At 33.1% G+C, this 561696-nt stretch overlaps 27 protein-coding genes and 1 long non-coding RNA gene across 44 annotated transcripts; 12 read left to right on the top strand and 16 right to left on the bottom strand.

The window, feature by feature from the left end:
• The first annotated feature begins 35564 nt into the window (after positions 1–35564).
• LOC135135186 (uncharacterized) lies at positions 35565–51159 on the top strand. The gene is made up of 3 exons (XM_064064189.1): positions 35565–35835; positions 49919–50387; positions 50753–51159. Exons 1-3 carry the CDS (start codon positions 35733–35735, stop codon positions 51045–51047), a joined length of 867 nt encoding a protein of 288 aa, XP_063920259.1. The 5' UTR covers positions 35565–35732; the 3' UTR covers positions 51048–51159.
• Positions 51160–58270: 7111 nt separating this feature from the next.
• LOC135135052 (mitochondrial thiamine pyrophosphate carrier-like) lies at positions 58271–60139 on the bottom strand. 3 transcript variants are annotated; one of them, XM_064063994.1, is made up of 4 exons: positions 59882–60138; positions 59810–59826; positions 59434–59754; positions 58271–59382 (listed from the first exon to the last, which is right to left on the bottom strand). In XM_064063994.1, the coding sequence occupies exons 3-4, from the start codon at positions 59723–59725 to the stop codon at positions 58817–58819; spliced, it is 858 nt and encodes a 285-aa protein (XP_063920064.1). In that variant the 5' UTR covers positions 59726–59754; positions 59810–59826; positions 59882–60138; the 3' UTR covers positions 58271–58816. The 3 variants fall into 3 exon arrangements, with proteins under 3 accessions (XP_063920064.1, XP_063920062.1, XP_063920061.1); XM_064063992.1 differs by having other exon boundaries at positions 58272–59382; positions 59434–59826; positions 59873–60139; XM_064063991.1 differs by having other exon boundaries at positions 58274–59382; positions 59434–59826; positions 59882–60137.
• Positions 60140–60332: 193 nt separating this feature from the next.
• LOC135135051 (RNA-binding region-containing protein 3-like) lies at positions 60333–61903 on the top strand. Its single transcript, XM_064063990.1, has one exon. The coding sequence runs from the start codon at positions 60561–60563 to the stop codon at positions 61842–61844; it is 1284 nt and encodes a 427-aa protein (XP_063920060.1). The 5' UTR covers positions 60333–60560; the 3' UTR covers positions 61845–61903.
• Positions 61904–62298: 395 nt separating this feature from the next.
• LOC135134990 (DNA ligase 1-like) lies at positions 62299–67414 on the top strand. Its single transcript, XM_064063921.1, has 3 exons — positions 62299–62588; positions 65215–65884; positions 65937–67414. The coding sequence occupies exons 1-3, from the start codon at positions 62403–62405 to the stop codon at positions 65996–65998; spliced, it is 918 nt and encodes a 305-aa protein (XP_063919991.1). The 5' UTR covers positions 62299–62402; the 3' UTR covers positions 65999–67414.
• A 3241-nt stretch (positions 67415–70655) lies between these two features.
• On the bottom strand, positions 70656–113416 carry LOC135135184 (uncharacterized). Its single transcript, XM_064064187.1, has 4 exons — positions 112358–113416; positions 94869–95291; positions 84808–85601; positions 70656–71886 (listed from the first exon to the last, which is right to left on the bottom strand). The coding sequence occupies exons 1-4, from the start codon at positions 113216–113218 to the stop codon at positions 71139–71141; spliced, it is 2826 nt and encodes a 941-aa protein (XP_063920257.1). The 5' UTR covers positions 113219–113416; the 3' UTR covers positions 70656–71138.
• Positions 113417–119618: 6202 nt separating this feature from the next.
• Positions 119619–120425, bottom strand: LOC135135120 (nuclear envelope phosphatase-regulatory subunit 1-like). Of its 2 annotated transcripts, none has more exons than XM_064064114.1 (4): positions 120249–120425; positions 120115–120198; positions 119930–120064; positions 119619–119871 (listed from the first exon to the last, which is right to left on the bottom strand). In XM_064064114.1, exons 1-4 carry the CDS (start codon positions 120274–120276, stop codon positions 119723–119725), a joined length of 396 nt encoding a protein of 131 aa, XP_063920184.1. In that variant the 5' UTR covers positions 120277–120425; the 3' UTR covers positions 119619–119722. The 2 variants fall into 2 exon arrangements, with proteins under 2 accessions (XP_063920184.1, XP_063920185.1); XM_064064115.1 differs by having other exon boundaries at positions 120115–120186; positions 120249–120424.
• A 31639-nt stretch (positions 120426–152064) lies between these two features.
• Positions 152065–447866, top strand: Fife (fife). Of its 4 annotated transcripts, none has more exons than XM_064064183.1 (13): positions 152065–152210; positions 215819–215970; positions 250960–251049; positions 278472–278589; positions 298123–298417; positions 312806–313019; positions 319742–320181; positions 371656–371858; positions 411668–411991; positions 420350–420408; positions 430724–430905; positions 437036–437712; positions 446713–447866. In XM_064064183.1, exons 2-13 carry the CDS (start codon positions 215935–215937, stop codon positions 447276–447278), a joined length of 3204 nt encoding a protein of 1067 aa, XP_063920253.1. In that variant the 5' UTR covers positions 152065–152210; positions 215819–215934; the 3' UTR covers positions 447279–447866. The 4 variants fall into 4 exon arrangements, with proteins under 4 accessions (XP_063920253.1, XP_063920256.1, XP_063920254.1 ...); XM_064064186.1 differs by lacking the exon at positions 446713–447866 and adding an exon at positions 438099–438119; XM_064064184.1 differs by lacking the exon at positions 250960–251049.
• On the bottom strand, positions 392312–398774 carry LOC135135244 (uncharacterized). The gene is made up of 2 exons (XM_064064266.1): positions 394012–398774; positions 392312–392384 (listed from the first exon to the last, which is right to left on the bottom strand). The coding sequence occupies exons 1-2, from the start codon at positions 398772–398774 to the stop codon at positions 392312–392314; spliced, it is 4836 nt and encodes a 1611-aa protein (XP_063920336.1).
• LOC135135243 (uncharacterized) lies at positions 408919–409992 on the bottom strand. The gene is made up of 2 exons (XM_064064265.1): positions 409548–409992; positions 408919–409494 (listed from the first exon to the last, which is right to left on the bottom strand). The coding sequence occupies exons 1-2, from the start codon at positions 409953–409955 to the stop codon at positions 408919–408921; spliced, it is 984 nt and encodes a 327-aa protein (XP_063920335.1). The 5' UTR covers positions 409956–409992.
• A 9771-nt stretch (positions 447867–457637) lies between the features above and the next one.
• On the bottom strand, positions 457638–458736 carry LOC135135127 (cleavage and polyadenylation specificity factor subunit 4). Its single transcript, XM_064064124.1, has 2 exons — positions 458520–458736; positions 457638–458468 (listed from the first exon to the last, which is right to left on the bottom strand). The coding sequence occupies exons 1-2, from the start codon at positions 458620–458622 to the stop codon at positions 457726–457728; spliced, it is 846 nt and encodes a 281-aa protein (XP_063920194.1). The 5' UTR covers positions 458623–458736; the 3' UTR covers positions 457638–457725.
• Positions 458737–459567: 831 nt separating this feature from the next.
• LOC135135205 (uncharacterized) lies at positions 459568–461071 on the top strand. Its single transcript, XR_010281466.1, has 3 exons — positions 459568–459680; positions 459773–460353; positions 460402–461071. It is a non-coding gene; the product is annotated as an uncharacterized LOC135135205 (long non-coding RNA).
• A 4380-nt stretch (positions 461072–465451) lies between these two features.
• On the top strand, positions 465452–469666 carry LOC135135188 (uncharacterized). Of its 2 annotated transcripts, XM_064064192.1 has the most exons (5): positions 465755–466557; positions 467037–467138; positions 467225–467290; positions 467384–467569; positions 468978–469666. In XM_064064192.1, exons 1-5 carry the CDS (start codon positions 466434–466436, stop codon positions 469022–469024), a joined length of 525 nt encoding a protein of 174 aa, XP_063920262.1. In that variant the 5' UTR covers positions 465755–466433; the 3' UTR covers positions 469025–469666. The 2 variants fall into 2 exon arrangements, with proteins under 2 accessions (XP_063920261.1, XP_063920262.1); XM_064064191.1 differs by lacking the exon at positions 468978–469666 and having other exon boundaries at positions 465452–466557; positions 467384–467879.
• A 2100-nt stretch (positions 469667–471766) lies between these two features.
• LOC135135189 (UBA-like domain-containing protein 2-A) lies at positions 471767–491242 on the bottom strand. Its single transcript, XM_064064193.1, has 3 exons — positions 490945–491242; positions 476009–476083; positions 471767–473017 (listed from the first exon to the last, which is right to left on the bottom strand). The coding sequence occupies exons 1-3, from the start codon at positions 491053–491055 to the stop codon at positions 472847–472849; spliced, it is 357 nt and encodes a 118-aa protein (XP_063920263.1). The 5' UTR covers positions 491056–491242; the 3' UTR covers positions 471767–472846.
• An 8009-nt stretch (positions 491243–499251) lies between these two features.
• LOC135135471 (uncharacterized) lies at positions 499252–501331 on the bottom strand. 4 transcript variants are annotated; one of them, XM_064064532.1, is made up of 3 exons: positions 501243–501331; positions 500537–501105; positions 499252–500479 (listed from the first exon to the last, which is right to left on the bottom strand). In XM_064064532.1, the coding sequence occupies exons 2-3, from the start codon at positions 500906–500908 to the stop codon at positions 500291–500293; spliced, it is 561 nt and encodes a 186-aa protein (XP_063920602.1). In that variant the 5' UTR covers positions 500909–501105; positions 501243–501331; the 3' UTR covers positions 499252–500290. The 4 variants fall into 4 exon arrangements, with proteins under 4 accessions (XP_063920602.1, XP_063920603.1, XP_063920604.1 ...); XM_064064533.1 differs by having other exon boundaries at positions 500537–501100; XM_064064534.1 differs by having other exon boundaries at positions 500537–501064.
• A 953-nt stretch (positions 501332–502284) lies between these two features.
• LOC135135150 (uncharacterized) lies at positions 502285–504189 on the top strand. Of its 2 annotated transcripts, XM_064064146.1 has the most exons (4): positions 502285–502576; positions 502628–502822; positions 502874–503070; positions 503122–504189. In XM_064064146.1, exons 2-4 carry the CDS (start codon positions 502695–502697, stop codon positions 504099–504101), a joined length of 1305 nt encoding a protein of 434 aa, XP_063920216.1. In that variant the 5' UTR covers positions 502285–502576; positions 502628–502694; the 3' UTR covers positions 504102–504189. The 2 variants fall into 2 exon arrangements, with proteins under 2 accessions (XP_063920216.1, XP_063920215.1); XM_064064145.1 differs by having other exon boundaries at positions 502285–502822.
• A 29-nt stretch (positions 504190–504218) lies between these two features.
• LOC135135118 (uncharacterized) lies at positions 504219–506279 on the bottom strand. The gene is made up of 2 exons (XM_064064112.1): positions 505793–506279; positions 504219–505712 (listed from the first exon to the last, which is right to left on the bottom strand). Exon 2 carries the CDS (start codon positions 504894–504896, stop codon positions 504279–504281), a length of 618 nt encoding a protein of 205 aa, XP_063920182.1. The 5' UTR covers positions 504897–505712; positions 505793–506279; the 3' UTR covers positions 504219–504278.
• Positions 506280–507264: 985 nt separating this feature from the next.
• LOC135134968 (zinc finger CCCH domain-containing protein 18) lies at positions 507265–514913 on the bottom strand. Of its 3 annotated transcripts, none has more exons than XM_064063885.1 (9): positions 514756–514913; positions 513677–514357; positions 513106–513624; positions 510938–511205; positions 510673–510886; positions 510456–510619; positions 508444–508637; positions 508163–508390; positions 507265–508110 (listed from the first exon to the last, which is right to left on the bottom strand). In XM_064063885.1, the coding sequence occupies exons 2-9, from the start codon at positions 514335–514337 to the stop codon at positions 507827–507829; spliced, it is 2532 nt and encodes an 843-aa protein (XP_063919955.1). In that variant the 5' UTR covers positions 514338–514357; positions 514756–514913; the 3' UTR covers positions 507265–507826. The 3 variants fall into 3 exon arrangements, with proteins under 3 accessions (XP_063919955.1, XP_063919957.1, XP_063919956.1); XM_064063887.1 differs by having other exon boundaries at positions 510456–510616; XM_064063886.1 differs by lacking the exon at positions 514756–514913 and adding an exon at positions 514479–514748.
• A 113-nt stretch (positions 514914–515026) lies between these two features.
• Tcs3 (Threonyl-carbamoyl synthesis 3) lies at positions 515027–516257 on the bottom strand. Its single transcript, XM_064063773.1, has 2 exons — positions 515819–516257; positions 515027–515753 (listed from the first exon to the last, which is right to left on the bottom strand). Exons 1-2 carry the CDS (start codon positions 516255–516257, stop codon positions 515083–515085), a joined length of 1110 nt encoding a protein of 369 aa, XP_063919843.1. The 3' UTR covers positions 515027–515082.
• Positions 516258–516296: 39 nt separating this feature from the next.
• On the top strand, positions 516297–517639 carry LOC135134891 (integrator complex subunit 15). Its single transcript, XM_064063769.1, has 3 exons — positions 516297–516505; positions 516557–517107; positions 517155–517639. Exons 1-3 carry the CDS (start codon positions 516418–516420, stop codon positions 517605–517607), a joined length of 1092 nt encoding a protein of 363 aa, XP_063919839.1. The 5' UTR covers positions 516297–516417; the 3' UTR covers positions 517608–517639.
• Positions 517577–518638, bottom strand: LOC135134893 (ribosomal RNA-processing protein 7 homolog A). The gene is made up of 2 exons (XM_064063772.1): positions 518415–518638; positions 517577–518358 (listed from the first exon to the last, which is right to left on the bottom strand). The coding sequence occupies exons 1-2, from the start codon at positions 518443–518445 to the stop codon at positions 517634–517636; spliced, it is 756 nt and encodes a 251-aa protein (XP_063919842.1). The 5' UTR covers positions 518446–518638; the 3' UTR covers positions 517577–517633.
• Positions 518639–518705: 67 nt separating this feature from the next.
• Positions 518706–520267, top strand: LOC135134892 (N-alpha-acetyltransferase 60). 2 transcript variants are annotated; one of them, XR_010281407.1, is made up of 6 exons: positions 518706–518894; positions 518969–519163; positions 519230–519541; positions 519588–519698; positions 519767–519963; positions 520019–520267. XR_010281407.1 is itself a non-coding variant. In XM_064063771.1 (5 exons), exons 1-5 carry the CDS (start codon positions 518878–518880, stop codon positions 519897–519899), a joined length of 768 nt encoding a protein of 255 aa, XP_063919841.1. In that variant the 5' UTR covers positions 518706–518877; the 3' UTR covers positions 519900–520267. The 2 variants fall into 2 exon arrangements, 1 of the variants encoding a protein (XP_063919841.1); XM_064063771.1 differs by having other exon boundaries at positions 519767–520267.
• Positions 520268–520471: 204 nt separating this feature from the next.
• Positions 520472–522047, bottom strand: LOC135134934 (E3 ubiquitin-protein ligase RNF146-like). Its single transcript, XM_064063834.1, has 3 exons — positions 521869–522047; positions 521573–521818; positions 520472–521083 (listed from the first exon to the last, which is right to left on the bottom strand). Exons 1-3 carry the CDS (start codon positions 521930–521932, stop codon positions 520644–520646), a joined length of 750 nt encoding a protein of 249 aa, XP_063919904.1. The 5' UTR covers positions 521933–522047; the 3' UTR covers positions 520472–520643.
• Positions 522048–527419: 5372 nt separating this feature from the next.
• Positions 527420–529000, top strand: LOC135134854 (dynein axonemal assembly factor 4-like). Its single transcript, XM_064063710.1, has 2 exons — positions 527420–528638; positions 528690–529000. The coding sequence occupies exons 1-2, from the start codon at positions 527741–527743 to the stop codon at positions 528935–528937; spliced, it is 1146 nt and encodes a 381-aa protein (XP_063919780.1). The 5' UTR covers positions 527420–527740; the 3' UTR covers positions 528938–529000.
• LOC135134853 (uncharacterized) lies at positions 528938–531377 on the bottom strand. Its single transcript, XM_064063709.1, has 2 exons — positions 531134–531377; positions 528938–531079 (listed from the first exon to the last, which is right to left on the bottom strand). The coding sequence occupies exons 1-2, from the start codon at positions 531217–531219 to the stop codon at positions 528982–528984; spliced, it is 2184 nt and encodes a 727-aa protein (XP_063919779.1). The 5' UTR covers positions 531220–531377; the 3' UTR covers positions 528938–528981.
• A 124-nt stretch (positions 531378–531501) lies between these two features.
• LOC135134855 (ubiquitin-conjugating enzyme E2 variant 2) lies at positions 531502–532950 on the top strand. 2 transcript variants are annotated; one of them, XM_064063712.1, is made up of 4 exons: positions 531502–531637; positions 531714–531830; positions 531938–532206; positions 532262–532950. In XM_064063712.1, the coding sequence occupies exons 2-4, from the start codon at positions 531806–531808 to the stop codon at positions 532400–532402; spliced, it is 435 nt and encodes a 144-aa protein (XP_063919782.1). In that variant the 5' UTR covers positions 531502–531637; positions 531714–531805; the 3' UTR covers positions 532403–532950. The 2 variants fall into 2 exon arrangements, with proteins under 2 accessions (XP_063919782.1, XP_063919781.1); XM_064063711.1 differs by having other exon boundaries at positions 531590–531830.
• Positions 532951–538790: 5840 nt separating this feature from the next.
• On the bottom strand, positions 538791–540546 carry LOC135135212 (cytochrome c1, heme protein, mitochondrial). Its single transcript, XM_064064228.1, has 5 exons — positions 540262–540546; positions 539966–540013; positions 539766–539914; positions 539419–539711; positions 538791–539367 (listed from the first exon to the last, which is right to left on the bottom strand). Exons 1-5 carry the CDS (start codon positions 540331–540333, stop codon positions 539009–539011), a joined length of 921 nt encoding a protein of 306 aa, XP_063920298.1. The 5' UTR covers positions 540334–540546; the 3' UTR covers positions 538791–539008.
• Positions 540547–542922: 2376 nt separating this feature from the next.
• On the top strand, positions 542923–550659 carry Tral (trailer hitch). 2 transcript variants are annotated; one of them, XM_064063775.1, is made up of 7 exons: positions 542923–543182; positions 543595–543927; positions 548506–548711; positions 548760–549041; positions 549129–549388; positions 549439–549611; positions 550062–550659. In XM_064063775.1, the coding sequence occupies exons 1-7, from the start codon at positions 543062–543064 to the stop codon at positions 550067–550069; spliced, it is 1383 nt and encodes a 460-aa protein (XP_063919845.1). In that variant the 5' UTR covers positions 542923–543061; the 3' UTR covers positions 550070–550659. The 2 variants fall into 2 exon arrangements, with proteins under 2 accessions (XP_063919845.1, XP_063919844.1); XM_064063774.1 differs by having other exon boundaries at positions 543595–544017.
• Positions 550660–556162: 5503 nt separating this feature from the next.
• LOC135135604 (tigger transposable element-derived protein 6-like) lies at positions 556163–557185 on the bottom strand. Its single transcript, XM_064064698.1, has 2 exons — positions 556316–557185; positions 556163–556180 (listed from the first exon to the last, which is right to left on the bottom strand). The coding sequence occupies exons 1-2, from the start codon at positions 557183–557185 to the stop codon at positions 556163–556165; spliced, it is 888 nt and encodes a 295-aa protein (XP_063920768.1).
• Positions 557186–561696: the final 4511 nt, after the last annotated feature.

Raw genomic sequence — 561696 nt, 5'->3', positions numbered from 1 at the left:
CTAGAAAATGAGGTTCTTAATTTGATCAATAAAAAATTGGTATAATTCGACAAATCCAGCTATTTAAAAATATTGTAAAATTTGATATTACGTTTTGTGATAACTGCTTTAAAGTAAAAACCAGAGGCATAAATAACACTCCTTGTCCTTCAGCACTAGGTAATAGCAATCTGAAGCTCAAGTGTTTGTTTATGTTTATACATCGAAAAAATGTCACGTAGAAATTAGTTTTATTTGAATGAGTTTGTCTTCTTAAAGCAGGACTAAAATTATTAATTAAACCACAGTCGTACAAAATGTTCTGAATAGTATAATTATTATTTTATCATTATTATATAAAGAAATCATTTTAAAATACCATTCATTGAAATAACGTCATCAAATTGTTGGTGGGAATGATTAGCCAAATTTTGATTAGCATTCAACCATCTACATGATATTTCTAATATACATACAAAATTTGACAACAATCGGTCCAGCAGTTTTGGGAAGATTACGCGTCTAATAAAAATGGATACCGACACCAGACAGACAGACCGAAACGGGAAGACTGCTGTTTTCGTACTGTAGGGGTCATGAACGTCGAGAAAATCTAAAAAAGTAAATACATTGATTAATATTTTACTTTTTGCCTTGTGGGTGTTCATTTCAAATATTAGGTTTATAAAATAACCGGCAATTAAAATTCATTTTCTTAAAAAATTATCTACGGTGTAACTTCACACTCAACATTAAACATATCATTTCAGGGAACATAATATACGGATTCAATTCCATGGATGACTTCATTACAAATTATGTTGATACAAGCGGAAAATATTGTATGCCAAGATTAAATAATTACTGACATAATTTCGGCTGGCATTTTCTCAAACTAGAATATAATTAGTGTTATAAACAACCACGAAAATAAGCTTCTCTTGCAAAACATTGATAACGCAACTACAGTGTGAAACCACATGTCACAACCAGAAACTAACTTAACACAAGTTATCGAATTAGGGGACTAGGAACCACACATGTGCTATTTTGCTCGCTTCCAATTGAGAAGATTTAAAGCAGGATGCAGCACATGAGCAGCTGGAAGTTGCCCTTTGACAGTGATGGGCTCTGTGACGTACATTTTTAAAAAGACTCTGCGAGGAAATAAACGTCAGATGTTCTCTTCACTAAGATATTTCTAATTAGAAGCGTACTTAACTCAAACAGTCAACGGGTAATTTGTTGCGACAGTTACGGAAACACACATATTACTCGAAATAAATTGGGTTTCACTGACTCTTTTACAATTAATTGACTGTTAATGGAAAAACTCTAGCAGAAGGAACACAGAGAGGTGAGCATTAAAAATAACGGGGCACATTCGACATCTGGCGTGAAAGAACAGCAGCACTCGAGCATACAAATAATCTGTGCAATGATCTGAAACGAGGATATGCCTTCTTTTCCTTGGATAAACACAAAGATGTAAAACGCGACGATTAAATAGTTTCACGCTTCGTTGTATGTATAAATATTGATTATTCACAATTAATCCACTGCAATAGGGTCACAGCAGCGAAAAAATGTCAAACTTCCTTCCTCTGGACAATAAATTCATTAAGCATAACTGTAATAAAGAACACGTTGTTATCGCGACAAATAACAATAAATGAGCCCACAATAGCAACAGAAAATGTAACAAAAGCCATCCATAAGGACGAATCCGCTGCAGGAACAGGATAATGTCCGCCGTTGCCGGAATCGATTCAGTCTGGAGCGCTAGGCAACAGCCACCCGTACCCAACACTCAACTTTCAAAGTGCACCTGTAAAAGTTAAACGTTGATTTAACGGATAATCTTCCTAGAGAACGTCTGATCTAATTAAAATTTAAAGACCCTTTTTGGCGTACATATTTGTGCACGATTTTTCATCTGACTTGATTCTCTGATTCAAGTGCCTCTTAAATGGGTTTTGCAGGACTGGATTGAATTTTATGCTAGAGGGAACTCGTTTTATGGTTTATCGATGGTTGTATATGCGGCAAGTCCTGCGTTTGACATAAATAAAAGTAACGAACGTGTGCAAGACCAAAATTTATCGTTATTGTGGTTAGACTTTAGTGAAACATTAAAGGACAAGAAGAGATAAGAGATTATGTAAATGACCAAATATCCTCAAAGTTACTTGAATAAAGATAGGCTTGGTGAGATAAAGCTTTAAAATAGTTTGTTATTTGTATTACGTATAATCTGTTCAATGAATGCAGATAACATTTTATCACTCTGCTGTTACACTGCACACTGAAAAAGTATTTCTGCTTCGAAGATCCTACTTTTTGTTTCTTAATATAAGTGCGAAGTGATTTAAGCAGGTGATAAATGTGCTGCACAGTTGCAATATTTCTTGTTTTTTTTTTGTGGAAGGTATCGCATATACGAATGTCTTCTAGTCTGAAAAATTGAAACTGTGCGTGTTCCAGTTTATTTTCGTTGGAGAAGAGTTATTTCCGAGATTTAATAACATAGTTTCCTGGTATTTTTCTTTTGTTATTCGCCTAAATAATTTAAAATAACTAAAACTCGGTGTTGCTTAACAATGTAGAAGAATTCTCAACGAACTTAAGTGAATAAAACCTGTTACAACACCGTTAATTGTGTTGTGTACATTTCACTTTCACTTTGTTTTGGTAAAAACGCATTTGTTCTCAACGTACCTGGATGTTATTTACACGTGCCTTATTTTAGGAAAAAAGTTGTTATTTTTCATTAACACTAATGTCGTTAGATTTATTTATGTATTTAAAGGTCTTTGTTTTCTTTACAAAAATATCAATCATTGTAAAGTTTGAGAATATAAATAGTAATTCAAAATTAAAATTTTCGGAAACTATTCAAATACCGTAATATTGATGATTTGTCGAATGTTACACCTCGGGTGTTTTCATAAGGTGGCATTTTGTTAATTCAAACTGATCGATAATAATCTGTATTTTGTCGGTGCAATAAGTTCCTCTGTGGAAGAATAATTTTATATAGCGAGTAATAATTAAAGAGGAGTATTAAAATATATACTAAACAATACCCTTATTACCTTTGCGCTATAAGACAGTCTTGGATTGTTGGATTCAGTGATCTGTGAAAGTTCAAGTAAACATGAAATTGGACATTCGCGCGGCTGCAATACACCCCTTAGTCATTTCGCAACAATACAGAAAAAGTTCCACCCAGAGTTTATATAAATACACTTAAACTTTAACATTTTCAATTATTTTCTTATATTTAGATTTCTTATGGCAAAAGGCAAAAAATGTTTGATTTTCTGACTAACACTACTTAAAATAACTGCAATTGCATTTAGAAAAAAAAAAAAAAAAAAAACAATTACTGCCCCGCACTTTTTAAAGTTAGCGGTTTGTAACTTTAAGTAAACAAAACTTCAGAAAAATCGTCGTTTTTTCGTTACTTTTCAAGCGATAATTAAGGAAGAACTGAAAAGGGATAATTTTAATGAATGACTAATTTAATATTTTCCACGAAAAATACAAGTTTTAATTTTCTTCACTTAAAGATCATTTCCACAACAACTCAAAGAACTGAACGTTTAATCTACCTTAAAATAAACTGGCATTTTGTTAATCTGACAGCAAACGTTAACTAAAATTTATTCGCTCATCCTTATTATTATATCTAGATATTGTTAAATAAAACCATTCGAAATGTAAAATTCAACATGCTGTTTCACTTGTGGCTCAAATCTTTGTTTTCACAAAAATTTTAAGGGAACTGCATCATCTCAAAAAATTGTTTTTTTTGTATTTTTACTAATATCATGTAGATAGTTAAACGCTAACCAAAATTTGGTTAATCATTTTCGCCACCAATGGGATGACGTCATCTACAAAATTTATAAAAGTCAGTTTTTTTTTAATTTGATGAAACCCATGCACATGTGATATGTGAATCTGTCAAATTTTCACCCTAAAAATCCAAATTTTTGGAAAAAAATTGAAAACTGTGTAATAATATTTTGCAATTTAACTTTAAAACTGTAAAACCAATAATGCTCTGAACTCTTGTATATATGTTAAGGTGATTGTAATCATGATGGTAAATCATTAATCAAAATGTATTCGTTTATCCCTTCCCAAAAAATTGATGACGTCATCTCAAAATTTTGACCAATAATCCTCTCTGAAATATGCAAAATATTATGCCCGCATACTTGTAGTTTATCAACGCACTCATTGTTTTTAGAATTACTTATGCAGGGTGACTCAAGAAATTAATGATTCAATCAGGAACTGCAACACCGAATGCTTTCAAATCGTGCAGACGTTTCAAACTTATCGTAAGTATGGTAAATTTTTAATCAAAGTATATCTGTTTATCCCTCTCAAAAAACTGATTATGACATTATGTCAAAATTGTATTGAATCATTCCTATCCAAAATGTGCAAAATATAATAAGTCTATACTTGCGGTTTATCATTGCATTAAAAATTTGAAATTTCTTATGCAGGGTGTAATGAATGAGTCAATTTATTTTAGTGAAATCGGGAACGGCTCACTCCATTTGGGAATACAATACTGTTATCATTAGTATAACACTGCACCTATCTAAAGTGATATACGAGTCTTTGCAAAAATGTTGATCATGTCATCACAAAATTTTGTTAAGGGAAAACTCATTTGAAACGTACGCGCAGCACGCTTCTTTACATTTATTTTAACGTTGCGTACCTATCCTTATTGTAACTTATTAGGGTTCTCATAAAAAAATAAAATTTGCAGAATCAATTTTTATAATTATTCTAAAAAGCTGAGCTTGTTTCATGGTATATCAGTGGCGAGAAAAGTTCTGTCGAAATACTGCACCGAATTTTCTTACTTGCTCAAATGAAAACGAATAACTTTAAAAGACGTATTTTTGTTATTTCTTGGTAAAGATAACAAATAATTATCTACTTAGTAAAAGCATATCACGATAAATTCCAGCAGTATGACTATAAAAGAAATCTCATTTATCAATAACCTTAACAATACAGTGTTAGTTTTACAATTGCAAAAAATGTGTTCCTTATACAATCTGTAAAAAACTGGGTTAAGGTTATTATTTATACAGAACTCGCCTCGTCCTTGAAGTACTGTACATTTACCCCGCTTTTTCGACAAATAATAAAATTTGATTTTGCGAATATTTAATAAATTTAAATAAAATTTACAATGCAAAATTTTGAGGTGACCTCATGACACTGTTGGTGGGGATAATTACACAAATTTTGGTTAGCGTCCACCACCTACATTATATGTATTCCTAAACTATAAAATTTGACAACAATCGATCCAGTAGTTTCGAAGATTATCTGTTTTATAGAAATCGACACAAACAGGCCTATGATATAAAAAAAAAAGTGTAAAGTATACATCTAGACGAATTTTGCATGAATATTTCTTTAATATAATAATATTTCTTTAATATTATATAATACAATTACATTACTACTGTTAATTTTTAACGTCAGAAAGCTTAGAGTGCTACAATATTTCTTTGCTGTGTGTCCAAAATGATTCAATGGTTTAATTCTGAAAAATATTTATAATGGAGATTGGATCGCCAGTAGGGGCCTACTCGTTGGCCAGCTCGCAGCCCAGATTTAACATTCTTAAATTTCTTCATAGATCTGGCGCATTTATAACCCTCGCCTAATTTAGAATATTAAGAAAAATACATTGGGAGTGTTTGAACTTTTTAGCACGTGATTTAATGGCTAACTACCTTAATAAGAAGGTATGGTCAGCGTCAAAGACACCAGGTCGAATATATTCTGTTTTTTTATACAAATTTTACTAATTGCTTGTAAAATAAATTGGTAATTCTTTAGTTCACCCAACTTATTACCTTTTTAATTATCACTTTTTTATCGATTAAAAATGAAATACCCACCAAAGTGTTTTATATCATTATAATTGTAATTTAATGAGCTATCAAAATCCGTAAAAAAGCATATACATTGCAACTTAAACAAACATGGTATTGCGTCGCGACGCCAACGTTAGACACGCGTCCACATTTGCAATATACTAAATTAAGCTTCCCCCTTCAAGCTAAAAACAATGACATTTACAGAATTTCAATATCTCTGCCTGCTCTCAAGATAAGGCCGCGGAGCTAAATCTGGGAGCATGTTTTCATATAAGGGAGCAGTGATTTTATGAATTGTATATAAACTATAAGGAAGGGAGAAAATCTTAGATAGAGATGAAATACCTCGGATTTGTAGAATCTGTATACACACACACCCAACGGTTTGATAGCGGAACGTTAGAGATTTATGGTGGACTTTAAAAAAAAATCTTTCACACAATCTAAAAGAACTCATTTAGAGCTGTGAGTTGCAATTATTTTTAAACAAAGATTTGTAATAGACAATTTTGAAGATATTTATTGCACCTTTCTAAAAAAAATTATTATTTTTGAAAATTCACAACCCCCCTATTTTCAACGATGGAGGTTTAGAATTTTACAGTAATAAATACCAGTTATTAGTCTTCTCAGTTTTTAAAACGGGATATCTGTATTTTTTAAACTTTTAGAACTTGTCTCTATAAGTCGGTTTTCTTTCGGTATCATTTGGAAAATGTGAGAAAACTGGCAATTTTCAACTCTAACCACACTTATAAATTAGCTAAAACACTAAACAGTTAATTATCCTTGTATCAACGCAATATAACGAAAAGGTTTTTAAAATATCAATATATAATTTGAAAAATGTTACTCAAAAAACATTCCCTTTGTTAAGGAACTAAAAACCGGTAAAGTGAAATATATAATATAAGTAATTTTAAATTGATTTCTGTTACATTCAGTCAAAGTTTTCCAATAATTGTTCGGACATCTGTATATGGAAATACATGTACGTTCAAAATAAATAAATAAACACATTTCGACGTAGGCAAATAATAAGTAAATACTAATATTTCGCTTCCAACGAATATAGTAACGAGCAATTAATTAGGTCAATAAAAACACAAGCTCGAATATAAACACAGTTTTTAGTGTAAGTAATCATTATAAGTACACTTTGTGGCATTAACATCCTATAAACAAACAAGACCATATGTTTTTAAGTGTCATAAAATAATTACAAGTTAGTATTTTAATTCACTTTCTTTTTCCACTGTTTATTCGAAGCTTGCCTAGAAAACACAAAGAGAAAGAAAGACGTTCAAATTCAAAGAACAAAATTGATGAAATTTACTTTTCATTTATCCTAATAACGAGTGATACAGTCTTACACAAAGCTCTTCATCTTCCCGACAGTGACAGATTGTAAATTTGTAACGAGAATCAACTCTCGAATGATTTATTAAGTAAATCATGATACTGTACTGGTATTAATCTTATGAAAGTCACAAATTTAAATTAATTAATTTTTACCAGACACAGATTCATGTTCGTTTTATTCACGTATCAAAACTAAAATTATGATGAAAAGACGTCTGGAATTTCAATGTAATACCAATACGGTTCACTGTTTCGTGGACTCTTTTAACATTCAAGCCAGCGGAAGCTTCCTCTTTTATTGGCGTTTTTCGTTGCTACAGTTTCCAGTTGGTGCTATCAGTGCCCGTTGGAGACAGCAGCTGACCTCGGGTTACCAAAGAGGGGAATGCAAGACCCACACAACAAACTCGTAAGAGATCAAAAAACCGAGTCGACTGGCTGCTATTGAACCCTCATCAATTCGGATTGTTCACTTAAGAGATACTGGACTGTGTGACCTGACTTTATCGTCACATGTGACAAATGAGCTCTTTCTCGAAGATATGAACCTAATACTTAAAATTATGAGGAATGCCTAAGGTAAGATAACAAACAAGCAATGCCAACTGTTACTGATGTTTTTTAGAACTGAAAGCAACATATGATTGAAATTAAAATTTACGCATACGACAGACGAAAATAGAAAAACTTGAACTATGAAATTTTTACATTTTAATAAAATGAGACAAAACTATCGTGCGTCGTTTAAGAACACAGGTGCTAAATAGTTCAGTTACTCTAATTAGTGAAGAACGATTTCCTAGATGAGTAACTTAAATTTAAATTAATGGAATATATCAACTCTAGGTAATTTAAATAGGTAAGTTTAATTATGATAGAATAATTAAATTGAATGTCGAAGACTAAGCAGGAAGCTTTCGTCAGTATAACTCCTTGTTAGGAAGTTTGAACGAGCAATTCAACTTGATCCCAAGTTATTACCACTGATAATATAAATTCAATTGGCGCCGGAGGTTTTCAGTTCTGATTTAAATTCATTCGTGAATATTGTGGGAGTGATTACAATGCGGCGCCAATTACGTTTGCAATTAATTTTTTAATATAACCAAATTGGCAATGAATTTGCTAAATTTTTAGAATTTCGTGGAGGAGTGGGAAAGATTCGAATCTACCGTGAATTTGTGATATAACGACTATTTGTTTATATTATGCGATCGAAAACAGAACGAGTTAGAGTTGGCGTTGCCTGTCAGCCTGTGGGTGGTACTACTTTCTATTTGATGTGAATCAATGTCAACACAGCTTTTTACTAATCACTTTTTAATTTTTAACACTGACAAGTAACAGAGTGTTAGCTGACAGAGTGATGTGATATGTCAGTTGTGCAGTAGTACCACCTATACAGCTGTTCTCACAGTTAACTCTACAATTTATAATTCGTTTTATTTTATACACTGACCTTATCGACAATTTCAGGATTGCAAGACTACCATATGACAGTTACGCGCATCTCTAAAATTATCAGATAAACTAAACAACGTTATCTTATATTCTTGGGTAGTTGCTCAAAAAACATTTAAATAATGAATGATTAAAATTAAAAGGTCATTTAACAAGTTTCTTGACTCTTCCGTAATTATGTTCTAACTATTTTTGGTATTCATTAGAATACCAGATGTTATTACGTAAAGTATAATAATTAACAATTATCAGCATTTATATTTCATCAGGGACGAATTACGGCTCTTTGTGGTATCGTTTTGTAACTCTATTTTGAAAAATATTGTTAATTTGACTGGTCCTTTTCAGTGAAGCATTTTAACAGTGAAATGTTTACAGAAAAAACTATCTATTATGAATTCTGAATTATCACCACCAACCCTATTATAGTGGACATTTTTCATGATAACCTTGACAGCTACTTTTCTAACTGCATTTTATACTGTTTACCCATCAACGTAGTATTATTATTATTATCAATACGACTGTAATTACTTCAAGCGATAAAAATGCTACTCATAAATACTACAATAAAAAAATAACCGCATAATTAAAATGAAAACTCATCTCACGTATTGATAAGGCAAGTGCTAGGTTCAAATGGATCAACTAATAAAAGTATTACTTTTTTCGCATTACTGTATATTAGCTTACGTCACACTCAAACTTTGCTACTACATTGCACTAGCCACAATAAAATGCTAAATAACATTGCGCTATAGATTACAGATTTCGAGGTACTATGCATTCGTGACTACATTTTACTTACGAAGCGTAAATTAAAGAAGTAGTGTAACAATGCCCACCCGGCGAAAGGCTACGTATAAGTTTGTACTGTACATGTGGTTTATGAATCCGCCTTGATTTTTTACGTTTTTATTTATTTATCCAGGCTGGTTTTGCATTATAGAAATATAAGAGGAACGTTGACTAACGGCTCCTTAGATCAATTGGTTAGCGCGCCTGCTAATAATGCAAAGGTCGCGCCTTCGTCCCCTCACTGGCAACTTTTTACTAACCGAACCTAAACGAAGCAAGTGCTGTAATAAGACGACTGGCAATTTTTGATTTTTATAGGCATATCATTTTTGAAACTACTGGGCCGATTGTTGTCAAGTTTTATATGTACCTTAAGAATATCATGAAGATGGTGAAACGCTAACCAAAATTTGTCTAATCATGTCCACCAACAAAGTGTTGGTGTCACACTAAAATGTTTGCTCAGGAATTAAGTGTTACATTTTATAAAATAACATACTCCTACACTTATGGTTGATGAATTTGTCTTGATTTCTACCCTAGACATACAGATTTTTGTAAAAACAAAACAATATTTTCCAATTTAACTTTGAAACTGCAAAACCGAATGCTGTGAAATCTTGCCGAATAAATCATATCTAAATTATACAAAATACATGTTGTTTATTAATGTATATATAGTTTTTAAAATTACTTATACAGAGGGCAATTTATTTTATTGATCAGCGTAAGGTAATAGGATCCATTACCATAAAAATTGATCGAATGTTATTAGACAAGACCCGGTTAAAGTACAGTTGTCGAAGCTTATTTCGACAGAACGTCACTGTGTATTAGAAAAAAAGAAAAGGCCGGCGTTGGGGAACAAAAAAGCGCCTCAGAGAACCTGCGCCGGGGATGATCGTAAAATGTTATTATAATCTGCGAAATTTTTTTGAGAAAATTTGGATGCCCAGGAGAAAAACTCAAAGCGGATTCGTACACCACAAGTGTGGGAGTATATTACTTCATAACATTTAAATGATTTTAATGTAGACTCTTCTGCGACGACGTCATCAAATTGTTAGTGCTTTACCATCTACATCCTAGTCCTAATATACATACAAAATGTGACAGCAATAGGTCCAGTAATTTCGGAGATCATCTGTCTAATAGAAATCGATAGACAGACGGACGGACGGACAGACGACAGACAAACGGAAACGAAAAACCCATTTTTTCGTAATCTAGGAGTTCATGAAAAGTTGAGAAAACGTGAAAGTAGTCAAAAGTCCAACGAACTCAATTACTGTACTTTCTTAGATTATGCTCAGGAAGTAAAAATGGTGTAAGTTCATTTAAACAGAACTTTCTTTACTCCTGAAGTAAAGTCGAAGAAATGAGCTTCTTCGAAAAATTATAAAATTTAATTTTGTGAATTTTATTTTTTTATAATAACCCCTATTAGTTAAATTAAAACTATGTGCGGACTGTTAAACTATAGGTAAAAAGCATGTTATGAGTATGTTTCAAGTGAGCTATCCAGAACAAAATTTTGTTATGACGTCATCAACATTTTAACAAGAACACTGTATTCTCAAATTTTCTGTAAAATAGGATGAACCATTTTATTTGATTAATAAAAAACAACTAGGGCCCGGTCCCGGGTGTGATGCGCGGACCTCTCTTTTGTGAAGCGGACGCGTTACCCCTAAATTAATTACAAAGATGATAATAGAAAATATTATGAATATATAGAATATTATCTATCTAAAGAACGAAACGGATTAAGCAATAAAAAAATAATAACAAAATCAAGGTAAATTCATAAACCACAAGTACAGGAGTATATGATTTCATAAAATTTCGATATCCATAACTACGCAATATAATGAACCGACGTCATCAAATTGTTGGTGCAAATGTTTAGACACATTGTAGCGTTAGTTATCGTTTTACCCTTTACAGGACACTCGTAACATACATATACAATTTTGCGACAATCGATTCAGTGGTTTCGGAGATTACCTGTCTAATAAAAATCAACACAACCAATAAACAGACAGAAGCGGCAGACCATTTTTTCATACCCTAGAGGCCATGAAACGTCGAGAAAAGATGAAACTACTCAGTCGTTCGATAGATCCTATTACAATACTTTCTTTGCTTACACTCGGGAAGTAAAAAGTGCCCCATGAAAGGGTCAAATCCGCGAAGTTCGTATTGATAGCAGGATAACGAAATATATTAGCATGCAAGATTGTTATATAGTTTTGATTCTTTTTTTGTGAAAATCTGAATTCCTAGAGAAAAAGTCAAGGTCGATTCATAAACCACAAGCACAGAAGTATGTTATTTTGTAAAATTTAAATAGAATTAACCATGCACAATTTTGAAGCGAGGTCATCAAATTGTTTGTGAGGATAATTAGATAAATTCTGATTAGTTACCATTCTTCGGATGGACTCTATTACAATACTTTCTTAGTTTACGCTCAAGAAATAAAAATGCAAAAAATAGTAGTCTTATTTGTCGTGGTCCTATTCTCCAAAAATACTTCAAAACAGAGCGTCTTTCCGAAAATTTCCAAGAACAAAAATAGTATATTACATACTGAGGTGGAAAATATACCTTTACCTTCGATACTTCTCGAGAAAGGATTGAAACTTTACTATTTTATTCACAATCGTTTTAAATAGTTTTTAAAAAATAATCCAAAAATTGACGTTTATAACTTGACAAGCATTACAATTTTTACGTTTGAGGTTAGAAAGTGACATTCACTTCCACCTCAAGGGTGGAAAGTGACATTTACTTCCATCTCTTGGGTGGAAAGTGACAGATAAATGACATATGTCACTTTGTGAGGGAGGAATTTTTTATCTAATCAGTAATCTGCCGTAATAAATTGTTCATTTATTATTTTTTGGGGCAAACCGTATAAGAAAATAAGAGTGGATTTGAAAACCACATATACCTGTAGAAGCACGATACTCTGCTCATTTTAGATCAAATTTACTTTGCAAAATTTTAGAATAACGTTGTCAAGTTTAACAGAACGGATGAACATTGATTAGCGACATACCATTTCAAAACGTGTGCAGAGCATTATTCCCTCATGTCTTAAATAAATTGCAAAATTTTAGCATACAATTTTGAAGCAGTAAAAAGCCATATTAGCATGCACATAACTAAGTAGGATTTACTCAACAAAATTTTAGCATTTTTCTGTCAACACAGTAATAATAAGGCACACCCAGAATTTTATAGTAATCTGTTCACTACTTCGAAGACTCAAGTCACCAACAGAGAGACGACGCCAGACAAATCACATGCAAATGAGAGACCTACATTTTCATATTCTAGAAACTACCAAGTAAACGCCCAGAAAACATGAAATAAGGCATATGTCAAATGGATTTTATTGCAGCTTATGATCGGGAATGAAAGAAAAATGTAGAAAAAAAATTAGGTACACGTTTTTTTTAATTTTAAATAATATAATTAGCCTTAATAATCTTTCATAAAATGAAACAAGATCATTTGAATTCACCAAATTTAATCGTCTTGTTTGATTTTACCATCCCTATACTCTTATGTTATTAATGAGATAATCGCCATCTTCGCGAATATTTTATTCCCCCGAAATTGAGAAATGGATGTATACATTAATATGTACATTTAGTTAAACCACATAAATCATCCAATATCGCTCGTTTACATTTTCGTAACAATGACAAACAACTCTAGAGTTGATAACAACGTTAAAACTTCAGGTAAGTAAATAAGTAAAAATAATAAGAGAAGGTTTTTGTTTGTTACCGTGGCTTTTACACAACGCAAACAATGTTCGTGGCGAGATTATTTTCTACGTTATCTTTCGTTGTTCTTTCTCCAAGTAATACCGCTTCTTCAAATAAAAACAGTTTCTAACAGGTTCCATCTCGATTAGGTGAGAGGTATATAATGACGCTGAATTTTTACTGGTTCATTTTTTGCGTATCACTTTGTAAATCTGTACCCACTAGGAAAAATTATTTAACAAGCCGCTTACTATCCACAGTGAAAGAACGAACACATTCTTCTCATTCAAAACGCACTTGACAGTGAGCCGATCGAGGCTAAAAGAAACTGAAATGGAAATGTTGCTGAGTGACCGATATTCTTTGCACAAAACCACACCAGCTTCCTCTCGCATCTAATCACAGTGACCCACTATCAAATGGAATGTAGCCAAAGTTCGTGAGCTGATACAGGTGTCAGTGTCAGTAGGTGTACTATTCGTAGTAAAATCGTTAAGTACCTGTCACAACAAAATTTACAAAGAAAAATTTCATGTTCTCCATCTGTCTCTCATAAATAACCTGACGCTTATTTCCGTTCACATATGTAACGTATCTTTTCATTGGTTTAATTCGGTTTTTATTGTAACGTTCATATGTGACACATTTATCACGTAATTTGCCACTTTTTTGGCACAGCTTTTAATCTCCGCAGCTTTCAATCTAAAACCTTCATTAGTTGAGAGCTTAATTCTCCTCACGTGGAGAATTTTTGTTGTTGCGTGCTAAATTAACCAGAATTCCAGTGCTACAAAGTAACTCGTTGTGACAGAAAACGGTGGAATGAAAAGAAATTAAATAATGCGTATAAATAAGGCAAAATGATTCAATTTCCGTGTCTTGTTCTTCTATGGACCGTAAGCCATCATAGTAACCTAGTTAGCCGCTCCACCAACGATACGGTTTATCAAATATGTGTCTGTCTAGACTGCAGTTACAAAAATGGGAATATAGTTCTCACAAAATACTAAAACCTTTGTTAAACAACACGTACGTTTAACAATATTACGAGTAATAAATTTATCTGGTACACCAACAGCCTCAATTCTTGCACAAGACCTTTATACGAATAAACGTGTAGTTAAAAGAAATTTTATTATTTCAGTACTTTGACAGTACCAAAGTTTTTTCTTTTTCCAAAACTGATCTACAAGGTACAACACACATTGTCGATATTTATATCCCTGAATAGGCTAGAATATGTAAATGCAAATTAACATACAAATGTACAACATAAAATTCAAGAATATATCAGACTTAAAAATACTTTTAAACTTAGAAGAACTCATCTCTAAAACACTCAATTAAACTTCAGACGAGAAAACTTCAATCTCTTCTGTAATAACTTCCGCTGAGTGTCACTATTTCTTGAAATTTTAGAGGTCCCAAGAAAAGGTGAAATTGATCTCGAGTTTTCATTTGGTGTTCTATTATTGTAGTGCTGGAAGCTGACGAGACCTGATTCCGTCGAATATCCGGAGGCTACGCATGCCGCTAGATGCCATGACTGCTCGCATTCTTCATTGTGATTATACACAGACAGTAGCTAATGCACCTAATACATACATCCACCTGATGTGATTCGGGATTTTAGTACTTCCTGTAGCCGCGCCCACGTGCCGGTAATTGCTCTCTAATTAGCCTAGTTGTCGGCAATAAAGTAAAAATGGCCTTTAGTAGGTTTAACAAGTAGGTAGGGTAGAATCATGAGCGTGAAACGGCCATCATTTATGAGTTTACGACCTAAAATGAACCCTAGGGTCCAACAAAACGCATCTTAAAATTTATTTTTATAAGAAAATTTACGGGGTATTTGTTCTAACTGGAGGTAATCCTTTGGTTAAAATAGAATTTTATCGCGAAATGGATATATAATGAAAAAATGTGTCGTAAAAGTGTCCACTACTTTAGTAAATTAATATTTACAACCTTTTACTTTAAAAAAAAAGGAGAGAAATTTTAAACACAAATTTAACAGGTAGCAGACGCATCACGAAGACGAGAAAGGAAATAAGTTTTTTTTATAAAACTATTATAGACAGTAGTTGTGTTCCAATGTAGCCCCTAGTATTACGTTTCCTCCCTAGGTAAAGAATCAATATTTCCTCCTATCCGTCGCAGCAAGACAAAAATTAATGCTACCGACGTCGAGCTTATAACACAGTTAAGGACGTGTAGTACCTACCTAATTGGAAGAAAATTATGTGACACTTTCGAAGTTTTTTTTAATAGCGTCATGTGCCTACTTTGTGAGAAATACGGACTTTACATATAGTGGCACCGAATAACATTATTCTTAAAAAATTTATTAAATTGGTACTGTGACAACTCTTAAAAAGGCACACCAAAACCAAACACAGACACTTAAGCAACATTTTTTTAAGTTCTATTATATTTACTCTGCCGACTTACATTATAAAATAGCCATATATTTTCGTCTACATTCTACTTACAAGTCGAAATACTTAACTGAAAAATATATAATTAAGTATCGTCACTTAATTACTAATAAAATTTAGTTTTTCGTTTGAAAACTTTAATGCTGTTAAAACATCACACGATGTGTAAGAGCTCATTTTAAATTTCAGACTTCGTTAAACTTGCATTTTTCATATTTTTACGTCTTCACGGTTCATTAATTAGTTTTATTATTTTTTAATTAAGCAGCTGTACTGCCCACAGAATGTCATACCTTAATTAATGAAACTCGTGGATGCCGCTACAATAATTTTAAAATAAGATTTTATTTTGTACGTGGAAGAATTTTGTGCTACATTGAGAACGTAATAATAACTCGAATACGATTCTTACCAGTGACGTGTTACAATAGTAATTGCAACTGGAGGGGAACCTACAACATTATCACGATTTTTTTATGACATTATATGACTTTTTTATGTATCATATCGAATTTGCCGTTATACGGTATACGGCAATAATTACATTCGTATACAATAAAGAATGACTCCCATTTACCCTCAATTTGAATTATATTTCGAAAATAGCAATAAATATGTAATTACCCTATTTTACTAAAAATAATTGATTTTTTTTATTTTTTCTGATATCGTGTTTTGGAAAGATATGTTATGAGAAGTTTGTACGTTGATGAACAGCAATTCTTAGTTCAGTAGAACCTTCAAATTTGAGAAAACCAAGCTCATTTTATTCGAAGCTAGTATGCGACACACTTCTGTATTGTTGTTTGCCTATATTAATCTATGTATTTGATTTTGTTATTAAATATTTTCAAATTACAAAAATTGTGTGAATGCACTTTTTCCACTTGAAAGAGAACCGTATTTGAAATGCTTATAAACATTGTTCCCAATACACTCCAGATAAATATACCCAAAATATTTTCAAACCACATATTCGTTACCTGTACGTACTACAATAATCTACATTCGACAAGTAATACATTCTGGTATTTTTTTTAATTACTAAACATATAAAATTAATGTTTAATTTTTTTTATCCATGTAACAATTATTATTAATGTTTTTTGTAGAGGTGGTCCACGAGCAATGAAGAGCCCGCCTAAATATTAAATGCAACCTAAAATACACATTCATAGGTATCATGCATGGAGGAAGGTATGAATAAATAATATAATTGTGCAAAGTATATTAAACATAGTAATCTTGTTGTAGTTTTCACAAAATCCGCTTAACATTTTCAAGAAATTTCATTGTATGTAATAATAAATTCAGACAATAAATTTTGAAAGGGTGGTGTAATCCATTACTAATCGCTAAGGGGATAATATCACAGCTCCTTAGGGGTCAAAAATGAATAGTAGAAGCCTTCTGTACAATTGGCTCGGAAAAACTTCGGCAAGGTATTCTCGCACAGAACTTTAAAAATGCATATGTGCTAGTACTGGAAGTAATAGCAAGAATTGGGAAGAAAATTCGAAGACAAATTTCCATTTAAATTAACCCCGAAAAAACAGACGAATAATTTTTATTCCAAATATTCGGCACCAAAGATTTGTAGAAAAAAATCATTTGAAAATATCCTTGTCATTCCAGTTTTTTGAAAATTTTGCTCCATCGGAAAAAAAAACTAAATCATATAAATGAAGATTCAAAATTTGCTTTCTCTCTCAAAAAAAAGTCTAAAAACCGTACGAAGTCTTTGAAAATGTATTTTGGGTTGCGTTTCAAATTCAATCAGCGTGGACTATCTTGTTCAATAAGATACCAGCATGACCAGCGGTAAATCCTTGAATACAGGCGGCGTTCGACGAATAAAAGAATTTCGAACATTTTCAAAAATGTTAGAGATGTTGCAAGTTCTTTCCACAGCAACTTCAGTGCGATTACGTAGATCTTCCAAATTGTTAATCTTGACTTTAATTCACCCCAGAGGGCAAAATCATATTTTTTAAATCGGGTGATCGATCGGACCACTGAACTGATCCTTCTCGAGTTTGAGAAAGCAATTGTTCAAAAGTTTCTCAGTATTCCAGCATAGTGTGAGGGCACACCACTCTGCATACACTACATTCGCTGAATAGTTAATAAAGGCAAATCTTCTAATACCTAGTTCAGGAATTGAATTGTAAGAAAATGAACATAAGCGTGGCCTGTAACTCGTCGTGGAAGCACAGTTGAACGAATTACGTGATTTTCTGTTAACTAAATCTGGAAGTTTCAAGAACTGCACCTTTTACATATGATATAGATAAAGTAGTTATTCTTTTAGGATCCACCAAAGTATACACAAACATTATTAGGGGAACAGCTGGTTCTTGGAATGATCTTATCACAATTTCTTTTAACTTTCGACCACGCCATTTCAATATCGTTGAAGTCACAGTGGTAAGGTGGCAGCCTCAATACCCAATGCCCATAATGTTGGGCGTATAAATCTAAATGATAATAAATGATAACGTTTTTGGGGTTGTTTGTTAGCCAATATTCCCCAGATTTGGTCTTTCATGATGGCTTTGGGTGGATAATAATCAAACCCATTTTTAGTTAAATATGCTATCATTTGTGTCTTTGTCCAACTTTTTCGAGGAATTTCTTCCTACAAATAAAGTAAAGTTTTATTACAATATATGAACACCCATAAAGACTAAATTGACAGCTCAAGTTTACTATAACTTGCGTTATCTATCACAATAAGAGAAGGTTCGTGCAAACTTGGTATTAACTGCTCTTTGAACCATTTTTCAAAATTTTTTTGGTTCATGTTATCATGATAGTCTCAAGATTTGCTATTAGTTTTAAAAATTAAAGATGCTCCTTCAATAAAACCATTTTTATTTTCAGCGTAAACCACAATGTATCTACACTCTTCTCTAGTTTTTACAATAACAGTGTTTACTTAACCGTCTTGCTATGTCTTTTTGCATATACTACCCTTATTAAATACCCACGTTTCATCAAGAAAAAGAAGTTCATATAAATTTTTTCCTTCGTATTGGTGGTATTCACGTACAAATTTTTTTCTTTTTAATTTAACTGAAGGCCGTTTCATCAAAAATAATCTGTTAATGTTTTTCTTAAATTTGAAACCAATTTTCCTTATCCAGTAGGTTAACGATCTAGGACCAATGTTAAAATCAGGAATCTCTTCCATTACTCGATCGTGCAGCAGCTTAATATAATGTATTCTTTAGAAACAACCATTTTTTAGATAATCTCCCAGATTGACATTAAATCTACAGGATTGCCTTTTGTCTTTAGGTAGCTAATTCTAAAAGACATATTTTTCTTGTATTCAAAGTCGCTTAAACCTTGACTTTTTTGATATTTCCGAAATTTTCAACATTTCTGTGGCCAGTTCTGTCTTTTTTTTTTGTTCAATTCCTAAACATCTTGGTTTCTATCAAGATAGTCTAACACATTTAAAATTATTTGTTTTGCTTGGTCGTTAAATCGCTTCATTGTTGACTGGGACAAATGACAAACTTCAAAATTAGATATGAGACTCTACTACCTACTCAAAATTGTGTGATTCTTTGTGTCACACAAAGTGCATAAAATAGAAAAGAGAAGTTTGACTTATAATTGATAATTCCACGACTTTAAATGTTTCACTCCAAAGTGCTGAAAATGAGAAGAAATCATGTTAGAAAAAAAATGGCCATTCGTCCAATGGACTCGAATACTATACCTCCTTAGCTCACGCTGAGGAAGTAAAAATTTATTTGAACTTTTTTCTTCGGTGTTTACCAAAGAACTAATGTCAAAGCTTTCGTCCACACTTTCCGAAACACACTGTATATTAATTTTAATACATTTGTAGCAAAGAGTTAACGTCTCGAAAACAGCAAATTTAAAACAAAATTGCTGTACATTTTGGTAACAAAGCATAATCAAAACATTTAAGTACTGCGACTTTCTCGGGATGGCGTCTCCTTATTTCATTAGGCTCACAAGCGCACGGGATCAAGTGAAATGAGATGGAACGGCAAGTTAAATTTAGCTAGTGTTTTACGGTTCTTAAATTAGTGTATTAAATTTGGTTGTACAAATTATATTCCTATGTATTGCCTAGAAAAAAAAACTTCTTTGCCAATATCTAAACCTCGAAATTGTATTACTTTTTGAATGTGATTAATTTTTTTTGTGCATGTTGGTGTAGTCGGAAACATCATGTTTTCATATTGAGTTGCTTTTTCACGATCTCTGATTCAATCCTTAACGCCAAAATAAGACAACTTGTGAAAAATTTGTAATCGTTAATAAATTAATATTTATCTAATCTTGGGAACTATTTCATTATTTAGATACGATTGTACTAAAAATGATGTTCTAAAGTACCATTGTTCGTTCACTCCAGTTACACAAATGATTATTTAAGATTAATTTACATACATTATATACTTACATTAAGTTAAATCAGAAATAGAGAAATATGTTTGTTTGAATATATCCGCTGAGGTTTATTTAAATGTGTCTCTTATTTTATTATCTGTATTTATGTATTATTATTTGAAATGTGATCGGTTCTTGTTCTCTGTATTTTAAACTAAGGTACATTACTGCTCTCACCGAATTTTTCGCACAGGCAGCGCTAATAGGTCTAATATAAATTCGGGTAACTAAAGAACAAAATTTACCTTCGAAACATAGTCGAATAAATATAGACATTGGTAATTGGTTTTAACGAGGATTTTCAACATTAATTATATGGATAAATCCGTAGTCCTTAATTAACGCTCAATAAAAAAACAAATGCTTAGTTTTTATATTTTGAACTTGAAGTTATTCTCCAAAGGATAATGCGCAGTTATTACAATATTCCATGTTAAAAACACACAAAATCTACCTCTGCAAGGCAACGGCAGGATATAGCAATGCGTGTGTAACCCGCTTTAATCACAACTGTGTACAAAAACGACGCTTTAGGCCTTTAGGTTTGGAAAAACACGCACGTGTTTAGCTTTTTATTCACTCGAAATCCTTAATAAATCTGAATAATAATAAGTTTACTGCTAGCAGGTACAAAGCAAATGCCCAATTAGAGGAAATTAACAAACATCAAAGAAATACGAACCCAGTTGTAATATTAGATAGAGATTTCAACAAAACAATAATTTTACCACAAAAAAATCGTTAACCCATAAATAACAGAAAGCCATATTTAATGAGTTAAATGTTAATTTCTATGTGTCACCAGTTGAAGCTCATACAATATAACTTCACGTAATGTAAGCCTGTTTGCTCCAAGTTTGATTTAAAAAAAAATGGGTCACTTTTTAAAAAGATCAAAATTTGGAAGTGTTATCACGTTTTAAATATGGAAAATAACGACTTAATGGAAAAAGTATTTCAAATTAGCAGACATTAGGACGGCCTCCAGCTCTGATGGCGTTGGTAGAGGTAGAGATACAAATTACGAAAATCTTGTTTAAAATGTAATGTAAATTGGGTTGCCTAGGTATCACTGTTTGTTTTTTATTTAGTTAAAGGAATCAAGACATAATTCTTCCTTTAGAACCGTGAAATGGTGGTAATTGAACTTAAATGAGCATATCCTGCCAGAACAATGCGGTTCGATTCGGAACATGGATAAGAGGGAACGACTGCTGTTCTCACAAGACGAGGATTTTTGACTCCAGAGGGAAGCTTTCCAAAGCACCATGCAAAGCGGCTCCGGCTTTACTTTATTAATAGATTTCCATGAAATTGTATTTTCTTCTTATTTTTGGTTTCAATATTAATCAATTTTTATCTTTACTCCCGACACATGATAATATTGCACTGTATAAAAACTGTGATATTCATTAAATCAAAGAGTCAGAAAGACTACATTCACTAAAACGGTATGATTAATGCTAAAAAAAAAAGAAAATTTTTGTAAGGGTGTATTTACAACTCGGACACTACCATTTAATTAAAAAATATATCATTTCTCTTTGAAGAGCAAAAAAGTCAAGTAAATTGTTGTTTAAACAAAATATTACAGTAATTACATTTAATACTCACGTCTAAACCGTTACATCTGGCTGTATAATATTTACTAGAATCTTTAGATTAGCTGAAATCTCTTCACACTTCACACAAGAAAAGTAAGAAGTGTTTTCATCAAAAAGTTGATATTCATATCGATGCTTCGAACACTTATCCTTTATCTATAGCAATGAATTAATTTAACGAAATTGTTTAATAAAAAAGTAACTTTCTAGTAATGCCAATTTTATAATGTTGTCATTACTTCTAAATTTAATAAATTGAGTACTTTTATTACTTTTAAGGGTGTTCGTGTTTTTCCTACTATCTTTTCTCGGGAACATCATATGTAAAAGTACTTTTCACAGTCTGTGTTCCTCAGTCTCATAGCGGAAGTAAATTTGGCAAAGGAATAAGAAATGCTAGTCGATCATATAATTATACCCAGGAATGGGCTCCGTTACATCCCCTGAGATTAAAATCCCCTAACATCTGTCTGTAGTAAAATAAAAGGCAAATACATAACACAGACGGACCCCTTCACCATGAAGGACGATTTTATTTCATCGTAATATTTTAAAATTTGGTCTATTTCACTGCTAGACTGTGAAATTTCGAATAGCGATTGTGAAATATCGCAATATTCTCCACGACATAAATATGTGTATTAACTTTAATTATTATTGTTATTGAATAATTTCCGGCTTTAGGCAACCAGTAATATATATACGAAGGTAAAATGAAGTTTATCTTTCGTAAAGAAGTGATCTCTAATTTCTGTGTTTTTTAATTTCAAACCCTCATTAACATTTTAAAATGCGGTCTACAAGATTTGCTCATCGAGTATTTCTATGTCAATTTCGCGCCATCCAGAGTCTGACAAAACTTGCCGAGCTCGTCTACATTGAGTGTTTATAACAATGGTGGATGCGCCAGGTTAAAAGAAAAACTCTCCATCAAAATGATAACGTACTTTCAGTGCCGGAATAATGAATGCCTTATTTCATGGGTACTGGTGGTAAAAAAACGCTTATTAAAAAAATTGGTAAGAATTTATTGTTGAATATGTTGTTATGTTAGAATATTGGAAATCTGTTGCTAAGACATGTTGTTAACTTTATAATGGCTAGCAAAAACCTCTCGCTACAGAATAACAAACAAACTACAAAGAAAGTATCGAACAGATACGCAGCAGTCAGATTCTCTATTCAAGTTTTCAAGTTTTTTTTTCATGTTTAGTCGACGCTTTGACGATCCTAGACTATTAAAAAGTAAATCTCCAGCTTCAGTCTCTCTGTCATCTATTGTGAGATTTCAGATTAATTTTACGAATATCGTGGAAGTGGCAGAACACCAATTAAAATTTCTCTGTTTATTCTCAAAATTTTGCTAGTAATTAAAATATCCAAAATAATATGCTGGCGTACCTGTAAATACTACTACTCTAGTCTTACTTTTAACCTTCAAAAATTAAATGTTTCTAATTTTTCTTATTAATAAAGTACAGTTAGGGACATGGAATTTCAAACGACCTGTCAATCATAACGACAATAAGGTATAAGACTACAATGTTTTTTTTAAATATCAGAAAGTTGTCGTTTAAAATTCCATGTCCCTAACTGTACAAAGTCGATTGCTGTGAAATTTTGCACACGCTTTAAAGTTCCGTGGAGAAAATAAATCGCCAATCAAAATTTGTATGAGCACTTCGTCCAAAAACTTGATGACTCCCAAAATTTTGTCTTGTAAATTACATATGTCATCTGAAATGTTCAGAATAGCATATTTCCATACATATTATCTTCATATACTTCTATTTTTTAGATTTTATTTTATCGATTAATTAAAAAACGGCTTACAGGGGTTATCAAATCAAATACAAAAATCAAATCTTATATTTATTTAATAAAATTCGACTTGTTAAACTGTGCTCGAGGAACGTGGGAAGCTCTATCTAAAAAAATAATATTTTTTATTACAAATTTTTCAGATTGTTGAATAACAGGCGGAAATTCTTTCTTAATAATCTGAAATATTAATTGAAAAAGATGACCTACACTCATTTAGTTTGTTACACAACAAGATTCCCAATTACTAAGAAAACAATAGTCACATAACAGGGTTACATGGCGTTTACAATGTGACATTAATTATTTGATTCAGTTCCTCAATTATTTTACCTATTTGTCACTAACGAAGCGTTACTAGGTAACCTTTTTTGTTCTTTTACAGCATTGTCGTTTCTTGTAGGGGCATTATTGTACTAAAATCGAAACAATGGATATAATTTTTAAATTTAACATTCCCTGCCCCCTTTATGTAACGTGTCAAATCGTTTTCTGCCAATTATAATATCCGAAATATATTTAAAGTAAAGTAGTACCAAGAAAAGTAAAATAATTTTTATTTATTCATTGTTGCCGCATTTCTTGTTACAATTTTTTAATGACAAATTGTATAATTTGTACTGTGCTAGTTAAGTGTTAATGGGTTCCAAACGGTATAAAGCTAATTATAATATAGTGCACTACTTAGACCACAGTTAGCGGCGTTTTGTAACTATAAAGTATTCTTTTAAATAAATTGTTGAACCTTAAGGAATAGTCACGTTTTTACTCGTCATAATTATACCTGTTTTCTTCGTTTAACACGCCAATAAATAGGTGAAAATTTTAAACGGTTAAAGGAAATCTTTCAGCTTTTTAGTCAACTCATCAGCAACATTATTTAATCAATAAGAGTCAAATATAATTTAAGCTTGACTGAGATTTAAGCACTTTTAGCACAATCATAATTAATTATTTAAGTCATTAAAATTCTTATTGATCTAGTAAAAAGTGGTGAAGAATATTCTCACTTAATAAAAATAAGTTTTTACACACATCGCTATTTATCATTGTTATGCACATAAGTAATACGTTTTGACAGCACATAATAAATGGAAAGCTGATTCGGATTCATAAACGCAAACAGCTATTCCGTTTTATGGTGATGCATATAATAACGATGATATAAAATGATATTTGCATCCCCCATGCTGCATTTTCATATGTAATGTGATGTTGCTCGATATTCTGCAGCGAGTATTTCATTTTTACTGCAAATTTTCACATGCCGTACCACCATGAATTATATCGTCGTAAATATTAACGACAGTAATAAATGTGAATGTTTTGCCTTCTGCAAATTACATCTTAAATGTGTAATTATTTTCATGCACCAGATACTTAATACTCAAACAAAAAACGCTAAAACGAATTTTGTTCTACGACACTTACCAATTTAACTATAATGGACTAAGGTTAGGAAGTTGGCCGTAATTTCAATAACTGTTCCATTCTTAATTGTATACCCAAGACATGAACAGAGGATTTACTTGGGATGCCCACACAATGAACAATTTCGAACACGTTCAATCGACGTCTTTCCTAAACAATGCGGTTTAATTTACAGTTGGTTAAACATTTTAGAAGTGCACTACGGAAATCGATTTCTAAGCTTCATTCGCTGCATTACAATCTGCAATCAATCCTGCTCTGGTAGTTAATGCTATATATTTTTCGTATGGCTGAAATTTCGTTTAGCAAAAAAACTGTTACAGCACAATGTTTACAAGACGATGCACAATTTTACACACTTCGAAAAACACAATGAAATGATTATTTCAGTTTCGAGTTTTCGTTTGTTGGCTGTTTTATTAGACAGATAATCTCCGGAACTATCTCCGATTACTTTGAAATTGATGACGTCATATCATATACGTCAAATATTGGTTGCGAATAACGCCCTGTAAGCATGCAGTAAATATTAAAATTTCATCTGGTGCGTCTATTTTTACGTAAGCACTGATTGGTCATAAAAAATTTCAACTAGTAATTTTAAGGTTTATACGATTGTGTTAATCTGCTTTCAAGTTTTTCTACTAAAAATTAATTTGTTCATCTTCTTAGACAGTTAATGACAGCATTTTAAACCACTTTTAAAAATTTTAAAATAATAACAAAATATATCCTCTGTTATTTTTATTTTCAAATTTTTGACTAAAATGTTGGTGCTACTATAGTAAAGTCAAATTTTTTAGAGATAAATATTAAAACATCGTGTTATTTTGAAGTTCTCTGAGTAATTTTGTACGATTTTTGACGAGCTTGTTTGTCCGATATTTATGATAGATATATGTGTACAGTTGTGTCTGTTTTCATAAACTATTTCTTTACCTGAATTTTGGCTAAATCTGTAATAAAACTCATACTGAATCTTGTGTTTTTGAGAGTTAAATAACAAATATTCTACCGCTCCATAAATGTATCCTGAAATTGCCTAGTTTTTTTAATTTATTTTGAATTCATTGGAGTCGACAATTCAAAATCGGTTACCTACATGAATTTTTTTAACCAAAATCAATGTGAAAAAGCTATACAAGGGTAAATTTCTCATTTAACAATCGTTGAACGTTCGACATATGGCACCCGTCTGGCGTCCGACAAAATTAAAATATCATTGACATCGATTTCTATTGCCAATATGTAATTAATTTATCTTTAATAAATGCGTGGATCACCTTGCATCAATAAAGGTTTACCTATATTTCCCAGTGTTGAATTTAATTTTTCTCCATTTTCTTTCACTTAGTGTGAAGCGATGTTGATCTTTCATAGGTCCGCATTCCTCTTCTTCATGCGGCTTAACAAGTTTTGGAGGAAGTCGAACATAGTTCTTGATTTTCAAGTTATTATACAAACATGATAAAATTGCGACAATTTGTTCTCTTATGAGATCGTATAGTCAACTCACTATTTTTAATAACGTATCGGGTAATAAATCACTAATCTAGGTTATGGCTGAAATTCTGTATTCAATATGCTATATAAAGATTAGTTAGTATAGGTGTTAAATTCCTAATTTCATAAAATATTTTTAAATATGTGAATTCGCCTCAATTAAAAAGTCTTAAAATTACCGAACCGATTGTTGACAAATTTGATATGTGTGTTATGAATATCGTGTAGATAGTAGAAACTGATGACGTCACTTCAAAATAGTACACAAGATGAGTTTAAAATTTTATAAAATAACATACTACTACACGTGTAGTTTATGAATTCGAGTTGAGTTTTTGACCCAAACATATAGATTTTTTGAAAAAAATCAAAATTATTTCACAACATTTTGCAATTTAACTTTGAAATTGCAAAACCGAATGCTCTGACATCTTGCAAACGTTTTAAGATTATCGTAATCATGGTAAATCGTTAATCAAAATTTATTCATTTATCTCGTCCCAAAAAATTGATCCTGCAAAATTTTGCCGAATAAATCCTTTCTGAAATACTCCCCTATACACAATATTATAGCTCTATATTTGTGGTTTATCAATGCACTCATAGTTTTTAGAATTACTCGTTATATACGTATTGTATAACATATATAGGGTGCCTCAAAAAAATTAATGAATTAGGCAATTTATTTTATTGATTAAACCAAAAACGATTCACCCCATTTTCCCGAAAATATGGAAATTAGTACTTTGCTGCATCTATCCAAATTGCTATACCTATCCTTAAAAAAATTGATGATGTTATCACTAAATTTTATAATGGAAAAACTCCCTTGAAAAAAAAGCGTAGCACGCTTCTTTACCGTTACTTTAATATTACATACATAACTTTATTCTAACTTAATAGGGTTTTCATAAAAAATAAATTTCACAAAACCAAATTTTGACATTTTTCGAAAAAGCTGGATACAATTTACTGTACCTCAGGGGCGAGGGAAGTTCCACTGAAGTAACCTTAGAACATTTTTTTGAAAATGTTAAACTAACCACCTACTAATATTACGCGAGAGCAAGGAAGTGTGGAAAGGATTAGTTTGAAAATTTGTGTTGTATAAGAACTTGTTTCTTAAAAATTTTAAATAAACTTAATCTCAAAAATGTATGTCCACGACATCTTCAGAACTAGTTGTCAAACAATATTTACACAAAAGACTGAACCTCTGCTGCCAACAGAAATTTGTTCCCGCAGAGGAACGTGGCTAGGTTTTGAAAATATTTTTAGATGTATTTTTGTTAAAATTATACATTTATACAAGGGTAAAAACTCAACACGCATTCATAAACCACAAGTGCAGAAGTATTTTATTTTATATATTTAAATAACATTTAGTACTGTAAATTTTGGAGATGACCATTGGTAGTGGAGATGATAAGACAAATTTTGGTTAGCGTTTTAGCATCTTCACAATATTCCTAACATACATATAAATTATAAAAATTGACACAAACGAAAGACGATGGACAGACGGAAGCGCGAGACCTACTTTATCGTACACTAGGTGTCATTAAACGTCGAGAAAACATGAAGGTAGCGATTCGTGGGATTACGCTCAGAAAGTAAAACGCGCACTGACAGAAAATGAATGGACTCGGTCAAGAAAGATCTGAAGTTACTAGGGGTACAAAACTGGAAAACTCTTGCACAGGACATGAAGAAATAGAAGGTTACTATAGAAGCCTTGGCTCTTTAAGGCCTGTCGTGGTATTTTATACATATAATTTTAAGTGTTAGATGGTATTATGAATAAATAATAATAATGATTGTAAAATAATCAACAATCAAACAACACTCAACAAGAATATTAGTGAATTAAACAAATCTCTTTAAAAAATTGTCTAATTAACCAGTAAACTTAAGTCATTTTATACTTTTTTAACAGTTTGACTAGCATCACAATTTAATGTCAGGATAATATAAATTCTTATTATAATGTTATTATTCATATTTACTGGAATATCATTTTAAGACCAAATATAGTGATAACGTCTCTAAATGTAGATACAAATGCAATAATCAGTGCAATAAAAAGTTTTCAACAGTGCTAGGAATTTAGGCATAATTACAGACAGAAATTTGTCTCAAAAAGTCGTATATACGGTATAGTAAAGAAAAAATCGTTCTTACTATTCTCTCAAACTGCCACATTCAATTTTTTTTATTTTTGACGTACATCTCGAGCCCTTAGTATTTTCTTTTGTGAAATATTATCTTCTTACATACTATCCATGTCTTAGTTATTTAACCAAAAGCAGATCTCAGTTAATTCAAAATAATTACTACAGATATACTTATTTACGGAATTTCTGAGATGTGATCGCTAATTACCTAGTATTAAACAATTAAGTTGATCGAATATAAAATGCTTGGATATCATTTGTTATTCATGATTTGTTGTAATGTAATTCTCATTTCTGTTGAGAAATAATTTTAATTAAAAAAAAAATATTCACAATTTCACCACTGATTTTAAGTACCTATCTAGATAAGTTATTTATGCCCAAATCTTCTTCAACAATATTTCTATGAACATTCTCTTACACCATTGCCAAACTGCCATTTTCATTTATTTCTTTTTTTACTTAGATTAAAGGTGCATAAATTTCGGGAAAAATAGGAATTATCTAACTAATTTTTAACTATTTTTTTTTTTTTAAATGAAATGTTTAATTTCTATATGTATATACATACTTTGAATGGGTATTTCATTTGGTTAGAATGTCGGATACCAGTATAACAATCAGTCAAGATTATGTTTTCTTTTTGTATTGGTTAGTTGGAGCAGCTTCGAATTTTTAATTTGTATTTGAATAGAAGTTCATTGCTCAGAAAACACAGAAACGAGAAAGAAAAATCTTTTACAAAAAAACAGAATAACCAGGCATCAGAAAACGAACGGTTAAAAATATTTTTTAAATAACTAACGTCCCGTAAAAATGTATCTAAAATTCTGACCTTTGTGGATTCTTTTTCTGCTACAGTTTAGCGAGTCCCCTCGTCTTCACACAAGAACCCACTAGAACAAAAAACATAATAATGATTACTACACAAACAATATTAACATTAAAATTAACATGAACTGAAATGACTTTTAACAAAGTATTACAAATTATGAATACATGTTTTCTAAATTTTGGCTTTTTAATAAAGAAAAATTGCCAAACTTGGTTTCTTCTGAAGCACAAACAATTTTTTATGCATGTTAAAGGGTATTCTTAGAAACAATTTTTTTTCTAAGCACAAACACATTTACTTTTGATACAGACAATGTAAAACTAATAATGGTAACACTGTGTTTTCAAAATTTTGAGAAAATTAGTCAAACTATTATTAATAAAATTCATTTATCCATCAATTATTTTTACTGCGATGTCCCCTAGGTATCACAAGTCATAAAAATATAACTACGTTACCACAATACTTACAAACGCGAGGGATGCATTTTAATAAATATTTATTATTTTACTAATTACTAGACAAATTTTTCAACTACGCTGTCAATGTTCTAAACGGAATAAATACATTAATCTTAACCGTTGTTCTGTAAACATAAATCGGTGTTCACCACCCAAATGTTAAAGCAAATTGTAAAATTTCATTGTACAAATATGATAAAGAAGCATGTCACAATTTTGATATGATATTATCAAATCTTTAAAAAAATATAGTATTTGGAGAAACTCATTTTCTACATATATTAAAAATTACTTTTAGGATAATTTTACATCTATTCAATTCATATATTATTTGTCCTTATCGCCCAATTACAAGTAGGAGCGTATTTTCAAGTATTATAAAATTTAGAAAGAAAATGATAATTGTAATGGGTAATTGTAGTTTTTTGCGCTAGAGCACTATTTAACATAATCAAAAAATTATTGAAAAAAAAATTATAAAAATATAAAAATAAAATTAATTAGGTAATATAAAAAGTATAAGTTAATAGAATGGCACCGTGAATGTTGAATGTTAATTGGATCACATCTGGACACAATAAAACTCGGTTTTCCCACATTTTAAATTTGATGCCACGAAATACATCAACCGAATGTGGTGCTCGTTTAAAAGATTCATTGCTGTAATCTTAAATTAACAATTTTAACTTAAATTTTTTTACTAGTAACTAGAAGTGTTTTTTATTTGATCATTCGTTATGTTTACAATATACCTAAAATTTAATAGAAGACAGCTGAAAACGTGGAAACGTCAATTATTCACACCTCAGTATGTATTTATAAAACACATGCGTTTTCGTTGCGTTTTCTTTAATCAAAAAAGCAACACCAACTTGATGGCTTTTTCAAATGAACACCCCTCACAACGAATGATAAATCGGTAAACAAAGGCACATTTACCCTTTAAATCCAGATTGCCTTTCTTTCCGCGCCAACCTCTGGAAAGTCTTGTTGTACACAACACTTTTACTTTAGTACAAAAATAAATTATTAAATTTTATTTTTAATAAAAATAAAACATTTGAACTAGGCAGTCTACGGACCAAACGAACACACGCACATATCAGGGTCGAAAATGTATTGACCTAAAAGACATTAAACTTCTTTGCATAACGGGAAGTAGCAAAAAATTTCAATGCGTTGCTTATCGGAGACTTTTTTCTGGAACGACGTATCGCATTATTTGTAAACAGAACGAAATTCTCAGTGAGTGATTTTAAAACTACGAAGGTTACAACTTTTTTTAATCAAATAAAACACGAATGCTTTAATTCTGCGAAAATTTTGGGAACAACTATTACTGCTTATGTTACACTGTACCTAAACATCAATATTAAATGTTAATACATTTGTTCTCGTTTAAAAGTCGATGACGTTACCATAAAACATTCCTAAATTTTTAGTTACGTTAAATTAGCAGTATGGTAAGCAGAATAGCTTTCATTATTTCACTATACAGGGTGATTCAGAGCCCTACTGTATAATTTTAATAGCAAATTATATGACCAAAAAAAATGATGCTAATGAGAGCACGGTCAATTTTTCAAAATATACTTATGAGAATATCTTAAAATTTCTTGGATGATAAAAATTACTTTTGATTATTATTTAAAAAAAAATGTTTTTGTAATATCTTGGCAGCAGTTCATTCAATTTTCAGAGGTTACGAAAGAAATGCGTATTAATGGCATTTTCAAGGCAACTCAGCAACAAAAATTAAGAATACCATGTGTTTTTAAGGTATTCAAGCAATTTTTTGCTAATGAAATGAACGATGGTGAAAAGTAGTTTTGATAATGCAGCAAATTAAAATTTCTATGAATGCTCTATTTTTAAGATATGATAATAATTGTATTAGAACTTTTTACTTATTTGTAAACTTTTAAAACTATGCAGTAGTGCTATGAAACAGCCTGTACATTTATTATTAAATTATATATCTAGATTTTGAAGTTGCTCCCCAAAATTTGTTGCCCTATGTCAAACATCATAACATAACATTGCGCATGTAATCATAAACATTTAAGTGTTACATTTAGTAGATTGATAATGACAATGATGACAGAAATCACGTTAAATTTACCCTACATTGTCATTAAAAAAGTGACATTGACCATAAATCTCAGAAAATAAGTAGTTAGAGTGACAATTTTAAAAAGTTTGTTATTAAGGACTTTCAAGTGTACAACATTTGCGCAAAAATTTAGACAATTATAATACCTAATCGGTTAAGGCGACTCTTTATCCGGAACACTATTCAATTTAACGCTGTAACATGTGATGAGAAAAATAAAGAAAAGTAATCTCAGAACAGGAAATTACTTTTAGCGTATGCAAATGATATCATTATAATAATAACTAAGAAAAAAGAAAGAATGAAAAAATGTTAAAAGAAATAACAGAGGAAGGACAAAAATTGGTTCCAAAAATAAACGAAAACAAAACCAAAATAATGGGGGTTGGAAAAACAGCAGGAAATATAAACATAAGAATTAATAACATCAACTCGAAGTAGTAAGTCAATTCAGGTATCTGGGAACATATTAGAGAGTAACGGAATGAGAAGCTCAGAGATTAAAGGAAAAATAATATCAGAAAAACAGAGCATTCTATGCAAACCGAAAAATATTAAATAGCAAAAACTGACAATGAACATAAAATGAAAATCTATAAAAGCATGATAAGACCTACACCATGACAATGACGAAAAAAGGTGATGAAGAAAAAAAAAGAACGATGGATAAAATTTAATTTTATAATTTTTCGAAAAATTTGTACTTCAGGGGAGAGGAAAATTCTGTAAATAACTTTAGACCAATTTTTTTTCAAATACAGCTATCTTCAATAAACGTCAAATAATACACTTTGCGTTCCCTACAGATTGTTCTTCCATTGGTCGATATAAATCTAACAATTATTTCTAATATTTTTGCAGCAAAACGGTAGCTGAAGCTTGCAAATAATTTTGTCAGTTAGAAATTTCAAGCATTTTACTATTATACCACTAGAATTAAATAAATGACCAAAACAAAATTTTTATTTAAAAACTATATGTCTTTTCTGTTTAAATGACGTACAAAGTCGCTTATGTCGTTTTTGTATCTTTTCATGGTTTCTTTCCTCGTTTGGGCTATTTTTCCTTATCTTGATTCAGTTCAACAAATCCATTGCCTTTAATGACATCATTACTTAATGGGGGGGGGGGGTAGTAATACAATTTTTATTAACGATTTATTAGATTTACAATAACCTAAAAACGTTCCCAAGATTTGAGAGCATTAGGTTTTGTAGTTTCTAATTTAAATATTGTTATTATTGTTATACAATTGTGATTTTTTGGGGGGAAAATTTGAATGGAAATGATAGAAAACCAAGGCGAATTCATAAACCACAATTACATGGATATGTTATTTTATAGGAGTAAAATTTAAATAGTATTTACTATGCAATATTTGGAGGTAGCGTCATCAAATTGTTAGTAGGGATGATCAAACAAATTGTGGTAGCGTTTTACCGACTACTACGATTGTTTGATGAATTTTGTAGATAACGAAAGCCAATTCACGAAAATATTTATATTTATAAAAAAAAACTGTTAAGACAGATTTTACTAAAATTTAACAATTTACCTTTGAATAACTTTTTTTATTCTTTAGGTTTGTTGGAATAATTTTAGCATTATAAATAGTAAATACATATGTTACGTGTTAGAACAACTAATCTGATTTTTTTTTTTTATATGGTTGCTTTTGTTCATCGTAGTTTATTTCTTTTTTAATACACATTATATCTACAACTCTTGCAAATATTTTTACTTTCAAAGTCTAAGCTAAATATTGTGATAGGGTCCATTCGACGAATGGCTACTTTCATATTTTCTGGACGTTCTTTGACTCTTCCACTACGAAACAATGGGTCTCCCCTTTCCGTCTAAATAACAATACATTAAACAAATCTCAGAAACTAACACACCCATTGTTGTCAAATTTAGAATGGTAAATATCGGAACATTTCCAAGTGTGAAAACTCACAAGAAACACAAGCATAGCCTTGCGTATTCATATTTTTGAAGCAATTGTTAATCGGGTGTCCGTTTCCCATGAGTGCAAACTGCATTCCGCGGCAGATCAAATATAATCAAATTAACAAAGAGTGTGTTTTTGTTCAGGAAAATAAACTCTGCAAGAATCTCAAAAAATATGTCATTTAAAAAAAGTTGGATATCGTAGACAAGCACAAAAAAATGTATAGGTGTCATTTAATTTCTTACACTATTATTGGTCTTACCTATTTTTTTAAGTATAGGTGTTATCACAAATACATTGGACCGTACTTCAGGGGCGAAGGAAGTCCTTAACTTTTGAGCATTTTTTTGCTTTGAAATTGTGTTTAAATATTTTGACGGTAAATTAAAATTTTAACAGTACTACCTCAAGCTTCAGAAGTGGTAGTCATCGTAACAACTTCTTTTCTCCTGTATTGCAACATATTTTTACCCAAGAAAAAACTATTATCTGCTGATAATTTATAGTAAAGTTGATTAGGCTTGCGTAAATTATGTGCCAAGACGTTTAAAACTATTATATGCTTGAACACAAGTCCCTGACTGATTTTTATATTGTCTTTCGGCATTAATTGTTTTTTCAGTTCAAGGAGCCCTATAAGTTACCTTCATTATAATTTGAAAGGAAGTATGGCAAATTAATACACAAAATTATAAATATGACTAAATAGTGTTCTATGAAAGCAATTCCAAAGAACAATAAAGAGCAAAAGAAAACAACTCAACTCAACTCGACTCGATATTTCCATCACGTCACGAGAACGTATGCAAAGGGAGGTTCCAAGTTCTCGTAAAAAATTCATGCATGAACTGATTAATTTATCAATAATGTCTCTAGCATTATGAGAATACACAAATACAGTAACACTGCAGATATTAAAATCAGTACTTTCATAATAATGCTGACGTTGTTATCTCAAAAAAATGTATTTATGCTGTACATTCATATCACATTCATTGAAAAATACGCTGTGAGATTCATATGGGTTGTTCTGCTTCCCAAACAAGGGAAATTAAGTGGTAATAAATTAACACCTAATCTGAAATGAAATTGCGAGTGCAACACAGATATGCAAAAATTATGTTCGTTTCTAATAGTTTTCTCCTTTCGATAACCTTATCAAAGAACGGCGTGATCAACATGGTGAAATTAGCAGAACGTGCTCGCACTAAAAACAACAATTATTCTAAACGCCAAAAATTAGAATAAACCCATTGTTATAAAACAAGAAGAAACTGAAATGAATGGTGTAACGTCACCCAAGTTTTTTTTCCAATTATTTCCGCTGCAACGGTCGTGTTATTTTGGAGACTATACTTTCTTCACCAACCGCCATGCATGGTAATGGCAGTTTCCCGCATTTCACTGGAACCGCACGGATTTCTAGAGACATCCGCGGCAACAATAGTAGAGCGACCTGGTTTAATTCGTGTAAAAGCTCCATTATTTCTTGAAGATACGACGTTGGCCACGGTTCAAGTTTGGTGCCAGTGCTAAGAAGACACTCACGTCGAGCGCACTTGCAAACGTGTTAGTACTAGTGAGAGTACTCTGAGAAGTCTGATTGTTACTGCTACGAGAAGACAAATCGATTCTCACATTGGGTGTTAATAGTGCAAATGTACCTGCAGATGTGGATGCTCTTCCTGTGGGCTCTTAGTTTTACTGACCTCGTGGTGTCTATTGTGGCTGAAGACACGGCATCCCTTGTAGATGCGCCCGGTAAGTAAAAGAATGGAAGCGCAATCGTTCCCTTTTCGCACAGTTTCACAACTTAATTAGCCCATAGTCTTTATTCTTGTCGACTTATCGATAAGTAAATCTGCTTTCTGTTTTTATCTGATTTGCACAAACAAAGACGTGTTAAAAAAGGAACATTTCGTTTAAAGACTACATTTATTTAGGCTTTTTGTGGCCGATTAACTTGTTTAAAATTAATTTGAACCAAAATGACGTATTCATATTTTCATTTACCTATCAAGACAACTACTGTTTCGACGAAATGTTTTTTATTTTAAAATTGAAAGTTTAATTCATGAGTAAATATCCTTTTGTAATATATTATTTAATACGTGTTGAGTGTAAACACATGTAATTTTAATGTTGTAAAAAAATGTTACATATATCTTCCGGTTTTATGTAAAGAAAAAGATTTCTAATTTAATGTTTTTGAAAAGAATAATAACTTAATATAACTGTTCAACGACGTACTTCGATGATCTTTTTGTCTTAAAATAAATTAATTTTAATTTACATGAATCGGTTAACTCCAAAAGAAAACACATTAAACAAACAAATTTCTTAGGATTTCCAAAAAATAATTTAGTAAACAGAATTTTACATCAAGGTCCATTTATGTATCAAATGAAACAAAAATTTGTGGCTGCAATACAGGCTTCAAAAATTATTAAGCTGAGGATTATTTTTTCATTTTAAGTAAAGACGTTTTTCCTTTCAAGGCAAGGTCAGGTCAGGTCATTTTCGAATATAAAACATGCTCTTGCACGTTTAGGTTATATTTTTTAAATAACTGACTCATAATCGTGTTTTCGAAGAAGAAACATATCCGAAAATTGACGTTTTTCATAAACAAAAATAAATATAGTAGGATTGTTTTATCTCTTCCATCACGTGACTATATTATTTGCAAGTTGCAACAAAATTCACTGTCTCTATTTTTGTTCAAAGCGTACTAAAATACTTGCATAAAGAAGTTCATTTGTCTGACCAAGTAAAACATGTACATTTATCTGTTATTTGCTTGATTCGTATAACGAACCGTAATCATGTGATGGAAATGATAAATTATTCCAACTGTAAGTAAATGCAGGATCTAGTTTTATAACAGTTTATTGTTACGAAAAATGTATAAAGGAACTAACCAAGAATCGATTAAATTGCGACTAATTGTATAATGGCGTTCTTTGTCTAGGAAACAATGGAACAGATTTTTTTCTGATCTAAGGTAGGACTACAGATGTTCACTTTTCACATGTCGTTTCTTTTTAACAAAAGGTTAATTTCTCAAATATAGAGGTGCTCGTTTTCTCAAATTACTAATTCGAATTATATTTTATCACACTGTTATTAGATATTTTTAGGACAAATTATTATTTATTCGAATTTCTTTAGAGCTTCGGGAAAAAAAAACAGCTGCAAAGAACAATTTTCTATAACACAGCAAATAAAATTCGCTTTACTAAAATCGTATTCAAGTTGATGTAAAAAATGTGTAATACCTATGTAATCTTAATAAAACTTTGGACTATAAACGTGTATTGCAAAAATCACTTATTTTGGAATGAACGATGTTCTGCATTAAAAAGTCAGAAGTGTTTGTCATTAAATGATGTTCTATGTACATATAACCAAAATAATTATCTTATAATAAGTTTGATTCAGCCTTCAATGGCAGTTTTTCTTATATTCAAAAAAAATTGTATGTGCTTTCTTGTATGTTACGGATAACTTTATATGGACAACTCTAAATCATCAACACTGCTATCATCATCTTCACTATCACTATCATTTGAAACGGAATTAACATTGACTTGGTTTGTTTCACAATTGTCCAGAATCTTTTCCGTTTGCCATGCCGAATCTATGATTTTTTCCGTGTGCTTAATATAATTTTTTCAGTGTACATCGGGAGCTTGGTTTATTACATTTTCCCAAGTTTTTAGTACATCAACAGGAGAAGTATTAGTTTTCGGAATATTTTCATCGTATTTTCGTTCACATTCCGACTATACAATTTCAATTGCATTCAAATGACAGTGGTATGGCGGAAGTCTTAGGACACAATGTTCGTGTTCTTGAGCAAAGTGATCTCAATTATACAATTTTTTGGGCAGTCTATTGCGCAGAATATTCCAGATCTGATATTTCATCAAAATTTAAAACCAACTTTTCTAATTCATGTATCTTGGGTCTAGCTTTAAAGTGTGATATCTCTTCCATAACTTTAGCGTGAAGCGACTTATTATTAGTTACGTGTTTGTTAAAAGCAATCATTTTATACATAATTTCCCTTACTGACAAATCTACAGGATTTACTTGAGTTTTTATATTTCTAATTGTAGAGGACTCTTACTCCGTATCACTTGAACCTGTACTTTTTTGCAAATTATATAAAGATTTTTCTGAAATTTTTAACATTTCGGCCGCCAGTTCTGTTTTTCTTTTTTTCTTAAATTGCACAACATCATGATTTCTTTCTAGATAATCCAACACATTTAACATAACTTGTTTTATTTGAACATTAAATCGTCTCATTGTTCAGAATTAAGTAGAGTAGTAAAACGTTAAATAAACCAAAGATTCTGTTTGACAAATAATTCTGATGACGAATTTCAAAATTTGACGTAAAATTTCTACAAAACTTTAAACTGTTTGCATAATCTTTTATCTATGGTTAGAACCTTCAATGTTCAGTCTATCTTAAAACGCTGTCCATCTAAGTTAGCGCTTTTCTCTAATTATGTCGCTGTAGATTTTGCATAAAATGTCAGCAGAAAATATGGTTATAATTATGTGATAACTTTGAGTTAATGTATACGTTTTGTAAAATTAATAAATCCACTAATTTGAGACTAAAAATTCTAAACACATATTGTTCAAGCCGCTGGATATACCTGGAGTTAAAGAACAAACTAACCCTTGTTTATATCGTACAGTTCGCCACGTTAGGGTTCATCACTCCGACGCGAGGTTTAGCTGCATCAACATCAATGCGCTAGCGAATTGCCGCTTTGCCCGCAAGACTCTGCCCTGTATCTCTTGGACAATATTTCCTGATTTTAATTTAATCAAAACTGTACAACACTGGTAGCGCAATTTAACAACATAATGTGCTTGCGCGATTCTAAATATTAGAATAATGTACATTCAACATACTACAAACACACTGAATTAAATGAATTCATGACATTTATGTTTATCTTTGTTAGTAAGTACTTGAAGCATATTAATTTGTGCTCATATCAGGATTGCTGAAGTTGTTAAGCTTCTGAATAAAATTACTTTCCACTATTCAGAAATTTTCATATTATTTTAGCATGTAATATGCTTCTAACCGTGGAATAGTGTAACCACGAAACCAATGATTTCATTTACTGCGAAACTGCCAGAGTTAAGTATTTATGGTAATGCCACTGCTTCTGAGATAGAACCAGCTCTCTTTTCTCCCACTTTATAAATCTTAAATGTGCCTTGTTGCAGATTTGTTCTTATTTAACTGGTAATAACTTAAAAGTAGCTTCATTTCTTGCCTTTAATAATTCCGTTGGTGTGGAAGAAAAATCGCAGTCACTGTCTGTACAGAGGATGTTGCGTTTTATATTCAAGCCAAGGTTCAAGATTCAATCAAGAGTAGACGAACGACGTAATTAATTTAAAAAATTGGGTTCATGGCATTAGGCAGAACTTATTACATCGCCGCTTACGTACTTCAAATAAATTGAATTAAAAAAAAATTAATACCAATATAAGAAAAACATGGCGCATGAAGAGATCGAACCCGCTACGTCTCTATCTCTAATCAATTGAGCTAATGACAGTGATTGGAAGTAATTCAATTATGTACAAGTAATTCATTACTGTAATTCAATTTCTTTTCGAGTGATGAGTAATTGTAATGCATTACTTTTCAAAAAATGTAATGAGCATTTGTAATGAATTACTTGAGCAATTCAGTCACTATTACAATTATTACTTTTTGCAATTATTTTTAACCCAAATACTCAAAAATATTGTTTTGTTATTCTCTACGAATCGTTTAGCTGACCTGTTGGGATTATTATACCTGGTTCGTCTCCACAAAGAGCAGGTTGACCCAGTAGGGAGTTAAAATCTAAACCGAGTTTACCACAGAATTTGTTAAGAAACCAGAAAAATTTGTTAACATACTATAACCTCATTTGACATACACCTGTTAAAACTTTTATGACTTAAGCGGCTTAAGCCAAAGCACCCTTATAAGTCAAACTGGCTATTGTAAGCTTTGTGGACCCGAACCGCAAGATTATTACTGTCCATTGTTGGCATAATGTAGCTGTGAACTGAGTTAAGTAATACAATAGCCAGTTTGACTTATAGGATGGTTTGGCTTAAACCGCTTAAGTCATAAAAGTTTTAATAGGTATATGTCAAATGAGGTTACTCTATATAAGCTCTTCATCATTTTAAGGGTGAGCTAAAGCATATTCCAGCATAGGCAAATACATATAAACTTCTGCCCAAGTTTTTGCCAAAAGTATACGTCCGATTGTAATAAACTTCACACCGTTGAAATGAGCGGAAGAATCCCTACTCAAACTGCTTGTCCGTTTTTTAAATTTTGTTGTTAAAAAAAACTGCAACGCGTTAAAATTGTGATGAGTATGAGATTATCTGGTTTTCGCTATTTATGGATCAATTTTAAATTTTCAAAAAGTACATTAGTAGAAATTGTATTAAAAAATCCATTGCGCTTTAGAGAAATAAAATATCTTAATAAATAATTGAGTAAATAGGGGCAGAATATTTAAAATGTTTGGTCAAACAAACTTTAGCCATTTTTCTGGTCCACTCAAGTCTATAACAGGTAACCGATAGAGCCCGTCCTTTTAAACCCTCATAATCCGATGAGAGTGACTTTAGAAAACCTTAGAGGCGGCTTTAAGGTTTTCTAAATTTAATCTGTAAGTCACAACGTCAAGTAAGATGCAATTAAAGACAGACTTTTGAGTTTATAAGTTTAAGTAATTGTTAAAGTAATGCATTACTTTTTAAAAGTAATGAGTAATTGTAACGAATTCTCTAAAAAAAAATTGTAATTGTTATGAATGTTACTGAACTTATTCCAATCACTAGCTAATGAACACTTACTACATATATAAAATTTGACGTGACGTCATCAAATTGTTGATGGGAATGATCGGATAAATTTTGGTTAGCGTTTTACCATCTACACGATATTCCTAAAATACACAAAAATTTCGTAGTAGCAGTAGTAGTTTCGGAAATCTGCGTAATAAATATCGACTCAAACGACAGACGATAGAGAGACAGACGGAAATGGAGAATCTACTTTTTCATTTCCTAGGAGCCAGGAAACGTCGAGAAAACGTGAAAGTAGTTTTTAGAAAGGTGGACCCTATTACAATACTTCCTTAGGTTAAGCTTTGGAAGCAAAAATCATTTTTTCTCACAGCCATGGCTGTTTTCATATGACATTCCCATTACTTTTTAATTTTTTTTTTCATATTTTATCACAGGTATACAAATAAATATATACAGATAAAAAAATACGGTTACCACTGTGGAGTCTTTAAAAATTTCATACTTTGATTTAAATCTGTTACTTTTCCTTTTTGCATAACACGACCATCATTAAAAAAACACAAAGAGTTCAGGAAACTTTAACAACAATAAAAAGAATCTCAGCTTTGTTTCTAAAAAGTAGATGGAATCAAAAATTATAAAATATATAGTTGTAATCTGTAAGATAATTACGCACAGAATACAAAATTCTGTGTTGTAGTAAATATAATTTTAATTCAATAAAAATAATTGAAAGCTTCAAAAAGTGAAGACGTTATGTTACAAATATTGAGTGTGCCATATAGTAAGTTTTAATATTAGAGTGATAAGTTGTGACTATTTTTCATTAGCTAAAAATTGTTGTTATTCTTAATGTAACATTTTAAAATCCCTCCTGTTCTTTAAAAAATATTTTTTTCTACTCGAAACTTTCATCCACATAGAAAACAATCAATAATCTCAGTTGATTATTGCACTAAAACGATATTTCGAGCACATAACAAGTTCAACCACTTTCCAAAGAAGTTAATTGATTAGTTAGTAACTTATTACTTATTCTTATTATTATTCCTAATAATACAAAAATTTGATGGAGGCATCTTGACATTCGTGTTAAGAGTATCAAATGTCCTACTTTCTAATAGATAAAAATAGCACCCTTACTAGGCGAGATATTAATATACGGTAAAAATCAAAATTAATAAAAACGAATGTTTTAATGCTCGTTAACTGCCGCTCTCATGTCTTATTTAGAAATTAGAAGATACATTTTACAATAAATCTCAAATTTTAATAAAGAAGAATTATATAACCATGATTTTAAATGTTGAAATATAGTCCATTCAAAATGTGTACTTAAATTTGAATGATGAGGAAAATAACTTACAGACTGAACAACAGGGAACAAATATGGCCTTAGCAAAATAAAGAAAAATCTTCTCTTAGAACATACTCGTGGTGATTAAGTGAATATAAGTGCTTTTCTTTTTTAAATACCAGTACTTAAAGATCTTGATCTAACGCGACATTTACAACTGCAATCGTGCAATATTTTACGACAACAATAAAATGAAAAACTTTCTGACTGTTGCGTAATTGCAAATTAACAATATTAAGTACGTTTTCATTTTATCAGGTCTTTATAATAAACCACGTAACATTTATGCGACTTTGACTTAACTTACTGCCGCATCAAAAACAAATTAGCTACCGTGATGAAATAAATATACTGTAAGCAATTATCTGAAAGAAGCTTATAATAATATTAAGTTTAACCCAATCATTACACATTTATTTTGTGCATACTAGAACTTTCCCACTGTATTAAATACATATACTTATGACTTTCTTAGTTGATGTTAACGTTATTTATAAAGACGTAACGGAATTAACTGTTTTATTGCTGGATTTCCATGACACTTTTTTGTAAATTTCTTTCTTCGAATATCGTCCGTTGATCGCAAAAGAAAACCCGTATCTAACGTTCCGCAGTATAAATATAGGTCATTCTTACACTGTCAAGGTTAAGGTGCACAATACTGTATTCAAATAGCACAAATTAACTGAAATAATGTTGATCTGCATGGTTAAAAACAACCATTTTTCTGTCATAATCAAATCTTAACAATAGGCTTTCAGTTGACTCAACACAATTTCTTCATACAATCTCTTCTTGCTCTAAATGGGTATATTTATATAATTAGCAACGAACAATTTAGTAATTATTATATTAAAGTCAAACCGCTATTATTTATGGCACACGACATGTATTATTTTCTGAAAGTACCCACTTTATAATAGTTGGCAAAATGAAGATAATAAATGGTATTAGTTCACACAATAAACGTTTAAATGTGCCTACGGATGTGCAATGAATTACTCAAAGCCACTGTACACGTAATATAATACGTAAAAATTTACGATCTTCAATTATTAATCTAAGAATATCCCCTACTAAGTGTACTGTGAAGCGTTCTAGGGAGATAAATCGATTTAACCCTTTTATATAAAACAGTTATTTTAAAAAGTGTGCAAAAGCTGCTGTCAATGCATCTTAATTAATTGATTCAAAATATTTTTTATAAAACATTACCAACACACTTTTCATTTAATTTAACAATTTTACTATATCTATTAAATAAATTTTGTGTGAGAAAAAAGTACTAAGTACCAGTTTTCATACGAGTGTAAATTTTCCTCATAATGACGTGTTACCTAAGACGTAACTCACTTAAAATAGCTTTAAATGGTCCTATTTCTTAGGCTAAATTCAATCAGTACATGGACAGATGTGCATTTGACACAGTTATGAATATCTTAATAAAAATAAATTATGTGTTAATTTAAGTTAACTATTAATCTGATCTAATTTTCAGTAATTCTAATAAAGTTGCTAGGAATTCGTTAAGAACCTTAACTCAAACGAAACATATCCACAAACAAGAAGCTACGAAAAAAAAACACAAACTGCCTTTGTTTTAGAGACCTAAAACATCATTGGGATCTTTGTTTACTTTGTTTCCTTTCTTTACTAGATTTATAACTGTTTCACAAAAAACCTACTCTCTCGACCTATCTGATGTGTAAAAAATAAGAATCAAGTTATTGTGAAATAAACGTGAAAAAGTAGAAAATTAATGTAAATTGCAAAATAAAAAAGAAAAACATGCAATAAATAATGGAAACACATATAAATTTCATGTAACAGTGTAGAAACCATGTAGGTACTTGTCATGACGTTTCTAATCACATATACAAAAATATCTTCATGTTTTTCTCTATTTTCTCTATTTTTGCATAAAAACAATATGATTTTTTTTATTTTGTTCTATCACCACTAATGCGTAATATGTGTAAAATGTTTAAAAATATTAGTAGTACTTTCCTTTTTAGTTTTTTTTTTTCTTAAATTACAAACTGAACTATCTCTAAGCACAGTATTTTATTAAGATCGCTGCATGCAGAAAATGTACACTATCCAAATATGTACAAGATTTGAAAACCTATTAAAAATTATATATATTCTTAATCCTATTGTAGTATAGTAATAAGTATGTACACAATAAATACATCAATGTATGCTTGCTACTCCTGGTAATAAATGTAATAATAAAGTAAGACGCGCAGCACATTAATGTAAAAAGAAAATAAATATTTAAGAACGCTTTACAAATCTAAAAAACACAGTTTCTAAACAGTTTAATACACTTCCAGCGCTGCTACAAACAATAATCTAATTAAAACTAAACTGCCGCTTACTGAATTACCTATGCTTTCGAAAAAGTATGTAGTTAGATTACAAAGCGGAAGAATCGCTTAAAGTTTCCGAGTAACTTAATAAATTACTTTAAGTATACGAAATTGGTTGTTTCATCCATACAGTTTTAGCAACAGTATAATACAATATTGCAACTTAGTACCAACTCGCAGTTACCCTTGTTATAAGTAATTGCATTTTCTTGCAATTTTACACAGATTATTATGCATAAGACATAAAATAAAACAAATGTCTATTTAACAATTCTTTCACCTATAAATAAATAATCTACGATATTTTAAATTTCCATCCAAGTTCACTCCACTTTCGTTACGATTTGTATTACTTTTAGTTTATTCATGAATTTCTTCATCAGTGTTGATGTTTCGGCACCGTATGTTAATGCAGGTTAATACATTGTTTAAAAAGTTTTACTTGTAAATATATTTGGATATTGTTTTTGAGTGCCTAGCTATGCTTTCTATGCTTTCCGAACGCTGGTCTTGTTGTCTCCACCTGGTGTAATTTTGGTGATCCAATAAAATATAAGTCTGGACGTTTTGTATTAGCTCGTTTTTATTTGAATTCGCGGGTCATCTTCGTACATAGTTTAAGTTTTTTGTTAGGGTCATGTGCAGACCAGTACTCGAGGCCTCGTTTTTCAGCTCTGTGTAATAAACACTATATCGTCTACGAATCTGAGCCGACTGAGGTTTTCCATTTATCGAAATTCTTTTGCTTTCTCAAATGTAGTCTTTTGAAAACATCTTCTGACGCTGACGCAAATGTTTTATTCCCAGGTTTACTTAATAGATTGGTTTTGGCTTGCAGCTGGATAGTGGATGTTATATATGTACTCAAGCATTTTGATAGCTCCATAATCAATTCTCGCATTTCTTAATGCCTCCATAATTGCCCATGAAATCCACAAATGCTAGACAAATCTTGAAATTATACTCAGTAGATTTCTCTACAATATCTGCTGATTCTATTGCTCTCTTAAAGCTGGTTTATTCTATCGATTGGTAGTCGTCAAGTTTATTACTCAACTGATTTGTTATACCTTAATAATTGTAAATTTGTATATCTGACAGAGTTCTCTAAACTGGCTCTATCTCCCTTTTTAAACAATAGTGCCATAATAGAGTTTTCCCATTTCTTTGGTATTTTTTCTTCCAGCGTACATTTGTTAATTAGATGACATGACATACATAAATATTTCCACTTGCTGCTTTAATCATCTCTTCAGCACTTGGAACTTTCTTATCTGCCACATGTTTAAGTGCACAATATCTTTTGTAATATCTGGTATATTTTCGGAACTAACATTTATTATTTTTATTTTATGGGCGGCAGTCTTCTCGTTATTTTAGGTTTTTGTATTGTAAAGATCTCTGTGGAGGCCTTCTGATATTTTCACAATTTCGTTTTTGTCCCTTGTTCCTTTAGTGTTTATGTCTTTCAAAACGAAAATACACATCTCTATTTTTCTGGATCAGTTTCTCCACTTCTGCTTACTAGTGTTTATTTGCGACTTTTCTCACTAATATTTTGCAAGCGTCCTGAATTTTGGGTAACATGGTACACCGAAGAAGGAGACCTAGTGAGATGAAATCAATATGTTAAAATTACGACTAAAATGATACATTATGATTAAATGATTATAGGGTTAACTGAGTCATGGAAGCGTACCGCCTATCACTTTATGTAGACTCTACTAAATGCTAAGGACTCACGACAAATAACGCACGCATCTGTACAACTGATTCCCTAATTGCTTCATGTCTTATTAAAAAATAAAACTAATTCATTATAATAAAAAGAAACAATTGTTTTGTGGTTAAATATAACCGTAAATATTGAAAATATTCACCCTTTTGTTCAAGGCACATGTTCACTCTCTTTTTAATTTCAAAAATCTCTGTAACATCCTTTCGTCAATGCTTTGCACCCCTTCTTCAATTTGATGTGTTGCAACAGGAACTCCTGATTGCTAATACAATCTTGTCAAAGACGTTTGCAGATTCTGTTCGAGTCGTCTTAAATCATCAACAACTTCTTCGGATACTGAAGGTCTTCCAAGATATTTCCCTTTGTTAACACTACCAGTTCGAACAAATCTGTTGATTACGCTATAATGTGAGCTTCTACCCATATTTCTTGAATTTGCCATTCAAGGTATTTGGCCAGATATTCTTCCTTACAGGCGGTTACAGAATACAAACACTCTCGGTTTACGAATGCACTATTGCGATAATAAGACATAACATGAAAGTGTGAACCATTTTCACGGTCTTCGTTTCCTAGCACAAAAACAAAATTTTCGTACGCATGCACCAAGAGTTTCGAAAACAACTGTTTTCTTGTTTTGAGCTTAGATCAACGAGAATTACTATAATTCACACTTGAAAAACGTTATAACAATAAAAGCGATGACTTTAAATGACAGGTTATAAATGATATTAATGGCAAGTGAGAACTGTTATAATGAGGCATGATTTCAGCGAAGCGAATCATTTATAAAAACCCTGCATATGAATCTGTTTAGAAGTGAATTCAAATGGTAACTACTTACTAGTAAACAAAAATCGGAATTATTAAATATTCATTTCCCCTACAACAGTTTCCATAAGAAGATCCCCATTTCCATACAAACTTATGTGAAACATGCCCACTTAACTATGGGTTTCTTTGCTCGCCGCCGTGCCAAGAAACCGCTGATTTCAACCAAAAATTGAGCCTTCCCTTTAGAATTTGCAACAGATCATACGTATTAACTGGAACGTAAAAAAACGGAAAACGGTGTTATTTTCGGAAGTTCAGTCTTTTTGTGGATCTGATGGAGTTGTCTCGGTACATTATCCTATTTCCTGTAAACCGACGATTGAATCCACAGTATGTAATAATCTGGCGTTGCTTTTTCAGTTTAGACTTGGAGTCCATTTTAAAAGTGGATGGTACTGTAGACAGATGTCAGTACGTTGGTGATAAACACATAGAGATAAACATTTCAACATGACGTGGATTTTTCAACTCAACTAAGTTAATACTAAGTTCACTAGTCGAGATGATGATTTGGCCTCACTAAAAGCAACCCTATTGAGAATTTGTGGTATGAAGTAGACCGTCGGATTCGAAAAAATCTTCTGAATAATATAAAAATCCTGATGAATTGCTGCTATTAAACCAGTGTAGATCAATAGCTCTTCGGGCTATATAGATCATTTAATGTTAATGTTATCGATATGAAGGCAGTATGAAGAATTCTTGAAACATCGTTATTATGACAAAATATTAATCCATTTCTACAAAATAATTGTCTATATTTTTGTTTCTCTACTCTATTTGCAATAATTATTTAATACACTTTAATTACTCTTCACAAGCATTTCAGCATCATATTTATAAAGGGTGTCGCGTCCAAGTTTGGACATAGGGAATTAATGTGGAAAATTGGTTTTTATTTTATAATATCTCTCCAGATTATTTTCAAGCTATTATTGAGCGATTCATTTGTGGAGGTAAACTAGGCCAATGGCCAGTATTTTTTTCAAATCGATGCATAGCGCCCATTCACTACAAAAAGGCTTAAAAAAATTTATTTTGAAATTAGCACTCGGTCCAATTAGTCGCGAAAGGTTTCGTCTTAGTTCGACGATCGCGTCCTTAAATTAACCATGGAAAATCGAAATACTTACTGATTAAATTAACCATTACAGAACAAGCAGGTTCTCGTTTAATCGCAGGAGAACATAGCTTGAATAAGATTTTAATAACAAAAACTCACTAAAATCGACCGGCACTAGCAACATAATCTCATAAAATATTTTTTTTCACTAGCAGCCTGGACGCATGCAAATGTCGACTCATTTAGTGGTAGCAAATTCAACTTTTGCTACCACGGGTTCAAAAAGAAAAATTGAGGTTATGTACGCAATGTTTGATGTGATTATTTCTTAAAAAATGAACAAATGTGTGCTACAAACATTACTTGAGTATACGCATGGTAGTTGGTAGACGGTAGAAGATAAAATGATTAACTCAGCGACAAGTATAAACGGTTTTCTTTGTGTTGAAGATTTAGATCAAGTTTGATTAGAAATCAAAACAAAATCACGTTGCGTCAAAAAATTGAACGTTTATTTTTCAGTTTATTGTCTTATGGTTTCTACTAGTGAAAAAAATAGTATATTAACCACGGTTGCAAAGCCACTTCTAGACCTCGCACTTAGAGCCCTCGACGCTGCGCGTCTCGGGTTCTAATTATTGCGCTCGGTCTAGAATGCTTGGCTCTGCAACCTTGGCTAATAATATACTATATGCAATTTGTGCATTTATTTCGTTTAATTTGTCCTACAATAATTTTTTTTAATTGTGATTTCTAAGTGACAAGCGAGGAATAATTTCTAAATTCACTTTGAAGTTTCGATTTTCTATGGCTAATCCAATCGGACTGAGCGCTAATTTCAAAATAAGGTTTTTAAAGCCGTTTTATTAGTTGTAATACAACGATTTGAGAAAAATACTAGCCAACAGCCTTCGTTTAGGTACCTACACAAATGTATCGCTCAATAATAGTTTTAAAGGAATCTTAGACGATTTTATAAAATAAAAAGCAATTCTCCATGTTAATTTCCTATGTCCTAACTTGGGTAAGACACCCTGTATGCAGTTCTGTACAGTGCACTAGTTTTAACCCTTTCATCTACTTTTGGTCGGTACCATACTTCTATGTAAATAACACATGTAATATATATTATTGTTATTAATATTATTACAAGCTTAATTACATAGCTTTACTTGACAAAGAATAAACCGAATAGAACCTGTTTACGACATTGTTATAATTGCGTCAAGCACCATAGTTAAGTGTGGACATTCGAATTTGACCGTGTGTTAAACTCATTTCTCAGATTGAAGTTAATTTTTTTACGACGTTATAGTTTGACGAAATTGTAAAATGTTGTAAATACAGCCCATCTGAAATATTTCCCAAGCTTTCTTACCAAATCAACAATTGCATAAACGGCACTTAAAAAGATCTCCGATTCCGACATTTTATTTACAATACCTCTTCTTGCAAAAAACTATTTCCGCCTAAAATTCTGTTGTAACTAAAAGTCGCATTCGAAAGATTTAACAGATACGTCCTCTTCAAATTCTTTGCTTTACGCCATCCGTACCTGCAACTTCCCTTACGACAACAGATAAATCTAACGAGTTGTTTATGTCTGATTTGTGTCTTAGATCTTCCCGGCAGACAGAACGACAAATTTTCAACAGCCGAATACCCATACGTTCGCGGAAATGGAAACAATCTCAGTTACGACGACGACGACCGTCTGCCATATTCTCGGCGCTGTTCAGAGCGCCTCGAAAACGCGTTGGATCAAATTCGTCGACGGCAGATCGCGAAGCAGAAGACCCTCCATCTTAATGGGTATTCCTTGCATCAGCAGCTCCGATCTGCGCCCTACGACATGTACGTAACCGACATGCGGGTTCGACTGCCCACATCCAACAGCTGGGTTAGAGTGGATCGGTGCAGGTTCAATCCTCGCAATTCCACTCTGGAGACCCGCTTACTGTTCAATGATCTCACAATCAGCGGCAAAGTGAATTTGTTCAACGGCGACATGCTACAGAGAGCGCCCATTGATCCTAATCCGGAGGATTCTTGCAGCATGATTCTGAGGCTGAGGAGGGCGGGCATTGGGTAAGTTCTTGCGTTATTGTCGAATTCGAGGAGGAAACGCCGCTCTCTCTAACAATAGCGGATTTAAAAACAATTTCCCAGGTTAATTGGGAGGAATTGGCTTGCATTTATGTAATTATCGATTAAGATCAAGTTCCGACACCATTTCCCACAACTATGAGGCAACTTGTAAAACTATTCGCAACTCTCCCCTTTCGTCACACTTTTTCGGGAGCTAATTATTGCAAACATCCGCACGCAAAATTTACATACAATTAACACTTTTCATTAATCATAATGATAAATCTTCGCTGTGACGTTTCCCCAAAATTGCATCAATTTTCTAGTGTCTAAATTACTAATTAATTTATTATGTCTCTCGTTAGATTTCACACCGAGCCTATTCGAAGAGAAAGGGGCCAATTTAACGTGAAAACAGATTCACATTTCCTTGAACCTGGATTTATAAGTGTGTACGCGTATGGGTGTGAACCGAGACTTCGAGAACATCGTCGTGGATTCAGGGATGAGGAAGAAAATGAGGAAATGTCAAGAGAGATGGAAGACATTTTTCTTAAAGGAATAAGATCTTTACTCACTTCATACATGCAGAAAGAACTACAACCAGCCATCAAAGAAACACTGATGAGAAACATGGGCTACACTATATCATATGGTTAAATATTTGTCAGTTAATATTTATTGTATAAATTTGTATAGTTTAAACCTTTAAGTTACTGTATGTCTTGTTGTTTTTCTTCATTGATAAATTAAAGTTTCTTTTAAAACTTTATTATTTCAGTCATGGTGATCGTTGTTTCCTCCAGTATTTAAGAGAAGTAATTATAAAAAATAGAAACCAAAGTATTTTTCTGACGCTTCATCGTTAGAAAACAACAATTATGTTCATTAATGTTGGTTTTCAGTCTTTAGTATCCTTAATGAAGGTAAGTACAATAATTTCTAGCAAGCAACACCCTTCCTGTACCACTAATTTAACATTTATAAACTTCACTTTACGAATGAACTGTAAAAGTCGACATTTTTTCGTCTTTGTATGAGACCTATATCAATTTAGCTGTTTTATCTAACTTAAAATTCATCATTTTAATGTTTCAAAATCTGTTCCTTATTTATTATTTTTAATATACAAGATTTCTTTTCATAAGACTGCTGTATTCCAACGTATTGGACTTCAGTATGTAAATATAATTTTATTTAAGCCAATGATGTAACAATTTATGTATTTTAAAATGTTCATAGTTCAATTTTGAAAGCAAAAAGTGTGTTTCATTTTGTGTTTTGTTATCATGACTAAAATTTGCAAAATTTTCTGTGGCGATGCATTTACAAAATATTGGGATCTATTACAATTAAGCAAAATGTCTAAAGTCCGTTATAGGCTTTGACTTGACAGCGTTCAAAACCCGTAAGCAACACTTTTTATATGAGAGAATTGGCGGCGGTGTTGTCGGTTATCCAAAAACCTACCGATTTCTGAAGAACCTGATGCATGAATCTTGCACAAACTATCATAAAGTTTTTATTCGTACTAGAGTTTCATTTTTATATATTGAAATTTCATAGTAAATCGAATTATTTTTTGAATTTTCATAAATTTAAAATTGCGTTTTTTGGTTTTTTATCACATCATATTTCAAAAACTATACAAAATTTTGTCTTAGTTTCTTAATTGTAATATAACCAAACAATACTTATTTTAACAATGTAAACTTTACTGCACTAGTGTTTTTAAATTTCTGCCAAAAAAATATTTCTTTGTGACTTGCACAAAAGGTGTATTATTAAAGTTTTCAACATATCAATTTTTTTAATTATTGAAGATTTTAAAGTCTACAGTAGCGGTCATTTCTACGGAACCACTCGATAAAAAGTCAAGTTGATAGCCCTGTCATCTAGTACTTTACGCCGAACGCGGTTGGTAGCGGTAGTTGATATGGCAATCGAAACTAGCACAACACGAATGTTTCGGTTGCCCTCAAATATGCCGCACTGTATCCCGTGCAGACTGTATGTTCTGTTCATCTATTTATTAAAATAAAATATCTACATTAACAATGGGGCCATCTAACCTGTCAAATTTTTGACACATATGTTTTCCCCCAGAAACCCGTCAAGGTCACTTACACCAAACAAATTTTGAAAATTTACACTAGGGAGTGGTTCTATAGAAAAGATCGCAACTTTAAGTTGTAGATTATACTCTAAAATAATTTCTGTAATGAAAAAATGTTTGACAGCGATATTTGTCTTTGAGGTAACAATTTTTAAATTCGAGTCATATCTCGGATGCGGCACATTAACTGAGATGCGACATTTGTGCATTATTTGAGATACAAACTGCTTGCCAACATAGTTAATTGGAAGAATTGTTATTGATTATCTTCATTATTCTAAAAAAAAATCACTGACTGCTAGTACTTTGCCACCTATCAGTTTCAAAATTTTCAATAATGAAAAAACCTGGTTTAATTAAAATTTCGAAATGCGTTCCGTATAGGTAACGAAAGTATTGTTATTACTGTCAAAAATTAAGGCAAAACTTTAAGTAGGTTCTAAAACATGTACGATAAATAGCAGAAAAATGAAAATTTAGAAATATGAAAATTCGTAAAAAATCGGTTAATGGATGTGGAATGACAAAAGATTTTCCAAATTCAGGTACATTTCAATAAATTGTACTCCTATTTTAAAATGATTTGAATGTTATACAAAATTACATACTTACATCTATACTTGTAAATGTTCAAATTTTCGCAGAAACACTTGCAAGGTATAATAACGTTATGTTACCAACGCTGGACAGAAATCCCCGTGGCGCAGTGGCTAAGTCGGGAACAATGAGACCTGCTACTTGCAGTAGTGGGTTCGATGCCGAACTTGACCATTTACTTTTTTTCTAGCATTGGTAATACGCTGCGACTACTTTTCTTTTGTGCTGTGACTAGTATCATTCATGTTGGTGACGTTATTACAAATTTTTTTATTGGTCAAATTAAGAACAAGTCACCCCATTTTCTCGAAATTGTGAAAAACCCGTCTTTATAATAATAATAATGATAAAATGGGAATTATAATATTCAGAACAGTTTGTTCGATTGTGGTTTAATAAATAATTTTGGTCCTGTGTTTTGAGAAGACAAGCTCATTCAAATCAAACTCATTTTTACGTGACATTCTTTGGATGTATAAACAGAAATAAACGCTTGAGCTTCCTAGATTGCTACCTAGTGCTGAAGGACATTTTATCACCTTAGTTATGTGCTTTAAATATATTCTACGTTGGTTATCGTAAAACGAAAATCGTAAAATTAAATTTTATAATTTTTACTTCCCGATCGTAAGCAAAGGAAGTATTGTAATCGAGTGCGTCGGCAAATTCTCTACTTTTACGTTTTCTCGACCTTTCATGACCCCTAGAGTACGAAGAAATAGGTCTCCCGTTTCCGTCTGTCTGTCCGTCTGTCTGTCCGTCTGTCTGCCGTCTGTCTGTCGTCCCGGATTTTTATTAGACAGATAATCTCCGACAGTGCTTGGCCGATTGTTGTCAAATTGTATATTTATATTAGGAATAGCATGTTGATGGTAATACCAGAGAACATAGAGAAGCGACATAGAGGCTGATTTTGCAAAACCACCCTTATTGACATTGGAGTCCTCAACCGCCAAAGGCAAACGTCAAATTTAAATAGTCGATCCCAACAAAAACCTTGCTTCACTATAATTGTAATTCGTGTGACCTGAATGAAAGTGAAGGAAATAGTAAGCAGCTTGTAATATTCTGGTAAATCTAGTGTCAATTTGTCGAAAATAACACGCGTCGTTAAAAATATTATGACATTTCTTCTAGTTACTTTTATTCCTAGTTACAAACAAACACTGCTACCAACATAAATTGAGAAGTCCTCAACCGTCATTTGATTTAAACTATGGCGCTTCTCTATGTTCTCTGGTAATACGCTAACCAAAATTTGTCTGTTTAATCATCCCCACCACTCATGCGATGACGTCACTTCAAAATTGTATATAGTAAACGAGTTTTAAATTGTATAAAATAACATAGTCCTATACATGTAGTTTATGACTCCGAATTGAGTTTTTACCCGAAACGTCCAGATTTTTGGAAAAAAAAATCGAAATTACGAAACATTTTGCGATTTAATTTGGAATCTGCATAACCGAATGCTTTGAAATCTTGTAGATGGTTTACAGTTATGATAAGCATGATAAATTTTTCATCAAAATATATTTACTTGTCCCGTCCAAAAAATTGATGACGTCAGTTCAAAAGTTTGCCGAATAAATCCTATCTAAAATGTACAAAATATGATGAATCTGTACTTGTGATATCATTACATTCATATTTTTTGGATTTGCTTATACAGGGTGACTCAAAAAATGATGAATGGGTGAATTTATTTAATTGATTTAATCAGGAACTACAAAACCGAATGCTTTGAAATCTTGGAGATGTTTTAAAGTTATCATAGGCATGGTAAATTTTTAATCAAAATGTATTTACTCATCCCCACTTAGAAATTGATGACGACAACCGAAAATTTTGCTGAATAAATCCTATCTAAAATGTACAAAATATCATGAGTCTGTAAATGTGATTTATCATTCCATTCATATTTTTTAGATTTGCTTAACGGGTCGCTCAAACAAGTTAATGAATGAGTCAATTTATGTTATTGATTAAATCACGAATAGCTCACTCTATTTTCCCGAAAATTAGGATGTACAACACTGTTATTATTAGTATTACATTGCATCAACATCAATGCATCAACCCAATTTGATAGACACAAAACTTTGTAAAGTAAAGACTCCTTTGAAACATAGGCGTAGCACACTTATTTACATTTACTTTACAGACGTGTTTTGTTGCGCTGACTAGGTTCCGTGAATGTGGTATAGACATGTTATAATCAACCAATTGTGAATTACACCATCAAACATTAAAATAAAATCCAATCTTTTATACAGGGTGTTATTGAAAGGTACGTACAACAAAATTGACAGTTCTTCGCGAGGTATAAGAAGTCTGAAAAACTTATTTTGTGTTATCGAAATTATAAGGGGAAAATTAACCCTTATCCAACTTTTTTAGACGCTACTGAAGGAAAAATAGGTAAAATTAATTTATTTTGGTAAATCCTAGCAACTGTAACAATAAAACTTTTGTCAAAACTAAATGTTGCTATAGAAACGAAAGATGATGTTTTTATCAGAGGCGTGCAACGAATTTGGACATAAATTTTAATAATCTTTATCTCTAAAAGGAGAACACTTTTACCTGAACTATTTTTAACTTTTAGCACCCATACTTCGAGACCAATTGCCGATTTTATTTTGTACGTACCTTTTAATAACACGTTGTATAATAAGTGGAAGTCGAAGCAATAAAAAAGTCTGGACGACCAGCGGTATTGTTTGCAGTTTCTCTGTTTGACTCTCACGTATGCAATCTCAACCAGTGCTATCGCTCGTTGTCTTAAATTAAGAATGTTTATACATAAATGATTTTCAGTCGCCTCTGCTAATACACGTGGCATACGTGAGTAACCTGTTTCGTTATTTTATTGATTATAAATCAATATTCAAGACGACCCAATTTATTTTCTCGAAAATTTGGGAATACAGTACTTTTATTTTCAGTATTACACTACATTTGTCCAAACTGATATACGACGTGTCTTTGCGAAAATGTTGATGACGTCATCGCAATTTTGTTTGCCCCCCTACAAAAATGTAACGAGAAAAAAACATAACAGTCGTCACGTTTCCGACATCGAGGGAAGTACTGTCTAAACTCTTTAGACTAATTTTTTATTGATTAAATTAAGAACCATTTCTAGAAAATGTGAGAATATTTAATTATAATCAAAGAATAATAACCATAATAATAATAATAATCATCATCATGTTCAAAATATTTTGTTCCATTGTGGCTTAATTAATTTAGTCTTCTGTTATGAGGCGACAACTCATTCAAATCAAACAAATTTTTACGTGACATTCTTTCGATGTATAAACATAAACAATCGAAGTTAAAGACGTACATTGATAATAATACACTCTTTTCCGTTGGTTATTTGCTATAAATATATTTTATATTGGCGTACGACTGCGAACGGCATCTCCTTGGAATTTGCGCCCCCGCAGTATAGGTGGTTCGAGGTGTAATTTACACCACTGGTTTTTAATATAAGTACCTACATATAAATGTTATCAGTTATCACTTATCAGAAAAAAAGCGAGGGAAGTTCTGTCGAAATAACCTTTGACCAATTTTTTTAAATTTACATTAATTTCTGCTGCATTTTCTGGCTTAAGCATTATTATGCGGCATTTTTTATGACTCGGTGAATTTTCATACTTTCGGATTATTTGCTCAGCGTGTTTTCAGTTCCAGAAACTTTATGGAAACATTCCTGGCTAAACACAAACAACAAGGTGCACAGTAGACACACCTCGCCTGAGGAAATAGTCTTGGCGATTTCTTTTCCCGCCAATAAAACTTGTTTTGACTTGACGACATCGGAGTCTAAACTCTGTTTCATTCCTTTTTTTTTTGTTGATTGCCCATTCAGAAGGATTACAACTGAGATTGTAAGGGTTTCAGAAGAACATAAACAGGTTGAATCAAATTCATATAAATTTTGTCTTTATTTTACGTTAAACGAAGTCGGTTGATAAACACTTTTCCACTTTCAAATCAGTTGCTGAAGAAATGAAGAACGACTAAAATAAAAGTCTCAGTCGTAATTTGAAGAACAATAAGTTATTGCTTTTAAACAGTTGAGTACCTACTCTTTTTCATACCGATGGCCACTCAATCTTCGGCCGCTCATATTTTTATTTAATTTAAAGACATTGGCAACACACTACTTAAACCATACACGTATCAACAATAAAGTAAATAGGAAACTAACCATTTTTTCCAATATAGAGTAGCCACAACGTGCAATTGGCTGACTACAACACTGGTTACTTAAGTATTACATTTCCGAGATAAAATTCTTTTTCTCAATAACTGTACAACATACAAGACCTACACAATAATGTAAGACAAAACTGCTCCTGAGACATAATTAAACCTCAACGGTGACGCGATTAAAACCGTTTCTGAAAAATATAGGGTGGTAAGTTTCAAGAATTGACCTTAAGTTTGCAGGTAAATTTTGAAATCAATAGATAGTTGTGGGACGATGTATAACTACAGTTTGCCGCCCCTCAAAATTTGCCACATGGGCCACTTATGTTAATCCAGAACTGCATAAGGAAGAAGTTTGCAATATTGTAAAAATCCGAGTACCTATAATATGACTATGATATCCGAATGAGATGAACAAGCGGCAATATCAACTGCGAAATTAACTGTAAAATTTGTCAAATTTACAGTAGGAGTTTGATAATTATAGATAAAAATATTTATTTTCAGTTGAATTAGTTCATTGTGAAGATTGGTGATGATCATCATTGTGATTCGAATAAAAATTCCTCTACGGTATAGGCAACCAAGTAAACACGAATATTTACTCGTAAAATTTTCCAAATCTAGATAACCGATGCAGCAAGAGTTCTTACAATTAGAAGTGGCTTTCTATTGGGGTCGTGAGGGTTTGACACCCACACACCCGTAAAGGTCAAAACATCAAAAAAATCTTTTTTTTCAGAAAAAGTCCCAGACACTTCTAAATTAAAATTTTACCGCACTTGTACACTATTGAAATTGTTTCTTGTAAACACACACTGTAGTTTGTAAATATGTGGTTATAACATGACGTAGAATTAAATATTTATTTGTGCGGTGTCCTATACATTTTTTTAATTATTACTGTTAAAATTAAACAAGGTTCAATATTCTAAATGTAGATATTATTCTTGCAATCTTATAGGAAAATTTCATACGAGCGAAGTATTGTTTGGAGGATAAATTTAAACTGATTCTACATAATACAGCTCCTGACAAAACTCTCTTCAAGTGTTCATCTACAAGACTAACAACTTCGTCGAACTTCAACGAAAACACACCTGACAACTACTTTATATAAGACATTCAAAACCCGACACAGACGCCCACGCATGCATACCTCCTACAGGTCGAACGGAAACATCATCTTGATTTGGTAAAAGCAACTTCACTGGAAATTAAATTCTCATATCATTAGGCTATATTTTAGCAACTAAATTTACTGATTGAATAAACATGGATTTTTTAAGGTCTGCAAAGAACGTTGTCCTTAAGTAAGTATTAATAAACGAAAACAATATAAATTGTCAGTCTATTCCTTCACGTTAATATACATAACAAAAAAAAAAACGACATATATTATTTATAATAATTACTGAACACATCTACCACTGATCACAGAGACAATATCTACAGAACTTAAAAAAGTTCGTGACTAAAACGGTAAAATTTAATCATCTTCTCGCTGGCTTGCCAGCAACTTACAAATTGTTTCATAGGTGCTAAAATATAAAGCAGTTGTAAAAACTGCTTTGAGAATACTCGGGGAAAGACCCTTAAAAAGTCCCGAAAATCCTTCAACTTCATATATCTTCACAAGGCAGTCATAAAGACCACTACACTTGAAAAATGCCCCAAAAGAACTACGACCGTGTTCGAATCCCTGTATTTGCATTCTTTTCTTGGCTAAATCAAGTGGATATACTGCAGTCTTCCCACAGAAACCAGCAAAACTGCCTGACAGAAAACTGCTCACAAATGTTGTATCTGTGGTATCTGTTAAATACTTGTAAAAATTATTAAAAAGTCTATAACACATAAACTGCACTCCTCCATGAGGGGCTATTTGAAAAAATGTGGGTAACATGCCTCTATATAAAGCAAAAAAGCCTTCATTTCTTACAATTGTAGTGAAAGCTTGTGTAACACTTGAGTATACTTTCTGGTGTTCACTTTGGGCAACAAGTCTTGTCCTTACAACATCAAATGGAAATGATGCAGCTGTAGCGGTACAACCTGCGATTATAAATGTACATTTATATCTTTTATATAAATTACAAATATTACCTGCCACAGCTCCACAAGTAAAATTTATAACAGGATAAAACGATGGGGACAGATCGAATGTTGCAGCTTTCTCTGTTAATACTTCAAATGACCAAAACTGCACAGTTCCGTAACTCACGGACAAGAACTGAGCAGGAATATGTCCTTTCCAAAGAGCCTTGACACCTTCCTCTTGTATTATTAATTTTGTTGCATGAAACACTGAATGATACTTTGACGAACTGCTCCGCAATATCGGTTCCACTTGAAGTTGAAATCTGATTTTTAACACATCCAATGGTTGTGTTATCATTCGAGTTATTACACCTGAGCCTGCTCCAGCTATCAGATAATCTAACTGCGTTAGTTTTCTTTGTCTATATTTACTATATCCTACCATTCCTTGCTAAAACACTTATGGAACAGCAGATAAAACTTTAGTTTTCAATTAAAATGTTACATTTTGTACCAATATATTGTATGTTCACAAAAATTTGTATTTTCATTTTTCTTTTTGAATACCCATCATTAGTGACAAGCAATGACACTTGACTGACATTTACGTAACCTCAAATGTCACACGGCAAATACGACATTTGCACGTGGTTCTGCAAACAACATAAATGATGTGAGTTTGACATTGGCAGTAGGCGAACAAATTTTTTATCTTGCAGAATTAAAATTTTGCGGGTTTTTTATCACAAATGTCGTAACTACCGGTAACTACATTCTGCAAAGCGCATGTACCAAACGGCAAACACTTGTTTAAAATAACTAGCCATTAATTAAAATTTTACAAAAAATTATGAATACAGAATTTTTGTTTGTTGTTTAAACAGCTAGTTGGATTGGCTGTAGTTGGGCAAATAAATATTCAAATTAAACCAGTAGACGTTTGAACATCATGTTATTTTTTGTAAGCTGTCAATCTTGCTGTCAATCTCTAGCTGTCAAGACGAGATTCTAAAATAATAATTCAATTTGTACATAGAAAAAAAAAATTGAATTTGTTCTGCAGACTGAGGTGTTCCGAGGTACGTTTTTTCTGCGTATGTGGAAAAGTTACAGATTTATACACTTAAAACAATTCTAACCTCACATCAGTTAGTACAGTATTTGTGGAGTTGAGTACATTATATGAAGCAAAAATGGTGTGTGAAGACGTTCTAAAGGTTAAAAATTTACCAAAAGAACTAACAGATGCAGAAAAAGAAGAATTTCTGAAACACTTTGGCGCTACCAAAGTCAAGCAAATAACTTCAAAGTCTCGCCAACGCTCGGTCGTTTTTGCAAGATTTGAATCCAAAGAAGTCGCAAGAGAGGTATTATTTCGTTTACATCAAGCCTATGTTCTAAAGAACCGTCTGTGTGTTGAATATGCTGTACATGACATTGGTTTACCCAAAGTTAAGAAAATTGAAGAAACTAGTAGCAGCAGCAAAGAACACTTTAAAACATTTGTAACCAAATTAAACTCATTTAACAGTTCAGTTGGGTTCCAACAGCCTCCTCCGCCCCATCTAAAATATTCATACCCTAAAGCAAACCGTTTAACCATTAATAACATTGGCCATGCTTTAGCAACTGTACCAAAATTTTATACGCAAGTGTTACATTTAATGAACAGAATGAACCTCCCCCCACCTTTTGCTGTACCAGATCCAATGAGACAGCGCGTGCCCCAGCAGCCTGTGCAACAGAAGAATGTCGTTCCACCGCCTCCACCAAAACAACAACAAGGAAGCTCTTCTGAGTCTGAGTTAGAAAGTGATGAAGAGTCTAAGACAACTAAGGAAATAATACCCCAGAAACGGGTTCTTCGGCAGAAGAAAGCAGTGAAAAGACCGAAGTTTATTAAACCGGTAACGTCTACAGTACCTAGTACGAAACATGAAAAGCCTGAGGATGTCTTTGAGAAAACTGATGTAACTACGCAGCGCAAAATTGAATTAAAAGTGTCTGCAACAGCGTTAGAGAGTAAACAAATTGAGGAGCAATCTGAACATGTAGGAACAATACCATCAAGTTCAAAGGACTCTGAAGAAGAAGATAACAAAGATAAGCAAGTTATTTCTGCAGAAGAATTGACTTCCAATCAAATTCCAGAGAAAGATTTAGATGTTTTGCCTGTTTTCAAGAATTATCATCCAGGGGCGCCTACATGTAGGCTATACATTAAGAACATAGCCAAAAATGTGGAACTAAAAGATTTGGAATACATTTACAATCGATATAAAGTTGAAAATGAAGAAGATAAAACTAGTACGTTTGATATAAGACTTATGCAAGAGGGCCGAATGAAAGGGCAGGCCTTTGTAACTTTAAATTCCGTAGAAATTGCACAAAAAGCTTTAAAAGAAACTAATGGGTATATATTAAAAGATAAACCGTTAGTAGTTGTATTTGCTAGATCAGCGCCTGCAAAAAAGTAAAAACTAAAAATACTTTGTAACTGTCTCAACAACAAAACAATATATTCTTTGTCATTGCAGTTGTGTTATTCTATCTCCCTATAAAATTCTATTATTAGCTATTCAGACTAGTGCGAGTTATTTTTATTGAATGAGAATTTGGGCTGCTCTGGAATATTTTGTGTGCATTATTTATTTTTAGATTTTGTTCCATTACAGTGCATTTTGATTTAAAATCAAAAGTCGTAATTGACGAAACGCGTCTATAAACGAAGTTTTACGGTTTACATTATCGAATACTTGCTTTACGTAGCATTTGATTTAATCACACACTCCCTGTTTAAAAATTCAAAAAGTGCGCCTGCACAAAATGTTCCCGCACGTAAAAGATTGGCAACACGAAAGCCCCTATAATCCGCTGTCACTTTTGACAGGATGCGCAAAAGTCCGGCGCAAAGTGCAAAAAATAAACATATGTATCTGTTTACGTCACAGCCGCGTCACCAAAAATTAGATTTGCCGTGGTTTGTTGGTTCCGTGGCAGCTCCTCATTATAAAATATCAATTTTGGCTGAAAATATGGAACTAGTGAAAGATTTTGTAAATAACCAACTAACTCTCTACCTGTTACCTGTGGTACTGGTTATTGTTGTAGTGATTTTAGTGTTCACGTTTGGATTCAAATCGGCAGAACAACCACCTTTCGACAAACTCACTAACGATGACCGAAAACAAGCAGGGAAAAAGAAGAAAATAAAGGAAAAGGTAGGAACCGTAACAGATGTACGAACCCTTTCGGGGTTGTACTTTTTAATTCAAATCGTTGCGGTATGCAACGGCAATCATTTTTTATCTAACATATGCTGCGGCCCCAAATGGAGTCGATTTATGTCGTTCAGTTCCCGAATTTTGCTGAAATTCTAAAATAAACCTGTTTGCTTAACTAGCCTGTATCTTTGCCAGTTTCAGATCAAGCAGATATAATTGGGAAATTTGTATCAAAATGCTCAGTAACGAACGTTAGAGGAACAAAAGAATGCGTAGTATTATCAATTTTATTTTTTTTGGATAGTTTAAAAGTGTGTGGGAACTCCACATGTTTTTATTCTATTAGTTGATATAATCAGAGCTGTTGAAATCAAGTTTAAATTAGCTCGTTATCTCCTAAAATTTTCATTCGATTTTTTTTTATACGAATTTAAATTCGTAATGTTTTCAGAGGACAGCTTTATTATTTCAATTTTACGAACCGTACGAATGCATATCTAAAATTTAATTAACAAACCCACGAGGATCTGCCTTCTCATATGTACAAAAAGATTAGTTGGAACATCTTATCAAAGTGCACTGTATATTAAAATAGGTGTATCACTCGATGAACAATCCATGTTGATAAAAAATGCCAAGACAGATCTTTAGAATAAATTACAAATTACGTAAGTGTTTTTTAGAATGTTGCAGCTTCTGCTGTCAGTTTGACAAGGCACATCCTGAATTACTGCGCAGTAGATGTTCAACTCTGCACCACTAACTAGCCAACATTTACAATTCCAAATCTAATAAATGTAATAAATGTTTCAAATGTTTCATTTCTCTGAAAGGCATCGTGTCATTTTGTTTTCATATTTTTAACATTCGTGTTTCAGACTCTTCAATAAATAAATAATTTTAGCAAGAGTTCCATATGATCGAGAAAAAGTTGTCCAACAACCTTTGAAATTAATGTTAAAAAAGTTATGTTGGTAACACTAATGCGTTTCTGATTATGTTTATTAATTTGACATTATTTATATTATATTTTTTTATGACTTACTGACGACTCTTGGATCATTTAATACTTTGTACATTTTTTTTTCTAGTTACTTTCACAACTGTGGACACATGACTTGAAATTTCACATAGCTTCGTAATTAACTAATCCTGTCAATTAATTTTGTTTGGCACAATTGTATAATATTAAGGAATGATTTACTTATATATTTTTTGTAAGTTCGGTTAAGTATTTTTCTCTATATTAAATTAGAAGATTCAAGATTACAAAAGAAAATAATGGGTTTCATTAAATAATGACCACAGTAACGGAAATAAGCAGTTTAATGTGAAAAGGGAAGCTTCTAATGTCGCAATTGGTTTCTTCTCGTTTTTTTGTTTTAAACGTTTTTTGTGTTTGGTGTGTAATTTTATCACAACTTATGCACAAAGGAAGGTGAAAAGTATATTTTAAGATTTGTAAAAACTGTTCAAATTAGTATAACTGTATCTCAAACATTGTCATTAAATAACTTCAATTTATTTGTAATTTGGCAACAAATTGAACATAATAGTGTAGTGGCATTTAAATTATTTGGTATTGAAAGGTGGCAAAAACTTTCATCATCCAAAACTTGTATTATTTTAATTAACCTTAAGTAGTACCGGTGAAGTGTAAGTTTGCGAAAACAAGAGTGCAGGTGTAATGACAAATTGTAAAAAATGTTCGTTAATATATTTATCATGTTTTTGGTACATTAAGATTACAAACAAATTACAATAACTATCGACGATGTAACAAACAGTAATCCTGATCAACTAAGTGTTAAAATAATTTGGCCGTAACTCTATTATAAACCTTGTAATCAAAAGTCGCTGAGTGTTTACGTGACTCCGCGTTTGTAGTGTTTTAAACGTGAATATGTATGTTGTAACAATGAGTATCGATTTATCAAACTCATAAAACATTTCTACAAACTATATACAAAATTTTGAGAAATAAAAATCACTGACACATGCACATTGGGTTAAATTAAAATTTAAAATTTCTAAATTAAGTAATATATTATCTACCCGTGTCAGCTTTTATAAATTATTACACTAGCATCATACTTAAAAATATTTTATCTCACTACTGATATATTTGTAGAGGTAACTTGTGCCTTGTGCATATCCCAATTTAACCTTAAATCGACGCCCAGATAGTGTTCTTTATCTTTATAGTTCATTTTTCACTTTTTTCGAACTTTGAACCTTAACGGTGTATTATCAGACAAAAACTAGATATTCCTTGTTCACTTGACATCTATTCGGAAAAATTTATATTCAATTAGATTATTCGTTTCGTATGTAAAACATTAGTTAAATGTTGTAATTATTCCCTAGAACGTAGTATGTGGTGAACACAAAAAAATCAATGTTGTTACGCAAACCATTACAAAGTTTTGAGCACATAAAATTTCCGTCGAATTTAATCAGTATACACTGAACCATGGCTTGATATGCAATGTTGAAATCATGTATAAGCAAGTAACACATTGATGGTAAAAATTAAACTTTCCAGTTCGATTAATTTTGCATTCGTTATTAATGTAGCTGGAAATTTGATTTAATTACATAACGTTTACAAATTTTATTTCAGAAAACAACCGCTAATGGTCATGTTTCTACTGGAGATACTAAAAACGAAAAATCTCCAGTGAAAGACGCAAAAAAATCACCAACAAAAGAAGCCTCTGATGTTCAAAAGCAGAAGGACAAAAAAGTAGATAACAACAAACAAATCGAAAAGAATAAGAAGAATGAAGCAATCAAGAACAAAGTCATTGAGGAAGTGAAAAATAAGAAGAACATTAAGAAGCTTTTAAACGAGAAACCTTTAGATTTCGATGACGGTAATTGGGAAACGGTACCTAGTAAAGCGGACAAGAAGAAGAAAGCCGATCAAAGTCCTGCTAAAAAGGACAAAAAAACAAAGAAGATTGAAAAAACCGCCGAAATTGAAAAGCTAGAAAAAGAAGTGGTTAATAAAGAGTTGCGCGAAAAAGAAAAGGAAGTTAAAATCGAAAAACCGGTGGAAGAACCAGTTCAAGTAGAAGAGCCTGCGGTGATAATTGAAGAAAAGAAAGAAAAGAAGAAAGAGAAGAAAGCAAAGAAAGAAAATGAAAAACCTGAGAAAGCAGTGATTGAGGAAGTTCCAGTTCAGAAGGAAGTCGTTAAACCGAAAGTTGAAGAGGTGGTTGACGAGCCCGTTGAAGAAGCTCCAAAACCTCCCGTCAGTGAAGGGAGTGTAGCATTTAATGAATTCGGAGGTAATGTATAATATTGTTTAACCTTCTGTTCTTTACCACACTGTTTCTTTAGATACATGGACAGAAGCTAAAGTACCGAAGAAAAGCAAGAAAAAAGCTCGTCGAGATAACTAGAATTAGATCAACAAATCAGATATTGTATTGCGTCAGGTATGTGATTACAACTTGTGCTACGAGACTAGATCTCAAAAACTAAAAAAGACTCAAGTAGCTGATATCACAGAAAACTGAACTCATCATTCATTTATAAACATACTCAAAAGAATTATGGATAATAGAGTGCTGATGTGGTATGAAGATAGTATTTACAATCAAATGAAAGCTTTTTTAATAAATGTTAGGTAGGGGAAGGCAGCATAGCTGCAATATTTAACGTGCATTCCATGAGGTCGTATTGTTTGTTTGTTTGGTTGTTTGTTAGTTTGTAGAGTTTCTGTATCGATTAGCAATCTGTATTTTGTGCCAATAAAAATCAAATTAATGTCTGACCTATCCAATGAAATAAATGGCCTTATAGTCTTGCAGTATGTTGCAAATATTCGATATTTTTAATAATATATTTTTGCGAAAAAAAGGTAACAATCGTAGGTTTAACGTCTTCCACATTGTTTATCATGTCAAAAAACTGTTCATTTCCAGATGTCATTTTTTCATTAATACATCAATTTTGCTCAGATACTTTCATGTGTATTAGTAAAATGCCTAATTAAGTTTATAGTGATTAACAGCGTTTATAATAGATTTACTTGAGATTATGTGGTTTAGGCAGCAACATTTTGATATCAAAAAGTTTATATCGTTCATTAAGAAAAAATATAAATAACATAATCTCAGGTAAGCCGTCTTGCCAGAAAAATATTTTTACTGCAAGTTAGTCATTTTTTATTGTAGATTTAAGAGAATGAATGTAGTGTATTTTATTTTCTATAGTTAAAATATTTTAAATGCGTGTATTATAGTGTAACTAATGTGTAATATTAAATATTTCAAAATAATGTTTTGCTGAATTGTATGTAATGTTCTGTTCAAAAGTTAAGTACGATTTGTTCTGATTGTGGACCGATCAGAATATTATTTGCCGAGTTTTGTGTACTTTGCTATTGTTTTTGCAACCTAATGACATCAGTCTATGTACAATTCCAGCTCAGAGTGTTGTAAATAATCTGTATTTGAATTTGATATTTTAAATGTGTATGTAAAAATATTGTTAGGTTTTTTTGTCACTGTACTGAATTTTCTTCTCTTGTCTGAAACACTAACAGGGTGTATAAAAATTATTTTAAGAAGCTTGTTTGTAACTGTCATTATTTATTTTAGCCCGTTACTTTTTAGTCGCCGAAAAATTTTATTATTAAATGACAAGCTTATTTGTTTCGCGGAAATAAATAAGCCCTTACGTGTAATTATACTGAATACAAATTTGAATTGTGTATATAACTGTGTTATTATATTACTTGTAGACATTTTGTATAAGGTCTGTGGAGTGTTATCTTTTGGGGACCATTTTCACAATATATTTTGAAAATTTAACTTTAATTTTATTATTTAGCCGAAATTATATGCATTTAGCCTTAATGCAATATACTGCGCTTATACCTTACCATTAACAATACCAGGATTTTTTTTTTTGGTTGAAAATTATGCATCAACTTTTATTATTTCAAATTTCGTATGTGCAACAAGTTATATTATAAAATTTAAAAATTACGATTCAAAAGCACTGTCAATTCTGTTGTATTCGCTAATTTTTGCATGAAAATCTCAGCGTTAAAACTGTATTTACGAATACGACTGTTTGTCAGGAAAAACGAATTTACGAAAGTAAGCAAGTCTCATACAACGACGACTCTTCTTTTGAATATTTAACGTCCGATGCTTTGATTCCTTTGTGACTTGAACTAAATGATGATAATAAAGATGTTTAGATCTTAGATCTCAAATTTAAATTGAAGTAATAAGTGGCAGCGGGTATAAATAATATTCACCGTACTTACCCTTTATAAAATATTCCTAATAACCGTCGTTTCTGAAGCAGTTTTTCTGCGTAATCAGAAATATAGTAAAATATTCTCTGAAATTATATACAGAGAAAAATAACTTTAGGTACTTATTTCTGATCTTTTGAAACACAATAAGTGGCACTTGTATGTTAGAATGTGTTACTCTATAAATGTTGATTAATATCTAAATACTCGGGATGATTTTGTTAACTTTTTTTTATACCTGTGTTGCAGTTGCAAATAAAGTTATTCCCCCGGTTTTTGGATGAGATAAATAAATAAGTCACACGTTACTGTTTCAACCTTTCAATTTTGTATGTCTTTTTAAGATAAGTTGCAAACTCTGATTATATAAGTTGATTGTCGTAGGGCAGCCTCTATGTGCAAACTTAAAAATTATATCAATTTATACTACAGACGGAATATAACGTGTTATAAATGCAAAATCTAGATGAAATTTACTTAACAAAACCACAAAATGACGTAATTGATTTTTTAGTGGGACTAGATTAGAGATTCGGTTAGCATCTTATCATCTTTATGATAACCTTGATTAAATTCAACATTTCAATGAAGCGATTCATTAATTTCAGAGATTATTTGGCTAATAAAGATTGGCAACAACGGAAGTGGAAAACTTATATTTTCTACACCACAAGTTATCACCACAGTGGGTTATCAACTTATCACTCAGAAGCTAAGATGTCAAGTAAAAATAAAAAATAACCAAGGTACGTTCACTTGTTTTCCAACAAGGTTAGATCAAGCAGTTACTGGATCATTTGAGCATTTACCACTTAGCACTGCAAGGAATAGAAAGGTTGAGTTATCATTGAGGTTTGTTGGAAATTTTTGTTCCATTTGTTTAAGAGTAATAACTTTAATTTACTACTCCTTTATTTGTGAGTAATAAAAAATCCATAATTGATTACAAATTTTTAATTCCTAAGTAATAAGAACGGCTCAGTCCGTTTTCTCGAAAATTTAAGTTACAGTACTGTTAAAATTGGTATTACACTGCACCATTCAAATTAATATGTGTCCCTGATAAAGTTGAAATACAAGCATAGCATGCTCCTTTACTTATACTTTAACGTATCTTTATCTTAATTTATATACGTTATCATAAAAATAAAATTAGCAAAATTAAATTTATTTATACTTGTTCGCCTGTATTTCAGGAGCAAATACCTTTAGATCAACATCTGCAAACTATTTAATACCTATTAGAGTTTCGTGACACCGTTGATAAGGAATCACAGTGTTGAGTATTTTACAGCGAGTCAGTGATGAGTTCTATTTAGAACTGTTTGCAGACAAAATTTTTGTGACCATTCTATGTGGGTCAAAAAGTTTAGGATTTTTGTCAAAGTGAGAAAACAACAATAACTTTTATGTAAATATTTCTCTCTATATACGCACTTCTTAGTGGATCCTTTATAAAAAAAAAGGTTTGATTTTCTTATATTTATATATATATATATATTTTATTTATACATCAGTAAACAAGTATCTCTTTTCCAGGAGAACATGTTAATTCCGTGAGTTAAGAAAAACTAGAAAAATAAAACTCGTGCAAAAGATTATCCTCTCTTCCTCCATTTTCCCTAAAAAAAAAAAACTATTCGCTTCAGATTTAAATTTGAATTTACTCTTACGTACCAGCACAAAGGTTACTTTCGATATTTAATAACTATAAGTTGTTTTTTCACTAAGATATATTTATCTCAAATTTGACGCATTCGCAGCTTAGTTGGTCCACTAGAAAACGTGCCCAGGTTTAGATTTAAAGTTCAAAGATATTAAAGAATCACACACTAGAGGCTGCTCTTTGTTAAGAATCTCTTATATGCAGACACTAATATAGTGTGAATGTTACTTTTGTATCAACTAAAAGATTATCATGTGATTAAGAGAGATTGGACGGTACAATAGCAGGATTAGCGACGATTACAAAATAACAGGTATTGATTAGCCATAGATGAAAACATAGGGGTTGTAACTGAGGGAACTGAGGCCCACACAAAAGAAGTGCCAAAAAACGATTTCCGAAGCAGCAAAACATAAAATATACTTACTAAAAAAGTAAATACTTATAATATTATTCCAACGAAAATACGTCCAGTCCTTTTCAGATCACAAAGAGTCGGAGATCGCAGTATGCACGTCTGAATTTTGGAACTTTTTAAATAATAATAATGAAAAAAAAAAAAAACAACTAGTTGACGTAAATTTCGCACCTTCACATTAGTGGACTTTCTTGATAACTGTACCTATATAAATCGACATGACCAACAAGATACAAAACTTTTTGCCCTTTTCCCTCATGTAAAACATGCATTTGCATGTAATTCCAGTCCTTATTTACCACTCAACGGGTGAAGATGAATAAAGAAGTGATTAAAAATATCTACTTTATTATAATTTACATGAAATTATAGACATCTGTTATGAAACAATATTACAATAGTAAATTAATATAAATAAGGATCTGTCATTTTCTTTTAGATATTTTAAATATTTGATAATATACCATATACTATTTATAGCAATGTGTTCACTCTTCATAAACAACGTTTAAACAAACACATCAAAATATCAGGAACTTCACATGAATTTTAATTTTGTTAAAAACCAAATAAAATATAATGACACCATACGGAAGCTAAATCAAAAATCACAGAATACAACCCACATGAATAAAATTCGGTTAATTTTTGTACCAATTAGAGAGTAGCAACTTTGAAGTCACTTCACTATTAATATCTTAGTTTAATGAAAAAAAAAATAAATAACTGGAAATTCAGTCTTAAAAATTGTTAATTCAACTTAACAATGTTCTTTCGTTACCACCAACATCTTTATAAAACAAATTCTGCGGGCAGTAAATTTGCAGTAGTGGCACGAAGTCTGCACCTAAATCTGAAAGCTTGATGCTCATCTAAGGTACTGTAACAGCAGTAACAATAATAAATAAGTATTGTTATTTTATCACATTTGTGGAATGTTATTTGATACACGTGTATTTTAAAAAATGAATGTTATTAAAACAGTTATTAAAAACGGCTCGACATGACCATTTTGTTATTGATGGGTCGCGACTAATTCTTTCATTCATGTGAAGTGCTAAATTTAAGATATCACAATGTTTTCTAACCATAAAAATACATACAAAAATAATACGATAACGAGATCAAAACATAAACGAAGAAACGAAATGCCTGACTAGGAATGGACTAGCTGGAAATCATCCCTTACTTCACCTTCCCCAGAATAGTGGGTTCCTCTTTCAAAAACGTGCTCGACCTCTGCATCGTCGGTGCGGGCTTCACTTCCTTACTATCGCTAGCTTCGGCCTTCCTCGGCGACGCCACTCTTCCGTTATGCATCTTCTTCGGCGAAGGCGTCCTGACGTCGACCTTTATAGGTGACGTCACCCTGCTGTCCAGCTTCCTCGGCGAGCTGGCCCGACTGTCGACCTTCAGCGGCGAGCTGGACCTGCTTATAGGTTTCCTACTAGAGAGCGCGGGGTTCGGCGTCGGCTTGCGCAGGTTCGGATTCGACACCGCGTTCCTCGCCGCCACGATGGTCGTCTGCTTCTTCTGCGGTTGCTTAGCGCTAGGGGGCGCTGGTTTGGGCGGAGGGTTCCTGGGCGTGCTCTTGATGTTCTTGGATGGAGCTGATTTAGCGGCGCTGCTTTGGGTGGGTTGCGTCAAAGTGCTGCGCCGATGGGTGGACGGGCTCGGGGGCACCTGCGGGGCTCGCGCTGCCAACAGAAGGCTTCTGCGAAGCGAAGGGCTGCCGCCGGAGTTGTGAAGACGGGACTGGGCTTGGTTAATTCCGGGACTTGAGTTGCGAGACGAATCTGAAGAACTTATTGTCGGGCTCTGACTGTGCACTTTCGTGGCTGATTGCAGGGGCACTTTTTTGGTTCGTTTGGGAGTCGCTCGAGGCAGGCGACTCAAGGGTTCGGTTACTGGGGTCAGATCTTTTATGCGACATCTGGAAGTTTAAAATAGTATTAAAATGTTAGCTATTTATCGTAATAACACTGCTTATGGAGATGAGTTTTCGTAACGATATATTTATATATTACTAATGCTATTGATACGATCCTACAGAATATACAGGATAATTTACGAATAATAATGAGTCTAACCAAGTTGAAGATGCAATCCAAAATACATTTTCAGATGTTTCGTAAATTCATTTTTTTATTTATCAAAAATACCGGGGGATTATTAATGATTGATGTAAATTTTTATGTTGGCAATTCTGTCATTTTAACAATCAATGTCATAATAAAATTTTAAATGGGTTGTTAACCTGACAAAAAAAGTTACAAACATAGTCATTCGATATTAAACACAGTCATCTAAGTTTTGACGCATATCAACGTTTGAATCCGTGAAAAACTGACATGATTTATGTCAGTATTCTCTTAAGAGCCTCCCGTCAATGGTGACAAACTGGACTAAAATAATAATCTTCTGAATGCAATATTTGATCTTTATATTTAAATTTTATAATCGTAATTGTTAGATTATGTAGCTATCTACAGCCTTAATTCTACTTGAATATCATCCCCGGCCATAAGCGTTGGTGACGATAAAATTTGAGAAGAGTGTTAGATTTCGTTAACTTAATTTTTTTAAATAGAATAATCATAAATATTTCAATGTTCTGATTGGTTTATTACGTTTTACAACATTTTATTTTTGAAACTCCAATGCGACGTTGCCATGTTATTTAAGTTTTACTGAAATTAAAAAAAAAAAAAAAATGCAAAGGTTTAAAAAAGATACGAGATTTGTTGTGGTATCAATAAAATTGAGCATTCATTAGTATACAGTGTTTATAAAAAAATTCTAATATAATATTTAAATATCAATATTTTAGTTTTTCTTTTAATAAAATACATTTTATTACGGTATCCTACTTTATTTTTATTTTCTTTATGTCGATGCGTCGGTGTGTACCTTAAAAAAGTGAAAACAGGTTCAATTTTATTGTTACTGCAATAAAAACTATACCTTTATCTATCCATACAATATTGGAACACATATGTTAAAATTAATCCTATTACGTTTTGTAAATCGGTGGATTGTTAATAAAAAAAAAAAATATAGTATAACATGGTAACGTCGCATCGGAATTTCAAAAATTGAATATTATACAAATTGAATCACTTTGTGCGCGTTCCTCGATATCTACTTAATTATCAGAAATAGAAAAAAAAGTTAAAAACCGAAATTGCACGGTTCTTTAAGGAGCATACTCTAAAATTATTTTTAACTATGCAGTTGTTCTATTTTCAAGGCCCAACACAACTTGTTTTTTTTTTTTTTAATGAAACATCCTATATATTGTTATATATTTTAATTAACTTTTTTTAGGTTTTACAATAATAGTTTATTTTTGAAATTCCAATACGACATTGTCAGGTTATTAAAATCTGTGTTACAATATCATGCGCTTTGTTGTGGTATAAACAAAATTTAATCTTTCATATACATACAGTGTTTATATATTTTTTTTTATTACAATTTTCAAATATCGATATTCCACTTTTTTGTTTTCTTTCTTTTTACTTCCCGATCGTCAGCTAAGGAAGTATTATAACCAGAGAACGGTCCATAGCCGTGCACACAGTTTTCGCAGTGTGCTCAAGGTCTAGAGCTCGCTCGAGATTTTCCTCTGTAAAACGTGTTCTTTTGGGGGTTAATAAGTCTTTCAATTTTGAACATGAACGATCCACGTCATAACTGGTTATGGGACCGTAATTAAAAAATCGGAACAAATTTTCGTATGTATGTATTTTGTTCTAATGTTTGGCTCTGTCATGCCGTCGCAAAATTGATGCAAAGTGTTTAAATCGGGGGTGCTACTAAAAACAGATTCTACTTTTATTTTTAACTTCTTCCCAAATTCACCTGGAAGCTTTTTAAATTGGGTGAGAATACTTTGAAATTTTGATAAAGCATCATGCAACTTTAAAGTTTCAGAGTGCAAATAAACTATAGTTTACGATGAATCTTGACAATTTTGTGCAATGTTAAATATTATAAAAAAATAATATAAAATGCTGGGAATATAAAAATCAAAATAAGATACGTAAAAAATTAAAAATAAAAAGTATACTGAAAAACCTCCACACAGATATATACATATAAATAAAAAGAAATTAAAATGTTATACACATTTTTGTCACTAATTTGCTATTTTACAAATGAATACTGCGCCGACTGCGCCACTTCCAAGAGCTTGATGTGTAAGGAGTACTCGACGCCTATGTACAGGTGCGTATTGCACCTAAAAAACAAGCGATAAGACTGTGATCCAAATGCAGTGTAGTCTGCCAACGAATTGATCGACACCGTGCCGCGCTGGTCATGTGCATACATGTGGTGGTCTGCACAGTTCTTAACTCCAAGGTCGCCGCCCTCTGATTATAACCGAGTCCATCGGACGACTGGCTACTTTTATATTTTTTCAACGTTTCATAACCCTCAGAGTGCACAAAAATAGGTCTGTGTCGATCTTTATTACACATTACAAATTTTATATTAGTTTTACAAGTTAGGAATAAAACGCTTCATCCCCACTAACAACAGGATGACGTCATTTCCAAAATGTTCAATAGTAAATCTTATTTAAATTTGATATAATAAAATACTCCTACACTTGTGACTTATGAATCCGAATTGAGTTTTTACCTTGGACGTTCAGATTTTTTTGCAAAAAAAATTAAAATTGCATAACGATATGTTGCAATTTAAGTTTGAAATTAGCTTTGTAATCTTGCAAAGTTGCACGGTTATGGTAAATCGCTGATCAAAGTTTATCCTTTTATATTGATTTTATTTATTGATGACGTCATTTCAACATTTTGTCGAATAAATCCTATCTGAAAACCCAAAATTTTATGAATTTTTGCTAGTGGTTTATCAATGAATATTAATGAACAAGGCAATTTATTTCATTGATCAAATCAAAAACGGTTCACCCCATTTTTCCAAAACTTAAGTATACAGTATTGTTATTACTAATATTACATTGCATCTATTCAAATTGATATATTATGTGTCCTTGCTAGAATGTTGATGACATTATACTAAAATTTTGTTATGGGAATAGTCACTAAACTCACTTGAAACTACGTACAGCACTATTTACCTGTACTTTAACACTCCACACATATGTTTATTTTAATTTATAGGAGTTATCATAAAAAAATAAAATTCGAAAAATTCAATTTTATCATTTTATTTTCTATATATAAAGTTGATGGTTACTGTGAATTTTTACTTTTTTAAGAGGCATATCAACATCTTGGAAAAATGTGGACAAAAAGCACAGTAAAATACAGTAACAAAATACAGGCTGTTCTATTTGAAAAAATTGAAATATCTATATTTGAAAATTGTAAAAATTTAAATTTTTTTATAAATCTTTCCACTACCAAAAAATTTCAAGAAAATTGTAATAACGTCGCAATGGTTTTAAAGCCTAGGAAACGGCTAATTAGAATATGTAAAAATATATATGATGTTTAATAAAAAAAACCTAAATTATGCTAACCCTTAAAAACAAAACACTCTGTATAGTAAAAAATAATTTTAGAGTATGGTCTTCAAAGAACCGTACAACTTTGCTCTTTGACTTTTTTCTGTATCTCTAATAACTAATTGATGATAATATATAATCAATGAGATATCGAAGACCGTGCGCCTAATGACTCACCCAATAGTAAAGCCCAAGGTGAGGTCAATCAGAACAATCCGCATAGATAACAATAATTTTAATGTATAATTTTTAAGGAGCCGCATAACTCCAGTATTTTGACTTTCTATTATACTTTTAACAATTGATAAAGTATCCTGCAACGTACACATACAGTGGCGCAGTGGCGGCCAATTTAAAGTACGACACCTCTTGAAAATAGTTTTTCAAAAAATTTACGTGGTGTAAACTGGACTCAATTGAATAGGTATTTATTGAAAATGATATTTTTAAATTGTCACTAAAAATTTGAAAGTTAGACCGGAAAAAGAAAAGTGCCCTACTTTATTTTGGCCGCTACTGTATTTTATTCATCAAATTACAGAAAAGAACTTTTCTCCGTTGTTTATTATGTATTCTTATAAACAATCATTATAACAACTATCAAAATTACACGAACGGCTATTTCCATGTTTTCTGGACGTTTTATTGCCCCTAAAGTATGAAATATAGGTCTCTCGTTTATTTACTTCCATCCTGCCGTCTGTCTGTGTTGACTGTTATGAGACAGATTATATCCGAAACTTTCAAACCGACGCTTACTAAAATTTGTCTAATCTGCTGTACGTATGGTTTATGAATCCGCCTTGATCTTTAATCACAATTAATTTACAAAAATGCTTCTGTTGCCACGAGTTTCATCTAAGCGATATCTCGCACACGTACGAGACAAGTAGGTCTTGTCCGGGTGATTTAAGGCGTTGAATTTGAGCAACTTGAACTCAGAAAACGTGAGTTCGAATCCCATCCTCGTCCATTTTTTTTAATAAGACATTGTACTTGTTTGACTGTCTTCAGGTGCGGGTTCTAAATAACTTTAGACCAATTTTTACTGTAATATATCGGCGTCATTATAAACAAATAAATAAATAAATAAAAAAGCAATACTGAAGCAACTTTTATACAACAGGTTGGTCAAGTTGTCTGTAATTTACCTAGTGGCTTTAATAGATTTTTGGTACTAAAAAGGGGAAAAATAGTTAAAAAATTCAATTAAGTACGGTGTCAGTAGTCAACTCACTAATAGTAAAATATTATTTTGTAGAACTATTATTTAAATAAGCAGTCATAATTTTCATTTACTTATGATGATAATGCAAGAAGTTGATATGATTTGTTCTAGAGTTCTAGACAAACCATTTAGGTGGTAAAATACCTTCTTCACAACTGTGATATGAGTTTGTACAATTAATTTTGTGAAAACTTCATTCGTATATTTTGAAGTAATTTAGTTTTAATTGAAGTCTTTTTGTGAAAAATCGTTACATGATGGAGAAAAACGGGGTTCAGAAATAGATTCAGCACCTAAAAATCATAAGAATCAGCTATCAAATTGAAAACAAACTTATCTAAGAAAGTGGACTTGTTGAGATGACAATTCTTCAGAAGTGTGAGACATTCCGTTTAAATAACTTAGGACCATATTTTTTAATGGGAATAATTCACATATTAAAACTATATGTTTCTGTCAAATGCATTGCCACAGTTTTTATCGAATTTATTCCAGAATTTACAGGCACAGTGCACAAGTAAAAACAAACATCGTGTTCGGTAATTAAATATTCCTACATAATTAACAGAAAGTTTGCAAATATTCTCAAATATCTAAAATGATGTGTGATGTGTACGAGAAGAATTTTGGAAAGTATACAGCTAAAAAACGTAAACAGATAAATGACATTGAACGCTCAGAAATTAAAATATTTTGGAAAACTTTTTGAAGATTTTCATTTTATGGAGATGAATCTCTAAAAACTGCGATGTCCAGATCAATTGGGTATTTTTCAAATGTTAGTAAAAAAGAAATATATTAATGCGTTAAAAATATTGATCTACGAGCCCCTAAATTTTTTAAACTATTCTCATATGTGTAGTTATGTTTAATGATTAATAAATCGCCGGCGCAGTTATTTCTCAACTGTTTGAATTTATAGCAAACTGTCGTTTCACTTGTATTTAAAATTAATGTAGCATACAGTAGGCGAATGTAGGGCATACACAATAATACAATAATACTTCATAAAACTCTCCCACCTTAGATTTTGTTTGGTAAGTAGGAAGAATCAAACCCGATCGTCTCTTTCCGAGATGTACACTACTACGTAGAGTTTTTATTTGTTCATCAGATTTTAACAAACAGAAAAATTAAACTTACTATAATTATTGCTTGCAAGGTTGATTGCTGTTAAAAACAGTTAAAAGTGAAGATAAATGCTCTAATGCTAATTTGCGTAGTTAGAATTGGCATTTAAAATTTTATCGGTTACAAAATATACTTCATTTCAGTAATACCCTTAATAATACTGATTGCAACTGGATTCTAACTACAAGCTTAATAAAAACAATATCAAAATAGTAATAAAATTAATAAAGTGAGTGATAATACTGATAACGCTAATATATTTGCCCTTTTTAACTAACAATTCATTGTTTATTGCTTAAGAGTCAATTAGGTAAAGAGTTTGAAGAAACGCAATTAAAAACATCACCTCACTTCCACTAATAATAATAATCCGATTTTTTTGCTGGATTGGGGATTAAGGATTTATCAAGATCAATCAGCACATGATCCGGAAAACGCTTAAATAATTTTATTTCTAAAGCCATTGATGATAATCAGGTCGATTTCAAGAGTTTGTTAATCAGTGATCGTGGTGTTTAGTCTATTCATTTTTGCAAACCCATTGATAGTTAAAACAATAGATTCTGCAATAGATATTGGTGCAATTTAAGCCGACTGAATTCGACGATTATACTTATCTAAAATTATTCCGTAAAACCACATTTGTTCGAAATTTTTGTTCAAAGAAAAATAATTTTTTAGGGTGACTGTTTTCACATTTTTGCTTCTATCAATCGCAAATCTAAGTGGCTGAGAATTTATGATTATGAATTTATACCCTACGACAACACAAATTTATTACATGTGGCAAATTTTCAAAAAAATAAATAAATCAATAAATAAATAAAAATAATGTGACTCCCCTGGATTCTGATTCCCGTTAATACGGCATGCAATTATGGTGTACTTATCTACAGGTGTGCAAAAAGTATCTTCATTATTTAAAACGCGATTTTTTGAAAATTTGTCTGCTCAAATAGTCAGAATGAAAGAATATCTTTCTTTCAATTTTTTTAAACGAAACGTTTTGTATATTTTCTCATTTATGGATGCAGAATAAAAACTACATCAGAAATAACAACCACAAGACCAAGATATCTTTCAACGTAGTAACAGTTTAAATTTGGGTTATAAATAATGTAACAAACGTTCAAAATGTTCCCCATTTGTAAGCTGACAATGGCTTAACCAATCATTAAAATGTCGTACATTTTCTGCAACTTGCAGAGGAATTTGGCGTATCTCCTCTGTGATGCAATGTTGCAATTCTTCTAGATTGGCTGGCCTACTTTATAAATCTTACATTTCAAATATAATGTAAAATGCCAAAAAGTCAAGTTGGCAGTAAGTTAGCAGGTTATTCAATAATAATTGCTAAAAATACTGGAACCAAATAATCAGGGACATCTAACGCAAAATGTGGCGAAGCTCCACCTTGTTGGAACCAAAGTCGCAATACCACAACTTCATTCTCCGATAAATTTAAAGTTGACAATTTAAATTTTCGAATCAGTACGGGTTTGATTATTTGGCTTCTGGTGCTAAGTATGAGCTTGTATCCAAAACGAATTGTTTCTGCAATTGTGGTTATTCACCGTACTATTGAGAGAAAATGCGGCTTCATGCCCAAATATCACTGTCTGAAAAGTTAATTGGTCATAATCATCTCCACCACAGTTTCACAAAACTACGGAGCAATTTCAAGCGACTTGTAGACAGACGGAATTTCAGATTTAAAAATATTACAGACAGACGTTTCAGTAAGATCGTGATGTAATGCTAGTTGATGTAAGGGAACTGAAGGGTGACTCAATGGATACACTAAGCTTAAGTTCTACGTCAGTTGTTAATTTAAGGCGTTCTTTCTGGACAAGTCTTTAACATGACGACTTGTTTCATATCGTGGACTTATATTGTTACGATAGACATAGATAAGCACTATTAAATAAAACACGAACGAACTTCTTCGTATGCGTTTTAATTCACTCATTTTAGGCATGATTTAAATCGAGTATTAATAAATAATTAATTAACATCTCTCATTACTTATTTTCATTTATTAATTTTGTATTAGTTGCTATTTAAATCTTTTAATAAAAAAAGTAAAGTCGGGTCCATTTCCGGCTAAATTGGAAGTGCAAACAATTTAAAACGTTAGTATTAAATTTTCTCATGTAAACCATAAAAATTCGCTTGTTAAATGACCCATACAAGTAGAGATTTTTTCCGCACCTGTGTAATAAGTTTTTGAAATGACTTCATCAATTTTTTATTTGATAGGCTAATTAAAACAGAATTCCACGAAAATTTGATAACCTGTTTATGACAATCAACAAAATAAATTGATTCGTACCACAATTTTCAGTGACATGCTGTGTAAACGATTTTAAGAAACAAAAGACTATTACAGCCGCACAAACAAGATATACAGCATTTTACTACGTATGTTTGAGTAAATAAATATTTATAATTTTTTAGACAATGTCTTCAACTTTCCGGGAAGGATAAATAAATAACTTTATTTTTCTACTATTTCATTTTATAAATTTCGGAGAAATTACTGTGTCCGCTTCTGCTATAATCCATAGAATAATAGACTCAAAAACATTTTTTTAAGAGATAAAAACAAGCAACATCGTATTTCAAAATATACTTTTCATGAAAAGAAAACGAATAGAAAAATTTTAGTCACACGTTTGTTGTAGCAAATCCGTACAATAGGGTTAAACATACAGGGGATTGTTAATTAAATCATAGGAGCATGTCACGTTGCACATTTTCAAATAAGATTCACTCTATAATACTTGCATCAATTTTGAAAAAAAGCGTATTATAATTTTCAAAAATAATTCCAAAGTACGGTTAGGTTTAGTTAGTTTTGTTCCCTAAACTCTATTCCATAATATAGGTACATGATTTTAATAAACAACGATAATGTTTTAGTAACTGACCATGAATTCCACTTAATCAGAATACTTGGAACAACTTAAAGCATAAAATTCAAGAACAATAATGTTAACATGTTTTGCCAAGTTAACATAATAATTATGTGTGTAGAAAATAAGTGCACATACAATGTAAAATCCATTGTTTTAGAAAATAAGGATAATTAATAATTTTATTGCCACGGTAAATAACTATAGAAAACTTGGTAATGAATTTTCTTTGACATTTCGGAGAATAAAATTATTTCGGTTTTTGTTTTATTCTTAAGATTAGCATATGAACTGTAAAAATCTAACCGGTATTTGTCTATTTATATCATCAAAAAATTGATAAGCTTAAACTACTGTCAAGTAAATAACTTTAAATGCCTTTTTACGTCTGGTTTAAGTTACCTTTATTTTGTAAAATAACAACGTGTCATAAAAACTTATCTCGGATCAAATTAATTTACAATTTCTGTAATAGAATACACTGCAGACTATCTCTGAAATTTAATGCTAAAGAATTATGTTGACAACACCAACGCGTTCTATTGTTCATGTTAATCGTTTCACATTCGCGGTCAAATAACTGCCAAATAAAGTGTCAAATAACTGCAATACTAACATCATTATTTTAAAAATAAATTTAATGGCTTATTTTAGGATCATTTGGTATTTTGGTAAAACAATAACATAGATTTAGAGGAAATTAACCAAAATTTACTAAGTTCTCCATATAAATTGGATGAAATTAAAACAAACAACAAATAAGTATTTATCCTCATCGAAAACGTTATTCCAAAAAATTAAATAAAATAAAACATTTGATCTGAGGTGCTATCACATACGACTTATTGTCAAAATAATATGACCCTTTTATTTTATCAGTTATCTCGAAAATGGTACACTTAATTTCCAGGAATTCCTGAGAACTCAATTTAATAAACGTAAAAAAAAAATTGGGCTCCGTTTATTTGGATAGAACTTCCAAGAAATCCTGCTTTTTCGAAAAATTATAAGATTTGATTTTGCGAATTTTTCTCCTATAAGTTACAATAAAGACACGTATATGATGTTAAAGTAAAGGTAAAGAAGGGTGCTACGCATACATTTCAAGTGGGTTTTTCCATTACAAAATTTTGTGATGACGCAATTCACATTTTTGCAAGGACAATTTGAATAGATGCAATTTGATTCTAATAATAACAGTACTGTAGTGCTAAATTTTCGAAAACATTGGGCAACTCGTTCTTGATTTAATCAGTACAATAGAGTGTCTCATTCATGATTTTTTTTAAGTCACCCTGTATGAGCAGTTCTAAAAAATATTAATGCATTCATAAACCACCAGTTTAGATTCATAATATTTTACATATTATAGATAGGCTTTATTCGACAAAATTTTAAGATGACGTTATAAATTTTTTGGAAGGGGATGGACGAATAAATTTTGATTAACGGTTTATAATGTTACAATACAAGATTGTATACTTTTCGGTTCAACAGTTTCGAAATTAAATTGTAAAGTATTATTATACAAATTTGATTTTTTTTCCAAAAATCTAGCTGTTTAGGAGAAAAACTCAACACGGATTCATAAATCACAGTTGCAGGAGTATCTTATTGTATTAAATTTAAATAACGTTTACTGACGTCATCCTATTGTTGGCGGGGATGTAAGTTCCAGAAAATATGAAAGTAGCCTTCCGGTGGATGGGCCCTTGTACAATACTTCCTTAACTTACACTGGGGAAGTAAAATAGGTCTAAGGTATTAGATAGAAGTTCCCTCGTCTAGGGGTGCAGCTCAACAAATATAGGTATTTCGAAATTTTATAAAATTGAATTTAGCTATGTTTTTATAACCTCTAAAAGTAAATAAAAATAAAATAACTGTGGACTGAAAGTACAGAATTATGCTATGCGCATGTTTCAAAATGCATAAAAAACGACGTCGATCGTTTATAAAGTACCGCGTTCGTATCTTTATGAAATAAAAAAAAATGTATGTTTAGGGTAACAAATAAAGAGAGATTCATAAAACACAAGTATAAAAGTACGGTCGTGGACAGTGAATTTCGTCCACCCAATTTCTTTGACAGAAAAAAACTCTAAATTAGCCTTTAGATCTTTCTAACCTTTTTTTGTCATTTTGACATAAAGGGGCAAACATTTTTTTATACGATAACTAACACTAGTCCGCGATAAGCCCAAAAGTGTAGCGACATCCCGTCTTGGAAAAGGGATATTAGTTTACCTTCATTAAAATAACTAATCGATGGCAGGTTCGAAGCTAAATTAAATTTGACAATACTTACGTCAGTCATCATGACAATAAAGCACTGACTACAGTGAATTTTTGTGAATTCGCGTGAATTGTGTGGACGAAATTCACTGTCCGCGACTGTACATACATATATTATTTTATGAAATTTAAATAAAATTTATTACGTAAAATTTTGAGGTGACAGCATTGACTTGTTGATAGAGATTATTAGACAAATTTTGGACAGCGTTTTACTACAGCGTAAAAAAAGTGACCCATGAGAGGATTGAATCCGCGATCTTCGCGTTATTACCGCCACGCTTCACCTCCTAGCTCATTAGATCTGCAAAATGTTAATATGCAATTTTGATTTTTTCCCAATAATCTGTATGTAAAAAATTGAGAAGAATTCATATGACACAAGTGTAGCAGTATGTTATTTTATAAAATTTATATGGCATTTACTATGCAACATTTTGAAGTGACGTCATCATATTGTTGGTGGAGATGATTGGGCAAATTTTGGTTAGCTTTTTATCATCTACACAATATTCGCAAAATACATATACAATTATAGACAGCAATCGGTCCAGTAATTTAGGAAAAATTGATGAACAGGTGGAAACGCGAGCCCTAATTTTTTTGTATTCAAGGAGTTATGAAATGTTGAGAGAACATGAAAGTAGCTATTCGTTCGATGATCCTATTATCTTAGCTTATGCTGGGGAAGTAAAAATGTACATTAATTCAAATAAACAGATTTGCAAAAGTGTTATTATCAGATTTCGGCATTGTAGAAGTGATGCTCATTGCCGTCCGATCTCTAGCGCTATTGCAGTCGTGGCCTACAACTTCGGGAATTGTTAATAACAATTACTACTTTTTCTAAGTTTTCCTCAGTTATATACGAGTTCTTCTAAATGTTAAAATGCTTTAAAAATTAAAAATGACTGTTCAACATCACAATTTTCGTGATGATTTTGATCAGATAAACCCTGAATTGCATCAAACGCCACTGAAGTCGCACAGTCGGCCAACCAAATTTATCGCCTGACGTCGCGCCGTCGTTTTTAGTATTTGTCTAATTGATTCACCATCACTTCGGCTGTGCCTAACTCTGGTTATTATCTCAGATGTTTATGTTCCAATAATAGTGTATTGTTGTTATAATTATATACCAAGCAACTCGTTTGGTATGGAGAATTTACTTAATCGATTATTTTTTCAAAGAATATTAAAACATAAGTAATAACAACAATATCAATGTATAGAGCAACGTTTCAATCACTTTCATCCAAAATTAATATTTAGCCCCGAAATGGCGGTGACAATACGACAAAAGATGGAAAGAAAATGTGTATGCAAGGGCTTGCAGTATGGTTCTGAACCCACAGCATTAATTTTCGCTTTATAATTCAACTGTCTCGTCGTTTAAAGGCCAGTGTTTGCTGTTGAAGGTTTCATGTCACAAAATTACTGTGCTGAGCAGAATGCCAACTTTCTGTAGTGGAGTGAAAATACGTTGAGAAGAATAGGTTAAAAAATGACTGAGTAGGCGTAACGACATTCGGAGAAGTCCATTTACGAATTTAGAGAGAGTAAACTATGCTGCTATTTTGCGAATACTAGGTCAAGCCTTATTAACACATTTTGAATACTCAACATAGTTTTTCATAGAATTTCTGCCATAATTAACACAGTCTGTACACTTCTTACCTCACTTTGTAGGAACAAGGTGCGCACGTGATTAGTCTATCTGTTCGATGTTCTAAGTATAGTAGTTTAATGAATGATACAAATATCGTACATTATGTTTCATTTTCTTACCTTAAGGTCGAATCCAGTCTCAGCCATGCGTTACTCCTTATAAGTCTATCCGATTGTGCTACTAAGCACTGTTCTAATTGCACTTTAATTTTGTATAATAAATCATTAAAAGGTCTACTCCAATTTTGTTCGAGCATCTTGCAGCACCTCGCGTAACTCCTACAAGCTTGTTCCACACTCAAATTCCCTGCAGCAGACAACAACTGATCTTCCACTTGTCCAACACTCCAGCCTAAGCCGGCATCCAGCGCTAAAAACGACGGCGATGCTAACACTGCAGCGAAGTGTTGCCTATGATAGAGATGACAAGCGTCGGAAAGTTGCAACACCAGTTGAGTTACCGGCTCTGCCCACCTAAGCGCTGGTAAAGTAGCTAAAACTTTGTCGCAACTTACTATAGTTTCTAAAACTTTGTCTGCAGTCATGTGAACCACATGTTGTTGGTAACATTTTTCGCGTAATTCACGTGGCAAACTGGCAAATGCTCGACTTGGCCAAACTCTAACAAAGTGTTGAGTTATCCACTGTAAGCACTTTTGGTATAAATCGTCCAAACCATACGCTGCGGATAATGGCAGAACTTCTAACACGCCAGTACAACAACCAGCGCATGGCTTGTGAAAACTGTGGCAATGACGTTGCTTTAATGCGTGTTCGACTACTTCTTTTAGTCCTTCTAAACCTAACATGTCTGCTAGTGAGGCGAGTTCCACCAGGCTGATGGAGTCGGGTACGTGGGCCGCACCACTATAGATGTGACAGAGAGCGAAGTAAACAGATTCGTATGAAAAACCCTGCAAAAAAAACACAGATGCTTTGATTGCTAAACGACAAAAATCAGTTGGAAATTACGATGGTTGGTGAAATTTGTCATGCTGTCTTTTATTCTTACTTGGTTCACGCGCAACAAATTTTGCTTCGGCTCATAAAATTGGCCGAAGGTTGTTTCGACAGAACTTCATTCGAACACAAAGTAGAGTTGAAGAAAAGAGCTTCGAAAAATGATAAAATTTTAGTTTGAGAATTCTATTTTTTTTATGATGCCTCCTATTAGCTAAAATTAATACATTAATACATGTGTGGGTTCTTAAAGTACATTTCTAGTGAGTTTTTCCATAATTTTTTTTGATGACGACATCATCATTTTAGCAAGGAACCATCAATTTGAGTAGGTGCAGTGTAATAGTATTAACAACTGTACTGTATCCTCAAATTTTCGGAAAAATGAGTCGGCAACAAAACATGTCGCCTCATTCATTAATTTATTTGACCCACCTTGTATAAGAAATTCTAAAAATATGAATGCATTGATAAACCACAAATATAGACTCCTAATATTATACATACTTCAGATTTCTTCGGAAAATTTTGAAAAGACGTCATCAACTTTTTTCGAGAGGGGATAAAAAACAGAGATTTCTTAGTAACTAGTTACTAAGAAATCTCTGATAAAAACAGATAAATTTTGATTAACAATTTACTATGGTTACAATAATCGTAAAATATTTACAAGATTTCAGAGGATTCGGTTATGTAATTTCAAAATTAAATTATAAAATGTCGTTATACAATTTTAATTTTTTTTCCAAAAATCTGGACGGCTGGAGTAAAAACTTAATATGCATTCATAAACTACAAGTGGAGGAGTATGTTATTTTATAAAATTTAATAACATTTACTATTATAAAAGTTGAGGATAACATCATATTATTGCTGGTGTGGATGATTAGAGAAATTTTGGTCAGCTTTTTACCATCTTTTCCTATTATACATACAAAATTTGACAATAATCGTTCCAGCAGTTTCGGAGATTATCTGAGGATGATGGATGGCAGATAGACAGACGGAAACGAAAGACCTATTTTTTCGTACTCTTGGTATCATAAAACATGAAGAAAACCTGAAGGTAGTCAGTCGCTCGATGTTCTCAATTACGATACTTCCTTGGCTTACGCTCAGGAGGTAAAAAAATAAATAAGGGTTATATTTATTTGTTGAATGTAGATTATTTTAGCAACAATAAATTATAAAAAAAATTATAATGGGTGATTATGTAGCAATTCCCTAAACTGAAAGTAGTGTCTTAGATTACCTAAATATATACAATCTTATTTATCAACAATTGTCGATTTTATACTTTGAAATTATCGTTCAAAATTTGATTTATTTCCCGACTATATTCTGCAGCTTATCTTCCCACCGCACAATTATGTTGCATGAGAAAGCAAGACGAGATCGAAAACACATCTTTCAGTTGGTCGGAGTGGATATCAAGCTATTTTCGTTTATTTACAAACTATGTCCTTCGATTTTTAGTCTGATCTTTGAGAAACGATTATTGTCTTTGGATTTCTACCACAAAGGAAAAATTTGGTGTTAAGGGGTGTTTCTACGTCTGGAATTTCGAAATTTTGTCATTATATAATTATATTTAGAATATGCGTATATCAAATTATTAATAAAAAAAAATATATCGCATGTATTCTAACGTGTTGTTCTGAAACCTTATCCACAGTAACATTTATTAAAAAGTTGGTCTAAAGTTACTTAAACAGAAGTTCCCTCGCCTCTGAGATAAAATCCAACCAATTCACCAGCGATAAAATTTTATTTAAGCTAAAAATACACATGTTTAGTTAATATCAATCACAGTGTAGGGAAAAAAATAAGGGAATCGAATCCTCGCTATTAGCACGACGTTTCACAAACTGAGCTAACGTTATTATACAATCTGGATTTTTTGCGAAGATCTGGATGGCTGTGGTAACCGATCAAGACAGATTCATAAACCACAATTCAGGAGTATGTTACAATATAAAATTTAAATCGCATTTACCCAACAAAATTTTGAGGTGACATCATCAAATTGTTAGATAGATATTATGTTGATTAACGTTTTACCATTTACACGATATTACTAAAATACATTTAAAATTTAATAACAATAGGTCCGGTAGTTTAGGAGATCATGTGTTTAATAAAAATCGACACAGACAGCAGACCTCAGATAGATAGGCGGACGTAAATGGGGATACCGATTTTTTCCCTCGATGGATCCAGAATTTCAAGTTTTTTGTTGTTGTAAAAGAAAGGCAACATTTTTAAACTCAATACCAATCTTAGTTCAAGAGTTTGAATACATTTCACATTTTATAAATGTTTTAGCTGGGAAAGTGTGTATACAATTGATTGTTCTTCTCATATTAACATCCTAAACATAATATATGGGATTTTTTTCTTCTGCTATATTTTTTGAAGAGTTTTATTTTTTACACGCCAGTCGATATATTTTACAGTTTGTATTAGAAAATATTTTACTAAGTGGGCATGCAGCTACTGATATTTTAAGGTTGGTGAAAGCTATTTAATTATTACTACTGATTTTATTACTGATCAGTAACTTGTATACCAACTTCAGTAATTTTATTATTCTAATATGCAAATTTTCCGCTTTATAGAAAAATCACTGCTGACTGCTGATAATAAATGTGAAATCTCCACACCAAAACAGAATGCCGTCAATAAACACAAAAGAATTACTATCAATTCCAACCACTTGTAAAGCTCTTGTTTTCTATGTAACCTCATTTACTCAGACAATCAAATCGTGTAATAAATAGAACGTCATTACAAAGAATATTTCGACTACATTTTGTGCGATAACTATGATGTGTAATCGATCTTCGTTGACATTCAGTTAGAATACAAAATTTCAGTTTCCTACTTCCTACCATTTGTACGTCTGCCGTCTGGTAGACTATTTGACAAGTAATCTCCGAAACTATTGAAATGATTAATGTAAAAGTTTACGCATATTTTAAAAATATCGCGTCGATTGGAAAGTACTAACAAAAGTTTTCTCTCAAATTTTTTTTGAAACTTTGACAAGACACAAATTAAAATTTATTTATACATTTATATTCATCTCATTCTGACAGTCAATAACAATGTTTGTTAAAAATATGCTTCAAGGTGCAGTGTCATTAATGAAGTAAACGATTTCGATGATTAATCATAATCATTGTATACTTTTAAAGATTCATTCATCAGAATAATGACGCTTTGACAATGACTTCCACTTAGTCGCACAGTCCTAGCAGTTAACTTGTTTGATTGGACTAATTCCCCTAACGGCAGGCAGCATAATGAACTTTAGCGAATTTAACGCTCGACGTAAAACACAAAAACAACGTGACTTTAACATAATCTTGTATGGGGCTTTTTGGTTGATAAAGGACAGTAATTGTACAGACACAAAGTGATGTTACTATATGAACGAGAGCTTTTTGAACGACTCTCGTAATTGTGTTTAATAATATATGTCTCATTTCATCTGCATACACTCTATATACGCTGGCAAGTAAAACGTCAAATGAGATTCGTCCCTAGCCATGTAATTTACTGTAATACAGCAAATCGATTTATGTTTTGTGTTACTGATATGAGCAACCATAAAATTGTAGACGTTAATACTATGCAATTTATTACATTACCGTGTATAAATTTTATCTATGTACTTTTTTTTACCTGTAAGTGCACTTTACAGTTACTTACTTTAAATTAGTTTGGTACTTATATCGGAAAATTTAACCAAAAATCTCAGCCGAAATAAAGTTACATAATACAAATTGATTACCACCATCCACGAATTATTAATGACACGTAATCAAAATGTGACTTACGTTATTTTAAAATAAGTCAACGGTACATTAATTTCAGCTTAATTTCCTTCCGTACAAATTGCCATTTCCAAAGCAGTTGAACAGTAGCCAGTAGTTTTTTAATATGCACTTTGTTATGAGGGCGTTAATTATATGTATGGTCACGATTTCATAAATTGAAGAATCAAAATGATGCATCAGAAAGTTAAAATATTTTATAAGACTGTAATAGTTTAAACTACACTACACTTTTTTTTCAAGTTTTTAAATCGCCCCATTATACATTCACTTTGATGTTTATTACTAAAGATTATTAAATAGGCGAAACGCTTAACAATTTTAGCCACTGAAAGTAGCTGAAGAGAATTCCAATGCGATCTAATCTTGAAAGTTGTGATTTATTTTCCTTTGGTTTTTAGAAGTGAAAAGATCTAGAGTTGATCTGAAGTGTTCTAAATATTTCGATGATTTCAATGGTTGCTACCAGATACGAAGTTTATTGTTTGAAAAATGCTAGAGATAAGTACTTCGTTCTCGAAAAACACAAATTTAGATTTTAGATTAACTCTGAAGGTACCTATTGAAAATTTTCAAATTTTGCAGATTATAAATCTACGAAAAATGAAACAAATTCACTAATCTATGTCATGCATATGTGGTTAATTGAATTTAACCTGTTTAATTTTTGCGTGCATTAATGTATTTTTTATTCATGTTCTAATTAAAAACATAAACAAGGAACTGTTGTACATCACATTAGTGAAATGTGTCAATATTGACCCTACAATTTTTATATTTGCACTTTCTTTAACACAAGTAACACATCCTGGTTAATAAACATGCAATTTTACTTTTAATTAAATAAATATTTAACTCGAACACAAGTTTGAGAAAGGTTATTGGTCTAATAAAATTTATTAAACATAATTTTTTTATGCATGAATGGCTAAACAGCAAAAGTTGTAACACTTATTTACATAAAATTTGATAACAAAGTTCTTTTTCATGATACACTATTTCCTACATGAAAAATAAATACCGGTAGTGATACTCCACCAATCATGTTATGTACTACAATTCATTTCATTTTTTAATGCAGAAACAATAATTATAAAGTGTTTAATTAAAAATAAGTGATGGGTCTTAATAAAAAAAAACTACGAGTAGGAACATGTTCTTGTTTCAAAAATAACTTTTTTTTAGAACTGTAATTTCTTGTAGCAGCGTTTAAGCAATGATGAACAGTGTGCCACGTTGTATGTAAGGTTTTTTAATCAAACAATTTTCCTTAAAGTTATGAACACATATTTTTGACCACATAAGTCTAAGTTGACTGTACTGGTGCTGTTTAAATGTGAATTCGTATTCGTAATTTATAACAGTTCTAAAGTTTGCTCAGGTGTTCTATCACATATGCCTACATAAGAAGCAAATACTTTTAAAATACCAATGACTCATTGAACCACATTTACAAAACTCTATGTGTGAGGAACATCCAGAAATTAGATTCCATTTGAGTTTGGCTCACTGTCTTTAAATAAGTTAAGTCTGGTATTTGACACGCGAACACAGAAACATCATACTCATCAGAACGATTCAGCTCATTCATTTTGTTACAAAAACGAAACATTAATATTTAGTTGATTTTTCAATAAATATAAAAATATACATTATACGACGATAACAGTTTACATTTAGCGGCAAGTTCATCAGACGGTGCGCTAACTGCTAAGTTAGACGAATTATATTATTTTATCTGTCATCTTGATAATATAATATAATGGTGTCATTTTTTCCTGTGATTGGCAACATATTAAATACCAAATTTCCGAACAAATATTAATGCCATTCTCTCTTACTTTTGTTTTTTCTTTAGAGTTAAGGACAATACGTTTAAATTCAAATCCATTAAGTAATTCTAGTGTCCGATACACCCAGTATACGAAACTCTCTCATTTCACACTACACATGAACTAACACTTATTTACCATGAGAGTGAAAGTTTGGTGTTCAATAACAACGAGTAGTTCATGTGAATTGCACACTACACCTTTTCTAAAGATACTACCAAAGCTTGGCTTTAACATTGTCTCACATAAAATGAACATTTTCCTAAACACTGGTAGGAAAAGGAGATTGTTGTATTATTCATATTCCTTGCCGAAACAACTATTAACAATGTTTCCTTTAATGATTTGTAAATAAAAGATGTGGACAAAAATACGCGTATAACGTATTTAATATATCGCCTTTACTAAGTACAACATACACTATAATTGGGATGTTATTTTTTCAAAGAACACTACTTCGTTCACTATAACCATTTGACTGAAATAATGTCTGTATTTTTTGTGCCATATATTCTTTTGTATATTTTTAGCTTCGTTTCTTGAAATCACAGAATACATCATTTTTATCGCCGCCGGCAATCGCCGGTCACCCGACCTCAAACCTCCAGTCAACAAACCCAGGGAGGTCCACAAAAAAAAGATGGAGGTTTCCTTTACCTGCCGGTTTAATTTCGTACATAACAGCAGTGGCCAAAATTATAGCAACAAACACGCATGGCTGTTGAATGTACCATTATATGTATCAACATTAAAAAGATGCTAAAAAGTATGGATATAGCTAAATATTTCCGTTAACGATTTACCAGAACTCATACAATTTAGAAAATGTGAAATTTATTTGTCCTAAGAAATGTTGTCTTTAGCTATTATTTAATTATTATTATTGCCAACTGTGCGTTGATAGAAGAATTAAATACAAGTCAATAATAATTGTAAAAATGACACATTTAACTGAAATACAAAAAAATTAAGAAGTATTGTAATACTTTTACTTGTGCACCCTGATCACCGTTTTGGAAATATTTAGCTGTATCCATACATTTTAGTAACCCTGTATATCAATTTGGACAGGTATAGTGTAATATTAATAATAATAATAATAGTATTGTATTCCCAAATTTTCAGGAAAATGGAGTGAGCCCTTCTTGATTTAACTAATAAAATAAATTGACTCATTCATTAATTTTATTGGGTCACCTCTACAAGCAATTTTGATTTTTTTTTTCCAAAAACCTGGATGTCTCGGGTAAAATTCAACACTGATTCATAAATTGCACATATAGGAATATGTTATTTTATGCAATTTAAAACCCATTTTACTATAGACAATTTTGTGGTGACGTCATCACATTGTTGGTGGGGATGATTAGACAAAGTTTGATTAGTGTTTTACAATCTGCATGATATTCATAATACTCATCCAAAATTTGACAACAATCGGTTCTGTAATTTCGGAGAATATATGTCTAAAAAAAATCGACACAGACGGCGGGCAGGCTGGCAGAGAGACGAAAACCTGATACCTATTTTTTCATACTCTAGGGGTCATAACATATCGAGAAAATATTAGTCAGTCGTCCGATGGCCTCGATTACTATAACTCATTAGCCTACGCTTGGGAAGTAAAAAGACGCATTCTTCACGTACTTATTGACTCTAAAACCAAATTAGTCAATATTTGGTCCAGTAACTCTTTGTTTCAATAACCACAGCAAGATCTGGCGTAGATCTCATTAAATTATCAATGGAAATGGAATCAATGTTTTTCCAATAATTCTACCACATTACTGTACGTTTGGCCTCTAACAGCATGATTAACATTAATCCCATATCATTTCTACTGGATTGAGGGTGAACGCATAATCTCTCTTTGCTCATCCAGAAACCAAGTCGTTACAAGGTTGGATGTGTTTCCGATCGTTATCTTGTCCAACTAAGGAACATTACGTTGTTAAAATGACAATAAACGATATTTTTAATAATATCTCTGTACATAAATCGATCTATTTAGTGTGTATTAGGCACAGTTGTCCCATTCTATATGCAAAAAAGAAGTCCCAGACCTTTATAAAACCGCCGCGCCGTCACCTTCAACCACAGTCATGTTTAACCACAACCCTGCCATAATCTTTTTTAGGTTGAACGCCGTACAGATGGTATACATAAAATCGACATTTCTTCAATCATGCGCTGATCAGTTTAGTCTTTTAGATTAAGGCGAAAAAGTAATGCAGATAATATTAATAACAGTGTAAGAAATAACGTTTGAAGTTTAAATTAGTGATAAAATGTGAGTTTTTACAATTTAAACTAGTTTTGTGTCTGCATATTTGGAATGGTTGCAGAATAGGCACATAACCTTATTTTGTTATGTATGTACACATTGAATATTAATAAGTGTTTTTACAATTTTGCGAAAAGAATACCCACAATTTGATAACTAAGAATATCTTTAAATTTTCCCCAGATGGAAAATATCATCTTGGCTTTAAAATTAATAATTAGACAGCCTAATTTTCTTATAAGAAGTTTCAAAAAATATATATTTTCATTCTCAAAAAGTATATATTTCAACCTGTTCCACTGGCAAAAAATCCGCTACAAGTTCTGAATCTCATTGTCACTATTAATATTGTTTAAATATCTAATAAGGTGAGCCCCTCTATTTAAATCAAAAAAACTCAGTGTTATTTTGAATGTTCCTCAGGGCGGTGTTCAAGTTATTTTATAATAGATCAAAGATTTTTTTACATTTCTGAAAAAGAACGTTTTAAAAACTTTGCGATTTCCAAATTTTAACAAAAATCAATTTTTAAAAAGAGTTTACATCTGGAATGTTCAATAATTGCGGATTTTTTATCTTTTATGTGGTTGTTTCAGATCCGGTAACGAACTTAAAAGTGGAAGCGGGAGGTAACTGTCCGGTGAAATTCTACGTCAAAGTGTGTATGGAGAGAACAATTTGCATTAAGCTAGCATATCTTGTATAAATTACCAGGTTCTTTTTTACAACTGCTTGCTTCAATACATGTATAATAAACTTATTTCATAAACAATCGTTATTTAGCATGTCAGGTATTTTACAAGTTATAAATAGTTGGCCCATAAAATATGTTACGATATTTACTCCGTCTCAGGTAATCAATATACATTTGTATTTTTTTCGTAACCACTCGTCCACGAATATAGAAAATAGTAAAATGTGGTAACCGACAGAACTTCACAGTTTATGAATACAAATTAATTGCTCTTAATAAATGTTCACAAAGGATCTATTTACTGTCACGCGACAACTCTCAAAACTTTTACTTTTACGAAGCATCGTGTATTGTTACCGTTACATCACGTTCTACAAAAATATCCGCTTACAAAATCGATATACCTTTATCTCCATCTCTGCTTCCTAGACTTCACCGCAAATGCATCCAATCACTCAAAATTTCCAAACGATTAAATTTTTAAATAGAAAAAGTCAAATTAACATGCTCATGTACATAAAACTACGTGTGCAGTTAATTAAAATTGCGCTAAGCATAAAGAAAATACAAACTTGCAAAGAAATAATATTTCCGGAAGCCTCCAACCAATTCCCGCTTAATAAAGCTGCGAAATATTGGCATCTCGACGCTAAAATACATTTGTGTGCTTTGAGTTTATGCCCGTCGACCTCGACGGTGACATCTGGTCCAATTTCTTCCAAAAACATCCGCAGCAGATCGGTCCCTAAGCGTCGAACCGAACGTCTTGGCTGAGAAGCACTGGTGTCAGTTGCACTGCCAGAATCGGACAGGTCTCCAGATTCGGGTTCCAGAGGGTGCGGAGCACTGCGGTAGCCTGCCGACCTTGACATCAAAAGAGGACTCTCCACCCATGAGCTTTCTGGAATGGATTTGCTCATCCGGGGGGTAAAATTTAAATCGAGTCTTGGCTTCTGGCATTCTAGATCCGATAGTTTCACGAACTGGGGCCGTTCCTGAAAAATCAATACAATACGATTACTTTTTTAGTTGAGGGTCAAAGTGATGATCATTAATGCAAAACCGCATCGTGTGGGATTCTTGATTCATGGGTCTTGTTTGTCAAGCATAGTTGTAATCACGATTCCTTGTACTTGTGGAAATTTACCATTTATTCTAGTAGGCGTTAACTAATTTGGAACATGTAAATTTTTTTAAATAGATATGACTTAAAAAATAGTGTAATGTTAAGCTTTACCAAAACGGATTTGACATGACTCAGTGTTTACTTTCGTTTTAGACTAAAGAAAATATATGCGTATTGGATGCTTCACGCACATCCATCGATATTTTGGAGGATCACCAATCGTGATGCGAATTCAGCAACAAGTACAGGCAAATGATTTAAAGTTGGAAAACTAAGCTCAATAGTCCGAACGGTATCTACATAAAAATTATTTAATAAAGATAATATATTTCCTTACTGTGGAAATAGTACAATTCTACAAGTAAAGAAAACTCACTTTTCTTTACTAGTAGAATATACTATTTTTGTACACTTGGTGGATCTGAAAGTGAAGATATTTCAGAAGCGGCAGATGAGTTTTAATTTGCTTCCCGCTAAATCACGAAACAAATATGCGAAATGTTACGAATTCTTTCGTGAATGAAGAACACGAAAAAAGTGTATACATTTTTAAAATAGATCTTACTCATTTGGTTTTTTGTAAAGTAAAAGTCTAAAAGCGTCCTCAATGTAGTGGAATTATTCAATCTTTAAGAGCACTTTACAAATATACGAAAATGTAGGATAATAAGCCAGAAAGTCAAAAGTTTTAACATCCGAACATATTTTAAAGTTTCTCCACGAAGCTTCAAATAATTCATTCTTCTTCATCAAAGTGGCTATAATTTTTGCTTTGAACGGAGAATGCCGAAGCGAAGAGTTATGTTCTCTAACAATAGATAACATTACATAATACGAAGACAATGGGGTGTTTTTACTATAAGTTCTAAAGCAGATGCAATTTAACTGTATAAAGAGTACCGTAAGTTGTAATCGAAATAGTAAATGCACAATACAGGTATCAACACAGGACATTGTTTGCGTCGAACATCGGCTACATTGCCAATCGATAAAGGTGGTAGAATTTCGCATTTAAAGAGACTTGGGGGGGGGGGGGGGGGGGGTGGTCTTCTGCAACTTCGGCCGAATGATATATCGAAGACAGTATCCCAAATAAAATTAAAACGTCAAAAAAAATTCAATGATCTGACTCCTGACTCAACAAAAGTTTCCGAGCGTTAGCATCCCCTACAGGCTTTTCGCCAACTTTGAGCGTCAACACATCGGCGACCCACTTTGTCTCTACGGATGCTTCATATGGATTAAATTCTCATAATTTAACAAACTGTTCTTCCAATATTTACCAAAATAAATTGAGATTGTGAAAGAATGTTTTTGGTTTGTGTACTCTGTTGCTAACTAGTGAAATCGCACATTAATTTATTATTTTACACATAGTACAGGGAGTGTTTCCTATCAAGTAATACACAAAAAAAACCTATTCTAGTTTGTTGTCTAGCTCTGGGAGTGTTATGGGGCGTTGCCATGCAATGTAAAATTTCAACGTTAAGCGTAACACCCTTGATGAAACTAGAACGTCTGTTTCAAAATTAAATCGATTCTGATGTATGGTTCTGGAGTTCAGCTCTAATGCGATTGTCTAAATGCAGCACCATTACCTCTAAAAAGTATAATTCTTTAATGCTTTCAATTAAAATTGTTTAATAACTTTACGTGTCATGATTCCAAGGGTATATCATTAAATAATTCAATATGCATTACACCATCATTATTATTACACGTGAACTACAATTTTTGTTGTTGTTTTTTTTTTTGTAATAAATGAATAGATTACTTAGTCATCTTATCAAGGATAGGTATGGCAGATCAGCATAATAATAAGATCTTTAATCGTACATGTGCTGAATTACATGTTAGTTAAGTTTTTTTTAAATCTATAAATAGTACAACACAGCATCGGTTCTTTAACATATCAACTTTGAGAGAATATTTTTTTAACCATCTGTTTTAAATCCTTCAAAAAAAGGGGGTTGAACACGTTTTTTATTTTTTTCTAGATCACCACTGAAATATTATAAATATTACCATTATAATCATTACAAAGACAACGGTTTCAAAAAGTTTGTATCGAGAGAAAACTACAAAGTACGATCTAAGACAGCCATGGAAGATGTGTCTTTGATAGAATTTCTGTCTTGTCAGATTTCCGTCCAGTTGAAAATTTGGGTTGAAAAGACAACGATCAAAGACAAACTTTCAAAAATCCATGGCTATCATTGATCGTCTTTTTTACTACTCTATCGGCACTTAACTATTAATCTTGAGTACACAGTAAAAGTAATAAAAACAAGAAGAAAAGGGCGAGAAGGAAATAGCTTGCATAAAAAAATTATATAACTGAAATACGAATTGGATTCCGAAAAGGAAAATGATCATGCATTCAGTCTACTTTTCGCTGGATGGTAGTGAAATAAGTAACTAAACATCCGTGGAAAACTATTAAATAAATGACAAAATATCTTAATAAGTGACAACTGTAGGGTACTCATGTGTGATGTGAGATAATAATGAGAGTATTATTGCAAGGTGTCTTTTATATCCATGAATATGACGACAATTATTGTAGAAAGTAGTAGTTAATAATTGACAATGTTATTTTATGGTTTATTCCCGTTACGAAACTTTTTCTAAAGTCTGGAACATATTAATTATGCTCGATTATTATTATTAATACGGAAATTAAATCCTCTATTAGGTTTTGCATCAATTAAGGTAATTAAAAACGACTGGCGCTAATTTATTTTAGCATATTTCAACTTTTTCTACATGACTTGACTAATATTGCATATTTGAGATTATTTATGTCTTTGCATCTATTTTTGACTAATTTTACTGATTTTATTACTATTACATTAAAAACTGAAAATTATGTCTTCTTAAAATTAAATGTGTCAAAAATATTTTTAATACCTCCACGATAAATTCAGTTATGAATATATTTATATGAAGCTTTGTTCAAGCCATACATTTTTAATTTTTTTCATTTTTTGCCTTCTCTCTCTAGTTAGCGATTTTCTTCTCCTAAATGTCTTCCATTAGTTTTCCTCCATTCCTTTCTTCGAATCGCTCTATTTTTCCTACCTTCTAATGTTCTTCACGTTATTTCTCTGATTATTTTCCTAGGCATTGTAATTTCCTCGACTTTACTACTACCTACCACATGGTATATTTATTTCCATATTAAATCTTCTTTCTCGATCTTCGTATGTTTTTTCATTCCTCGTAGTACTTGTTTTCCTTTGTATTTGTATTCTTTTTGCTCTTTTTTTTTGTCAATGTCCGTATTTCGCTCCCCACTTTATTACTGTTTTGTAAATTCTTATCTTAGTCGTCAAGATACATGCAAACCTGAATCTGATAATTTTTTGTACGACTTCTGCACATTTATTTATTCTTGTAAGTTTGAAGTATATTTCTAGTGTTTTTTCGTATTTTTTGTTTACACATGCACCTCTGTAAATAATAATAATTTTTCGTTATTGTGTTTAAGTTATTATAATCTTTATTTTTTAGTGGCAGATATTCCGTTTTCATTTTGTTGATATTTAGTTCCATTTTTATTCCTTTCTTTATGAACTCTATTCTTACTCTATTCAGTGCTTTTAATTTATTTGCGATCAAAACTTTGTGATCTCCATACGCCAAGACTAAATGGTTTCTCGTGCAGTGTTATTTATTTTATTGATTTTACTATTTCTGATAACCTCCTCTAACTACTCCAAATTCTCTGGTTTCACGATCCTCCAATCTGGCAATGCTTACTATTTGTTTTAGTGTCATGTTTACTAATTTAATTAACTTATATAAAATGTTTTCAAAACTTTCAGAATTTTTTTCTCTGTTGATTTAGTCTTGAAGTTTATCGACAGCATGTATGTTGACAAATTGTATTCGTATCGCTATGTTAACATTTTGTTTCAGCAGAAAAATCTGGTCTATCGTAGATCTACCCATCTGAAATTCGCACTGGTTAGCTCTTTGTCGTCTTATGTGGTCCCTTATTTGGTATTATGTTGGTATATCACTTTATATGTTTGATAATGGTACGTACAATCTGCAATATCTCTCTTTTTTAATAACGGTACAATAATCGTTTTTTTAGGTTTTTTGACATCTTCTTTTGTGTCCATACGTTTTTTATTAACGTCGTTATTTTTTTCCTAAATGTTGTTTCTCCATATTTTATATTTTCCGTTGTTGTTGGCTTTCTTCCAGCATTTTTATTGAACTCCGGTGTATCTGTGTCTGGTGTATTTACATTTTCTTCTATATGTTCCTCTTGTGTCGGTTGTTTTATGTTACCTCTTTGTTCATTAGACTTTCAAAGTATTGCTTCAATCTTTGAAACGTTTTTTCGTTGTACTTCGTTCGCATCTTTGGTATACACTCTTTTACGTTGATATCCTCTCTTTATTTCTTTTGTTTTTCTGTTAAATTTCTAATATTTTTTTCTTTTCTATGAGTTTTTTCCGTAAACAATTTAGATCTTAAAACTGAATTATTCTCATTGCTAGAATCTGGTGGATAAACTAAACGAAAGCACATACTGAAAGTTTGTGGAAAAATTGTATACAAATACATATTTGTTTAAGTAAAGTTGAGGGCAGAGATTTTGAAAATATTGAAAGTGAATTAAAACCGGATGTAATAAATGTTTGAAAGTATACACCAATCACATCCTTTCAAAGAATTTGCCGGCATATAAAACTACATATTAACTAATCGAAGACAACATTGAAAATCATTTTTCAAAAACTGCTTTACAACAAAATAAACTATGTAAAATTATAACCCGAAGAAAATATTTCCACTAGAAAAAAAGTAACAGTAAAAATACACAGATTCACAATCACATTGATCGATGGACCCGTTCTAAGGTACAACGACGTGCCAAAATAACACTTCAATAAATTTTCCGTTAACCAATTCATTACTGATGCAAATTTCATTCATATTGCCGTAAATCGGCAATAAATCGGAAACCGATCGTAAAATGATTAAAAAAAAACATAAATTTCCCCAGTTAGAATTTCATTTCTCTTGTTTAAATAATTGCGAACGGTGTCTGTAAAACAAACAAGGGCTTGTGATTTAACTTTTGTCAATACTTCTTGTTATATCAATTAGATAAAACCTAATGAGTTATCTACGAAAATTAAATTTTGCAAATATCTTTTAAATAACAAGGTTGCTGCAAATAATTACCTAAACTACTCTTCCTCATTACACATTAAATGCTACTTCAAGCTATTCTCAACGTTCATTATTTCTTTTTCCCAAACGAATTCCCACAATTTACCGTAACTTACTAGGCATAATAGTCATACAGTAATAAAATTATAATTTCACCAGACACAAGTAGTAAATGAGCAAATTTGGCTACGTATCTTTTGACCTACAATGCACTGAATGAGTCATGAAAGTCCAACAAGTATATGGATTTTCTGATAAAAATGTAAACATACTTCAACTTTAATTGAAAGTTTATAGATTAAAGATAAACTTCATATCGCACAAAAATTAAGTGACAAATTTAATACTGCAAGGTCCAAATTGCAGATTTCACCAAATGTATCATGTTTATCTAATCAATATTTATCTCTGCTCGCGGCAAATTGAAGTAGATGTCTATTTATATTACGTCCTCCTAAATTACAACTTTCACAAGCATTAAAAGCTTCGCAAACGGCTATGAATTCTGTGTCGGGGACTTGACGGATATTGATTGACAAGCGATTAAGTCCAATTTAATAAAAACGAGACTAGTTTTCTAAAATTACATATGTAACTATAACGCTAGGCAGTTGCATTATCTAGAGCCTACATATTCTTTTGGATTAATGCGCTAAGTACTTTGGAATTTACGACGTTATTCAGTTACCTTTCTTGTAAAACAATGGTGTCCAATTTAGCGAGTACAAAATGATATTTACACTAAATGCAATTTTACTAAGTAGGTTGACATTACGTCGTCCTTTTAAGCTAGCATTAACTACGTTGTTGAAATTACGTCCATAGGATTGTTGCTTTATTATTTTGGCCAACAAATCCTGACAGCATTACTCATGGACTCCTTTTACGGGCATGTTTAAACATTTATTTCTTCTTGAGTCTATAATTCGCCTTCGTAAAAAATCTAATACATCTTTGGCTAAATCAATTCGACCTACTATTTTTGCAGGAAATTTTTTGCGAGCGACAGGTGTGCAACGGGACTCAAATTCTTTCCTACTTTTTAAAGAAGGTAAATTAATTACCTACTATTAGCAATTTATGCAAAAATAACAGCCTTTCGCATACTTTTTAATTTAAAATTGAACATTAAACGTGTTTTCCCATCAATTCAATAGGTTCGACCATATTCTATCGCACCTAATCAAAACACATTATTTAAATTTATCGCGGGAGGTCATCTGCATCACGGGTTAATGAAATAAAAAGTTATATTTCAGGATTTAGCTCATCGCTAACAGGTTATGGAAAACTGGCGAATGCATGATGTAAGAAATCGAAAAACATTGCACATTGAAATAATTGTATTTGTTTTTTTTACATGAATCTCTAACCAGAAAGTCGAGTTTCAGATTGTCATTTATTGGTTAAATTTTGAAAATTCATTAGCACCACTCTCTGTTGAGGAATTGTATTTATAGAATTGTACCTCTGTCATTAATACAACTGCTCATTATTTCATTTATTTCCCATATGCGGTATACAAACAGAATCATTAAATCCTAGTTTTCGATAAATTTATCCGTACTTATGATATTACAGATAGGAACTTCCGATTCTGTACAAAAAGCGGTTCTGCATCAAGCCGTTAATTTTCTTCTTCCGGTCTGGTGTATGCAGTGCACCAATTTTTGACATACTTGAATTATAAAATGTTAACGTACAGACGTCTGTTTTGATGTCCGACTTTTGTGGTAAAAAATAACAAAAACTTGCTACGTGGGCATTTGGGCCTCAAAAGTTTTAAATTTAATTATTAGGCGCATAAACTTAGTTAATGGACTATACCGTGGTTTCGTTTCCTGTCGAGTATCATCACAAATAAGCGGATCTCGTTAGAGTTCTGATTCTGCTACGAAGTTATTTAAAGAGCAGATCTTCTATAATATTTACAACCTAGGGAACCAAAATTTTAGTTGTCTATATGCGTAACTAATTCATTGGAAAGTCGGTGGGATTTCAAACAATTCAGTACGAGGCAATACGAATTTAAGCTTAAAGTATGTTGCTGACCCAGTAACTTCACAGTTCTTTTTGTTACTTTTAAATTCCCAGTAAATTTTATTTTACGGCGAATTTAGACAGACAAGTAAATTCTTGACATAAACCAAATGAGCTGCAGAAATGCCAATTAACGATCAACTTTATAAATGTTTATCTTGAAAACAGTAACAAAATATACAATTAACCACCGTTTTATTAGGCCACGCGGTCACCGAAAAATATACGATAAATTCACTAAAAAATTAAGACACGTTTAAAATAACAAAATCGACAAAATGATAATTTTTTTCGAGAGTTATAATTTCTATTTAATAATAACAATTATATCTTTACTGATGTTATTGGCAAAAATATTAGGCGCGCTTTGAAAAAAATCATCAAAATTATAAAAGGCTCCACGTTTTACTAACCTTCTTTAATTTTTGTTATAATATTACAAACTACAAATTCCGAGTGGTTATTTCAGTGGCATTTCTGGCCCTATAGTGAATATCTGAATTACATTTATAGCACGTAGTTTATTATGTATAATGTAAATGCGACATAAACGTAATATGAAGGAAAAGTTAATGTACCTTTTCTCTAAAAACCCATTTAACATCGTCTCTGTAACTGATTCCTGCCATCAGTCGCTGGGCACGTCTTTGAATTTTAAACATTCCCTTGGTGTGGCTGCTGCGGTCCCAAGTCAATACACCGCATGCGAAGAGCTTTGAAATAGAGAAAAACATACAATTCGAAGAATATTGTCCTCAATTTGGTCTTTCACACTATGTAGTAGATATGCGCATATCGTTGATTTATTAGATATGTAGAATACATGTTGGGCCCAATTCTTTTATCAGTCAAACATTCTTGTAAGCATTTCAACAGATTTTAATATCCCAGAATCTGTTGAAATGCTTAGAAGAATGTGAAACATTTTTCCTGATTAAATAATAATTTATTTTTGCCAAACTACTTTAACTTGAATGAGTTTTAAAAAATATGCAATAATTACTGGTTTCAAATCTTCAACAACAAATTGGTTTTCTTTTGTAGGAATACATTGTGGAATATATAGTGGCTACGTTGTGTTTTAAATTAAAATTCGTTTTAAGAAAAATTATCACAATTAAGCATTCGCATTTGACTCTCGTGGGGGGAACGTAACAAAACAAACCTCCAATTTTTCTTTCACTTCACTGTGTTCCCATGCTGGCTTCCGAATTGTAATTTTTACACATTTGGCATTCTTCTACTCGTAGGTTTAAATACCTACATTATTTTTATTATCGGGTGAGGAACATAATTCGTAATCGAGTCATCGTTGGAACTGAATCGATGTCTTATCTGAAATGATGTGTTCAATGCTAAAACTATGTCTTAGAAAAGTTTTTAACAAAATTAAATATAATTTTATAACCACAATATTTGAACCAGACACTCAAAAAGGCAAAAATTAAAATCCTTTTCAACTTTTTTTTTTGAGAATAATAGAAGAAATTAACGACATAAACAATAATGCTGAGATCTTGAGACGAAGAGTTCATGATAATATGCTTACGACAAAATGAGCGACATTTTCAGCATTTATTGCAACTTAATTTCCCAGGTATTTAATTAAAAATCTCCATTAAAAAACATCCACCATTTTTGCTTTTACATTTGTCATTTTTACTTAGCGATCCTAGGCTAAGGAAGTATTGTAATCGGGTCCATCGGCCGACTCCCTATTCTTTAACTTTTCTCGAATTATCATGACCCCTAGAGTACGAAGGAATTTTCCGTACGTTTGTCTCTCCGGATTTTTATTAGACAGATAATGTTGGAAACTACTGGACTGATTGTTGCCAAATTTTGTATGTAGGTAGGTTAGGACTTTCGTGTAGCTGGTAAAACGTTAACCAAAATTGGGCTAATCATCCCCACCAACAATTTGATGACGTCATCTCCAAAATTTATAATAGTAAATTTGCTTTTATTTTTATAAAATATGATACTCCTGCACTTGTGGTATATAAATCCATGTTGAGTTTTGCATTACATAGGCAGATTTTTTGGAAAAAAAAATTATATAATAACATTTTGTGGAATAAATCCTCTCTGAAATATGTAAAATATTGTGACTCAATGCTGCAACTATATTGATATAGTACGTGTCCTTGCAAAAATGTTGATGACGTCATCACAAAATTTTGTAATGGAAAAACTTGTTTTTTTTTTTAGAAAAATCTGGATTTATTTACATTCAACCAATTTTTTTGATATCACAATTTTTTGTATTCTCTTTATTTTTCAAAGTTTCTGTTTCACAATTTTTCGTTTTTGCAAGTTTATTTTTTTTAATTTTTCAATTTCTCGACTTCCAAATTTTTCAGTTTTTGTTTCTTTAATGTTTCGATTTGAAAGTTTTCGACATTACAATTTCTCATTTTTAGATTTTTCAATTTTCGTTTCCTCAATTTTTCCAAATTCTTGATCTTTATTTTTCATTTTCCTGATTTTATATCACGATTTTTCGTTTTTTTATTTCCTTTATTATTTTAATGTTTCTGGCGATTTTATAATTTTTCGTTTATTCAATTCTTCAAATTTTCAATCTTTGTTTTTCACTTCCCCGATTTTCCAAATTTTAATTTTTTTTTTTTCAATTTTGGAATTTCTTGATTTCTCAGTTCTCCGATTTTGCGATTTTTTTAATTCCCAATATGTATTTCGTTTTTTTGATTTTACAGTTTTTCGATTTTTAAGTTTCTCAAATGTTTTGTTTCTTTAATTTTTAAATTTTTCAAAGTTTTTATTTTATACTTTTTGTTTTTTTCATTTTTTGTTATATCAATTTTAACTTTACAATTTTTTCATTTTTTTATTCGAAAAGTTGAAAAATCAAAAAATTAAAAATGGAAAAACTAAAAAATTGAAAAATTGAAAAAACGAAAAATTGCAAACACGAAAAAGTGGAAAATCGAATATTTCGAAGAACTGAAGAAACAAAAAAATCGAAATATTGAAAAACTAAAAATCCAGAAAATTGAAACAAATAATGAATCGAAAAATTGGAAAGAAGAGAAAACAAATCGAATCGAAAAACTGGACAACCCAAAAATTCTAAAATCAAAAAATTATAGAATCGTCAAAATTGTAAAGTAGAAAAAGTATAACAGCGAAAGATCGAAAAATTGAACAATTAAATATTGTAACGGTTGTAACGAATGTTTATTATTACTTAAATATATACAGATGGTGGTATAATATAAGCCTACTAGTACAATATAGTCCAAACAGAGACACTTAAGTTAACCGCCCAGGTAGAGTCCGTCGCGCACGGGGATGAGTCCGTCAGCACACAGGTCAAAGTCTGCCGCGCACAGGTAACAGTCCGTCGCGCACGGGTATGAGTCCATCGCGAAACTATACTACGGTAATGTCGTAAATGCACACTTAAACTCCGTATTCGTACACGTAGATTCCGTACTCGTAATAGTCCAGCCAATTACCCCTCTCTTTAGGAGAAGTGAGTCCGCGGATCAACCCGGCGGGAAGTAAATGGCCTAAGACTTTGAGTATTAATCGCAGAAAAAACACAAGACCTAGGAGTGGGTATCCAACTCGCTGCAAGGGCTTAATGTTTTTTAGCTGAGAGTGGGAATCCAACTCTGGGGAAAAACTTTGATGCAGCTCCCTTTATTGGGGTGGGTTTGCACTGAGCATTCCTGTGCGCCGGTAAAGCTTAGGGGGGATAAGATAAGGCTTGAGTCTGTACGGGGGTGGCGATCGGAGCGCTATTCTGGTGGGCGCCCGGGGCATTTATTGGGACCGTTACAATATGAAGAAATCGAAAAAGTGAAAAATTTAAATATTGTAATAAACATTTGATACATATTTAAAATGAAAACTTTAAAAATTGCAAATCAAAAGTTGAAGAAATCAAAAACTGAAAAATCTAAAACTGAAAAAACGAAAAATTGAAAAATCCAAAAATTGAAAAATTTTACATTGAAAGAAGAAAAATTATAAAATCAGAACATTGAAAAACCGACCAACTGAGAAAATTAAGAAAATAAAAAACCGAAACGAAAAACTGCAAATCGAAAAATTATATTTCGAAAAATTGCAAAATCTAAAAATTAAAACATTTAAAAGTTAGAAAATAGGATCGTCAAATTGAAGAAACAAAAAAAAATGCAAAATTGTAAACCGAAAAATTGAAAAACAAAAAAATTATAAAACCTGAACAATCGAAAAATTGAAAAACGAAAAAATTTTAAAATCTAAACATTGAAAAATTGAATAATTGAAAAAATAAACAAAACAAACAACTGAAACATTAAAAATTGAAAAGTCGAGAAACTCAAATCGAAGAATCGCAAAATCGAGAAATTGAACAAAGAAAAAATGAAAAATTGAAGAATTGAAAAAAGTCAAAAAAGCTGCCGTTATCTACGCCACTGCTTTTTACTTTACAGAAGTCATCAACAAACAAAAATCGTAAAGACATTTTTATAATTTTTCAAATACCCGGGATTTATTGGGCTACACTTCCGGGACAAGGGAAGTTCTATCGGAATAACCTTCGACCAATTTTTTGACATTTATTTAGTCACCGACAAGCTAAATCGTTTCCAAGGATTATGTTGCTCGCCCGATGTAAGCAATACTTTTTTTTCTTATATAAAATACGATATTCTTTAACAGTGTAATAATTTTATTGTCAACAAAGTTGAATAGGACCGGAACATGGTTTAAACTTTTCTCTTTTTAATTTTAAGCTATAAAAACACTGTATACATAGCAAAAATTTCCAAAAGACCCAACCAAAATAAACAAATAGCTAATTATTCCAGTTGACTGATCAAAAAGCGCCAAATAATGAGAACACATTCAATGATTTTCCGTTTATTTGTTTATTCGACGGATTGAGCAAGTTTTGCTGACCTGATTTTTTAAGCAAAACAGTACCTAAATAAACCGATAACAAATCCACGAAACCTAGGCATTAGTTTTCTGAAATACTTTAATAATAGGCATTAAAGATAATCGAATAAACGCGACGCACATTTTGCTTTGTTTTGTCGGGATAATCGTTCACAGATAGGAGAATCATTTATGCAACTGAGATAAGCTGCAGTGTAAAAATTAAGCAAGAAATTTTATATTTCAATAATAACGCTTTGTTACAAGTAATTTACATATTTAAATGAGAGAGAAACACTAAACAACACAGTGTCAATGCCCCGCTGAATATAAACAATGAAATAGGGGAAAAGATCACAAATTCGCTGTAAAAATTACAGTCGTTTAAAGGAAGGATAAATTTACTGCCTCGGTGTACCTGTAGATATGGATATAGAAGCAGTGAGTAAACACGCAGGATGAATAACATTTCCGTTGCATATTTAAAAATCTCGTATTTACATATGAAATATTTATAGATAGGTACGTGAGTAACTTGATGCCAAAGATGATTTGTATTCCGGTAAGTTCACTTACGGAGTATTGTTTTACAATGTTTGATTAAAAATGCATTGTTGACATTGTTAATACTTCCAAGAACTAATGTTAAAGAAACGTAACGTAATTGAAAACTATTATCACAAGGCTTAATGATTTTTCTAAGAAACGTAATCCATAGTGCACAATAGAACAGCTAATTCAACTATACAGAGTGTAACGTAATTAAGCAGGAAAATTTTATCGCTGTATGTTAAAAGATGCCCTTACAGAAAAATATTAATTATTTTAAGTTCTAGTTTCAATAATGCTCAGATATCCCTCTCTTTTGTTGAACATATAACTATAACCTGTAACCACTTTTAAAAATAATTTTCCATTCTAATTTACTCAAAAATAGTTTTATATTCAGCATCAGCGTCAACCCTTATAAAATTATTTTCTTTGACAAATTATATTTGTCAACACAAATTGAAAAAAACTTAACATAAAGTGATATTAATGACGTATTTCAACTCCACTTTCTACTTCTAGGTAAATATTAAATTAGTTATAAATTCCAATATTTTTAAGAATGACAATTAAGAAAAATCCACAATGTACCTTTAAAGCAAATTCAAACAAGAAAAAAGAATGTAAATGGCTTGTTGAAAAATACATTATTATGTGTTATCAGGTTATCACTGCTATTCAAAAACAGAAAATTTTGCATGATATATTTAAATACGTACTTAGTATATTTGAGCAAAATACTAAACTAACACATTTTTTTACGCAGATTTTTTTATTCACAAATTATAATTAGACAGCGGATTTCTGTCGGGCTACGTCACGATTTTAGTGGGGACGCGCTGCATCGCCGGGACTCAGTAGCGGGTGATAGATAATCACTGAATTTAATTGTCACTTGATTCCATAAATACAATTAACGATTTATTAATCAAACGGCTAACTAAATGAGAACTGGAATTAACAGCAGAGTGCAACGAAGCAGCGTTATTCTAATCTCAAATAAACGAAGTGCAGCCGGTAACTGCAATGAATTCCCATCCCGTACGAGCCGTACCGAGTTTGGCCTTGTCTAGCCCGACAGAAATCCGCTCTCTAATTATAATACATACAATGAAAGTACATAGATTTTACATACAAGGCTCATAAAATCCAAAATCTTTACAAAAGAAAAACTGCAACTGACTTATTATTCTAAAATCAATTTCAGTTAATTCTAATCAGCCAACAATTAGTTAATTTACGAGTATTTTAGGAATACACGCACAAAAGTAGAATATCGAAACTCGAAATATGGATTTATTATGTGGTACAAGTTTATAATTTATACTCTCATGTGGAGAGCAGATTAACAAAAATAAAGAAGAATGTGCGAACATTTTGAAATGTTTTACCACTGATAAAATTTTAATTCACGCAAAATATTTGATGTAATCTACGCTTTTGTAATTGCGTGACTAAACGTAAAATCAATAACTGCTTAATATAACATTAATGAAATAATCATCTAAAAATGTTGAACAAATACATAACAAACGCACGTGAAACTAAATGGGTCCTTTCATTTATTAGTAAAAAAATTGACATACAAGTAAAAGATTCAGGACACAATTAAAAAGTTCAGCTCTTAAGGAATGTGATGCCCACAACAATACTATACTTTTTCAACTACTATATTGCAATATTTTTTAAATTTACTTTATATTTATAATTTGGATTAAACAACTATTTATTTGCTTAGAAAATCGGACGAAATTCTGTCGACCGTGAAATAACTTTAACTACAAATTTTATTTTCGATTGGGAACGATCATCGTCTTTCTCGAGCGATTCGAGTGCTTTCGGCCCATGGCTGCAGGCGGCGAATATTAATTTTAGCCTTTATTACATCAAAATGTGCCTTTTTTATTTCCTATATGAGTAATGTAAGCACTTTTTTTGAAATCTTTAGAGTTTAATATTCGATGCAAAAAGTTTGTTTACTAAATAGCTACAAAAGACCGCCGTTTTTTAAAAATAGGATTTATACTTTCATGTTTATAAATTTTATTTTTTTTATCAACTGAAAATGAAGTAAATATCTAAGTGTTGTGCATCACGATTGTAAACGCAATTTAACGGTCTATCAGAATCGTTTAAAAAATATATACCTTGACGTTTTTCTCTACCCGTTCTTAATCCTTTTTGTTTGAGAATTGAGTAGAAGGTCTTTCAGTCTTAATAGAAAAATAATTGACAAATTTTTGAGGCATTCAATTGATTTTTCAAAATATATACATTTAATTTATCCACTTTCGATTTATGCAGTGCTTAAATGGCATGGAATAGTGTTATTTAAAAAATCTTAGAAGATACGAAACGAATGTCATTGGTTTTATTACAATGTCTTTAACTGTGTGCCATCAAAAATTGGCTAGTTTATTTTCACTGTATTTTAACTTAAAGTAGAAAAGCGTTTTGTAAAGTGTTAATTTTCGGCTTTTTGTAATATAGCAGTATAAGGTTATTTTTGTCTTTTGAAGTTATTACAGTTATGATGATTTTTTTTCTTTTTCTGGTATTGGACAAGGCTGCAAGAGCCTGATTGAAATTACGTAAGTCGACAAGTTTCATTATTATTCCACCACAACGAAACTTGTCGTTGATTTATGTATTGTCAGTCCGAATCTTTCTAGTTCTATTCAACACCGGAAAAACAAAACAATTTATCACAAGTTAATATAGTTACTCGGCGTCTGCACGCTACAGAGAAGAAAACTGTAGAAAGCTGACGAGTCGCCATTGACCTTTATATCGGCTGATCAGAATTGATTGTATTCGAATTATCCTTTTAAATGTAGATGTATGGCTTTACTGAAATGCTATAGATAATTGTGGTGCCTGAAGCAACGGCACTTTTTATTAATCCGACGTTGTGGATAGAAACTTAAATAAATAATAAATGAATTTGTGATATTTTTGTTGATTTATTAATCTGAGTGACAGTTAAAAAAGAAAGTACTGTAATCGCTGCCACAAAACGACCTAACCCCAAATTCTTACATTGACTCCGCGAGTTTGTTTTGTCTTTGTAGCTGGTGATCGAACTGTACTGTTTAAGGTGATTGGCAATTTTGTGAACAGTTTCCTAAAAATGTGTGGTTCATTTATGAGAAACCAGAAATTTAGAAAAAAGAAAATAAAGTGGTAGGCCGACATCCAAGAGAACTCTAGAAAACATTGAGAATGTAAGAATGGTAATGGAAGAGACTCCTTCAAAAGTTGTAAAACATTTGGTGCAGCAAGTAGAGTATAGTACTTATCAATTAATACTCAAAAATTATTTAAACCTTTGCCTATTATATTAACTCACAAAATCTACGAATTTAGAGCAGTGAAAATCCACATATTTACTGAATTTGAGCTTTGACGCCATATATTAGGGTCCCTTTTTTACAGATATCTATCCATCCAAATTTAAAATGTATTCAGTCTCTTATAATGCATCTCACAGCTGCACGATAACAACGAGACTTGTTGGTATTTTTATAAATCAAATTCATGATGACGAATTAGCGGTGGGATACTTTCAACAAGATGGGGCCACAGCACATGTAGCCAGAACCACAACTGCGTAGTTACGTGAATTTTTTTGCAAATTATTTTATCAGTCGAAGTATAAAAAATCTCTAGCTTCCAAGATCTTCTGTGGCCATATCTGAAGATCTCAATTTATCATATTTCCGTTGATAACGTCAACTAATTAAGTCGAAAGATTGTGACAAAAATTAACGAAATCAATGCGACAGAATTAACATTTTATTGCAGTATGTTAATAAATTTTCTGAAACTTCACATGTATATTCGGTTGTTGCAAATCATGTAAAGACAACACAAAAGAGACCGTTCAGAATCGATTTTTTCAACTTGACACCAACCTAGATTGGATCGATATTCAGAACAGAAGCACTTACGACCCATTTTTGCTTGTGGTTGCCATCGGCGAGTGTGACAGGATAAAAAGGCGCATCTTGAAACCCTACGTTCGTATCTGCCATTTTTGTGTTTGTCATTTTATTGGATCTATCAGTATGAATCTATGAATCTACCAAAGACAAGGATATTAATTTAGAAGGATGTCTCGTTTACAATAATTCCTGATCACGCTATCTAAAATTTTTGACTGATACCTTACCCCCTCACCACTTCGTAAAAATAAAAATTGGAAGACATATTTCGAGAAATCGTAGCGTTTTTGTTTTCACTGATACGACTTACCTGAGTATTATTTTCTTTAACTTCTTCAGCTTTTGATTGATTTTCCTCTTGATGCGTACTTTGCTCTGTATCTTTTTCCATTTCATCCTCATCCTTAGTCTCTTTATCTTCTGGGGGCTCTTCTTGGCCACAACCCTCGTCCTCGCTTTTCTGCAAAGGAAAATTTTCGCTGGAACTCGATGACTTTGACGATGAGGACATATGGTTGTTATTGCAGTGAGCCTCATGCTCTTCTTTGTCATTAACCAACTCGATCTCATCAACCTGCCTACTTGGCCCCGCCACTGAGCTAATAGAGCTAACACTCGAGGAGAGACTACTGTTCCCATTGTACTTGGTCGTGAGACTCAACTGTTTTGACTGCTTGTTCTTCTTGTACGAAATCAGCGACGAGCTCAACTTGGTGGGCTTGTCCTTCTTGGGCCCTTCAAAGTCAATGACCATCGAGAAAATGTTCTTCTTGGCCGACGTCGACGGCGGCGTCTTCGGCGGATCCGGCATTTCGTTCAGATCCACGTAGAAGCCCAAAGGCGACTTCCTAGCGGCCTCCTCCTCGACATCCAGATGCACGATGGAGTTGTAGGGCGTGCTGGTTTCGGGATAAGTGGGCACGGTGACGCTGATGTCGGTGGCCTCGTTGCCGGACATCTGAAGCATGGAAAACTGGGGTATCGACGACTGGAAAATCAGGGCTCCTTGGCGGCGTTCGTCGTGCCGCCGCTGGTCGGCGGCGACCTCCGCATCGTCCGAGAGGCTGGCGGCGTCGATGAAGCACCCGCTCAGGAGCTGCTGGTTCCTGAGCTGCTTCTGTTCCTTAGTACGACCTTTGCGGTCCTCGTCGCTTCCCAGACCCGAATCCATCGTTTTCACATAATTTGTTCACAGAAACGAATTAAAAAGAATCGATTCTTGGAGGCCACCGATGAGGGTCACGCCGCTGGGTTCATACTTCAAGCACATCACGCGAAATAAACCGAGCTTTTTTTTAAACACCTGTGCTACATTGGAGCGAACACCTACAGTACTTTATTGACTACCTTTATTATTAAACTGAACTGAATGAACAGGTTCTGTCAAAGTCTCGGCGAAGTTCGGCTTACGATCGATTCGGGTTCGGAGTCCAGTGGTGGAGAGAGCGTGACAGTGGTGGGCATGCGTGCCGTCGCCGTTGCGGCGCTTGACGTAAGGCGGCAAAGAGCAAAGACGAAATTGACACGACTGTTTTTAAATAACTGTAGTATTTTTTTGACGGTTTAATATTATTTTTATTATCGCACTAATTAAAATATAGTAGCAAGTTATTTACGTTGTAAGTGCGGTAAATACTAGTTTTTTAAACGAGCTGTTGACGCCGAATTTTATCTATACAGAATCGCGCATTGCAGACTTTCAAATAATAATATTAATAAAAATTATTATAATAATACTTTATTAAATCCTGTTACTTTGATTAGAAAAGACAACAGATACACTGTAGGTCAAAAATGTGGAACGGGTCAAACATTTCGAAAACCACTTACTGCAACTATATGGAATTTCACCAGACTTTGCACAATTTAAGGTGCATAATATGTAGTATTTTTAAATTCTTGCCTGAACTAGTCACTTAGGGATATATTTTCTTCCGAATTCGTTGTTGTTACATATGTGTATAATTTCTTCTATTTTTGCCGAACAAAAAATTATTCTTAATAATCAATTAACGGCTCAATTTCAGGTTGTTGGCTTAATGCAAATCTGTAACTATAGCTGCTGGTGTTGCTAAATGGAAATTCAATTTGTTGCAATCCAAAGCCATTTTGAAATTAAACCCTAAACCGACAAAACTTTACGAAAAGAAAACCAATCGATTTTGCTTGCAAATAACGAAAATTAATAATTAAAATTAAAAAATCAACAGTAAAACAAAGAACAACTTGTGTTCTGGAATATATGCTGAAATGGTCCGTCATTTACTTCATTCTGTGAATAAATAAGTTTTTGTTGACCCGATATTATATTATTATAGATTCCAGCAAAGTTTTGATTGGCATTACATTATAGACATCAAAATTAATTTAAATTTCACCAAAAAGCTACCGAATTATATAATATTGTGAATAACAAACAAGTAGTCTTTCGTCAATGTATCCGTGAAAATCTGATTTATTTTGGTTTTCATTTGACGCTGTAATTAGAAAATATGTATAGTTAAACAAAAGGAAGTTGCAAAAAAAATATCTTGCCTTAAAACAAAATTGTTGCACAAAAAATTCATTATAACACCGTTCAGAATTTGTATAAATCTCTTTTTGATATTTTCTACTACTATTTTCACGTCTTGTTTAGTAAACATGAATCAATCTAGAATTTAGAAGAAAACAACTAACTTGACTTAGGAAACTTAGATCATTTTTCTCACATTTATGTTAACAATAATAATTATAGGATCAGGAACTTGCATTATATTATAAAAACAAAAATCCAATTTGCAAAAAAAATAATAAATCCCAAAATAGAATACAATCAAAACAGAATTTTGCGCTCAAGTAATAAATTCAAAACTGTTTGGAATACCATATTAACGACGCAAGTTTTAATAACAAATTTGATACAATAATTCTATATATCCCATATTCAGTAAAGAAATCTCGTTATCTTTTCCATTAATTTATTTAGCGATCCTGTTATTATGGATAACAAAACATATTATCAAAACACAGACATCATTGGACCTTACGTCATACCTCTCTAATGAATAGTTGTTTAATGGAGTAGTTTTTGAAAAGGCGTCAACAAAGTCCCGCATGGGATAAACAAATACATTTTTTACGATGTTCTGTACAGTTACTAGACCAAGCTTAGTGGCATTGTAATTATCGAACAGGTCTATTATCTAAGTTCTAAGAGAAATTGTAAAATTTACGATGACCTGTATGAATTATGTACCTATTAATTAAATCACAGATAAAGGAACCTGTCTACATGGCAACATTTTGAAATGACTTCATCATTTTTGGATGGTGTTTTACCATTCTGTACTATAATATTTAATCGCACCAAAATTTGAAAATAATCAATCTACTAGGTAGTATTATTATATGAATTTAGATAGACAGAAATGGAAACAGGAGACAGGTATTTTCGTTTTCGGCGAGGTATGAAACATCAATAAAACATTAATAAATTCGGCGTTCGTTACAATGGCTAAAAATATTTCCTTGGAAGTAATGAAATCGTGCACATCAGAGGCTGGTCTCTAAAAAATCGACTAAAAATGTGAGCAACATAATTAGGGATCGCAGGAGGTTCTGGTAACAAAATTTTGAGTCTATAGGTACTTTATCAATACGATGTGTAAAATAAAAAAGTCATTGAGTTGTAAAGTCTTGACCACGGTCTTGACCACGGCTCTGGACGTATAAATTTGAATTTTTGACAACCAGAGAGAAATAGGTTATAGTTATAAGAGTTTAAAAAGTACAGACATACTTTTCTTGAAACATAGCGAACTACAATCACGAATTACGCTGATCATCACATAGTTAAATTTTAAAAAGGTTTATTAGGGTTTTACGGCTTTCTAGAATTTATGGCAGTAGGTAATCACATGGTCGGTCTGTGAAATGGTCGACCCGTGGCTATAATATAATAAAATAAAATATGCTAATTAGACAGCAATAAAAAAATAAATAATTATTCGTCAGTTTATTACATTCACAAAGCAAAAATCTCCACTATTGTTTAAAATTAATGTTGAGTATCTGAAAATCATTTGCTTGATATTTGCTTTTATTTTGTGTGCTGCTACTTCTTTTACTTCTTGAACAAGTCTTTGAATTGCTCCTTGTTAAATCTTCCGGTTTACTTTTATCTCATGTAAGATTTTTATTTCTGACAAAAACCTTAAATTTTTACATATTCAAATATATATTTTTTTAAGATGTAGGTACCTGTGTTATACCGAAGGAGTAATAAAAAGTACTATCAAAGACAGCTATATATTTTTAAAACTTTGTCTTTGATCGCTGCACTTACAACTCAAACTTTAAAATTGATAGCAATCTTAAAAAGTACTCTCTCGTTATATAACAACACACACGTTTCGATGATCTAATGGATGTAAACATAACATGTGTTTATTAGTGTCATATTTGCACTCGCTCTTGACAAAAATACCCATTACAGTAAACCCGTTTTGATTCGACGAGATAGAGATGAATGTATCGTTTTATAGTTTACACAGAGTAGTACATAGAAAAAGCTCTCAATGGAACAGGAAAAATGTGTGAAGTACCTATATACAGAAAATTAATTTTTATTAAATTACGAATGAAGTGCTAAAGAAGTATCAGCTTAAGATTACAAGCAAAAGATCACCAATCAGTACCTGTATCACAAATACATCATTGTAAGTACATACTTGTTTCCAAAATAATTGAATAAATGAGGGTCTTCAAAATATAACTTATCAATACTTTAGTATTATGTTTATAGCTTCTCTAGTGCGACTTCCACGCTTGTGTCACTCCTGCCCCCGACACAGGATTATATCATAAAAATGAACGGTTTCAATTTCAATAGAAACATAAAACTTACTTTATATAACATTTTATTTGCAACAAAATATGCTGAGCGGCAAAAAAAATCGGCCACCTGAAATTTTGGACCGTTTCTGTTACTTTCTTTAATTAAATTTAATTCTATATTTATTTGTCTCTTTTTTTAGCTAATTTATATATCCTGTTGTTCGCAGTGAATAGTTCTTTAATAAAATATCAATCACCAGTTAAACTAATAAATTTTTAAAGTACTAATTAGTAAGGTATACTCATAAAAAATTGCTTTTCTACAATACATTTGTGATACAAATGCTAAGTAAGTATTCTTGTTAACGTAAACTCTTGTACTTAAATATAACATTGCTTTATAAAGCCAACAAGGAATGGAAGAAGTCACTATAGAACAATATGGACACCTACGATTACTTTTAATTTAAATCCGTTTAAAAGTTGTTTTCTAAATGTGGCTAATCTGGTAACTGTTTTAACTTTCGTCGTTATTTTACTTTAAAGACTAGTTTGCAGCGTAGAACCGAGATTCCTTGAACGATTTTCGCCTTTACGATTCTTTACTGCTTGATGCCTACCTTATTTGAGTAAAACCGTGTGCAGAGCGTTCGTGGTGTAGATCGAGTGTTGATTTGCCCTATATCCACACAGAAAATCGATACTACCTCATTACTTACTTACTTTTACCTAGCTACTTACTTTTACCTTCTTCAGCGTTGAATGTTTGGAAACAACTTTCGTAGTGCTGCTGCAATGGCGTAGATTTTTCATAATGACTGCAGCTCTTGTATTAACAACAAAATTCGTATTTATTATTTTGTTAAAACACTGTCACATGATTGTGCTGCTTTACTGAATTAATTTTCACTTTTCCGAGTTAATGCGCTGGGAAAGTACATGAACAATACTCGGCTAGATATATTGAAAGTTAGTGGTGAAACAACATAAACCAAAATTTCGGAGGATGGTATTTGTGGTATGTGGTAAACTACAACTAAATTGTTCCCACTGGAGTGGTCAATGGGGTAAATAATTTTTGGAACCACTATTTTAGTATCATATGCTAATAAAACCTTTGCCGATAGTCGATATGAAATGGTTGTCTGTTTTTAATTTTAGCCTTTCTGTAAATTGTAATGTACAGCAAGGACCGTAAGCTAAGGAAATACATAGGTACTATAAGAGGGACCATCCGGCGAGTGGCTAATTTCATGTTTTCCCGACTTTTTACAAAACTTAGAGTACTTATTTATGTAAAAGTAAAAACTGTACGACAAAATAGGTTTTTCGTTCCCAGCAGTAGTTTGTTGGCGATTTTATTTTATTAAACAGATAACCTCTGAAGGTACGAGACTGAGGTATATAGTTGAAAACTTTTATGCGTATTTTAGCAATACGCAGTAAAACTCTAATCAAAATTTGTCTGATCATCGCAACCAACAATTTGATAATAACGTCACCTCAAAATTTTGTACAGTAAATAGTTACTATTTGAATTTTATAAAATAACATACCTACTTTTATACCTGTGGCTTAACTATGCGTTTTGATTTTTTTTCTTAAACATTCAGATTTGCGGAAAAAATCAAAATTTATATTTTTCAGAATTGGTTATATATGGTGGAGTTTTATCATTTATCTAAGAAATTAGATCTATTTAATTATAGGTACCTGTTTCAGGGGCTAGGGAAGTTCATTTTGAATAAGACTTTGTTATTTTTCGCAATGCTTACAGTTTTTGGTAATTTGAATCGTGAGGTCAATCACAGTTATTTGAAATTAATTGCGCTCATTAATAAAATTTAAGCGATAACCTTTTGTAAAATAATATCCTCTTATATAGATAATTATTATTAATTAAGCGTTGTTTTCACTAGTTTAAAACATTTGTTTATGTTGACACATGTTGAAGACAAACAATTTGTGTAGCATGTAAAAGACGCAACGAGAAATACAATTTCAAAAGTACTTTAGTAACGGGTATCTAATTAGAAACCTGGTCAAAAGTGCTGCCTCCTGATTTATTGTTTTACTTCCCGAGCGTAAGCGACTATTTTTACCTTTTCTCGACTTTTCATGACCCCTAGAGTACGAAGAAATAGGTCTTCCGTTTCCGTCTGTCTGTCTGCCGTCTGTCCGGATTTTTATTAGACAGATAATCTTCGAAACTACTGGATCGATTGTGTAAATGGGTTTTAAATTGAATAAAACAACAAAGTCCTACACCAGCAGTCTAGGAGTTCGTGTTAGGTTTTCACCCGAAACGTAGTGCTATTCAGTTGTATTGTTGGTTGCGTTTTGAATTTTTTAGGAGAAAAGCTTCTCACGAATAGGTATTGAATATTTGTTTAGGTACTGAGGTGCTGTGTAACAGCAAATCATAGCAATTAATGAGAAAAGTAATAACATATATGTGCCGCAGAAAACATGGCATCACGTACTATTTTTCACTTTAACAGCGATTGTATGACCCTCTCCAATTAGCGCCAAGTTCTAGTTCAAGTTAAGTTCTGGGAAACTGTATAAAAATAAATGGTTAAATTTTGTTTCTATGGTTAGTTTATTTCCTCAAACCAAATGGTCTTAGTTTGTAACTGTGATTATTAAAACCAGGAATTTTCATAAAGCAAGTACATTAGGAAAGTGAGAAAATTTATTAACATTAAATTTTAATAAACTACATTAATTTAAATAAAGAATTGAACATAGGATTTCTTTGATAAAAAATTTATTGAAGAGAACATTATTCACAAGGTAACAAGTCTAGTAAAAATAAAAATTGCTTGAAAATGGACTTAATGTGATAACATATTTGTCACGTAATATTTGTAGGCCGAGGTCTCAAAATAAGTTTACCTGAATCATCACAAGACATGTTAAAATCATTTAAAACTTCCCTAGTCCTAGATGTTATGATGGAAGCTGCTATTACTCTCTTGTGCACACCAAGGAACAAAATTATTACTATAAGAAAACAGTGATATTAGGAGATCTACATATTATGATTACGAAATATACTTACGGAACATAATAGTAGAAACAATAAAGAATGGATGATTTGTGAGAGATTGTGAAAGTGGAACTATGCGTGTTTCTGGGTCCATCAACCATTGGCCGGCGCCTGTGGCTATACATATCGAAACAACTATGAGTACAACTAAAAATTAACGATTGTATTTTTGATATCTGGTAAGCAACATTTCTTACTTCTCCATCTTATTGTGGATGGATGTAAACAAGCTATAACCTCAGTAAGTCGTCTTTCAAAGGCTTTTAAATCTGAAATGATATCTAACTTATAGGTTACGATTATACTTTCCAAGCTAAGCCGATATTTATACCTTCACATGCGGTTTGCTCTAGGGACATACTGAAGTTGATGGCACTTGCAATGTATTACTTATGAACACTTTGTGTTTTGTTGTAAAAACAAATATTTGAGAAAACCATTTAAGTTATCTTAAATAAAATTTGACATTTCATACTAGAAAAAGACACTATTGAATTTTGACGTTTTTGACAAATACAAAATTCTTGTAGAGTAATCTGCACAATGTCCGTCAACATTGCAGTATTCATTGTTAGAGGGCACCACCATCAATGACGCATATCACACTACTACATTCGATTTCAAATCAATTTAGCATACCTATTTGTTAACACATTTTAGTAAACACTAGCAGTTGAAGCATAAAAAACTGTTATTTCCGTGACGTATTGTTGGTTATATATAAATTAATCGATACAAAAGCAGTGACAAAAATATTAAATTTGTCGATTTATGGAATATACTCTTTCGCAAATCTGGAGAGTGATTCTCAATACCAGAAATTCAAATATAGTAAGTTAGCAATGTGATTAAATGGATAAAAATAAATAATACCATTCTTAATGTTATATTTTTACAAGTTTAGTGCAAGTTACATATTTCTATTAGCTCAGATGAACTAGAAATAAAGTCCCTGATTCAATATAACTTTTATTTGTTCTAAATCAAATATAAATAACACCAATAAAATAAAAATTTTAGAGAGGAATATACATTTTACCAGCAAATAATTTTTAGTTTGCTACGATATAAATATAAATAGGTAAACATACCTACTTATGGTTTAAATGTATCTTGGTTGGTATCAAACTTAGGTGTGAAGTGTTGCCAAAGTAACAGTTAAACATTTACCGCACTACCTCCTGCCACTTTGAGAGAGTAATAAAAAACACGATGAAAGACGAAACAGTAAAGCTTTTCATCAAAATAACAGTCATTCTGTGCATTTTGAAATCATGTTATTAATTGAAAATAGGTCATTATGTATACCCCATCATCGCTGCTAATGTGATAATAATTATAAATTAGTAAACGATAACAACCAAATTTTTTATCACTTTTGTGGCGGTTGTGTAACAAGATAGATGGGGACTACTACGAAAAGGTGGAATCAAAAACGCAGAGTGCAGGGGCTGTATGAGATTTGACTCTTGGGGATAACAAGCGGATAGTAAAATGCGTTCAACAAAAAACTCCTTAGGTTGGTGTTGGAAGAGCAAATTGTATTTCTCACCATCTATTACTTACAAAGAGGAATGAGAAAGGCAGTTGATGAAAATGTAACTGCAACTAATAAAGACGGTTTTTTGATGATTACACATTATTGTGACTTTACAAAGCGAAAGATAATAAATAATAAATTTGAAGTTCTCGGCTATGTCTATTATCTTTCGAAAGGGAATTTTTATTGAGAAGCCTTTTTGTTATAAAACAATGTTTTGGGCGGGATTGAGCTTTCATTCAAGCCTGTTATAACATCAATGTTTTTGCATCTGTTTTCTCTGTCTCTTTCCAAAAGCAGACACGAAAACATACCATTGTAATAAGTCTGAAGGAACATAGTTTTGCAAACATAAAATAACTGAAAAAAAAAACATCAATACCAAAGTCATAGTGATGTTAAAATATTTTGTAAGTATATAGTTTCGTTTTATAGGTCATATTTTGAGAAGTTTTTAGATCATTTTTTTAACAAAGACTAGAATTTTGTAACAACTATAATTGCAGTTCTATTATCTATTTGTAGATTTATAAACATATAATCAAAAGTCTACATTGTAACATTTACGAAATTAGTCCATAGTTCAAAAGTCGAAAAAATATACAACAGACCATTATACTTTTATCAGATTACCAGAAAAAATTTTTGTGATTAGCCAGTTATATTGCAGCAGAGTTTTTCTTCTGTCTTCTTTGAAATGCTTGGAGTTATTTAATGCTACTAATGTATATCTCATTTTTCCATCCAGTTAAAAATTACAGAACCTTATTTCTTTGTTAGTTTGATCTATTAGATTAACTTCTACATTTTCTTGTCATAAAATAGTTATCTAAGTATACTTCTATACTTATATAATAAAGCTGAAGCTTTTGTTTATTTGAACACGCATATCTCAGAAACTACTGGTTCAAATTCAAAAAATCTTTTTGTGTTAGATAGTCCATGTATCATATCTACATATAGGCTATATAACATCACGCGACGATCATTAGGAGCGAAGTAGCAATGAAAAATTCGGAAAAACGGGAAAATTATTCCTCCTTTGACAGCTTCCGTTGCTTACGCTGCTTAAACGGTTAAAGTTACGTAAAAATCATGTATGACGAAATTGTTCCCCTCTAAAAGTTCTAAAGAAAAGTCCGCGACAGCATCTGTCTATCTTTTAAGGTCGGGTCAGTATAACCTTTTTTATGGTAATGAAATTTGTTCTAAAATAATAATGCATTATGTATAAAATTATCGCGTCACAGTGTTTGTAACCGAACTTCTCCGAAATGGGTTGACCGATTTGTATGAAATTTTTTACGTATATTCGGTAGGTCTGACAATAAGTTGTAAACTATTTTTTAAATCCCTAAGTGATAAGGGTGGCCCACCCTAAAAAATGTTTGTCAATTTTTTGGACAAAATTTTTTATTTTTATTTTTTTAAGATTTGGCATCAAAAAATACACATAACCCTAAATTTTCACCTTTCTACCACCAACCCCCATTTTTTAATCGTCTATAAAATAAAAATAAATTGTTGTTCCTGTTCGTCTCGCTAAGACTCAAAAACGGCCTGACCGATTTGAAATTTTTTTTATATTACGGGGATGGTTTATAAATAAAAAAAATAAGGATAACTTAAAAGAACAGTTAAAAAATAAAAAAATTCTAAAAATTTTGTATGGGAATCGCCACTTCGAATTAATTTCAATAGTTGGCGTTTCTGACGGACCTGTCGTCTAACTGACGTGCCATACAAAACTAATTCTTCCGTGCGATTGTGAAAAGTATATTGCATTTCAAATCGTTCTTTGTTTTTTCGTAAAAAAAAAGCGTCGTTTATTTTAAGAAAAGTCTTGGTTAAAGTGAATTTAATTACACATTGCGAAAGTTTCTTATTCATTTTGATCTGCCATTCTTTTTACCTATATTCACTTTGTTGGTTTCGACAAAACCTCAAACTTTACCGTTATTCGAGGATTTAATTTGAAGTTTTCAATATTTTAAAATTCTCAAGACAAAATTTACAGATTTGATTGAGTGTGAAAATAATTCTGTGTCGTTTTATGAAGTTCATTAAAATGCCGAGAAGACGACAAGCTGACATAGGTCCATGAAGTCAATCAAATGTGCGACGAACTACTTCAGGTGCAAACCGCAATGATTTATTTCATAAGTAATTCGGATATGGAAGTTGATCAGCGTTGTGCCCATAATCAACATAATCAAACATTGAAGCTAGACATTGGGTGGTATGAATAAAACTGAGTAGATGCTCATATTCGAAGTACGAAGTACCTACTTCATTATTACTCTTATATACCTGAGCATCTACTCTATGTACTGAGTACCTACTTGGAAACATTGTATCTCCCCGGACACAAACTGAACATCTACGCGTTTTGTGAGCATTTAATCTAGAAATGAGCATCGGCGTGGCAAATAACTGAGGTGTCTGTAAAGCAGCTTAGAAAACGAGTAGGATCGTTGTAAGAGTGAATTTTAACTAAACATGGTGACTTTCATGAACGTGGAACGTCGTCAAAACGTGCATTCAGTTTGAAAAACACATTAGGAGCAGGAATATCGTAAAATTTTCATTTTATTTATGCATAAATTGTGCAGTGCGTTTTTTCTAACACTGGCCATTGAGATTCCCATCTCAAGGTGTCTACCCCATGCTAACTTATATTTTGGTGACTCGATTTTTGCCTTGATGGTTGAACACTGTCACTGTTGTCCTTTTTTGTTGTATCGAGATGCTACTTGAGCATCAACTGTTACCTACTGAAGTATTAATATCATCTAGAAAAACTAGTAATATTTTTATTTGATATTCGAGTAGATACTTCGTATTTCGAGTATGAGCACTACTGAGTTTTATTTATATCAACCATTGTCAAAAAATTGATCGAACGTTGTTTCGACAGAACTTCGTTCGCACCAAAAGTATAATGAAACCTATTCAGCATTTTCAAGTTGAGTCTGTTCTTCACACAATTTTGTGATGACCTAATCAACATTTACTATCAACACGTATACCACCTTGGATTGGTGCAGTGTAATACTAAAAATAACTGTATTGTATTCCCAAAATTATCTGCGAAAATCGAGTGAGCCATTCCATCAATTTTTTGGGGGGAATAAATAAATATTCTTAACAATTTACCATGCTTACAATAACTTTAAAACGTCTGCAAGATCTCAAAGTATTCATTTTTGCAACTCTTGAGTTATTCACTAAAATTAATTGACGGATCCATATATATTTTTTTGAGTCACTGTAAAAGCAAGTCTAAAAAATATGAATGCAATGATAAATTACGAAAATATACTGATGATGTTTTCCATATTTTAGATAGGATTTATTCGGCAAAATCTTGAGATGATGTCTTCAAGTTTTTGGGCTTGATAAACAGATATATTTTGATTGAAAACCTACCATGTCAAACAGTAACTTCAAAAAGTCTGCAATATTTCAAAATTCAGTTTTGCAATTCTTGATTCAATCAATAAAATAAATTGACTCAGTGATTAATTTTTTTGAGACACCCCCTATAAGCAAAACTAAAAAATATGAATGAAATGATAAATCACAAGTATAGTCTCATCCTATTTTGGACATTTTAGATAGGATTTATTTGGCAAAATTTTGGGCTGACGTCATCAATTTTTTGGAGGGGATAAGTAAATATATTTTGAATAAAAATTTATTATGCTTATCATATGTTTAAAACATCTGCAAGATTTCAAAGCATTCGATTTTGCAGATTCAAAACTAAATTGTAGGTGAAACGAAGTTCACGGGGTCAGCTAGTATATTATATATTTTAAAATCTTTTAATCTAGGTAATTGTAAATTGATTTAGAAAAGCGTCAGTCAAAGTTTTTAGTTCATTGTCTCTGAAACGAATTATAGCACAGGAAAGAATATCAATAAAGTTATGTTCCTATATTGATAATATTGTCCTATGGAAATTACAAATCTGGTTTCACTGATAACATTTTTTTGCCGTAGATGTTAGTCCTAAATGAAATAAATCTAAGCTTATTTTAAAAGTAGATGAAATCGATACAAAATTACTTCATTTTTAAATTCGGATAAGAAAATTTTCAACATTTTTGTACTTGTCTGTTGGTAAGCAAATGTTCAACCACAACACCAACTTCCCAAGGTTATTGCAAAAAAAAATGATTAAGGCGCACGTCTGATCTGGTTTCGTTCTATCTTAAATATTAACGACGTGTCAGCAGTTGCATTTTGCAAATACGAGACCTGTTGCTTAAAAAAAAATCGAGTGATTTTTAAATTTCTGCTCTAGTTGGCATGACGCTTACGTGAGCCGTTTCAACTGTACTGCTGACGTACGCATCATGACCGACTAGAGCAGCAATTTTAAAAGTCATACCGGTATTTCAAATTAACAAACTTGAGTTCAGGGGACCTCCATATTTATATCCAAGTCTAGTTTGCAGTTTTTAATAAAAAAAAATATATATAATAAACTTGATCAACTTTTTGACCACTCTTTAAGGGCCAAGTTGATGTAATTTTTAAGGAAAAAGTGTCAGCTTCCTTGTGATACCGTTTAAAAGCCTAAAAAATTTGCAACTGGACTGCAAAATGAAACGAGAAATCGGTTAATTGTACAAGCTGTGATGGATTAGTTGAGTTAATTTGAATATATTTTATAATATAATTACGTGATATGTCTCGTATTTTTAAAATGCAACTCCTGTTAGGACCAAACCAGACTAAACGTTCCCCTTAAATCCACCCTGTCCTCTCGTACAAACAGTGATTGCCAATTTTAACATGCTCCAACGAGATTTAACTAACCAAAGTTGCAATTGCTTCTCTAGTGTAATAAAACGGCTTTAGGAACTAACTTTGAAATACTCGGACGCATTTGCAACACAGGGAAGGTTTTCATGGAAAAACGTCCACACTTGTAAGTTATGTCCAGATTTTACAACATCACTTCTTCTTATAACAAACCGCGTGAGACTCCGTTCATCTCTGGAAAAATTCACTTGCGGAAACGCCAAGATCCAAGTGAATTACTGTAAACACTGCTGTTTTAAAACGAAACTAACGCTCTATTCAGACAAGACATTAATGAGTAAATATCATGGCCTTAATCTAGAAAAGATTCATCACGTGAGGACTTCAGCGTAGAAAACTACGTTTGTGAAAAATGCAACTTTGAAACAAATGTCTTGATAAAGTGTCCCCAGCACCGAACGAAAAAAATCTTCAGAGTGTGAGTAGTTTAAAAGAGACTGAATTTGAAACGTCATACAGAAGAACGCCATTTCAATATAAGGTATGCGTGTTTAAGATTCCACATAAATCTTATCCATTTAGATGAACAAGATGCCAAGCGGTATAAGTGAGAAAAAATGTCTATTCAAAACCAAACCACAACAAAATTTGAACAGACACGCAAATTTCCTTCACTTGAAGGAAGAAGGTCTTAAATGCCACGAATGTAAAGAGTGTCAATTCAAAAAGAGAAAAGCAACACAAATTTTTAGTCCCAGGTGTAAGGAGGTTTATAAGATTTATAGTTAAACATCGTGGATATTACATCCTGAAAAGGCGATCAGAGGGGCACACGCTAACAAATGACCAAATTCTATGTAACCCTGAAAATCGATTTATTGCTTAATTTCCTTTATCCACACATACTTCATCCAAATTTATAAAACATACTCACTTATCCCAAGGAAAACATTTTTCAAGCTAGTTATGTCTTACACCTGAACTCTCCAGTTAATTAATGCATGTCGATAAATTTTTACATTTTAGCAAAAAGAACACACTTTTCAAGTATAATCTTTGTGCACATTTTTTAAATATTTCATTTTAACTAAAAATAGGTTATTTGTTGTTGACGCACATTTTTTTAGATCCTAAAATTGGACTAATTTTCCTAAAAATAAAACTTAACAAAAAAGCTTTTTGGCCTACAAGACAGGATTTGAAAAGTTTCTTCTAGAACGTGGCATAACTACTCGAGTAATTTAAATTTCCACAAAAATCTATCTTATCTATCCAAGATAAAAATTGAAATAAATTACTATCACACTGTTTTTCAGTCTCATTTAAAAATATAGAAACAATACCAAAATTTAGCTGTCTTTTACTTGACTTTTAGCTGCTCCCAAAAATCAACTAATATTTCATCATTTCTCCTTAGTTTTTAAAATATATAGCAGTGGAGAAGTGAGATAACCGAGTTTGCATAAGCATAAGCACCTAATAAGTCAGGCGTCGGAACCTCCGCCAACCACACTTATGAATGTAGGACTTTATTCATTTTGTACTTTGTGTGGGTGTTCCCAGTCATTCTCATTTCTATAAATTTATTTAAAATAATTTTAACGTGAGCATTTAGTATTTATCATTTGAACTTCTCATGCTTATACAATTTATGTTTCAAAGCAGGTCGTTTGCTATTCCTTGCAGACTGCCAACAAAATGGTCATGAAGTTACAATAGAATAGTTCCAAAATACACAAAGTGAAAAAATGTATATAAAGAATAAAAATAAGTACAAGATTGGCGATGCTAATAACGATTTACCAGCCAGTTATAGTTCTGGTTTTGAACTTCTGCTGAAACATCTCATCGGATTTAAAAAACCAAGGAATAAAAAATTCAAGTGAAAAAAGTACAAAGTTCAATCTGGTGAAACATCTCATCGGATTTAAACCACGAAACAGAAAATAAATTGGTTGCAAAGCAATTTTGTATTGTTTTTTTAATTGTACATTTTTTATATTTATATAGTAATTATGTTCAACAGTTAGTTATTTAGATTCTTCAATATTAAATTTATTGCAACTTTTTCTGTCCCTTAATGATATTTTTCTTTTTTTAGACAACCATCTATATAATATTTATTATTTAGAAATAGTAAAATAGTGTAAAGGAAATTTTTTCATAATCGATATTATCTGTTGGTTTTGTTTTTGGGATTGTTGTATTATTAAGTAGTTTTTTTTTAGTTGATCATGTAACAATGTCGGCTCCACCTGTGTACTCACGAAGTGAGCCTTTAGTTGGGTGTCTGTTCTCCATATTTATGTAAAGAAGCTTAATTTTTTGCTCGAGTCGTTACATGTATGTGACACGGCTTCAAACTTTTAAAACGCAATCTTTCATGTCCATTTTCACCAAAAAAAAAAAAAAATGTTTGCTGTATCTTCGAGTTTGTTGACAAGTGGATTTTTTACAGTACTCTATCAGTTTATTCTGCCACTTGAGCGAAGCGTCTGTTTATATAAATCACGAGAAAGTTTCTTAAAAATTAGAAGCGTACGACATCCGGGGTTTCCCAAAGAAGGCAATATGTCTCATCTGTACTTGAGGTGCAGTTCCTCAAGGAGCCACCTTAGGCCCTATATCATTTATAATATGCACAAATGATTTCTGTCTAAATATTAATACTCATGCTCATGTTTCACTCTTCGCAAATGATACAGTAGTTCTCACATTCCAACTAAATAGAATTTTCTGCAAAAAATTTGTAACCACACTACAAAATACAAATCAAATTTTCAGATGGTTTAACCAAAATGGTTTCTAGTTAAACAAGATAAAAATCGCTACTTAAGATTTTATATAAAAAACATACAGTTCAATTTGGGTAACATTAAATGTCACATACATAATTCAGTCAATAAGTAGAACATTCAGTGTCAACTTTTTGTTATTAGTTCTGGATGAGAGACTAAATTATTGGTATCTCCATTGCGAGAAAATTATTGGTAAGTTGTCAAAAACCTGATATCTAATTTTAAATATCCGATATTTATTTAGTGGGATTATTTGTTGTCGATTTACGTAGAAAGTCACACCTGCGATACAGAATTTGCGTTTGGGAATCTTCTTCGGCGGCTTAGGGCATTTTCATTGTTCAGAAAAGGATAATACGTGTCATACTGAATATTTTCAAAAACCTTAATATACTCACTTTGCCTTCTTTTTACATATACGAGATCTGTGTGTTCTTTTTTAAACATAAACAGGTCTTTCGTACTGAAATTCATAATTTTAATACTAGAAATAAAAACATGTATCACATCATTCACACTGCATTAAGTAAAAAAATATTTACAAAGCCTCCTTGCAGACTATTATGGTTGTCCAACAACGATTAAACCGGATTGTCTTTTGTTGGCTTAATGTGTTTGTTAAAATGTCTCGGATATTTAAGAAATGTTGCTTGCTTAGACCAGCTTGAAGACTGCAGCCCCAACAGTTTCCGGGTGACTTGATAAATTTAGAAACAGGTGAGTTAAAAATCTTGAAAAAATTCTTGTAGTAATCTAGTCCATTGGGCGACTTGCAGGTTTCATGTTTTCTCGACGATTCATGACCCCTGGATTAAGAAAAGAGTGATCTCTCTTTTCCGCCTGTCTGTCTATCTGTGTCGATTTTTATTACACACGTAATTTCCGAAACTAATGGACCGATTGTTGTCAAATTTTGTAGGTAAGTATATTAGGAATATCATGTATATTGTTAAACGCTAACCAAAATCTAGCCAATCATCTCCACCAACAATTTGTTGACGTCATCTCAAGCAATTCCATTTTGAAATTCTACTCTTATGCTTGTAGTGTACGAATTCGCTTTGAGTTTGTTCCCTAAATGTCCAAATTTTCGCAAAAAAATAATGCAGTATAACTCTATTTTACCACAAACCGAGTCTATAATCGGTCGTGAGGTTGCAGCTAAGGCCAAATTTGGCTATTTCTTTTTTTCTTTTGGGTTATGACTAGTATTATCGATGATGTTGATGACGTCATCACAATTTTTTTATTGATCAAATTACGATTGAGTCGCACAATTTTTTTTTAAATATGAGAATACGCACGTCTTTATCTACTAATGATAAAATAAGAATTATAATATTCAGTTATTCATGTTTTGAGAAGACAAACTCGTTCAAGTCAAACTATTTTCTACGTGTCATTCTTTCGATGTATAAACATAAACACTTGAGCTTAAGCTTGTTATTAGTGCTGAGAGGATACTTTTTCCAGATGGTTGTCTGATTTAAATATATTTTACATTGTCCGCAGTTGGGAGCGCTCATTCTTGACACAGTGGCTGTGGCGGTGTTATTTATACCGCTAGTTTTTACTTTATATAGAAATTATCACAACAACGAAAATAGCAACATCAAATTTTATAATTTTTCAAAGAAGCGGAATTTGTCGGATTATACTTCAAGGACGAAGGAAGTTCTGTCTTTTATCAGAACTTTGGATATGATATAGGAGAAAATGCTTGTTGTGAAAGTTCCTAGCCAACGAAATACAAAGTCCATTCTAATAAGGTCTGAGAGGCGCTGTCTCTTGGTGTGAGTTAGTGAAAATATCGGTAAAGGTCGAACTGTTCTACAGATCTCTATTCGTACTCTACGGAAACGAGTTTTGCTAGATTTTGCGTACTGCTCAAGCCGATCTCAGTGCTTGTCTACCCATAACTGCAAGAAGACCCAGCTACTTGGGATGTTATTTATCCATCCTTCAGTATTAGCGATCCGTTTTATTTCCAAACTTAAATTGTCGACAGCGAAAACACATTTTTATGAACCTCAAAGTTGTTCCCGTGGGTATAATAATGTTTTCAATTATAATATAACAAGTGATATGATTATTATCGATAATATTTCGAGTGAAACCGAGCTGCAGATTCAACGAGTGCGAAGCACGAGTTGAATGTGCTGCTGCGGTTTCACGAGCCATATCTTCGATTATTAATCATATCACGAGTTATATTCAACATGAGAATATAATAAATGAACACATTTTTTGATAATAGAATTGATTTCGTCGTTTTGAGCTTGCCCCCAACGTTGGCAAGCCACAAAATACAAAAAAATTTACGAAATTTTAAAATTTGTCAATTTGACAGTTTTTAAATTTAGGTAGCAACAGACCACAATAAGGCAATAAAATTATTATCGCTGTGATAGACATGTAACTAAGGGCATGAACAAATTCTATTGGAAGAAATGGGGTCATGTGATTCATGAATTATATTCTCAGTTATAATATAACAAGTGATATGATTATTATCGATAATATTTCGAGTGAAACCGAGCTGCAGATTCAACGAGTGCGAAGCACGAGTTGAATGTGCTGCTTCGGTTTCACGAGCCATATCTTCGATTATTAATCATATCACGAGTTATATTCAACATGAGAATATAATAAATGAACACATTTTTTGATAACAGAATTGATTTTGTCGTTTTGAGCTTGCCCCCAACGTTGGCAAGCCATAAAAGACAAAAAAATTTACGAAATTTTAACATTTGTCAATTTGACAGTTTTTAAATTTAGGTAGCAACAGACCACAATAAGGCAATAAAATTATTATCGCTGTGATAGACATGTAACTAAGGGCATGAACAAATTCTATTGGAAGAAATGGGGTCATGTGATTCATGAATTATATTCTCATTGTTAGACAACATAAAATTTTCCGAGTTTTTCAGTTAAATATTCCACCGGCGAACAATTACACGAAACTGCATTTTAACTTTACTTAAAAATAAAGAGATCAAGTGAATATGAACTAGTATTTTTTGTGATTAAGGTATAGGTATACTATATTGCTCATCCAGTAGTGTTGGGCATTACTATGACATAACTACATCATTTAGTTAACCACATTTTCAACTATTAACTACAACTACAGTAGTTACAACTAGCAACTAGTACTAACTTCAACTTGTTAAATGTAGTGCTCACTCTTAACTACCAGCTGGTGTTTGGTGGTTAACTACAAAACTAATTACCTTTAGCTGTGGTTAATTATTGTTGTAGTCAACTGATTATTAACAAATAGTAACTTGTACTACAAAAGGTTTTGGATTTGTTAATTACTCATAAAAATACAACCCAAAAAAGCAGTGCGAGTTTAATTTAATTTTAATAGTAAATAATGACAGTTAATTTAAGATTTCCAAGCGATCTTTGATATTTTATACCATTTAAAAAAAGTAAAACATTGACTTAATGTTAGATGCTACCATGTTAAAACTAATATTACAACAAAATTGATCCAAAATGTATTCAAATATATAAATAAATAAATAAATTTATTGATCCCAACAGCACAAACCCAATTACAGGAATCAAAAGGTAACTCACAAAAAAAAAAAAAAACAAATTAAGGCAAATGAAACTTTAACGTTAACATAAAAAAAGTTAATCCCTACGATAAGTCCTGTACATACCGGCATATAGTTTTAACGGAGTCGAAATGTATGTCACATTTGTGCGCTATCCTACACATTAAAGCTATCGGGGACTCAACAAAACCATTTGTATTATAATGTAACATGTAATAGTATATTACATACCGAGGCGGAAAGTATTCCATTACTGTCGAGAGAACTATAGTTTACCGAGAGGCGCAGCCTCGAGGTGAACTAGTTCTCGAGACATAGGAATGGTACTTTTGCCGAGGTTTGTATGCTATTTTATTCACAATCGTTTTAATTGTAGTTTTAAAATAAAATAAAAATGTCCTAATTTAAAACTTTGATTTCTGTTTAATATGAGTCACTCAGCAGGCGTTGGAAAATACAAAAATTGACATAACTTGACAGTCTTCACCATAAGCTCTCCTTATAGTTATTTATAATCGCTGATTTCCATCTATCATTAATTACACATACGTAACGTTTTAAGGTCGAAAGTGACATTCATTTCCATCTCTTGGGTGGAAAGTGACAGTTACTTTCAGCTCTTGGGTGGAAAGTGACAGATAAGTGACATATGTCACTTTCCACCCTTGAGATTGAAGTGAAGTATGTAATAGCTCACTTCCAAACTTTTAAAAAGTTTGAAAGTTTCACATTACTGACCGATTGTGAATAAAATAAATTTTGTTGGCGTGTGTTTGCGCATGGCATAAAAAAATTTAATGCGTATGGAAGCTCTGGACAGTCGATCTTGTTATTGAGCAAATTATATAAAAAACGAATGATTATAATATTTCGTCGAACGGCTAATGAACTAACATCAATTCTAGACAGTAAATTTAAATGGTTAATAGATTCTAGATAGATTAAAAACTTCAAAAATTTTCTTTGTATAGCTTCCAAATTGTGACAATGAATATTATAAATGGGATAGCATTATAAAAGCACCATATTCAATCCTAGTCCTAAATAGAGAACAAAATAATATTTTAAGAGTGCCAACGTTTGAAAAATCCCTGCAATTTCGATATATGAACCCATGTTCTATACGCTTTTTCGATTACATCTGTAACGTGATTTACAAATGTGTGCTTGGTGTCAATTGTAATACCCAAGTCTTTGAAGTTCTGTACTCTTTCAATTATATAACCATTTATATTATAGTCATATCTAATAATTGATTGTTTCCGGGAGTATGGTAAAATTTTGCATTTATCGTAATTGAGTGTTAAACGATTTTGTATACACCATATGTGTAAGATGTTGGGACACGATTGTAGAAAAAAACAGTCATTGATGGAACTTATTTTAGCGTATGACTTGAAATAACCCGCATATATTAGTTTATTGCATGGTATCGCATCAGCTAGATCATTGATGAAAAGTAAAAACAGTAACGGGCCTAGGTTCGAACCCTGAGGCACACCCGAAAATGGAATAAAGGACTTTGACGTAAAATTTCTATAACTGACTGTAAATTGTCTCTGTCGTAAATGTGAAGCGAAAAGTTTTATTAACGAACTAGAAAATCCCAGTCTATACTTTCGATATAGGCAAGGGCAGAAAAATACTGCTAGTCCTTCGCGTTTCAATAGAGAACATTATCCGTGTAGGAGATACCCTGAGAAGGTCTTATTTTGAATTTGTTTATTTTTGTTATCCTAAAATTTATATTTATCTCTAAATTATCAAAACCAAAGAGCTCACTGTATTTCACTTAAAAAAATTATGATAGTATATATCAAAGACTGCTGTGCAATTGTATTGATGGTTGTGTCTTTAAGTTTTTAGGCGATAAGCTTCTCTTAAATAACACTGTAGTTGTGCAAATGTGATATTATTTAAATACATTTATTCAAATACATTTTGTGTAATCCAGTTGAGAAGTAAATAAACGTAACACTGGAAATAAATTATATCAATAATTCATATATCAATAATAAATGGATAGTTATTTGTAATATGAAATGGTAATGTTATATAGCTTTGTCTCACAGTCATTTATCTATATACTATAATAAATTTACAGACTATAATTTATCGTGTCTGACGACCTACTGTCTAGTACATAGTTAGTTAACTACAAAAACAATTAACTGCTGCCTATGCCGACCTAGTATCTATATGTGGGCCGTATGCACGTAGAAATTTTGTGTTGAGTCATAATTGGTACCTAATTATTGTACAAGTTAAAGTTTCTATCTAAATATTAAAAAAATTCTACATTTATTTAGATAGAGATATTGAGTACCTAGAGACGACCTTCCAAATTTCGAACCAGTACAATCATTCTTGCGGCTTGTCATGTGGAATATACTTGTATTTTTGCAAATCTGTAATTTGTAAATGAAGGAAAAGAAAGCTAGTTATCAGTCACAATTTTGCATTTAACTACATTTGTATTAGCTGCAAGTTGAAGAAGTAGTTTAACTACTAACTACATATATTTCTAGTTAATAGTACATTGCAACTTGCAACTAAGTACATCAGGTATAAAGTAGTTGTAGTTAGTAGTTGTAAGTATTTTTTGTCTAGCACATATTCAAAGTCAATTGAAATAACTATTAAAAGTGATCTTTCTCATAGATAATAATGCCCTTAAAAACTCATCATTTTAATAAAAATGTAATCGTTTTAAATTGTGTTTAATTAATTGTGTTACTTCCATATTCTCAGTCTCTAGTGAGTCCAATTTTGATATGTTTGATGTAGACTTAAAGCTCGCCAGGAAAAATGAGTTGAGGCGTTCCTGAGAAAAAAATTAAACAACAGTTTCATAAGTCTTAAATATGTTTCGCTCTACTCGAGCGGGATCAGCACTATCCGAAGCGAAAATCTCTCTTATAGTATCTGGTCTATGCGACAAACTATTTCTTACAACCAGGCGCAAGACTGAACATTTTTTCAGGATCAGTATTAAACGTATTAGCGTACAGACAAAAAAAAATGTTGATCAGTATAAGCCCGGTATAAGTTGTGAGGTTCCCAACTAATAGGATTTTAGTGGACACTGCAGTGTGCTATTTGCTTCAATATTCACGCAACATTTCTAAAACGGGGATAAATGCAGACTGCCATTTTCAGCTATTCAACCGCTTTCGAGTATACGGATGAATAGACGCCTAAAAAATGTGCTCTCGTATGCATAATAAAAATAATCTGTAATAAGAGACGTGCCATGTGTGCGAAAACGAGTCGAAAGTGTGTTGCATTTTGATATGTGTTTGTGATGCTACAGGTGCGCGTTGTTGGGGTAGGATATGATATGATATGAAATGGTATCTGCAGGGTCGACAATGGCGGAGGCGCGGGGCGAGATGGCCGCCCGGGCGTCCACGTGATCCACTATCGACCGGTTCGCCCTTCTCCAACGTCCCATTTTAAACACGTACACGTTCATACACACATTCATTATGCTTTTTCTGCCATTTTCGGAAAATTAATGGACCACTTTTTAACGGACACTTGTCCCTTTTAGCGCTACACAAGTTTCGGCCGCATGACCAACCCATGGGTGGATGTTATCGGACATTGTGGGAGTGTTCTGGAGAGGGGCGGGGGACGGTACCACTTGTGGAATCACATGCCTTCGCTTGCTCATTATCATGGTTATTGGTTCATCTTTCAGCCGCGGATAGCTGCTCAAGACGTGACAATTTCATAAAGAATTTTATTTTCATTCCTCACTCTTCCTGGCAAAACCTATTTGGGGAGGTGAATTAGAGTATGTAAGTTAAAACAGAACGAAGGCGCATTTAAATTTTTATTTGATTTTTAAGTTGTCGGAAAATCATATTTAAATTTTCTTTGAACGATGTTTGAAGATTTCGTGTTAAACTGATCTCAGATGACAATGTTACAGTTTCATCATTGCCACAAAATTACCATATTAGATAAGATGGCGACTTTTAGAAGAATTAAATTTCTCCTTATGATTTGTGATTTTTTGTGAAATTAACTGTATTATTTATTAACCAGTAAACACAAACTCAATCGGTTCTCAAGATTCATGAATAACTCTACTAAAAAAACACACACACACACACACACAAATAACGTGATTCATCACTGCTAGTTTTATAATTATGGTAATTTAGGACAAGCCTGAGTGTTATTGACCAATTTTCAAGACCTCGATATACGCTGTAGGACAAAAGTAAAGCAATGTGTATGGAGAATATTAATATTTTGAATTTTTTTTCGTATAATGATTAATTCATTACTGTAAGGATTTATTAGATAGATAATTTCCGAAACTACTGGACCGACTGTTGTCAAATTTTCTATGTATATATTAGGAATATCATGGAGATGGTTAAGTAACATTTGGCTTTAACAGTAAAACAAAATGACATTCTTAATTATTTATTGTTAAAGTACAGGTCTTGTAACATTTATTTGCAATATCAGAATTCAAATTATAATTAAATTAAGTATATAAGAAAATGCTGTTTACAGAGTATTTGTATTTTAGCCATAATTTTTATTGAACTAATTGATTATTAAATGTTTTTCAAAATTTTACCTTTCAACATCGAAAGAGGTTCTTGGAACAAATTTTAAATTCTCTATTCTATCTGTATCTATATCCACATCTACAAATTCTCCTCCCAAAACTTTACTCACAAGCGCCAAGGTGTTAAAACCTCTATTTTTTACTAAAACATGCTTAAATTTCTGAAAAACTTTTTCACCTATTTTATTTTGAACACTGGATAGTTATTGAAAACAGTATTTTATTAGCTGAATAGAGTCTGCCTGTGCTAAATTGTTTCATTTAAGTTTTAAAATTGTATCACCAACTATGGAAAAATTAGCTGAAATAAATGTCAATTGAGATGACAGTTCTGTTTTAGCAAAAATTATTTTAGATTCTTTAATAGAGGTAGCATCATCTGATAGATCATTAACAAAATTCTTAATTACGTTGTAGTTTTTGGTATTCAATGCATTTAACCATGTTCCCCACTTAGTTACAACAGGTTGTAGAGGTAGTGGCAGATTAGGCAATGCATTTCGATAAAATTGTACTCTCAAAGGTGATTAACAACGGGCGGAATTGTGTTTCATACGCTAGATCCAGTGCTGTTGCGGCGATAGTTTGATTACAAATATATTTTTCTTTTGGACTATATCAACATAATATAACATTTCAAGATCACAAATCTGTGGTCCTGTGTTTGAAAAATTAAAAAGGGCATCGAGTATTATTTTTTGAAGTAATATAGTAATATAGAAGTAGTTTTTTAACAAGCTGTAAACACTCCTAGCGACGCACTGGCTACGACTTTGTGGACCAGATCAAAGCGTCCCCGCTACTCGCCGTAAAACACACCTTACTTCAACTGGGAAATTGCATCCGTAAGATAAATTTCCGCCTACTGGTGATTAATGATAATAAATAAATTTCTGATTTCTTCAGCCATTTTATTTATACCATGAGCTAAGCATGTAATATGGATTAAGCGAGTAAAAAATATTTTTAGGTTGGATGAAGCTTTGCACATGCATGATTTTTGATGAAAAAAGTTCGTTAAACCTTCATGAATAAACCTTGAAGTTGTATTATTATTTGTCTTTTCAAAGCTTCTGTGCTAATCAAATATAAAGTGCCACATTTTTCACTGCTCAACAAATTTGCGACATAACGTCCACATGAATTGGTTGTTTCATCGACATGAAAATAAATTAGATTATCGCCTATAATTTGACGAATAGTGTGCTTTGTTTTTTGAAACACTTTGTCCATGTAGTTTTTTCTTAAGATACAGATAGTGCAACTGATTTCATGGTACGCTTTTTAAGAAATTATCGTAGCTTAGAGTTATTAAGTTTTGATAAAGGAATATTGGCACTGAGGGATGCTTCACCCAATTCGAAATAATATTCTTGTTGATCTGTCATCTTCTGAGTGTTGGAGAAAAAATCTGCGAGCAGACTTTGTGAGTTCACATTAGTAGAATTCTTCAGCTTACGGCTTGTCCCAATATGCTGAGTTGTCGAAAACTTCTTTCCACAGGCGACCTGAACAATAAAATTAAAGATAAAAATTTGGATAACTTACTTACTAATTAAATTAAGAATGAAACGGGTAAATGACAAAACGAGTAACTGCTAGAAGGATGGTACCAGAAGAGTTAAATCAGGGAGAATTAAGATAATTTTAAGCCGGATGCGGCCTATTCGATATACCAATAAACGATTTTTTTTAAAGCCCATTGTTTAAAAAAAGAAATGATATGGCCAGAAAACATATTTTTTTCTGATTGTGCCGCATTTTAAGGAATATACATTTTGTATACAATCCGAGCCTTTGTTATGAAAAAGGGTCTACAACTCTTCACGGTATGAAATACCCTGAGCAGTTCTCTGTGCTCACGTTTGAACTTTAATCAGTTTATTTAAACATGACGAAGGTCCGCAAATTAATATGGCATAATTGAGATTATAATTCACTAAAGAGTAATATGCTAATCTAAGAAATTTTAAAGAGCTTTTATTAGGTAGGTGAAGTTACGCAAAAGAAAAGTGTTTTTGATACTTTATCCACTATATAATACCCATGTACAAGTATATCATTGTTCGGATTGTTTCAGGTAGTCACTTACAACACTTTCTATTTATATTTTTATTTCACCTAGAAGATTCTCTGGTACATGAAAATGAGTAACAAGAAATTATTGTCAAAATGTGTATTATAGAAGAAAAGAAAAATAAAAGAATTAGTCACTGTGGCAAGATGAATTTATTCTATGAGTTTAGATTTCTTCTTATACTATTCATGTAGATTCGGATTTAAAAAAAAGAAATTAGAATGTACTTATTATATTTCTAGTGGAGATTCAAACTCTCAGATCCCCAAGTTTCCTAGATTTATAATAGCATAATTTCCATTAGACTACCTTTTTATCGGTATCTGAATAGAGAATTGGGTATCTTATCCAATATGGCGACTCTTTCGACATAATACCATTTCCTATTCAAGCCAAATCGATGGCCAAGACGAATCCTTATTCCTGCATGACAGTTTTAATATTTTTTTCTAATGAAGGTTATATTTTTAGACTGCGGATAATTTCCTCTTAACATTGTCAATCAGTATTTAATTTATCTGTCGGTAATCTCTGGTTGCAGCGTTTATGTATAGTATGTCCTGAATAAAACTCCGCGCTTTTATCTCTTGATAATGGATAGAAATACATATTGACATTCTATAAACGGCATGGTTTTTAACTTCAAGGAGGAAGCTTAATTTAGTATACTGCAAATGTAACGTCAGACATCTGCGACTACGTTCGTATTTTTCTACCGGTAGTATTGATATTATTTAACTTAAACACATACCAACAAAGTGTCTATTTCTAAAAGATCTCTACGATAACATAACTTTGACAAAGCTAACTAAGTTTTTTTTTTATTGGTTCTAAAACTAATCTATTTGAGCCGTCTGAGCGTTACATTTATACATATTATGTTAAGTGCGACTGTGGAACAAGATAAAGCGAGCTCTGCTTACTCAAAATGTGAAAATATTTAACTGAATTTATTGTTAATGTTATTATCACAGGCGAGTACTGTATTATAACGTGCATTATTATAAAAGATGGAAATCGCAATTTCATTCCTATGTACGTAACATTAATTGTAACCAAATTGTTTTATGTAAAACTGGTTCTGTTGTTGCTATCGTTTCCCAGTTCTATTCAGTTTAAATCCATGTTCCGTAATCGGGGTTTCATTTTGCACGGTTTTATTCCAGACGGGATACTTCAACAGCACATGTTTCCATTGTGTTTATCTGATTCACTTATTACGACTAAAAAACAGTTTGCCCTATTTTGTTAAACAATAGTGACAATTTCGTTTGTTGTATTTTATGTAAGCGTTAAAGAAAACTGTTATACATACCTGTATTTACATGATTTTGAACTAAACCTCTAATTAAAAACTATTAAACAAGTAAATATAAAACGAAGCTTCCCAAAATATATTTCTTGTTAGAGATTGATAATAATAATTTAGTTATTATTGTATGAGAAAATGACTGGAAGTGATTAAACACTTTGCATGACTAGAAATCTTTCGTGCAACATGAGTACTACGCATCATCGAAAGAAATATCGGGTGATCAATATTGATCGTAACTGAGTCATCCCACCACAGCGGCAAAGCAAATGTAAGAATATGAGGTTAGGTTGCATTCATGTTCACATATAATGAGCAGGTGGCTAGATGCACATCTTTTTAAGTGTCATTACACTCATTACTCATCATACAGTTGAATTGATAACAAAAATTTACCATCAAGGCGACAGTAGACTTTCTGCATTGTTTTTTTTTGTTATTAGTATACACAGTAATGCAAATTCTATATAAATATTTTACGATATAATTTTGGAGATAATAGAAGTACAAAAATTTCATTACAGCAACTGATAGAAAAATCTGGTGATTCTGACCAGTCTGTATATACTCGTAAGCATCCACTTGCTTTAAGAATTAAGTGTATAAATTATAAATGAACGGCTGTTGTAAATAGCGGTGTTTGAAGTTCTTTTCCCAGTCGAATTCCGGAATAATTAACATACAAATCTTGTTATTTGTACATGAGGGAATATTTGAAACAGTCACTTGGACAAAACTGCAGTAAAAATGTAAATATTTATTTCAAAAAAACATTTTATCCTTGATACATTGTTGATTGTCTATGGAACATTAATAAAAGTAAATAAACTATAATTTCATAATAAAATAATCTATTTCATTTTTTACATAGAATATTGCTTCTGAGTACGCAAAGTGTAGTTTTAATAACATTTATTAAATTAAATCCAGCTAAGAAAACATTCTTCAATTAATTGTGAATAAAGTAGTACACTGCGTAATAAACAGAAAAGGAAGGAGTTTAAAAAGTAGAACTTAAGCAATTTCTTGTTCTTAGGAATCGCTTATATTTTTTCCAGTGAAATAGGGTCAATGAAAAGAAAATATTTCAGCCTTAAAAGCTCACGAAAGTGTAGTACTCAAAGTTGGGGTTTTATGGTAATCCGACAAAAAATAATTTTATTAAACACAAAGAAAAAGTTTTTACTATAGTTTTTCTTTTTATTTTTTCGTGAGTAGTTGCGATACGCTGACATTTTGTAATAATTTGTAACTGTAATTTTTTGTTAGTAACTGAAAACATACTCTGTATTTGTAGCTTCATTATGGTCTATATTATATCCACGTGCATTTGCTTTTGTGTCCAAATGCATTGTGTGCGTCATTAACATCGTAGCCGAACATCGACGCCGGAAAGATTTCGTTGTTGGGTTTAGAGCAAATGCCACATGTCATGTTACGTAATTCAGTGTAAAATCTTTAGTATAAAATAATGTTCTCAATTCTCATATAGTTATCGATTTTATAGCTGTTCATACAAAAACTGCAAAAAGTGCTTTATTGCAAACAATAGTGGGAAGTGAACATTTTTTTATACAATTGTTTTCAGAATAGGAAAAAAATATAATACTGTGATTCTCATTATTCAAAAAGATATAGTATATACTGTGTTCTAAATTAATTAATCATTACAACGTAACATTTTTTTCAAATGTTTTAAAATTTCTGTCTTGCATGTTGTATGATATAATTGAAAACTGCTGAAGAATGTACTCGTACTGAAGCAATTAATGTCGCTTGAAAATAAAGCAACATTCAACAAAACGGGAGGATATTGCTTGTAATCGCTTTAAAGAATAGCACGGGGATAAAGACACACATCACTTCCAGAATGTACTGCTGATCTACTTTTCAAACAGATCCAGCAAGTTAAATAATAAGAGTCTCAATATTTAATGGTAAGAGCATCCTTTGCTGTAAAAAAACAATGTGAACATTATAAAGTAGGGCATTTTAAAGAGAAATTCTGTTGGATTTCAGCCTAAAAAGTTCAAGACTTTTACAGAAAGCATATTTGTTAGTTTCTGAAAAGAGTTCCAGAACTGTAGTATTCGACGAAAATGGTATCTAAACGTTAAGTTTGATTTTATTTCATTAATTCATTGTTGCACATTTTAGGTGGTCGTAATTTTTGGTTTCACAGGGACTGGGGGAGATGGAATTGAAAGAATGAGTGTCGACGACAAAACTACTACTAACAAGAAAAAGAGATATTTTGTTGTTAAATTTGATGTAAAAGAGGGTAATAAAAGATATTTTGTTCGTTATTTAAACGGAATTCATCAACATTTGTACAACGATGGATTGTGAGTTGTATTTTTATACAATATATACAATATTTATACAGGTATAAATTCAGGAATAGCTCTGTAAAAACCCCAGTTTCTCTTCTGCCTGAAGACGGTACTGTGTACCGAAACACGTGTAGCAGTGACTACAAATATATTATTTAAACTCTGAAAAATTTTTCATTATTATTAAAATTAATATGGAGTTTAAACACGTATCAGCCTCATCAATACAAGTATTTTTATAAGTTTTGATTTAAAACGATTTTTAACAATAGCTCATTAGTAAGTACCTATATTATTTAATTTTGCTAATGGATGCCTGTATGGTAAAACATTTTGTATTTCAACGGGCAATGCTTCTAATAACATGAAGAGATACCAGCGGGTAACACTGTTTTTTTTCATCGCTGACCTTTTCGTGAGGAAATTTAGAAAGATTTGCAACTTGTCTATTACATACTCGTAACAAATTCACGTATGAAGAAGATTATTGTTTTGAAACATATTTTTAACCAGAAATAATCGGTTAGAATTAAAATTACTACTCCCAAAAAACATTAATATATATTAGGTCTTAGTTGCTAGTGCTATTGACTCTTATTTCTGTTTAAAAATTGGTCTAAAGTTATTTTGACAAAACTTTCCTTTTACACAGGGTATAAAATTTAGTATAAAATTTAATTTTTTATGATATGTATATATTTTTTTATGATATTCCCTACTAGTTAAAATAAAGATATGTGTTACTAAGTGCAGGTAAAGAAGCATGCTATGCGTGAGTTCCAAGTGAGTTTTTCCATTTTAGCTAGGAGACATCAATTTGAATAGATGCAGTATAATACTAATAATAATAATAACGATTTACAAATCCTAGTATAACCTTAAAGCGTTTATAAAATTTCGGAGCATTCAGTTTTGCAGTTTCAAAGTTAAATTGCAAAATGTTGTGATAACCCAGAACATCCTGCCTTAAATTGACACGTGAAAAAAAAATCGAAAATCCCGCAAAAAATAAAAAAATTCAAAAATTTGGCCTTGGCTGTGATCGTCTAACAAAATGGAACCTATGTTGTGTGTTTTTTTTTGTGGTGGAATGTGTTCAGATGCAAGTGGTGGACCCCAAGGTTGGAAAAGTACCGCTAAATAAAACACAAAATATATGGAGGAAACAAAATCATTTATTCCTCCACTGCCTAATTTTGAATCAAATTAAACATTCTGAATCAATGCAAATATCTGAATATCACAAATTTAATAAAAACAAAGGAAAACCTAAATTAAAGTAACTGGATGCAAATGCACAAGTTATTACGGGCGTGTGGCGGCAAATTTAAATTATGGCAGTCACAAGAGAACAAAGTTTTAATAAAACTATGCAGCGGCAGCGGCATCAGAGTGTGGCGATGAACTATATCAATTTCATTCTAGAACACAGCAAAATTACCTATAGGGGGCGTTGTAGCAGGAGCGAAGTTTGAGACTCCTGGTTGTGGCGGTTCTTCCCCCACGACGGTGATTCTATTCTATCAGCAAGCACTGCCGCACAGCACCCCTCCATTACGAACATACCGTACGAGCAAGCCGTTACTGTCGAAACTCGAAAATTGTTTAAATTTAGTTACTGCTGTTAACAATAGTAAATTTCTGATTATTTCTGATCTCGAAGGTCATTTGCGACTGCAGGGTAAGTCGAAATTTGTCAAAATGTGATTGTGTGAAATAAGCTACTTCCGAGTGAAGCTATTTATTTCTTAACAAAACCCAATCTAATTACTAAACTACTAATTAGGTTTAGTTTAGAAGATGGAAACACACTTAATGAAACATCTTCATATTTATGAAAATGTTTCGATGTAACGAGCGTGCGTAGCATGTAGTATTAATTCCCAAGTACTAAAGTAATTTTAACTATTACTCGTCGAGTATTTTTTTTCTAAATTAAAATTAACAAAGAAGGTGATGTTCTCTTCTTCGAGATTCTTTGTCGATTATTTTTCTGATGTTAAAATTTATTTTTAATTTTTGTTTAGAGACGTGTTCACTGTATATCGTGCGAGGGTGATTATTAAACAGGTTAAACGATTTTAGAATGTTCGACCTTGATTATGCTAGTCTTCTCATCCGAATACTCTATTTTATCTAACTAGGTAGTAGGACAACGTACTCCATTCGAAGTACCGATTTTAAAGTGATCAAATCCTATGAACAACGATCTCATCTCCTATTGCCACCAGCAGTCACCATCAATTTGTCATCAGGTTTAAAGTAAATCTGCAAAAATATTGGAAGGAATCAAACACTCTTCATTATCTAACTAGGTAGATGTTTAAAGGAATATTGTCGTAGTGTGTTAAATATACAGGGACATTTTTTTAACTCTGAACATACACCATAAAATCCCTATGTTCAATCTGAAAAAAAACACATCAATGTTTTGGAAGTATGCAACCAATATTACATGAAACCTACGTGATAATTAGAAGAAAAAAAATGATTTAAACTTGTCAACTTGTCAAAATATAATTTAAAAATTTGAGAATACAAACAATGTTTTATACAAGGGAAGAGAAAGTACAAATTTTAACTTGGTATCGTAGGCACAGAATTGTACGTGATCTTTTTTCAGTAAATTATGCCAATAGACCAATTGTGTCAACACCCACGGATGCGTCGAATATAAACATCGCTTGAGAAACACATCAAATTATGTCCTAACTGAAGAAGTATTAATATACAATTAAACATCTTATGTTATCCCCGCAAAGTTTTAAAACAGTTTAAATACAAATTTTATAAATTCACCAAATCATCAATAACTAAGTCCAGAAGTAAAATTAAAAGAACAGATTTTTGAGAAACAGTATTTAATTTAAGAAAAAATAAAAACATTTTACAAAACATCGTATTTACAGATGAAACATTACTATCATTAGATGGTGAAGTCTATTCCCAAAATTATCGGTTAGTCCTCTTAACCTTTGTCCCTTCATATCTTTTTCCTTTCTTTACAGATATTAGTCAAATGCTAATCCTCGTCTGCAAAATTTGACAAGAGCACAATATAATCGTAGGGCTAAAATGTTAGAACCAAATATAAACCAAACCTTAAACCTGGTGCATTTTTTATTGAAGAAAATTTGAATTCTAATTCCTTTTTAAGACTGCTTCGTTACCACATAGTGCACCAAATTCAAAACTTAAATATTAATGATGATTGGTTTCGTTTCAAATGGATGGAACTCCCCCACATCCAACTGCAATAACACATTATTTACACGAAATTTTTAGAGCAATTGACCAAAAATATAACACGTACCTACCCATAATTCGAATGATTACATGGCGATAGTACCAATTTAATATTTGTACGTTTCCTTCTGTTGTATTCATTTCTTAAATTTCCAAATTATATTTTGACAAGTTGACAAGTTGGCAAGTTTAATTTTTTTCTATTAATCACGTAGGTTTGGTGTAATCTTGGTTGTATACTTTCAATACATTGACGTGTTTTTTTTCAGATTGAACATAGGAACTTTCTGGTGTATGTTCAGAGTTAAAAAAATGTCCCTGTATATACATTTATAATCTAGATACAACTGGTTACTTATGTATAAGGTTTTTTTTAACAAGAAGTGCATAACTGTTATACTAAAACAGTAATCAAAAGAATCTAGGAATTTAATTCGGATACAAGGCAGGCGTGCTACAATTTTGCAAGAATATAGGAAATGGATGCTTATCCTACAGGACTCTAAATAATCTGAACGCAGTGACTTTTCAATCAGCTGTGGACGTCTCTGCATGATCTACGTTAGCATCAATTCCAACTGCGTGTAAGGACACGTTGATCAGTCATCTACTGATATGATGATATGAAATTTACAAAAAAGGAAAGAATTTACTGTTTTTACATTTTCTTTGGTCACAAAGTAGAGGTTAGGATAGACCCCATATTTCATAAACCTGAGAATCTGTAAAATTCATAAAATGTATTCTGTAAGGAGCTGTTAGTGTCAGCACGGTGGCGAACATTGCCTATGTGAGTGCAGAAGGAGAAGGAAGGCCTTCAGATAAATCTTGGATTTCGTTTTCCCATTTTGTGCCATAAAGGAAGGACGAAAGGTGGAAATGTTATGTTATACCAGATGTTACTCATAACATCTGGCATATGTTACTCATAACATCTGGTATCAATTGAGCTTATGCAGAACGGTGAGAACTGAACTGGCAGAGCTCAAATTTTGACACGTGCCTCACCAAATAGAACAGGCCCGTTTGATTACAGCTTTCCCACCATAATTTGTAAGTTACCTTATATTGATTCAAGGCAGTCGGAGCTAAAGAATTTAGCATGACTTTAGTGATCAATTGTAACAATTCTCTTGTTTTGCTGACTACTGATAGCTTGCCGAAAACATGTATGGCCGGTCGTACTGCACCGGCTAGAGCGCTGAAAGGGAAAAAAGAAGGATGTCTGTCATAAATCCTAAATACACTGCGTTTCAAAAAAAAGTACCATTCTGAACGAGCATACTTACAATCAACTTACAAACAACTGGTTAAATTTTCAACAAAAACTGACAATATTTATTTACAAAAAAAAAAAATGTGTTGCATCACTGCCTATTCTAAAATACTCAGCAACTCTTCTAGACATGCTGGAAATCAGATGATCGATTGCATCTTGAGGTAACGTGTCCTAGGCTTTCCGCAAGTGTGGACATAATTCATCATGTCCCAGACATATTCGATTGGATTTGAATCAGGTGACCGTAGCGGTGAGAGCAAAAGATTGACATTATTTTCGATCAGGAAGTTTAAAGTAATGCTAGCGATATGAAGGCGGCCATTATCTTGTTGAAACACTATTTCTGGAAGGTCTTGTAGTAGCAGAAGGAGAATGGGTTCTAGCACCTCACTGACGTAACGACGGGCATTTAATGTGCCTGGAATAAAATGGATATCCAAAAGCCGCTGATAATGGTTATTCGATTTCCGTAGCGAAACATTTATTAAACGCCTGGTTTGTTAATGAGTTATCCATTATCAAATGTGCTGAGCCACAATTACAACAAAAGAATATTTACTACGCGTTCTGTTTTATCGAGACTTTCTTAATTATGTTACTTATAATGCAGATATTGATCAAAACATTGTAGCCCATAAAGGCTGCTCTGGGGTCTAAGTAGTTTATGTATTTAGGTTCATAGTATTTGTATAGGGACCTTGACTGTGATATGTTGCTCTCGAATTCTCTAAGGGACACCCGAAAAGATTTCCAGAGAAAAAAATCATCTATCCTAATGGAATTAACAGCACTAGGTATAAGGTTCATCCAATCAGGTTGGAATGATTTCTTCGTTTTGAAGATTTTTCGGTACGATCACGCATTTACCAAAGAAATGTGACTGACACCTAATAAAGACTTAGTAAATTTGCCTGCAAGTAGATGTGTTGTGTGCGTGTACACATACAATGCAGTAATGACAAATTGGTGGCAATAGGAGGTTATATTGTTGTTCAGAGGATGTGATCACTTTAAAAATATGTTCGTGGAAACGAGTACGTTGCACTACTACCTAGTTAGTTAATAAAGAGTGTTCGGTTAAGAAAACGTTAGCATAATTAAAATTTGACTTGGAAATACAGAAACGTATAGATTCTTTTATCGTATGCATTTATAGTGAATCAGTGAAGAAAATTGAATATAATACAATTATTATGGATTCTTCCTTCACGCCTAACAGTGTAAAAGACATGAATGTTGAACGACAAAAGTTTCCTCAGGTAGGAAAACACATATAATAAATACATGTTTATGGGTCGGAAAATTTTATTATAGGTGGGTACCACAAAACCTGGCTGATATTGAAAAATGCATGAGTGTCCAAATAATCAGTTGTTTATTTGACAATGTGCTGAGTGACGAGAGTTACATGTACCAAGATAGCTTAGAGACAATACTGATTGACCTTATAGTTATTTTTTATGGAGTTAAAAGTATTATCAAATATTGGTGCTAAAATAGTTTGTTTTTCAAGATTGAAAAACTATTATATATATATATATATATAGAGAGAGAGAGAGAGATTTTGTAAATGATTCTAAGGATGTAGTTGGCCATGGATTTCAAAATTTCCGCTTCGCTGAAATTATAAAACTTAAAGTCATCGTTTTTATTGTTTTAATCTTTTTCAAGTGTGAATTACAGTAGTTCTCGTTGATCCAAGCTCAAAACAACAAAACGGTCGTTTCAAAAGTTTTGTTTTTGTACCAGGAAGCGAAGACCGTGAAAATGGTTTATTCTGTTGAACAAGACACTTTCATTGTTGTTTTATTATCGCAATGGAAATTCGTAAATGAAGCGTGAGTGCATTCTGTAACCGCTTGTAAGCAAGAACATCTGGCCAAATCCCGTGATTTGATAATTCAAGAAACATCATTAGAGGCTCACATTAGAGATATAATCAACAGATTTGTTCGAACTGGCAGTATCGACAAAGGAAAATTTCCTGGAAGACCTTCAGTATCTGAGGAAATTGTTGATGATTTGAGACGACTTGAGCAGAACCCGCAAGCATCTTTGACAAGATTTTCTCAGGAATAAGAATTTCCTGTTGCAATATGGAATTGAACAATTATTGAGGAAAGGGTGTTACGAAATATTTTTGAAATTAAAAACAGAGTGAACATGTGGTTTGAATAAAATGGTGAACATTTTCAACATTTACTGTGATGTTTAACCACAATAAATGTCTTTCTTTTTATTGTAATGAATTAGTTTTATTTTTTAATAAAATATGAAACATTTAGTCAACTAGTTATAGAGATGCGTGTGGTACGAGGTATAAGCGCCAAATATTCTCGGCCTAACCAAGAAAGAGACATGACCCAAAAAAATTAAATATTTATATTTCAGCATAATCTCTGTTAACTTCAATATATTTAAAACTACGGTTAACTAACAGGATAATCCCTTTAAAAAAATAATTTTAATTTTTATCACTAAAATGATGTAGTATTGCCGATTGCACCTCGAAGCTAAGTCAGTACTGTAGTGTGGGTGATCAAGTTACTCGAAGTCACAGGCTCCTATAGCAGTTTGAGTAAGACATGCGGTATGAACGGGCACATTGTCATGAAGCAATCGAACGCCTCTTGTTAATTTTCTCGGCCGTTTTTCCCAAATACGTTGTCAGTGGTATTTCGTTCTTTAAATTCAATTAACAACATGCCTTCACAGTCCCAAAAAATTGTGGCCATGATTTTTTTGAAAGATTGGTTCGTCTTCAAGGGTTTTTTACCCCATACGAAACAATTGTGATCATTTTTTTTAGTACAATATGAAGGACAATCTTCAGCAAACACAAAAACCATCCTGTCCTTAATATCCTCTGGAGCAATTCCTTCTTTTGCTAAGAATTTTATTATCGCTCGATGTTGAATTTCAAACAGGTATGATGAGTCCATAATTTTTTAAACTTTATTCCTCAAATGTGTCGAAACTAATGGGTAGTGGGGGTTGAAGTTTTACACACATGCTACGGGTACCCCTCTTGTCTTTTATGAGTTGTACAAATTTCTCGACGAACAATCGCAAATTTATCAGGCCGAGAATATTTGGTGCTTACCTCGTATTTGTCGTGAGTTTTTGGGCATTTAATAAAGTCCATATAAAGTGAAAGGCGACACGTTTCTATGTCCTACTTCGACCCTATAATCATTTATAGAAACCCTGTACTTCCACATATCTGTCTACAATTTTCGGAAACTCGTGGAAACACGACGGGAGTCGGATATTTTGAGGAATTTTCTGCGCTACAACAGTTCATCGTCACAAATGTTTGGATGCTCGTTCTAGCTCCAACTTTGTCGTGACTATTTATGTTTTCTATTATAAAAAAATAATCAAATACTTAGTTTTGGTAGCTCGGAAGAAGATATAAATGTGTTTTAGCAGAATATCCCAGACTTGCTTCAAGCAGTTTAGTGTACGGTGTTTCTACGGTTGCTTAAAAGGTATTGCAGAGCTAGTTTTTTAATGTTGGAGTCACGTTTTTAGAACTAGCTTGGAACTACAATTAGTATTGAAAAATCTTTCTCCGCGTAAATATAATACAGTGGCTCCCGATCAAGCAGAGCAGCCTGCTTTTCTCCAACAGATGGTTTGTTATGTTAATAAAACAGTATGATTGGGAATTATTAAATTCAGCCATACGATCGGCAGTTGATGCCACAGGCATCAATTTACGTTCAGGAGACAAATAAAGGGAGTTTTGAATTCGGAATATTAAAATTCAATTTTGTTTTATTTTAAAATAAATGATTTTTAAAGCCATTATTGAGTATTATTAATAAAGAAAGGCGGCCGAGGAACATCTCTTCTCTGCACTCACTCGGCGCTCAACCCGAGTTTACTCGAATGAGCGTTTCAGCCCGAAGCCTGACGAATTAGACATTATTCAGTCATCAACGTTCCTGATTCCAGACGATGCAGAAGAGAAGAAGAGAAAATTTGTGGGTTTTATAAAATTTTAGTGGTCGTTTTCATAATGAAATGTCGGATTAAAGAAAGTTCTGACAAATGATCGTAGGAAAATTATGATTTATAGCTTCCATGGAAAATCCTTCTCCATTGTATGCATTACGGCATTGCATTGAGCACATAACTTAACTTGCTGAAACTTTTATCAGTATACGCTCTCTTCTAATGTCATAGCCACTTGAAGCACTGTCTTCCACCTATCACTTTTAGAAATTCCAGACAGTTTTGTTTTCCAAAAAACACATTTCAAACTACGTTTCAGGAACTGCGCTGTCTAAAGCAAGTAATCACAGTCAAGCCGTCCTACCCATCTTGCCGCCTTGTCATTAAGCTTATCATCCAGGAGCTTAAGATCGCGAGAGACTTCGCTCCCTCCAGAAGCCATAACCTTCGTTTTTGTCAGATTACGTGCAAAAAACATGTCGTTCGTAGCTTTTATCACTGATACCGAATCAAATATCCCATTTATGTGTACAACAAGTGTATACATGTCGCGCTGTGACAACGGCGTTCGATGTATCAGCATTGCGCGCGCATTTTAGCCCGGCCACCGTCTACCTACTTGTTACACCGGAGTCTTGTCTGCCTGCTCCGGGCCGTTGGCGGGTCTCGCTCCGGGAGCTTAAAGAAAGTTCGTTTACACGGCTCCAGTTGTGATATGTGCGTGATTGCGTCGTGCTGTGACTCTCTACACTGCAGCTTTTGCTGCCACAGGTTGCTGTTACAGTTGGCTCCAGAAACTGTTGTCTCAGGTACAAGACTTCTTTTTTGAATTTCGATGCTAGCGGCGCTCGCGACTAGTTGAGCGCTTTCTGCAGCTTTTACAGCTTTCATGAGATTCATCTAAGCGGTATGAATGTTTCCTGGAAGACCGGTTATTTTAAATGCCAGTGTAAATCTGATTTACACAAAATAAAATATTATATGGTGGTATATATTAACAAAAAAAAAAACTTACTGATCGATAGTCTGCAAGTGAAGTATCGAAGTTTTCGATGTTTGAGATTGAACAATTCATTAAAAACAAGCAATGAATCAAAAATTTATTGATAATTATCAACAAAGAACGCTACAGGTGTTTTTATATTAAAATTGTATTGCGCTGGACTTTAGTTTGTGCGTAAATTACGAATTAAAAATTGAAATATCGTTTCCAGAGATTTTTTTAAAGTGTAGGGCTGGGTTTCAAAATAATGAACTCTATAAAACAAAGACAAGTCACGTTCGAGATATGTGTTTTAATTTTGTTCAAGCGTTTAGCATTTAATGACTTATTTTATCTGTAAACAAGGTGAAATATATGCTCTTCGCTTATAATTATGGGAGTTGTTTGTTTGCATCGTTTCGTTATTATTTCGCAATGTGGTTTAAACAAAAATTAATCTTCTACATATATATTATTTTTATTTTTTTGAACAGCAAATATTGTTGCCAAAAAATTTACATTTCTGGTCGAATTTTGGAATTCCGAATTCTTTCCCAAGTGTAATTTTTAACATTTGCTTATCTGTGATAACAATAATAATAATTAATAAGATTTTTTTTGTTTTCCGTTACATTTTCTAGATAGCCTTTTGCTACATTAGTACTTCTCCGTCATCAACATACTCTTGAATTTAGTAATCCATTCTTTTCTTCCATCCCCTGGGGAAGTTGCTAAAGATCGTGGAAAAGTGTGACCTGTGTGTTTTTTGCACTTAGTAATCTAAGTTAGAAAAATATAATTAAAAATTGGGCTGACTATAGTTATGAAAATGAGAGAGTTATGTACGACTAGCATTAGCTAAGCAACCCCAGCATAATAATTCCACATTATCCCTTTTCGCCCAAATACTATAAAGTTTACCCTAGTTCCCATTCTTGCACATTCCAGCAACTTAGGTACGATGGATCAACTTAAATGGATTTTATTTTCTTGCCTGGACTTTAAACAGCTTTTATTTTTTTTTCATTTTGACTTCCTTCCATCATTTTTAAGAGACTTTAGTTAAATCTTGTTTAAAATTTATGCATTTTCAATTCTGCCACCATGGATACTTTCACTGGGAAATTTATAAATGAGAATTATGAACATGGTCAATTTTAATTAATGTTTCTTTGTATTAGTAAAAGTTTGCACCTGCTACAGTAAAATATGCAGACGTACATTACATTAAAATAATAAGATATTTCAATTTTTATTAAAGTAAATTAGCACATTAAGAAATTCATGAAAGCTCCAAGAATAAAAAATATTTAATAGCTTTAGATAATGTAGGAGCTAACTAAAAATTCGAGTTGGTATATGAAAAACGTAAAAGCATGTGATGCTAGTCTGTAACACCCATCCGTCAAAATTTATCCTATTGACATTTCCAATTTTATAAACGAATCTCAAAGTCGGACGTAACGTATGGTGTTATATTTTTTCTAATTTAAATGAGAGAATAAGCAATATATTGTGATGGAAATTTTAATATAACGTTTTCTCGAAAAACCCATTCAACATCTTTTTTGTAATTGATCCGATCATTATTTGTAGGACACGTCTCTGAATTTTAAATATTCCTTTGGTGTAACTAATGCCACCCCAAGCCAATAATCCTCAAGCTAAAACGCTTTGAAATAGGGAAACGTATTCAATTTGCACAATATCGTCTTCGACCAGATTTTTCAGATTACGGAAAAGATAAGTATTAGTGTTTTAGATATGCAGACTTCATGATTTTTTTATCTCATTTGTGACTTATGAATCAACATTACTTTAAATATTTTAACATCATTTTAATTCAGTAATAATAATTATATTTATGTTGTTTATCTTATATAAAAATAGCGGATAGTCAGGTGTTGAATTTTGTACTACCCAGTTTCAATGAAGCAATCTCATTGTTGTAAATTTGTCGCTTCTTGACGATATAAGTTTTCAATAAACATTTATACAAGTAATGAAACAACATAAAATGTCAGAGTAAATAAATATTTATGGAGTAATTTTTCAAAAAATTTCCCTCTCTGGCAATGCTTTGGATATTGTTAGCATCCAGAAATCAAGAAAATTATTTATTTGTTTAGTTAATGAAATTATAATTGGATCCCTTATGTATTTTATGATATTTACGTTAATTTCGTAACAATCGCAATTTTAATTAGATCGTAGCGCATTGTCAAGTCCCTGAGCTTCCAAAGCACACACTTTATTCTAATGTTGTGAATTATTAAAAGTTTCATCATTTACGATTAAGTGAGTTACGTTATTACTAAATTAATCTCATTGATTACCTTTTTCTGCTGAAATCAGGCTGCAAGAAATGAATTAATTGACAAGATTATTAGCATTATTGTTAAAAATTTTCTCATCCAGTAATTATAAATTGTCAAGTATTGATTTTGTGAATAAAAAGATCGTTATGTTTTTGTCGACGTTGCGCTAATTTTTATTATCGAAGTCTGTAAAAACGCTGAACATCATTTGTGGGACTGACGTCAAAAAAGTTGCGAGCGTTCTGTTACTGGATAAGTCAATATTAGCGGGTTCAGAAATATTGATGAATTGTCCAAGAATTTGTTATTTTCAGTATTATCGAAGATTATCAGTCAAATAAAGTGAAAAAAATTTATACAAGAAATAGGTAGTTTTGACTAACGTGGACATTTAAGCCATCAATGAAAATAACGTCATCAAGTTGGCGGTCGAAGAGCAAACCGTTTTTGACCGTACGTAATCATTTATCTCTAGTTATCAATACATTAGTTTTAGTTCTGTCAGTTCTTTTCTAAAAATCTAAAATATTAGCTTATTACTCTTTGTTGTTGAAACGTTAAATTTTAGAGATGATGTATTACTTTAGTATTTTTATTGTCAATAATACAACATTGTATCGAGAGAGCAAAAAAAAACACAATCAAATGCAGCTATAGATTTTTGAAGAAATATTTATGAAACAATTTTCCTTTTGACAGTTTACCGTCAATAATCAAAGTGTTTTTGTTGCTGTTTTAACTTAAAACATTGCTTTCCCGAAAATTGCATGGAAATAATATAATTATAATATAATGAAAACTACACCAAAATGAAATTTGTAAACATATAATTCTAAAAATCATTATCGACAGCTTTTCAGATGCAGAAGCTGTTAGTGCTTATTTTGTTGCATTTTAAAATCAGAGATCTGTTTAAGGTGCAGTAAAATGAACAACGCGGTTAAAACGGTGTGAAAGAAATATGTGTATCATAAAGTTAAAGTCTTGGTTTTGAAATCGTCAAAGACCTTTACCTGGAAACAGCGTGATAGATTTTTTACGAGGGTTTATGAATTATTATGGTTACATAAATATATGGATATTTTCGGCAAATTATTTGATTCCATATTATTTTACGCTTTCCTAATCTTGGGTAGAGTTTACAATTTTTTAACACGTTCCATTAAATATTACAAATTAAATAATGTTTATATGATTAGCTGACACCACAACCTCATATTGGACATTAAGTTCCATATGACAAATGTAATGCTGACGATGTGGCAGCAAATAGATTAATTTTTGGTAAATTAAATAAAAAATCTAGTTTGTAATCAAGAGATTGAAAACAGCGTGAAGTAAATTGTCTGAATATTTATTTTTTAGGTACGTTTCAATATTTTAATTTTACGAAATCGTCTAACGGGGTACACATTTGTTCAAGCAGCCGATAAAACAGGGTATACAGCAAGGATGACATAAATCAATAAGATCAAACATCTAAAATCTTTCAATTTCTACTCGCTCCAAATAGTTAACAAAACTGTTGTGAAGTTTTCTATATAGTGCGTTGTAATGACAACAATCACACTTGTTTCAATATTTCACCGTAGACAAGTTTTTAATTTAATTTCAAGTTCTCCAATTTTTTTATGCGAAATTTCAGTACTTTTATTCAACGATCTATTCTTTTTATTACAAAAGAATTTAATTTCTAGGCACAAGTATTTCCAACCTGCAAACTATTTCAAAACGATTCAGTTGTTGTAAAAAATTTAATTAAAACACTGGAGTTATTAAACCTGATATTACTTGCTCCCGACTGAGACATTTTGTCGCTTTGAAAATGAGATACAGGATTACTGCAAACATTACATTTAGCCCCGATTGGGTTAATTGAAATTTGTCCGTTACGTCCTTCATAAGGATTTAGCCATTATTTCTCTATATTGCTGATAAGTTCCACCCCACGTTCATTTCAGGTGGTTGTAAAAAATGCTGAAAATGAAATGCGTTTATACGGAACTTCTTGCATAATAACCGTGCTGTAAATTTTCATTAGGCCTGTGTTAATAACACACAATGTATTGCCTGCGTTTTAAAAATATTGTAACAGTTTATAGGCAGAAGAATGTTAGAATTATTAAACAGTAGGTCATTACTTTGAGATTAAACGATATTATTTTTCTGTTATTAAAAATTCACAGATGTGGTTTCACTAGTGTTTAGCGATAAAATCGATTGGATTGCTTCATTTGAGTGCGAACTAAGTTTTTCCTTTAAGTAAACGTGGTTGTTTTTGGAGAATGAATTTTTAACAACAGTGTGGGGTAAAAATGTTAAAAAATCACACACACACATTTTATTATTGGACGTTAATAATTAATGGTTATTGATTTGTAAGAAGTTATAAAATATTAATAAAAATCGTCAATATAATGTATGTCCAGTGAACTTTAAAAATGTCAGTTTCATTGTTATATTTCACATTTTGCCTCCAGCTGGTATATCGATATATTTATTATGAGTTATGAGGTTATGACTTAGGAGTTACTTTTACTGGTAGGTACTATGTGAAACACAAGATGGAAAATTTACTAAAGTTTAGCATACATAGGTAATAATTTATAGTTTTCGTGATTTTTGGCTACGTATATGTACAAATTTAAAACATGTTAATATTTTTAAGTAATTAACTTATAAACTTTAATGTTGTTTTTGTTTTCAAGCACTTTGTACAAATTTATTATCTTTTATTCTACAGATGACAATGAGGGAAGTAATCAGAAAGTTCAATTTGACGATTGTCCAGGTTTGTATTTTCTGGCGTTTGACAATTAAGAGGAGTCTATCAATTTTTTAAGTCTATATTTTATTTTACATAATATAGGTATCATACAGGTTTCATTAAAAAAAAGCAAATGCAGGTTCAAACAATTTTAAAACCATATTTCTAGTTTGGATGACGACGCATGAATTCGTAAGTCAAATATTTACCATTTCAAACTTGGTTTAACTTGATTTTTGGAAAAACACAACTTGTTCAGGCAAGTTTTTTACAATATCAGTATCTAAACTAATATTCAAACAGCATCCCTGTACAAACTCTGGTTGTGTGTATATTTCTTCTTTATTAAAATTAATAAACGTTTAGTTGATTAAGATCTAAGAAAGTGGAACTTCGCCCCTTCAAAACGTGGAAGCATATACACGTTTCAGAAATTGTCACGATTTATATTAAGCATGCACTTACCAACTCCATTTTATAACATTTCATACGTAAATAAGTTATCAATGTATCACCAACAAAAATAAAATTAATGTACGCTTCGTGGTATGTTTGTCATCCAGAATTCGATCAATATATTCTGAACTAGACAACAAATGGTGTCACAGCGTGGTGTTTATAAACAACATACTCTTTTTTATGAAAGGTAAACAAAACGTAGTTTGCTTTTGGTTTAATGCTTTCAGTGGGATTTTAGTTTTCATTTCATATTTTTTATTTTATGAATGTAGTTGTTATTTGTTCTATTTCAACAATATGTTCTGTGAGACCTTAAATAATTATTCCAAAGTAATTAAACTTAGGGTGCTTTTTATTTAACATATTATATGTACTCAGATATGCAGCAAAGTTAACATATAAATTTAAAATATATATAATTAATGCCAGTTTTGGAAAAGTGAATTGAAAAAAAAATATTCGGCTAGGACCACAATGGCAATTTTTAGTATTTACTGTAAATTAATTTCAGTTAATTAATAAAATTAACTAAATTGTGCCAATGTTCGTTGTAACTTCACTTATTTTTTTTTAATTTTTTCGATATTTTAAAACAATATAAAATTATATATATTTGTACATACCTCACCTTTAGCTTCTCTATTAAACTATTTGTAACAGTACTTTTTTCGGATGCACGTGCTCGTCTAGATTAATATAAAAGTTTCCCTTAAAATCAATGAAACTGAAATTTAATTTAACAACTGGAATCTTAAACATGCGCATTTTTAAAAATAACACCCAATCGATGAAAAGGAAATAATAAACATGATTGTGCAATAGAAATTAAAGTTTAGACGTATCTAATAAGAGAATATAAAAATGCTTGTTAATAATTTGAAGTTTCTTAAAAGCTCTTCTTTCTGGACGAACTTAGGCAAACAAATTTTTCTTTAACCACTCACTTTTGGTGCGCAAATAACATTTTATTTTCATCCAGCCTACTACTCCATCCGCCGCAAAAGGCAATTTTATTGTTTGCAAAGGCGGGATTTTTGGCTGAAATTCTGCAAAATAGCTAGAACTAGAAGGTGAAACGAGTTTAAACAGTACAATGGGGTAGCAAACAATTTGAATTGTAAAACAGATTTCGTCGGTTTACGATCACATATTTACGCAGGAAATTCGGGAGAGAAGGCAATTAAATTCTGGACAGCCAAAATTTGGTTCGAACATAATGTTGGGATTATTATAACTGACAAGGTGAGGGGTAAGAAACCCGGTGGCACGCAATTCCGGGATACAACAACATAGTTCAAGTTTCACCACTCCAAGATAACTGCGGCAGACGGGAGAACTTGTGTTATTGAATTAACTTAGTGATATAATGGAGCAAATGCAAACGCAATTTATTTTAGTGCACGAAATTGAGTTTTCTCGGTATTTTTTTAGCGTGATTCTGGGGCTGAGGGCGTCTATTGCATTTTGTTTACGAGAAAATTGACATATCAGCCCTTTAAGTAAATAAGAAAAATTATCGTGAAATAAATTATGAGCCATTAATGTTTAATTTCGCGAGTAATGAGTTAAGATTCATAACTGTCACAATCGTAATTGCTTCTCATTCTTCAGCTTGTCATTTTAATAAGGAAAAAAGTAACAGAGCACATCCATGTCAAATTAAACACAGCGGAATTGTGGCTCCGTGTTGCCTTTCTAATTACTTTATGTTCAATCAAGAAGTATCTTTAAATTAACTTTACCGACATGAAAATAAACATACCTATTTAATTTTGTACCTCCGAGGGAACGGTTTTAATTAAAAAATGCAAATACATTTCTAGCTTAAAATTATAGCGAACGATTTTTATGCTGAAAAGTTAAATTGAAGGAAAGTCAGCAAAATTACACGATCTGAAAAACGTTCATGGTGATGTTCTGATAACATGTCTGCTAAACGTGAACACTCTGTTGAAGCCACAATATGACCGATTTGTCAACATGTTACCAACCGCTTACCCTTTGTGACGCATTGTTGTGCGAATGGTATCGTATTTCATGGTCTTAGAAAATCGAATTTAATCTAAACCAGCTTTATCAAAGAATGACAGATATCATTGAAATTGACAAATGAGTTAAAAAAAATTAACTTTACAATGGGTCTAATTTACTAAAAGCCAGCTGAGTTATTTCCCTTTGAGCATTCTGCGAGCGCCTTGTATTCAGAGCTTTTGTCCTTTTATGATGGAAAAAAATTCGCTGTGCTTGACAGGATATGCTTCAAAAAATTATGCAAATTGCACATGAAGTGAATTCAGGGATAGCCAGTTTTCAGTATAAATGAAAATGAACTGAAGAGTTAATTAACGTTATTGACGCCGCGAAACGAGGGAAAACACAGTTATTGATGCGAAGACTTAACAGTGTATTGGAAGAGAATCTTCGCTGAGGAAACATCGTAAATTTATTGATTGAGGTTTTTACGAAGCATGTAAAAGTTATACAACGCCGTTAACAGAGACGACCATTTTTACACTGCCGATATATCTAAGCTTATGCCACCATTTTCAAATAAGGGAAGTTTCATTCAACTGATTTAGTGCCATGTAATGTTGTGTTAAACTTTATTTTATGTAATTTGAATTGATTAATAAAATTCAAACATTACGCTCGGAAATATTTTCACGTAGAAATGACTTAATTAATGGGGATGTTTTCGTTCTATAATTTTCTACTGTTGCAATAGTTTAATATAACAAATGGTTTATTATTTTATCCTGAATTTGTTTGATGTCCCCTATTTAATTTGAAAAATCAATTTTCAACTTTTTTATCAAAGTTTAATGACATTTTATGTAGGTATGCTGATTGTTTACAAACTGAAAAAAAAGACCCATATTAAGAAACTAAAATATATTATAATTTCGAAGTTAATAAAATATTTTTAACAAGAAGAATTAAGATTACTATACTGGACATTTTACTTGCGAACAATAACTAACGAAAAAACTGTAGTAGCGTCATTTTAAAAAATATCTGATTAAGTTTTCTCCGTTTTTTATAACAAAAAATACGAAAATGCAAAGTTATTTGTTAATATCTACACATGATTTATTCCTTGGAAATTTGCTCTAAAACTTTTTCTCATACATCAGGTTTTTATTTCCATAGAGATAATTAAACAATGTGCTGTAGTAGAATCTTGGTACAAAACTTATTAATTTTATTAAATAAATAAAACAGTAAATGTTAAAAATGTTGCCAATTTTGATCTAAGCATAAATGAACTCCATCCATGTCGTTAATTTCTTTTACTATTCTCAAAATTAATTTCTCCAAATTGTTGATAGGTGTTCGATAAATACTGTTCCATACAGAACAAGTGTGCAGGAGTGACATTGCTATTTGCCAAAATTTTTTTGTAATTTCTAAAAGCGGTTAGGTTACCTGGAAGACGACTAATCACGTGATTATTATTCCCAGGATTACCTTCAAAGCATATCCGTCGTTGACTATTTTCCAAATATTCCAAAGACCACTTTTTTTAAGATGAAGGAGTCTTAACATAAACATCCGTGGTACTTCATATTCTTATATTTTGGGAATTAATGTAGTAGTAATGAAATGAAGCTTCACCTGTAAAAAGATTTTCTCCAACCCTAGCTGGAAAGTCGGCTTCATGTAATTTTTGCAGACATGTTATTCGACAAGGTAAGAGTGCTAAGTCTTTTCGCAATATTGGTTGACAAGTTCCACATGATAATTCCATTTACTGCACTAAAAATGTCGGAATATCTAAATTCTAAAGGGCTGAACTTTTAATTTAGAATTGCTCATATCAGGGGTCTCAATTCACAAATTCAAATTTTCTAATTTTTTGAAAAATTAGATATGGTGTACTGAACTTTAGGGGCGAGGAAATTCTGTTTAATACCGTAGCCCAATTTATGTATTTGAAGGCACAGATGCATAAATTTTAATTTTATATTCCCTACAGTATATTTAATACTTAATTTTTGGGCCGCTAGACTATTTATTATTTCCATAGCAGCCAGAGTTGGGACCGTATAAATACATCATGTATAAAATCAGTATTTTACATTTGTATTTAATGTATGATACTCAAGGGACTTTTATGCGCACGCATTTATGTATAATATATATTTAAAATAAAAACTGATGGCGACAACAATAACAAGTTTTATTAATAATTGGCAGAAGCGACGAAGTAAAAAAATATATAAAATAAAATTAACGTAACCTATCAACAAAGAAAACAAAATAAAATAAAACTCCAATTAAGTTTCTTTTTAATAAGTTGTTGGCCAAACCTAGCGTGTTTATATAAAAATTAACTGTGGTTCAGTTGGCGGTTTTAGGTTTAACGATAGATTAACTATAAATATTCATTTTATTTTTGTTTGTTGTCGTCTCCGATTTCCTTTTTCGTTTGAATTATATAGGTACTCCTAAATTTTTTTACAATATCTGAACAATTTTTACTCTCATACCTTACATGTAAAATGTTTTGCAAAAAGTGAATCTGTCTTTACAAAGAAATCAGAAAAAATAAAACAGGATAACATAAAAATAAATAATTAAAATGAGAAATCCTGCGAATTTAAATTTTTGGCAGAGGAAAGCCACTTAGTGATTTTGCTTATCATCCTAGAATTTAAGTAAATAATCTTAAATAACTGCCGCACAATTTCCATCGTTACATTGTAAAGACCCTACTCCTCTTACTGCTTGATCTTACTTTCTAAGATTTTAATTTGATTTTGAGTATTATTAATGATAAAGGATCAGAGGAGAAAGAAAGTAATATTAGAGGAAGTTGCTGCGACAGAATTAAATTTATAAAATGGCAGGGGTGCTTTTAAGTGATTATTAGATATCAAAATTAGCTTTGATTTTAAATATTTTAATCTTAGTAAGCGAAGCATGATTAAACGTAATAAATTAAGACGAATTTTCTACGTAGATATCTCGCATTGCAAAGTGATTAGAAAAAAGCTCATTAAGGAAACAAAAGTAACATAAAAGGTCATATAAAAGTTAGATTTACGGTTGCAGAGACACAATTTACAACTTCGGGGGAAAACTGACGAATGTATCAATTTGGCTTTACAGTATGTTCCGGGGTCAGCTAGACCTCTTCTACTTCAGTGCGTTGGAATTTCTGATGAAATGAAAGTTTAAATGCCGCGAAGAGTCTCCTAAGAACATTTGCTAAGGTGCGAATTTCTTTTTCACTTTGTTTTAATTTTAAACATTGTTACGAGTATTTTGTAGACTTAATATATTTTCTCCTTTTCTTAGTAAAAATACTCACTAATGTTAGTAAAGGTAAGTTTGATTTTCTAAATTAGTTTAACTAAACACGCGCACATATTTTACAGTTACAAGTTGACAGTAAGACGTATATGAAAATTGTACATAAAACATCCTAAAATGAAGTTTCGTCAAAGTTGGAAGTATGTATTTGTCTCCTTGTTTTCACTCAGGCTACTAATTGAGTTGATATTTACTAAAAGACAGTTACATCCTAATTAACTCTCTTTGCTGGTCAACCGGATTACAAGTTTGAACAGTCCCTAACTTGTACTTAAGTTGTTATTGAAGCGTTAAAAATTTTCTAGAGAGTTTCGTCTAACTCTCAAGCTTCACCACTGACTGCTGATGTTGGAAACTGTTTAATTACTAAACTAAAATTCTTGGCCTCATTGTATCAAATTTAGTTAACTGACAAGTCGACGCAACCGAACCATCAATAAAAATTAAGCAGAATTTTTTATTTTTATTAGGTGGCTATTTATAACGGAAGCGTACAACATCATTAATCCATCCTTAATTTTTCATTTTTTATAAGTTCATTTTTCAGAAAGATGAGTCTCTCGAAAAGATGGATTAACACTTCAAACTGGAAAGCATTCGTGGCAGCCTTAAATAAATTAAATAAATATTGTATTTGCATAAACCAATCTGTTTATGCGAGTTTCACTATTTCACAATTTTGTTGGAAAGAAGGTAACGTAGTTATGAGTTTAAAAGGTTGTTGCTATCTGCTTTATGATTGCGAGAGTCATGCATTATAGCAATTTTGTTTAGTTCCTTCCCGCTGTATAACTTTGACATTGCATGGCATAAAGTATTATCCGAATTCCTAGACCATATGTAATAAATTATGCTGATGTTAGTGAAGTTGATTTAAGGGAATTCAGTTGTTAGTTACAAACTGGACGTCACGGAAACCAATATCAGATTCTGATTTTGTTAACGTTGATGTTTATCAGAAACCTTTAATAAATCATGGGATTATTTATAATGGAATTAAATTTTACCATTTTCTCTTGGAAAAATGTTTTGTTGCAGACAATTTCAGGTCCACTAAATGAGGTTTAATATGTTTACTTGTCGCACTGTGAGAGCAATACTCACGTAACTCAAAACCAGCGTGTTTTGAGTAATGGTGATTTAAAATTCCCAAGTTCGTATATATTATTTGTATCTTAAATACCAAAGGTTTCGAAATACATTATAGTCGTATTGTCAATCTATTATTAATCGTGTTTTTATTCCTTTAGAGTAGAACCTTCTACTCGTTATAGAAAACAAGAAATTTTGACTTACGTGACTATTGCACTGCTACACCATATCAAATATTTTGGCTTGCGTGTTAATAAATTTAAGACAAGAGCAAACTAGCAACACATTGTAATGAAAAAAAATATAACAAAACACAAAACGATCACAGTATTAATTCATTTAACATCTACATTGACGGGCAAAAAAAACCGGCCACCCTGAAAAATTTCGCAAAACCACTTTAAAACTTAATTTAACTAGTGATCGTTATTTTATTAAAGAATCATTCACTATTGACACATGTTGTACAAATTAGCACAAAAAAGAAGACAATTAAACGCAGAATTAAATTTAATTTAACGAAATAACAGAAACAGACCAAGTACGATATTTTCTTTAAAAAAAACAATAAAGGAGGCTGTTGTTGTAAATAGTGTTTTTCATCATTTGATTATAAGTTTGGCAATTAATAAACGTTTTCACGCGAAAATAATTCCGTTAACTCTTACAGACGTCTTTCAAAGTGTCGCTCTGTTTCTGTTATTTTGTTAAATTAAATTTAATTCTGCGTTTAATTGGCTTCTTTTTGTTGCTGATTTATACCTTATATGTCAATAGTGAATGGTTCTTTAATAAAATAACGGTCACTAGTTAAATTAATAATTTTTAAAGCTTCGTTTTGCGAAATTATTCAGGGTGGAATTTTTTTTTTGCCGGTCAGTGTACCTCGGCTAAATTGTTATAAAATGTGTTATAATTGTATCTAATTCGTTTTTTATACATAATTGATTCAGTCCATCGTATTTTTTTTACGTATTGCTAAAGGACCTTCATAAGTATTGTTTAATCATTTTCATTTAAGTCTGATGCCGCCGTTGTCGTGATGTTCGGGAATTGATTGACTATTATTTCCTGATATACTTCCTTTCTATACGAAGTTAGAAAATTCCATCGGAATTTTTGACAAATTTTAATTTTTTTTATTTCGCTCTAATTAACTTTCCTAGCTTTCCTATTCAAAGAAAAATTGATTTCCATGTTTTCGGTCAATTCTTAACTATGTCAGAAGACATTGTGCATTTGTTGTGTTCAATTTGTACCTAAATTAGTAGGAGTATCAGATTATCAACATCGACTGAAATCTCATAGCTTCATAGCTTACGTGCATTTCACTTTAGTTTTGAGATACGGCAGTCTTGCATTAAGTGCACACGTAATGTTCGGAAATGCAATACTAACATTGTGATGAATTTAAGCATTACGCAACTATTAAAAACCATTTATACTTACATATACTAAAACTAGATTAACTTTTTTATGCATTAATGATAAATTTAAGAATTCGGCAAATTTTGACTTACGTGAGTATTGCTCTCACAGTGCGTTGTGTAGAGTAATATGATATGAATCAGTTAATACTTTTCCTCATTATCGGCACTACATTTTTAAGTTTGTGTTTTCAGTTGAAATATAGTTAAGATGGTGACCAACAACTACATTCGGATAGTTTAAATTCCTATTTAAATGATATTTAACAGTTGTAGAATTTGATCCACAGGATCGCTTTAAATTCTAGTACCGGCAATATTTGTAATGTCAAATCTATGAAAAAAAAGTTTTTTATTGTTCTAGTAAATATTTATTTCCCCCTTCACAAGCCTGTACACACCTTAGTTCTAAATTGTGATTAGTCATAAAAAAAATTAAAGTTGTACGGTTCTTTGAGGATATTTGTATTGTTAAAGAAAAAGATTAATAAGAAAACTGGAATAACTTGGTAACGTTGCATCGGAATTACATCTAGTCTTTGCCATTTCTATTGAAACACCACTTGTTAATCGTAAATTTGGCAACGTTTATATTCAGACGATTTTCTAACTATAAGCCGTTGTCAATCAACCGAAAGCTGTTACCAATTGCTAAATTTTAAGCAAAATCAACAGGCGGTGTTTCAATAAGTAAATTATCGTTATATAAACCCTAGGAACTAATGACCATTTATTAAAGAACCATACCTTTTTAGAGTCTGACTTGTTGTTTCTAATAACTCTAATACCGTGCGTTGATTAATTATTTAGATTAGTAGAGGTCGTGGACGTTAAACTGACAGATTTTGATTGTCTTTGATAGATTTCAGCCGCGCTGCTCTTTGAAACGTCAAACTTACAATTTTTTTGAAAATAAAAATTCTTTGAGGAAACTGTAACAGCACAAAAATATCTAAACAATATCTTAACTGTTTTTGTTCAAGAGTTACAGGACGGTTAACTCCAAGACGAATTTTTTCGACATGACGGTGCCATGGCACATACAACAGTAATTCTTTGATGATAGAGTGATAAGTTTACGTTCAGTTCCTGAGTACCCCCCAAGGTCACCAGATTTAACCCCTCCGAATTACTTCTTGTTCGGTCATCTAAAAAACACTATTTTTAAAACTCCCATTCACATTATGGAAGAACTGAAAGGCAGAATTACCGAAGAGTGTACTCGTATTACTCTTGCTACACTGCAAATGTGTTTGATAACATGAAAAGACGTGTCAATTTATGTATACAGGAGAATGGATACCATTTCCAACAGTTTCTTTAACTTTGTTTTCGCCTTTTATGTAAACTTATTCACAAATCTGCAGAAGTTATTTTTTTTTACTAGTTTTTCTAGTTTTCAACAAGCAAGAGTTAACCTTCGTTTGTAAATTGATTTATGTCAGTATGCAACCAACATTATACATGTGTTTAATTGCATAATCTGAAAAGTATCGTTCAAAATCGCACAGCATTCTTTAATCTAAACAATTAATGAACACACGATAGTTAAAGAGATATCGAGGACCGTGCGCTTAGTGACTCAGCCTGTATGTTTTCACGAATCTTCAGTTTGATGTTTCTTAGAACGTAGAACACAAAAAGGTAGGTCTGTCTGTCGTGTGTTGCAAATTCATTAGTCAGGTCATTTTTTTTTAATGTATAATGAATGTAATGAAATGTCAGCTAATCGAAATGTATTCATTCTTCTCTTCTGAAATAAATGACGTTATCTAATCCATCTGAAGTTCAATCAATATTGTTTTATTTTTCAAAATTGATTATAAGGAGAACCTGAGAAAATTAGTGTTGAACTGATTTATTTTGTCAATTATTATCTTAGAACCAACTCTTGAAACAACTGTTTGATGTTATATTGCACACCTTAAAATTTATTTCCACTGAAAGGCTGATAACGTCATTTCAAAAATTTTTTTAATAAATCTTTATTGGAAAGATCGACACAAGATCATTCGTGTATTACGAGTAGTTGTGCTTCAGAGATATTGAGAAATTCTGTGTATACAATTTTATAAGTTTTTTAGTGGTTCTAATTAGGCACAAATAAAGAAGATTATTGAGAAGCTGTTTCGAATTATGTGAAAATAAATTTCTACGTCAAATAATGAACGACGGTTATTAAATTCCTACTGCAAATTTTGTTGTGGGTGGCAGTTTCATAAAAAAGATATAATCTATCTAAAGCTTTGAAGATAACTCACGTAGGACGTATTTCGTATATTAATAAACTTTAATCACTACTTTTAAAACTGAAAAAATATTTCTTGTCATTTTGCTTCTGATTTTTTTCTCTATTTAATGCTTGTTTTTTGTTACAAATATTATTTTTATTAATGTTATAAAATTTTAGATTTGTAATCTTAAATTTTGACAATTTGATGTGCTCAGATTTGACTGTCACTAAGACCCTCTAAGATATAAGCAATGAAATTCGATACATCATACATAAATGTTATCTACACACACACACACACACACACATACGTGTGCGGCCGTTCTTGTGTGGCCATATGAAATAGACCGACTTGTGTGGACTCGGAAGTCTTATAGTTGACATTAATGTGTCTAAATTTAGAATAACATATATATAAGTTCCACTGCTTAACACCCACTATTTCTGCACTTACTGCAACGACCAACTTCTGGGGACAGGCCCCATAAGGAGGTACACATTGTGTGTCTAGCTACGGACAAACTTGTGTGGACTGTCCACAGAATTTGGTACACAGTTTTCTGTCCTTTTTTGTCGACAGTCATAGTAATCCGTATGCATTTAGTATTGCTATAGAGTAGGGTGGCGCAAAAAAACCGACTATTTTTTTTTAGTTTCGTGTGAAAATATGTTAGTTTATCATGTTTTAAGATCCTCCTCCGAAGGACAACTCAAAAAAATTTTTTAAGAGGTCGCTCAAAATTTTAAAAAAATTCCAAAATCGTCAAAAATTGATTTTTTTTTGTTTGTAATTTTTTTTCTAGTTACAGTAATATTTTGTAGATGAAAAAAAAGTTTCCCAAATTTTTAGCTCAAAATATTAATTTTTAAAGGTCCCTCATATTTTTTTTAATTTACAAGAGGGTTGCCTTGGATGTTTTCGAGCGACTTGTTAATATTTATACTAAGCTTCAATGAATTTTGTACCTTTTAATTACCTTTTATTTACTTAAATTCATAACCAAGTTTATTTAAATGTTGTTGAAATGTTGTAATTGTTTAAATAAAAATATCGAGTTATTAAAAAATTATATTTCCAGCATTGTGTTTGATTTTTTTCCATCTCATGGAGTATTTTCACATTATCTCACTAGTTAAAAGGTAAAAAATTCATTGAAGCTTAATATAAAGACTAAAAAGTAGCTCGAAAACATCTAAGGCAATGCTTTTGTAAATTAAAAAAAATTATGAGCGACCTTTAAAAATTAATATTTTGAGCTACAAATTGGAGAAACTTTTTTTTCGTCTATAAAATATTACCGTAACGAAAAAAAAATACAAAAAAAACAATTTTTGACGATTTTAGAAATTTTTAAAAATTTGGAGCGACCTCGTAAAAATTTGTTTTTGAGGTATTCTTTGGAGGAGGGTCTTAGAACATGATAAACTAACATATTTTCACACGAGACTCAAAAAAATAGTCGGTTTTTTTGCGCCACCATACTATAGAGTGTGTGCCAAAAGTTTGGAAGCGATTAAATTCAATAAAAACAAGAATAATTTTCTGACAGGTCGATTTAATAACAAAAAAAAAATCATCTTCTTACGCAAAAATTTTGTTTCACTTGCTTATTATTTTCGAGTAATGACGTAATTGGTATTTTTTAAAGCAACCCCTGATTGTTTTTTTCTTATCGTAATGGCCCTTTTGATTATAGTTACATACTGCGTACCTCATCGAAGTTTGGATGTAGGCAGTTAACATGGGGAATTGGTTTTTATTTTATAATATCTCTCCAGATCACTTTAAAGCTATTATTGAGCAATTATTGAATATTATGAATATTATATTATACAGGGTGACTGCGAAATAAGTGCAAATATTTTAACCACGGCATCCCCCACCCTAGTAGAGCCGAAATATAGAAAAAAGAAATTAAAAATCGAATGGGGCAAAACCCCCATGAACCACCCTCGATACGAAGGCACTGAGCCACCTTGTAAACAGAGTTGGAAAAACGTTCGAATAAAAACGACCTAAACACTTTCAGTTTCAATTAAAAGTAAAACCGACTTTTTGCTGCTTATCATTCGTTCATTCATTTACTCATTCATCGTTAAAGGTCAGTGTGAAAGTTTTTTGGTAATTTTGATTCTGACGGATGTTTGGTCCTTGTCACAACGATTTTACGTTGTTTATTGGAACAGAAATAAGAGCAACTTAGAATGCTACTACCTTTTTACAAGAAATGTTGAAAATGTTGTCCTTGACTAGCAATACAGGCGTCAGAGCGTCGCAAGAGGTTTGTTGATAGGTAAAAAAACACCGGAGTAGCGGGTGTCACTTTCACTTGTTGAAGCTCTTCGATAATTTCTGGACACTGTTGATTTCCACAAACGAACTGTTTCATCCAACTGATACACATTTATCGAAAACCGTCTCTTGAAATCGTACTTGTTGACGACTACGTGGAGTTCCATCGGACAAAAAGTGAGTTACACAACGTGAACAATCAGTGGACTCCAAACCGTGCACTTTGTCAACATGGTATGGATGTGGCCGTATTCTTTTAATGTAGGATGCACTACAAGCTGTGAAAATCCAACTTCTTCTTTCTGTCCTATCACGGCCACGATCGTGAGTTTGAGGTTGAAGGTACCATGATCTCGGAGATGCTGTACCACTGATGCACCCATTACCATATCGACACAATCTGCATGGGAAAACTGCACCATAAACCGATTTCACCGACCGCTCGATGCTAACTGGCCCTTTTCGTGTTTTTCACGTTGCGATTAAAAAACTGCCTGATAAAGTAACTTTTTTGGTTCTTTAACCGACTCGCTCTGTTCCATTCATTGTAGTAATTATGTAGGTCACAAAACAGTCCAGCGGCGCGTACAACAATTTACATTGAATTTCAAATAATTTTTTCTAGACACTGCTACTACTTAGGACCGTGAATTTTACCCAGTGACATAATCATATTGTGAGCTATTCCCCATTTTTTTTTTTGCATGTATTTCGCAGTCACCTTGTATACTCAATCCCTCCAAAAAATTACATTTGTTGTGCTGGAGAGGAGACGAAATTTCTGTGCAAATTATTGTACAGATTTTTTAATATATTATAGCAATTTAGATTTATAATGACGCTTCATAATGATAATTTGTTCTATACACAACTTTAGAGTTTTGATTTGTTTGTTTAACGTCACTAATGGATAAAATTTTAACAAAATATGTGGACTCTTAAATAACAGGTAAATAATCATGATATGCGTATGTTTCAATTAAGTTTTCGCATTAAAAAATGTTATGATAACGTCGACATTTTAACAGGGATACTTGTATCATTTTTGGATGTGTTGTATCTACTATGCTTCAGGGGCGAGAGATGTTCTATCAAAATAACTTTAAACCATTTTTCGTTTCCAAATTTATGCAGTGTAATACCAATAAATAAGAGTAACTACATCCTCAAATTTTGAGGAAAATTAAGTAAACTGTTCTTCATTTGATCAATAACATAAGTTGCTTTATTCTTATTTTTTGAGTGGCTTTGTATAAGCAATTCCATATTGAAAGCATGGTCCCTAAAATTTACATACTTCCCATAATTAAAATTAATAAAGCACAGCGATCGTCGTTTTAAAATACAAAATTATTTGTAAATTCGGAATTTGTAAAGTACGACGTCCGTCGTTCATTAAGTAATGGAACTGTCGGTCTGTTGTTTTAATCTTAAACTTTCTCAATACATATAAGACTATTGTATCAAATATACTATTTGTACTTATGTACAATAGGGGACTATTAGCAACTCACAATATGGGTTTGTAGTTTATAGCATCTTCTTTCCCCTATGAAATAAAATAATAAATACCGCGTGCATATTTATTAATATTTATTATTATTTAAAAAAAATCATTTGAGATGTTTTAAGGGAATGAATACATTACTTTTAATATTCCATAACCTCGAATTTTGTTTTTTTAGAACGATCTGTATATTTCAAGTTGAAGATAGAGATATATTACTAACAAAATGGTCTAAAGTTATGTAGACAGAACTTCTCTCTCCCCTGAAGCATAGTAGATACAATATAGTTAGTTTTTCCATTACAAAATTTTGTGATGAATTCATCAACATTTTATCAAAAACATGTAAGTATATCAATTTGGATGGGTGCAGTATAATACTCATTAATTCATCATAAATATAAAACGTGTATTAAAATGTAACTGTTATAATATAATATTACTATAAAGTAGGTAATTTAACATAACTTATATAACATAATTTATATTTTATTTATTGCCTTTTAAACTTTTAATTTTGTTATATATCCAATTTTTAACGTCTCTCCAGCATCTAGTATCCAAAATTGGTTTATTTTCTGCGATACATTTCAGTGCTTCTTCTTTCTTAGGTACGATGCTGTGTCTTATATTTGACCTAAAAAATTTAAGAAGAGCTTCTTTTTCTTCTGTGGACCACGGCCTACGAATGGTTGGTTTTGTAGTAGTACGCAGTTCTAAAATAAAAGATATTAAAGTATTGCCAGTAACAGGAAATCATATTTAAAGATTACACTAATAATAACACAAAAGTAATTTAAAATAAGAAAATAATGAAGTAGTTTGACTTCACCAATATGCTAGGAACTAATCACATTAATTAACCCACAATTAACTTAATTCAATACAGAAACAAAGTCCGGCTTAAATATAATAATTTGCAATTAAAAATATTTATATTAAAATCCATGTTTAACCTATTTAATAACGAATAAATGACATATGTAGGTTTTTTTGCTTATATTAGAAAAACAATAGACCGCATGTCTCGTATTTAATCTGGGTATACAAAATTTCAATTTACTAATAACCATGTGTCTTAGTCCATAGAGTTATCAACTAATTTATAAATAGTTAAGATTAAAGTTTTCCAATAGAACGTGGTTTGAACATTTATTTGCGGACCACTGTTTCTCTTCCATAAAAAATAAATATTCTAAAAATTTTCGTTGCACAAGTATTACATTATAACAGTTATAGTAAGAGAACCAAGTAAGAGCACAATATTAAGTTTAGCTCTGACTAATGCAAAATATAATGTTTTCAACGATTAATAAATATTACTAACCTTCTTACAATTTCGTAAAATAAACCCTAATGTCTTTTTACTATTGACCACAGTATGTTCTACGTAACTCGTAATTGGAAAATTGGGAGTGATGCGTCCCCCCAAGTTCTTTAACACTCTTCTAATACATACTACTATTTATATATGTCATTTATGATAAAAAATAAACAACATTGGGTATTTGTAACTTTGTGACGAGAGAATAATCAATAGCAGTATGACAGTCTCACCTTGATGTTTAATTGATGCCACTTCTCTTTTTTTCACTGTTGAAAACTTCGTAGAAACCGCTGATTTTAAGACGTGATCATCGCTATCTTCTGCTGATGATGCTGATATATTTTCTAATCTTGTATCTTAAAAACAAAAAAATTTGCTTCTATTTAAAGAATTAAACTCTTAAACTTACTTTTACTTCTACTATCGTCTTCGTCACTAATGTCATGTTCTTCGTCGGTGATATCGTTTCTAGTTTCGTTTTCTGAATCGATGTTTGGTAACTCTGAAAAGTTATTAAATTTTTTCATGATTTTAAAATAATTTTGTATATATCACCTGCAACATTTATTTCATCCAAGGATTTCCCCTTGAAGTTACTAATTTCTCCTTTGTCAAGCGTCAATAATAGTCTACTAACTTTCGTTAATTCTACAGCAGATTCATGTAGACGATAAAATTCTCGATGAATTCTTATATCATGACCTAAATGACGAGCTAACCAATCGTATTCTTTGTGTTTAAGATCTAATATTTGCACTACTGTTGCGATATACTTTCTTAATTTGGTACTAGTTAACAGAGAGGGACTTTGCAAATTTGCCTCATTAGCAAATTTCCGTATACAGTCGTGACCTCTTAAAGATTTTTTAGAGCCGCTACCTCTCGAAAATACGTAGATATTGTCCCTAGCAATTCCAACATCATCACGGATCTCAATTAATTTATCCACAGCAGCCTTCATTTGATGTGTTAAAATGATTGGCACTTTAAAATTTTTTCTGGATTTACCAACTACTTCAACTACAGTTAGATTATTGGCTAAACTATTTTCTAAAGGTGTCAAAGACTCTTTTAATTCAGAAGTACATTGTTCCTTCCAATTAGGACGTATGGCGTATTGGTGTAAAGTCATTCTAGCTGCTTCCCCCGATCTACGTTTATTAAACAATATAATTCTGCATAAAGTAGCCTGAGCTAATCGTTGCCAATTTTGCGGCGAAAATTTCAAATTCTTGTCTTGTATAAGATCTTTAATTACAATATCTAAAAATTCATTAAGTTTCATGATGTCTGCTGTCACCGGTAACAACTGAGTTGCATTCATTTGTTTTTCACGAAGTGTTCGTAGTGCTGCCGAAGATACTTTAGCATTCCATTCCAAAGTCATTAAATCTAAAAATGATTCCATTTCTCGATTCATGGTAAGATCTCCTTTTCTCAGTGCTATTCCACGTACTATCAATGCAGACTTACGAAGCCCATGTCCAAGCTTCAGAGCCAAAGACGGTATATTATAGCATCGTGATGAATTTGTTTCATTTCGAGTAGCAACACATAATCGTTGCGTTGCCGCAATTAATATATCGAAATTAATGGGCAACATGATTTGTTCAAACTTTGTAATCTGTGAATTACTTTTTTGCACTTCTAATAATAAACGACTTAACTGTCGCATGGATTGACGAACGTACTCATGTTGCTGAGAAGTGTATTTTTCGTACATCATACACCCATATTTTACAATTACTTCATCTTCTTTGCATAAAGTGCCAATGTCGTCATTTTTTAAATTTCCCAGTATATGTCGTACAAAATCGGTTGAAACATTTAAATGTTGTCCTAAAAGAGCATAACTTTCTCCTCTAACATCCCTTCTAGAAACACTTTTATCTTGGGTTGAGTGGTTTAATGCACACTTTTTTGGACAATTGTATTTTATATGGTGCCACAAATTGCTTATTAAAAAAAAACCCAAACAATTCGGACAAGGACCATATTTTTTATAAAGTAAGCTATCTTTGTCGTTTGGACGTCTACTTAAAATGAGATTACCTTTCCGACTTGTTAACACCTCAATATTATGATAATAATCACCTGCTCTAAGTATGCATAGAAATCCTTCCTTTCGTTCTGCTGATTTTGCATCTAATGACAGAAGACGTGCAACTTCAATTTCTTTTGAGTGCATAATTATAAGATGTCTAGTTATTTTACCGATGGATTTGTAACAAAAATAACAAACATGTTTTTTATCATAAACACGGTCACCAGTTTTTGTTTTTCGATTGTAAGTAACAGATACTTCTGTATTTGATCCATCAGAATCAGACTCGTCTATACCTTGGCATTTTGCTACTTGTTTCAGCTCTTTTTGTTTTGTTACAGGACTTGTACCATCTTGACCTGAGTTAGATCCACTATTTTCTTCAGCACAGTGTTCAGAAAAAACAGAATTCAAATGATATTTTATTTTTTTTGCAGAAGGAATTTCAATATCTGATTCATCTGTAGAAGGTATATATTCACTACCAGAACTGACAAAGGGAGGAGTAGGTGTTTCTGGCAGTTCATATCTATTTTTGTCATTGTTTTTTCCTTCTGCATTGTTTCCAGTTAAAATATGTGTATTTGGTAGTAAATTATCTTTTTGGGCACTCGTCAGGTCAAACAAAACACCACTAGAAATACTTTGCGTTTCATTGAATATTATTTTAGTGTTGATGTTGGATAGAGTTATAGGTGAAGATCTTAATTTCAAATCATCGCTTACAGTTTCTGTTATCGTTTTAATAAAGCTACCGTCGGTATCAGATGTCGAATTTCTGCTGTCAACATTAAGTAATGAAAGAACTTTCTTTTCTTCTTCTGATGGGAGGACAAACATAAATCGACTTTTATTTGTAACTGTCACGGTACAAATTATGTTTTCTTCTGATATATGATCGTCGTAACTAACGCTATACATTGCTCCACTCTTCTTCTCTAGCCATTTTATTTTAATCTTACTTTTATCTCTGACATTAAGCAACTTTGCCAAAAAAAAAGGTTCTGAAAAAACACACAAATTAAGACATTTGGTAGAATAATGAAGTCACAAAAGAATAAGAAACAGAGTACTGAATAATTGTGTGTGTTTTTTTTAATCAGTTATTCATAACAGAAAATGAACTTTGATTTTACCTTCAATACTGTGGACGGCAACATACTGTCCGATTTTCAGGTCCGGCTTTTCCATTGTTACCCTAAAAATTAGGCGAACATATAGCTTAAAAATTATGATTTAGTACTACTCTATACTACTAATAGTACTCCATAAAAAGTAGTAGCAATGCATTTCAAACTTTATAATAAAAACGAAAGATTCTAATTGTTTGTATATTCTTTTCACTACCATTGGAACTGTTAGAATGTCATTTGATTCGACATAAATTTAAATATGATACAGAAATTCGTGCCATCTAATGGTATGTACCTATGTGCTAACGTAAAAATTCGGTTACAGGATTTATAGGGTGACATATTAACTTAACTGCATAGTCGATTATCACTAGAAATATGCAGCAAAATTTTAAGAGATATGATCATATATGAAATTTATGCAAGTATGCAGCGACTTTATCAAAATATGCAGGGATATGCATTTGTATATGCTCCAAAATTTAAAAAAAAAACTTAATAAGCAGAACCAAATTTATTTACAGATTTATTGAGCCTATGTTTTATCACAAAAAAATTCGTAAGTAACATGTAAAGATAATATTCGTGCACATGAATTAACTAATGAACTTAAACAAGTATATATTTTGAAAATAGATGAAAGAAAAAGAAATTTTCTATTGGTTTATACTTAAATGTTTTAACTACAATAAAAAAACAAAAAACAGATTAAAAACAAAAGACCATGTAATTACTATTCTGGAAATAATTTATTATTAAATATTTTTCGAAATTTCCAGTTTTCTCCAAACTGACTCAAAATTTGGACCCAGTCCTCCGTCCAGGACACATTTGCAACCTCATTCATATTATTTCGTCTTTCTATATTAGTGCCGATAGAATGGTAATAACAAAATTTTAAAACTTATATTTAATATGATTCGTGGCAGTTTTTATCTTTGATGTTCGTTATTTTTTTCGCGGTAATTTTTCTGCCATTAGGACTAAATAACACTCTTCTTTTTTGTAAGTTTTAATTTTGCGACGTGTCGGAAATGGACATTTCATAACGAAAAATTTTAAAACTATCGTAAAAATTGATAAAAATGCAAAATATGCACCAGTTACGTGAAATATGCAGCAGAAGGCAAATAAATGCAAACATGCAATTTTAACAATAGCTGTATTTATCTACGATTAGTGGATAAATAAAGACTTATATGAAAAAAATAACTGATATGCAAATTTCATAAAATCCGCTCTCTAGTTATCACATTTCGTTAAGATTCATTTACTCTTAAATATTTCGAACTATTCATCTTCAATTAAAAAAAGATTTAAGTTTGCGTCTGGACGTGACGACATATATATATTTCATATATGCAATGTACCTACTAAATTAAGCTTCCCACCTTGAAGGCAAAAACAATGGCGTTTACAGAATTTCAATATCTCCATCAGTTTTCAAGATATAATTCCACGGAATTTCGTCTGAGGCACCTGTATAATAATAACAAGTAATTTAATTTTAAACATTAGTATTTATTAACCAGTCTTTAATTTTTAAATAGTTCTCAATTTCATGTTCAGGTAGGTACAGGAATATTTCAGCAGCAATAATTTAAATTTAATCAAAAATAAAGGTATGTAGGTACCTAGTATTTGTTATTGTGCTTAACACGGCAGTATTCTGTGTAAAACGTTGTTCATATGAATCTTTATAATTTGTTTACATGCTTAGCCATTTGGCACGGACGAATAATTAAAGGGCATTCTCAATTTAATCCTAACCTCAAACTGTGACCACGTGATTATTACACCATTTGATATAACTTATTTACAACAGTAATAAATTCTCCAAACTTTCAACAGCAGTATGTAGTAATAACGATTAAATTATTCTACTTACCTGCAATTGTAATAATAAACACTACCACAAATTCGAACAACGGAATATTTGAGCCGTATGGGGGCAGCACTGTATTGCCTATGGGGAAGTCCCCACAAGTCCGTGACATGCCTGTCGAAATGACACAGATTTTGAACAAAGTTGTGTGGCCATTTTATGGGAGTTAAATTTTAGTGGAAGGGAGGCCACAGAAATGCAGTAAAAATAGGTAAAAAATTGTGTGGACATGTGTATGGCCCCATAATTTGTGAAGGCCGCTTAATTGGGCGCTATGCATGTCCAAGTCCACACAAGCATTGGAAAACCAACGCTCACACACACACACACACACACACACACACACACACACACACACACACACACAACATTTTACCAGTGATGAAGCAACCTGAAAAGTCGTAGTCATAGTAACCGTATACCGCACGGGCCACTTAGCAATATTTCGAAAGAATTCGTAATAAATATTATACATTTTTATATACATTTATTTAACTCGGGTTGTAATTTATCAGTTTCATTGATTGTGTTTTCCACAACGGCCATAAAATAGCTGTCGTTTTTATGGTCTTTGCTTCAATTTTTTTGTATTTCTATAGTTTTCGAACATATGTATTGCGACGAAATTCTGGTGGAACGGAGAGTTCGGACTCTCGTCGATAACGTGTGGTGGCGGCGTACCTGGGTGCCAAGCCTTGGGCCGACTAGTGCCGCTGATATAAACAAACACATCTGGTCGACCTAGGCTTATGCGGCCACCTTCACACCGCCGGGGGTAGTGCCTTCGGTCAGGAGCGGCGCCAGGTCCCTCTCCGGGGGATGGAGCGCCGGGGTTGCTCTCAAGCCGGAGACACGGATTTCAGTTGGTGAGCGCCCACGAAAACACGAGAATAAAATTAAACGACAAGGAATATTTTAAACAATAAATCGGGTTTATTCCCTGTCACCAGCTGCACGGCTAAAATAATAAGTCTTAATTAACTACAGTGCAAAACAAAACAAGAAAAATAATAACACATCCGGCACGGTCGTTCCTTCTGGGCGGCGACTTCCTTCAAGACGGGCTCTACTCCTGGACCTGGGGACGGCAACCTTGAACCTGGAAATTGCGCGAAGATGGTACGGCGACCCGGGAGGGGAGCGCGGTGGCGGTACACGATACGTGCACGACGGTTTCGACTTGTGACGGTGACGACAAAAAAAAAAACGCTGACGGTGGTACGGTTTTTCGCTCGGAGGCGGTGATTCCAAAAACCGTTACGGAAACGGGCAGATGACCGAAAAAGTACTTACGGTGGTCGGAGGGTCAAACTGCACACTTCTCAAAACTTAAATTTCTTTTTGGGGAAAAACACCACTACACTTCTTCTTGCTCTGAAGCTTGATCACGGATTTTCCCCCCGGCCCTCGCGGTCGCCCCACGGTTTTCGGCCCGCGAAAATTCGCATCGTTACAGTATTATCTTAATTCCTATGTAGGAAACTAATATAAGTCTTTTTAAACCTGTATAGTATACGAATCAACCAAATAATGGAGCAGTGGCGGAAGAAGAACAACATTTACAGTTTTTTTTTTTTTTATAAAAGAAACCAAACTTTAGAGTGTAACTTTTCTAGCGTCTGATGATTAACATTCAAACAAGTGGGTTTCTTAGATAAATTATAACATGTATTAATTTTGAAAATTTTATTTTTTATGTGAACTCGTAACTTCAAACATGCCGTAGTTTCATACAAAAATTTGGTGGTTGCGTTGTTACCTTTTAAGTAGCGGCTAAATAGATCAGTTTTACCACCTACAATGTAATGTTAATAACAACAGCTGCGTGAACGGAAAAAAGACTTCAGTGTGAAGTAAAAATATTTCGTGGGAAAACTCGGACTTAAAATAACTTACTACTGAATGACGTAAGGAAATGGACGACCTGAAGAGGGAAAATCTTAATCTAAAAATCCATATTAAAGAACTCTTATTATAATACCAACAAATCCAATTTAGACAATAACGAACAACTTTATAACTGTCTACTAGACCGGAAAATTAGTGTTTTTATCGTCTCCTGTCTATTTCTAGAAGTCTCGCAAATCACATCGTTAATAAGTAAAAGAAACGACAATCTGAAAAATGAATATTGATCAATAAAATATTATCTTCCGACGGGAACGATGACCTTTTAAGAAAAAAAAAAGATGACTAATGAAACAGTTAAATAGGATGCTTGTAGGGAAACTGCTTCGGAAATAGAAGCAAAATTAATAGACGAGGAACAAGTAAAACAAAAGAAACACAATGTTGCTAGCCTAACAAAATTAAAGGATAGTTCTCGAAGTAAAACGAAAGAAGAGTCTAACGAAATGCCAATAGTAACAAAAGAAAAAAAAAACATCACCAGAATTGTTCACCAGACAACGCAAGACGAAGCTTTAAAAAATCACCACTGATTATAACGAAAACCCAAACTAACAAACCAACAAACCACCGAGAAAATGGCATCTACCAAAAAGCTGCACCCTTGGATTAATCAGAAAAAAGATACAATTTTGAATGAAAAACTAGACGAAGGACCAACTGGAACACAAGATGAAACGAGAGACAATAAGAAGAAAACTATATACTGGGTTCAAAGAAGTAATCGATCACAGAAAGAAATATATTTATACAGAAAAAGATGAAATACTGGATCGTTTTCGAATAACATTTTAAATGAAATCTAGAGGAAAGTACATCACTCTAAGAAGGTGCTACAAACCCTAAAAAGGAACTTTCCACACCTAACACACAGAGACACAGTCATGTAACAAAAAGCTCGTTAAATTATACTTCAATTTTTTAGTGCATTAGAACCATCCAACGCACATATAGATGACAAATAAATAAGACCTTTATAAAATTCATCATTAAATTGAGATTCGGCGCTTTGGTAAAATGTGCTGCAAACGCATTTAATATACGAGTATGTATTTGTAGAGTCAAACAATACATTGTTTTGGTAGCTCATTTGTGATTGTTTTTTAAGTTTATTAATATGTGTCCAGAATTTACTAAGACCAGCTTTTATGTCTATAGTTTTGGAGTTCATAAGATTTCTTGTGCTCTTTTCTTCAGTTTATACCTAGTTTAAAGTTTCCATTTAAATTTGATCTGCTTAATACTATTAAGTGTAAACCAGGGCGGATAGGAGTAATGACGTATATTACGTGTTTTAGGAACATAAATATCAAGGATACTAATAAACTTGTTATAGGACAAAGTACAAGCCGTGTTAGCATCACTTATATTGTGTAAAAAAAAAACAATTCACTTACCCAAGATGTAGATAAAGATTAGAATAATTAGCCTTACTCTAACGTAACTATAAGGGAAGCATGCTGCACGTCTTCAGGTACGAGATAATCCTGACATCGGTCAACAGAACACAAACAACGGAATAGGATCAAAGCTAAAGATCGACCGTTATTATTCATGACAAAATTGTATTGCTTCTAGTCATAAATATTTAAAAAAGTAGTTAAAGCAGAGAAATGTATATCTCAACTTCCCACGATGTTAAAGGAGAATATTATTATAATTAGAAATTTCAGTGGGTTTCATTTTTAAATGTTACTCCACATTTTCGCCTTATAATACTTTGGTGCAAGGTATTTTTATATACACAGACTGACTTAAGGTTAGTCCAATGGTCTCTAATGTAGTTATGTCGTTAAAATAATCGCAATAATATATTGCCGCTTCAATTCATGAACCCCATCTTGTCAGAACAGGTTCTGGAGGCAATGAACAATCCGGTAAGCCTTGGATACTCAAATGAGTTTTAAGAAATATTTTCTTCACGTTGAAAATTAAACCATTGATATCTTCATATTGATGCCGCATCATTTCAGCTACTAAACTTAAGGCGTGAACCAAACATGTTACATGAATTAAGTTGGGATAAAATATTTCCAGATGTTTGTCCCATTCATGTATGCAGCGCCGTTCGTTAAGAGCAGTTTTAATTTTTCCTATTTGATTCCCGTTGACCATAATATACCTGTATTATTATTTTTGAATTAACATTATCATTTCAAAAATTGGGTCACAGACCAAATTTAAGTTCGGCTTATATCAGATTACTTATCTTACCATATAACAAGTTGCAATTTTGCCCTAATTGTGCAACATTGTTAATGCAACTTTCCAACCATGCATTGGTAAACATAACCAATCTAATTGACAATAAGATGCAATTTGAACATTAATGCAAGTCGAAGGTAATTTAAATCGATCCTAGAAATTTTTTTTTTTTAATAATAGAATTACCTAACGACCCACTGATAAAACGTGCCACAGTTACATTATTGGTTTTCTCCAATATTTTCTATGCCAGTAAATGTGGTGCACCAGCTGCCTCTACAGATAATTTTCCCACTACAATGTTTGCAACGTATTGCCCATTATAATTTGTAGTTTCATCTAGTGCTATCCAAATATCGTGAACCCCAATATCTCTTCTAACTGTATTAATCACCTATAGAAGTACAATGTTAAATAACTAAACAAATAAAATTGCAAAAATTAGGATGTTCCTAATCTTAAGTTTCTACGCATTCACACAATACTTACTTCATCGTAAACTTGGGACAAGTAATTCTTTCTTAAAATTGATTCTTAGGGAATATTGTTTTTGCAGTTTCTCTTCAAAAATAAGCGCAATATTTTGTAGTCAAGTTTCTTGTCAAAGGTATATTTCCGCAACAATTGCTCTGCATAATTCATAGTAAACATTTTTCTTGTGGTTTTCACTATAAAATGAAGAAATTAAAGTTTGCCTGGTACCTTTAGTACGACTTGTTTTGTGCAAGTCATTATTTTCATGTTGAAGAACATGACACTTCTTTTAACATGAAATCTACAACACATTTTATTTATTTATTTTTCAAAAATTGCTATATTATTATGCGAATTTATGGAATTAATTTCACAACTAGTTTTTCCATTTGAATTGTGCAACACTAATAATAATTTATACTTATTTAAAATTTTGCCACAGGCTTTACAGAACATTTCGCCCTTTTCTATTTGAAAAACGTCTTCGTTTTTCGTCCATTCCCTTAACTTGTCCTTTAAAGACGATTCGACTTTGGGCATTTTAAAAAATGGCACAAAACCATAGCGCTGCACCCAGACAGTCCGCCAGAGCGGGAAAGTACCTACTTGAGAACACAACAAAAACCGCTACTGAGAACAAACCAGACCGATAAGTTAAATGGATTCTTGACAAAACCAAGATTAAGTAAGAAAAGACAATCAAGAACTCACCGATCCCATTATAGAGGTTAACTCAAAGGTCAGAAAAGCACCCTCACACTTCCTCAACTTCGCCTTTTTACTAACCAAATGCACCGCACACAGCTCACACACACATCATAAATAATTTTGAGATGACGTCATCAAATTTTTGGAAAGAATGATTTGTCATGTTGACGACAACTTTAAAACTTGTTCAAAATTTCAGAACAATTTTTTTTGGGGTTTCTAAGGTGAACTGGAAGATTTTTAAGTGACTGATAATTTTTGATAGTGAAAGACACATTTTTGTTAACATGATATGTGATAATCCTAAAGTACACAGCTTTACAGTATTTGTGACCACCTCACTGACAGACGACATACATTCAGAGGGCATGCAGGCAGAAATAGGAGATCTATTTTTGCATATTCTAGGACTCATAAAACGTCGAGAAAACTTGAAATTCGCCTTTCAATAAATGAACTTCCGAACCCATTGTCGTTAAATTCAAACACAGAACGATGAACTTAGTTTTCAAATGTTCTGCCTCTCTTCCACATTAGTATGCCGTAACACAAGGAAGAACAAAAGCTTTCAATTTTATAGCAATAAAAACTGATCATTACGGTTATTTTCTTTTTGGCTGAGTTAAACTATGTAATCTTGGATAACGTGTTTTGTAGAAACATTTCGCTTTTAGATAAGTCGTTTACAAAAATTATATAGTTACTTTAAATAATAATACTTTTCATTTAATATGTAACACTGTACCATATGAAAATATCTTGACAAAGTGAACGTTAATTAATTCCTATGTTTTTTCTGCGCCGGTTCTCTATTGTTACAAATAGGAAACGTTATTTAATTAGGGCTACGACAAAGTCATCCCTAAAAAATACATTTAGTAATGAAATTAAAATAAAGTATACCCCCGCTTTCGAAAGCAGACTTTTTAGCTGTCAAATTAGAGTTGAACTTGCCAGTTTTTCTTGCCAGGGTGAAAATAATATGCCATTACCGTTAGCTCCGTAACGGGAAAATTAGGACAAAAAACATTACGTTTGTCGCCTCTAATATAGCAGATAAATGCATTATTTTTTAAGCAAATATTATAAAACTGTGGGCAATACACAAACGATGTTTTCAGACAAAATGGCATATACGTTAAAATAACTTAATTTAGGTGGAATGTATCCGCTACGTCCCCTGAAAACCAAATACTTACTAACTGTGTTTTTTTAGCTTTTTCACTTCACTGAAACAGTTCGACGATTTTCGGTACCTTGTTTTTATAATAGTTTGCGTTGAAGCTTTAAGTAAGTTCTTTTATTACTGTTACAAGTTTTTTAAAGCCCTTTAAAAGTGATGTAACTGCTTTACCGCTCTATTGAAAGAAGAATAAGTTTTTTAGTGGATCTTATTTTCTTTTTATTCTCCAAAATTTAACGGTATGTTAGACAGCAGCTCATTTCTTTCCCAGCTGAAGCGGAAGTTTTATGGGAGGATCTACTTATAAACGGCTAGTTTCTTGTCTTCCAAATGTTTTACACTTTCCGTTTGTCTGTCGTCTATGCGTTGAAGATTTTGTTAAAAAGATCAAACACTAGATTTTAAGAAAATTGTATAGATGGCAAAACAGTTAATTAAAATTTGTCTGTTCATCTGTGTCAAGACACTAGTATTCATTAGATGATTACAGATTATCGATTAAAATTTAAGCAATTTATTTCATGATTAAATAAAAACGAATGATCTAGTTTATTATACATTGGATGTAGTAATAAATTGTCTTTGTTTTAATGTTAATGCATAACAGATATTGCCAAAAAAAATACTGAACCAAATTTTTAATCTGTCCAAGAAACCAAAGCTGTTGATTGTGCCTCAGGGACGAGGAAAGTTCAGTCCAACTAATTTTAGGCCATTTTATTTTAAAAATTTTAGTAAAATCCTTTTTGATATTCACTTTGAGCCGGACTTAAGAGTTGTTACCAAATTCCCGATCTAACATTTTGTGTCATCATAGAAGTGGACCCAAGCTCAGACAGTTTAAAAATTGAGAGGTGTCCATGAAATAATAATTGCAAAGCCACAGCGCTGTAAAGTTTTTAAAGGGAAAACTACCAGTCTGCCATCAATGTTTGCCATAAATTTCAGTAACCAGATGCTTACCGTTATGCCAAAAGCAACCTTCTCTGCAAATTGTAAAGTTAACTTGATACTTATAGAGTTGGGTCGAGTCTATAACTAGATAACGAAATGGCAAGTTAGAGGAGGCGCTGTGGGTAAAATGGCCCTCAGCGATTTTAATAATTCAGAACGAGTCATTGGACTAAACGTGCTTCATCCTTACTTAGTTATTTATTAAATTTTCACAAAGACATGAAATCCACGAAATCATGGTTCATTCGCGTCGTCCGCACTGAGACATCTGATGTGTCTGTGGTAGGACCATCTAAGTAAAAGATTCAATTTTAACTCATTAATTTAGATGTTCTAATAAATTTATTTCCACTTATAAGGAAATATTTAAGTGTTGTCATGTTGAGGTATTTGATATTATGTGTGCGATGTTAGTTTTTAATGATTTAATGATAATTACTAAAAATATAATCATAATAAAGACTATTTATAAAAGTGTAAACTACTTTTTCGAATTTATTGGTATGCCAAGAATAGAGTTTGGTACCAAATTTTAAGGATCAGATGAAGATTTAGGTTAAATCTATTTTAAAATATATGTTCTATTTAAATTATTATTACCATTTTTTATTTAATTATTACTTCCCGAGCTTACGGAAGTTTTCTAATAGGGTCTACTACTTTTATGTTTCCTCGAAGTTTCGTGACCCCTAGAGTATGAAGAAATAGGTCTCCCGTTTCTGCCTGTTTGTTCGTCGTCGGTCGTCTATGTCGATACACATCAGAGTTTCCTTCTAGAATTTTATTTCTATTTTTACATTAATTATTGTGATTTAAAATTTTTCAGTTAATGTCGCTAATGATGAAGCTTGTTTCTTGGATAAATTTTGATTAACGATTTACCATGACTACGATAACCTTAAAACGTTTGCAAGATTTCAGAGCATTCGGTTTTGGAGTTTCAAAGTTTAATAATAGAATGTTGCTACATATACAATTCTGATTTTCATTTCAAGAATTTGGATGTCTAGGGTAAAAACTCAACGGATTCATAAACAACAATGTAGGAAGTTCTTTTATAAAATTTAAGTAAAATTTATCATTGCAAATTTCAGAGATGACGTCCCCCATTGTTGGTGGAAATGATTAGCCAAATTTTGGTTAGCGTTTTTTTTTCAACACACAAAGAGACGACAGATGACGGACGACAGACAAAAGACAGGCGAAAATGGAAGACCTAGTTTTTCGTACTCTAGTGTCCATGAAGTGTGGACAAAATATAAAATTATCCCTTTGGATTCCATTACAATACTTAATTTATATAAAAATATAAAAATTCAAGAAAGAAAGAATATAAATACATATACTCGTAAGTCCCATAATATATTATTTTAGAGCACGAATCTTAAAATTAGCAAACGAGTGCGTTAAAATATCTTATGTAACGTGTACTTTATTCTACTTTTCTACTTTGCATGCTTTTTCCATTTTTAAATAAAAATTCGAATTTTTAAATTTTCAGGGAATTTAGCCCTGCTTGGAATAATAAATTTCAGACTACAGAATTTGAAGTTTAAATTTTTACAATAATAAATTAATCATTTTAACTATGTGTGAAATTGAAGAAAATACCATTTCACTCATTGACGTTAATTTTGTTTGTTAGTGAGACTTTTAATGACTACCAACTTTTATAAGTGCTAACTAAATTACACTAGTTCAATTACGAAACTCCATTAAATACAGTCGCAGACAAAACTTAGAGACAAACTGTATTCGCAACAACATAAATGTGTTTATACTTGATTTGTTAAAATTTTGAAACTTTAGCCACCACAATTAAGTGTTAAAATATAATGTGAATGATATCAGTGACATGAGCATTTGAACATTTATTTAGTATTATTTACCATATTTCATTGTGGATAAACCAGTGTCCCTGAGTAGGTATAGCATAAAATACAAAAATTTTGACACAAATGATGTTTCTTTGTCACTAAGTTTTATCTGAGTCTATATAAAGCACTCAGTTTGGGTACTCTCTAACATCTCGGTTATAAATCCGAAGTACTATAAAGAAAACTTTTGAAAAACTGTGAAGAATCAAAGCTGTTCAGAAAATCAATATGTTTATATACCGCTACGAATTCTGTCATATAAAATGCATTGTTTGCGCATTTCGAATTACATTTTTTTTCTTCCTTCAATTTAAAAAGTTGATTTAAATGCAAAATTTTGCTGGATCATCACTAGGAGAGTTTTTTTACCAAATTAAATTTTTCGGGTATGCATTTTTATCATGCATAATATAGTAACAACACTTTTGTGTCAAAATTGGTTTAACACAATTTCTCAATGATAAAATACTGAATTTCAACGCACTCACAGTTTTTATAATTACTTAGTATACAGGGTGATTAAAAAAATTAACGAAAGAGTCAATTTATTTTATTGATTAAATCAGGAACACATAACCGACTGCTTGGAAATTTTGTAGACGTTTTAAACTTACTATATGGTAAATTTTCATCAAAATATATACGTTTGTCCCCCTCAAAAAAAATTATGATGCCATCTCAAAATTTTGTCAACTGAATCCTACCTGCGTAAAGTGTGCAAAATGTGATGGGTCTATACTTGCGAGTTATCAGAATGTTAAAAGTTTTTGAATTTGTTATACAGGATGACTTATAAAAATTAATGAGTGAGCAAATTTGTTTTATTAATTAAAAAAAAAAAAACATAAAATTCACATAATTAATTTTTTTAATTTGTCGAAAAAGCTGGATTTGTTTTATTGTACTTTAGGGACGAGGGAAGTTCTGTCGAAATAACCTTCGATGAATTATTTTAAATTAATACGTATATTTTTTAGCGGACTTTGAGACCTTTAAATTTCGATTACAGTGACAGACAACACTTAAAAATTTAAAGACATAAAAAGTGAAAGTTGAGTGAAATAAAGGACTAGCACCATTTTATGACAGTTCGAACATATGTTAAAACAACTTGAAACTTATCAATCTTGTCATATTGTTTTCAGAGTTTTTATGTTGCTAGGAACTCTTTCTGGTCATGAAAGTCACGAACACTCTCTGGAACTTCCTGGTCCCACATATGAGGACAAAGTTAGAACTATTTAAACTATTCAACCTATGGAAGCTTGAAAATGTTGGAAAGTAATATTTATAGTTTCCCTTGCTTTCATTAAATAAGCACTGATAATTGTATTATTAAACTTAAAAAAATATATATATATATATGTGCAATGTATGCGCCTTTAGCTACAACTGTTAATTTACTAGTACTCCAACGAAATATGAAACCAATAATAAATGTTAGACAATTATATTTATGCGTGTCACGATATATAATTTATCGAAATATACTATACAGAACTTAAAAAGAAATGTACACCCAAAGTTTAATTTGGACAGTGAGAGTATGATATTGATTGTTTAAACACAATTAGAGCAGCTTGGATGTACTTGACCTGTTTTTTTTTTGTTGTTCTGTGGGAAATGTATGACTCGTTTATTATCTTCTATAATATGTCAGATCTTGCAGTGTCACCGGGCATTGAACATCACACGTAAATTGCGTGTGGTGTTTTTTACATTAATAACTAACCGTGTTTAGTTGTTACAATTGCTTCAATAACAACAGTGTATTATCGTTACCGTAAAGAATTAATAAGTTTCATGTTTGCATTGACATAGTTGTACATACGTCGTGTTATCAGATCACTATCAAATTAATAATTTTACACTTGCTATTTTAAAATAAACTTGTTTTTACATTCACCGTAGCACAACATATAAACTCTACCTGCACATAGCAAGGTCCAAATGTAACACAATTTGTTGACCCTTCATTGTTATAATTTATCAGAGTTTGCTTTGAATTGGTTACCACGACGTTATGGAATAACAAGAAACTACGTCCTGAATTACTCATTCGAGGGGTTGTAGCTTAAAATCGAAGCTCCATAGAGTGAAGGGTCCGCAGGACATGATGAAAATTCAGTCTTTTCTACCGTCAGTCTATGAAAATTATTAAATTGAAATTAATTATGGAGCACCTGCATAGATTTCTCTGTGTAGCATTCAAACCTTCTTTTTACCCTTTATGGGTCGGTTTGTTGCAATTATCCTGTACGTACGATTTCTATAATTTACCTTGAAATTTGACTGCGTTTTGTGGCCAAGAAATCTGTTGAATTTAACATTAACATGTACCGTCTGGAATTCTCGCTATGCAATTCTGATTACAACGGGAGAGGTTACGAAGGGGGTATGCAGAATAACGACTTGTTATAATGGGGACAGACTACCGGGAATTAATGTTTAAGGATGAGGTTTAAATTCCACTTAAAATCTCGATTATATAATCCTGGGTTGATTTATTATCTGAAATCTGCTATCTTTAAATTGTGCTGATTTTAGCAGATCCGGTAAGAAGCAAGGGATTTCAAGGCAATTTTTTCACTCGGAAAATTGTGTGAGGTTCTTATTCTGCAAACTTTTCTCGTAGTAGTTAAATCTCTACACCTGAAAGCATTGAAGTAAACAAGAATATCACTTTTACGCAATGTAATTTGTTCGTTTGGCTTATTTAGTGCACTCATAAATAAATATGTATTTATAGCAAAAGTTTATAAACTTTCATAATTTTTACATTACCTGTACTCTGCCCTTCTTTGATGGCTGTTAGATAATTTACAACATTATGACGTCGACGGAAAATTTTATTCCAAGCGATAGTGTTCGAGTTTTTTTGTAGACTGATACAGTCATTTTATGTTAGAAGAGCGTCGCGCTATTAGGTGTTCAAAACCGTAACCAATAAGATTTAAAGGTTAATATAGTACAGTCAATCCGATCTTAAAAAAATGTGCAAACGTGCATTTTGGGTAGGCAGCGATTTTTTATCTCCGTAACCGTGAGTCGGATAAACATTTGTTTCGTATAACGTTGTCTTGCAACTCCTAACCGTCTAATTAATCAATTTTCAGAATTAAGTTAATGTTTACACTACAATAAGATTCATTCGTACATAATGAAAGAAACCTAGAATTTTAAAATTTCTGTATCTGTTTACCCAAAACTAAAAATATCTGGCAAAGCGTGAAACAATTAACAATAATTAAAAGAATTGCATGTTTATAGTAAAATTTAGAATTTTTGTAGAAGTGTATCAGGATTTTGTATCCTAGAAAAACCGTGTGGAAATTACGGGACGTATTTATGAAATATACAACACATACGACCAAATACACAGAAAAATCGTATATAAAAAAAAATAATAAGTACATAAAAATTACTATTTAGATAGAACTTTCCTCGCTCCTGAAGTACAGGCGAACAAATACAGATTCGTTCAAAAATTATAAAATATAATTTTGCTAATTTTAATTTTTAGTGGTAGCCACTATAAGTTAAAATAATGATATGTATCTTAATCTGTTAAAGTACTAGCAAAGAAACATGCAATTCGTATATTTCGATTGAGTTTTTCTATTACAAAACGGTACTTTTAAATTATACAAATTCATCTGTTCACATACAGACGCAAACATAATTTGATCCAAAATTTACTATACTTATGTAGAATAATTTTAAAACATCTGCAAGATTTCAAAGCATTCAGTTTTGCAGATTCAAAATTAAATTACAAAATATTATATCATTTTCATTTTTTTTTTCAAAAATCTGGACATTTCAGGCAAAAACTCAGCATAGTTTCATAAAATACACCTGTAGGAGTATGTTACTTTACTAGATACAATTGAAAACACATTTACTCTGTACAATTTTGTGGTGACGTCATCACATTGTTGGTGGGGATGATTGCACAAAGTTTGGTTAGTGTTTTATCACCTATATGACATTAGTAATACACCTACAAAATTTGACAACAATTGGTCCGATTGTTTCGGAGATCATCTGTCCAACAAAAATCGTCACGGACGGCGGACAGACAGATAGCCAGACAGGCAGACATATGGAAACAGGAGACTTATGTTTCGTAGTCTAGTGGCCATGACCCATCGAGAAAATATGAAAGCAGTTAGTCGCCCAATGGACTTATTTAGACAGAATTTCCGTCGCAGGCGAAGAAATATAGATTCTTCCAACATTTGAAAAATTTATTTTTACGGGTTTTATGTTTTTTGTTGATAACCCCTATAAGTTAGAACAAAAATGTGTGTGAACTGTAAAATTACAGGTAAAGAAGCGTGCTATCCATTTGTTTTCATAAAGGAATTTTGTGACAACGTCATCAATATAAGTAAGCCGTTCTTGATGTTGATCAATAGAATATATTGCTATTAAAGTGTAAATTTTAATAAATATCTCAAAATTTTACATGATTAAAAAAAATTCGGATTCGAGTTTTTTCCTTTTTTTGGATTTCCTGTGAAAATTTGCCATAGTAATGTATACTTTTTTTACACCATCAGAAACTAGAGATTTTAACGAACAAAAAGCACAGGACTTTTTTAAAAACTAAACATTCTGACGTGAGAATTTTCGATTGAAAATTAGGGTGGTTTTTCGATATTAAATCAAAATAAGGGGGAAAAATAAATATTTTGAATCAAAAAAACTACAGTGAGTTTTGACATAAATAGTAAGTTTTCACCAAATTTCGTGAAAAAAAAAATTTTTGTGGGAGATAAAAATAAAAAACCAAGAACTCGGTTATTTGCATTTTTCGCATAAATTTTGAGTTTATGCAAAAAAAGTCAAAATACAAAAGTTGTAGATCCTTTTATTACCTAAAACTTTGCCATTTAACTTTTTTTGATAGGATTTGTGGTTTTGCTGGAAATCGTGATAAACCGTCTTCTACCCTTAAAAGCTCACCTTCTTCCACTTCCCGACCTCAGATCGCCCGTAAATTATTTTTCCTTTTATTTTTCTTATATTTTCCTTCTTTTGCAATGGGTATCAGCCTGTTCTAAATTTTTTCTTTCTCAAAAATTATCGGCACGGGCCTATATGTTATTTTATAAAATTGAAATAAAATTTACTGTTATAAATTTTGGAGATGAGGTTTCTCATTGTTGGTGGGATGATCAGGTAAATTTTGGTTAGCGTTTCACCATCTACACAATATTTCTAACATTCTAACATACATATATGTATTATGTATACAATTTGACAATGGTCAAGTAGTTTTGGAGATTATCTGTCTAGTAAAAATCGCCACAGAGAGACAGATAGACAGCTAGACAGACAGTCGACAAACGACAGACGGACGGAACATGGAGAAAACAAGAAAGTAGCCATTCATCTGACGGACCCAATTATAGTACTTCCATAGCTTACGCTGGAGAAGTTATAATATAAATTTTGAAATGAACCATTTGTAACATTTAAAATATTTCAGTGTAGATTTTGAAAGAACAAATCTTTAAAATTTCACAAATTCCAAGATTAGTGATTATATTATTGGTCTAGAAAAATTAATTGCATTCTAATTTTTAAAATGACGGTCGAAAACGAAAACCAAAAAAAAAAAGATAAAATTGTTGAATAGTGGCGCACCCGGGAACTGATTCTCTCTCACCGTACCTGGGTAAAAAATTCTATATTTAATTTTATTAGGCAATTAAATAATAATTAACTAAGTTGTACTTCTGTTTATAGCACAGCGTAATTTCCGTCAATAAATGATTTGAGTTATGCTTCTGTGTGAATTAAATCCCTATGTTAAATAGGAGTATTTATTAGTTCACTGTTGTAATTAAGAAAAACTGAAAGGGGAAGGGAAAACAGTTGAGTATGGCTCAACTGTCTTATGGCTCAACTGTCTTTTATCCCTTTCCCTGTCAGTTTTTCTGTGTGCGCCACTGATGATACAAGTAACATTTTGGGATCTAAAAATTATATTGCTACAAAGTAAAACCTAGTACATGTTCTTTTTAAATTTATGCAAAACGCTAACCAGAATTTGCATATTTTAAAAAATAATGACATCGACTCAACGTGAGAGCAGAGTGATACGTTCCGTCATCTGTGGCTTAATAATCCATCCCTGTTGTTAACTTTACGTACATGAGTTATCCTAAAGAAAATGTGCACCAGTAGGTCTTAAAACGTAAATAACAAATTTATTTGGACTTTTGTTTGGTATGCAGTGTGGATGTGGGGATTATAAAACATGAAGTTATAAGATATAATCAAGAACAGCTAGCTATCTTTCTCATTGTCTGCACTGCTCACAAAAGTAGCTAATTATCGAGCGCCAACTAGAGGACCATTTTTGTTGATCGCACACTATTTGAATATTCAGGTCCGCTCCAACTACATGAACCGATTTATTTTAGAGATAAGTTTAGAAACGACTCGTCTAAAATCGCAGACGACAGATTTTCAAGAGATTTGTGTATTGTTATAAGCTACATGCAGTGGTGCGGGTTTAGTCACAGCTTAGAGTGATGATAGTGAGAATGCTAAGTCGAATGATAAATCTTGTGAAGGGCATCTAATATGATTGACAAGGAACAGTCGCAACGCTTTTGCGTAGGTTTCTTTTACTAAAGTAGGGTGCGTGTGTAGTAAAGCCGATAGTTTTCAACTTACGAACATTGTTAGTAAACGTAGCTGTTAATATTCCGCCTTCGTATGGGGGTTTTTTCTTCTATATTGAGTGTTTCAGTTTCTCATATAAATATTTTTTGGGCATTTTGGAACAACTATTTAAACTTTTTGACAAATTAAGCGAGAATCCATTTTGTCAATAAGTTTTATTTTAAGGTTCTTGAAATTTTGGCACGATTAATATATTTATTTGTACCCAAACTTGATGCCATTCCACTTAACGATCAATAAACCTTCACTGAAAAATCTTCCTGTGATACAGGAAAACTTTGCTGTTAATAAATTGGTAGTAGCGTTATTATTTTTTAAGTAGTGTGAGAGTGAAGTCGCCAGACTTTTGTCTAGTATCACTGTGAGTGGGATCCTAATAGGACTATCGTAGTGCCAGGATCTGTGATACCTACCAGTAGTTTGAACAAAACCCCGTTCCATGTCTCAACAGTGTTCAAACTCGGGCACCAGTTTTTATGTAATGTGTTCCATTCCAGCATTGTTAAGACACCACACTGGATAAAAAAACTTAAGCAATGGAAATGCTTGACTGACTGCTTGTTGTTGGAGCGTGGGGTCATGCCGGACCACACTCTGTCCTAAAACGATGAAAAAAATAAAAAGCCATTAAAAACGAAATCGTAATTTTGAATATTTCTCAACTTCGAAAACCTATAAATTGTGACTCATCAAAACCCATAATTCCAAAAAGTGACCACGAAACCCTAAAAAATGAAATCAAGTTGTATTTATTCGAAATCAAAAAAGAATTTAATGTTAACTTCGACAAAAGGTTCGCTGAACTTTTTAACCGATTAGATAGGATAATAAACAACTTGAAAATAGTCTGCAAACAGTTTCTAAGTTACAGTGATGTGACAAAAAATTGATCTAAGGCTATTTCGGCAGAACTTCCTTAACCCTTAAAGTATAATCCGACAAATCCAGCTTATTAAAAAAATTACAAAATTTGATATTACGGTTTTTGTTTTGTGATAATTTCTGTAAAGTAAAAACCAGCGGCATAAATAACACCCTCGCAGCCCCTGTGCCATACGGACAATGAAAAATAGTAAGCAAGAATATCTGGCCAAATACCCTGATTTGCAAATTTAAGAAACATCAACAGATTTGTTCAAACTGGCAGTGTCGACAAAGGGAAATCTTTTGTAAGACCTTCAGTATCTGAGGAAGTTGATGATTTGAGACGACTTGAGCAGAATCCGCAAACATGTTTCAGCAGTCAGGAGTTCCTGTTGCAACATGAAATTGAAGAATGGGTCCGAAGCATTGACGAAAGGATGTTACAGAACATTTTTGACATTAAAAAGAAAGTGAACGTTTGTTACATTTACTGTGATGTTTAACTACAATAAATTTGCTTTTTATTGTAATGAACTAGTTTTATTTTTTAATAAGATATGAAGTTTTTAGGCATACAGATGAGTGTGGTATTTGTCGTGAGTCCTTGGGTATTTAGTAAAGTCCAATAAAGTGAGAGCCGGCACCCTTCCATCACCTACTTCGACCTTATAATGATTTATAGAAACCCTGGTTAAGAAAATATCCTTTTGTTTAAAATTCTGTCATGACAGTTAAAATTTTCAAAGCGAACATAATCAGTAGCGACTCCTTTAAGATACATAGGTATTTACTATTCATTCACCAGAGTAGAATAGACAAAAAAAGCAAACAAATTTTTGAAGGCAATAAATGTGCGGAGGCGAAAATTATGGATAAATGTGTATCTACATGTTCTCTACAACTCTCTATATGGAAATTGTACTCTCCACTATTTAACCGGAATTTTATTTATTTCCTAATTCTTAAAGTTTCCATAAAAATGAACTTTGAAGATATTTTATTCTGACTTCGTGTGTATAAGAAGTTTACATCCATTCTTGTAACAATAGTATTGTTTCCAAACGAGGCTATTTACGTATAAATCGACAAACACATTACCAAGGAACGTTCACGTTGTGGAAAGTGTAAAAAATAAACACAAATTCTTTAGAAAGTGCTGTATACAGTGATTGAATTTGCTTACCAACATTTTGTGCATGACAAACACTTTTTTATAACTTACTCAACTTCTATCCTTAAAATTTAGTGAGTTAATTAAAAGTTTTAACGATCAGACACATAAAAATTATTTGCTTGACAATAAGTAAAGTTTATTTGCCGTAAACTTGCGAATTAAATTTGTGAAATAAAAGCTACAGCAACATCCTTAAAAAAGCACTCCCTGAACATCAACCATAAATTTCGCATTACTACGAAACAGATGGTTCTTAAACTCTTGTTTGTACTTCAAACAGATGTTATTTCATTTATTTCTCTTCCTTGCCATGCAAGATTATCGCGATAAAATTTAACTTCATTCTTGTTGTATTCTCATTTCAACAAAGCAAATTCTATTTTCTCCTTATTCTTACCCAGTCTCTTCCACTTCCGTTTATAATAATATAAAAAAATTCCATCAAACATCAAGCTGTGCAATGACCACGTAACATTTTTTCAGCGTTTTTTTCGCTTTGCTATGTAAGACAAGATTTCTTATTCTGATTAAGATTTGTGACTCGGTTATTTTGTTACGACTCGACGCCTAAAAATTTTTATTACCGTGCTTTTATTTCAATTAGGGTTTATGTTAGGATTATTACGTTGAAAGGTGCGGCTATTTACAAACCTTCACTGTTCTTTAATGTATACTTAGGTCTACGTTATCCATGTTAATATGTTATTTATGCGGGATAATTATTCTGTGCCTACTCATACAGAAATCAGCTAAAATATCAGTTGACGCGAACTTACGCACGATACCACATATACGAACTCTTCACAGTACGATACATTCTACCATTTGTACTTCAAAAAACTTAACATTCTCAGTCTGACCCGTCTGTTCATTTCTAGGTCGGATATCTTACCTAGAAATCATCCCACATCTTGTATTAAATTAAACGTTGGTCATGATTATTACACTCGTACTACAGATCTGTGTTATAACATGTTAAAGAACTATCAAAATTCAGAAAAGGCAAAAACTATTATCGTATTAAATTTGATAACAAAATTGGAAATCACTTAAAGACTGTACCCGGCAAAAACTAAAATCCGTCGCTTTTTGTTAAAAAGGGCAATCTATTCATTCAAAGATTATTTGAGTGACACTTGGCAAAACCTTGTATAATTTCCTTGATTTTTATTTTATCCAAATTAGAGTTTATTTTTCCTTTATTTTGTGTTTTTCTTCATTTTTTAAAACCGTTACAATTTATTTTGCCAAGTGCAAATGCATTGAGTCTATCTTAGCGCTAATAAACAAATTACTATTATTATTATTATTAATAAATCTGTAGCCTGCAGTTTCGACCTCCTTAGTACAGCATATTAAAAGATTGTCTAGATATTTTGTTTACTTTTCTAGATCCAATATGCTACATTTACTTTGATGTAGCCCTTTGTTGAAATTTTATATATTATATTTTTAACCAGCGTTCAAACTAAGAAAAGTATCAAATTCACCTGTTACACTTACATCATAATTAAAAGTCAGTAAACTAGGTTTGTAATTACAGTAGACTTCTTTTTGGCAAGGTGTTGTAAAACTGTACCAATTCCGACACCTGATATGTTTCTGTTTTTTATCTTCGTCTAAAACACTTTATTTACGCTTAGAATTTTAGGGACGGAAACCTATACTAGGAAATACAGTGTGTTGAGCAAGGAGAGAAAGAGAAACATACTGTTTTACAATTTAAATTTAATTACATTTTTTGTAACGAAGTAAATTTTTGTAGAAAAAAGGTTTCACAATCCGCTAATCCGCCAGCAAGTCCGGAGAACTCCAGTCGTACGCCATATTCACAAGTTACCGTCACTGTTCCAGGATCGTGTATTGAAAATGAATACAATTATTCTATGTCTAAAACAAGGACGGCCATGATAACTGCGACAAACCCTGTTGAGTGAATTTGTTTCGATGTATTATTCAGAAAACTCAGGATCTACAATTCTTTTACTCAATCAAGCATTACAAATCACAAAGAAGAATATTACTTTACTCACCTTATAAACAGTCCATTGAAATTCTCTTTAACATGAATCATTCAAACTTCAAATACAGTGACAAACCACTTGTGTACTTATCTACCGTTACTTCATCGACCCACAGTGGCTGTCTTTACTCGTCCTGTCCGTTTTGTAAGCAAGAATAGGAGGTAACCCCGTCCTGTTGTGGATCTTCGACACCTTAATGCTCTACGAATTCAGATGCTACAAAGTGTATATACCGTTTTACTTATTTTCAATAACCATCTCATTGCTTGGATAAAAATGTGTATTGTCATTTTTTTCTGTATCTTCGATTCCATAGCAGTCCCTGAGTTAAGAATCTACAGTTTACAAATTGTTGTTTCAGTTTTAGGTCCACCTCAATCAGTTTTAGGTTCACCTCAATCAGTTTGTTTTTTAACCATAATATTTTCATTGATTTGTTGTCTAGAGTTGTTGTTAGCTTGCTACTACTGGTTTTCACCTTTTAAGCTCGTAACAACTTGTTTAGGTCTCACGTATAGGTAAGTGTTTATTTTTTTACCCTACGGGCTTAAAAGATTATTGATTTACAACACTACAATTTTTTTCCTAATTAACAAAAACCAAATAATTACATTTTATAAACCAAATAACTATTTTTTCCCCTTTATCCCATCCCCCCTTGTCACAGCTTTACTCTTGTCCTTTCCACTTCATTCATCCATTCCACCCCTCTTCCGTCTTCATTCAATATCTCTGTCACACTCTCCTCTCTTTCTTTGCTTTCCTCACAGTCATGTAGCATGTTCTCTATCGTCTCTCGCCCTTCTCCACACATTCTACACATTCTCTCGCCTTCGCTTACCCAAAACTTATTATTTCTTTCTTCATTTCCACACCTAAATCTCGCAATTATTTTTTTTGCGCTTTCTTTGTCTAGGTACTTTGGTATTGTTTTTGTTATTATCTTTCTATAGTCTGCATTGTACCTAGATTTACTTACACTCGCTCTTCTCTCTTGTTTATCTATGTCTCTGTCACATATACACAACTCTTCTCTCATACTCACCCCCATTTCTCTCTTTCTCTCTATTTCCATCCATGCGTATCCCAGTCTTTCATAATATCCTTGTCTGCCCTTGTGATGTTCTTTCCCTGCTTCCTTTTTTTTTTCTTCCAGCATTCATACAATATCCTACATTCCTCTTTTTCTTTTAACCTTTCATCATACTTTACACCTCTTTTTCCAGGGTATACTCTTAATTTGTCTCGTTTACATTCTTCTCTTACTATATAGCTTGACGTCTTTTTCCGTAGCCCTAACATCCACCTCAAATATTTTTCTGCATATTCCTTCCGTCCCCATATCTCCACTCCATACATTAATACACTCCTAACTAAACTATCAAACATTTTCATCCTTCTTCTTATGTCATGTCCAAATACTCTCTCACCTATACTCCACACCATTCCCACTATCTGCATTGCTTTGACCCTTCTTCCTCTTATGTGTGTTTTTACCGTGTTAGTTGTTTTAAACTTAAATCCTAAATATTTAAACTCCTTTACTGTGTCTATGATTCGATCTTCCCAACGCCGAAACTTTTTCCTCCCCTTTTCTTCCTTTTTTTCTAAACACCATCATTTTTGTTTTTTCTACATTTTACCTCCAGTTTCTTTCTTTTAAAGTATCTTTGCAGATTTTTTTCATCTCATTCATTCCACATTCATCCTTCGCCAATATTACCAAATCATCTGCAAATGCCAAACACCATACCTTTTCTCTCCATACCACAATTCCTCTCGCTTGTACTCCTCTAAACATTTCCTCGATATCGCTTATGTAACAAGCAAACAGACTGGGACTTAATGGGCATCCCTGTCTCAATCCTTTCGTCGTCCAAAACATTTCACTTTCTATTCCTCCCACTCTCATACTAAGTAGTTAGTCACTGTCTCTCTATAAATCTCTCTAGCTGCTGCAATTAACTTTTCACTCAGTCCTCTTCTCTCCATACATTCCCACAAACACTCTATAGTTCTCACGTATAGTGTCCCAACGAAAATAGTGGTTTTTGTGGTTTTCACTTTCCCAACTCCCTCGTCTGTGAACCAAAAATGTCTTACCCTAATATCGCTAAAGATAAGCCGGTTCTGTATAGGACTTAAAGCGTGCCAGCAACCTCCAATAAAGAGCTACTATTGAAGTTTGTGATGGTGTCATAAATTTGTATTTAATAAGTTGAATTATTCAAGGATAGTCTGGATAGTGAAGGAGTTAAACTCGTAAAATCACCATATTTCTTGGCACACTATAACTGGGTTCACGCTTTTGTTCCTCTTCTGGAACTGCAACTGGCTTCTAATCACATCAAAAACTGCTGCCCAAGTTTGAAACTAGTCGCGATCAACCTAAAAACGTTTGATAAAAGCCAGTGGTTGACTATAACTGTTGCCTAACCGACACAATTGATCACATATTGTAAAACCGGCCCTGAAACTCTGACACTAATAAGTAGCCCAAGTATAAAAACTTTACACATGTCAGATCCAGCAATTAATATAAATTATAATAATAAACATGAAAAATAGTTAGATAATAATTAATTACAAAAATCAATGAGAAAAATTAAAATCTAAAAATTCCTGTATGTTATAAAAATATTTGTTTATCAAGAACAACTTATTTTTGGAGTTTTAACTTCTTTTTTACTTCCCGAGCGTAAGCAAAGGAAGTATTGTAATCGAATCCGTCGGCCGACTCTCTACTTTTACGTTTTTCTCGATCTTTCATGACCGAAGAAATAGGTCTCCCATTTCCGTTTGTCTGTCCGTCTGTCCGTCTGTCCGTCTGTCCGTCTGTCCGTCCGTCTGTCCGTCTGTCTGCCGTCCCGGATTTTTATTAGACAGATAATCTCCGAAAGTACTGGACCGATTGTTGTGAAATTTTGTAGTTATATTAGGAATATCATGTAGATGGTAAATCGCTAACCACAATTTGTCTAATCATCCCCACCACTAATGTGATGACGTCACTTCAAAATTGTACATAGTAAATGGGTTTTAAATTGTATAAAATAATATAGTTCTAAACATGTAATTTACGACTCCGAATGAGTTTTTTCCCGAAACGTCCAGATTTTTGGAAAAAAAATCAAAATTATAAAACAACATTTTGCAATTTAATTTTGAATCTGCTAATCCGAATGTTTTAAAATGTTGCAGATGTTTTAAGGCTATAAAGAGCATCATCAATCTTTACTCAAAATATATTTGGTTATCCCCTCCAAAAACTTCATGACGTCAGCTCAAAAGTTTGCCAAATAAATCCTATGTAAAATGTACAAAATATGATGAGTCTGTGCTTGTGATATATCACTCCATTCATATTTTTTGGATTTGCATATACAGGGTGACTCAAAAAAATTAATGAATGCGTAAATTTATTTTACTGATTTACTCAGGAACTACAAAACCGAATGCTTTGAAATCTTGAAGGTGTTTTAAAGTTATCATAAGCATGGTAAGTTTTTGATCAAAATGTATTTGCTCATCCCCCCTAAAAAATTTATGACGTCACCACAAAATTTTGCTAAATAAATCCTATCTAAAATGTACAAAATATGATGAGGCTTGTCTAGTGATTTATCATTCCATTCATAGTTTTTGGATTTGCATATACAGGATGACCCAAAAAAATTAATGAATGGGTACATGTATTTTACTGCGAAAACAAAACATAATAGACATGCAGTCGTCACGTTTCCGACAGCGAGGGAAGTACTGTCTAAAGTCTTTACGCGCTCCGGAATAGGATGTCGAGCTTGGTGTTGGTCTCGGTGTCGGCGTCGATGTCACCGAGACCGGTCTGAACTGGGCCTGAACATCGACATGTAGAAAGAAAGAGAGAAATAAACTATCAAACAATATGTACATGAAACGTCTCAGAGAGTGGTGCTGATTCCGTCTTTTAGGACCTTTAGGATGCTCTAAGAGAACACAACCTATTCAAAGAGTATCTAAACTACAACAACCCTCATAATGCAGAAGTGATAACTCTTGGAACTCTGTCTGAGTGCAGAAGTTACTTGACGAATTATTCTTGCATCCAGCTGTATTGCGGTGAGGCGATTAGTGTGCGTAGGCGTTGACGCGCAGCGCCTCCTGTTCGCAGCGGTAGTAATTAGCGACTCGAGTGACTGGAGTGGGAGAGGGAGCGTGAGAGTGGCGTGGGCGTGATCGAGAGGGCGCTTCGGTCTATGTTACAACTATTTAATAAAATGTGTTCGTTTGACTGTTTCAACGACTAAATTAGTTGCAACAATTGATGCCGTTTTCACACGCTTTATTACACATTTAAGAATTGAGATTTATATCATTCATTTTAGTCACCATAGGCCACTAGTAACTGTATTAAATGATAGGGATAAAGATACCGAAGGCGATAACGCTATGATTGAACAGTAATTTGTATTTTAAATCGAATAAGTTATAAATACTGCTCTAGCATTTGTGAATACATATTTACTTGTTACTTTAGTCGGTAAATTACACAATGTACTTTAATTTTTTTTATACAATATTATTATAATAATTAATTATGATATTTTTATATTATAAATAAATATGAAGTATATTCTATAATAAACAACAATTGATAATATTGGATATTTATTTTAATTAACCCAATAATCATCATTAATCATCATTTTCACAAAAAATACAAGTGCGACATATTTTTGGTTTTTATTGTTTTTTAAGAGAAAATTAATGACTTCGCCCCGTATACATGCTTAATTTTTATAAATTGACTACACAGAGTCAAAACTGCAACCGTGCGGCCCTGGGTCGACGCACACTTTTTTTTCAAATCAACTTAGGGATAAGACTCTTAAATAAAATTTGATAGTGAAATAAAATTGGTACTATGGCATCGATGAATTCTAAAATTTGTATATGCTAATTGCTAAGTCATTACTTCTAGTGTTATAATCGTCATAAGAGCTTAAAGTTTTGTATCTGGATATACTCTGGATCACATAATTTGTAATGGAAAAACTCACCTAAAACAAACGCGTAACATGCTTCTTAACATTTACTTTAACATCACATAGATATTTTTATTTTGACTTATAAGGATTATCAATGTTATCATACACATATAAATTTCGTAAAGTACAATATTTTTTCGAAAAAGCTCCAGTTATTCTACTGAATTTCGGTAGCGAGGGAAGGTGTGTCGAAATAATCTTAAAATGCACATATTGCTTTTTACACTAACTTTGTGGAACGTCTTGTATATGCAGTACTAAGTAACACGAAAGTATGGCGAAAATTTAAGTACAGAATTATGTTACTTTGGGCATTTCAAATGAGATACCATCATCAAATTTTCGGAAAGAATGAAGAGATAAATTCTAAATGGTGATTTCTCACTCTATCTCCATTGTCCCTACTAAAAATGCGAAAATCTCATTTTAAACATACGCATAAAATGCTTGTTTACGTATAGTTTAATAATCCACCACTATTTTCATTTGCTGCACCATCTTTTATCGTCACCTCTTAAATATATTAATGTCGGGTGAGGAAGGTCCCAGAGAACCAGCAAATATACGCAGATTCATTGTCATCTGTCACATCTGTTTCCGTGTTTGGTTCAGTTGTTTGTGACTCTTCGCGAGATTAATTTTAATTCAAGTTGGTATCACGCAAGCATCACATCAGCTCGTTGTAACCTCGCTTTTTTAACATACTGTGTCGATGTAAATTCAGAAATACGTTTCCGTGACAAAATACGATCAACAACTAGTAATTAAAGAGGTTTTTTGATGCTTTGTAGTAATATTAATATTGGGTGGGCAACATAATTTGTAAACCAGTGTTCCTTGGAAAGGATTTAGCATTTAACATGGATAAATGTAAAAGTAAAATTGGCGGACCATAGGGGCAATTCTGAATTAAACCTGTTAAAATTTAAATCAGATTTACGAATTTAACTTTTAAATAAACCTATTAGGGGCAATTGTGATTCAAGCTTCTTAAATTTAAAGTGTGAGGTTAGAAGGAAAATTGGTACAAGATTGATTAATTAATTATATATTATTTTATTAATTAATGCATAAAACGAAGTTACAGTAAATGCTGAAAATTTTAAATGAGTTCGAATATATGCCTTAACATCTTTGCAATTGTTTAAGAGTCTATGTCGTTATGATTTCTGTTATTTTCAATTGTATCAATCTCCTCAGGAGTAAGATCACAAAATGTCGAAGGCCAGATATTCTATGTAGAGACGAATTTCTGAAATTTTGTTACACATTTTTGTAATGGATTTTTTCTCACAGATAATAATTTTCCGCAAGAACCCCTTGGTAGCGAACTGCCGATTTATCCCATTTATGTTTTTTTAGCTAAACAACTTTTCGTGTTGCACAATATTGGAACTCTATTTAGCAGACGTTACAATGTTTGGTTCAGCTTCCTGCCAGTTAAAAAGTTAGCAGGAAGCGAAAATGAAGCGAATTAGTGGCAACTGTTACACGAAAATTATACAATTACTGTTACAGAAATGAAAATCGTGCAAGATTACACTGATCCTCGGAGTTCCAAATTCGCAAATTTTAATCACTAAATTTTGAACAAAAGAATTATTTGATGATAACACAAAACGCAATTGTTTGCCTAAGGAATGGTTAATTTTTAATCCGTGCTGTGTGGAATATAATGAAGATAGTAGTTTGTATTATTATATGCTGTTATGCTTGAAAAATTTACTTTGACAAATTAAAATTAAACAACTGCCGGTGAAAAAACAAATATTTAAATCCGCCGCAGCATTTTCTGTGGTCCAAAAATCGACATGGCGTGGGCGCATACTAGTGATGCTATCTTTGTGTGTATATAAGTGATATGAAAATATCTTTACACATGTTTCGTCCAGTAGCACATCATATGAGACTTGTGCACGTTCGGGATGTGAATGTTTAAATACCTTAGTAATAAATTAAACCAGTGCAACTAAACAGTCAAATTTAAACCCTTATTAAATTCTTTTGAATTAATTTCTTAAAAAAAAGATGTAATGATACAGCTTTAGGTATTATATGAAAAGTATGATAGATCAATTCATTTTCCTGATAAAACTTCTTACAAAGATGAAAATGAATTTTGCTGACCTACGAAATAATAAATTGAATCCATAATTTAGGGTGAGAAGAAAGTTATTAATAAGTTCGTGCACAATTTTACAGGAACCAAGGTAATCGAAGAAAAGTTACGAAACACGCTGCAGAAACAAGAGAAAGCAATAAGTCTCGACAAGTTTTCAATAAATTAAATTAGGTAAAGCGGTGAAATGATAATTATTTCAACCTATAAATTTTTAAATACTAAATTTAATGAAATTTGCTTAAACTTTAGACTTATATAAATATAAATCTTAAGCTGTCTAAAATATTCATTATAGATCGTCTCAACAACAATCTCTCCAATTTCAAGATCAATCACATAATAATTTCAGCTGGACTTTACTTGTAAATGAGTTTTAGCAAATTACACAACTTAACTAAAAAACGCGACGCATTGTTTCAAATTAAAAAAAAATGTTAGTACAACCCCACTACTATTTTGATCTTTCTAAAAATAACGAAGTTATTTTTAAACCAGTGTATATAAAGAAGGTTAACCGATAATTGGAGTTTTTATTCGCAAAGTCATAAATAACATAGGCGCGTGGATACTGTATCATTCGACTTGTCAATAATTGTCACACGTTTTTATCACTGGATGACCGACATTAAAATATTTTGAGAATTCTTTTACTAAGTACACTGTCTAGTATTGTCTTCCCAGTTTAAAGTGGTTTTTATGATAGGTCCATTGTGTCGAAGTTGACGATGGGGACAATGGTGTAAATCCCTAACCATAAATAAGAAACTGGTCGGTTTCTTGCAGGGCCGTACTTTGTTATTCAACTCATATTGTTCGTCGTGGTGTAATAATGAGGTGATAATGTTTATTAAGTTGTTATAAAAACCACTTTAAACTAGGAGCACAATACACATTCAACATGGTCTAAAATAAGATATAAAAAAGACAAATCATAGACAAGTACACTATGCTATTATCTTTAAAAAGTATAAAATGCTTTACTTAATTGATGATTTTTAAAAGTAACGTGCGATTGAAAATAAAATACTTCGATGCGCAAATGTTTTTTGAACATATGGCGTAGCTAACATCGTACACTGCACATCTGTCAGTGTCAAAATCGTTCTGTCACTTGCTTTCATCTGTAGACTATCCATCCGCCATTATTTGAATTATCGATCTAACCTGAAATTATTGTTACGCGGATAGCTACGCCACACGTTTGGAAAACATTTGAGCATCGGGACGTAACTAGAGGTGTTTTTTTTTTTTTGATCGCGGGTTGTGTATTTCTGTTACATCCTTTAACAAAAATTATATCTAGTTTGCAGCCATCTTGTCTTCGGGCTTCTTTTTCTTCTTATTTCAGACAGTGTTGTTTTTAACATCCTTTTTACTGTTCCAGATTTATTAGATGTCCAGCCCACTTGAGTACACATCCCTTAAATGTATTCATTAAATATTTTTTAATATTTTTCTCTCAAACATAAGTAACTTTTTTTATGCTTTGATTAAAGACCACATTTCACATCCAGTTATGTATAATAATGTCTTTCTTTTTTCGTTACACACTCTCCTAATATGTTATGTTTCGTGGTCAATAAATTTTATAAAATAATAAACTACTCCACTTGTGGTTTATGAATCTGTGTTGAGTTTTTACCCGTGTTTGGTTTTAGATTTTGTAATAAAAAGTAAAATTATATAAAACATTTTGCAATTTAACTTTGAAATTGCAAAACTGAATACTCTGAAACTTTGAAAACTTTTTGAAGTTATCGGAAACATGGTGAATCGTTTATGGTTAATCAAAATTTATCCGTTTTTGTCGTCATTTCAAAATTTTTTATCTAAAATGTACAAAATATGATCAGTCTTGTGATTTATCATTCGATTCATATTTTTTAGAGGTGCTTATACAAGGTGACTCAAAAAAGTTAATTAATGAATCACTTTATTTTATTGATTAAATGAGAAATAACTCATTCCATTTTTCCGAAAAATTTGAATACAAAACTGTCATTATTGGTATTACACTACACCTTTCTAAACTGATATTACAAAAATGATGACGTCATCACAAAATTTTATAAAGGAAAAACTCATTTGAAACATACGCGTAGCACACTTTAAATCTTCTTTAACATTACATCATATGTTTATTTCAATTTATAGCGGTTCTCATAAAAAGTAAATTTCGCAAAATAATTTTTCGAAAATGCTGCATATGTTTCATTGTACTTTTTTACTCGTAAAGTGAAATTTCCCCAGGTTAATCGAATGTGCTTATAAATTTTCCTAGTTTTAATTATTTCTGTAGAATATACTAGTGAAAAATTATCTTGAGAAACTTAAAAAACTATAAAAAATACGTAGGTTATTTTTCTTTGAAATATTAAAAAGAATAAATATAAAACCATCTGAGAATCAAGTGAATGAAGGTCAACTACTCATCGTAAAAGTTTGCTTTGAAATAAATTTTTAGTTTTGCGAAAAAAACAAAATTTCAACTTGCTGTAATTCTAGTGCGACGTTGTCACTTATCTTGAAAATTTGCATCCCGAGCATAAGCTAAGTAAGTATTTTGTCATAGAGTTCACCCGGAAAATGGCGGTTTTTGACGTTTCATGAACCCTAGAATATAATAATAATAATACTTATAATATTAAATAGATAAATAATCCCGAACCTACCGGACTAATTATTGTCAAAAAAAAAAAAAAAAATTAGATGTACGTATGTTAGGAATATAGGTAGTGTAAATGGTAAAATCAAGATTTGTCTAATCTTCGACACCAAAAATTTGATGACGTCATTTCAATATTTTGTTTAGTCAATTTATTTTAAAGGTTGAATATTGCCCCTTAATTACTTTAGTTTATGTAGCACCGAAAGCCGTACAACATGGTTCATTGGCTTTTTTTCTATATCCCGTAATGAGGGAGATGTGGGAAGCGCGCCCTTATTGACTTACCTTGTATATAGTTTATGCAAGTAATGATTTTCCAGTAAGCTGATATTCCAGACAGGATGAGGTATCTATCAATATTATAATTTTAAAGAGCTTTTGGAATCTTAAAATAATACACTTATTGTTTGGTATACCAATAACGTGCGTTTATTTAAATTTTGAATATAGGTTGACTTTAAAAAGTATGTCGTTGATAGCACCAAATAAACTACCAGCTTATCTAGATTAGAGGTTATAAAATGAAAACTGCTTGTGTGTAATTACGTAAAAAATGTAATCTTTGTGAAAAAGCAAGTTGACTAAAAAATATCCTTGCAACTATTAATTACATCAACATGGTAATTAATCGGGGAGAATAAAGCTTATTTTGTTGGCATATAAAATTAACTTTGGGAATTATTTACCTTTCCAGCTTATCTTGAGCATCAATTTGAATAAGAAGCTTAAACGGCTATATATCTAAAGTTGGATTTCATTAAGCTTGTCGATGTTTTTTTAATTTATCTTTCATATTTAATGTGCAATTTTGCTGCCACAGGTTTTGACTAACAGTATTAATCAAGTATTCGGTGTTTTCCTTTCTTGTTTCAACCAAGGCAAATTATAAGTCAAAACGACTTGAGGTTGCCTTGCAATGCTAGCTTTAGCTGAACTATTAAATTTATGCTTATTGGACAACAAGACCCTTACGTGCTTGAAATTGGGAAAAATAGTTGTCAAGAATAAATTTAGCATAACTTTTTCGTTTGCTAAATTTTTACGCTCATTCAGATCGATATTATCACATCTGCAGCTCTGCATGTTGGTTCTCATATTATGCAAAGACCGAAAAAGTTGAGAGTTAAAATCCTTACATTTCCACTTCAACGTCTGTTTTGCGATAAAAACTGAAGTAGATAAAGTAAAAACCCGATTTACCATTCCGCTTAAATGCACCACATTTCAGCTGTGACTTTAGTTCAACGAAAAAACACGGCAGTTTGAAAGGCGGATCTTCTAACTTGATTTCGATGTCCCAGTTGTCGCTGTTACAACAATCAGATTTGCAGCTAAAAGTACCTTAGAGTGAGATTTTGTCGAGCAGAGATAAGGTATTGCCTTTTTAAAATTTCCGATAATCGTTGTTGATTCAATGTGTAGGTGGGATTATCAAAATTTTACGCTGCGCTCGGCACCAGCCTCAGCTCAACAAAACATTTAAAGGGCGCAAATATGTACCTGAATTAAATTTCAGTTAATTATTTCATTAATTGCATATTTTAAAGTGAATACTTTGCTTGCAATAATTAATTACGTTTCGTGGTAGTTTGCACAAAAGAAATTTCCAGCGAAACTGCGTTCATACTGCTTTTCGTCTAACAACCTTTGGAATTTAATGTTAAAAAAAATTATGTTGGCGACAGCAAAGCGTATTTTACCCAGTTTGGCAGTTGTGTCAATCATAAAGCCTCAAATAATTGTAACGACAACATCAGTGTTTTCAAAATAAATTTCTTAGCTTACTTTTTCGTGATTGTTTTACAGAAAATTTGGTGGATGCGCCGGGATACGATTATTTTTATTTCTTGAATATTCGATTACAATATATTAAGCTTAAAATATGTGTATATTTGTAATCATATATCAATAATCTACGAAAACAATAAAGTTTTTTTTTGAAAATTGAGAGCTCCATAAATATTAGTTTTATAAATAATATGAAACCAATATGCTCACAAAAGAAATTGTTCTTCGGAACTTCCTCTAAAAAACAGACATAATAAATTTTCTTATTTGGAATTTTCGATAACAATTCTGAACAATACCCATAATAAAACGAAATAATTCGAGTTTTCACAATTACTACTATAACATACTCAGGCATCCAAATATTAATGCGATCATTGCGTGACCTCAAGTATTACCACTGAGTTTTATCATAATAATTCTTAATAATTTTTATAATTCTACATCCATACAAGGTAATAATTACAATCATTATGATACTTCAAATAATTTTATCTTCTAAATCATTTACATTTCGTACAGGTAAGTAATTACGTACGTATTGATTTTAGACTCACTCGACGCTGTTCTTTTCTAAACGTTAAATTTAATTAAATTTAGTTTAGACTGAGAAGCTAATCTTAGAACTTCAATATGCACTCAAGAGTTTGTAATCGATTTAATATAAGTCTTAATTATCTACATATTGGAGAACATTCGAGCAGGGCCCGAAATGATGGAATTAATAATTGTTTGAACAACCGACCCGTATGACACTATTATGACCCCTGTTGTCAAATGTAGTTGTATAACCTAATTACTATGGTAACCGTGTTGCTTTACAATATGTGTGCGCTATAATCTTATTTTCTCTCGATGACGTAATCAGATTAAAATTTAGAAATCTTGGAATGTCTTAATGCCATTATAATTTCTTGGTTGCGGAAACTTTCGAATAAACGTTGTTAAAATAACATGATAAAATCTTCCACAAATTCAAAATCGTCGAAAACAGTAGATTAATTAATAGCGGAGTTGATTGGATTGAATTGAGCTACGAGTCCAACACGTTATATGAATATTTCAACAGATCCTCACACTTTGCGATTTCTTGAATGATTTTTGGAGCACTTTTACGTTGACTCTCATTGTTTTTGTGAAGCTGAACAGAGGGAAAATATATGTCGATAATAATAATAATAATAATAATATTGATTTATTTTCAACGAACTACAATCGCCAATGGTGGAAATTTAAGACGTGAACATTAATAATTACAAATATAAAAAATATCTCTAACCTAACAAAATAAAAAATTGAAAAGAAAATACAAAACAAGTATAATTATCATATAAATGTTACAGTCAAAGCGTACATTCAAGTATTCACTGCGCACAAAGTATACATTCACTAGACGGTGTATGCATTTACTGCAGTCTGTCAGTCCAAGCTTCAATAAAAGGAAATAAATATCACAATTAAGGAGCTCAAAGAAAAAGTAGTACAAATGACATTTTTATTAGCAGTGAGTTAAGTGCTGAACAGTATATTCATTAATGGTCGTGGAGAAATAGAAATAACATACAAAGTTAAACTTTCTATGTCATTCTCTAGACCTGTACAGATAAAATAGTCCAAATGAGAAAACTTCCAGTTATTACTCCCACATTTACCTAGTTTTTTTTTAATTTAAAGTTTGCAGATGATAATAAATTAATAAAAGAAAGGGTTAACATGTCGAAAAAAATAAAAAATAAAAAAAGAACAAAATATAAAACACATAAAAAGAAAAACAATTCAAAACACCAAAAAATGTAATACAAAATAAAAAGAAAACAATTTCAAAATATACGTTAACGGAATGAACACTTTCACTGTAACATATACACCTTAAACCATATTAAATTAGCCGTCAGTTTTACTTCAATTTTACATTATTAAAATTACTGTAAAATTTGTCGACATCATACGGTATTAAACAATTACACAGTCTCAAACATCTAATAAAAGGGCTATTAAACTGATGAAATGTACTAGGTGCCTGGTCATAAAATGTTGATATATTGTTGACCTAACCCAAAATATGTTTTTATTTATAACCGCATCAGGCGAGCAACATAATTGTAATAGATTCATCAGTGGAAAAGATCTAGGATGTCGATAATTAAACCGTACTAATAAATGTCAGAAAATGACGAATGCAGAAGCAAAATGGCGCACACTTTGTTGAAGTTACGAGGGAAATTACAGTAAATGCTGAAAATATTGCCCATTTTGTTGAAGCATAAATGCGCTAGCTAAACTCTATGAAAAATTCACTTCAAAGCAGGGATGGCTTGTCCTATGAGGCAGGTGAGACAATACCGCACCAATGAATTCGGTCTTTACTATAATTTTTACTCCTATTATTTCTGAGCGATAGATTTCTGCCCAACAGTACGTTTTTCTTACAATATTTTAAAAATAAAAATGAAGTTGTTTATATCGTGTGATTTTTTAAATTTCTGCTCTAGTTAGCCTTGACACTTATATGTATCAATCAAGAAATAAAAAATCAGCCGATATAAACAACTGCAAAATTGATGCCGTTTAATATGTAGGCTTGCCCGCAATGCACCCATAAGCGGTATGTGCTAAAAAATAGATAAAATTCAGGCTGACATCATCTTCTGTGTTTACAGCACTGACTGACAATAATATCTGCGGATTATTGCATAAGTATTAAAAAGCAAAAATTAGGCCGTTGGTTGTTTTGTAATAAATCAGTGTGTCGCCAATTTTCTCAAACTTTCATCAAAAAAAATGTGTCAAACTTCCCTAATTGCATGTGTCAAGTCAGTGCGTTGGTGGTCGTCATAATTTGATTTCGGTAATTAAGATTTTACTAGCAATGAATATAATGACAGTGAAAGTTTGAAACTGTTCCGGGTGATTCGTATAAAATGCGAATGGTGATATACTTTTTAATAAATTGTGCAAATTGTGTATACATGGTCTTCCATTTAAAATTGCGTCGCCTAATATCCTAGGAACGGGATGATGTATTAAAATTTTGTAAACGCCATTATTGTTAGTTTGAAGGGGATAATATATTTTAAATAGCAAAAGTATATTTTTTGACGAATTTTGATAGGCCGTTAAATTGTGATTATAATAATATACAACACTTATTTAGATATTTTTTTATCAACTGAAAATGAAATAAATAACTAAACAAGTATCCTTGTAATCGTAATATAGTTGTCTATCAAAATCGGTTGTAAAATGTACGTTATGTATGTTTGTTAGATATTAGTAATATGTTTTGTCTTTTTATTAATATATCGCCGACAAATTAATGTTTGTCTTGAAGCAAAGTTGTTTTCATACTCGAAGTAGCTTATAGAAAATCTTCTTGGGATCTGTAGAAATTATTTCTTCTACTTTGAGATGCCATTTTGGTAAAATGTATTTAAGTGTAGTATAAACCAAAAATAGATGATTTCGAATATTGTTACGTTAATTGGTGAATAAAATCGGCGTGGGTTAAACTCAACAATTTTTTTCTTAGTAACTCAAAATCACACGAATAATTACACAACGATTATGTACAAAAATAACCCCGGCGCAACTTGTCTGGATTTTCTCGACACCCGCTGGACTCGACTTGTTCACTAAATAATCCTCGTTTCCTACGGTGACCTCTATTTAAACCTATACGTTCCTCTCAATGGATTAGAATGAAAATACCGTAAAAGGAATCCTGCTTCGTTTCTAAAGAAGCTTTGTCTTTTTACATTTAATTTAGCGTCAACACAAGAGTATCGTAATTTTTTAAAGTTGTATATTAAATCAACGTTATTACTATTAGCACTTTGTGCAAACTAAAGCCGCAAAAGATTATTATTTTTTAAATCTGAATAATGCTTTTTTAATTCCAAAAACAATTTACCTATTAAGTTTAATTCTCCATTGTATTTTATTTAAAAGCAACAGTGAAAAGCTATAATTTTGAATAAATAATTTCGTTTCCAGAAATTGCTGGCATTATGTAATATTTAAAAGATTTTAGTATTCATAACTTGGGGCGAAATATTTAATGTAATACTAACACTTCAACACCTTTCAGTTCAACACCTGCATATTATTTTAGAAAACAGTTCAATGTTGAAATTTTACCGGTGGTAAAGATTTTGTGTATAAAATCATCGGGTATTCGGCATCTTGTCTGAATTAAAAGCTTTCCATTTGAAATACAATATGCTACATTATTTTGCAAGAATTTAGGGTAGGTGTATTATAGGTATACGCTGCTGATAGCTTATACAAATTTACACGTGGGTTACACCGTATGATCCGAAACTTTTCAGATGAAGGGATAATAATAATAATAATAGAATTAGTTTGATTGAGTCTTATTTTCATTCCTACATCATTCTGGACTTAAATAACGTCGTGTCATCTGCAAACAAAATTCGTTATGGAAGAATTATGTATTAGGCAAATCATTGGTGAACGTGATGAACATTAGAAACAAGATGGGACTCAAGACAGAGCCTGAAGGAAGACCATATCTTACTTATGTCGAGAGGAGTTTACATTGTTGTAGCTAACATAGTGATACCGATTTTTAAAATAAAATCTTAACAATATTAAGCTTGAACTATCGAATCGATAAAGTTTCAATTTTATTTATATATAGAATGATAGAAAATGACAGACAGTTTACTGGAAAGAACTAGGACTAGCCGTCTCTCTCTTTATGTGAAAAGTTTTGGACCATACTGTATGAAATTTTCTCATTTTATAACATTCACTTAAAAAAAAAATGTTTGTAAAACACAAATTTTATTGTGCCGTGCTAACAGCTTTTACAACTTTTTTACTTTACCAAATACTGGGCTATTTTGTTATCATCATTTTTATCACCATTATTATTAATGTCTTCAACTTCCCAGAGGCCTTGAATAAATAAAGTTTAATCGATGTATATTTTATTCAAATAAATGTAAATGTCATTCTATTTCAACTATTTCAATCAGCAAAATTTTTAAATGACGTTATCAATTTTTTGGGTATGGGTATGAACAGACAAACTTGGGTCAGTATTTTAATAGCTCTATTAATAATTTTAAAGTATAACTAAAATTTCACAATAATTAGTGCAGTCTACGGGTGACCGCTATCTTCGTATTCTACAAGCTGTGAAACTTCGGGAAAGCATGAAAGTAAGAATTTGTCAAAGTGACTATTACATTGCTTTCTTAGCTTGCTTATAGTCGGGAACTAGAAAATATAAAAATTTTACCGATAATAATGAATTGCTTTTCAAGCGGGCAATCGTTAGTAATTTTACCCAAAGTGGGTAACAACTCGACTATGTACGAAATAGATTTAAGTAAAAATATAAACATACTTTAAATTTACGTACATTCATTCTGTAAATTATACTTGTTTTTAACTTTTTAATATGTAGATTTTGAGTCTAAAAGTGGCGGAAAAATGCATCGATTGTTGAAAACTAAAGTTCTAAGCCTTTTTGCGTAGAATAAACGTGAATATAGCTTCTTATTCGAAACGAGTTGTTAAAAAAATGGGTCTTGAATCAGTGATTACACACAAAGGAAGATGCGAGTACTGGGAACAAACCTCCTGCCCCTAACATTGTGCAAAACAAACATGTCCGTGGTAAAGGAATTAATGCATTAAGCTAGGTGTACATGTACAAGTTGCCTTGTGAGTTCTCGGGAAGTATGCAATACGAAATTATGCAGGTCTTTGTTAATCTTATATTAACGCGTCTTGACATTATTTCACTTCATTTTTCGTTAATGAAAAACCTTAAACAAACTAATTTAAAGACTAAAACTGTAACAGCATCAGAATTTTACTAGGTTATTAACTAATAATCGTTCTGTATCGTTCCACTTCATCTCGCATAAAACTTAAACACGAAAACCACAATATAGCATGTACATCTCTTTATTTGTTGTTGCAGATGAAATATGAAGATGCAGAGGACAAAGAAAAAAACACTAAAATGTGAAAAGAGGTTCACCCCTCCGTAAATCAACAGTTCGTTCACCGTAAGCAAGTTTTGGACAATACGCCGCTATGTTGCCTACAAATGTTATGTCTTTTATGAAAAAAGTAAGTACCTAACAAACATTTGAATTATATGTTTCCGTAAATAACAAGGGGAAGGTTGAAGCTGTTAATAATACATTATTAGCAGTAATATTTTTGTGGCATTAAAAACGAGATAATACGTGTAATTTCCTTCGTCTCAGAGCTACGATTTTTCGCGAAGCGGTCTTTGATGAAGTTGCCCGCCAGATAAGAACACGACATTTCCCTCTTAACACGAAAAACGGGCTTCGCTTTATTCCCGCTGTACATTTCGTGTTTCTTTCTACATTGTTTTCGTAATCAGTCAAGTGCGTTAAATGATAAGGGTGAGTAGGACGGCACTGTCAAAACACGGTTACAGGTAAGCTTCATATTGCGTGATCAATAGCCAGGAGGCTCAGTAACCTTGTTTCACAGTTTCATCGGGCTATTGATTTCTCAATCTGCTTTTAGTTGTCTTCTTTCTATTGACATCAACTCACAATAAATAATTGTTGTTAGGAATAAGCGCGAATCGTAATTAAACAGCTTTTAATTTAGCTCTTTTAAAAGATGATTTCCGCTACATTTACGGGTGGCAATTTGTATTTAATCAGGCATTTTTCCTCGGCAGTAGGCGAACTGTGATTATTAAACATGTTTAGCTGTGGCCTGGGGAAGAAAATTCGTTTCTGTTTAAGGGAAATCTCTTTTATTTGATCGATGCACAAAGAACGAAGGTCCAAATATAATTAAAGTAACAAAGTTTCATGTTTCTCTCGCTTTCCAAGTTGTTTGATCCCGCATAAAACAAGCGGGATGTAGACACTACAAATTTATATTATTTCACAAAACTGGAATAATTTGATCTCTATGAAAAATGTAGGTACTGAAATTGACTCAAATCGAGTATCCACTGATCTATGAAAGTGAATCAGAACTAAAAAAAGAAGGAAAAAAGCTGCGGAAACTTCTTCATCTCTACATCGACCGGTTGGTTTTATCCAGGGAAGGTTTTGGATAACAACTCACTTAAAAAGCAGAACTTTCAAGCAAATATTAGATCAGAATACTTTTTGTATCAAAAAAAGTAAATATTACCGGTTGCTAAATAATATATAACTCCAGACCGTTCATGAGTTTACATGTACATATATTTATTATTGTAGTGTACAATTAGTTATTGTTGTCCCCTAATTGAGAAATTAATCCTGTTGGACAATAAAGTATATATATATTATTCTCATATTATGAGCATTTGATGAAATAATGCAGAAGAAAGGTTATTTAATTATTCATTTTTAATGCTACCAAATTTTGATATACCTACATCGACATACGTTCACAGTTTTAATTCAGTTATTCATATCCTACACGTGTAATATTCACTCAAGAACAATTACTGTGAAAGCGTATTTTCCCAGCGCCCAACAATTATTAGCAAACGGAAATTAGGAATACTCGTATTCCATTAATGTGTGTAGGCAAGAATTTCAACAAAGCTATCCAAATGTGTGTTTGCATAATAGGAAATTTTCTGTAAAGTAAAACTTTTTAAAGATACAGGTTCTGTAAATTATAGACTTAATTCGTTGAACTGAATATGCGATTGATAACGTTAAGAATTTAGTTCATGATGAATCGATTAGATCTATACCAAGAATCGTTTCCGAAAAGAGTTGCATATTAATGGTTTAATGAATTCCTTGGAAAATATTGATTTTGTGAATAAATTATTTTTCTTAATGGACCGGTTTCACTTCCATGGGTTCAGCTTTAAATTCTCAGAACATACATTTGTGACACAGTGAAAATCCACATGATACGGTTGCTTACCAAATAGTGCGTTGAAGGATAACTTTTAAATCCATTCTGTATATCTGTTCCAATGGAGCTTTGTGAGCATATAAATGTTTTTTGTTTTAGATACGTAATAACTGAGTGTGTTATTTTCAGTTACACACAATTTTATACCAAATAAAATATCAAGAGTAGATCATAAACGCGGGACCAATAGTCGAAAATACCGAGGATATTGAAAAAAAAAAAACAATTGATACTTGTAAACTTAAATTCTAACTATTTCGAGCCTTCATACGTTAAAAATTCATAGTAAAACGTCAAACGTAGAATACCTTTTGCTTTCATCGAATTTTCAAATGCGTATATTAACGGGAAATGTACATAAAATCAGCTTTAAACTGCTGGTGTTCTATAACCCAGGTGGTATACGTAGATTTAAAATGAGTCCTCAGGGTAACTGCAGGATTAAAAGTGAAAAATTTTGTATTAAAAATTTACTCCTGTTCTCAATATCCTATCTAAAAGAAATTCAATCTCAGCACAGCAAAGCTAGGGAAATAGTGCAAATAGATAACGACCGAAGTATGTAGGCTTGTTAAGTAAGTCATGATATTTTGAAGATTTTTTTCCAATAATTTACATTTTAAAGCCATACTATGTATTTAGATAACAAACCGGGGACAGGAAGAATACAGCAAATTACAATAGAATTTTTGCTCAACAACAGTTTAAATGGAGTAAATTTTTGCGAAAACGCTTTGGTGTCGGAGAAGAATCTAAACAGTGGTAAATTCGTTTCCAGAAACTTGTATTTTTATAGGCTAAATTCTGATCAAACTCAAGGATATAAGATCTGGATTTTTAACTACATATTACAAAGAAAAAAATCCATTTGGTAGAGAATTCGTCGGTGGTTAAGTGCGATGCATTTTCATATTTCTTTTTAAAGCAGGTACTAGATTTTGTGTTATTCATCTTTTAAAAATATCTCCATTCATAATTTTATTATTATCTCTTTTATTCTTTTGACAATGTAAGATGAAATCAGAGTTTGATAAGAAATCACCTTTTGTGCCTGCATTTAAGATAACATATCGCTTTCCCTCCTCTTTAAATTTTGACGGAATGCCTTTGGAGATGGTTTTCAAAACGCACTGGTGAACCTAAGATCCATTTTGTATTACCCAAGTGTCATGATATTTTCAACAACGACAAATACTGTCCTCAAAAAACTACCTTCCTTATATACGTATATAAACCGTCAGACAAAAAAAATCGGACAATTGATTTTTTTTTGATTACCTGCAATTGGTCGAAATTTTGTAAAAAATATTCCAAAAAACAAAACATTAATGTATTCATTAACATAAACCATAAGTTTATCCTAAAACAAGTGGAAACAAAAGAAAAGTAAGAATAGTTATAACACTAAACTTTAGCGTAAGGTTACAAATATTCAAGTGTCCGGGTTTTTTTGTCTGGCAGTGAATTTTTTGCCTTTAAATTATTACGAATGATACTTCTGTTTACTTTTTTAAATTTGCAACCAAATTATTTTGATGAACCGGTAAATATAGACTTAAACGTACTTTCACGTTATAGTTTAAACCACTTATTATGTATTATTTTAGAACATGTATACTTTTTATGGCCCACTAAATAATATATTATTATTATATAAAGCACTTTGAGTAAAATCTAAATGTTCTTGCTCATAGTTGAAAATAGTATCTACGAGGAAGGATCAGTATTTACGGTCCCTAACGTAGAACGCTTTGAATAAGGTTGATGTAATTTGATACGTTTAAAGGTTGATCTTCTGTCATTAAGCTGATGCAGTTTCAGTTTTCTTGCTTGTTTCATTTTAAAAGCCAATTGCAAATAATCAGTCGTTTTTGCAAAAATGGAAAAATCTGAAGTAAGCGCTATTATTAAATACCTGCGAAAGAATGGATTGTCGCCAATGGAGATTCACAAAAATATGGTGGCTGTATTGAGACAGAATGCTCATGTTTATCAAATGGTAAAAAGTATTTCTCGAGGGTTGAAACTGAGTAGACAGACGTGTGAACATGCAAAAGGTGCTAGACTTCCAGTGATTGTCTCTACTAAAGACAATGTTGATACTGGACATGACATGGTGATGGCTGATAGCTAAAATTACGGGAATATCCTATGGTTCTATGGAAAATATATTAACAAATATCTTGTGGCTTATAAAGCTGTCTGCGTGTTCGGTCCCGAGAAAGACCAGAAACGGTTTCGAGCAGTTCATTCTGAAGTTAATTTGGCAAAGTTTAAAGCCGATGCAGATAGATTTATCACCGTTGATGACACGTGGGTACACCGCCACTTCGAACCGGAATTAAAAAACGAAGTATGAAGTGGTATCATAGAGGTTCTCCTCCACCTCGCAAGTTTCGGGTTTTGCCATCTACTGGTAAAGTTATGGTCACAATTTTTTGGGATGCGGGAGGAATCCTGATGGTTGCTTATTTAGAACGTGGACACACAAAAAATAACAGGCTACTGTTATGTCAATTGAATTTCAAAACAGCTCGAATGTATTAAGGAAAAAAGGCAAGGAAAGTTGAATAAGGGAACTGTGTTCCATCAGAACGACGCTCCGTGTAAGAAAAGTCATGTTGCAATGACTGCTATTTATGCCGCAGGATTCGAACTGTTGGTCCCTAGACTTCTATTTGTACCCAAAATAAAAAAAAAATATCTTCGTGCCAATAAATATGGTGCCGATGACGAAGTGATGTCTGCCATAAACAACTGGTTAGACTGGCAACCTAAAGAATTTTTTTCCAAGGGAATCCACACACTTGTTATCGAAAACGCCTCCTACCATTTTTGAGGAAATTTGAAACATAATGACATGAAAGATTATTCTAATAATTGTTCTAACTAGACCTGTGACATTCATAAGAATGAAAAATATTCATGTGCGCATTCACCTGGAAAACCGCATTGGATTTTCAATACATTTTCAAAATGTAATATCTCCGTTCTTAACACACTTATCGCTACAAAATTTTAAATATAATCTATTCACAACTTTCTCTAGAGCTGTTTGTTTAAAATTAGTTTATTAACATCTTCCTTTTAACATTCGGGTGAAGTTTTTCATCACATGTTTTTAAAAGTCAATATCTCAATTATTTACGGAAATTTTGGAACGAGATTGTCACCACTGTTTTTTTGAGCTTACAAAACTCTATAACCTATGCAACAGAAGTATGAGAGGTATGGTGTTTAAAGTTACGTGTTGAAAAAGTTTATTCAAGTGTCAAAAAGAAAATGATAACATATTAATTTAGAAAAAAAACTGTTCTTCCGTTATACAGAGAAAATTGTAAAATGACATTGTCTCATACTAGACTTTTTTGTTTCGTTGATTATTTTAAGGTTTCGTCAAGATCTCTTAAATTTCGATTAATAAATTGGTTATCCATTATCATAAACAATCTTTTTAAAACTAGAATAAGAACCTGAAACACAAAATATATAGTTAAAATAAAAACAACAAAATTTAAATTAATAAAATAATTCAACTAAAGTATCCACATTTGCGATGTGCCGAGAGTTTCGTTCAAGTTCACGACCAATACGTTGGTGAGAGGGACGAACTTATTGCCCTAGATTCGTTAACATCTATTGTCCAGTTCATCTTTAGTTGCCAGTTGACAGTTTTCCTTACGAATCGTTAACCAAGTTTCATCAAAGACCGCAAAACTCACACGGAAGTCGTAGGCGTCATTCAAATCCTCAACTAGTAATAATGACATTATTCAGTGCACGAATAGGTCGTTTTTAAAATCGACCCTTATTACTTTGTCAATAAACCTGTACCATAAGGAAATATACTTGGATTGACCAAAGACGGTATGTTTAAATTATAACAAACTATAATTGCAGATAGACATTGATTGTTCAGAAACCAAAAGAATAATAGTGACTATTTCGCACTTAATCAAACGTGTAGACATCTGGAAAATGCTATAGATTTCTCTCAGTATCCTGGTTAATGTACCGCAACAACGCTAAAGGGTACCATTATTGTAGCGAATTTCATGACCAAGCAGAAGTTTGAAAAGTATCACTCTTAACTTCATGTCAAGTCGTACATTATCATATTTTTGAAAAATTGTTCAAACAACGTTGCTTTGTTAATTTTAAGTTAATTCTAACAATAATAGTGAAATAAATGTTCTGGCAACACTGAGAAGTCCTATCATTTTACCAAATTTATTATCAAGAACGAAACCGAACAAAATTCTTCTCAGTATTAATGAATGCTTTAACGGGAACACTATTACCCCTTCAGTAACTTTAAAGGGATTGGACGACACAAACCGAATTAAGATTATCCCAACTCCTTCAAATTATTTTCCATCTTTTAATTAGAGCATAAATTAAATTTGCTGATAGAAGCTTAAATTATTATAAAAATATTCATCCTTCGAATTGTATATATTTTACATACATACAAAGAACAAATTATATCAACTTGTAAAAATCCGAAACAAGAACAACCAATAATAGAGATATTAAACACAGTACTGACTGCCAAAGTATCATTTACTTACTACTATACATGACGCTTTGCGACTTTTGGGATGTTTCTGGTTTATTTTTGATAGGTTGATTTGAATAATTATTAATTTAGATTTTCTTAGAAACTAAACCTATCGTCATTTCTGTAGTCTTATTCCACTGGTTGAATTTTTATATAAAACGGTATTGTTTCCTAAATTATATTGTCTCTTAACTATCAAAAACAATCTGTTGTGACATTGAGAGTTGATCTTTGTGATAGGCTAATTTTTTATCTGCGACCTACATGATAATCACGTATTATGACGGCTATTTCAGTTATGTAATCTTCAATATTATTTCACTAGTGGCGTAATGGAATTTATTACACAACTCATTTTTTTTAATTTTCATTTGAGGTATCAATATACTCCTCCGCCACTGTATTCTATTTCCAGCCTTCATGGCGTTTAACGGTTAAGAAGTCTGCTCCAGAGTCTGCAAGCATCCAAGTGTACTCTTTAGGATTTGATAGATTAAGAAATGTATGGATGTTTTTTGGCATACTCTCAAACGTATTAATATCTACAGGTTATATTGTACAAAAACCTTTCCTGTATCTAATAAAAAATCTTCCACATTTCCTAATTATTTCCACCATATCAAGTTCCTGGATGCCACCAACCGTTACAAAAAATTCTCTGGAAATTTTGGTTTTGATGTTCGGGATTTGTATATAGAAAACCTATCGTTCATCCTTGACACTTTCTAGGAGCAAATGACTTCTCTTCTGCAAGCTCAAACGATGCCAGTTATCAATCCAACCCGGGAAAAATATGAATTAAAATAATTTGAAGACCTTTTAGGCATATCTTACCTTAGTAAGCAAAAACTGTTTATCGTCAGCTTTTTTCAGGAACTTTCCAGTCTCATCTTTTGTAAATATTTTTGACTTCTTGGGTCTGTACCCTTCTGACTGCGTTTTTATAAATGCAATCAACTGCTTCCATTTGCTTATGTCAACATTGTTTTTCGTAGAAATCGTCGCCTTCAGCATTCAATATAAAGCCCAAAACACTGTTTTCGACAAAGTATCGAAGTACGCCAGCAGAATCTTCTCACTGCTTACATTTTGCACTGCTTTCTCGTTACACTTTTTCAGATACCGCTCGCAAGTATTTTCATACTTCAGTTTTGATTTTGCTTGTTATAACGCATACAGAACACTGCTCGCAGCTTCTTCTATATCTGAGAGAACACATCATAAAATTTGTGTCACGAAAAACGTACAATTAAGTGTTATTGAAAACATCAATTTAAAGTAAAATATTTATTTTTATCTGAACGGTCGCAGATAAAATGTTGGACATCACTCGTAGGCTAGAGCATATTACACTACTCGTGTGGGTACCGCGACTCGTTCTACGAACTGGTCGTGGCAATCTCCACACTCTTTGTGTAATAATGCTTCTAACCCACTTGTAACGTAAATATATAACTATTAAAAGTCAAATAGGGCGAAAGACGTAAATAGTATTCCGAATGTATAACTCGCCACTTTGTATGTCTACATGATTGGATTTCTTCTTTTCAATGGAGAAGATGGGGTTATATTTCAGTCTACCAGTTGGAAACCCTTTGTTGTCAATTTCTTTCAAGGTACTCGAACAAACTAAAAGCAGCTTCATCTTTCTCTAAGCAAGTTCAGCTGACGCAATACGATAAAATTTCGTTGAATCCATTGGGGTTCCTTCATTCCCTAGTGTTCTTTAGAATTTAACGCAACAGAACTTACTTTTTGTTTCTGAGTCAACCTCTGGAGTTCTTTTCTTTGGTGTCTCGGCCTGTTCTTATCGACAAGAAGACAACTTCTTTAAATTGATCTAATTTTCACCCAAATTCATTTAATTTTTTCTTGTAACAACAATTCCATTGTGTCCGATATTGTTTTAAATCCATGCAACTTATGCAAGTTCTACAAAATAAGTATGAATTGTTCTGTTGTGGTCTTTGTCTAAAGTGTAATTTCTGTGAAAGCAGTTTTGCACAGTTTATTAATTTTCAGATATAGACCTTCTATTTTAAATAGCTTTCCAGAACATTTACTTACATTTCAGAGTCAATTTCACTTACAGTAATTAGAGAGTTGCAAAACCATTCATTTCAAGTTTCACAACTGAAACAAGTTTGTTTATATCGGACTATGGGTAGTCAAGTTGAAACACCGTTCTTAGATCCAGTGGGAATACAAACACAGTAGGACTTACAGGGATAACCTTATGTTACATTTCGATTACGACTCGTTGTTAAATTAAATGCATGGAATAATCTTATAATATGGGACTTTCACGAACAACCTGTTGAATATAGTGACCATTATTGACAAATAAATATCCAAGGATCTGTCTGATTCGTAAGTTTTCTTCTCCAGTGGTAACTAGTTGTCACCAATTATTACCGAAATTCAGGAAAAAATCAATAAATGTCCATTACTTTGTAAGTCACCATGCAAAAGCTCTATAAACAGAAATTTGGACCGATACCAGCAGGTGCCGACAGCAGCCTTTGTTGGCGAAAATAACAATTACCGTTAAATTGTGGCAACAATTCATGTTTGCCATGCGACAATATCCTGAGTGATTAATCGAGATGGGCGAATAGGCAACTATATTTTTTTTATTTTCCAATAAATTCCAGGAAAAATGAGTTTCTGCACTATGTCTACTGTTTATGGCAGACACGGTTTTGTGTCTGCATGTTATTTTATATTCTATATTTAATAAAACTGCCGCATTTACGTTAAACTATTTTAATAATATTATCACCATGATAAAAAAAATTACGCGAAGTTTTTGAGTCGTAAACATAAATTTACTAAATACTTTTGTTGTGACTGCATTTCTCATTAGTATTTAACTATGGTACTTGTACATGCATAGCTGAAATTTCAGTAATACGTTATTCAGACAGTTGCATTGGAAAACTGTGTTATTAACTATTCTGCAACAAAGAAAAGAAGTCGGAGTTATGAATAATAAGAAATATCAAGGATATGAATATATAAAACTGAACGTTTGGCAAGGTTTAAAGCTATAGGCGTTCAGCAGTATGGATTTTTAAGTATACGTAAGCAAAATAAAATGGCGATGTAATCGAGATATCGTGATGTTGAAGACGTCAGGAAGCACTTTCCATTGATTACAGGTAAGAATATTTTAGAACTGTAACGGCGCGGAAATATCTTTTGCATTAACGCAAGCGTTAAAGTTACTTCATTATCACTACTCTGCCGTTAGTATCGATAAATTCTCCACCGACAACTTGAAACGTGTTTGTAATTTTCCTCAGGGAGGCAGAAAATATAATATGTATTTATTCTTTTCGTTATAATTATTAAAGAGAACACATTACACAAATTTTTTCGTCACTTAATGTAGTTAAATGTAATCAGTGGATTATGTCCATTCTTGTAACATATAAATAAGTATATAGTTTTGAGGAAAAATTATATTTCGAATTAAAACAACTTTGGGTCTAGAAGATCTCCTAATTTATATCCATGTCTAGTGTGTAGTTTTTAATAAAAAGAAGTATAAACTTGACCGATTTTTACAGCACTTTAAATGGACACGTTCATACATTTTTTAAGGACGTGCTAAATGAAGAAAAATTTTAGCTTTTTTGTGATACCACTTACAAACCTAAAAACTCCGCAACTGCGGTAAGCAACTCGATAAACGTTGTTCTAAAACTAAATTTTGATTGCAAAGTGTTCATCTATCCCCTGAGTGGTCTACATGGTGGTTTTCTTAATAATTTCATCTCATCTCTGTGGTATTTATTTAGTTTTTGTTTGAATGTGTTTAAGTAAGACAGTCTCCAGTTTGCAATTATTTCAACTTAGTTATTATATTTAATATATTATTATAGAAAATTGGAAGTATATAATCTTTCCAATTTTCAAGTTAAACATTCCAGTATATAAACATAATACATATGTTGTTAAAAATATGTTTGTTTTATTGTTGGAAACCTTAGTAAAATAAAAAAACTATAGTTTGTAGTCTCAATTATTTAGTGTATTCGAGTAATGAAGACACAGAACCTGAAACACTACTAAACACAATGTATCTTGCGTTAAGTTTTCAAGCGTGTGAAAATTACTGAAACTATAACAGCTGGGAAATTCAGTGGAAGTATTTTTTTTTAAACACTCAAACGTGTACCGAACACTGGAATTACAATAAATATTAAATATAAGGCAAGTTTTTGTTTGTAAATTTTCTATTACAAGCTCGTAATAATTGATAAATTGATAATAATCTAACTGTACATAGTTTGCAAAAAAGAAATTACTAAACTCTGCAAGAGTTACATATAAAATCGATCTCACTCATTTTTACTTCCCCGTCGTAAGCTAAGGAAGTATTGTAATAGGGTCTATCCGACCAATGGCTTCTTTCATGTTTTCTCGAGGTCTCATGAACCCCAACGTACGAAAAAGTAGGTGTCGCGTTTCTGTCTCTATAGTCTCTCTATCGCCTTTGTCAATTTTTATTAGTCAGGTAATCTCCGAAACTACTGGGCCGATTGTTGATAAATTTTATATGAACGTTAGGAATATTGTGTAGATCGTAAAACCTTATGCAAAATGTGTCTCATCATTTCCACCACCATTGGAATGACATGATCTTCAAAATTTACCATAGTGAATGTTATTTAAATTGCATTTGTGGTTTATGAAACCGTGTTGAATTTTTACTTCGCGAGCGTAAGCAAAGGAAGTATCGTAATCCAGTCTGTCGGCCGACTCTACTTTTATGTTTTCTCGACCTTTCATGACCCCTAGAGTACGTTTGCGCCTGTCTGTCCGTCTGTCTGGCCGTCTGTCCGTCTGTCGGCCGTCCCGGAGTTTTATTAGACAGATAATCTCCAAAAGTACTGGACTGATTGTTGTGAAATTTTGTATTTATATTAGGAATATCATGTAGAATTGTAGATGGTAAAAGGCTAATCAAAATTTATTTAATCATCCACACAACTACTGATATGACGTCACTTAAAAATTGTACGTAGTAAATGCATTTTAAATTGTATAAAATAACATAGTCCTACACATGGAGTTTACGAGTTTTTACCCGAAACGTCCAGATTTTTGGAAAAAATATCAAAATTATAAACCAACATTTTGCAATTTAATTTTGAATCTGCAAAACCCAACGCTTTGAAATCTTGCAGATGGTTTACAGTTATGATAAGCATGATAAATTTTTAATCAAAACATATTTACTTATCCCCACCAAAAAAATGATAACGTCAGCTCAAAAGTTTGCCGAACAAATCCTATCTAAAATGTACAAAATATGATGAGTCTGTACTTGTGATTTATCATTACAATCATTTTTTGGATTTGCATATAGAAGGTGACTCAAAAAAATTAATGAATACGTGAATGTATTTTATTGGTTTAATCAGGAACTACAAAACCGAATGCTTTGAAATCTTGGAGATGTTTTAAAGTTATCATAAGCATGGTAAATTTTTAATCAAAATGTATTTGCTTATTCCCCCTAAAAAATTGATGACGTCGCATCAAAATTTTGCTGAATAAGTCCTATCTAAAATATACAAGATATTGTGAGTCTGTACTTGTGATTTATCATTCCATTCATATTTTTTAGATTTGCTTAACAAGTGGCTCAAAAAATTAATGAATGGGTTAATTTATTTTATTGATTAAATCAGGAATAGCTCATTCCATTTCCCCGAAAATTTGGAGATTCAATGCTGTTATTATTAGTATTACATTGTACCAACCCAATTTGATCGACACATAATTTTGTAAAGTAAAAACTCGTTTGAAACATAGGCGTAGCACGCTTATTTACATTTACTTTAACATTACAGATGTGCATTTGTTTTGGTGCGCTGACTAGGTTCTGTGAATGTGGAATAGACAAGTTATAATCAACCAATTGTAAATTACACTATCAAAAATTAAAATAAAATCCAATGCTTTATATAATAAGCGGAAGTCGAAGCAATAAAAATGTCTGGAAGAACATCGGTATTGTTTGCAGTTTCTTTGTTTGACTCTCACGTATACAGTGTGTTACCGCTTAAATTAAGAATGCTTAGATATACATAAATGATTTTCAGTCGCCTCTGCTACGTGGCATACGTGAGTAAACTATTTCGTTATTTTATTGATTATAAATCAATATTCAAGGCGATCCAAATCATTTTCCGGAAAATTTGGGAATACAGTACTTTTATTTTTAGTATTACACTACATCTATCTAAATGGATATACGTGTCCTTGCAAAAATGTTGATGACGTCATCGCAATTTTTTTTAAAATGCCCCGTTACAAAAATGTAATGAGAAAAAACATAATAGGCATGCAGTCGTCACGTTTCCGACAGCGAGGGATTACTGTCTAAACTCTTTAGACCAATTTTTATCCTTAAACATCCAGTTTTTTGAAAAAAACAAACAAAATTATATATAACAACATTTTGCATTTTATTTATACAATCGAATGCTTTGCAACCCTGTAAACGTGTTAAGCTCATCATAAGAATTGTAAATAGTTAATCGAAATTTATTCTTTCATATGGTTATCGTGAATATACTGTGTATAAACGCTCGTTAGTTTATTGCAAAATACAGGAGAAGTAGTTGGTAATAATATACATAATTCGGACAGTGTGTTTTATTAGCAGTGGCAGACAGTTTGTAATAATCAGTGTACATCCAAGTGCAGAGGTTTTTACACAAGAGGTACAGCATTTCTTTTAGACGTTGTGCTATCTAGATGTGTAATCTGCACACGTTTGAGGAGAATGACTGCGGCTTCCCATTTTCTCCTGATTTTCAAATTACTATAAGGTATGGCATCGAATTGTTGTCTCTGCAATTCTGAGGCGGATCCTCAACAAGCTACAAAATGTGGAATTTTCAGATTTACGATACACTGTCGATGTGCTGGCTTAACAAAAGAAGATATGTCAGTTATGTCTAGATCCAAACAGAAACACATTTTCATTCTGTGTAACAATTGTGAGTCCAATTTAACTGGTAATAATATACATCATTCGTATAGTGTGTTTTATTAGCTGTGGCAGACAGTTTGTAATAATCAGTGTACATCTAAGTGCAGAGGTTTTTACACAAGAGGTACTGCAGTTCTTTTAGACGTTGTGCTATCTAGATGTGCAATCTGCACACGTTTGAGGTGAATGACTGCGGCTTCCCATTTTCTCCTGATTTTCAAGTTACTGTAAGGTATGGTCAAATTGTTGTCTCTGGAATTCTGAGGCGGATCCTCAACAAGCTACAAAATGTGGAATTTTCAGATCTACGATACACTATCGATGTGCTGGCTTAACAAAAGAAGATATGTCACTTATGTCTAGATCCAAACAGAAACACATTTTCATTCTGTGTAATAATTGTGAGTCCAATTTAACTGCCATCAACGACTTGAAGAAACACCTTTTGGAAATACAGGCTGCCTTTGAATCACGCTTGACTGCTATTGAAACTGCTTTAAGTGTTCCACGAGTCGAAGTTGATCAGCAAGAAGAACTCATACAAGAATCTGTTGAACGTACACTACGAGCTATCAATGTGATTTTGGTGAATGTACCCGAAAATCCGAGTGTTCCAGACGTTATTGTAGCTAATGAGAATGACATTCTGGAAATCATCAACCCCCCAGCAGTATCTCAGTTACTTCGTTTAAAGTAGTTTAAACTAAAAAATCCCAACAGGAACAATCCACTGCAAATTTACTATCAAAACGCACGCACTTTAAAATATAAAGTTCATGAAGTGTACGCATCCCTATCGGACAATGTGTATGATCTAATATGTATTACCGAAACTTGGCTTGACGAAGCAGTTAACAGTGCGAAGATTTTTCCTTCTAATCATCAAGTCTTTCGTGGAGATCGGAATCATGAAGCCACAGGTCGCAAACGGGGAGGGGGAGTGCTCTTGGGTATTAAAAATGAACTTATTGTTTCGCGAATTAATGTATCACCTTTACAGACATATAACTTAATAGATTTAGTTGCATGCAAAATTTTTTTTCATCCTGAAGATCTTCATATTTTTGTTGCTTACATACCTCCAGACTGCTCACTATGAACTCTTTACAGATTCTTTGGGAAATTATGTTCACAATTTTTCACGTGTTTTACTTATCGGTGACTTCAATGCGCCTAACGTCGTGAGTTTGGTACAAGATTCGAAAAGCCAATATCTTCATAATATGGCGTCATTCTTAGATTTAAGTCAGTTTAAGCATATTACTAACTTCAATAATGGCTGTCTAGATTTAATATTTAGTAACGTTAGCGACTGTATAGTACAATACGACAAGCAATCCATTGTTAAAGAAGATAGATTTCACCCTAGCCTTAAGGTAACATTAAGTCTTAAACAAAACTACTGTACAAAGTTTTCGATAAAAATGTCTTTTTGTCAAACACAAAAGGTGCAAACATGATAAATGTAGCTTTGATGAATTTTCGCTTATAAGACGTAAGGTTAAGCAAATTTTTGGACGTACAGTTGCAACCCTCCAAAATTGCACGATTTTTCGTTGTCATGGAATTTTTTGAACTTTTAAGTAAATGTAAGCCTGGCTATTACCAGTGGCGTAGTATTTTCGAATAAACAAAATGTCAAATTTGACAAACTTTGTTACTCGGACGCCCATGATTTGAACATACACTTACAATAGAGAAAGTTATGGTGTACTTTTGGAAGGCCGCAACTGTATATTAGGAGTAAGAAAGGCCATCCAACCTTACATGGTAAAGTTTATCGTCATCACACTTTCTACGATAGGCCTCTTGACATTGTAAATGCTTTTGCTGATTTTCTTAAAAACACTTTCAATAGCGTTCAGCAAAGTCAATCTCTTCATTCTCTGACGACCGAACAGCATCCAGTTGCATATATCTAGCTAATGATGTAACAAAAAGCGATGTTTTGGAAGGCATAAAAAGGTTCAAGAACGACAAAGCCGCAGGTGTAGATCAGGTTCCTAGTTTTTTGGTAAAGGATTCTTCTGGTGTTCTAGTAAAACCCCTCCGTCATATTATAAATCTAATCATTCAATATACCTACTGGTCGGAAATGTGGAAAACTTAAAAAATTATACCAATGTTCAAATCCGGAGACAGCGTCAATATTAGCAATTATCGTCCTATTTCTTTATTATACAACTTCTCAAAAGTTTTGGAATATATTATCTATCATCAACTCTATTTTCAAGTCAAATGTAACTTGTCTCCCTTCCAACATGGATTCTCAGTAGGTAGATCTACAAACACGAATTTAGTTTGCATGTCGCAGCATAGCGCTGAAACACTGGATAACAAAGGTCATTGACGTCATATACACCGACCTTAGCAAAGTAGTTGATAAGGTAGATCATGAAATTCTCCTTAATAAATTATCTACGTTTGGCTTGTTAAATTGTACATTAAACCTTCTCATTTCTTATCTGACTTTTCGCACCAACAACGCACAAAGGCTACATCTCGACTTCCTACGTTGCAACGTCAGGTATTCCTCAAGGCTCCACAGTGGGGCCACCTTTTTTCATATTATATATTAATGACGTCGTCAGCGTATTTGAACATTCGCACATACTGCGGACGATGTAAAATTGTTTCGCAAAATGTCCAATCCTCTTGATTGTATGGTTTTGCAAGTTGACGCTAATAATTTCCTTGATTGGTGTAGAATTAATCGTCTTGCGTTAAACACTGATAAATCCAAGGTTCTAACGTATAGTAATTGTAAAAATAATATATGTTTTAATTATGCAAACAATGGCACGAGTATAACAAGATGTACGATTATCAGAGCTTTGGGAGTATTGTATGACGTCCATTTTACATTTAATCAGCATATTGACTCCTTAACTGCAAAGTGTACAAAAATGCTGGGTTTCATACTAAAAAACTGTAAAGATTTCTATAATGTGCAGTCCCTTAGTACTCTTTATTGTGCATTAGTACGCTCAAATGTAGAGTACTGTTGTATAGCATGGTACCTATATTATAATAGGAGTAAGGTCCAAAGGTTTAATTTTGATACATTAAATACTAGAAGAATGATGTTACTTCTAATCTTCCTCTTCAAATTAACTAAGACCTCCATTGATTGCTCTGAATTAAATTTCTATGTGCTAAGAATAAATTCCAGATACGCCACTACCTTGTATTGTCCTACACCTCGTACAAATATTGCTTGAAAGGCTCCATTGTATTTATTTTCACATTATTTATATAAACTGAAATCAATTCAATCATGGGATATATTTTGTAGTTCTATAACTCAACTGCGTCAAATAGTAGTAAATATATAAGTTATAATCATTAAGAGATGTAGTGTTGTTCTTTAAATTTTAAGTTAAGAGGTGATTCAAATGCAGATTTAGTTTTTAAATAGGTATATAATTTATACACATATATTTAATTTATTTATTATTTAATTACTTATATTTATTTTCATTTTTGTATAAGCATGTATGTAAAACTGTCCTTTAAATGGAATGTAACTTCTGTTGGGCAATAAACACTATAACTATTACTATTACTATTACTACTATTTAATCTCCTCCAAAAAATTGATGACGATATTTAAGAATTTTGTGTAAAAGTATATGTCACGTTTTTTTTACATATACTACCTTTATTAAATATCCAAGTTTCATCCAGAAAATGGGGTTTGTATAATTTTGTGTTTTTATGGCTCTGATATTTACACAAAAATTTTGTTCTTCTTAGCTTAATGGATGGTCTCCTCATTAGAAATAAAATTTGACATAAACTTTCTACGACACACTCAAAATTTAGTAATTTTTTGTCTCACACAAAGTGCGTAAGATAAAAGGAGAAAAATTTTATCTGGGGTATTTCCACCACTAAATGTATGTCTAAATGTCTTTAGACCAATTTTTGTTGCCCAAGTCTGGAACAATTGACATTAGAAAATAATTATTGCCTACCCATATAAGGTAAATACATATATTGCCGTTTTTTACTAAACTGTAGTGTTTTTCGTAGCAGCCGGATTTCATGAAATTCATGTATAATTAAAATGATTACCGGAATCACTTCCCTCCTAGTTTGTTGAATTCTATACATTAAGAACCACTTCCTACAAATACATCACTAAAAATTTGTAGCCGCAGCTTGATGCTAGCATTTCGTACCCGTAGTATGACTTTTCATACCCATTTCAGGTAGATATTTGATTAACAAAATGGCGGACGCACCGGTTGTATTGTCGGTAAAAATTAACGAAAATTCGAAATGTGCAGCTATAAACTGCAACGAAAATGTTGCAAATGGTGTTATTTGTGTTTTATGTAGTGCTACCTATCATTCAAAATGTGCAATTAGTGCTGGAAATCCCAACGTCGATGAAAAACGTACTTTTTGGACTTGTGTTAAATGTGTGCCAAATATGGATGCAGCAAAGAAAATTGTCGAGTTACTCCACACGACCACTTCTCTCTACAGAGAAAATTGTATTTACAAGGAATTTATGAACGAACTGGAAGGTAAAATTGGCCTAATGCGCGTGAAAATTGCCGGTGACACCGACAGTGCAAAGACAAAAACCACGGTGACTGAAGAAGATAGTTCCAGAAAAAATCCAAATAGTGAGAAGTTAGAGATCAGGAAGGAGAGTACCCACAAATCGACGGAACAAAATGACGAAAACAGCTTTCAAGTTAAAGAAAACATCTCTGATAAAGGCAACAAAAATGACGACAAGCGGAAAATCAAAAGGCGATTTCAGTTGCGTCAGAGTCCTTATGGAACCGCCGAGGCGCAAATAAATGAAACGCAAAGTACTTCCGATTCATCATTCTTCAGTGAAACATCATTTGCCAGTACATCTGGAGAAGCATGGTTGTTCATTGGTGGAGCTACAAAAAATTCCACCGTCGAAGGACTGCAGAACTACTTGACCAAGAAATGTCCCAATGTAGAATTTAAGGTGGAGAAACTTAGTGATGAAAGCAATTCTGAAACAAATTCTTTCAAAGTAGGTTTTGACTCTGATCTTTTGGACGAGCTATCAATAGCAGATTTTTGGCCGTCTGGATTGCTGGTACGGCGTTACAATGTTTTCGAACAAAACTGAAGTCTCTCAATCATAAAACGTGAGAAATATTTGAATTTCTTTATATTAACAATTAGTGTGTAAAAATAAACTAACAGAACTAAACTTCGTGTTTGAGCAAAATAATTTCTAGGTAGTAGGTTTCACGGGCCATTGACCAATGACCAATGGACAAACTACTGTGAACTTTACAAATTTTGTACAAGCAGAGGTATCTGTATGTTGTCGACAAACCTTTATCCATGGGGGCACTGCTATATTTTTCAAACAAAACATAGAACTATCTGTGATTATATAATAATAATAATAAATCTTTATTTGTGCTAATAAAAAATTTTACACACGTCAGAAGAAGCTAATAAATACATCGAACATAATTTTATAAAAATAAATAACAATTTTTAAAATAAAAAAATTAGAATTAACTCTATAAACATATATGATCTACTATATAATAAATTAAGCACCACTAGATAGTAACACCAGGTCTTTAAAATTATCATTTAGGTATTCATCTAATGAATAAAATGCCCTTCGTATCAAATATTGTTTCACATTTTTTAGAAAATCATGACTGTTGTATCTACGTACTTCGTCAGGCAAAGTGTTCAAAAATTTTATACAAAAATAATTAATGGCATCCCTCGACTTAGTGAGACGCAAGTTTCTGAAACAAATATCCTCGTGTCTAGTCCTGTAGTTGTGATAGAGGTTGACTTTGGGATATAATTCTGTATGCCGAGTAATAAATTCCAAACATCGATAAATATAAAGCGAAGGAAGTGTAAGTATTTTTAGTGGCTTGAAGTACGCTCTACAATCTTCTCTGTATCCTATATTAGCTATTATTCTGATTGATATTATAGAATATTGAAAAATCGTAATTGTTACCTATCGTCTGCCAAAAGGTGATTTTAACTTATTTTTAATTAAACTCAAACAGATGTTGAACTATTTATCTAAATAATGCACAACTAAAAATCAATTAGATAGATTGGAGATTTTATTGATGATTGATGATAAATGTAAACTAACTGATTTCCTACTAGGATTTAATTTAAGCATTAGTATTAAAGAACCAACAAGATGACAATTTTGTCTAGACAATATTTTTTACAGACTTAATAGAGTCTTCTTTTAATCGCAGAGTTTTTGATCCAGTATTTTCTGATCTGGTTATAAATTTGACAATAAAATGTTTAAATTCAGTTACAATATCCAACAAAAAAACAACTGCTATGTCGCCATATAAGCAATACTAAACTCGAGGAGTTTTGTTGTAAGATAACAAAAACCGACTGATCTGTTTTGTATTATTTATCAGTCACCACCGGCTCAGGTTATTTTCAGCATTTTTCAATAACAATTATAAATAAAATGAAAAATGCACTGAAACTTTGGATACCGTTGAGGCTCTTTGCACAATAAAAAGTAGAATGCAGAAATAAGTGAATTTTAACAAATAAACAATACTGCAAAAGCAAAATGATTGCAAATTCTTGTAACAAATGTAATACCGTCTGGGAAATAATCAAAACAGAATTAAATTTATAAAGTATCAGATAGAGAAAATTTTAATATTTTAGTTGAAAATTCAAACAAATACTTTTCAAGGATCTATTAAATATTGTCAAAATTCTTTTTCCCCAAAATAATATACACAATTACTTAAAAACTTCAAATCTTCTGTCAAACTCATTTTGTTTTGGCACATTACTGATGGTACTTTTCTAAAAGAATAAAAAGTTGCTACTATTTTACTCAAAAATTTATGCAAATACCTATAGCATTTACAATTATAGATCAACAGCAATTTTACCTTTTTTTTCGAAATTAAAAAAAAAATAATTAACAATCGACTTGCAAAATACTTCAAATATTCGAATGTATCAAGCAGGGAAAAATTTCATGTGCAATGTTTCTAGATGTGAACGAGGCTTTCGATTATGTGTTATTTTTAGAAAAGTGTCCTACGGAATTCGAGGACTACCCCACAGATTACTAGAGTCCTACCTCAAAAATCGGTACCAAGCTGTCACAAAAATGATTGTAAATTGAAGTTACTAAATATTTCTCACGGGGTGTCGCAAGAGTTAATTTTAGGGTCCTTGCTATTCATTACTTTTGTCAACGACTTACCAGCAGGAATTGATTTGCTGATGGTACTACATGGATTAATACAGCCAGTGATTGGAAACGGCTTCAGAACATGAAGTAAACAAGTATATCATCTGCAAAGATTTGGTTGACAAATAACAATAAATTAGTAATGAACTTCGATGAAGTGATTCGTTATAGTAATTGATCGTCTTATATGGGAAGCTCACATAGTTTATCCGTACAGTTTTTCACTTTTATATATAGTTTATTGTTAGAGATATGGGAGGAATATTGAACGTGGACACAGGCTCACACTTTGGGGTTGGTCAAAGTGACTAATAAAGACATGTACAGGTAGACCTCGATTTAATATAAAAGAAACAGTGGGAATTTATTCGGTGGATCAAGTCATTCACCTCAAAAATAAAAACCTTAATCAGCTGTGCTATAGAAAAAGTTAGCGATTAAATATTGTAGCAACAATCGGGTAGGAAAAGAAGTGATTTTATTTGTTTAAACATAAAAAATATGATGTTCTAATTACCACCTTAACCGCTACAGAAAACTCTCTCGAACGGCACCACTTTTAGTACGATTTTCATAGAAAAACCAGCTAAAATCACTGCAAAATTGAGGAGCACAAGAACTCGGTTGCAGTCACTCACAATCACACTGTCATCTTTTAAGTACTGTGTACAAGAAAGACTAACAAAATGGCGTATTTGTTGAGTAGTGTTTTCGAGAAGTCAAATGTCTGTCATTAATATACCGTTTATCTCCACAATACCGAAAACGCAAAATATTTGTCGAGAGGTTTCACCAACTACTCTAAGAGCTTGGCTTCGTATAGGTAATATTAACGCAGTTGGTGAAACGAAAATACAATCGAGTTGTTAGAATATGTGCAAAGAAGGACCACATATTTTCTATTCTGATATTACGATAATGACACCTTGATCTATATACTTTGTATCTAAGGAAAGCGTTTGGATGGGGATACTGTTACAAAAATATGGAATTAAGTTTGCCAATAGTCAAGTGCTAAGCTAAATAACATTCTCTTGATTGTGACGAAGATCGTCCAACTAACTTAACTGTCATTTAGCCAGTGTTGGGCAGTATCTAGATACTTGTATCTAAAAAAAGTATCTAGACACATTTTTGGGTATCTAGTATCTGTAACTAGATACAATCGCATTTAAGTACAAAATATCTGTATCTAGATACAAAATTAATGGCGCAGATACAGATACATTTTTTTATTTCACTTTTTTTTCAGTAGTTATTAGTTGAGTTATACTAGTAAAGTTTGTCTAGAATTATAAGAATTTTATGGACTCCCAAAGTTAATTCGTTTTACAGCCCTGTTGTCAATTTTATTGTACAGCTGAAGAGCGGGACGAACTCAGGTACAGTAAGCATCGGCTTTCCCCTGACAGGCTCTTTATCTGTACAATAGAATTGATGCCTGGGCTGTAAAACGAATTAACGTTGGGAGTCCATAAAATTCTTATAATTCTGGACAAACTTTAGTAATTTTTGATACTTCATGTTGGTCATTTTGGTCACATAAACAAAAATCGAGGTAAGAGGTCCACTAATAGTGTAATGTCACAGAAATTTTCATATTTTAAATACCATCATTTCCTACATTGTAGCCTTCAGTCCTTATACATCTTTAAATATAATCCTGAGGGGTAATAAATCTAAGCCATGGTAAGATGGTATTTTGAAAACCATAAACCACAATTCACTATTCACTGCGTTTTACCCTTATCCGGGGCATGCATTTTATCTGTGTACCTGAGTACTTGTGTTATTAAATAAGAGTAATTTTAATAGTAAAAATATTTGTTTAAGGTATGTTATTATTTTTAGAAAATAATAATTGCGTGTTACATAATGATTAATTTTTTCAATTAGCACAAATTAGTTCTGTAATCGACTAATCGAATGTTCAACACATACACTTCTCTCGCATAAATCGCATATTTGTTGCTGTTTTATATCTTTATTTTTCAGACAAATGTAGCATCTTTTCCTGTTGCCACATGTGTCATTTCTTCACATTTTCATTGTTGGACTTAACGCGAGGCGGGCTTGGCAGGTCCGTTTTGCCCTAGAATGTGCCGATTATGTTTAAGTGTAAATCTTGGGCAATAAAATTAATATTTTTACAGCCCTCTGTAGAATAATTTATCGTGGTATATTCTCAGAAATCGTGAAACGAGATTAATATAAAATGAGTTTCAACAAAAATCTGAAAATTTAAAGTTGCACTTTGGTGATTCCGGCCTGCCAGGCAGCCTTTGATCCTATAAGGGGTTTAAATACCTTTCTAATAATATATATTTGCTTAATAATTCATGTATTAATGTATACTTACTTATTAATTATGAAGAAGAGGCAAAAGCATTATTTTTTGTTTTACGGCCCTGTAGTATCCCCACATTCTCTAAAATAAGGTGTTATTATTATGAGATTTGCATGTAGATGAATAATTATCATACCATTAATCATTTTATCCGGATTTGTAAAAATTTGATCTTCTAGGTCTTTCGCATTCGCTCTTATTTCATAATCTAAAAATATTATACATTAACATACAAAAATAAAAAGTTATATATTTTTTGCATAGGTACCCATATTTTCTGTTTCTGGGACAACTGAATCCTCATTTTCATTGTGAGTTGTTACTTCAACATCTACAACTTAAGAAGCAATTACAACTATGTTACTGTTTTTTTGTTTAAGTCCGATAACATACCATCATCATCACACACCGCTAGCAAACCTGTCAATCGGTCCCCTAAAATGTCGCGGACAATTGCGTCTACTGACGTCTCACTTGGACCTTTGGAAGGACCACCTCGAGTTCCTCGTCTGTAATTTTTGTCTTATGAAAAATTACGCACCGCATTTTTTTTAAATTCGTCCATTTCTCTTTTAAATTTCTGGACGTCCGTGGAACAGTTCCAGAAATAGCGTTAAATTTTTCTGTTAACTTCTCCCACGCTATGTTCTTCTGTTTATTAGTAACAATTCCACTTTCCTTACACTCAATCACCTTGTTTTCTCTAACTAAGTCCACAAGAAGAGATATTTCTTGGGACTCAAAATTTTTAGATCTAACACGGTCACTATTCACCTTGGCTCTTGGCTTAGGATATATAATGCAATCAAACACAAAACACGAGCTACCCCCGCTGAACACAAATAACAGAATAACAAGAGATTGAGGTTAGAACCACGATGAGCCACGATGATACATTGTCCGTAAAGCGCATGTGTTAACCAAAAAATAATTCGTAACCAACCTCCTTCGGCTTGGTTAGTTAACCAAGAAATTTAACCATCACATATTCTTAACCATGCAGTGAAATACGCTTAACCAAAACTTTTTTTGGTTAACTATAATTGCTTGGTTTAACCAACAACTGAAATACCGGGCCTAAGAAATTGTGCTTATTTTGCCTTATTAAACGGAACCAGCAATTATTCCTAAAATGTGTCTACCTGCCGCACCGGGATAGACGATTACTGGACATGGTCATAAATACATCGTAAGCCGATATTGAAGAATAATAATTTACGACAGGTTGCCGACAACAGACCTTCAGCACAGAATAATCACTTCCCGTATTCTTTTGAAATATTAATTTTAATGCTGGAGATAATTATTAGATATACTCAAACACAATTTGGACACTGTAGTATGGGAATAAAAAGAAAAAAAATATTCTTTTTAAGCGTACATAATAAATATTGCACAATTTGCGACACATCAAAGAGCGAAGGCATGGCCTATTTCCAGGAAAAAAGAAAAGATTTTTCAGTCTTGAATAACCATGTTACAGTAAAATGTTTATTTTGTAAATTTAATACCACAATCCCTTCTTCTGCACCTGTGGAACGGGTGTTTAGTAGCGGAAACCAAATTCTGACACCAAGAAGAAATAATTTAGGTAACAATACGTTCGAAATGGTGTTAATTTTAAAAATCCATTAAACAATACATAAAAATCTACATAAACATGTTTTCAGTTATTTTATTCGCCAAAGCTTCAAAAGGTATCTTGTATCTGTATCTAGATACATTTCGAAAAAATCGAAAACAATCTGTATCTAGACACTTTTATCTTCCATATATCTGTATCTGCATCTAGATACTTTTAAAAGTATCTGTCCCCAACACTGCATTTAACTTGACCTGGATGTTGATTCTAGTTATTTTTAATATTCGACTGAAAATGAGAGCTGTGTGCTCTCGAAACATGTTTTGACAACAATCCCATCTTGGGATTAAAATATCAAATAGACTTTAAGGCGTTTTTTCTATTCCTTTCTATTTTAAGCATGAGGAACGTCCACTGGTTTAGCAAAGTCCTTTTTTTTACTACATTATTGCTTCGGTGTTTTGAAACCACGTATTTTTCGAACTGATAAATATACTGACAAATTAACTTATCTTTAGGAACAGGATGTATAAGTAGGAAATCCGAAGTTCATTTCCTTTAATTTTTGGTTGTTCATCATTCATCAATGTTTAGCAAAGACAAAACGTTATGTTTCATTATTAAATTTCAGCCGAGAAACATGTTAAAATATATAACTTAAAATACATGAAAACAAAGTCGAAACTTTTTACCACATCCGTAAATTCACACGTTGAAATTCACAGATCGACCAACAAAATGAATAAACAACTTGGTTTTGGTTTATCCATAAAAGGACAATTTTTAGTTCACGTATGTGGTTTTATATCTGGGGTGACAGACCTACTAGTCTTCGTTGTTGGAATTCATTTAAGTATCTGAAAGTGAACAACTGCCTAGGCAACGAATAGCTTTGTTTATGTACATTTGAAAACGACATTCAAATAGTGGCACTACTAAAGTAATCAAATTAACGGTAAGTATTGAGCGGTTAATCAAATGGAATTTGCGAGCAAATAGATTATATAGATACACTGCAAAATCAAATTAAACAAATTGTGTTAAATGTGTTAAGTATATTGTACAGTTATTCATACAGTGTGGAGGTTTTATTGTCGAGCATAAAATTATTCAGGGTGCATTATGTTATTTTGTCGTGAATGTCACCTAATTTGACATACCGAGTCGTTATTTGGCATGCGAATAATTCCAAGCTCATTTTAAATGACACTAATCTAAATGGAGTTTGCTTGTTCCTTATACTCATTCAGAACATCATCTTCCACGTATCAACTTACTGAAGCAAATATGTTAAAACCAATTTTAAAAGTAGTGGAAAATAAATTTTCTGAAACAGAGAAGTGAAAATTTTAAAAATAATTAACAACAATTTTAAAAGAATCTAACGTTGATAGCGAAGGCAACATTTCATAAATTAAACCGTTTATTTGAAACAAAAATTGATAATAATAAGTTTAAAACATACAAAATATGAATTGAAAGATTTTGTTGAACACAAAATAGAGTGACATCGAGTTCTGGGTAATTAAGTAAATGTAATGACGTCGAGGTTGTTACACTCTAACATAAACTCACATGTAGGTAATTGAGATAGGTAAATAATATTTTGTTAAAACTTTGTAAAATATTTCATACGCTGTAGCAAACATGTGATAATAAATAAGGTACTGCCACACAGATATCATTTTTAAACTGCAACAGTAGCAAAGTAGAGATTGCGATCTCAGAAAAAAAATTATATTTATCGTGGCATAGAAGTTCCTTTTTATATCTCGTACGATTATTAACCTCGACTACGCTTCGACCAATAAACTTCTAATTCAGTATAAAAAAAGAGGAACCTTGATAAATAAATAAATATTTTCAACTACATACTCAGTTCGTAATAGTGGTAGACGTATGATTTGAATTGTAGGATTAAAAACTTTCTAAGAGGCTAATGATTTTTGCCGAAACCATAACAGAAATTGTAATGTGATAAAAACAAAAGGTTGTCATATTAAGTTGAACAATTGTTATTTCATCAAAAAATAACACATGACCTAGTCATTGTTATGTTCGTTTGATTTTAGCTTAAACCGAGTGTCCTTTACTTATATTAATCTTTAAATGTTGGTATATATTTTTAGCTAAAATAAGTTAGTAGAGAATTTGATAACATAATTCGTTAATTAAAAATAAATAACCCTTCTGATGGAACGGTATGAAAGCTTAACTTCAATTGTAATTAAGTGTATTATGTTAGGCGAAGGATCTCTCGTCGAACAACCGTAACACAACTCTGGAGTAGATAGTCCTAAGTTTTTTTATGTATGTATTAAGTAAACACATGCGCACTAGATTTCTACATATTAAAGCAAAATTCAAAGTTTTAACCAAAGAATACCGCTTTCGAGTTTCTAGTTTCTGGCTGCTGCTTCCACACAATTTTAGCGAGTAATATTTCATGAAATAATTGCTCTCACTAGCACGGAGCCATTTGGTAGAGTTCGGAGATGTGAATCAGTGTTTCGTGTTGAAATTAGCTTTTAAACAAATCCTCAGGAGCAAATTATTTCAACGGAGATAAGTTATTCCCACAAGATTTTAATACAACAAGCTAATTTTTATTTCTGATGAGTAAGATGCTTTAAGAATTTTTAATAAATTCATTTGAATCAGAATACATTTTTTATACATTTTCCATCAAAAATCTTATTTCATCGAACAATAACGAGATTATCGAGACTGGGGTCGAGAAATTACTATGGGCACATAAAATTCAGGATTAATTTATCGCACAGCGTACTCCAAGACATTCACCGACTCGTTTTCAGTTTGGAGGAAGTTTTTCTCGCAGTTTATCTGAATATTTCAGAAAGTTTTTCCCGCTAATTGCAAGGGCAGACCGAGGTTAGACTGAAACATATTAACCCCTCCGCCACCCCTTGTGCTCATCTCCACAATGGCTGTTCGCCTTAACGCTTTCTCGCTTCAACGAGAAACTCGCTTAGTAAGCTCATTTGGAAGTCGCGGCTTCAAGATTTACATGTGACTAGGCTTTTTAGAGCGGATGCGGTGCTTCTCAATTCGGACTTGTACATTCCTACCCACTTTAGATGTCCTTTAAATATATAGCCTCAAAGGGATTACGGAGTGTTGCCTGAATTTTTATCTGACTCGTTTGTGGGACATTGGTTAAAATTTAAATCCGCAGTAATTTTACGGCTAAATTTCAGCCACTTAAAGGGCCTCCTTTATGGGGAGATAAAATTTCGTTACAGCTTTGCACTAAGGAAAGATAAAAGTATCGTTTCAACAAAGTGTTCCACTCTATTTTCGTTTTATCTTATTTTTTCAATTATTTGTCATATTTATGCAAGGAATGCCAATGTAATGTAATCATGTTCCAGGAATATTATTCTGTGAAATATAATATACTTAAAACACGGCGAAGTCAGCTTTATTGAATTTTTTACGACGTCGGTTAATAGTGTGCATATACAATAATCTTACGAGAGCTTGGTGCTTTTATATGCTTTTCATGTACTTTGATCAAGCTCTTGTATTCAGGTCACCGTAGTAGATACTTAGGTGTTATCAGGTGTAGCAAACGTTCCAACAATCCAAAATATGAAAAGAACGTAAAACTTACTGCAGCTTTTGCTGTAATACACAGTATTATTTCCGAATTTTAAACATTAAAATTAACATTTTAAAGAGACACCTTTTAGGAACATACTGTTTGGTCAGTACAAACATATGAGTATGACATATGATAATTACTGCCAAAAATACCTAAATAATAACTATTTATTGTACAAGTGAGTCACATTAGAATTCACCCACGCAAAAAATGTGTGAATGACGAGGATGCGTAGCGCCTCAGTGAATTCACTTTTTTTAAATGGGTTATTTATAGTATCTCACGAGTGTAATATCTTTATCCGACAATTGAAACCAATTAAAATAAAAATAATTTACTTAAGTATAATTTTTATTTTTTTCACTAGCAGCCTGGACGCATGCAAATGTCGACTCATTTAGTGGTAGCAAATTCAACTTTTGCTACCACGGGTTCAAAAAGAAAAATTGAGGTTATGTACGCAATGTTTGATGTGATTATTTCTTAAAAAATGAACAAATGTGTGCTACAAACATTACTTGAGTATACGCGTGGTAGTTGGTAGACGGTAGAAGATCAAATGATTAACTCAGCGACAAGTATAAACGATTTTCTTTGTGTTGAAGATTTAGATCAAGTTTGATTAGAAATCAAAACAAAATCACGTTGCGTCAAAAAATTGAACGTTTATTTTTCAGTTTATTGTCTTATGGTTTCTACTAGTGAAAAAAATAGTATATTAACCACGGTTGCAAAGCCACTTCTAGACCTCGCACTTAGAGCCCTCGACGCTGCGCGTCTCGGGTTCTAATTTGCGCTCGGTCTAGAATGCTTGGCTCTGCAACCTTGGCTAATAATATACTATTATGTGAATGTAAGTTTTTTTATGTTGATACTATGGAGGTGCGTTTATACGTCAGTAAAAAAACGAAAGAGTTGACGTCGTTTTAGTTTTTGGTGGTTCTTGTTATTTATCCAGAGAAACTCATGTACAAGTAAAGTGTTTCTAAAGATATTTGGAAACAAAGTTAAATATTTTCATAGCACTCTTAGTGGGATATAAATGTCCCTACCATAAATGTTTCGAAGCCCCGCGCCGCAGGTCAAAATTTTGCACTTGCACTTCATTGCATGCGGGCCGGATTCAAAGAAATTTGTAGGGCTTATTTCGTAAACGTATTACAGTTAGGTTAAAAAAACAGAATTTCAGAAATTATACTTATATTTTATAAACTGACCAAAATTAAAACAAAGTAAATTATTCATTGTCTTCTTCGTCGCTGCTGTCATCTAAATCCATAACAAGTTCACTAACTTATTGCTTCCTGTATTCTTTTTCTATTGAACCACTCATTTCACCAATTATTTTTACTTGATTCCTAATTACATCAATGGCACTAACACTAAATTTTGGATTGTTGTTATTTTAATGTGATTTTAATATGGACCATATCATTTTAATTGGGTTAAGCTCGCAGTGATAAGGAGGTAACTGCAGAACATAATGACGGTGTTTCGCGGCCTTCTCGTCGATAACATAGCTTTTATTAAATTATTTTGTGCGAAGAACTTCTAGAAGCTGTTTTTTGTTATAGTGATCTTCGTAATATAAATCTTTTTCTTCAAAAAATTTCTTAATTTCTTCTTTTCTCGATCCAGAATTTGGATTTTTTTTTGTCAGGACAGAATAACTTGCTTTATCCATTACAATTATGCTGTTGACTGACAAATTTGGAAGAAGTTTAGTGGAAAACTACTCAAAAAATATATCTCCCGTCATCTTACCGTGGTAGTCAACTTTCACATCCTTAATATTTTTCCCGGAAAAACACAATCCTTCCGGAATAAAACCTTGTTTTAATCCGGCGTGTAAAATTATTATCCGTTGACCTTTCGAATGAGGCACATTTAAAACACAATTTGAAATGATTTTGGAGGCTTTCACGGTCGGAGTCAACATCTAATCGTTTCCCGGGTTGAGAACGTGTCAACTGAATTTTTGGGCTCGACGTTTCCCACACTTTCGTAAGTGGCATCTTCAGGTTCAGGTTTGAGAAGATTAGGAGGAAGTCTAAAAAGCATGGGTAACTCATGGGGGCAAAGAATGAAGTTGTGACCTCTTTATAGAGACGTGGTGGGGGAAAACGTAGTGCTTGAAGTTAATTGGACGGCTCCGGATGGAGTGGGGGGAGATAAACGAGTAATTGCATCTAGTGTGGGCTTCCAAATATTTGATATAGTATTAATTAATGCCAGTATAAGGGGATTTATGGAATTCAATAGCTTCACGGATTTTCCGGTCATAGAAATGTGGGACTTTAGACAGGACTTTGGAGTTTTCATACAGAATGGTGTGACCGGTTTCATGTTGGTGTTCTTCTGTCCCACTCTGCTGCAGATGTTGTCAACAAATCCTTTTTTTTTGACACGTCATGCAAATCGTACCATGTTTCATAGAGAAAAATAATTCTTCTATCCTCTTCCCTGAATTTTACTGCTTCACGAAGGTACTTATACGGTCATTCCATTATTGCTTTTGATTTTTTCAACACATGCCTATTTTATTCAATTTTTCTTAGAAATGTTCGAATTGTTTCAAGGCAACACTGCAATCCAATAAACTCTTCTCTCTCTTAAATGATTTTTCTTACAGTATGCGCATGTTCTTCTACTTTCAGTTTTTGAGAGACTCCCTTATCCACTCTTTCCTTTCTCATTGCAAAACCCGATTTCACAATGCGCCCTACAGATGTGTAGGGAACTTTCGTATATTCGGTTGTTATTTAAATTAATTATAGCACCCCCGTTGTTAACTTCGAAATTCTTTTCATGATTATCCACTGCCCCATATTCAAAATCTACTGGTACGTCGTTTTCGAAATTAATTTCTTCATTTTCAACATTTAGACGTCCCATTTCTTCAGCACTTACTTCATTCCATGGTCTCCACATGTCTACTTATTTTCACCACCTTTGACTGATCCCAGTTAAATATTCCTATCAACTGAAAGCTACCGAGGTACTACTTAGCAACGATCTTTTATTTGCAAATCTAGGGTGATTAGTAAGGGTCGTTTGTATAATTTTCAGAACAACAAACAAAGTTAAATTCTTATTTAAACGTTTATCAATAAGTATTTAATCTTTCTAACGAAAAAGGAGATTGCTCGGGGCTCGATACTTTTATGGGCATTAAGCTCAATACCCGCAGTTGAAGGTTGACCAGGAATTAATGACACTCTTAAAGTGATTCTGTTCTAACTACAGAGTTTCATTCATGAATTCAATTTCATATCAATTATTTCATATCAAGTACTCGATGTTGAAGGCTACACTCAAAATATTTGCAAATGTAGACATATCAAGGTATAAATTTTAATAAATTTTAATAAGTTATCTTATAGCATGGCTACAATATTATTAAAGCTCAGGTTCATGAAACTTATTATTTCATACCTTGAAAAGACAGACACGAGGTTATAATAAAAACCAGAAGTGAACTGTCCGAGAGCTGTCGGAATCAACACTATATCAGTGATACCTCGACTTATAGCTCCTTTTTTCCTTCCCTTTTCCTCGGCCACAGCAGAGACGATTTTGATTTTTTACAGTAATTCTTTCCTTGTTTAAAATCACTGTACTAATAGCGAGTGTATTATTCCCACAACGTCGAAAAATTCAACCCATTGATTGTTGACGGGTTTAAATGTTTCAATAATTTCATTGTGGTTTTGCGGCTGTTGTAAATCCCAAAATTATTTGTGCTAGATCTTGACGAACAACTTAATATCATAAGGCTATTCGTGCTAATTTTGTTTTTGGATAACATGATCCTAGTATAGTTCGCCGAAAGATATAGTGCGGTTATCCGCTTTACAATGGTAAACGCACTATATCTTACATCATACAGGGTTGCTGAAAAGTATGGAAGCAATTGAATATCACGAGAAGGGTTTATCAGAGCTCAGAAATTTGATACACAAGTAAAAACATTTGAACTCTATCCTCTGAAATGTTATTCAAATTTGCATTAACATTTCTTTTGGAGATACAAGGCGAACTTGATTTTATTTGAAAAAATCATTTTTTTCTGTATTCAGTGATGTAACACATGCCTTTCTTTATTTGAACTAAAAATAAAAGAAAACATTAAAATAATACAATTTAGAAAATGTGAAATTTATTTGGTGTAGGAAATGTTGACTTTATCTACAGTAGTCCTTTACCAATTGTGCGTCGATAGATAAATTAAATAACAGTTAATAATAATAATTGTAAAAACGATACATTTACTGAAATAAAACAAAAAATTTAATATTTATCCAAATTGTATTATTTTAATATTTGGTTTGCCTTTTATTGCAAATAAAGAAAGACATATGTTACATTACTGAATGGAGAAAAAAATGCTTTTTTAAAAAATATTAAATTTAGCCTCTCGTGCTATTGTATCTCCAAAACAAATGTTGATGGAAATTTGAATAATATTTCAGAGGATGCAGTTCAAATACTTTTAGTTTGGTACCAAATTTGAATGAGTTCTGATCCACCGTTCTCGTGATACTCAACTCCTTCCATATTTTTTAGCGACCCTGCATACCATACTTTAACATTGATCGTTTTCAACACGAATACATACCATATAAAGCAATTACCTGATTCCTTTGTCTTTTGGACGGGCTTCGGAAGTAATAAATTGCTAGTCGAGCTAGACCGATAGGCCAGTGTTGATATAGTGATGGATAGCAATTCAAAGAGAAAAACAATTAGAACTTTTAATCAAATGTTCTATTTGAAAAATTTCACACAAAAATATTGGTTTATCAAATTATAAAAAAATCTAAAACATTTGTACTCACTCATACTTAAAACTTGAGCGAGCATTGAGTAGCTCATGATGATGAAATAAATGAAATGGTCGTATTTACAAAGTGTATCTAATATAATTTTGAAAATCTGGGGTGTTTTATTTATAACACAAAAAGTATTAAATATTAAATATACATTTATCTAAAAGCACACCCTGGGATTCAGGTTTCGCTTGTATTCCTGTAATAAGTATTGTTTTACTTACCTACTAATTTAAGTGCAATAGTTGAAGGAAACATTGCTGTGGAATTCTTTTGACAAATATTTTTCAAATATTCTACAAGATGAAAATACCGGTTTTTACTCCCCGAACGTAAGCTAAGAAAATATTGTAATAAGGTTCACTTTCATGTCTTCTAGACGTTGATCTCTTATAAGAGTACGAAAAAATAGACCGTCTGTCTGTCTGCCGTCTATGGCGATTTTTATTAAACAGCTAACCTTTGAAACTACCGAATCGATTTTGTCAAATTTTATATCGTCTATGGTAAAACGCTATTCATAACTTGTCTGATCATCCCTACCAACATTGTAATGATGTCAACTCACTATGTTACATAGTATGTTATTTAAATTTTATAAAATAACATAATTCTACATGGGTGATAACTTTGAAACTGCAAACTCGGATGCTCTGATGTCTTGCAAACGTTTTATAATTATCGTTATAAGCTTGGTAAAAATTTATGGATTTATCCTACTTTCCCCTTCTAAAAAGTGAGTCCCAAAATTTACCGAAAAAATCTTTTCTAAAATAGACAAAATATACTTATAATAATAATAGGATATTTATCCAATGGACAAGTTGTCCATAATAGGATACAAAAATTGCATAAATATTTATATACAATTATAATCAGGTAAATATAGTATAACAGATAAATACTGACTAATTTGTACAATCACTAGTAAACTGCTTTCAAATATATCGACTTTGTTGCAGGTTTCATTAAACGAAGAACACATATAATTTACTCTAGAATAGGTATACATAATACATATTAGTTCTGGAAATATAAAATGTGCCCGGATTTCTTAATTTCAGACCACGAATATGAAAAGATATTTTGCTTAATCAAATTTTATAATTTTTCGAAAAAACTAAATACGTTGTACTGCGGAGGAACGAGGGATGTTCTGTCTAAACAACCTTAGACTAAGACCCGATTTATAGAAAGTGAAGTTAAAGTTAATTCGCGATTAACTTTTAACTGAGGTCCGTTGCGAGGCAACGCGCATATTTTAACCAATCACTGGCTCATATTCCACATTTTAATTCTCTGTTAAACTAATCGAGGATTAAATATTTAACTCGCTGTTCTATAAACCGGCCCTTAGTTTCTTAAAATTTAGAATGTGCTTTATAATTATCATGCAGATGATGAAACGTTAATCAAAGTTTGTTTACCAGTTTCGTAGATAAATTGAAGCCGTTATCCCTAAGTAAGTACATATTATTAAATAATTAGAAATAGAAATGTTTGTACTGCTATCAATTACAGTTATTTTACAATGCGCGTCACAAATATACAAGACATACGCATATAGTACTTGACTAGATAAAATATAAAAGACAAAATACGTGTTACGTATTCACAAACTACATTTAAATTAAACGGCTCGAAGGAGTAGAAACCTGTTTCTAACATCAGTTTCTTCAGCTGATACTTAGAACCTTCCAACGTTCTGACGCCATCAAGCAATTTAGTGTATAATTGGAATCAAGATCAAGTTTGTGTCGACGCTATATGTTCATATATGTTACACCGTTTTTGTGTTTGTGCGGACCCTCTTCGACGATTATTTCCCTAGTGGAATCACTTCTGCACGTTTCCCTACGATGAATACTTTCCCAGCATCAGGTGACTTTCCTTATATCTGGTTTCCATATGACATCACTCTGTAGAAGTTGGCAAAGTATACGATTTTTACTGTTTGGTGTGTGCCTGCTTTCTTGATTCTTCTTAAACAGAAAGTGCTTTATACAATTTCTTACAGATATCTTCTGTGTGTAATGACCAGTTCAGTTTTGGATCTAACCATACTCCTAGGAACTTAACTCCACCTTGCTCTACTTCCCTTCTAAAAGTGAGTTTTTCTGATTTTTCTTCATTGATCTTGAGTTTATTACTTGTAAAACATTGCTCTATCTGTTTTACTGTAACTTGAATTTTGTGATTCAGCTCCTCTCCATTTTTGCTTTCAGTATGACTGAGGTATCGTCACAATGCAGACAAACGGAGCCTTTTTTTATGTCGATGTCGATGTGGTTTATATAGATTACCATGATGGAAATCTGAAATCCGTTTCACCTCGACTTTCCCAAAAAACAATTTGATATTTTTCGAGACAATGAGATTTCAAAAGCGTTAAAAAAGGCCTTTTAAACCCAAAAAATAGTAGGGGTATATTGTTTTATTAGGAGCAAAAGTGTTACTTTTCGCAGCGAGTTCTGTAAGTTTGCAATACAGACGAGGCACGAAAAGGCACTTTTACCCCGAATGAAACATACTACTAATATTTTTTCTTCAAACGTTTCAATCAACTTAAAATGTAACACATTTCTTTTTACATAACCTCACTATCCCCGGTATCATTACATCATACCACCACACAACCCGATAATCAGGAACTACATACCATGAACACTGTTTGCAATCAATTCCAGTACCAAGTGCGCGTAATAATCTCGATATATTGATAGCAGAAACAAAGGCGGCAGAAAAAGTTACTTTTTATGACGGCGTCAGAAAATACGTATTTTACTACATATTTTTCTGACGTTTGAAGAAAAATGTAGTTTTTTCAAGAGAATGTCATGTGATAGACTATTGTACAACTTTACTCAGGTCGAAATTGAGTACTGCAACCGTCTAATGCAACTGTGATTTGTGCTAATGCTGTTTTATTCTATTCTTGATGGCGGTTTAAAAAATTTTTGAAATAGCTGGCAGGAGAGATATGAGTTTGTAGATTTGAGTTTATAGATGTTTATAGATGTACTTGTCTGACTTTGGCGATCTTCATTTCTTCTAGAAAATATATCTTTTTAAAGCTCTTGTTTATGATGGGTTAGACAATTATTCCATCCACATTTTTACTTCCCGAGCATAAGCTAAAGAAGCATTGTAATTGGTCAACAAGTTTTTTGGATGTTTTATGACGCCTAGAGTACGACAAAGGAGGTCTTGGATTTCCATATGTCTGTCTATCGTCTGTCTGTACCTGTGTGGACTTTTATTAAATAGATAATCTCTGGAAGATTATCAAATTTTATATGTACGTCTCTTAGGAATATCATGTAGATGGTAAAACGCGAAATTTTATGAAATAACATACTTGTGGTTTATAAATCCGCCTTTAATTTTTACACTGGGCATCCAAATTTTCGCAAACAAAACATCGGAATTGTATAAAGTTCTTTTATACAAGTACAAACCACACAGTAATCCTATCTCAATAAGATAGAGGCCATCAAAAAAACAATAAAATTTAATAATTCGTTCTGATTTTTAATTACCTGCCAAACTGCTTTAGGTTTGTTGTCCGTCTTTTGAGTTTCATGTTTTCTCGACTTTTCATGACCCATAGAGCAAAAAAAAGGTCTCCGTTTCCGTCTGTCTGTCTATCTGTGTCGATTTTTATTAGACAGATAATCTCCGAAACCACTGGATTGAGTGTTGTCAAATTTCAAATGTATATTAGAAATACTATGTAGATGGTAAAAATTAGCCCAAATTACGTTAATCATCCCCACCAACAATTTGATGACGTCTTTTTAAATAATTCAATTTTTGCAAAAATTATCACACTATATTAACACTAACTCAGGACTAACTTCAGGCTAGGATGTCAGTATTCGGACCGGCGGTCGCACGTTCGATGCCAAACTTGCCAGTTTCTTTTTTCTCTCTTGCGCTGTGACTAGTATTACCTATATTGAATCATTTATTGATCAAATTACGAAGAAGTTATTCCATTTCATCGAAAATGTGAGAATATGCACGTCTTTGTTTAATATTGATAATATAAGAATCATAATAACAATATTCGAAACATTTTGTTTGATTTTGGCTTCATTAATAGTAATTTTAGTCCTCTGTTTTGAGGAGAAAAACAAGTTCAAATCTAACAAATTTCTAAGTGAAATTTTTTATGATGTAAGCCATTGTTAGTTTCAAACTACTATTTTAAGAAAACAATATTGTTTCAAAGAGAGTTATGAGAGGTAAGGAAATAATAATAAGTGGGACAATTCTTCTTGTTTTGATGAGTTGCTGAAAAGGCAAATCAGATATAGCGAATTAATTCACAATTTTTCTTGAATACGTAAGAGCATAAATTTTCAGATAACGTAAACCCACACTTAATCAAAACTTTACTTTTAGTTAGCTGGGTTTTCACTGGTTTATTTAATTTCACAAACCGAATGCCGCCCTATTCGGCTTTCATATGCAGCCCTTACAATTTCAGCAGCAGCCAACGCGTAATATACACACCAGCGTGAGCAGTATTGTTTGTTGATGCATTTAACATCCCACCCAAATCTGAAAGCCTTATTATACCAAATGCAATCTTTGGAAGGAGAGCTAAGCTGCTTACGTCAGAAGGCTTTCACAACACGATCTTTACCGCACCCTTTCGCACCCATTCGTTTTTGATAATCTACAAAATCAGAGGTTTTCAGTTTACTGATGTGTTTTTAGTAGCTACAGTTGATTTTATAGCATCGTATAAGCAAATTTATGTTGGAAAGAACTTAATTCGACCAATCTGAAATCAATAAAGTTTATTAACCATTGCTCTATATTTCAACCAAAATCCCCCTTAAAACGGTTCATTAATTTTGTGCTTCCCTAAAAAAATAAACCGTTAGAATCGATTGCAAATATTGACTTTAACGTTTCAGTTGCAGGGATAATTAGTAATGATGATATGGAGTTTGCAGCTGCTATTTATTAGTTTAGTAGCTTTTAATGTACTAACTTGTTCTGCGTATTTAGGTATTAAAGTTGGCGTCCCATATAATATGATCTTTATTGTTTTCAGTTAGAACCTGCAATTTAGTTATTTACTGCAATAACTAATTTCAAATCAGAATTATTGTAGGTACTTGGAAGTTCTGAAATTTAATTAACGCACCCTGCATATCAAGTTTGAATTCTCTACCTGTCGACAGTTTCTGCTATAAAAGTATTTTAATATTTTATAATTAAAGCCATGACTGTTTCATGGAAATGGAGGTTCGTAATTCTTAATGTTCACTTTGTTCCAGACTAAATTTAATTCATTGGAGGTTTTGTCGCTTTACTAAATGACATCCAGTCTAGTTAAACCAAATGGAAGTGTTTCCTCGCTGAGTTAAACGATGCCGAAGGAACTCGTTTCGAAACGCACAGGTCGAATTTAACATATCGGCCCCAAATAAATAAAGTCTTTATGTCGTCCACCGGCCTTTTCGTGAAAATTTCTTTTTAATTAAATCCTTTTACTGCCCCCATTTCAAGTACGAGTATGTAAATTAGCGACAAATTGCAACCCCATCAGGGATTCCGGTAAATTATAATAGCCAGTCATGATCGTAAAAGCTCACAATTATCACGATAAAATTTAATAACTTGGCCCTGCACTGGGTAAGGTTCCCCATTGATGGCGCAGCAGCACAACGTGCCATTAGTTAATAAAAACGAACCGCTCCACCGAGTGTAAACGTGTATATTTTCATCCGATGTGTATTCACTCCAACCGGAACTTCTGCAGCACGGAAATGCTACTTAGTTAATGTAAGTTTTTATCCAACGTAATTACCACTGAGCTTTCAAACTAAAATGAAGATGGACTCGAAACTCCAAATTCTGAAACTCAAAGTGTTCAGATGTTAGCCTTTTTATTATGTCATCTGCAGCATTTCTGCGTCGCGCCACGGTTTATTTCTTTAAAGAAAAATCTGTCTCCGTGCATACCAATAATACTTGGAGCACAAACGCGTTCCTGCGGTTAAAAGCTGCTTTGTTTTGTCCCTAAAGCATTATTAAACCGTAAAAAAAGTAACTATAAAAAATATTTGCGGAGGGGATTCTGGAATCTGCTAGCATTTTTTTATGACCACGAAAGTTGAAAGAAAGCATTTCTATAAAAGAATAAAATTGAAATATCGCCACATTCAGCTCTTGGATAAAGAAGAATAATTTTGCTGGCAGTGACGTAAGTACGTTCACAGAATGTTTTTTTTTCTGTAGACATCGTTATAAAATAACGTGAACAGTGAAATAAGAGAACGATACGCAAAGAACCCAATTAGTTTTCAACGTTGTTAGTTATATTCCACCTACATATACTTACTGATTTACTTACGCCTAAAATAAAAAAAAATATGTGTTTTCCCCGATTACATCTATTTTATGTAGGTTAAGGTACAGCACATTCACTTTTCTGTTGTGAAGCTGAAAGCAGAAACCCTTATTTTCCGGGAAACGAATAGGGAATTGAAAACATGTGTTACCACATAACTCGTGATTGAGATACAATAAAAGATTGGTAAATCAAAATAAACAGTTTAATTTAATTAAAAACCTATGTGAAAACAATATTAGAAAATCTTCTTTTTTAATCTAGTCGGCTGTATTTGCTATAATTAGATACTTATACAGGGTTTTTATAAATGATTCTAAGGGCGTAGTTAGCCATGGATTTCAAAAATCCCTTTTCACATGAAATTATGCCTCATCAGTTCTCACTTGTCAAATGTCATTAATGTTATTGGTAACCTGGCATTTAGAGTCATCATTTTTATTGTTTTAATCTGAGAGACGGCACGTTTTCATGACTTACTTCGACCCTATAATCATTTATAGAAACCCTGTATACTATATAGATTTTTAATCTCCTTGAAAAATATTAGTATTATTATTATTATTATGATTAAAGGGTAATTTAATGCTGTCTATATACAATAAAATAAGCAAAAAAATGAATAATAATACATACTTAAGTAACAAAATGAAGTATACAAACAGAAAATTATACTAGTAAAGTACTTACTAAGACTTTCCAGGAGTTGAAAATTCTATTCGTACGGAAGAATTGATGTTGGGCTTGAAGCTTCCTGTCACTGCTTTAAAGAGTGTCCACGAAGTCAGTGGCCTTGATTTAACTCAAAAAAATTGTTCTGCGTTTTGGTCGAAAAAATTATTTATATGTTTATAAGCGAAAATCATATCTCCACGAAGACGACGCTGGCCCAACCTTGAAAGCTACGCTAAGTAAGTTAAGTCGTTCCCGATATGTAACATTATTCTTGTCGCTTAACGTTGAACTGCTTCAATAAGTTTCATCTCCGGTGTTAAGCATCGGTGACCAAATCACAATAGCATATTCGAGCAGTGAACGAAATATAAGATTTAAAAAGAAACGAAGAAGATTGGAAATCTAGATTACGGAAAGCTTTGCATTGTAACTTTTATAATAATATCATTAATAACAATAGTGATTTACTTATCCAACAGACCAAAGTCCACAAAGGATCTACTGATTATGTGTAATACGTACTATATTAACAAATTTAATTTTATTGTTGTTCTTAATAATGTTTAATGTTTACGTGCAGGCGATACAAGTTATGTTATAAGGTGCATGTTCCATTTACATTAGCTGTTTTACAATTTTTGCAAAACCATCTAAAAATATCAGCACTACTTGCTAAGTGGTTACATCCTCTAGTCATAATAATAATAATAATAATCGTAATTTATTATCCAACAGACAAAGATCTATGTGGATACTTGTACATAACTCCGGATAAGTATACACAAATACATATAACAAAAAAAAAAAATCATTACAAAATATTAACTAAACACTAATCACTAAAAAATGATATAACTCAACTTGCAGGAACGTCAACTACAGTGGCGTAAGAACTACATTTTTACACAGATAAGTGAAATGTTTGATATTCTGTAAAAAGATGTCTGCAAGTGGAGCAATATTATTGTAACTTCTGCACATATTATATATCGGCGAATAGAAATGTTGATTAGTTCTACACCAATCTATTGCAAATGTTCCAGTATATCTACAATTTAAGCGCGGTATGTGAAACTTAAAATTACCAACCAGATTTTGTGAAAAAATTTTCCCGTGAATCAGCTTATGTAAAAATACAATATTTGCCACCGTTCTTCTATCCTTCAACGAGTATAGATTAAATTCATTGAAAAGAACTACGCTCTAACAAGTTCTTACGGAATATCTGCCAAATTTAACATAAAACAAATGTTTACAAAATTTTCTTTGAATACGCTCTATTGAAGATACGAGTATGAATTTTATACGACGGATGAATATTCCAGTTAAGAACGAATAAATGAATAATATAATACAAGCAAAGAATCAACATTGGTAAAACCGACAGTATTTCTTATAATAAACCCTAACATTCTATTAGCATGATCACAAATATGTTGAAAATGAGGTATAAATGACAATTTTGAATCAACCACAACACCAAGGTCTTTAATTTGGAATACTCTATCTATTTCTGTATCGTTTAATTCATACTTATATTGTGTAGTATCAGGTGATCTAGAAAAGGTTATTACTTTACATTTGGCTACATTAATGTTTTGTTTATTATTGTGACACCATATAATAAAATTATTAAGATCATTTTGAAGCGAGTAACAATCATCAAGCGTGGTAATAGTTTTAGCCACCTCAGGTCATCAGCGTACACAAAGATATGACACTTAAATTCTAAAAGTGCGTCATTGAAGTATATAATAAATAAAATAGGTCCAAGGTTTGACCCTTGCGTTACACCACTCGTAGTTACATAAGTTTGAGAGCGAAAACCACGGTACTCAACATACTGAATGCGATTACACAAAAAGGATTGAAATAACTTTATTAAATTACTACACAGGCCAAATTTGCTCAACTTATCAAGCAAAATCGAGTGATTAACCACATCGAAAGCTTTAGATAAATCTGTGTAAATAACATCAACTTGTTTTTTACTTTCAAGAGAATCAGATATGTATTGGATGCATTCACACAGATTTGTTGAAGTTGACTTTCCTTTTATAAAGCCATGTTGACTGGGGCTAAGTTGATTAGATACATGACTATATAAATTATTAGCTACAATTCTTTCAAAGATCTTACTAAAATTTGAAACTATTGCAATGGGCCTATAATTCTCGATGTTATTACGTACACCAGATTTGAAGGCCGGGATAACTTTAGTAGACTTCCACTTATTAGGATATGCAGCCTCAGGAATAATTAAATTAAACAAGTAGCAAAGGGGTTCACATAAACAAGAAATACAGTCTTTTACAAGGAAAGCAGGCACATTGTCAGGACCCATAGTAAAATTAGAATTGACTTTTTTGACGGCATCCAAAATATCACAGGTATTTATTACGAAATTGTGTAAGACGCTCACTATATCACTTTCTCTATCACAGACTGGGAAACTGTCACAGACATTATCACTACTAAAGACGTCACTGAAATGAATAGCGAAATGATTGACAATTTCTTGTGGATCAGTTAGTTCAATACCTTTACTGAACACATGGCCTGGGATACTCGAGACATTTTTCTTTTGATTAATATATGCCCATAAATTTTTTGGATCTTGCTTGATGTTCGTTTCCGCCGATACCATAAAGTTGATGTATGCCACTTTGATTTCTTTCTTAATGAGTGTCCTAAGATCATTAACTTGTGATAATACTTTATCAAATTTATTTTTTTTATAACTCTTCCATAATTGACGCTTACGTTTAATATAGCCTGATCACGTATTAATATATCATGATCATGCATTGTTTAATATATCATGATCTGTATAGGTAAGTAAAAGTGATAATTCGCACTTGACGTTGGAATTACGAATACATAGGCATTGAGACTACTAGGGACATTACAATTCAAATGTGCCAGCGAATTACAACACTGTCTCAAATTGTGAATTAACTGAAAGATAAATGAATTACCGGCAAATTTTCTTCTGCTTTCTAGAAATTCTAATTTAAAGCAATAATACACTCATAGAAATCGACCTATGTGGACATACTCCGTTTTTTACATTGTATAAATATTTATAATAATGAGAATTTAATTGCCTGAGTACATATCCAATCTATACGTGGAACAAATGAAAGATTCTAATCTAATAGAGTATTATACGTAACTCTTTAATTTGCGAGACTCTTTGTACGTTCCTATTATTTATTTTAAAATTATACACAATATTTTGCTTTTTCCTAGTTAAAGTTATTATTCCATTGCACTTCTTATAATAAAATTTGAATTTATTTTCTATGCCCCAAATATAAAATCTGCCCACCTTTAAATCATCAGCATATACGAACACTGGATAATCAAATAAGTTAAGCGCATCATTACAGAATAGGAGAAAAAGAATAGGCCCGAAACTGGACCCCTGATTGACTCCATTAGGTGTTAAAAAAGTGCATAATCTACATCCAGCATATTCCACATATTGGCATCTTTTAAATATAGTGGGTTGAAAAAGAGAAACAAGATCATCACATAAACCGTACTGATCCCATTTATCCCCACAACACCGAAAACACACAAGTTTAGCTTTGTCGATATAATAATGCTAACGTAGTTTGCGAAAGGGCTCGGCAAATATTTCGTGTGTTTTCGGTGTTGTAGGGTAAAAGTTATAGGGCACCAAGTGATCGAAAAAATTCCAGCAATTTTTCTGTAGGTCCGGTTCGGTTAGGGGTTAACATACCTATTGCAATCACCTAGAACACTCAGAACGGTAGTAGAAAAACAAGAGTCAATACCTGCAGAAAAAGTTTATAAAATATGCATGACGCAATCAAAAGCTTTAGCAAAGTCTTAGTAGACTAATTTTAAGTCTCTAGGACTGACCTTGAGAAATAAAAACCAATGAATGATACACTGCAGAAAACAGGTGCATTTACATACAATAAAGGCTTTGCTTGTTAATTTATTGATGGTACATTTATACAATGATAGCTACTTTAAGACCTCATCGTAAATTTTTCCGAAGCAACGGAAAATGTAAGGTCAAGGTGGATTCATGAACTACCCGTCTAATAAAAATCGACACAGACAGAGGACAAACGACAGACATACGGAAACGGGGACCTATTTTTTCGCACTTTAGGGGTATTAAAACGTCGAGAAAACATAAAAATAGCTACTTGACCCTATTACGATACATGCTTCATTCGCTTACACTTGAAAAGTAAAAATGATGGAGATTTTAGACTATAGTCCTTCTGCAATTGTGACAATTTGTCTAAATAAAGCCATATGACATATTCTGTATGCATTTTCTATGATGTTTATTGGCTTCAATTAAAATTTAATTCAATACAAAAGAAAATGCTCCAGTTCGTAACAGGAAAACACGTAACAACAGATTTTATTTTTTACCTGTTGATAATTATAGACTTATTAGGGGCAATTTTGGATCAAATTTGGATGAATATTGGATGACATCTTCTCAATTTTTTTTTAGGTAAACGTCACTTTATAAAATAGCACTCTATAGTTGTGGTTTATGAATACTCCTTGAATTTTTATCCAAGGCACCCATTGTATAATAAGCTTTTATACCAGTGTAAACGACACGGGATCAGGCCTTAATAGCATAGAGGCCTGGTAATTCTCCCGAAACTTCAATTTTTCAGTCCTCCCAGGTATAAAATTTTTGACTTTTTAAGGTATTTTCGAAAATTATGTTGACTTTGACCTACACAAGTGAGATTTCTAACACTTTTCAGAGTCGTCAAAATGAAATTTCTGAGATATTAATAAAAATTGACTTTGAATCCGGACATTTCGAAAATCTTGGTCCGAGACCAGCAATACGCTATATTTTTCGATTTAACTTATCCAGACTTATATAACTCAGATTTTATTGTGGATTTTTAATTCAATTTTTTAATACTCCTACGTATGAAACTGTTGACATGTCACCGAGCACCTTCGAGCTGAAGAGTTCTTTTTGCTTATTTGAACCTCCTCAAGAATTTCTCGGGTTCACTTCTTCGGAAATTTTTACTATTTTCCAGAATCGTCAAACTAAAATATGTTCATTCTTGACAAATTTAAAAAAATCGACTTTTAAATCGAATATTTTGAAAATCTAGGCCCGGGCCCATCAGTAAGCTATATTTTTTTCATTTAACTTGTCAACATTTTTTTGTGGATATTTAGACAATTTTCCCAAAATTCAATTTTTCAACATTTCCAAAACTATACAATTTTTCAAGTTTCTTTTGTGACTTATTGAAATTACTAGTCTTTTTCAGGATTATCAAATTAAAATTAAGCAATTATTGCGATTTGAAAAATCTGAATTCAAAACTCGATATTTCGAAAATTTTGGTCGGGGACCATGGAAATGCTACATTTGTCCACATAATTTTTCGAGATTTATATCCCAGATTTTGTTGTCGATTTTTATGTAATTTTCTCAAGAGTTGAATTTATTAATCCTCCCACCTGTAAAATTTTTGACGTATCCGCAAGCATTTTCAAACTAAATAGTTCTTGTTTTTTATTTCGACTTACTTAAGTGTTTCCCGGGTTTATTTCTTGGGAAATTTCTACCAAAATTGTCAAAATGAAATATCTCCATATTTGAGAAATTTTAAATATCTGACTTTGAAACCGAATATTTCGAAAATCTTGTATTAAATAATCCCATGTGTGAAATTTTTGACATATCCTCTAGAGTTCCTGTTTCTTATTTCGGCGTCCTTAAGAGTTTCTCAGGCTCATTTCTTTCGAAACTTCTACAATTTTCTCGAATCGTCAAAATGAAATATATCCATTTTTGAGAAATTTTGAAAATTCCACTTTGAAGCTGATTATTTCGAAAATGCTGTTTCGAGACCATCAATATGCAAAATTTTTCGAATTAGCTTGTCGAGACTTATATTCCAGATTTTTTTGTGAATTTATCGACACTTTTTCCAAAATTTCAATTTTTCAATACATATTTCCCAAATATGAAATTTTTGACGTTGCCTCCTCAAGTGTTTTTGGCCCCACTTCTTCGAAAAATCCTAGCATTTTCCAGAGTCGTCGAAATGAAATATGGTAGTTTTAACATATTCAAAAAAAAATAATTTTGAAACCAGATATTTCGAAAATCTGCTCCCGGACCATCGAAACAGTATATTTTTCGATTTAATTTGTTGAGATTTATATCCCAGATTTTGTTGTCGATTTTTGTGGAATTTTCTCAAGAGTTTAATTTATTAATACTTCCATTTTTACTTCCCGAGCGTAAGCAAAGAAAGTATTGTAATCGAGTCCGTCGGCCGACTCTCTACTTTTAGGTTTTCTCGATCTTTCATGACCCCTAGAAGACGAAGAAATAGGTCTCCCATTTCCGTCTGTCTGTCCGTCTGTCCGTCTGTCCATCTGTCCGTCTGTCCGCCTGTCCGTCTGTCTGCCGTCCCGGATTTTTATTAGACAGATAATCTCCGAAAGTACTGGACCGATTGTTGTGAAATTTTGTACTTATATTAGGAATATCATGTAGATGGTAAAACGCTAACCAAAATTTGTCTAATCTTCCCCACCACTAATGCGATGACGTCACTTCAAAATTGTACATAGTAAATGGGTTTTAAATTGTATAAAATAACATAGTCCTACACATGTAGTTTACGACTCCGAATTGAGTTTTTAGCCGAAACGTCCAGATTTTTGGAAAAAAAATCAAAATTATAAAACAACATTTTGCAATTTAATTTTGAATCTGCTAATCCGAATGTTTTGAAATGTTACAGATGTTTTAAGGCTATAAAGAGCATTATAAATCTTTACTAAAAATATATTTGCTTATCCCCTCCAAAAAATTGATGACGTCAGCTCGAAAGTTTGCCGAATAAATCCTATCTAAACTGTACAAAATATGATGAGTCTGTACTTGTAATTTATCACTCCATTCATATTTTTTGGATTTGCATATACAGGGTGATTCAAAAAAATTAATGAATGCGTAAATTTATTTTATTGATTTATTCAAGAACTACAAAACCGAATGCTTTGAAATCTTGAAGATGTTTTAAAGTTATCATAAGCATGGTAAGTTTTTGATCAAAATGTATTTGCTCATCCCCCCTAAAAAAATTATGACGTCACCACAAAATTTTTCTAAATAAATCCTATCTAAAATGTACAAAATATGATGAGTCTTTTCTTGTGATTTATCATTCCATTCATAGTTTTTGGATTTGCATATACAGGGTGACTCAAAAAAATTAATGAATGCGCAAAATTTATTTTACTGATTTACTCAGGAACTCCAGAACCGAATGTTTTGAAATCTTGCAAATGTTTTAAGGTTATAAAGAGCATAATAAATTTTTAGTCAAAATATATTTGGTTATCTTCTACAAAAAACTGATGACGTCAGCTCAAAAGTTTGCCGAATAAATCCTATCTAGAATATACAAAATATGATGAGTCTGTACTTCTTGTAATTTATCATTCCATTCATATTTTTTGAATTTGCATATACCGGGTGACTCAAAAAAAATAATGAAATCTACTGCGAAAAAAAAAACATAATAGACATGCAGTCGTCACGTTTCCGACAGCGAGGGAAGTACTGTCTAAACTCTTTAGACCAATTTTTTAATAAAGTAAGAATTGTCTTTAGAACTAATTTCCAGGAAAATAAAATGAATCAAATTTTTTAGTAGGTGCTTAACAGTTTCTTCAATAGTCGTCAGCAGAGTTTAACGCTTGCTGTAAAGTTTACAGTAGTCATAGGAATTTATATGTAGTATAATATAAATTTAAGTCTTCATTTATTATTTGATGGTGTGATATCAATGATATTTCTATGTGTAAATAAAACAAACACGAACAGACGCAGGAACTAGATTTATGGTATCTCAAATATTGGGTGCTCAATTGAAAATAATAATCACGTTGGAGCTCATTTTGCGAAATATATCTGCAATATATATATAATTAAATCTATGGCAGTTGGCAGTGCGGAGCAGGAAAACATTTTCATATAATAAAGTTAACGATTTCCAACAATTCTATCAAATGTCATTTATACAAATAGTATGGATTAATAAAACAAATGCATTTTTCGCCACGTTTTCTTTTATCAAAAAAGCAACGCCAACTTGCAACTTTTTCAACTGAACACGTTTTATAGTTCGTACATTGTTTGTTTTCTCAGAGATGTAAATAGAAATAGTGACTCTGAGATGCTGTGAGCATCGGATTTTTTTTTTATAGAGAAAAACGTCATCACTGTGGTTAAAGTCTAAAAGGAATTAAGTATATGTCGTTATTTCATGAAGCTATGTTTGTTGCTAAGATTTTTCAGAAATTACAGAATAAGGTACCGGACGATGTTTATCAAAATCCTATACTGGAGATCAACTCTTTTAAGACAAAGCATATAGATAAACTGGTTGATACATGTTGCACAAGCTTTGATTAAAAAACTAGGAATTTCATCAATTCGTTAGATGAGTGAATGTAGTCCTTTGACGAATGCGTTGGCGTGGATAAAAGGGATTATTTTTACTGTTCAGAAACCAGTCAAAGCTATAGAATTTAAATATGTGTTGTACTTTTGTTTATTTCAATAGTCAAGCAGTTCTGATGTATGCTTTGTACGTTACCTATTTCTATCTGTGTTATATTATCTTTTTGCATAGATCGCGTTATTATTCTTTTCTTACTGGTAAATATTCATATTATATTTCTATACGGAATATAAAGCAATAAAAAGTCTACATTTTTATAGACAAAAAAAAAATAAAAATAAGGTATGTTGATTAAATACAGTAAGTACCCTTTTCTGTCATTGGTTATACTATAGTTCATGATTTGGCGTCTCATTCTCCGTTTTTAAGACATGAAGTAGGTATAACGAGTATTAAGACAGTTTTAAAAAGAGTGGCCGCAAATTACACAAAAATGTCTATTTTTGAAATTTTAAACATCTCGAAATCTCATCTTTTTTAGTGTCATTTACGTTGTGTGTATAGTGTAGAATCGTTTATGAAAACAATACGCCTATTTTATGGTACTGACATATATAACATTTTAATAATTAATGAACGGCGATGCGTTTTAAATTATAGGCATGCACAGCTGTTCGAACGGTAATCAAGGTCACAGGTTTTGCATACACGCAGTGGGTACTCGGCGCCTACGTATCGGTGTTTATTGCATCTGAAAAACAAACGATACCAACTAATCCCTTGCAATACATTTGACCTTCTGTTCATGTGCACGCATGTGCTGGTCCGTACACTTCTTAAACTCAGGACGCCGTTCGTTATTAATAATGTTTTGGCAGTTTATTGTATTGCACATAAGGATAAATGATTAACTTTACAACCATTACGAGTTTTTTTTAATACTGCTTGTACCGTTGTACCTTGTATAACATAACTCATAAGCCAACTTCAATACATATTTATTGGTTTTTCACTAATAATTAATTAAAAACAAAATACCAAAATAAGTTCTACAGTGCTATGTCGCATAGAATAATGATTTATGGCAGAAATGTTGGAAATCATTGAAACACAGGCGGATACAAGAATTATAATCCAAAATCCAATAAAATTGTAACATCCGGCCAGCACATCGTTCTTTAGTTGTATAAAAAAAAACAACTTTCTTTTTCCTGCAACTAAAATACCGTTACATAAATTTTGAAAAGTTTAGTTCATCAGAAATATGTCGACTATAATATTATAGCAACCAAGTGAATTCCATACACCTATATAATTGTAAAATGAAAACCATTTAAAAATATATATGCTCGGTACACCTGGAATCTTTTCGGCCCTACAAAATAGTTACAATTTCACGACTCTCACCATCAAGTATTTATTTTGAAAATAATGACACAAATAAATATGTGTTTTGGAACTAAAACTGTCTTTATCGATCAATTTATTTATTAGTGACAAAAGAACCTTTACATATTGTCCTTGCCATTGCAAACATAACACTTGACAAATTCAATCTTTATATAAATTTTAAACTTGCTGTTTTATTTACGGATGAAGAGAAGCCATCATTTTGAATGGAAAAACTTGGCTACTGGTGTAGTTACAAAACACGTGGCTTTATCAACTTACATACTTTCAACTTTTTATGTGTTTCAATTTCCAGAATCCCTAAAACGGTTCCTTAATTTAACTTTTAAAACCTTCCCTATTTACCTTTCTCCTTACCAGAGAATATGGAACACTTTAAACAACCCAAAATATCGTAACATTTTTCTTGTAAAAGAAACACAAAGTAAATCTTATAAAGAAGAACTAAAAATGTAAACATTTATTTTAATAATTCATAATTCAGTAAAAAATAATCCAGTTTTTATTAAAGTTTTAGAAACATGATTTTATTGGAAGTATATTAAAAAGTGCGAAAGTTTATTAGAAAAAAGTAACTTACCCTCTCTTAAAATTAATTACGTTTCTGCTTGTCACATCCCTCGCACATAGGGTTAAAATTGGTAGGTTCAGAGTAATCGAACGAAATAATTTATCATTGAAAATGATGAGTATTATATTAAATTTGCAATTAATTACCTTCTCGCAGTTAATCATTACTTTGACAATTACGTCAAAAGCGTATTAAAAGTAAATTAAAGATGCTTCGTAGGGAAAATGATGTTCCTTTTAAGACCTGAAATAGATCGCGTGTGCTCAATAGAGAGCGATTGAATAGGTTTATCTGCTTAAAATAATAAAGAACCATCATTTACGATGTAATCAATAGGCAATTTTGCAAGGGTAAGATTAATAGATCTGACCATATTGTAAATCATTTTTAGTGGAAATATAAATCCTTTGAAATCCTCACCAGCAAGCTGTAAGTAAATGTAGCATGAAGAGTTGAACGAATCTGTGAAACTAGTTTTTGATGTAGTAGATACAACTTCCTGTCCCTGAAGATAAACCTCTATCAAATCAGAAAATACAATCGATTAGAAGACAAATGTGTCCGCCATTTTGAAATCAGTAAAGTGCAAATGGAGGGTAGAAGATTTCCACGTTCTCTTTAACCTTTTGACATAAATATGTAAAAATATGAGCCCACGGTACAACGTCAGAATACGTGAGAGCAGAATGTAGGCCTATACCCGGATTTTACCGGAGTTTGTCGGATCCGCTAGCCCAACTTACTGCCATCCATAAATTTCCCAAAACGCTACAAGTTTTAAATTGAAAATGACAGGTTTTACTGATTTTTTTGGCACCTTTTCTCGGCGTAACTCTAAATTAGTGAAGACAATGTGTTACCTGTAACGATCTCTCTTAGCAAATTGACGCCATTCGTTTTAAGAAGTGTTTGCGCTGACTTAATTTTATCAGAGTAATGTCCTCGACGTGTTTCAGAACGGAAATGACGACTCAGAAAAAATTAATCATGGCACTGCTTTTCCGTCGACGCAAAATGTGAAAAAGGGATCAATAAGAAAAATCGCTCCTAGATACTTTTATTGCAATAGAAGTATCTGCGGGAGACATTTGTCAACATACATTTTAGAGACGTAATTTTTTCGCCTCGAAAGAACAGATACTTTATTTTCTAAATTTTCCTCGAAGACATTAATTGTGTTCCCTTTCATTTTTTTTTTTTTTTCAATATATATACATGTTCCTATCAGCTGTTAGTCGAATTCACATTTTTCTCATTTAATCTTCTTAAATATGAATTTAATCTCATTAAAGTAGCTCCTCTGAATGTAAGAATTTATTTTTGTTTACAATGATACTGTTGATATAAATTGAATACAATTTTTTTTCTAGAGATTTAAAAATTTAAAACGTGGGCTTATCGCTAAAAAACTCAGAAGCAATGCTAATAATAACGAGTTGCGGATTTAATTATTTGTCAACAACTTAAAAAAACAGATTAAAAAATTACACGTAACCGAGCTGACATCATATAGATAAAATGAACAAATAACTGAGTTACAAAAATGCTAAAATATTTTTTTATTTGCTTTCTCTAATAAATTTAAGGTAATGTTACATAAATGGTGACAAATTTTTTATTTAGTTAGTAAGGAAAATTCTGTCTAGATAACTAATAATTTTTTCTTTTAGTTGTACTAATAAATATTACAACAGCAAAATGAAAAAAAATCAAAACTGAGATCGCTTTGCTTTAAAAAAAGATGAAAAATATGTATTATAGAAATGACTTTAGGTTAGTTTTAAGTTGTTTAAGTCATAATGTTACGTGGTAATCTATTACATCTCAAAATGAAGGGTTTACGTTAATGCTAACAAAACAGTTCTTAAGTTGTTCACATCAAAAAAGAAGCTAAATCCTTGCATACCATTTCTCAATGGAGAGCACCTATAAGTTTCTAGACAAAATAGTCTTAATTCTCTGCAAAACGCAAGTCAAGAAGAATTATAAACATGTGATCTAGAATCAGAAATGATCTAATGCTTCCCTTAACCATAATAAAGATTAGGATACTACCTGAGACCAAGTATTTATAAGTCATCTGGACTAACATTCAAAACTCTTGAAACGAGCTACTACATACAATATCGGTCAATATCATTTTTAACACTTCATATCACGTACTGCTTCAAAAGAGCATAAAAATATTATTTATCAATTATCATCGGTGAATTTCAGCTACAGAGGACTTTGCTCGTCTGGTACACCACAAATGAAAATCTTCTAAAAAGATTGAAATAGATCGTAAATGTTGGATGTCTCAGACTTTGGGTAATACCTCCACTATTTTATAGACCATAAACCATTGTGTTTTGAAATGTGTAACAATGAAGTTGGAAAGTCCCGACTATCCAAGTCTGCAATGAAACTGCATTGCCTGGAGGGAGAGACATTACCACCGACAGAAATAAATCATCAACCACCTCGGCAAATTCCGCAAGGGAGTTAAGTTTTTACACTACGAGGGTGGTTCAAATTTAAACCGGACTTTTGTTCTAGGTGACGAAAAAATGAATAAATTGAATCGGATAACTAGTTTCTCTTGCCACTGTTTTCTTTTATTGGTTACAAAAATCAATTACAGAACAACCGGGGTATGTTAATGTTGATCAAAGGAATATTATTAAATTTATTTCCAGTAAAAACGTAAATCCCACTTATTTCGCGTGAAGTTTCAGCAACAATTAGAGCATACCCTATCTAACAGTCAGGTTTTCGATTGGTACAATCAATTTAAACAAGGAAGAATACGAAGAGTAATATAGAGAACCTCCCGTCTCAAATCTGCGCTTATTGAAGTTCATATTCAGCAAATAAAAGTAGATACCTACGTAATTTTTTTAATAAACACACGCAGAATTAATGCTCCTTATTCTAAAGAAATGTTATCTTGTAAGATTAAAGCAGCCTTTGGCCCTACAGACGCTAACAGTCAGTAAGAGGTGGGATTCTTCTGTACGATAAAGGGCACATACCACTCAGTTAACCCATGAAACACTCAGTAAATTACACTGAGAGATTCTCCCACATTCTACCTAAGCCCTGATCTGTCACTCCGTAATTTTTATCCCTTTGGACCACTCAAAGAAACATTAGGAAGTAGCATGAGATTTGGGAATGACAATAAGTCTTGTGACTTAGTGGGCAATCAAAAACCTTCCATAAAGAAGATAAATTCTAAGAAAATCTCGGAAGTGGATTGAGGCAGAAGGGGTAGACATCAAAAAATGATATATTTTATTTCAAAAATCTATTGTTTGAAGTAAATGTTACAACAAAATTCCAGTTTAAATTTGAACCATCCTCGTACTAGAAACAGCGTTAAAACACGAAAGACATTTTCAGGTCGTCGGAAGGAAAAAATAATTACACCTATTCTACTTAAATGTTAAAATAAATACAGGCAAGATTACCGAAAAAATTTACCAAAACGAGAAAACACGCATATTATAGTAATTTCTTTAAAAAGTCGAATAATCCTGTCAAAACTAGCTACCTCCAAAAATTTCAGTGATATATTTGCTTATACAATAAATACGATCTAAAGGTGCCATAATAAAACGATAAAAAATTGGAAGATATAGAACGAAAACCCGATAAGTGATGAAAATTCGAAAAACTACTTTTATATTCAGTGTAATCATTTAATCACAGTACAATCAATTTGGCCTTCGGTACTCAGGCTACAAGCAAATATTTATTGTTAGTTATTTGAGTTTCCTTGTTATTAGTGTTTTACTTTGTCGATAAACCTTACTGCGCAAAAATTGGTTAAATAATAATTGGAATCCTGTTTCGAATTTTCGTCAATTATCGGTTTTTCGTTTTATACCCTCGATACGGTGATGTTAGCAAAAAAAATATTGATTACAAAATATAGCAATCAAAGTCCAAAAATAGTAATAAATGCTTATCGATCCTATTTTGAAATCTTCAGTGTCTTCGTAATAAATTGAACTTCTTAGAGGCTTTTCTCATTGATAATTTTGATAGTTTATGCATTGGTTAAAACCGGAAGAATCCAGTATTCCGTCCTTGGATAATTATGATGTAATGTCACATTTTTCTAGGTCATTTTACCAACATGGAGGTGTGATGTGTGTGCTGACCCTCTTAAATCGAGATCTATTGTGTACTAGTTTAGAAAACGTAAATTCGCTGTCGATTGAAATTGATTGTGAGCTAAGTGCTGCATTTATAAGAGAGTTTGATTTAATATTAATAACAGTATATAATTCACCAAACGGTGACTTCAATAATTTTATAGATACTATAATCAAGCTCTATATAATCAAGTATAAGTTTAAATCTGTCATAATAAGTGGGGATTTCAGTTTGTTTTTTGGTACTAACGATACAAAATCGAAATATTTCTGTGATTTTTTATATAGCATAGCATATGACAATTCTCTCATTTCAAAAGTTGTACGTCCTATTTCACAGTATGGGACAATTTCATTACCTATGATTGTAACCCATGCGTTATATTTTCTATAGTTCTAGAAACTATATTGCTAAATTTGAACGCTGCGTTTCCTGAAAAAAGAATAGTGTGTAAAAGATCCAAAGTTCACAATATAATTTGGTTTATATCTGATCTAAAAAAAATGGTTATTATTTTTTACCTACATTTTTAGATCTCAATAAGGCATTCCCATGTATGTCCCATGAGAAAGGAAACTTTTTATAATTTCAAGCCAGTTGCCATCAGGCTAATACTGTTCTAGCTCTCCAATAGAATATAAATAGTTATGTACACTATTAACGGTGTATCTTCTGATCAAAAAGAAATTACATATGGAGTACCTCAGGGCTGAATACTGGGGCCACTACTTTTTCTAATTTACGTAAATGCTCTGCTACATTTTTTTCCTCATAATTATTCAGTAGTTCAATATGCAGATGGTACCACTATTGGTAAATGTGTATCAGCCACTGAATTAGTGATACATTCTTTTCTTAATATACATTCCCATGTAGAACCTTGTTTTTAGCTAGTAAACTTTGCGTTAACAAAAAAAAATCGGTTAATATGTTTTTTTCTCTGAAGAGAAATAACTTATTTTTAAATACTGAAAATATCACTAAGTTCCTCGGTATTATTTTAGCGGTCTAGGACAATTCGGCGCGGCCGACTTGGCGCGGCCAACTTGGCGCGGCCGACTTGGCGCGAGACATTTTGGCGCAGGGACACTTTGGCGCAGGGACACTTTGGCGCAAGCCATCTTGGCGCGAACCATCTTGGCGCGAATGAACTTGCACCAAGAAAAATAGATATAAATATGCGAAAATTGCACCCGTTGTTAGCATAACCCAATTTTTACAGTCTCCAACGCGGGGAGGGGTAATGTCGACTTTTTAATGGACACATGGGCGCTTCGCGCCCTGCACCCCATTATAAACATACTCCTAAACGTGGAACTTCTTGCTCCGTGGATCATTTAGTTATTGGAATTTGTGCGAATGAAAATGTGTATTTGGTTGCCTACACTTAGCATAAATAACAGGGTGCCAACCAAAGTACGAACAATAAATATATTTTATAATATATACCGACGTACTCGCGCCAAGATGGCTCGCGCCAAGATGGCTTGCGCCAAAGTGTCCCTGCGCCAAGTTGGCTTTGCGCCAAAATGGCTCGCGCCAAGTCGGCCGCGCCAAGTCGGCCGCGCCAAGTCGGCCGCGCCAAATAGTCCCATTCCGTTATTTTAGATACAAAATTACTATGACATGGGCACATAAACTACATAGTCCCTAAAATTAAAAAAAATACGTATTTACTAAGAAATCTATCCAATTTTGTCGATCGTGATGTATTAAAAGTTGCGTTTCAGCCCTAGTACAGGCTCACTTGGGATATGAGATTTTCCTCTGGGGGCATTGTTCATCACTTAGCAATCTTTTTAGGCTTCAACTGAGAGCAGTACGAGATGATTGTAGGCCCTGCCTTAAATCTTTAAACATTTTGACTTTACCTTTTCTATATATTTATTATTGCCTTAAATATGTAATACATAACATTAACTCATTTCCTACATTAAATTCTTTTCATGAGTACGAGTATAATACAAGAACCACTAATCTCTCAGTTGAAAAATTTAGGATTTCTCGTTGTAGGAATGCCACAAACTATTTCTGTATAATATTTTTTAATAAATTGCCCAATAGTTACCGTAATCTTCCATCGAGTCAATTTCTAAAGTTAGGTCAGTCTTTTTAATTAGAAATAGCTTTTACAATTTCAACAAATCCTTAGATTATATTTTTTAGCATTTTGTGATTCTTTGTACAAAACGGATAAGTATGTTGTATAATATGTACCTAGGTATTTTGTACACAATGTATTTCGATTCTTTTGAAGTTTTTTGGTGTTTTGACGAGTGTAAAAACGTTTGTTTTTTTTTTGGCTAAATAAAGATTACTTACTTGCTACATCCAGTTATCGAGCGATATCTTTGTACCACTTTTTTCCAGAATCATTGTGTGATGTATGATTTCAGAAAAGATTTGGCCACAATTGATGCAACCCTGGAATTGACAAATGCAATAGTAGAACTTTTGAGAAGCACGAAAATACCAGTGCAATATTCTGTGATTTGTCTAAGGTTTTCGATTGTGTTTTGGATAAAATTTTTCTCAGAAAGCTACCCAAATATCCAGACTTAGTGCCACTGTCTTGATAACTTCATATCTAAGCATTAGGTACCAGTAAAGGTAACAACAATTTATCTGCACGGAAACAAATAAATATCGGTGTACCACAGAGCTCTGTAATTGGACCGTCGATGCTTCTGATATACATATACAAATGCAATCTGTCCAAAAACTTATTTGTTCTGTGCTAACGACACTACGATTCCGAACTGTAGCAAAGACTCAACTTGTAGTAGACTCGCGTCACATGAATATGACTATACCGAGGTATGGTTTAACAAAAATAGGCTAAAGTTAATCAAAAATAAAAATCAACAAACATTTTTTAGTTTAAATAAATCGGGCCATAATAAGAATGACACTCTCTGTTTTTTAGGAGTCTTTATTGTCACAATTGTGAGATAACAATATGTAGTTGCACAATTAAGTAGTAGCTTACACATCTTGAACAGTTTTACTCGTTTGGCTGCCTAAACACACTAAGAACTACTTACTATACTTACATAATGAGTTACACTATTTTGAAATGGGGATATGAATGTGAATGTGATTTTTTTTAAATTGAACATACCGTTCCTAATCTGTTCATAATCAAAAGTTTAATTCGTCTCAAACATAATCGAAATAAATACAAACTTAATAAAAACCTAGTTATCATGCTACTAGAGGTGCAACAAATATAATGATCCCTCCCTATAGACTAAAAACTACCAAAAAAAAAATTATCACACTTAACTTTGATGTTTGAACTTACATAAAAAATTCTAACTCTTATTTAGTTTATATACTGACCGGCAAAAAAATTTGGCTACTCGAAAATATTTCTCAAAATCTTCTTAAAAATTATAATTTAACTAGTGATTGTTAAATAAATACAATCACTAGTTAAAATATAATTTTTAAAGTGATTTTGCGAAATATTTTAAGGTGGCTGGTCCTTTTGCTGGTCAGTGTAGTTATATATTTGTTGTCTTATTCACTGTTTTGTTATGTGTTTATATCTAATTTATATGACGCGTGTAAAAAATGTGTATTCATTTATTACAGATAAATAATACCTATAAACGTCTTACGTTGTGAAATATAATGGTATTATCGGTATTGTCTGCATGCAGACCCGCACCAGGAAAAAGTCAATAGAGGAAACAAAAGAAGACAAGTGCAATTGAAAGATTTACAATATAAATCCAGAGCATAAGCTAGAGAAGTATTGTACCGACAGAACCACACCAAACACGATCAAAGATAGCAATGGACTTTTGAAGATTTGTCTTTGATAGGATTTTCGTCTACCGCCATTTTGAAAGTTTGAGTTGCAAATGCAACACTCAAAGACAAATTTTCAAAAATCCATGATAGAGTCCATTTACCAATGACTAATTTCATTTTTCTAGACGTGCTCCTAGAATACGACAAAGTAGTCTCCTATTTCCATCTGTTATCTGTCTCTGTATGTTAGCCATTTGATTAGACAGACAATTAACTGGAAGACTGTTATAGATCATCTGCATAGTAAAAGGCAACCAATATTTGTCTAATAAGTGTTTGCACCAAAAATTTGATAACATCATCTCTTGTGAAGTAGTTTTATACTTGTGCCTTGTTAATAGAGCTTTATTTTTAATCTTATGTATTGAATTTTTGGAAAAAAAATTAAAATTTGTCAACTAAGTTATACAATTTGCTTTAAAACTATCACGGACATGATACGTCAGGAATACAAAATCACTTTAAAAATTTGATGTCGTTCATAACGTAACATTAATTTAGGACTGTGCTTTTTACTCTTTGGTTTGCAAAATTGTTACATGCGTTTCGGTAGACAATACCTTCATCAGACAGTTACATCTAGGAGAATTATGACTAATTATTACCTGTTTTTATAGCTGAATATGAGGGTGGTAAAATTTGGAACGATTTATTTCAATTTTAACTTTAAATTTAATAGAAGTGAACTACTAACATGTATTTGATTATTGAAAAAAATATATAAGTTACTGTACAAACTTGAAGACATTCAGGCAGTTAATTTTGAACTCTACAGCATGAATAATTTTGAAATTTTCATTGAACAAAGCAACTATTAGCCAATTTTGTCAAAACACATCATTTTTACTAAAGAAACAACGTAATTTTTGCATTCATACAAAAACGTAACTTATTATTCATGAAGCCTAAACCACAAAAAATGTATTAAATGACATAAACAGGATATTCCTATGAAACCAGTAGTTTTACATTCAAACACCTTGCAAATTTTCAGTAATAAGCTCATTAAATTTAATAGATAAAATATGTAAATGATATTAGTTTCTTTGATGTCACAGGTTTGTACATAAACGTTCCAGCAAACGAAGTCATAAATATCAGTCAAGCAGCTTTTACTTCAAGAACACTAATCCACTTATTGTCGATGAAATTATAAGCTTTTTAGAAATTTGTACATCTCAAAACTAACGCTACTTCAATGGTAAATTTTGCCAACAAAGACGGTCGGGCCCTGGAAAATCCACTAAGCTCTGTTTTAACCGAAATATCATTGTAGGTATTATTTAAAAAAACAAAATCGTACATCATAATATATTTATTGGTTTAGGTATGTAGACGAAATTTTAATAATACTTCTATTATTATAACCATAAACTTGCAATATAGGTATTAATTACTGTTACACAGGTTATTAAGTGTACCATTGTCTGAAAATAATATAATTAATATATAAAATTAGACAACGGTTGTTCAGAAGATGCAGTAAACAACTTACTGAAATAAAATGTCTTTGGTGTATACATTAATAACGGAAAAGTACCACTATATTATAAGACATAATACATAGTTTACAAAAATTTGCTTACAAAATCTCTTTTAGAACATATAACTCATTCTAGAGTCCCTTTATTAAATTGTAGAGAATAGTTCTTAATACATTGTAGGTCAAATCGGAAACAATTCTAAGTAAGAATTTCGGAATATTAAAATAACTAAGTACATTAACAATAAAACAAGCTCATTGTACCTCAGTCATTTAATTCTATAGAAAACAAATATTAATTTCCTTCAAATTTCAAAAATTACATGCTTGTGAATGTAGAACTAATAGACGGAGTAAATTAAACATTGTTTGCAATGATTATCACATTAGTTCTAACTGGTTTTACTATAAAGGCTAAAGAAACACCAATTATTTTCATAAATCAGGCTATTTTCGCGCTATTTCTACACATTTAAAATATGATGAGTCTGTACTTATGATTTATCACTCCATTCATATTTTTTGGATTTGCATATACAAGGTGACTCAAAAAATTAATGAATGCGTAAATTTATTTTATTGATTTAATCAAGAACTAGAAAACCGAATGCTTTGAAATCTTGCAGATGTTTTAAGGTTATGAAGAGCATAATAAATGTTTAGTCAAAATATATTTGGTTATCTTCTCCAAAAAACTGATGACGTCAGCTCAAAAGTTTGCCGAATAATTCCTATCTAGAATGTACAAAATATGATGAGTCTGTACTTGTAATTTATCATTCCATTCATATTTTTTGAATTTGCATATACCGGGTAACTCAAAAAAAAATAATGAATGCGTAAATTTATTTTATTGATTTACTCAGGAACTACAAAACCGAATTTTTTGAAATCCGCTGCGAAAAAAAACATAATAGGCATGCAGTCGTCACGTTTCCGACAGCGAGGGAAGTACTGTTTAAACTCTTTAGACCAATTTTTTTAAATGAGGGTACGTATCTTATTACATACACCTCATCTAAAAGTTACAAAGTTAATGATATCTTTTTACAGTTAGTTTTTAAACATCAGTTTTTCTACATAGCGTCATGCAAACATAAGTTTAAGAAATTGCAAATTAAATAAACAAAAATAAATAACGTAAAGTATCATAAATAAATTAGTGTTGTTAATGCTAGAAATATGCTGCATTTATATTCACACACTACTTCAAAATTTGATTGATAGTATTTGATTCAAAATATCAAACCACTGTATTTTTACTTCTTCACGGTAGTTATCACTAGTTATTATTATTACTTTTTAATTTATCTGCTTTTCAGTCTACTACGTTGTTTCAGTTGTATCTTCTTTAGAAAAACCATGTATTTTAAAGCTGGTGTTTGGGGATCACACGTAAAAACGATGATGCATTTACATTTTTTATTGCAAAAGCCACAGGTGGGTAGTTGGATTTAAAAGAATTGGGGGGTGACATTTCAGTAGCAAACACATTTTTAAATGAATTTGTGAACAGAATTGAAGAAACTGTTTAATTTGTGTTTAAAACGGAAATGTGTAATCCAGTAACAAATGAAATTTCAGACTAAAGGGCGACAGCTTCAATTAAACGCCCTTTCGATACAAAATTGTTGCGAATTAAATTCGCAATGTTGCTTAAGTGGAAGTGATCACAACTGCCCACAAACTATGTGCTTTCGGTCGTGTGCACTGAGTGTAGTCAACTGGTTGTGAAACAACTCTATTAAAGATAATTTTTCATGAAAATTAAAATACGGAATTTGATAAGTACCCTATTAGGTAGAATCGTGGAAAGAGCAAATAAGTGTTTCTCGCGTCTTATAGTTAATATTAAGAAATTAAGAGCTGAAAATCCTAAACAATCTTATTAAAATTAAGTATGTTTATTTATTTTTTTTTTCAAAAAAGCTTTTTATTCAAGATTGTTTTCTTTTGGCGATGTTAGCCTCTTAAACAGGAAATTAAACAATCGTCAAAATAACTCAAAACATATACTTCCCTGCCTATCATTTTGGAATAAAAATGTATAAGTTTATTTACATAGAAACCAGCGCGCCTGGAGAACAAGTACATTATGTTTTCCTTTGACTATTAAAAAAAAATACGTTCAGAATATAGGCTGTGTAAGTTTAGGTATTTACAAGTAGATTATGAACTGACAAAAGCTTTTTACCAGTCCTTTAATCCTTCTTTAAAATTGTTCAAAATTTAATTTAAAAAACTGACCACAGCATCAACAGGAACTGGACGTTAAACTTCAAACAGTATGAATAAACAGAATTACTTTTTTTCTGATGTACATTATGGCTTAAGCTTTGAAGAACGAGTACGCTGCGTTTTAATTAAATTTGACTTTGATCACTTGTTTAAATTCAGTTACTGCTACATGCGAGAAATTCACGATTTTTGGGGATCTAAACTAACAATCACTCCAGTTCATACAACTTTTTGTGCAAAAAGCTATTTACGAATCAATTTGTTCTAATATTCAGTGTTAGCGTTATCGCTGAAATTCAATGGCGAAGCAGGCGTAACATTCAAAGCAAATCTAACCCCTTTTAATGTTTGTTCACAGATGGTGGCGGCCGAACCCGGAGCTGGAAATACCGCCGCCGAAGCGGCCGACGGGGGAACAACATTCGGAAAACTGAGACAAACACTTTCTTCCTCTCTCCTGACGGCTCAAGATAAAGGTAAAACTTTAATTAGTAAACGTTATTACTTGTTATTTTGTTTCCATTTTGATGCATGCATAAAAGATTCAAGTAATATAAGCTTTATGGACTTCTCGAAATACGCACAAGGTTTCGGTTAATGACGTAGCAAACTGGTGACTAAAACTTCAAGTTTGATGGTCGATGCTCCATCTGGCAGATTCTCCTAAAATTGGACAAAGTTCCCTAAATACTTTCCAACTTTTTTATTTAGCAATAGTAAGTTGGGTCGTTGCGACAGATTTTATCTTGAGGGAAGTGGAAATTAATTTTCAACAAAAAGATTTTTGCTTTCTATTTGATCATAAAATAACTTTTTAAGCGTTCTATGCAATAAATATTAATGAACAGAATAAAGTTTAGATTATTTTTGTAAATAATGTAACACGGAACATACCTAAAAAATATGTTGTTTATTTATTTATACAAGAGAACTGTTGCTATGAATCTTAAAAAGTTTTAAAGTTATTGGGTTTGCAGCCTGATGCACCAAATCAATGGCTCTTTCATGGTATGTCGTTACATTATTGACTGTACCAACTAGCACCAGACAAATAATAAAAAAACTACAAGAAATCTGTCTATTGAATACATACTAGGGAACAATACTTCGAAGCGAATAACACAAGTAATTTGAAATTTGAAATGCACTTTAACGTTATATTTTAATTGGTGAAATGCTAATCAAAATTGATTTGCTCATTTCTCCCAAGAATGTATCTCATCTCAAAATATTGTTAACAATATAACTCATTTGCATGTATTACAGTTCAAAATGCTGTCCCACATGTGCTTTACAAACCCACACTTCAAGCCTTCAAATTTGGAGTATATCTTACAGATTAATCAGATATCTCCAAAATTTTAGTAAAAAATTGGTCTAAATTTATTTCGGCAGAACTTCCCTCGCTTTTGAAGTGCAGTCCAACAAATACTGCTTCTCTGAAAAACTATAAAATTTGATTTTGAGTAATTTTACTTTTTCATGATAACTTCTATGGAATAAAAACAATATAGAAGATATTAGTCACAGTGTAATAAGAAAAGAAGGTTTCAGATTCTTAAAAAAAAACATTTGGGCCCTCGAGGTTTTACATTTAAAAAAAAAGGCAGTTGGGACCCCCGAGAAGATTCCACATTCTTAAAAAAATACATTTGGAGCCCTGAGAAGGTTTTACATTTCTAAAAAAGACAGTTGGTACCCTCGAGAAGGTTTCACATTAAAAAAAAAGACATTTGATGCCTCCGAGACGGTTTTACATTTTTAAATAATTAGAAAACAGAAAGCACAGCCTCCCTCATGCACAATTTTTTTCGAATTGGCTTCGCAAGTGTATCGTCTCGACATCTAATCGAGTGATTCCCCGCCCGGCAACCTCGTTGTCTTCAGCTTCGGGACGATGTCACAGTATACCATACAGTAGAGACAGCTCGTCAAATATTGGAACAACGTGTCCTTACCCACCGTTTTGATTAGGCGGGATTTTTGAAACGAAGTGGAATATTGGTTGCCTAAATTACAAATACAGCTCGTCCGTAAAACAATGTAAAAGGAACTGATATAAACATCGAATGAACTGAAACCAATTTTTTGAGTGTGGTATGAAGACTACGAAAAAAATACCATTTTGAACAATAAAAAAGAATTGTGCTTATATTTATTTTATTCATTAATAAAAGTCTATCATATTACCAAGTTAATTTCAACCTAAACATATCAACTACCTATTTTGTCAATGCCTTCAATTTTCGCCAAGTGTGAACCGTTTGAAGAGTCAGAAAGTGAACGCTGTTGCTTTCATCTTCCCTGGGAAAAGTACTTTGATGTTTTTGGTTGAAGTTTTGTTGTTAGTTAAATTCGTGAAGTGATTCTGAGAACCTTTTCATAGTAACATGGACTATAGTGGTAGACCACCTCGTGATTGCAGGCACAATGAAAAAACCTGCTTCAGGGGCTTCTTTAAATTTCCCTTGAAATCTGTAAGATAAGAAATATAAAGAAGTATATATTTTTCTATAATCAATAAAAAATTATTTGGTATCCAATTTTTACAGCACATTGAAAATGCCAATAGTTGTAATGATTTAGGATCTATTTTACCAGCAATTGAATCTAAAGAAAGTAACCAGTGTCAAATTATTAATACAGTTTTAAGCTGAACAAATTTTGCACATAAATCTGTGCAAGTAAATATGACAGACTAGAGACATCTGGACATGGGGGAACAAAATTCTTTAAGTTATGTCTGTGGATACTTAATGAAGAAATGCTTGATGAAATATACCTGTGAAACATGTAGTTATTTCGCCGTTGCATGTAATGCCATCATATATGATAAACTTCTCTGTCACTTCAACGCCTTTGATGATGGTCCACCATTTTGGTAATCCTAAAGCTGGCCATTCACGTTCCAACGCCCCAGTACGATTGTATTGGATGCAACTGTTGTACAATTCTGTTAAAAAGCAGCAGTACACACACGTTACGACCTTGCAGTTAAAAATTTGCGATCGTGATGACAACATGTTCGACGAAATGACGAAAATGTACTTTTGTAGCTGCTCTCACGGTTTGAATAACATATACACTGTCGAGTCATGTCCACACATGATCAAATTTCCATCCAATACAACACGATTGTACTGCTGCCGACAGACTTGTTCACCGACCGTCCACATCCAACCGATTTGCTTGATCGCATACACAGACATTCAAAAACACTTCAATTTGGTCGTATCCAACAAAATTGTACTACGGCGTTGGAACGTGAGTGGCGAGCTTAAGATGCTGCATGAAGCATTCACCTTTTATATTGCAGCCCTAGAAAAACGATTTGCTTCACTATTTTCTACCAACTCAGTTTTACCTTCATGTGGCCGATATATAAAAGCAGCCCTCGTAACTGTGTCCATACCAGCATTCCGAACCCCTGCGCCCTGTGTACAGTTTCCACAAGATTATTTATTCTGTTTATTTGTTCGAACGCGCATTTTCTATTCAGTAAAAATAATAAATCACAGTTACAATATTAAATACCAAACATCTAAAATGTCAAATTTGACGCACAATGTTGACATGGTGGTAAATTTTATTTAGTCACGAGGTTTGCCACTACAGTTTCAAGCCAAAATTCAAGGTCATGTCCTTACCCAACGGTCGATTATTGTTGTTCTGGTCCGTTGCGTGTATTTCTTATGGGACTTTCAAAAGCTGTCCGTACTGTATGATATTCTGTGACGATGTTGTGTCTGGGAGTTTGTTTATATATTTTTCCTCAACGTGCGAAGTCGCCGATAAAGAAATGGCACGGTCAGTGGCGTAACTGAATATTCACACGCCTCTTCGCAAAGTTAAAATTGCACGCCCCCTTATATTTAACAATAATAATCAAATAATAATTATCAATTATCATGTTAATAACTATGTGCTCAAAATAATCCTCGCTATAGCTTAATCGGTAAAAATTAGACTTTTGTTCTGTTTTCAGGAGATAAAATCAGTCTCAGTTCATCGTCTTTTAAAAGAGATGCATATGTACTTTTTACCTGCCACCGCCGCTTATCCTAGCATCTGTACGTGGTTAATAGTCGAATTCATTCTATGTATAAACACAAAAAGTCGAAGTTAAGCATGTATTGATAATATACAGCGTAATTAAGAGGTATTCTTCCAGTCACCATAAAAAATTATCAAAATTAGTTACTTCGATTACTTATTCAAACAGAATTTATTCATTTCGTTTAGTGTAAGGTAATAGTGTAATACCTATAATGACAGTGTATGTTGTCCTCTCACATTGTCCTTTTTGTTTTGACGGGAACCAATTTTGAAGGGCTGGAGTATTCATTCGCATCGGAGACTTTCCATCTGTAAGGCGAGTCTCTGCTTGCTTGATGCATCCATGAGAGACGATTACGTAACTGTGTATCATGTAAAATAAAAATCCGGGCAAACGGCCGACAGATAGACAGACAGACAGGCAAAAAGGGGAAACCTACTTTTTTCTACTGTTGGGGTCATGAAGCGTCGAAAAAACATGGAAAGCTGCCCCGATAGACGCTATTACAATACTTCCTTAGCTTACGCTTGAGAAGTAACAATTGGTTTTGCCAACTTTTATGTATTCAGTCTCCCCACGATGAACTCGATTGCAATATTTCCTTAGCTTACTTACGCTAGGGAAGTTAAAATAAAATTCGCAAAATCAAATTTTCTAATTTTTCGAACACTCTGTATTTGCTCGACTGTACCTCAGAGGCGAGGGAAGTTGTGTGTAAGTAAACTTAGACCACATTTTTGTTCTACATTCATTGATGTATCATAGGCTTACAACACTCATCTTTGTTTTGGTCATCGATATCTAAGTTTCCTTTAAAATTTCGTTCCGCCACTGAAGTACTGGATTTTATTCGAGCGAATTGTTTATATCTGGACGCATGGTCACTTCACCCATAAGCAAATGCACACGGTTGAGTTTTGTTAGACATTCCTGTGGAGGCTTTTTTCTGCATTCATCTATGTAATTTATTCAGCAAAATTTTAAGATGACGTCATACCATTTTTAGAATAACTTTAAAAGGTCTGCAAAATTTCAAAATAATCAGTTTTGCAATTCTTGATTTATTCAATAAAATAAAAATGTACCTTGCTTGGGAAAATTTTAAAACATTTCCAAGATTTCAAAGCATTCAGTTTTGTAATTCCTGGTTAAATCAATGAAATAAATTCACGCATTCATTAATTTTTTTAAGTCACCCTGTATAAGCTGTTATTTTATACAATTTAAAACCCGTTTACTATGTACAATTTTGAAATGACGTCATCACATTATTGGTAGGCATGATTAGACAAATGTTGGTTAGCGTTCTACCATCTACATGATATTCCCAATATAAATACAAAATTTGATAACAATCGGCCCAGTACTTTTGGAGATTATCTGTCTAATAAAAATCCGGGACGGCAGACAGACAGACAGACAGACGGACAGACAGACAGACAGATAGACGTACAGACGGACAGACGGACAGACAGACAGACGGAAAATGGAGAGCTATTTCTTCGTACTATAGGGGTCATGAAAGAAAGAGAAACCGTAAAAGTAGAGAGTCGGCCGACGGACGCGATTACAATACTTCCTTCGCTTGCGCTCGGGAAGTAATAATCAGGAATTGTGAAACGTTAATTAAAATTTATTTCTTCATCTAGGTCGAAACGTCTAAATGAGTTATTAAATTAATAATGCTTAACTGGGTATTTTGTTGTTTTTAGAAATATTAGTACGTGATGTTTCAAAAAATGATGGTAAAGTCTCAGACCAAACTTAGTGACAAAGTAGACTCGCAACAATAGCCTACATTTAATTTGTTAAAGTTTTGAACCTTTAGCTTTTGCATATAAGTGTCAAAATGGAATGACTCGTGACAGATATAATGTGGATTTCAATATTCACATTTCAATATATAACCATATAAGTGACTCTCCTAACCAAAATTAACTCAAAACCCACAAAAATATGCAAAATACTATGAATTTATTTATTCATCAATGCATTCATCATCTTATAGGTCAAATGAAGAACGGTTCACTCCATTTTCTCGAAAATTTTAGTATACACTACTGTTATTATTAGTATTACACTACACCTGTTAAAATTGACAAATGTGTCCTTGCTAAAATGTTGATGACGTCATTACAAAATTTTGGTATGGAAAAACTCACTTGAAACATACGCATAGCTTGCTTTTTTATCTGTACTTTAACAATTCATACATGTCTTTACTTTAACTTATAGAAGTTTTCATAAAAAAAAATTAAAGTAGCAAAATTTTATTTTATAATTTTTGAAGTATCTGTCTTTGATTTGTACTTTACGGCCGAAATAACTTTTGACCCCTTTTTTGAAAATGTGTCAGATCTCCCTTATTTATCAATGAAAGTTGGGTCATGAACACTGTGAATGTTAATAGCAATTTTAATTGTCAAGTATGGTACCGGTACTAGAACATATTCTAAGGTCACACTATATTTGAAAAGTAAATCTTAGGAACATGGATCTAAAAACTTGAAGTCATTCTCGAAAAAATTGATTGGAGGCGCTGATACCCCCTATTTTTGTGGTCAAGTTTGTCAAACTTATGACAGTTTCGTGTAAGGTTAGCTTAACTTTTAATAATTCAAAATGCAATTTTTATGTATTTTTTAAAGTAAAATGTTCAAAGTATTGACCATTATTGTCTAAGCAAGTGGCATGTTACGAAACAGAATCTAGTGTGGAGGAATCACATATCTAAAATTTCAAATTTCAAACCTCTCAAATAATATTTTTTCCCAAACAAAAATAAAATTATTAAGATTAAATTCTTTACAGGTACGAACCAGAATTATTTGAAACTGTGTAGAAAAACCATCGTTCCCCGTCCGCTTAATATAGATGAGTCTAGATGTTTTATGAGTTTTTTTAAATTAAACTATATTAATGTCGCAGCAAACATAAATCATCATTTATTAGTTAAAGGGTAGCTGCTTATGTAGATTTGTCACATATGTTGAAAACTACATCGGCCATTGTTTATGGCGGACATTAGCCACATTACTGATTATCGATCGTAACGATGACATGGACGGTAACAATCATTCACAGTGACTGAAAGCTGTACAGGCGCATCAGTCACAAATATGTTAAAAACCTCAAAAAACATTTGATATATTAATGGATCCACTACGTCGTAAGTGGTGTTGACAGCTAATATGTGTCTCAAATATTTTAGTGAAAAATTGTTACCCTCAATCCCTTTATTCAAGAACTATACAAATTGTAAAGTAATTTTTAATGTTAACCATCAGACCATCACAATCGATAAAATAATGTTGTTTTCCGTGGAAGCCAATAAAAGAGTCTAATTTATTGTTATTTTTATTTTATTCTAAACAATCTATCGTAATGGAGTTTTGTAGTTAAAAGCGGTTGAAGAAAAAATAATACGTTCGATTTGTATAGAAAATGCTTTTTCGGACCTCGTAAAATCGATGGACTCCGCTTGGCGTCGTCCATCAAGCGTCGTACCCGTTCCGGAAACATTCTTTTTTTTTAATAAAAAGATAACTGCTAAGAACGTTTTTTTCAAATTTTACGTTTTATAACTGATACGCTTCGACAGACAACGCCATATTTTTAACGTTTAAAGTGATTCAAAAAAGGAAACAATAATAACATATAGGGTTCGATATTCGAACAAAAACAGCGTTGACCTTAACTACAGTAGGTTCCTTTTCACTCGATGGCGTTCCATTAATTCAAACCGTGATAATTGATTGCATACGTACTTGACACATCTGATATTTGTTCTAATGTAAGTCTTTAATCCATATAATCGTAGCACGATGTTAGTTCCAATGAGAAATCAGCACCATTGGTTTAATGAGCAAATAACATTTAAGCATGTTTATCTTAGAGACTTGATAAATAATTTAGGCATCAAGTCAGGTCAAATACAACACGTTAAACACATCCGCAATACCGAAATTTAACCAACTTCCCGCGGCTATGTTTCATGCTGGTGCATCAAGTGATCGAATTGAAAATTCCACATATTAACTCATGTAAATAGTACGTTTCGTTGATTTTCATTAGCTGACGCATCAGTAATTAAAATCGTAATAATTCATTTACATACAACGCTAGAGTTATGATCTGCACAAACATAATTTAAGCAATTAACCGAAGTGGAATTTTAGTTCTTGTTAAATTTAGTCAAAGGTTTAAGCCACCAATATAAAATTTACCATCATTAAGCAAACATATCATATAAATGAAACGAAATTAGTGTTATGTAAAATATGTATAATGCCGATCTGAGTTTCCCGCGAAAATTAAAATAGCTAAAATTTTGGCACTAGACACTTACCAAGTCAAACTTAGAGAAAAAATTTGTTTTGTGCGACTGTATAGAACTTTAAGTTTGGTCCAGTTGATCACAAAACACGATATAACACATATAGTTGGATTCATGTATCTTTTGACACACGTGACCGAAGTATCATACAAGCTCAGACAGCACCTACCATAAGAATCTTTATTTTAAGGATTACAAAAACGAAGAGCCAGACAAATAGTGTGTCTACCGAAATTAGGCCAAATTACCCTCTACGTCAGTTATTCTCTTCCACAAAGTTCCTTGAATTAGAAAAAGATAAAATACGTAATAAATGCGTCCACATAGTGCGACAGGCACTGATGTAGTCAATCTAGTGACTGATAATAAATTCATCAATTTTTCATCAAACGTCACTGTCATTTTTGGTTTTACTCAGAGTGGTTAATCGCAGTTTTTCGTTGTTCTATTCAAGTTTTCTATTCAGTTCTTCGTAAAGTTTGTTGGTTGTTAGGATTCTTGTTCCGTTGTCCTATTTTTTATGTTTTGTTATCTTATTTCTTGTTCCTGTTTGGTCTACAACATGACGGGCAAACGTTTGAGTTCCCGTGCCCAGGACATCGTGTCCAACTTTATAGAGTATTTTGCTCTTGAGAAGGAAAACAGTGGTCCTTTAATCTCATTAAATGGTACAGAACGAGTAAGTAAGTAAAAACCACTTGAAGGTTCATGGTTAATAATTTCGCTCAAATTTTTAGCGAGTTGCAGATGCTCTAGGCGTTACTTGCCGAACGGTTTCGAAGATTAAAACTCGAAAAGAAAGACTCGGCGTCCTTCCCAATCCGACAAAATCACGACCCAATCGGAAAGCACCGAAACCAAAAGACCTGCCTGAGTTTACACATTTGTGTCATGTTGACGTTATGAACATTGTTATCTTTTTGACTAATTACTACAAAGTAACAGTTATTAGTTCGGACGTTAGCTTTTGGTCACGTGTGTAAAAAGATACATGAATCCAACTATACCTTACTAGTTTTCAATTTTAGTTTGTAAACTTTATTTTCGATGTTAAATTTAAATATCAAAAATTATAAATAGAATGCCTGGAAAATATGTTTTTAGCTTTTAAGCAACAGCATAGAATACACTGACAAATTAAGTAGAAAATTTTACTCCACTTTACTCGATTACTTGGGTATTTGGCATCGTGAAAAGTGGAATCCTGATATGTTTACAAATTATCGCTAATCATAAAAAATAGACCACAAGTGATTATTATCATTTGATGAATGGTCCCTGCATGATAGGAATAATTGTCTTTTGATCGATTTTTATCACTAACACTTTTAGCGTTGACAGAACACGAAAGGTTTCCGGCTGTCAGTACATGAGCCACATCCTTTAATTTATTCCTGAATTTAAATATAAATATTATAGAAGGGAAGCAGAGTTACATTCAGGTATCCCTTCGTTAAAAGTTTAAACAGCTCAGAGCCGATATCCGCCCCTCTGTATTGACAAAATATATCACTCCGTATCTGTTTTCAGTAGCAGTCGTATTTAGGTTGGTAATGTGCGGAAATTTATTGCTTACTTTAACATCAGACTAACTTATGTTATGGGTTATAATTTTACGAGGCGGTCGGTGGAGAATTTATCGATTATCCATCGCCCTGTGTAAATAGGAAATCGGGGGCACTCATTGAACTAGCTTATCCCGGAAAATAAGAAAGTGATCTCCGAGGAAACAGTCACTCTCGCATCTCTGCTGTGCTAAACCGTAGATGAGAGATTTAGATTTCGTTTTATTACGAACAAAGAAATTCTCTTTTCGAACGTGTCTAAAGTTAAACATATCTCCTTTCCTATTGAAAATATACAGCTCGAGGGTTTCATTCGGCGAGATATTAAATTTGCAAGAATTCTCCCATTGTTGATTAATAAAACGTCGACTTTCAACAATCCCTTTTCAAAGGTGTAAATAAAAACAAAACTCTCCCGTCTGTTTGTACAAGTCGGTAATTGGATCTTGAAGTCTGCTTAAATATTAATTACGGAACGTACATAAATCATGCCACAATCGTTGACTTTATTATTCAGCGACGACGATGTCTTTCGTCTTACAGAAAGTAAACTATAATTTAGAATACAAGAGCGAGTTGTCAGCAGAACTGTTATAATATGGAACAAGTGATTATACTGGAGACATTAGAATTATTAAAGTCTACAGTGGAAAATATACACACCTGTTGCCACAAGTTATGTCAAAATGAATAGGCGTGCAAGTACATATATCATAGTTGTTCTGCATATAGCGTAAGTATCCATAAAATATGTAATAAGTTCAATAAAGAATTCAGTAATAAAAATTCATGAAGACATTGGAATAAGTGTAACATTTTTCTTTCAAGGGACATTTTACGAAGAAATCTGAAACATGCTGTCCAAAAGCTTTTTTTATATAACGTAACTTGTGTAAAAAATAAGAATACTAATAGTAGCAATGACATTCTTTAAATAATTACATTATTTTGTCACGCTGCTTTTTAAAAAAATGCATTATTGGGTGATCATTATAATCAGCAATAACTTTCATGACTAAATTAGATGAAATATACAATATTATCACTTTCTTGACACAGAAATATTCATTTTAAAAATTCAATTCAGTCTCCCTAAAAAGTATTTTTGCATCTCATATTTAATCAGTAATCTAGTTCTAGGGACATACAGTAGGGAATGACTTCTGCAGTTTTCTGAGTTAACAATCTTAGCAGCAGAAGTAGGGTGGGATTCCATATGTTTCATAATACTAATTTACTATAATACTCACACCCTTCATCCTTATATAATTCACTCTAATTAATTTTAATAATAGACAAAGTCGTAACACTTCATCCATCCGTTCCCAACATCCATGTTATAGTTTAAAATATAATCTAGATTACTTGTTCTTTATAGTCATACCAGATGGACACCTTCATTTGCCTCAAAGTTATTCCATGAAAAACCTTTCTCCACTATATATCGTGCTGTTTAAATTGTCCTTTTAATCCATGTCAGTAACTATTTTATGAACTAATTTTCTGAACGTAAGCCTTAAAATGATGCCTTTGATCCATTAAAACCGTAATTTCTGCATTTACATTTATCCGTTCATCCGTTCCCAATCTAAAATGCATTAATAAATAATCCATTTTTCTTCACTCCGTAAATGTCATTCCTGACTAACTCATGTTGGACGTTTCTAACGTTTGACGTTCACAAAACTATCGGTAACATTTTACGTAAAAAAAAAGTTTTGTGGAAGTATTATCAATCAGTCATTCCGCAACGACAGTTGAAAACTTCCGTAAACATCACAAAGTGTAACAAAGAAAATTCGGAAAAGTATAGAACCTACCATCATTTACAACTGTATAAACTTCAAAAAAGTATAAATACGACTTGAATCAACTTCACATTTCAGTTAGATGAGGGAGGCAGGGAGATACGAAGAAACTAATAGTGTATTAAACAAGTTTCATAAAACGTTACTTTAGGGTAAGAATCCTAAAGGAAAGCATCTTTTTTTAATTTTAAAATAAAAATTGTTATTTTTAAAATTTGGTAGTTCGTACGACAAATTTCAGACGAAAGATTTAAAGTTTAAAATTACACAGTATAGCACCAGATATGTTTGGGCCCAGCAATGTCTAAATATGAACTTGTCCCGATGCTCCAGAGCTCCACAGGTGCAGTTAGATGAATTACATAGCAGTAAATTGGTTAGTAATAAAAGTAATTTTCAGTAAAATATTATGACAATCAATTTACCTGGCATTAACAACCTAAGTGCCCAAGACACATTCAATGTTACGATTAAGGTGTATTGTACATTTTATGGTAAAATTAAAGTCTAAATAAAAATTTAATTTCGTTTTTCTGACGTTTATTTAGAGACCTATGTATGTTTTTGTTTTCTAGGGGTCATGAAACGTTGAAAAAATATAAAAGTAGCCAGTCTCCTGATGGACTCGATTAGAAAACTTCCTTAGCTTACGCTGGGGAAGTAAAAATGTAATAAATTCGTTCTTTACTATATTGCTGTTTTTTGTGTTTACATCTTCAACAACAGGTACATTATTTACCAAATTAACAGCTCTTTCCGCTTCCAGATTTGATATCTAATAAATCACAGAAAATGCTTAATAGTGTGGTCGTTTGAGGTTGGAATTTAAGTCGTTAAACTGTTTTCTTACTCCAATAGGAGACTCAGAGTAAGTTTTTCACTTGAGGACCCGCTGTGAATTTTCAAACCGATGATTATAATGGGAAATTTTCTGGTGCTACAAGATAGCAGTGTAAAAACATTTCTTTTACACCACATAACAAACCATGGGTTCATAAAATATTATTCTCGCTTGTTAACAAGTTTTTGTTTCATTGTCTATACTAACCTAAGACAGAAAAAACCTGATTTGGTTGTAACATGGATCCGACCCAACCATAAAAAGTAACATGGCGAAACGGATTTAATTATATTAAGGATGAAACACATTAGAACAAGTTTTTGTTCGACTGGTATCATCTTCTGTACCTATGTGTAAATACAGCCATTACCTCTGTGTAAATTTTTATAAAGTTAAAAAGTTTGCCAAATTTGTAGCGATGAGTTTTCCGAAAAGAAATGAAAGGATATTCTTTGATTACAGAAATATTATCAAGTCAAGTCAGAGATAACAGAGCGGAAAGATGTTCTGGAATCAATTTAAACATAATCCTAAATTTTCTGAAAACACTATATTCATTGTCAAAAAGTCAAACAATACGACAAAAGTCATATCATATTTCAAAGCAAAAACATTTACCGTTAAGATAAGTTTTTCGTTTTTTATCGGGTATAGTTTTCAACAAAAGATGTCCTCAAATTGACACTAGATGAGTAAGCTATCTTTCTATCATCTACTATCCGCAATGGGAAATAAGACAAACCATTAAAAATTCAATTCAACACAAGACCTTTTTTTTATCAGACGTTACTAATAAATCTATTTTGATGTCCCTATTTTACAAATCTTGTAATGTAGTTAATTAATAACCATGGTTAGGTATTATAAAATAAAAATTATTCGTATTAATAATATTCACGCCACCATAATAAAATTCAATAATTTATCATATATTCTGTTACCGTACTGCAATGAACGAGAATTTTGTATTGCCGCTATTAATAGCAAAAATTTACTTTTAGCAAAACATTCAATATTTGAAATATTCCATTATTAAAAAAGTGTAGGCGGGTGTTTGCGCCCCCACTGCGAATCCGTACAGTTCCAATTAAAAATAAAACGAATGGAGATGTAGGGTGTATTAAAAATAAAAGATAAAATGAAAAACTTATTGAGCAACCAAAATTTAATTAACCACCTTTGAACATGAAATATTGAAGTACGAAACTCGTAACCAGTGGCGGCCCTGGCTTTTGACCGCAGAATAAGGAGAGGAAGTCAACAGAACAGCAAGTTATCTCTTAATTTAACATATTAACGATACTAGCTTCTAATACTTTCTAATTGAAACTGGAACTTTTAACTTAAACTTTCCTGTTCATTTAGACTAATAAACCGATATTTTTTTGCAATGTACAAAGATCGTATACTTGTAATTTCATCAAAATTGTCAACACTGATTAAATTTTTTAATGTCAAATGAAAATATGTCATAAAACACAAGGTGGATCGAGCAAGCTTACCCTCCCTCGACGCTATTCACAACAAATGTTTCTTTCAACTACGCAGAATGAAATTGGCCTACCATAAAAGCATAAAAATTTCAACGTTTTAAACATAAAAATGTAAAGAAATTTCACCGTTTATTGATTGCTTGAGAATAACCCTTTTAAATTATGGAGAAAACGAAGTAACAAAAGCTTTCAACCCAAATTATAACGTAAAGAAAACTGATCTATCTAAATCTCTCATGCATCCATTATTAAAATCATTTGTAAAGCCACGAGGTTTCGTTTAGGATTTGCGTGACCTATACCTATTTATTATGACGACTGATGGTCTTTGCCTAGTACCTAATACACGTATTGGGAACGGCTTGTTACTTATTTTAGATCTAATATTTATACCTACTATTGCTGCTCTTACACACAACATTTATTTTTAAATTATCACTTGTTGATTTAAAACACGGTCTGTTTGTCATTACTCATTAATATAAGTACGAAACAAAGACTGCATGAAGTAAACAACAGATTTTTTTTATTTCGTAAGAAACTTCTTAAAAAAAAAGGTGTTTAGTTACTGATGGAGTTCTCCAACGGAATAATGAGATTAAACAAATCCATAGAATGTACTAATTTTAAATTCTCTGCAGAAGTTAGTAAGGTAGCGAAGCCTTAATGTCTTTAGATACGTCACACCGTATTCGAGAAGCACAACAAAATGAAATTTTATTCGGTATCACCCTTCAGTATCATAAATATTTATTTACTTTAAGTTTAATGAGAGAATGCATCTGGCTATAAAAACTTTCTCGGCGAAAGATTTCTCTAACTTTTTAAAAGGCTAAATAACTCGAGTTACTTTATAAGAACTTTAACGTTAGCACAGAGATATTTTATGCAGGGTGCACACAGACAAATGTTCAAGAATTAATTTACCGTGAAAAGCTTTACCACGTACAAATAATTTCTATGCGAACGGAATAAAAATGGCAGCTGTTGAATAAAAACTCAAAGCTGCCTTTAATTTAGGAAATCTTTTATAAATTAAAATTCAGAATTTATGTTTATCTTCTTCTACTTTCAGATATTGATTAAAAGATTGTACTGCAATTATTCGCTATTCGTTTATTGAAGTGAAAAATAACGAAGTAACGCTTACCGTATTGATTTTCATATCAAAGGTAGATATCCGGCAATTTCGCTCACTGGATGTTCTAGGATTACCGGGCAGCCGTAACGATAACCAGCATTCCACTGGTTTAATTAAAAAATGCAGAAACAAGCCACGTCGGTATTATTTACGGAGATGACTTACAATTAATTTCATTGAAAAGCAAAACAACGAAGAACGCCTCTTCATTTTTTGCAAATTGAAATAGATTATATGCAGAATGTATTACAATGGTAATAACGTAACGCAAAAAAACAACGCAGGCTACATAGATGAAGATAATTACAAAACTTAAAACGTTTTGTTGAACATACTAAAAACTTTATTTTTCAACGGAGATATTTTTGAATGAAAAATGGGAGATATGGAAAGTTCTTTTGACCCATTCTATCGGGTCCCAGAAAGGTCACGTGACGTCCAATAAAGCCTACTTCCGATTGTCCTATGGCGACAGAGTTTAAAAATCAATGTGTTTTTCTTGATCCCAGTGACTACTGGAAAGGAAGACATTTGTATGTTTAGAAGAGTGTATGCCGTGAACAGTTCCACCACAATTTTTTTGAAGTTACAGTAGTCCACTGAGTTTTTCATCAGATTCCTTTGTAGACAACTTTGAATGACGCAGGTTTCTAGTTCATTATTTTTGAAAATGGCGTTATTTTCTTATGGACGTTTTTAAGAATTGATACAGTTCCGTATCTATCAAATCTTGTCTGGTCAGAACGTTGCTCTTTTCGCTTCCTTTATACAATAATACGTTCAATATCTTTTTAGACAGCAGCATGAAAAACTGGTACTGTTATTGAATAAATATTTATAGAGTGTTTCTATAAATGATTATAAGGTCGAAGTAGTTCATGGAAGCGTGCCACCTATCACCTTATACGGATTTTAGTAAATGCCCAAAGACTCACGACAGATACCACACGCATCAGTAAATTGACCCTTTTCCTGTAAGATCGTAAAACTTCCATAGTGACTTTCCGTGCGCACGCATCTTCAAAACTACGTATCCGGCACTCCGGCAGCAGAGCAAAGGTCTGTGACAACAAACCGCTTTGACAGAATGCAACCAGCTACACATGCGTAATCTGTCGCTCATTGGTTAATTTTAACTTGGCGCTCCAAAAATCTGACTTCGCCTGCGCGATGTTGTCTCACTCTGTATCATTGGAATTTATATAATGTCTACTCACTTTGCTTACAGGAAAAGGGTCAATTCTTTATCTTATTAAAAATAGAACAATAAAAGCGATGACTTTAAATGACATGTTACAAATGACATTAATGACTGGAAGAACCGTTTTAGGAAAGCCATATTTCGCGAGGTTCACAAACGTCCCATTTTCACTAGAATTTAGAATTTGACGAAATTAAAAAAAAAGTAATTTTAGCTGAAATGCCACGTTTTTGTTCACATAAGATTTTCCGAATTGTGTTTCTAACCCATAGACTTAATAATTTGGAAAAGCAACGTCTTTGTAAGTTAAAGAAAAAATGCTGGTAATTCTTAAACTTATGTACTCCGCTCTTATATATTTAGGTTTCAAATTGCACACAAAATTTTACGTACCTTCAAAAAACTTGACGAGGCTTGAGTTAACGAGGTTCGAGTATACATATAAGTATACAAGTTTTACTTAACTGTGTTCTTCAAAATGTTGCATATGATTTTGAACTCATGATGCTGGTTCCTCGGCTCTTTTCTACAAATTCCCAAATAGTACATTTATGTCACGTAATAGCGGCGAATACATTGTTCAAATAATTTATCCTCAAAAAATATTAAAAGTTTTCCTTCAAATCGACAACGAATTGCTCATTGATTTCCCTAAATACTGTTAGAAAACTTCTGTTGAATTTAACTCAACAATTTATTCTATCCCACAGCCGAGTAATGAATATATTCGTTGACGATTTTTTTTGTGCTGGCCCTTATAAGTAAGTCAAGGTATCTACAAGACAAATTAAAGTAATTAAGGGATCCTTTAGAAAACGAGATCATCAAACGAAATTAATAGGTCGATATCCCCCAGAGTGTTTTTTTTTTGGGCTGGATTATACAAAATAGCATTATATATATAGTAACGGCACCGTAGATGACTCTTTTAGGCATAAATAATTGTTTTGTTTCGTTCGTAGTAGATTAATTATTGGTGTCCTTAGGGGCTAGAAACTTTGACCTTTTTACTAGTACGGTTCAAATTTAATTACAACGTTAAAAAATTCTTTGTTGACGAATTTTTTGCTTCTTGGCCAAACTTACAACAACTTACTAATATGGGTAATTTTAATTTTTGATTTATCGTTCCAAAATACACTGCCCGACAAAAAAACCCGGACACTTGAATATTTGTAAATTTAGGCTAAATGCTTAATAGTGTTACAACTTTTTTAACTTTTTTCTGTTTCCAGGCGTTCTAGAATAAAGTTATGTTTTCTATTAATGAATACATTAATGATTTGCTTTTTGGAATATTTTTTCGACCAGTTGCAGGTAATCATAAAAAATTCAAGTGTCCGAGTTTTTTTGTCTGGCAGCATATTTATCTGTATTACATTTCATTTTTGATTATAGATCATTGTGATTCACGTCACTGAGATCGTTACATGTATAAAAGCTTCATTTATCTTTCCTTTTTTGACTTTCCTAGGTAATATTTTCTGTATACTAAACGACAGCATATCAGTAGCAAACTTTGTAATATCTTTATTTAATTTTGCCTTTGTTGTTTCTATAACACTTTGAAGGTTTTCTTCTCATTTTTTAGCTAACACTTTCTTCTTGGCGATTCACTTTAACTTCTATGAAAGAATTAGAAGATTAATCCACATACAAATTCTTTTCGTTTTTTTTTTTTTTGTCTGGAGTAACTTTTTTCTCTCATTTCCACTGGCTTACCGGTGTGTTTCTACATTTTCGTGCACATTCTCTTCTGGAGTTCCATAGACATTAATTTTTTTGTTGTTGTTGAAATTGTTATATTGCAGCTCTTCATGGTGTTAGATTTTTATAAATTTTCTTAACGAAACTGTGGGATGTTATTTGTCTTGTTGCCCATTAATGTTACAAGCTCAATCAAGCTTCATCTTTTGTAAATACAGTAGGTGGACTTTATCGACATTCAAGTTTCACAGTATTGTGTGCCCAGGAGTATACTAGTTTTATGATTTTTCACCTTGCCAAACCTGTAATTTCCGAACAAAGAGCATCTTAAACTAATCCCACTAAAGATAAGCTGCTCTTGTTTAGGAGAAGCCTGCCAGCCAAATACAACAAAGAGCCGCTATTTTAGTTTGAGATTATTGAAATTTGCATTTAAAAAGCTCCGTTATTCGTTGACAAGACAATGAGGGAATCAAAGTTATGAAACCACTGTAAGTATTTCCTGGCACACTCTACAACTGTCTTTGGAAGGTTATACTTTTTCCGAGGTTTTCGCTGTCATTACAATAAGTGGCCCATTTTTAATGTCTTGAAGGGGGTGGCCTACATCTCCAAGTCTATAAAACATTGTTCTTTTTATGCACTGGCGGTACCTGTAAATATTTGAAATGTGCAAAGTATTATTTTAACTCACTAGGTGACTGTGAATAGACAGAACTTCCCTCGGCTCTGCAGTACAGTGGAATAAATACAGCCTCTTTGAAAAGTTATAAAATTTAATTTTAAGATTTTTTTGTTATTACATATACGTTAAAATAAAAGTTTGTGTGGACAGGTAAAGAAGCATGCTAAGCATAGTTTCAAGTGAGTTTTTCCAAAATATATTTTTTATCACGTCATCAACATTTTAGAAGGGCATGTATCACTTGCAATAGGTGCACTGTAATACTAATAGTAACATTATTTATTCACTAAGCACGACTGACATAAAAATAGAAGAAAGTTGGTGTAATTAAAAATTCCATTATATTCTTTTTAAACAAATAATGTTACCGTTGGCGGCTGTGACATTTTTTAAACAAATGACTAAGATGCTTAAATGTCAATTCAAATACTGTCATTCATGCCTTTGTCTGAGCCGATTGTGAATTATTGTCTAGCAAGGCAAGAACTCGCTCCTAATCTTCCCAAATGTGTTACAAACCACATTTCACACTGCTTACATTACAAACTAAAAAAAAAAAATATCAAGGTGGTTTCATAAATCGCAAATACATAAATATGTTATTTTAGATAAATAAAATAGTATTTAACAGTAAAATTTTGATTAGCGTTGTTATTCATATAAAATATGTATCTACATTTACACACTCGGATTTCTTGACAACTCTGTTTTTTTCCATTATCTTAATATATAGGTACACTTATATTCTTGTTTCTACAAATATGCAATTAGCTTTCTTTATTTTTTTTTCACAGTTTAACCTACATTCACTTTTGATTTATCTAGGTACATTTTGTTATTATAGGATAAGTCGGTGATTCATCTTTGTAAATAAATACCCTGTTATTCAAACTATACAACTTCTCCATTAGTCTTTTCACATGCTATTCAAACATAGTTCGATCAGTTTATGCAACATTTATCCTACTCGCAAAACCTTTTAGCGAGAATAGACACATGTTTCCTTTTGCATAATTTTAGATAATACAACAAAACTAGTATGCGCGTACGTTCCTACTGTTACATAATATAATATTTCGGATGGTTTGCTCTACCACACAGGATTTGGTAGATGCATTTTCGCAAATTCTGTTATTTTAGTGCAGACAAGCTTTAAAAATGTCCTTCTTTTTCAGTAACAAAAATGTCGCCTAGACCATCATTAATACCCGATATCGAGCCGCCTGCTCCCGTCGAAGAGAAGCCACCTGTAACGACGGCTCCTCCAACTCCTCCTGTAGCTAAGCCAGAGCCCGGTAAACCCCCAAGCAGAGCCGGAGCGTGCCGGGTGTGTCTGAAGGCTTTCAAACCCGACGATTTCAGCAGAACGTGTGCCGAATGCACACAGCGTGTATGCGAAGACTGCGCCAGCTACAGCAAACTCGCCGAAGACGAAGATCCTGCCAACTGGACTTGCAGCGTTTGTAGAAGGTTAAAAAATTACCATAAAGTTTTATTTGTTCATAGACTAGTTGTTGTTTTAAATATCAGTATAAATGAAAAACCCAAAAACCTATCGATGCATATCTATTGTTCAATTTAAAGGTAGCACGAAAAATAAAATCGAACTTTATAATAGGCATCAATCAAATACCTGTTTTTTTTTTGTGAAATAATGAACTTGCAGCCCATTATGACTTATATTTGATTTAATAATGGACACATCCGTAGATCCCGAATGTTGGAAAGTTGTAAGTTACATATTAAAAATTATCGACCGGTGGTGATTATGTCTAATTTTGGCAAGCTAAATATTTCAAATTATATCATTTAACACTGTTTACATTCATATTATGCCTGTCATATTAAATTGTCGATACGGCTTTATGGACGCCAGGTCTAGCTGCACTAATTTAACCAAATTCACACCATTGGTGTCCAGTGCCTTGAATAGAAAGAAAAAACAAGCTAATGTGATATTCACGGAGCTTTCAAAAGCTTTTGACACTGTAAACCACAAAATTTTGTTATATAAAGAGAATTTACGCTTCGTCGGTTTGTGTAATAATTTGATTTCACTATTTAAACCAATTTTAGTGGATGAACATTTATACATATATAAATGTTTATCTGGCGTTTGTCAAAATTCACATCTAGGATTTCCTTTATTATTAATCTTGATTAAGGATATTGTTGCATATTTTAGTCCTGCTTGCTATGTGTTTATGTACACGCATAAATTGAAAATAGTGAGAATTATTAAAGATGTCGATGATTGTCTTAAAAAAAAAGTTGCTATTGAACATTACCACGTGTTGCGTTGTCATTCTTAAGACAACCGAACGATTGGGTATGTTTTCACATTCTGGCGTTGGTAGATGCACGGATTTCGTTCAAAATATCAGAAATGGAACTTGTCAAGTTTTCTCTTATGATTTCTTGTGTTTCCTGCGCCCTATGGGCTCGAAACTACCTAGAAATTTTCAAGTTTTAGACAGAAAACATATTTTTGTAGAAGTTTTGAACTATATTTCCACTTGCTTTGACAAAAAAATTGTATACACTTGCGATATACAGAATCAACTAATTTTGCAAAAAAGGATATGGGTATATTTTCCGTGTTTTGGATATAGAGAATCTTTAAAGATCTTTAAAGATTCATCCTTAACTCAAGTCATCTTAAATAACTTAACTGTTGTTTTATTCTGAAAAAATCCAAAAACTGGCATTTTTTTAGAGGGACACATACAGGGTGGCTATGACGGCTACTAAAACAAATGCTAATGACAAATTTATAAAAAACAGTTTTAATAAATCCAAAGCAATATAAATAGTCTCTCATATATCAAAATAAATCCCTTTCTACTCAAGATATACCCACATATCCCCTGACCAATTTAATGAATTCTTTACAAATGTTCCTCCCTAAATCAGAATTAGAGCCTGTTGGTATTATATCGATGCAGTTAATCAAATACAGTTCGTGAAGATATGGAAAGGATTGAAAATACTACAAGTAAAGAAAGCCATCTTTGGTCTGAAGATTAAGTTATTAATTAAACTTGTTGGTTACAGACATATGATTCCATCGATAATAGTCAAACCGTTTCCACCACTTTTCCAAACTATTTAATAACAACGCCATATCCATTTTTAAAAAAGCTGATGCTAACAAAATTAGCAATTATAAACCAATACACTCTCGAAAATTTGAAAAACTGTTCTTACAATAAAATGTTAGTTACCTATTGCAATTTACTAATTTCAATTCACTAATATGTAATTTTGGCATTCTTTTTATTTAAGCAAAACATTTGATTGCAATTTACACGAGTTATTATTACGCAAACTAATTTTATAATTTTAATCCTAACAGGGTAAAATTTCTTTTCAAAAATTTAACAAAAAATAGAAAGCTTCGAGGAATTATATCTTCAGAAATGTATATAAAATACAGCGTTTCCCAAAGTTTTAAGACATATTTCCATTTAATTTATTTGAATGACCTTTCGCAGCACCTCCAAAATTTTATTTTCACACAATACCTGCAGTATACTGATTATAGTACTGTAATCAAAATTAAACCAAGCTTAGAAGCAACATAGAACACAAAAAAAGGGTTTCTGACAAATCAGTTAGTAGTTTTAAATGATAATAAATCGTGATGTTCACTTTAAAACATGTAAACAAGATTATGTAAAAAGTACTAAATTTTTAGGATCGCTGTAGATCAGGAAATATAACCAAATATACCTTTTAAGAAATTTACCCAATAATCTGTCACCAAACGTACTGACAACAGCTTCCTTTGCAGTAAATCAAGATCACTTACAGCGCGGTGTGCTAATCTGAGCCCACTCACCAATTAAATTGTTCAAAATACAGTGTCCTTTATTTATTTTTACATAAATTACATGATCCAGAAAATAACGCTATACAAAACTATAAGCTTTTATCACGATTATAACACTATAACACACCTAAATAGCATCTGAAAATTCTATTATTTTTTTAAATTTTTTAAAGAACTTTTTGGGCTGGTCTAAACTTTGAGGCCGAAAAGGTTTTTTTTTTGGCTGAGGTACACACAAAAATAATTGGTTATGTAAGTGATTTTGAGGTTAGAAAATATTTCTTCGTTGTTGGAGGAAAAGTCCTGCAGATCTGATAAAAACCAAAGTGCTACTTTGGTAAACTACTAAGTAAAAAAATTGGTACTGTCATGTTTGATAACGACATTCAGTTAGTGGAGTTCAAATAACCACGCTTTCAGCCCTGTTATTCAAAAAAATATTGGTCAAAAACACAAGGCCAAGGACGCAAAAGTAAATTTTCATCATCTGAGTACAAAGAAGTGACAAATCAGTCTAAAAAGTGACAACTGACTACAAAAAAGTAATTTTGAGATTTTACTACAAAAAAGTTACACTTCATGAACGTGATTGCGGACGTAGAAGAACTAGATTTGTAACGATCTCCTAAAATAGTAATTTATGTACCAATGTCGCAAAGAGCTTTTTTTTGCCCATCTGAAGTTTGAGCCCGTAGTTTAATTCGTAGTTAAATTTGAAAAAATATGAAGATGAAACATTATTTTAATGAAAAACAACATAAAATTTAAAAATGTAAAAGTATTGAACAATAATTTAACATTAATACTTAATAAACTTTGTTTCGTAGGACTGCAGATATTTACGTTTTTGAGGTTAGAAAACTGTTGCTTTTCTTGTTGGACCAAAGCCCTGAAGGATTTGCCACAAAATCGGAAGTCTAGTTTGCCTTTCAATTAAGAGAATGTATTGTAGGTAAGCAGAGAAAAATGTTGTGTCTCAGTGGGATTCGAACCCTACGCCTCTCGCTCTCCGGGCAAGCATCCTAACCGCTTATCTTTCTCTGCTTACTGACGTGTTATTGTGCCGCCACAGTATAAAAAAGGCTATTTTACGACAAACATTTGGGAACCAATCTCATCTCACTTCATACATTTTTAAAATATTCAATGCCTCTTGCTTCATCTCTTGCTCATCTTATTGTTAAGGTAATTTGAAGGGATATAAAAAGAATTCCGTTGGCTAAAGATGCTAAATGTAAGGTAAACACACAAGGACTCCGAAGAAAGGTCAGCAGATACGAGACTTCAGTTCAAAAAAAATTATTTTGACAGTTCAGTCCCAAAAAGTAAGACTTTACGGCCCCAAATCGAGTGGAGTAGCTCTTTTTATGTTGGTCGCCTAAAAATCATTTTTTAGATCCAAATTGTCTGGTAACTCTGAGGATTTTTCATTTTTTTTGTTGCGAAATCAAAACGCTAAAATTAAATTTATTTGTTATTTGTAAACCTGAATACTACGCGAAAGTAAAAAATACAAGCCTGTGGCGATTTTGACATTCTCCGGCCTTTTTTTTTTATATTGGGGGGTCCTTTGGGCGCCAGCTGGGTAGTTAACCCAACAAGGAAAGGGACGAACGGACAACAGACTAATTTTCAGTAACTTTATATTAACAAACGCCCTTCGCGAAATGGTACCACCTCTACGATCTTACATGCTAAGTACTTTCCGCAAATTTACGTAAGCTCTTTCCTGGTGAAGCACTTCGGAGCGATTCTCTTATGTTCAAAGCTCCCCTAGGAGATGTTACCATAGTATGGGACAGCAACGATGGAGACGGCAACCAACCACGAATCGATGGGTATGGGACAGTGACGATGGAGACGGCAACCAACCACGAATCGACGGCACCCGTACAAAGAACCTAGTTCCTCCTTCTATTTAAATATTCTAGGCCAAATAGGGACTCACCTAGCTGTTCTTGGTTCCTTATTTTGCCAAAATCTCGATTTTCACAGCAATTCACTTCGCTCAAAAAACGCTCTTCACCTCCTCTTTTTCTCGCCGCCCGTAAAAACCGACCCCACTCTTCCGCGACCTTGCTCACCGAGCGCGCTTAGATTTAAAAATCGTTACACCCCCTCAAGTTACCAAAAAAAAATTTATTTTTTTTTAAGAAATGAACATAAATCGAAACTAAATAAAAATAATCCAAAATAAGTAGAAATATAATCCATAGTACTCTTGCAGTGAAAATATAAAGGTCACAATCAGGTTTGTTTCGAAAAATCCAAATTAGGTTTCGGGTATACCCAGTCAAAATCGGGAAAATTTAAAAGAAACTTCTACATTCAGTCCACCATGCGCTATCTTTCACGAGATCATCCACACTTCTCCTATCACTCCATCTCATACACACTTATTTCTAAACGTCACAATCGGGAAATACTTATTAAGCGTCATCACATGGCTTCAAATCTTTTACATGCCAGCGTCCTATATCTTTGCCAGATTCGTCGGCGAGTTGATACACCAAAGGAGACACTTTCTTTGTTATGACACATTCGATGAATCTTGGAGCTAATTTAGACGAAAACTTCTTAGAGGCGTCAGACAAAACGTAATTTCGTTTCCATACACGATCACCTGCATGATACACATCAGCTTTTCGACGTCTCAAATTATAAGAATGGCAATTCTTCTGGTAGGCTTCTTTTAGTTTCTTTGTCACCTCCTTATAAATTCGGTCCAGGTTTCCTCTCTTAGAGAGATATTGAGCGACATTCTCTTTATTAAGATCCCAGGAAGTAAAATCAGAAGGGACTTTACCATAAAACTCACCGCTGGAGGGAACATATCGGCCAAAATTTATAAATGTAGGGCTCAATCCGGTGGATTCATGCACTGCTGTTCGCAAAGCGAAGCCGATTTTGGGTAATTCAGAGCCCCAATGCCGATGATCTTTACCTCGCAAATAAGATCTAATTGCGGCTCCTGCAACTCGATTCACGCGCTCAACGCTATTCACTTGTGGATGGTGGCTTGCATTAATCCAAATTTTTGATCCATACTCAGATGCAAATCGTCGAAACTCATGGGATGTAAATTGCGTTCCATTATCACACGTCCAAATTTGAGGTGCTCCATAAACAAGTACGACTTCATTCTCTAAGTAAGAGATAATGCTTTTATGATCTGCCTTACGCAGCGGATGAAGAAGGATATATTTGGAAAAATAATCTGAAACCATCAGAATATAACAATGTCCTTTAACTGAACGAGGGAGAGGACCTAGAAGATCTACAGAAACAATCTGCCACGGACACCAAACTTTTTTTGATGACCCCATCAAACCAGGAACAGACATAGACGACATTTTTTGGGCAGCACAAACCTTACATTTCCTGACGTATCTTTTGATGTCGGCCCGCATTCGTGGCCAATAGTACAGTTCTTGAACACGACAAAATGTTTTAAACACACCCAAATGAGAAGCAGTCGGGACATCATGACAACTCTCTAAGACCGCATTCCTACGATGCTTAGGAACCACGACTTTCCACGCCGGAACCAGGTCATTGATTTGGGACAACTCCGGGAGGTGTTTATATAACGTGCCGTTTTCAACGCGCCAGTCTGCAAACTGCGTAGGTTTCGACGTAACGTCCTCGATCATTCCACGGTACCAGAGATCCTTTAAATTATCTTCCGCGTCAAAGTGCAACAAACAAACTTGGGGATTCTCTATTGGCGACCGGCTTAACGCATCAGGCACTACATTGGAAGCTCCTTTACGATGTTCTAAATAAAAATCAAACTGCTGAAGTTTAACAGCCCACCTCGCAAGTCTCCCACTCGGTTCCTTCAGATTATGCAGCCAAAGCAGGCTATAATGGTCTATCACCACCTTGAATTTAACACCTTCCACGTAGGGTCGAAACTTATCTATTGCAAATAGAACAGCCAGAAGTTCTTTCTCCGTTACTGTGTACTTCCTTTCAGCATTGGTTAAAGTACGGCTAGCAAACGCAATAACAACCTCTTTACCCTCAACATCCTCTTGACTTAGAACGCAGCCTAAACCTAAATCCGAAGCGTCGCACTGGATGGTGAAAAGTTTCTTGAAATTCGGAGCTGCCAGAACGGGCGCCTTAACTAACTCTTCCTTAATCTGTGTAAAGGATCTCTCGGCTTCCTCTGACCAAATAATCCGGTTGGCTTTCCGTTTTCCTTTTATAAGTCCGGACACAGGTGCCGTGAGTGCCGAAAAGTTAGGGATGAACCTTCTATACCAACCTACTAAACCAAGGAACCGCTTAACTTGTGTCACAGTTTCAGGTCTTGGAAACTCTAACATAGCCGAAACTTTATCCGGATCTGTACGCAGACCATCTTTATCTAACAAAAACCCTAGATATCGCAAAGAATCCCGACAAAATTTACACTTATCCAGGTTTATAGTCAAGTTAGCGTCCTTCAACCGTTTATAAACTTCTCCAAGTATATCTAAGTGTTCTTGAAATGTAGGGGTGGCAATTATAACATCGTCCAAATAGACAAATACAAAAGGCTCTAGAGAAGGTCCAAAGATCGTATCCATCAAGCGTTGCATAGTCTGAGCTGCATTACTGAGACCAAACGGTAATACGTTGAATTCAAATAAGCCTCGAGATGGCACAACAAATGCAGTTTTCTCGCACGAAGAAGGGTGCAAAGGAATCTGCCAAAACGCTGACTTAAGATCAATGCTAGAAAGATACTTCGCTCCTGTCAACATATTTAAAATATAATCAACTCTTGGCAAGGGGTAAGCATCTGGTTTTGTAACTGAATTGAGCTTTCTGCCATCGAAGCAAAAACGCTTCTCACCATTAGGCTTGTTCACGAGCAATACAGGAGAAGCCCATGGACTGGAAGATGACTGGACCACGCCTAACTTCAGCATTTGATCTAGTTCCTTGCATAAGTGCTCCAACATGTAAGGCGAAAAATTGTGATGCCTCTGCTTGATTGGGGTGGCATCTCCAGTATCAATATGATGCACCATCTTTGAAGTACGGCCTAACTTTGTTCCTTCCTCCCATGACAGTTCCTGAAATCTGGCAAGGACTTGATTAAATGCTTCCCGTTCGGAAACAGATAAATCCAACAGCGATTGAACTTGGGTATTGTCAGAGATCTCTGGCAGTTTATTATGTTGCAACAGCGACAAAGATGAACCGTCCCTATCGACACAATACATATTTTTACGGTAATTCACCTCTAATCCAAACTGACGACAAAAGTCAACACCAAGAATGAAGCTGTGTTTAAGCGATGGAACTAACCACACCTTTACTAGACCGAAATGACCATCAACTACAACTGGAAGAATAACGTAACCTGCTACTTCCTGTGGCTTTCCTTCAGCTGTATCTATATTGGGTAACGGAGGATCGTGAACTGTCAGGTTGAATTTTTTCACCCACTGGATACCATCCTGGCCAAAAACTGAATTGGTCGCGCCACTGTCGAGCAAACCCGTAATGGAAACACCCAAGACTTGAACGGTTATGTATGGCCTGTTATCATTTTCACGTTTTGCTAACAACGTTTCTAGCCAAGCAAAATTATTTTCAGCGTCTGACTTCATACCGATGGGCTTACGACTATGACAAAAAATAGACTGATTAGAATGATGACAGGAAGTTAACGGACACCCTCGCCTAGACGATGAAGATCGATGATAGTTATTTTGAGTAGGGGAGTATTTGGCACTGACTCTCTTTTTATTATTAAAGATGCTAGATAATCTATTGGACTCGCTATGAGAATTGGAAGGACGGCCGTAAAAATCTTCAACAACTCTCAACCGGTGTTTCCACTCTTTGGAAGGGCAGCCACCAAATTCACACGACAGGGAGTGCCGACCGACTCTCACTCTCTGTCGACGAACTAGTTTTTTGAACAAGAGGGGCAGTTTGGCCTAATAAAACCTGGTCTACCACATCCTCTGCAAATTGGACGTTGGCGACGACTTGGACAGTTGCGTGAAATGTGTCCCGTTTTTCTACAATTATAACAGGTAATGTCTGAAACTGCGGCGACGCTGGCACGACGTGAGCTGTTAGAAGGACCTGCATGTGGAGCTTCAGCTAAGTTATATGCCAAATCAGGTTCTAGCAAGGCAACAGAGCGTCTAGGTGGTGGTTGAAATCGCCTTTGTTGCTCGAAAGAACTTTCTAGAGTACGGCAAATGTCTGCTAACTGACGAACACACTGAATGGACATTAGTGCTAAGTGATCTTGAAATGCTGGCAATAAATTTCTTCTTATGGTCTTAAGCTGAACATCCTCTGTAGGAACTTCTGATAACCGACCAAATAAATTCTGCATATAAGCGATATATATCGTTACTCGTTCTTGTTGTCCCTGAGTACGGTTTCGAATCTCTCTCCATAGGTCATCATCAAAGTCCGAAGGAAGAAAATCTCTTCTCAACGCAGCGACTAATTCCTCCCAGGAATTAATTGAACCCCGTACAGATCGGTACCAAACTAAAGCTTGCCCTTGGAATAAGTCCACAGCAGATCTAAATAATTCTTCTTTTGATGTACCGCGTGCAATCCTTAGCTCCTCAATTCTCTGTAAGAATGAACTGACTGACTCCTGGGTCGATCTACCGTCATAAACAATACCCCATTTGTACACAGGCATACTTTTTACCGTCTCCACAGCTCTCGACGAATTGTCTGTCCTACCTACAGTCCTTACAACTCTGTCAACATCGCTGACCTGCTCCATTATTTGTAAGCGCATCTCCTCCAAGGACTCTACTAGAATAAGATTATCCTCCTTGTACGCCTTCTGGTCATCCTTATCTTCACCGACCTCGAATCGACGAATGCGACCCATCAAATGGTTGACCTTGGTTTGAATTCGTTTGTCCATATCCGTATTTATCCCGTCATACACACTTAACATTGTGCGTAGTTCCGCGATGCTCTGGTCCACCTCTGCCTTTTCTAAATCAAAATCGAAATTAGGTGTACTATATTGTAAATTCGGCCTGTTCATGTCCTCTCGTAACTTCCTTCGAAGATATCTTCTTTTGGTATCATGATCGAGCCGTTCCGGGTTGGCGGTTCCTCTTATTTTTAATTCATGGTTAAGCTCCGACGCTTTCAAATAATTTGTTTCCATATCAAAAATCGAATTCATTTTGAATCAGTAATCGAGTACTCCAAAAAGACGGGAAACTTAAATGAATTACTATTAGAGTACTATACTGACATACAAAAATGACTCAGTTGTCCGTCCTAAGGATAAGGATGGGTAAGTAAAAATTAGAAACCCCCACTCTATAGCAAACAATAAATAAATATGACAAAAGCGCTGCTATAGCCCCACGTGTTTGGGCGCCAAATTTATATGTGGCGATTTTGACATTCTCCGGCCTTTTTTTTTATATTGGGGGGTCCTTTGGGCGCCAGCTGGGTAGTTAACCCAACAAGGAAAGGGACGAACGGACAACAGACTAATTTTCAGTAACTTTATATTAACAAACGCCCTTCGCGAAATGGTACCACCTCTACGATCTTACATGCTAAGTACTTTCCGCAAATTTACGTAAGCTCTTTCCTGGTGAAGCACTTCGGAGCGATTCTCTTATGTTCAAAGCTCCCCTAGGAGATGTTACCATAGTATGGGACAGCAACGATGGAGACGGCAACCAACCACGAATCGATGGGTATGGGACAGTGACGATGGAGACGGCAACCAACCACGAATCGACGGCACCCGTACAAAGAACCTAGTTCCTCCTTCTATTTAAATATTCTAGGCCAAATAGGGACTCACCTAGCTGTTCTTGGTTCCTTATTTTGCCAAAATCTCGATTTTCACAGCAATTCACTTCGCTCAAAAAACGCTCTTCACCTCCTCTTTTTCTCGCCGCCCGTAAAAACCGACCCCACTCTTCCGCGACCTTGCTCACCGAGCGCGCTTAGATTTAAAAATCGTTACAAGCCCTAGTTACGTTTTGCAACACATTTTCGTATATTAATAGTAATTAACGACTTTTTTCATAAATTACAAATAAACACTCAATCCCTCTTACCTTTTAAAATTTTGGAATGGCCTCAAGCGGGCAACGTGCCAAGATCAAGACTGACATCAAAAGGAGTCCTCCTTGCATAACTCAGTCAATCCGGCTTTAAAAAATAGGCAAGTGGCCTGTCAAACTTTTTAAAAAAGTAATGATAGATCTACTCACTTTAGGAACGTTGATGACCTAACGAGGTGGAATAAGGATGCAATTATTTTTTCATTTAATTTCGTAACCATGACTGAGAAAAAGTTGGTGGTTTCATTAATAATTTTTTGCAGTAACATTGATAATAAAAAAAATAATGAAGAGAAAAATCAAAAAGTTAGAGATGAAAAAATAATTCTTGTTATTTCTATCCTACAAAAAAAATGCTTCTGAGCATTTTTTAGAGCATTTCCTCCGAAACGATTACGCTTTACTTTCTTTTATGATTCGTCAACGTTGCCAGGGTAGGGAAGCTTTAGGTTTAAATTGATTGCTGCTGTACTTGGAAAATGTATTCCTTATGAAAACTGTGTGATACGAATGGTTAAAACTTCTATAATAAAATTTTGAACCGAAACAAATCCAAAATGTATAAAATGTGAACTCTTCAGAAAAAATCATTAGTAGAACTTTTCTTCCTAAATAATCCAAATCTACTGCGTTTGAAAACTAACTGAATTTTAATGCATTTAATCTTGATTTCTATCGTTTCACCGTTCATCCAAACTTTACTAAATTTTTTTATCAAATGTTTGGTTGACATTCAATATTCAGATTCTAAAAACATAATACAAGTTCAATCGTTTCAACAAATCTATTTTAATTTATACGATTCCGTGAACATTACTGGAAAATTCTAATAATCAAACTCCTTCTTGAAGGAGTTTTTTGGTGAACTGCTTGTTTTTCTGTTTAATAATGAAGTATGATATCTGTTGAATGGTTAAATTGTTTACTGTAAACTAAACAGTCCAAATATTTTTAATTGTCAGCGGAAACTCATTTTGTCTTCACTCAATTTATCATGCAACAACACCAACCCACAGAAAAGCACTGGACGTTCAAACGTTCTCTGTTTCATGAAAATAAAATTGTACTATGCGCTTTAATAGGAATACTCATGTATTCTTTCCCAGGCCTGTGGTTTCAATGTTATTGCTAAACAGCCTGTGGCTCGTGTTTTTTTTTTCTATTAGTTTGATTTGATTTCATTCATTTACAGATTAACACGTTAAAATAAATGTTTTATCTGCAGTTTAAAACAACGTAATACAAACTGCAGCATGTGTACAGAAATAAGTCACGATTTTTAATTCGGGTTTATAAGAACTTTTCTAAAAATTACAGGCCATTGTGAAACAGCTGGGGCAAGTTGTTAACATTTTATATTACTTCTGTTAACAAAATGATACCCACAAGCAACTTAATCTCATTAAGTTTGTGTAGATTTTATGTCGAGGGAGAACACTTTTAAACAAATATCCCTCGAGCATTGATAAATAACTTATAATTTTACCACAAATTCTATTTTTTGGTAACACCAGTGCTTTCAAGACTAAGATGAACCGGCTTCGTTATTCTGAATATCTTTGGAGTACTGGTACTAAATATATGTGATTGTTACATTGCTTTAAATTAAATTTTATTCGCACTTTATAAAACACTACTGTAAAATGATCCTGAACTTTTATTTTCCTTCGTTATTACCTTTCAGCTTCTAAGCTAGGCATTTACTTTGAATGAAGGCAGAAAATATTTTATTGATTTTAAATCTTATTTCGTTGCTTTAGAGAACGGAATTTAATTTCCTGGTAGTTTGTTTGGGTATTTTTCTGATATTTCATGATAAGTAATATAAAGCTTAAACAGTGATTATTGACTTACGCCAGTTGAAATTTAGAAGGAAACATTCTTCGAACTGCCTATCCTTTACAGCAAGTGCACAGTATGACAGCTTTCTTCCAGGACGTTGTTCTGAAGATACACTGAACCGTAATTTCCAAAAAAAGTTTCTTCGGTCAATATTTCTTTAAAATGTTGAAAAATGTTGAAGAAGAAATAAACCACGTCATTTTATTTATCGTTTACAGTTTTCCAGTGTTTGAAAATTTTGGACATTCTGAATAAAAAATTAAATGAACATATCTGCCAAAAATCAATGTTGATGAAATTTTGTTAATCAATTGAAGTTTCCGGAGAAAATAATAACGATAATGATGCAGATAATTTGGCTAAAAATTGTATTACAGTCTGTTTATTGCTATGAAATACGTCAGTGTTACTACTATTCGAGTCATTCAAATTTTTGTCCAAATTTAACTGGCAATTTGCGTATCGACAGAGAAGCAATACATTTGTTAGCAATATCATAAAAAGTGTAGTTAAAATAGAAACATTGTATAACGTCTGTAGTTACAGACTGTTATAATAATGCATTACATTGCTTTTCACTTAAAAAAAGAAACATATTTTCTGTCTTCATAGATACTTACATTATTGTACAAAAACAATTTACAGTACTGTGTATATGCTCAATTATATGCCAAAGACAATCAATAAAATTTCAATTTCTTGACAATATTTTGCTATTAAGTAGGCACTATATTGTAAGTTTACAGTTCTGTTGAAATTCGGTTTTCTGTAACAAATAATTCTTAACAAAACAAGTTAACCTGACTCAACCAAACAGTAATACAAAAACTATAGATGAAAGACATGTGGACAAAATGTCTAGCTTTTTAATAAAAATTCTGGTGTAGATAATTTTGCTAGAATAAAGAATCCCTAAAGAGTTATTCTAAACCTCATCGATCCAGTGCAGGGAATATGAAAGAAGCTGAAAGTTTGTTGCTTACAGTTTGACGAATGCAGAGCTGTGTTGCAACAAATCTGTCTTTATCCAGCACAAAGCTACAAGTTGCTGTTGCTTGTGTAGCTGACTGATATTAATTCAGCAAAAACTCAAAAGGGATTCCTTTATGAACATGAGCAGGAGAAAGACGGCAGATTATGTAATATAATTTCCATTAAGAAAGACTGCTATTAAATTTGTTATTTTTTTTATTACTTTTTTTTTAAATAACGATTAATTTATATTGAGATAAAATGTTGGAAAATTCTTCACAAAAATGATATTACAAAATTTCTGTTGTTTAAATTAAATGAAATCATTTTTGATATGTGGGCCAACTTCCCTGGGACGGGACTCGTAGGTACTTATTTTGGTCTTTATTTTTAATTTAAGACAGATAAGTTACTGGAATCGTCTAGTAAAATAACCAGTGAAGCAAGTGTTATATTACGCAAATAGTTTGATTTATATCGAATGTGAAGCCACTTTCCATGTCGAATAACTCCTATAAGCTTGGAATCGACCGGAGAAAATGGCGCTGCAAACTTCTTTCTTTAACTTCATTTGAAAATTACTTCATTATTAAGACCAAAAGAAAAATAAGACCTTTACCTTTATTCTTATAATTTACATTTTTATTACTGATTTATTATTCCATAATTTAAATGGATGCTTCATGCAACTCAAATTAGTGAATTAATTCAAAATAACCATTTTGCAATATTTATAACTTTATAATTACTAACTTGTTCACTAAAAACTCATTACAGTGTACTGTTAATATTTATATTAACACTGCGATCCTTCATAATCAAACTAAAACAAAGTAAACAGTTTTTCACGCTTTATTAAATTAATTTTAAATTAAAATACATTTCGTTTGCCTACTGAACTATTTATGTCAAAATTTATATTTGTTATTTATTTATCAACTGATAATGTAGTTCGATTGATGTGAAGAGTATTTTAAGTTACGCTGGAATAACGTATCTATTTTTAAGCCGCAGGAAGTTATTGCCCTTTAACCACGTTAAAAACCCCTGTGAAGTTTGCGGGAGTTTAATCATGTGATTGATTAGCTTGTTGTAAAGCTGAGGGTTGGATTAACATATTTGCTGTTGTAGGAAATTGCAATCAAGAGCGGCATTGGCTCAAGACTCATCGGAGAGTTTGTTGGACGTTCCTATACAAGAATTACAGAGAAGGCATTCCGAAGCGAGGTTAGGCTCAGGGGGTGGCTTACCGACGGGGATGGGGAGCGGTTTAGCCCCACCTCGTAGTCCGGAACTTAGAAGGCACTCGGATGTGTCCCCTGCTTCGCTCAAGGAACTGGAAAAGGTAAATGTAATTCCATAATGGACTGTTATTCTTCCGTACTTACATGGATTTTCATACTTGTATCCAACCAAGTCAGTCAGTAATATCGGCTTCAAAAACAACGAAAAACAAACTCACTCACAGTAGCTTTAATGTTTAATAGTAAATAAAATTGTTTTAACGCTAAACGAGAAACTCACAAAGAGGTTTTTTGTTATTCAATAGAGTTTACCTTTTACTAAAGTCCCTTTTAACCAAAGATTGATTGGATTCCATTTGTTACCCGACTTATTGTTGAGACAATCGTTTCTATGTTAAAACAAAAATTTATGGTTAAAATAGTCCATAGTTGTGAAACTATCTTAAAGGACGTTTGGCATATTTTAGTGAAAACTTTTATCGCTTAGAGGTCGCCGGCTATAACAAGTTTTCCCCTTTTCCCTCTCTTTGATCTTCCGGTCAAAGAGTATATGTTCTTCAAAACATGATTCCCATGTGTGACACATAAAATCGACTCTTGAATTTGTTTTCAGAAGCAACAAAGGATGCGGTAAATTTATAAGACTTTTAATATTAACAGAGCGTCTAATCCAAGTTTGAACATATGAAATTAACATGGGGAATTGGTTTTTATTTTATAATATCTTCCTAGATCACTTGAAAGCTATTATTATATATCACTGATTTAAAAATCGTGTTTTATAATTAGCGCCGATTTGTCGTTCCATCTCAATTCGACGAAGGCGTCCTTGGACTAGCCATGGAAAAAGGAAATGTTAAAGTGGATTTAGAAATTATTCCTCGATTCTCACTCAGAAATCACTGAACAACTCAAATTGACTTATTTTATCCAGTGTGATGATTATTATAGGACAAATTAAACGGAATAAATGTACAAATTGGTGTTGGGTCCAGCACATGAATCCCCCCACGAAACTCCTGGTCGTAGTGCGCGACCCCATCACAGGAGCCATCTCCGACCAGAGCTGTTCAAACTACTACTTGAAATAGTGTTCAAGTAAAGTTCCAAGCAAGAATATTTCAAGTATCAAGTACTTTTCAGATGTACTTGAAGTACAAGCCAAGTACATTACTTCAAGTACTTACGAGTACTTGAAATACTGGAGGGATACTTCAAGTACTTATAAATACTTGAAGTACTAAAAATGCTTCAAGCACTTTCTAATTATTTGAAATACTGCGGAATTAGATTACTTTTTCGGTTTTCTTAAATAAGCTTAATATATTTTAGAACTGAATTTTTTAATACTCAGAAATTAAGTATACAATAATCCATATTGCGCCACATAAAAAATTGTATAAGCATCAACTGAAATTGCAGAATGGTAGCTTACTTATTAATAATACTATGTTATAAACAATATTCTTTTGGGCCACTGACCAATCTGAATTATAAACAACCTACTGCTTAAACATGTATACTTTTTTTTGTTACTATAATGCATTCGATAAGATTAATTTTTTTAGAATTATAACCTGAAAAGAACCGCCGTCTCAAAATATACACCTAATAATTGCTAAGGACAAAAACATCATCAAACGTCGTTCATTAACGTCTATTACTGTAAATAAAATAAAAAAATGGCATCGTCATCTAAAAATGCTCGACGAACTTTAAAGTCAGGCAAACAATCTAATTCCCGATATCTGGTTGGTTATGTCCCAGTCCATTTGCCGGGAAAAAGTACACCAGACCCAATAGATGACCAAATTACAAAAGAATCTAACGGTAACGTTTATGGGTTTAGGCTGTACTCGACATTCGGCTCTGTCCTTGTATTATACATACCCAAATTCAGAAACTGAGAAAACAACTCAACGGTGACTATGTGTAAACACATAATTTAAACAATATTCTACATTATCAAGTATTGCACAGACTTTCTGTATTTTGGGGACGTAAAAAGTACGTAAAATAAAGTATAAACTGAGGGACTTACGGTATGAAATTTTATACTTTGAGTACTTGAAGTATCTAAATGTACTTGAAGTACTGAGTGAAGTACTTGAAGTAAAGTACTTGGCAAAATCAAGTAATAAATCCAAGTACATTACACAAGTACTCCACATACCAAGTACTAAGTATCCAAATATAAAAGTACTTCAAGTAAATTACTTGAAGTACTTAAAGTACTTGAAGTACTACTTCAAGTAATTGTGCTTCAAGTATTGAACAGCTCTGTCTCCGACAACACCTAAGCTGTGTCCAAGAAACCCGGAATGAAGCCCTTCAAGCAGCTCGTCAAGACACACTTGCATGCTTAAGTATCAATTGATATTTTAAATAGCAGAGAAATATAAAGTCGTCAAGTTATACCGAATGCTGCCTGGGGCGCGGTCGTGCTGCCACTCATTGAAGTCATTAGGATGGTTGTAATTTTTATTACTCTCCACCTGTGGCCCCGTCCGGAACAGGGTTGTAATCAGAAAAATTTCTATTTTCTTGTATTTTATTGATTAAGAATAATTTGCTATTTAGGTTTTATTTTATTTTTCCCATTTAGCAATACTGAGCAATCTAAAATAAATTTTATACGTTACTTTTACTTTGCGATAACGGGCGTTCTAAACAATGTTTGGGTACATCATATCTCTTATTTAAGTACTACCCTGTACTAACTGAATGGCACGCGGCATCAGTCCCAAATTTATGGTACATATAAGCTGTGGTTAGGGGTTTATTGAGCGCTTGAGACGTTCAGCTTATTGTGACGGCTACTATACAGGAATCAATTTATAGGGCCAAAGACTTTTTGGCAATTTTGTGTAAAATTCACATTTTTTTTTCAAATCACTAAAGACTAGAATTCAACTAATTTTACATGTATTAAGCAGGAATGAAATTTCTGCAGCCTGGAAGCGTGTTCGTTACAAGAAGTTTTTGACGGAGAAATGTAGAATATTGACTCTCAACATAAAGATTTTAAAATATTTTTCTCTATTGCCAATGTGTTCTAGGTTTCCGAAACTTTTGAATTATTGCTTTTGTTTGTTCATTGTACTAACAACAAAAATTAAAATAATATTTCACAAAACAAAGTTACATTTATTTTCAACGATGATAAAACTTGAATAAAATCAAGTAGACGCGCTATATATAGAGTTTTCTCTCAACAACAGAATAGTTAAACATATTGTCAGTTTCTTTTTGGGAAAAGGAGACTTCGTATATTAAGAAAAAATTGACCAAATATAAACCCCGCCCACCCAACCCTTCTCAATTGTGATGAATGCTTTATTCATCGTGAGCTGAAGGGCGGAGTTTAGTTACAAAAGATTCATTTCTCTTAAAGAAATTACCATATGAAATGCTCTTATGTTTTTACAAAGGTAAAACTTTTTAGAGAAATATTGATGTTACAATTAAACTCGTTACAATTCAGATCGAGCCGGGTGGGCAGGGCTTAATTTATTTATTTTTTTTAATATATAGTAATAGAGTTTTCTTTCAACAACAGGATAGTTAAACATATTGTCACTTTCTTGTTGGGAAAAGAAGACTTCGTATATTAAGAAAAAATGGACCAAATATATAAATATATACATTTTGCTTTTTTGTTTTAATATGTGTAGACTTCTTTTCACAACATGAAACTTAAAACATGTTTTTAATTTAACTTCTTAGGACATTAACATTAATAATTTTTTAATTTATACCTGAACGTGCCCGCTGTGCTCGCATTCTAGTCGTTCTTTTTTCTAAGTTTAGTCTCAGAAGTATTCAAGAAAATAGCATAGTTGTTCAATTCTAATAATAAATGTTTTTGATTTAAAAAAATACACGGTTAGAATGCGAGCGCAGCGAGCACGTTCATTTTGCTGAGGTCTTTACTATTCACAAACATTTTCAAGATTTACTTTTTTAGACACCAACAAATATTCTCATTAATAATAATAATTTAGCTTCCCATGGACACCCACGAATAATTTTGAACAATACCTAAACGTGCTCGCTGCACTCGCACTCTGATTGTCCTTTTTTTAATGAATTTAGTGTCACAAAACATTTACGAATTAACAGTCCGCAACTCTACTTAGTTTTTATTATAATAATTCTGGAGATCTCCCAATGAAGGCAAATTTGTTAAAAAAAAAACACTAAAATGCGAGCGCCGCGAGCACGTTCAGAATATTTTAGTCCCACAGTCATTAAACTAAACATTAAACAAAATTGTTCTTAATAATTTAGCTTCTCAGGGACACCAACAAATAATTTTTTAAATGACACCTGAACGTGCTCGCTGGGCTCGCATTCTTAATCATTGTTCTTGCAGTTGAGTTTCATACAATAAGTAATGTCAGCAAAGCTGCTTATACGTTTTGTTGTAATAATAAGTCTGTAGATTTAATTCATGTTGCTGGGGTCTCTTCGACTTGGAATACCTTTTTTTTTAGACTTTTTGAGGAACATTTGTTTCACTGACTGATCATTTGATGTAACGGAAGGTTCCAATCATCAAAACGATCGAATTTGGGCATTACAGAACCCTCAACTGGTCCATGACCATCCAGATCAATGACGTGCAACTGTCAATGTGTAGCTGGGGCTTCTAGCGTAGCATGTCATGCGACCTTTTTCATGGAATCTGAATTAAATGCCCCGAAGGACAACAATATGCTGACTCAGCAGATACTTCCTGGGATTCGAAGGGTGCGGCATCTGCAGCAGGTCTTTTACATGCAGAGCGGAGTGTCGAGCCATACAGCTCTCATAAATGTTGCTTCATTGAACCAACATTTTCCGCAACGTTGGATTGGAAAGTTTGGACCCACCATTGCCCTGCGCGTTTGCCAGATTTAAATCCCTGTGATTTTTTTCTTTAGGAATTTCAGTCATGCAAACAGAGACGCAGTAAAACAGGCAATCCAACAATATTCCCTCCAGATATCACCTAAAATGCTGATCAACCCGCGTAAGAGTTTTGAAGATCGACTTACTTACTGTATAGCAGCTGAGAGCGACCTTCTCCAAATTTGTACAGTATTTCGTTCCTTCATTCGTTACCTATTGTTGTTTAGTTTTGTTATTTGTGGTTATCTAAATGGTTTATTAAAAGGTTCTTTTCAAAACGGTTAGCTTCTGTTTCAATGGTAAATCTTATCATCACAAGATAAAAACAAGGAGGCCCTAACTTTTTCATCTGATCGCAGTAGAACATGATATTTTAATGATATTTTAGTAATAAAAACTCACTGGAATCGAAAGGCACTAACAACAACCTCATAAAATATTTTTTGTAAATTATGCAGTTATTCCGTTTAATTTGTCCTACAATTATCATCACACTGGATAAAATAACCCAATTTGAGTTCTTCGGTGATTTCTAAGTCAGGTAGCGCGAATAAATCCCTAACTTGACGGGTCCCCAAGGTGTGTCCATTATGCTGCCCATGGGGGTGTTGAGGAAGACGAGCTGCGCGGAGGGCTTCATCTCACGCTTCTTGCATATAGCCTAGGTGTAGTCAGAGATGGCTCCTGTCATGGGGTCGCGCTCTACGACCAGAAGTTTCAGTTGTTCAGTGATTTTTGATTGAGAATCGAGGAATAATTTCTAAATTCAATTTGACATTTCGATGATGCAAAATTCAAAATACGATTTTAAAAGGCTTTTTACAGTGAATGGGCGCAATGCAACAATTTGAAAAAAATACTGACCAACAGCACTCTTTTACCTCCACCAATGCATCACTCAATAATAGCTTTAAAGTGATTTGTGATCTGGAGAGATATTATGTATAAAATAAAAACAAATTTCCCATGTTAATTCCCTATGTCCAAACTTGCGTTCATCAGTTTTGACGATTTATTTTGGATATATCTTCTCCCAACAATTATAAATACAGAGGTCTATAATTCATTGTGTACATCTCGCAATCGTTAAAAGAAAAAGATTATTTTAGAATAAACATTTTGACTCTTGTAAAAACCATGTTCTAACGTACAAATTTATTTTTAGAATCAAAATTTAGTTAGATAAGTCACAAAAAACGTTGAAAATGACCTCCATTTTGCTCTAAGCACAACCTTTCTACATTTAGTGTGAAATAGATTTTGAAGCTTTGATTGGTTAATGGTGTTACAGCGGTTCATAATTCCTTCTACTTGTACTCATTTTTACAAGTACTAACTGAATAGATCCACTCTCCATCTTCGCTAGTAGGACATGATAATGAAGGTGTTTTGTTCCAAAGTGTATTCTATTGTTGTCAATAATTTGTCCAACTGTTGCAGTAAAATTTTTATTATTGTTACTACTGGTTTATGTTATACCTACACTTACTCTTTTGGGTCCAAATTAGTCAACTCGTGCCTGATGTTTGATATGAATATTAAGGAAGCAATGCAGAGATGGAGATTCCAAAAATGTTAATTTTTGTTTGTTTGACAGTGGTATTGCGATGTATGAATCATTTATAAACACTTTGTACACATATTGCGATCGTAACTTTGTTAATGTAAGTACAGCTTTGAAATTTAAAAAGCCTGGATTAATAATCAAGTTAAGCTGAGCGTCCACATAGTGACACGCTCTGACCTTATGATATTAAGTATATGTAAAACAATTTAAGTCACATGGTGGGTCGAGTAACCTTCATTTGAGAGCTTAGTTCATCCTACACATGATAATAAAGTTTAAACAAAATCATCAGCGCCCATTCAACATTTTAGTATTTAAAAGTAAACTTAATTACTATTAATCCTTCTTTTACTTGTGGTGTAGTTAAAAGGCGGTGGCTCGAAGACTCCCGACCCCGATTGGACCAAGGGCCGTGGCGGCCGCAGTACCGCTTGCAGTCGCCAGAACAGCCCCCCTCGTGAAACAGCCCCCGTAATTCAAGCTCCACGATCACGTAGAGGTTCCAGAGTAGCAAGACAACATAGTTACGACGACGAAGTAAAAAGTACTCTCGCACCGACTACGACCACCGAAGGTGGTTTGGGTTTACCTGCCCCCATGCCCAGAAGGGCTTCCGCTTACGATGTCTATGCTGTCCCGGGTTTAAGTACTGTGACAGCTCCTACCAACGTTGGAAGACGGCCGTCATTTAGAGTAGCTGCAGCTGAAACGACCAGTCCTCCCAGTCCTGAAACTGCTCCCACAACCTTAACGTTGATAGCCCCAGAAGAGGACAGACGGACAAGGAGGCGAGGATCTCAACTGTAAGTTGTTTGTTATATTTATATACTAGGTGTATAAAAAATGTATATAAAATGCAATATATGAATTTTGATGATCACTTATTATTATTTAGTCCATACTTGAGAAATCATTTTTAGATTTTGACTTATCACTGATGATTATTATTGATCTGGACTTAGGTTAAAATAATTATATACATAACTTTTCTCAATTTTGGAGAAACTTCTTTCCATTATATCCAAATTTATGAAACCATCAAGGACAAAGATATTTTCTAAAACTGTGAGAACAGTTTTGACACAATATAACTTTTTATTAAATCTAGACAGAAGTCTAAAAATAAACATGGAAAAAAAATTCATATACTCGTTGTGTTGCATGATGATCATTTTTTGCAAGTAATATGGATGACTGTGTTTAATTAAAGAAAACATGTGCCAATATAAAAATTTGTAATTTTCCTAAATTATTTCTCATCTTCTTAGTTAATCCTCACCAAGACAGTTTTAACGATCTGTTTCGACTCTTAGAATATTTTATGATAGGTTTTTCTCTTATTGACAAATCATCAGGAAATGTATCTGTAATTTTAAAATTAGGCAAATGTCATTTTTTATTCCTGAACAATAGCTAAGGAAGTATTCTAACTGAGTCCATCTGAGCCCCCAAGAGTACGAAAAACGACGTTAACGTCCATCTATCTGTCCGCTATAGTAAAACGCTAATCAAAATTTATCAAATCATCCCACCAACAATAGGATGACATCATTTCCAAAATTTACAACAGTAAGTATTATTTAAGTTTTATAAAATAATATACTTCTGCACTAGTAATTTATGAACCCGTGTTGAGTTTTTACCCTAGACATTATATAACAACATTTTGCAATTCAACTTTGAAACTACAAAACCGATTGCTCTTGCAGATGTTTTAAGGTTGTCGTAAGCATAGTAAATCGTTAATCAAAATTTTGCCTATTAAATCCCATCTAAAATATGCAAAATATTATGAAAATATACGTGAGGTTTACTAGTGCATTCATATTTTTTAGTTACTTATAGAGCCTGACACAAATTTTTGTTTACTGAAGGACCGTTATAAATGTGATCAAGTGTCGACTCTGATCTATTTTTCTGAAATTTAAAATATCCAAAGATCAATTTAAATTCAGACGTATTATTAATCCTATCTACAATACGTAGGTCTGAACCATTAACACTAGGAATGAATTCATGTGCTGTGGTAGTTACAAAACCTTCGAATGTTTTAGAAAACAAAATACTCCTATAATAAATATCGAAATCGTCCGTCTACTGTGGAATGGGAGGAGTCCTAGTTCGGCTATAAATAACGTTTAGTTGTAATTCCACTTTAGTTTGGGTTTATTTGCATAGATAATGCCAACGTGGTTGGCGAAACGCGTCAACAAATATTTTGTGTGTTTTCAGTGTTGTGGCGATAAACGAGATATCATTTAAACTACCTACAACTGTAAGGACTTTAAGCCCCTTTGCATAGTTTCCTTATTAGAAGAAGAGCACCAGTAAATTGATACTGGCATCGATATTTTATCTACATACTCTTATTCAGACCTATTATACTTTCAAAGACAGTAATGTAAGTGGAAAATATTCATGTTCAAAGATACGTTTTCCACCACCTTTTCATTGTTATTCGAAAAATTGTCCTTTGAATAGAAAAAAGTTTCACACAGACATTCTTTAGTTCAATATCTTCTTTGATAAATTGTGATCAATCCTTTCGTAACAATCCTTTTGGTCTAAAATAACAACCTCGTAACTCTTGCCTTCAGTAACATACAAACAGTATTCTTTGACAAAACCTTAATGACTTTATTAGTACATTAAAGTAATCTTTTTCTGTCAAGGACTGCTTCCAAGTTGATTCGTTAATTTAATTATTGCTATTTTCGATTCCAGAAAGGATTACCTCAACATTTGCATGAAATAACTGTAAACTAGTTATATATTTTGAACATCCGTTTAAAGGATCTAATTCATTGTGTGTGTTTAACATAAATTCGTGTAATGAACTGTATACTCAATAGAAGAGTAGAGTACGTTTTTCCGTAAAGATTTGTTTTAACACTTTTTCATGTAACGGCATCAATTTTCTTGAAATTTTAGTTAATGTTCTCCATTATTATTTTTCAAAAAATCTATTATGTAGGCTCTGCCGAACACTAATATACCCAGATCATAGGAAACTTGCGAGACACCTTGTTGAAGGGGTATCGTTGCCAACGGGGAATTAGCTATTAACTGTTTCCTTCTCACTTACCTAGACGCCTATCAGAGAAATAATTAACGATAGATAATGTATGTTTGGGAAGTGAAATATGCAATACTCTTTATTAGTAATATACATTCAGAAAATGAAAAAAACGTTTTATGTATTAATACGGAAAAGGTGTTATATTTATCTCGAACGGCATGTAAAACTTTTAATGCCTATTGTCAGGAAATGTCCGTTCGAAGTTTACTGACAATCGGCAAATAGTTGATAAAATTATTTCCTTAATAAATTTATGTATTATAGATAGAACTATTTAAATATAAAAACTTTAATTACAACAAGAATAAGGAATGGTGCTTGCACCTAACAAATGCAGAAGTAAATTACTATTGTTGAAGTTGGAATTGAAACTACAGTTATACAAAGTGGCCCTTGAAAAAATCCATTCGCCGTAGTTCATTAATTTACTTTTGAGTGCTTTCAAAAGATTGTGTGATATTCCAAACCATAGTCTGCTGTCTGTTGCTGGAGTCACTGCTGTTATCTACTAAGGACTAACTAAGGTTCAGTCACGCTGACTATCCTTAGTGTTAACTTCGGATACATTATCCGCTAATACTTTTTACGAAAAATTCAGTGAGAAATTTTCTACGTGCGTTAAAAAAAATCGAAATATTTATAAAGTTTTACCAAGTTGCGTCGTCCTGTTGTGTTTTCTACTTAGAAGCAACAATCACAGTGAAATAGAGAACACAACCATTTTGATAATATTCCTCGTTTTCATCGAAAAATCAAATTTTCCTTGCTTCTACTAAATGTTTTTCTTTAATTATGGCTGATGGGATGATATGGAACTATACTGCCTACTTCAATAAAATTATCAAAACGACTACGCGGCAACTATTGTAAACTAACTCCTCCTGGGTTAGGTTAAAGCTTTTCATTATAGGTTTTTGAACTACTGCGAATGAGATAACATTAAAAAACACTCCAAAAATGCCTCGTTGAAGTATTTTACCGTCTTGCCCGACGTTCAGAAAGGAATTGTTATATTTTAGATAGAAGGTGAACATTTGAAAGTTCTTAGATTTCCCTGTGCTTTTAAAAAACATCAGAGGGAAAAAATATGTCCTTACGTTCTATTTATAATGAAAAAATATAATTTTTGTTCTGTAAAGGGTTTTTGAATCACAAAATGTATTAAAACTGTTGATAATTATTTATAACTCTTCGGTTTCTCACCGTAACAATGGACAACAATTTTCTTTTATTGCTGTTTCAATAGCTAAACGGACTTTTTGTTTTGAAAAGTACGTACACGATTTGTTGACAACTTGTTGTCAAGTTCCAAATGTTTTTTTTCTTGTAACTTAACCTAGTTCAATGAAATGCAAAAGAAGCTATATTTTTCAGCATAAATATGCAAATCTCCGAGAATGTAATCATTAAAATTTTAAAATATGAAAAGCAACTAATATGCAGTAAATTTTGCTGTCTATGTCCGGATGTTAAAATATGGCGATGATTTATCAGCTGATAAATTATACCCTGCGTTGCAAACGATTTAATATTCGTGCCTATTCCATCACAATTAACAGCTTTATAATTCCAGTATTGAATCATTATTTAGTTACTGATAAAGAACAAAATCGCACCACCGAACAGTAATATTTTGTTAAAAATAATAGAAAATGCATAATGGGACACTTAAATTTTTCCTTAGAGAACACGGTTTAGAAAAACAAAAGCTGCGTTGCTAATGCTTTATTGTAAAAGTTTGCCACATCAACCACAATAACGTAATCACCTTTTAAGTATTTCATTTAATGGAACACTGCGACACGTACTTGTTTTCGAGCAGAATATCTACTAAGGTAAACTAGTGTCACTGTAGACACGCCTGGCCAATTGTGGAGACAAGGGCACTTTCACGCCACAGAGGTTGGCGCCTTGTACCGGGACGATTCCTCTGGCGCCAGTTCGCTCTCTGGAAAGGAAGCACTTCGCCAAAGAATGCTGCTTCGGTTCCCTGGGAGGCGGCGACGTTGAAACAGGGACGGTCTAGTACGGTACGCCGACTGAAAACCACGCTTTGTTTATATCACGACGGACGAAGGTTATCGACGGTGAAACAAAAGAACGGTAGCGAGTACGGCAGTATTGGCGGAATTCGCTGTATAATATTTACGATACAGCACGGAACAGCGTAAAAACTCAAAAACAACGTAACAGGAACACCAAGAACTTTTCCCACACCTTCAAGATGACCCCCAAACAAGTGTCCAAAACTGAATGATATTTTTGTGGCTGTCGATTGGTACCCTTATCGCCACTTGCAACTCGCTGAAAACTGACTTCGCCACATAGTGTGTCTGACGAAGATACTATCAACCAAAACACGTACCTGTGGCACTAGGCAAAATAATTTTAAATCTCCATTGTTAATTATTTGCTGTGACGGAAACAAAATAAAAATATCTCATCACTTTAACTAACAATAGACAATCGTCATGAATGTTTAATTAAAACTTTATGGTGTTGGTTGTAACGCTCTCAAATTATTTGAAGTTTCATAAGTTTCATTTGGTTTATTTAATAGCACTCTTCATGAGTTCACTAACAAACGTAGACAACTCCGCAAAGAGACCAATCGAAAATTGTTTTTCAATGTGTAATAATAATTTATTAATTCTTAATTACGGGATGCATGTTATCTTTTCTATTACGTGCTCTCTTTTAAAAAAATGTTATGTGATTTGCTTCTAATTCTTATTGGATTAAACTCCTCAATCATCCATTTTCTCAAATCTTCATTTTCCACTAAAATGGTGGACACTCGTGTTTTCTTATCTTAGCAAATACTATGCCCGCCCCCCCTCCCCTCTATTTTCTTAGCGGTTATATCATCTACCAATATCAGTCATATCAAAAGTTGGAGGTATTTGTCAGACGTTAAATTTCCGTTAATGAAGAAAGGACCTATAATGTGGCAACGAATAATGCCGCACCAAACACCAACTTTTTGGGGGTACTGTATACCTCCTCTATCCAATGCGGATTTGTATTGGACCAGTATCTACAGCTATGGATTAACACGCCCATTCAAACAAAAAGTAGATTGATCAGAAAATAATAGGAGTAATTGGTTTATGAAGTTGCCATCCTGATCTAATCTGTTTGGCAAAATTCGATTCTGCGGTCAAAGACATCCTCACTTAATTTTTGTAGTAAATGAATTTGGTAAAGATATTTTTCCCGTTTGAATGTTTTTTGAATTGAGCCTCTACTCATGTTGAGGTTTAATGCCAATTGCAAGTTTTTGGATTTTCAGTTACATCTAACATGATATTAAACAGTTCTTTGACGAGTTCTAACATTACCACGTCTACACACACACTGGACATAGCAAAATAGTAATTTTCATTATTTAAAAAAAATATCCGAAAATGTGTATTAATATTTTCAAAATTAACTGCAGTTTTCTATTTTAGAATGTATTCATAATACATAATTTATCATTTTATTTGCGGTTTTATTCAAAAAAGTGTATGAGTAGTGCACGACACTCGACACTACCCGAACTCGACCGAGGGGCAAGTCAACCGAGGACAAGACGATGACAAACGCTCGATAAAAAGTAGTGGGGCACCTAACTCAAATCTCTTGAGATAGGACCCCCACTATGTAACTACCTGTATGCATGTGCTACAGTTCTGAATTCAGAAAAAAGTGTTATTACTTAAAAAAATTAAGTTAGCCTTGCATCTTCAAAACAAATGAAGTGACACGATCAAGTTGTAGGAAGGGATAAATAGACGAACTATTATTATCAACGAGTTATCACATTCATGATAATTTTAAATCATGAACAAAATTTTAAGGTAATTGGTTTAAAATTATAAAATTTTCTCATACAATTTTGAATTTTTCTTGAGAGTTTCTCTTGTGCATTTCTTGAGAACGTGAGAAACACGTTCAGTAACCTTTAAGAAACTACGATAAATTTTTATTAACTATAACAAACGTCCTATTCATTAAGACTTTATTTTATTTTTATTCTAAAATTATGTCGTTAAAATTTCTGTGCTTAACTACGGTGCATTCTGTATAAAACACAAACTGCTCACGATAACAAAAGTAAGACATCAAAAAGCTAACTCCCCTAGCTCTTCAGTGTTCGGGTTGTTTTGAAGACCACAAAGGTTAAAAAAAAATTCTTTTAATCTGCTTTGTCGCAGTAAATTGGCTTTATATGAAAAACGGGAAAGTCCACTGCTTCTGACATATAAACAATTATCAGCGGTTTAACTTAGTAATTTGACCGAAGCTTTTACTTCTTTATACAGTTTTTTATTGTCATGAAACAAAATAAAATTAGTTCGGCTTGGAAGTAATTATGTTATAACACTTTTTTCAAAGCAACTATGAAATGCGAGCGATTTCCCTTTGATCTGAAAAACCTTGTTGAAGTAAATCGAATGTCACTTCAAGCGAGGTAATTTAACAACAAAACAGAGTAAACTACTCGTCAACCGGTAATTTGGGGAGGCAGCCATGACTTCCGTAGGATCCTTACCGAGTTCCGGTTGGTTTTCTCATTTTCCGGAATTTGCAGGTGCAAGGAAAAGGTGGTAAGTTATTTAATTTTGCCCAGATGAATCTGATTTGTGGAGTAATATCGATTCATTTTTGACTAATAGCCAAGCCTCGAAAGGGTCTGATGCTTTCAGCTGGAACTTCTTTCAACCAGGCCAACCTAGCGAATAAATTTAGTATTGTTGGACTTATTTTTAATAATAAAAGCGCAAGGAAATTGAAATTCTGCCCTCAAACCCGGATCTTTATATGAATTTTTTATGTAGACATTGATTTGGGGTGGTTATGTAAATATAGATAATATATTTTCATATTCCGATGCTTGTGAATAACATAACGGCAAAAATTAACTTAACAACATGTTTTATCTTTTTATTTTCGACGTAATATTTTTAATAAATACCTAAATAATCCGAAACGAATGAAGTCAAGACGTAATACATAATAAATATCTACCGTTATCTGTTGAATTTTAGAACCCATGAAATTTCACCAGTGCTCCTCAGCTTTAAATTACTGTGAGTGGACAATTAAAAATTTGTTCTCTTAGCAAGAGTGTAGTTTAATTAGGTAACTTTCACCTACTAAATAAATTTTATACATTTATTTTGAAATCATATAACGATCTGTACATAGAAAATTCACCCTGCTAATGTAATTAAGTATTAGAAAACAAAACAATAATGGTTTGTAATCTATTGTTAGAAATTATTCCAAAGAAGGTAGAACAGAACAAAGAATAATCAAATCACATATGTACGTTAACACACAACAAAAAAATTTCCAATCACATATACTTCAAAAGTTTTGTCGCACAATTCCAGAGAAATTTATTTGCCAAAACTTGAAATTACGTTATCAATTTTTTGCTCACAACACGATGTTCTTAAAAACCTATAAAATTTCAGAATAATCATTCCTGCAATTTCAGAGATCATCTATACAGGGTGTTATTGAAAGGTACGTACAACAAAATTGACAGTTCTTCGCGAAGTCAAAATCAAAATTATAAGGGGAAAATTAACCTTTATCCAACCATTTTAAACGCTACTGAAGGATAAATAAGTAAAAATAATTTATTTTAGTAAATCCTAGCAACTGTAACAATAAAACTTTTGTCAAGACTAAATGTTGCTATAGAAACGAGAGATAATCTTTTTATCAGAGGCGTACAACGAATTTGGATATAAAGTTTAATAATTTTTATCTCTAAACTCATACTTCGAGATCAATTACCGATTTTATTTTGTACGTACCTTTCAACAACACGCTGTATGTATATAACAGTAATAAAATCGGCACCATAAGACAGACGATAGCCATAATCAACTATAAACAACCGACAGAGATAAAATTAATTAGTCCTTCGTCAAATGCAGGCTACTACTTTTCCTACCTTACCCTTGAGAAATAAAAAAGATGATGATGTAGTCTTTGACTAGTTGAAATCGTAAATAACGTTTTAATTTGAATTTCTAGTGTTATATGCAATTTTAAGTAGCCAACTAGTTTATCAGTCTAATAATAACCGACACAGACTAGAGAAAAAAACACAATTCATGCAGACAGACAGACAGACAGACGACAGACAGACGACAGACAGACGACAGACAGACGGGAAAGGCAGACCTATTTTACAGACTTTAGAGGTCATGAAATGTTGAATGGACACTATTATACTTACGCTTACTTTCGGGAAGAAAAAAATTGGTCGAAGGTTATTTCGACAAAACTTCACTCGCCCCTGAATTACAATAAAAATATCCAGCTTTTTCGAAAAATTGTAAAATTTGGTTTTGCAAGATTTCAAAGCATTCGGTTTTGTAGTTTCAAAGTTTAATTGCAAAATATTGTTATACAATTTTGATTATTTTTTTTTAATCTGGATATCTAAAATGAAAACTCAAGACGGAGTCGTACACCACAAATGCAAGAGTTTCTTATTTTATAAAATTAAAAAAAATATATTGTTGTAAATTTTGGAGATGACGTCATCCCATTGGTGGTGGGAATGATCAGACAAATTTTGGTGAGCGTTTTACCATCTACATGACCTTCCTAATGGACCTACAAAATTTAACATCAATCGGTACAGTAATTTCACAGATTATCTATATAATAAAAATTCGGACAGATGATAGACAGACAGACAGGCAGACAAAAGTAGGAAGTTGGCCGATGGACTCGATTACAATACTTCCTTAGCTTAATTCAGTTCTACAACAAAATTTTACTCTACAAATTTCAGTTTTTACTATTTAAACTGTATTGATAAGGTTCGTCCAAATTTTGGTCTGAGGTTTAGCATCTACAGGATAATCTTAAATGACAGCTAAAATTTCACAGTAATTAATCTAGATTTGGAATTTATGTGTCCAATAAATTCAGCAACAGACAGAAAAATCATTTCCAAGGAAACAGAAAGGTCTACGATCAATTTTATCACAGCCTTTTGATATTAACCTTGTAGTTAGTTAAAATAGCTAACTAGTTACTAGCTTCACCCCAGCATAAATAACTTTTATACCGGTGCGGTGAGGTCGGTTTTGTTTATGAAATACAAACGGCTTAATAAATGTTATGAATACCTTAATAATATTAAAGTATTAAAATTCCGGTATATTATTCAACACACTGTTTACGCATTTACTATGGAAATTATTGTAAAGCTGAAATGGAATAGTTTTTAATTCTTAAATTCTGCCTCATTTGGACCTTAGTGGTTGCATTAATATTTTGTTTAACGAACATGTAGAAAGGATAACATAGATAGATACAACTTGCCTTTAAAGTTTTTTTTCTCATCATTTATATCTAAAGTGTAAGTTTTATGTGACTTGAAAAATGAGAATTGATCTTGCTTCGAACAAAACGTGACTTTACCGCTCCAATTTCCGTCCACTATTGATTAGATCACTTCAAAAGATAAAACTTCTTTCAACAAACCATACACTAAATTAAGAAAGGAAAAAAAATTACAGATGCTGCAAAGGACATCCAAACTGTCTTAAAAATATATTGCCGAATGTAAGAATGCGTCGTAAATAATACAAATAACGTATTTCGGTCGACGGATATCTAATGTGCCTCCACAAAGCAGTCGAATACTACGGCTTCGACTTTTAGGGGCTGCAGCTCGACTGAGGCAGGTATCTGAAAATAAAGCACAAATACAAATAAAATGGGGATATTTGCCGGCGAGTGGGGCGAAATGACGAAAGTCTCCGGTGAGGTGGGAGGATGGTGGCGGCGGACCTGCTTGACGTCAACCGCCTCCGGATCGCAGATCAGCCCGGGCATCAAGCAGTTCGCGACCCGGCCAATTATACACACTAACATCAACTAGCTAAACTAAACACTCAGCTTGTATCACGTCACTCGGTTTGTAAACCGCCCACCCTATCACATTAATCAACCAACAACACCACCACCTTGATACGCACTTGATATGTACCGACTTAATCCGCCGTCTCTCTTTAATATTTAGACTGATTCTTGATACACACTGATAAATATCGTCATTTCTCGCGATACTTAAACGAAATCACTTCTCAAACATTCGCAGGCGTAATTATGCACGAGTTTAAGAATAATTTAAATTTAATTTGGAGCTACCATTATTATTTAACGATAATTCAGCCCCGGGTCCCTCACCACGAAGACCTAAATTGTGATGCAAATAAATTATTACTATCAGTGGAAGCTACTTTGAAGATAAAAGTTTAACCGTGGAAAGCCATTAAGCTTTAAAATCCACTAGGCTAGGGAATACAATTTTAAATTTCTGAAAAATTGCTGCCAAAAAAAAATGATTTTTAAGAAAAAATGGTAGAACTGTAGAAATTCTGCATAACCAAAAATTAAACATTCTGTTTGAGTTAAATTCATTACAATTTAGATCTAAAACAACTAATGTGCTTTCAAAAGATCACAAAATGTATTTACTGTTTCAAAACAATTCCTAAACGGAACACAAAATTTGTCAAAAACTATCATTTTCAAACTGTTTGCTTTAAGATGGATTACAAATATTGCAAAAAAAATTATTTTAATAAGCCGAGGATGAGCAATACCTTAAATATTAAAAACCGAGAAATATATCTGACATTTTTAATCAATGCATTTTCTATATTTTAACTGAAATTCTCTAATATTTTGTTAAACCAAAAATAAGACAGCAACAGTTTTGTACGCCGTGTCATCAAAAAACCCTCCAATTCCTAATTAATTGTCTTTTTTTCGAAAACCTAGGTTGGAGAGAATCGTCTCATATAGGCAGATTCATTGTTATCTGTCACATTTGTCGTTTGGATTTCCGTGTTTCGTTTAGTTGTTTGTGTGTCTAAATTTGCATCACGTCATTTCGTTACAACTTCACTTTTTTGACATACTGTATCGAGATAAATCCAGATATACGTTTTAGTAACAAAAGGCGATCACCAAGTAACTGGGGAGTTGTTTATCGCACATTATGTGTATTGTATGGGATTTTGTGTCACTTCAACCAAATAAGGAAAATGAAGTATAAATCCCCCAACTTCTAGCCACTTGTTTTTTACGTAATTTAAAACTGATTAAACATGGTTTCTATAAATGATTATGGGGTGGAAGTAGGTCATGGAAGCGTGCAACCTATAACTTTATATCTGTTTTACTAAATTCTAAAGGACGCACAAGAAACACCATACGTATCTATATAATTGGTTGCCTAAATGCTTCATATTTTATATTATTACAGAATAAAAATCTCAATTAAAATGCACAAATTTATTGTGGTTGAACATCACAGTAAATGTTGAAAATGTTCGCCATTTTGTTCAATACACATGTTCATTCTCTTTTTCTTATTTTCAAAAATGTTCTGTAACATCCTTTCATCAATGCTTTGGACCCATTGTTCAATTTCATGTCTCAACAGGAACTCCTCACTGCTGAGACAATCTTCTAAAAGATGTTTGCAGATGCTGCTCGAGTGGTTGTCTCAAATCATTAACAACTTCCTCAGATACTGAGGATATTCCAGGGAATTTTCCTTTGTTGACACTGCCAGTTCGAAAAAATTTGTTGATTACATTTTTAATGTGTACCTCTAACGATGTTTCTTGAATTTGCAAATCAGGCTATTTGGGCACATATTCTTGCTTACAAACGGTTGCATAGTACACCCATTCCCCGTTTACGAATGCCCTCTGGCCATAATAAGGCATAACAATGAAAGTTCAACAGAATAAACCATTTGCATGGTCTTCGCTTCCTAGCACAAAAACAAATTTTTCGTAAGCAGAAACGACTGTTTTGTTGTTTTGAGGTTGGATCAACGAGAACGATCTGTAATTCACACTGAAAAACGTTCAAACTATAAAAATGATGACTTTAAACGACAGGTTACAAATGATATTAATGAGAAGTCAAAACTGTCATAATGAGGCATAATTTCAGCGAAGCGGAATTTTTGAAATCAATGGCCAACTACGCCCTTAGAATCAGTTATAGAAACCCTACACTAACATTAACGGATAAAAGATACGCCATACGTTCAGAAAACATTTGAGCATCGAGTAGTAAGTGGTAACTACAGGATATTACACGAATGAGTACGAGCCTGACTGAATTGGAATTGCAACCCACAATACACCGTCCAAGCTTACATGGATATTTTTTTAAGTTTTATCAATTCTTTTTTCAAAAATAGATATAGTGGGCAATTTTGACTTTTGTTAACTCTTGACAAAAAACGTCAGTTGATTTGAAATTTCAAAATTTTTTTTATTAACATCAAGAAATTGCAAAGAGCTGATCGTTGTCGGTAATCTGCGGGCTTTAATTCTTGCAAACTCATCTCTAACATTGTTAATTATGAATTTCTTTGCATAGAGTAAAATTTGTATCCGTTGAAACAAAAAAAATTGTTTTTATTGAATCTTTGAAATATCCTTTAAAATTAGGTCAAAATCTTTGAAAAATATTAATTTTAATATATACCTTAAAAACAGGGCAAAACGATTAAATAACAAAGTGTTCTGAAGTGGCCCAATAGAAAACAGGACAAAAAAACGAATTTCAACTTTTAACGAAGGTACCTTGAAAAATGGGGTAGATTTGATAAAAAAATGATGTATGCTGAACAAGCCCACATACACTGCGTTTCAAATAAAATGCACCACCTAGAAGGAGTAGGCGTAGAATGTTGAAATTTGGTGGAGAAGACTATTGCATATAAACATTTGATTAAAATTTCAAAGAAAAAATTAAATGTCTAACACAAGAAATGTTAATAATGTGATAAAATTCCACGTGCGCGAATACAAGACTATTCTTCTAGGCATGCTTAAAATGAGATGGTGTATTGCCTGTCGGGGTATCTCATTCCAGGCATTTTGAATTTGTTGTAGCAATTCTTCCAAAGTCTTTGGAGGATGTGGTAAATTGCGCAGCCTTCTATGCATTAAATCCTATACATTTTCGATTGTTGATAAATCTGGTAATCGGGCAGGCCAGGGTTAGATGATGACATTATTTTCTTCAAACACTCTTTAAGTTAATATGGTCACATGAGGCCACGCATTATCTTGTTGAAAAGATGTTCTTCGACGGTTCTAGAGGTAAGGAAAAAGAATTTGATTTAACACGTTATCGATGCAACGCCGGGCATTTAGCGTGCCTGGAATGAACACTAAGGGGGTACTTCAACAGATGTGTATACCACCCCATATCATTACTCCAGGTGTTAGAGCGGTATGACGTCTCTGTACAAATTCCAGATTTTACGTTTGGCCCCGAGGCCTTCGAACACGTATGCGTCCATCAGAATACCACAAACAAAACCTAGACTCGTTTCTAAACATTATGACATTCCACTATTACAGCCATTGCTGCCTGTCTTGGTACCAGTGAAGCCTGGTAGTTTTGTGTTCTTGTGGTAAGGGAAGTTTACAGTTTGGACCATAAGATCTCAAGCTAAAGGAACGAATTTGGCGGTAGATGGTACTCCTCCGATTCTGTGCCCAATTGCTGTCATCCAGTCCATCCCGACTGATCGTTATGGTGACCAAGGGTATTGAAGAACACTTCTTCTTAGCAAGTGATCTTCGCGTTCTTGGGTGACTCTGAAATGGTCGGTACCCCTGCGACACATTTGTAGCTCTTCATTGTTCCATTCTCGACTTGTTCTTAATATCGTAGAATGCGTTGGGCCTAGTTTTCTGGTGGCCGAAATGGTAAACCAGCCTCATGCAACCCAATAATTCGCCCTCTTTCAATAGGTGTTATCTGTTGAAAATTACCTCGTGTGCGAACTCGTAGCATTTTTCCAAGCACAATCATGGCAAATGTCAAGTCAAATTGCAAAAGAATCTTACTAAAGTGTCTTTAAAATATAATCAAAAAATTAATAAAAATCGAATAACACCCGGTATATTTTCTAAACAAATTGTAGTTTTTAATTCAAATTTTAATCAAATGTTTGTCTATATGCAACAGTCTTCTCCACTAAATTTCAACATTCTACGCCTACTCCTTCTAGATGGTGCACTTTATTTGAAACGCAGTGTAGTTTTACTTTTTTAAACATACCTTTGAAAACAAAGTCAAAATGATTAAAAAACAAAGTGTTCTAAAGGGGCCTTATATGTCTAATTTGTTATTAAAATCCGCTTCGCATAGTCCACTGTGGGGACGCTTATGAGGGCTTTGCCCGAATTTTATTCAATGAGTTGATTTCTAGAATCATTAAATTTGAAATGTTGTGCTGAACAGACCCATCTACATAAGTTTGTATAGCATGCCTTCTACCTTATAAAAACAGGGCAAAATCATCAAAAAAACAAAGTGTTCTGAGGGGGGCTACTAGTACAAAATTCAAAACAAGGTAAAATCTTTGAAAAATGTTAATTTTAAAATATACTTTAAAAACAAGGGTAAAATGCTTAAAAAACAAAGTGTTCTGAAGGGGCCTTACTAGTAGTAAGAACCTCTTACATCTCTCGAATCTATTACGATTTTTACATTTCAATACCATCAAAATTAATTAAAATTGTGGGTTCTGCTTCGGTCCATTTTTAATTATTTCATTTCTGGGTTCTTGAGGTTATTATAGTTACTTGTTAAATAAAACCTAAAGAAACGTTTCACCTAGAAATGTATGTAAGCAAATCGGGTTACGTTTCAAAAATAAGAAAAGTTATTGTCTAGATGTTTTCCCAAATGAATTATATTCGACTTACCAGAGCCAGTGTAGTATAAAATCGTTGATTTTACATAATACTTAATACAAATTTTTACACCATTCAATATACAACTAATTCGGAAATATACTTACATGAAAATGGCAAGTTACATCTTCCAAAATTATAACGTAGCAATATAAATTCGATATTTTAATATACCTACATCTAGAGGACTTCTGGGGATAAGAGTGGAAATTTCTTATCAGCCCTCTATTAGGTTGGATCTTGTTTTTCGTGCGTTTGCGTCAGTTTATACAAACTATCACTCGACAGAAATATTTACTGCGTTGCCGACATGAATCAACATGTGGTGGATCGTTAAAATGCGAACAGAATACAAACCGGCGTTGAAAATTTTCAACAATAAGATTCCGATGATATGCCTACCACTGGAAAGTAAATATATCTTTTAAGTTTTTCTCACGTATACTTAGTTGAAAAAATACCAATATCATCTCGTGTTTATTATGATGCTGAAATCTCAGGCAATGAATAAATTTGCTGAATGCACTGTCAGTTCATATTAAGCTAATCTCGATAGATTCATTTTATTTGGATGTCGTATTTCTTTTCTAAAATCTTCTTCTCTTGTCAATGCGACCAGTTTTCTAAAAATGTAAAGAATAAACAGAAAAGAAATAAATTTCCCCAGTCTCGGTTTATTAACCTTGCTCGCAGTATCTATCATTGTCCAAGGTTCAGAATCAAGGTATATTGCACGACCCTTAATTTATTTTCTATGTTATTACACGAGCTTAAATTTTTATTGAAGTCGAATGATGAGACCTGAGACGGATTTATTAGATGGGCTTTGAGAAACCACTTCCATGCCCTTGTCACGAATTCGGCCTTCTCTATTTCGCTGATTTCACGTTTCACAACACGTGTAGTGCGGCTATCTCACAGCGGCCGATTTATTCTGATTTTAAATTACATTGAAACAGATCTATCCCTAGAGCCGCAGGAAACCAGCCTCTTTACGATTTATGACATCTAACAAACCGTTCTTTTTTGTGTTTCCTTTTATAGCATTAAACGCAACAACACTGTAATCAATTATCATTAATAAAGTTTATTTTCTACCAAGGGATATAGCACAAAATTACTCAAAATCTGCAAACATATCAAGACTCGCACAGATATCTTATATTTCACTAATGTTAGTCTGATTCCTTTAAACACTCAAATATAATGAAATGCTGTACTGATGAGACCAGAGGAAGTCGAAATTGCAGTTGCCGCTTTTTCATTGTATTGTCAAACTGTTCAATCTTAGCGTCTGGTAATTTGGGAAAAAATTATAATTGGATCTCACGAAAGTCCTAAATTTATCTCATTCTTAACAAAATCTACTGCTGGTCTTACTTTATTAACAAAAGGTTTTTGAGACCTATTTTCCCTTTTTGACCCTACTGTCATCCTCAATTCATGCTCGACATAGCATTGTCCGTGGGGCTATTGAAATGTGCTTATAAAAGCTAACGCTGCTGGCAGTGTCATTGTTTTTGAATCTTCTCTTCGGAAAACAAACATGTCAAAACAAATCCTCTGGTAGAGATCAGTTTTCCTCATTGTAATTTTCTGGTTAGTTCTTTCTTTGTTCCCAAACTGAGACTCTCTAACACATTAGACTCACTCAACTTAGTGCTTAGCTTTCCGACTGATGTGTATACTTAATCCGTCGAGAAATATGTAGCGTAGATTCATGCCGGTTCAGTGATTCTATAATAGAAAGAGAATCTCAGTATATGTAAGTAACTCATATAATTCTAGGCATATGTAACTCTAACATTTTGGAACGCTGTATAAACAATCAAACTGTAATATTTTTGTATCATCATGTCAGTATGGATATTTAAAAAACAGAAGAGTTAACATACCTTTAGTGAATTTTATTAGGAATTTTTATAAACAAATCTCTTCAAGTAAAGTAAAAAAGTCAACCTTTACCTTAATGAATAGGTATGTCTTACTGATAGAAAACAACGAGTTAAGTTCTATAAATCCGTCGCTAACTTCCAACCGGTTATAACAAAGGCACTTCAGAGTTCTTTATTGGATCCAATTCCATTCATAATTTTTATTAATGATTTACATGAATATGCAAATGATATCAACACAGTAATTTTGAAAAATGAAAGTGTACAAAAATCAACTAGAGCTTTAACAGGTTTGAATTTTGGATCTATAATAATCAACTGTTCATCAATAGAAAAAAAAAACAACGACAGCAGTATTGTTTGCAGCAAAAAAATATAAGTATCACAGAAATCGGTGTAACAAAACTAAGTCAAACCCTGGCAAATAAATATTCAAGTTGTATAGTAATCTCCTCGCCTGATTATTGATAACATTTTAAGCTGCCATAACATAACAGCTTTATGTAGCAAATTAGGTAAAATGTGATTCTCTCGCAATAATTACTAAACAGCGTAATGCAATTGTCGCAAAATTGTTTTATTTCGGCTGTTTGCACTCAGCTCTAAATTATAAAATTATACACCAGGGATTCGCAGTAGAAGCGAACCGCGCTTTTTTTTTGTACACAAAAAAGATTAAAAACTTAACTCTAGGGCAAACAAATTTATGAAATTAGAAATAATGACAGTGTGTCTCCAGGGGGTGTATACGTGTACAAAAAATTCGATAAATGTGACTCTGCAGGTAAAATAGTCCAACTGATACAAAGAAAGCACAATTCCAGTTATTTAACAAATTATATATGGCGTAAGAAAAGTAAAAAATTTACAAATTTTTAAAAGAAAGCGAATGAAGGAGAATTTTAAGGTGTTATTGTTTGTCTAAACATGTTCTTATAGTTATTATACAACTTTGATTTATATATACAGGGTTATTCATCTAAACAATTCAAAACGCAAGCCATAATAAAATTACAGCAGCATTTATCATCATTATTTTTTTAAGTAAGTAAAACATGTTATAGTCAGCTGTTTGGTTTTGATAATTCGGAAATAAACATCTATTAGTTTAAAATCAAAAACAAACAAATTCCAAACAAGAGTTCGTCAAGACAACTCATGTCCTGTACACAACTGTGAAATCGATCACCATATATACCAAAATCATATCTTGTGAACATATACTGTTCAGGATGTTTTCAGACAAAGGTGAGCCATGTAAATCTAGTAATTTGCAGACAGCACCTTTTGATGGAAATTTGTTGTCGTAACAAAATCATTTTAGTCATTTTAAATTTTAATGACAGAAGTCGTTGATAATATGATTTCTAAATAACAATAAATGTGGCAAATCAGCCTTAAACGAACGTCAGTCTCAGGCACTGACAGATAAATCGTTTTGTCAATGAATCAGTTTATCCAACGTGAAGAAAAAATTTCATGGCCCACTCTTGTCTAAAAATATCCTAACGATTTATAGACTCTGCATCACTTCTGATGAAATGTCAGTTTTAGAATGACAGTATCTGACACTATGTTGTTACACAAAACAGATAAACTATGTGTTTTTTATAATAGTATAAAATATCAAACATGGTTTTGAAACTGTTTTTCTGTTAGCGTCTTGATTTTTTTAAGCGTGGAGCTTCTCGTGAATAACCCTGTACAGTTTTTGCGCTACAGGGCTTATAGATTATAAGCAAACAGTATTATTCTATTACTTACATTATTTATATCCTAATGCTTATCCTCGTTAGATCTTCCTCGACGCTTGAGCTATCTTGTCCGTGATTTTCTCTTTATCATTTTCCCAATTGGTTTTCACTTTAGCACTATTTTTGTCATTCAGTTGTTTTCACATCTTTTAATGTGCGCTAACCACCGTATCCTTTGTGCTTTTGTCACTGCTGTTATTTTGGGTTCCTTACGTGGCATTTATATATCATTGTTTGTTCTAATTCTCCACCTGTGTTCCTTCTATATTCCTCATAGATTGCTCTTAATATCTTTCTCTCCTATCTTTCCAATCTTTCTTGGACAAAACTTGACTTCATGAGTGCTCTCATCATCCCGTATTTTCGGTTTCCTTGTGCTATTCTTGCCCCAATTTCTTAGCCTTCCTTACCATTTTGTTTTATCATATATTTAGTTTTTCTTACATTTATGCTTAACCTAAATCTTCTTGCGTCTTCCACTATACTTTTTACCACCCTTTTCAATTCTGTTTGTGGTTTTTGCCATATTATTAAATCATCGACGAATGTTATACACTGATGCTCTCCTTTCCAAATTGATCTTAGATTTCCTAATTATGATTTCTAGAAACGAAGTTAAAAAGTGTCGTCGACAACGAGTTTCCCTATGTAAGTCCTTGTTTTAATTCAAACCTTTTGGATTTTGTTCCTTTCCAGGATTTTTTGTTTCTTGAAATGTAATTTTCAACTTGCCGGATGTCTTCATCTCCTTCATATATTGATACAATTTTATTCCATGTTTCTTGTTTGCCTTCGTCCAGTCTGATGGTAGCTTTTTCTCTTCCGATATTTGTTTAATGAGTGTATAAATCTGTGTCCGTGGATTATTTCTGCTTCTGCTTTAATCATTTCTACCGTTATAGTCGTTAGCCCGGGCTCTTATTCTCTTTAAAATTGTTGATTATCTTTATCATTTTCTTTTTGTTCCGATACCCTTTCCCTCGTCTAATTTTGTAGTGGTTCTCTTTTGTGATTTAATAGTTGCTCAAAAAATGTGTTCCATCTTTCCAGGAGGTTCTTTCTTTCGTTCAGCAGTTGTCCTTTTTCGTTCTTGATACATACGGTTTGCGGCTTGTACCCCTTAACTATTCTTTTGACTTCCTGATAAAACGCTCTACGCTCCTTGTTTTGGAATTTTTCTCCAATTTCTATTAATTTGTTCTCTATTGCTGTCTTCTTGTGTCACGATGTTTTTCGTTTTCGTTTACTAGCATTTTTCTGGTCTTTCTCACTTTCTCCACCATTTTTTCATATTCTTCATCATAACATTTTTTTTTTTATATTTCATACTTTGGTGTTTTCTCGTACTTCCTATCTAATTGCTCATCCTCACTGGCTTCTTCTGTGGGTGCTTATATGTATATTCAAATTCCGATGTTTTCTTCTCCTCTCCCTTATCTTAAAAATCACATTCTGTTTGATATGGGGTTGAAAGCCGTTATTCTTTCCTTTATCTTCTTCTGGACCACAAAACCCCGTTGATTTTCCCTCCAGTTCAAACAGGATACGTCCCACCTCTACTATCTCCGTCTATAGCTACTTTGTTTTGTGTCCAACTTGTATTTTTTCATTTCTTTTACCAGCTGCTTTAATTTTGCCACCTCAAATGTTTTTCTCACATTCTAAGTTCCCATATTTATCCCTTCTACATTCTGTCCGCTTTTCGTTCCTTGCTGGTATTCGTTGTCATAGTCGTTTTTTATTCCCTATTTTTATTAGTTTTTTTTGTCTTTTGCTGTATTTTTTTGGTTTTATCGAATTCCTCTCCGCTTGGATTCCATTCCCATATTTCATTTTTTTTTTATCAATACTTGGAAACCACTCTCTACATTTTCCCCAGCTATGTCATCAAATTGCCACGTTCCAATCCACTACTTTGATTTCATTTTATTTATTATCTTTTGGCGATATTTCTTCAGACTAAACATTTAGTTTATCTGAAATGGACATTACTACTTTCGGTCCATTAGGTAGATAAGTATTATAACAGGGTTCATCAAACGAGTGGGCAATTTCATGTTCTGTCGACGTTTCATAACCCTTGAATATGAAATAGTAAGTCCTTGTTTCCATTTGACTGTCGCCTGTCGTCTGTTGACGATTTTATTAGACGAGTTATATGCTGGACTATAGGGTTAAATGGGGTGACCTAACTGGCCACTCAACTGCTCTTCTTTGTCCTATCCACCTTCCATGAAAAGTTTCATTCAAGTAATGCCGTACTTACTTGAAGTCCGAAATGTGGTGGTGTTCCATCTTGTTGGAAGCATATGGACTCTGCTGGTAAATTTGTGTTTTCTTAGGTAGGATATATTTGCCTAAGTCGAGGAATACTTTGTTGCAAAAGTTGGAGGTATTTGTAAAATGTCAAATTTCTGTTAATGGGCGACCAATAAGGCTGCACCAAACATTAATTTTTGGGGGTACTTTTGGTCTTCCGCGGTTCTTTGACGATTTCTATCATTGCCAGTTTCGTTAAATCTCTGTGTGTAGTGTTTTTGAAACCGTCAAAATCAAGTTAGCCTTGCACCTTGAAAACAAATGCAATTTAAAGTTTAAAAATTACAGAAAATAGAGCTTGAGTACTTTTAAATATAGCCCAAATTTCAAGCTTTGTTATCATTACTTTATGTGTATCACGATGTGTACAACCCCGTCTCGCCGGGATTTTTTTTTAGAATGTAGTGCTACGCTCACTTGAAAATTATGAGTTTCGCATAATAATTTCAGGAAGTCCATAGCATAATTTTAGGCATGTTGGCAACGGCGGTCAACAGAAGCTAATTTTACAGTACAATGAATTATTAAATCATGTGCATGTGTGATACCTTTCTAGGTCCGCGGTTTAGGTGAAAGCAGCAACGTTCATGAATAACATTATAGGTAAACTTATATGATATGGTGGTTTAGGGCTGAGTTGACACGCCCTCGGCGAATTATTATTAGGATGTGCTTCACTAAATTTATACTAACCGAGCATCCTGAAACTTTACGGAGGGAAGTTTTAGCTCAGATTCCGTTTGGGACTATTACGTTCAGTTACTATGGATACAACATTTGTAAGCAAATTTCCAAATTGATTTCGCCTTATTCGAAATAGACGTCATTATTACATACCTTACGTACCTACTCGACGTGACCTGAAATTTTACTTCAGTGTAATTGAATTTTCTGCGGATGTATAGGTATCGAAATCGAATGCTAACAAAAACGACACGAGTCCTGCCGCCCGTGCATCTCGTTCGTACCAGCAATAATTATCTTCCAACCGCTTCACAGAAACCATACATCGCATTTGCTTCACAGCAGTCCACATGGCGGCTATGAGGGTTCCGTTGAGGTTCCATTTCAACACGCTTCGTTGAATGTTACACTAACCAGATCAATACAAGGGAATTCAACAAACCTAGCTTAGTCTGCACCGGTAGGGCTCTCTGTGTCCCGTCATAATCAAAGAAACTTTTCCTGATGACTGCATAAATTTACGTTCAAAATTGGATCAGATTAGCGCTCTAAACTCGCAAATTCTCTCTATCTACTGTGCGCAATAAAGAGCCAACAGTGTGTTCAGACTTGGCATAAAGGTCTGGAAATATGGTGGAGGTGCCGGGAAACAGCTTTCGATAAAAACCTCGTAAAACAACTAAAAACGTTTCTACGAAATTTGTTACTGTTGCCACAGACGCTAGGCGAACAATGTTAACTATACTGAAATTAGTTAGATATTCTTTACGACTCTTTCATATAAATATAACAAGTCTGCTACAAAAGTTAAACGAAACGACAGAAAATATTACTTTGTACAACAAAACTTTTTGCAGCATAAATTGATGTAACAAAAGTTTGTATATCGAAAAAGTTTTGATTTAGAATGTACATTGCTTGTAAGTTTACGCCAAGCTAATGCTTAAAAAATATTTCAAATTTGAATCGTCAATCAGTTTATCAAAAGACCATTCAAATTTGAGTAATTCTAATTACAAATAATCTACAAACATTCGACTTGATGATATGATGCGATTATCGATTACATGACAATATAACTTACAACAGCAGTCCCTAAGTAATCAGTAGAAATGGCTATTTTTAAGACGAACTTAAAACAATTTCTAAAAAGCAAGCCCTTCCACAACAGCTCACGATTTTTTATTTTATATTCAGGTCGCCTTCCTGAAAAAAGCAGGTTGTGTTTTTGTTCCATCACAATAAATACAAATCTTCGTCAGATTCTTTTCTCCACTACTGGTATTAATCCGTATAATTTCGATGCTATGATAACTAGATAGCAAATAATGGGTGTTCGATTGAAAAAGTCATAAGGTTGGCATTACAGAAAATCTACCGAATAACGCATGTGTTTAATTAATCCATACTGTTGTATAATTGACAATTCCGTGTTGTCAGCTGTCATCGATTAAATTTTAGGTTAATTACAGACATACTTCACAATATTTATACCAAACCAAAGCCAACTTGATGACAATTTCAATTGAACGAAAACCCAATATCCATCTGTTCTTGATAAGAATTTAACCGTTCTTTGTATTACATATAACATTAGAGTTTAAGATTTCCTGATTCTCTTCGTCGTCATCTACGGAAATAATGTGGTTAGAAAAAACATCACCCTAATGTTACTTATGGGGGCAATAAAAAAGTGCTTAGTTACTTGTTCCACTAGACGTATTTTTACAACTGGCTAGCTTTTTACATTAAAGCTTACATTTTGCTCTGCATTTGCCTAAATGGCTTAAAAAAATACTGTAGCTTTTTCTATTAGGATAATTTTTAAGAGCTCACTAATGTGTGACATTAATATACTAGATTCTCAGTTTGGAGTAATGAGAGAGAGAATTACCGTATTAACTTTTGTATTTTTTCATTGACCACGAGTACGACACTAATAGCGCATAGAACAAAATAATTAAGAAATCTGCCATCACTGCGACAGAAAATATTGACACGAAAAAAATATTCAAGTGAATCTGACAATTCTGGCTAATTTTTCACTTTTTATTTCTCGAGAGTAAAAGCTAAAAAAGTATGGTAATGGAGTCCATCGGGCGCTGTTTACTTTCAAGTTTTCTCGACATTTCATGACTCCTAAAAGACGGAAAAATTGGTCTCTCATTTCCGTCTGTCTGTCTGAGCCTGCCATCTGTCCGCTCTGTGTCGATTTTTATTAGACAGATAATCGATTGTTTTGTTGTCTAATTTTGTATGTATAATAGGAATACCGTGCAGATGGTAAATTACACTCCAAAATTTGTCTTATCATACCCACCAACCACCAATAATATGACGTCATCTCCAAACTTTATAAAATAACGTTGTTGAATTTTTGTCCTAGGCATCCAAATTTTTGGAAAAAAAAACAAATTTCTTAAAACATTTTACAATTTAACTTTGAAATTGCAAAACTGAATGCTCTGAAATTTTGAAAAACTTTTTACGGTTATCATAGGCGTAATAAATCGTTAATCAAAATTTATGTCTTTATCCCCCCCAAAAAAAAAATTGATGACGTAGTCTCAAAATTTTAAGAATGAACAATTTTATTGACTAAATCGGGAACGGCTCACTCCATTTTCTCAGAATATTTTGAGAATAAAATACTGTTATTTTTAGTATTACAGTGCACCAATCCAAGTTGATATACGTGTCCTTGCTAAAATGTTGATAACGTTATGAAAAATTTTTATATGGAAACACTCATTAAAAAGAATGCATACTTCTTTACCTGTACTTCAACAATCCACAGGTATATTAATTTTAACTAGAAGGAATCATCATCAAGAAAATTAAATCTTCAAAGTTAAATTTTATAATTTCTGGAAGCTGTCTTTGTACGACTGCACTTTAGGGGAGGGGGAAGTTCCAGATTGTTTGATCTCTGTCTCAATAGATATTTTATTTTTGTAAATAAACGTAAAACTGACGCAAAGACTTGTTTAACGATATTTCCCGACCTTAGACTTGATAATGTACCGTTAAGTTAGTACAGCATTTTAAGCCCCGTCTTGTAACTTTGGAACCGCTCTAGGTGCAGCTTTAAAAAGTAAAACTTGCAGATGGGTAATTAAATAACGCTCGTCATCGTACTGGCACGCTCTGACCGCAAAATGTCAAAGTTTACATATATGTAAAAAATTTAGACTCGCATTTATCTGTAATTATAAGCAGGTGATTTAACTTAGTCGAACTATAGAAGATATTAATATCTTCTTGTAGACTTTACACTTTATTGACAACATCACTAACAAATATAGAACAAAAGGGGGCCCAAACTTGATCCCTGGGACACTTCATTTGCAGCAGTGAAACGAAATATATAGATACAATGCAAATAATTTAAATAGATCGTTTGATAAATAAATAAATAAAGATCAATGACTGCATCATTTATCGTGGCTGACAATTCCGAATGCATTCGCTAATTAAAACTGAATCTGTCAGTGCAACTTATAAATATCTACCTACGCACTGTAAAAAATATAGTTTAAAAAAATTCTATAGCGAATTGAGAGCATAAATCTATTTATAAATGTTACAGTAAAAATGTAATTGTGTTCATATTTTAATCACTCTTACAAAAGCTACACTCATTTTATTGTTGAATTTCCTAATTTACATTAATTGAAACATTTTTAATAATAAATTCTGTGCGTTTTAAATGCCTCTCCAATCGACTACTAAAAAACATACGCAACGTGATTGTATCTATGCACACGAAACAGATGTTATCCATAACGAATCATATCTACTAATGTTAACGAAAGAAGACAAAAAAATTGGTCTAAAGAGTTTAGACAGTACTTCCCTCGCTGTCGGAAACTTGACGACTGCATGCCTATTGTGTTTTTTTTCTCATTACATTTTTGTAGTGGGAATTTAAAAAAAAATAGCGATGACGTCATCAACATTTTTGCAAGGACACGTATATCAGTTGGGATAGATGTAGTGTAATACTAAGAATAAAATTATTATATTCTCAAATTTTCGGGAAAATGAATTGGGTCGTTTTGAATATTGATTTGTAATAATCAATAAAATAACGAAACAATTTACTCACGTATACATATCAGAGGCAACTGAAAATCGTGTATGTATAAACATTCTTAATTTAAGATGACAGGCGTAACAGCATACGTGAGAGTCAAACAGAGAAACTGTAAACAAAACGACAATCGGTTTTATTGCGTCGACTTCCGCTTATTATATAAAACATTGGATTTTATTTTAATTTTTGACGGTGGAATTCACAATTGGTTGATTTAAAACATGTCTATACCACATTCGCGGAACCTAGTCAGCTATGTTTCAACCGAGTTTTAACTTTAAAAAATTTTGTGTCTACCAAATTGGGTTGGTCCAATGTAATACTAATAATAAGTGTTGCCTTTAATTTGATCAATAAAATAAATTGACTTCATTAATTTTTTTGAGCCACCCTTTAAGAAAATCTAAAAGATATGAATGGAATGATAAATCACAAGTACAAACTCATCATATTTTCTGCATTTTAGATAGGATTTATTTAGCAAAATTTAAGGGTGACGTCACCAATTTTTTTAGAAGGGATGAACAAATACATTTTGAACAAAAGTTTACCATGCTTATAATAACTTTAAAATATCTCCAAGATTTCAAAGCATTCGGTTTTGTAATTCCAGATTAAATCGATCAAATAAATTCACGCATTCATTAATTTTTTTGAGTCAGCCTGTATATGCAAATCCAAAAATATGAATGGAATGATAAACCACAAGTACAGACTCATCATATTTTGCACATTTTAGATAGGATTTATTCAGCAAACTTTTGGGGTGACGTCATCAATTTTTTAGGGGGGATGAGCAAATACATTTTGATAAAAAATTTACCATGCTTATAATAACTTTAAAACATCTCCAAGATTTCAAAGCATTCGGTTCTGTAAATCCTGATTAAATCAATAAAATCAATTGACGCATTCAATAATTTTTTTCAGTCACCCTATATATGCAAATCGAAAAAATATGAACGGAGTGATAAATGACAAGTACAGACTCATCATATTTTTCACATTTTAGATAGGATTTATTCACCAAATTTTAGGGTGACGTCATCGATTTTTTTAGGGGAGAAGAGCAAATACATTTTGATAAAAAAATTACCATGCTTATGGTAACTTTAAACATCTCCAAGATTTCAAAGCATTCGATTATGTAATTCCTGATTAAATCAATAAAATAAATTGACGCATTCATTAATTTTTTTCAGTCACCCTGTATATGCAAATCGAAAAAATTTGAATGGAATGATAAATCACAAGAAGAGACTCACCATATTTTGTACATTTTAGATAGGATTTATTCGGCAAAATTTTGTGGTGACGTCATAAATTTTTTAGGAGGGACGACCAAATACATTTTGATAAAAAATTTACCATGCTTATGATAACTTTAAAACATCTTCAAGATTTCGAAGCATTCGGTTTTCTAGTTAATGAGTAAATCAGTAAAATAAATTTTGCGCATTCATTAATTTTTTTGAGTCACCCTGTATATGCAAATCCAAAAAATATGAATGGAGTGATATATCACAAGCACAGACGCATCATATTTTGTACATTTTAGATAGGATTTATTTGGCAAACTTTTGAGCTGACGTCATCAAGTTTTTGGAGGGGATAACCAAATATATTTTGACTAAAGATTTATGATGCTCTTTAGAGCCTTAAAACATCTGCAACATTTCAAAACATTCGGGTTAGCAGATTCAAAATTAAATTGCAAAATGTTGTTTTATAATTTTGATTTTTTTTCCAAAAATCTGGACGTTTCGGGTAAAAACTGAATTCGGAGTCGTAAACTACATGTGTAGGACTATGTTATTTTATACAATTTAAGACCTATTTACTATGTACAATTTTGAAGTGACGTCATCGCATTAGTGGTGGGGATGATTAGACAAATTTTGGTTAGCGTTTTACCATCTACATGATATCCCTAATATAAGTACAAAATTTCACAACAATCGGTCCAGTACTTTCGGAGATTATCTGTCTAATAAAAATCCGGGACGGCAGACGGACAGACGGACGGACAGACGGACGGACAGACGGACAGACGGACGGACAGACGGACGGATAGACGGACGGACAGACAGACGGAAATGGGAGACCTATTTCTTCGTCTTCTAGGGGTCATGAAAGATCGAGAAAACGTAAAAGCAGAGAGTCGGCCGACGGACTCGATTACAATACTTCCTTTGCTTACGCCCGGGAAGTAAACACTAATTATACTAAACATATTTTATCGATTTTAGAAGATCAATATTATTTTACTTTAAATTAACGTTAACTTGAAAGACCTTTGTTGAAGCCATTTTTAAACATTTTTATACACGTTTAATAGTTTGACACTAAAATATCCGATTAATTAATTCTCCACGTAAAAGAAAAACGAGGATGTAATTAATTTTTTCATGCAGCAATGTTTTGCGAACATTTTTTTTATGTCTAAAATTAAATAACGGTTACTTACTTCTCAGCTAAATAAGGAGCAATTTTTTACCTTCCAGCGAAGTCATTAATGTTAAAGGTGTAAATTTCTCTAGTTTCTTTATACGCCCACACTGGACAGAAATTGAAAATCAATGTCTAAATAAGTAACACCACCAGATACTGGCCTTGGAAATCACAAGAAAAATAGATATTACGGGGGCAGAAAAATACGCCACACCATTATCTCTCATAAAACCAAGAAAAACTCTAACATTTGAGCGTACTCCTTATGACTTCATTATGTGGTGGAAGTGGTGTATATTTTTAACGTTTCGCAAATTCAAGCCAAGTTATGCTTAGTTTTTGTTGTGAGTAACAGGTATTTCATATTTCACTTCTTATCTAGTAGAAATAGATTAAATATTTATATGTAGCATCAACAACAATAACTTTCAAGACGAAGAACATTTGACAGCTGTTTCACTAAAGCAAGGAAACAACTTTATCTTTTATGAGCAATAAAATTTCGACCCTTATAAAAATAAGCTGAGATCTCAAAGAATTATTTATTTGTGTCAAACCACCCACTTCGACATCTCTGATCTTGTTGAAATCGCAAAACACATCAGTTCAATTTACTTATTCGTACCTACTGAAAATACTTGTAATTTAAAATGTTAAATTATGTAATATATAGGAGCAGAATTTTCTGCAAACTTGATAAAATTCTTAAAATTTTCATTGAATTAATAGATCGATTCTGTAACTTGTTATGTTAATAACATTCTGTTATCACTATGTAAACACAGCTAACATTCTGTTGTTGCTATGTAATAACATATTTAACATAAATTGCAATTCGCTAAGCTTCTTTCTGTTATGTTAATAACATTATGTTATTAAAATACTCTGTAAAATAACAGAGACATTTGAGTCAATGTTATTAACATAATGCGGTTATTTTGAGGTTTATTAATTAATAATATCACAAATTTGACTGATGTGGCAAAAGAAGTAAAATGACAGAAGTGGATGATTTTCTACCCGTTTTCGGTTACTTATTATTAGAAGACGAAATTCAACGGTAGGTCTTTCAATTCATAGTATTACTAAAAATATTACAATACATGTATTATATGAACAGAATGAGAATTCGCCTGAGAGAGCTTCGCGACAATCAAAATTCCTTTGAAAATTTAACAGAGACGGAATTTAGAAAGTCCTTTCATTTTAGCAAAAATATGACCCGTTTCTTGCTGGAGAGGTTGGAACCTCATTTGGGAAATCTACGTGCCAGTGATATTCCGGGATACTTAAAAATTTATTTTAGCCACATTGAAGTTCTTAGGCCATGGCTCCATACCAACACTGCGTAGGAATGTCTTCTTCTGTTGCCATGAGTCAACCATCGGTTAGCAGGGTCATGACTTAAATTTGTCACCTAATTAGTGAAATTTTAATGCCTGTCTGGATCTAGTTCCCAACGACAGCAGAAGCGATAATATCTACTAAGCAAAAATTTTATGAAAAAACACATTTTCGTGGTGTATTTGTTTGACAGTGACAGATGATGAAAATGGTGTCATTACTTCGAAAAATAACATTTTCGGACAAATGACACATCTGTTATTTAGGTACTAACATAACGGTTTACAGAATACGACATTTGTTGTTTTATGTTAACGTCCTGATAACATAGCAATTTTAATAACAGAAATTTAAAATAACATAATGTTAACTGATTGTTACAGAATCGACCTATAAAACACATATATCTAAATTTAAATTTCAAAGTTAAGTATTTAACAGATTTATTTCTTATTTCCAATGATCAACTATTAGTTCTTCTTTCAAACAATAAATATGTTGTAAACATTTTGAAAAACATCTTTTTCTGTTTGAATTTTACTTTAGGTAAATTCAACAAAGTTTAAAATAATGTCTGGAGTCTCTAAAAATATATTTTTTTATAAAGCTCGGTTGTCGGTTCAGTTGCGCAAATCAGTGTTTTACCTAAACCCACCAACTTTTTTATATATCTCGCTGCTAATGCACATTTTAGCGTACATGACTTTCCAAATAATGGGAAACATGTTTTTACAAACTTTTTTATCCTGAAAACAGAATATATATAATTTAAAGTTCATTAACTCTGAAATAAGGAAATAAAATAATAATAATATTTTTGAATTTTTTTAGCTCCCGAAATGTTTAAGGTCATGTTCAAAATTTAATCTAAACAACAGATTGAATATTTATTACCTCCTGATAAACAAACTAACACCTCAAACCCAATTAGCTGTAGAATTAAAAAAATTGGCTTCGCGTTATTAAAAACGCTTCCTGTACGGTGGTCGTATATTAATATAAAGTGTTGTTCCACAACGGTTTTCTTACTATCATATTTATTTTCTGTTGGTCAAATTTCTGTAATTATGTCGATATCGTAGTAGTAGAACACTCCACAATCGTGCACATTGTTGGATTCATAAAAAATTGGTCTAAAGAGTTTAGACAGTACTTCCCTCGCTGTCGGAAACTTGACGACTGCATGCCTATTATGTTTTTTTTTCTCATTACATTTTTGTAGTGGGAATTAAAAAAAAAATTGTGATGACGTCATCAACATTTTTGCAAGGACACGTATATCAGTTGGGATAGATGTAGTGTAATACTAAGAATAAAATTATTGTGTTCCCAAATTTTCGGGAAAATGAATTGGGTCGTTTTGAATATTGATTTCTTATAATCAATAAAATAACGAAACAATTTACTCACGTATACGGCGCCGGTGTGTAATATCTAGAGAGCGGATTTCTGTCGGGCTAGGCAAGGCCAAACTCGGTACGGCTCGCACGGGATGCGAATTCATTGCCGTTGCGGACTGCACTTCGTTTATTTGAGATTAGAATAACGTTGTTTCGTTGCACTCTACTGTTAATTCCCGTTCTCATTTACTTAGCCGTTTGATTAATAAATCGTTAATTATATTTATGGAATCCAGCACGTCCCCCCCTATAATCGTGACGTAGCCCGACAGAAATCCGCTGTCTAGTAATATGAGGGGCAACTGAAAATCGTTTATGTATAAACATTCTTAATTTAAGATGACAAGCGTAACAGCATACGTGAGAGTCAAACAGAGAAACTGTAAACAAAACGACCATCGGTTTTATTGCTTCGACTTCCGCTTATTATATAAAACATTAGGTTCTATTTTAATTCTTGACGGTGAAATTCACAATTGGTTGATTATAAACATGTCTATTTCGCATTCGCGGAACCAAGTGACCGCATAAAACAAATGCAGGTCTGTAATGTTAAAGTCGATGTAAATAAGCGTGCTACCCTTATGTTTCAACCGAGTTTTTCCTTTAACAAATTTTGTGTCTACCAAATTGGGTTGGTTGGGGTGTAATACTAATAATAAGTGTTGCCTTTAATTTAATCAATAAAATAAATTGACTTCATTAATTTTTTTGAACCACCTCTTAAGAAAATCTAAAAAATATGAATGGAATGATAAATCACAAGTACAAACTCATCATATTTTTTGCATTTTAGATAGGATTTATTCAGCAAAATTTAAGGGTGACGTCATCAATTTTTTTAGGAGGGATGAACAAATACATTTTGAACAAAAGTTTACCATGCTTATAATAACTTTAAAATATTCCCAAGATTTCAAAGCATTCGGTTTTGTAATTCCTGATTAAATCGATAAAATAAATTCACGCCTTCATTAATTTTTTTGAGTCACCCTGCATATGCAAATCCAAAAATATGAATGGAATGATAAATCACAAGTACAGACTCATCATATTTTGTACATTTTAGATACGATTTATTCGGCAAACTTTTGAGCTGACGTCATCAGTTTTTTGTAGAAGATAACCAAATATATTTTGACTAAAAATTTATTATGCTCTTTATAACCTTACAACATCTGCAAGATTTCAAAGCATTCGGTTTTGTAGTTCCTGATTAAATCAATAAAATATATTTACGCATTCATTAATTTTTTTGAGTCACCCTGTATATGCAAATCAAAAAAATTTGAATGGAATGATAAATCACAAGAAGAGACTCACCATATTTTGTACATTTTAGATAGGATTTATTCAGCAAAATTTTGTGGTGACATCATAAATTTTTTAGGGGGGACGACCAAATACGTTTTGATCAAAAATTTACCATGCTTATGATAATTTTAAAATATCTTCAAGATTTCGAAGCATTCGGTTTTGTAGTTCCTGAGTAAATCAGTAAAATAAATTTACGCTTTCATTTATTTTCTTGAATCACCCTGTATATGCAAATCCAAAAAATATGAATGGAGTGATAGATCACAAGTACAGACTGATCATATTTTGTACATTTTAGATATGATTTATTCGGCAAACTTTCGAGCTGACGTCATCAATTTTTGGGAGGGGATAAGCAAATATATTTTGACTAAACATTTATTATGCTCTTTATGACCTTAAAACATCTGCAAGATTTCAGAGCATTCGGTTTTGTAGTTCCTGATTAAATCAATAAAATATATTTACGCATTCATTAATTTTTTTGAGTCACCCTGTATATGCAAATCCAAAAAATATGAATGGAGTGATAGATCACAATACAGACTCATCATATTTTGTACATTTTAGATATGATTTATTCCACAAACTTTTGAGCTGACGTCATCAAGTTTTTGGAGGGAATAAGCAAATATTTTTTGACTAAAGATTTATGATGCTCTTTATAGCCTTAAAACATCTGCAACATTTCAAAGCATTCTGGTTAGCAGATTAAAAATTAAATTTCAAAATATTGTTTTATAATTTTGATATTTTTTCCAAAAATCTGGACGTTTCGGGTGAAAAGTCGATTCAGAGTTGTAAACTACATGTGTAGGACTATGTTATTTTATACAATTGAAAACCCATTTACTATGTACAATTTTGAAGTGACGTCATCGCATTAGTGGTGGGGATGATTAGACAAATTTTGGTTAGCGTTTTACCATCTACATGATATTCTTAATATAAGTACAAAATTTCACAACAATCGGTCGAGTACTTTCGGAGATTATCTGTCTAATAAAAATCCGGGACGGCAGACGGACAGACGGACGGACAGACGGACGGACAGACGGACGGACAGACGGACAGACGGACAGACGGACAGACGGACAGACGGACAGACAGACGGAAATGGGAGACCTATTTCTTCGTCTTCTAGGGGTCATGAAAGATCGAGAAAACGTAAAAGTAGAGAGGCGGCCGACGGACTCGATTACAATACTTCCTTTGCTTACGCTCGGGAAGTAAAAAGTAAGTAAATGATGTAGTAGTAAATTTCAGCTGGTTGAACCCCAACCTGTTTTAATCACGTTTATTTTGAAGTTTTCTAATTTCGAATACGTGACAGCAATCGTCAGAATCAACAAGTTTTTAAATTTAATACTCGTTTGCATACAGATAAAATTTTCTCTACCAATTAATGCATACAATTTTGTGTCACTAATAACCGGCCTCATGTTAAATGTCTTGCGAGTAAACAAACGTGTTTAATGGCATAATCTAACTACCAAAAATTACTGCAAATGTAATCCATTTTTATGAAAATTTTCAAAGACTTTTCATTTACAAATATCCGTCTATACACATACAAGGTACGCCGACAAAATTTTAAGCATTCGGACTGAAATATAAAAATACAAGGTGTTTCGTTTGAAAGTTAACACATCAAACTACAAAAATATATAGATTTTCCATTAAAACAATATAACTCTAATGTGTATCTTCCAAACACGACATCTCGAATATTTGAAAATAATGCAAATTGTAGTCCTAAATCGGTTTTATTAGATTATATTAAAGCAAGTTCAACAGTAGGTGATAAATACATAATTTTCTCCCAGCAGACGATTGGGACACACGCAGTAGTGTAAATAACACCCCTGCAGCCGCAGAGGGCGCAAAGTCCAAGGAAAATTAAGAAGGTTGTGCGTACGTAATGATCCTCACGATTTGATTCATTAGTGGCTTAAAACATACCGTTTCTACAATTATGTTTTGTTTGTCAAAAATTATACATGGTGTTTTTGAGTTGCAAGGGAACTTTTCTATGGTAATTGGTCGCGATTTATTGAGACCATGGATTAAAGTTTACGCCAATAAAACTCCTTTAGTTTGCGAGATAAAATTAACTAAAAACTTACAAAAAATGTCGTGTGCACTACAATATTTAAGAACACAATAGATAAACTCGAATGTTATAGTAATATGATTAATTAAAAAAAATGGTCTAAAGTTATTTAGATGAAACTTTCCCCTCTGCAAATACGTAAATTTTTCGAAAAATTATCATAAAATTAAATTTTACGAATTTTATTTTTTTATGATAACTCCTATAAGTTAAAATAAAAATACGTAAAGTACGATATATTAAGTGCTTTAATTAAGCTAAAATGAGTCAAAAAGTCCTAAATGTTATTTTGGGTAAGCAGTTATTATGTATCACGTACAGTTTAAAAAACAAAAAACAAAACATTTCATGTACTATGTTATCACGTTCCAAAAAATACAAGACTTTTAGGGTTTTGAAATGGAATAATATATTTGAAATGCATTGCATAGTGACCATCAGATGATTGAGTAAGTCAAAAATAAAAAAATAGTGTCAAATTGCAATAATAAGTATGAGCACGACACAGAAAGTTCATGAGAAAAAGATTAAACACAACTTTTGAGGACAAAAGATTTTTAATAGGTGACAACGGTATTTTTGTTAAATAAGTATAAAAATGCAGATATAAAATAAATATCTAATTTTTCTTTATTTTGTGCATTTCTTGAATTCTAGATTTTTGTATTTTTTTCCAAACAAACCTTACGTGATAGAAAAAATGAACTGAGGTTTTTAACATTTAAATTTTGCAGGTTTGTGTAATTATTACTCTATTTTGCTACTATTAAACTATTAAATACCGGGTTTCTGGCAAATAGCGGTACGTTATGTACGGGGGTTTCGGGAGTCCTAAAAAAATTATAAAAAAATCCTTTATGATGTAGATTACGAAAAGAACGTAATTTTATAAAAATAAAATTGGCAACACTACACGCACCAAATGCGTGAATACCTCCGCCTTAGTTTCTGATTTCTTAGTAACGATGGTGACTGAAGTCCACCTTTTTTTTAGGACAATAAACATAACAAACTGATTTTAGCAGCTTCTAGCCCTCTCTTTTCTTAGAGGATATGTCATTTGCCAAAATCAGTTTTATCTTAACAACTACTAGCCCCGCTCACCCACCCTCTCTTTTTTTAGAGGATATGTCATTTGCCAAAATCGATCTTATTTTACCAGGTACTAACCCCACCCACCCGCCCTCATTTTCTTAGAGGATATGTCATTTGCCAGAATCAGTTTTATCTTAGCAGCTACTAGCTAGGATAAGACTGGTTTTGGCAAATGAAATCCTTCTAAGAAAATAGAGGGCGGGTGGACGGGGTTAGTACTTGCTAATCCAAGATCGATTTTGGTAAATGACATATCCTCTAAGAAAAAGGAGGGTGGGCGCGGCTAGTTCCTGCTAAGATAAGAGTGATTTTGGCAAATGAGATACCCTGTAAGAAAAGAGAGGGCGGGTGGGTGGGGCTTGTACTTACTAAGATAAAACTGATTTTGGCAAATGAGATACCCTCTAAGAAAAGAGAGGGCAAGTGGGTGGGGCTAGTACCTGTTAAGACTGATTTTGGCAAATGCCATATTCTTTGAGAAAAGGGAGGGCGGGTTGTTGCTAGTACTTGTTAAGATAAGACTGATTTTTAGCAAACGACGTATTCTCTAAGAAATTTAATTGAATTATTATAAAGGAAAGACATTAGAGTCTCCAAAGCACTTACAAATTCTGTCCAAACAGGAATACCTAGAACCTCAAGATTGTTTTAAATTTTGCAAAAAAAAGACGAGGTCCCTGAATTAACTCAAAAACAAGTGAGGTCAGAATTTTTCAAAAATAGTACAGCAAAGTCCGCCAAAATTGTTTTAAATAACTTATAAAAAAAATCTCCATGGGCTCCCAAAATAATACACCATGGGTACCCAAGAGTCTCCCGAATTAAAAAAAAAAAACACTGCGGCACTCAAGACTTTTTCAGATTCATAAAATAGATATTTATTTTATTAGGAGTTTAAGTGATACTTTATGTGTCGAGTATGGACGATTAAACGCCGAGCGATAGCAAGGCGAATTAAGTCCATACGAGTCACATGAAGTCACTTAAACTCCGAATGAAATACAATATTTTATTTTCAAACGATTAATCTTCTTTTGAAATGATTATTTCCTATCTTCTTGCTTCATTAAGGAATTGCCTTGATTTCCCTTACCATGGTTACTATGGCTAACAACCACTATGATTTTCACATATTTATACTCCGGCGGAGTATAAATGTGTTATTTATACCCGGCGGAGTATAAGTAGTACTTACGCGCCGCTCAAACACGGTGTCATAGAAATGACACTTAAACCCCGGTAAGAACGTCATATAAGTGTCAGTTATATGACGTTTGAAAATAAAATAAAATACTAAAAACTCAAAAGATTTTTCAAATTCATCCAGCAATAAAATATCAGATTCGTTTAAATTTATCCGAAAATAAAACACCAGGGGACCTAAAATTAACTGCGAACATTTTAGAACGTAGGGTTTTGAAAACTTTGCCAATTTTTGATACGTCAAACATTTTTAACTGCTTACTCGATTTTTGTTGATTTGTACCTTCGTTTTATATCAGGCAAACATTGTTGTCAAATGGAATTTTGTCAAATTATTACAAAAACAACACAACCATATCTTTGTACATTCTAACTAAAATAGTAATTAAGCAATATTAATTAAAAGCTTTATTAATAGTTATTATGAAAATGAATCTGTTGTTTAGTTGTTAAACGTAGCAAAAGAACCAATTTTAAAATCATTATAACTCCATCAAAATGTGAAAAGGATTTTTTTTTACTATTTTTCCCAGACTCACCAGTTGATTGCTAAGAGTGTAGCGGAGAGTTAATCCGACATTTTTCAGACACCCGGTATAGGGACTGCCTAGCTACTGAACATGCTGTATATGTATTATCGATTTATTTATTTATTTATTTTTTATTTCTTCAAATAAAGTTGACGAAAAACATATTTTAAGGAATAAACCGCCTTTTTCCCCTTCACTTTCACCTGATTCGATGGAGCACCTAAACGAAATGGCAAATTTACGCTGCGCCAACTTCAAATTCCATTATATGCAATTGAAGAAAACGACAAATCGTTAAAGGATGTAAGGCGTAAACGATTATACTTTATGATCAGGACAGGCGCAATAAAATCCGACGTGAAAAAGCCCTTTGTGCTCGAACAGAGAATGGATTTAAACGTCATTAAACGATTTTTCCTCGATATGCAAACTATATCCGATCTTTTATGGGTCCTTTCCGCGCTCACCCATTCATCATGCATTTCTAGTGATATCAAGTCCTTCGAGTATCATCCCTCATTGTTACGCACGTCCGGGGAGCTATCTACCCAAGGAGACACCACGGGCTTTTTCAACCACTACATTTAATGCCAAAATAATGACGGTGAATTTTATTTAACTCTTAATATTTAAAACATCACCAACACCTTTTGTTCCATGCTTTTAGCGCGATTTTTTCGCCCTCCCACTTGATTATTTATAAGGGTATTATTATTACATCAGTTTTATGGGTTATTGATGCACATAAACCTACAAAACAAAGAACATCCACTGTCAGACAAGCACAAAAGTGTTTCAGTTTTTTCCTTCAAGTTCCCTGAAATGCTCTTCAACTTCTAGGGTAAACGATTGCTTAAAAATGCTCTAAAAATCAATAAGGAAGTAAAGTGCTTACGTCTGCACTGGTGTCACTCTCGAAATTTTCAACTTGCCGTGGTGCGCGATGAACTGCTTCTTTTGCTCCATTGAAATTTTCATGCGAATAATTTCAAATGTAGGTATTTAGATGGAAACATTGTTACACAAACTCTGCTGCAAATTCTGTAACTACTGCTGGTGAACTCGTTTATCCAAGAACGCTTTTGAATACGCAAGCCCGCTAGAAATACCAGAAACTTCACCGGCAGTTATAAATTCAACTCAAACTCGGCAACACTTATTTGAGAGTAATTTCCTTGCTTTTGAAACTTTCGACTAAATGAAAAACTGCAACGTTTTCTCGCATTACGAATTGTTCCGTTTCAAATACATGAATTTTCGCGAAGCACCTTATTAATTATTCTGACCGCTGTGTATATTTCACAAGTCGGAACCGGAATAAAGATAAGGAAGAAAATTTACATTACCGTAGCCATTATTTAACATTAAAAATTTACACTGTTAAAAGCTTGTTATGTCAAGAACAGAGGAAACACATTCGTGCTCACAGGGAAGCCCATATTTGTTTGTACGTAAGAGGACCCCAAAGCCGAAGAGTAGAAAATACTCTGGAGGGATATTATTTATTCAGGCTGAACTAAGTTCGCTGTCAATTAACAGATGAAACTATTCTAACTCGAGAATATCGATGTTGTGCATTATTCGGCCAAAACTGGTGACAGAACCACTTCGGAAGAGGACAAAAGGAGGGATAATAATAGAATATGAAGTGAAAAGAACTGGCAACTTGAATTGACAGTGAGAGAAATAAAATACAATAAGGGAACCGGCTGGGAAAATAAAACGTCCTTATGGAAGATGAGGGCGTATAAACCTAATAAAAGCAGTAAATAAAAAATAATCACAAAATATGGATACTCGGCTGAGACAGTTGATGTTCTGATACATTAAAACCACTACGAACAGACACGGTTTGTCCCATGATTGATGAATATTTAAAATTGCATTAGGGTTTTTCAACATTACTCCATAATTAAACACCGACGGAGATCGATAATTACTTGCATGTGTGATGTCTTCATAAATAGGCTTTCATCGCTGGATCAAAAATGGATTACAGGAAATGTGTTAATCATGGGTACATCCCTAAGTAGAAATTGCTAATTATCCTTTCCACTTAACTTGTGCTCATTTAATTTTAAACGTAAAATACTCATCCTTGTTTAATATAATCACAACTGTAATAAGTAAAGCTCGGAATTATATGCAAAAAAAGAACATGTAAATCTGCGCATATATGTGTAGAGAAATTTGACATTATATGCAAAAAATTGTTAAAATATGCAAGAAATATGTACAAAATATGCAAGAAAAATTACTTTTTTTACACATTAATATTTCATTTCTTGCAACATTTATAACTTAGATAATACATATTTGGACTTAAACTACACATTTACAAATTAAAACTAACTATGTCGGTGTATTCTATTATTGTATTAACTAGCTATTTTATTGACTAACTAGTTACTCTCTTGAAAAATATTATTATAATATGTTTTTCTAGATATTCCATTTTAAATGAATGTCTTCGATCACTTCGTCTAGTTTTTTTGAGACTGTTTCCGCAATAGGACCTTGTGCTTTATTGTTATTTTTTTTTAATTTTCTATTAGCTGTACGGATTCACTTATAGGTAAAGTAGTCCGAGAGCTATCATAAAAGTAGTTGACCGCAAAGAAATACCCCCTTTGTGTGGTTCGCACTAAACTTACCGGTTGGCAATAAATCGTCTTCTAAACATTTCTTGCTTAGATTTAGATATTTAGTGAAAGCCGCCCCTGACCGAAACAACAACAGCCGGTCGAGCTGCAGTGGACACGTTATTTAGGACCCTAAAACCTTTTCTATTGTAAACAACTAACTTCGACACAATGGGCCAATTTTATGATGGCCATACAACCTTATAGCTCCTGGACTACTATACTTTTGTTTTTTAATGTTGTTAATGTTACACCAATTAATTCGTACCTAGTTGTTATTTATGAAAGTTAAGTTCTAATTTAATTTCGCATTATTTAAAATCTTTTTAGCTTCCTTGATTGCTACAGATGAAGTATCATCAAATTTTGACATGATTTCATTCATCTCACAGGATATTTGAAATAAAATAAAGCTGCGTCAAATCATGTGCCCCTTCCTATAATGGCAGGTTTAGGAGTCAATGGTACATCTGGTAGTGTATCTTTATATACTTGTACTCCTAAAGGATCCTTAATACAAACCTTTTTCATATTATTAATTAATTCATTTACCAATGGAAATTGATTTCGTACTTCTTCCGCTATTCTCTTTACACCGTGGGCGAGACAAGTGCAATGATATTTTTAAACTTTATTGGACAAATCTACTTATATTACATCATTCGCCTTTTCTAACTCTTTAACAACAATCAAATAAAAATCTGACACAAAGTTTGGAGACAAAGTACCAACTAATAAATTTGCTATATACATCTGTTGCTTCGTCAACAACTAAGTAAATAAAGTTATTTTGCAAACATGTTTTAATTTTAGCAACAGTTTCGGTATAACATTTATCTACAGTTGTTTTTCTGAGAGTGCTTACGTCTGGAATGGTCCTTTTACAGTATTTTTCCAAAAATGAACTAAATGTAGGATTATTTAACTTGTTTAATGGAATATTCGAGGCAAGCATGGTATGGCATAAATCGAACTTGAATGTTTCCTCTTCATTTTTGGCTGTATTAGCAGATAAAGTTTTTCGTATTGATGTTTGAGTTACACTGGCTGAGTTTCTTTTTTCACAATTTCTTTTGTGAAGAGGCGTTTTGCTCTGTTAGTCTATAAAATATTTCTTTGTGCACGAAATCTATAAAAAATTGAAAATAAATAATTGTTTATGTAAGAGATACCTATTTATTGACATTGAATAACATGCAAAACATATTTTTTTATTTGGTTCTCTTAGACATTAGTCTAAGGACTGAAAATATATTTTTTAAAATTTACTGCTTTGCCACAAGGTTTTCAAAAAACACCATCTCCATCTAGAACCAACTCTGAGTAGGGCCACGATGATAGTTTGGAAGGCATTTTTTTTAATTATTCGGAATTTCACTGCTCTATATTTACAACATCGAACTTAGAGGCCGTTAAGTAAAGAATTCCAGTAATACGTCTAATTGGGGGTTCCCATAAATGAAGTCTTGGAAAAACCCGTCCGCATTACTAGAAAAGGTCGGTACTTATGTACCTGCACACTGCCAATAACCAACTGTATTAAAATTAAGATTTTCACCAACTACCACGAAAAATGCAGCAAAAATTTTAAAATATGTATTCATAAAAATGCACTTAACATTGAAATATGCAGAATATGCAAACATATGCATTTTGCATATTATCCGAGCCTTACTAATAAGTAGAGAGCGGATTTTATGAAATTTGCAAATCCGTTATTTTTTGCATTTAAGTCTTGATATTTAATATGTGAACGAATCATGCTAATTAAAAATGAATACAGCTATAAAAAAATTGCATATTTGCATATATTTGCTTTCTGCTGCATATTTCACGTAACGGGTGCATATTTTGCATTTTTATCAATTTTGTGCTAATTTGAAAAAAAAAAGATTGTCATTCTATCAGCATTTCTTGTAGTCCCAGTTTAAAGTGGTTTTTATGACAAGATAATAAACATTATCACCTGGTTATTACCCCACGACGGACAATGTGAGTTAAATAACAAAGTACGGCCTCCTTTGCAAAGAAACCGACCACGTTCTTATTTTTGGCTAAGGATTGACTTCATTGCCCCTTTGTCAACTTCGACACAATGGACCTATTATAAAAACCACTTTAAACTGGGAAGACTATATCTAGAAAGTCGAAATTTCATTAATCATATAGCAAATATTTTCGTGAGCTTCAAATAACTAGGAAAGGTTTGAGTTTTATGGTAGTTTGGAGAAACCACTTAAACCATCCTTACAGGTAAATTCGCGCCCTAATTACTTTTGGAAAGACGTTTATTCCCAATATTTTTGTTCGTTACTTCAGTGTTATTAATGGCATGTTTTATGGTGGCCAAAGGGACTTATGCTATTATTTTTCATGGTGAGTTTGCATTGAAAGCATTTAAAGCGATACAGATGTGTCAATATGTCGAAGATAACTCAAATTAATTTATGGATTAAACCTTTTCCTGAACTTATTCTTCAAGAAGGAACTGTGTTTTGTCGCGCCTGCTCTAAACCTGTAAGTATTTTTACATCTGTGGACGTAGTAGGTACGGAGTTTTTCTATTTACAAATACATACTTTAGAATCACTTTTTGTTAGAATACTTCGAAAGATATTTAAAAATAAATTGTTACCAAAATAGTAATTAAATAGTCGATTACTACTACTTATTTTTTGATTTGTTCTGTTTATGTTTATTTTTTAGTATAAGAATATTATCTTTAAAAATGTGATTTATGTATTTTTTGTAATAAAACGTAAGCTCGAGAAACCTGTTTTTGTAATTTGTACTTCAATTTAGTTCACTTATTAAGCTTTTTATTTGGAGCATATGCAACTGCATATCTCTGCATATATTAAGAAAGTTATGCATATTTCCATAAATTTGGTGCATTGTAAATATATTATTATTGCGGGTGATTTCAATATACCCAATATAAATGTGGATGAAAACCATGTTTTATCATGTACGGGGTCTCGCAGCAGTTTTGATCTTATTAATACTACATACTCGTTTCTGAATTTGAATCAAGTGAATTTCATTCCTAATCAAAGAGGTGTATTTCTTGACCTGGTTTTTTCAAGCATTAATAATTTGGAAATTCTTTCTGCATTAGACCCAATATTTAAAGCAAGTATTCATCATGTTCCTTATACCTGGTCGTTACCTTGTTGTTCCAAGGCTTGCTTACCTCTAGAAAACTATATTTATGACTTTTTTAATGCAGATTATGATTTGTTAAACAATTTTTTTGCGGCGATCGATTGGGGATACGAGTTTAATAGTCTTAATGTAAATGAGAAAGTTGACGTGTTATACGAGATACTTTTCACTGGTATTGAGCTTTTTACTCCAAAGAAATTAATTAAGAATAAGGCATCTTACCCTAAATGGTTTGACAAAGAGTTGAAATCCATGTGTTTTCAGAAAAGATTGGCTCACTCAAAGTTTAAAAATACTAACAGTTTGGTCGATTATCAACATTTTAAAACTTTAAGGTCTTCGTGTAAAGACCGTAATAGACAACTTTATTCCTCATATATTGCAGAAGTTGACATGAGCATTTCACGTGATCCTAAATTCTTTTGGAGGTTTGTTAGGGACAGACGCAATGCTGATGGTATTCCTAATTCTGTTTCATTGAAAGAGGAAAGTGCTGATAATGGGGTTGACATTGCGAATCTTTTCGCGAAATATTTTTCTTCAGTTTATGTGAAACCATCCGATGGAGATTTTATTTGTAATTTTCCACAGCAGGAGGTTTTCGATAGTGGTTTAAAAGTTACAATTGTTGACGTTTTTGAGGCTATCAGTAATCTAAAAGCATCCGCTTCGATTGGCCCTGATGGAGTACCAAGCGTTGTTTTAAAAAAATGTATTTTTACTCTAACAACTCCTTTGTTTATGCTATTTGAAGCCTCCCTTCGCACTGCAATATTTCCGGACTTATGGAAAAAGAGCTATGTGATACCGATTTTTAAGTATGGAAAACAGGATAACGTTGAGAATTATAGGGGTGTATGCAACCAATCTGTTATTCCCAAAATTTTGGATTGTATTGTGTCGAAACGGCTCCAGTGGTTGTCTTCTTCGGTTTTAACAAGTAATCAACACGGCTTCATGAAGGGTAGATCGTCTCTGTCAAATTTGCTTTCGTATTCTATGTTTATTAATGAGGCGTTCGAAGCCAGGATTCAGGTTCATTCTGTTTATACCGATTTTGCCAAGGCATTCGACAGAGTAGATCACAATATTCTAATCTCTAAATTAAATTACTTTGGCTTTCATCATGACACAGTGAATTGGTTGTTATCATTTTTATCGGGGAGACAGCAGCAAGTTAGAATTGGAAATTTTAAATCTAATAGTTTCGAAGTCCCTTCAGGTGTACCACAAGGTACACATTGCGGCCCAGTTTTGTTTCTTATTTTTATTAATGACCTGCAATTTAATTTTGAATTTTCTAATTTTCTGCTTTATGCGGATGATTTAAAAATCTTCAAGAGAATCAGCTGCTTTGAGGACACAATCAAATTACAATTCGATTTAAACAGTTTGCATGGATGGTGCCTAAAGAAATGTTATGCCATTTCTTTTTGTAATCGCAATCTAAGGAGCGTTTTTATTCCCTCTTATGCGATTGATGATGTCTCACTCAAGATCGTGGATGAAATTAAGGATCTAGGGGTCGTTTTCGATTCTAAGTTAGCTTTCAAGAGTCATTATAGTATGATATTTAAAAAAGCATTAAATATGTGGGGTTTTTTGTGTCGTCATTGTCATATGCTATCAACGACTTCATTGAGAGTACTTTATTGCTCACTTGTACGATCTCAGGTTGAATATTGCTCATCAGTTTGGAATCCATTTTATAAAACAGACATTGAACTTTTGGAAAGAATTCAAAAAAAGTTTCTACGATGTATGGAATTTAAAATGGGGATTGTACATCGTCCAGGAGAATATGATGTGGTCATGGAATTGTTTAAACTTCCTCCCTTGCACATAAGGAGAACAATGTCGGATTGTTGCATCTTACATGCAATTATTAATTTTCATTTACGTTCGCCTGATATTTTATCAAAATTATCATTTTATGCACCGGTTTCCAATCTATGTACAACCAGAGGTGCTAAAATTTTTCGAGTTTCGGTTGCACAAACGAATCTGAGTTTGAACAACGCAGTTAGGCGAATGATGCAATTAGGTAATATATTAGCGGGATATAGATCAGTAGATATTTTCTCAAACCCTTTATACATATTTAGAAGAAAAATTGTTTATATTTTATTTAAAAATTGTTAACTTAGGAGTTGATGTTTAATTTGATATTTAATTTGAATTTATTTTCAATTAATTTAGATTGTTAAATGGTGGTTTTATGTAAATTTATTAATTCTATATTAATGTAAATGGAGTTTTCCGTAATAAACTAAACTAAACTAAACTAAACTAAACTAAGCATATCATATGATCAATTGATCATATTTCCCAAAATTTTGCTGCATATTTTCCGCTCTCTACTAATAAGTATATGTTGTGAATGAACTTGATACCTTAGAAATACTACGAATATAAATTACTGCACTTTGTGATCAAAAATTGTACTCAATTAAAATGTCAATAAAACGGTTCAATTTAAATATCTATGATACACTCAACAGCATTGCAATATTTTTAGTAACATTTCTCAACACCATATTTAAAGATTGATCTAAGGTCATTTAGACAGAACTTCCGCCGCTCGTGAAGTACAATGCAACAAATCCAGTTTTTTCGAACCTCTACAAGTAAAAAAAATATATAGATACTACCAGTACGTCACAGTGTAAAAAACCCAATGCCCCGTGAGGAGATCGAACCTGCAACCTGCATGTGCTTCGCCTTGGATCGATACGATTACCAGCATCAATTCACCGTTAAGAACAACCCGAGCTCTTATCCTAGCATAAAAATGTTATTACGTAATTTCGATTTTTATTAGTCAATGCCTTGGTAAGAAATTTTTATAAAATTTAAATGGTGTTCACTAAGCAAAATTTTGAGGTGACGCCATCAAATTGTTGTTGAGGATGATTAGAAAAATTTTGGTTAACGTTTTTCCGTTCTCCCGATATTCCTAAGATACATTTCAATTTGAAGGCAATCGGTGCGATAGTTTCGGAGATTATTTACCTAATAAAGTTTGACACAGACGACAGACAGACAGAAACGGATTCTCCAAGTATTAGCGTACTTCGGTATCTTACGCTCGGAAAAAATATATTACATACATATAATTTGGTGAAATATAATTTATAAATTACATCTAAAAAAATATAGGTTTGCTCACGACGCACGTCATATGTGCATCACATTTGCAATGTACTTAAATTAAGCTGTTTTCTTTAAGCTAAAAATAAAGGCGTTTTTAGAATTTCAATATCTCTATCCGTTTTCAAGAGATAGGGCTACGGAGTTTTAACTGGGACACCTATACATTTATTCATCACAGCATTTTATTATAAAAAAAAGACTCACATAATATGTATACACAACATGCTTTTTTTACCTGTAGTTTAAAAATCCACACCTATCTTAAATTGAAAAAGAAGCTGGGTTCCTTCAGGGCTGACGGAAGTTCTGTCTAAAAACTGGACCAATTTTTCTTAGTGAATAAACTTTCTTGCCCTTTTTCTGTTTCTAACTAACTAATTAGTAATTACCATATCCACGTGCATGTTTGTGGACATTTTTAACAGTTTAAGGACTAGTTTATAGAACATTTCATGTGACTGGTGAGTCAGTCGGTCACATGATACTTTATTGCCGCATTAGAAATTTAATCGCAGTCATATATTTAATTGAGCTTTCGTAAATCGGCTCTAAGTGTTTAACTAACATTTGTACTATTTTTATTTGCGTTGTTAAATATCAGACTTTTGCAAAATATGAAAAATGAACAGCATTCGTGATATGCTGGTGTTGGTTCTACCCCTACCAGTCAATCTATTTAGTTTTTGACATCTTGCTAAATAAGATGTTAAACAATTTTATATAAAATTGATTAACAGAGTTCTGAACGAATATAAATTAGCGCCGGAAATTTGTTCAAAGTTTAATCACTCCAAAGATTTAATATCACAAGTAAATTGCTGTTTATCGAGGTATGCTTGAGGTATAATTAAATAGATTTAGCCTTGATTGAATCAATAATTATGAAGTGTTTTCCATCTACGTAATACGACTGATTCGTAATAGCGTCAATTTCTTGAAAGTGTTTTCTAAAGCGACTCACTTTAATGCAGTTACACAGTAATTAAATGACATTTAAACAATAACGTGTTTGTAATATTTCTACATTCACACCATGGAGTATTGTTAGTAAGTACCTACGTAAGATTCTCATTTACGTGAAAAATGGAAGAAAAACTGAGTCCGTATCTTCACAAGATTCTATATTTCTAACGTTCTATAGGTACATAACAAAAACTATAGTCTCTGTTTAAGTAACCTTTTTCCGGCCCAAGTACGATAAAATAAAAAAAAACATTTTTGACAATCGTAAATAAAAGAAAAGTTTACATCTTAAATATAGATAACAAAATCTCGTGGATATTTTATTCAGTGTTCTAACTAAGAAGAAAAAGCTCAGATGATGCACCCAATTTTTATAGACCAGTTTAACAACTCAGGACCGAATTTTAATAACGTACCGTTCCACAAATATAAATTACTGACAACAAGATTATATAGCTCTTGCAGTAATAAACGTTTTTTATTGGTTACAGATGAGTACATTTATTCCACAATTGCCGCTAGTATTGGTTTTAGGGACATATAAAAGTAAACAGTATTGTTCCCATTAAGTTGCCTTACAGAATGAAAACAGAAGTTATAACTTACAAATTTAATAGACCATTGTGCCCGATACAGTTCGTATGTAGTTGATTTCCAAGAATTTTAATTTATAAAAATTTATTGCAGCAAAAGCAATATTTTTAAGTAAATGTACTTTTTTGCTCTAAATTGATGAACACGTTACGAGTAACGAGTGTTTAATTGAAACAGTCATCAAGTCGGCGTTGCTTGTTTGATAGAAGAAAACGTAGCGAAAAACGTATGTGTTTTTTAAATCCTACTGTTGTGTATAATTAACATTTTCGCGTTGTCAGTTTTCATAGAGTAAATTTTAGGTTTATTGTCGACATACTTTACAGAAAGATGACTTTTGCAATTGAACACCCGATATAGTGTTATTTTATTTAGTTTTAAGGTCAGTGCTGAATAGGGGTAGACAAAATCCGGTTATTAGAATTATAGAAGAAATAACAAGTTAGTGACTTCTAGATTTACTGTGCTATTAAAGTAAGCAAACTTATATCTCAGTTATTTAATTTTTTTGTACCATTATTCATCATTATATAACATAACAATTTAGACGAAAGTCTTTTAGTAGTTACCTCCACCAAACGATTTAATATCAAGGACTTTTACTAAAAATACTTTTCGTATCATACACAGGTACACATTTACTTAAAAATTGTTTCGACATACCTACATACTTGTTGCAATGACTACAAAATCCACAAAACACTGTTCAGAATTATTTAGAAAGATTTCTCTGCCTCTGAAGCAGACTTAAAATATTGTAGTATCTTTTGCAATAAAGATTTAAATTTTTTTTTTTTATTTATAATATTGTTAAGTTGAACGGGTGATTAAAATCGGCGTGGATTAAACTCAACAATATATTTCTCGATAACTCAAATTTACACGACTAACTGCACAGAGATTATGTACAAGATAATTCCGGCGCAACTTAACTGGACTCTGTCTTGACTGAACTGAAACGCCTCCGTCATCGCTTTAGATATCTGGGGCACTCACCGTGACTTCCGCTTCCAGACTTTTCTCCGGCCGCCATCACCGACAATGAGTCATACGCCGTACATACTAGAACCCATAGGCGTCGTATGGGTTTCTTTTCTAACAATATTAAAATAAAATAGAAACGGATTATTAAACCACAGAGGCGCATGTTCTGCTGGATAGTTAAGTGAAATTCTGTTAAAATAATTATATTATCGAGGGATGTCGATAAGTACGAAAAAATAAAAGATTCGTTTCGATGTGGATTACAAGAAAATCATATATTTTAAAAGCAAATTTGGCGACTCTGAACGTACCAACAATTGTATTGCATTAGGTACACCTTGTTGGCAAATGGTATTTTATCAGTCTTTACTTTCCGAGCCTAAGCTAAGAAAATATTGTAATAGGGTCCATCTGGTGAATGTTCTCTGGAAGTTTCGTGACCCCCGGAAATAACTAAACATGGGCCTCACGTTTCCGTCTGTCTGCTGTCTATTATCTGAATCGATTTTTTTATTAAAGATAATCTTAGAAACTACCGAACCGATTGTTTATGTATATTAAATTTTATATGTGTGTTAACAGCATCGTGTAAATAATAAAACGCTAACCAAAATTTATATGAACATCTCCATCCATATTGTAATGACTTCACTGTAAAGTTCACTTAGTAAATGCCATTTCAATGTTGTAAAATTATATACATACTCATGTACTTGTGCTTTATGGATCCGCTTTGATTTTGTTTATTGTTACCATATTTTTTTTGTTTCAACGGTCTTCTTTTTTAGTCAGATAATAATACGTAAACCTAAATCATAGATCTGTGAAGATGAAAAATTGGAAGTTCGATCCCCGGCTGCGTTTACAATTTTTTTTATTCATTATTAGTATTACACTGCACGTGTCGGAATTGACATACGTGTCCTTGCTGAAATGTTGATGGGAACTTTTTCCAGTGGGAAAACTCACTATAAATAATAAGCCTTGCGTTTTACCTATGCATTCATATTTTTGGAGCAGTACTGCTAATATTAGTAGTATGTTGCACATATGTTTACAATTGCGTATGAAGGGTGACTAAAAAACAACCGTTGATATTTTGGAACCTCCAAATTTTGCGTAATATTCTGTCAATATGGGTGTAATTGGGTCCCCTTTCCTATCATCGGTGGAAAAGTGCGAACTGACAATCCGCGTCAGATCATATATGTATAAACAGGTCAACAGAGTATGTTCTCGTACCATAATGCGTTCGAAACAAAAATGTAGTAGCGGAATATGGATGTAGGGTCACATATTTCCGCCAAAGTGCAAGAAGGAATTTTTTCAGTATTTTTCTAGTACTTAACGACACCCTCGATAATGTACCCAGAGGGTGTTGCCGACATTCGAGATAGCCTGTATGTAATGGAAGTTACAGATAAACAAGCACATAGATATTGGGACGAATCGTTAAATTTTTGATACAACGAACAAACACATTTTAATTAACATTTTATTATCTACATGATCATTTAATAGCGCAACTAAAATTTCACAAATCAATAAGTTCAAAGGGTAACTGTCAACCAAGTCGACAAACAAACAGTCGGAGACGAAAGCAATGTCCAGTGTACTCTTTAGGATCTGATAAATTGAAAAATGTAGCGATGTTTTTTGGCATGCTCCCGAACCTATTAATGCCTACAGGTTGTATTGTACAAAAATCGTTCCTGTATCCAACAAAAAATCTTTCATGGTTGGGATGCTGAGGACGTAATGCCAACTATTTCCTGATTATTTCCACCATATCAAGTCCCTAGATGCCACCAACTATTACAAAAAATTCTCTGGAAATTTCGGTTTTAGTGTTCGGGATTTGTATACTTATGGAAAACCAACCCTTCATCCTGAAGCAAGCTCCAGTGATGCTAATTTATCAATGCAACCTAGGAAAAATATTAATTAAAATAATTTGAAGACATTTTAGGCATATCTTGCCTTAGTAAGCAAAAAATCCTTGTCGCCATCTTCTTTCAGGAACCTTTAAATAACTATTAATAATTATTATTACAATATTGTTGTAATGTTGTATATTGATCAGCAACATTTGGTAAGAAAAAAAAAATAGATTTGTAGTCAAATGTACCGTTTCGCCGTCTGATTAAACAAATAACGACTTTAACTATTATAACAAATTCACGTATCGATTTTGTCTGTAGTGTAATACATATTTCCATATAACCTTCATGTTATAGTACAGGGCACAGTAAAATTATTTATCAAATGTGTCAAACAGTTTACCAGAGTTATCAGCTTAATGTGAAGTAATTTTCTAATAACAAAAGAAAATATTTGGCAGGATATTAGGAAAAACTTTATACAAAAATGTATACTTTTTTTTAGCATTTAGTACATTTACTTTATCACCATTGTGTATTTACAGTAGCACAGTAGCATATCAATTAAACTTTTGAAAATTTTCTCTGACTACTTCACCATCAATCAATTACACTCTAATAAAATCGTTGTCTGAGACGCAAGAGCATCTAAAGTTTTAGAAGATTATTGAAAAGTGTAGCACACTTTCACCCCAACTCTGGCCAACAGCAAAAGCCCTCGCAACAGAATAAAGATGTAAATAACCATCCTGCTCCTAACAAATCGATGTTGACATTTTCTCCCATATTCGAATTTTTCTCGTCCGCAACAGGTTGAGCGAATTATCTGCATAGTTGACATTGTTCCAGACCGGACATCGCAGGACTGCGTACAATGGGGACCCCTCGACCGACGCCAGCGTTAGAGGATTTAGAAGCAGCCCCCAGGCGCCAAGCGTCGGTGGACGCGGAGGCCATCCGAATCGTCATCCACGACGTGGATTCTGGCTCGGCAGCCGCCGCCCAGAAACGAGTCATCCTCCGGAGAGATCCCACCGATAAAGCACACCGAAGTAGGTCCACGTTTCGAATGTTAATTTGTAGCCGTTAAGCGAAATCGTTTATGTCGTAAATGTGTTTTACGCGTCACTAACATTTTGTTAAAGGCTTTCACCATCTGCGTCTGAATACGAATAACCAATTTTCGACGTTTAACTATTAAGAACATTTTCGTCGCGTACGCGACAAACTCCAGCTAAGTTCTGTTTTTTTTTCCAGCAGAGGGAATTATAGTATATTTCGAGTTAGTTGGCGAGCGATCACAGTTGATGAATTGACACCACTTTAACTCTCCCTCTAAAGCTAAAGTAGAGTTTTTTTTTCAAATATAAGAAGAATATAGAGCGAGTATTACGTTTACATCTCGACGTTCGGCTTTGATTGTAATCTTCTCGTGAATCTCGGATCCGTAATAATAATCATTACTACTTCTACGTCACCTGTGGTAAATTACCATAACAACAAAGCATATTTTCAACAACTTTTTAAAGACTCATGTTCCATAATAACTTAAACTTCAACTCAAATCTTACATTAGTAATGTTGTTGCGCATTTCACGACAATAAATTATGCTATAGAATTGCCCAATAGATGCAGTGATCACATGAAATCTGCATGAATAGCCCGTGCTAATGTCCAGTTAAGCAGGACATGTGTTATCTAATCAATGACAACGCTGTGTTCGTTATTCATGCGCTTTAATTACTGAATATGTTTTACGATTCTAGTCTGTTTCAAATCACAAAAGGCACTAAACACTATAAAGTGACTGATTTTTATTCCGTCCTTACTTTGTATAAATATATTTTACGGTAGTCTGTAAATTTCCAACGTATTTGTAACATTTGGTGATTTTGTTGCTCCTGTTTTTTGAGACTCTGAGCTTTGCTTATGCTTAATGGAAAAGAGAATGTTTGCGCTACAAGTAAGTATAAAAACTGGATCCTTTTACCATGTAATGTAAACTTTTGAATATTTAATTATCTACGACGATAAATAGTGTAGCAAAATTTTACTTGTCCCACTTAGGTACGTTATGAGTCTCATTCATTTTTTATAAAAACAGATTTTTTTATTTTTTAAACAGATTTTAAATAAATTAGGTAGTAAGTAAGAAAACGTTTATCCATTGCCTAAGTTGTCAGTATTTACTTGTAATTTCCGTGTAAGTTTAAATAATGTACCTGAAAATGTCACAGTGGGTTTCGTATAAGTTTGTAAACTTTCTGAAATTTGTACTAAGTTTGAATGGGAATATTTTTTAATAATGCTAACAATTGTATTCCATGAAAAAAAGTAGCGAAATTAAGGAACAGAACGTTCTTTCAAACATATATTTGAAGTGGAAAGTTTTTATAATAAACACTGTAAAAAAGATTAAAATGTTTATTAATTTAAACTACAAAAATCGTATAAATGTATCAGTAATTTACGTAGATTATTAATTAAAGTTATAAACATATGATCGTTTTCCGGATTAGGACCGTGTCATTTAAGTTTTTGGGCTCGACGTTTCACACACTTTCGTAAATGACATCTTCAGAAGCAGGGTTGAGAAATTAGAAAGAAGGCAAAACAGCACGGTAGGTCACTATGTCAACCATACCAGAGACGAAACTCTTCTGGCAGCAAAGAATGTAGTTGTGACCTTTTTATGGAGGCGTATAGAAACTACATTTTTAGCTGCCAGAAGAGTTTCGCCTCTGGTATGGTTGACATACTGAGTTACCATGCTCTTTTGCCGTCTTCCTAATTTCGCAACCCTGCTTCTGAAGATGCCACTTACGAAAGTGTGCGAAACGTCGAGCCGAAAAACTCAACTGACACGGTCCCAACCCGGAAAACGATCATATATTGACTCCGACCGTGAAAGCCTTCGAAATAAAATTATAGACTTTCAACAAAAAACGTACGCTTCCAGAGCAACGCTTACATCTAGTCAGCAACGAAAGTGTGTTTTTGCTGATTTTGTTTCAAGATAAAGCTTTAGGTTATTAGTAAAGAGTAACTTCCAGCTAGATATTACATCAACAATGTCGTTGAAACAAATGAGAAACAATAATGGTCCTAAGTTCAAACCTTGTGGTATACCAGACCCGGGTGAAAAACCTTTGGATACGAAATTGCGATGTTTAACAAATAATTCTCTTCCCAAAAAGTATGATTTTATAAGTGTTAGTAAAGGCTAAGTAACACCAAAACAATTTCTTTACTAAAATAATAAGATAATGTGATACGCTAAATATTGTTCCAAAGTGTGATCACTAAAACTAATGAGTTCCTAGACTCTGGACTCTAATATCTGATCAAAGGCCCTGCAAAAATATTTGTATATGATATTTACCTGATATTTATTATCAATTGCTTCAAAATACGAATTGGATGAAAGTACTAACACTAGTACCCATAGATTTTTTTCTCGAAAAGCTGTTATAGCTTTTTATATTGAAATAGATATTTTTGTATACTATTAACTCGAAAGATTTGCAAAATTACATAAATGGTATACATATGGGTCTATAATTCTCAACGTGAGATGGGTCGGCTTTTTTCGAAAAACAGTCTTTTAATAAAAAAGTAGGTACTTTACTTTATTACTGCCACAAATGTACCTTAGAAGTTTTCAAAACGTACAAATATACCGAGAGAGCAACTCAAACTTTTTAATTGACAGTAATGGAACAAAACGAAAATTCTATCAAAGGAAAATGTTAAAAACTCCAAATTTTTTATCGTGTTTCTTACTGCTCTTGATATACAATGAAACATAAATTGAAAGAATTACAATACAAGAGATGAAAAATATGGTTTATATAGTATCCCTTTTTATTATTATTTTTTAATTCAACAGTTTAATCTTTTAGACGGTAAATTATGTTGAGAAGTTTTTCTATTGACTGTAACAGGGCTTGAACAGCTAAGGATATTAGCCCCAACTGTGGGCTTTACAAGTCATTATATGCTAATACAGCGGATTTTCAACTCAATAAGTGAGAGGAGTTGACTACGTCGTAGAAAACTTAACACCAGAGTAGGGTCACTAGTTAAGATATTTTGGAGTGTTCCTTCAATATTGAGTTGTGCTCGGGGATTCATAAATTTCGGACATTCTAACAGAGTATGATGAATGGTAAAAGGCCAATTACATGTTACACACGTGAGGGAGTTAAGTCTCTCAAGAATTGAGAAGTTTAATTGCAGTACAGTTTACGGAGTTATGTATTATACTGAAGCGAACTTGAGGTGTTATGAACCTATTTTTATTACGTGTGTTATAGCCAGATAGTGGAATCTTGGAAGTCGCCCATAGGTTCGCGTCCTCGCTGCATTTAGTGGGGGTTAAGTTGAAGTTTAAGTAACTGTGCCTGAATTAGCACTATGTACGTTAGCAATTATTGTTCTGTCAATATTTTCCTCCATAAAACTGAGTTTTTTAAATTATGAAAAAGAGTTTTATGCGCTCTATTTTGTTTAATGAAGCAGCACAGAAGCCAACGTTGCTGAGGTTTGTTCTGCACCAATTTTGTCTATGAGCTAACGTAATTCCTAGATATTTAACACTATCATTTTTAATGAAAATATATTATTGATTTAATTTTTTCTTTATTCGTCGTTGATTTATTAGTTCCCAACAGTTAAGATTTTAATTAATTGAGCATTGTTCGCAAACTTGAACATCGAACATATGTATTATTTCCTCACTTGGTTAAGATGATATTATCAACGAATAAGACGCAACGCATTGTTAATTTAATAGAAGACCGTTAGTATACAGGGTGAGTCACTAAACGTGCGTTCTCTTTTTTACTTTATTACTGCAGCTTATTCTATTTTGTATTCTCATTTCTCTATCTTTAATGTTGATAATTATTGAGATTTTTTACTGTTTTAAGAGACACATAGCCATATTATTAGAATCAGAACAAAAAATGTAGTAAGATACAGTAAGAAATTAGGTGTTCGGTTTGAAAAAATTGAAATATCAATATTTGAAAATTGTAAAGTTTAAAATTATGTATATTAAAATTTAGTTTAATTCATATCACAACAAATCGCGTACCTTTATTTATCCTTTCAAAAATAACAAAACATTGTGACACAGATTTTAAAAATAATTTCATTGCCAAAAAATTTCAAAAAAATTGGAATAACGTAGCAATAATCTGTAGCTATAAATCCTAGGAACAGGTTAACAAAAATATCTAAAAATAATATATAAGATGTTTCATTAAAAAAACTAAATCGTGTGTTATGTCTTAAAAACAGAACACTCTGTATAGTAGTTTCGTTCCACGAATTCCGAACTACTAAGTTGCATGTCAATAATTGAACCAAATTTTTAACTAAAAACATATTTAAATTATTTATTAATCTGGAGAGATAGATGCAAATATATTTCGTATTAAGTAACGTACCTACATTAAGAATAAAACACTATGCAAATATGTTGTGCTTTACGAGGCCATCATAACTTTTAATGTAATATACTTCGCAGAGTTCATTAACAAAGTTCTTTCATGTGGGAAAAGGTAAATTATTAATTTATTAATGTGACAAAAAAAATAGAGCAATCATAATTCTCATTCTCCCTTGTGACATATAAACAAGTTTCTTCGGAATATTTATATTGTGTTGAGAAATATAACATTTTTGTTGAAGTAAATACAATATAATAAAAAAACGTTTTACATGTTTTAAGCCTCACATATACGTTTAGTGTTATTTGTAACAACTTCATAAGTGCTGAAGCTCAGCGTGTCAAGTTTTCAGGAAGTTTTTTCTTTTGTTTCGTGTGGTAACGTTCTTTCGAAAACCTTGTACGAAGTTTCTCTTTACTCACAGAAAGTTCACAAAGTAGTTATCTCTTTTGTTTGCATGCGACTGACGGAGACAGACTGACATACTTGCAAGGAACTTAGCAGAAGATTCGTTACCAGTACACGAGCCTCTAGACACTTATATCAAATTTGAAATTTGATGAGTTCAGAATTTATGTAACACGTAGAAAACGTTTGTTAACGTCTTTCGCCTTCCGTATCTGAATACAAATAACCGATTTTCAGCGTTAATCTGAATCGATAGAGGCATGTCCCGCAATTACCATGACCACATTAGTGCAATATCAGAGCAGAATATTCCTCGATGAGAATTCTCGGGTTATGGAATTCCATTTCATACTTTATGAAGATCCTGCTCTACTTACTAACTGCGGGCCACCGGATTCCATATTTATATCGCTGGTATTTCAGAACTGCTTCAACTTTCAAATAGATTTTCATTTTAAAAACTCGTATTCTTAACATTTTCATAAAAGACAGTATTTGAGTTATTTATAAAAAAAAGGAAACGTTATCTTTGGTACGAGAAAACCTCAAGAAGTGAGACGGTCATGATCTGTTACCCATTCGATCGACACCAAATTAATGCCATCAAACTGAATCGTTAATTTTATGAGGCGTGACGCAGTTCGTTGGTTCAGATTATTCTGATAACTGCTTTGAGAAAAAGATGGAGATTTTCTGCGTGGGTGGTAAGCGAATTCCGTTCCATTAAACAATTGAATTCTTCTTACGTGGAAAATTTGTAATTAAATAAAACGAACTTTTATTAACTGAAGTAACAAGATTCATTTAACAATGATAATACAAACCTTTGTAAAATGCAAACACAAAATGAATTAAATTAACATGAACAATAAGATACAACAGAAGCGGATACTACGTCTGGAAGAACATTTCGTTATGAAATTTGATTATCAAAACAGAAACACAACCAGATTCCAATTATGTTCAAATTTTCATAAATGAATATAGGTATCTAGCTCAGTTGCCTGAAAAATGAAATTGTTCTAAATCGTTAATTATGAATACGGTGTGTATTGAACTCGTATACAAATTACCTTTTTCCTTAACCGAAATGTACAGTGCACGAATAAAACACATTCGACGTGAATATTCGATGATATCAGTTATTGATAAACTTATACAAATACATTCCTAAACTTACAAGATACAACGTTAGTCCTTTCTTACACATAGATAAAGAAAGTAACAATAACAATAACATGTTTGTTTAAAATGCAGCCCAATTTCTACTAATCTAATACTTAACGTAATCTACCTTAATTATCTAAATCCGTAGCTAATTAATAATAACCTACGTACATACATATGTGACTAATCGCATCAAAGTGAATGTCGCAAGATCTGGAGATTTGCTTAAGGCATCTGATCTACAATAAACAGATGAAAAATTAAATTATCTCTAGTCTACATAATAGCGTCCAATAATCATATCTTTGAGTTGAATAGGTACCTAAATTCGAAAAATTTTCTTTGTATTTTTTCCATACTAAGGCGCAATAGTTTAAACGAAAAGTAACTAGAGCGTTAAACAAATTAAGTAATGAATGCTGAAGAATTCCCGGCGGTTTCAGTAGATAAATCCGTTTGAATATTTCCAAATTATTTAAAGATTCACCTTCAACAGAACAATTATGATAAACAATGATTTCTTTCCTGGAATATGGAATAACAAAATATCAGGAGACTGGGTGACTTTGTTTCAAGATAAAGCTTCAGGTCATAAGCAAAGAGTAGCTTGTAGCTAGATAATAAATACATCGATCATGTCATTGATAATGAATCTAAGTTCGAACCCAGCAGTACACCACACCCGGATGAAAAAACTTTGGATAAGAAACTGCAATGTTTAACAAATAATTCTCGTCCCAGTCATAAGTAGGAGTATGATTTTATAAGTGTAAAATATATGGAGTTTATTTAATAAATAATAAGATGTAGTGATCTATCTCATCAAAGATCTTGCAATAATCAGTATAGATGGCATCTACTTGATATTCATGATCAATTGTCTCAGAGACGAATTGGGTGAAAATAGGCAGACTGGTAACTATAGATTTCTTCTCAACAAATCCGTGGTGAAAATGGGTTATAAAGCTTTGTGTGGTCGAGTAGCCTCGTAATTCCCGTTTGACGCATCGAAAATCATTTATTATTATAATCTGTCACATTATGGCATAATTTCAGATTATGGCACGATTTATCGTTCCACAAATTTGTCATAGAGAGAAAATGACACACCTAAGGTAATTTTTCGAGACAATTGAATTATTTGAAAAAACGTCAAAGCAGCCAACATGAACTGCCCTTTGTATTTTTTTTTAAGTGAAGATAAAAGTAAGATTTAGAAATTAAAATGTTCCATTATTGCTACTTCGACCACGAAACAGCGTATAATATTCGTTTATATAGCGGGATCATGACACTCATGAATTATGGCATTCGCTGGGCTCATGCGCTAAACTTTCATTCATGCCATAATCCCTTGCATTATAAACTAATATCATAATATACTATTGTGGTCGAGTAGCCTCATAGTTCCCGTTTGACGCATCGAAAATCATTTATAATCTGTCACATTACGGCACGATTTCAGATTATGGCACGATTTATCGTTTCATAAAGGTGCCATGGCGAACACCTCAAGAATTAGCATTATCTCTTATGTCTTTTAAGAATAAAGTAAAGCAGCTACTTATTGTGTACTAATTTCTATTTATATAAAATACACAATTTGGGTTTCCGATAACTTTAAGTCCAGAGGTGGCGGTTTTGATGTTAGATGCACTTCTTGTTGAATTAAAAGTAGTTTTAATCGGTGATCCAACTGCAACTGATGATTCAACTGTTTCTTTAATTCCAACCGACGATTCAAGTGTTCGGGCAACTTTCATTGTATCACTTTTCCAGTCTTTTCAAGGTCCTAATATCGGCACCACTATCCGCAAAAATTGTCGCAGACGTCCTCCGGAACGAGTGACCCGTGCACTCGGTAGCATTAGGTAGCTTCAAGTATCATTTTTCAATTTTTCTCGGAATTTGTCAAAATGTGTTGATTTCTACGGGATTACAGGTGCATTGATTGTTGTTATAATAATACAATGTTACAAAATTTTGGTCGCAAATTCCTATATGTTTTAATCAATGCAATATAATCAACTCCCAGTTTCATTTAAAACCGTGAAAATTCTTGGTCGATCTGTTTTGGTATCTTTAATGTGAACAACTACAACCGAACCTTCCTCTTTAACGTCATCTATACACAAGTTATAGAATTCTACTCTTCTGCAGGCCCCAAACAAACCAAAAATGGTAACCACCTACAACGATATTAGTTTTATGACAGCTACTTCTTGGGACATTGAAATCTTACCTTCACAAGCAAATAATTTTCATTTGGTGCACTTGTCAAAAACTCTATTAATTGCTCCTTTGAAAATACTTTTGACTTTTCTGGTATATGAGCGACCCTTCAGGAAGACAATCAATTTTGGGAAACTGACAATATCTCCGTTATTTTTCATTCGCAGCATACACTTGAGTTTTGAATAAGCACTCCATAACAATGAAGCTTTGTATTTCTTCGACTGTATAATAAAAGAAAACAAAATTAATATCGGCCTATTTAATTACCTCGCAATACCCGATCCATAAAGTAGGCAAGTAGAACTTGTTCCGTCACAGTCTCCACTTTTTGCTGTTTTAACCAAAATGGAAACAAGGTGAGGTCTCCTGGAGGACCTTCACTATCTGAGGAAATTGTTAATGATTTGAGGCGAGTTGAGCAGAATTCGCAAACATCTTTGACAAGATTTACTCAGCAGTCAGGAGTTCCTGTTGCAACATGAAATTGAATAGTGGGTATTGACGAAAGGAATACAGAGTATTTTTGGAATTAAAAAGAAAGTGAACATGTCCCTTGAACAAAATGGTGAAAGATTGCTACATTTACTGTGATGTTTAACTGCAACAAATTTATTTCCTTTTATTGTAACGAATTAGTTTTATTATTTAATAAGATATGAAACATTTAGGCAACCAGTTATAGAGACGCGTGTGATCTTTGTCATGCGTCCTTAGGCATTTAGTAAAGTTCAGATCTGAAAGGCGACACGTACTCATTACATACTTCGACCCTCTAATCATTTATAGAAACGTTATAGATTATTTTGTATATTATGAACTCGAAGGTTTTTGCAAAATTACATAAATAGTTTACAAACGGGTCTGTAATTCTGGTTCCTTTTTTAAAAATTCTCGTGAACAATACCTAGGTACAAAAAGTGAACGATGCCTTAAAAGTTTTTAAAACCTGGAGAATTTCATCTTCCGAAATTTGAGAAATCGCAACACCTAGGATAGGTACTTCACAACCAGTGAAATTGAATGTTAAATTACAAAACCATTAACGGTTTCAACTGATGCGTAATTCGGAATTTTGGTAATACATGAGATCTGAAATTCTCGAGCTGTCTTTCTTGTTATGAATATACGATCAAAATTTCTTCGGATTAGATCAAATTCATTTTGAATATTATAAACAGTAATTGGTAGTACTTTACAGGTGACCCGAAATGTTTAAATTAACAAGATAATAAAGTTTTAAAGCATTTTTTTTACTCCCGTATCTAAAACGTTATTCAGCGTGCATAAATGCACGGCGCTAGAAGAATCCGTGGATTTGAACTCTTTAAGCATAGGTCGAAGATATGTTTGAACTCATTAGTCACATCTTAGTTTCGTTCATTAAACACGAGTTGATAAAAACAATCTGAGATCTAGTTAGTTCCGAACGGTGGCATTTATCCTTAGCTATCACTTGTCATTTCGAAAAGGTTTCGGGCATAACTGAAATAAACTGCATTGTTTAATGCATGTGAACATTGCAAACACAATCGAAAAACAAAAGCTAAACATTCAGTAGAAAATCAACTGATATATTTAACAATTCATTAGAAATTAAAAAAATCGTCTAAGGTTATTTAAACAGAACTTTGATTTTACAAAATTCGATTTATTTTATGATAACCCCTACAAGTAAAAAAATATAGGAGTAAATAATACCAATCACATTCTAACAAAACATTCGATAAAAATGGGATTTGAACCCACACGGAGAAGAGCACAATCAAAACAAAAGCGAGAAATCGGACACATGAAAAACGTTTAAAATACTACACAAAAAGAAATAATAAAGTATTTGTAATAAAAATCAACAGATTCATAAACCACAAGTACGTGAGTATATTATTTTACAAAATTTACTTACTTACCACTTTTACCACGTTTTTACGCGATATTCCAACATACATACAAAATTTGGCAACCATCGGTCTGGTGGTTTCTAAGATTATTATCTATCTACTGAAAATCGACACAAACGACGATAGACAGATAGACGGAAACGGGGGATCTATATTGTTTCCTATTTTAGCAGTCATGAAATGTAGAGAAACCCTAAAAGTAAACATTTGTCCGGTGGACCCTACAATATTTCCTTAGCTTACTCTTCAGAAGTAAGAAGACAGTTATGTCACGTCAGGCTCCTATGAGTTAGTCCTTCGTGTCGTTCATTTAAAAAATGTGTGCAAAAATTAAATTCTTTACTTTTACAAATAAAGGTCCTGCAGAATTATCTCAACACAAAAAACTTTTAGCAAACTACCACGCCAGTTTCAGTTCGACTTTTAAATACCAACTTATTATTATTATTATTATTATTATTATTATTAAGTAGGTTAGTCTACAGGCACTGAGGTCCAATACAGACCAACACAGGTAGGACGATCAGAGATGGACTAATTCCCGTTACAGAAGTTATAACTACTACTTGGTCCAGTGGGCAGAGTTATAAGAAAATTTTAAAGAATAAAGATTTAATTAGATAAATAAATCAATGCAGGGAGTCGGATTTTAAAAACAGAATTGGGTACGAGGTAACAGTCTTGGACGACAAAACAAATTTTGTTAACGAGAAAGGAGCAATCAATTTGAGAATGAAGTCATTTTTTAAAGACTAGTCAATAGTAGTCAATGAGGAATTTACACGTCTAGTATTTATATCTTTTGCGAGTAAGCCAAATCTATTTAATAGAGTTCATGATAAACCTCTAACGGGATATGTACCATCTAATTTAAACATCAAATATTTTGCAAATTTTCTCTAATGAATTAATGTGAATTTGTGAAAAAGAAGCCCAGAGGGTACTGGCATATTCAAGTTTAGGCCGTACATACGCGAAATATAACTTACGCAGACAATTAATGTCACTAAAATTACTTCCACATCGTATAATAAGCCCAACAAATTTAAGGGCTTTGTCAGTAAGGACACTAATATGATTAGGAAAGGTGAGGTTACAGTCAAATGTGATGCTAAATCCCGAGTTGTATCTACTCTTTTCAAAACTGTGTTATCAAGTATATAATTAATATGAAGTGAATTATGATTGCTACAAACAAGAAGTTTAATAAGATCATTTTGTAATATTAAACAATCCTCTTTGGGCATAATTTCTTTGAAAACCTTTACGCAGTCAGCATACAGAGGAATGTTAGACTCGATACCTTTTACAATACTTATCATTAATATATACTGCAAAAAAAGTGGTCCTAAGACTGAACCCTAAGGCACTCCAAAGTGTGGGACTATTTTTTTTTTATACATAACCCTGATAAGTATTTAACAATTTGTGATCCACGCAGATAGGAACGAGTTAATTTAATAAGACAATTAGAGAAACTAATGTTTTCTAGCTTCACAAGTAATAAGGAATGGTTAATGTTATCGAATGCCTTGGAAAAATCCAAGTATCATCATGTCGTTTTGCATTAAAGGCATCAGAAACAGCCTGTGCAAAAACACAGCTTCGTGGACATACAGCGCCCATTAAGAAACCCATGCTAACATTCAATAATCCTATTACGAAGGTTAAAGAGGAGAAATTTATGCCAAACAAATTCAAAATCTTTTGCAAAATAGGCCTATAATTAAGAATGTCGTTCCTTTTTCCATTTTTAAAAATTTGGTGTACAATAGACCTTTTCCAGATGTCAGGGAAAATGTCTATTGTAACGCCAATTTCCAAAAATGAACATTATTATCCGTATTACCCAAAATTTAAAAAAAAGCGATTAGGTTTAACACCTATAATGCGTCAAACTTTAATACAACACAACACAATTGTCACTATTGGGCGGCAGGAAACCGTCAGTGCAGAGACACATGCGTTTTGTAACCAAAAACAGTCACAATCTAATGGCAGAATCTAGGGGTAATTCCTCGAGTATATCAAACACTTCCTAGGAAATGAATTGGAAAACGAGAAAAGAAAATCTTTTTAAAAAATAGTTTACATCACTCGTGGAAAAAGTAGTAATAATGCTAATAATGTACTTATTTGTAAAGATTTGTTTTATCAGTTAACTGTTCCAAATTTCAAATTTTATCAATAAATTACACATTAAATGCTACATTACTAAACACGTAAAAAATGTGCTATTTAATAGGCATAGAAAACATACCGCTTTCTATTTGTAAAAGAAGTTAATGTTATTTCTGGAGAAACCGTACACTCAGTATAGTATTTCCCGCAAATCATCCATTCCTAATAACGTTAAACGGCGCTCAATAAAATTCGTCACAAGTAATAATCTTAATCAGCTTTACAATTTTAATTACGGCAAGTATATTCTTAGTAATATTCTATTCGACGACAATAATATGATTACTAAGTTACAGCTACGGTCGTAGCAGACAAAATTTGAAAACATCACCTATTATTTTAAAAAATCTTCCAAATTTTTTCCAATCATGTGCGGGGGCAACTTCCATCACTCTTATTGACTATTTTTGTTGTTACATGGAACCTACTTTTTCGACATAGGTTAAAATTAAAAAGTCATATTTTCTTGAAGGGACTATATTTTTTATTTTTATTTACAATTGTTATCTAAATAAGCTAAAACATGCCAAACCCTTAAAATTCATACTTAAAATGTCTAACGTGATCTGGGGTGCGACTTCGTAACTTCGTATAGTAATTCCATTTCCCATTTTCACAATGTACCGTTTTAACTATAAGTTACAACCAAAGTTCAAACTACTTCGAAAAGAACGAACAAAAATACTCAGGAAATGTGGTTGAAACTTGAAAGAAATCAGCTGCAGCGAGTAGGGGATAAACGCCTGAAAAGTTGAAGTAAATTTTCGAAACTCAACTGGCTTTTATTTGGGTTTTTGACTGTGATTTATTACATCTTTCACCTGTGCAGTGTTGTTGTTGTATTTTTTCTTATTACAATGCGCTATGTTTGTAGTTTTAATTCCAGCGAGTATTCGATGACTGAAATCATTGCCACCTCAGTAACTTATTTTTGCAGAGGAGTTGCCAAATGAGCTTAAGTGATCGAAAATCCAAATTTAATCAGCCTTATAAAATGTGAGTTATCTCTAATGAAGTGATCTAGCTTGGAACTAATGAATACCACTGAAATCTAATATAATTGAGTGTCGGTAGTGGGTGCTTATCGATCTGGGATCTGAGACAGTTAATTTATGAACCGAGAACATACAATTGACCTGTTGCCAACTACGAGGACTGAAGCTCCTAGTGGAAAACATCGTTCAACGATTCATAAATTTTCAAAGAGGATACGGACCGTTCGCTTAGCCCCAACATTATATCTTATCATCACTGAGAGAATTATAATAAATTTACTTCCTTCGTTGACCGAGCTCCAACACACTGAACCTAGGAAGAGATTTCAAAATTCAATTTTATTTTACTGGAACAGCTACACATTTTATTTTACCTTTTTCCTATTTCTTAAAGACTATTTTATACGTCGTTAGTGGGTATCACAAGAAAAGGGGTAATTAAAATTAAAAAATGCACTCGTAACGTTCGTGTCAAGAAAAATATAGAGTCGGGATAACGATGATAAATTACCCCTGCAACTATGGTGCAACGTAGCCAAAGTGCAACAGATAAAGAAAAACACGTTCTTGACCGTATGCTTGTGACAGCACCCTAACCTGTTGAGTTCACGCAGCCTTTAAAAGCCTTCAACGCCGCCTACAAACACCCTAGTAATTTAAGTGATTACACAAGATTTGCTTACTGATAATGTCATATTAAGACATTCTACTTCCTAACTTCAGTCGTTGCAACAACAGCTTATTCTACATCATTTTTAAAACAAGCAATGACATGCGATCTGATAAGTTGAAAAATATTGCTAAAATTACAGACAATTCACAGATGTTAAACGATAAACTGAAGAAATTCGTTCTAGCAATCTAAACTTCATAGATTTAAATCGCCTTTAGCCAATGTATAGTATACTTTGTTTCATAATGTCATGCAACTACGATTTAGTATTTCGAGGATTCATGAAGTGAAGTTATAGATAAAAACTGAATGTAGATAGAGTACCACCACAATCACGTATATTTTTGTAGAACAGTTTACAATTTGAGCGACTTAGCAAATTTTGTAAAACAAAACCCATAACAAAAAATTATAAACTCACAGGCAAAACTTAGTGAAACGTAGTTTATATCAAGATTTTCAATAGATCTGGTAAGTTGAATGACTCAATCCACATCAAATTCTGTGAAATAAATATATCTTTGACATTGTAATAGGTTAAGGAACAATTAGGATACTTTCGCAGTTTTCTTTATTAACGTACGGGTCTCCAACTGTTGGTATTCCACCTTTTTGAATTAATTCTACTAGAGTAGCTTTGTATAGTAAAACGACACCCTAACAACGTTTGGATTGAGGATGATGATATTTAAGGATTAGATAGGTAGGTCATCTCTGAGGTTAAACCAATTGCTTTTTCAAAAAACTCTTGTATTATTCTTGCAAATTCTTATACAACTTCTTTATAAACAGGAATTGTCCTGTTGTTATTACTTGGTTGAGCTAATTCACATTGAAAATTGATTCGTTTGAATGTATCGTCGTTCTTATTATATATTTACTTTCACTGCCACAAAAAACCTGTTGCAACTAATTTTTGTATATAATAGAACGTGTGCATATTTGTAAGCAGTACCCAATACTTGGTAAGAACGAAAATTATAACAGACACAGAAAACACAAAACAACTAAAGAGAAAAAAGAAAAAACAACAAGTTACATTATGAAAGAGGACGAGGTCAAAGCAACATATCAACAAAAAATAAGATACTTATTTGAAGTAAATAACTTCGGAGATATAGAAACAAAACACAAATGGACATTTTTCAAAAAGAGTATACTAAAGGCAGAAAAAGAAAGTTGTGGAACTACAAAAATATCAAATTCACGCACCAAGAAAAGTCAGTGGTGGACACCAAATATACAATTCAAAGTCAAAGAAAAGAAAAACATCTGAAGACAACATACAAAAACAAAAAATGTGGAAGACCATCAACGCTATAAGGAGTTTAGAACAGAAACATGGGAGGAATTCCGTCACAGGATGAAAGCCAACTATAATTACAGAAAATCAGGAATTATTCTTTAGCACAATAGAACAACTAAAACAAAAAAAAATACTTACGTATGAGAAAGATGTAATGAAGAGATGAAAACAACGCTTGGAAGAACTAGCAGAAGAAGAATATATATTGTACAAAACTAGTATTAAAAACTGAATAAAATGGCAATATCTAAAAATCAACAAATATCCAAAAGAAATTTCCTTAAGAATACAAAACAAGCAAAATTACCCAGCACAATAAATTGAAAAATTGAGATATTGTGTACTTGTTTAAAAATAACTTTAGAAAGGCTAATGAAACCTTTAAAATATCCGTCAACATATAAAAACTAGTACGAAATTCTAACTATTATGGCTTTTTCTTCTTGTTCTTCTTCTTCTTCGTCTTCTGGTATTGTAGCGAGTCTCCTCGTCTTCATTACGAACCCACTACAACAAAAATTAAAATTAACTCAAACTTTCTTAATGCATATTCAAATTCATTATTAAAAACGATAGAAACCAACATTACAAAATTTGATTTAGATACACAATATTTAAATATTAAGCGAAAAACTGTTTCACTAATAGCAAAAAGAACTGCAGATTATTGACTTCTGAATTTAAACAAACGGCCTAAAGACATATTTAAACATAATTTTTTCCATCCCTGAGACGCAATTAATGTTGATGTGAAAACATATTCTTTAATAAAGACTTAGTACTTTGTAAGTTTTAGTAAGGGTAATTATTTTAATTTAAACATTGTAACGTAACGGTATTACGAGGATGGTCTGAGAAATTCTCGGCCTCAGTCATAAAAAATGAATCTATCACCTTGATTTTTTTTTTCCCAAATAGGCACATGTATTATAAGCTTACATTAACAATTGCTAAAGATTCTGTCAAAAACTTTTCTTCAAATCCATTTTTGAAAGCTGCGTGTTATGGACATTCCGCAAAATGGAGAAAATTGAGTATCGGTCTGTAATTAGTTTTATTGTTAAAGATGGTTAACACCGACCGAAATTCATACAAAGTTTTTAAAGGTGTATGGGGACTCTTCACCTTCATTTTCAACCATTAAGAAATGGGCTGCCGAATTTAAGCGTAGCCGTAGAAGCACTGAAGGTGACCCACGTGAGGGACGATCAAAAACTGCGACAACATCGGAAATCGTTCGAAAAGTACATCATATGGTATTATCTGTTCGACCAGTAAAGTTCGTGAAATAGCTGAGACTATTGGTATCTCGAAAGAACGGGTAGGTCACATTTTGCACCAAGAGCTGGATATTAAAAAGCTCTGTGCAAGATGAGTGCCGCGTTTTTTAACGGTGGATCAAAAACGGATTCGCGTGCAAATTTTGGAACGCTGTTTAGATCGTTTTAAAGCAAATACAGTTGATTTTGTGCGAAGATTTGTAACCATGGATGAAACTTGGGTTCACCATTTTACCCCAGAATCAAAACAACAATCTAAACATTGGACAGAAGCTGGTTATCCAGCGCCAAAGAAGGCAAAGTCCGTTGCATAGGCCGGAAAGGTTATGGCATTGGTTTTTTGGGACGCTAAAGGAATTTTACTTATTGATTATCTGGAGTAAGGTAAAACTTAACGCGGGAATATTATGCTAATCTACTAGATAGATTAGATAAAAAAATCGAGAAAAAAGGCCCGGTTTACAGAAAAAAAAAATCATTTTTCATCAAGACAATCCGCCTGTGCACAAAAATGTTATTGCAATGGGAAAATTGAGAGATTTAAAGTACGATTTGTTGGAACATGCGCCTTATTCACCAGATTTGGCTTTCTCGGACTTCCATCTATTCCTAGAACTCAAAAAATTCCTAGGTGGACAGCGTTTGGGGTCTAATTTTGAAGCTATCGAAGCTGTAGAGGCTTATTTTGAAGACTTTTCAAAAAACCATTGTAGGGAGGGTATAATCGCATCGGAGCATCGGTAGTTCAAATGTAGTAGACTCCAGAGAGATTATGTACAAAATTAAAAACAGTTTCAAATTTATAAATGTGGTCTTTCATTGACAGGCCGCGAATTTCTCAGACCATCCTCGTATAACGTTACCCTCGCCTACGAATTTTAAAGATATTAGATTCGTAAAACACGTACACGAATTTAAAATGTTAACTTAACAAATAGAAAAATATTTTTTTTTAAGATGATTTTAAAATATGATCTGCTGATCGAATTTAATTAGTATCTTCAATAATAAAATAATAATATTATACAACTTTTTTTGCGAAAATCTGGATACCTAGGGTAAAAAAATCAAAGTGGTTTCATAAACCACAAGAATAGAAGTATATTATTATATTACAAATAAGTAGGTAATTATATTTAGATGTTGACAGACGTCTTCAACATCCTTCGATAATAATTAGTTGCTTTTCGATTTGTCATTGTTGAATATCATATTTTGATTATATGGTTTAATTTTTCATTTTATGATTTTTTTTTCTTTAATATGTTAAAATATCACCGCAACTCTACTAGATATCAATGCCATTCCAGTCAAAAAACAAAATCACACCTACATGTTTTCTAGGGGTTCTTGTACATATTGCAAAATAGCAGCTTGAAGATAATTAGTCCTAATATATGTATATCCATTTTTTTGGATGTGAAGCGAATTCCTCTGGTGAAAAAAACACGTATAAATTAATGCTAGAGACATTGCTGACCCCTCATAAACTCTTTCCCACTCCAGACTCATACTCCTCCCGACTCCAGACTTGTCATTGCGTTTTAACCACATTTTCCTTGGTCTTCCTCTTCTCTTCCGAGTTTCATCGCCTGAGACTAATATCACTTTTGCTGTTTTATCGTCTGATAACCGTGCGAGTTGTCCTACCCACTTTACTCTCTACCTTATAATTTCTGCGACGATGTCGAACAGTCCATACAAATCAGTTAATCTTTGATTCCTCTCTTTTATTCCCTTATGAACTCCTCTCACTATTTTGTTACCCATAGTTTTAAACTTCTTTCCACATTCTTGTTCACAAAACACATTTAATTAAATCAGCTTATCATAAGTAAGTACACACTTTTGCAAATCGTACGACTTTATTTAATCGAATAACTTGCCTCAGAGATTTATAAAACTGCTGCATTTTCCAGTTTTCTTCTTCACTTTCCATTTTTCTTTATTTTTGTTCAAATTCTCTCTCTTTCTCCCTCTCTCTCTCACTCTCTCTCTTAATGTCATTCCTAAAATTAAATTAAATAAGTTGGGAGACAGCGAGTCACATTATCTAAGTTTACTAACCAATTATGTTGTAATATGCAGTCTACCCACACTTTATATTTAGATCCTGTAACGTCATCCATGTCAATCTTATGAGCTTTTCAGGTATCATCACCGTTCTCATTGTACAGCACAGCTTATGTTTTAGAAATAGCACAAGCTAGTTTAAATTCTGTGAAAAGCATAATTATGAAAACCTAAATTTTAACCGTAATTATTAATATGGTGTAGTTTACGGTTTGCATTAGTTTTTCTTAGAAAATTGGCTACTAATCCATTTTCTCCTGCTTTTTCCTTTAGCGTCTTGACAAAAAAAATTCTGTATCAATAAAAAGCTTCTCTATTTTGATCTATTTCTTAGTTGTTGTCCCCACTTTTTGACATACTTATTTAACCTCTGTTAATGCCACAAATTTGATTTGATTTGATTTTTCTTGTGGTAGTAGATCTTCAGGTGACCAAGTGCAATCAATCTGCCTTATCAGTTCTAGTGTTTTGCTACTTTCTAGGCTTACCAGCGCCTTAATTCTTATTGTAGCGAGGTCCAAGTAATAATGACTAATTTCATGTTTTTGAAAAAAAAAGATTTAAAAATGAGTCAATGAGTTAATTTTGTTGCTTAAATAAAAAATTTCTGAGAACACATGCGTTATTATATAAAAATAAAATTTGCAAAATCAATTTTTGTAATTTACCTAACAAGCTAGCAAGAAAAGTTCTGTTAAAATAACTTCAGTAATTTTTTTGCTTTTTTATATCCTATGTAGGGACTAAATGTTACTACTTTTTGCAGATGCTTTGAATTCACATTTAAAACCACTATCCGATTTGCTCTATAATCTCCAAGTCTTTCAAAGAAACAGAAAGAAACATCGTTCCATTCAACCTATCTTAGGCCATAATACTTCTATATTTTGTGCCTACCTCATTTCATTGTTTCGATGTCTGACACATAAGCTTCGCAATAAGTAGAGATTTGTACACAATATTAGCGAGATTTTTTGCTTCCCTGCTATCTGCAGCCCCCTGATGCACTCGTAATGAGCCAGAAATTAGTTTAACTACGCAGCTATAATTTTGCGCCCGTGAGCTTAGAACGCTCGATTATCTTCACAATTAGCTTGAAAACCAAGTTAATGGCAACATTCTTAAATTTTGACTTTACAAAAAGGATCAATTTTTCATAAAAAATTATACTACTTAGTTTTTTAAACATGTAAACACCCAAATTGTAATAAATAAAAACAAAATCAGTGATGATTTTAATTATGACGGTAACATGGAATGCCTTTGCCCTAATAAAATATTCACAGATACCTTAGATGCCCAAAATTGGAATTTTGTAGAACGTCCTTTTAAAAAACATTATTATTTCAGTTTAAAATGTTTCAACGAACTGCCATGTAGGCCTCGGTTACGGCTCGGCTTCAAACTTCAGATCGACCGGAAAGTTCTTCTTTATGGCCTTGTTACACAAGTAACTATTCTATAGTACTATACGAACATTTTTAGGTTTTATTTTTTTCATTGATTTTTGTAATTATCTAATTTTCATGCCTAAATTTTTTATATATTACATTATAATATCTGGTTGACCGAGCTTCGCTCGGCTCGTTTGATAGTATTACGAGCCCTAACAACTAAATATTGGGACACCAAAAAATTTTTATAAAAAAATCACCAAACTTTTTAACAAAAATGTAATTTATTTTAGATAATTAAAATTTTAAAATTAATTCGTTTTGCAAAACTGTTAATGTTTACAGCACAACAAAAACTGATTTCTAACTCAAACAGTGACATAAAACTCTAAAACAACGTAACATTTTGTGACACATAAATATTGGGACACAGCAAATTCAGTAACTGGTCATATCTCCTTTTGCCTTAATAACTGCAGGAATTCTTGCCATCATACTTTCAACTAATTTTCTACAATACACAGGAGTAGTTACCGTATCCTACACTCGCTAAATTTCCCGTTGAAGATTGACAATCGCTTGTGATGGATGATTTCCTAAATATTTTTTTATTTCACGCCATACCGTCTCTACTAGATTAGGATTTGGGCTATTCGATGATCAGGGCAAACATTTATATTATTATTCTTTGTAATAAGTGTTGTAGGTGTGTAACTTGAAGCATCATCCTGTTGAGAAATATAAATATCAACAGGATAGACTGCTTCAGTAGTTGTTAATATTTTTTTACAAAGTCTCTTGATATTTGTTTGAATTTGTAATTTCCCTTCCATGAAGGTTGTTAACTGGTCTTTAAATTCCGTTAATAGACATGCACCCCCAAACCATTTTTCCGCTTGCAAACTTGACTCTTTGTTTGAGATAATCCATATTAAAATTCCTTTTTTATTTCAATAACTCTTTTTCGACTATTATCTCACCCAGACATCAAATTTGGACTCAGCGTTATATATTACTTTTTTCCAATTTTTATTTTGGTCATATTAACCGATTTTTCTTGTGGGCAGTTTTTAATTGTGGTTTTACTTTAGACTAAAATAATATAAATAAATAATAAAGTCCATCAAAGATAGCTTTATTTAAGATTTACAATGTAAAAACCAAGGCCTGATTTGTGTATGCATTCGTGACAATATTGTCTTGAAAAATTTAGTTGGTTATCGCTATTCCAGCAAGTAGTAATTTCTCTTGAAGTAGTCCGTCGTCCACTTTTATAAATTTTCATCAGTTATCGCTGATCACGCGGCTTCACAAGTGGTGGCCTACCGGGAATTTTACCTTTTATTCCGATGGTACCTCTGTCTGTGTAATATTTTACGACATTTACCATCGACGACTATAAGCTATTTGGAACAAATCTTCACTTTTTCTTAGCGATTTTCCCTTGAGGTACTAAGAAATTATTATTTTCAGAACTTTTACTAAAACTAGCCCGCCGCTAACTATTTTTTTCTAAATAAAACCACTACTAGCATGAAATGCTACGATCCCTATAATAATGGCAGCATTTACCAGCTACTACGTTTGTATTTCGATGGTATACTTAGCAAATTTTCTCGGGTGTCCCAACATTTAAATGTCAGCAAAAATTGCACATTTTTTAGTTAGGTGACAATTTTTGCGCTCTAAGAAAATTTATTAATTTGCAAAATACCTCACTCTCTGCCAAAATAGATGCCCATGCAAAATTTACATTTAGTCCGAACGAATTGAATGATATCAAAAATATCTACCGGAGTTTTTTGAGAAATTGTCTGTGTCCCAATATTTAGTTGTTAGGGCTCGTAGTTCAGGTTAGCATATATAAATATATGTGACTATTATGCAATCCTTACTATATTTCGTACGTGAACTCGGTCAAAAATAAAATTCAAGAATGTATATCAGTCAACACTTTATTTTATGTAAATACCTTTATAACTTAACCTAATACCTCCTTCCACACTATGTTGCGGGTATGTCGAGGATTTTCTTTTGGGAGGAGAATTTTTAATGTACTTGGTCGTTTCACTCGAGAAAATGCCACATACAGCATGCCATGCATAAAAACTGGTGATTTTAAGTCCACTCCAACAAACTCAAAAGTTTGGCCCTGAGCTTTATGTACTGTCATGGCAAATGCAGGTCTTACTGGGAATTGGTGTCGCTGCATGGTACATCCGAGTTGACCTTTTGATGAGTCCAACGTAATTCTAGGTATATGTACTTCTTTGCCAGATTGTTCACCAGTAACGATTTTTGCCTTTATTATGTTATTACACAGGCTTGTCACAATAAGCCTGGTTCCGTTGCATAGACCTTCTGATGCATCCAAATTACGCAGCAGCATTATTAATGCATTTTTTTTCAGTTTTAATTCGTGTGGTGGCAAGTCTGAAATGTTGACTGAATTAAGGAATTCCGTTGTGAATTCGAGTGCTCTTTCCGGTTGATCTTTTATCGAGTCATGACTATGGTAGATTTTGTACTCTCCGGGAAGTTTGGCAATGATCTTATCGTTAATTTTATCAACATCTTTATTGAGTGGCGCGAGTATTGCTCTGTCTTTCATTCCCTCATAATTTTCACTGGCGAAGCAACTTCCAAACACTTCATCAATTAGATTGGTATTTGAAATGATATCTTGTGATAATTCAATTTCTTCCATTGTATTTAATGGTAATTCGCCGTTGCCTAACCTTAGGAGATATTCAGCAAATTGCCGTTGCTCTATATCAACGCGCATGTTTTCTTCTAGCGTAAACGTCTTGAAACGCGACCATAAAGAACATCTTTTAATAGAAAGATCTAATAATTCACTTTTATTTGCTCGCGGCTGTACAGGCAGACATTGCCGAAAATCTCCCCCTAGTACTATTACTTTTCCACCGAAGGGAAGATCCGGGTTTCCAATGGATCTTAACAGTTGGTCAATATTTTGCAATCCATATTTTGGAAGCATCGGGGCTTCATCCATCAGAAAAATATCTACTTCTGCTAATTTTCTGGCTTTCGATGATCCTGATTTAATACTCGACGCTGAATCTGATGTTAGTGGTACTTTCAATCCAAAAGTTCTATGAGAAGTTCGACCATTAGGCAGCAATATGGAAGCAATACCTGTAAATGCCATGCATTTTACATTGCATCGTTTTCCAGTGAGCATGTAGTAGAGAGTTTTATAGATGAAAGTCTTTCCAGTGCCCCCTGGACCATCAATGAAAAAGCATTTTGCTGTTTCAATATTTGCATCATTCACAGCTTGAAGAATGGCATCGACGATTTCTATTTGTTTTCCTCTAAGCAGTTGATACATTTGCTCTCCTAGGACCGCTGATTCATCTGTGTTCAGAGTAGCCTCATTGTTTTCCATATCGTAACCCTCAATGTCCTCAAAGCCAAAAGTTTGTACCCAGTATTTGAAATTTCTCCCTTCTGTTGCTTCGGTGTTCAATTTATGGGCAATAATTCTGTAGGCGCGCCTAACTGCATTTTCTACAGACTGTCCATTTCGTCGGGCTGCGTATATGAAATCTTCTGCCAAATGTTCTTTAAATGTTTCCCATAGTCGCTTTGGGTTTTCGGGAGATCCGTAAATTAATATTTGTATAAAAAGGCTTCGCATTGCTACAGGCATTTTAGATACTGCAGATTCTCGCAAACCTTCTATCCATTGTTGATCGTCATAGGTTAAACCCCGCGCTAAGCAGGCTTGCTTATATGTCTCATACTGAGTGTCATTCACAGTTCGAAGGTCTTCGAAACTTGTTGCGTCTTTTACGTGATACAGTAACAATCGCAAATGGTAGAGTTCCGGTTGGGCAATGTATTTCACATTGTGAATCCTACCAATGACTCGCAATTGACGACGTCTTTGCACCCATTCACTTGACCTTCCGATCCATCGGAAATGTTCAGGCATCTGCCAATAATAATGATACTCCATATTCTCCAAATGTTCATTTAACTGATTAAGTCCTCTCTGTTGTTTAATTTTTTTATTATGTCTAAAATATGCTTCTAAAGTGGATCCTCTTTGACCAATATCGGCCAGATCTTCTTGGGCTTGATCTAAGTTTGCGATTCGATATTGACCTGGTAAATGTATGTTCAATCTTTGAACACTATGACTTTTTTTTTGAATTTCAAAAGCAAATAATCGCCAACATGCTTCTGGTGGCGTGACAGAGCGTCCTTCAATGTATGTGTTTGCCTCATTATAAATTAGCGTTCTTTGTTCTTCTACAACTTTAATCGATGCGCAGTCGTGTCCTTTATAAATGTATTTGTAAAGATATTTTACAGCCAAAATACTCCCTACATACTCAACGTTAATATGGCAGTTAAATTTTTTCAATAAATATGCGTTGTAGGGAACTACATGGCGATTATCCCTTGTTATACGATGACCATTGATATCTTTACGATAAACGGCTTGTTCATGTAAAAACTGGGGACTTTGAGGGTCCAACTGTGGATTGTAGCGGCGTCGGTAATTCGGTTTACCATCATCGACCAAAGTTGTTACTTCCTGAAACGATTTAGGGAAGTCAAAGCGACACTTTGTTGTTCCATTTTTATTAGCCATGCATGTCGCATTAGGATTATGCTCTCCACATGGGTTGTGAATCATCCATTTCAGTACCAGTTGTCTTAACTCTAAGTCGTAACTTCCTGGTATTTCGGATGAAATCAAGTCATCAAGCTCTTCTGGTCGATGAATCTTATCATTAGAGGACATAATCACCAGTAAATGCATATGTGGTAACCCTCTTTTCTGAAATTCTATAGTATATACAAAAGCCGATACCTTTCCAAAGATCTGTTTTTTGTCCAAATCTTCTATTATTTGGTCGAATTTTAACTTAGCAACTCGGGCCACGATATCAGGACGATTCTGTGGAAGCTGCTCTAAGGTTGTCCCGTCTTCTAAATCTATTCGCAATGCCTGTTTAATTTCTGGCCAGTTAGGATTCGATGTCATGGTGATAAAGAAATCAGGCGATCCAAGCTGTCGAACAATAGCCATTGCATCTTCAAAATGCTCTGTGTAATATCTTGTCGAGCCAGGAAAGGAGGATGGTAAAATTATCTTTTCACCAATTATGGCATTTTTTTTTTCGGCTAGTTCATTAATGAAACGAGCTACTCCCGTATATTGTTCTACGAGGATCTTGTTTTGATTGCATTTTATCCATTGAATGCGGTCACGCTCAACGCGAATGTAAGTATCCACTAAATACTGTTGAAATAATCTGCCACCGAAATGAAGTGCATTAAATGGAATTTGTCGTACATCAGGTTCATGTGTTGATGGTACTTCCAGTAAGAATTTAATTAACTCAGGCCGAAACGAAAGTCTGTATTGTGCCAACTCAAGCCGAGTTAAATTACGGCGGCTAGCATATGGCTCTTGCAGTTGCAAGTCTGTACTATAACCATCCGTGCCTGCCGGGTAAAATAATGGATAAGTAAATGGCTCTACACGTTTATCAATATTCTTTAAATTGACAATGTTTTTATTACGCTGATGAACAATCATTTCGTTATCAGGAAAGCTCTGATCAGCATTAAGAGTAAATACTGCACATACCTCATTACAGGCGGGTATGTTAAACCTTCTATGATCAGCCTGCTCTGGCAGCCTAAATAAAAGCTTAACGTGTGGTGGCGGTATTCCTTGGGCAAAAGTTAGCCGATTAACTTCTTCCTCTACCTCTCGCATCATTATATACCCCTGTACATAACCATTTTGCGCTCGAATAATATATTCCAATAACTCCATCAGAGAGGTACTGATTCCAGAATTAAGCGGATGATGAACGCGTTCGCTAACAGCATTATCAGGATCTAAAAAGTATAGTTGGCCGTACTGTGGCCGCTCAAAGACACCTTGAATATTCTGCGTCGGATGGGCCGTCATATTCATTTTATGATATACCTGTCCGCAAACAACAAAACTATAAATGCCATGGCTATGTATTGTTCTGTCATCTTCCACATTGAAAGATGCTAGCGCAAAAGATGCATTTATGTTTCTTATTCTTCTGTGGAATTCTTCCGAATTCAGGTGACGGTTCAGAAAGAGACGTGCTAATTCATTTGAAAATTGTGGTGGTTCCATTACAATTCGTCCATGCAAACAACAGTCGCCAAAAGAATTAATATTTACACGATTAGAAACACGTTCCTCAGGAAAATGCAATGCACCACAATGGATACACAAAATTTCAAATGGTCCTAAGGTATAATATGAGACATCCGCACTAACGGCGCATTTATATGTTGGTAAGTGATTCATTTCTAAATCTCTGCGGCGTCTTGCCTCTCGACGCCTTTGTTCTTCTAGGCGGTGCTCTCGTTGTTCGTTAGTCTCATAGGCAACGCGTTGAGATGCACGCTGTCGCAGATCTTCTAGTCGTTGTTCACGTTGTTCGGCACTTTCACAGGCCACTCGTTGAGATGCACGATGTCGTAGATCTTGCAAACGTTCCTCTCGTTGTTCAACACTTTCACAGGCCACCCGTTGTGACGCATGCTGACGTAAATTTTCTAACCGTTCTTCTTTCTTCTTACTACCTTCAGCCGCTCGTTGTAACTGACTGCGTTCTCGTAAAACCCTTAAATCATGGGATCTTTCCTCACTTATAATCTTGGATATATTTTGTAGACATATTACTTTAGCAGCACGCGTGGGTCGAGCTGATGGCAGCGATTCTTGAACAGAAACCTGGCTAGACTCATTTTCATCGAGGTTTTCTTGATGGTCACGTCGATTTTGATTAAGATTTTCTTGAAATGAGTCTTGGCTACTCGAAGTTCGCTCGAAGTTAAACGTTTTTCGGGGACGTCCACTATGCATTTTGAAATGCCGGCACTAACTAAAAATTCACATTAAAAAAGAAATTCCGTTTAAACACTGATGAGTGACATTAAACAATAGAAAACTGGAATTATTGTTTGACATTTATTACAATGTCATTTACTACCCAATCGCTGTTTTCCAATCACCCTAGTTCTCTATCTCTTTCTCGTTCTCTTTTTCTTCCTAGTTCTCTCTCTATCTCTCTCTCCCACTCCGCCTTTTCCACTCCCTCCCACTCTCCCTCTTCCTTTCTCCCCCACTCCACCTCTTCCTCTCCCTCCCACTCCCCCTGTTCCTCTCTCTCCTTCTCCCTCTTTAAATACTAACAATTCTTTAAAATTTTTAATTAGCATCTAATCCATTAAAAATTAACTTTGGTACATAATTTAATCTTCGGATGTGTGAGCGTGTATAATGTATAATATCTGGTTGACCGAGTTTCACTCGGCTCGTTTGGTAGTATTAGATCAGATTAGGACAGATAAATATGCGTATAGTATGCATTTTGAAGTACACGCGCTACTTAAAAATACACATTAAAAAAGAAATTCCATAAGCAGTCTTTGTTTTAAACACTGATAAGTGACATGTAGAGATTAAAGAACAGAAAACTGGAATTATTGTTTGACATCTCATTTGTTACCCAAGTTTTCTCTCTGTCGTTCTTTTTTTTTCATAGTTCTCTCTCTCGACTCTAGAAAAAGGTCACAACCACATTCTTACTGCCAGAAAGAAGAGTTTCGCCTCTGGTGTGGTTAACATATTGAGTTAACGTGCTCTTTTGTGTTATTCCTAATTTCTCAATCTCAACCCTGCTCCCGAAGATGCCATTTACGAAAGTGTGCGAAACGTTGAGCCCAAAAACTCAAATAACACGGTCCCATCCCGGAAAACGATCACATGTTGACACTGACCGTGGAACCTCTGAAATGAATGCTTGACAAAATAATCTCAATTCAACACACTTTCGTGTGCCTTTTATCCGCTCACTGTTTAGTTTTTGGTAAATTTTCTCACCTCAGGAGGTGAATTTCAACGTCCTCTATACAGTGGAGTATGTTTCGGTACGTACAATTGAAGATAAAAAGGTACGTCAAACGTACTGTCAGACTGTCACCCAAACTTCTCATATAAAACAATCTCGTGTTCGTGTAGTGTCATCTGATGTTGCCTAGCAACAAATATAATTCACTGCCTGAAAATTGCTGAAAATGCATGAAGCTGTAATTTTCAGAAGTTAAAACTATGATCAATCGATTTCTTGACCCAAAAAACCCCTAACCTGTAAATTTCATCGAAATCGTTAGAGCCGTTTTCGAGAAACCCATTACATATATATATACAAACTTTGCTCGTTTAATAGTATTAGATTTGGTTGCCTATCTAGTGCGCATGAACCGTAAATAGTGCTAGACATAATCTGAATTCGACGCACATTTGTGTGCCTTTTATCCGGTCACTGTTGAGTTTTCCGTATATTTTCTCACCTCAGCAGGTCAATTTTAACGTCCTCTTATGCAGTGGTGTATGTTTCGGTACGTACAGTTGAAGATAAAAAGTTACGTCAAACGTACTGTCACCGAGACTTCTCTAAAACAATCTCGTTTAGTGTCACCCGATGTTACCTAGCAACGAATATAATTCACCGCCTGAAAATTGCTGAAAATGTATGAAGCTGTAATTTTCAGAAGTTAAAACTATGATCAATCGATTTTTTGACCCAAAAAACCCCTAACCTGTAAATTTCATCGAAATCGTTAGAGCCGTTTTCGAGAAACCCATTACATATATATATACAAACTTTGCTCGTTTAATAGTATTAGATTTTGGCACGAATAAACTTTACTTTACTTATTAAATACAAATTACGACGAGATACTTATATAAAATACTAAAAACGTTACTAAAATTATAATCCTCAAATTTACATTGCCGAAACCTTTTTTCTAACTTTTATTTCTTTTAAAGATTATTTTGTTTATCTCTAAGTACACTCACCGGCAAAAAAAGCGAATCACCCAAAGTTTGTATTCAAAATGGTTTCTTTTTTAAACGTTTGGCTATAGTCAATAGCAGTTTTGAAAAAATCACACAAAATATACTAACACTAGGTTTTTGGTTCTTTTTTGTACATGATATGAACCTCAAATCTGAAGATGATAAGTTTTTTCCAACAATGAGATTCGCAGTTGTGACGTTTAGAGGGCATTAACAGACGGTTTGTCATTGTGATTTGATGAAAACTGTGTTTTTGTCAATTAACATGAGTATTGTGGCCATTAATGCAGCACGAGCAATTGCTCTTATTCAGGATGGTTGAAGTTAACGGTACGTTGCCAATACGTTAGGGGTATCACAAGTGAGCATTCACAGAACTGTACGACGGTTTAATGAGACTGGATCATACAGCCGAAGACCTGATTCGGGTCGTCCAAAGAAAACATCGGCTCAGGATGACCGTTTTTTAAAGCTGACCGAGTTCCGTAATAGGGATACGACCGCAGTTGAGGCCAGAAATCAACTTGAAGGAACACGAGGAGTTAGTGTAAGTGAAAGAACTGTAAGGAAAAGGTTAACTGCAGCTGAATTGAGGGCCCGTAGACCTGCAAGTGGCCCAGAACTTCTCAAACGACACAGAGTAGCCCGACTTGCATTTGTGCCAGAAAACGTTAACTCGGATCTTGCCCAATGGGGCCAAGTACTCTTTACAGATGAGTCGCGTTTTTGTCTACGTTCTCCTGACGGCCGCCAAAGAGTATGGCGAAGAAGAGGCGAAAGGTAGGCTCAGTGCAATATTGTTTGCAGACTAAGTTTTCATGGAGGTTCAGTGATGGTCTGGGCAGGAATTTCTGCCGAGGCTCGCACGGAACTTGTAGTGGTGGATAGAGGCACAATGAATGCTGATCGATATGTAGCAAATATTCTTCAAGAGCATGTCGTACCTTTTGCTCCTTTTATTGGCGATAATTTTATTCTAATGCATGATAATGCTAGACCACATATCGCTAAAGTTGTACAAACCTACCTCGACGAATTCGGGATTTCACGTATGGAATGACCAGCACGCAGTTCCGACCTGAATCCAATTGAGCATGTGTGGGACATGTTAGGTAGACGTATCAGAGCACGTGTGCTGGCCGTACAACACATAAGAGATCTTGCAAATGCGCTAGTTGAAGAATTTTACCAATTAGCCCAGGCTGACATTAGACACCTCATAGAAGGCATAGGAAGACGTATGGCAACCGCAATGCAAGCTAGAGGCGGCAACAGTCGTTAATAATGATATGTTAAGTAGTCTTTTGTTGGTTTAATGTAATGGATTTTCTGGTATTTTTTAATAAACTCGTAATTGTTGCAACTTCAGCGAAGGTCCCGTTACCTTCTCATCTCCTTTGTCCTAGATAAACTAATTTGTCTTATAAATGTGACGCACACCAGAATTTATTGAAGATTTCTACAAAAATATTAATGATTCGATTTTTTTGCCGGTGAGTGTATATATAAAACATATTAAGTACGGATTACGTCTTTGTAAACGCTATGGCTTTTAGCCTAGAGAGAATTTTTTCAGTACGATTTTAAATTTCTGAATAACCTTCCAGAAAATTCTAGCACCTCTAAAAATTGAAATAACACGGTAGAGAAATTTTGATCAAAAACGAGAAAAGAAACAGCACTTAAACTTCAAAATGCGAAATATGTTAAAGGAAGAATTCACTTGTTGAAAAATCAAGATAAACATTTAAATAAAAAAACAATAAACTAAACCAAATTAGACCGAAAACGGATAATTTATCTTGTTTCAGAAAAACATAGCTTCTCCTGAAATAAATCATCTTCAACTAAAATAAATAATTTTAAAATAAAGTATTATCCCGGCGCCTCCACCATTTTTACATTAAATTATATTTTTTGAAATTAACTTTCCAGGACAACAATTTAACGGGAAAGTTGCTCAAGATCATGAATCTATGCTTTCGTCATTCTTCCGCAAGTTATATAGGAGTTTATTTTTATAAAAAAAATAAAATTGCTGCAACTATAGAAGTTAGTTACATAACACGTCGAGATCTCACATAACTAGTGCAATGTTGACAAAACAATTTCCTTATGTTTAGTAGACGTGCAAAGTGAGTGAAACAGAATAATTTACGTATTCAAAAATTCTATAATCGAAGAGTAAACGTCTCATCCGATTTTCCCATAAATCCCCAAACAACCCAATAGAGACTACAACGCGCCAACAAAATGCATAATCATTGATCTGTTGCCCGAAATCCCAGAGCTTTGGGACCGCGAACTCGTTTTTTTGCCTTTAAAAAAGAAAACTATTAAAATCTCTCCTTAGTCATGAGAAATAGACTAAAAAACTGAGCTCTATAAAATAATATTTTCTGTGTTTTCCGTATTTATTGGAAAAAATAATGTTTAACGTATTCCTAATAAAAATATATGCAAAATAGTACTACCAATTCACCACAACTTCGACTTAATTTATACAAACAACCTTTAAATCTTTGTTTCAAAAATGATAAAATATAAGTAAATTACTCCCTACTTATTGTTTAGATTTTTTTACATTAAGAACTTTATCTGAATTGATCCGAACTAATAAATTAATCACTCATTATATTACTCGTTGTAGTCAAATTAAAGATCACTAAAATGAAATAATGTGTAAAGAAACCCAGATGTCGTTTATATATAGGAAACACGTTATACAGTCGAGTAACTTATTAATTGAATACCGAAAACTAAGGGCAAATTGTTTCACATACTTTCCCTGAAATCAAATCAACAATACAACTTCGCCTTCAATTCGTATTACATTTCAAACAATAAAGTCTGAATGATTATTCCCATTCACATTCTAACGCTTTTTGTTTTAATTCGGACGAGTTACTCAAGTTAGTTAAGCATCTACTTGTTAAATTAGTTACGTTATCTGACATTCGCTGCCAGCACTACTGTAGGGGTTGATCTATGGCTAGACATATTTCACTTTGCCCATTAGATTCGTGGAATTTCTATAATTTATTTGTGCAAATCTCAGGAGACGAATGCACGAAACCGAGATTTTCAGCAAAACTAGATCTGGTATCTTGTAGGGTTTGATAGTAGCCAATTGTGGCTTTGGATGATTATCCTTGTGTAAAATTGTAAATCTTATCTGTCTCAAGATAAGATCACCAACAAATTACAGGATTTCTAGCAATCTCAATATTTTATACCGCAGAATGTCTCCTGTAGAAAATTGTCGACCGGATACGAATCTTGTTTTAGTTTTGCAGTAAACAAATGTAGTTATTTTAAAACTGAACGTTGTAAAAGAAAATGTTTTTGCGCTATCTCTGCCTGGATCTGAAAGTTGCGTAATTAAGAAAGAGGGAGAACATGGGATATTAAAAATAATTGAACTTTTTTGCTTCCTAAGTACAAAGAAAATTGTATCCGTTATAATTAATAATTCTGAAGATTAAATGAGATATAAAACATGTATAAAATAATTTAAACAATTTTATGAAAAAACTATTACTATGACGCACTTTACCTAACGATATAATTGGTATCAATCGAAAATATTTTAAACTCGCAATTCTCAACGTAATGAATAACAAGAAAGAATTATTTATATGTACTTTACTAACTCGGCAAAAATGAAAAGCTCTATTTTCATCCTAAAAAAAATATTGCTAATGTTCAAAACTACTAAACATTTACGCACAGTTCACAACGTCCTTCAAACGTAATCTTGGGAGGAATAAAAGATTTTGAAGGTATAGTTCATAAGAATATTGTGTCGAATGAAAAAAGTGAATAAAAATTAAAAAAAAAATATTATTATTTAGGTCCACCATTAACCCGAAAATGACCGGCATTGAAGCAAGTCTTCTACGGATACCGGTACTAAGACCATGATCTCATAAACAATTATACATAAGAGCAGCTAGCTGGAAATCTATTGTCTCACTAAATTTTCTGATGTACCTACGTAACTATCTTTATATTTAGGACCTGTGTTAAGTCTAAGTTGATGAAATAAAAAGTTTAATCTAAATCAAATATCCAACTGTTTCCTAAAGAAATATTCTTAGATGATATTGTAAGCAATTCTTACTACGATCCTGCAGATTTGCTTGTTTCTCACTTAAACTTTGTGTACTCTCCAAATAGTAAAAATATCAATTAAAAATGCTGAGAGCCCTGGCTCTTATAACACTGTTATGCATATATCTTATGACACGATACTATGTAAACTACAATATCTGAATAATTGTACTTTTAGTTCTGATGGTATTCCTCGGATTTTCTTGAAAAATTGTGCCAATCAAGTAGATTTTCCGTTAAGAATGTTAAAATGATATTCGAAACATCCTTACATCAGACGAAATCTCCCGACAAACTTGAAAAGTTTCTTATGTTAAACCCATCTTCAAAAATGGAAATGTTGCCGATGTTCATAATTATAGACCAGTATCCATTTCGTCTTATACTCGTTTCCTTAGCTATTAAGCTATTACACAAAAATTGTAACTGATGAACAACATGGATTTGCTAAAAGACGCTCCACAAAGACTAATCTTTTTGCATTTATGGATTACATTTATCTTGAGAGTTTTGAAGTAGACCGTATTTACACTGATATGTTTAAGGCTTTTGGCCGTGTCTCAATAGCTCATTTAGTTTCTAAACTAGATAAGCTGGGATGTGGTCAGCCAGTCCTAAGATAGATATCTCACTTTTTCTCTCGTAAAATTTTTCCTAGGTCTGATATACCTCAAGGTTCACATCTCGGACCAATGCTATTTTCTTTGTATATTAATGATGAAAAAAATGCTTTCATAAACTCTAATTTCTTTTGTTTGCCAATGATTTAAAGATTTTTTAGTCCATCAAAAATATTCATGATGGTAGAGTACTACAAGTTATTTAAATAGATTTGTTGAATAGTATAAGGCCGATTTCCTTAAATTAAACATTAACAAAAGTGGAATTATAGGTGTACTTAACAAATTAGCATTTTGTAAGGATCTTGATATTATTGTCGACCAGTAATTAGCTTTTAATCAGCACATCAATTATATATTGTTGCTGGTAAATAAAACGCTTGGTTTTAGCAAAAAACAATCTTCCGAGTTTAGCAATCTCCGTGTCGTTATCTTGTTACACAACTTTTACGTCCGTCCTTTGTTAGAATAACTAATGTCTCCTCATTTCGATATACATTTCGATTTTTCAATATGTATTCGATTTTTCGATGTGTTGATGTTCTGATTGCTCGATTTTTTAAATTTTCAATTTTTCGAATTTTTAAATTTTAGATTTTTCATTTTATTGTTGTTTCGATTTCTCAGTCTTTCGATTTTTGCCTTCTCCTTTTTAGATTTTTAGATTTGTTGAATAGTTGGCACCCCTGCCCGTGCTCATACAGCCATATGTTTTAAACTATTATAAGTTGAAATGACAGCCAAAGTTGATTCAGGCAAACTTTCAGTCATAATTGCTGCTTCCTCAGTAATATAGCTTGCGCCACACTCATTTCAATACATCGAAAACGATAAATCGAAAAATCTAAATGACAGAACTAGACAACACAATAAGTGCCATACTGACATGCGTTACCAAGGCAATACGTCTAAAGCTCATACGATGTTTTTTTCAAATATCGGACCTTCTGGAGTTTCTAATAGTTTATAATAGCTATTTACAAGTGAGAAACAAATAAAATATTCAACACTACACGCAAGGTAACGGGTTTTACTGGCTCCAGAAGGTGACTCCTTCTGTCCGCCAGTAAAAACCGTTTTACGGTGCTAGTAATGTTAAATACTATTAATCGCTTCCTCTGTTTTGAGGAGACAATTTGCTGCGTGCTTAATTGTCGATTCTTTCTATGTATAAACATAAACTATTAAAGTTAAGCATATACTAATAATATATTTTTACTTCAGAGGCGAGGTAAGATATGTCTAAATAACTTTAGACCAATTTTTTGGGTTTAAAAGAGAAAACCCAAAACTTAAACAGAGAAATCGAAAAATTAAGAAATCGAAAAATCGGAAAATTAAAAAATCGGTTAATCGAGAAACTGAGAACGAAAAATTCAAAAATTTAGAAACGCCAAAAATTGAAAAATTGAAAAATCGAAAAATTGGAAACTCGAATAATCGAAAAGACGAATAATGGAAAAACTGAGAAATCGAGAAATGGAAATGGAAAAATTGAAAAAACGCGAAATCGAAACATCAAAAGACCGATAAAAGTCGAAAAATCGAAAAATTGAGATATCGAAATAAATTGCTAAAAAACAACTGAAAAATTAATTCCTGAAAATTTAAAAATCGAAAAATCTAAAAACGGGAAGGCAAAAAATCGGAAGATTGAGATCAAACCGAAACAACAAAAAAGTGAAAAATCTAAAACTTAAAAACTCTAAAAACTGAAAATTTTAAAAATCGAGCAATTAAAACAACAAATCGAAAAACTAAAAAATCGGATAAGTAAAAAATCAAAAACACGAAAAGTCGAAAAATTAAAAAAATTAAAAGTCGAAGTATTTAAAAGTTCCAAAGTTAAAATAGATAGAAGATAAATAGAAGATAATTTTTATATACTTCATTCCGAGGTTTCGTCTTGTTTTATTTTCGAATTGTCAATATTCGTCAGTTTATTCGATATCTCACTAAGTCAGGTTGATATAGAGAGCGGAAAATATGCAGCAAAATTTTGGGAAATATGATCATATGATATGCATAAAATTTATGCATATTATGCAGAAATATGCAGTTGCATATGCTCCAAAAATTAAAAAAAAAGCGTAATAACCGAACTAAATTTATTTACAAATTACAAAAACAGGTTTCCCGAGCTTACGTTTTATTACAAAAAATACAAAAATCACATTGCAAAGTGTTTAATTACATCTCACTAACACATAAATCACATTTTTATGGATACTATTCTTATACTAAAAAATAAAAATAAACAGAACAAATTAAAAAATGGTAGTAATCGACTATTTAATTACTATTTTGGTAACAATTTATTTTTAAATATTTTTCGAAATATACTAACAAAAAATTTTTCGGGTGATTCTAAAGTATTATTTGTTAATAGAAAAACTGCGTACTACGTCCGCAGATGTAAAAATACTTACCGGTTTAGAGCAGGCGCGAAAAAACACAGTTCCTTCTTGAAGAATAAGTTCAGGAAAAGGTTTAATCCATAAATTAATTTGAGTTATCTTCGACATATTGACACACGTGGATCGCTTTAAATGCTTTCAATGCAAACTTACGATGAAAAATAATAGGATAACGGCCCTTCGACCATAATAAAATATACCATTAATACACTTAAGTAACGAACAAAAATATTGGGAATCAACGGTATTTCCAAGAGTAATTAGGGCCCGATTTTACCTCCAAACTATCATAAAACCCAAACCTTTCCTAGTTATTTGAAGCTCAGGACAATATTTGCAATAGAAAGTTTAATCAAATTTCGTGATTCTAGACAAATGCCGATAGATGACAATAATTTTTTTTCAAATTAGCACAAAAATTGATAAAAATGCAAAATATGCACCTGTTACGTGAAATATGCAACAGAAGGCAAATATATGCAAATAAGCAATTTTTTCGCCAGCCGTCTTAAAAGATGTCACTTTTAACGTCAATTTTGGACGGAAAACTTGACGTTTTTGTGAGAGTAAAAAAAAGTTGCGTTACTAAAGTAACAACGTCATTTTTGCCTTTTTAATCCTAGCATTAATTTTTTTTTTTTAATCCTAGCCTTAAAAAGTTTTCAATTGTTTTATTTTGAGAATGAAATGCTATTAATATTTTCCAATTTTATTATTAACTTACATTGTTATTAATTATTTAAATTTTAAAATTAATATTGAATGTACAATAAGAACAACTGCGATTGATTTGGATTAAAGATTTTCCGTCACTATTATCATTTTTCATGCGGTCAGTAATAATATTTTGCGCTAACACTTCTACCGCTCCTGCTGTCTGGTTGGTCACAGTGTCAAAATTCAGGTTTACTGCTCCCACATTCCTACTTATTCCGTCTTCACGTGTGATCATTCTATTCGTAGTTCCACTACTTGTACCTGATTCTTCTAGGTTTACTCGCTCACATTCCTATTCGTTGCGTCTTCATGTATTTTACTTGTGGTTTCACTACTTGTACCTGGTTCTTCCAAACGAAAAATTTTTTTTGCTACATCTTTTTTGTGTTTAAGAGACTCTTCTATGTAACCTTCGGCTACACTGTCAGATTTCCACCCACCGTGCCTCTTGAGGGACGTAATATCACCGCCAGAATCCACAAAAAGCGTGGCAGAAGTCCGACGTAGGCAATGTCCGCTGGATTCTTTAAAGTTTTCTAGCTTTAAATATTTGGCTACTTCTTGGGGTACACCACTAATTTTATGAATGCCAACTACTTGTCGATGGCACATTCCGTCGACATATTTAATAAAAAACCGACCTTCATTAAACATTTTTGGACGAAGCGCAACATACTTTTCGTAAAATTTCAAATACTTTTCCCCCATAACCGTAAATGATCTGGGTTTTTTCGTTTTGGTATCAGGAATTTTTACCAATAAACCTGCTTTAATATTTTCAATATCTTCAGTTTTTATTTGTAATAGTTCGTGACACCGACAAGCTCCGCTAACGCCAAAGATTACAACAATCTGAAAAAAATTCGTAAAATAAATATAAGCTCTTCATTAGGTTATAAACATACTTTCATCATCAGGAATTTGAAATCCGGAGCCGTGTCTAAGAAAACTTCTATTTGTTCATTAGTTAAAACCCTTGATTTCTTTGGAACGTATCCTTCTCCTTGTTTCTTTATAAACGCTTTTAATTTTGAATACTTTCCGATTTCTATGCCATTTTTTATATTTAAAGTTGCTTTCACCATGGAATACTGCGACCACAGTGTGGATGACTTCATTTTTGTAGCCAATTCGGAAAAATATACCAATAGGACGTTCTCAGAATAAGTTTGAATCTTTTTCCCTTCGCACCATTTGATGAAGCGGGTATACGCGCACTCATACACTTCGCGCGATTTTGTTGGTAACAAGTTCAGTACCACGTTTTGTGCTTCTTCTAGCACATCGGGAGGTAACTCTTCTTCAGGATTCATTATTAACACTGCAAACGTTTTCTCAAAACAATGGTATGTAAGCAAACAAAAAAAGCCTTGACGACGTGGATACCAGACTACTTTGCAGATTGATTCATTTCTGCTCGATATTATTGTTATCAATATTTTGTATTTTTGAGATTTACTTTTTGGCTGGCGAAAAAGTAGTATGTTTCATTCGGATTAAAAGTCAGTTTTTGACTCGCAATTTTGCATCCGCTCGGCTTCGCTTCGCTCCGCCTCGCAAATGCAAAATTTGCTCGTCGCAAAAAATGGCACTTTTAATCCTAATAAAACAATCTACTATTGTGACAGTATTATAAAATGCTGCTTTGTAATAAACAGATGTCGGCGGAAGTTAGAACTCGGCAAATAACCGCCACTACAACTACGCACTACACACCGTAAGTGTTCAAGATACTTTCAATTGTTTGATACAGGCATCGTCATCATCTAAATCTGTCAAAATCATTGTACGTATTGTAATATAAGAAGACCCGGATTTTAACTGAAAGTAATTTATAGTTTTACATTTTTTGGTGTCTGTTTTGAAAAAATTTAAAAGAATATTGAAGGCCCCTATTGTATTTTTGTAAGAATCTTGTTTTGACTAGTTTTTTCCTTTTTAAGAAATTTATTAAAGAATGTTGCGCCTACACCTATAATAATAATTTACATAATGTACCCATTTTTAACCCTGCATTTTCTAATTTTTGAAAAAAAAATCAAAGCCGTGTATTAAGGTTATCGTCAGCTTGACATATCGTTAATCAAACTTTCTCTATCCATCTTCATCAAAATTTTGATGACGTTACCTCAAATATGTGTTAAATGAATCATATTTACCTAAAAGTCTACTTCGCGAGGGAAGTTCTATCAAAATAACTTCAAACCATTTTTCTTTAAGACAGTGAAGCTCAGTGGTATTTCGCTTGAGATAATCATCAGAAATTCCTTAATAGACATGGGAACACCCAATCCGTTTCCCTCTTTTCTCGCTTCGTTTCCTGTGTTTTGTTAACGTATTGAAACGATTGAAATCACAATCGACATTTTATAAGAAAAAGTGTTTACAAAAAACATGAAGTACAGCCTGACCGTTAGACTCGTTGTCTATTATATCGCATATTTTTTTCCAATTGAAACATAATCTCACAATAGCGGAAGCGAGTACCCAATGCGAATTATAGTCCATACATTTCCTGTCTCTAAGATTTTGCTTTTTGAGTATCATAAAAAATAAAGTATCTACGTTAACGGCCACCGTGGGTGGCACAACAGGTATTTGGAGGGCACAAGTTGCCGATCCTTGATTTATATCATTAGTGTCTAAAGCCAATGTGAATTCGCTTCGGAATTCTTAAACTCCTAAGGACGCACTGCTCCTAACTACAAATAAATATAAACGAAAACTTTCTTAAACTACATCGACTAAACATACAACAAACTTAACGTCGACTGCTAATCCATAAAATTAAATTTGTCTAAAATGTCTAAATATTCCCAGAGAATTGAAATCAGCGACATCTGAACTTAGTTGTTCCTTTCTAATATACTTAAAGACTTCGCCAAACGTTTACCTATTATGGTCCGTCTCCAGCGAACATTTAACGTCCAACTAACCGAAATAGATGCGGTCTCGCTTATTTATTTAAGTCTTTTAGGTGGCTAAAACTTCCTCAGTGTTGGTGAATCGTTGTTTTTTCTTCCAGCTCGAGGGTTCGGAATGCGCGTAGTGGGCGGCAAAACAGCACCTGATGGTCGTCTTTTCGCCTACATTGTATGGACCGTCCCTGGCGGTCCTGCCGAGAAGGGAGGCTTACAACAGGGCGATAAAGTGCTTGAATGGGGAGGCGTTTCTCTCATCGACCGTTCGTTTGAGGAAGTATGTTCCATAATGGACCGCACAGGTGACATGGTCGAACTTCTGGTCGAACACGCGACCGACCTGAGAATGTGCGACCTTCTAGACGACCCCATCCCTCCCAATGTCGGACGGAAACCTTCAGATGCTGCGATAACGGCGCTACATGTCGGTGAGTCGTTTACCGCCTGTTGGGGTTATTACTGACACTGTTACCAGCCAAACACCATCATAGAAAAAAAGTTTAAATTATGAATACAGTTTTGTAAAAAACTTTATACCTACAATTTTATACACTATTAGTTCTTCGGATCTTCTAGGTCGTTGACTTTGCATATACATTTCGTTGTTCTCCAATTTTCTTCCACTTCGAATGATCTGCCTTAAATAGGTCTCCCTACTGTTCTTTTTTTCTCGTCTCAATTTTGTCTTCGTTTACCCTCTATTCTCCTAACTCGCTTTTTATTAAATGCAACTTTTTCCATTCCCCAAAAACCAAGAGGTATTTCTTCTGCTTTGTTTAAGTTCTACGCTTCAGCTAACTACAATTCACTTTGTCGACACATGTTTAAAAAAGTCTGTTTCTAGGTTTTTATTTTACAACTCCTTATTACTTTTCTAAGATCGGATTAAATAAAATTATCAACAATGAGTCTTCGTGGCTTAAACAGTTTCTCATTTTGAAGAACACTAAAATAAACTCTGTTTAGACTCTGTTTTTAGCAGTACGTCATCGAGTTATTGTAATATTTACTTCTCCTAATAATTACATATTAACTTAAGGTTCGAAAACGAAAAAAATGAATATAAATACGGTGTGAGAAAGAAGGTCGAGCTATATACTTAATAAGCATTCACGTTCGGTAGAAGTAGCTGACAGAAACTTTTCTGTGGTTAAGTTGCAATCTTAAGATCACTAGAAACTAAAGATTGGCATCAACTGTCTAATTTTCTAATTCAAATGTCAAATCTGACTTGTGTGGAAAAAACACAGTTTTTCTAGTTTCAACACGCTTCGTTTCGAGAAAATCTTTAAATACAGCATGGAAACAATTTCCACAAAAGTAGTCACAAGAAAGCCCATTTTAAAGGAAAAGAGACAAGAAATATTTCGTGGTTATCAAAAAATTACAGAGAAAAATGGACAACGTTTGGGTAAAACGGAAACAGTTAAACTGGTGGCAGAAATATTTTCCGTAAAGTTCGCTGATGTTGACGAGTGATTTTCGAATTTTAAAATAATACCGATACAATGGCGCCGGTGCCGTTAATATTATAATCAGAATCAGAAAGACGACTGCGCAGATTTATATACCTACATGCTTTGTTGGTTCCGCTCTACAATTGGTTTTTAAGTTTTATATAATCGTTATTGTTTTGTAAGAGGGAAAACATTCGGCTTTGAGAATAATTGTACGTAATACACGTATAAATTTAGGTTTCCGAAGGCAAAGTTTTTCACATTTTAAACACGTTATAGCTACCACGCTCCCACAATCAAATTTCTAAGGCGGTATCTCCAATTGCGTGATAGTGATGAAGATTTACTTTTCTTTTCCTTGGATGAGACATGGATATATCAAAACGGATCTATGGTAAAATTGTGGATTCATGATGATGACATCAAATCTTGTCCTGCTAAAAAAACTAGTGAAGGGAAAAGATTCACAATTTTACATGCGGGTTCCTCTTTGGACTTTTAGAGGGATGTGATTTTCTCCTTGATTCAAAAATAGATTCAGCAGATTACCACAAAACCATCACATTTTCGATGTTTGACATTTACTTACTTACATGTCACATTTTTGATACCTACTTTCCGATACATTATACACTAGAACAATTATGTCCGCAGTTACACAGCTTAAAAAAAAAAGTTACCAAATCTAGTTACATCTACCGAACGTGAATTCCTTATATGTAATGAGTTATGTCGTTTTAACATACAATATTTTTTTCTACTGCCATTAATAAGTCAATCTTTTCAACTTAATCGTAACAATTCAACTTTAAGAACCCCTGCTAAAGTATGAAAGAATTCGCCGAAGGTTACTTAAACAGAACATCCATCACCCCTGAACTACAATAAAACATATGCAGCTTTTTCGAAAAATTATGAGAGTAAAATTTAATTTTGTCAATTTTATTTTTTATAAAAAAACCCTATAAGCAATAACCATTTTTTGCAAGGGCACGAATATCAATTTGGATAGATGCAGTGTAATAAAAATTTAGCATGCTTATGATAACTTTAAATTAGAACGTCTGCAAGATTTCAAAGCATTCGATTTCGCAGTTCCTGATTTAGTCAGTAAAAGACTGAGTCATTCATTAATTTTTTTTTGAGCCACCCTGTATAAGCAATTAAAAAAAATTAATGTAGTATATCATATTTTGCACATTTTAGACGGCATTAATTTGGAGGGGATAAACAAATATATTTTGATTAAAAATTTACGATGCTTACGATAACATTAAAACGTCTGCAAGATTTTAAAGAATTTGGTTTTGCCGATTCAAAATTAAATTTTGATTTTTTTCCAAAAATATGGATGTATCGACTAAAAACTCAACACGGATTCATTAGACAAGTAATCTCCGAAACTGCTGGACCGATTGTTGCCAAATTTTGTATGTATATTAGAAATATCACGTAGATGGTTAAATACTACCCAAAATTTGGATAATCATCCCCACCAACAATTTGATGACGTCAATTCATTTAATTGTATTTTAAAATATTTTTAATGTTATATAAAAATATACTCCTATACTTGTATTGTACGAATCCGCTTTCAGTTTTTTCGCTAAACGTTCAAAATTTCGCAAAAATAATTTCAAGGTTCAATAACGCCTATATTAACGGGACGTTCAACGAATCCGTGCCACATTGCGGTAGTGGTTCGATGCCGAACTTGGCCGCTTACTTTTTTTTTCTTGCATTGGTAATACGCTGCGACTATTTTTCTTTTGTACTGTGACTAGTATTATCCACGTTAATGACTTCATTACCAATTTCTTATTGGTAAAATTAAGAACGAGTCACCCTATTTCCTCGAAAATGCGAAAAACTCGTCTTTATACATAGTAATAATAAAAAAGAATTGTAATATGTATTCAGATCATCTTGTTCGACTGTGGTTTAATTCAAATCAAACTAATTTCTACGTGACATTCGTTCGATGTATTAAGATAAATAAACACTCGAGAATGTATACTTTAGGAGCGAGGGAAGTTCTGTCGAAACAACTTTCGACCAATTTTTTCTACATTATATTTATTATTGAAAAACAGTTGTTCATGATTACCACTCATAGGAAAAAACTATTCAATTAAAAATGGTCAAAGAAAAACAAACATCACATGACATAAACAAATGACAAAAGACAAAAAAAATGGAAGGATCAGGTTGAGAGATTTACAAAGAACGTGATTATTGCACAGGATTAGTAGTCCTGCCAGACCTAAACCTAAACAACTGTTCTGAAAACACCTTTAAAAAGATGCCCTACGGGGATACAGGGTACAGGAACTTTGTCCACACCGTTAACGACCCGAGTAGAATTCCCGAATCGACAGATTAACAGACGGGTGGAATCACAGAAGTTACAGTGTTCTTTACTGTTATAATTCTTGGTCCAATATTGATTTTCTTTTCAATAGTCCCTCAATGTGACCTTCCGCGCCCAATTATACATAAGCACCCTTTTTTCATTTCAGTGTTATAATATCGACACCTCAATCAGAAATTAAGTCATCGAGAGGGAGAGAACAATGACCACTGTCTACCAATTTAATAGTATAACAAAAAAACGAATGTGATTTTTTGTTTTTCAAGACTCCTCTTTCCCGCATCCATTAGTTTCACTGCCTGGTATTCAAAGTTTTGAATAAAAAGAGTAATGGTTCAAATGAAACAAAAAAAAAATCGAACACGAAAAACTGCAAGTCCGCGAGCAACGAATTAAGTTTGATATTAAATAATATATAGGTTTCACAGGAGACCAAATACGGGTCTACAATGCCCCTTAAAACCCGATAAGACTAAAACTAAAACTAGTGGGATTTTAACATACTCCAGGAAGGATATGGCTTCAAACGTTGCTGTCAAATTTCTTCCTGACTTTTAACGTGTGTTTGGGAAAGTGACATTTATTGACCAATATGAAACATTTCCTTATCTGAAAAAAGTTTCTCTGTGTGTAAATCAAAGTTCTATTTCAACTGTTGCACTTCACTATTCGCATCTATAGTATTTCCTGTTTTCTCAAAATGTCTAAGTTTACCTTAACACATTAACCAAAAAGTCACATCTAGCGGTTCGCTAAAACTAGGATCATGCATCGCGTTTCACGGACACATCGGCTCCAACCATACATTTTGTTTTTGCTGGATGCATGATTACATGAAGCCGGGGCGATTTGGCAGGAACAAGTTAAGCAGATCGTATTTTGCTTCAAATAACCGTCAACGTAAACTCCCAGCAGCGCAAGGCATGCACGCTTATAGATTACTCCACGATGTCCGCGCTCTGGTTATGATTTATTAAAAAATAAGTGTATCCACCGCAACAACAAAAACGCAGTATGTGATCATCTGCTATCCCTCTTTCCGGCGTTCCGACCAAACTGCAGCATGATGCAGCGTTGTGTGAACTCTTAATGTGGCTTATACAATCCGTCATGGTCGTCCTGTCAGTTGCGGCATAATTAGCTCATTAAAAACTGAAACCCAAGCCAAAGTTTTTTTCGAAATGTGGGGCAATTTGAGAGGTGGCGCAATTGCCTGGGTCAAGTGGGTGTGGCGTAAAGCAGAATGGGTCAAAGATATTAGCAACACTGATATTACTTCGGCTCTACTCCCCATCGTTATTTATTAGTATTACGATTCTGGAGTGGAAAAAACAACTAGTGGTCATATTCTGGTCAGTGCTTTATCGTAGTTTCTAGAAAAGCCACTATTAGAGAGTAATTGTGTTACACTGTTGTATTAGTCAAGAGGTATCTAGAACTGTTGATAAAGCATATTAAACAATTAGAAACTATAGTTTCTGCGACCTTCTCAGCTATTACCTACAAAAGAGAAAGTACCCGGCGCCTCCACCAATGCGTGTTATCCTTCCTTGCCAGGGTGCTTAATACATTTATTGCTTTTCCTGCAGGGAGTTAAGGTCCTGTATTTTTAAATTATTGTATTCTTTACAAATACACAAAATTGAAATGTTTATGGATTCAAAACTCAAGAGGTTTTATGAAATGCAAATGTGCCGACACCTTCTACATAAAATTTACAGCTACCGGGACTACTCCCGTGTGAACAACTCATGTATAATAATAACAATAATATTAGCACAAGCAACTTAACACAAATATATCAAAACACAGTTTCCAAATATCTACAATTGTCCCATTTGCATGAAGGCAATATTAAATTTGCACAAGATTTCAGTTATGACTTTAGTTATTTCCATTGTAAATGTAGCTTAATTGTGCACAATATTTCCAATTTACTTTTGAGCTAAACATCTGTTTTCTGTAACTTTTTCTACCGGGTTTCAAATGGGTTTCCTTTGAAAGGGAAAAATACAAATCAAATTAACTTTTTAGTTACTTCATTTCATGATTTCATATTGCTAAATTTTCATACTTTTCTATTTTGGGCCAACCTATTCACTTTCTCCCATTTCACATTTGTCGCCTCTACCGCTTCTTTAACCTCTTCTTTCCGTCTTTTTCATTGTTGTTCCTTTCCTATTGTACTGCTTACATTTGGAATAAATTTAAAGAAAAATCTATCTTTTTGTCACTAAATAGTTCACATAACAATCTTTCTCAACTCATAACCTAAAAAATCCCCTAATTCCAATAATCATCAATTTTGTGTGAAAAATAATGAAAATCATGGAAATACAATACTTTTTTCTAACTAATCGTCTTTCACCGACTCTTTCCGATACTCTTACCCCAATAAACACTAGAAAATACCACCAACCAACCTACTTCGCAATCTCCAGACCATAGTATACATATACCACACAATATAATACTTATTATAGCTGTTGATGCACTAAAAGCCTTAACAACTGATCTGCTTATTTTAATAAAAAAAAATATTTTTGATTAATATCTACATTTTTATATTTTCGTAAAGTCTAAGTTTAAAATAAACCTGCACAATGTGTTTATTACAGCAAAAATAACTAAACGGGAGAGCAATAAAAACACGATCACAGCCAGGATTTTTGAAGATTTTTTTTAGATAGAATTTGCGTCTTGGCAGAAAGTTTAAATGAAAATGGAACAATCAAAGACAAACTTCAAAAATACATGGCTCTTCTTGATCGTGTTATTTATTGCGCTCTCGGTACAAATACATATCATGAGAATGAGGGCGAGAGGAAACGACAATGTTTTTCTTAAAGTTATTTTGGTGTGTTCGTCTGCTTTAGTTCGCATTCTAATCACTTCGATTTACATTTTTGTTCAACTGCTACGACATTTTCGCATACTAATTTTCATTTCGTTTAATATATAATTTGAGAATTAGACTGGGTGTTTGACTGGTAGATACATGAAGTAACTACTCTTTCGTTTCAGATAAATATGGTCTTCCACAAACTTTGAATATTGAGCAATTAAATCCTGTCTAATTTAATACAATTATTTTTCTATACATTTAAAAAATCCGATGGTCCAGTAATATCCAGTAAGATCATGGAAATGCACTGAAATTCGCTACATATTTTGTACTTCAGATTTTATCTAATAATAATAAAGGTTTTTCAGTCGGGATATATTTTACAAACAAATTAAGATTTTTAAATGTAGCACTATTTTTACATTATTTTTCTGAATAAGTTGTTGACCACGCCAAAAATTTGAAAAACGTCAACTATAAAATTTAAAAATTGTTAAAATTTAGTGCACAAAAACATTTAAATGCTTCAGATATTTGCACACAAGCGTAATATTTTTGACTATCGGTTTTCTTACATTTTGACTGTAATGCAAATTTAACAGCTTTTTATTCTAATTATAAATGATATTATAACTTTGACAGTACCAATCAATCAATTTTCTAAAATGTATCCCATAAAAAACACTTGACCTGTCGAAACGTTTTCATCAAACACGACGTGTTAGGGAGTGATACCAACAAGTATGTAGCTGACGAATAAAAAAAATGTTTTTAGCAAAAATTTCCAAATACTAGTCACGAAAGTTGAAACTGTTACCGAGTAATTATAAGAAAAACAGAATTCACAGATACATTACGAAGTGTGAAATTAAAGGAATCACGTCAAACATGCAACATTCAAACAAGTAATTTATTCTTTAATATGCATTTAATATGCAACAGTTAAAATAATTTGTGCAGCTATTAGAAAATGTAACATTTCATAACTTTACGGATCTAAAGTTTTACTTTTAAGCCATCAGCATTAAAATTAAGTACTTTGTAACAATCAACGGCAATAAAAATAACCGCTGACAGCAAAATCAATGAAATTGTCTACGTCAATATAAACCAGTAATGCATTTTTAGGATAATTGTGTACACTATTTAATAAATTGTGATAGCAACTTTCATAAATAATACCAAAGTGGTCGCCACTAGATTCCGAACAACAACTTAAGCAATTTCGACAACATAATGAATGTTGTACGAAACTCAGAACCGGGTGGTGCACAGCTGTAACAAATAATTTAGTGGTAATAACGTAACTAACAAAACAAGCAGAGAAAAATAGTCACAAGTCGCCTGCAAACGATTTCGACTATTTTTGTTTTTATTTCGTCATCACACTAACCCTCCCAAAATATCATTATCATTAATTAACATTTTCGGTGATTAAAATAGAAAACCAGCAATCTATTTTGGACGTTTAGAGAAAAAACAGCATGTTTTATTCGGAGTAAAACTGACTTTTTATGGCTCGTTTATAGTTGCCAAACCCACCAAGTTTCGTCCGTCAAACTCCACAGATTCGACACAAAAATTAACAATTTTATGCCCAATGAAAAAATATACTGTTTCTACATGAACAAAACTAAATAAAGATGTGTCAATTTGAGAAAAGTGATTATAATCATACTACTTTATATTCCATTTACTGCCTACTTTTGCCAGCAAGTATCAGTTTGTCTTTTAAAGTAAATTTGATACACCGAACTTTATTAAAGCATGTTCACCGACGTCGTAAGTTATTAAACTTAACAGCATAGATTGTAACTTCAAGAAAACAAAAGAGAGTACAGAATATGCATTGTATTATAACCAAAAATGGATTCATTTGAATCTACCTTGAAACCTTGTTGGTATCATTGCGTAACACCCTGTATGAATTAATTCAGTCGTTAATCTTAGTGTGTAACTAAGTATTCATTCAATTAACGAAGATGGAAATTACTTCCATCCCATTTAATGTCAAAGTTTGTGGTGAGAATAATATTAATTTGGAATGAAATTCACTGTGTTCATCATTACAACTATGTATAATACTAACACTATGTATGCTTTTATTTTACAGAACCAGAAAATGAAAAAACGCCTTCATCGCCGACAAGACGGAAACTTCCTAAAACGCCGGTATAAAAACATTTTCCATTCAGACTTTAAATAATGTCATAGCAGATTTAAATATAAATAACTCTAACTGTCACTAAAGTCTTAAACTAAAGTAAAAATTTACATTTCAAACCTTCTGCAAACTTAAAAAAATTTGTTCATCGCTAAGGGAATTTGACCAATCCAACTTTCATGAAAGTTACGTTCTTACTCGTTTTATTAAAATTGTTTTTAAAATTTTTAGCTGAAATTAGAAAGTTCCACTGCAAGTTATTGAGTGTTTTTTATAATACTTTCAACTCATTGAACATAATTTCTGCTGTTAAAATAAAAAAGGTTCTTGTATAAACAAGTGACACGTAAATTTATTTGTTGCGAAAACTTCAAACAAAATCATTAAATTTATTCGGGCGTATGAGTTCGATTGTTTTTTTTTCGCCCACTTAACTTATATGATTCATAAAAAATAAAATTTTATCATTAAATGGAATCTAAAAAATTTTCAAATGTAGACGAGTTAACTAAGAACTAACTTATCAGGTAACATACACTCTTGAACACTGAAATGCACCAAAATATTACCATATTTTTAGAGAACGATTTTATTGTTTGTAGAGAGATGGAATAGTGTTTAGAAACCAGAAACTAGTTTCTAATTGCACTTGTTGATTTAAATAGATATAGATGTAAACACCATAGTATACAATTGCACCAATTTGCAAACAAATCGTCTGTTTTTTTCAGACTAGATGCAATGCTTCATAAGAGCGTACACATGCACAATAAATTTTAGAAGAGATGCTGCTAATGTTACAGAAACTTAAACACAAATCGATTAAGTTTTGTCAGAGCGTAAAAATAGTCCTTCCGCATGGTATAGATGGGTATAATGTATAAATTGTACAAATAATAGAGAATCGAGATAACGAGCAAATGAGCGTACCCCGTTTTAATGGCTCCATAGACGAATCGAATTTCTAATTAAAACTGTGCCCTCGATAAATCGCAAAATATTGACTTTCCCAGTTATTATAAACTCGTTGTCTGTTGATTAAGATGTAATCGATGTAATCGGTGTTCTTGGCTCGTATGTTGTCCTTGATCTACATCTCTGTGATACTCTACTACTAACTAATGCTAATCTTGTTATCATTTTATATGAAATTGGCCTTTACTTGATCCATGTCTAGCATGAAGTAATGTTTAGTTGTATCATAGTTATGCTTAGCTAACAAAGCTCATTGTATTTACAACTGACAGTAGATAATCAATTGTTGTATTATGTAGCATTTTTGTACTTCATAAGAATGTATCCTTAGCATACGTATAATGTGGTGAATCTATTCGTCGTGGACCAAGCTTGTACCTAAAATCATCATTTTGGTCGATTCTTTTGCTTTTTTGTTTTTCATGAATTATGAATTTTGTTGTCACCACTTCCATTACGTTGTGAGTGTAAACTGTAGCAGATATGTTTAATTCTTCCGCCGAAACAAGTTATATAGTCGAAAATTCGTATTAAAAAATAAAATGGTAAAAGCTCGGTTCAAATTTTCTAATGATAAAGTATCAAACAATCAACCAAATAGGCATTCAGATCGACATTTTTCTTAATTTTATTAAGATTTTTAATAAGTTACTTCTTCATTGTGTACAAAGGAAACTGTTGTTCTGAAAGTTCATTTTCTATAGTTTTACTACTTCGTATGACATTAATGAAATTAACCAGAAAAATCTAGAGTTAGGACCCCAATAAGAGCTTTTAGAGAAATATTGAATTATTATACTATATTTGTTACTTAGGAAGTACATTAACATATCATGATGTGTAGATAAATATATATAAAATTTATAGACTGTTAACAAAACAAAAGTAAGTGTCCGTTTTGAGTAATCTACAAAAAATAATTATATGGTTCCTAAGAATCAGACAACAACAACAACACATATAGAGCATCGACATAATAATTTTTATCACAAAAGCACAACCTAAAAAATTCTCTTCTCGTGTCGCCGCTACCATCAATGTTTGCTTAATTTATTAAATTTCGCTCACTCATACATTCTGCGTTATTTCCGTCGACCGTTGTTTTATCACTTTTACAGTGGCAAAAAGACTGATTAAAAGGAAATCACTCTAGATCGTAATAAAACCAAAATGTAATTTTCAAGAAATTTTATATAAAAGCGCATCTTGAATTTCCACTTTAAACCTAAGTAGCTAAATATTTGTTTATTTCCACAGAATAATGGAATTAACTCAAGATCATAAATTTTCGGGTATTTTTTCCGCAAGCACTTTAATGCATGAAAAATGTAATATTCAACAAAAGAATCGTAAGCTTCTCATCTAGTAATATATTTAGCATGTAAAATCACCACAACTCTTGAAAGATTAATCATCCTTTCCAAAACGGAAATGCCCTACTATTCATCGTACAATTTACCACTCTCTGTTTTGATCCCTTGGGATCGACACTCGCTGTACAACATCAAACTTCTTGATATTTGCACAAAATTGTAGAAACCCTTTTCTGCAGGGGCGGTGAATATGTTTTAGTTTACTTCAGGCGTCCGCATGAATTTTACAACTGAAAAGGGCTTTGATGTTTAATCATTGGACAGAAATCCTGAATCATACCTATACAAGGGAAAATTCCTTTTTCGCCCCACACATTTGACGATTTTTTATAGATGACTAAATTAGATTCAACGAATACGTATATCCTAATCGTTAGTTAATCGTTTAATAAATTCTTAACTGTGTACCGTACACATTTTTAACTCAATACTATTATCAAGTCGCGTGTTTAATTTTTACACGAATTAATATTTTTCCTAAAATTGGATATAAATAACTTGATAACTAATCTGAAAATGTTTTTCTTTAGATAGAGCTAGATTTGTTCAATACTTTAGTATTAAAGCCCTTATGTATATTTTAAAACATGTGCAGGGTGTCCCAAATAAAACTCCGCACCATACATCTTGGAAGCGGATAAAGAAACGAAATTCTGTAACCGCCGTTGTTTTTAAATTGAAGCGGTAACTTTAATTTAGTACATTCCAACATTCCAAATTTAACGCGCATATGGCGTCGGCGTCGTGACGCAAACCTATATTTTTTGCGCTTATACTGTAATAAAACCTTACGTGTTTTTAGAAAGAAAAGCCAAAATGATTTGTTGTCGCTCGCAAATTAGAGAGCTGAAAGGTTAATTCTCAGACACTTTATTGCTTAGAACATAATGTTGTGGGATTTTTGCACTACGTCAGCAGTGCAATTGAAACCGCTGACATAAGCTGAAAATAGTGTATAAAATGTTGTTGATTTATCTGTTAATGGCAACAAAGCATATACTTTTTTCAAATCAAATTATATCTCTTAGTCAGAATGTAATACGTACTATACACTATTACAGATGTCGTGATGACGAAACAATAGGTTTTAAGACTGTTTTATAACGACGGTGATTGTGCTAAAAAGTTAGTACCTATGCGATGAATATTCTTTTGAAAATTGTGTTTTTTTTTCTTAAATATTTATTACCTACTTTTAGCTAACCACACAGAGTTTTATATTATACGTATACAGTGGTACTTCGATATACACATCGTTAACCCATTCCAGATCGTTGGACTTATAGCAAACAGAACGTATACCAAACAAATTTTTCTCATAAAAAATAATCAGGAAATGACTAATCCGTTACCATGTTGAAAAAAATCATATTGTCCTTGGCGTATTACATTTATTTTGAATATCGAGGACGTTGTATAAAATAATTCAAACACTCTTTAATACTAAAATACATCAACAAAAAACAATTTAGTGAAATAAAGAGAGTGGATTGATGAGGACGAGACATTATTCTTTGAAAATGAAGTCGTCTTCCAATAAAACTGGAAGCAATCAGACATTCTGGTGTTTTTCCTCTTTCTCTTTTCTGTTTCTTTTTCCTACTTGGACCTGGTTAAGGCTCATCAAATTTGACTTTTACTAAAAATCTGTCCAAATAACTTTGCGTCTGTCTCCTCAGAATGTTCCAGAAATCTCCGAATATGGTCATTCCCCACAACTAGTTTGAGCTTTGTTGGGGTGTACTTCTCTGCAAAGTTTTTGACGCTCATCTATTTAGCAAAAATTCGTTTCATTAATGAAGTAGGAGCTTCCTCTCTTTTCTCCTTCCGCCACCCTGAAGAGAGTGCCTCCATCCTAGTCTTGTGCTCCTACTTCTCAAGTTCCTGGAGTTACTCTCTTCCCTGTGCCCCTCCAGTAACTCCACAGCACAGTCCCATGGACGTGCCGAGGTAGAAAATATCTTCCACTATAGGCAGAACCCCAGTCAATTAGAGTTATGATCTTCCCAAAACTCTCTCAGGGTTAAATTTTTGGTCAGAGGTCACTTCAAAGCATCTCTGAAATAGTGCTTTAGTGTAGCATTTCTTGAGATTACTAATGACCTGCTGCTGCATGGGCTGAATGAGAGAAGGGATAAACTTTATAGTGATGAAGTCTAAATCCGGAACCCCAGAGTCCTGTAAGCTTAAAAATGGGGTGAAACATTTTCCATTATGAGGAGGACCTTCAGAGATAGATTTTTCTCATCTGCTCATAAATAACTTTTTACACTTGGCCCAAACACAATATTACACGACTCTCTCGGTTTTCTACACTTTATATTTCTGAAGTCCTCGGGTTTCAGAGTGGTAGCTCAGTAGTGGATTCAGGTTGCAATCCCCACTTGAATTGCCACAAAACAAGAAAGTTAGCCTGGCCTTCATTTCATCGCAATAAAAAGCTTGTTGGGGAACAAAACTACCAGTTTCAAAATCCCCAAACTCTTTAACAACATCATTGGCGACATCTTTCTCCATGCCTCACAACACTGTGAATACCAGTCCTCTTCTTAAAATTATCAAACCAACCACGGCTAACTCTAAATATTTCGATACATTATGGCCAGCACACTGTTTTTCTGAAATCCAAATCAGAAGAAATTTTTCAATTTGCTCTAATAAATTATTCCTGACTGTAGTCGATTTCACCCCCTTCGCTAAGTCGACTGCTTTAATAACATTTTTGTTTTTCGCAATAATTGTAGATTGATTTTGACTTCATATTTACTTTCATTTGCCTCAGGGGTTATGGATCACCTTCATTTGACTTATACAAGTTCTAACACATGAGTCGTATTCCAAACAAAAATCGTATACCAAGTAAAATTTTTCGCGTCCTAACAGGGCATATACCGAGGTACCACTGTATTCCTGATGCATCACTAATCATAGTCCAACAGACTATAGTCCTTTACTAAAAAACAACCTCTATCAAATGTCAGCGACTCTAATTTGCGAGCTCTTCATATTCTGTATGAAATTATGCTTGTTTTGTTTAATTTTGTCAAAATTCGAATGGGATTCTACTTGAACCATTTCTAACATAAAATGTTTAAAATCACCTTCACAAGTTTTTGGTTTGGTTGTACTCAGGGGCAGACGGAACCTGCTGAACCAGCGCGGGAAAAATTTAGACCAATGATCCTGAAAGCCCGAATGGGTAGTTTTTTAAATTTTACTTAATTTGAAATCGAATTCCGACATATGTGTCATGGTTACCGGCGCCTCTACAAAATTACCGATTTCCGGATGGTCCCATCCGCTCCTGATTGTACTCATATCACATATACTACGAGTATAACAGATGAATATATTCATTCATTCTATCAACAAGTTGCTTTGACAACCATGACAACTTTGCGCATTTCACCGAAACGGTTTTATTCCTACTTACTTTCTCAAAATGAAGAAACGAAAATATGGATTATTAATTAGTGGCCATAGCTACTAATTCAAATCCTACAACAAAACAACAAGAAATACAACAGGTACTTACTGATTTTATATTTATAATATTCTAACATATAACTTATGACATTTTCATCTGTCACGTAACAGAAGTCATCTTCGATTTCTTAGTGCACAATAACCAGACTTCGGCATCGCGGAAGTGATGTTCATTGCCGTCCGATCGCCGTCGCTATTGCAGTCGTGGTCTTCTTACTATTTTTTCTAGGTTTTCCTTAGTTATACGAGTTCTCCTAGATGTTAAAATACTTTAAAAATTAAAAATGACTGTTCAACATCACAATTTTCGTGATGATCTTGATCAGATAAACCTTGAATTGCATCAAACGCCACTGAGGTTGAGACTGCACAGTCAGCCAGCCAAATTTATCGCCTGACGTCGGGCCGTCGTATTTAATATTTATCTGATTGATTCCCCATTACTTCGGCTGTGCCTAACTCTGACAATAACCCTATGCGTTTACTTCATACAAATTTACAAAAACTGTCGACGCATTTCGCCGACCAAGTAACAAAATTAGTATTGGCCAGTCTAGATAATGCCCACGTAGTTGGCGAAAATCGCCGACAATTTTTGCAATTTTGAAATGTCGGTGACCAAGGGAAATAAACGTATGCTGTCATATAACATAAACAAAATTTTATATGGGTTGTGATCCTTGAAATTTGCTTATATTTTGCAAAAAGTTTAAGTACTATGTGATCTAAAAGTTTACAGGTAAAGGAAGGCAATAGAAATATTCTTTACTTCTTTGAGTAAACTTTACGCACCAAAATTCAAACTAAGTGGTCAAAGTATTTGTTTTCCGACTTATAAATGGTGGATGCCTTTAGTAAAGGAGCTAAAATTGCGAATGACGATTGTATGGCGCCTTTTAGTTCACTTTAAATTTGCTGTTTCAACATTAAACCGTTTGAATCCTGCTTTCCATTTTAATTTTAACATCTTCGATTTGTTAGCATTAAGCTTTGTAAAGTTTACCAGTTCAGTCAATGAAATGAAAAATATTTCCGTGGACTCCCTTTGCCTGAAAACTTGTGGATCTATCAAATTTTAACACTGATCTAAAAGTATTTACATTCAAAGCGATAAATGAAAACTGTAAACGAAGATTAATAGTAGCGAAAATTTCGACAATTATTTACGATGATCTGGAATCAAATTTCGTAACGTACTACTTTTAAACTTATAGTTACTATTGTGCTAAAATGGACTTATGGTCGCAAGTCGAGATTTTCTTCATTCATTTTTTTCGAAATGAATTTTCCAAAATAATCAAATGATTTTTATTGCATGCCTACTTTATTAACTTTTGTGTTTAAAGTTTAGAGTTACATGATATTTTCGAACCGAACTATAAAGCACAACGTCGATATTAAAGTATCTCATTAACCGCATAGTTTTTTCGTTATACAACATTTGTCATTAAAATGTAATTAAAACATTTAGACAAACTTCTGAACAATTAGTATGCCACAGCACGTATTAAACTTGGATTAACTGTAAAATGTAATTTATAACGAGAAACAAGACTGACAAGTAGGAAGTCATTTAAGTATCGAATATTGATTGAACTTGTAAACTTTAATACGTTGACTAACAACATGATCAAAAAAAGTCGTCTAGTAAGTCATGAAATTTATTTTTATAATAATGATGTTGTCATTGTAACTATTTAACACTTTATTTGACAGCATAATGCAACAAATTCAATTTTTTTTTGTTTGCATATTTTGATTTTTTGCTTTATTGCTTTCAAAATGTTGAAAAAAGTATTAATCCTAGGTTACAATAGTATACCTATTCGATTTCCAATTTAAGGTAATATTCTATTAAAGAAGGTAATTATAGGTAAATACATTAATAGATCTGCTTGATTTATAAAATTTTGTTCCAAAGTGATCCTTTAATACATTTTGCATAACATACTAAAAATAGCCTTTTCTGAACATAGTATCATTAGAAAATAATACTAAAAAGTGCCGTTTGGATCTATTTTGGCCCTTGTGCGTAATGTTGCTTTCTCTTAGAAGACTCCAAATGTAATTAGCTTCACTGAACTTTGTTTCTAGTGAAATCGGATGACTTATCGGTTTTGAAGCAATATACCGGGTGTCTGAAAAATGGCGAATTAATTCTTCGCTACACCCTTAACAATCAACTGATGAGTCTTGAAAAAATGTAAAAGAAATTCCTTCTTACATTTTGGTGGAATTATAATGATCTTAATGTAGGTTCTCTTGCTACGTTTAATTGCTAATTAACGCGTCATCCATTAGCATGTTTAATTAGTGATTCAGTTGGAATGTACAAAGTTATGATTGTCTTATTTTCGTAATAATTTCATAAAATTCCATTTAACAATCATGTTTACCTATACACCGCTCCCAAATTGACTTTTATAAAAATATGATTTTTTTTTAACTACATTGTAAGGAATGTTTTTATTTGGGAGGAGGGACGCAGACTCCCGTACATAACGAACTGAAGAGTTGATCTGTCATTTTCCAGACACCCGGTAAAAACCGCAAACATAACAAAAACTATTGTTTGAGTGCTTACACCTGCATTTACGGTTCGCTGTTCACGAAAATCATAAAAAAATGAAATGGGTGAAACTTTGACAAGAGAGTGAAATAAAATACGCCTCTATCATTTTAATCATAGCCTCCTACGTTCTATTAAAAAAAATTACAATAAAAACTCTTGCTGCATTGTGTAGTTATTGGACAGTAACTATCAAACTGAATAAAGAACGCTTTGCTATTGCCAACATAATATTTTTAACATTAAATTTCAAAGATTACTAGGTGACTTTTTTATTTGATCATATGGTACAATGTGTGAGGTCAATTTTAAATATACTAAATTTATCTACTATCATTCAACCATATTTAAAATTAATAAACATCGAAATCCAATATGTGTATATGTTACAGTTAAAACGTGTTTTCTCTACTTAAAACTAGTTGAAATGCCTTTGTTACAACTAGAATTTACTGCTTTCAACAGTTAAAACTAGTTCTGACCAGACAAGATAGTAGTGCCATGGCGACAATGGGCCCGAACTTAAAGTAACTGAAATAAAAACTAGTTTTGACTAAAGAAAACGCGTTTTAACTGAAAACGGTTTTAACTGGAACATATACATATAAACCAAGTCAGATTTCTTGTTATTTGCAAAAATGTTAGCTACATACATTACAACACATCGGAATACTAAGAACGATTTTGGTACAGTGTTCCACATGAACCTTGGGCACTTTTTTTAAAGCAAGACCGATCGAAATTATAAAGTTTAGTAAGCATTTCATTATTAAAATAGTTAAGTTAATTTACATATGACGTTTTCAAGCGTGTGGCAGTAATCATCGGGGGGAACAGTTAACCACCCTTTCACTAGCTAAACTGAAAAAATGTATACTAATTTTGTTGTTCCCAAACACCGATATTATTTCCCTTAGTTCAACTGCTCTGCGACTAACCCGAGGGAAGAAATCTTGTTTAGGCAGATTTGTAAGTACGAACATGCATGAACAAAATTAATGTCCCCACCCGTTGAACACTATCGTGCAAACATGGTTAAGAATACCAAAAATAATAAATCCACCAATTAAAGAACACCTCAATGAGAAAACATGGGATAGATGTAGCGCAAAACGGGCACTTGCTTCTCAACATTTTTGAACTGATTGTTAACAAAAAGAAGACAATATAAGCAAATATTATGTAAATCCTATAGAAACAGTTAATGTGATTTTCTTTACTAAAAATTGCACAATCATCCTGATTTTTCCACAAATGAAAGGATGTTTGCGCAAATTTTGCAACTGTGTTAGTAGAATCACTGTGTCGGTGTCAGCTGGGACAGGTGTCCAATCTAGGTGCTCTCCATGTATACAGTGCCCATTAAAGTGATAAAACATAAAAGATTGTGTTTAAAACAGCCCTTCCCTTAAAATGTCGCTGAGGACTTCGCGGGACTACAATATAGGTACGCGAATACCCGCTATCTGTCCCAACTGGCACGAATCTTTGCTCTATCACTACTCCTCTCGTCTGATGCTTGCTTAGTTTGTAGCAAAAGACTTTCCTGGAGAACAGCACAGACGTCCGATTGCCTGTATTGTTTTCCAATTTAATGTTAGCTTTATCAGTGTGCTGGTTGTAAGACGTAAAATTACTGTTCAGATATGTGGAATGCTTTATTGTATCTCTCCAAGCATGATTCTAACGCTTGTAAATCATTAATGTAATTTCTGTTTCAACACTCGTCAGCTCTTCTAACGCAGTTTAAACAAAGACGCCACAATATTCTAAAACAACGATATTTGCACGAATTTTCCATATCTTACTGATGAAAACAGACCCGACGAATACTGATATTATCACAGAATCTCAACTAATCCATATTGCTATTTACAGTAAAACGAGAAAATTACTTAATTTTGACGCCATGGTTTTCAGGAACAACTCGCAAGAGAACGGGCCGTATCAGGAAGAATACAAATTCAGGTCTGGTATCATGATGAAAGAAAAGAATTGGTGGTCGCAGTCTTGGCAGCAGATGATTTGGCCCCACGAGACGAAAGTCTCGGTTTTGGATCACTTCCCGAAGCTTACGCTCGCCTATGTTTAATGCCTTTAACGTGAGTAGAATTAACGTACGCAATAAGAGGGTTTACGTTCGAAATGGCGGTCTTTCAAAACTCTTTTATGCCAAACCTTTTTTCATTGTTTTTTTAAACAAGCCGATCGTTCTGCTGATATATAAATTTAAGTAATGTGCAGATAAAATATAAAATATAATATCTGCAGAAGCTACAGTTTCTGTATGTACACGAACACAAAATAAATTTGAAACGTAACAAGTTTAAACATCCATTTCACACACAATAATGGAAAAACGGGTTATTATTTTAACAGCTAAACAGAGATAAATATAATGTCAAATACGCGTACAAAAAAAATAAATTAATAAAAAGTTTAGATTTTCTTCTAGTCCCTGTATATAATTTTTGACACTTCTATTGAAACATCATTTGCTGATCGTAAATTTGGCAATAAACAAATTTCTAATGAATCACCGTTCTCAGTCAACCTAAAGTTGCTCTCAATTGCTAAATTTTAAGCAAAATCAACAGGTGGTGTCCAGTAGAAATGGGAAAGACAATATATTGTTTCTAAGATATATTTTCAATTATAATATAACAAGTGATATGATTATTATCGATAATATTTCGAGTGAAACCGAGCTGCAGATTCAACGAGTGCGAAGCACGAGTTGAATGTGCTGCTTCGGTTTCACGAGCCATATCTTCGATTATTAATCATATCACGAGTTATATTCAACATGAGAATATAATAAATGAACACATTTTTTGATAATAGAATTGATTTCGTCGTTTTGAGCTTGCCCCCAACGTTGGCAAGCCATAAAAGACAAAAAAAATTATGAAATTCTAAAATTTGTCAATTTGACAGTTTTTAAATTTAGGTAGCAACAGACCACAATAAGGCAATAAAATTATTATCGCTGTGATAGACATGTAACTAAGGGCTTGAACAAATTCTATTGGAAGAAATGGGGTCATGTGATACATGAATTATATTCTCAAAATAAGAAATTTTTGTACATATTAATCGTTCACAATTGTTTCAAATTCGCATAATCAATGAAAACCTAAAATTTTAAAAATCTATTTTAATCAGTGCATACATTTAAACCTTAAGTGAAACGAAGAATAAATATGTTTATACTGCAGTTCTCGATTTAGAACTATCTCGATCGAAAGAAATTAACAAATTTTAAACTAAATGGTTGTCCTAAATGTTAAGTTTCTGAATGTGAATCATCAAAATCTGATCCTGAAGCAGAATTTCCCATTGAAATAATGAGTGGAGTGACACATGAGCAACCGAAAAATTATCCGTTTGTTTCTTCCAATCTGAAGCAATTAATTATTGAGAGTGTTTACAATAATTTTGCTACAATTCGGATATACAATTCCGACCATAAATTGACAATTTTATTTCTTACGCCATGGTTGCTCATTTATATGTTTGTGATTTAAAATTTTATCTATAACATTTTGGTTTATTTTTTTTTTTTATATATTCCCACAACTGATTTTTAGCTAAATTTTGATTAAATTGTAATTTTTCCAACTACATTGGGTGATATGGTGCATTGTCCATTATCACAATACATACACCGACTGTCTGGAAAATGGCGCGTTAACTCTCCGCTACGCTCTTAACAATCATCTGGTGAGTCCGGGAAAAATAGTTAAAAAAATCCTTCTCACATTTTGGTGGAGTTATACCGGTTTTGAAATTCGTTCTTTTGCTACGTTTAACAACTAAACAACAAATTCCTTATCGCAATAACTAGTAATAAAACTTTTAGTTAATATTTCTTTCGCCCATGACCATATTTAACTACCATTTGACCATTTGGTATGTCATTTACCAAAATCGATCTTATTTTAACAGGTACTAACCCCGTCTACCCGCCCTCTCTTTTCTTAGAAGGTATCTCATTTGGCAAAATCAGTCTTATCTTACCAGGTACTAGCCCCGCCCACCCACCCTCTCTTTTCTTGGAGGGTATGTTATTTGCCAAAATCAGTTTTATTTTAGCAAATAATGATGACTCGCTTTTATAAAACGTGGTCAACATTTGGAAACATTACGAGCTTACTTATATGCACAAGGCAGAAATTTTTAACTTCTCTAGTGTTTAATTGGTTACGCTTTAATGGATTTTTCTTTTGTTGGTTTTGTTTTTGTTTATAATTTCTGAAAGTCTTATTAAATGTTTTTTTGGTTTATTTATTAATGAAAAATAACAACTTGTTTTATTACCGAGAGATCGAAAAACAAATTAGTCAAAGTTGGCCATGCACGAAAAGCCGTTTGTCTTAGTTTAAAATAATGTTTTATTATACGTCACGTTGACAAAAGTAATTTGCAATGTTATCAAACGAAATTAAAGCTTTTTTGTTAGAATCTTACTTGTAAGACAATTGGAAACCATTACACCTGAAATGCTTGTCCGGGTTTCTGCAAATATGAAACGACGCCTCCGTTTATGTTTAGAAAACGATGGACATTTTCAACAGCTTCTACAAATAAATGGTTTTGTTTGTTGTCGATTTTGATTCATTTTTATGTGTTTTAAAAGTAGGTGTCATAATTCTAATTTTTAACTGTCAATTTGACATTTAATTAAAAAATTTAAATTATGACAAACGGCTTGTCGTGCATGGCCAATTTTGACTAATTTCTTTTTGGATCTCTTGGTATAATAATGCACAACGATTAACGACTATTGGTTGTTATGGTTATTGTCTTAAAAAAAATAAAAGGTGCATTTCAGTCACCATCGTTACTAAGAAATCAGGAAGCCGAAGGTATTCACGCATTAGGTGCGTGCAGTATTGCCACTTTTACTTTTAAAAAATTACGTTTTTTTCGTAATTTACATCATAAAGATTTTTTTTATTATTTTTTTGAGACTCCCGAAACCCCCGTACATAACGTAAAGAAGAGTTAATCCTCCATTTTCCAGACATTCGGTATGTGATAGTCTTCCTAAAGTAGAAATTAATTGGTTAATCACTCATATTTGAAATATTTCTCCATTCATTGTTTTGTGGTAGTCTCTGTAATTATTCCTCACATCCAACAAAAAAAGATAATATCCTTACAAAAAGCAGACCAACACCCTCCGTATAAGATGGTAATTTTAATTTTTCAAGGTTACGTTTTAAAACTTTTTCATGAATCCATCGACTAATATTGCTACCATGTTGGTACTATCCAAGTTTCATCAAGGCATACAAAAATTATGTTTTCGTTAAAATTTTTATAGTGAAGAAATTTTCTCAAAAAAAACAATTTTCAATACCATAAATAGAATTCTAAGAGACATATTTAATTAAATGCTAATAGCTAATGAGCTAACACATTTAAAGTAATGTCACAGTTTTTACATTGGTTTAACTACATAATTATAAAAATTGTGGTATACACAATTGACATTTTTGACTATTGTAAAAAATATACACATAGCAAATAGTAGGTGAAGCATGATAGTCGAAATAGGTTTTATTTTTTCGAAAAATTGAAAGTGCTCAGTTTAGTTTAAGCGGATTTCACCCACCCGTATCATTATAGTAAACTAACTAAAAAGTGTAGCAACAATCTTAACACTTTAGAAAGCCCATTACCTTTATTATTAAAATATTCTAAGTGGAAATTCACAAAATCAATACCTTTAAGTTCCAACAAATATTTGAACTGTTTTGGTTTTAAGGCACTAGAACGCTAGCTGAAATATCAATGAGTTTTGACAAACAATTAGCTACAAGTCTTCTTTTACGTACAATACAGTTTTCGCCACTATATAACCTTCAAGTAGAGGGAAGATGATTTATACCTAAGTTTCTGCCAACTCCGAAAAGTAAGCCAGCAAAATCGTTGCGCCTCCTTAATGTTCCTGTTCTTGTCACCCCAGTCCCGTATTTCTTTTTATATTGTGCCCTAAAGGTCTTTAGGATTAAATCGAGGAGTTATTTTCAGGGATTCTAGAGGTGGGCTATCGCTATCGTTATATTCCATAATTTCACTTTTTAAAAATCTTTCAAGGAAAATCAAGTAAAAATCAATTGTCTCATTGTACATACGAGTATAACTATAATTCCTTTTGATGAATAATCAAGAATATTTAATAATAATAAATTTTTTTTAAGAAAGTGATTTATTTTCGCACAGCTTTAGAAAAAATAGTGTATACCCTTCACTTCCAAAGAGTGTGTGGCCTTAAATGATATTGGACAGACGATCCACATTGGTTTATCAAACCGAATTACAAAGTGTAAAAATTAATGCAAGACCGCATAGCATACACCTAACATTTATACATAGTAGCACAAATTTAAAGTCACTTATGATGAAAGAAACATTTATAATAAAATAGTTTATAATAATAATTGAACCAAATCCTATTATAGGATACATAGGAAAACTTTCATGTTTTTACGTAGGACCACTAATGTAAATGGTTTATCAAAAAATATATATATACACAATTTTTTTCTAGATATTTTTTGTATCATTATTTATAAATAAATAGTAGCTGGAAAAATATATTCCACTTAAAGTCGATAAATAAACAGCTAACTAAATAATCTCATTTGTAATTTTCATTCCTTGATTTGGGTATTAACAGCCCTACCCGTACTCAAAACACAAATAAAATAAAAGAATAACATTTACATTAATTGAGGAACCGAAATTCATTTGATCTCTCAATTGAAATGAAACGCCTCATCTACATATAAAAGCGAATGAAAAGTATAAATTCAATACAAAATTTTTTCGTTTATTAGTGAAATATGACAGGCACATTTTTTATAACAAACAATAGATAATCATTAGCGACTGAATTGTGGTTAATGATTATTATTATTATATTATATTATCTGATCTACCTACAACTTTTTATAATTACCACTTCGCAATATTGTATGGGATGATTTTTTAAATTTCTGCTCTAGTTAACCATGATGTTTACGTCAGCCGTTTCAATTGTTCTTCTGCGTATGTGTCATGGCCAACTAGAATAGAAATTTAAAAAATTCCAAAACGCACACTTCACATTTTTGCAGAAAAAATCCATATTTTTTCTCTTGATTTGACATACAACTGCTAATTATAAAAACACATACAAACCGTTGTTCGTTATTTTGAAAACATGAAGTTTTGTTAAAAATGATAACTCGTAATCGTAACATAACAAAATTTCATAAAAAGTTTGTAAGTATGTGTTTTGTTTAGATTTCATGAAAACAATGTCTATGAAATTTTCATCAAATTTCAAATTGTCAAAAATATTTCCAAAAATAATGAATAAGAGAAGCGCGATAAACCTTTATGTTGTCTTTGGGTAAACATCGTATTTGAGGTTAATATACCACCATCACTAGGGATACATTGTTGTTTTTGAAAAAAATTTAATTCTGTAAAAAATAACCAAGTGTGTATTAAGGTGAAGTTCGCCCTCAATTTGAATATCGCAGTCCAAGAATTTTGAAACAATTATACTATTTTGTGGCTATTAAGACCAAAGTTCAATACTGAATGTTGAATTAAAATTGCCTTGAATTTTACCAAATTCTATCTATTTTTCAACAGTTAAGAAAAAAGTATCCATAATTGTTTTCTCAGATTTTTTTTTTGGAAAAAATGTTAACGACGTATTCCATTGGCACATCCTCACTTTTATTATTCATCTTCCCAAAAGTGGAAGTTGTTTTTTTTTAATATAAAAAGTTTTTCAAAATGGAGCACTTTTTTTATTTTCAGCACAGTTACTTGTCAGTACACTACAGCATCATCATCATAAACCTTACAAATGATAATATTATGACGGTAAATACAAAATTAAAAAAAAAATTCGGCAATTTCGCAATTAACTAAAACTAACGTTTGCAATTTTCGAAAATTTTAAGTACTTAATTATGTCGCGTTAAAAAAATGTTATTTCGAAATTGTGCGTAGGTCAAACAAACACGAAATATGAAAATAACAATTTATAACTTTTGCTGTTGACAAAATCCTCCCATTGGAAAATAAAAATCCACGACCCCTATAAACCCGCCTCCTGTGTGTTATATAAATAACAATGATAATTCTCGTAATCGCATACTATTTTACTGTCAACATGCCTATCAGTTAACTTACTTGAAACATTTTACTAACCACACCAAACAGAACGGAAGAACACTGTGTCCAAACGGAAGTCGCCCCGGCCAGTCAAAACCCCATTTGGAATGCGAATTTAAGTTTTCCCGGAGTTCCTGGTGACGAACTCATGGAACGTGTTTTAGAAATAACTCTATGGGACTTGATTCCTCACAACGAACACGCTTTCTTAGGCGAGTGTTCAGTGGACCTGCAAAAAGCCTTTCTGGACGATCGTGCGGTCTGGTGCCGATTGGAGGACCCCCGACAATTGCGCGGCAAATCTCCTCACACGTCCCCAAGAGGCTCGTTAACTGGTGCAAAACGTGAGTTTGGACTACAGAGAAGCATCTCCGACGACGTGGATTCGATAGGAGAATGTGCAAGCCTTCTGCATCCCGACCACGCCTGGGGATCGAGACGCGGCTCCAGTCAGTCTGAACAACTGGAAGTCGAAGTTTACCAACTAGGAAAAGACTTCTCAAGGTCGCTACCGGGTTCTAGAAGATCGTCTTTTCAGTCAGCTCAAGAACAGGCTGAGCAAGAGGCTCCTGCTGCTCCACCTCCGCCGTCGTACAGCAGAGATAGAAGAAGAAGCAGCTGCACTAGGATGTTGAGGGACCCAGAAGAAATACTCAAGTCGCTTAAAGCCGTAAAAGGAGAACTGGGAAGGACAATGAGCTTGTCCGCGGAGAAAAGACACAGACGTAAGTTTGTAATTAATGATATTATACACTTGAACCCTTACTTTGTTTCTTACACTGACGCACACTTTACACTATCCATCAAATTCAGTAAAGCTCCCAAAGTATCTTCATCTTTATTTTTGCCATTGCCCACACCACCAAATGTAAATTGCATCTTGTACAGTTTCGTCCGACAACAGCCGGAATATGATATCTGCTATTCCTTACTCACCAACACGTGTGTTTTTACTTATGGATTATGTTTGTTTGGGATTGGAAGACCTCTGCCTAATACATAATACAGACGTAAACTTCTGCATATTTTGGGAGTTTTGAACTATCTATAAATGATGCCTCACGCTTTCTAATAATATTCCTTTCTCTTCTTACACATTTTAAACATTTAGCGGATCTTTAGCCGCACATTGGTAAGATATTCACTAATCAGCACGTATTTGCACCTTTTTTTACCAAAATATTTATCTATTTAATGTTTTATTTTTGGTAAAAAGGTCATGTGATACATCCCTTGTGCTTATGTGATGTCGGTACCCTTTGCTTATGCCATTATACTTGACTGTTTCTTATTACAATTAATTATATATTTATATGTAAAATGTTTATCACATGTACATTGTTTTTAGTTTTAAGAGTTGAGATTTAATCAGGAAGCTTACAGTAAAATTAAAGCTTAACAACCAAATTACACGATTATATTTAGTATTTAATATCCAGTTAAATGTTGATGAATTAGTTCATTAGGTAATGAAGGACGAAATAATGGCAAGCTTACAATTTTGATAGATGGATTCACAACTTAATAACGTTATAACATCGATCTCTAAATAATTGAATTCTTCACTAATTATTATTATCAACTGCCCATTATTATTTAATTTATTCGTAAATTTTAGTGTGTATTTTAACTTTAAGTTGTTTGCTGTCAAAAATTGCATGAATATTGTATTTTATTCAGTGCTTATTTTCCGTAAGGCAAGCTGTGTATTCAAAAGCGAATACTTTACGGTAGTTGAATATTTATTAAATGCACAGTAACATTTAAGTACACAAATTACTTTATAATTATTGTACGAAACACAATTTGTATTAGTAATATCAATTAGCAAAGTTCAGACAAAAGCACAACATTTGTCTCGGAAATATATATATGTCGCGCACAATACGATAATTTTGCATGCATGTAAAGTTTGTGCAATTTATGTGTCAAGTGTAATAAGTGTTTAAATTATCTAATTTAAAATTAGAAGAGCTAGAGAGTAATAATTCTTGTACTACAACGCACTAACTGCAGACAAGAAAAAGCTCGACAAAAATAAAACAAAACTACAATTGGAGATTAAATCTCTTCGGTTTTACTGTATGCTTAAACTGATTAAATTCATACACAGAATAAATGGAAACTATATTTTACTTAAAGCAAACACAAACTGGCCTGACAGTCGTTTTGGAGTTGGGAGATGATAAAAAAGAAATATTTAGATACGTATATAGAGTTATACACACAAAATTTAAGTAAATATTCTCTGTATGTAAAATGCCATGCTGATTTGAACACAAAGAAAACTACTAGTACAAAATTACTTGTTAAGAAGAAATAAAATAAAATTTTATCCATAATGAGTATCCTAATTTTAAAATGGTAAATCTAGGTAATTATAAAAAAATAAAATAAATTCATATTTCCTCAGGATTATTCGCATCTTATATTTCCTACTCATTTCAAAAGTGCACCACAGAGATTAAGAGGATATGAAATTTTAAAATTATGGAAAATTTTATCGTACCAAACAGTGACGTGACGTTGTCGATGATGACATGCTATTCTCAGTATGTGCGAGGTTTACTACGCTGTTAAAATGGACCATTGGTAATATTAGTGGAGCCACCTGCAGCTACCTGTAGCTACATGTGTATTAAATTACACTCAACGATCAGTGTTAAGTTAGACTCTTCTCCTAAAAATAAAACAAGTTTAAATTACTTTATTTAAAACAAGTGTAATACTTAAAAACCCGTGTAAAGAAAAATTACCCTTAAAAAGTCTGAAATTGATTAAGAAAGCTGATTCCTCCACCACTGCGTTGGAAATTAATAAAATGAACTCTCTCAGCTCAGATGCCTCTAGCTTCGAGTAACTCAAACACCTTCATTCATCTGTCGGCGAAAAACATACTACGAACTTTGTCAATAATTTCTGGTATGACGGCAGTTTTTGGTCCTCCAGAACGTACTACGTCTTCAACGGATGTTCTCCTGCGCTTGAACACATTAACTCAAAGACGAATGGTTTCATAAGAAAAATATGAATCCACCAATGTGGGAAAAATCTTGTCATGGATTTCTTTCGCAGCTTTCCCCTCGACAAAGAAGAATTGAATCACACTCCGAATTGTAATTTTCTCCTTTTTTAAATAAAAATCACTCGACACCCTAGTATTCAATAATTCCTAAACGAAGAATTACTGATGGACGTCATTTATGGGAATCCGACTTGAAACCTAAATATGCAATTACTACTTTTTATTCTTTCACCCTGTAAGACGACGCGAACTGCGTTATTCATCAAACCATCTTCGTAAGAACGTTCCCGACTGAATCGGCTTTCAAACAAAAGAAACCGCATTGAAATCGGTTCATCCGGTTGGGAGCTATGGGGCAACAGAGAGACACTGAGAAATCAGCTGATTATCTTGAAATGATTGAAGTGATTATGGTCAAACATAGCTAAGAACCATCTTGAGTAAACTAGCTTTCAACTAAAAAACACCGCATCGAAATCGATTTATTCGTTTGGGAGCTACAGTGCCACAGACAAGTCCACAGACAAATAAATGCTTCAATGTTAGAAGAAGCTTAAGTAATTACTATCATAGCTAAGCACCATCCCGATCAAACCAGCTTTCGAACAAAAAAAAACGCCACATCCGTTAAAATTATAACACCCCTCTTTTATTAAGTAGAGCTAACATGAACATGTTTCAAAAGCGTTTTAATTTTGCAAACAACAAACACAGTTTCAGCAGCGGAACCCATTTAAGAGGCAATTAAAAACTATTGAACTCCTATCCGTTACCCGGAGTCTTAGTATTGTAGTCCGGTGTTGTAGGATTTTGCTTAAATACCCAAAAATAATACAAGCTCCTAGTTCCGGCAGACCTCGGAGCAGTCCGGGACTTCAAAACCGCCACTTTTGACGTTTGGTACATGGGATCAATGGGTCTCGACGCGTGTGGTAACAGACGCGTAATGTGGTGTAGAGGGTCGACGGATTAGGTCAATATATCTCCAGATCAAGTCTTTTAAGCTGTAATCGTATATCCCCATGTAGTCCTTCCATTAATGCTAGAATTTCGGCAGCATAGATTGGATTGATCAGTAGACCAATGTCACTTTTTCAAATAAATCTTGGTTTTGTTCGGAACAGAATGGGTCAGACGACACCGTAGTGAAAGGCGTAATTTTGCTTTTTCGATTAAACGTTATGTCAAGAGCAGGTCTCCACTGATTTTTGAAGGGTCTATGACGACACAGCGTTAAGCGAAACTGCTAGAATCGATAGCCAGGCCTCCTTAGTATGCCTAGCTGAGATAGCTATTGTTCCTTGGCCCCCACGCGCCACTGATTTATCCCCAATAAAACATGTATGTCGGAGATTAAAATATGTTTTTTCAAATCCTCGGCCGACCCCAGCACACCTTAGGCAAGTCGTTTAATAAGTGGGCAAGTTTAGTGTTCCTCAAGAAAATATCGCCCAGCTAGTTAGCTTGATGCCACAACGTGTAGCAGAATGTGTAACTTCACATGAAGGACTCATACACTACAGTGGTTACATACCCCTAAACTACTGTAACTATGTTCCAATTGTCATCAATTGTCGCATGGTCTGACCTCAATATACAGAGGTATCCCGAAAATCGTGCACTTTTTGAGGGTGCCTTATCGGGATATACACACCCAGAAAAATGTTGGAAAAATTCTATGTCGTTCATTTTTGTACATAGAAACGCACAAAGAGTAAATAATGAATGTTAAAAATCAAGGTGTTGCAGGTGTTAACATTAATTTGAGATATTAAAGTCATCATGTAAAGGGCATTCAATAAAAAAATTCTTAAAAAAGTGCTACAAAAATGCTTTTAAAGCTTAATAAAGTCTTCTGTGTAACATTGTTACGTTAAATGAAACCATGTTTATTGTTATAATTTTTCTAAAGTAATACTTTAACTTCAGACAAGATGACAAAAATGAATTATACTTTTAATGAAAACCACGATATGTATTTGTTTCTTGATATATGGGAAACACGGCACAAGCTGCCAGCCAATATGCTCTGCGGTTTCCCAATCGTCAACACCCGCATAGAAATATATTTTCGACCAAAGAATGCGGGACACTGGCAGATTAGGTGTTCCTCCACGCGAGGTTAGTCGACGCAGGACTATAAGAACTGTGGATGTGGAGGAAGCAATCCTCGAACAAGTTGAAAGTAGCCCTAAAAAAGGTTAAGACAACTGGGCTGGAGAAGAAGAAATTTTTGTAATTCAGCAAACTGAAGTAAATTTTGCTAGAGGAATCTTATGGACTTATGAAGCAGCTTTCACAAGAAATGGTATTTTCAGTTACCATAATTACCATTATTGGGCTATCGAAAACCCCCATGTCATGCATGTGACTGGCCATCAAAGCCACTTTGCAGTTAATGTTTAAGCAGCCATCGCCATGCAGTGACAGAGTTATTGGTCCACACTTCTTTCACTGAGGGTAACTAGACCTTTACACCACATGTTTGACGATGTTCCTCTACATGAAATAAGGGACTATCGGTGGTCACAATTAAACAGGGCTCCGGTCAATTTTACTGTCCCACTGAGAAAATGGCTGGATAACAATTATGTCCATACTGGATTAGAAGAGGGAGACCCGTGACCAAAAGAAGGATGTGAATCAATCATACGAAAATCCCTTCTCTGTCGGTCGAGATGGTGAAAGGCGCTCCTATGGTACGCGCAAAGTCCACCTTTTTGGTGAACAGGAAGAACATTCCCACAATGGAATACCTGGCTTCGTTTCGTTATCTAGGCCAGGCTTGCAATACAACCAATGTCCTCAAGCCCCCCTTAACTAACTTACAAACATAGTTGAACAACATTAGTAGATCGCCATTGAAACTAACCAAAAAGTAGGCCTTGTTAACACCTTCGTCAACCCAAAATTACTGCTCGACTTTGCCCGTTTACAAAGGGCCTCGAAGAAATGCGGAAGATCACTCAAGTAGGGCATGGCTTAGGAAGATTCCAACCGGCTGGTCTTAGCGGGACTACGTGCGTGTAATACAGTTGAGAACGGAGGGTCCAAACGCATCAAGTCCGTTCCTGTAAACCACAGATATTGTCGTGGCGGGTACAAAAAAATGAAGACAACGTATCACATTTTAGAGTCTTGTCCGGTAACGCATGACGCGAGGGTTAAGAGACGCAACGAAATAGTAGAGAAGATCGCGGGCCACCATAGGAAGACGAATTGGGGAGTAGAAGTAGAACCCAGAGTTAAGCATGATGATGGTCACTCTACAAGCCAGATTTAGCGATACATGTAACATCTACCCAAATAGTTACTGTTGATTTGCAAGTAAGTTGGGACGGCTCGGACACACCATTGCAAGGAATCTTCAGCAAAAAGAAACGATTCTATGATAACGCTAAATTCATCCATGACGCTAAGAAAACCTAGTCTAGCAAAGACCGTATTTTCAGAACAGTTTTACTGAGCGTGAGGGGCAAATGGCCTCGTGCAAATAAGAGACTGAAGAAATACTTGATACTCCGCCATCGTCAAGCATAGTTGCGTCCAATCCACACTGAAATTGGGTTCAACTTTACACTCCTTGTTTATGAGATCAAACCGTTTAAATTATGTTCACTTTAATGGCTTCACATCTTACGAATTTGTATCAAAATCTGGAGTCCCTCAAGGATCAAACCTAGGGCCCCTTCTTTTCAACATATTTATTAATGACTTGATTATTTCATTTACGTGTAAGACTTTAGCATATGCAGATGATCTTAAGCTCTTTCATTCAATTGTCCATGATGAAGACATGTTATTATATATTATTAAGCATTTAGAAGGCTATGTAAAGACTATTTTAATATGTTTTAATGTTTTTCGGTATTCTTTTTAAGTATATACAAGTTTGTTGTTTTGTATTTTGTTATCCTGTAATTGGACTTCGGTCTGCTGGGTAAATAAATAAATCTTAAATCTTAAATCTTAAATCTTAAATTACTACAGGAGAACGTTAACATACTGTTTAACTGGTGTATCCAGAACAAACTTCCTCTTAATTATGACAAATGCTGCTTTGTGTCATACACAAGAAAAATCCACCTAATTAACACACATTATGTACTTAACCACTATCAGTTAGAACGTAAAGAGATGATAAAAGACCTTGGTGTAATCTTTGACAAAAAGCTTACATTTACCAGTCACATTGATATGATTTGCAGATCAGCCAACAAATTACTTGGTTTTATTATGAGAACCTCTAAAACATTTCATGACAGTAACGTGATAAAAAGTTTGTATTATGCATTGGTTCTAAGCAAAATAGAGTATGCTTGCGTAGTCTGGTCTCCACTATATCACTGTTACGAACTTCAGTTGGAAAGGATTCAGAAAACTCTTCTTAAATACATATCATTTAAGACTAATGGAGTTTATCCTGGAAGAGGCACGGATTACACACTTTTGTTAGAAAAACATTCCTTTACATCACTGACAAAAAGACGTAATCAACAAGCAGTGAAATTTTTTTTCAAACTTCTTTCCAATTCTATTGATTGTCAAGACCTGTTAGGCGAAGTCTTCTTTTTAGTGCCAAGAATGGGTTCCCGTTTTTCCGTAAGCTTTTTTGTACCTAGGCCAAGGACCAACGTTCTCAGGAACTCCCCTGTTAGCAGAATGTCGCACCTTGCTAATTGTATTTAACTAGAGCATTTCACTACTGTTTTTCATTTTTCATTCTGTATGTAATACTATGTATTATAATATATTATATATTTTTAGTTTTAGTTTTAGTTTAATAGCTTTAATTACGCTATTGTTCATTCCTAATAATTTATGTTGTCCTGTAATTGGAGTACCTCTGTTGGGCAATAAAGTTTATTATTATTATTATTATTATTATTATGAGATCAGCATGGCAGAACCTACGTGGTTCTATGATCTAATAATACATAAATTTTTAAATTTTTAAATTATGAAAGGCTACTAATGGGTTTTTACTATACTTTGACCAGAACTCTTGTGCGGAGTCTGCCTCAGGCGTGTATTGACTTCCACTAATTTTTAAAAACCCTTGTAAATTTGTCGCATTCGAGATGGCTGGGAGGCGGTTTGTCGAAATGGACCATAATGAAAATTTTACTGCCATCTGTATTACTCAAGACAGAGGTTAGGGTAAGTAGACAAGTTTCCAATGGTGGATGGTTAAGCCCTCATAAAAATTAGTGGAAGTCAATAGACACCTAAGGCAGACTCCACACAAAAGTTCTAGTCAAAGCATAATAACATTACTTAACGGTTTTAATTGGTTCTTTAACCAAAGTATGCCCATGACTAACTGTGATCGTATATTATCCAATGTTAACTACACATTACAACCTTATTATTTTTTAAGTCAATTTTTATTTCCATTATCCTAGAAGCTAATTAGAGGTTTAGATTTTTTAGCCAGGGATAAAACTGACTACAAATATGATCACAGAACAAATTACAATAATTCATTGTTATCTGGGGTTCTATGTATTTAAATCCATCAAACTCGATAAAAGAGCTCACATATGCTAGTTGTCATTTTGAATTTTAGTTTTAAAATGTTAATACTACGTTATTAAAATAAATCAGCTGTTATTGAATTTATTTCAAAATACGAGTAGTTGCCTGCAAAATATGTTTTTAAATAACTGTGAGTTACTTTTTACAGTTTTCAATGTTTTATCTTCTTTGCAAAATGGTCGTAGCTGTAAACTGTAAGATTAATGAAGCAAGTTAGTGCCAGCTCTAAACTACTAGAAACTAGATTTTCATTGCCGTTAAGGTTATTATGTTATTATAATGATGAATTATTTAATTGTTTTAATTGCTTCGTTAGCCAAAGCATTTTAAAATTAACTATGATCATTTTCATTTTGCTAAGGTTATTTATTTGTAAAATTGTTTGATTTTATTCAAGTTTAATTTGTTTTCATTGTCGTAGAAACTCAAGACACTTTGGAATATCTAGCTGGGTATAAAAGTTACTACTGGAATAACATTATTATTAAAATTATTTTCTTTCAAAGCACAGGAATAGTCAAAGGACATTCGTTTCCTAAAACCCAATTACATAAATTTATTACACGTTTCAAACACAAGGAGAGCTCAAATTTTATCTCAATCTATTTTAAAAGCAAGTACAAATCTTAACGAGAATAAAATTACAGTCAACGGCAAAAACTAGTTCTTCGAAAACTTTAAATTATTATTTATATTATTTAAAATATAATAGTTTGCGTACACATACGTACCTATTTTGAAGTAATGGTACAGTTTTCTTTGACTCTTTGACCTTTTCACCTATTAAAATATACAATTTTTACAGAAAAAAATCTCGTATGTTTTTTCCAACTTAACATCTGCCATGCGATGGTATTTAAATATTTCTTGATGGCTAATTCCCAACTCCATCCAGACTAAAAGCTAACTAAAACATACACCACCGAGTAGAGAAGCTTCTTTGGTTCCATCGTATTCAGCTATAGACTAGAATCGTGAGTCGTTGCGTAACTAAATTGGTCATTAGTGAAAGTCCGCGTATTGGCATATTACGGGAAATGAACTTAGTAGCTGCTTCTAGTTTCCATCATCATCCTTACAATTTAGCTTTAGGGAATTAGAATCATGTACGTACGGTGAGTATTGACGAATTTTGCATTTCACGTCCTTGTCTCGTCAACAGGCTCGAGTAGCGGCGTCTCAAACAGAGAAGGTCGCAAAGACAGCGTGATGGAAATAGCGGAGACCGGCAAAGAGAACAGCCCCCCTTCGAGCCCCGAACGCACGTCCCCGCCCCGACTGGGCCCCGGCCAGATCAAGCCCCGCGGCTTCCGCCTGTCGAGCACGCGGCCGGTGGAGCTGAAGCTGGGCCTGCTCATGACCAAGGGGCAGCTGGAGGTGGAGGTGGTGTGCGCGAGGCACATAGCCCCCCGCGAGACGCCACCAGACACCTACGTCAAGTGCTACCTCAGGGACGGCGAGCGCTGGCTGCAGAAGAAGAAAACTCGGGTGGTGCGGCACTCCTGCGAGCCCCTATTCAGGCAGACCCTCAAGTACCAGGCCTGCGACGTACTAGGCAGAAGCCTGGTCGTCATGCTGTGGGAGCGACAAGGGGGGTTCGAACACAACCAGGGGCTCGGCGGGGCCGAGGTGGCCCTGGACTCCTTGACGCTCACGCACCTCACGACAGGCTGGTACCCGCTTTTTCCCATTCACTCGCTAGGCTCGGACTCCAACGACTCGCCTTGACCTGCTCCAGATACCCCTCCTGAGGATCCCATAGATTGAATGACAGTGTTAGAGCAAGATTCCTGATAGACGTAACTTCCCCATCCTGCTTGCTTTCATTCACGCTTTCGTATACTTGAGTGGTGTGCGAGATAACTTCCTAATTGAGTTCATTGCGAATTATTGTACTTGCTACAGTACAGTGTAATGTAGATTTCTGTGCTTTCATCTTCCTTTTGTATTCATGCAGATCGGCCAATTCTGCCTTGCAACACGTAGCACATCAGTGATCACAAATTGTTTAAAAAGATGGGTAGCTCATTGTAAAATTTCGTCAAAAACTTTATATTGTTTGCGTGTTTAAGTTTAAGCTATGCGGTGCAAGTTGTTTGTCGTTGTCACTTTTATTATGTTACGAGTAGCCCAGTCAATCCGGCGTTAAACAAGTGTTAATACTTAACCAAAACAACAAAATAAAAAAATAACTCTTAAAAACTCTGAAATTGGTTAAGATCCGCTGCGACGGTCGACGCACTATTCCCGTCTTCGCGCGAACCGAACTGATTCCTACGCCAACTGTGTTATGAGCTGAACTACATTGAAAAAACTTCAAACTTAAAGCAACCCTCTTTTTATAACGGGTATAAGTATGCAATTATTTTTTTTTATTTATTTCCTTAACCGTATTTACAACGTTTCAATATAACGTCAATAATAAATAGTTATGAGCAGAAAAATTCAAAAACTACGAGATGAAAAACTTTAAAGCAAGATAATGCTTGCATTTTCAGTCCTACTAAAAGAAGACAGATTTAAATATTATTGGACTACACGACTATGTTGTAAACCGATTTGGAAGGGTGAAACGATAATTAAGAAAAAAAGTAAAGCAATAAAATAATTAAAATTCGATTAGATAAACAAGAAAACGGAAGATTTATGGAACACAGAAATAAAAAAAGATGTAATACGGCTAATAGACAAATTATTATGAAAGGAGAAAAGCGATCAAAACACACACATCAAAAATAAAGTACCAAAATTATTTCTTTGTTTCTCTGTTCAGTTGCACTTAAAACTGCTTTGACTTTTTTTTCACATTTTTCAGAAGTTTTAGATTTTCTTTCATAGAATTTCTGGTTGCATTGCAGATATTGACTTTGAAAATGTACTGGGAAGATTAAGTTTGAAATTGGATTAACACAAAGCACATTTGTTTGGTTTAATATTTTGGAATATCTAGATTTTTTCTAAGAATTTTAATATTTCACAATTTCTAAGTTTTAAAATTGTTTTATTTCAAATTTTATTATAAAAGGTCCAAAACTTACCATCACACAGTTTTCATCGACAACGCATTTTCCGAGAGCAGCGTTCTAAAGTTTGCTTTCCTTGATAACGCTGACGAATCATAAAACAAAACAAATAGTAGTGATTTATGAGCAAATACTCTCAAAAAGGAAAATAGGCAATTTTTTGTAGGATTGAAAACGCAGAAGTTCCAAACTTTTTTCACTTTTCTGCGCATAACTTTAAAAAAAAAAATATTAGCAAAAGATATCTTACATTTTTTGTCAGACTCCCGGTTAAGGAAATAAATCAAAAAAATAATTGCATCCTTATTTTTAAAATGACAACACTCCCAGTCCCAAAAACTCAGTTTCACACTCAAGACCCATCCCTCTATGAAACCCAAAAAAAATTGCTGCCCTCACAAAATGCACGGTCTCTGTTGTGTCCCGCAAGGAAAAGTGTTATGACAATACACAAGCATTGGGGTCTCCTTTGTATATCTAGATGAGAGGCCCTCTTTTGTGGCCAAACTACTTAGCTCATGACATTTTTTCTTTGAGAGAAGAGGATTCTTTCCTGGTAGCAGCAAGTCCCAGGCAGGAATACAGAATATGCTCTGGAGTCTCATCGTCATCTAAGCACATTCTGCATGTGCCATCGGAAACCACGCCAAGCTCATCTAAATTGCACCAAATGTTAGAGCCCATTGAATGGTATATAATATAAATCTAGGATTGCCTAAGGAATCTTGATTTGCTACCGACGCAATCCATGCAACAAAAATAAACTTAGTGGATGGATTGCCACTAAAATCACAAACTATTTCCTACAGGGTTCTACAATTCCACAATGACTATTTGGAATTGACTAGTCTTCCTAAAAGTCTCAGCTTGTCAAAAATTAATATAACGATTTTACGGTCACCACTTGGACTAATGGAAAGCCACCACAAACTGAACAACCAAAGGTAAAAATGTCTATGATATAGGCCTACAGCTAATTGCAGCCAGCGGTCAGTTAAATTTATTCTAAGTATTTGACTTAGGTGCTAGTTACCTGTGAAGTGCGGTTTTCAGTGCAACTGCAACAGTTGAGCAACTACCCGCTAATACAAATTAATCTTTTCACCGTAATACTAGACGGTCTTGAATACGAAAAAGACATTTAATGAGTATTGACTTTTGGAGTAAACTACCCTAACAGAAAACTCAAGAAAAATTAATATTAATTTAATCACTATTCACGAAGTAATTGCTATGATAAATAAACATCCTTTCGTGAAGAACCATTAGTTTAATCTTGACATTAATCTATCCAGGGTTTTTTATAAACGTAATTTACTAGAACTGGAATTGTCCATTTCTGTTTATTATCACTTATCAAATGACAAATAAAGCTGGCAAAGTCACAAAAACGACGGCCACTTAAAACATTTAATCCAGCATGAGATCGTGCATTTTGGATAGGCAGCGATTTTTTGGGTTTCGTAGAGTGGTAGGTTCTTTAAGGCGAGATAACTCTTGTATTTTCAATCCTACAAAAAAGATTATTTTTTACTGGATTACATAATTGTGTCGTAAATTGGTTTCGCAAGGTGGAACGATAGTTAATAAAAAATATCTACGTATTCATTAAAATGCAGTTAGACAAGGGGAAAAACGGAAGATTTATGGGTTCTGGAAATGAAACAAAGAATAAAACGGCTAACGGTGAATTGTGAACAACTGTGTAAAAGTGCCCACATCAAAAAATTCTACAAGATAGGTACCTTTCTTTGTTTTTCAACGAAAGGACTTGTATGTGAGGCTAAATCAATAATGTTAATTTTCTACTACTTGGTATAAAACAGCAAAAGAATTATAAAACAAAGTTATGCATACAATTTTTGTTTATTTTGACATATTTTTCGATTCCGGAAAATTCAAAGAGTTGTTTTTTGGATTTTACCATTTTTGTAAATATGAAAATTGTGTAGCAATAAAACATTTAAAATTTCCGAACGTCCATGGTGAGAATATATTTGGATATTCGGAAAATATTATATATTTTTAAGCTTTGAAAAACCTAGTTTTTTTAATTTTCAATCTTGCTATTAGAATGTAATTCTCTAGTTGATTTGTTTCACGTTTAAAGGATATTCGAAATTTTGTTGTATTATATATAGATATTAACTTAACTTTGAAAATTTACTTAAAACTCTGTGGACTTTGTACAAAATAGATTTGTTTCGTTTAATATTTTGGAACTTCTAGATTTTTTTTAGGAACTTTAAGGTTCCCAATGTACAAAATATGGATTCTATAAAAACGAACTAGATCTGAACTTGAAATCTGTTTCATGGATATTTTATTACATATTTAAGTTAAAAATAATTCCTAAAAAACACAATTTTCAGTTAGAATGCATTTTCCAAGTACATACAGTCTTGTCGAGAACACGATTCATAAAAACTGCCTCCTTTGGCAATACTGACAAATCAGTAAAAAAATTGTGGTATTAAAAATACAAAAGTTATCTCGTCTTAAAGTTGTTCATATTTTTCTACTCTCAATTTTTAGAGTTTCAGTTAAAAAATGTTTCCAATTTTTTTGTGAAATTTACGCATACGGAGATTAATAAATACACTTAATGCGCCTTTATTTTCAAGATGGCAGCGATATGATAACACCTTCAATTCCGAAAACTCAGCCTTAACCCCCTCAAAACGTCGTGCGCACTATTTTTTAACGCCGGTTTAACTGCACCAAAAACAAACACTAATCTTGACGCGTAAATGTAAATGTACTCGTAAAAACAATAATTCTTGTAGGTGTCAAAATTGCATACCTACTCTTAATAATATTTCTAAAAAATTAAAAAAATTAATATTTTTAAATATTTTCCAGAGTACTGTAGTTTTACGATAATACTTTTAAATGCTACTATTTAAGTTATGAGAATTTACTTACTTCAAAAACTGAAACAGCTTGTTAAATAATATACAGATATTCCAAATTTTAGAAATGTTTTCATAAATCAGAAATTTAGAAAAAAATAAATCTTACGTGAAACACCTTAACGAAATCGAAAAATTCTCATACGTTAATCACAAAATGATCGCTTCATTAATTGCCGGCGAATAACGGCCTAAAAATCACAAATTATAATATGTAGATACACATTTTCAAGTTTAGTCCAGATTTAGAAGAAAAGAACGCGAGTGAAATCTGCTTTCAATTCATAAATCATCAGATAACGGCCTCTTCGATATTCGTCCATAGTGAAGACTTTAATAATGTGATAACATAACTTATCGTTATTAGTCTACTATTGCATTTCTTATTTTCTTATAAAACACAACAATGCCATAAAATAAACTTAAAAAAATCATACTTCCATGAAACAATCAACTTGAAATTTTAAGACACGTTAAACTATAGAAATTATAACTGAAAAAGTGTAATACCTATCCTCGTAATCGCAATTACGAAAAAAAAGTCATACAGACGAAAGAAAGTACAATAAATTATTGCTTACTCGACTCCAAAATTTGCAATTAGCTACATCCGATATAGGTCGTTTCACACTATGTATTGAAATATGCATAAATATGACAAACAAATTGAACTTTCGTTGTAAGTGCAGTACATCTTGGATCTGATAAGAAAACTTTCCCAACTACATACAATTATAAGAGCTGTAAGTTGGAGTGATATCGTGATTACCGGCTGAGATTAGCAAGTTCATAACGTTCGAATATTTTACTTACCCTTCGGCGCAGGAAAAATGTTCAAGCTATTCCAACGATCCCATGGCGGAATATTACTCGTTATCCAAAACTTATTGAGAAAATATCTTAACACATTCCGCTAGAAAGTATTTACATAGACCGACCTAAATTTCCACTAAGTATACCGTTATGTAAGTTGGATTAAATTTTTTTGATTCTTTTTTGCAACCCCAATGAAAATAATTTACGTCAAGATAAGGTAACACAAAACTCCAACAGTTTATGATTGTAAGCACTAAGAAATTTATTTGAGTCTAACTATATTAGTAACTTTACTAATATGCTGTTCTCAGTCGACTCAACTAGTTAGACTCCGCTACACTTTTCCAAAACAAAAATGCGTAATGATTTTGATAAATCAAAAAATATCTTCACCGAAATTACACCACTTTTTTGTCTCAAACTTTAATTCGGAATTTTATAAAAATTAAAAATACTTATAAGAAAAATAGGGCCTTCTTATAGGTATTTGTTTAAAAGAAAAACCAATATAGTAAAAAATACGTATTCCTTAATACCATAATAGTTACCTACTAATTAAGTAGTATAACTACTAACTACATGTCTATGTACATTTACTTTAAATAAAAAAATTCTCGAATAAATATCTACCACATTTCCCAACTGCATGAAGAATGTAAAAATGCTAGAAAATGAGCTACTAATTCTAAAAAATCTGAACAATTTCTGATCACTGATTGTAAGAGGATTAAAGTATAGTATCGGGCATAGCATTAAAACAGTGATTATACAACTGGAAAAACAAAAATCTGAAACAATGCAAAAGTTACAAAACTTAAAAAATAAACCCCATTATTCACTTTTTGAAACGGCTTAAGAGAGAAAAAGTGCTATTACCCATACTATCAATGTATGTAATGCTATCATGAAACATCAGGCATACCTTTTGTACCTAATCAAAACGCTACGTAATTGAATTCATATCAATAATTATCAATTAATTGATTATTTAACGAAAAATAATTGATTGCAAGGACCAAAGATTTTGTACAGATTCGTTGACACATTATTTTTCTACGGATTTATCTGCGATTCATTTCACACTAAAGGTAATAAGTTTGGGGGTTACCAAACGCATTATTGACACGGATATTACATAGTAAATTAAGTGTAACATACTGTATGTGCTAAACTACACCAATGTATATAAAACTTAATACGTAGCTAGTACTTGATAGGTTGTTTGAAAGTTCCCCCTGTCCAACTTCACTGGTAGGGGTTTCCCTTTACATAAAATATCGTAAAAGATTTTATATGAGATAATTTAATATTTAAATTTTTGACATCTTCTAGTTAAGTAAATCATAATCTTATTCATTTTCTAGCTCAGGATATCATTAATCTTCGATTTTTTTTCAATTTCGTGACAATCTTTTAGAACTAAAACTATAGGACAAAATTAAATTACTTGTGGGTAGAATGTAATTACTATTATTTCACATTCTTTTCATCACAGTCTTTCAAATGGTATTTTCGATTCACATGCACTCACTCCATTGGTTAGATTAGACGGTAGGTATCAAACGATATTGTTGTATAACTGTGGCACTAACCACATTTACACTAGCACAAACCCAAATTTATGTCACAATAACACAAGCTGTGCAGTTATTGTAGGCACCTGTTAATAATTCTATTATAATAAATACCTAATATGGATAAATAACCCCAGGAACGCTGTACCAGAGTGTACAAACAGTGCAGTGCAAACAATCGAAAATACTATAAATTATTTAAAAAAATAAGTAAATAGATAAAATACCTTCTTCTGTGCTTAAAATGATGGCATGAAAATAATAAAATTACGTGATATAAAAAAGAACCCCGACACAGAAAACCACAGTGTGAATTCGTGTCATCTTGACCCAAAGCTATCGCTGTTTTCTTAATTTTTGAGATATATCTACAAAGAATATTAAATTAGATTTTGTTCACTACGTGTATTGTATATAATACACGTTTATAAAAATTTACAAACATAAAATATGAAACCTAAACCAGCAGCAGCAGCAGTGGGATTACGACCACGCTATATACCTATTTTTGACACATACTATGCTACTAATATAGTCTCTGAAATTTTTAGCTGGAATTATTCGGTCTGCCTTTAACTTAATATACATACAAAATTAGAGCAAATGTTTACACTCTCGCAAACACGATCAACGGCGATCATTTGAATTTATATAACACCTAAAAAAAATACAAATTTGTAACGAAAAATAAATTTGGGTATACAAGAAAACAGAACAAATATGGGATGGCACAAAAGTTTTCAGAATCAGAAACATTGTGTTTCATAAATTAATAATTTTTTATTCACAAACTATATTACTCTACTCTGTTGGATTAATTAAGAAATCGTAAGTGTAGTTACAGTGTTATTCAATAAAGTATATGAATTTAAAATTTACACAGGGAAAGATGATATGCATACAAAGTGGCACAATAAAGCATGTTCTCCTCATTAATTTTATTAAAGACAGAAAAAAAGTTACGCTTTTTTTTAGCATTTAGCAGACCTTCTCTATGTTTATGATGTTTTATTTTTAAAATTTCATCATGGCATTGTCAAATTATTCCAGTTTTCTCAAAGGCCCACAAAAAATCGCTAATATGAATATTTTTTAGCACTTCACAATGACATTTCAAAAAATAGAATACATTTGTAAGCCTTGAAAAGAAGCCAGTTGGAATATACATATAAAAATACATAGGAAATTCCACTTAAAAAACTATACAACTGGGCCTCAAATTCTAAGAACAATTTTCGTTTTTGTTCCTCAAATAGTCCATCTTTAATAGTGATTAACAATATATGGACGAGTGCATGCTAGTGACCCACCCTGTTTATACATATTAATTTATTTATTTATATTACATGATTTAATAGAATCCCTAAATCCCAAAAAAGTGTTAAAATTTATGATTGTAAATTAAAAACCGCAAAAAATTATAACAAATAACCGAAACAATATATAAAAAACTATTCTAAAACCCATTTTCCAGACAATAAAGCATCAATGTACAAATTTTTGATAAAACTGAAGTTTCAATCAGTTATTTTTTTTCTATTTGATATTTTTCACTCCGCCCCTGCTTTGATAATGTATTAATTATATTATTTGAAAAACAATGTATTCAGTTACTAAAGCACTTATTCTTTTGCGTTTCTCTTATGTTCCAAAATCTTTCAAATAAGGTGGTGGTGCTATGAAAATATTCAAATGGTAAAAGTAAAAGTAAATAAAAAATCTTAGAAAAGATCCTGGAAACTTGGTGCATAAAGTCTATGTTTTGTATTAAACATTCAAACTATAAATTTTAAACCAACTTTTCCTCTCAAAAACTTGACACGACTGTATGTTCTCATCACCGAAGATACATGATGCTAATACAGTATAAATTGGTTACAGCCAACACGAGATATTATATTTTTTTTAATTTAATACTAAAAGTCTCTTACTGAATACACATCATTTTATTTGAACTCGGGCAGAATGAACAGGAATATAAGGATCTAATATATCGCTCTGCGGAATGAGTGAACTCGGCTGTAACTAACTAACGGAAAACCATTTTTGACTTACTGAACGAACACTGAACAGCGCATATGACAAAATAACGCAGCACGAGTAAAAATACATATCATTTATAAAAACACAAAAAAATAATGCAGCACAGAATTACCTTGGTTCTCCATGAGTGCAATGCAGTGAAGCATTAAACGATAGCAAATGAAATGGAAATGGCCAGTTAATTTACTCGGAAAATCAACAATTTTTAGGTAGTTTAGGACGAACAAAAGCATCCAAAACTGTTTTTATTTTACTCATAAAAATAATTTCTTAATAAGCATATTTTTTGCATCCGTTCCTAAAATAAACGCGTTAAAATAACAACCGGGCAAAATTTGAGCACGAAGGTTCATAGCATCATAGCTCTCAGATAAGGAACTGATTACAAACTCCTTTGTGGTCTTAAAACGGAGTTCGACTGTAAAAAGTTACTTTGCATTTGTAATAAAATTTTGAGTCACTCCAATAACTTTTGTGTCAGACTGGATATGAACTTAACACAAATTGATAAAACTTTGAAATTACAAAAAAAAAACATTTTTATCAATAAATGCATCGTCAAGGTGTTTTCCTGTGGACTAACGCCAAAAGCACAGAGGAAGGAAGGTTATATTATAACCTTGTGAAAAATGAAAAGAAAACTTCTATCATGATTATTTACTGACAGATGTTTCTCTTAGATAGTATTTCACCGTTCTTGTTCAAACTAAAACTAGTCTAGACTTGTTCCCTTCTTGTTCTGAATAAATGTACTAAAAAAAGTTTAAAATCAAAGTTGTCCCAATATAAAGTCGTTCTTGCAATTGAAGATTTAACCCTAGCCACAATGAACATAGTCTGGCTTCTAAAACTTAAAGATAATCAATTCACAATCATTCTATACATACTTATACAATATACATAATGTGAAATAGTTCGAAACAGTTTACGGCATTAAATATGCTTGATTTATAAAAACTAATGGCTCTAAATATTCAACAACGTAAACCAGTTCATATAACATAAAATATGCAAGTAATGATCTAAACTTAATATCCCCAATTTTGGCCATATTGAAATTGTGAGGATATATTAAAAAAACGATTACGACTGAAAAGCCCTGTTAGTGAGATCTTTATAGGTTCTGTCTTCCGTAGTGTAGCAGACCACATCTGTATCTCCCCAACTTTGGATGGTACATGTACTAAAACTATATTTTTATGAAAAGAAGCGAGATTCTTAGCAAGATCATGTGAGAATTTTGATACAATTTGATCAACTTGTGTATTTCCTAGCTTGTTCTAAATAATCAATGGCCTAACATTGAAACGCGACAATCCTCTTTAATATAATTACTCTATGGACGATATTCGTTTCTAAATGTTATAATTGTGTGGACATATCCCTTATACTAGCTAGTGACAATCTGTTCATGTGATGTAATATTTTCCTTTTGTTTTGGGTTCTGGATTGTCTTCTTTTTTTCTCAGTCTGTTATTTTATCACGTGAACAATCCAGGACCATTATTAATCATATTTTATACATGTTATTGCTGTGCCATGGAGCATGATTGTTAAAGTTAAGCATTTCATGCTTCTATTTTGTTCTAAACATAGATATAACAATGTTAATTTAACAGCAGATTATAAATGTGTTGAAAATCCGAATTATTTTTGTTAAATTGTAACTAATAACCATAAATGTGTTGTTCATAAATGTACAAGATGGAAAAATAAAGATACTTGTAAAAATCGTGTATTTTGAATGTTCACCTTTACATTTATTTAATAACTTACAATATTATTTACACCTAGAATAATAACGTATTTATTGATCACCTTGTCCATCTTGATTATTTTTAGCCTGTGACAAGAAAGCTAAATGTCCCTTAGGACACCTATTGGCATAATGACCTTTCGTCCCACATTTGTAACACGTAACATCTTCAAGCTTCTTTGGAAGCATCTTTTGCAAAAATGAATTTTGAGGTTCATAATTACTATCATGCTTTTTATGATCATCCGACTGTCCATCCTTATTACTATCACTATTCATTTTGTTGCAATGTATAGCCTTATGACCATGTTCATTACAAAAGTGACAAATAATAACCGGCGCCGCTTTTTTATCTTTTTGAACCTGATCTGGTGGTGCAGGAAGTTCAAAACGTGGATGCATATATTTACAGTTAGGCCCATCTGGACAAAATCCAGCTAAATAATTCGTGCATAAAACCCTTCTAACATGCCTGTGTCTACAATGTGGTCCATGCCGACAAAATCCACGATCATACCATGGACAGTCTTTAATTTTACTTTCTGGGTCAATATGAAGAAATGGACACTCTTTATTATGACAAGCGTTAAACCTCGAATAGAAGTAGCATTCTGGCATTTTTGTCATGTCATACTCGTGTAAAAATTCACACTGATCTCCTTTCTTGCACAAACCTCGAAGCCAATGTTTACACACTATAGTTCTATCGCCTCGAACATGTCGAAAAGGGCATTGGGGTCCTTTCTGGCATCCTATTGGGGAAGAATAAAACTGGCACACGGCTGCGATTGATTCTAAAATTTAAAATATTTAATAACACGACATGTCAACATAACCTCACTCACTGTCCATTCCCGAAAAGGGAAGAGGTAAGGCTCCGAATTGTTCATCTAGGGCCACTTCTATATCAAACTTTATGTGATCAACGCTCGCCACCAAACACTCCATTATAATGTTGTGAGTTCTCTATTCTGCGTGGACGAAAAACATTAAAATGTAAACAACCCCCGCAACATAAGCTGTCATTCAGGTGTCACTTAGTGATGTGAGAGTACGTATTAAAATATTCGTTTATTCCGAATACAGAAATATTCGGGTGAAGCCGAATATGCCCGAAAGAAACGGATTCGGAATAAATGTTACGCGAGAGTGGTACACGGAACACGGACAACTGTCGTTCGGAATCGGAAAGAGAATACGGAATTACCGAGGGATGAAAATTTAGATAGATAATATTTTTATTAACAAGTACGTTGTTAATGTGATGAAAGTTCGGAAATATGAATTTTTTTAGTTTCAAATATATGAAAAATCAAATTGTTTCAAATTCTTCTCGTTTGCTGCGCTAACTCGAGCGATTTTTATAAAAAAATTATCTAAAATTTAAAATAATCTTGACATTTTACTCAAGAATATTTTTCTTTCATCGGCTCAACGGTCCAACGCTAGGGGCTGGGGGACTCCAGAAATGGCCCTTTGCGTTCAGTACTAAAGAAACGTAACCGTAAGCGAATTCTGAGTCGGTATCTGGACTCTGGGTACTCGGACCACTCGGTAAATCGGACGCTCACGTACGAATTCGGAACCGGATGATTATTACGAATATTGCATTCATCCGATTCCGTACAATCCGAATATCAGGATCATCCGAACATTTCCAACGCTAGTTGTCACTACTAATCACAGACCACACACTTTAGACAAGAAAGTCTTATGGAGAGAGCGCAAACAAAATTTCAGTGGTTTGCGTCTCTACTAAATGTTACTCTGGCGTCCGATATGGGGCGCTGTTGCTAATTAAAATTGCACAGTGAGCGATACGCATGTCGATTTTGGTTGATGAATCATTTTAAACAAGCAAATTTGGAGAAAGTTCTACTGAACGGTATTTTGTCTTTTCGTCTTGTGATTTCGTTTTGAACACTTGAACTTTCGAATTCTAAGCTTTCTTGAGTTTACATTCTACAAGCAGATAATAGTTTTGCACTCGTATTTGGTATATTTTGGTAAGTTATAATTATCATAATACTTGACAAGAGAAACCGAACACATAGAAAAACTACTTTTTTGACTAATACATATATACAATGGTATACAGGGTGTCCCAGAATTCGCGCCATTCCCGTGAATGACATGTTCCCTGTCCCGAACTGTGCCGTAATTCGCAAAAAGAATTGTCCAGGCTTTAACCGTGTGAGAACTGGAAGGCGATTAAGTTGACCAATAGAGAGGCTGCTTTTATATCCGAACGTTTCTATCACGGACTAAAATATGAAGGACATTGTACTGTGTAGTTCGGATGGCTCCGTTTTATTTCCGTGGTGGCGCTGCGTGTTACTAGCCCTTGTTTTCCATTGAAGTAAAGCGGTGTTATTATTGTTTCACCAAATATTTTTAATATATGACAAAAACTTGGTAATTCTTATTAACCACAGTTAATAAAAGATGTATCAGGCAATTAATGGAAAGTGACAAACGAAGATGACGACAAGAAGTGGCAGTGGTTTGTACAGGTTACAAAGGTGAAACAGGTAAATTTTCGTTATTTCGTGCTCCACATGATGAAAATCTATTATCTGATAAAGAAAAATACCTAGAGGAGATCTCACATCCCATGACGTTGTGTGTGAAAGACATTTTACTTCGCCAGAGATAATTAAGGAATGGAAGTCTGGTTCGGTAAGTACATTAGATGAACGTATTGAGTACCTAATGCTTACATTTCAGATTTAAATTCCGTATAAGCGTCCAAAATTAAAACATGGGGCAATACCAACAATATTTCCCAATTGTCCTGGTTATTTGACAACAACAGTATCGAAAAGGAGGATAATCGAAAGACATGAAATTCCATCGGAAAGGGCAAAAATGGAGCATCTTGAAAATTTGGAACCTGTAGATAATTAATCAAAGACCTAGACGTAATTAAAAACCCTTTTAAGCATTTGTTGGATGTAAATATACCATTTCGATTGCCTTCTTTTTGTGAGGTTACCACATACATAGAGGGTGACACTAAAAATGTAATGTTTTCAAAAACAGTTATCAAAACACAAAAGCCAAACGTGCAACATGTTTTAGTGAATGAAAATTTTCAGTTAAATTTTTTTGTAAATCGGGTGGAAGTGAATATCGAATGTAACCTTGAACAGATTCGAAGGAATGTGAATTTGTTTGAGGACACCTTGGAGAAATTTATGTCATCAGACATTTGCATTGGCGGAAATCTCAGCCTTTAAAAAAACAAGTTAAATTACGTAGTACTTAGCTTTGAACTAGCAGATTCCTGAAATGTGTCTTTAAAGTGTATATTTTTTAATTTGTGTGACATAAAATTGTGACCTTTTCCACTTGCACTGAAGTTGAGGAACGTCATATTTTTTAGAAGAATATTTGAGACGCAGTATCTTTTAATTAACAAAATAGTTCCAAAAAGGATTCACATTGCTAGCATTAAATGCACTTTTTACTTGTTCTAAATTAAAAAGTAACCTTAAACTATAAATTAGAATTTTATTTATTGCAAACCAGACAACTTTTACGCCTGATAAGGTTTTTATATCTTTTTTGAATTAAATTAATTAAAAAAAACGTTCAAATTTCCATAAGCTTCCATATTAAACTAGGGCTTGTGTTCGGTGGCGCCTCTAGCGGTCGCGCCAAAAATAACGGAAACTAAATGGAGCCACGTTTTTAACGCCGTGGGATTGACAGTCATTTGTCCTTCTTATCTAGGTCCGTGGTTTCTATGTTCAAAGTTACCTATGCCAAGAACAAAAAATCGGGTAATACTAAAGTTGAATGAATTTTTTTCGAATCCCCCTCCGTCAACAAAAGGAAACAGAAGTGTGGTTATAAATTTAATCATTTTGACAATTGTTTGTCATAAACTGTCACGAAGTTCATCACTGACCTGAACAGACGCTTCTGCCCCCAAAGATGACTGATTAATGTACACAGAGACGTCAAGGTTTACTTTAAGGCAAGTAGCATGGCACAGAAGTTATTTCTGCTGCCATTCTAGTTAAATTGTGTTTAACTGGGCTGTACATGTCATAAGAGAAGCTGTTTCATTTCATCGTAGGCAAATAATACATTTATTACTATTCTACATAGAGTAGCTACCGAAGAGCAGGTATTAGAAGTGATTTTCTTAGAGCCCCGTGAATAATGTGTTGTTCTTTTTAACGAAAATTAGTACATTTTCAGAATGCATCATATGCCTGATATTAAGTTTATCGTTATTTCTAAAAAAGAGTACCACATGTCCATTCAAAGAACGTTATTAAGTGTATTTAAACATAAATATCGCTTTTGATTAATCAGTGATTATGATTTTCAATAAACAGTATCAATTTTTACTGAACAGCTTTGTTGCTGATACCTAATCTAAGCAACGAAAAAATAGACGAGACTCCACTTCTCTGGTGTATTAAGATCATAGGTATCTGCTGTGGTGTCAATCATGTGGGGGAGATACTGAAAACTGAGACTTATTCAAGAATAATATTGATGTTGCACATGATGATTTAAGACAGTTTCTTTAAAGTTGTGAGTACATACTTTCTAGAGATTGAAAAGATACGAATAAAAATTATAACAATAGTTGCAATTTTTTTTAAGAACAATACAAACAATTTATGGAGAATGTACACGCTATGCAGCCACTGCTGTGCGCGAATATACAGGTCTTTTCCCCAATCATCGGCTCCTTGACCAGCATGTGTTTCGTCGTTTGTTGCATCCAGCAAAAGAAGATGGATCTTTTCAGCCTATGCGGAAAGCCGTGCTGGGGCTCCACGGATTATACGCATAGACGGTGAAGAACAAGTGGCACAAATGATTGGATGCTCAAGATCGATCATGCATCGTATCCTTACAGAGAAAAATCTGCATCCTTACTATTGACGAAAGTGCAGCATCTGCGACGAGCCGACTGCGCGACGAGTGCATGTTGCTATATGGTTACTGCGACAAAATGAACTAAATCCTGATTTTTCACGGCACATTCTTTTCGCCGACGAATGTTGATTTTCCCGAAAAGGAATATTTAATGCGCACAATTCACTTCTGGGCAAACGAAAATCCACATTTCGCTAACGTGAGAGCATATCAAGAGCAATACTATTAATCTATGGGCTGGAATCGTTGTACTGTAACGTTATTAAACAATGTGCTCAAAATGACCACCATTAACTTCAATGCAAGTTCTAGCTCGTTGAATTATGTTGTGTTGTGTATTATGTAACATCTCAGGAGTAACTGTAGCGTAGGCTTCGTGCAGTCTCTCTTCCAGTTCTTCTAACATATCTAGGGGTTCTCTATATACGTAATTTTTAATTTGATTCCAAAAAAAAGTCCAAAGCAGAAAGGTCTAGAGATCTAGGAGGCCAGATATTAGTACTGCTACGCCCAATCCACCTATGACGATACTCTTTTCAATGTTCGTCGTACAAGTATCGAATTATGTGGAGGAGCGCCGTCGTGCTGAAACCACATATTCCGCCGTACATTCAAAGGAACGTCTTCCAACAATGCCGGAAGCTCTAGTCGTAGAAAATTAGCATATGCATCCCCATTAAGGCGATCAGGTAATCTGATAATTTTATCAGATGCATTAAAATTTTTACCACAGTAGTACCAATGATTCCAGCCCATAGATTAATAGTAAATCGCTCCTGATATGCTCTCACCCTAGTGAGATGTGGATTTTCGTGTGCCCAGAAATGCCAATTGTGTGCATTAAACATTCCTTCTCGGGAAAATGAACATTCGTCGGTGAAAAGAATGCGCCGTGTAAAATCAGGATTTAGTTCATTTTGTCGCAGTAACCATTGAGCAAAATGTACTCGTCGCGGGTAGTCGGTTGGTCGCAGATGCTGCACTCTCGTGTAATGGTAAGGATGCAGTCTTCTCTCTTGAAGGATACGATGAGTGGTCGATCTTGAACATCCACTAATTTGCGCTACGTAGAGGACACTTCTCCTAGGATCCGCTTCCATGTTTCCTAACACTTGCTCTTCAGCACCTACACGTACATTCCGTGGAGCCCCAGCACGGCCTTTCCGACTAGGTTGAAAAGATCTTCTCTTGCTCGATGTAACAATCGGTGAAACACATGTTGGTCTGGGTGCCGACGATTATTCACGGGGCTCTAAGAAAATGACTTCTAATACCTGCTCTTCGGTAGCTACTCTATGTAGAATAGTAATAAATGTATTATTTGCCTACGATGAAATGAAACAGCTTCTCTTATGACATGTACAGCCCAGTTAAACACAATTTAACTAGAATGGCAGCAGAAATAACTTCTGTCCCATGCTACTTGCCTTAAAGTAAACCTTGACGTCTCTGTGTACATTAATCAGTCATCTTTGGCGCAGAAGCGTCTCTTCAGGTCAGTGATAAACTTCGTGACAGTTTATGACAAACAATTGTCAAAATGATTAAATTTATAACCACACTTCTGTTTCCTTTTGTTGACGGAGGGGGATTCGGAAAAAATTCATTCAACTTTAGTATTACCCGATTTTTTGTTCTTGGCATAGGTAACTTTGAACATAGAAACGTTCGGATATAAAAGCAGCCTCTCTATTGGTCAACTTAATCGCCTTCCAGTTCTCACACGGTTAAAGCCTGGACAATTCTTTTTGCGAATTACGGCACAGTTCGGGACAGGGAACATGTCATTCACGGGAATGGCGCGAATTCTGGGACACCCTGTATATGAAAGGTGTCATCACCATATCAGTAATTTAGGCAAAAACACCTTTGCAGGTACTGAATACTGTTAGGGTAACAACTAATCATGTTGTGTGTGTTTAATACGAATTGTAAGCAAACGAGAAGACAATGTTGTAACTTGATGAAGTTATGACTCCAGTAAGGTAACAAAATGTACTTTTTTTCTATGTGTTCATTCAGGTTTGTTTTGTCATTTAGTAGATTATTTAAAAATATATCAATACCTATAGAGAATTATTTTCAGGGATTAGCGAAATGGAGGGTACGATTCAGTGGCGGCTCGTGATTCTAGAGGTTGGGGGGTCAAATAAGATTTAAAAAAGTTGATCCTAAGTTGCACTGCTTATAAAATGTTCCAGCTACAGACTGCTACTGCAGTACAACAAAAGACAAAATCAATGCATGTGATAATTCCTGGAAATGCTGTTTTGCCAGTTCGTAATCATAACACAGTCGAACAATTTTAGAAAAATTTCTTGTTACAAGCATTCTGAAAGGTTATTTTGTGCTGAATAACTATCTAATAAGACATTATGCCTACGTTGTCAAAAAAATTTTTTTTTGGAGATTGTTCTTCATAAGTAGTTCCAATTAAAGGTGTACTACTGCATAATGGGAATAAATATCTAGTACTGCCGATTGCATACTCCATGCAAACTGCAGAAACATATGAGAATATTCAACACTTGTTAAACTGTATTAACGACAAAAAGTTTGAGTGCAATTTGATAGACGATTTAAAAATTGTAGCTTTAGTAACTGGATTCCAATCTGGATATACCAAGCATATGTGCTTCTTATGCAAGTGAAATACAAGAGAGAAAGCATTTCAACATCTGAAAACAATATTTCCTAAGTTTTCTGCTGCTAACATACACCAAGGTAAAAATTAAAATATTACAGTGAATTTCAGTTTTCATATTATATGTACGTTTTCTATATTTAGGAATTTTCATTGGACCTGAAATTCGAATGAAGGATCAAATGTTCTACGCCTATTTGAATCATACGGAAAAATTTACTTGGGAATCAATTAAATAGCTTAGTGATCAGTGAATTTTTAGGAAACAAACGTTCCATAAATTATGTCTCATTTAAATTTTTTTGCTGATAATCTTTTCATCGAGAAATCAAGAAAGTCGAAGAAAGATTTAAGAGAAAGACCCAAATATCCATTCTTTCCGAATACCTGAGGCTTTTATAAAGAGTTAGATCCTTCTACATATTCTAAGCAGGTTATCTAATCGTAGACGTAATTAAATATCTGTCGACAGAAATCTGTGGAACAATTTTTTAGTGCTTCTTGCGCGTTTTTATGTAAAATTTGAATTCACTTAATTTTTCTAATTGTTCACCGGACGACAATAAAAATTTGAATATTTTTTTTTGACGACGTGGGTATATTGAGAGTTGTTCAGCACAAAATTACCTTTCCGACCATGTTTAGAAAATATATGTAACAAAACCACTGTTCCACTGTGATAATTAATCGGTTAGTGGTGGTGGTACGAAATCGGAAGCGTGCGACAGTCTTGGGCCGTCGACACCGTTGTAGGTATGCCGAGGATATTCTGTACCTTGTCTGATATGTTGAATCGCGCTAAAGCCTATCTCTGTCTTGCGTAAATGCAGTTTCCACATATCCTATCAGCCTCCATAAGCGACTGTAGAGTCGAATCTGAAATCCGACTGCACGGAAACCTCGGTCTTTTTGCGGAGTTAACATATCGCGCTTGGACGTGATCTATTCCTCGCTTAGGGTAAAAATCATCAAAAATAAATTATTAAATAATAAATGGAGTAATATGTAATAAAAAAATAATGTTTTTATTCGTAAAAATATTTGGGGGGGCATTGTCCCAACGACCTTATGGACAAGCCGCCACTGGTACGATTATTTACAAAAATAAATGTAGTGCTGCCATGACAAGGTGTCCAAAAGGCATCGTTTTCCCAAAGAGGAACAGCTGCTGAAAAAATGGATTGAAAATGTCAACGCGCCTCTTTTTAGTTCCATGGAACCAAGCGAACTCTATAACAAATATGTGTGTGATAGACATTTTTCTACCGATTTCAAAGTTCCTGGAACAAGACGGGGACTTCGTAGAGATGCTTTTCCGAATATTTGTTTATCAGCAGGTATGTACAAACAATTACAATTGTATTACAAAGTGTCATCAGTAATAAGTAATGAGCGATAAAAAATATACACTGCCGAGCATAAAATTCGGGTCACCCCGTAATTTTTTTCCGATATAACATACTCTACGAACTGATTGCTTTAAAAAAATGTTGTTGTTTCGATAAGCGTTTGACAAAAAAGGAGTCCTCCAGCCAAATTCTTAAAAACCATTATCAGCATAGTTTTTTTTGGGTGTTATCTGTCTGTCTTCGCAACATAGTGGTGCAGAAATGGAACAATCTTCCGCTGAATGTAATCCAAAATTTTATCCAAAGCATGCCTCGTCGTTTGCAAGGTGTTCTCACTGCCAGCGGAGGGAATACTCGGTACTGCAGTCCTTGAAATTTCTTTTGTTTCATCGAAAAGCATATCAGCGTAAAATTGTTCATTTTCATTACTTTCAATAGACTTTGAAGAACAGCTTTTTGTATTGCAGTTGTCCTACAAGGGAAAGAGGAAGATGACGTCCATTTGACGTCAATGGTTGAAGAAGCAGCCTCAGTAACTAGTGATTTTATTCAATCACCAGTAATCCCAAGTGAGTAAACATGAATTACATTTTTATTGAATCTAGAAATACCTACTCATTATCTGATTATTTATAACATCATTTCATTGTTACAGATGTAGAAGATGAAACTTGTTTGTCTCCTCCACAAAATAATTCGTGCACAACGCCGCCTATGAAATGTAAGTATCAGGAGGAATTTTTTAAAGAATTGTAAACTAATCAATTCATTCATACATTCAAAAAATCAACTTATGTTTGTTTCTGTCTTGCAGCATCGAGAAAACGAGGGGGCATTTTGCACAGTGTTGATGCAACCAGGCAAGCACAGTTGACACCCCGCTGCAAAAGGTTTTATTCGATGGCGTTGAATTGGTCGGTAAAACAAATGAGGATGGGAAAGAAAATAGGCAATCTCCGGATGAGATTGGCTCAAGCAGAGAAAGTTTCTCAATCTCCAGGTTTTAATTTTTTCATATTTCTAAGTTCTTCGTTACTTTTAGTTTTTTTCGACTTTAAGGACACATCCTGACATTTTGAATTAGTTTATCGCATCCTATGATAAAAATATTCAAATTCTGGACAAAAACTAGTACAAAAGGATAGTGTTCTAAAAAAATATTACATACAATTTTACTGTTTGCGCTGTTAACTTACTAGGGTCAATAAGAGTTGATGGAGTGTTTTTAGGAATTGTACAAATTTATTATCTTCTTATCTTTGTACCAAAAGTGTAATCTACAATACACTAATTAAACAGTTTTTTGCCTACGCAATATTCGTTGCAATTTAATACAGACAAATTCTAATATCTCAGCAATATTGGTTGGTGCATGATACGAATACTACTTTTGTGACAGTGTCGTGGTATAAAAAAATATTTTGACAAAGATTGTTCAATAATAAAATATAAATGGCTACCAAGCTTTTGTAGCGGAGCATGATTACACATTATTTCGCTTCAATCACATCGAATGGTACCTCTATCATCAGAATGTGATCAATTTTTGTACCACGTAATAACAGTGAGTTATAATTTGCATTTTTTTTACAATCCCAGGTAGGCATGTATACGATTGTTGCTTTTGACACAGTTGTTCACAATTAGCACCTAGGCAGTGGCTGGACAAAATTATTAACTAATAGGATCTTAAATGCAGACATAAAATAAGCTGCGTCAGAAGACGTATTATACCGTCAATGTCCACGTAAATCCGAGAAAAATGTTTCTAGGCAGCCTTGGTTAAGTGCCCTTGGTAAAAATTACTTCAATTTCTGCAGTAAACAATCTTTGAGTTGTACAAAACGTTATACCGTTTTTGCTAAATTTAAAGGCTACAGAACTTTAACATATTGGTGCTTTTTGGCATCATAAAAACGCATACCATTTACAATATCAGTAGCAGTAACACCACTTACTTTTTATAGCTTTTGCTAGAAAAGGAACTTTCTCATTGCAATTTAGGCTGTCAAACAATATGTCGAAGAACAAAAGTAAATCTCCTGTATCTGCTGCTTCTGAGGGTAAAATGTTTACTTTGCTCCATTTTGACACCTACTTATTGACTAAACACCTGAACCATGACACCTTTATTTTATGATATCTGTTAATTTTGGGCGGATTCGTACATTTTTTTTTTGTCTATTAAATAGAATGTTTTAATGTGTTCCCATTCTGCAACAGTGGAATTATCTTCAATTATTATTGATGACAAAACCACTATAGTACATCTCAGTTTTTCCTTTGAATTCATCCTTCTGATTCTTTAATTAAAGAATTGATCGCAGCCTGATTTGCAGATCTTTGACTGTTGTAACAACTTTAAGTCATATTTCCTGGCATTTTTTTAAGTTTATTTGATTTTGTAGAGGGACTACTACATGTGAAAGATAATAATACCGATGAAGCCCTCTGATCATAAAAACGTAAGCATGATCACCTAAACGTGTAGTCAATTTTCCAACATCTTCTAACACCAGTTAAACATTCATTTCGTATATAATAAGCAGTATGCGGAAATTTATCTTACGGATGCAATTCCCCAGTTGAAGCAAGGTGTGTTTTACGGTGAGTAGCGGGGACGCTTTGATCTGGTCCACAAGGTCGTCTCTAGGACTGTTTACAGCTAGTAAAAAAACTACTTCTATATTACTATATTACTTCAAATACTAATACTCGGTGCCCTTATTAATTTTTCAACCACAGGAGACACAGATTTATGATCTTGAAATGTTATATTATGTTGATATAGTCCAAAAGAAAAATATATTTGTAATCAAAATATCGACGCAGCAGCACTGGATCGAGCGTCTGAAACATAATTCCGCCTGTTGATAATAAGACAAATTTGATATTATCGTTATCTCTTTTTTATTATCAACTTTTATACAATTTATTTCACAATAAATTAGACTGTATTGATTTAATATATAGTTCTGTTTTATACTGATTTCTAGCCGTACAAACATCTCAGTTCGCTCTTCAGTTTCGGCTATGTCTAATTTATTCAACAAAATTGCACATTTATGTGATATTAATTTAGATTCTAGTTGTAGTATTTGTAATTGCATTGTAAATTTGGTTTAATGTTTAATTAGTTATAAATACTTTTGTTTTTTAAATATTTATACTTTTTAGTTGCTGTCATGAATTAGTTTAGTTAGTTTGATATTATTCCTGTAATTGGGTGTTACCTGTAGGAATAAATATTATTGTCTCTGTGATTTAATTAGATTAAGTTTTAATTAAATTGTTTCAATAAATATTATTTGTTTAACATAAAAGTTTCATTTCAATCTTCACTAAAAAATGTTCATTATGGTTCAAGCTATTGTCACCCTAACAATATTTCGGTGACAATAGCTTGAATCGTAATGAACATTTTCTACTTCACTTTCACATGCTTTTATTAATAGCGATTCCTTTAAAATTCGCGCAATTTTTGATTTAGTTGTCCCCACCTCCACTGGCGGCGCGCTATTTCTATTACCATTGGTAGTACCAGTGATGTAGTACAGTAGATTCCCATCTAAAGTGTGTGGTCTGTGCTACTAATCTGTCTACTGTCTAGTGTCTACTCTGTGCTGTCACTGCTGTCTACTGTTCATGCTCTGTCACTTGGCAGAGTTGCCAGATGCGATTTTCTGATTCCCCCACTCCGAAACTGAAATTCCCCCAAATTGAGGCCTAAATCCCAGTTTGACTTATAAGGGTGCTTTGGCTTAAGCCGCTTAAGTCATAAAAATTTTAACAGGTGTATGTCAAATAAAGTTACAGTATCTTAATACCTTCATGTAGGCAACACATTATACACATAATAAACAACTCTGTCCAACCTGTTATTGTTATTTATAATGAGTTATTTATGTATGTATTAAGGGCATAGTTAGGAGATTAAAGCAACGAGGTAATGTTTAAAGCCCAACGAAAGAAGGCTTTTAATTTCCCGAGAACCATAATGGACAATTATGCCTGTGGTACATACGTTTTATTCTATTTTAGCTTCTAAAACATTTTCAACAAAATATCACGATTTTTTAGGCTGTGTCGTCTATAAAATTTATCACACCATCGCACCTAATTTTTTCAAGAATTTTTAAAAAGTTCTAGCACACATGTGTGTAACTCCAAACATTAGTCGTTTGTCCCTATATAGCCCACTACTGGATGTAGTAAACGTAGCCAAAGAGTTGGGGTGAAGTTCTATTTTATGGAAGAGGTCCTTTACATCCAATTTAAAAAAATATTGTACCTTATTTAAGTTGGATAATAAATGCTCCATGCTGGGTAATGGGTGGTTCTCTTAGTATGGCTAAATTAGCGTGCCTCATGTTGACACCCAGTGATCCCGATTGAACCCCCATTGGGATCATTATGAATCTGATGCGATGTTCAGCCAGTGTAGCTCATATTCCTCAACGATTTGTCACCAACTTCAGCTTTTTGATTTAACAAAATTACATCACATTTACAACAGTGAATATTAATTAATTGTAATTAACGAAACAATATTAACAGAATTCTTACTATACGAAGTAACGTTCGAGCGATGAACATGAGTTGCAAAATATGTTGCAATTAAAAAAAATGTCTTGACGCCCTTGTTTACAGAATCTATCCGTTTTAACTGGGACACCTGTCATTCCATCCCCTTAAATTAAAAAAGAAGACACAACAAACGTGACTTCTTTTTGGCCAAGGTGGCAGTTCATAACAAAATTCAATTCAAATTACCATTGTTTCTGGATGTGAAACTGCAGTAAATAACATTAAAACTTGTTTCTAATTTTTGTTCGTTACTTTTTTTACATTTACATATAAACAAAATCAACATAGTTTAACTTGTTTAAAAAAAATAACAACCTTAATAAATACTCTAGTCACGTTTGGGATTGGCTGCAACTCGTAGGAGCCTTGTCAAGCATCGCAAATTCAGCTGAACACACTTGAGTGCAGTGAAAATTCTGCAAGCTCGTTATTATGCATAAATAAACCTGCTTGCATATGCTATTTATAGCATGTAGCTCAAACTTACATCTCCGTGGACTTTAGTTATTCATATCCATAAAACGAAGGATATTGACAGCATCTCTAACAATACAAAGTCATTAAAGTGTATTATTAGTTATTATTGATGGGTTATTTGAAATAAAAAATCTTCTGCTGACTTTATTGTTGTAATCATCTTGTTGAAAGTAGGAAGATGAGCTATTATAAGCTCTTTTTTTAACTTAACTAATATATACAAAATAACAAAGAAATTTTATTACATAACTCCAACTACGGATTTAAGAACTAGAAGAAAAAGCACCTTTTTATTCTGCCACTTTAATTCCGAACTTCAGAAGTACGGAAGGCATGGTATAAAAATATCAGAATTGTTGACGTACCTGTGAATTTCACAAGAAGGTTTGACATTATGCACTTTCATACAGCACAACGCTAAAAACTGATTCTGATCTTTGCCATATGAAATTGTATATCTTCCATAAAAGAAACTGCGTAGTGCCAAACGTCATTCTATAATATCTGCCTGATATTTTTGACTGCGCCAAAGTCCAATTTTCACAACAAAATTATTATAATCTAATATATACACTTATGGTGAAAAATACATCATCTTGCTGCGTTGAAAATCATAAACAGCTATATGAAACCAGTACATACAAAAACAACAACCTGAAGTCTTAAGAAGAATTCGTTTACGATTAAATTAATACATAAGTAAATAAACTACAAGAGTTGTCCTAAAACTTAAATCTAGTAAGTATTGGTCTTTTGTTTTAGAACTGATGTATGCATAAAAACAACATCTAACTGGAGTCCAATCACAGGAATTTATTAAAAAATATCATCATCGATGCTGTTGTACAAACAAATCAATTATGTCATCTTTATAAACAATAACATTCTAATGTACACAATTTGTGAAGACAATTTTCATTCTTTCATGATATAGTCGTTCGTGAAGAGTTTGTTTAATTGTTACGGGACCTACTTTGTTGCATTTTGCAGGAACTCTGTGAATAAATAACACCCAATTACTTGTATAAACATAGCCGAACAAGCTATTAGGGCAACCCTTATGAATACAATGAAAAATTCACTTCAACAAAACAGAAGTATGATTTAGGTACTTCTTCAACAAAATATCCACTAACAGTATTACAGTCACTTAATTTACATAGTCCTCTGAGCATCTTCTGAATTTGGGTGCACTAGTCGCATTCTACGCATTTTATCGTTGTTGTGTTGTGGTCGTGGGCTGTGGAGATTGACGTGCTTGTGGTGTCCCATTGTTATTATTGGTTGACGGGCTATTTCCATTGCCCGTTGACAATTTGGAAAATGCTAACAGTGTATCCGGGAAATTCGGAGGCGTCGCTGGCGTATTACATGGCGTCATCACCTGAAGCAAAAAAGGCCAACAGTCAGGGACAAAATGCGGCTATTATTGTTAGCAGACATTCCGACATTCTGGATGGCGGCCAGGAGCCCCTTGACCGAATTATGTACTTTAGCGAAGTCACTACAGAATGTACCGACACATTTCACAATACATAAGTATTTTAACAACAAGAAGTGTTTAAAGTTACAATAATTTTTATTTAAAAAAAAAACAACACTTGTTCTCTAAATGTGAAACAGTCGTGATCAGAGTCTATAGAATGTACAGTCCAACGCGGAAACTTCAATCCCGATTTTTTTTTTTTTTTTGTTATGAAACTGTCAGCCAATTTGCTTGTCATAAATTTGGCAGACTTTTAGTACAGAATAAACGATATCAGGTTTGTTTAGACAGGTTCAAATGGGTTTCATTTTAACGATAACAATGGCAACTGATCAAGATTGGATATTACAGTGGTACTCAAATTTCTGATTAAGGATAACCACAACAAACCACACACCGTATCCATTTTCAAGTAATTATAGCAGCTTTGGTTACAAAAATGTCTATTGTCTGATTTGATCGAAATTACTAGATGAACATAGGTACTTATTTTAGTGTTGAGAATTTCCATATAAACTAACTCAACACGTCAAGATTAATATTAGTCCAGGAGAATTTGTGCACATTTAATTATCGTAGTCTAAATGAATAAAACGTCAGTGTACAAAAATAAACGAGGTCAATTATGACGATTTTGATGGCACAATCAGAAAATCTAATAAAGTAATAAATCTTCAACATTAATTAATATTTGGACAACTGATAAAAATATAGATAATTTCAAGGCACTTTAATGTGACCAAACCGTAAGATGACAAATATTTTTATAAAAGTTAAACGACAATATCCAAAATTTCATTCAAATTAATAGAAACATACTCTGGTACAAAATAAGCTTATATTTATCTTTGAGGGCTGCACTAGTGCTTTGTTATCATTTCGCAACTTTATAACAGCTCTATTTATTCTAAAATACGTTATCGCCAGAGCTCGAACTGAAGCGAATAACCTGCCTTCGTTACAATTAGTGATGGTTCAAGTGCAGATTAAGTAACTAGTACTGAGCTAACGCTATGCACGTTAATAATTATTATGCAAAGTTTGCAATGCGATGATCGTTGCCTTTGATACTCAATAGTCATATGTGGTATGGAGATGGCCGGATATGCATAAATTTGGAGGAAAACTAACCATTTTTTGTGAAGCAGAGTTAGCTACGTGAAAGCTAATCATTTGGACTGGACATTCAAATGCACTATTACATTGGCGGTTTGATTGTTCATTAGCTGTTGTCCGGGTTCTGGTTGTAACCCGTACACAAAGTAGACATGGTGGAAAGAATTTCTTTTAGGAACCTTCTTGGATTTCTTGATCATCATAAGATAGCTTGTCGTTTCTCAGCGAATGAATACGAAATATTGTACTGAAGAGTTGAAACTTCTACAGAAAAAACGGTTTGTTTAAAATCTAGTTAAAACTGGGTATTTTACAATCATATCCATGCGTAGTTCGCGTCAGTTACGCTTTTCGCGAATCAATTATTTTGTTGCTTTATATTTCATTCCCTTAGATAACAGACATAACAAAAGTGTTACTGAATAGCCACAAGAAAAATTCTGTTTTAATAAATAATGAAAGAACATGAGAATTACTTTTACACAGAAATATATTTTTATGCTTTTCACTTCCAGAACAATACTTAATTGCCTTTGCACATGATACTTTCTGCATTTATGTGTCTTAATTTAATCTGTTCTTTCTTTAAGTAATAATTTGTGTGTTCAAAAAAAGTGCTATGACATATCTACAAAATTAGATCTTACAAATATGTCGTTAGTAAAAACATTTTAATTCATAAATTTTTACACTAATCATTTTCAAAATTTAAATTTTATTACTTAATTCGATTCCACAAAAAATGAGCGACAATTAGTTTTTTTTTTTATAAATATAATCGGAAGATAAAAATTTTGGTATTTAACATTTAAATGGAAGAATAAGTTCTATTAGACTGCGTCAGAGAGTTTTTCCAATAGTGTACGTTCTACGGCATATGTACAATTTTCTGCCACTACACTGTGGGACACCCTGTATGCCGCGTAAGTCAAAGAAATAAAATTTTTTCTACTTTCTGTCTTCGTTATTAACTTTTCACATATCTAAAACTCCATCTTAAAATATTTAATTTTTTCACTAATTTTCAATCATTTATAGTAGACAAGTTACGTCATTTCTCACTAATGACCCACCAGACAGTCTAATCAAACTTTACATTCGAATTATATTAAAGATGGAAAAAATGAAATTATCAGCTACGGTTTAACAACTGAACCAACACTGAATATGTAAACAAAAAAGATTCCGACAGTCTTAACTGTTTCTAATAAATTGAGCAAAATGTTTACATTTTTTAATAAAAACATTCTCAATTATCCATATTAATCAATATGAGTCATAACAACCAGTTAACTTTTAATTGTTTTCTATTGTGTTTTCGCTGTATAGCTAATAATGCTAAGATACAAAATTAAATGTCAAAGTACGACTATGACCGTAAAAGTAGGTGGAACGGAAAAATATTGACTTCTACTGAAATAGACTAGAAGAACCAACACCGGGTTTAACAAGGTCGCGTTCAGAATGTCAGACCTTACATGAATTTAGCAACAAATTATAACCTGAGATAGGTATATTATAGACATGGAAAACTGCGATCGATAGTAGACGTCATGAAAGATTCCGTGATGTTTCTAAACATAAATCATTGTTTCCAGGTCACCGTAGTAAACCGAAATGTCATCGACCTTACTCAATTAAACAAATTTTGGAAACTTTTACTGAGTAATCAATCGTATCCATAATTTAATAAATTTACATAGATTTGAGTGAGGTCGTAAACTTAAAATAATTAAAATGCGTACTAAGACTAGTCGAACGAGATCAACATACCTGTCCGAAATGTGCAGACGCACCCGGCGGACACGTAGGTAAAGCTGCATCTTGAAAAAATATACTAAGCGCTGTCTGAAACAAGAACAAAGAAAATAAATTAACAAATAGAAATTAAACATGTTGATAAAGAATTCACAAATATTGACTGGTCGGCGAATAAATTACCGATATTTAGCAAAGGTGAACGTGAAAGGTTACACGCGAAATATTGCAGAAAATAGTGACAAATTTTATGCGAAACCCAACATGGAATTAAAACGAACGCAACAATAAATTATTTTAGGAACGGAAAAATTTGAACGCTCATGTTTTCAATATCCTGCAGTACGTTTTACACTTTTTTATTTTTAAAAACTGCAAGGATACATGGTAGATCCCCCCACGATAAGCAATGTGATTTGTTTGTGATAGTCATAAAAAGATGAACTTTGTTATCCTTATCAACAAAATTAAATATTATTCACAAATACTGTACCGCAAACAGATAAAAAATCAACATTGCAACAAATTTAACATATTGTAATCTACCAAAACAAATCATAGATGAAGGTTATCAAAAATCCATAGAGATAGCTCAACGAAAATGCAGTTGTCGCACTATTCTTTTTACATGTAACAGATTACTTATAGTTCACATTCGCCTCCAAATGTAGTGATTCACTTTTTTGTTTTGCTGGTTCAATGATCTTTGATCATAGAATCGTTGACTCGAGCATGGTAAAGTAACGTTACGTAGACAAAAAAAAAAATGGTCTAAAATTGCTTAAACACAATTTCCCACGCCCCTGAAACGCATTCGACGAATGCAGATAAACCACGAAATTTGATTCTGGGAATTTTATTTTTGTTTTGATAACACCTATACCCTAAAACACAAATTGGCGTAGATTTATTAAACAACTGATAAAGAGACAAGCTCTGCAAATGCAGGAAAAAGTACAGCTACTTTTTTACTTTGTTGTTCTTTACGTTGTCAAATTGTATATGTGATTTAAGAACATCGTGATGAAAACCAACATTTGCCCAATCATCCTCACCAACAACTTGGTGATATTCATTTTACGTAGTAAAGATTATCTAAATTTTAAAAATAATATACTCCTGTACTCTTAATTTATGAATCCGCCTTGATTTTTTTTACAAACATTTTTTGTGCAACATTTGCCACGTGTTTCATGTAGCCGATATCGCGCTCGTAGGTATTTATGTGTGACAAGGGGAGTTCTGTCTATACAAATGGACACAGTATAACATTCACTACCATGAGGTGCAAAAAATCTCAAATATTTTAAAAAACCACTAAATTTGAATGAATGTTTTGTAATTTATACGACTATTTTGTTATGAATGAATCTAATGAATAGTTAAGTATAAACATGAATGAATACATATAAATTATTTTTTTTTTTACTAATTTCAACTTTTTATTATGTACAAATTGCATTTCAAGAACATATTGACGACACCAAAAGTTCCACAGCATCAAGTTAAAGATTTCTAATTAAAAAAAAAAAATAATATTGTGTTATTACACAAAACTTCCCTCGTCCTTGAAAAAAAGAGCCGGGTTAATGAAGTCGATAAATGAGAAGGTTTGTTGTCGTTTTCCACTAAAAAATCGCAGCCATGTTATCGCTTATATTATTAGGGAAATTGCAACGTTGGTGGACTTAAAAAAAAACATTCATTACACTACACATACTTAAAAAATTATTAGGAGATGTTATTGAAAAACTAAATTAGTGAACTGAGACGAACAGAGAACAGCAAAAAGAACATTTTTTTGTAAATAAATATTTCCATCGTGCGTTACAGTAGTTTCGTTATTTCTGTTCTTCATAATCGTAACATCGTGATTGTTTCAGTACGTGTTTTTGTCGTGGTTGGTAAATTTAACCCTACATATACACATATAGATGCACGTATAGTAGAGACCATGAATTACTGAACAAAAGTTACTGTCATTATAATAATGGCCACAGACCTCCTATTCACAACCCTTGATGCTTTCGACAAGCTACCCAAAAGCAGGCAAGCGTTGTAAACCGTTACTATTACAACCAACAGCAATTTATTAAAGGCTTCGAATAAACACTTGGAAAGAGAAATCAGAGGTCACTAATTCGTGGTCTCTACTATAAGCGATGGAATCTTTCGTAGATACAGTTGAAGTCTCTACGATTGATCGATCATTCGTGAAATATATCATTTATTCTTATAATTACACGTTATCTTAATCTGAAATAAAACAACAGCTTTAAAAATAAATGGTGTAATGACAACCCATGATTTACAGGCGTATTGACTAAAAAATTTCAAAATTACGTAAAAACTTGAAAAAGGAAGTTTAGCCTTATTCTTATCTACTCTTGCCCACAACAGTAACAAAAGTACGTTTTTATTTTATTTAGTTATTTTTTAAATACAAAGATAAAACGTTTGACAACTTTCTGGACGCTGTTTGATCCGTTTCTAATGTTACTGATGTTTGTTACCCAACAAGGTTTCCTATTTAAAAAAAAATTGCTCCAAATATTGATAGAATTTGTGGCATTTTTTGACTGCTAATATAAAATACTAGGTAACTCATTATTCCAGTATGGTCTTACAATTTTTTACAGACATATGAATCGTGAGCAACATAAATAGGTAAGCACACACATTCATTGTATTCACTTTGTATGCATGTCATTCACTAATTAAATTTTATTTTAAAATAAAGCATGATTAGTAGAATCTCATTAGGTAAATCGAAATTTAGACCACAAAAAAAAAACACTTTTATTGCTGTTTATATACACAAGTTATACGTCATATTACGTTATCATTTCACAATTTCCGACACGATAAGTGCTGGCTCAATGGAACAGTCAAAGATTCAATTTCCACTTTTTCTCAATTTTATTTCAAAACTGGCATTTAGAATGACAAGATTATATCATTATTAAATTTTAAACAATTGGTGATATAATTCTCGGAATTACGTTTTTAGTGATCTGAAATTCTGATATGATTATCTCATTAGCAGACTATTTATATAAATTGTATGCTCTGGCAGCTTTCAGTTTCACATCTCTTCGCCGACCCGCCCCAATCACGAAATGGGCCTTTTCATAGTAATTTGCCACACAAAACCGACCTTTTTAACGCGCAAATGGGTCTTACATCAAAAACTAAAATCAAAAACTACACCTATTATTTTCTCGTTGTACCCAAGCATTACATCTAAAAATACCGGTACATTAGTTCTCGTTTTACTGAAAGTTTATGAGAGTAGGTATTGTTTCACGACTACAAACATTTCTCGGAAACGGATGTTGTTTATTTATTACAGATTGTTTACAACAGATTTTAACATATGTTTGCGGCAGTTAGCGCATGCTGTTTAAAATAAATTCACCTTTGTACTTTATTTTGGCGGTTAACGATGTGCAGTCGCAAGATAAAAAAATCAAACAAACCGAAACGCGGACCGACGAGTGAATTGAAGAGAGTCCTGCGCTTAGAATATTCGCGAAAGCTTTTATGAATTTTTCCTGAACATCTAAAATTCGTCATAACTCTGACATGTAGCCAAAAATAATAAAACACATTTACAACACGTCTGCTGCTAAAGAAATTTGTTATTCTATTTGTTTTCGAAATTGAAATTGTGCTCTACAAAAGTTCAACGATAATATGAAACCTTTGACGGGTTACGTAAGAAAATTTATAAAGAAAAAAGTCCTTTGGAACAATGTATATTGACTGAGTTTTATTAAATGGAGAAGTTAATTAGCTGCTGCTTTAGCAACAAAAAAAATCAAGTCATACTCGTTAAAACCGCTACCCGTACACTTTTTTTTTCATATTGATAAAACTTTAGAACCTAAATGTTACAGGATCCTGAATCGAAGCCAGGCAACTCTCAAACGCTAAACAAGATCGTATATTTATGCTCTACTCCTACTCTACAATGAATTAAGCCGAAATATAGATGGTTTTATATTCCCTAATGAATAAAAGAACTACTAAATTTTGCAAATTAATTCGTCAAGAACAACTGTTCCATTGACGTGGAAAAACATTTCTGGGCAATCGTAAGATTTTAGAGTATTAAAGTTGCTTACGTTCCCAAAAAAATGTACCTGAGCATGATAGCTATGTATGAGCTGTATCTTGAAATTTTTAAAAATCTCCCTGATAACATTGGAACTAGTTATTCCTTGAAGTTCCTATAGAGAGTCACTTTTATAATGAACGGAAATTAAAATGTATGTAGTAGGTATAATTAATAATTACATATATGCATTTCTGCCTTATTTTGCATGTTTGAAGTGTACTATGCACTTATTGTGGGCTAAGGTAGAAATAGATTATTATTATAGAGCCACCAGTGCCCCAGAAAGTACCGTTATTCTATCATTACGGGTGCTTAGACCAAGTAATGATATGCATATATGCACTGACGAAATTGCCAACAAAATGAAACGACTTTCAAGATCTTAAAATTACAACATTGCGTCGCATAACTCTTTAAATAGTGACCTACACTACTCTAAATCAGTTGTGCTAACCAACTCTGATCAACATGATTAGTCTGTAACTTATTAAGTTATTAATATGATTATTACTTGCTGATAAACGGGGAATTCACCTTTTATAATTAATTATTGGAATTCATGTTGTTGTTATCGTCTATATTCGTGGAAACAAACTTACAGTATTAGCAGTGCGTTAGATATAAAACCCGTTCTTATTCCCACCTGAAGAATGACTAACCTACTGTCTTTAGAAATCTGAAAGCGCGTTTTTTTTTTGTTCTTTATAAAGTATAGTACCTAGTTATTTGTTTCTAAAAATTGAATTTTGTATTAAGATGGATGTACACATCACCGAATCAGAACAAGAAAAGCCGATATTTCATGTTTTATAGAACAACATGATATTGAAGTGCCCCAAGGATAATCAACAAAAGCAGACTTCTGGAAATTATTAAAACTTATCGACATCCTATGTGGTTGAGGACACTACGACACAAAATAACTATGTATTACGGTTGCCGCCGTACTACCGTGGCTCAATCCTATACAGCTAACAAAATCCATCCCGAAACACATTTGAGAATTTTATATATTTTTTATGATAACCCCTGAAAGTTACATTTGTTATTATTATCGTGATAAAATTTTGTTTTTTTCCAAAAATCCGGGTGTCTAAGATAAGTGTGTTATTTTACAAATTTTAAATAGCATTTACTATGCAAAATTTTGAAATGACGTAATCAAGTTATTAGTGGAGATGATTAGACGAATTTTGGTTAGCGTTTAACCATTGCGGGTAAACCTCGGGAAATAATGAATATCGACTTTGTTTCGAAAAATGTGTGGAAGCCCTCAAAAAATTACTGTTGATTATAATATCGATGATTTTACATATGCCTGCTTTTGAGTTGTTCACTTCGCAAGCTACTGGTATTAGAATCATTTGCAGATTTTTCTGACCGTGGCACACAACTGACCCATGCCCATCGAACCTTTTTGGGCATAAATATTATAATAACAGTAGTAGAGTAACGGTTTTTATGAAAAGAGACTTACAGAAAAATTCCAAATACTACTTCTGAATATACCCAGTACCTCTTAAAATTGTTATTCACTTTTCCAGGTCATTTTTCGTTGATTGCATGCTCTGTTAATGTTACAAAAAAAAAAATGGTGGCCCTTTAGAAGTGCCAAATACTAAACAAAAGTGTATAATAAAATTATATGCAACAGTACACATTTAAGGAACACTATTTGTTGTTTAATTTGTATGTATTTTGTAGTTCATAACAAAATATGTGCATGGAAGTTGATGTAGAAACATAATTTAGATTTTTAAAACTACGTAGTTTGTCATTTCGATATTTTTTATGAAAAAAATTATAAATACTTTTTTTATTTTTCTTTTACAAATTACACATTTGATATAAAAAGTGGGGTCCTGGCAAAAAAAACTCACTTCAAAGCTCCTCAAATAAAATCGGACCTTCAACAAAAAATTACAAAATTTCTTACATATTTTTTTTATTTGATACCAGACCTGTATTTTTCGCGAAAGTGTTTTTTTTTTACTTTAGAAAAACTGATCGAAATTTATTTCGATAGACCTTCCCTCACACAGATCCAACAAATCCCGCTTCTTTAAAAAATTATAAAATTTGATTTTGCGATTTTTGTGTAATGACTGATTCTACAAAAATGGGAATTTTCAAAAGACCACCAATGATTGTCCTTATGTAACATAAATATCGTCTTGAAATTTTTTTACAACAAAAGATCATACATGAATTGACACCGACAAATGATAAATAGTTGATAAAATATGCTAATAAGTTTATAGAAACATTTTTAAAACATAAAATTCTCAGTTCCCTGGTCTGTCCTCACCCTGTAAATTGACATGTGGTGTGTTATAAAATAAGTACCATTGCTGCTAATTCAAGTATTGTGGCACATACTTAATTAATATTAGTGAAAATAATTGATATTAGCATATTTGAATTGATATTTATTATTTTTTTTGTTTTTAACCAACGTGAAACAGGGTCCACCGGTTTTATTTCTCAGTTCCCTGGTCGGCAATATTTAATTTTTATTACAATATCACGTTACTTTTGTGAAGATACCAATTAGACAGTTTGGACCAATTTGATGTCTATTTGGCGCGTGTTATCAATTTGACGATAAACTTTCAATGTCCGTTATTAAATAAAATGTTTTTTGTCAGTGAACGCGTATGGTTTCAGTCAAATTATCAGTTTCCTGGTAAGTATTTATTTAACATTTGTCAATTTTGGAAACTTTATGTTTTTCATAAATCAATTAAACACTTGGTGCAAAACTCTTGTGCAAATCTTGTACTACATACAATATTATTAAAAGCTTTTTTTACATGATAAAGACAAAATTCTCAGTTCCCTGTTCTCAGTTTCCTGGGCCACAAAACGAGAGAAAACGGAAACAGCCAACTTATTATTCGAAACAAGAATCTAAATAAACAACAGCAAATGAGTGCGCTATAGAAAATATGCCATCCACATCAAGTTCATCTACAGCAACATTTGGAATTATCACTTCGAGAATGATTTTAAATTTAGAGAATGATTTGAAAAAATTTTGTTATCATGAGACCAATATTGTTCATCAGTACAGCGCATTAAAAGCACTAACAGCATCGTTAACTGAACGAGATGTGGTGATCCATATGGATTTTTCATAAAATTATTGCACCAAGTATTATGAAGAAGTCCAAGTTTTCCATTTCGGAAAATCAAGAACTCAGATTTCACTTCATTGCTTATAAAATCATAAATATTTGTTATTTTGAATGATCCTTTTAGCTTCAGCCTTGATGCAATATCGATCAATTCATAAAATACTCATCATCTCGAAATATTTAGATAACGTGTATATCCATATTTACTATAAAATAATTCCCATTTTTGTAGAATCAGTCTAATAACATCCAAGGTAATAACCTCTATAAAGTAAAAACCAGCGACATAAATAACATCCTTGGAACCCCTGCGCCGTGGGGCCGTAAATTCCAACGGGATGCCGCACAAATACGAACAATGTAAAATATATTTAAAACAAATAACCAATGGGAAAAACTGTCCTCTCAGCAATAATAACCTGCTTAACTTCGAGTTTTTATCTTTATATATCGAAAGAATGTCACGTAGAAATTTGCTTGATTTGAATAAGTTTGTCTCCTCAGAGGTCTAAAATTATGAATTAAGCCACAGTCGAACAAATTGCTCTTAATATTATTACTATTACACTTTATCATTATTAAATAAAGACGTACGTATTCTCACATTTTTGACAATTCTTAATTTGATCAATAAAAAAATTGTGAAGATGTCACCATAACATAAATAATATTAGTCACAGTGCAAGAGAAAGAAACGGCCAAATTTGGCATCGAATATGCGACCTGCAAGTCAGCGTGCCCACTAGGCCACGGACGTGTATGTCCCATGTTAATGATAAACTGTTACGAGTATAGGAGTACATACAATGTTAATGTATAACATTTAAATATTTTAGAATAGAATTTTCTGCAGTGTCGTCATAAATTTTGGATGGGAATGATTAGCCACATTTTGGTTAACGTTTTACCCAAGGACGGTGGAAAAAGTATGGAGGAGTAACGCGATGAAGAGAAATTTGTGACACCGACCTCTGAAGTATTTATCGCTAAGCAGTAGCGGAGCAATTTGGTTTATCATCTGTCATGGAGATGAAACAAAGCGAAATTTTTGAAAACTAGGTGTTTTTTCAAGATTGGTTGTAGCTCACCATACTGAGTTTATTTAAAAAAAAATAACATACAAGGTGTAAAGACGTTTACGTGTGCACAACCGACAGACGCATCGTAAATGGTGTTCACAGTGTTTGATTTTGTGCCAAAACCGAACCATTGGAAGCATACGACATGCTCCCTCCGTTCTTATTCCAACCTCCTCGGTTTTGTTATCTACATGATATTCCTAATATACATAGAAAATTTAATAACAATCGGTCCAGTAGTTTTGGAGATTATATGTCTAAAAATCGAAAGAGACAGACAGACGACACACAAACGGAAAGCAGACATTTTTTTCGTACTCTTAGGGTCATGACACGTTGAGAAAACTGAAACTGGCAAGTTGCCCGATGGATCGATTCGATTATTATACTTCCTTAGCTTACGTTCGAGAAGTAAAAATAATAAAAGTAAACAAAAAATATTTCTCTTTCACAATTTATGCATAAGTTATTAAAGCTGAGAAAACTTTATTTGTATATTTATAACTACACATTTATATTATAATTAATAACATTCATAGATAACAAGTGACTAAACTGGAAAAATCTTATGGAAGAACTGTGTAGAACATGTGAAAAAAGCTGAAAATAGTTTCTTGAACAACGAAGGGTTTCCAGAAATTATTGTGAATCTTGATGTTAGCGGCGACACAGAAATTTTAGAATAAAGTGAATTTCCTGTGCTTTCATTGTTCTAAATATACCGATTTCCTTAAAAATCCGAACACCTCGAAGGAGTTGAGCCATTTTGTTCATATTATCGGATCCGATATGGGGACAGTCATGGAAGAAATGATTAAAATTTCAACAAAAACCATTAACGTTATCTTAACCTTTTTACATTTTGAAAACAACGTTTCGTCTAGCAGAATTTTGCTTTGCTAGTTGATTTGCAAAGTGAAAAATGCCAAGACGTCCTAAGCTGGTTCATTTTCATCAACTGTGTGAGTTTGAAAAAGGCCGCATTGTCGGTATAAGAGAAGCCGGTTTTTTCAATACGGCAAATTGCGGACCGTATAGGCCGTAGTGTTTCAACGGTGTTGCAGTGTTGTAGGTGGTCTGAGTGTTAAGAACCCCTGGTTTTAATGTCATTAATCAATTAATTAAGTAATATTATAATATGTTATTCCAAATCTGTAGGCTAATGTAGGCAATTAATGATGTTTTTATCTCTTCTGATGCATTACTTCAATAATTGTATCAATTTGTCAATATCAAACATCCGGATGGATTTTGATCTTTCTTGTTTTCCATTTAAACTGAACCACGCACTTTCTTTGTTATAATTTGGATATACAAGGGAGCTCTGATGTTGTAATCATTAAGAATATAGTCAAGTCTTGTGGCGGAAAGTTATTGTGATACTAAAATGATTGCGCTATCGACTACTGTGTAAAGATCCTAAAATTGTCTTCAGTTTAATAAAACTGAAACTACTGTTAGTAGTGTTTGTGCTGCATTTCATTTGAAAAAATGTAACAAGTTGTGCTGAGGCATAACATGAGGAAGAAGTGCATGAACGAATTCGTGGATCTGGTCGTCCTCAAAGAACGTCAGCACGCGAAGATTGGCATCTACGCATTGCTGCCCTACGAGCAGACGTTCTACCACTCGTGCAATTGCAACTGGTTGGATGGGTGCGTTGGAGCATAGGATCTCCATATCATCAGTTTATCGCCGAATAAGGTCGTTTGGGTTGCGTTCATATCGACCATTGATACCAAGACATCGTGCTCGTAGGTTGCAACGGTGAACGAGCAAATTGAGACCACGAATGGAATCGAGTAATGTTCTCAGACGAATCCCAGTTTTGTCATTGAGCTCACGATGGACGTAGGAGGGTGAAGCGATTACGTGGAGAACGCCGAAATTTGAATTTCGCTGTTGAACACCATACATACAGCTCTCACACAAGGCATGATGGTTTGGGGGGAAATAACGCAGGGGGGCAGGTCCCCTCTAGTTTTCATTCAGGGAAATTTGAATGTAAGAGGATACATCGACTGCTTCGGCCGCAAGGCTGAAGAGAGTTCTGTCGAAGGACCACACACATCAACTAGGTTTCCTAAAGAAAGAAGATGGTACCTTTACAGCCACCTTAGAAGAGTCCGCAGAACTTTTGCTGCAGACCATGTTTCCAGGCAACACAAGGACTACCTCCCATTCCAAAAGGGATGTAGCCGGTACTTAACCTTCCCCGAAGGACTGGGCGCTGGCGGCAAAGGTAGTCACGGAGGCAAGACTGGAGTGGGCAGTGGACAGTTTTTCCCCATATAAATCTCCGGGAGTTGACGGTATTTATCCCGCCCTCCTGCAGAGGGGAATGAGCAGACTACGCCCTACTTTGTTACCAATGCTTCGGGCGGGTCTGGCTTTCAGCTACATACCGAATGCATGGCGAAAAGTAAAGGTTATCTTTATACCTAAGCCAGGACGACAAGATTACACCTTGACTAAATCCTACAGACCAATTAGCTTAACATCATTCTTGCTGAAAACGCTAGAAAGACTAAGCGAAAAAGAGATTCGGGAGACTGCTTTGAGCAAGCAACCTCTACATCCGAACCAACATGCCTACATCCAAGGAAGATCCACCGATACGGCTCTACACACAGTTGTAAACCGTATACAGTGGGCGATGGAGAACAAACTCTTCACCTTAGGAATGTTTTTGGATATTGAAGAGGCGTTTGATAAAACAACCTTCAAAAGCATAGAAACAGACCTACAAGAGCACGACGTGGACCCCACCCTAAGTAGGTGGGTGGTCGGTATCCTGAGGAAGTACTGATTAATGTAGGTGGTACTGAGATCGAGGCTGTTGTAGGCAGGGGATGTCCTCAAGGAGGAGTTCTCTCTCCTGTACTGTGGGATACTGTCGTTGACAGACTGATACGACGCCTCAATGATCTTGGCTACCACACAATTGGATACGCAGACGATCTAGTCATTTTGCTAACAGGAAAAAACGCAAACGATACATTATGTGAAATAATGCAAGCTGCAGTAAAAATAGTCGAGGAATGGTGCAGCAAGCATACCCTCTCCGTTAATGGAGAGAAGACGAACCTAATCGCGTTCACTTGGAAAAGGAAAATTGGCACACTACAGATGCCAAAAATATTTAACACAACGCTTCAACTTTCGGACGAAGTCAAATACCTGGGAGTTGTATTGGACTGGCGACTGAATTGGAAGAAGCATGTAATTGATAATGTGGAAAAACCACGCTCGGCTCTTTGGCAATGTCGTAGGGTGGTGGGAAGGTCGTGGGGTTTAAATCCCAAGATCGCCCTCTGGACCTACACGGCAATGCTGTGCTATGAAGCTTTAGTTTGGTGGCCCAGAGCCAGACAAAAAACAACAGCCCTGCAACTTGAACACGTTCAGAGAATATTAATTAGGATAAATAATGTGGCAGTGTTACAGGAGCAATGAGGACCATTCCCACAGCGGCTCTGGAGACTCTTCTTTGCTTAGCACCTCTTAACCTTTACATAGAGGAAGCGGCAATGAGGAGGTCTCTAAGACTTCACTCTCTGGGAGTATACAACAAGCAAGGCCGCACAACGAAGCACACTCGAATCTTAATGGAGGCGTTCAACAGAATACCCTTGTTAAGGATGGGTTGTGACCGAATGGGCACAAAACTAATACATGAGAAGACATATAGGATATCAATGAATGATAATTCAGAAGAAAGAGCCGACATCGATATCTATGTCGATGGTGCCAAAACAGATAGTGGTTCAGGAGCCGGCATCTACTCCGAACAACTGAACGCACAAATCAGTGTACCTCTCGGCACCCACACGTCTGTCTTACAAACAGAACTGATGGGAATAATGCTGGGAGCTAGAATCGTTGCTGAATGTGAAATGGGCAACAAATCAATACGTATACTTACTGACAGGAAGTCTGCACTACTAGCCCTGGACAGCTGTATGGTTCGATCCGGGCTGGTTTGGAAGTGCAAACAAACGCTAAGGTATGTAACGCACAGGAATAGTGTGGAATTTTGTTGGATCAAAGGACACAGTGGCAACGAAGGAAACGAGAGGGCAGACGAGATGGTGAAGCGAGCCGCGCGCATGCCCTTCTGGGGATTCGAACCGGCAATCACGCCTTCGGTCGCCCTCTGAACGAACTCGTAAAGCAATATACCCATAGACGCTATGAGCAGATATGGGCGACGTTGAGCAGCTGTCGGCAAAATAGAGCTTGTATGGCGACACCAGACCATAAGTTGACGAAATTTTATCTCTCACTTTCAAGGGACAAACTGCGTAAACTGGTAGGATTCCTTACTGGACATTACCAGTTTAACAAACATCTACATACGATAGGGGTGGTAACAGACCCAATCTGTCGTGGATGCAATGAAGAAGAGGAAACAGCTGAGCACATTCTACGTGAGTGTCCAGCCCTAGCCTCCTACAGGGAATCCATACTAGGGGACATCTGGCCTAGTATGGCAAAAATCAGGGAGTTTCCACCCTCTGCATTACTCAAGTACATTCAAGCAGTTGGGTGGCTTGACGAGTAGAGGAGCGGGAAAACACCCTGATATGAACTTGGGGAAGGTACAAAGGGCCCAAAGGCGAGGCCTAAGTGCCGGGTCAGCCCCCATAATTAAGAATCCAGAAGAGGATACATCGATACAACCAGATTTGTCACCAATCGTACATGTGTGGGATATCATGAGCACATGTCTAGGTAACTTGCAGCATCCCCCGAATAATTTAAATTACCTTCGTATGCGGCTTCTGGAACCTTGGGATGAGATCCCACAGGACACCATAAACCATCTTCCTTCAAGCATGCCTCGCCGAGTAAATGAGTGCATTGGAAATCACGGTGGACCCAAAAATTATTGAATAAATTTTTTATTTCACAAGTTTTAGGCCTGTGATTTTAATCATTTATTTGGTTCGATTTAATGCACATTTGATGAAAGTTTCAGTTTTATCAGTCAACTAATTTAAAGTGTTCAGATTTTTATGGAAATCATATATCTTAAACACAACACATTTTATAGCCTATAATGTATTATGCACGTCTGATTAATAGAACCTTTGTTTCTTTCAAATAAGCAATTGGAGAGCTCAGGGGTACGAATTATCATTAGCATAATCCCAAGGGCTTCCAATAAACAATTTTACAAAGTGAAAGTCAATTTTCACTATTTCCCGAACTCTACTTTTCACGACATTCTTAAAATAGGTGTAAAATTTCACAACAATCAGTCTAATAATTTAGGAGCCTATTTGTCTCATCAAATCGCCAACAGACTGCAGATAGACCGACGAAAAAGGGAGACCTATTTTTCCATATTCTAAGAGCTGTAAAACTTCGAGAAAACATAAAATTAATGCAGCTTACACTCGGAAAACAAAAATAGTTCGTTATCATTACAAATCTTCCAAATAAAATATAGAAATAAAGCAATATTATAACTGGGGCAGGACCTGCACCCATTCAGAAGATGTTGGTACGAAACTATGATTTATGGCAGCGTACTCATGCTGGTGATTAACCGCACAAAACAAATTATTATTTATTCCCCATTACTGATTTTGGGGGTGATATGATCTTACACAAACCTCATTTGACATACACCTGTTAAAACTTTTATGACTTAAGCGGCTTAAGCCAAAGGACCCTTATAAGTCAAACTGGCTATTGTAAACTTTGTGGACCCGAACCGCAAGATTATTACTGTCCATTGTTGGTATAATGTAGCTGTGAACTGACTTAAGTAATACAATAGCCAGTTTGACTTATAAGGGTGGTTTGGTTTAAGCCGCTTAAGTCATAAAAGTTTTAAAAGGAGTATGTCAAATGAGGTGACTTTACAGAAATTGGAAAATTACACTTTTTCGGTGAATTTATTCATAACCGAGCTCTGCTGTATAAATTAAAGGATTGGTTCTTTGGTATAGGTGCAATTTAAACAGAATCCTCATCGCTACAAGTCGAACTGTTTTGACACAGTGTTTTGACAACAACTAAAAAAGTTCGATTATAGGAGTGCGATTATATTGAATTAGGTTCGAAGAAGTTTTTATGCGTTTTGGAAATTCGCTACCGGATGCATCTAACATTGCACCACGGTGATTAATCTCGCAATCATGCTGGACGCTGAATCACTCGATTTCTCGAACCACGTATTGTCAACAATGTGGCAGTAAAAGTATACTTTCAAAACAAAGCAAAGGTCTAATAAACTGACAAAGCCAATACCAACATTAGCAAAGTTGTATATACACATTGTGCAAGTTCGTGTTACACCGACGGCCGACGACACCTTCGCGCCGTGACATGCGAACTCGTTTCCCAGTGATAAATATTATGGTCACGTGGTCGTGTTGTGACGACCGCCGCCACGGGCGAGAGGCGGAAGCGGCGGCCGGGGGCAGGGAAACGGAAACGGCAGAACCGAAAAGAGGAAGCCACCAACGGCGTGACCTTGGGGCCCTTGACCATATCGGCGCGTCGATAAGCAGCGCTTCGATCTGCCGGGGGCGGAGGGGCGGGGACGGCGGCCGCCATGTTACCGTGTCCACGGCTGTTTGTTTACAAAACGTTGCGGATTACCTCGAACTGCCAGTGGGCCGACTGCAGGATCTGCTTGGCCTGCTCCCGGGCGCAGCCCGCCGCCAGGACGAACTGGTTGATCATCACTTGCTCGCGTAACGGCGCATCCATTTTGGTTTTTGGTAGCTGCTATCGACGAAAATCGCACAAATATGCGAGCACACCACACCACAGACAGTTGTTTTCAAAACTACTCTTGTACTCACTCGCACCACGGACCGTCTCTCTCTTTTTCGCTCTCTCTGTTTTCGACCGAGCCGATGTGTTGTAATCATGAATGACGTCAGTTGTACGAGTGACAGGATAGGGAAAATGTGAAGCGGTAGTGGTGGGAGAAAAAACAAAATTGAATCGAAGTTTACTCGCTCTACCGGGTTCATGCCGCCGCTTCGCGGTAATGTGACGAAGAGCGGAAATTTTTTGCCAGATCTCTCAAGTGTTGATAATAACAACGCTGGGATTGTATGCAAAATGCATATTCCTTAAAATGCGGCATATCGAAAAAAGATGTTTTCGGGCGACATAACTGTTTTTTTTTAAACAATGGGCTTTAAAAAAAGTGCATATTTTGCATATTTTTTATCTTACTGCAGATTTGGGGGAGTCCGAATTGCGCACATGATCTGATAAAGATAGGAGTTGCGCCCTTTTACCGCTCGGAAAATGTCCCAATTGCGCCCACTACCTGAATGCTCCCTTACCACGTTCTTAGTGTGATAATATTTCCAGGTAGCGGGCGCAACTCGAAAAATTCACCTGAGTAAAATGTGCGCAATTCGGACTTTTTGAGGTCGAAAACTCAGGTAGCGGGCGCAACTCGGATACGTCCGCAGATTTACCGATTAAGTGCATACTGATGCATATTTTTGTAAAATTTGCAAATTATACTTTTATTCAGCAAATACCAAGACATTTCGGTAGAATCATTATCTGGAAAAAACAGTAATTATAAGACATCCTAATCCGAACTGGAGACATTCCGTTTATTGGTGATATATATGTATATTGAATGGGCCGCATCCGGCTTAAAATTATCTTAATTCTCCCTTATTTAACTCTTCAGATAATATCCTTCTAGCAATTATTCATTTTGTCATTTACCCGTTTCAAAAAAATGAACTTTGAGTCCAAAATACCAGAAGTTTTCGATAACTACGCGTATTGGGACAAGCCTTGCCGAAAATAAGCTAAAGAATTCTACTAATGTAAAGTCACAAAGTCTGCTCGCAGAACCTTTCTCCAAAACCCAGAAGATAATAGATCAACAAGAGTATTATTGTTTTGAACTGTGTGAAGCATTGCTCAGTGCCGATATTCCTTTATTAAAACTGAATAACCTCAAGCTACGATCACTTATTAAAAAGCATATCATGAAAAGTCAGTTCCCGATGAGAGTATTTACCTTAAGAAAAAACTACGTGGACAAAGTGTTTCAAAAAACAAATTATAGACGGTAATCTAATTTATTTTCATGTCAATGAAACAACCGATTCATGTGGACGTTATGTCGTAAATTTGTTGATTGGAACTTTGACCAGTGAAAAATGTGGCCCTTGATATTTAATTAGCACAAAAGCTTTGGAAAAGACAAATAATAATACCATTATAAGGTTTATTCATGACGGTTTAACGAATTTTTTCTTCCGGAACCAGTTCCAGTTGCAAAAATCATATTAAAGTCATCAGATGCTACTACATAAATACATGTGCAAAGCTTCATCCAACCTAAAAATATTTTTTTCACGCTTAATCCATATTACATGCTCAGCTCATGGTATAAATAACGTGGCTGATGAAATTAGAAATTTATTTCCAATTGTAAAATGATTCAGTCAATAATGTTAAAAAAATGTTTGTTAAGCCACCTGTGAGAGTACAATTTTATCGAAATGTATTGTCCAGTTTACCATTACCTCCACAACCTGTTGTGACTAGGTGGGGAGCATGGTTAAATGAAGTTGTATTTTATACCAAAAACTAAAATGCAATTAAGAGTTTTGTTAATGAGCTGTCAGATTATGCTACCGCTATTAAAGAATCTAAAATAATTTTTGCAAAAAAAAAAGAATTGCCATCACAATTGGCACCTGAATGCGACAATTTAGCACTGGTAGATTCTATTCAGCTAATAACAAATTGTTTTCAAAAAATATCTAATGTTCAAGGTAAAGTAGTTGAAAACGTTTTTAAGAAATCTAAAGTCTCTTTTAGAAAAAATTGTAGGTTTTAATCCCTTGTAGCTTGTGAGTAAAATGTTGGGAGGAGAATTTTTAAAAGTGGATGAGATCCAGGTATAACAAAGAATTTAAAATTTGCTCCAATAACCTCTGTCGATGTTGAAAGATCGTTTTCAATACTAAAACATGTGTTGTGTGACAAGCTCGAATCATTTCTAATGGAAAATTTTGAAAAACACTTAATGATCAATTGGTTTAATAAAAATTATAGCTAAAATACAAATACTGTGTAGACAGCATTTTCTTACATACTTAATTTAGTTATAATTTGAATGTTTATATTACAAATAAAGGTTCCAAGACCTGCACTTTAACAGTAAATAATTCAGAATGTCATTTTGTTTTGTTAAACATTCATAAGTATTTGCACATGCATATCTTGCATATTTTTAATAAAGTGATGCATATTTTGAACATAAATATGTGCATACAATCCTAGTCTTTAATAATAATAAATATGCTAGACAATATTAATTATACGGTTTCGGATTGGGCCCCGAAACAATCTACTTTTTTTTTACAGTTATTTACGTTTTTCACATATCCAAAATGTTACAATTACAAATGTAATACATATTTCTAAAAATATAACAGGTGCATAAAAAACTATATAGGTAAACATTAAATAAGAGCACATTTTAACAGTGTAAACTCGAAAGTACGAAACAATAGATTTCCCGTTTTCGTCTGTCTGTCTGTCTGCCGTCTGTCCGGATTTTTATTAGGCAGATAATCTCCGAACCTACTGAAGCAGTTGTCAAATTATCGTGTAGATGGTAAAACGCTAATCAAAATTTGACTAATCATCCCTACCAACAATTTGTTGACGTCATGTCCAAAATTTACAACAGTAAATATTATTTAAATTTTATGTGGTTTATGAACCCCTGTTAAGTTTTTATTCTAGATATCTAGATCTTTGTAGAAAAAATCAAAGTTGCAACATCTCGCAATTTAACTTTGAAACTGCAAAACCGAATGCTCTGAAATTTTGCAAACAGCATGTTGGAATTTTGCCGAGTTCTTTAATTTATAGTTACCAAATATAAATTTTGGTAATTCCAAAAGCATTGTTTGTTATTTCAGATCCAGTCCTCTCCTGAATGACTCGGGTTTAACGACTGCAATACAGATTGTAATTTAAGCACTTTTTTACATGTTTTTGCATCTATATTTTAAGGTACTGTATCATTTTTTTAAGCAAGCACACAATTTTGACGTTGACATTTTTTTTTTGCTTTTTATAAAATAAAAAATGTCAATTTTTGTCGTGAATGCATTTTTTAACATTTATTCACCCCATTTTTAAGGTTATTTTTTAAAAAGTTGTGGATTGCTAAAGCCTTTGGCCATGATTCCAGTGAATCGCTGACTTTGAGATAAACCTCTTCAGCGTCAAAATTGGCCTGTGGAGTGAATGTACCAGTAATAGACCGCAAATAAATACCCCCTTTGTATCGTTCGCACTAAGCTTACCGGTTGACAATAAATCGTCTTCTAAACACTTCTTGCTTAGATTTAGATATTTAGTGAAAGCCGCCCTGAATGAAACGACAACAGTCGGTCGCGTTGCAGTAGATACGTTATTTACGACCCTAAAACCTTTTCTATTGTAAACTTAACTTCAACACAATGGGATAATTTTATGATGGTCATTTATACAGTATGTCCCCGGATTGAGTTCACAAAAGGAAAAAAAACTGTATTTTCTATTTTACAAAAAAATGACATACGAATAACATTTTTTGCTTAATTTAAAACGAATAAATCTGCAATTAAAATTTTAATATTATCAGGCTGTGTCCTTAAAATCGAAAAAAAAATTAAAAGTAACGAACAACTTGGAAATATGAAAAAATTAATTTTAAGAGTACAGCCCAGGAATATTGAAGTTTTAATTGCAGATTTATTCGTTTTGAATTAAGCAAAAAATGTTATTCCTATGTCATTTTTTTGTAAAATAGAAAATACAGGTCACAAAACAAAAATCGCAAAATCTAATTTTATAACTTTTTAACGAAGCGGAATTTGTCGGACTAAATTTCAAGGGCGAGAGAAGTTCTATCAAAATAATCTTTCACAATTTTTACTTCCCGAGCGCAAGCGAAGGAAGTATTGTAATCGAGTCCATCGGACGAATGGCTTTTATTTTTACTAGCTTTGTTATATTGGGCGTTCATAAATGAGCTTAACCACCGAGTGGGCAGTGATTTCTTCCGCCTCTCTCGGATTGTGTAACTGTAATAATGAAAATGGCAGCGAAATTCAAATGTCATAATTATTCGGACAGATGACATGTTAACTATATGTATAATAATATAAAAAAATAATCATAAATCTTTAAAAACGATTAGCAGTACTAAAAAGTGGAATACAGCGGTCAGCGGTGAACCTCAACGCCGGTCCAGATCTCATTTCCGACGAAAAAAAACCGACGATTCTGATAGGACTATTTATAGTTTTGTAAGTTGAAAACACTGGTGATAACCGCCTACCAAAATTTCCATAAATAATTGAGAAGTTGATTTTTAAAGATACGTTCTGAAAAGTGTCACCAACATTTTAAGATTTACAATGTGATTTACCGCCCGACCACAAACATCATAAACTTAATCTGTCGGAGATTTGCGATGACAAGCTCCAGTCTGTTATTTTGACCTTCACAATGTAAGGGATGAATAACGTTATTGTACTCCCAGTTTAAAGTGGTTTTTCTGATAGGTACATTGTGTCGAAGGTGATGATAGGGACAATGGAGTAAATCCGTAACCATAAATAAGAAAGTGGTCGGTTTCTTGCAGGGCCGTACTTTGTTATTCAACTCATATTGTCCGTCGTGGGGTAATAATGAGGTGATAATGTTTATTATCTTGTCATAAAAACCACTTCAAACTGGGAGTACAATACTAAGGTTTTGATAAAAATTAAATTTAAAGAACCATTCATGGTGGCGGTGGTGACACTAGCGTTTACAACACTGACAGATTATAAACATACCTGCCTAATTATCTTGTAATTAATATGTAATTATTTATTAACTACCTATATGTAACTATCAATTAAAAAAATTTGGAACAGTATAATCATGGAAAATAGAAACACATCGCACTGCATTCATTTGATTCTTTTTGGAAAAAGAACCTCCCTCGTCTTTGAAGTACAGTCCAAGAAATCCCGCTTCTTTGAAAAATTATAAAAAATGTTGTGATTTTTGTTTTTTGATAACCTTTTTGCAGTAAAAACCGGTGATGTAAATGACAAAAACGGGGAATAAAATAGACCGAAGTCAAAAGAGCAGCACAAAACAGAAGATTATGGAAAAAGAGAATAAAAAAACAAGGACCAACAAAAGAAGTCAAACCACATTAACTGGACCTAGGCACAAAAAACTGTAAGAATAGGATACAGACCAATTATAAAATACGTATGCCAATGTAAATATAGATAGTCCGACAACTAACGCTATAAGGACAGAAGATTAAATAAAGTCTTCTTCTTCATTGGTCATATTATGTAAAGAACATTTAAAATCGCTTGGTATATTAAACATCAAGACATAAAAATTTCAAATTTTAATTTTTATAAAATCGGACCAAAAAAATCAAGTGTTAATAATTTTATAAATACATATAATAACAACATATGCGTTCTTTTATTTATTTTTTTACTCCTAAAAAAGGCCCAAAATTTTTCTTGTAGCTAGCCCCTTTACAGAGAAGTCCGGCCGTAAGTTGCAAATTTGCAAAATTTTCAAATTTGGGCGATCATCAACTCCGGACCACAGTCATATCTCGTTACACTGGCACCTGGAGTGCCTTAACCCGTCATCTTAATTCCGGTCCAAACTGATATGGGCACCTATTGTAAACTTTGCACAAATTTTAGTTGTGCCTAAAATGGCAGTGTCAGATCCTACCGGGATTACGTGGTCTCCTCAACACCACTTTCTTTTCATAAATACACCGCCAGACAAAAAATCGCCGACACTTGAATCTTTGTAATTATACATTATTAAGTTATAACTTTTTTTTTATTTTTTTCTCTTTCCGCGTGTTTTAGAATGAAGTTATGTTTTCTGTTAATGAGTACATTACTGTTTTACTTTTAGGAATATTTTTTACAAAAGTTTTCCGACCGATTGCAGGTACCTACTTAATTCCAAAAACTTCAACTGTCCGGCTTTTTTTGTCTGGCAGTGTATATGAATTATTTTGCCGATTCTAACCCATTCAGCAATCTACTAATCACAACTCCTTAATATTGAATCATTAAATTTATAGGTGTATACATCAATTTGGAAAGATTTCGGTAATTACAATTATGATTAAAAAAAGATTCAATTTTTGGGGAAAAACTTTTTAACTGTCCACCCGAAATTGTCAAGTTAAAAGAAAAACTGAAAATACATACCTGTAAGTACCACATGACGGAACACTTTTGCTGTAGGTGCTAAAAATAACACATTTACATAATTGCATATGATATTTGAACACATGCCATATGTTTTTATGTCGGAGGCGCAGAAGAATTCCGTATGCTTGACTCAAGTTCACTATAACTAGCAAAAAAGGTAATCTTTTTTTGTTTTTTAGACAAACAAAAATTAAAACTAGATAAACATAAAAAGTCTCAACAATTTCATGTGTCAAAAGGGTAAAAACCATAGAAGCGTTAAAAATTTTCAAATGTCGTTAACAAACGAAAATAAGTAGAAAACAATAATTTTAATTTTCTACTGTGTCTCCAAGATAGTTTTCTGGTAAAAAACACCAATTTCAAATTATACAATTAATTACTAATACATATTTCAAAAATTCGACATTTACGTAACTAATTTGAGTCATTGACCTTTACATTTTGGTAAGTTCGAAAAGTAAAAGGGTCATTCTAACGAATGCCCGCCCAACTTCATTTTTCTCGACGCTTCACAGCTTGTCCGAGTCGGAAATGTCGGTCTCCCGTTTCCGTCTGTCTGCTGGCCATTTTATTACATAAACAATCTCCGGAAATGCTGAGCTGTTTCACGGAAATTTTAGATGTATTTTAAGTTTATCGTCAAAACGGTAAAACGCTATTCAAAATTTATTTTACGAACAGAGTTGCCCCATAAATACCATAGTGTCAAGGTCTTAATAAAGCATATGAAATATTGGCATTAACAGGGCGTCAGTTTTGAACTGCATCTTAATATTTGTTTATTATTTTATCACATTTATTATTACAGTTTTACATTAAGTATGCATGTTAAGATTAATAATATGTTATGTTATTCTTCCCAAAAATAAATAAATCTTTATTCAAAAATACACAGCACATAAATTGACTGTGTTTTAAATGCGCGAGAACTTCTGTTTAAATAACTAGACCACTTTTTTAATGGAATGATATAGGTACATTTTACATAACTAAAACATATTTTATATACAGGGTGTCCCAGAATTCGCGCCATTCCCGTGAATGACATGTTCCCTGTCCCGAACTGTGCCGTAATTCGCAAAAAGAATTGTCCAGGCTTTAACCGTGTGAGAACTGGAAGGCGATTAAGTTGACCAATAGAGAGGCTGCTTTTATATTCGAACGTTTCTATGTTCAACGTTACCTATGCCAAGAACAAAAAATCGGGTAATACTAAAGTTGAATGAATTTTTTCCGAATCCCCCTCCGTCAACAAAAGGAAACAGAAGTGTGGTTATAAATTTAATCATTTTGACAATTGTTTGTCATAAACTGTCACGAAGTTCATCACTGACCTGAAGAGATGCTTCTGCGCCAAAGATGCCTGATTAATGTACACAGAGACGTCAAGGTTTACTTTGAGGCAAGTAGCATGGGACAGAAGTTATTTCTGCTGCCATTCTAGTTAAATTGTGTTTAACTGGGCTGTACATGTCATAAGAGAAGCTGTTTCATTTCATCGTAGGCAAATAATACATTTATTACTATTCTACATAGTGTAGATACCAAAGAGCAGGTATTAGAAGTCATTTTCTTAGAGCCCCGTGAATAATGTGTTGTTCTTTTTAACGAAAATCAGTACATTTTCAGAATTCACTATGCATCATATGCCTGATATTAAGTTTATCGTTATTTCTAAAAAAGAGTACCACATGTCCATTCAAAGAACGTTATTAAGTGTACTAAAACATAAATATCGCCTTTGATTAATCGGTGCTTATGATTTTCAATAAACAGTATCAATTTTTACTGAACAGCTTAGTTGCTGATACCTAATCTAAGCAACGAAAAAAGAGACGAGACTCCACTTCTCTGGTGTGTTAAGATCATAGGTATCTGCTGTGGTGTCAATCATGCGGGGGAGATACTGAAAACTGAGACTTATTCAAGAATAATATTGATGCTGCACATGATGATTTAAAACAGTTTCTTTAAAGTTGTGAGTACTTTCTAGAGATTGAAAAGATACGAATAAAAATTATAACAAAAATCGTTTAGTTGCATTTTTTTTAAGAACAATACAAACTATAAACAAATCAGTACCAATACCACTAAGTTATTGATGTCTTATTCATACTAGTATAAAGAATATTTGGAAATGATGTTAATTTATTTACTATTGACGAAAGTGCAGCATCTGCGACGAGCCGACTGCGCGACGGGTGCATGTTGCTAAATGGTTACTGCGACAAAATGAACTAATAAATCCTGATTTTTCACGGCATATTCTTTTCGCCGACGAATGTTGATTTTCCCGAAAAAGAATATTTAATGCGCACAATTAGCACTTCTGGGCAAACGAAAATCCACATTTCGCTAACTTGAGAGCATATCAAGAGCAATACTATTAATCTATGGGCTGGAATCGTTGTACTGTAACGTTACGAGTATTAAACAATGTGCTCAAAATGACCACCATTAACTTCAATGCAAGTTCTAGCTCGTCGAATTATGTTGTGTTGTGTATTATTTAACATCTCAGGAGTAACTGTAGCGTAGGTTTCGTGCAGTCTCTCTTCCAGTTCTTCTAACGTATCTAGGGGTTTTCTACGAGTATATACGTAATTTTTAATTTGATTCCAAAAAAAAAGTCCAAAGGAGAAAGGTCTGGAGATCTAGGAGGCCAGATGTTAGTACTGCTACGCCCAATCCACCTATGAGGATACTCTTTTCAATGTTCGCCGTACAAGTATCGAATTATGTGGAGGAGCGTCGTCGTGCTGAAACCACATATTCCGCCGTACATTCAAAGGAACGTCTTCCAACAACGCCGGAAGCTCTAGTCGTAGAAAATTAGCATATGCCTCCCCATTAAGGCGATCAGGTAACACAAACGGCCCCACCTAAAAAAACAGGAACGGAGTTTAGTGATAATTTTATCAATGCATTAAAATTTTTACCACAGTAGTACCAATGATTCCAGCCCATAGATTAATAGTAAATCGCTCCTGATATGCTGTCACCCTAGTGAGATGTGGATTTTCGTGTGCCCAGAATTGCCAATTGTGTGCATTAAACATTCCTTCTCGGGAAAATGAGCATTCGTCGTTGAAAAGAATGCGCCGTGAAAAATCAGGATTTAGTTCATTTTGTCGCAGTAACCATTGAGCAAAATGTACTCGTCGCGGGTAGTCGGTTGGTCGCAGATGCTGCACTCTCGTGTAATGGTAAGGATACAGTCTTCTCTCTTGAAGGATACGATGAGTGGTCGATCTTGGGCATCCACTCATTTGCGCTATGTAGAGGACACTTCTCCTAGGATCCGCTTCCATGTTTTCTAACACTTGCTCTTCAGCACCTACACGTACATTCCGTGGAGCTCCAGCACGGCCTTTCCGATTAGGTTGAAAAGATCCATCTTCTCTTGCTCGATGTAACAATCGGTGAAACACATGTTGGTCTGGGTGCCGACGATTATTCACGGGGCTCTAAGAAAATGACTTCTAATACCTGCTCTTCGGTAGCTACTCTATGTAGAATAGTAATAAATGTATTATTTTTTGCCTACGATGAAATGAAACAGCTTCTCTTATAACATGTACAGCCCAGTTAAACACAATTTAACTAGAATGGCAGCAGAAATAACTTCTGTCCCATGCTACTTACCTTAAAGTAAACCTTGATGTCTCTGTGTACATTAATCAGTCATCTTTGGCGCAGAAGCATCTCTTCAGGTCAGTGATGAACTTCGTGACAGTTTATGACAAACAATTGTCAAAACGATTAAATTTATAACCACACTTCTGTTTCCTTTTGTTGACGGAGGGGGATTCGGAAAAAAATTCATTCAACTTTAGTATTACCCGATTTTTTGTTCTTGGCATAGGTAACTTTGAACATAGAAACGTTCGGATATAAAAGCAGCCTCTCTATTGGTCAACTTAATGGCCTTCCAGTTCTCACACGGTTAAAGCCTGGACAATTCTTTTTGCGAATTACGGCACAGTTCGGGACAGGGAACATGTCATTCACGGGAATGGCGCGAATTCTGGGACACCCTGTATTTTAACAAAATTCTCAAATAGCGACAAAAAATTACAATTGCGTACCAGTTAGTAGTTTAAAAAAAAAAATTAAATCAAACCAACTGGTGCAGTTTTAAGTGAGATTCTATTCATTTCTTGCGTGGAAGTGACTTGTACTACAATGCCGCAAGGTAGTTACAATTTACACATCGAATTTTCATGTTGTTCTACTTTTCGTTTAATTCTCTATTATCTAATTTAATTAACAGTGCGCATTTGACTAGGTTTTTAATAACAAAACTCTCAGTTTAGTAAATTTAAAAATTAAAGTGATAAACGACCCTTAGGTTAATTATGAGTACAAGTTTTATTTAAATAACACAGTAGCTATCGCTAACTTTGAACCTACAAGCGTATGGAAGTAAACACGGCACTAGTTTACCTGATCAAGTTTTCTACTAATAAAACGTCCAACCAGTTAACTTGGTGGCCATTAAAATACTCGTTTCTGGTTAATTTCAGCAATAAATGTACCTATTTACAACGCCGTCGAATAAAAGCCGTAATAGGGTATTCCACGATTTTTTTTTTAATGCACTATACGAAAGAATATCGTCTACAAAATGCGAAGATGCGGTCAATATTTTTTTTACTTTTCAATAACTCAAAAAAAAAAAGTTAAATTTAAAGTGATTTTTTCCCGCGGTTAAGTTGTGCATTACGTACGTCATGATGACGTACGTAACGCTGACCAATGGGATCAGCGTAGCGATGTGGCAACTCCGCTCACGCTGCTTTAAAGTTAGACGACATCGGTATTTAGCCATCTTGAATTCTTGTTGGGTTATGATAGGTTAGGTTTATTTATGTTTGGTCGATCTTAGTGTTAACGTTTTTTAATTTGCTCTCATTGAAGCTTAAAATAATTTAAAAAGTTAGTCGTTTCCATTATTTGACATTGTTTGTTTAAAGACGGTGAGTAGAATTGGCCGTTTAATATTTACCACTTACCAAAACCTTTTACAGCGACTTACAACTTAAAATTGTGTAGGAAGATTATCTGGGAAAATACGGCACAGAATAAATAGTCACAATGGAAAGTGAATATGAGCAAGCTACTTCTACCAATCTCCCTGTAGTTGATGATGTAATGATAGATTTGTATTATCGAAGAAATGTGAATTTTCTGATACCAGGTGTTGAAAATGTGAAAACCGAACGGTAAAGTGTACAACGTAATAATGGTTTGATAGTAATTATTCATTGTTATAGTGGAGCTCGTGCAACTTACGGCGACGATGCTGTTGGTTATGTGCAGTTGAGACGACACGATGAGATTTGTACTGTCAAAGCTTTGATTGCACCAGAACATAAAGTTCGCCTAAAAGGCTATGAAGTTTCAGTAACAATAAATGAGTCTGAACAATGCATAATTGACTCAAAGTGTTATGACTGTGCTGCAAGTGAAGGTATGCATGATTTTATGTTGTATTAGTGTATGTATTACGTCTACTTTTCAGGTGGTTGTAAACATGGTGTAGCCTTACTGTTCTGGTTATACAGACGCACCTTGGAGCCTTCAGTGACTTCTGTTGAATGTTATTGTAGGAAGTCTACTCTGTCTAAAGTTGGCAGTACTATAAAAGGGCAAAGAATGAGAGAGTTGTTTAATTTTCGGCAAGTTCCTTCTTTACCAACAAAAGGGACGGCATTTTTGGACAAATTAATTTCTACCGCATTAAAATCAGATAGTCATTCAATTCTTGCTAAGATGTATAAGAGTGAAGTGAATATTTTGGAGAAAGCTTCGTTGTACCATTTATGTCTTTCTTATAAAAAAACGACTGATGCACCAGATGCAGAAGACTTCATATCGTTTTGCCAAAATAATTTAAATAGTGAAATTTGCAAAAGTATAAATACTTTAACAATATTGCAGTCACAATCTAAAGCCTGGTTTGATGTTAGATATGCGAGAATAACAGCTTCAAAACTGCATGAAGTTGCTCACTGCAAAACTGTTGATGGAGCTATAACTGCTGCAGTTCTGGCAGCATCAAAATTTAGAGGAACAAAGGCCATGAAAAGAGGCCTTAACCTTGAAGAAGATGTCTTAAAAGTCATAGGTGAGAAGAAAAATATTAAATTAGAAAGAGTAGGAATGACCATAAATCATATGTACCCAATATTTGGTGCCTCGGCAGATGCAATGTCTGATAAATATTGCGTTGAAATAAAATGTCCAATAAAGACAAATACTGTAAAAAATTACATTACGCCAGAGGGTGAAATAACTCCTAAACCATATGCACAACTGCAGCTGCAAATGTTTCTTAATAAAAAACAATGGGGTTTATTTTGTGTTGCATCTCCATCTTTTGAAACGGACAGAAATGTGACTATAAAGGAAATTCCTTTGGATGAAAATTTTTGTCACAATGTAATGGAGCAGGCACAAGCTTTTTGGAAAAAAGCGATTTTTCCAATTTTAATTAACTGACGTTTTCAATAATTATACTTATTTATTTCATAATTATTTCTTATTCATTTCAATAATAAATAAATCTAAATCCCGTTATACCCCAATCCCCTAGTATCAATAAAAAAAGTTAAATGCTTCTATTTATACAATTAATTTATTGTTTCCAATAAAATACAAATAAAAACCATGTAAAAACTATTGTATTAATGGACCTTGCAAATTTATCAAACCACAAGCAACAATTACAATATGATCCAAAAGTGGCACCAAATTATGATCTGTGGTAGCATGTGGACCCAACATTCGAAATTCTCTGATCCTACGAATTAATCTTTCAATGTGGATCCTCAACGCTGCGACAAGTTTCGACTGACGTACCTCATCCTTCGTCATTTTTCTGGTGCTTGTCACGCTGGGAGGTCTGACTAGATTCACCTTTTTTTTCTGGAAAAGCCCTGCTACTTGCTTGAAGCCCCTATCGGTCATTACAGTTGCATTTTCAGGTACAACGGTCAAATACCCTGATTGCTTAATTATTTCTACATCTGATGTGCGACCTCCAAACCCTTCTGATATAAAATTAATTAGCCCATTTGGAGTCCTCGACACTAAATACTTGCATGTGTTACAAGTTTTATAATTGCTCCAGGTTAAAGCTTGCTGGTAAGCTGCACTAGGTCTTTCAACCTGTATTTCGAAGCAATCAATGATTGCTTCAACATCTTTATAATACGTCTGAAACTGCCTAGGTAGAACTCGCTGAATTTTACTTTTCTCAGGCCAAAAAATTAACTCGTTGAGTTTTGTAGCCATTTTTGGCAATGTTTTTGAAAATATATTACTGACACCACTAGTGCTTAATGCAAAATCTGTCCCTAATCGTACAAATTGGTCATCTGTTCGTATTTTCTTAAGAACAATATAAATATGTTCTACAGGAACTTCTAATTCTTCCTAGAGTAATTTGATGAAAAAAAATTCTGACTTGGGCAAGCCCAGTTAAAATCTGCTATTATTTTCAATTTTGAATATTTCCACTTTCACCAATAGTTCTTTGGATATCATCATATTAGTTTCATCCAATGAGTCCGATGATGGCTCATAAACACTTCCACTTTGGAGTGAAAGGGAGGATGATGACAATGATGTCGATGATCCCTGAATAGGTTTGTGGGGGCTTTGATATATTTGTGACGATAATGATCGAAGAGTGTTTGTGCTTTTATCTGCCACTTCAACTGAGGTCATTGATGACTGATCTTTTGTGCTAACTCTTGTCTGAGTTGCTTTTCTAAGAGTTCTCCTTTTTGTTCTTAAAGGAGAAACTGCTTTTTCTGGCGATTTTGCACTAACAAACATGCCAGATGGTGAAGCCACTGTTTTTAATTGCAGTTCTTCTACATCCTCTGTTACATCCTGTGAAGTACCAGGTACAGTAGGTTCAGGAAACAGTTTCCTTCGAAGCCCTCTACTGTGCTGTTGTGTTTCCATCTTACGTTTCCTTGAAGTTGGTGTGAATTGGGACGAAGTTTCTTTCCTCACTATGCTTCTTGGAACCACATTGTCTTTTAACATTAGGCGTGTACCCATTAATTTGAAATGAATCCAATTTTCAGCATCCTTTTCCAACTTTATTAAAGAAAATTTATTAATAAGGTGATACAAGTAGATACCGACATACAAATTTTTGAAATATTTACTATACTTACATCAAAATGATCTTCACAACAGTACAAACTTTTCCCAGGTATGTATGTTCTTCCCACAGCTTCAAACCATAACTTCCTCCGATCCACTTTTTGGGGAACAGTAAGAAATAATTTTTCTGGATTATTTGTAGAGTTGTTATCACACCCAACGAAGAAACACTGTTTCGCCATCGTGCCAATTTTTTCTATTTAATTTGTTTATATTTAAGGAATAAAACGAACAGGCCAAGTTGATCAAAAACACGTGCACGCTCTGACCTACCTCAATATAATAAACCAGCAGGTTTGGCAACACAGCATCGCTGCCATCGCTTCAAAGTGATTGGTTACACTTTTAACCGCGAAATACTGCAACTTTGAGCCGGTCTCTCACTTTTCTATTATTTTGACAATTTTTTTCAAAGCGATTATTTTTTATAAATAGTTCAAATTTGTTTTTTGTACATGTATTTAGATATTGTTTCAGAATGTTTAGTTAAAATTTGATTTTAAACTTTAGTGGAAAACCCTATTGCTTAATCATGTTCTTTATCCGTGCACTTTTATTTTAGACGTTTGCATGGAAATTAAAAGCAAAAAGTACGTTTTACTTTTGAGCACGCAGCTGACACTTAAAATACTGAATTTAGTACTTTATAACGTAAACGTCCTTGCGTGTTTTTTTTTTAAATTTACATCTACAAAAGGAAAAATCCAATCGTTACGAAACCAATTGCACTATAAAGACCACAAGATTTTTTTATGAAAGAAAAGGTCGTTTTTTATTTTCTCACGACATAAACCATATGTGTATGGTCTGGTATAGCGGAGGATTGTAACTGCCTTCCTAGTATTACAGTCCGATACTTGGTAAGTACTTAATTAACTATTGTCAGATGGTCAAATATCTTTAGTAGTTAAATGCAAAAAATAGATATAATGAAAACTCTTTGTAACGGCCAGAACCAGAAAGTGTCCGTTGTAAAGAGGTGCCACCTCAGAGAGGTTTAAAAAATTATGATCACAAATATTTTATTTTAGTAAATAGCAGAACAGTAAGTAAAGTAATACGCAGTTTTAAATTATATGTAATAAACGGTTTCGTTACCAAAAAGTTTCCAATCAGGAAACTCCAATGATTTATTTTTACCTTCTGAATAAACTGGTACGCTTGTGACACCAATCTGCATTGATAGGTTTTTAAGAGCACCCCAGACATAAATAAATTCTGTATGCTTATGAAAACTCGAGTCAAAAAAACTAAAAATGTAACTATCTGTGATGTACTTATGGTTTCAGGAAAAGACGAAATAAAAACCTCCACTTTAAGTCATAATTTACTCATTTTTAAAAGTACAACTAATCAGTGTAAGAACTAGGTACATGAATTATTTTACATAAATTGTATAAATAAATATGAAGGAGACACCTTAGAACATTCTGTTCAATCCTTAAAAACATAATATGATGGTGCCAGTTTTTGCAAAGAAAAGATTTTATATCAACTCATCATGCACATACGCTGTAAAGCATAAACTAATACTTGTATGAAATTTGTCATGTTGACATGAAGCTGCGAAAATTTATCTTCGTTTTTTCCCTACTAGTAACAAAAAAAATACATTCAACACAAGTTTTGAATATCTCCCCTTAATAATACTTATTCGAGAATTCATCAAGTCTTTTGATCATCATAGGCACATATTACCTTCAACTCAAAAAATTGTACAGATAGTACCACCTAAACAAAAAAAATGAAGTTAATTTTGATTTATTACACTAATATTGTACAGGCTATTAAAATCACAATTGAATTTACGTGAATAATTACTAATTCTAGTAACCAGAAGTCAATGCTAAACGTCAGTCATTTATTAACTTACTCTAGAAAAAAGCACCTAATTTGAAATCATCCATGTAACACATCAATGACACAATTCTACAATTATTAGTGCTGACACCACACATCGACCACGTGTCAAGAAAAAAAAATTCTTTGAAACAGTGGTTTAGGCAAAATTCCTTATAAAGGAATTTACGTAAACATAACCATCTTCAATTCACTTTTGACCTCTTTTTGGCTATTGCATCTTCCACAGCTTTAAGCTGTTTTAATAGCTCCTCTCTACGTGATGTTGCTTTTTTAGATTTTGGGTCGATAGGGGGCGGTGAATTCGCGGGTCTTTTTTTTCCTTGTAGCGCCTCCGTTTTACGCGCGATGTCTGATATTTCCGGTTTACGTACTCCTACTGGGTTTTTCAAATTTAATTTTATTTGGCGTTTCTCTGCAGCGCCACCCTTCAGCGCATCCATAGCTTTAACTATAGAAATATCGACCCCTGGAAATAAACAGTTAATAAACCATAAACAAAACGAAAAATAATCACAAACCGGAGGCTCTTCTGGGGGAACTTCCTTCACGACTTGAAGAACTACTCGAACCCGAAGAGTCCGAATCGCTGGAACTTGAACCAGAACTGTCCGACGACGATTTTGACGATCTTCTACGACCTTTGACGCGTGCTAAAGCTGCAGCTATTGCCATCTTACTTCGTGTACGTCCAAACTGATCTTCTTTCAGAGGTGCTGGGGGATTTGTTGCACTCACCCGCATCATTCCTGATAAAAGAAGTGTTAAAAAAAATAATAATAAAAAAAATTTGAAAACGTACCTGGCGACGGCGCACGCTTTCTTGGTGCAGGGGGATTCATCAGAGCTGCTCTTTCATTAGCAGCTTTTCTTTCAGACACGATAACTGACGGTGAAACATGTCTACTTCGATGTGATCTAGCCGTTCTTTTGTTATGAGATCTTGATCTTGATCTGAATGAACTACGACTAGACTCTGATGAACTTCGAGATGAACTGAAAAGAATTATGTATTCTTAAGTTTCGTCCCGATCACCATAACACATTAAAGCTTCAGATAGATCACCGAATTTTTTATATCAGTAGAACCACAAAAAAAAAAAAAAATCATGAATAAAATAGTTCTTGTCATATATCGAGAGAACATTAAAAAAATACCATTAAAATCAGCTATGGATTTTAGCAAGTTTGTCTTTGATCAAACTTTAAAATTGATGGAACTCTGACAAGAAAACTCTATCAAAGGCAAATCTTCAAAAATTCATGTCTGTCTTTGATTCTGTTTTTTATTGCTCTCTCCGTACATATGTAGTCGTTCGATCTTTTGTTTTTTGTGTATGATTTCTAATATATGAACTGAACTGCACTAAAATTCGGTATATCTGGATATTTTCTGACTCAAAATATCATACTACCGTTAAATAATACAGTTTGTTGACAAAACACTTTTAAAGGGTCTTCGTCCTTCTGAAGACTTCATATAAATTTTTGTAGTTTTATTTAATATGAACTAAAACTATTCTATAGAAAAAATACTGACACATCGTCTAGAACCATTGAAAACTATTTAAAATTAAAAAAAATGACAAACAAAAATGCTTTGAACGTATTTTTTTGTTTAGCAAATTTTTAGCAATTTAAACATTTCGCCTGGTTGCACGTTGAATCCAGGTCAAGGCTAACACTAAAAATTGGTTTAAAATTGTTTAGGCAGAACTTTCTCTGCCCCTAAAGTGCAATTAAGAAAATCTAGTTTGTGGATACCAAAAGTGCCAAATTAAGCCGGATTCATAAACCACAAGTACTAGACTTAACTTAAATTACGACATTGAAATAGCTGCAACGCTTTTTATTTGGAAAATGGAACAAATAATGGTCTAATAAAAGAACAAAACTTGTTGCAATCATTTAAAATTGATATTAAAAAAAAATTAAAGTGAAACCGATAAGCACAATAATCCAGAGGTACTTGCGAATGATTCAGAACAGATGAAATATTTTTGAAACTGGAGACTGAGGAGTGTGAATAAGCCAAAGAAAATGAAAATTCTGATGACACAGATTAAAATTTTTGAATAACGCTGCATAATTTTAGGAATTCTAATTTTGTCAAAGTTCATTTATATTTTTCTTTTTGTATCATTTGTTTACAAAAAAAGAGATTTTTTTGTGAAGGTACAGTGGGGGAAATTTAAAGTCGGGCAGAACTTTTTGACGACTGTAAATATGACTTTATTGTTTCATAAGCGGGCCCGTGTTCCGGCGAACACATGGAACACCAGTACGTACGCCACTGGGTGGGGTTGCTGCACCAATGACGTTTGTTGGTTTGTTTGGGTTATTGTTTTTGCGTGTCCTCGGTCTGACTCTGTTTTATTTAAAAAATCAGTTCTTTTCAAAGCTCACATACATTATTGAGAAAACTTCTTAAGAAGTAACATTGATTAAAAAAATGTTGTACGTAACATAACCTCTTCAGTTTTAGTGAACAGGCAAGAGACTCCATGACTAAGCACGTGAAATTATTGACAACTTAATTAATTTAAATTTAGTCGACATTTATTAATAATACTAACTTAATGATAATTTATTCAAATAACCTCTCTCAAAAGTAAAACATGGTGATTTTTAAAACAAATTTAGTTAATTTGTCTCTTTTATGTAATAAATATATTTTGACAAGCGTACATTTTTTTTTTTGTAAATTGAGAGCATAATAATTAATTATTATTAACTCAACTAAAAATGGTACTTTAATTTTCATTTCATTTCGTCGTAATAATTTATATTTTTAAAAATAACAAACAGACGCACCTGCTCGAAGAATAACTGGATCCAGAACTATACGACCGTTTTCTCCCACTTTTTCTACCAGCAGGTGATTTCGATCTCATCCAGGGATCTGACCATTCATCTCCTCGAACTGGCCTCTCTTCTGCCCTTTGCACTATTACTTCACGCTTAGGTTTGCGGGCCTGCTGAATGAAGCTTTCTACATTAACTAATAATACAATAAAAAAAATCAAAAAACCTTTGTACTCGTTGGAGCAGCTTCATCTTCATATTTGTTATTGTAATAATCTGGCATTCGATGCGACGGTAATTCCCTATAGGTTCTGACCCGTTCCCGAGGAGGTGCAACATAATCTGGTTCATATATAACTTGTCTTCGTCCGTAATATTCCTCAGTAGGAGGCGGCGCGCGAACTACTGGTGGATATTCTACAGGTACGTGACGGACATACCTATCAAAAATTACATCAAATAAATTTCATACCAATAACTCCGACACTAACCTCGGTTCCGGTGATGCAACTCTTCCGTAGTAGCCATTTTCTTTGTCAAATTCTTCCTGTGCTAAACTTAAATTCATCTTCTTTTCTTCAAAATCGATGTCCTGTTCTTTGCGTTTTATTGATTTCCGTAACATTTCTTTTGCGGTTCTAAGTCCTCTCTCCCAGGCTGATTCCATAGGAGCGGGTTCTGGTCGGCCATAACTTTTCTCTTCTCTGCCATATTCGCCCGGAACTACAGGCCGGATTAATTCAAACATTGTGTAGTTTCCTAAAACAGACAATTTCGTTCCATTTTATAAGAAATAGCTCCATGTTTCAAACATGTTAAAAAAATTTATATACTCGTATAGTAACTGCCGTTATTTTTGCAGAAGCATTTTGTTCTGTTGTTCTGTTGTTTTTCTGAAGGATATGTTCTCAAAATTTCGGGGCAATTAAATAAGATTTGATCTCTATTACTAATTCTAAAGACTTGTTTAATAACTTTTTGAGATGAACTAGAAATATAGATAAAACGCAACTTAAATAATCCTACACTTTTGTTGGGTGCTGGGTTCAAGTTCAGTGTTTGTTGTATATAATATGCAAGATTATTTTAATAAAAAATTGGTCGAAGATTACTTCGACAGAACTTTCCTCGCCCATAAAGTATAGCTTGTCAAATAATCCAGATCTTTCGAAAAATTAAACGATTTGATTTTGCGAATTTTATTGTTTTTTAAGGCAACCATTGTAAGCTAAAATACAAATATGTATCTAAGGTTTGAGTAAATGTAAAGAAACGTGCTAACCGTTTGTTACAAGTGAGTTTTTCTATTACAAAATTTTGTGCTGATGTCATTTACATTTTTGCAAGGACGCATATATCAGTTTGGATCAGTTTTTATTTTTTTTTTAATTTTCTTTTTGAATTACGAACATATAATGCATATTAGCCTTTTAAATGCAATTTAATTCAATAAGGGTACTACCTGCGTACCGTCGCAACTTACGTAGACCTTTCTGGGACACCGCGAAGGCTTATGATAACTTTAAAACATCTCCAAGATTTCAAAGCATTCGGTTTTGTAGTTCCTGATTAAATTAATAAAATAAATTCAAGCATTCATTAATTTTTTTGAGTCACCTGTATACGCAAATCCAAAAAATTATTTATTCGGCAAACTTTTGATCTGACGTCATCAATTTTTAGAGAGGATAAGTGAATATATTTTGATTAAAAATTTATCGTGCCTATGATAACCTTAAAACATCTGCAAGATTTCATAGCATTCGGTTTTGCAGATTCAAAATTAAATTGCAAAATGTTTTTATAATTTTGATTTTTTTCCAAAAAATCTGAACGTTTCGGGTAAAAATTCAACACGGAATCATAAACTACATGTGTAGGATTATGTTAATTTATACAATTTAAAACCCATTTACTATGTACAATTTTAAAGTGACGTCATCACGTTATTGGTGGGGATGATTAAACAAACTTTGGTTAGCGTTTTACCATCTACCTACATGATATTCCTAATATAAATACAAAATTTGGCGGAAACGGGAGACCTATTTCTTCGTATTATAGGGCTCATGAAACGTCGAGAAAATGTAAAAGTAAAGAGTCGGTCGACGGACTCGATTACAATACACAACAACGAATCTGTACTGAAATTGTATGAATAACTCAAGTATGTTTTGTGTGTAGAAAAATAAGTTGTCCCATAGAAATGTTTTTTAAAGTTGTGAAAAAAAATTGTTAACTAATTGTATCAAGGGACCACTATTTAAATTTAGTTTATTGTTCCAGAATTTTTTTTCACTTTCGGGAATTGCCAATTTTTCACGCCAAAATTGTAAATAAAATTTGTAGTCTTTGAAGATGAGATACACATCAATCTATGATATGAATTTATTAGTACACAGACTCCAATTCTCAAAACTGATGCTTCACTACAACTTGAGTCAATTTATCCATCTAAATCAATATTAATATCTTATCAAATTTCAAAGTCTCTCAAATAATGCTTCAGATAAATGGCTAATATAATAGTTCAAATTTAATTTTTGACACAATCTGCATACCTAGATAAATTAAAAACATGTGTAAGTTTAATACAAAACCAAATATGCATGCACGATTGCCACGTTGCTGATTGTCACATTATCAAAAGAAAAAATACCTTTGTCTGTAACGCCAGGATGTAAAAATCGACAACTTGCTCCCCATGTACACTGTCCTCTTGAGAAAAATCTACAAACGGGTCTGGGTTCTGTTTCTTCAGGTCTCACTTCATCTTCATCTGTAACTTCACCTTCTTCAAGCTCATCTCGTTCTTTTTCTCTTTGATCAGCCGTTTCACCATCTTCTATAATAGACCCTGTGTCTTTGTCCTCTTTCTCCTTCTTGTCTTCCATCTCACATTCACCATCTTCTGCTTCAAAATCCAACTGCTCTTCACCATCCTCTGCTCGGTTTGATTTCTCAGGAATCGATAGTTCCGAGTCATCTTTTTTTGTCTCACCATTTTGTTTTCTGTCTTCTTTATTATCACATTCGTCGTCAGAAGGCCCTCCAATTGACTCATCCAAATCAGATACGTCAGACAAGTCTTCATGATTAATATTAATTTCTCTTCTCACTTCTTTAACTTCTTTTTCTTTAACAATTACTTCCTTTTCATGATCAGATTCCATGTCACCTAGATACGACTATTCTGTGAACGCACATAAATTCAAATACTGCATACTCACCATCTGAAATTTCTTCCGGTAGCGTATCAACATTCTTTGTAATATTTTTATTTTTACGGCTTGATGAATCGATACTAGCCACACTAGAATCTGAAGTGTTTCCATCTTCATGATCTGACCTTTTAGCCGTTCTTGAACCGCGTGATGAACCTGACCCGCCAGAAACATTTGTGACTCTGTCAGGTGAAATAGACTTATTAGAGCTACGACTACTAGCTGACTTTACTGAATGTTTATCTTCATTGTTTGAAACAGGACTTTTAGGATCACCAGGTGAGCTAGAGCGAGATGAATTCGCAGGAGATGGAGATCGCGGACCGTCTCCATTCACAGGCGATTTTGGGTGATAGTCTGGTGAATTAGGAGAGCGGGTGCGACTTGCTGGTGAACTATGTGACGAAGCATTTCCTGGCGACTTTACTCTGCTTCTTGATCGGGAGTGTGTTTCAGATCTACTATCTGGCGAAGAAGATCGACTTAAAGCAGATCTTGCACCCGGCGATCGAGGAGATTCTGGACCGCTTTGTGGTGACGCAGATCTACTTATAACAGAACCGGCTTGTGAATTTCGGCTTCTAGATCTGGAACTGCTTGGACTACGTGGTCCTTTTCTATCACTTTCGTTGCCAGAAGACGCTTCACGTGAATCTTCTGAATCCATTTTATCAGTGACTTATGAAGCTAAGGGAGTAAGACACTTTGTTACAAATTTAGCAATGCAAACAAGGGTTTGTACAACAAAAAAAAAACTGCTAACACTTTTGATTTAATCTTTTTGAGACCGATGTTATTTTAATCTTACCTTCGGTCTGCCGCCAGCTCCATTGCTACCATTAAAACACTTTTTGATTATATCTCGCTTCTTCATGTTTAACATTTTTTCCAAAGAACTAACTTACTTGACTTTAAACTTCAAAATTCACAACACAAACTACTGAGTCTTTCGCGTACTTGTACGATTTTTACGTTGATTTTTCGGTTATCGACTTAACTGTATTTATACTTATAACGCAAACACAATTCTTAGGTAGAAGGAACTGTTTAATGAGCACTGTAGTTGCACAGACTTGGTATCTTACCTTATTTTTTGTTCAGCAGTTCCTGCAGCAGAACGTAACGGCCTTTTTCACTGAAAAATTGCTTTTAACGTTTTTTTAATTACATCTACTTCCGACACCTCTTCCCTTCTACTTCAGGAAATGGCGTCTTCTCAAAAGACAAGCGCCTCCATCACTCGATAATCTAGAGACTTTCACTTTTCCCCTAGAAATTACGCCGCACAAAAAAATCCCCAAACGGTTGAAAATCTCAATACATTTTTTTTCTAAGGGTTAATTAACAAATAACACAAAAAACGTGGCCTTATTTATTTAAAAATATAATTTACAGTTTATTATTACTATCCACTAGTCATTTCTCCATGTAACTTTAACCTCATCTGTTCTATATCTTTGTGTAATAAAGCAGTCTTCCCATTTCATTTTTGTACCAGAACTGAACATTTCAGCCCCTGCTTGTGCAATCATTACACCATTATCAATACAAAACCTTTCATCTGTAGCAAACAATTTGGCACATCTTTCATCACACATTTGCTTCATCATTTCTTGCAACCTTTCATTGCAACCAACACCACCCACTATCAGAACTTCTTGTGAGTTGCAATGTGCCAATGCTCTCTCTGTTGTTTCTACCAACATAGCAAAAATAGTTTCTTGCAAAGAAAAACACAGATCTTCTGGGGTATATCCATCTTTTAAAAATTTTTCTGCTCTTTCTTCCATAAATGTTAATATGCCTGAAAAGCTCACATCCATTCCTTTTACACAATATGGCAACTGTATGTATTTCTTCCCCTTTTTAGCCATTTGTTCAATGTTGTAACCTGGACTTGGGTCATTTGATAACTTTAAAACGCGTGCAAAACGATCTAAACAGTTACCAACAGCAATATCAATAGTTTCACCAAAAATTCGATACCTCTCCCTCGAATATGCTATTATTTGAGTGTTGCCACCACTTACATACAAAACTGTAGGATTTGCAGCACCTGTTATTAATCTTCCCATTTCAATATCTAACTACCATTAAGAAAAATGTATTTAGTTTTAAATAATCGTAGTTTATGAAATAAAAGGATACGCCCAATGCAGTGGTTTACTCCCAACAATGGTTTATTCCAAAGTTGTGCAATAGTTCGTGCCACTACTGCCACACTTGCTAAAGGAGCCCCCATTCCAGGCCCTTTGGTATAACAAATAACGTCAATTTCTGAAGGTTTAACACCCGATTGATCAATGGCATCTTTAAGTACTTTTGTTACATTTTGTCTGTGGTGTTCAGCGGTTTCTTTTGGTAGAAATCCTTCTCCAGGAGGTGTTATGTATGTTTTCCTACAGTTTGATAATACTTTGCCATCCTTCATTATTCCAATGCCCAATTTATTGGCGCTTCCTTCCAAACCAAGGGCAATAACCATTTTTTTTCCTTCTTTTCTTGTAAGATGTAGAATATTTGATATTTTTAAAAACTGATTCTCGTTATATTTTTGGTTATGTTTTTGACAGTTGACACCTGACATCCGTTGACACTTGGCCGGAAGATTGTCAGAAAAAATACAAGAAGAAAATAAACATTTTTCTCCAACCTCAAAAGCAAGTGAATTTTTAAAGCAATTTTTCAGGATAATTAAGAAATCAATGATTTTATAAATTATCGGAATCGTTTGTTATTGTAAAAATATGTCAGCGGCATCTGAAGTAAATTTGAAGCAAACTTTACGTAAATTAGAATTTCCTTTATGTGCTAAGGAAGCGTTAAATAAAATAGGTATGCATGTTAATACATTTTGGGGGAAATCTATTTTTTTTTTCAAATTAGGGGAGCTAATATGTGGTCGCATCACCAGCATAAAGAACATGGACTTGGCCCTAGACCTCATGTCAGAATTCATCTTTTGTGAAGTAGATCGACGCGGAAACAAGCGCTCTTCCCCCTTGTCAGCCCTACTAGAACTTCAGCTGTTGGAAATTCTATTCGAGCACTTCAATGGACTTACAAATGAAGCAGCCCGAAATACAGTTTTTCTGTCCTTATTTAGTGGAACCACTGCGTTACAAAGGGCTGGAATCCTGAGTAAACTCGTATCTTTAGCAATTGGAATCCCTTCACCAGCAATTCTAACATCTGCCAGTACATGGATGCAACAACTAGGATGCACTTCTGCTCACAGTTGCAAGTTAGCGCAAGCAATTGTACATGACTATTTTCACCTAGTGCCTAGTGCAGCAGACAGAATGAAAATATTACCAGATGTGGCGCCACAATTCACAGCGAATTTTTTAACAGCGGTTGCAGAAAACTACTTTAATTCAAAGAAAAAAGATCAGCCATATCCTTCTGAGTCTTTACTGCAAACTATCACACAATGGGTATACTAAATTTTAGTATCAATTGTGGAGTAATAATTTCGTTTCAGATTTCTCAAAATGCTCATCTGTGCATAGCTGCACAACAAAAACAAGCTGCTTTACCCCCAGGTGCAATTGCAATGGAAGCTACAACAGCTATTGCTGGGTTGATAAGATGGTGTACGCTGGCGCCTATGTATGAACAAGATTCACAACTATACAGTCATTTACACTTAGCATTACTAAATAGTATTCTTGAGATACCTCATACAACTCCACCAAAGGCGATTTGTGCGCAACATTTAGCCACATCATTGAGATTTATTCTTTTGTATAGTAATAAAACTGGCAAACAAAGTAATTTGCAGTTAGCTTTAGACCGATTTGCTCAGGCTGTCCAAGTCGCTTTATCAACAAAATGTGTTTATGGAAAAATAGATGACTTAATACACCAGTTGCAACAACTTCCATTTAATAAACTTATGAGCATAGTAATTAATACACATAAAGAATGTAAGTAAATTTTAAAATAAATTCATTTATGAATTTAAAATGGTTTAAAATTTCTCATTTTCTTCATTAAATTAACTTTTTCTTTCGAATCTTGGAAATTTTTCCTTAGTGCAATTATATTTTTCATTTTCTGTTCTTTTATTTGAAATGTGTAGAAGTTCTTGAGTTCCTTTTTCCTAGACTTGAGTTTATTTTTTTGTATAATTTTATTTTCAACACTTTCTTTTCTTGCGAAGCCAGGATTTCTTCCCTTCTTTGTTACAACAGTCCAACCTGCATCATCCACCTCTTCTTTTCCATGGGCTTTCTTTTCTTCCTCCTCCTTATCACTATTTTTTATACATTTATTCACTTCTTCACTTAGTTTTTCATGATTATATATAGATGAATTGTACTGATGTACCCACTTGCTTAGTCCTACTAAGACTGGATTTTCATTTGATGACAGTGGATCCAATTCCTGCATCTTCAAGGCCTTCAAGAGCTCTTCATGTTTATTAAATACAATGTAAGCCACTTTAAAACCTGACTTTACTTTATTGTCACTTTCTACTGCAGACTCTTGTAAATATACTGATTTCACTTTTCCAGCAACAGAGAATACTCTTTTTAAACTATCTTCATCTACATATGGAGGTATATTTACAGCAAACAGAGTTTTGCCAGGAGGCTTTTTTTCGTCGTAACTTCGAACAGAATGTTCTTTGATAAATATGTTGTGATAACCAGAATTTTCTTTAGAAAAGTACAGTGGAAGAACTGAAAATAAAACAAAATTATCAAAATTCGTTCACAATATTTTTTTAAGTTAATACCTGTAAATCCTTGAATATTTATTGATGACATTCTTACACGTGTTTTTGTTTAGATTTTTTTAGGTTAAATTACAATGATTAAATTAACGTCGTCATACTAATTTGAACACATTAACACAACCTAAATACAAAGTTTCTCGTACTAGCGATACAGTTCTAAAGTTTTAACGCGCGTGGTGGCAGGAATTTTGTAATAATAAAAATTAAATTCTTGACACTTGAAAATTTAAATGACAGAAATTGACACTTGTGACAGTTATTAGCTTACCAGAGAAAGGTTATTTATGACAAGTGGTGGCGCCCTCTGTTTTAGGTTGGATGAGTCATTTGTTCAATTGAAAACAAATGGCTTTTGAGATATCAGAAAAATATGACAAAATACTTGAGTTCTGAAAAATTATTCTGTTTAAAAATGAAAGAAAAAAGTCAGATTAGTCAGTTGGTGTGTTCATAAGAGGAATTAATGGCCGGAATTAATTGGTTTGTACAGCTTTTAATTATCACCAATTACGACAATTAATTGAAAATAAATAGCAATATTATTTTAAATTTAGGTATCAGTCAAACGGAAAATGCTCCACTGGAGAGCACGATATGAGCGAAGATCAAATACCGTTGTATTCTTTAGGAGACGTTCAACTTCGGTTTTTGTGCCCTGATGATTTGGACGAAGTAAGATCCTTGTGTCAGGATTGGTTTCCTATTGAATATCCCTTCTATTGGTACGAGGAAATAACTTCCAGCACCAGGTATCTATATACCAATACATTTACTTTGTTGTTTCATCCAAGCTGACAAAATTTTTGCACATGAAGCAGGTTTTATTCTCTTGCTGCGGTGTACAACCAATCAATAATTGGTTTAATTGTTGCGGAAATTAAACCTTATGCTAGTCTTAATGAGGAAGATACAGGTATCCTTGCAAAGAAATTTGCTGAACGTTCAGACATTGCGTACATTTTGTCACTTGGGGTACTCAAACAGTATCGACGGAATGGGATAGCTTCTCTATTGTTGGATTCACTCATCACACACCTTACAACTAGCGAGCGAAAAAAAGTGAAAGCTGTTTTTTTGCACGTGCTTACAACGAATTCAGCTGCCATAAAGTTCTATGAACATAGGAAGTAGGTAGTAGAAGCTGCGTTTCTTCTTTAACCGAAAATCTTACAGATTTAGACTCCACAGTTTTTTGCCTTACTATTACTCCATCAAAGGTCGTTGCAAAGACGGTTTTATGTATGTTCTGTACATCAATGGGGGCCACCCGCCTTGGACAATCTAATATCCTTTTTTTGTGTAAAATTCTTTGTGTCGCAATAATACAAAAATATTTCCTTAATGATTTCTACTGATTATGTGAAATTTATGTGTGGGAAAGTATTAAGTGGCGGAGGTTTTTTTCCTTGGATTTTATTGAACTTCAATCGAGCCATACAGTGGATGTGGGGTAATAAATCAAACACACAACACGAAGAAAATTGAACATAACAGAACTAGTCCAACAAACCTGTTCCTTACATTATGGAATTATGTTTGTTAACAATTTGTAAATAGTCAAGCTATCATAGTCATCATCCAAAAATTTACAGTTGTTGTTTCAGGTACCTGTTGTACTATATTTTTAAATTTAATATATTTAGTGATTTGATTGTATCATGACTTGCATCATTGACTGTTCTTTTTGACAAATACCCTTCATTGTTACGATTTTATGTATATTTTGTTAAATTATTGTATTTATTGAAAGTTTTATCTTTTGTTATTATGTGCTGTATTTTGTCATACCAGTATTACATTGCAAAACGTGTAAACAGTTGATGAAATGTTTTATTAAAAACGTATTTTATAAAGCGACTGTTTGATTTAACCACAAAAAATAGAAATGTAGGCGACCAATTGCGAATATCAACTACCAAAAACAAAGTTGCGCGCTATCTTATTTCCAGAAGTACAAATAATCCACATCAGAATGACTTTAATAAATCTTGTGTAAATTGTACGCTCAGTGTCACAAAGACTACAAAGAACTTTGGTGGTTAAATAAAAAATTGATAAACAAATAATCATTTATTGTTACAAAATTCAAACATACAGTTTATTTTAGTTAAAATGATAGCGAAAGAGATTGTGCTCCAATTTTTCTAATTTTAAAATACGATTTAGATTTTTAACATGTGACAATAAATTGATCGAAAAATAAATAACCTGATTAAATAGCAATTAAATTTATTCCTGATCAGACTCAACTGAGGTATCTATTTCATTAATAGCAGAGTTGAGCTGTAAGGAACTGATTCTTTCCATTGTGGCTTGTATATCTTGTTCATCCCTTGGAGATTCTCTGCCGCTAGTTGGACTTTGAGGTGTATTTGAAGGTGTAATAGGTACTACATTATCTTCTGTTCTCCCTTCAACATTTCTTGATTCTGTAGACATATCAATTGTTGATTCATCAGTCCTTAGTCCAGCAATACCTTTTTTAGGAATAGTGGCAAAATCTCTTTTGATTTTTCTTCGACGACTAGGGTCATTTCTTCTCAACTGTAGCATATTTTCTAGATCCACTATGTACAAAAATCCTGCTATCAGAAATTCACAAGTTCTTTCACCTTTTTTATATGATGACTCTAATTCTCTGCTAGTTCGTTCATCATACTGCCACCATCCTGTAAATAAGAAGGTTTTGAAAAAAATTGACAAATACCATTTAAAAAAACACCATGTGTACACTACATTAACAAAAAAAACCTGAGTAGGTGACTAAAATAATTAATAAAATATTGTACAAAATTATAATGAACACATTTGGTTAAAACACTCCCTACAGAACTGATAAACAAGATCTTTGGGTATGTTTAAAAATTACAAATGGTATTGTTAAAAAGAGTAAAGCTATTTTAGCCCAGCTTGGCCTTTAACAACTAAATTTTCAGTTCTATCACGTCTAATAGTTCTTTTTCGTCCAGGTGTTTTCTTGGAATACTGACAATAATTTACAAGGTCAATAACATAAAGTTCACCACAAATTAAAATTTGGATTTCTGACAAATTTAATATATATGCTTGTTCTATATCTTCATTTGTACGAGGATCATACCGCCACCAACCTTAAAGTTTGACATTTAAAAAAGTAAAGATCAAGTTACTGGGAGTACCATTTCTTCCTTCATAGAACCATTGGTAGCCACCATCGAAGCCTTCAGCCACTTCCGTCTGTTGGGGTTTTTCCAATAAGTTTGGTTGTTCGATAAAGTCTCGGGGGATCTCCTGTCTACACATCGCACACTTTTTACTTTGATTGGCTATGCCTTTTACACATAAAAAACAGAATATATGACCACAAGGTAACTGAGCTGGATGAACACACGTTTGTAAACAAACAGCACATTCTAAAATGTCACCTGAAACATATTCGTCAAAAATGGCACACGCATTGTTATTACAAACAAACTTTTTTCACTGGATTCTTTGGTCTCTGATTCAGTACACTGGTCTTTACTTGCTGCTTCTGCCATTATTCGAGCGTGTCTACAAAAACGAAATACTCAAAAATTGAAGACCTACATCTATTTTCACAATAAGTAACTGTCAAGCGCTCTGACGTAACCTCGTCACGGTTTTTTTTGACACGTGACGCTTTCAGAAACTTTCTATTGGTTTTATTAAGGAAGATAAGATCTGTTTATTTCAAATTATGGAGGGAATAATAGTACGAAATGAGAATACAATGAAATAAAGTTATCGGGGATTATTACTGGAGAAATTTGATCTTTAATTGATAACCGATCAATATCACGTTGTAAGACAAACATTAACAAGTTGAGACATGAGCAACTTCCACTTCATTCATATTCGTCGTCGCTCTACACTCCCAAAACACTAATTTACATGGAAACATGAAAAAAGCCTATATTACGTAAATTTGTAAATTTTTATTAGCATCCTGTTCAACAAGTCAGTCGAGTTAAATCGAGGACAAATAGAGAGTTCTTTTTTAATCGCAAATACTGGATCCGAAAGTGTTTAGTAATCGCGGCAGCACTTGTGTGGTAATATGAGTGTCAATATGTAAGGAAAGAATATTAAGGATTAAACCTTGGGTTTAAATGCTAAACGTTGTATACCATGTGCACTTAGCGTTTGTACGTTAATTTTTGACGTAACTTTAATGTGTGGAATAAGTTAAGTTTATTCCACTGTCGTAGTTAATAAACAAACTTCGTCAGTTCTGAGGGTATTGTCAACAACATAATGTTCGCCAACAATTGATTTTTCAAACCTATTGAATTTGAGATGAGTTATGGCATTTAATAACGATTGACCTTGTTTCCTCAGTATACATTTAAAGTTTCAAATTTTCTATATTTGAGGCGGTTTTTATATCAAGTTTTGTGAACAGACAAATGCCTTTAGATAATATAAGCAGTGCAGTGTCCAGATTTGAATTAAAATTTCGCGCTGAAAAAAAAAGGGAGGGGAGACAACGCCGCTAAACCATATTTGAAAATTTAAAAATCAGAAAAAAATTGTTCAAACTTAGGTAACCATGTGTTGAGATCTTCAGTTAGGATACACATTATGATAGACAGCTTACAGAATTAGGGAATGCCACTTTTTAGGCTGGTAGCAGTGATAGTTGGTTAGGGTTAGAGGTTCGCAATGCAGAAGACTTCTTATACCATGACTGTAACCACGTGGTGAGAATTAAGAGTAGATTAAATTTAGTTTGTAGTTTCATCTTCCCACTCGTTGATCCATTTGGAGAAGAAGGACCTAAAAATTTCCATCAGTCAAATTAATATCGTGGATTCGTAGGCTTTCATATTTTCCTACAGGTTTAATAGTTTGTCAGGTGTACTTATTTTCTTACAGGTTTAATAATATTTTTGCGGCTTGAATTCGAATATTTATTCTCGACGGCGCCGTTCTAGAGTGCATCGTTTCTTCACTTATTGTGATTTTGATTGTATTGATGTGTTTCTTTTGTTTGTATGTGATGTGGGGTTTCGGTTCACGAGGTAATTGGTGAACGCATTTTTTATTTAATTAATAACTTGGAATAACACACCATTTAAAAGTGTTAATAAAGTGTGACATAATTTAACATCATGTAAATTCTTTGTTGGTTGAAATTCTTGATTGAATTAAATAATTTAGGTAAGTACGTAATTTTAATACTTATTTAGTCATCGTTATAAATTCAAGAGATAGAATTTGAACTTAATTGAAATAAAAGGGTGCAAGTTCGTGTGGCGAAAGCGCGACACTTTAAAGTTTGCGGTTTTGTTATTGCCCAAATAGATGTTGAAATTAAACTGAAACTTCATGGGGAGCTTAGTTTAGTAGCTGGTTAGTTTGCGAAGACCGGATAAAGAAATAATATGCGGCAGGTTTTTTGGACATAGGAGTATGGAGTGTGTGTTAACTTGTCTATAGAGTAGAATCACCGAGGAAGGGTGACATAGTACGATAAGATATAATTCCGTTCTCGTTACTTGGTTTGTCATGAACTATCTTTACGAGGAGGAGAATAAGATGTAGTATATCACTGCTGTCAGCGATTTAGCGCCAGAAAATGCCAACAGTTTTGGTGAAATACCTAACATTTTTCTCAGAATAGTATTTCCTGTTTTTTTGCTATTTTTACCTTCTACAATATATGTACTTCAAATATTAAAAAACCTAAAATTTCTACTGAAAACTGCTGGCGCCTTTATGCACTTTATTTGCAGTGCACTAAATTAAATTTCTTCTTCAAGCTGAAAACAATAACGATTTAAAACTAACTATTGTGGTGACCAAATCTGAACTAAAATTTCGCGCTGAAAAAAAAATGGCGCGAAATCGCATTTGAATAATTTTAATTTGAAAAAAAAAAATCATTAAGAAAATCATTAAACATAGGCAACAATATGCAAGTTAAGTTCTTTTTTGGTAGTTGGTAGCCCTTCTAGAGGAATTTGTGGGGAGTACCTAGTGAGAGGATTGGTAGTGAAGTGTGCTTGCTTTGTAGAGTGGTGACGCGCCACTGTTGTTTTTGTTTTGGTGAGTGAAAGCACGCGGTAAGGTAGCTAGATTAAGTTTAGTTGGTTTGGTAGTTAAAAAAAGAGGGAAGCCTTTGTTTAACAAAAATTAATCGTAGTTTCCTGAACGAGCGTAGCGAATTATTGCTGTTTTTCCAAGCGGAAATATGCGAATATTCGACCGACGCCAACACGTGGTGTAAATTTGTTTTGTTGTTTGTAAATTCACAGTTCATGTTAGAATTTTAATCATTACTGGTTCTAACACAATTTAACAGTCATGAAATTGTTCAGATAAAGCAATTGGTAGGAGATTTCATGAAATTCACTTAGTCAGGACTCCTTTGTTTATCAAGTTGTAAATAAGGTTTCTGGATACTTATACTTACATTATAACACTTCTTAATTCCTCACACAAGATTGCTAATAGTTCATTTACGACAGTTAAATTAACCCAACGTTCTCCCACTTTGGGAAAAGGACCGTGGAAAGTGCGACAGAATTCATAATATCGTGCACTGAAGGACGGGGGGATTAAAATTTTTGCCCTTAGGCAGTTATCATCATCATCATCATCATCACCGAGACATTTTTCTCGAAACTGAGAAATTACACCACCGAGAAGCATTTCTCGCGACGCGGGATGCATTTTGTGTTTATTTATCATGTGTTTGTTTGAGATAAGCTAGGGACAGTCCACGATATAAACTTTTGAAGCTAATTGTTTTAAGTAACCAGTCGCTTGAATCACGGCATAATTTAATATCATATAAATTCTTTGTTTGAATCATTGATAAAGTGTGGCATAATTTAACATCATGTAAATTCTGTGTTTAAATCGTTGTTAAAGTGTGGCAAATATTAACCTCATGTAATTTTGTTAGCTTTGCAATTTTTTTCTTTCTCGCAATTTTAGCTTCAGTAATTTTTTTTGATGTATAATTTAAATTGAACGTAAATTTTCATGCTCTGCAGTTCCTAACCTAGGTAATTTTTTTTCTGCACAAGTTTTACCTCACTCAAATCTTTTTCTTCTGACCACGTAAATATTTTGTTGATTAATGCTTCCATCATATAAATTGTCTGTTGTTCAAACTTAATCTCACATAGGAATTCTTTACTGTTTAAAACTTCACGAGAGTGTATGGCGAATTTAAATGTTGTTTATTGCTCTTTTAAAACTTTAACGCTTGTTTGATTGTAGTTTAATATCATCAGAGTTATTAAAAGTGAACATTTAAATGGAATTAAGGTAAATAAGACAGATAAACGTGGCAAAGCGGAGGGCGCGGTTCCTAGTCGAGCTGGCGGGATTTATCGCGCCATCTGCACAAAAGACGCGGATCTTGAATAGAAGTCAGGGGAGCGGTCGGGATGACGTGACGCTCGCGGCTTGTCCCAATAGCCGGGATTTCTAACCACGAGTTTGCGACCGTAACGGCCTGCTCGCGTGGTACGTTTCTTCGTGATAGACGGGTGCTGGGTGACATGTTTGCTGATAGAGTAGAATCTTTTGTTTGCAACAATAGTATCTAGAATTTCTGGATGTTTTTACTTAAATTCCTACATTCTCCACACTTCATAACTTCTTACCCGAGATGTTTAAATTATGCATTAATTCAAGTTAATTAAGTTAATTACTTTTAAAACAAAGCACATGTGAAATAAACTCAATAGACAAATATCAAATGCAGTAGACATCAAAATAAGGCGAGTTCGATGCGTTATGGAAATATGTACCTCAGTAATAAAATCTCCAAATTCAGCTTGTCGACCGAAGATACACAAATAATAACAAAAACAATCACAAATCCCGTGTCCCTCCATTGTTCAGTGTTTACGATGTTATTATTTTAGGGCACGAAAATTTGTAAGTTGTTTTCTCTCAAAATGGATCAATAATGTTTAAGATTAATTTTAAAGCCATAAATGAACTATTCTAAATGTAATGATAGGGTCGTCTTCTCATAAATGTTTATGTAATACCCAATTTTCAACCCCATCGGACTACCCGGCTGCCTTATTTGAGAGGATAAAAGTAGGGTTTAGGTTTTAAATCCATAACGCGTTGTGTCGCGAGGAGACGCCCTTCGCGCTGCTGTCGCTGCGTAGTTTATTTTCACTTAGCTGTCGGAATAACTTGTGTACATATTTACATCTAATTACTGTAAAGACGGTTTCTCTCTTTTTTTCTTTGTATGTTTAAATTTGTGATGTTCAGATATTTGCATTGACTTGGTAACGATTGCTTCGATTTGAGAGCTGGAGAGGATTCTTGCAGCTGGTTCATAGATTTTTCCCACTCCAGAAACGAAGGAATAAACAATTTTTGTTCTTCGTATTTTGTGTTTGATTTAGAGCCATTTTATCAAACTTGGTGTTCATTTGAACGCCTTCCCCCCCCCCCCCCCCCAAAAAAAAAAACCGTACGGTTCCACTGTGATGGCTCCGCAGCCAAATGTAGAGTTTTTTCTCATTGTCATTATTCATGCGAATGTTGAGCTGCAATACCAGATTTTCCCGCCGCGAATCTGCTGCGTAGTTTGTTTTCTTCACTCAGCTTATCATCATAATAATGTGGGTATCACCATCCAGTTACTTTAATTAAGACTTTTCTTCTCTTTGTGTGTTTAAATTTATAATTATCGAATATTTGTCTCGATTTATAAGATTTAATTTTTGAAAGATGGAGAGGTTTTTGCAGCTGGGAAATAAGTCCTCACAGGCTTATTTCACAGCTTTCCCTCCTCAAAGAGGAGGAATATTTTGCATCGCGCTCTCCAGACAGCAGCGATCGCGAACTCTCCAGAAGAAGCGATAGATGTTTAAATACGGACCACCGTCGGGAGCCAGCAGTCTAGCCAAATCCATTCCAGTCGATTAATGACTACAAGTTAAGTTACGGTGTACATTATGCTAGGTGTTAGCAACTTTATAATTTTTTTATTAAATACTCTGCAGTACTATAAATCGCTAAAATAAAGTGACAAAAATTAGCATCAAATAAAAAACTTCATAATGTTACAAAAATAGCTTCAAATATTTTCGTGCACGCATTTAAAGTAGACCGGATTTTGATTCAGTTGCTGGATATTGATTTAACATTTATAAACTTGTCTTGGATACCAAGCATGTCGTGGTGAACCGGTGTAAAATCAGTTTAAAGAAAATTTATCAGAAATAGTTAACCAGTTACCTACTACAAAATAACAGTAAAAACAATTGTTCTATTGCTACAGAAATAATACAAAAATCGTGTCACTTTCAATATTCTGACATATAAAAGCACAAAAGATAAAAATGCCTATTATAATAAAAGATCCAGATTGGAGCGAAACTGAAAATATGGTATGCATCAAAGTTCCTCTAAGAGGAATTCATCACTCTAAAACTGATATATTTTATTCTGAATTATATATTAAAGTATCCTTTGAACAATATTTCTTTGAAGTGTTCCTCTTACACCCTATAAAAATTAAAGAAAGTAAGTGCACTTTAGCAACGAATCATGTTCTGTTCGAATTAATCAAGTGTCAGACACAAATGTGGGAAAAATTAGAACCCGAAATAAGCAAGTCTGAGAAGCAAGAACTAAAGAAGCGATATATAGAAGAAGAACATCAACGACTGCAGAAGGAACGTGAAGAACTGAAAAATAAAAAAGCTGAATTAAAGAGACTGGCAGTTCGTGAACAAATGGCTTTAGACGCTAAACAACGCGAAACAATAGAGAACATAAAGCAGGATGAAAAAGCTAATGCTTTAAAAGAAATGGATATATGCAAAGATTCCCAAAAGTCTAAAATTAAACAAAAAGCAAAACATATTTGCCGGAAAAATGTCGAACATCAAACAAGCAAGATACACGTGGCGTCACCAATTCCTCCACCAAGATGTTCCAAAACCCTTAATGTAACATTTACCCCGCGAGAGTTTCCTACTCCTTGTAGAGAATCTCGGCTTGAAGAAGAAAACGAATGGCTCCAGAAACAAGCAGAAGCTCGAAGATCCGTCGGGTTTATTAGTGAAGATCTTCGTCCAGAAGAACACAATCCCCAGTTTTTGAAAAGTAAAGGCGACGAGTTTTTGAGGAGCAGAAATTATATGGCAGCCGTCAGTGCTTTTAGTTTTGGGATACAATTAAACAATAAATTTGCTGATCTCTACGTAGGCAGAGCTGAAGCGCATTTAGCCCTTGGTAAGTAACACACACTAGGTGCACAGCGCATTATATTTTTTATATTCACAGGAAATTATAACAAAACAGTTCAAGACTGCTCAAGCGCATTGGATTTAATGAAACCAGAAGTTCCGTCAAATTTACGAGAACGTGCTTTCTGTTTAGGCAGACGTGGCACAGCGTTAGTTAATTTAGGTTTTGTTAAACAAGGTATTGATGAACTTAAAGCTAGCCTCACGTTGTTACCAAACGAAGACTTCAGTTGTAAATTAAACGACGCTTTAGAAAAGTTGGATGAAGATAATAATGACACCTAATCACTGTTTTTCGTTTAATATAACACATACATTAAAAATTAAAGTTATTGCTTTTCCACTTTTTTTCGTTTCAGTCCTAAGGAGCTAAGTAATGCGTTTGGTGACGGATCCCGACCTCTAAAACTTCTAAAAATTTTACTAGGGTGACAACTTCCCCCAAGTGTTAGAAACGTGTTTTTAAATCTTTTTCCAACTTCTTGAATTTTCTGCTCATCTCCCTGCACTTCATGAAAAGCACTGTAAACATCAGCAGCAATCATTCTTGACCAAACATGTGAATAATACGCCGCCGCCCACTCTTCTATGAAGATTTGGGTAAATGAACAAGGATGTGAATCTAGCTTATCAAGAGGAAAACTCCTAAATTGTGGCCATAGCTTTTTTACTACATCTAGCCAGTACTCTTTGGAGTAGTGTAGTTCCAAGTCTAAAGCTGCTAAATAAAGTTCTCTTGACAAATCTAAACCGGCTAAATGTTTATGCACCTTCATCAAACTGTTAAACATTTCTGAAGGAAGTTTTTCGCCTGTTTGCTGATGAGAAGAAATAGAATTGATTACTTCTTTGTTAAACAACCAATGCGAAAAAACATGTCCACTCACTTCAACAGCATCCCATTCAATATTGGAAGATCCCGATACTTCAGAATAATTAGTATTAGTCATTAAATGCTGTAGACTTAGACCAAATTTATGAAAGAGATATTTGACCTCTTTAAAAGTGAGATAAGATTGTTTTTCTCCCACTGGTGGCTCAAAATTGAATATTAGAGCAGCTAAAGGTCTGGTATCTGTAATTTTGCTCTGATTTTGAATCCCTACCATCCAACCATTGCTTTGTTGAACTTTAATTTTTTCATTTGTTCGCGCGTAAGGATCAATGTAAAAACCGGCAATTGGAGCACTCTGGTGATGTTCAAAAATATCATAGAACTTAACATCTTTGTGCCAAGTTGAAATGTTGTTCCTCTGCTTAATTGTAACATTGAACAACTTTTCACATAATTCAAATAACCCTGTTAGGACGGTTTGTAAAGGAAAGTATTCCTTGAAAACTTCTTCTTTGTAATTAAATAAACTGTTCCTTTGTTTATTCCTCCAGTAAGGTACATCCCACAATTCTATTCTGCTGCCACGAAAACCTCGTTCCAAAGCAAACTCATATAAATTTTCCAATTCTTTGTCTTGTGCTGGTTTTGCTCTTTCCAATAAAACATGTAACATATTGTTCACATTGGTAACACTTTCTGCCATTTTTGTTTCCATTGACATATCAGCATAAGTTTCAAAACCCAGTAATTTTGCAAGATCTCGCCGCGCATATCTGATTCCTTCCAAATGTATTCCAGTAGCCAAGTCTCGGTCACCATAACCAGAACCACGATTTACTAAAGCTTGCCACACATTCCACCTAATTTCTCTGTCAGGACAGTTCTCCATTACTGGCATGTAAATATTTGGTTCGAGAGTGATTTTCCATGGTCCTTCAAGGAACTTGTCTGAATTTTGTGCTACCATTTTTAACAAATCAGGCGGAAAATCCCTTACTACATTAACATCATGTATGATATGAGAAAATTGCTTTGAGCAGATATCCACTTTTTGCTTAAATTGTGTTCTCTCCGTCGTCAATTTGTTTAGAATCTGTTTCAATCCAATTTTTGACGAATCTGGAAGTTCTAAGCCATTTAGTTTACCTTCCAGTGCAAACTTCTTTAAGACTCTCGTTTCCTCGTCACTGCGTTTGACATTTTCTTTTAGTAGTTCTTTTTTAACGCATTCATAAATTGGCGTGCTATTAAATTTGGCAGCCCGCGCCCTTTTTGCTCTATCATGAATTGATAAGTAGCTTTTTGTAGGCATCAAAGTACTATTACCTAAATACAATGTTTTAGCTAAACCCCATGTTAGATCCAAAGGAGCGCCAATTTCTTCTAGAACTTGAAAAACTTCTTTAAATATATTCGTGGGTTCCTTTTCCTGTAATAACTTTTCAATATCACGAACCCCAGACTCCAGTTCTAAAGTTTGTTTTGCAATTGCAGCCATACACTGCTCAATTGTGATGTTATTAAACTCAGGAAGGCCATCGTTTTGAAGAAGGGGATTTTTTTCTGGTAAATCTTCGCCGATTTCCGGAACTCTAAAAATACACATGCAGTTAGGGCGAGGACACGTTGTTTTTTACAAAACATACAATACAACGTAACCATTGTTTCTCAACGAATGAAAAAGAAACTGTTTTCCCGGTAGAAGCCGCCTTCCAAAAAAGGACAGAGCCATTATGTACAGATATATTCAAATAATTATAAACTATTATTTAAATATAACCTCAACATTTTTAACCGCACATTGATGTTTTGCTGGTGACATAACTTACTAGGGATTTTGATAGGAGTAAAGTTGAACAAACTGCTGCTGTTTGGTCGATGGGGTGTGATTCTAGGGGGGGAGAGAGAGTTAATTTTTTTGTATTTAACTTTCATTTTAATAAAACATTTTCAATACTGTCTGTAATATTTATAAAAACAACACAGGCATATGTGAATCGTTTTTACAATAGATAACTGCTTTTCAATGGTGAAAAAAAGTTTTAAATACTTTACTGTCTGAAGTTCTGAATTTGGCACGTCAGAGCTACCAACAATTTTGGTGTGAAATGAAAGTTTCTGAAATTGACAGGGTGTAGAAAAATTGAAAGGTGCAGTTATAATAAACCGCTTTCAAAAACAATTTTATTTATAAAACCCTAAAATTTACATAATATAACATTATAGGTTTACCAGTAGGATTTCTGTGAAGTGCTCACGTTCGTAAATCTTACGATTTCACCCTCAAAGTGACACTTCATCGCGCTGCCTAAAAAATCATGGCGGCTCCATCAACCGGTGTGGGTAAGTAATCAGCAATTTTTTAGACCTGGAAACTCTAAATAATGTTTTTCGTATTTCGCTACAGTGCCTTGATGAAGGACGTAATATTTTGTGGTTTCGTGTTTTAGTGGTGCCCCGTAACTTTCGTCTTCTGGAAGAGTTAGAAGCTGGGCAAAAAGGCGTTTCAGATGGTACCATCAGTTGGGGCTTAGAAAATGACGATGATATGACTCTGACACATTGGATGGGTATGATCATTGGCCCCCCTCGAACTCCCTATGAGAACAGAATGTATTCAGTCAAGATCGAATGTGGCCAGAGGTACCCTGATGATGCTCCTACAGCAAAGTTCATTTCTAGGATCAATATGAATTGTATCAATAGCAGCACGGGGGTGGTAAGTTAGTTTGTTTTGATATATGCAGGATGTCTTGGTGACGGCGAATATTTAGGTGGACAACCGGCAGGTTCCAGTTTTAGCGAGATGGCAGAGAGATTATACAATTAAAACAGTTTTACAAGAGTTACGTCGACTAATGACATTGAAAGAGAACATGAAACTTACACAGCCTCCAGAGGGCAGTTGTTTCTAGCCCTTGCGCCCTCTCAACACGTCCCCATTACCCTCTGCTGCCAACTGCCCTCTGAGTGTTGATACCTGCACAACTCAGTCTTGTTGTCTTTTGTGAATAAGTATAAATCATTATATTAGTTACCTAAATGACATGAACAAGGACAAGATGCAGAGGGGGCTACATTATGTGTACAGCTTAATGGCTACACCGCTAAATTAATTTTAGGTCATAAAGTTTAGATTCGCCATAAGTTTCTACTGTCCAGCATTTATAGAACTATTCTGCTGATGTCATTATTTTGTTCATAATAAAATTTATAATAGGATGTGTTGCCGTTATTCGTGCAGGATTATTTTATTATTAATTAATGTTAATCTTATCGTAATTTTGTGATTATAATCAAATAAATTTGTAACTCAACATAAAACCTTGTTATTTATAAGAATACTAAGGTTGCTGTAAATATGAGTAAACACACATTTCGTTTCTGATAGATCAACACACTTTTATTGTTTTTGGCATGTAATAAATTATGAGTATTAGAAAAATAAATAAAATTCATATCACTTTGTTTTTTGACATATCTGTATGTATGGACAAACTAAACAGTTGGGGAAACTAAAGTTTGAAAGTTTTGAATAATGACTCGGTACAGACTGTGGCGATAATGAAAATTACGCATTGGTATCAAAGTACACTACACGTAACAAGATTTTTTGCTATTGTACTTACTTTTCACTATCGCTTAGCAATGCGTGATTTTTATATAATATTTTTCGTGTAAAATAGGACACATTCAAATTAGCATAATTACATGATTTACACGTAATGATCTGATCTATTGGCGTCTTGGTTCTTAATGAACACCAGAAGCAAATTTGTCTAAATTATTTTTATCGTAAAATTGGTAAGTATTTTAAGAAAATTAATAGATATACAACCCATATTCCATTTAACGACTGTTGCACTCATTAGTGTTTTGTGTTGTCATATTGTTTCTAAATTTCGTTTTAAACTTATTAAAACAGACCGGTAATAATCTGCATATTTTTGAGTAGCTTTAATGTAAGATTGTTTTGAAAAAACTAAAATTTGCTTATGTAAATAAAATTCCAATCCAGTGAAAGTGTAATATTATGACAACACATATAGACGGCGCGTAAATAAGACGTCAAACAAAACCCGCTTCTTATGGACACTATATTAATTCTTATTCTTTTAAAAATACATAAATATTCTAAAATATTTAACTTCATTTCACAAGTAGGGGCGATGCGATGAGATTACAACAAATCGGATAGAATATTGCGTTAAATTGACACGACATTAACTCAATTAAAATCGTCTTTTGGTACTCGTTAATTTAATTGAGAACAAGTCTAGGTTGTTCACCATTTTAACTCGTTAGTCTAATGTGCGTTCCGCTTTCAGTTTGTAGCGCACAAAATTCATTAGCACTACAGTTTATAAGAGAGAATTTGTGACAGTGTTGTTAGTTAAATATTACATAACTAAAAGGGGACACCTCGAATAACTTTTTATGTTACTCAATGGAATTTAGTTTATAAGTAAAGACGAATGAGTATGTCTGAATTTTTATTGTACTATAAAAATTGGAAAAAATACAAATTTCAATATTTATTACTTTAGATACGTTGTATTTGCTTTTGTAAAATAATATAACGAGGGTTCAAATAAAAACGACGTCAAGTTGGCTTTGGAAATGTGAACGAATCATTCACTAAGCCCTAAATTCACTTTTACAAAGCCAGCTTGACGTCATTTTTATTTGAACGCTCGTTATTATTTTAAAGCATTTTCTGCGCTGTGTTTTCTAAACACGTTACGCAAGTTATGAAGCATCAATTTTTTATCCTTATGAATATTTTCATTTGTTATGCTTTTCTGAACAATGCCAAATTTTACGTAGATAAGGTTACACTAGCGGAAAGTTAGTCGGAAAATAAATATTTATTTTAAGAAAAATTTCAATAATTGGCTAATATTAAATAATGGAGCTAATAAAGCTAATTTTTTACTTTTTTTTGAAATAACAAAATCTGCAATATGCTTTTTCCCGTTCCTTTTTTTAAAGCAGTGAATTTATGTATGTAAATTTTAATAATATTACTTTTGGCTAATAAATGCAAAAAATATTCGAGGTGTCCCCTTTTATCTGACTCACCCTGTATTTTGAAAGTATACCGATTTTCTGAAGAAGTTGCTACATAAATCTCTACAATTCTTATACAGTTTTTGTTATCCACAGCTATGCCTGTGAAAATTAGATTCCTTTTTATCATTTTTTTTGTAAATCGCTATTTTTCTTTCATTTTTCGAATAACATACATGAACTGAAATAGTGTCGCATTTTTTTTTAAATACATATAATTTCAGACTATTTAATTGCAGCACTACAGCTCTGTCGCAGATCAGTTATTTCAGAATTTTTAGTAATAAAAAAACTCGTTAGAAATTTCGGAGATGACACGTCAATAAAATAGTCAACAGACAGACAGACGGAAACAGGAGACCGACATTTACATGCTGTACAAACCATAAACCGTGGAGAAAACTTTAAAGTAGTCTCCTATTAGATACAATGTTTCCCTATAAGTAAAAATATGAATATTCACGAAAAATTGCGATTTACAATGACATTTTAATACGTAAAAGAATAGTCTTTGAACAGCAGAATGACAGAGACTTTAGGATAAACTGTATAAGATTCATGTGACTTATTTAGAAAACTGATGCGTTTTTAACAACCAAAGAACACTAGTGGAGTGAATCTAAATGTAAATCTGGTGCTAATTTGAATTTGATTTTGTGAAGAAAAATGTTTAAAAATGTGAATTGCGTTGTTAAATATTAAAAAAGAGACGTTAGAAGAAAGACAATTTTTGTGTCAGATGAGAAGACAGGTAGGTAGTAAAATTCGTAGAAAGAGATCATAATGAAAAACCTGTTATTAGATTGCTTACACAGAACTAAGTACTCTTTGCACTTGGATCGTCAATGTTTTCTTTTTTAGGTAACGTTACTTATTTCTTAGTGATTGATAAAATAAATAAATAAATCCATCCGTTCATTATTCTGTGTAAGCAATACAGAATGAAAATATAGGTACTTCTTCAAAAAGAAGTTACTTCTTTTTGGATATATATTGTGTGTCCTTTAAGACTGCAGCGTTTATATTTGCATTGATATATATAATCTTCACCATTGTAGATGTAGTAAAAATATTATTTTTTTTATAAAGAGCAACGATTCTATAAAGACAGTCAGGAAATTCCTATGTGACAGAATGTGGACATTTTTTCCTTTTTCTTTTAAATCAGAGATATTTTAGAACAAATACCATTGGCAGCATGTAGATTACAGTGTCAAGAATTATTTATAAAAAAATTGACGAGATACAATAATGAGTAAGAGATTGAGATGAGAAAACAAAATATGGTGTCACGGGTGTGATTCGTAGAAAATTGAGTATAATGTTTTACAGACAAATTTTACCATTTCTGCGAATTTCAAAACCATTTTTGCTTTTCCTTCAATACACAAACTAACGAAGACTTAGTAACAGTTTTTGGTCCTAAATTACTTGGAATAACGTATGCAATTTTACACTGCATCATTTTAAATAGCGTCACGGCTGTGACATAAATTTGCAACGGCTGTGACTTATATACCTCGAATGTTTAAAAATTATAGTAAAACTGGCATAATGAAATAAAATTACATCACAAGAAGAACAATTTTATTAACGTTTTTTACCTGAGAACGGTTACCTTTTGGGTATTACTCACACAGTTTGCCTTTTGTTTCTTGATTCATGTATTTGAAATTTTGAGTACTGGAACTAAAAGATGAACACACCTGAAGCACAAGAAGCGATGTAGACAATATTCAGTTATTTTATTTACTCCCTTTTGTCATTTTGTAGTAACTGCTAAAAATGGAAACTACGTATATGTAAAGATCCCTACGTATACGGAAATGATTGCAACCAAATTACTAGATTTCCATGGCCTACCTTTGTCTAAAAACACCCTGAACGGTTTATACATACTATTTATTTGGCAACAGTGTACAAGAGGCAAAGATATAATAGAGGTCAATTTTCCTTTGTATAATTTTGATTAGAAAACCAAGGTTTGTTTCAATCCATAGAGTTCACAGAACACTAATAATTTTTTATACGTGCATTTCAGTAACACCCTGCATATATATCTTTTTAATTTCATATAAATTGCACTCACCATCAAGAGCATTTTGGAATCAATGTTAATTTCATTTAATTTTAACTTTTGTACGTTCGGACTTGTCACACCCGTTACACTTTTTTAGAGCTTCTGCTTTTTCATTCGAGAAATTTGATGAACGCAATAGCTAGATAATCAATTTTTTATTTTGTATATCAATTTTAACTTGCGGGTGAATTGGTTGACACCATCGCTATACATTTTTATTAAAATACAGTCACGGCCGTGACATAAAATCTGATTTTAAGTAGATTTTAGGTGTCTTATGACGTATTAAAATTCATCCTTCACTGTATTTATAAAAGTATTTAAGATTTTCATGTGCTTGGTTCTAGAGAAAATACAATTGAATCAAACCAAGCACAAAGAGCTAATAAAAGTATTAGCATGAGTATGGTTTAAAAAAGGCTAAATATTTTACATTAACAAGTATTTTTTTAGAAAAAAATATTATCTTGGATGATTAAGACTTCAAACTTCTGATTTTCAACATTCCCATATTTGTGCAACTTAGGTATTTCATTTTTTATTCACTCAGGCTCATTTCGTGTGGAGTTACTGCAGTCTAAAGATTGTAAGAGCTTACTGTCTTCTGTTCATAATTTAATTTCACTTGGATTATGCTTTTATATTTGATTTTTTATTATTACGAACTTGTAGGTATTGAAATGCCAAAATGTAACTAAAGGTTTCAGTTGTCTATTACGCATGATTATAGATCGATTTAAAACTTGTCTAAATTAATGACAACGTCATTTCAATATTTTGATAAGTAAATCTTATCTAAAAATGTAAAATAACTTAGTTCTGCACCTGCGATCCCGTCTTATACCTTTAATCTTATCCACGGAGATTTGTGGAGAAAAATTCAAAATTTTACAATTTATCGTAGAAGCTATAACACAGATCGCATTGAAACTTTGCATACGTTTTAAGATTATTGTGAACATGGTAAACCTCTAATCAAAATGTATCTGTTTATTTCTTCCAAAATCTCAATTACGTCATCTCTAAATTTTCTCAAGTCAATGTCAATCTGTAACTTAAGCATGTTTGTGTACAGATGAACAGATGGGTTCATTAATAATGACCACCTCCCACGGTTATGGTCCTAGCAATGGCAGTCCATAATTAGGATTAAGACCGCAGGAGGCGGTCATTATTAATGGCCCTATCTTTACATGTAGGTATAAGTTTCTTCATACCTCCTATTTTTCTTTATTATTGTTAATATTGTTTATCCAGGATGTCTCAAAAATTAATGTTCTTATTCTATTACTAAAAAGTTGATGACGTCATCACAAAATCTTAAACGAAAATGTCACCTGAAATGTATGTAGTCACAGAATCAAATTTATTTCATTTAATAAGTTAAACTTGCTTGATTGTTTCAGGGCTCTGGAAAGTTCTGTTGAAAGAATTAATTATCCAATTGAGATTTTTTGCCCTGATAAATTTTCATTTTTGATTTTTTGAGAAAACTTTTTAAAATACACTTGCTTGCTGGCAATAAAATCACGGTTATACGTCACTAAAAAAAACAAAATTTTAACATTCCTCAACCGTTCCCATGTATGGCACTTAAATTTAAAACAAATTACCCAGACCCGCAGTGGGCAGTGGCCAATCAAAACTTACGCAGTCTTTGAGATAATATATAGAAACTTTAGTTCACGTATTAAAGATCCATTGTTTATAACACAGCAATAAATATCACTACTGGATTGATTTTTGTTGTTAACCCTGGCAAGTATCTTTTTTAAACAGGAACACTGGTTTTCAGAGATGGTACATGTTTCAGAAGAACAACCTGTATCTACATTTTTCTAACTACTGGTTTTTTTTTCGTCTTGAGCTACAACAAAGGGGAGGATTATAATAGTGCAGGTGTCCTTTTTCCATCTGTTTGCCAGTAATGTGTTTGTCTGTTGAAAATGTCTTATACAAAGTATTTCAGAAACCAGTTATTATTATATTCTTAAGCGTCCTGCTATAATTAACTTTTGGTAATAGATATAAAACGTACAATTTTGTTAAATCATATGTATATTGTTTTTGTGACAAGATGTAATGCTTTAAACAACTCACTTTATTTTTTAAGACATGCAATACTGGAATACTCTTTAAATAAATAAAAAAGCTAAATTTAAATAATATATATTGTAACAAATAACGTGACACGTCTGGTATCATGACACAGTAAAATGGTAATGAAAGAGACCAATTTTTTAAGTTTTTTGTGTTAAATTTCCTACTTATGTACAACATGACATGATAAATAAAACTTACAAAATTTAATTTTACATTCACTTAACAGAACTAGCCAGTAAAGTCACGCTATAGAGTACTCAACTATTGTCTACTTTCTTGGTTTAAATTCAATTTTACGTGTTTTAAGAGAAATCCATTTATGCCTCTTATAATAAAACGTAATTGCAATCAGCAGAGTAAAGATGCCAGTTGCTTTAATGAACATGCGTTTACGATCATCAAATTCTGGCTCTCCGGTCCACTTCAAGAAAGTAGCAACATCCTTGGCTAATTGACTGGCAGTGGCAGGCGTTCCGTCGTCATATTCCAATACTTCGTTAAACAATGCTTGTGCCATTGAAATAGCACCTCCTGGGAAATAAGGATTGAAGTATTGTCCATCTCTCAATATAACTCCAGCAGGTGGGTCACAATATCCAGTAAGCAGAGAGAATATGTAGTCCTCCCCTAGAAGACATCACATTATTCCCAAAATGAAATACTTGTATAACATTATACCTCCATGACGAGCTAGAACAATATAACTAAGATCTGGAGGGAAAGCTCCATTGTTAGCTGCACGAGCAGCTTCTTCATTAGCATAAGGACTGGGGAAATAGTCTGATAATTTTCCAGGCCGCTGGAACATGTTTCCACTCTCATCTGGGCCATCAGTAACCATGATTTCTTCTGCTTCCGCTTTCGCTTCTTCTTCCGTGTGAGTCACCCCTACTAAATTACGATACGCAATGAATCTCATGGAGTGACATGCTGCACACACTTGCTTATATACTTGATATCCTCTCCTCACACTACAAGTATGTTGGGAATCATTTGAAAATGGAAAAAACGTACAAAATGTTTACCTTGCGTGATCAAGTGAACTAAGAATACCATTATGACTCCATGGATTCTTGGGAGGATGTAATTCCAGGTCTGATGCTTTGACAGATTGTTCGAGGGCATAAACTAAAGCACCTACCCCTCCTGTTAACACTCCCAATGTGCCCAACAACTAAATATACATGTTTTAAGAGAAAAGTCCATCTAGATTTGATTTACTTACAGTTTTCCGACCTCGGGTCCATTCTCTTGTTGTCGAAAAGGAACTAATCTGAAATTTGAGGTTATAGTTACATAAGACAGATAAAATTTAAAAGAAGTTATATTTTTTAAACAAGTGGTTTACATATCAATTAAGTGATGACATAACACCAGATTTGATACCTTTTTATTAAAAGTGAATATTTTAGCAATTAGTCAACACAACTATTGCATGCTTCTTCCACTGTATGAGATGCGCCGATATTAAAGTCGGTAGTTCATTTTTAGTGTAGTGGATAAAATCCTGAGGATAATTACCTGGCTTGATGTAATCCCACAGGCCGGTTTCAGAAGTCCTGCACCACAAATCCTCCCCACGCTAGCAGCCATGTTGACCAAGGGTGGTAACTGGTCAAAAAATTCCCTGAACAAAAGTCAACTGGACCTGAATTATGTAATCAACACACAAATAGACCCGTAAATTCCAAAATTTATCCTTCACGTGAACGATTTCGTTCCCAGAGAAGGATAACACTTTTGACTTGACAGTTTACGTAACAGCGGTCAAGAGAGGGTTATTTGTGTTTTTCTGTTACCTAAACTGGGTCTCTTCTGGAGTATTTTATTCGGGTCAGGTACTTGAAATAAACAATCGGTACTAAAACAATATCCGCCATATTAATTAAAATGTCAAATTAAATAATATCTGTAAAAAAAATCCCTAGATAGTTTTTTGTATGACCTTGGAAGTTGGAAGTTTTCAATTTTCAAATGCAGCATCACAAGTACTATTTTTAATGAACTGGAATTCAAAATCAGCAAAATACAGCAGTACAACACGCTTATAAAAAGTAAATTAATTGTATAGATTTACGAAATGTCAAAAGTTTGAAGCCCCAAGGACTGTGCCCAAGGGATTTCCCCAAGGGGATTTACCGTCTGACATACCGTACAAATAAATAAGTAAATAACGTGAATTATTCATTGTGGTCCAATTCTACCTAGGCCTAATTATACTCAAAAACTTATTTATTTCAACCGACCTGTTTTCGTAGTACATTATAAAAAAAGTTCTTGAGTATAATTAGGCAGAAGTAGACAATAATACAACAATTCAAGCAAGTCAGGAGAGACAAAGAAAGAAAACAAATATTTAACATGAAGTTGGACGAAAGTTTGAACATCATTTGCTCAAAATGGTATGAAATTTTTGTTTATAATTTCACAAAAGGGCAATTGCTTAAACAAAAGTGAATCGCATTCGATGCCAGGACGCCACGTGACGCTACTGTCCCCCTCAATAAATGTAATTACTAATTAGTGTAAGAACAATTAATTAACGATTTTTTACCGTTAAAAGTTGTGAAACTTTTGAATGCGTCAACATTTAAACTAATCTTAAAAGGGCTTTAATATTTTCTTGCAGGTCTAATAATTTCTTACAGCTTGAATTTGAACATTTATTCTCGAATTATTACTTTGATTTTGATTGTATTGAATATATGCCTATGGTGTTTATTTTATAACTGCTTTGTTTTATGTGAAATGGGTATTTATTCAGTCCACGATATGATTTTTGCGAACTTATTTTGAATAAATCATTAACTAGAGAAGAGACATTACCTAAATTTTTGTTGTTTGAAACTCTTGATAAAGTGTAACATAATTAAATTTTTCTTGTTTCTTTCCTTATAAATATAATACTCATTGCGCTGATGTAGAGTTTTATTGTCATTGTTATTATTCATGTGAATGTTTAACTGGATTTTCACCGCCAGTCAATCTGGCCGTCTAATTGGCTGCTCTTTTGTGAAAATGGAAGTAAGATTTAAAGCCGTTTAAATGCACGTCGCGTGGTCTAGTTTTGGTTAGGGCAACATTGAACCTTTCAGGGAAAACGCTCGGCGTCGCTGTCGCTGCGTGCCCTTTTACCTGCGTAGTTTGTTTTCACTCTGTTTTGTGGCTCAACTGCCATAATTTAAATTTGCCGCCACACCATCGTTTTTCTTTTTTACTTCCCGAGCGAAAGCTAGGGTTCATCCGACGAATGGATACTTTAATGTTTTCTCGACGTTTCATGATCCCGAGAATACGAAAAAGTAGGTCTTGCATATCGTGTAGATGGTAAAATGCTAACCAAAATGTGTCCATGGATGTAGGAATCATTTATGGGAGCTTTGTATTCTTTTGGTTGCTTCTTTACACATTAATGTGATTTTATGTCATTTCTGCATTTCATTTAATTAGGTCATTTTAATTAATTTTCAATAGTCTTTTTATGAGGTTTTACGTTAACTCAGTATAGACTTTAGTTTTTTTATTTAGAAGGTCATTAATCAGTATTAAGTCTAACAACTGAGTATTTTTGATTTTTGAGCTTTCCATAGTTTATAGTTTTATTTTTGAGAAAGTTTGGTTATGTTGTGTTTAAGCTAGGGAATATTGGAACCCCCAACGACGGGGCTAAAGAATACGGTTTTATTTTATAAAATGACGAATTTTTTTAGTTTCCCGAAAATATTTATTGGTGAATAAGAACTAAAAAAAGTAATGAAATAAACTGTTTTTAAGCTGCTATTATACTGGAAAATGCTATGTTAATCGTAATCTGTATCTACAGATTTAAGAAAATGCATGTTTTGAAGTTTAATTGTTACTTTATATTCTCTGCAGGTCTACTTAAAACACGTATTTTATTGCATGAAAACCCAAATAAATACGATTAATACTAAATGCAGTGGCGGAACCAATATTAGCACAAATATTTTCACAAAATAGCTAAGCTGCAAATACCTTTGTTGTGAAACTGGTTTCAGCGATCAGTTTAGAAGTTGCATATTCGAAAAGTATAAATAATTTCATCTTGTTATCTTATTCTTCAGTTAATATTTTGTGTTTGTTCAGATTTTAGCAGCAGTACGTCTTATAGTTATTTCATCACCGCGCCACTGGTTTAATTAAATTTGTTAGTGTGGTACACCTGCTTTGCGTCACTTCATCCAGCTGTTTTGGGTACGCCATTCGAAGTGTAGTAGTATATGTCGTAATAATACGTGTAGCCGTCGATTTTAATCGGTTTAAATCATTGGCATCGTAATTGCAAAGTGATTTATCCGAGATGAGTGCTGGTATGCCGGAGCTTGGCTCCAAAATAAGTCTAATATCGAAAGCCGATATCCGGTATGAAGGACGATTATTTACAGTTGACCCAAAGGAATGTACTATTGCCCTAGCTTCCGGTAAGTTTCTTTATGTTCTTTATTTGCCGGTATCATTACCTTGTTCTTCGTGATTCGACCGAATAAAAATGCTTCGGTGCGATAGAAAAAATATTGCGCAGCAGCAACGTTAATTTGTGTACGTTTTTGTTGCTTTTGTGTGATAAAATCTAGCGGTTCTCCCTCGACAGAATACATTAATTAAGACGGTTTTGTGAACAGCGCACAAAAAATAATCACTCGCCTAAAAAACCGTGCTCAAAGTTTTTGTGTACATGATGTACAATGAAAAAAATTTTTGGAGAACCGTTCCTGTAACTGTTTATACTATAAATCCGAATTCGCGTCTACACGAAGCATCGCCGACAAACGTCTAAACTAACGTTTAAACTCTAAGCGAAATATAAAAATTGATCAATCTGTTTGTCCACAGTTCGTTCATTTGGCACAGAAGATCGAGATACTCCTTATCCTGTCCCGGCCCAAAATCAGGTCTATGACTACATATTATTTCGCGGATCCGACATCAAAGATATTCGGGTAGTGAACAATGTTGCTCAACCACTCAATGACCCCGCAATCATGCAATTGTCTGTCCCACCTTCGTTGGGTCAGCAGCAGTTTCAAAACCATCCGATGTTGGGGCATATGGGGCCACAAATGGGACAGTTTGCTTCCGGATATGGAGCTATGGGTCCAATGGCAGGTCTGTCGAGTGGCTTAGTGCCGGGTATGGGTATGTCAAGGGATCACAGAGGTCTCGCTGGTAATAAACCAAATGAGTTACTTATGCCGGGAACAGAACCACAACCAGTCCTATCTCCTGCAGTTGAACCCCCTCGGCCAAGCGAACACGGTAAAGTAGTGTTTTAATGAGTTGCTACTTCGCTTTGCGGTAGATGTGCTGTATGACGTGCTTTCATTGCAAGGAGTTAGGAAGTAGTTGTAGTCAGTAATTAAGTTTGTGTTTGTAGTGGTTGCGTTTTATTGCATGGCCCACGTATAAGGGAGGTGATATTTATTTTTTATGGGTGCATGTTGCGTTTATATACAATTACAGTGTGTCCAAAAATATGGATTTTTATAAAAGTACATTTAAAAAAAAAGTTACTGTCTTCAAAATTTTACGTACTCTAAAATAGTAGGGACATTATTGTGGTTTTGGTATTCAGTAGGTACGTTTTTAAATTTGTAGGTTAGGAAGTGACGAAACTGTTTCAACATATTTTTACCATGCAACATTTTTTTGAAAATTTGTCTTATTGTTTATGTTGATTGGTGTCAGACTTAAGTTTATTGAATAGATTAAGCGTTTTATTTTACAATTGCTATTAATTGAGGATGTTATTTTTCTGTTTTCTGTAAAAACACAAGTTTGTCGATTTTGTATGATTAGAATCTGCACTTTAAGAGAGAAAAAATATTCTTTCGTTAACGTGCCTTTTTTTCAATTAAAAAAATTAAATACTCAATAGTCTGTCGTCAAAAGATAGTAGCCATTTCTCTCAGACTATCACAATACACTCAAACTGATTTGATGTTTTGGTTACTTCATCTGTAAAATTCTTTGATCTGAATTGAATTAATTGGATCGATACGAAATTATCGACTTCACAACACGATATTAATACTTCAGGTATAATACTAGGTCTGTATTATTTTTACGAGTGATAATTATATGGGTGTTTTCTTATTATTTTTGATTTCTATCTATAACTTAATGACCATTTCGACCATGTTCTCATGTGTTTCGAGACTAAAGTAAATTGAGTACTTTGTTTAAAAATTTGTATGAATTTCGATTAATATTTTTGGACTCAACTGTGCATTTTTTTTATATTGGAGACTAGAATTAAATCGTCTTAGAAAAGGCTGCTTAGGTGAGATTGTAAATTGCAATAGAAATATGTAAAACTTAATTATCAAAGAATTGCTACTTTTGCTACAGTAGAACCGCCCAACAAATACAGTAGGATCGTTCTATATGAAAACACCAAGTCTGAATAAAAAAGTGCGTCGCATGATTTTTGATTTTGATACAAAAAATAAGGATAATCTTTTACGTAACCAATACGAAAAAATCATTTATTTTCTGGATGCTTCACTTTCGATTGGCACTTAAGGTATTAGAAGTCTGACGTTGTGGCATTTTCAAACTCTCCTATTATGGGCTGTAACTTTTTTCATATAACACGTATTCAAATGATTATAATTTTATTTTACTGTCTAAGAAGTGTACTTTTAATAATATATATAAGTACCTTGTCTGAACAAGTCATTAATGCATGGTGAACTACTGAAACTTTGTTAGAATTTCCTGATTTTGGTGATTTTCAGTTGGCTCCTATGCCAATATTATTGATCTGAGAGAGTTGATTTTTTTCATGCGCTTAGTGCTCATACAATAGAAAATGTAACTAAGTTTTAATAATTTAAAACTTCGATTATCATTTTCTTGGAGAAAAAAAAAATGTTAAAATATGCAAACTTTCAAAAATAACCTATTTTAATCTCTGAAATCGTTATGTTAAGAACAAATATTTAAAACATATGCTCAAGAGATCAAAAAGTAAGTTATAGGGCACACCTCTGAATATATCTGTATAGGTATAAACGTAAGTTTCGAACGATATATTTAGAATTGGGAAGAATTTTTTACACTAGTACCATTTATTAGAAATAAAATCATATTTTCAAGATGTATATCAAAATTTGAAAACAATAATTTTATTCCAGGTAGTAAAGGTAAAACAAAAAGTGTAACTCCAGTCATAATGTTATTTGAAATACGTTTATTATACAAAGAGATTTCTTTATTGTTTAGTTGACACATTTGCTATCTTGATATATTTTTACAATCTCGAAGTTATCAGAGCTTGAATATTTCCGTACTTTTGAAGTATGATGAGAAAACAAAATTATTATACATTCTTGTATTCTTGATTGTAATTAAATTCATCAGAAATAAGTTTCTGCATCTTCAACATCTATTTTTGAAACAAAAAAAGAACACACATAGCTTTCAGCTACAACTACTACTATTTTAAACTTAATACACTACGTAATTAATAAAATAAAAAAATAAAAAATAAAATAAAAATAATTACAGGTGTTATCAGCAGCAGCATTAATTAGAACTGAACGACAATTATATTGTAAGACATAGTTTTCTGTGGAAGCCAATTACTTTTAATAATTTCAGAAAGAGTCATTTAAAAAAGTAAGGACTGTATCGATAGAAATCCGTAAATTTTAAATCGAAATAAAATTTGTGTTTATTCAATTATTGGCTTTGTCGTTGTCATAGCAACAAAAATAAACATTCAAAATTATAGTGACATACGCCTTTTGTTAAAACAGATTTGTTTTTGGTTCTAAATAATGAGTGAATTAGAGCGTCGAAAAATGATTATTGACAAATGGCTTGATGATCCTCAATGCCCAAGACATTTTATTGCTAAAGCATTGAAAATCTCTCGGAGTACAGTGGATGAAGTGATAAACCGTTACTCTACGACTCTGTCCATTTCAAGAAAGTCTGGTTCTGGTGGAAAACGAGGTTCTCGTAAGCCACAACTTGATCAGAAAATCGCTAGTGTGATTTTGAAAAATCGCAATATGTCCGTCAGAGATATAGCAGCAAAATGTCAAACAAATGCAACAATGGTCCAGAGAGCTAAAAAGCGTAAAGGTTTGAAGACATAAAAAACAGAAAATACCTAAAGTTACCGAGAAACAACGGAAGTCAATTAAAATTAGATCTCGAAAACTGTACAGTTTAATCGGAGAGAAAAAGGCTTGCCTTGTATTGGACGACGAAACCTATGTTAAAACTGACTTTTCAACACTACCAGGGCCAAGATATTATACTGCTCTTGACGGAGAAGTTCTTCCCGAGTCGTGCACATCCATTGGCATCGAAAAATTTGGAGCAAAATATTGGTTTGGCAAGCCATTTGTCAATGCGGATTAAAAAGTCCAACATTTGTGACTCAAGGAAATATTAATGCCGAAATCTACATTAATGAATGCTTAAAGAAGCGTCTGATTCCATTCCTCAGGAAGCACGAAGGTCCTACTCTATTTTGGCCAGATTTAGCCACAGCCCATTATGCCAGGCCTACTACGAATTTCCTACAAGAACATGGAATAGATTTTGTACCTCGCGACAAGAATCCACCAAACGTGCCACAGTGTCGGCCAATTGAAAGATACTGGTCTCTTGTGAAAAGTAAATGAAAGAAAACAGAAAAAACAGCCAAGGACATGAATGATTTTGTTTTAAAATGGAAACAAGCATCAAGAATGATTGATACGTCTACTGTCAGGAACCTCATGAAGTCTGTCCGAATTAAGCTGCGAAAAGAGTGGAGTGCGGTTTGAAAAATTAAGTGTCAATTAGTTTGATTTGTATCCAAAGAATAAGCTTTCAGATAAATACACAATCAACGTTATAAATTTTGTCAATAAAAAAATACGTTATTTAAAATTTTACGGATTTATATCGTTACATTCCTTATATCTCTTCGTGAGATATAAAAATAACAGAACCGGGACTATATTTCCTGAAAGTTTCAAATTTGTATTTTTTCCTCAATATAACTATTTCAAAGGGCAAAATAGGCTATTTTTGAAAGTTTACAAATTTCAAGTATTTGTTTCTGCAAAAAAATGATAGTCCAGGAAGTTAAAATGTCCGTTACATTTTCTATCCTATGAGTACTAAATGCCTTGGACACAGGAGACAGTTGAAAATCAGCAAATTATAACGAAAATTCAGGTGTTTGTTTAGGTAAGGTACTTATATTTATTATTGAAAGCACACTTCTTAGGCAGTAAAATAAAACTAATCATTTCAGTACGGAGCGTGGAAAAAAATTCCAGCCTATAACAGGAGAGTTTCAAAGTGGCACAACTTCAGATTTCTAATGGGTGCCGATCGGGTGAAGCATCCAAAAAAATAAATGACAATGCTTTTTCATATTTGTCACGTAAAAGATCAGCCTGAATTTTTTTCATCAAAATCAAAAACCATGCGATGCACCTCATCTGATGTTTTAATAGAACGATCCAGTAATAAAATTGCTGATTACCGCATGAACAACGAATCTAGTATTGCTATTGACTAGACGCTATGTCTCTTGAAGCCACACTTTGCGTCGTTTACATGATCACTCCATCTATTCTAATATAACTAAAAAAAATGATTATTTTTTTCGTGCTTGAGCATTTTTGACACAAACTTTTAGGCTAGAATTAACATATAATCTGCACTAACTCCGTTGTTGCACCCATTGTCTGGTAAATGCTCGTAATAAATTTAGTTTTGACTCGTCAATTTTAGACATAATTGGAGGCGCTTCAAGGAGTACAACCCCAGCTAGTTTAGGATCACGCAAGTCTCCCACAAATGATCAAGGCGTTCAAACTGGAGGAGCTAATAAACAGCAGGAAAAGAAAACTCCGAAGCCAATTCAGCCTCCGAGCCAACGCAATCAACAAAGAAAAAGCACTTCCCAAGAGAGAAGGAATTCGAGGGGCGATGGCCAGGTGCTACATCATTACCTATCATAATGCTTAGTGAAATATTAATTACAGCAAGATCATCAAAGAAATCAAAACAGACAAGCCGTTCCACGTAATATGAATCAAGGGGGTCAAGGATCCCACACGAACAATCACCAAGGTAATCAGCAGAGGGGCGGTTGGTCAAATCGCGGCCCTGCTAGGCAGCGAGGAAGGCCTAGAGGGGGCTTCAAGCCTAATCAAGGACAGCCCACACAAGGAAATAAGACAAAGAATACGTTGAAATTTGAAAATGATTATGATTTTGAACAAGCGAATACGGAGTTTGAGGAGTTGAGAAGCCAGTTGGCCAAGGTAAGTGATTGACCTATTTTGTTCTCTAACAAAAAAAAAAAAAAACTATTCTTAACACGTCTTATTCGGATTTCGGATTTATTGCAGGTAAAGGTTGAGGACACGAGTAAGACTGAAGTGAATGGTGATATAGACAAGAAAGATGATTCAGGCAACGAAACGGGAGCTGGTGAAAATGAACCTGAAGAAGAACATGAGGTGTTCTATGACAAGAGTAAATCCTTTTTTGATAAAATTTCGTGTGAGGCTGTAGAGCGTGCCAAGGGAAAGTCGCAGAGGACTGATTGGCGCACAGAACGTAAACTGAACTCTGAGACATTTGGAGTTGCCGCAACTAGAAGGGGAAAGTAAGTAAAATTTTACTTGTTGGGTATAGTTTTCTTAAATGTGGGGATAGTTTCAGAGGACGCGGTGGCTTTAGAGGGATGGGTTATCGTGGTGGTTACCGTGGTGGATACCGGCCTCAACAACGTAGAGATCAAGGCGGGAACCGCTCTGCACAACATCAACCAAATGACCAACAGCGATCGGGGAATAGTCAATCTGCAGCACCCGTGCCTGCTGTAACAGGTACGCGAGACTTTCTTATCTCATAATGAATATTGTGAATAAATTTAAGCAAGTGCATTTACTCCAGTTCCTTCTATTACTGGTTGAGGGCGGTCTTTTTTTAATGTGTGCTTTGATTTGTTCACATCTTTCAATAAAACAAGTGACAGTGAAAACTCATTTTCATTAAAATCCGGCAAGTTATAAATATTGGGTATTCACTTTGTTCTGGTTTAATAAAACCGTGACACGAGAATTTTGGAGCAATGATATATAGGGTGACCATCTGGTACCAAGTGACACGTGAAAACTTAAAGGGGATGTCGCGTATTGTTACCTCAAATGTTACATTGTCATAAAACGCAAACGTAATACAAATGACAATAAATGACAGAAGACATAGAAGTTTAAAACTTGCCAGATTTCATCAGAAGTAAGTAATTTGTTCTTATTTTCTTCATTTTGATTTAGGAAAGTAAACTACTAACTGATCTGACTAGATAGAAAAAACAAACAGTGGCTGACACAGGAACATGAAGACATGACTGCTTTGATTTATTTATGGGGAGGATGTGAATTTAGTTAGATGTGGACTGTGATTCAAAGTACTTGATTTATTTGTAAATTAGTTTTGGAATCAAAACGTGAATTAGTCATTGTTTCTGTATGTGGAATCGTTATGAAAAGCAATGCTTTCTTGAGTTTCCTGGTGTCAGTATTATAGTAGGTTAGATAAGGTGTACCTTAAGTGATAAATATTTTATTTTATATATAAAAAGGCAGATTAAAAATTTTAGTAATGTATATTTTTACTGCCAGTAGAAATTAATAATTTTTTTTATACTTCTTGTAGCTTTATATGGTTAGAACAATGTTTATTTCTTTAAATTATACACTAATTTTAGTTTTTAAATAATGGGTCAAATAAAAAATTCTAATCGATTGTTCTAACTGGTTGTAATAATATAATTTGCCAAATGGTTGTTGTAATTTATTACTGATTATTACTGTTGTCATAGACTTTGTAATATTAAGAAATTTTGAAATAAACAACTCTTCAAAACTACAATGTTTGCTTCATTTCTTTTGTTATTTAACAGAAGAGAAACGGAATAATCGATTTTGGTCAAAAATTTCAGATATACGGTTTCAAATGATGTAATGTGCTGTTTAGAATAAGAATTTATTCATAATATATCATATCTACATTTTTTGATAACACTCAATTGAAGAAAAATTGACGAGAACGGTACGTTGAGGTGGATGATGGCCGCACAGTGGTTTGAATTTTTGGGTTCCCAAAATATTGAACAGTTCAAAATCTTGTTCATTTGGACCAGGAACCAAGCGTTTTTTACGGTATTTACCCAAGTAGAGTTTGTGGTTTTGGTAGTGTAGTTATTGACTGGAAACCAATGTGACTTGAGAGTAATTAAAATAGAGTCCGCCAAATAATGAACATTGACTGTGTTTTCAAAAATGTTTTTTGAAAGTCTCAAATAAACTGGAGAATCATAATAGTGTGATTTACAACACTTGTCTACTTTTGGGTTGCTTGTCCGAAAGGATGAAACATTTTCCTAATCGGTCGTTAACCATTATATACAGTGAAACCTCTCCACAACGGACACCCATGGGGAATTTCAAATTGTCCGTTGTCGAGCGAGAGGTGTCCGCTGTCAAGAGGTTTCAAGATACGAACTAAAGAAAACCTACATTTTAACATACATATTATTTCTTTGGTATATGTAAGTAATAATATTTATTTATATGAAATGAATTTGGGCGAATTAAGTAGTAATTAATTGTTACCAAATTAATTTGACGATTTTTTTAAGAAATTAAACTATTAAAATAATCACAAATTTTGGTTTGTCTTTGTTCCGGTTCGAAGTTTGTTAATATTTTGTTTGTTTTCCCGCGGATTGCTGACAAGTGTATTTTGGTCACTTTCCACTAGAGGCGCCATAGTACCGAGCAAAAGGGCCCGGTACTTGGGGTTGGCGCTGTTATCGAAGAGAGTTATCGAGAAACCCTCAGAGAGGTAACATCGCTAAGGTGGGCGTTAAGTGAACGCAGTTGCCATCTTGTGTGACGTAAATCGCGAATGTTCTCGCGAAACTTAGGCACGTGGTTCTTTTGTGCATGCGGTCTACAAACCCTCAACCCAGGAGGCTGAACAAAACAAGGTAGGTGACCTTTTGATGCGTTTGTCAGCTTCGATCCAAATTTTAATATTATTTTTTTGGAATTGTAAAATCGCCGCGAAAAAAGGTGTTTTCAAAGCCTTTACGTCCAACATATGGTCCTTCGAGCCGGATTTAGGGTAATTACGAGAGATTTGTAGATTCCAGCACAAATTTGTTGTAGTTTTGCTAAGCGTGATTGGCACGCATTTTCATTTGATTTTCAAATAATCGAAATACGTAAATTCGAGCTGCGGACTTAAACCATATTGTTGCCCAGTTTGAGCAGCGACAGTTGCAAATTGTCGAATTATGCACCACCCCTGAGGAGCTAGACGAACAATACGAGGTGCAATCAAGATTTGACGATATGCAGTATTCAATTAAATCGGTTGCAGCGGAATTAAATCGCGAGGCCGCGCAGTCATCCGCACCTAGGGGCAATTTAACATCAAACAACGTCAAATTGCCCAAAATTCAAATTCCGACGTTTGACGGTCAGATCAAAAACTGGCCCACATTTTATGATTTGTTTCGGTCGCTTATCCACAATAACCCAAATCTTAGCGCAATTGAAAAATTTCAATATTTGTCGACGTCATTGTCTCGCGAGGCTTCTACCGTCATCAAAAATTTGCCGATTTCGGCGGCAAATTATGCTATCGCATTCGATATATTATAACAATAAGCGCGTATTATTGACAAATTATTGGCAAGCGATCTATAGTGCACCCAAAGTGAATGGAGATTCGCCGAGTTTGTTGCGAAATTTGTTAAACGTGTTCTCGGAAAATTTGGCCGCGTTGAAGCAGTACGATGAAGTCGATTTGTGGGACTTCACCTTGTTAAATTTAATGTTACAAAAACTGGACACCACGTGGAAACAGAAATTTGAGTTGAGTATTGTAGGAAATTCCGTACCTGCTTACAATGACCTCCAAGAATTTTTGCTTAAACATTGTACCGCGTTGGAAACTTCCGTTATGACAATGGGTCATAATTCCGCATCCGCCCTTCATAAACCCACAGCTGCATCTTCCGTACCTGCTAAGCGTCCCGTGACGTCATCGTTTGTCACGCGATCACCAATCAGCAAGGAACAATGTCTTAATTGTTCAGATGAGCACCCATTAACGAAATGCGATGCTTTCTTAGAAATGGAACCACGGGATAGACATACTTTCGCGCGTAAGAAAAATCTGTGTTATAATTGTTTGTCGAGGGTACATTCGGTTAGCAAATGCCCATCTAAAGTAAAACTGTCGAGTATGTAATTGTAGGCATCACACATTATTACATTTTGTCCCCAAACCTAGTGCAGAGTCGGGAGAGGCGTCAGGGGTTGTGGAAAACCCATCTACCGACGACGGTGTCAAAGACATGACTAACGCGATTCCGACCCGTAGTTTCATTCTGCTGGCGACCGCGCGAATAATTGTGGTGGATTCGCGAGGTAAATACCGTGCATTTAGGGCGCTTTTGGACACTGCCAGCGAGGCCACCTTTGTCACAGAGCGCTGTGCAAAGGTTTTAGGGCTTCCTCAAACTAACGCGGTGGTACCTATTCAAGGCTTAAATCAAATGTCGACAAGCAGTACGTCGGGTGTATTAAAATGCGAAGTGAGGTCGCATTTAGTGCGTAATTTCTCGTTGAAGGCCGAGATGGTAGTTGTGCCTCAAATTTGCGGTGACGTCCCCACAATGCCAGTGTCTCAAGATCAGTTGAGACAATTTCGTCACCTACGCAATTTGAAATTGGCTGACCCGGAATTCGGTAAGCCACAACAAGTGGATGTCTTGTTGGGTGCTGATGTTTACGGACAAATCGTGACATCCGGCTTCAGGAAAGGTGGGCTCGAGAAACCGTCCGCGTTAAATACTGTTTTCGGGTGGGTACTGATTGGGGGTGTTAAGCGTAACAAACAACAAACCGCGGTTAGGTCCTTTTGTACGTCCATAGACAACTCTGTAGACGCGGCATTAAAACGCTTTAGGCAGCGTGAGCAAGTCCCACAACGCAGTATGGTGGCCCCGCAAGACGCTTGGTGTGAGGAAAAAGTCACGTCGTCGATCGCATGTGACATCCAGGGTAGTTACCATGTTCAATTACCTTTCGCCGACAAGACGCCGTCCTTATTAGGTCGGTCCTCCGAATCAGCAGTGCGCCGTTTTCTCGTCCCTGAGTCGCGCCTCTTTGCGGCCGACCTATTGTCATTTGCCCGGGAAACCCTCAAGGGTGTGTTGAACACACACAGGGTGTGTGCGTGGCCCGACTCAAGAGTAACGCTAACGGGAATTAAGTCGCGGCCCGGTCATTGGACCACTTTTGTTGCAAATCAAATCGCGCCCATACAAGGTATATTCGAACCTTCGGCATGGAATCATGGAAGCGGCCCTGATAACCTAGCCGACTGTGCCTCGAGGGGGTTACTTTTACAGGAGCGTGTCACACATCCGCTATGGTGGGCGGATCCCATGTGGTTGACAGGTACTGAGTGGCCTCTACAAGTAGACCTAGAAGTTGGTACCGGTAGGGAACTTGAAGTACACAGAAGGGAATTGCATCATGCGTTGTTAATACCTGTGCGAATGGAACAAAGTAAAGTGTTTGCCAATGAAATTCGTTCATTGCAAAAGAATGGCACGTGTTCAAAACCATTCCACGAATTGACCCCGTTCCTGGACGACGGTTTGATTCGCGTCACTAGAAGATTGCACCAAACGGAACTGCCCTATGAAACTAAGCACCCCTTGTTATTGCCGCGCTCGCACAGTCTAACCGAACTAGAGGCCGCTCATCGGAAACATTTACATGTCAGATTCCGGATATTACAGTATTTGTTATTGCAAGCAGCGGCCGGTAACTGCACCCTCAAATGGCATTTTAACCCCTCGTCGGCCCCCCATATGGGAGGATTATGGGAGCCGGGCGTCAAATCGTTCAAATCCCATCTTAAGCGCGTTGTAGGCGAGCAACCCCTAACCTTCGAAGAATTTAGTACCGTGTTGGCGCAATTTGAAGCCGTATTGAATTCGCGACCCCTGTGTCCCGCCTCCGCGGATAATCCCGATGAACCGTTGGAGACAATGCGGTCAAATCGGCTAAGTAGATGGCAGCTCGTGCAACGGTTGCACCAGGATGTTTGGCATAAGTGGAACACGTCGAATAGGTCGGTAGGTGCGCTGGTCGTATTCAAGGGTGATTCGGTGGCCCCGTTGCAATGGCAACTTGGCCGAATTGTCGCGCTGCACCCGAGAAAAGACGGTATAGTGCGAGTTGCACAAGTACGTACCACTTGCGGCATGATCACACGTCCTCGAGTGAAGCTGTGCCCGCTTCCTCGTCAATAGTTTGTATATCATATTGTATTTAGTTTTAGTCATTAGTTTTTAGATTGTCAATTAACCTTATATTGTGCTGGAACCTACGTTTAAAAAAAAAAAAAAAATTGTTTAATTTTCTTTTGGTGGGCGGAATGTTCCGGTTCGAAGTTTGTTAATATTTTGTTTGTTTTCCCGCGGATTGCTGACAAGTGTATTTTGGTCACTTTCCACTAGAGGCGCCATAGTACCGAGCAAAAGGGCCCGGTACTTGGGGTTGGCGGTGTTATCGAAGAGAGTTATCGAGAAACCCTCAGAGAGGTAACATCGCTAAGGTGGGCGTTAAGTGAACGCAGTTGCCATCTTGTGTGACGTAAATCGCGAATGTTCTCGCGAAACTTAGACACGTGGTTCTTTTGTGCATGCGGTCTACAAACCCTCAACCCAGGAGGCTGAACAAAACAAGGTAGGTGACCTTTTGATGCGTTTGTCAGCTTCGATCCAAATTTTAATATTATTTTTTTGGAATTGTAAAATCGCCGCGAAAAAAGGTGTTTTCAAAGCCTTTACGTCCAACAGTCTTTTTTTGAACATGGTTACTTACAACTATATTTTCCACACAAGATATAACTTCTGACAATTTTTGCGCATTTGTTAGATCATTCACTAAAAAAAAGTTTTCCAAATCTTTTAGTCGGGTATATGCATCATTAAAGTCTGTTACACTGGATGTTATCAATTCTTCGTCACTATCAGTATCACAGGTTAGATCCACAACATTTTTCTCCTGGTAATCTTGGATGCTGTCAGTAATATCTACACTAGAGTTTTCTGTAACAAGTTCTTCATCAATTTTCATGTACTCTTCAAAGTCTATATTTTTATTAATACATTCAAACAAATTGGCTAAAGGGAGATCATCTTCCTCAGAAAATTCGTTATCCGTTTTCACATTATTACTACCAAAACCTGCTTTTCTAAAACAGTTTTTGATTGTCTCAGGATTAACTTTTTTCCAAGCAGCAGAGGTCCAGATTAAAGCGTTTAATACAGTGATGGATTTCTCTACTTGTTGGGTGTCTTCTGAAATGCCCATTGATGAAAGAAGTCTTTTAACTAAGAACTTTCTATAAAACCATTTGAAGTTGGTAATAATACCCTGGTTAAGTGGCTGACAGTGCGAAGTCAATTTCGCCGGAAAAAAAAAACTACTTTTACATTTTGTAATTCAACAGTTGTGGCATGCCATGTAGCATTATCTAGAAATAACAGAACTTTACGATTTGCTCTTTGCATTTTTCTGTCAAATGTTGTTAACCAGTCACTCATGATGGCCCTGGTCATCCACGATTTGTGATTAAAATACCACTCTAACGGCAACTTTTCGAAATGTGACCCCTTGAAACATCTTGGATTTTTTGATTGCCCAATCACCACTGGATTCATTTTTTCCCCGGTCATACTAGTGCAAAAGAGGATGGTGAGACGTTCTTTGGAAGATTTGCCATCAGTGCATTTTTCACCCTTGAGAGACAAAGTTTTTTCTGGTAGTGCCCTAAAAAATAGACCTGTTTCTTGCGCGTTGAAAATATCTTCTTCAGAATATCCAGCAATCAGTTTTTTCAATTTTTCTTTCCACTGAGTCACATCTTTAATTTCCACTTGTCCGGCTTCACCAGAAATTGGTTTAAACGTGATCTTCCACCGCTGACAAAATTTTTCAAGCCAACCATTTGAAGCTTTAAATGACGGAATTTCTAATTGTGTCGCCACTTCCAAAGCCTTTTCTTTTAGAATGCGTCCAGAAATACGAATATTTTCCTGTTGCACTTTCGTAAACCACTCATACGTTATTTTGTCCAGATCAGCAGTTTTTCTCCTAGAAAATGCCTTTTTTCGTTCTAGGTTTCCGTTTTCTGCTAAATTCCGCCGAATGTCATTTTTCTTCTTTAAAATTTCGGCAACTTGCGTTTTACTAACGGCGAATTTTTCTGAGAGTTGCCGAATGCTTAATTTAAACTTCTCGGCAGTGTCGATAATTTCAATTTTTTCACCAACACTTAAAAATTTTCTTTGTTTAGCGGTCATGTTACACACTTTAAACAAACGTAAACGTTTAATGAATAATGTTTTCTATACGGTTAGCAAGGTTAGGTTATAAAAGCTCCCAAGCTCTGGAGTTGTAAAAGTGCGTGATCTTCACGTGATTTTTCAGAGCTGCAATACTATTGGTCAAGGGATGTTTGCCCAGAACCTGCACCCAGTCAGATTTACGCAGCTTAAATTTTAAACTGAAACTGGTTGTGTTCGTCGTGTGACATCATATTAATTTAAGAATTCGTGTCGCCTGTGTAAATCTACATAGCAGAATTCGATTCAAACGTTTCTTCAGAAGATGACTAAATTAATTGTTTAAATATACTGTCCTCAATGTCTCATTCATTATTAAAGAGTTAGTTAAAAATAATTTTTTTCACTAGCAGCCATGAAGCACACCATGAAGCATGCAAATGTCGACTCATTTAGAGGTAGCAAATTCAACTTTTGCGACCGCGGGTTCAAAAAGAAGATTGAGGTTATGTACGCAATACTTGATGTGATTATTTCTTAAAAAATGAATAAATGTGTGCTACTAACATTACTTGAGAATACGCATGGTAGTTAGTAGACGGTAGAAGATAAAATGATAAATTCAGCGACAAGTGTAAACGGTTTTCTTTGTGTTGTAGATTTAGATTAAGTTTGATTAGAAATCAAAACAAAATCATGTTGCGTCAAAAAATTGAACATTTATTTTTTCAGTTTATTGTCTTATGGTTTCTACTAGTGAAAAAAATAGTACATTTAACCACGGTTGTAAAGCCACTTCTAGACCTCGCGCTTCAGAGCCATCGACGCTGCGCGTCACGGGTTCTAATTTGCGCTCGGTCTAGAATGCCTGACTTTGCAACCTTGGCTAATAATATGCTATTTCGTCGACCTCTACAAAAAGTGACATTTTACGTACTAATTCCCGAACGAAAAATCGACTATATTTGAAGGCAATTATTTCTCGTTCGCAAACACTTTTCGTCCGCAAACTCTTTTCGTCCGCTGTGGGTTACTATGATCCGGCATGGTGCGAGAGCGGCGATTGGATCATTTTCGTAAATCCACGATTTAATAAAAACATAGGCATACACTGTCATTTGCTGTTGTCAAATTAATTATTTACGGGGTAAGTGCTTACTTTTATAAAGGTCGACGAAAAAATGTAATATGCACCTCGGCGAAGAACTGTCTATTGTGTCGTCTGCTTGCTAGCCTTGGTTGCGCCTCGGCTATCAATTTGCAGACTCGATTATAAATTATAATAGACAGTTTTTCCTTCTTGGTACTATGAGGGACATGGAATTCTGGGCAGTTTGTTCTTGTCATTTTATACGTTGGAACAGTGAAAATTGTCCTCTTTGGAGAGATGCCCGCTGTTGGGAGGTGTCCGTTACAGGACGTTTCAGTGTATACTGAGTATTCCTAGAACTTTTGTTCCTTTCGGGCAGAGTACGGAACTAAAATATTTAAGTGTCAGTATCTATTATCCACTATGGAAGAAAACAAACAATATTTCATATTTCTTAGCTAACCTACGCTCGGAAAGTAAAAACGATTACTATATAAAAATTGCCATTTTGTAATAAAAAAATGGGTCGGTGTTTTTTTGCTGTGCATGTGTTGAGAAAGTGACCCATTTCACCCCGTGTCTCACCGGTCAAAACTATGAATTCGCCCTCAACTTGGGTAGTAGAAAATCAGTAGCGTCCCTAGTTGATTCACCGTGTTGTGGTGACCGAATTTGAATTAAAATTTCGCGCTGAAAAAAAAACAGCGGTGCAAAATCGCATTTGAATAATTTTAATTTGAAAAAAAAAATTCAATCAAGAAAATCGTTAAACATAGGCAATCATGTGCAAGTTTAGTTCTTTTCTGGTAGTTGGTAGCTCTCCTAGGGAATTTATGTTGAGAGAGTTGGTAGAAGTAGATTTGGTTGCTAAAGGGGTAAGAGGCCTCACTTTTGGTTTGTTTGCTGGGAGTGAAACCACGTGGTGAGTTAGCTAGGTTAAGTTTAGTTAGTTTGGTAGTTAATAAAAAAGAGGAAGCCTTTGTTTAACAACAATTAATCGTAACGCCGACGACGCCGCCACAGTTTCCCCAACACGCGTAGTTAATTCTTGGGGTTTTTCCAAGAGAAAATATGCAAATTTTCGACCGACGCCAACACGTGGTGTAAATTTGTTTTATTGTTTGTAAATTCACAGTTCATGTTAGGAGTTTAATCGTTAACTGATTCAAACACAATTTAACAGACAAGAGATTTGTTCAGATAAAGTGCTTGCTAGGAGATTTCATGAAATTCACTTACACACATGTTGTGAATAAGGTTTCTGGATGCTTATGCTTAAGTGTTACATTATAACACTTCTTAATTCTTCAGACAATAGTTGAGGTAAGGGGGGAATTAAATTTTTCCCCTTAGGCAGTTAGCATCATCACATCATCCAGACATTTTCTCGCAACGTTGAAAATTACATCACCGAGACGCATGTTCCTTGTAACACTGGATGCATTTTGTGTTTATTTATCATGTGTTTGTTTGGGATAAGTTGGGGACCGTACACGGTATAAACTCACAAAACTAATAATTGTTTTTAAGTAACGAGTCACTTGGATCATGGCATAATTTAACATCAGGTAAATTCTTTGTTTGAATGGATGATAAAGTGTGGCAAATATGAAACTCATGTAGTGTTAGCTTTGCAATTTTTCACCTCATACAATATTTCTCTATCTCGCAATTTTAGCCATATTAAATTTTCATGCTTTGCAGTTCCTAACCTTAAGTAATGGTTTTTGTTTGCGCAAGTTTTATTTCACAGTAGTTTTTTATATGTAAAGATTTTGTTGATTAATGCTTCCATCATATAAATTGTCTGATATCCAATCTTAATCTCAGATAAGAATTCTTTGCTGTTTCAAATTTCACAAGAGTGTATGGCAAATCTAATTGTTGTTTATTGCTCTTTTTGAAACTTTAACACTTGTTTAGTTGTCGTTTAATATCAGAGTTATAGAAAGTGAATATTTAAATGGAGCTGAGGTAAATAACACAGAAACACGTGGCGGAAGCGGAGTGCGCGGTTCCTTGTCCAGTTGGGCGCGCCATCTGCACAAAGGATGCAGGCTTAGCATAGAAGTCAGGGGAGCGCTCGGGATGACGTGACGCTGTCGATTTGTCCCAATGGCCGAGACCCAACCACGAGTTTGCGACGTAAGGGCCTGCTGGTCCAGGTACGTTTTTTCGTGATAGAGGTTTGAGTGTTTAATTTGATTTCATTCAAAGTTAGGCAAGTTTTTTTTTGTAGTTGAGCATTAAAAGGTGTCTTCAACCGGCACAACTTAGTCGCAGCTTTTTTTTTTTTTTGTCAATGGAGGAATAAACGATTTTGTGTCCTCCATATATTTTGTGCTTTATTTAGCGGTACTTTTCCAATCTTGAGGCGGAATGTTTGGATTATCACAGTGTGGTGTTTTGTTATTACAGGTTAGATAATAAATAGCGTTTTTTGTTCTATTTTTATTGAGACTGGTTTCCGGTAAGTACTTTTTGTCGATTATTTTTGTTGTAGACACTGTGTGGTGAAATTGATCAGATTTCCATCATTATTTATGTTAAAGACGCTGTCGATACGCGATTGGTTGGTGTGCTACAACTATTTGCGTTCTACTGTACTTGCCATTAATGTTGTAGTGTCCCGTTTTGAAATTAAATTTAGCGTATAAAAGAAAAACAAACTTCGACAGCGTCTTTAATAGCTATTAACATATCTAGGCATGTTATGACTTTTATCACAGCCGCCGATGTCAAGTTGAAATCCAAGCTCATAGACTGAGGATTTTAAGACATCCCACGCCGATTTTTAATCACCGATCATCGTAACAATATGTTGAGTTATCAATCACAGACATACATAATCTTAGCATTAGTGCTTTCTCGACCTATAGATTCAGTTAGAGTGGTTTCAAGATCTCGTGGCGGAGCCTAGTACAGGCGGTCGGTAGTGCTCGGGTAAAGCGATCGGTTGCAACACCGTCCTAAATACGTTGATCGTGTTCGCTAAACCCAAACTTCTAGGTTTAGTACGGACAACTGAGAGATGTACCTGCTCGAAACGACTAATGAAAAGTGAATAGTTTTTCGGAACAGGCAGTAGCCTCTATTCCTCTACGTCCGTCGCTGAGTTTGGTCGGATTCGATGCGCAGATATGCTCAAACTCATCCGCCACGAGATCTTGAAACCACTCTAGTCGAAGCGAAAAGAGTTACTGTCCAGAGTGTGGTGTTCGAGGGCACAGCTGTTTGAAAACCTACACGTTTCATTTCATTAGAAAGTTAACCAACGGGCAAATAAACCGTAAATTAAAGGGACGCAGTCTTTATTATCCCCATGTGTCACTTTTCCACCTTTACGGTCCACAACTTTGCATTAGAACGCACTCCGTCATTTAAGAACACAACGTAGGGTCCCATTGTGTTGACGATTACAGCTCTTGGTCAAATTTCA

The sequence above is a fragment of the Zophobas morio genome, unplaced genomic scaffold, assembly GCF_036711695.1.
Source record: "Zophobas morio isolate AGI-343-1 ecotype UQ-CSIRO unplaced genomic scaffold, CSIRO_AGI_Zmor_V1 ptg000024l, whole genome shotgun sequence".
NCBI lineage: Eukaryota > Metazoa > Arthropoda > Insecta > Coleoptera > Tenebrionidae > Zophobas > Zophobas morio.
The sequence above is the reverse complement of the archived record's forward strand: the minus strand, read 5'-3'. Positions and strand labels throughout refer to the sequence as shown.

What these genes read in the sequence shown, in the direction of transcription:
- LOC135135186 (XM_064064189.1), top strand. Translation starts at nt 35,733, where the DNA reads ATGTACCTGCAGATGTGGATGCTCTTCCTGTGGGCTCTTAGTTTTACT. An exon ending in ATCCCTTGTAGATGCGCCCG is followed by an intron (nt 35,836 to 49,918) that starts GTAAGTAAAAGA and finishes TTTGTGTCTTAG; the next exon opens with ATCTTCCCGGCAGACAGAAC. An exon ending in CTGAGGAGGGCGGGCATTGG is followed by an intron (nt 50,388 to 50,752) that starts GTAAGTTCTTGC and finishes GTCTCTCGTTAG; the next exon opens with ATTTCACACCGAGCCTATTC.
- LOC135135052 (XM_064063992.1), bottom strand. Translation starts at nt 59,812, where the DNA reads ATGGTAGGATATAGTAAATATAGACAAAGAAAACTAACGCAGTTAGAT. An exon ending in TACTTGTGGAGCTGTGGCAG is followed by an intron (nt 59,383 to 59,433) that starts GTAATATTTGTA and finishes TTATAATCGCAG; the next exon opens with GTTGTACCGCTACAGCTGCA.
- LOC135135051 (XM_064063990.1), top strand. Translation starts at nt 60,561, where the DNA reads ATGGTGTGTGAAGACGTTCTAAAGGTTAAAAATTTACCAAAAGAACTA.
- LOC135134990 (XM_064063921.1), top strand. Translation starts at nt 62,403, where the DNA reads ATGGAACTAGTGAAAGATTTTGTAAATAACCAACTAACTCTCTACCTG. An exon ending in AGAAGAAAATAAAGGAAAAG is followed by an intron (nt 62,589 to 65,214) that starts GTAGGAACCGTA and finishes ATTTTATTTCAG; the next exon opens with AAAACAACCGCTAATGGTCA. An exon ending in AGCATTTAATGAATTCGGAG is followed by an intron (nt 65,885 to 65,936) that starts GTAATGTATAAT and finishes CTGTTTCTTTAG; the next exon opens with ATACATGGACAGAAGCTAAA.
- LOC135135184 (XM_064064187.1), bottom strand. Translation starts at nt 113,218, where the DNA reads ATGGATTCGGGTCTGGGAAGCGACGAGGACCGCAAAGGTCGTACTAAG. An exon ending in GAAATATTATTTCTTTGCAA is followed by an intron (nt 85,602 to 94,868) that starts GTTTGTATTTTC and finishes TTTTTTTTGCAG; the next exon opens with GGTTTTTCATACGAATCTGT. An exon ending in AGACTGGATTCGACCTTAAG is followed by an intron (nt 71,887 to 84,807) that starts GTAAGAAAATGA and finishes TTAAACTTCCAG; the next exon opens with ATGTCGCATAAAAGATCTGA.
- LOC135135120 (XM_064064114.1), bottom strand. Translation starts at nt 120,276, where the DNA reads ATGTCCCTAGAGCAAACCGCATGTGAAG. An exon ending in ATCCACAATAAGATGGAGAA is followed by an intron (nt 120,065 to 120,114) that starts GTAAGAAATGTT and finishes GTTAATTTTTAG; the next exon opens with TTGTACTCATAGTTGTTTCG. An exon ending in TGTTTCTACTATTATGTTCC is followed by an intron (nt 119,872 to 119,929) that starts GTAAGTATATTT and finishes GTTTTCTTATAG; the next exon opens with TAATAATTTTGTTCCTTGGT.
- Fife (XM_064064183.1), top strand. Translation starts at nt 215,935, where the DNA reads ATGTTGCCTACAAATGTTATGTCTTTTATGAAAAAA. An exon ending in CTATGTTTAATGCCTTTAAC is followed by an intron (nt 430,906 to 437,035) that starts GTGAGTAGAATT and finishes CACACCAAACAG; the next exon opens with AACGGAAGAACACTGTGTCC. An exon ending in CGCGGAGAAAAGACACAGAC is followed by an intron (nt 437,713 to 446,712) that starts GTAAGTTTGTAA and finishes TCTCGTCAACAG; the next exon opens with GCTCGAGTAGCGGCGTCTCA.
- LOC135135244 (XM_064064266.1), bottom strand. Translation starts at nt 398,774, where the DNA reads ATGCATAGTGGACGTCCCCGAAAAACGTTTAACTTCGAGCGAACTTCG. An exon ending in GCTCAGGGCCAAACTTTTGA is followed by an intron (nt 392,385 to 394,011) that starts GTTTGTTGGAGT and finishes TGTGTATTGTAG; the next exon opens with AAAATTAGTTGAAAGTATGA.
- LOC135135243 (XM_064064265.1), bottom strand. Translation starts at nt 409,955, where the DNA reads ATGAATCCTGAAGAAGAGTTACCTCCCGATGTGCTAGAAGAAGCACAA. An exon ending in TCAAATTCCTGATGATGAAA is followed by an intron (nt 409,495 to 409,547) that starts GTATGTTTATAA and finishes AATTTTTTTCAG; the next exon opens with ATTGTTGTAATCTTTGGCGT.
- LOC135135127 (XM_064064124.1), bottom strand. Translation starts at nt 458,622, where the DNA reads ATGGAGTGTTTGGTGGCGAGCGTTGATCACATAAAGTTTGATATAGAA. An exon ending in TCCCTTTTCGGGAATGGACA is followed by an intron (nt 458,469 to 458,519) that starts GTGAGTGAGGTT and finishes TTTAAATTTTAG; the next exon opens with AATCAATCGCAGCCGTGTGC.
- LOC135135188 (XM_064064191.1), top strand. Translation starts at nt 466,434, where the DNA reads ATGGAACCAAGCGAACTCTATAACAAATATGTGTGTGATAGACATTTT. An exon ending in GAATATTTGTTTATCAGCAG is followed by an intron (nt 466,558 to 467,036) that starts GTATGTACAAAC and finishes TTTGTATTGCAG; the next exon opens with TTGTCCTACAAGGGAAAGAG. An exon ending in TCAATCACCAGTAATCCCAA is followed by an intron (nt 467,139 to 467,224) that starts GTGAGTAAACAT and finishes TCATTGTTACAG; the next exon opens with ATGTAGAAGATGAAACTTGT.
- LOC135135189 (XM_064064193.1), bottom strand. Translation starts at nt 491,055, where the DNA reads ATGGATGCGCCGTTACGCGAGCAAGTGATGATCAACCAGTTCGTCCTG. An exon ending in CGGCCCACTGGCAGTTCGAG is followed by an intron (nt 476,084 to 490,944) that starts GTAATCCGCAAC and finishes TTCTTGTTTCAG; the next exon opens with ACAGCGCTTAGTATATTTTT. An exon ending in CGTCTGCACATTTCGGACAG is followed by an intron (nt 473,018 to 476,008) that starts GTATGTTGATCT and finishes TTTTTGCTTCAG; the next exon opens with GTGATGACGCCATGTAATAC.
- LOC135135471 (XM_064064532.1), bottom strand. Translation starts at nt 500,908, where the DNA reads ATGGAAGCGGATCCTAGGAGAAGTGTCCTCTACATAGCGCAAATGAGT. An exon ending in GAATCATTGGTACTACTGTG is followed by an intron (nt 500,480 to 500,536) that starts GTAAAAATTTTA and finishes CTGTTTTTTTAG; the next exon opens with GTGGGGCCGTTTGTGTTACC.
- LOC135135150 (XM_064064146.1), top strand. Translation starts at nt 502,695, where the DNA reads ATGGAAAGTGAATATGAGCAAGCTACTTCTACCAATCTCCCTGTAGTT. An exon ending in GAAAATGTGAAAACCGAACG is followed by an intron (nt 502,823 to 502,873) that starts GTAAAGTGTACA and finishes TCATTGTTATAG; the next exon opens with TGGAGCTCGTGCAACTTACG. An exon ending in TGACTGTGCTGCAAGTGAAG is followed by an intron (nt 503,071 to 503,121) that starts GTATGCATGATT and finishes TCTACTTTTCAG; the next exon opens with GTGGTTGTAAACATGGTGTA.
- LOC135135118 (XM_064064112.1), bottom strand. Translation starts at nt 504,896, where the DNA reads ATGGCTACAAAACTCAACGAGTTAATTTTTTGGCCTGAGAAAAGTAAA.
- LOC135134968 (XM_064063885.1), bottom strand. Translation starts at nt 514,337, where the DNA reads ATGGATTCAGAAGATTCACGTGAAGCGTCTTCTGGCAACGAAAGTGAT. An exon ending in AAAGCGTGCGCCGTCGCCAG is followed by an intron (nt 508,391 to 508,443) that starts GTACGTTTTCAA and finishes TTCTTTTATCAG; the next exon opens with GAATGATGCGGGTGAGTGCA. An exon ending in TTCCCCCAGAAGAGCCTCCG is followed by an intron (nt 508,111 to 508,162) that starts GTTTGTGATTAT and finishes GTTTATTTCCAG; the next exon opens with GGGTCGATATTTCTATAGTT.
- Tcs3 (XM_064063773.1), bottom strand. Translation starts at nt 516,257, where the DNA reads ATGTCAGGTGTCAACTGTCAAAAACATAACCAAAAATATAACGAGAAT. An exon ending in AGTAAACCACTGCATTGGGC is followed by an intron (nt 515,754 to 515,818) that starts GTATCCTTTTAT and finishes AATGGTAGTTAG; the next exon opens with ATATTGAAATGGGAAGATTA.
- LOC135134891 (XM_064063769.1), top strand. Translation starts at nt 516,418, where the DNA reads ATGTCAGCGGCATCTGAAGTAAATTTGAAGCAAACTTTACGTAAATTA. An exon ending in GGAAGCGTTAAATAAAATAG is followed by an intron (nt 516,506 to 516,556) that starts GTATGCATGTTA and finishes TTTTCAAATTAG; the next exon opens with GGGAGCTAATATGTGGTCGC. An exon ending in TGCAAACTATCACACAATGG is followed by an intron (nt 517,108 to 517,154) that starts GTATACTAAATT and finishes ATTTCGTTTCAG; the next exon opens with ATTTCTCAAAATGCTCATCT.
- LOC135134893 (XM_064063772.1), bottom strand. Translation starts at nt 518,445, where the DNA reads ATGTCATCAATAAATATTCAAGGATTTACAG. An exon ending in AAATATTCAAGGATTTACAG is followed by an intron (nt 518,359 to 518,414) that starts GTATTAACTTAA and finishes TTTTATTTTCAG; the next exon opens with TTCTTCCACTGTACTTTTCT.
- LOC135134892 (XM_064063771.1), top strand. An exon ending in GAAATAACTTCCAGCACCAG is followed by an intron (nt 519,164 to 519,229) that starts GTATCTATATAC and finishes TTGCACATGAAG; the next exon opens with CAGGTTTTATTCTCTTGCTG. An exon ending in AAGTTCTATGAACATAGGAA is followed by an intron (nt 519,542 to 519,587) that starts GTAGGTAGTAGA and finishes AAAATCTTACAG; the next exon opens with ATTTAGACTCCACAGTTTTT.
- LOC135134934 (XM_064063834.1), bottom strand. Translation starts at nt 521,932, where the DNA reads ATGGCAGAAGCAGCAAGTAAAGACCAGTGTACTGAATCAGAGACCAAA. An exon ending in CAAAGAATCCAGTGAAAAAA is followed by an intron (nt 521,819 to 521,868) that starts GTTTGTTTGTAA and finishes AATATGTTTCAG; the next exon opens with GTGACATTTTAGAATGTGCT. An exon ending in GTTCTATGAAGGAAGAAATG is followed by an intron (nt 521,084 to 521,572) that starts GTACTCCCAGTA and finishes TCTTATTTACAG; the next exon opens with GATGGTGGCAGTATGATGAA.
- LOC135134854 (XM_064063710.1), top strand. Translation starts at nt 527,741, where the DNA reads ATGCCTATTATAATAAAAGATCCAGATTGGAGCGAAACTGAAAATATG. An exon ending in TGAAGCGCATTTAGCCCTTG is followed by an intron (nt 528,639 to 528,689) that starts GTAAGTAACACA and finishes TTATATTCACAG; the next exon opens with GAAATTATAACAAAACAGTT.
- LOC135134853 (XM_064063709.1), bottom strand. Translation starts at nt 531,219, where the DNA reads ATGGCTCTGTCCTTTTTTGGAAGGCGGCTTCTACCGGGAAAACAGTTT. An exon ending in AACAATGGTTACGTTGTATT is followed by an intron (nt 531,080 to 531,133) that starts GTATGTTTTGTA and finishes GTGTATTTTTAG; the next exon opens with AGTTCCGGAAATCGGCGAAG.
- LOC135134855 (XM_064063712.1), top strand. Translation starts at nt 531,806, where the DNA reads ATGGCGGCTCCATCAACCGGTGTGG. An exon ending in GGCTCCATCAACCGGTGTGG is followed by an intron (nt 531,831 to 531,937) that starts GTAAGTAATCAG and finishes TTCGTGTTTTAG; the next exon opens with TGGTGCCCCGTAACTTTCGT. An exon ending in TCAATAGCAGCACGGGGGTG is followed by an intron (nt 532,207 to 532,261) that starts GTAAGTTAGTTT and finishes GCGAATATTTAG; the next exon opens with GTGGACAACCGGCAGGTTCC.
- LOC135135212 (XM_064064228.1), bottom strand. Translation starts at nt 540,333, where the DNA reads ATGGCTGCTAGCGTGGGGAGGATTTGTGGTGCAGGACTTCTGAAACCG. An exon ending in GTGGGATTACATCAAGCCAG is followed by an intron (nt 540,014 to 540,261) that starts GTAATTATCCTC and finishes CTCAAATTTCAG; the next exon opens with ATTAGTTCCTTTTCGACAAC. An exon ending in GGACCCGAGGTCGGAAAACT is followed by an intron (nt 539,915 to 539,965) that starts GTAAGTAAATCA and finishes ATGTATATTTAG; the next exon opens with TTGTTGGGCACATTGGGAGT.
- Tral (XM_064063774.1), top strand. Translation starts at nt 543,062, where the DNA reads ATGAGTGCTGGTATGCCGGAGCTTGGCTCCAAAATAAGTCTAATATCG. An exon ending in ATTCGAGGGGCGATGGCCAG is followed by an intron (nt 548,712 to 548,759) that starts GTGCTACATCAT and finishes TATTAATTACAG; the next exon opens with CAAGATCATCAAAGAAATCA. An exon ending in GCCGCAACTAGAAGGGGAAA is followed by an intron (nt 549,389 to 549,438) that starts GTAAGTAAAATT and finishes ATGTGGGGATAG; the next exon opens with TTTCAGAGGACGCGGTGGCT.
- LOC135135604 (XM_064064698.1), bottom strand. Translation starts at nt 557,185, where the DNA reads ATGACCGCTAAACAAAGAAAATTTTTAAGTGTTGGTGAAAAAATTGAA.